The sequence below is a fragment of the Oryctolagus cuniculus genome, chromosome 5 (genome assembly GCF_051225735.1).
Source record: "Oryctolagus cuniculus isolate XC-2025 breed Fujian yellow rabbit chromosome 5, ASM5122573v1, whole genome shotgun sequence".
Taxonomy (NCBI): Eukaryota; Metazoa; Chordata; class Mammalia; order Lagomorpha; family Leporidae; genus Oryctolagus; species Oryctolagus cuniculus.
In genome coordinates, this window is record NC_142871.1 from 65645518 (window position 1) to 66222233 (window position 576716).

Here is a 576716-nt window from a genome sequence, read left to right on the forward strand (position 1 = left end):
CTTTTGTTAAAATGGTATATAAGCTCCAAGTCTAAATACTTCTTTGGGATTTTCACTTATTTCTTAGGCGATCCCTCATGCCACATACACATGTTGACAGCAAATAACACGTGCATGTTTTCTCCCATTAATAATTCTTTTATCAGTTTAAATAGACCCCATTATGGAATATAAAATGTTAAAGAAGTTTTATCCCCTATAGGCTCTTTTTCTTTTCTTTTCTTTTCTTTTCTTTTCTTTGCCTTTCTTTTCCTTCTTTCTTTTTTGAATTCGTTTTTGTAAAATTTATTTGAGAGGCAGAGACAGAGAAAGAACCCATCCTCAAGTTCACTCCCTAAATGCCCTCAGGAGCTAGAGCTGAGATGGAGCTGGAGCTGGAGCCAGGAGCCAGGGACTCAATTCAGTTACCTTGTGGATGGTAGGATCCTAATTACTTCAGCCATGACTACTGCTTCCCAGGGTCTACACTGACAAGATATTGCTGTCAGGAGCCACAGCCAAAATCTAACCCAGGTACTCTAAAACATAGACATCTTAACTGCTGAGCTAAATGCCTGCTTCATACAAGTTTAAATGTGGAGAGGAAGAGAAAGGTATTGACCCTTCACCTTTGTTATTATTTGGTGCAACACGGATGTTTTTAAGTTTTTTTCTTTTTTTAATATTTACTTATTTATTTGAAAGGCAGAGAGTGAGAGAGAGAGAGAGAGAGAGATAAATCATCCATCTGCTGGTTTATTTCCCAAATGGCCACAACAGTCAGGGCTGGTTCAGGCTGTAGACAGGAGCCAGGAGCTCATTTGGGTCTCCCACATGGTGGCAGGAACTCACGTACTTGAGCCATCATCTTCTGCTTCCCTGGAGTATTAGCAGAGAGCTTCAACAGAAGTAGAGTATGCAGACTTGAATCAGCAGTCCATTGTGGGACGTGGGCACCCTAAGTGATGATTTAACCCATTGAACCACAACATCATCCCCTATTATTAAATATCTGCAAGTTAAATGATTTTTTTTTAAGATTTATTTATTTATTTTAAAGGCAGAGTTACAGAGAGGCAGAGGCAGAGAGAGAGGGGGAGGCCTTCCATCCACTGGTTTCCTCCCCAGATGGCTACAACAGCCCAAGCTGTGCTGATCTAAAGCCAAGAGCTTCCTCCAAGTCTCCTATCCAGGTTCAGGGGCCCAAGGAATTGGGCTATCCTCTGCTGCTTTCCCAGGCCATAGCAGAGAGCTGGATCAGAAATGGAGCAGCCAGGACTTACACCACCTGCTATGCCACAGTGCCGGCCCAGTTAAATGAGCTTTTGCTCCAACTCCATTGCAACCAGAAGAGTAAGGAAGGCTCACAACGATGCTATATAACTCATGAAGTAGAGATATTGAAACTTACAACAATATATTTGTAGAAAATCCCATTGATATCTTAAAATGGTTAAAGGACCACACCTGAAAAAGGAGTTGGAACAGAGATGGCTATTTTCAAACAGCCAGTCGTGGCCATCTTGGGCTCTGAACAAAATCCAAGCTCATTAGGAAACAATTCTGGGTGGCAATAGCGTCCGTCAGATGCTTACAATAAAGACAGCACCCACGTACTGAGAACAGAATGGCTACAGGTGACCCATGCTGAGAACCTGAAAGAGAAGTTGATGTGGAACTGGGCAGCCATTTTCTAGCATGTACAACTGAAAAGTCAAAGTCGAAAAAGAGAAGCAAATTCTTGATGGAAAAATGAGGGAACTTACAATCCGAAAGAACATTCCCACTCACTTTTGGTAAGTCACTTTTGCATCCCCTCATAAAGAGATCTCTTATTTTCCAATACATGTCCTTTTCGGGCTTTAGTTAAGCATCTAGATTTCTACAACCCAGCAGTTTCTAAGGGATCTATGTCACAGTGGGGCATATTTCAAACCCATTTAATTCAATTCAATCCATGTTCATTGAATGCCTATTGTGCCTCTTTTCCCTAGAAATTTAGATTTACTTTTGAACCTGACCTATGATTGGAATCTTGGAAGATTCAAAGCAAGGATCAGGCATAGGTTACTACAAAACATAAATAACTGCAGCAAGACAGAACATAATGTAGATTCCTTAAGTCTTCCCACCCAGGTTGTATGTTGGAGTTTCCTTCAACATTTGTACCAAGGCTGTAGGTGGCAGGGCCGACTCTTAGCCCTCTAATTGTCTCATGTGCAACCTGATGGGCGAGGGGGAGTTTGACACAGGAAATGACAGCCAGTAGCCAGGTTCTCTGCCTATTAAGAACAGGATCCTAGCCAGCGCCGCGGCTCACTAGGCTAATCCTCCGCCTAGCGGCGCTGGCACACCGGGTTCTAGTCCCGGTCGGGGCGCCGGATTCTGTCCCGGTTGCCCCTCTTCCAGGCCAGCCCTCTGCTGTGGCCAGGGAGTGCAGTGGAGGATGGCCCAGGTGCTTGGGCCCTGCACCCCATGGGAGACCAGGAAAAGCACCTGGCTCCTGGCTCCTGCCATCGGATCAGCGCGGTGCGCCGGCCGCAGCGCGCCGGCCGCGGCGGCCATTGGAGGGTGAACCAACGGCAAAGGAAGACCTTTCTCTCTATCTCTCTCTCTCACTGTCCACTCTGCCTGACAAAAAAAAAAAAAAAAAAAAAAAAAAAAAAAAAAAAAAAAAAAAAAAGAACAGGATCCAGTGAAGCCTTTTAATTAAGCAAGATCTTTTTTTAAAAAATTGTTCAGAAACTACTGCCTTAATCTCTGGAGGTAATAAACCTCATTTAAAGTCCTGGATTAACTCACTGTCTGTAATGATTGCCATGTAATTAGAGCTTTTATCCCACAAAAATCATGATCAGGACACAACAGATTAAAAAATTAACCAAGGTCTCCATCCTGAGTTAGAATGCTTTCCTCTAGGAAGAGCCTGAGGTTAATAGTAAACACACAAGCAGTTTCAATTTATATTTTAATTGCAAGGTGCAATCCAATGAAAGCCCAAACCAGGTCAAAAATTGGGAATGCGAGTAACCCATGCCTTCATCACTGAGGAACCCAAGCCTCTGGTTATCAATCCTTGTTGCAGTAATAGCGCCATCATGATTGTCAGCACCAAGAAGTGTCCCTCATTTTGTAGCAACAACTCTACCTCCTAATAATGATCAACGTTAGTTGCCTCTTCCCATACAGTAACTTCTTTTTTTGCCTGCCAATCTACTAGAAAGAGAAGCTCAAAAGAACCAGGCAGATGCAGATGGAATGGGAACTTCTATGTGTCCGTCCCCTGTATGAAGCACCCTCACCTTGGAACCCAGACCCCTGTGTTCCACACATCACTGACAGCACCATACAACAGCTGAAGATTGAAAAGCACATAACACTTCTTAGCCCGACCCCTGTCTGATACCACCTGTCTGACACCCAGGAGACAGAAGTGTGTAAACATCAGAGTGATGTTAGCAGGATCCTTAGATACCAACAACAAAGACAACTCTAATTCAAACAACAATAATAACAACAAAAATCATTAAAGAATATTAGATGAAAATCTTTGGTAGGGCAAGAGTGTTAGGCTTGGGCCGGCGCCGTGGCTCACTAGGCTAATCCTCCGCCTGAGGTGCCGGCACCCCGGGTTCTAGTCCTGGTCGGGGCGCCAGATTCTGTCCTGGTTGCCCCTCTTCCAGGCCAGCTCTCTGCTGTGGCCCAGGAAGGCAGTGGAGGATGGCCCAGGTCCTTGGGCCCTGCACCCCATGGGAGAGCAGGAGGAAGCCCTGGCTCCTGGCTTCGGATCAGCGCAGCGCACCGGCCGCAACACGCTGGCCGTAACAGCCACTTGGGGGGGGTGAACCAAGGGAAAAAGGAAAACCTTTCTCTCTGTCTCTCTCTCTCTCTCACTGTCTAATTCTGCCTGTCAAAAAAATAAATAAAAATTTAAAAAAAGAGAGGCTTAAAAACAGCACAGCCAATCTACTCCATGGGATGCTCGACCAGGCACACAATCTAAGGCTCTGCTGCCACCCCCACCAGAAAATGGGTTCTGCAAAGCTGCTCGTGGAGCTTGCCTTTGAATTGAAGTCTTGTCCATCTAGTCAGCAGAACCTGGGTCACCCGCTTGGAACCTCTGCTGTAAAAGAGGCACAGGAAATAAGCTACTGCCTCAAATTTAGAAGAGTTCATCAGAAGATTCTAATCAGCCAAAAGCATGCCAATACCCACTGCATTCATGAATAACCTGGTTTGGCAAAAGACTGCAGACCATCTCAGATCGGGAATCAGTCTTCCTGTCTTCCTAGTAACGCAACTGCCTCCAAGTTGAACAGAGCAAGTGGTCCCCCAGGAGCCACAGAATACATTTCCCAATCTCCTTCGGGGGTATGATGAGTGACCAAATTCTCACCAGTGGGATATAAGAAAAAGTGGTATTTGTAGCTCCTGGACCTTTTCCATACAGATGAAGGTGCTTAGCCTATACTTCCTCTTCTCTTCTTCCCACTGGCTTAGAAAGGGTAACACCCGGGCCAGCTGCCTTGGGCCTGGTTACAGACACATGTGGATGATGGCAGAACCGACCCACAAGCCTTGTGTTTCTGGGGGACTGCACAGGGCAGTGTCTTTCTAGCCTACTGGAGCACCTTTGAACTGTTACAAAATAGAAATAACTTTTATTTAATTGGATCTATTGTTACAGTTGCTTGGCCTCCACATCATAGTTATGTATGGCTTAAAGACAAGGACAGGTCCTAAGAAATGCATCATTAGATTTCATCATCACGTAACCAGCTCGGAGTATACCAGTGCCAACCTACATGGAGTAGGTCAATCACTCAACGTGGTCTTGGTGCAATCAAGACACGCAGTACCTGCTCTGTGGAAGAGGCTTCTCCATGCCATGGCAGGTTAAACTGTATGACAGTAAACATTTTGTAATAAGGAGTACACTCTAATGATTAAAAGGAGGGTGTGATATATAAATAAACCAGTAATAGAGCTATTTACTACATTATCAAGTATTATGCCCTATGCATCACTGCATGAATTATACTTCTACAAGACTGGCGTTATGGCATGAACTCACAAGTCTGGTTCCACAGTTCGTTCCTATCAGCACGTCTCAAACCTGTGAGTAATGCATTGTGGCAGTACATGAAGATGCCTGTTATGTCACTAGACAATGGGACTTTTTCAGCTCTGCTATAATCTTATGGGACCACCATCATGTATGAAGCCCACTGTTGACCGAAACATCACTATGCAGCACATGACTACAATGTGCTTGGTCTTTCAAGGGATAACATGGCTGTTTTTGTAAGTCCTAAGGTGCCTTAAGTAACAGAAGTAGGCTCAAAGGTTCCTGGTGTTCTGGCTACCTTTCAAGTAATATATAACAACGGGGAACAGAACACTATGGAAGGCCTCTGTGAATTTACAAATATATAGGTCTATGCTTAGAATACAGTAAGTACTTAATTAATACTGGCTAATTCTCTGAACTTCCTGGCTCATGAATCAAGACAGCTGACTATTGTGCAAGTGATTATTATTAACCTTAAACAGTCTTCAAAAATTCTCATGGAGGAGGTCATCAAATTTTGGACAGAGCTAAGTGCCAGTTTAAATTAACTCAGAGAAGTACTTAGCAAAAAGGAGGTTGTGTTTGCTCCTATGTACTCCCAAGATACATAACCTGTTTAGGTGGAATGCTTCGGGTGCCTGATTGACATTTGAAACATTTAAGGAAAGAAAGTTTTCTACAATATGTAAATAGATGCTAACCAAGAAAATTGCTAAGTTCCTATTCATGGGGCATGGGGCATGGGGCATGGGGTAGGGGTGGAGGCAAGTACCACCTTGCTAGATAAGGCCAAGGGCAGAAGGATGTTCCATGACATCCCACAGAACACATGACACTGCATGGATGGTGAGTGGGAATAAAGGCACCATCAGAGGACAGAAAACAAGGTTTCCCTCAGTGACTGCTAATATCTCTGAATCTGTCCAATCCCTCTGTGACATCAACCATCCAATCCATCCATTCAATTCATTCATTAGTTCAGCTATGTTTACCGAGCACCAACCATGTGCCACATGCTATGCAAGGAACTGGGTATTTACCTGAACAAAACAATACCTAAAAGACATATGAAAAAAGTTAAAGATAGGAGATGGGAAGTGACAGGGAGACCCTCTGAGGAGGAGAAATCTGAATAAAGGCACAAAGTGAGGAAGGCGACTCAGCACGGGGTGCCGGGTGTGTCAACAATGAGAGCTCTGAGCAGAAGCTTACTCGGCAAACTTAAGGCATAGGAAGGTTGCAGGAGTTTGGCACAGTGGTTAAGACAGCAGCATTCCACATCAGAACGCCTGGAGTTCAAGCCCTGACTCCACTCTGTATTCCAACGTCTTGCTAATGTGCACCCTGGAAGGCAGCAGTAGCAGCTCAAGTAGTTGGGTCCCTGCCATCCATGTGGGAAACCAGGATTGAGTTCTTGGTTCCCATTGTGGGCATTTGGGAGCAGAGCAAAGGATGGGAGAATAGAACGTCTCTCTCTCCCTTTCTAAATAAATAAATAAAGGACTAGGAAGGAGGCTGCTGTGGCTGGAGCAGAGCTAGGCAGGAGGAAAGTGACTGAGATGCAGCTGGAAGGGGGCTGGGGCTGGATGGCCTAGGCCTTGTAGGTCATAGAAAAAGCCCCAGCTTTGCGGTTCTTGGGACATCCCCTGACCCCTGAGCACTGGGGTTGGGTCTCACTCACTCCAGCTCTCTGATAAGGTCCAGCACGTTGCTTTAGGCCTGTAGACACTCTGCCAAGAAACTGAAACAAACTTCAGGTAAACTCTGGAATAGACTATAAATGGCCCTGTTATATCCAACCCTGAAAATTACCCGTGGAATATTTATTTAGAGAATGTGGCATTCTCTGCACAAATAGCTTGTCTTTGTCGATCAACTTGCCAGATTCACTACCATACAGGACTGATCATTTTAACTTCCATGTAAATGCTGGATCTTAGAGCATGAAGCACAGCTGTTCAAAATGTGGCTGAAAAGTCATAGGTCCTGGAGCAGCAGGGGCATGGTCTGTTTTGGCAGATCTGATAGAAGCATTCAGCTGGCCCAGCTCTGACCATTGTGGGTATTGGGAGAGTGCAATGGAGGATCAGAGCATTCTCCTCTCTCTCTCTCTCTCTCTCTCTCTCTCTCCCCCAAATAAATGTTTCTAAAAACCATTTTCAAAAGAAGTCCTTGTTGAACAATCTACTTCTACATGTTTAGAAAATTGAGTTGTGAGTCAGTTACCCAGGGAATGTCAAGGAAAACTGCCTACAGGAAAGGTTGGGCACATTTGTGGAAACATTTTCACACCCAGATTCTCCAAGGAGAATAATTTCTTAGTCTAGACGTTTTCTTCGGTGTAAATTAATTTTTTATGTTCAAACTACGCCCTCCCCCTTTTTAAGGAAGACATTGAAGTGTGGGGATTTTCTTTTTATCTGACCTTTGACTCAAGGTCAGATGAAGATATGCTGTGAGGGACATTGAGGGCTTTGTGATGGCAACAGGAAAAGCATAAGAAAAGAGAGAACCTTGCTGAAGGATGCAGTGCAGGGAGGGAAGCATGGGCTCTGGAGGGAGGGGGGAAGCACAGAGTGAAGAAGATGAAGGGGACCTGGAAGTGACTATTATTTCAAGAGATGGCCCTGATAAGCTTATTGTAGGGCATGGAGCTTGGTCAGTGACCTTTCCTGGACTCGGGTTACAGTGGCTGTCACTATTCCGTCATCACCAAGATGGTCCTGTGGATTTAAAATCACGTAGAAACTACATCTCAACTGAAACTACGTGTGTAACAGCAGTAGCATGTTGCATGCAGTGTTCCTCTAGCTATTGAGGACAGCTTTGCCTTCTAGAGACCTACCAAGTGTGTTGCCACATGAGGTGCTGTGATCCCCAGTCTTAGTTTAATAGTCGTGCCTGCTCACATGTAGAGAGAGGGTGGTAGTTACAGGGGTGGAGGAGGCAGGATGGGCACGGAGAAAGGATAGGGACAGGGTGATTTATATTCCACTCCAGTCATTTCTTCAAGATTTTCTTACCTTTACATAAGTTTGTATAGTAGTTTACAAAGAGGTGTAGTTGAAGAGTTCTATTTTTAATAGTTTCTTCATTTTGCTTTCTCTTTTTCCTGAGAAGAGTTGCTGTATCTTATTTTTAAAGTGTCTCTTAAAAAATTTAATTTCATGGGGTCAACCAGACCAAAAATATGTCAATTTAGCAAGGGAAGATATTTAATTGCTTCAGAACATCCACAGTTTGAAAAATAAACATGTTTCTTTTTCTCCTTGGTCAATTTGGCAGCATGAAGGAACTTATTTGTGGTGTTATTTGTCTCCACAATTTCCCTTAATAGTAGGTTTCACAGTCTCCATATCCATGAAGCATTTCCTTATGTCTGGACCAAGTCCCTCTTTGCTCTAATTTGAAGCCAGCGACCCTGTGGAGTTGGTCACCATTGTCTGTTGAATAGACAAACACTTGGAGTTTGTTTTTGAAAACTCACTTCAATTTTTTCTCTCCCCATGTAAGCAATTCTGATCTTCCAGGGCCTTCTTCACGAATCGGATGCAGTGTAACACTCTCAGACTAGTTCAAGAAATGCAATCCATAATTCATTTCACTTCATGCTATTGTGCCTCGTATTTGAATGGCTCTTTAACTTACAAAGAACTTTAAAACAATAGTTTGTCATATCTCGATCAAATATCTGAGATGAATATTACTTATTTTTATTTTCTGTTTCTTTTCGGATGATTTTTTTTTTTTTTTGACAGGCAGAATGGACAGTGAGAGAGAGAGACAGAGAGAAAGGTCTTCCTTTGCCGTTGGTTCACCCTTCAATGGCCGCCACGGCCGGCGCATCACGCTGATCCGATGGCAGGAGCCAGGAGCCAGGTGCTTTTCCTGGTCTCTCATGGGGTGCAGGGCCCAAGCACCTGGGCCATCCTCCACTGCACTCCCTGGCCACAGCAGAGAGCTGGCCTGGAAGAGGGGCAACCGGGACAGAATCCGGTGCCCCGACCGGGACTAGAACCCGGTGTGCCGGCGCCGCTAGGCGGAGGATTAGCCTAGTGAGCCGCGGGGCCGGCCCTAGATGATGTTTTCTGAATCTTGAGCAGAATTCTCTGGAAGACAGAGATGCAAAGTGAGCTCTTCTGAGACAGAAGCTGGTAGAAGAATTTTCACTATACAGCAGGTACCACCACGTGCAAAGCCCTCAATGGGGTGTTGCCAAGGATATGACTGTATCCTATACATAAAGGGCATATGCATATGTAGTTTCCACAGACCTGTTTGCAGAGATAATGATTAAGGTGTCAGGAAGGAAATGCAATGAGTTGGGCTCTGAGGGTTTGAGTATGTGGAGAAGAAAGTTCTGAATATCCCTGGGCATGAAGGGGCATATTGTGCAAGATCAGCGCATGGGAAGCTTCTTCTAGAGCAAAGGGCATCCTTGGGAGGTGATAGAGCTTCAAAGTTAAGAACTAGTGCTGTTTGGGAGCAGTGGTGTGGCACAGCAGGTAAAGCTGCCACCTGCAACACCAGCATCCCATATGGACGCTAGTTCAAGTCCTAGTGGCTCCTCTTCCAATCTAGCTCCCTGCTAATGGCCTGGGAAAAGTAGTGGAGGGAAACCCAAGTGTTTGGGCCCCTACCACCCCTGTGGGAGACCTGGATGAAGCCTCTGGCTTGAACCTGGCCCAGCCTTGCTCTTTCAGCCACCTGAGGAGTAAACGAGCATACGGAAGAAACCCCTATCTCTCTGTCTCTCCCTCTCTCTCTGTAACTCTGACTTTTGAAATAAATAAATCTAAAAAAGAGCTATAGAGTTCTACAGAGTCCCAGAGACCTGGATTTAAGTCTGAGTATCAATAAGTTGTTACTGTGAGGTCTTAGGCAACTTCTTTCATCTCTTTCAGCTTCATTTCCTTATCTGTAATGTGGGAGAAATAAATGTAATAATTCACATAAGCACACAATAAACTTTAGCTATCATAATACTACAAATGCTAATGAGAATAATAGTATGAATCATTGAGTAAAGGCAAAAAGTGTTGGCGTGCCTACTCAGAGCCTCTTCTCTTCTATGAGTATGGCATGATTCAAGATCATTCTTATTCTTGCCACCCACTTCCTTGTGCTAAAGCATAAGATTGTTCTAATTTTCACTCTCATTTTACAGAAGTGTAAGCTGAAGAATGACTTGGGGGATGAATAACTTATCCTTTCCACAGAGGTTATGATAGCTCTCATTCTTGAATGTTAGGGAGTGTGTTGAACCTAAACAGCACACACAAGAAATCTAGTAGGATAGATAAATAAATCAAAATTTTAAAACTTTTTGTTTAATTTAAAATACACAGATTCAGATAGGTCTTCCAGCTGCTGTTTCACTCCCTAAAAAAGCCCACAACAGTCAGGAATGGACCAGACTGAAGCCAGGAGCCCAAAATGTCATCCAGGTCTCCCACGTGGGTAGTGGGGACACAAATACTTGAGTCCTCATCTGCTGCCTCCTAGGGTGCACATCAGCAGGAAGCTGGATTGGAAGTCGAGTAGCCAGGACTCACAGCAGGCATTCTATGGGATGTGGGCATCCAAGCATTGACTTAATGGCTGTCCCACACAACTGCCCCTGAAATCAACTTCTTAATTGGCCTAGACTACCATTTACTTTCTGTCTTAGGAAGCAAGTTTTGAGTATTTGTTTTGCATAATTTGCACTTTATATACATTAAGCTGTCTATTTTTATTTGAAAACAGAGTCTCTCTATTTGAAAATAACCTCTCATTTGGGTCCACAATCCTTAATTAAAAATAAAGGAAAAGAGTTAGTCATAGCTTATTCACAGGTATTAGAGTCTAACCCTAAAAATGTGTGAAAGCCTTCTAATATGGGTGCTTTGGGCAAAAGAAAAATTAAGTCACCAATTTAGGGCATGGTGAGGAGAGTGTACAGAAATGGGAGAGGCAAGTGCATAGTATTGCTATGAGAGGCATAGTGCATAGTATCGCTATGTGGTTGATCAGGGTCTCTATTTTGTGGTGGAAGAATGGAGTATCATAAATTGTCTTCATTGCCATGGGTGAATGGTATACGTGTACAAGCTACCAAATAATCATAGTTCTGGTCTCCTTCTTCCAATGACTACTTTGTGTAATAGGAGGAATGTCATTTGCAATTGTGGAGTAGATGTGTTCATTTTCCATGGCTGCAAGAAAAAATTACCGCAAAACTGGTGGTTCAAACAATGCACACCACTGTTTCACGGTTCTGTAGAATAAAGTCCCGAATGGATCTTACTCAGCTGAAGTCCCGGTGTCAGCAGGGCCGCATTCCTTTTGGAAGTCTCCAGAGGAGAATCCATTTCTTTGCCTTTTCCTGCTTCCAAAGACTGCCCTTATTCTTTGGCTCCAGGTCTTCTGCCTCTTTCTCCAAAGCCAACAGCTATTCTCATATCACAAGTCATTCTCAAATCATTCTCATATCACATCCCTCTCAGCTCCTGGATGGCTTTTCTGTTCCATTTTTTTTCTTATGTATTTGAAAATCAGAGCCATGCAGGGAGGAGGGGGTACAGAGAGAGAGAGAGAGAGAGAGAGAGAGAGAGATCTTCCATCTGCTGGTTCACTCCCCAAATGGCTGCAACAGCCAGGTATGGGTCAAACCAAAGCCAAGAGCCAGGAGCCTCCTCCAGGGGCCCAACTACTTGGACCATCTTCCACTGCTTTCCGAGATGAATTAGCAGGGAGCTGGGTCAGAAGTAAAGCAGCCAGGACCTGAATCAGTGCCCACATGGGATGTCGGTGCCACAGGCAGCAGCCTCACCCACTACACTACAGCACTGGCCCCTCCTACATGATTTTTAAGATTCCTTGTGCTCATTGGGCCTACTTAGATAATCAGGATAATCTTCTGTGGGGAGCAACTGGGAGCAACTTGGACTAGACTAAGTTACTGGAATTAAGACTTATTCTATGCATCTGCTCTCCCACAATATGGCGCTGGGAGAGGAGAAAACAGCTTCTACGCAGCTGCCTCTTGCCAACTTGAGTGATGACCTCCAGGAGCTGATCCTGCTCCTGATTGGAGGAGAGCAGCGTACTCGGCGTGTGGGCAGCCGAGTTGGGATTGGTGGAAGAGGACTATAAAGGAGGAGAGAGACAACATGCACCAGGAACATCTATCTGAAGGAACACCTGTGCAGCCCCCGAGAGAGCCGGCCGGCGGTGTGCCGCTCCCCTGCGGAAGTGGGGAATGTGGCAGGGGGAACCGCCCTTCCACGGAGGTGGAAGGGTCGGCAGCCAACCCGGGAAGAACCAGCAGCAAACCCGGGAAGGGCCGAGCAGACGAAAGAACAGCGCAGGGTCCTGTGTCGTTCCTCCGCGAAGAGGGGGAGCGACATAATGGTGCCGTGACTCGGATATGAAGCCTAGGCAGGGTTTAGTGTCGTTCCTCCATGAAGAGGGGGAGCGACAATCTTCTAATTATAAGGTGAGCAAATGATCAACCTTAATTCCATCTGCATCTTTTGCTATGTAAGATAATGTATGAACAAGATTCAGGGTTTAGAACATGGGCATTTTAGGGAAGGGGGCATAATTCTGCCTATCAGAATAGATGGTAGTACATCAAACATTCCCAAAACTGTTTGTTCAACAGATCCATTGATCAGTTAAATTATAAGCCTCATTTTGTTTAAAAATATTTATATGTACTAAAAATTGCTAAGCCTATCAGACAAGAGTATCTTAGTACTGGCAGTTACCTGGACTATCAGTTCTGCCTGCTAACTTGGAGATGTACAATGAATGAAGACAGAATCAAGGAAATATGTGTTACACTCACCTACTGCCACCGAAATTCATGTTTTTGTATTTGTTGTGCTTGCTAAGGCCTTCCTTGCTCAGAAACACCATCTGCTCCCTCCCCAAGGAAAACCCACAGCTTCTTTGCAACATTCCAAAGAGCTCTCCCATATCTACTTGCAGCGTCCTTACTGCAACTAAAGTGGACACAGGGGCATCTCTTGTTGGTTTTTCTCTCCTTTCTAAGTATGGGACTTTCAATTCCAGAACGTCCCAGAACAACAGAACTCAAACTTTATCTGATCTAAGGAAAAGAGATACATTCAGGTGCACTTTGAAAATTCCAGTCATGACTCTGTGTAGCCAATGGAATAGGGACAGAAGTAGGCTCCCACTCCCCTGCAAACAAAAACAAAAAGATATTAGAGATATTTCAGGAATGTTGATTTAATTTTAATTGTAATTTATAAGACTTAAAAAGTTTGGAGAAACCTTGAACAATTTTTTTTTCATTCATATCTCCTTTGTACCAGACTAAGGGTCAAATCACTTACATTAAGGACAATTATCATCAGAGGCAACCAATTCCACAAATTTTCCTGGCAATATATTCTAAAGTTTGATCATTCTTTAGCCTGGAATGTATTTCTAGCTTAAATCCACTTAGAGTTTTCTCTTCTAAGTAGACATGCAGAAAATCTGGTTTTAAACTTTTCTACAGGATATATCGATACATGAGGACCTTTGTCACCATCCATCCTGTTAGGTTTGCCAGATGCAAATATGGAGAACATGGGAACATGGGACTTGTTTTGACAATCTGTGCTAACAACACTGCCCTATCATGTCTAATCTGGCCTCAAAACACTGCTTGTGTGACGGCATGCGAAGGAGTGACTGAGTGAGCGAGTGTGTGTGTGTGTGTGTGTGTGTGTGTGTGTGTTTCTCCCTCTCCCTTTCCCTCTCTGTCTCCCTCTCCTCCTCCATCTTCCTCTTCTTCTTCCTCTTCTCCTCCTCCTTCTTCTCCCTTTCTTTTTCCTCTCCTCCTTCTCCTTTAAAAAGCAGAATTACTAGACAACCCCATCCATATGGGACATTTGCAAACCCTGCCAAATTCCCTTTTTTCCTAATAAAAAAAAAATCCAAGTCCCATTTAATTTGACTTTAAAAATCCAGACTCATAAACATCAAAATGAGTAATTAAAGGAAGCAAGAACCATGCTGGTTCATATATGCAGCCTTGTATTTGGGTTTATGTAGAAACAAGCTTTCCTAGAAACAAGAGGATATCTCAGTAAGTTGTGTTTGCTTGTTTCCCCTTGCACTGGAAGTCTGTGACACAGAGCGAAATATGATGCTGTCAGATGTTGGAGTACACAGTACATGTAGCATTGACACAGGCCCTGTCTACAGACAAGCAATGAGCTTTGGGACCTGCTTGACATACACACAGATAGAACCTATCTCAAGGGGTCTCTGTGGAGTCACTGGGGGATCGACCCAGGCTTTCCGTTCACCCAAGGTTTCAGATATAATTTGCCCCAAAGGAAGTCCAAAGATACACAGATATGATTGATAGAAGATGTTTATCACTCAAATTCTGTCCCATTATGGGGAAATCCTGCCTATAGTATACTTTAAATACTTTTCATGAATCCCATAATTATTTTATGAAAAGTTCAATGATATCACATTGCTTTGGTATTGAAAGCATTCATTGACTAACCACAAACATTTAAAAATATACCACAGCTTTCTGTAACCCTGTTATAAGATTGGGAAGTGGCCTGGGGTCTCCGTCAACCTCAGGGAGGCCCTTTATGTTTAAAATGCCATCTTGGCCTCTGAGCCTTTCAGTGAGAAGCCACAGGCTCCCATGTGTGGCGCTATGCCAGTGTCCTCGGAAGGCAGGATCTGCCTTGATTGGCTTGATGCTCTGATGGCCTTTGATCTGGCCATTGTACCAGGGCAGCCAAGATATAAAGCAAGATGTGGCCTTTCAGTAACCTTCCTTTCTTGTCTGAGAGTAAGACAAGGTAATTGGGCTTGACAGTGCTGATGACCCTTTCAAGTCAGGTAAAATGAGACTTTGGTGCTTATCACAGGTAGATAACCATTAATATTGCTTGTACCGCCTATGGGAAGAGAAAGGGACTTGTTTGTTTTCAGTGTTTTCCAAGGAAGGCAACAAAGATTCAGAGGCAGGGGAGTTGCCTGGCCAGCTCTGTCTAAGGAGACAATGGTGCTATTTGAAAGGTTAAAGACACATTGACAAGTAAAGAACACTCACTCCCATTGATAAATTATTATTATTGATAACCCTGCCTTTGTCCATTATTTCACATAATTGCCAAAGTTCAGGCTGCGGGACCTGGTGGACTCGCTTCCTGGCTCTCTTTAGGAAGCTACGTCTGGAAAGGAAGTCTTGCTGGAGTTCAGAGGGACGGAATGCCCCCGACACTCTGAGCTGATGTGGTTAATACCTTATTCAGCAGTTTGTTTTGCTTACAGTATATTGGAGGGCTGTTTTCCCTTTGTAGCAGTCTGACTGTCTTTATGCTCAACACCAGTGACCATGCATGAGCTCCCGGAGGGAGAGCACACTCCTGGGGAGGGACCCCGCAGGGGAGCAGTCACCCCTCTCTGTAGGCCAAGATTCCAGGGGTGGGCGAGATGGCACCATCCTTTCCTGTTCCCCATAGCAAACCAAAACATTACAGGCTACTACGTTCAGAGAGTCAGTGCCTGTTGAGATGGTTCAGTTGTGGGGCAGAGGGTTTACTTTCACCACAGGTGATCCTCTCCAGGCTCAGCACTTCAGAATCTAACTGAGAAAGAAAGGGTGGAAGGTAAGAAGAAAGGAGGAAGATAATGGGGCTAATCCCAGTGGAGAGTCTCGGGCAGCCCAGGGTGGGTTTCTGCTCCCATGAACATGGCCCTGGTGTTAGGGGCACAAGTCGGGATCGATGCCATGTGTCTTACATTAGTAACGAGAGATTTCCAAACAGCTCCAAGATTTACCAGTAAAATAAGAAGTACTAGTTTTGTTGCCTAGGACAAATGGAATTACATGATTTCATTACAGCATTGGCAGGGCTTCAGAAAAAGTGGCTTACCCATTTGTTGTCCTGGGCTTCATATATTGGCAGAATTTCTTTTAAAGAACAACTTGGAATTTGTGTCAAATGCCAATCTAATGATCCTATTTTTAGAAGCATATCTTGGCCGGCGCTGCGGCTCACTAGGCTAATCCTCCGCCTGCGGCACCAGCACACCAGGTTCTAGTCCCATTCGGGGTGCCGGATTCTGTCCCGGTTGCCCCTCTTGCAGTCCAGCTCTCTGCTGTGGCCCAGGAGTGCGGTGGAGGATGGCCCAAGTCCTTGGGCCCTGCACCCCATGGGAGACCAGGAGAAGCACCTGGCTCCTGGCTTCGGATCAGCGCGGTGCACCAGCCGCAGCTCGCCAGCTTCAGCGGTCATTGGAGGGTGAACCAACGGAAAAGGAAGACCTTTCTCTCTGTCTCTCTGTCTCTCACTGTCCACTCTGCCTGTCAAAAAAAAAAAAAAAAAAAAAAAAAAAAAAAAAAAACAACTATATCTTAAGGAAATAGTTCAGGAGGAGAAAATGTTCATGGAAAGCATCTCTAAATAAAGAGAACTGCTTAGAACAGCACTATACTATCCAAAAATATACAGACTCCGAACTTCCAACACTAAAAGCTAATTGAATAATGAAATACCAATACTGTGAAGTGTCAGGCAAACATGAAGGAGTAGACATGTGTTTGTGAAACATATAGTGAAAAACTAATGTAAAATTGTGAATAGACAAATAAAAAAGTACATAATCATGAAATAACTTTATGTATATTGATCTATGGATAAATGGAAATAAATTCAGTTTCGTCTTTTGAGAATTTCCTGGGGCCAGCACTGTGGCACAGTAGGCTAAGTCTCCACCTGCAGTGCCAGCATTCCATATGGGCGCCAGTTCGTGTCCCTGCTGCTCCCTTCCAATACAGCTCTCTGCTGTGGCCTGGGAAGCAGTGGAGGATGGCCCAAGTACTCGGGCCCCTGCACCCGTGTGGAAGACCTGAAAGATGCTCTCAGATCCTGGCTTCCGATCTGCCCAGCTCTGACTCTTGTGGCAATTTGGGAAGTGAACCAGCAGATGGAGGACCTTTCTCTCTGTCTCTCCCTCTGTCTGTAACTCTCTCTCTCAAATAAATTTAATAAAATCTTTTTAGAAAATGCCTTGATATGCCACTTCAAATGGATATATTTTCCTCTTCTTTTTATAAATTTATTTTATTTAAAACTCAGAGTTATGGGGGGTGGGAGGGAGAGAGATCTTCCAACCACTGATTCACTCCCTAGATGGCCACAATGACCAGAGCTGGGCCAGGCCAAAGCCAGGAGCCAGGAGCTTCATCTGAGTCTCCCACATGGGTGTCAGGGGCCCACTTGGGCCATCTTCCAAGGCTTTTATATCATTATAGTAAAGGGCATTTTGGGCAATTGGTTTAATACCAAATTTATTCTATAGAAACTTGGTATTTTGATACACTTGATAACATATGTTGTTAGAGGGACCAGTGTTGTGACACCATGAGTTAAGTCACTGCTTGTGACACCAGCATCCCATATGAGAGTGGCAGCTGAAGTCCCAGCTGCTCCACTTCTGACCTAGCTCCATGCTAATGTGCCTGGGAAAGCAGAAGATGGCCTGAGTACTTGTGCCCCTGCTACCCCATCAGGAGACCCGGATGATAACTGGCTCCTGGCTTTGGCCTGGCCTGGCCCGGGCTGTTGTGACCATTTGGGGAGTGAACCAGTAGACAGAAGATCTCCCCCACTCTCTTTCTGTCACTCTGCCTGTCAAAAAATACATAAATTTAAACAACAAAAATGTTGAGTGTTAGATACAGCATCTCCCCTTCTTGGTATGCTCAGTGGATACAAATCTATTTTCATCATCTTAAAAAAATAAAAAAAAAAAAAACTAGAATTACTCTGTGAAATTTCAGTAAAATAGTGAAAATGTAGCCAGCGCCGTGGCTCATTTGCGCCAGCACCCCGTATTCTAGTCCCGGTTGGGGCACCGGGTACTAGTCCTGGTTGTTCCTCTTCCAGTCCAGCTCTCTGCTGTGGCCCGGGAAGGCAGTGGAGGATGGCCCGGGTGCTTGGGTCCCTGTACCCGCATGGGAGACCAGGAGGAGGCGCTGGCTCCTGGCTTTGGATCAGTGCAGCGCCGGCCGTGGAGGCCATTGGGGGAGTGAACCAGAGGAGGGAAGACCTTTCTCTCTGTCTCTCTCTCACGGTCTAATTCTGCCTGTCCAAAAAAAAAAAAAAAAAAATAGTGAAAATGTGCTGTATAGTTAAACAGAATCAGTTCATAATCATTTTAAAAATTAACTCTAGAGCTTTGAACATTGTTCCAAATTGCATAAATTAATGATAATTACACTCTGAGCAGGGCATAATCTGATTAGCAAAACCAAAATTAGTTTTCTAAAGTTCTGTGTGTGACAAATGTGCTTGGATGAAGACATCTGTCTGCTTCTTTGTTATTTGTGGAAATCTGTCCCTCTGTAGCCCAAGCTCTTTTGAGAATAATTTGCTTTTGCTTCATTTATACTTCCACGTATCTCTGACATCTATTATGCAATTGGGATTCAGCAAATATTTGCTTAAGTTAGTAACAAATGAGCAAGGCCAAGCTGAATTTTAAGCTATCTTTTTCTACATACTATGTTATGTTCAAGTCCATTTAATAAAATAACACTGTCATCTTTGACAGAAAGCCAAAAAGAATTCAACATTTAATAATAGAATAAGTTCAACTTTGTACAAAGCTAGGGACTGCTACTACTTTTACACTTTACTTCTGGGTTATTTTTATTAGAAAAACATATTACTTTTGTAATTTTAAAAAAGAAAAAGGCTGAATGTTTTGGTGTGAACATTCACACTTTAGGATTTTTTTTAAAGATTTATTTTATTTATTTGAAAGGCAGAGTTACAAATAAAGGGAGACAGAAATACAGAAAGAGAGAGCTCAAGATTCTCCATTCACCACTTCGCTCCACAAATGACCAGAACAGCCAGGACTGGGCCAGGCCAAAGCCAGGAGCCAGGAACTCCATCCAAGTCTTCCATGTGGTGATAGAGTTCCAAGCACTTGGGCCACTTTCTACTGCTTTCCTGAGTGCATTAGCAGGGAGCTGGATCTGAAGAAGAGCAGCCAGGTCATAGGGGATGTTGGCCATGAATTTGTCGTTGTTAAAAGACTAAAGACAAAAGCAAGCTTCAAAGGTGCTGAAGCACAGAAACTATGGTTAAGATTCACATAACTGGGGGGTCTGCACTGTGGCGTAGCAGATAAAGCTGCCGCCTGCAGTGCCGGCATTCCATATGGGCGCTGGTTCAGAGGGCTGCTCCACTTCCCATTTAGCTCTCTGCTATGGCCTGGGAAAGCAGCAGAAGATGGCCCAAGTCCTTGGGCCCCTGCACCCACATGGGAGACCTGGAAGAAACCTCCTGTTTCCTGGCTTCAGTTCAGTCCTGCTCCAGCCATTGCGGCCATTTGGGGAGTAAACCAGTGGATGGAAGACCTCTCTCTCTCTGCCTCTGCCTCTGCCTCTCTGTAACTCTGCCTTTCAAATAAATTAATAAACCTTTAAAAACAAAGATTCACATAACTGAGATTCGTAGAACTTAGAAAAATGCTATTGATCCAGATCTCCCCAATCTTTTCTTAATCAATTTTGAAAGAAGCATGGTTTCTTCTTCCTTTGAAACAACAGATAACTTTTCGGAGACCACGGGGTGGGGAGTAGGGGAATCATGTTGTTTTGCCTAACTTAAATGTAAGTACACCTTCTAACTCCCCCCAAGAGAAAGGAGAAAAAGTGTTCAAGAACAGGGATGAGACCTAGTCTTTCTCTTTTCTCCCCAGCAGTTTTACCCTGGGTTATGAAGAAGTTACAAGACTGTTCATTGCCAAACTTTACCTAAGAAGTCTCCAAACTGTGGCTGAATGGTAAGGAGATTTGACTCTGCAATTCAATTTATGACTTGAAAATGAGGTCAGTCTTCTCATGCTTTGAATGTGGGCTATACAAAGTGTTTTCTTCCAAGGACTTCAGCAAGAAGAGGGGCATCAAAAGTAACCTGAGAGTAGAGACGCCTGACACACCGACCTTGACCTCAGCCGTGTGACCAGGGTTTGCAATAGCAGTGGGGCGTCCTGCCGACAGCGTGCTCTCTTGAGGTGACGCTTCCTCTCCGTGTTCTCTCTCCCCAAAGCCTGTAATGCCAGGATGACCATGAGAAAAATGTCATACATTTCCCATTTAAGGGACATCCTACAAAACACCTGTGTGCACTGCACACATCCGTCAAGGTTACCCACACTGAGGCCTGTCTGAGAAATTGTCACATCCAAGACAGCCCTCAGGACTCGTGACAACTGCAGACTCGTATGACTCAAAAAGTTCCTGGAAAATGGAATTTTAAAATAAGCTATTTTTAAAAAAATTTAACTTTTTATTTAAGGTTTACAAACTTCATGCTTTTCATAAATTCAAATTTAGGAATATAGTGATTCTTCCCACCCTCTCCACCCTCCCATCCCTCTCCCTCCTCCCTCTCCTATTCCCATTCTTATTTTTTTACTAAGATCTATTTTCAATTAACTTTATTCACATAAGATCAACCCTATACTAAGTAAAGGGTTCAACAAATAGTATGAAAAAAAAAAAGTTTCTCAACGGTTGAGACAAGGGCTGTTCAAAGTCATCACATCCCAAAGTGTCAATTTCACTTCTATAAATTACCTCCTAGGGTCTCTATTAGTTATCACAGATCAGAGAGTACATATGGCATTTGCCCCTTTGGGCCTGGCTTATTTCACTAAGAAGGATGTTTTCCAGTTGTATCCATTTTGTTGCTGCTGTGTAGTATTCCATGGTGTACATATCCTATAAATTCTTTATCCAGTCTTCAATTGATGGGCATTTGGGTTGATTCCGTATCTTAGCTATTATGAATTGAGCTACAATAAACATGGGGGTACAGATAACTCTTTCATATGCTGATTCCATTTGCCTTGAATAAATTCCCAGAGTTGGCATGACTGGGTCATATGGTAGGTCTATATTCAGATTTCTGAGGTATCTCCATACAGTCTTCCAAAGTGGCTGTACCAGTTTACACTACCACCAACGGTGGACTAGGGTACCTTTTTCCCCACATCCTTGACAGTATTTGTTGTTTGTTGATTTCTGTATGAGAGCTGTTCTAATGGGGGTGAGGTGAAATCTCATTGTGGTTTGGATTTGCATTTCCCTGATGGCTAGTGATCCTGAGCATTTTTTCGTGTGTATGTTGGCCATTTGGATTTTCTCTTTTGAAAAATGACTGTTTAAGTCCTATGCCCACTTCTTAATTGGGCTGTTTGTTTTGTTGTTGTTGAGTTTCTTGAGCTTTTCATATATTCTGGATATTAATCCAAGCTTATTTTTCATGCAAAAAGAATTTGGAAATCCATGCATCTAACGTTCTTCAAAAGGTTCATGGAAAATGCATGTTGTAAAAAAAATGCACCCACATAAGCTTATCTTTTAATTCTATTTTTTCCACAAACTTTTTCAAGTACCCCAATCAGGCATTTTTGGATGCAATCCTTCTCAGAACAGAAAAAGACATTAAGAAAAACTAAGCAGATCTGAATGAAGTGTGGACTTTTGCTAAAATCAGTGTACTAATAATATTCGCTCATGTGTCTGCCAATTGTGCCATGGTAATATAAGATGCTAACAATAGAAGAACTGGGCTGCAAGTATATAGGAGTGCTTTGTACTTTCCTGTAGATTGAAAACTGTTCTAAAATTAAAAATTTAATTTTACAAACTAAATAAAGTAGGGAAAGAGATCAGCAATTTAATATTCTAGTGTTAAGGATATCTGTAATTATGCAAGTTCTAATTGAGAAATATTCACAGATCTTTATGGATTAGTACTACTCTAAAAACATTTTTCTATGACAATAATCTTGCCATACACTTTCGTAAAACAAGCAAAAGCTGTATCTGAGGATTGAAGGAGACCTTAGAAATATACTCACACGAACCCTTCATTTTATGAATGAGCTACTAGAATAAGCTACTATTAGGCAGGTGTAGAAGGCAGACTTTGAAGACCTCTTCCCTCAAAATATCAACTGAATACAAGAATCTATTGCTGTGACATCTACAACTCTGTCCACAGCCTACCCTTGCTTTTATTGGGTTAGTGCCAAAGAAAAGCTCAGTCTCACAGCCAGAGATTTGATAAGACTGCCCAATATTTTCCAGTGACTTAAAATTTAAGGTGATCTGTGTCTTAACATAGCTGAATAGATATTTTAAAAAACATTTCTATTTCTTGATTCTTTGCTTTAAAAAAAGCTCTTTTATCCTGGAATGTCCCAGTATGTATATCCAGACTTCCACTGGCTCAAAGTCTGAGCAAGATGTTAACTCACATCTGGAAACACCCCAAGAGAGAAAGCAATTATTTTTTTTACAGGTAGAGATATAGATAGTGAGAGAGAGACAGAGAGAAAGGTCTTCCTTCCATTGGTTCACCCCCGAAATGGCCGCTATGGCCAGCGCCGTGCTGATCCCAAGCCAGGAGCCAGGTGCTTCCTCCTGGTCTCCCATGCGGGTGCAGGGCCCAAGCATTTGGGTCATCCTCCACTGCCCTCCTGGGCCACAGCAGAGAGCCAGACTGGAAGAAGAGCAACTGGGACTAGAACCTGTTGCCCATATGGGATGCCGGCACTACAGGCGGAGGATTACGGAAGTGAGCCACGGCGCCGGCCCCCAAGAAAGCAATTATTACACTGTGCAGCCTTGTATGCCCCAAAGGAATGTTAGATGTTGGTTTCAGGGAAAGCATGTCCTTACTTTTGTATCAATTCTTGGATTGACAAGCTTTCTGACAATGTAGTTAAAATCCTGTAATGGAGTCCATCCCATAGGCAAGGAAACTAAATTTATTTTCTTAGTATTTATTTATTTATTTATTTATCTGTCAGGCAGAATAATAGAGAGGGAGGACAAGAGAGAGAGAGAACTTCTATCTGGTGGTTCACCCTCCTCCCCCATGGCTGTAACAGCCAGGGTTGGGCCAGGTCAAAGCCAGGAGTCTGAAACTCCATCCTGATCTACTACATGGGTGGCAGGAGTCCAAGCACTCGGGCCATCATCTGCTGCCTTCCCAGAAACATTAGCAGGGAGCTGGGTCGGAAGCAGAGCAGCCAGGACTTGAACCAGCACTTCAATAGGGGATGCCAGCATCGCAAGCAGCAGCTTAACGTCTCCTGCCACAACACCAGCCCCAGTTACTAGATTTTATAACACTTCAACTCAAGCAGATTCTTTCTAGTGATAAGGCATGCTTCTTGACTCCCAACCCAGTACTCTGCACACCAATTTGGTCCCTTCGAATTGTTGGAATAGTTTTTATTATCTACTCTAAGATTTCAAACTAAAAATAAATCCAGCCATTGTTAGGTGTTATAGAAAAAGTGCACACTCTCACATACTGCATCCCAAGATTCCATCTGGATATGCTCAATATGACCTACTTCTGAAGTGTTAGAACCATCTGGCCACTCAGCAAGGATGAATCTCTCCTGAGCTCTTCTCTCTGCATTATACTAACCTATAGAAAAGGAACAGTAGCATTCTTACTGGCCTAGAATGTCATGCCAACACAAAATGATGTAGTAGGCACTATACTTCCACTGGGGGAAAAAACCAGTTCTGGCAATGCTTCGTTGGCCATGTTTTCCTCACTCCATGTCCTGCAGGAGAACAAGTAGCTCCTCTGAGTTGGTTGCCTCAGCCCTACTGTTCTAAAGGAGGAAATGGTGATGGTAACAAGATTCAGTCATTGATCAAGGACCAGAGATCACACATAGTCCACTCCGATACAGGCTCTGGGCTCCAGTTTCTCAAACATGGGCAATGGCGGGTGTCCAGGATGAATCAGGGCAAAGAGAAACCCATGGAGCCACTGCCTTGTTTTCTTTTGATGGTACAATCATCCAAGAACAGTTTCATATAACCAATTCATTAGGCCCCAGAGACTAGTAAGCTCCTTCTGGAAGGAAAACAGTCTCTTATTTTAAGTGATGAAAAGTTACCTTAGAAAAGGATTTCATCAAGACTTTTTTTTTTCAAATGTCATGATATTTTATTTCTTGTGATTCACCCATCATTCAACTAATGATTAACATCACCATTGATTTAGGAGAGCAATTTGAAGGTAAAGTAAATTTCCTTCCAGTGTGTATTTTATATTTTCCAATTGTAAATGTTGGTCATTACAAACAAAAAGATGAAGCCTGAATAGGTAAGGAGCCATGGTGCACTGCATTCTAGACCAGTGATACCTTAGAACTTTTTGTAATGATGGACACGTCTGCATTTGTGATGTCTAATCTAGTAGCCACTCCAGGGTATGGCAACTGAACGATGGAAATGTGGTTAGTGCACATGAGGAACTACACTTTAATTGTATTTAGTTTCCATTTAAATAGTCATGTGTGGCTACTGGCTGCTTCCATGGACAGTGCAGCTACAAATGGGGAGAATTAAGCGGAATCTGGCACATGGACCAGGGTAAGAGCTGGTATAGGTTCAAAATCACAAACATGAAGTTTGCAGAGTGTGGGGCTTTGTGCCAATCACTTCACCATCACATGCCTGCAGCCATAAACCAGGAAGAGGAAGAGGATGTACTTCCGTACAATTTAAGAGTATTTTCCAGCTTTCTGTATCAATCATATATTTCTGATCAGCCAACAAGTTTGTATTTTTATTTTTTTCAGTCTTCCTTTGTCCATTAATTGATTTTAAACTTGATGATGGTTGATTTAAACTAATGTGTTTTTTTTTTAATCTTCTTTTAAATGTATTTATTTGAGTGGTAGAGAAAGAAAGTGAGAAAAAGAGAGAGAGAGAGAGAGAGAGAACTCCCATCTGCTGCTTCACTCCCCAAAGGTCTGCAACAGCCAGGGATCCAGGGCCAAGTCAGGAGCCAGGAATGCAATCCAGGTGTCTCCAGTGGGTAGCAGGAACCCAGCTACTACCATCAGTGCCTCTCAGGGTCTGCATTAGTTGGAAGCTGGCGTTAGGAGCTGGTGCCAGATATCAGGCTCAAAGTCTCTAATCTGGGCCACGTATGTCTTTACCAGTATCTTAACCACTAAAGACCTGCCCCTGATTTTTTTAATGTAAAGGATTTTATAAAGAATCAAATGCTGCTAATAAATAATGTAATTAAACATTTAGATCAAAGAATCTAATAATCTTAGTCTCTTAAAATTGCATGTTCACATAAGGTTCTCTTTTGTCTGCATTGAAGCAACATAGACCTATCAATGAGGCAGTTGAGAATGCATGTCTGTAACTCAGGAGGAAGTCAAGACAACTTTTCATAAATGTTCTTTTATTTTCATATAGTAGCATCCCATCTAAATATTCACTTTATTAGAATTCCTATCTTCAAGAGTCTTTTCCATAGCATTTTATTTGGTTTCATATATCATTGTCTTGTTATCAAAACTAATTGACTAAATGAAATGGAATCAAGTAGCATAAATGCATTCACATCAACATTTTAATAAATTATCTAAGTATATGTTTCTTTTTTCTTTTTTTTTTTTTTTTTGACAGGCAGAGTGGACAGTGAGAGAGAGAGACAGAGAGAAAGGTCTCCCTTTTGCCGTTGGTTCACCCTCCAATGGCCGCCGCGGCCAGCGCGCAGCGGCCGGCGCACCGCGCTGATCTGATGGCAGGAGCCAGGAGCCAGGTGCTTTTCCTGGTCTCCCATGGGGTGCAGGGCCCAAGCACCTGGGCCATCCTCCACTGCACTCCCTGGCCACAGCAGAGGGCTGGCCTGGAAGAGGGGCAAGCGGGACAGAATCCGGCGCCCCGACCGGGACTAGAACCCGGTGTGCCGGCGCCGCTAGGCGGAGGATTAGCCTAGTGAGCCGCGGCGCCGGCTAAGTATATGTTTCAATTAATGTTCTAGCTCCTTGCAACAAAAGTGAAGGATGGTAAGTTTCAAAGTTCCAAAATGTCCCACTTATTTCAAGCTGTTAAAATCAGGAAAAAAACTAACACGTATGTAAGCTTTTTTAAAAAAATATTTCTTTTATTTATTTGAAAGACAGAGTTACAGAGAGAGATAGAGCCAGAGCTGGAGAGAGGTCTTCCATCCATTGGTTCACTCTCCAATTGGCCACAATGGCTAGAGCTGCGCTGATCTGAAGGCAGGAGCCAGGAGCTTCTTCCTGGTCTCCCACATGGATGCAGGAGCCCAAGCACTTGGGCCATCCTCTACTGCTTTCCCAGGCTATAGCAGAGAGTTGGATGGGAAATAGAGCATCCAGGACTCGAACCAGCACCCATATGGGATGCCAGCACTGCATGCGGCTGATTTACCCGCTACGCCACAGAGCTGGCCCCTACAATATAGTTTTTAAATGTAGATGCTTCATTTTCTTACCATATTTAAAATGAGCAAATTAAATAAATGTTCTTTGAAGGTTTGAGGACTAAACCAAAGGCATCCAGCTTTCTCTTTTCTGAACTCACTAAAAATTGGGTTTTTGCTGCCACCTGTTGACAAGAGTTGTACATAATGAATCCTATCCCCACAAAGCACCAACCTGCCTGGTTAAAAAAGTCCTTAGAAACCCTTCCCTACCATGTGTTTCCTGTTATGTATGAGAAAGGAGCCCCCCAAGTTCACTTACAAGGAGACAGAGCTGAGACTAGACTGGACCTTGGAGTGAAGTGTTGGTTTTGCCCTACCAGTTATTCTTAGGCTTGTATAGAAGGCAGAGCACCTGAAACGCACGTTATTCTTCATACAACACCATGAAATACTGATGTGCTTAAATCCATTGTATTTGCTAGTCATACTTTTTGCCATATTATAGAGGAATGAATCTATGTCGCTCTAAAAATATTGTAGTAAGTGTGCCCGTTTGTTATGACGTTCACACATGTACAGGCATGTCTGGAGAAGGCGGGGCCCTAGGTGTTTGCGTGAGTGGCCTGGGAGCTTCTGGGGAAGAAGCTTCTTTGAAAGGAGAGAGTTGAGGCTCCCAAGTCTGACACCACAGGTTACAGGAAACTCTGAGCACAGCTGAGGGAGGGTCAGGGTGGCCGAGGGCTCAAGTTTGTTTTTTTTTTTTTTTTAAGATTTTATTTATTTATTTGAGAGGTAGAGTTACAGACAGTGAGAGGGAAAGACAGAAAGATCTTCCTTCTACTTGTTCACTCCCAAATGGTGGCACTGGTCAGAGCTGTGCCCATCCAAAGCCAGGAGCCAGGAGCTTCTTCTGGGTCTCCCATGCGAGTGCGGGGGCCCAAGGACTTGGGCCATCTTCTACTGCTTTCCCAGGCCACAGCAGAGAGCTGGATGGGAAGAGGAGCAGCCGGGACTAGAACTGCCACCCATATGGGATGCCAGCACTGCAGGTGGAGGATTAACCCACTGCGCCATGGCTCCGGCTCCATGGGTGGCCGAGGGCTCATGTTTGAGCCCAACAAAGAAAGAGCAGAAACAAGAGTCAATAAAAACTAAAGAAGCTCTTGACACTTCTCTGGATGCTGGAAACACTGGCGTCCTAAGTGAAAGGAGTCAGCTCCTCTGAGACCTCAGCCTTTGTCCCCGACGCCATCACCCCTCTGGGGAGGCAGCAACTTCTTTCAACGACCGCATCAAGCGCAGAGCCAGGACTGCCGCCTTGGAGAGCCAGGGCAAGGAAGAGAGAGCCCCCGGCTCCTGGCTGCGCGCATTTGTTAGCGCACTGGCAGCATCCCGGACGACTCCTGGAATTCACTGAGAGTGGAGACTCAGGGAAGGGCTTGGTCTTCTGGCGGTTGCTGATGGCAGCAGAGCCAGAGAAATGCTGTGTGCTTCTAGGACTCTGAGTTCCCAGCTTGCGGTACAGAATGGGCACCTGTTAATTTGAACATAAAGGATCTGTTGAAAATTTGTAGATAACCCTAAAAAATGAAATTCGGCAGCCATGTTAGCCTAATCTGAAGGAAAGTTGTTAGGCTTAAAGAATATTTAATTTCTTTATATGTAAAATGATGGCAGCATTCACCTACCTTCCTATGTCTCTGAGTGGGAAAAGCACTTTAAATTTGTGAGACTTACTCGGAAGTGAGTTGGTGTTTGTTATTTTAAGTGATCTTCCACTTCTTATTGATTTGCTGTTTATTATGACCTTATGACACTTTGTTGGCCAATAAAATAGGGAGACACCATTTGCAGACAGAAGATTTAAAAGCCAGTGTGTGTTTTGCTACATTCTCTTCACCCTGACACAGTGATTACAGAACACATGGTGTGAGGGGGGGTTCTCCATAGACCTGCTCCCTACCGACCCACTTGGGGCGGGGAGGATGAGGCAGATACATGCTCTTACTGATTTTAGTCACTGAGATTTGGGGACTGCTAATTTAAGCCACTGAGACTTGGAGATTGTTACCTCAATATCACCTTGGGGGGCCAGCGTTGTGGCATAGCGAGTTAAGCGGCGATGTCGGCATCCCATATTGTAAGCAGCGATGTTGGCATCCCATATTGGTGTGAATTCAAGTACCCAACTGCTCCATTTCCAATCCAGTTCCCTGCTGGTGGCCTGGGAAAAGCAGCAGAAGATGGCCCAAGTCCTTGGGTCCCTGCCTTCCACAGGGGAGACCCAGATGAAGCTCCTGGCTCCTGGCTTTGGCCTGGCTCAGCCCTGGCCATTGTGGCCACTTGGGGAGTGAACCAGTGGATGGAAGACCTCTCTCTCCCTCTCTCTGTCTTCTCCTGTGTGTGTGTGTGTGTGTGCACGTAACTCTGACTTTAGACAAATAAATAAATGTTTTAAATAAAAAAAAAAATCAACTGGCCTATTCTTACTAATCCAAGGACCAGGCCACATCTGGGATACAAATGTAAAATACAAAGAAACAGTGAGTCAAGCAGAGGTGAATGAAGAAGGGTTTCTTGGAAGAGGTGTTTTGGGGAAAAAATCTAAAAAAAGAACTAGCGACATGAGAGATGGGCATTACCAATGAAAAAAGCTATTATGCTCATGTGGCTTAATTTGAACCATGCCTAACAACCAAATGGTCACTAATAACCATGTGGCATTTTCAGACAAAATCAAAAGACAAATCTTTCATACAGTTAATGCTTCAATTGGCTTTAGGGAAAATCAGTTCCATCCTTGCACTTCTGTGAGGGCTGTGTATTACATGAAGATAGAGCCACAAAGCCTTGACATGCAGACACCGTGTTCTACGCAACACCCACTTTGTTCATCGTAACAGTAGAGGTGGCCGTGAACCATGAGCACAGACATGGGGTTTGCAAACTCTGCATTTGAATGAGAAAGAGAGAGAGAGAGAGACCCAAGGGACATACACAGAAATAAAAAACAATTCTTCATCAATACATTCCCTGAGCCTCCTTTGCTTTGCTCAATGCTGGCTTTCCACTTCTGACGAGGCCAGGTGTGTCCAGATCTGGATGTCACCACTTTAACCCACACCTTCACCATGTGATGAGAAATGAGCAAAAGGATACCTGAGCAGAGTGGCACGAGTGGAAGAAAGCAGCTGCCAAACAGTGAGGCATTTGACGGACAGCCCAAGGATTTCCTCATAGCTAATAGGATTGATCAGTGATTATGAGAGTGGTAGCCTGGACTCCCATTTAAAAAAAAAAAAAAAGGATGGAAGAGAAACACAGAAAAGGAGGGAGGGAGGGAAGGAAGGAAGGAGGGAGGGAGGGAGGGAGGGAGGGAGGGAAGAGAGAAACTTGCAAGAAAAGCCCAGAGGAGAGCCATTCACCTTGATCTCCACCCCAGACAGGTCAAACTCCTGTGCCCTTCCTGAGTGCAACGTGAAGACAGCATCGACACAAAGGCGGTATTTTTGTTGGCGCTGAGTTCACAGCATGTTGACATCCCTGTTTTGAAGAGGCCACTGGTCAGCCTGGGTGTGGCCACTCTTTTGAAAGTTGAGCCTGGAGGAAGTAGGCCAGGGGAGCCAGTGTTGTGGTTCTGAGCGTGACTTCAGTCCTGTCATTCACTGTGTGCGTGTTGCTTTAGCACTGGTGTTTAGCTGACACAGAGTGCCACCTACTGATTCACAAACCAGCATTTCTGGTTACCCCAACTGACCAGCTGGGTTGGACTCTTTGCATCCAACAGGCTGGGCTGGGCTGGGCAAGCAAACAGCCTGTTGTGCCAAGACTCCAGGACTGATGAAAGCATCAAATTAGCGCAAGACAGGTGGCCAGGGCTGAGATAAATAACCCAAGAGGTCGTGCCTCCATCTGCATGAGAGAATGCAAGTTGCAGATAAGGACCATGAGATGGTCCCAGGAACCAGACAAGGGGCTGAGAGGGGAACGTATCAGCAGGGGTTCAGGTTCACGGTTCACCAACTCTTCCCTCTATGACTCTGGCATGTCCCCAAGTTCATTCCTGCTTCTTCCTGGGCACATAACTGGGTTCCATTTTCCAGGTTCACTTACGGTTTGGTGTGGTCATGTGACCAGGTTCTTACAAATGAAATGTGAGAGCCAACAACGTGTGCTACTTTCAGGCACGCCCCATAAAAACCACCTCCTCACAGTACCCTTTTCTCTTCCCAGCAACCTAGGGTGGTAATGTTGGAAGCCACATATTAAAGATGGTACCTCAGGGCCAGTGACTGCCATGCCAGCGTCCCATACGGGCACCTGTTCTGGTCCTCATTGCTCCACTTCCCATCCAGGTCCCTGCTGATGCTCCTGGGAAAGCAGTTGAGGATGGCCCAAGTCCATGGGCCCCTGCCACCCACATGGGAGACTCTGATAAAGCTCCCAGATTCAGTCGGGCCCAGTCCTGGTCATTCAGCTATTTGGGGAGTAAACTAGCAAATGGGAGATTTCCGTCTCCCCCTCCCAACTCTGCCTATTAAATAATAATGATAATAAAAACTAATATTAAAAAATGATGGTACCTCTGTAGCTGGCCAGGAACAGAGCCCACCTCCCCTTTCCTTCCTCCAGGTTCTGACTTGAAGTCCTTCAGTCTTGTAAAATGAGAGAGAAAGTAACTTCCATTCTCTAAGTGAGTGGGTTTTGGGATCTCTGCTACAGCCATGAGGCCTACTCTGACTGCAATTCTTGTCACGCCTTCGACATCACCTGCCTCGCCTGTAGAAGCGGTCTTCTATAAACCAGGGTACGACACTCCTGGCTCCTTATCCACAATGAGAAGGGGAGACGAGTGGGTTTGACCAGTTTTCCTTTTTCAGTCTCCTCTCCTCCCACACTGCTCTGCAGACCCCAACCACACCTCACTGTCACATCTCCAGCCTCTCGCTCAGCTCTCGGCACTTCTGTGGAATGCTCCCGGAGACATTCTTCACCTGTCCCCCTGCTGCACCCCACCTCCACACCTGTGTGCAGTTGATCCAGCCCCTTTCTGCAGATTTCAGCTGGGGCATTATCACCTGGGGGAATACCCCTCTCTATCCCTGTGAGGCTGAGATAGGTGATCTCTGTGCTCCTGCCGCAAGCGCCCGGACCTGTAGGGTCCCTGGTGCTGGATTACAGGTGCTTGTCACTTCCGCTCCTGAACTGAGACTTGGTAAGAACGTGATTCATAAACGAACCTCCGGCACCTATCATGGTGCCTGGAGTAACATAGGCTCTCAATAAATGTTTATTAAATGAAATACTTGCTCCCAATGTGGCCATCAGAATGCTAATATAATAGAGATAATATTTAAGAATGATGCCTTATTTTATACATTTTTATAATTCCATGTTTAATTCAGTTCACGGTATATAGATATTACATGTACTTATCTGTTGAGTGACTAAGAGCTGTGTTTTGCTATTTAAGGGAAAATTAGATTAAATTTTGATGCCTAGCCCAATACTTGCATTTTAACCTTAAAATGGTTTCCTTTTGTCCACTTTCTTAGGTGTACTTCCATATGCATAAGTACAATTTTTCTTTCCTTTTTCTTTTAAAGATTTATTTATTTATTTGAGAGAGAGAATTACAGAGAGAGAGAGAGAGAGAGACGGAGACAGAGAGGTTTTCCATCTGCTGGTTCACTCCCCAAATGGCTGCAGTGGCTGGGGCTGGGCTGATCCAAAACCAGAAGCCAGGAACTTCTTCAAGGTCTCTCATGGGGGTGCAGGATTCCAAGTACTTGGGCCATCTTCCACTTCCTTTCCCAAGCCATAAACAGAAAACTGGGTCAGAAGAGGAGCAGCCAAGACACAAACAGGTGCCCATGTGGGCTGCTGGTGCTCCAGGCAGAGGCTTAACCTACTATGCCACAACACCAGCCCCAGAAGTACAATTTTTCATGGCCAGTGTTGTGGTTTGGTGGGTAAAGCCACCACCTGAGATGCCAGCATCCCATAAAGGAGCAGGTTCATGTCCTGGCTGCTCCACTTCCAATCCAGCTCCCTGCTAATGGCCTGGGGAAGGCAGCAGAAGATGGCACAAGTCCTTGGGCCTCTGCCACCCAAGTGGGAGATCCAGATAAAGCTTCTAACTCCTGGCTTTCACCTGACCCAGCCTTGGTCCTTATGGCCTTCTGGGGAATATACTATACTAGAGGACGGAAGATTCTCTCTCTCTCTCTCCCCCTCTTTATTTGTAATTCTGACTTTCAAATAAACAAAAAAAGATTTTTTAAGTACAATTTTTCCCATGAGTGATAGTTGGAAAACTTCAGAAAGGAGACAAAACTGGCACAGACACAAAAGAATTAGTTTATGCAAACAGAGCAACTTCAGGTCAGGTTTTGAAATTAGGCCAAGGTGTTAACCCCAAGGACAAAAGATTTTAGTGGGATATCAAACCCTGGAGGCCATCAAATAACAATCTGATCAAGATTTCTAGATTTGTGAAAGCCTTTTAGAGAAAGCATATGTCAACGATGGAAAGACATATATGTATTCGTACAACTATACACACAATCAAATGTTCTAACAGAATGGATTCTGCAGAGCTAAGTCTAGGAAGGCAGAGAAGGGATGTAGAGCAAAGAAAATCTTCTTCGTGTGAATACTTTGAGATATTTTAGTAAATTTTGGGTAGCCAGGTAAATTCTCAATAACACACCTTGTGTTTATACTGCTTTGTGATGAGAGATTATCTTATTTTTAATATATTTGTACATTCTTTCTGGAACAGAATGGAGGGAGACAGTCCTGGATTATATACATAGATTGAGTACTCATAGCAGTTATAGGAGATTTTTTTTGTGGGTACAATCTTAATCAGAACAGGAAGCAATTGATATAACTGCAAACTTCTAGGGTGCCCCAGAGAAAGGATTTCTAACTCCTTTGTAAGATGATATATTGATCAACATACTTGTAGGCCAAGAGAGAGTAGCCAGGGCTTAGAAAATAGCATAAATCTCAAACCTTGTCCTGACAGAAAACGTCATTGGAGGGGTTAAGCCATGATCAGGGGAGCAACCCCAAAATGAGATGTCTCCCTTCCTGGGAGCCTCAGGGAATCTGTGTACAAACTTTCCAAGGGCATAAGCGTTTCCCAGTTCTGTATGACGTGGAAATGTCCCCAGATAAGGAAAAGGAACCAAGGAGGATAGGAGTTGGTGAAGCAGTTGATCTAGGGGGAAGCTTTTGTCGGGGGAGTCTCACGTTACAACAGGGACTACCTCAGCTTGCAGTAAAAACATTTACTAAATCTGAGTTTGGCCAGCAGAGGGCAGTGCAGTGAATCTCAAAGGGCTGGGACTTCAGAGAGTATGGCAGGTGCTGGTAAGAACCCTGGCTCAGATGCTAAGGGACCTGGGACTGCCTGTGAGAATGGTGCTGTTTTGAGAAGATAGGTAATTAAGAGTGAGCCCACACTTGTGATGCGTAGGTTTTAGGCATATGACAGGAATTAATCTCTACTTCAATTGAACGAAGACAGAGCAGTAGGCAATTGGCCCCTCTCTTTGACTCCAGAGACAGGGAAAAAGGACCCCTACACCTTGTGCCCCAGCATCTCTTCCAGCATCTGCAACTGGCACCCAGGTTCTTCTGCCCCATTGAGATCCTGACACGGAGCCCTCTCCTGACATGGTTGTGCAGGGGCCTGGCACAGTGCCCCATTGACTGTGAGAAGCCCTAATGGCCCACACCTACGGCCAGCTATGTGAATGCAAGGTGGAAAGAAAGGAGAGACTTTGCTTCCTTCGTCACCCTCTGCACCCCAAATCATGAGGCTTTCCCTCTCAAAAACAGCTGATGTGTTATGCGTATTTGCTTTGTCCCCAGGGGCAGTTTGGAAAGGGAGATCCCTGAGCTATTTTTATTATGAAGGTTCCTCTCTCAGTCCATTGTCCAATCCGAGCTGTGAGAAGAGGCTCTGCTGCCGTGTCTTGAGGTAGCAGGCAGCAGCTTTTGTGAGGAGACCATTATGGCTCTAAGATACCAGTGGAAGCCCAGACACCTCACTGCTGGGCACCAGCTCTGGGAAAGCCATGCATGCAAAAGCCATTCTGAGGCTCTGGGTGGCTTCAGTAGGGGTTCAAAGGAGTTTTCCTGTTGGTGGGCTATGAGTACCCTGTGCTTATAAAAGTGGAGATCTCCCTCATTATACTGCAGGCAGCCTGCTTCCTAGTGTTGCACGCCGAGATTTTATGTTTGGTGGAAACACTCACGCTCGACTGTCTGGCTGCAGGCCCTAAAGCAAACACAAGTAAGAGCTGATGGTGAGTGCTATCTGTGCTGTGAGCAGGCATCACCCGCTCCGGACCTTCTCGGTATCCTTGTCTGTGTTACAATCACTACTCACACCAGCTCTCATTTCATGGTTCCACACTCTGGATCTTGCACACTACCTTTGGTGTCTGCCTGGGAACATTTCAGAGTTGGCAAGCCTCAAACCCTAACCAGGTGCTTGAATCTTGCTTCTCCCCCAAGGCTGCCCATTGCTTCTGCCTTATGTGACTGGCCGCGGAGGCCAGCACCCAGTCCCCAACAATCCCAAAGGGGGCTCTGAACTGGCACCAGCTTGGTGGGCTCTTGTGTGAAAGGATCCCCTCCATGATCTGATGGGTAAGCTGGCACAGCGAGCCCATAGAGTAGTCTTGGACACGTGGGTCTCTGATACCAGTCATGCCAGGAGATTCAAGACCAATGTGGTGTGAATTTTTTTGAAGATTTATTTGATTATTTATATGAAAGTCAGAGTTACACAGAGAGAGAAGGAGAGACAGAGAAAGAGATCTTCCATCCGCTGGTTCACTCCCCAATTGGCCACAATGGCCAGAGCTGCGCTGATCCGAAGCCTGAAGCCAGGAGCTTCCTGTGGGTCTCCCATGCAGGTGCAGGGGTCAAAGACTTGGGCCAGCTTCTACTTCTTTCTCAGGTCATAGCAGAGAGCTTGATTGGAAGTGGAGCAGCTGGGACTCAAACCGGCACCCATATGGGATGCTAGGCGGTGGCTTTACCCGCTATGCCACAGCACCAGCCCCTCAATGTGAATTTAAAACCGTTTATCTTCATTATGACTTTCAACTGAGTGGATGGAAAATAAGAAATGAATAAATTCTGTCTGAGGTTTAAACTTGGCCTTAAGAGCACACTCACACACATGCGCCTGCATGGAAACATACTATAAAGACTATGGCATTTTGATTTTTAAGCAAGAGTTAATTATTTTTCAACTACTGCCTCTGGAAAACGCAGATCTGTAATTTTTTTTATAATATTATTACCCCCTCAACGTCTGACAGCAGCATCTCTTGTTTTAAAGAAAGGTCTGTCTGAAGCTTGGCAATCCCATCAGTCTTACTTCAGTTTCTTTTTTTCCCTGTTAAAGTCAAGCAAATATCAGTAGGGTTGTTTTTTTGAAGATTTATTTATTTAATTGAAAGACAGAGTGACAGAGAAAGGGGAGAGAGAAGAGAGAAAGGGAAAGAAACTGAGATTCCATCTACTGGTTTCACTCTCCAGATGGCTGCAGCAGCTGGGACTAGGCCAGGTGGAAATGGGGAACCCAGAACTTAACCCGGATCTGTCTCCCATGTGGGTGGCTAAGTAGAGGCGCATGAGCAGGAAAGTGGATCAGAAGTGCAGGGTAGCCAGGACTCAACCCAGGCACTCTGATGTGGAATATAGGCATTCCAGCATTGCTTACCCTGCTGCACCACACTCTCACCCCAATAGATTTTTCTTTAAAGTGGCAGGTATTGTATACTTCATTGGATGCACCTACCATATTTGTTCAATCTCTTGTTGATGGCATCTGTTTTGTTTCTAGCATGGTGCTGTTATGCACAAATGCTGCTGCAAGCATTCCTGTATGTGTGTCTTGGTATACACACACACACACACACACACACAAACACACACACGCTTCTCTTGAGAATAGGCACATCGGAGCAGAACTGCTGGTTGTAATGTGTGCAGGTTCAGCTTTAGGAAGTAAACAGAACCATTGGCCACAGTAAGTTTACCAATCTACACTACCTCATGTAGCACAAAAGATCTTCCCGGCTCTGTATCCCTCCCCTACATTTGATGCTTTCAGAATTAATTTTTCTTATCTGGTTGATTTGTAATTAATGCCTCATGGTGGCTTCAATTTTCATTTCCCTGATGACTGGTGAAGTTAACTAACTTCCCCTGTGCTGCCTGGCCATTTGGATTGCTCCTTTTGTGAAGAGCCTATTTAAACCTTTTGCCCATTTTCTATTGGCCTGATAAATGTTTTCTTATCAATTTTTCAGAATGTTAAAATATCTTCTGCATATTAGATTTTAATCATTGTGTGTGCTGTAGATATTCTAGCTTAATGTGAACTTTTCATTCTCTGTATTTCAGTGAGGCAAGGCTCCTAAATTTAATCAGATTTATAGTTGGGGCTTTTATTTCAGGAGTCTGGGGTAGGGATTTGGCACAGCAGTCAAGTCACCACCTGGGTCACCTACATCACACACAGGAGTGCCCGAGTGTGAGTCCTGGCCGCACTCCCTATTCCAGCTTCCTGCTGATGCCACCCTGCGAAGCAGCAAGTGATGACCTAAGAACCCGAGTCCCTGCCACCCACACTGGAGACTCAAATTGAGAACCAGGCTCCTGACTTTGGCCTGACCCAGCCATGGGTGTTGCTGGCATTTCAGGAGTGAACAATGATGAAAGATTGATCTCAATCTCTCTCTCTGTCTCTGTCTCTCTCTCCCTCTCCTTCTGTCTCTCCCTTTCTCTCTCCCCCCCACCTTTCAAATACAAATGAAAAATTAAAAACAATCTTTCTCCATCAGAAACTAAGTTTTTTTTCCTTCTTCACCTTCCAAAAAGTTTCTTGTGTCTTTTTATATCTCCCAGAATTTTTTACATGACATATTTGGCCCAAGTCTACTTCTAATTTTTTCATATCAATTTCTTTAGCATAATTTATGGTATAAGTAACATAATTGGTTTTTATATGCCATTTGTAAACATAAACTTCTTAAAATACTAATAATTAATATGTAGATTTAAAAAGCTATATGTCTACATCACTAAACCATCTTCTTCATAACTCATGAATGAATGTTATAGTTTATTAAATATATTTCTATAAAATTTAAAAGAATTATACAATTTCATCATTTATGTTAAGGTAGCAAATTATATTAATTGATTTTTTAATGTCAAACCAACCTTGAATTCCAACTAACCATGTGTGTTTTCATTGCTCTATATTTTGTTAATTCTCTATATAATGATAATCCTTTAGAATTTTCATATCTTTGTTCATGAATTTATTGGCCATTAAAACATACTTTCTTTATTCTTACTGTCTAAGTAAAATGTGTATGCTTTGACCAACATCTCCACAACCATTCTAATCTCATCCAGTCCCTGGTGAACCAGCATTTTATCCACCCTCTCCTGCCCTGAGTTAGTCCATTTTAGATTCCACATTCGAGTGAGATCATGTAGCATTTGTTTTTCTGGGCCTGGCTTCTTTCTTTTTCTTTCTTCCTTTCTTTGAACAGATATCATTACTATTTCTTTGAAAGATTTACTTATTTATTTGAAAGGCAGAGTGGCAGAGAGAGAGAGAATCATCCACTGGTTCATTCCCCAAATGGAGGCAACAGCCAAGACTGGGCGAGGCTGAATTCAGGAGCCAGGAACTCCATCCTCGTCTCCTACAAGGACTGCAGGAACTCAAGTACTTGGGCCATCATTCACTGCTTTCCCAGGTGGATAAGCAGGGAACTGGATCAGAAAAGGGGCAGATGAGACTTAAATTGGCCCTTCACAATGGAATGCCATTGCCACAAAGGCTGATGGTTAACCCTCTGCCCCTCAAAGCCAGCCCTGATGGCTTATTTCACTTAACATAATATCCTCCACATTTATCTGTGTTGTCACAAATTGCTGGATAGTGTCCCTCCCTCCTTCCCTCCCTTCCTTGGAAAGGCAGAATGACAGAAAAAGAAAGAGATCTTCCATCCACTGGTTTACTACACAAATGCCCACAACAGCTGGGGTTGGGCAAGGTCAAAGTGAAGATCCCAGAACTCAGTCCAGGTCTCCATCATGAGTAGCAAGGACCCAAAGCAATCACCCGCTGCCTCCCAAGGTGTGCATTTGCAGGAAGCTAAGTCAGAAGCAGAGTGGAAAAGGATCTTGAACACTGTCCCTCTGTTCTGGAATGCAGGTATCCTAACTGCTGAGCCAACTGCTCACTGCAAAGATTTCCTTTTTTGTTAATGCTGTATAGTATTCCATTGAGTGTATAACCAGGGTACTTCAGTGGCCAGCATTGTGGCGTAGTGGATTAAGCTACCACCTGCACCACTGGCATCCCTTATAGACACCTATTTGAATCCCAGCTGCTCCACTTCCAATCCTGCTCCCTACTAATGGCCTGGGAAAGCAGCAAAGCGCCCACAGTGGAGACCCAGAAGAAGTTCCTGGTTCCTGACTTCAGCCTGGCCCAGCCTCAGTTGTTGCAGCCATTTGGGGAGTGAACCAGCAGATGGAAGACCTCTCTCTTCTCTGTCTCTCCCTCTCTCTCTCTTCATGTGTGTAACTCTGACTTCCAAAGAAATAAGTCTTTAAAAAAAAAAGTGTACTTCAAAAAGTCCATAGGAATGATATTGAAAAATGCTTTACTTTGGTGCAAAAATGTTTAATACCATTCTTTCATTTTCACGATATGCAGTTCCATGAACTGTTGGAAGATCCCCTAGTATACACTGTTGATGGACACCTACCATGAATAATGTTGCGATGGGCATAAGAGTGAAGGTGTCTCTATAACATACTGATTTTCTTTAACTTGGCTGTATACTTAGTAGTGAAATTGCTGGATTATATGGTAATTTTGCTTTGAACTTTTTGAGGAATCTTGACTATTTTTTCCAAATATTTGTACTAAGTCATATAATGATCAACAGTGCACAAGGGTTCTCCTTTCTCCAAATCCTTCTCCTTATTGGTAACAGATATCATAGCAGATATGAGTGAGTGATTGTAATTTACATTCCCTTGATTGTTAGTGATGTTGAACCGTTTTCATTCCTATATCATCTTTTCAGAAATGTCTAATCAGATCATTTGTTTTCTTGCTATTGAATTGTTTGCCTTCCTTACGTATTTTGGACATTAATTCCTTATCAGGTGAACAGTTTGCAAATATTTTCTCCCATTCTATAAGCTGTCTTTTCACTCTGTTGGGTGTATCTTTCACTGTGCTGCAGATTGTAATTTGATGTAACCCCGTTTGTCTATTTTTGTTTTACTGGCCTGTGCTTTTGGGATCATATCCAAAAATAACTTGCCCAAAGCGAAGGCATGGTGCTTTTCTCCTATCTTTTGTTCCAATTTTACTGTTTCAGGTTTTATGTTTAAGTCTCAAATCCGTTTTTAGTTGACTATTGAATATCATGTGAGATAAGGATCTAATTTTCTCAAGCTATTTTAATTATATTTGCATATCAAAATTATGCCAACCAAATAAAATTAGTTGGCATGTAGTCCCTCTTTTTCTATACTCTGACTGCTGTTTCTGAGGTTCTCATTATTTGCTCCCTGAATATTTGGAAGACAAAGTTTCAAGGTTGGATTTTTCTTATGAGAAAATTTTTATGACTAATTTATTTAATGGCTATGGGTCAATTCTGTTTTCTTTTTATGTCAGTTTTCAAAAATGCAGTTTTCTATGAATTTGCTTATTTCATTTAAATTTTCAAATATATTAGCATAAAATTGCTCAACTATCCTCTCTTTTTTTGTTCACAGTTGCACACACTATGCTCTTTTTTTTAAAACTTTTATTTAGTAAATATAAATTTCCAAAGTACAGTTTATGGATTACAACGGCTTCCCCCCCAATACTTCCCTCCCAGTCGCACCCCTCCCATCTCCCTCTCCCTCTCCCATTCCATTCACATCAAGACTCATTTTCAATTATCTTTATATACAGAAGATCGATTTAGTATATATTAAGTAAAGATTTCGTCAGTTTGCACCCACACAGAACATAAAGTGTAAAATACTGTTTCAGTACTAGTTATAGCATTACTTCACATTGGACAACACATTAAGGACAGATCCCACATGAGAAGTAAGTACACAGTGACTCCTGTTGTTGACTTAACAATTTGACACTCTTGTTTATGGCCTCAGTAATCACCCTAGGCTCTTGTCATGAGTTGCCTTTTGAGTTTGCCAACTTCAATCTTATTCAGACAAGGTCGTAGTCAATGTGGACGTTCTCTCCTCCCTTCAGAGTAAGGTACTTCCTTCTTTGATGGCCCCGTTGTTTCTACTGGGATCTCACTCCCAGAGATCTTTCATTTAGGATTTTTTTTTTTTTTTTTTTTTTTTTTTGCCAGAGTGTCTTGGCTTTCCAGGCCTAAAATACTCTCATGGGCTCTTCAGCCAGATCCGAAAGCCTTTAGGGCTGATTCTGAGGCCAGAGTGCTGTTTAGGACATCTGCCATTCTATGAGTCTGCTGTGTATCCTGCTTCCCATGTTGGATTGTTCTCTCCCTTTTAAATTCTATCAGTTAGTATTAGCAGACACTAGTCTTGTTTGTGTGATCCCTTTGACTCTTAGACCTAACAGTGTGATCAATTGTGAACTGAAATTGATCACTTGGACTAGTGAGATGGCATTGGTACATGCAACCTTGATGGGATTGTATTGGAATCCTCTGGCACATTTCTAACTCCACCATTTGGGGCAAGTCCAACTGAGCATGTCCCAAATTGTACATCTCCTCCCTCTCTTATTCCCACTCTTATATTTAACGGGGATCACTTTTCAGTTAAATTTAAACACCTAAGAATAATTGTGTGTTAATTACAGAGTTCAACCAATAATATTAACTAGAACAAGAAAAAATACTAAAAGGGATAAAGTATTAAATTGTACATCTACAGGCTGGCGCTGTGGCTCACTAGGCTAATCCTCTGCCTTGCGGCGCCAGCACACTGGGTTCTAGTCCTGGTCAGGGCACTGGATTCTGTCCCGGTTGCCCCTCTTCCAGGCCAGCTCTCTGCTGTGGCCCGGGAGTGCAGTGGAGGATGGCCCAAGTCTTTGGGCCCTGCACCCGCATGGGAGACCTGGAGAAGCACCTGGCTCCTGGCTTCAGATCAGCGCGATGTGCCACTCGCAGTGCGCCGGCCGTGGCGGCCATTGGAGGGTGAACCAACGGCAAAGGAAGACCTTTCTCTCTGTCTCTCTCTCTCTCTCTCTCACTATCCACTCTGCCTGTCAAAAAATAAATAAAAAATAAATTGTACATCTACAGTCAAGACAAGGGCTGATCAAGTCACTCATAGTGTCCATTTCACTTCAACAGGTTTCCTTTTTGGTGCTTGGTTAGTTGTCACCAATCAGGGAGAACATATGATATTTGTCCCTTTGGGACTGGCTTAATTCATCCATAGTTTTGTACATTCTTCTACTTAACCTTGATTTTCCCATGCTCTGTTTTTCTTTTTATTAATTTTGCCAGAGTTTTATCAGTATTAACATTTTTTTAAAAAGGTATATTTTGGTTCTTTAGATATTCTCAATGTATTTTTATATTTAATTTTTTCTGCAATTTTTCTTAAGAATTTAGAAGTTTTATTCCATTGTTGTCATCTTTTTTTAAGATTTATTTTATTTATTTGAAAGAGGGAGTTACAGAAAGAGAGGGAGAGGTAGAGAGATCTTCCATCTGCTGGTTTACTCTCCAAATGGCTGCAACAGCCAGGACTGAGTCAGATGGAAGCCAGGAGCCAGGAGCCAAGGGCTTCTTCTAGGTCTCCCACATGGGTGCAGGAGCCCAAGCATCTTCTGCTGCTTTCTCAGGCCACCAGCAGGGAGTTGGATCAGAAGTGGAGCAGCCAGGGACTCAAACCTCCACCCATATGGGATGCCAGCACGTTAGGTGGGGGCTTTACCTGCTGTGCCGCAATGTTGACCCCATTGTTGTGTTCTAATTTCAAAAATAGATGCATTGCTCATTAATCTTCAGTTTTTCTTAATTTTCAATGTAAGCACTTAAAACTACGAAATTTTTTTGGTTCTGCTTTACCAACATACTTCAAGTTCTGATTTCATTATGAAAAAGTTCTAAATGTTTTCTGATTTTCGTTTTTTTCTTTGACCAATGAATGTTTAGAAGTTGATTCTTAATTTTTAAAAATGTTGAGCTCTTGTAATTAAAAGCTGACACTTAACTTTATTGCAGGCATAATCACATTCTATATTATTTCAATTCTTTAGAACATTTTAAGAATTGCTTTTGACTCAAAACAAAGCCACTGTTAAACACTGGCTTAGAGGTCCATGTTTATGGTCAAGGTGTTTTCAAAATGTTCTATGTATACATAATAACATTTGTGATTTGTAAGTATAACATTTGTGATTTGTAAGTGTTGGGTAGAAGCATTATGTCAAGTTTGTCAACCCTCTCAAAGTAGTTATTTACTGACTTTTCTGCTTCCCTTTAACTGAGGGAAGATTAAAAACTCCTGCTAGAATTGTGGATTTGTTCCTAATTATTGTTTGCTTTATGTTTTAAGACATTAGATATGAACTTAAACTCATCCACATTATATAAGAATTCATGGGGCTGGTGCTGTGGCGTAAGGTTTAAGCCACCATCTGCAGTCCTGGAATCCCATGTGGAGATGCTGGTTCAAGTCCTGGCTGCTCTACTTCTGATCCAGCTCCCAGCTAATTCACCTGGGAAAGCAGTGGAAGATGACCCAAGTGTTTGGACCCCTGTACCCACATGGGAGACCCATAAGAAGAAGCTCCTGGCTTCAGATAGGACCAGGCCTGGTTATTGCAGCCATCTGGGGAGTGAACCAGTGGATGGAAGATCTCTCTCTGTCTCTCCTCACCTCTCTGTAACTCTGACTTTCAAACAAATAAATTTAAAAATCTTAAAAAAGAAGAATTTCTATCCTTTTGCATATTTTATGCTTTTGTATTAACTATGTGTTGTTAATTGCATAGGTATAGAATGAGACTTCATTATGATCATTTCTATTTCCTATCTTATTAATATTATGTTCATCTCTGTATTGATCATAAGTGCTTCGGTTTCCATAAAATGTCTATTTATATTGTTTGTCCATTTGCCTATTGAGTCATGTACTCATATTTCATCCCAAGAAGAAATTTCATTTTTGTGTGTAGCAAATATTTTTTCTCAGTTCATGTTCTGCCTTTAACTTTCTGTAAGGTATTTTTTGCTTTTCAAAGTTCCTTATTTTAATGCAGTCAAATTAATCAATTTGTTCTTTATGGTGATCTTTCTATATGCCATTTTCAACAAATTTTTTTACTAGCCCCAGATAAGAAAGATATTCAACTATATTTTTTGTGTAACAGTCTTAAAAGTTTGTAAATTTTTAGTTAAGCTTTTAATCCTTCTGCAGTTTGTTTTTAGTATGGTAGGAGGTACGCATACACTTTTTTTTCACCCTCATAGATAAATACAAGCATTTACTCTGACCCTGATTATTAAATGGATCCTTCATTCCCCATTAATTTGCACTAACTCCACAATCACATGTCAAAGTTTCCTGTATTTGTGCAATTATTTGTGGCTCTTCCTTTGGTAAAATTTTCTATCCCTGTTCACATGTATGCAGTTGCTGTAGCTGCATATTCATTCTTAATAGGAAGCGATGTCTTACATCCTCAGAAGTGCCTTAGCAGTTCTTAGCCATTCATCCTTCTTTATTTATTTATTTTTTATTTTGTCTTTTGACAGGCAGAGTGGACAGTGAGAGAGAGAGAGAGAGAGAGACAGAGAGAAAGGTCTTCCTTTGCCGTTGGTTCACCCTCCAATGGCCGCCGCGGCCAGCGTGCTGTGGCCAGCGCATCATGCTGAACCGAAGCCAGGAGCCAGGTGCTTCTCCTGGTCTCCCATGCAAGTGCAGGGCCCAAGGACTTGGGCCATCCTCCACTGCACTCCCGGGCCACAGCAGAGAGCTGGCCTGGAAGAGGGGCAACTGGGCCATTCATCCTTCTATGGGAATTATAGAATCAACTTGTCAGATTCTGTGAAAAATAACTAAAACATTGGGATTTTAACTGTGGTTACATTGTATCTATAATTCAATGTGTGGACAATTGATCTCTTTTTAGTACTAAAAATAGCAACCCATGAGTGAACATGAATAATTCTCCATTTATTTAGATTTTCTTTAATGTCTTCCAGGAAAATATTCTCATTTTCTAAGGTCTGGTCTTTCACATCCATTTTTTTTTTTTTTTAAGATTTATTTATTGGGGCCAGCACGGTGGCGCACTAGGTTAATTCTCCACTTGTGGCACCAGCATCCCATATGGGCGCTGGTTCCAGTCCCAGTTGCTCCTCTTCCAGTCCAACTCTCTGCTATGGCCCAGGAAAGCAGTGGAGGATGGCCCAAGTACTTGGGCCCTTGCACCTGCATAGGAGACCAGGAGGAGGCTCATGGCTCCTGGCTTCGGATTGGCGTAGCTCTGGCCAGTGCGGCCATTTGGGGGGTGAACCATCGGATGGAAGACCTTTCTCTCTGTCTCTCTCTCTCTCACTGTCAGTAACTCTACCTGTCTAATAAACAAATAAAAAAAAATTTAAAAAGCTTCTTATCCTAAAAAAAAAAAAAAAGATTTATTTATTTCTTCCGGGGGGGAGAAGGGAAGGAAAGAGAGGGAGAGAGGGAAAGAGGGAGAGAGAGAGAGACCTGTCCTCTGGTTCACTCCCCAAATGGCCACAATGGCCAGAGCTGAGCTGATCTGAAGCCAGGAGCCAGGAGCTTCATCTAGTCTCCCATGTGGGTTTAGGGGCCCAAGTACTTGGGCCATCTTCCACTGCTTTCCCAGGACATAAGCAGAGAGAGTTGGATCAGAAGAGGAGCAGCTAGGTCTTGAACTGGTACCCATATGGGATGCCAGCACCGCAGGCAGAGGCTTAACCTACTATACCACAGCCCCAGCCCTCACATCCATTTTTAAGATTTGTTCCTAGATACTGTGTAACTTGTTGCTACTTGAGTGGCATCTTTCTAAATGTTAACTTTTGTAATTGTTGGTTGATGGAGTCTAGAAATGCACTTGACTTCTGTATGATAATCAAATATTTAGCCACAATACATAACTCCCTTATTATTTGGAATAATTTCTTGGCAGATTATTTTGTTCTCTAAGTAATCATATCATGTAAAAATAATGATGTTTCTTTCTAATCTTCTAGTACAATGTGAAATATAAGTGATGATAGTGGCATACTTCTTCTTTTGAGAGTATATTGGTATTACTTCTAATGTTTCCATATTTTTTTATTATTTATGCACTTATTTGAGAGGGAGGGAGAAGGAGAGAGGGATAAAGGGAGAGAAGGAGAGGGGGGAAAGGGAGAGAGGGAGAGCGAGAGAGAGATATAGAGGGAGAGAGGGAGAACAGACAGAAAACATTCCATCAGCTGGTTTACTTTGCAAATGCCTGCAATGAAAGTGGCTGAGCTGGAGCTGGGGCCTGGAGCTGGGGCCAGGAGCTGGGAGTGGAATTCAGGTATCCCACCCTTGAGCCACCCGGAGTCTACATTAGCAGGAAGCTGGGATCAAGAGCCAGCGCTGGGTATTAAACACGGGCATTCCAATATGGAAAGTGGTTATATTAACCGTCCTCTTAACTCCTAGGCCAAACACCTGTCTTCTTGTTTCTATATTAAAAATGATGTTTGTGGGGGTTGGCATTGTGGCTCAGCCTGTAGTGGTTAAAAGCTGCAGGCTGTGATGCTGGAGGGTCCCGGATGCTCCACTCTCAATGCAGTTAAGCAGCAGCAGATGGCCCAAGATGCTGGGCCCCTGCCCCTACGTGGGAGACCCAGATGAAGCTCCTGGCTCCTGACTTTGGCCTGGCCCAGCCCCACCCATTGTGGCCATTTGGGGAGTGAATCAGCAGATGGAAGATTCTCTCTCTCTCTCCATACCTCTTTCAAACAAAATAAACAAATCTATAAAAAACAAGATGTTTGTAGTTGGATTTCTTGTTTTCCTGTGTGTGTGTGGTTTCCTTAGGTTAAGGATATTGTATTCCTACTTTTCCTTAAGTCTTTCTTTTCATGAATGAGTATGGAATTTTGTTTTCTTGACTACAGAGATAATCAAAGATGTTTCTAATTTCATGTTTCTCCTTTTCTTTCAAATATGCCAAGTCCTTACCTCTCTGTGTTGCATTTAGTGTAATCTCCACTGAGTTACCTTTCAATTCACTAATTCTCTCTTTAGCATCCTAATTAGAAATTTAACCCATTCATGACTTTTTAAAAATTTTTACCTATTTTCTTTTCATTTCTAAGAGTCATATTTTATTTTTTCCAGATTCAGTGGGTCATTTGTATACTTTCTTGTAGTTAACTATTTGGGAGAGAGTCTCTATATGTTGTATATTATTTCTTCTTCCTCATATTCATGGTAAAAAAGTTTAGGTGGAAAAAAAGGAAATATATATGAGCTACTTCAGACAGAGAGACTTTATTATAAGAAATTTGTTCTATTAATGGGATGGCCTGGATGATTACAAAAAAAGAAAGGGCCTGTTATGTAGAGATTAGTAACCATCAGAGGCCACCCTTACTTCTAAGATCAGAGGTGTCAATGGTGTGGTGCTGACCCCGTGAGGACACTGACGCTTATACTGAACAGCACCACCGTTCTCATTACTGCCACCACTGCATAGGGTGCCCAAATCCTGAGCTCCCATTGCTGCTGCAAGGGCCTGGCTGTCCACAGTCCCTTTCAAACTGCTGGACTTGCTGCTGCTAAGGCTTCTGGGGCCTAGAGTTCTCCATCGCTGACCCATCCGAGCTGCTATGGCAGCAGACTCCAGTGATTTGCAGATTCCCGCCACTGCCAGAACCTAAGCCAACAGGAAAGAGGGCCTCTCCCCCTCCCCTTTCTAATGTCCATTTTCTTCCTGTGGTAGAACCTAGCCAGAAATAAGCTAATGAAAGACTCTTCAGGCTCGCAGTCCCTCGTGTACAGAGACCGGTCAAGGAGTGTGAAACGTTGCAGTGAACAGATAAGCAGCCAGTGCAGTTCTCTCACAAAGCCTTTGATTGAGATAAACCATAGCTGATTCAATCAGCAGAAATCCACTGGGTTAGACTTTCTAAAAGCACCACAATTTTGTCTGTCAAAGGCAGCCCTTTGCGATAGAGAACTCAGATAGGGCCTTTTTCCTTTTTTATTTATTATTTTTATTTAATGAATGCATTTTTACATAGATTCAACTTTAGGAATACAGTGGTTCTTTCCCCCATTCCCGCACCCCACTCCCATCCCACCTCCCATTCCCTCGCCCATCTCCTTCTTCATTATGGTTCATTTTTAGTATGACTTTATATACAGAGGACCAACTCTATGCTAATCATAGACTTCAACAATTTGCCCCCACACCCACACACAACATACAGAATATACAGTTTGGGGAGAGAATTTGCAGTCGATTCTCATATTGCGATTCAGTAGGGACAGAGGTCCTACCTGGGGAGCAAGTGCACAGTGACTACTGCTGTTCCTTTAACATTTAACACTCTTTTTTTATGATGTCAGTGATCATCCGAGGCTCTTGCCATGGGCTGCCTAGGCTATGGAAGCCTTTTGTGACCATAGACTCCATCAGTATTTGGACACAGCCATAAGCAAAGTGGATGTTCTCCTCTCTCTTGAGAAGAGTGTCTCCTTCTTTGATGCACCTTTCTTTCCTCTGAGGTCTCACAGAGATCCTCTGTGTAGGATTTTTTTTTTTTTTTTGGTCACAGAGTCTTGTCTTTCCATGCCTGAGATGCTCTTGCAGGCCTTTCAGCCCAACCAGGAAGCTTTATGGGTTGATTCTGAGGTCAGAGTGTTGTTTTCTGTGAAAGCCATTCTAGATATGGCCTTTTGTTTGCCGAGAGTTCTCCACTGAGTACAGGGAACCCACACGGCACAAGAGTGCCCAACGCTGATTTTCTGCACGCCTTTGTGTATTTGTTGTTTGACCCAACGCTGATTTTCTGCACGCCTTTGTGTATTTGTTGTTTGATCCCAAACTGTCTTTCCATGCGTATCTTGACCTTTCCTAGTATTAGCAAATCTATCGTACTGTTTCTCCATCTTGCTTGGTCCCTCTCATTTTCTCCTTTTCTTTGTAATCTCTATCTCTCTAACTTCATAGCAAGTACTTTGTAACATATGTATATACATATATATATGTTACAAAGTTATATATGTATGTATATACATGTATAACTGTATACTATATTAATTAAATTGTTTTAAGTTCTCAGTTCTTAATTTAAAATAGCAGATGAGGGGCCAGCATTGTGGTGTAGTGGGTAAGGCCACTGCCTGCAGCACTGGCATCCCATACGGGTGCCAGTGGGTGTCCTGGCTGATCTACTTCCAATCCAGCTCCTTGCTAATGGCCTGGGAAAAGCAGCAGAGGATGGCTGAAGTGTTTGGGCTCCTGTACCCACGTGGGAGACCCAGATGTGGGTCCAGGCTCCTGGCTTCAGCCTGGCCTAGCCCTGGTCATTGCGGCCATCTAGGGAGTGAAGCAGCAGATAAGAAGCTTTCTCTCTCTCCTTTTCTTTCTATATAACTCTGACTTTAAAATAAATAAATCTTTAAAAAATGGCAGATGAATACATAATTTCTTCTTTTCTCTTTAAATAAAACCATTTAATTTTACATGTGGGGGCCACACTTGATTTTTCTCCTAATAACAGCACATGAATAAAGATTTCTCATTCCTCATGTAAAACGTTCCTAACTTGGGAATTTCATCAGAAATGGTATAATTTCCACAAACTAAAGTAGAAAAGTACTCTAAAGTCATTCTTTTAAAAAAATCTTTTTTTTCTTTTAATTTGAAAGGCAGAATGATAGAAAGGGAGAGACAGAAATAAATCTTCTATCCACTGGTTCACTCTCAAATGGCCCCAATGGCTGGGGCTGGGCCAGGCAGAAGCCAGCAGCTGGGAACTCTATCCAGATCTCCTTTGTGGGTAGCAGGGGTCTGTGTACTCGAGCCATCTTCCACTACTTTCCCAAGTGCATGATCAGGGAGCTGGATCAGAAGCAAAGCAGCTGGGACTCAAACCAGTGTTCCAATATGTGATGCCAGCAACACAGGCCATGGCTTAACCTGCTGTGCCATGACGCTGGCATGGGCTGGATTAGAAGTGGAGGAGCCAGGACTCAAAGCAGGCACTCTGACAGGGGATGCAGGTGTCCCAAGCAGTGATTTGGCCTCTGAGCCACACATGCTCACCCCCAGCCCTATCCTCTATTCCAGTACTCAATTCAGCCAGGAAAAAAGTAGAGAAGGGGAGAGATGAGGTAGAAACCAAAATTTTCCAGTGTAGTTCCAGATACCTCACATAATTATTTTTAATCATATGCCTATATTTATGGAGGATATTGTAAGGGAACAGTTATAGTTCCTGAAAAAATATCAGATCTGAGAGTTTATCACAGACCGCTGGCCTAGCCATGACACTTAGAGCCATATATACCCTTGTGAGTGGTTTGAAAACAGAAAAAACTGTGAAGAAAGTCCTCCCAGTGTGTACTCACTGCCCACCCAATCTTACCTTCCTCTGTATGTGAGATACTGGCAGCACTCTCCTGGGACAATTTCAATTTTTAAAAAATATTCATTTTATTTCTTTGAAAGGCAGAGTGACTGCAGTGGGGGTGGAGAGACAGAAAGAGATCTTCTATCCACTGGTTCACTCCCCAAGGCTGGAATGGTCAGGGCTGGGTCAGGTTGAAGCCAGGAATCAGGAACTCCATCTGGTCCCCTATGTGGGTGGCAGGGGCCCAAGTAATTGGGTCATCCTCCACTCCCTTCCCATTATCAGGAAGCTGGTGGAAGCAGAGCAGCCAGGATTTAAACAGGCACTCCCACAGGGATGCTGGTGTCACAGGCTGCCACTTAACCCACTGTGCTATAATGTTGGCCCAGACCATTTTAATCCTAATTGAGTCAGTTTTGAGGTTCCTATATCTCTGACTTAAGATCAAAGAATGTTAGCATTCTTTGAAACCTTCTGGCCCAATTGTCTCAATTTATAGATTAAAAACACTGATAATGTAGTGTACTTGTTCAAAGCCATTGAACCAGTTAAGTGCTGGGCCTGAAAGAGAACCTTACTCATATCCTAGGTGCTAGTCCATGCTTTGCATTTGCAAAGATCAGATATACAAGACTATATAAGAATTTAAAAGTCATACTGGAAAAACACACATAAATCTTTAGGGAAATGTGGTCCAAAATGACTGTTTTCCATCAACTCAGCAGCAGGTTAGCGAGCTGCCTGGAAACCAGAGTCAGAAGGAGGATTACCAAGATATGGCCAAGACATCAGTCTGTAAGAGCTGCTAACAGGAAGGCACCCTTGGGGCAGGCGCTGTATTTTAGCAGGTAAAGCCACCACCTGCAGTGTTGGCATCCCATATGGATGCCAGTTTGAGTCCCGGCTGCTCTACTTCTGATCCAGCTGTTATGGCCTGGGAAAGCAGTAGAAGATGGCCCAAGTCCTTGGGCCCCTGTACCCACAAGGGAGACCCAGAAGAAGCTCCTGGTTCCTGTCTTTGGATCAGCACAGTTCTATCCATTGCAGCCATTTGGGGAGTGAACCAGTAGACAGAAGACCTTTCTTTTTCTCTCTCTGCCTCTCTGTAACTCTGCCTTTCAAATAAATAAATAAATCTTAAAAAAAGAAAGAAAAGGCAGCACCTCATGAATTAGAGAAATACGCGTTCCCTGACAGATGCAGCCCTTGAAAAGAAGAAGACACCTCTTGGTCCAGGTGAATTCAGCCAGAGCCTGTCTGCAGTGTGACAAGTGCGGAGTGAGATGAATCGCAACCCCTGCTGAAGCCCTTGGCTGAGCCTCCTGTGCATTTACCAGAAATCCCATCTGAAGACTATGTGGGTGGGGTTGAGGCAGCCACGAAGCGTGAATGATCACCACCAGCCTCCTTCGGGGGGTGGCTCTGCTGCATGGAGTGGGGTACGAGGGGTGTGGTACCGCAATGGAGAGGCTGAAGGCTGCTCTGGAGGACCTCATTCTACGCCTCTGTTTGCCCCCACACCCCCAAGGACCCAGGCTCTGAGAATGGTTTGTTCTAGGTTACAGCACAGGTTCCCAGTGTCCATGCTATTCCCCTGTCTGTAGTGACGCTGGTTAAAGAGTGCTCCACTATTTACTCTGGAGGTAGCATTTCCACTTCTGTGATGGTTTGATCACACACTTCCTCTTCGTTTTCTATGACAAAGGTGACTTTGCAGTCAACAGGTGAATCTGAATCTTGACTGTGTGATGACTTTGGGCAAACTCCTTTAAAGATGCTGAAATTCCTTTCCTGCATCTGAAAAATGGTCTCTGTGAGAAGGCTTAAGGAAGACAGCACACACCAAGTACCAGACAAACATGAAACATGGACAGAGTGGCCAACAGGAGGGGAATGGGTGCTCACCTGTTTTGCTTTCCACGCCATCTCCCCCGAGTTGCAGACTGTCTATTGCTGGTGGCCTGTTACATTCTGTGGGGCAGGTCCAAACCTGCAGTTTTCAGGGCCTAGGGAAGCTCGGTACAGAGACTGTGTGGAAGGGAAGAGACGATGATGCCTGAGGTTTGAGTTGTCCCAGGAGTACCCCAATTCCTGCTTCGTGGACATTCAAAGGAAGTTCCTTCTTTTTTTTTTTTTTTGGACAGGCAGAGTTAGACAGTGAGAGAGAGAGAGAAAGGTCTTCCTTCTGTTGGTTCACCCTCCAAAAGGCTACTACAGCCAGCGCGTTGTGCCGATGCGAAGCCAAGAGCCAGGTGCTTCCTCCTGGTCTCCCATGCAGGTGCAGGGCCCAAGGATCTGGGCCATCCTCCACTGCCCTCCCAGGCCACAGCAGAGAGCTGGCCTGGAAGGAGAGAAACTGGGACAGAATCCGGCGCCCCGACCAGGACTAGAACCAGGGGTGCCAGTGCCACAGGTGGAGGATTAGCCTAGTGAGCCGTGGCGCCGGCTGGAAGTTCCCTCTATTAATGGGTACCCTTGCAGTCTATCAGGTAACCCTACTTATCTATGAGAAAGATGACCATCAGGGGATTAAGAATGAATCTTAGCACCACAGGACCTCACTTTGAATACTGGCACCTTTTTGCACTCTATTGTTATTAATATATTATTATTTGTCAAGCTCTGGACATAAGCCAGTCCTAGTTTACCAAAATTATAAAAGTGGGATAATATTAGGGTTTTTTTTGTATTTATTTTTATTTATTTGAAAGGCAGAGAGAGATCTTCGATCTGCTGGTTCACTCCCCAAACAGTTGCAACAGCTGGGGCTGGGCCAGGCTGAAGCTAGGAGCCAGGAACTCTATGTTGGTCTCCCACACCGGAGTCAGAGGCCTACATACGTGGGCCATCCTCTGCCACTCTCCCAGGTGCATTAGCAGGGGGCTGAATTGGAAAAGCAGAGCACCTGGGGCTGGAACCTACACTCCAAATGCATTACACGTGGGTGGCTAAACGCACTGTGCCACAATGTCAGTCCAATAATACTCGTTCTTATCCAAGGAAGTTTAAAACATATAATTTCCTCGTGCCTAAAAGGCTCTCAATAAGTACTTACTACTATTGTTATTGTTATTATTATTGACCTGCTGAGTCAAGTGTCCCTAAGTTGCTATTAAAGAACTGCCCACAAAGAGCAGAGGAGGCGGCTACGCTTGGTGGCCTGCTGGGTCAGGGGACGGCCAGGAAGGCAGAAGATGGTGAGTGGGATGAGGAGTGCTCCCAGGCTGCAGAATAGGGTGCTAAAACTCCCGTGCATGTCTGCACCACGTTCCACATCAATAGCGTGAGTTTTCCCAGATCTGAGGGTTTCCAGATGGCCCAAATTGGGAAGCATGGGAACAGATGCAGAAGTTCCTATTAGACATCCCACCTAAAACAAAAACCGCTAGGCTCCCGGAGAGGCGTGGAAGTGGGGCAACGCCAGAAAATAAACAGAAGAGCCAAGTGCACAGTATTTACCACGAGGTGAAGGACTTTGTGGTCATGCCCACGCCCTCTGCCAGGACACTGAGGAAGCCAGGGATAAGAAACACACCCGGGAGTAATGCTGACTGGGACCAAAAAGCCTTTTGCAGATGACCCAGAAAGCAAGACCAGGACTTGGATCGCCGCTCAAGAGTGGAGGCAGGTAGCTGCTGCATTTTTATGGGGTTGAGGTCAAGCATCTTGTTACCTTTTTTTTCTGCACAGGACCAACAGTAGGTGTTCAGTAAACACCCAGGTACACAAGAGGTGAAAACAAGAACCAGCAGGAGGAATCCAAGATTCTAGACGATTACCAGTCCTCCCACCCTAGTCCCCTCTCTAACAGCAAATTTCAAATAAGGGCTCCGGTATTGTCCTTCGAATTCCTCAAGTGTCCTCCCCAACCACGACGCCGAACCACTCAGTGTCCACTAGGGGTGCTGCGGTGAAGGGAGACGTGTTTCCTTTTCGGTCATGGTGACCCCTATTACTTCTTCCCTCTTAAGTCTTCCCTCTTAAGAGTCCCAGGCAGTGCAAATTAAGCTACCCCAAGCCCTCCGCCCCCACGGCTGGGGAGCGGCAAGGTCTCCCCTGGCCGCCCCTGCACATCCCGGGAACCTGCAGGTTGTGGAACGCAGGGGAATCGTTTCATTAATCACCGCCGCCCGCGGTTCATTCGCCGGGCCCCGACACGGTGGCCAAGAGGGTCCTCGGCGACCGGCGTGGGGAGGCGCGGCTGGCGCGGTCGGCCGTGTGCGGGCGCCGCGCGCCGCCGGCGTGCTCCTCCGTGCGCCCGGTTGGCGTGGGCGCGGCCGGCGCTCCTGCAGAGGGAGCTGTGCGCCCAGCCTGGCGCACGCACAGCGCCGCCCGCTCCCTCTTGCCGCCGCTGGGCCCGCCCGCCGGGGAGGGGCTCCGGGCCTCGCCGACAGCTGCTTCCTGCTTTCTCGCACATCCTCGCTGCCGTGCCGCCTGTCGGGTCGTGCGAGCCCTGCCCGAGAGCCGCCTGCCGCCGCCGCCGCCGCCACCACCACCCCCAGCTCGGCCGCTCGCCCGCCGCCCGCGCCTCTGCTTCGGCCCGTTCGCGTCCACTCCCAGAGCCCGCGCGCCCCACGCTGCCCCCGGCCCGCCCGAGCCATGCTGTCCTTCCAGTACCCCGACGTGTACCGCGATGAGACGGCGGTGAGTACCCAGCCCGCGCCCGCGCGTGCCGCGCCTGCCGGTCAGCCCCGCCCGGGGCTCGCAGCCCCGCGCCCCTCCCGTCCCCTCCCCCTCGGCCTTTGTTTGCGAGAAGCGGGCCGGGGGCGCGCGGCTCCTCCCCTGCACTGGGACCCGGGCTGGTCGGCCCTGGCCCGTCTGCAGGCGAAGGAGCCTTGTGGGTATGCGGCTCTCGGCCGCTTCCTAAAATCATTGGGGTCAAGGGCAGACGCCGGCTAGGCACGGGTGTCTTCGGAGAGGGGGAGCACCGGAGGTGTCCCTGCGTCTTGGCGGTAGGAGAAAGTGTCCACGCCGGGCGTTGTGTGATGTAAAAATGGAACGCCAAAAGCAAACTTTTCAAACTCGACCATGTTGAAGTCCTTAGAGTGGCAGCTCATTCATTCTGGCTTAAAACGCGTGTGGAACGCCTCCTCGGCCCCAGGCCAGCGGCTGGGCGTTGGTTGCTGGGGTGCGGAGGAGGAGGGCAGAGGCCTGGGGGGAGGCGCAGCCGTGACCCTGCGGGGTTGACCCCGCGGGGTTGACCGCGCGGGTCCAAGTTTTCTCGCACGAGAGAAGGAGTTGGTAGAGGCTAAGAGGAAGGAAGAAGGCATGGCCTTTTCAGAATGAGCACGTTTTGCCCAGCGGCGGAGTTAACCATTAGCCTCAGCTGGGGCTGAACTCCAGCTAAGTGTTGAGGTCCAGTGGGTGGAATTCTGGGCAGAAATTAGATTGGCATTTGGAGACCTGGGCAGAATCCAAGTGTGTGGCCATGATCCTCTCTTCCTGATAGCCAGATTTCTCCGATGGCTTAAAATAGACTCGGAATAAAAATACTCTCTCCTGATACACTCCTGATGGCCCCTGTTTTCGTTGACTCGGTTTATGCCAGAAAGCCTGTACTTTAAGAAACATCTCACGCTGGAGTAGACAGTGCTCCCTGAGGATTGTGGGTAAAGGACTGTTGCAAGTGAGAACTTGCAGGTGGCACTGATGCATGCCTGGGCCTCCTTGGACAGTGGCCATTTGGTGACCATGTTGTCACCCTCTGTTCAGCTGCTTGCTTGTTAGATGTATCCTGCAAACCCAAGACCTTGCATTTCCGTGTTGCAAAGGGTTGTTTGCTTTGTGTGAGGATAAACCAAGGCTGCCAGGGTGGAAAGGACAGAGCTAAGAAAGGCCTGAGTGCTGGTTCTGGTGTGTCCCTCGCTGGGTGACTTTCGTCAGACCCCTGACCTTTGCTGGTGTGTGTGGACTATTGCCGGTGTACTGGCTTCTGCAGTGAGAGTTTGTCACCCATGCACTGATCCACCTGGTAGACTAGCTCAAAGTGTGCCATGCCAGGCGCCTGGCATTCTTGGTTCTGGTTCTTAAGGTCCTTAGTTTTCAGGATGGGATAAAACATGAAGAGCTACCTATCCGTGGCTTGGTGCATGCAAGTTTAGGTTTTTGTTTGTTGTTGCTTTTGCAGAGGATGGCTGAAGTTCCCGCCTTTGGGGACCACCATCCTACAGTTCATTTGTCTGTGTTTACAGTTGCTGAGAGGGTGGGAATTTTATGAAGAGATCTAAAAGCTTGCAGATAATTAACTCAGCAGGGCGTACTGTAGGTTTTAGTACTCTCTCGCTGCTTATCATCAGACAACTCATGACAACCCTCAGCCTCGTGGCCAAGGCAACAGAGCTCTGGTCCAGCCTGGGTCCTCCTCTGTGGCTGCAGCGGTGGACTTAGCCCAGCCCTGATGGCTTCTGTGAGGACATCTTTCTCCTGCTTCAGAATTTAGGTTTGACTTGGGCATTTGCTCAGATTGTAGCCTTTGATGTCTGGGCTGGGGCTGTTTCTCCGCCACCTGTGCTGGAGGGAGACTGCTGTAGCTCTCTGTCTTTCACATGCGTGTGTTTTTCTGCCACATGTGCAGCAGTTTGCTGCTGAGCTGGGTTGTTGGGACATGAACCGTTTTTGGTGGATTTCTGCCCTCTTGAGCAGAAATCTGGAGTCCATGACATTGCCTTTTGCAGGGCCGATGACCATCCTCAAGCGGTGGCGTTGTCAGGAAATCCAGGCCCGCTGCAGGGGCCTCTCAGCCTGGGAGAAGAGTGTTGGAGTGAGTGGAGGACTGGTTCCCCATCAGGAGCTGGGGATTTGAGTTGAACCTGGGAGGTGGCCAGGTAGATAAGGGAGAAAGCACATTCCTGGCCCTGGAGCTAAAATGAAGCCATAGTTGCCTGGAACCGCATTTGTTTGTAGGGTGGCAGGAGGGCCGCCATGACCAGAGCACACTTAACTGGACACGCTTGGAGCAGCTGGACAGTGAAGCGGAGCCAGGTTGCTGGGTCCTGCCTGCTGTGTGTTTGAATCTACACTGTATCCCGAGGGCAGTGGGCAGGCCAGGGGAACCGTACAATAGAATGTGGAGCAGAATTGAGTGGTCCAGTGCCTTATCGGGGCCTTCTTTTTAAAGCCTCTTGGGGAGATAAGGAATGGTTTGCAAATTTCAACCAGATGGAAGATATAAATACTATATGATTTGCTTTCAAAGACTGGTGATGAGATCATCCCATTTGTCCAGTATATTCTCAAAAATCAAAAAAATTATGTGTGTGTTGGGGGGCAGTGTTGTGGCTCCTAGGGTTGTCCTAGAGAATCAGTTTCTTGTCCTGGTTAAACACGTCTGGTCAGTTACTGTCCCCAACCTCCTGTCGATGACAGCACTAGATTTGGGAAGGTATGGGCAAGCCCCGCGCAGGAGGCAGCTTGGTGTACAGAGCACCGGGTCCTGAGAAAGCCCTGCTGTCCTGCCCTTCTGCACCTGCCAAGTCCACGGGCTTTGGGATTAGCTACAGGTGGGTGACAACAGCCCTCCTGCTTATTAACCCTCAGACCTCTGCCAGTTGCTGTAGCTCACTCCAGCTTCACTTTCCTCATCTGGAAAATGTGTCAGTGATAATAGTGAGGATCAGGCAGGTTAATGGGGGTGGAATCCATAGCACAATGTTTGACTCACGGTAACCTCCAAGTGCACAGTAAATCTGTTGGCCTTTACCCCTATTAACTTTCTTTTTTTAAGATTTATTTCAAAGGCAGAGTCACATACTCGGGGATGGGAGGGGGGAAGAGAGAGAGAGAGAGAGAAAGATTTTCTCTCTGCTGGTTCATTCCCCAAATAGCTGAAGCTGCCAGGGCTAGGCCAGGCCAAGCCAAAGCCAGGTGTCTGGAATTCCAAGCGAGTCTCCCACATGGGTGGCAGGGACCAGCTATTTGGGCTATCATCTGTTGCTTTCTCAGGCTCATTAGCAGGGAACTGGATCAGAAGTGGAGCAGTGAGCAGCTGGGACTCAAACTGGCCATCCAGAATAGGATGCTGGTGTACAAGCAGTGGCTTCACCCGCTGGGCCACAGAGCCAGCCCCTGCCTTTATTAACTTCTCTGAATTACGTTTTGTCATTTATACAAGGAGGGTATCAACTGTTCTCTTATGAAACTGTGGATATTCCAGGAATATTCATCACCTTGAGTTCATCCAGCACTGGGCGACGGCTTTGCTTAGTTATATAACTAACATGATTTCCAGTTTATGTTTTCTTCTTATGTGTCTGGAGATGCCTGGGTTTTAGTAACATCATGATCCAGGGACACTTTTCAAGGGTCTGGTCTGTCTTCACTGAAGGATATTTGGGGACAGTGGGTGGCTGACTCTTTTAATCCCAGATCTGGCTCTGAACTTGGTGTGGCCTGGGCCTGTTGCCACCATTTTGTGCCTGCCATTGCTCCTAAGAATATTGGATTGGAAGATCCTTTACAACTTGACACTGTTCTGATTTCTTATTGCCATGGGAAGAAAGTAGTTATTTTAAACATTTGATAACCACTTCATGGAGGGTAAAACATAAAAGACTTGCAGATGGGAAGGAAAGATCAAATGCTTCCATTCAGGGGTGCGATTCTGCTAAAATTTAGAGGTAAGGATTGACAATAGACAATTTTATGAAGACTCTTTGGGAGTGGATTTTGGTTGACACTCCATCACATGCTATCTTTTTTGCTTTTAAAGGTTTATTTATTTATTTGAAAGGCAGAGGGAGAGAGAGATCAGATTCATTGGTTTTCTCTCCAAATGCCTACAACAGCCAGGTCTGGGCAGAGCCAAATCCAAGAGCCAGGAACCCCATCCTGGTCTTCACATGGGCGGCAGGGACTCAGGTATTTGGACTAGCCTCTGCTACTTTCCCAGGTGCAATAGCAAGGAGCTAGATCAGAAGTGGAGCAGCTGGGACTCGAACCGGTGTCCATATGGGATGCTGGTGCACCAGGCAGCAGCTTTACCCACTTTGCCGTAACTCCAGTCCCCAGACTTTCCCTTTGCAGGAGGGTGTTTGTGCTACTTCAATAATGGCCCTCACCTTCTGGTATTACAGAGCAAAACCCAGGGCTAAAACTTCAGCTGGGAGAGAAGCGATCCTCCTGACAGCAAGGTGCCCTAGCCAGAAAGTCAGAAGTGCTCAGGGCCTGGTCTCAGTTAATTGGGTTAACCTGGATGGCCTGGAGTGGTATGGTCTGGGCAGGCTACTTAGGCACAGACAGGTGGGAGTGGTGAAAAGCAGCCCCATTTGCTCCTGGGAACTCCTGCGGCTGGGCCCAGGTACTTGTGCTTTGCAGAAGCATCCTGCACCTCCAGGTGCGAGGCTGCCCCTCAGCCTGGCTCTGCTCACACCAGGCAACTTCATGTCTTCGAATAGCAGGAGTCTAAGTGGGGGCTGCCTTTGTTCTTGCTTTTTGTAAACCGCGAAAGGAAGCATTTCACTCCGAGTAGGTAGAACACGAAGAGGGCTGTCATTTAAAGAGGTTTTTTCATTGCATTTCAGTCGGCTTCTCAGAATCATCACCCCACGCATTAGGAACTTGCTTTTTGGCAGTTTACACTTCAAAGCTGATGGCAAGCTGTGGGGCAGGGAGACGCTCCTGTGGTTCTGCGCAGTGGCAGGCTGGCCAGGACGGGCAGCATGGTGCCCCTCTCCCGTGCCCACTGCATGCTGTCACTCAGTACCTCGCAGTTTCTGTAGCGCAGTGGCCGGCCTTTGTTTTGGGGCCTGCACACAGAGCCCTTTCCTCTGGTGACCTTTCATCTCCCTCCCCTCCCCAGCTAAAACATTCTTTTCTCGGAGTGAACCTGCCAGCTTGGGTTCCCTGTGGTAATTTGGGCAGATGTGTTGCAAGCAAGCCAATTAGTACAATTTCGCCTGTCCCTTTTTTATTCCTCCATCGCCTTCAGAAGGTACTCATTTTAAAGGAGGGTAGAGTCAATATGATCTAATAGCTTATTCTGTGTTTTGCAGGTGCAAGATTACCATGGACATAAAATCTGTGACCCTTACGTTTGGCTTGAGGACCCAGATAGCGAGCAGACGAAGGTAATATTGATTTTTCAATATAAGATAAGTCACCTCAATAGCCGGTGCTGAACTCTGGATCCCAGTAATGCTAGCTTTTCCTCCCCATTCTTCCTGTGTGTTCTGCTGTGGGATGGTGGGACCTCTGTTGGTACAATCAGGTTTTGTCACGTGATTCCTAGGAAAAGACAAAAACATTTAGCTCCCAGGGAAAACTGTATCACTGTCTTGAATGATGTTTGTGGCTCAAAGTGATATAATGAACCAACTATGTGAAATGAAAATATCAGAAAGAACGAAAACTGATTTTTAACAGAGAAACATATGAGAAAATTGTCCCATTTCTTTTGGAAAGAAAGTTTTACATATCAAATATCAGACCTTGAAAATAGAATTCTAGTCTTGGATTACTTATGGCTTTATGACATCAACAATCAAACAAAACGGTTACAAATGTAAGAACTTGCTTGTATTTGTTAAAAGTAAGAGACCCATGGGGCTGGTGCCATGGCTCACTTGGTTAATCCTCTGCCTACGGCGCCAGCATCCCATATGGGCGCCAGGTTCTTATCCCAGTTGCTCCTCTTCCAGTCCAGCTCTCTGCTTTTGCCTGGGAAGGCAGTGGAGGATGGCCTAAGTGCTTGGGTGCCTGCACCCTCGTGGGAGACCAGGAGGAAGCACCTGGCTCTTGGCTTTGGATTGGTGCAGCACTGGCTGTAGCAGCCATTTGGGGGTGAACAAATGGAAGGAAGACCTTTCTCTCTCTTTCTCACTGTCTAACTCTGTCAAATAAAAAAAAAAAAAAGGATCCATACTTACCTGCCAGGGGAGATACCATGAACACAATAGTAAGGGGCTGGAAGGGAGAATTTTCTGCTCTGTGATTTTTTTTTTTTTTCTGTTTTAAAGATTTTATTGATTGGCTGGCGCTGCGGCTCACTAGGCTAACCCTCCCCCTGCAGCGCCAGCACCCGGGTTCTAGTCCCGGTTGCTCCTCTTCCAGGCCAGTTCTCTGCTATGGCCTGGGAGGGCAGTGAAGGATGGCCCAGGTCCTTGGGCCCTGCACCCGCGTGGGAGACCAGGAGGAAGCACCTGGCTCTTGGCTTCGGATCAGCGCAGCACTGGCCGTAGCGGCCATTTGGGGGTGAACCAACGGAAGGAAGACCTTTCTCTCTCCCTCTCTCTCTCTCTCTCTCTCTCACTCTCACTCTCACTCTCACTCTCACTGTCTAACTCTATCTGTCAAAAAAAGAAAAAAGATTTTTATCGATTTATTTGAGAGGCAGAGTTACAGATAGAGAGAGGGAGAGACAGAGAGAAAGGTCTTCCATCTGCTGGTTCACTCCCCAGATGGCCACAACGGCTGGAGCTGGGCTGATCTGAAGCCAGGAGCTTCTTCTAGGTCTCCCACATGGATGCAGGGGCCCAAGCACTTGGACCATCTTCTACTGCTTTCCCAGGCCACAAGCAGAAAGCTGGATTGCAAGAGGAGCAGCCAGGACATGAACCAGTGACCATATGGGATGCTGACGCCACAGCTCTGGGCTTTGCTCTTTCTAAGAGCATGAATTTCCTCTATTCCTAAGGAGAACCACATAGCATTTCCAGGGCCTGGGTGAAGTCTCATTATGTTAATGAAACTGTCCTTAAGTGCTGTGGCCCGTGGACACTTTTTCCTCCCCGGGGTTTATGGGACTTGTCATTTATGGATACTCTATGTAGTTAATTAGGTTTACTAGGAGACTAGTCTTTCTCAAATTCTCCCTCAATTGTTTGACACTTATAAACTGTACTACATGTTACTTAGTACACAAAACATGTATACAGTTTCTATTTTTTTTAAGACTCCTTTTAAAAAAGATTTATGTATTTGAAAGAGTTGCAAAGAGGGATGGAGAGACAGAGAGATCTTCCATCCACTGATTCACTCCCCCAAATAGCTGCAACAGCCAGAGGTGTACCAGGCTGAAACCAGGAGCCTAGAACTCAATCCGGGTCTCTGATGCAGGTGGCAGGGGAAAAGCACTTGGGCCATCTTCTGGTGCTTTTCCAGGGGCATTAGCAGGGGAGTGGATCAGAAGTGAAGCTGCCAGGTCTCAAACCATTGGCTTATACAGGACACGAGCATCACAGAGGGGCAGCTTAACCAGCTGTGCCACAATGCAGGCCCCACATACACAGTTCCTAATATGTCCCACCATTCCAGATAGTTTAACTGAGCTTCTTTTGAACCAGAGTACATTTCTCCCCCCGGCCAAAAAAAAAAAGTTCATGCCCCTTCCAGAGCCTGTGTCTTAGCTGTTCCTGTGTTGTGGGTCCCCTGCCATCATATAGATCTGGAGATCTGTTTCAGATTTCCAAGGCCATTCGGTTTTGCCCAGAAAGCATCCCTCTCTAACGTGGACCTGGCTAGTGGGATTGGCATTCTCCGCACCTCAACAGGGAGAGTCTGGGGTGGAGAGCCAAGCTGGGTGCTGTGGTGTAAGGAGGAGCAGAAGTGGGAGCAAGAAGAGATGGGCTCCCACTGCAGTGAATCCCATGGCTGTCTTTCCCATGGTCCCTTGCACTGGCTTGTCAGCTGAGACTCCGCCACTTTGAGGCTTTCTCATGGTTTTCACCTGTCTGCAATCCTGCATTCTCTCCTAGTGCAAGAAAGCAAAACGTCTCCTGGGTAACAATGGTACTCAGGTTTTCATTTTTCTTTTAAGCATTGGGTTATAGAGGTGGATGGGCATAGATTGCAATGTAAGAAACTGGTGAGCATCTTTTTAGGAGTGGTGGAAGTTGGTGTCCAGCTAAGACTGGGAGGAGCTAGGAGCTGGCATGGGGTTGCTGCCTCACCCTTCCCTGCCCCCTTGACCCTGATCAGCAGCACAGGTCTGAGCTGAGATAGGGGTGGAGCCTGGGAGTAGAGACTCAAAGGCAGCACCTAACCTGTGATGGAGGGAACATACCAGAGAAGAGAACGAATTTCCTGTGTATCTCTCGGAAAACCATCCCGAGAACAGTCTCTATGGTGATTTCTTTGCCTGAGGGATTGGGTAAAACCTGGATTTCTTCAGCCTTTGATGATGATTGAGTGATTCAGCAATGTCAAAGTGACCCACATTTTAGGTATTAACAACACTAGCATTGCTGTGCCTTAATTGGTAATGACTGGTTCTGTGGATGATGAGCCACTTATTAGTGGATGTGAAGCCTCCAATTAGGGGATGGAACTTTGCTAATTAGTGATCTGACAGTCACCACTTCATAGAAGCCAGTGGCATTACAGTATGCATTGTTGTTTTTGTAGTGTGCATTTATTAGATGCTTACTGTGTGCCAGGCACTGTTTTAGGAGCTTTGCATGCCCTATCTCATTTTATTCTTACACTCTAAAATAGATTAAGAAGTTGGGGTACCTGTCCATGGACTCTTAGTGAGTCACTGTGTAGCCAGGGATGGAATCACTCTAAAAACTGAATAAGGGTTTTAATAGCTTTGAAGGTGGAGGCTATAGGAATTTATTCATGTCTGTGTTTGCCAGGAGGTTGGGTAGGCCTTGCACCTGGACCCTGGGCCACACCTGCTCCTGCCTTAACCCAACAGCATGACTCAGGTGTTGGAGTGTGCCTTCTGTGCCTTCCCTCAGTGTCTTCCATACATCATATAGCCTTGTTATTGACATTGCTAGTTTATCTTCTGGGATCTAATGGGTTAAAATTTGGTCTCAGACCAAAAGTAATTACTGGCATGTTTTTCTAATGAGCAGAAAAGTAGCACAAACCTTTTCTACTTGTAATTGGAAGCAAGCATATCCATAAAGTGTATCAGCCATACCTTGATGTAAAAATGAGGATCTTGACAAAGTCTCCAAGACAAAGAGAATGCTGCCTGTTACATTCTCCACAAAAAAAGTGGGAAACATCTGTGGCTCTTTTACACCATGGTCTGAAATGCCGTCGGTCTTTTGTTTCATCTAGTCTTTAGTACAGGTTATCCAATTCTGCAGTACCTGGCCCTGGTATTCTTTATAAAAGAATATCAGAATAGACTTAACCCATAAAACTCTAAAAATCAGGGGTGGAGCAGATTGTGGGGGTAGATTTCAAGGCCCACATAACCCTGTTTGATAGCAGATGTTCTAGATTGTAGATCACACACAATTCAGTTGATCCTCTGAAGCAAATCCTCTGCCATGGAAAAATCCAACAGAAATGTTTTGTAAAGAGGAAACAGTAGGAGTCTGCATCGTGCTGCAGGAGGGTAAGCCACTGCCTGCAGGGCCAGCATCCTATATGGGTGCCAGTTTGTGTCCCGGCTACTCCAGTATCAATCCAGCTCTCAGCTAATGTGTCTGGGAAAGCAGCAGAGGATGGCCCAAGTGCATGGGCCCCTGCACCCAAATGAGAGACCCAGAAGAAGCTCCTGGCTCTTGGCTTCAACCTGGCCCAGTCCTGGCTGTTATGGCCACTGGGGAGTGAACCAGAAGATGGAATGGAAGACTTCTCTCTCTCTCTGTCTCTTATCTCTCTCTCTGTAACTGCTTTTCAAATTAAAAAAAAAAAAAAAAAGAAGAAGAAGAAACAGTAGATCATGCCCAGTAATTTACACTTTTCCAACTGCCACATTAAAAAAGTAAAAAGATACATAGGTTCCTCTAGGCTCCTAGCTTTGGCCCTGGCCCTGCCCTGGCTGTGGGCATTTGGAGATTGAACCAGTGGATGGGAGCTCACTTTGTCTCTGTCTCCCTGGCTCACAGATGAATAGAGGAGGAAAGGAAAGAAGGAAGCGAGAGGTGGCATTAACTTCACTAGTGTGTTATTCTATCCACTATACGTAACCAATGTAAATGTGTAGTCAATATATTAACATACTGCACATTCTTTTTTCACAAGCTAAGTTTTCGAAATTCTGAGTGTCTTTAACATGTACAGCACCTGTCATTTCAGACCAGGCACATTTCAGGTGCTCAGAGCTGCTTATGGCTCGTGAATACTACTCTAGACAATGAACATCTGGACCAACCTCTCTTGTGACTATAGATGTAAAGAATACAAGTTAAATTAAAGATAGATTTTTTTTAAAGAGCAGAATTTAATCACATAATGTTAACAGCTGTTTAATATTAATATACTAAATGGAGCCATGTAAGTATCCTAGTTGACATTAAAAATAAAATGCAAAATGAAAAGGACTAATGCTTGAACAAGATGACAAACATCATTCAAAGGAATAACGTAGACACTAGAATCTTTGTCACTGTTTTTATATGGTTTGCAAAGCTTTGACCAGTGTAATAAAATTTGACTCGGAATTTGGTAGAAAACAGAAGCATCATTAACTACAGATTATATGAGCATATGTCTAGGAAACCTGAAAGAAGCAACCATGAGAATGAAAGTGAGGTGGGTGGGTACAAAATGAGCGGCAAGTCAGCAGCACTTGCGTGTTCCATCAATAATGAAAATAGGACCCATTTGACAGCAGCAACAAAGAGCAGGCACTTGAACATGAAGAGGCCATATCAGGCCTCCCAGAACAATAGTAACGGCACTGTCAGAAATGCAGAGACCCAGACAAGGGCTACGTTGGGGATTGCAGTAATGAAACATGGAAAAGAATCATTATCAACAACAGAGGAATCATTAAGCACCACCACCTCTGCCTGATGACACAGTGTGAACCTGTGAGCAGGTTGGGCTGTAAAGATTGCTTGTGACCGGAAAACGGCTGGTGGTGGCATACTGAGAGAGTTCAAAATCACAGTGCTCCAAATGATCGCCATGTAAAAAGACCTGGGTGAGATCTGTTCTGGGGCATCAGCATGGAAATACCGACTCGCAGCCTGCTGGAAGGGAGAGGAAGAGCTGTGCCCGTGAAGCACGTGAGCTGCGGTGAAATCGCACTGGTGTCCGTGGCACATCAGGATGAGCAGGGGCACTTCTAACACGCAGTGCCAGAGAAGGAGACGTGCACTCGCCAAGTGTGATTTCAGGTCCACAGCCAGTGAGCCCAGGCTGCTCGCTTAGCGGGCATTTCCACTTGTAGAATGATGCTTCCTGATGTTGAGATGATTCAGTCCTCTGATCGGCTAACAAGGCTGCGCTCCCCCAGCTGCCCTCCACTGGCATTTACGTGCATGCCCCGGACTTCCTAATTGTCACCATTCTCAAGTTCCCTCCGCTCGGTGTGCTTATTTCCCATGGCAAACAAAGCAGTGAGCCCCAAATCCCACACCTCACTTTGGCTCTTCCCAGCTTCTCTCTCCCTCTTGGTCAGTCTCCTGACCTCTGCACTTGTGTCCTTAATTTAAAGATTCCTTTATTTACTTGAAAGGCAAACTTACACAGAGATATCTTCCATCCATTGGTTCATTCCCCAAATGGCCACAACAGCTGGAGCTAATGCAATCCAAAGCCAGGAACTTCAGCTGGGTCTCCCACACAGATGCAAGGGCCCAAGGACTTGGGTCATCTTCCTCTGCTTTCGCAGGAGCATTAGCAGGGAGCTGGATCAGAAGGGGACCAGCGCCCATATGGGATGCCAGCACTGCAGGAGGCGGCTTTACCCACTATGCCACAGCGCTGGCCCCTCCGATCTTATTGTTATCATGGGTTATCTGCCTGTCCACACCATTCTCCTTATGCCCCCCTCAGTGTAACTGCACATCTCCTTCTTTTGTCACCGCTTTCAGTAACATGATGTGTAGACCATTCTCTTCAAGATCAGCCGTGGCACTGTTGGCAAATCCAGAGACTCAGAAATCACAGCCAGGGAAATTAGACTTCTGCGTGCCCTGGCGAGGCCACTGCTCTTTCCCTCCGGCCCGCATTGACTCTCCGGGCATGAGTGCTTGAGGCAGTGTTTTTTGCATCCCCGAGGGTACCAAACTAGAATCTCTTCTCCGTGCCCTCTGCACCCATGCGCTGCCAGGCAGTCCACAGTGCACATTACGCTTCCCTATCTGATGGTGAGAAATTCTTCTCCTCTTTAGCTGGGGTTTGCAACCCCAAGGTGTGGATACAAGCAACTCCACTGTAACCACCATCTTCCTGTCACACCCTGTCTTACTGTAGCTTCACTCTCTCCATTCAGTATCGCAGAAGTTGTTACTGAGGGGAGATAGAGAAAGGAAGAATATACACCTTGCAAGCCATGGCTACCTTGATGGCAATTCATTGTCAAGTCTGACTTTTACAGCAACTTTGTCGTGGGGCTCAGAGTGCTTGTGTTAACCAAATATTGAACATGAGCTGTGTATATCTATTACTGTGTGTGTGTGTGTGTGTGTGTGAGAGAGAGAGAGAGAGAGAGAGAGAGAGTGTGTGTGAGTAACTGCCCTGGGCAAAATGAGAGTAAGGACAGCTCCATTTCCTGTTGGGACAACTTTTTTTAAGATTTATTTTTATTTATTTGAATGACAGAGTAATAGAGAGAGGTAGAGTCAGAGAGAGAGGTCTTCCATTCGCTGGTTCACTCCCCAATTGGCTGCAACAGCTAGAGCTGAGCCAATCCGGAGCCAGGAGCCAGGAGCTTCTTCCAGGTCTCCCACGCGGGTGCAGGGGTTCAAGGACTTGGGCCATTTTCTACTGCTTTCCCAGGCCATAGCAGAGAGCTGGATTGGAAGAGGAGCAGTCAGGACTAGAACCAGCACCCATATGGGATGCTGGCACTTCAGGCCAGAACTTTAACCTGCTGCACCACAGCGCCAGCCCCATGGACAACTCTCAACCGAGTGTGTGTTCATTCCTTCCTTGTATTTCTTTGCAAGAGGATCAAAGTAATCTACACCACAGGTCTTCTTTTCTAGGATGTGTTTTGCTGTCCCTTCCCTTTCTGCCTTTGAGCGGTCAGAGGTAGAAGCTCCCTTCCCCTTGATGATGAGGGGCTGGGAAAAGTAGAGTGAACAGAATTCCTGTAGCCTTGCAGGGTGAGAAACCCGGAAAGTCGGCTCCTTCCCCTGTCCCAGCATGGTTCTTTGCCTTGCAGGAAGGATCTCATTTTCTTTCAAAGGTTTGTTTATTGGAAAGGCAGAGTTACAGAGAGGGAGAGACAGAGACGGAAGGAGATCATCCATCTGCTGACTTATTCCCCAAATGGCCACAACATCCAGGGCTGGGCCAGGCCAAAGTCAGGAGCCAGGAACTCCCTCCAGGCCTCCCACGTGAGTGACAGGAACCCACACACGTGCATAGGCAGCTAGGCAGAAGGATTAGAAACATGAAGTAGCCAGGACTCAAGCCAGGCACCACAAAATGGGATACAGGCATCCCAAGCTGTGGCTTAACCTGCTGCACCACAGGGCCTGCCCTGAGATTTAAATCTTGAAGGACTTCTGATCATCTCTAGGATATGGCAGTGTCTTAGGGTTTCTGTGTAGATTTTGTAATGTCACAGAAGTGAGAGGGAAACACCGCCCTCCCTGGTGCCCTTCCTGGGCTATCTAGAAATCAGTTTTGGTTTATTTGCTTGATTTCACTTTTTTTAAAAGATTTATTTTATTTATTTTAGAGGTAGAATTACAGACAGTGAGAGGGAGAGACAGAAAGGTCTTCGTTCTGTTTTACCCCCCAAATGGCTGCAAGGGCTGGAGCTGTGCCAATCGAAGCCAAGAGCCGAGTGCTTCTTCCCAGTCTTCCATGCAGGTGCAGGGGCCCAAGGACTTCAGCCATCTTCCACTGCTTTCCTGGGCCACAGCAGAATTCTGGATTGGAAGAGGAGGAGCAACTGGGACTAGAACCAGTGTCCATATGGGATGCTGGCGCCGCAGCAGAGGATTAACCTATTGCATCACAGCGCTGGCTCCTACTTTTCTTTCTTTTCTTTTTTTTTTATTTTTTTATTTTTTTTATTTTGGACAGGCAGAGTGGACAGTGAGAGAGAGAGAGACAGAGAGAAAGGTCTTCAGGTCTTCCTTTTCCGTTGGTTCACCCTCCAGTGGCCGGTGCACTGCGGCCGGCGCCTCGCGCTGATCCGAAGCCAGGAGCCAGGTGCTTCTCCTGGTCTCCCATGGGGTGCAGGGCCCAAGCACTTGGGCCATCCTCCACTGCACTCCCTGGCCACAGCAGAGAGCTGGCCTGGAAGAGCGGCAACCGGGTCAGAATCCGGCGCCCCGACCGGGACTAGAATCCGGTGTGCCGGCACCACAAGGCAGAGGATTAGCCTGTTGAGCCATGGCACCGGCCCTCTTTTTTTTCTTTAAAAGCGTGTAACGTGAGTAGTTTCTGCTCTCTTCTGGTGTTAATCTGGCCCAAGTCTATCTGGGCCACGTGGATCCAGAGCCAAAGCCGGGAAGGATGGTGAGGAGCTGGCTGAGCTGGGGTTCCTTTGGCCGCATCTCCTCTGCGGCCACTGCGCTGCTGTCAGGCCAAAGATGGCAGTGGAGAGGAAGCTTACTTCCAGGGCTTCCAGTGCCAGGAAAGGTGCTTGAGTACCTGAGCTGAAAGAGCAGCTAAAGCTTGCTGTTGGGAACGAGCACCTAGGGCAGTTGCAGATAGGACGGCCGGCTGTGGTTTCCAGTATCCCTTGAAGACCACACGCACTGGGAGTTTCCGCCCCGTGGAGCGTTCCTTTGTGCTGTGAGTTTCTAGGCACTCCAGACTTTGCTTCTGTTGCGAGGCAGAGTGGAGGAGTGGGATGTTTGCCAGGTAGGACCAGAAGACAAGTTGTAACCCCTGGTCTCCTGGTTTCCTCATCTCTGACCATAGCAAACTACCTCATCTGGGATTCATTTTCTTCATCAGTAAAAAAGAATAAAATTCATGTTCATTCACTTAGCTCCAAGGTTTAAGGAAATGTGTGCTTGGGGCTGGTGCTGTGGTGTCGTGGGGGAATGCATGCTGCCTACGATGCTGGCATCTCATGTGGCACTGCTTCGAGTCCTTGCTGCTCTACTTCCAATTCAGCCCCCTGCTAATGCATCTGGGAAAGCAGTGGGGAGTGGCCCCAGTACTTGTGTCTTTGCACCCATGTGGGAGACCAGGGTGAAGCCCCAGGTTCCTGGCTTTGGACTGGCCCTGCTTCAGCCATTGTGGCCATTTGGGGAGTGACTCAGTGGGTGGAAGATCTCTCTTTTTGTCTCTTTCCTTCTCTCTCTCTAACTCTGCCTTCCAAATGAATAAAATAAAAATAAAATAAATGTTTAAAAAAATGAAACATACGTGAAAATTCATTTTACATACACGGCAGAGAAGCCAGGCTCCAGACCCATGAAGATGATGCTGTGTGGGCACCTGTGCTTCAGCAGCGTGGGGTCTGGACCTTCCTCCTCTGGTCCCCTCATTTCTCAGGTGCACTACTGGGCTCTAAAGACTCTTACCTCTTTTTATTTTCATCCACAAAACTAAAGCAGGTTTTCCTTTTGGGTTCCAAATGGTCACAAAGCAATACATCGTAAGTGTCGATGTTTTCTCAATGGACCCGTGAGTTGTCAGTATAGTGTCATTGTTCTAAGTTGTGGTGATTAAACCAGGCCAGAGCGACCTCAGAGCTGCTTGGTGGCATCCCTTGTAATTGGTATCCTGTGAAGCCCACTGGCAGAGCAGGCCTGTGAAACGCCCCTCCACCCATTTATTAGCGTTTCCTGTGAGAATCTGGGTTGGGATTACTGCTGGATGTCATCCCTTCTCTTGTGGATGGGGGTTGCTTTATGTACATAGAGTACCACATGTTATCGTGACCTCCAAGACTTCTTAGATCTTAAACAGCTCATTGCCTCCTGTGGCTGTTTAACCTTATTACAGTTTGTAAAATCTACTTCTCACAAATCCACACTTGAAATGCTTGTTTAGGGAAGGACTTCCTTTTGATCTTGGCTGAGCTCATTATCAAAAGGACGAGGAAGTCGCTGGTACCTAGCCATTCCCTTTGCTGTAAATACAAGTTTCACTTTTCTTTTCCCATCTTCTTCCTCATGTTTCATTACTGGTGTTCTTGATTTAAACAACGGAAATTCATTCTGGCCGCTTTAGGCAAATAGGGAGTCACTGGCAAGGATGTGAACACAGCTTCTGCCGTGGACCAAGGGCCAGGCTCGGAGCAGGCAGCACCGAGACACTTCCAGGGTTCGAGTCAGGAATTTCTACTTTTTCATCAACTGCTGCTGATTCCATCAGTGACCTCCAGTCATCCAGCCTGTCTGTTCCTTGCTCAACTGGCCACATCCCAGGAGAGAGATCTTGATTTGGCCGAGTACCAGACATGTACCGTGCTGTGGCAGTGGCAGAAGACATTTGGGAGGAGCCCCAGGGACCTTCTTTGGCATCTGTAGTGGCAGGACAGCTACGGGGCCTTTCTGTCCCACTCGGGTAGTGTTACAGGTGAAACGGCGGCAGAGAGGCGACCTCGGTTCTTGTTCTCACATGGGAGATTTCCACGTGGACAAGGCAGAGAGCAAAGCAAGATTTATTTATGTCAGAAACCTACTGCAGCAGCCAGGAGTGGGGCTCCAAGAGAGGCCGACCCAGAAACTGGCTTCAGTCCAACCTCTTAAACACACTTTTTGGGGAGAAAGAAAGCAACAGAATGGCAGCTAACAATCAGAGGGCTGAGACAGAACACATCAAAATGCTGGATTTGTAATCTTGTCTGTCCTAGCTTGCTCAGGAGGGAAAAAAAAACAACCAAGGGGTGGGTTCTTTATGTTTCCAGAGATGGGCAGGTCTGCTCTGGGTTGGGCTGTTGGGGGCCGGCGCTGAGAGGAAGCTGAACCACATCTTAGGAGGGGCTAGGAGTGCAGCCCCCTTTTAGAAGAGATGCTTCAGGTTGTCTGTGTGCATTTCACATTGCTGTAACTTTCTTCATAGATAGCTTTGGTGTCAACAGTCCACAGTTTTTCTATGAGAAATGCTGGCATCACATGGCCCATGTCTCTGGGAAGTTAGACAACTAACAACTAGAGAACTAAGACAATTCTGACTTCTTCCACCTCCCCCTTTATCTTTTTCCCTCCATACTTAGGGGCAAAAAAAAAAAAAAAAAAAAAATCCATCTTTGATCCCATTCTGCCAGAGCCAGGAGGGAAAGTGTTCACCTAACAAAGTCACCTGGGACATATGTTAAAAACATAAAAGGTGTGATCTCCACCCCTGGGGCATTGGATTTCAGTAGAAATCGCTGATCCTGCCCCACCCACGAGATAATTCTTGGGGTGTGGGAAGTATGGGGAAGCTCCCCTCAAAAATGTGTAGGCATTAGCCAATGGTAATAACTTGATCTCTAGGACCCATTGTTGGTAGCTGCCATGTAGGAGCCGAAAGTCAAGTTGAATGCTTCACTATTGTTTATGGCATGTCTGTGAGTTAAAGAGACAGAGGTTTTGGTTCTGTTTTTCCTCATTGAGGAAAGCCAGGGCACATGTCATAATAAATGCTTCTGGACAGTGGGCATTTGGTGCAGTGGTTAGGTGGCCTCTTGGAATGCCCGCATCCCATATTGGAGTGCCTGCTCAGTCTGAGTCCTGGCTACGCCACTTCCAACCCAGCTTCCTACTAATGTGCACCTTGGGAGGCAGCAGGTGAAGACGCAAGTGCTTGGATCCCTGCCACCCACATAGGAGACCTGGATTAAGTTCTGGGCTCCTGACTTTGGTCTGATACAGGCATTTGGACAGGGAACTAACTGATAGACGATCTTTCTCTGTCTCTATTGTTCAGATACGTTGGAAATAAACAAACATTTTTTAAAAGGACTCTGGACTTGCCTGGAGGCTTTGACCTTGTAAATCAGCTCCATGTTGTCATCCACATGCACAGGCAGATGTTCCAAGGAGTGTGCCGTTAGTTGATTTCCTTGGGAGAATATCACAGAGTGTTGGTCCTGCACAAGCTAAGACAACTGTGACATCACTAGGTGATAACAATCAATGGGACCATCATATGTACAGTCAGCCATTGACTGAAATGTCATTAGGTAGCACATGACTAATTCCCTGGAGCTCTGGTCCTGTCTCCAAATCTTGCCCTGGGTCAGACGTGCATTGCCCCTGAGCTAAGCATTCAATAGCATTGGAACTTGTCTTCCATCTTCCGGACTCTTCTTTCTACCCCCATTCCCTCCAGCAACTAAGAAGGCCCCTCAGAGATCTTCTTCTTCATGGGAAGCAGTCGTAAAGTCATAAAATGAGAAAGTTAGAGGTGGAAAGCTAAGTTTGACTCTTAGCTCCATGATTTGACTAGATGCTATCATCTAGGTTGTATTTTTAGTCTCTTTAAACATTGATTTTTCTGATTTATAATTTGGAGAAAAACCACTTCCTATATACAGTTGTGAACATTGAATGATAGTGTTTTTCAGTCATTCAGCGAAGTGGCGGACACACAGTAAGTACTTAATTGCCCGCCATTGTACTTGTTAGTGAACAGCTTCAATAGCACAGAAATTGTCCGTACCCCTGCCCTTGAGAAGGCCTCATCTTTAGACCTAGCTGGCACCAGTTCTCTTGTTGCAGGTAATTCTCAGTGCCTTCCACAACTTTGTTTCAAGGTTTTGGCTATGTTCAAATCTTCTTTTCTTTTTTTAGTCATTTACATTTCTTAGAAAATTGTGTATTCCTTTGAGATTTAATGGGTTCTGAATCAGAGTTAGGTCAAAGGAGTTAAGTTCCCAGTGTTACACAGCATAATGGGGTGACTATATTTCACAATAACTTAGTGTTCGTTTTTACGAGCAAAGAGAAGAAGGCATGAAATAATGTCGTGAAATAATGGCAGGTTGATTACCTGGATTTGTTCAGTACACATTGAAACATGGATTGAAATGTCACACAGTAGCCTGCAAATATGTACAATTATTGTTAATATGAAATTGAAACAAATCCTATCAGTACACATTGTATACAAAGTTGAAATGTCACAGTGTACCTCATAAATAAGTATAATTGTTAGTAAATTTTTTGTAATGTTAAAATTTACTAGCATGGTGTTATGTATAATATTCCCTTATAATGACTTTTCTCTCCTTGTCTGTAGTTATGTTTTTTTACAATTTTAAATTTTGAGTATGTGTAACTTCTCTGCCTTCAGCTTGATTAGTTTAGCCAGAGCTATGGTTTCTGTGTCTTCTAAGCTAAGACTAATTATCTAGGTCATTAGTCTTGTTTGATTAGTTTAAAACTTGGTAATTTACATGCCTAGTTTAATTTCACTTTTGGATTTTATGAAGAAGCGCTTGTAGTATAGACACCTTTTACCAGCTTTGCACCATCCTGGGGCTGCCTTTTGGGCAGCTCCACCTTATCCACCTGTTCCTGGTCCACCAGCCTCACCTTACTCAGAAACCAAAGGCCCAGGCCAGCGCTGCGGCTCACTAGGCTAATCCTCTGCCTGGGGCACCAGCACACCGGGTTCTAGTCCCGGTCGGGGTGCCAGATTCTGTCCCGGTTGCCCCTCTTCCCATCTAGCTCTCTGCTGTGGCCCAGGAGTACAGTGGAGGATGGCCCAAGTCCTTGGGTCCTGCACTTGCATGGGAGACCAGGAGAAGCACCTGGCTCTTGGCTTTGGATCAGCGCAGTGCATCGACCACAGCGGCCATTGGGGGGTGAACCAACAGTAAAGGAAGACCTTTCTCTCTGTCTCTCTCTCTCTCTCTCACTGTCCACTCTGCCTGTCAAGAAAAAAAAAAAAAAGGCCCCCCAGAAGAGCTAAGAGCTGTGTTGGGGCCTCTGATCTGCACTCCTGTGAAGAGGGCCTTCATGGCTCATATGCTGGAATCCATGGGAATCCATGGTGCGTGCGGTTTTAGGCACAGTGTGATGCCAGGTGTTGTTGGGAGCCTGTCTCTCACTGTGTCTGAGGTAACCAGCTTTGCTCTGTTCATTTTACTTTCCAGGAGCTTCTCCTGTGTCATGGAGAAGGATGAGTCTTGCTCCTCAGGTTTCACATTATCTTTACAGCTCCAAATCTCATAAACTGAGATAACTTTTTTGGGTAAAGATTTATTTGTTTATTTGAAAGAGTTACAGAGAGACAAGGAGAGATCTTCCGTCCCCTGGTTCACTCCCCAGATGGCCTCCACGGCCAAAGCTGGGCCAGGCTGAAGCCAGGAGCTGGGAGCCTCATCTGGGTCTCCCATGTAGGTGCAGGGGTCCAAGTACTTGCACCATTTGCTGCTGCTTTCCCAGGTGAATTAGCAGGGAGCCGGATCAAAAGTGGAGCAGCTGGGACTCAAACCAGCAATCATATGGGATGCCTGTGTTGCATGCGCCGGCTTAACCTGCGGCACCACAGCATTATGTCAGCCCCAAACTGAGATAAGATACCTTCCAGTGTTCGTCTCTGTCCCAGAAGAAGGATTCTGACCGCTTTGCCTACCGCTTTGCCTGAGTTCATTACTGCTTTATGTAGATAAGAACTGGTAGAACAGCTCTGCTTATGAAAGCCAGCAGGCTTTACTTCTGTGAAGGAATTAGGAGGGAGTTAGTATGGTTACAGTACAGACAGCATATCTGTAACATCTGAGATAGACTGGCTGCTGGGCTGGGTTCCCTGCTGAGAATACACAGTCATAGGTGATAAGACCTGGTGGAGACAGAGGATAAACCTCAGACTCCCTGAGGGCGGAACTGCCTTTTTCCAGACCCAGCCTTTATATGTGAACGCAGAGCACGGCCCCTGGGCCAGGAGTAAACAGGCTGGCTCCCCTAGTGTATGTGTGTGACCCCATCAGCTGCAGCCTCATCCTGCTTGGATGTCCTGCCCAGCGCTGGATCTGAGAGAAGGGTGCACTGATTGGCCAATGGGAGTCACACCCCTCCCCAGCTCTATCTGTGGGCTCTTCCAGTGGTATGATGCACAGATTCCTTCCTTCCTTCCTTCCTTCCTTCCTTCCTTCCTTCCTTCCTTCCTTCCTTCCTTCCTTCCTTCCTTTTTTGCCATATCCCTTGAATTTTAACGAATAATAATCTTTTTTAAAATTTTCTAAATACGCTTATGATCTGGATTTCCTTGTTGACAAGAATTATTCCAAGGAGGGTGTGTGTGTGTGTTTAATTTCTTTGTGATTGAATATAGAGTTAGGTTTGGGTTTGAGGTATGCAGATCACCTCTCCTCTTGCCAGGTGTCTGGTTAGTAGAGTATACACAAAAGAGGTGAGCCAAAAGAGGTTAAAATTCCAGCTGTCAATAGGCTCCTCCTCTTGAGAACACGGCTTTTGTCTAGGGTCAAAGCGAAGATTTCTGTTCCTTCCCCCACTTGTCCTAGTGAGGGGGCAAGTTGATCTTCCCATACAGGAACAGACCAGGAAGGGAGAAAGAGACCTGGCTTCCTTCCGATGACCACATGCTCCCAGAAGCTTGCTGTGAGCCCCCCGTCACGGCGTCTGGGGCCCTCCCCGATCCTGTTAGTTATTTCTCTGCCTCAGGACTGAGTAGTGGGTTTCCAGGGCCAGGAAGGTGAAGGTGCTTCATTCAGTTGCAGTCTGTGATCTGAGAAGCTTTTCTTCTTGGAGTTTAAGTTTCCTCAGTTGTCTGATGTATTGCTAACTTCTGTTCATCTTCGTACATCCTGGGAATTAAGAGGCAGTCTTGGCCAGTGCCGCGGCTCACTAGGCTGATCCTCCGCCTTGCGGCGCCGGCACACCGGGTTCTAGTCCCGGTCGGGGCGCCGGATTCTGTCTCGGTTGCCCCTCTTCCAGGCCAGCTCTTTGCTGTGGCCCGGGAGTGCAGTGGAGGATGGCCCAAGTGCTTGGGCCCTGCACCCCATGGGAGACCAGGAGAAGCACCTGGCTCCTGCCATTGGATCAACGCAGTGCGCCGGCCACAGCGGCCATTGGAGGGTGAACCAACGGCAAAGGAAGACATTTCTCTCTCTCTCTCTCTCTCACTGTCCACTCTGCCTGTCAAAAAAAAAAAAAAAAAAAAAAAAGGCAGTCTTGGAATGGAACTCCCCATTTACCCTTCTTGGCCTGCTCTCCCTTAATAAAGCCCTCATGTCCCTATGCATTCTTCTCACTAAATAAATCCTAAACCTTTAAAAAGAATTAAAAAAAAAAAATAGAATCCTAATATAAGCTTGGAAGGTTCATTCTTCCAGTCTTTTAGATTCAGTTTCTAAATGTGTTTCCTGAAAAGTGGCTGCATCTAATTCTCCCTTTGGCCTGACCTGCCTCCAGTTTTCTCTGCCCGTCCTGCTGTCCTAGCTCCAAATCCCACAGCCTCTGGGATGAATACTGCTGCCCCTTGGCTTCTGTTCCTTGAGGGTCTCCCTGCACACTCGGAGAGTCATTGTCAAGTTTAGCTAACTTAACAGCAGATCCAAATATGCCTCTCCATTGGCCTTCAGGGTGCTGTCAGCCCTTCACTCGGGCTGCAATTGGGGATTCTGCCAGGCCTTGTAGGGTACCCACTACTGTCTCCAGAAGCCCCTAATGGAGGCTTTAACCAGATCCTGTATATGTCACAGTGATCCCTTAGTAAATCTGGGGGTGGGGATTGGTTCCAGGAGTCTCATTACCACCACCAAAGTCCGCTCAGGTCCTGTGCTAGTCGCCGTTTGATAACTGTGTTACAAATACCTGAAAGGCGTTGCTCAGGAAGGACATTTATTGGGGTTCACAGTGTAAGATCGAGTGACCCTGTTAGTCTGGCATCTGATGTGGGTGGGGAAAGTGTACAGAGTGCAGAACCTATGGCAGAAGCCAGGAAGCATATATCAGGGGACACGCTCATCCGTCACGTCCACATATTTCTGTTTATGATCCTGGAGCTCCCCCCTAGCGGCTCCACCTTCAGACACCATAACTGGATCAAGCTTCCACCCTTAATCCACCAACCATTAACGTAAGACTTTGGGACAGAGGCCCCAATATGTGGGCCTTTGAGGGACATGCAAATTATTGTTCAAACCATAACAGTGCCATAGGATTTGTGTGTAGCCTATGCATATCCTCCCTATTCTTTAAATCATTTCTAGGTTACTGATAATACCTAATACAGTGTAGACACTGTGTAAATAGTTGTTAGACTGTATTGTTTAGAGAATATTGACAAGAAAAGGTCTGCATATCTTCAACACAGATGTATTTTTATTTCCAAATATTTTTTTTAAAGATTTATTAATTTATTGGAAGGGTAAAGTTAGCGAGATCTTCCATCTACTCGTTCACTCCCCAAATGGCCACAATGACCAGGGTTGGGCCAGATCAAAAGCAGGAGTCAGGAGCTTTTTCTGGGTCTCCCATGTGGGTAGAAGGGGCCTAAGCGCTTGGGCCATCCTTTGCTGTTTTTCCAGGCCATTAGCAAGCAGCTGGATGGGAAGTAGAGCAGCTGGGACTTGAACTGGTGCCCATATGGGATGCCAGCACCACAAGTGGCAGCTTTTACCCACTACAGCATGGCACCCCCAATATCTTTGATTGCAGTTGACTGAAACTGATGATGCAGAACGAGTGAGTGTGGAGGACAGATCTTATTTGTAATAGAAATTCCTGGAAATCTGTGGGACATAGACAGCACCATAGAGGGTTTTTCTGAAGAGGGGATGTTGATACTCATGCCCCAGGCCATCTCCTGCCTGGAAGTCCCTCCTGGTCATCTTGACTGTCTGCAGACCATGACTGCCCTAGCCACCTGCTCTAGCCACCTGCTCTGCCATGGTAGGAGAGTCCCCTTCATTTGTCTTCCTGTAACACTTCTCTTTGGCCCAAGCTCATCTTGTTCATCTACATGTTGCTCTTCCTGGTGTTTTCTATAACTGCTTGTGTGATGAGTAGCTGTAGGCATCCTGATTATTTATGTAACAATTGTCTTCATACAAGGACTTGAGTTTTAGTGAACGGTATTTTTTATTAACAATTCATCTAGAAAGGCAAGAATTAGAACATAGAGAAATGAGCCTACATCTGCATTCCAAAATACATATTTTTTTTTAAATTGGCAAGTAGAAATTGTATCTGTTTGTGGTGTGCAACATGATGTTTTAATCTGTGAATCCATTGTGGAATGGTTAAATCAAGCTGTTTAATATAGATTCTCTGTGCTTTTCTTGCAATGAGAATGAAAGTACTGGGTAGTTTTAAAGTATGCAGTGTATTATTATTGACTATAGTCACCATGATGTACATTAGAACTCCTGAACTTACTCCTCTCTAACTGAAACACTGTGTCCTTTGACAATATCTTCCCCAGGACCCTCCACTTCACCCCCATGACACCATTTGACTCTTAGATGTCCCATGTAAACCAAATCATGAGGTGCTTGTCTTTCTGTGCCTGATTGGTTTCATAGGACTTAAGGATTTTGTATATGAAAATACAGGGCAACTTGAAAGCGTTCTTTCAGAAAACAGTAAGAGTAAAGGCCTCTGCAGCTGGGAGAGTGAGCTGCCTTGGCCAGGTGGTTTAGCTATTTTGTTTTGCATTGTAGCAAGAGCATTTAAGGGGAGATCTACATTTGTAATAAATTTTGTGTGCACTGATACAGTATTGCTAACAGCAGACACAATGTGATACAGCAGCTCTCTAGAACTTAATCAGCAACTTAACTGAAACTTTGCTTTGAAACTCCCTGCCAGATGAGGTGTGAGTGGCATTTCTTAGTTTTGAGCAGTTACAGTCTTTGCCAGGCAGGTGTGTTCAGATTCAGCTGTGGGTATGGAACCTGTGCTCTTTAGAAGCTCAGCTGACAGTGTCATTCCTGGCCTTTTATGTTTCCGTCATTCGCATAAACCCTGGAGTAGGGCTGTGGGTGCTGAAACTCCTTGAGGAACAGAGAATTGGAGTTCTCACTCTGTGTCCTTATCATTCGGTCTTCCCATTTTTGTTTTTAGTCTTGCTCTTTCTCCTCTAAACTCGTTCCAAATTTTAGATCAAGAAGCCAGAACTGTTTTAATACATAAATGACCAAGAAGGTGGTTTTCCTGGTCAGTATCAGAAATATTATTGGCATTCTGTGGAACTTTAAATGTAACAGAGTGTCTTTACAGAAAATTTGCTGTGCTACCTTTGCGGAAATGAGTGTTCAGAAAGAACTTGAGACTTTGAGGAATTTGGACGTTGTTTGCCTTTGCATCAGGATATTTGGCTTGGAAGGGTGCCGTCTTTAAGTGTTGCTCTGTTGAGAGTCCTTGACTCACATGGGTGGGTAGGAGGTGATTTTGGATGTGCTAATCCTAGAATTATTTAGTAGCATTACAAAATTCTACATGAGAAAAGTCACTGTGTCTGCTTTCAGATGAAGTGGATTCTTTTGTAGAGGGTGTGATTGTACTGTTAGACATGTAAAATTAAGCAAAGCAGAATCGAGGAACAACGGTAGACCACAATTCTGCCTGTCCAAAGACTGTGCACTGGCTGGCGCCGCAGCTCACTAGGCTAATCCTCTGCCTGCGGCGCCAGCACACCGGGTTCTAGTCCCGGTCGGGGCGCTGGATTCTGTCCCAGTTGCCCCTCTTCCAGGCCAGCTCTCTGCTGTGGCCAGGGAGTGCAGTGGAGGATGGCCCAAGTGCTTGGGCCCTGCACCCCATGGGAGACTAGGATAAGTACCTGGCTCCTGCCTTCGGATCGGCGCAGTGCGCCAGCCACAGCTGCCATTGGAGGGTGAACCAATGGCAAAGGAAGACCTTTCTCTTTCTCTCTCTCACTGTCCACTCTGCCTGTCAAAAAAAAAAAAAAAAAAAGACTGTGCACTGAGCAGTCTGGTGAGCACCCTGTGGCCCCCGGACCCATGGTGGGCTTGAGTAGAACCTTCTGCAAATCCAATCAGAAGAGTTAGGGAAACACTGGATTCAGGATTCCCTTCCCAGGGGATCCCCCAGAGGAGAGGCAGGGACTAGCTGGGACCCTCAGCGCGCAGGGGGCTCAGGGGAGGAACCCTGCTTAGGAGTCTGACTACACAGAGCATTCTGGTAAGTCCCTTCCAGGAGACAGCTGTCAAAACTGGGATTTCCCACTCCATTCAGGGACCAACCGTTGCACCCAGCCTTGCCTTTCTCCAAGACCACCTGTGCCAGGCTCCTCACAGGTTACCCCATTGCTATTTTTGCTCCCCTGTAGTCTACTTGCGATCCAAAGTAGGACTGTGCTTTTGAAAAGGCAAGCCAGATCATCCGTGTCTTTACTCAACCGTGGTGTCTTTGCTCTGAGATGAAAGAGTGCCGCTTCCTGTCTGCCCACCAGGTGCCATGTGATTGAGCTCCTGGCTGGTCCCACACCTCAGCCGTGCCTCTGGTGCCCACTCCCAGCCTCACTGACCTCCTTGCTTTTCATTCCTGCCAGGGTTCTCCCACCTGCTGTCAGCCCTGCCTGGAGCTCTGTCACACCTTGCGTGGCTGCTTGCTCACGCCTCTCAGACCCCAGTTCAAAACCTCAGGAGAGTTTCACCAACTGCCTGCCCTGTTAAGTGGCCTCTCCCTCAACTGCCTCCAAGATGCACAGTAAAAGCCTATTTTGCTGTGAGAAACAGTGACTTGATCAGCCCTTGTCCTGTTGATGAACAACTTAATACTTTATCCCTTTTAGTATTTTTTTTTATTCTAATAAAATAAATACTATTGATTGAACTCTGTAATTAACACACAATTATATTTAGGTGTTGAAATTTAACTGAAAAGTGATCCCTGTTAAATATAAGAGTGGGAATAAGAAAGGGAGGAGATGTACAATTTGTGACATACTCAATCGGACTTGCCCCAAATGGTAGAGTTAGAAACATACCAGGGGAGGGCCGGCGCCGCGGCTCACTAGGCTAATCCTCCGCCTTGCGGCGCCGGCACACCGGGTTCTAGTCCTGGCTGGGGCACCGGATTCTGTCCCGGTTGCCCCTCTTCCAGGCCAGCCCTCTGCTGTGGCCAGGGAGTGCAGTGGAGGATGGCCCAGGTGCTTGGGCCCTGCACCCCATGGGAGACCAGGAAAAGCACCTGGCTCCTGGCTCCTGCCATCGGATCAGCGCGGTGTGCCGGCCGCAGCGCGCCGGCCGCGGCGGCCATTGGAGGGTGAACCAACGGCAAAGGAAGACCTTTCTCTCTGTCTCTCTCTCTCACTGTCCACTCTGCCTGTCAAAAAAAAAAAAAAAAAAAAAAAAAAGAAACATACCAGGGGATTCCAATTCAATCCCATCAAGGTGGCATGTACCAATGCCATCTCACTAGTCCAAGTGATCAATTTCTTTTTTTTAATAGAAAGCTTTTATTTAATAAATATAAATTTCATAAGTACAACTTTTGGATTATTGGGGTTCTTCCTCCCATACCTGCCCTCCCACCCACAAACCATCCTACCTCCTACTCCCTCTTCCATTCCATTCTTCATTAAGATTCATTTTTAATTATCTTTATATACAGAAGATCAACTCTAAACTTAGTAAAGATTTCAACAGTTTTTATCCACACAAATACACAAAGCATAAAGTACTGTTTGAAGATCAGTTTTACTGTAAATTCTCATAGTACAACACATTAAGGTCAGAGATCCTATGTAGAGAGCAAGTGCACAGTGACTCCTGTTGTTGATTTAACAATTGATACTCTTATTTATGATGTCAGTGATCATCTCAGGCTCTTGTCATGAGCTGCCAAGGCTATGGAAGCCTCTTGAGTTCACAAACTCCAACATTATTTAGACAAGGCCATAATCAAAGTGGAAGTTCTCTCCTCCTTTCAGAGAAAAGATCTCCTTCTTTGATGGCCCCTTCTTTCCACAGGGATCTCACAGAGATATTTCATTTAGGTCATTTTTTGCCACAGTGTCTTGGCTTTCCATGCCTGAAATGCTCTCGTGGCATGTCAAATTTTAAATTTTGTTTATTTATTTGAGAAGCAGGGAAGCAGAACTTTCATTTGCTAGTTCACTCTCCAAATGTCAGCAAGAGTTAGGACTGACCCAACGATTGAAGTTGAGGTCTGGGAACTCAATGCAGGTTTCCCATGTGGGTTGCAAGGACTCAATTACCTGACCTATCACCCAAGTGATCAATTTCTGTTCACAATTGATCATAATGATAGGACGAAGAGTCAAAGGGATCACATAAACAAGACTAGTGTCTGCAAATACTAACTGATAGAATAAAAAAGGGAGAGAACAATCCAACATGGGAAGCAGGATACACAGCAGACTCGTAGAATGGCAGATGTCTTAAACAGCACTCTGGCCTCAGAATCAGCCCTTAAGGCAGTTGGATCTGGCTGAAGAGCCCATGAGAGTATTTTAGGCATGGAAAGCCAAGACACTCTGGCAAAAAAAAAAAAAAAAAAAAAACCAAACCACTAAATGAAATATCTCTGTGAGTGAGATCCCAGTGGAAAGAATGGGTCATCAAAGAAGGAGGTACCTTTCTCTGAAAGGAGGAGAGAACTTCCACTTTGACTATGACCTTGTCTAAATAAGATTGAAGTTGGCAAACTCAGAATGCTTCCATAGCCTTGGCAACTCATGACAAGAGCCTAGGGTGATTACTGACGCCATAAACAAGAGTGTCAATTGGTTAAGTCAACAACAGGAGTCACTGTGCACTTACTCCTCATGTAGGAGCTCTGTCCTTAATGCGTTGTACATTGTGAATTAATGCTATAACTAGTACTCAAACAGTATTTTACACTTTGTGTTTCTGTGTGGGTGCAAACTGTTGAAATCTTTACTTAATATATGTTAAATTGATCTTCTGTATATAAAGAGAATTGAAAATGAATCTTGATGTGAATGGAAGTTGGGGAGGGAGCGGGAGAGGGGAGGGTTGCGGGTGGGAGGGAAGTTATGGGGGGGGGAAGCCATTGTAATCCATAAGCTGTACTCTGGAAATTTATATTTATTAAATAAAAGTTAAAAAAAGACTATTTTATAAAGTTCCAAACCATCTGGATTGACATTTTGTAAAATATGAGATGTTTTGTGAAATTCATGTAAAAATAGAATTGAAAGATTCTTACTTTGGTGCAAAAAGATTGAGACATATGCATTTTTTTCATATAAAACACATTTTCCATGAACTTTTAAAAGGTTCCTCATATAACAAAGATGCCACTGCCGTATCCAGTTGCTGTAAAGGTGTCCAGCAGTTGCTTTGAGTTTCGGCACTTTCTCATCATGGGCACGTAACAAACAATTCAGGCGTGGAAATGACCCTTCGAGCAGCAGCTTTGCTCCACTAATTGCTCTCTGTGTGTCCCCACTGCCAGCCGCCCTCTGTAATCCAGCTGGGAGCTCCCTGATGGCAGGGACTTTGCTCTGGACTCCTCCTCATGCCACCACAATGCCAGGATCACTGCTAACACACACTGGGCTCTTATTAATCCTTGTGCATGCCCCAGCCCCTCCTATGCCCATCCCATCCCATCCAATCTAGCCCAGCCCAAGCAGGAGAAGATCATAGGAGGCTCAGGCCACTGCTCCTTTCTCTCCTGGCTGGGAGTCGGCCACTGTTAGAGTGGCTGGAGTAAGATAATTCCAGTGTCAATAATATTATTTTTATTTTTTATTAATATTTGTATATTCCTCTCTTTTTTAAAAAATATTTTATTTATTTTACTTGGAGGTAGAGTTACAGATAGTGAGAGGGAGAGACAGAGAGAAAGGTCTTCCTCTTGTTGGTTCACTCCCCAAGTGGCTGCAAGGGCTGAAGCTGCGCCAATTGAACCAGGAGCCAGGAGCTTCTTCCCAGTCTCCCACGTAGGTGCAGGGGCCAAGGAGTTGGGCCATCTTCTAAGACTTTCGCAGGCCATAGCAGAGAGCTGGATTGGAAGTGGAGCAGTCGGGACTAGAACCGGCATTCATATGGGAAGGCAGTACTGTAGGTGGAGGATTAACCTACTGCACCATGGCGCCAGCCCCTCAGTAGTATTATTAGCACACTAACTGTGTGACCTTGATTGGATGACTTTCATAGCACACACTGCTGTCCCCGTAGCTGTGAAGTAGGTGTGGTATTTCCTTCCACCATAAAATGAGATCATACTCTTAGATGCACTTAGTGATCTCACAAATGCTGACCCTGGGTGTTTTCTCTCATATGCATTGATTTTTGTAACTGAAAACAAAAGCCAATTTCTTCCTCCATGCTCCTCTTAATGAGGTAGAATAGAATTGGCACACTCTTTGGGCCAAGGGCTGCACTGTAAATATTTTCTGTGTTATAATCCCCATAGGTCTAGGTTAGCTTCCTCCCTTCTCCATTGTTAAAAAAAAAAATGTTCTTTGTTCAAGGGCCTTAAGAAGACAAGCTAGGGTGAAGTTTGCAGATTCCTGGCTATCGCTGGAATTGTCTTTCTGTGGGACTCAATAAATTTTACGTTCTGTTTGAATGAACTAAGAAGTATGACTCATAACAGTTTATTTTCCTTTAGTTAGTCCTCTCAACATGCTGCCAAGGCCTGGATTCAGACTTCACACTCTCTCTTGTTTTCCAGGGTGTTATAAACATTAATGGAGTTTGGAACAGCTTCTTTCAGCACCAAATCAAGGCTTTGCAGAGCAGGGCTGGTGGTTTATGGAGGACACCCCTGCATGTTTGTCCACTTTCAGATTGTTTTGGCCTGGATGGGCCCTTAGCGCTTGGGGAAGCATCCACAGGTGGACCTGATAATAAAGCATTCTGTTCGCTATTCAAAAGATATTACCTTCTTAATTTCCTGACATTTTCTCCTGATGAGCTATTTATAGACATGATGGAACTTTCTATTGGATTTAAAACTAATACAGTTAATCTTGTTTTACTTTTTTTTTTTTTTAAGATTTATTTATTTATTTGAAAGGCAAAGATAGGAAGGGAGAAAATGAAGGGGAGAGAAAGAAAAGAGAGAGCTTCCATCCACTGTTTCAATCCCCAAATGGCTGCAAAGGCCGGGATTGGGTCAGGCCAAACCAGGTGCCAGAAGCTTCTTCCAGGTCTTCCATGTGGATGCAGGAGTCCAATGACTTGGGCCATCTCCCACTGGTTTCCCAGGCGCATTAGCAGGGAGTTGCATAGGAAGTAGAGCAGTCGAGACTTGAACCTGTGCCCATAGGGGATGCCAGTGCTGCAGGTGGAGGCTTAACCTTTTATACCACAGCACCAGTCCCACTTGTTTTGCTTTTTGATAACCAGATGTGATGTTTCAGGAGGCCAAGTTTTTGTGGTATTAGAAACTTCTAACATTTGATTATAAACAGGGTGTGCCTGGGTGCATTTGATGTTTTGTAAACAGAGTCCTTCTTTCCACTTTTGTTGCCAGGGTCTCCTGACTTCCTGCAGGTGATTTATCTTGCCCTTCTTGGAAACCACTGTTGATCTTGTTTGGTTCCGTTCCTTTCCAGTTTAAAAAAAAAAAAAAATCTTGGGCCCGCACTGTGGTGCAGTGGGATAAAGCCCTGGCCTGTAGTGCCCTCATCCCATATAGGCACCAGTTCAAGTCCTGGCTGCTCCACTTCTAATCCAGCTCCCTGCTAATGCACCTGGGAAAGCAGTAGAAGATGAAAGGTGGATCAGAAGTGGAGCAGCCAGGACTAAAAATTGGCTCCTGGGGCCGGTGCAGTGGCACAGTAGGTTAATCCTCCACCTGTGGTGCAGGCATCCCATATGGGTGCCGATTCAAGTCCCAGCTGCTCAACTTCCAATCCGGCTCTCTGCTGTGGCCTGGGAAAGCAGTGGAAGATGGCCCAGGTGATGGGGCCCCTGCACCCATGTGGGAGACCGGGAAAAAGCACTCAGCTCCTGGCTTCAGATTGGCGCAGCTCCGGCTGTTGTGGCCATTTGGGGAGTGAACCAACAGAAGGAAGACCTTTCTCTCTGTCTCTCCCTCTCACTGTCTGTAACTCTGCCTCTCAAATAAAATAAATAAAATCTTAAAAAAAAAAAAAAATTGGCCCCTATAGGAGGTGTCAGTGTTGCAGGTAGCAGCTTAACCCGCTATGCTATAACATTAACTCCCTAACTGGGCAACTTTTTGGTCATGCAGAGCCCCCCCTTGCTCCATCTGTAAAGTTGGCCTCTTAAAAGCACCTCCTCTATCGGAATTTGGTTTCAGATTAATTCATCCTGGCTACCTAAGCATCATTCATTATTGTTTATGGTGGGAAAATTTGCGCCTCTACTGATCTGTATTAATGGCTAATATTCTGCCTGGAAAATTTTGTGTTTGACTTGTTCTGTCTGCTTTAATTTTCTCTGCAGGCTTTTGTGGAGGCCCAGAACAAGATTACTGTGCCTTTTCTCGAGCAATGCCCAGTCCGAGGGTTGTACAGAGAGAGGATGACGGAACTCTATGACTATCCCAAGTACAGCTGCCACTTCAAGAAAGGAAAACGGTATGTGAGCTTGCTGTCACTTAATTTTCTTTTTACTTTCAAGTAGGATACTTTTATTCTTCTTTTATTATTATTATTATTATTATTATTATTTAAAGATCTATTTATTTTTAAAGAGTTACAGAGAGAGAGGAAGAGAGAGATTTTCTACCCACTGGTTCACTTCCCAGATGTCTGCAATGGCCAGGGCTTCATCTGGGTCTTCCATGTGGTGGCAGGGTCCCAAGTACTTGGGCCATCTTCCATTGCTTTTCCCAGGCCGTTAACAGGGTGCTGGACCAGAAGTGGAGCAGCTGGGACATGAACTGGCACCCATACGGGATGCCAGCTTCATAGGCAGTGGCTTTACTGGCTATGCCACAATGCTAGCCCCTCAAGTAGGATGCTTTTGGAGATGATAAAATATAAATAACTTCTCAGTTTACAGAATTAATTCATTATTTTAAAAAAGTTAATTTTCTGTAGTTGGATATGAAAATAACGTGTATTGGTCTACTAACTATTATCCAGATTGTTAAAATAATGATTAAGGACGTCAGTACAGATACATTGTATAAAGAAATCTAGTTGATAGGAAATCTTTGTTGTTGTATGACTAGTCATTGTTGAGACTGGATGATTTATGGCAACAGTGATTTGTTTGCCTCTACTACAAATTATCTTTGGCTTATACTACTTGAAAACATTTCATTAAATGCATTTCTTTTCTTCCACCTAAGATGGACTGGGCCAGGAGGTGGCATGTGTGAATTCACCCGCCTTGCTCCTCTCATTTGAATACCCACTTAAACGTATTCTCTCATGTTCAATCTCCTTGGAGCCACCATCACAGGTTGGCTTTAAAATGCCCGAGGCCCTCCCGCTCCGATACACAGATCAGTAGTCTGGGTGTCAAACCCTGCCTGCCACCTGTTTTTAGAAATACAGTCAGTTGGAGCACGGCCATGCCCATCTGTCTGTGTGTTGTGCATGGCTGCCATCGTGCTGTGGCTACGAGGTAAGTGACTGACTGTAGGACCCCCAAGCCTGGAATATTTGCAGTCTTGCAGTCTGCTACCCTGGCATCCTGGCTTGGGAAGTGAACCAGGTTTTCATTATGGGAAATCAACTTTCTTCTTCATGTAGAAGAAAAACTTACTGCTTTATTTGAATCTCGGTGTTAATTTTAGCAAATCAGGCCATGTAAATTACAGTAAATGCCTAACAGAATGATTCTGGTCCTGGACTCTGGTACAAGGAGATGGTGGGACCTTTCACCTAGTTCCTATGCCTGCCCTTGTTAAGACCTGGTTTTAGTGGTATTTTTGTATGTGTTTGGTTTTGGATTTGATTCGGGTTTTATTTATTTTGGTTTTTACTTTTATGTGTTTGATTTTGCTCTACAAATAGAAAACTCCTTGGCTAAATTAAGACCATTTCTGTCTCCCAGGTATTTTTATTTTTACAATACAGGTTTGCAGAACCAGCGAGTATTATACGTGCAGGATTCCTTAGAGAGTGAGGCCAGAGTGTTCCTCGACCCCAACCTCCTGTCGGATGATGGCACAGTGGCTCTGCGAGGTGAGTGCTGCACAGCCAGGCCCCGGGAGGCCCAATGCCCTCTCTTGCAGCTCTGAAGGGAATGCATTGCCTCACCTCTGAAATACCAGGCAGGGTGTGGGCCACACTGTCGAACAGATGCACACGCAGTGTTAGGAGAGCTAATTTTTGCACAATATATTTAGAACACGTGCACAGTCACATTCCTCCTTTCCCTCTCATGGCACACAGCAGCCTTGGAGAATAATTCCTGCTGGACCCAAATTAGCTTCAAAGACTTCTGGGAGCTGCTGGAATCTTGACTACTGTCATTTCCTATAACATCCCCACGACCTATCTGTGAGTCAAAAAAAAAAAAAAAAAAAAAAAAAGGTCCTTTCCTGTAAGAAAATGAAGCCATGTGAGTAAGGGCCCAGCTATAAATATAAAACAGGAAAGCATTTCAGAGTTTTAAAATCTAGCTAATTGTCAGTATGTTGGAATTGAAAGTAAAATAAAATGCTGTCTTATAAAAATTGGACAGCTCGGTACCCTGTGCCCTGATGTAGATTTAAAAGTTAAATAAATGTGTCTTGCCCGCAGTGGCTATGTGTGCCCTATATAACTCTGCCCCCAAGATAACCTCCTCCACAGGCCACAGGGAAGATGACCCTGGCTTTGTACTGTAAGCCAAGTTCTAGGGCAAGAAGTAGGTTATTCTTCAGTTCTGTTTAATGACTGCGCATTCTAAAAATTATCTCTTGGTACTATCCTAGGTGATCTTAGTGAAGCTGGTACAGTTGTTCCCCTGTAGTATTTTCTGTTGTGTACACAAACACAAGTGTGAGTTTGACCCTCCAGAATTGAGAAATTGAGACACTGAAGTCCTCTGTAATCAATCAGATGGGAGCAACAGGGCCCTCTGGCATCACACTGATACAAAGACCCTCTTTTGCAGGCATTTCCAGACATGAGTCAGTCCCTTGGTGGTCCCTTGCCCCCTCCCTGAATAGGCTGTGTATGTGAATGATGATCTTTAATCACATCAGTTGGAAGATGCCAGCCAGCTTGATAAGAGTGCTCTTCCGTGAACCTGAGCCTGTAGCTTTAAATGAATTTAATACATGGGTGTGTGGCAGGAATATAGCCTGCACAGGAATTCTTTTGGTTTCCCTACAAATCTACCTTGCAGCCCACCCTGAAGGACTTTATGAAAGCAGGGTACGGCCTCTGGCCCTGATGGGGCATTCCAGTGACTTTTAATGAAATGTTTTCTGTGTACGAGGTCCTGAAGGATGAGGAGGTAAATTGGGCACGGAACCTGGCTGTAAATAGTCACGGAGTTTTCTGAGAATGGTATTGTAGAGAATTACAATATGGAGGAGTACCCTTTCTAATTCTTTGGAGAGTGTGTGTTTTTTTAAAACATATTTCTTTGGTTTTTAAAATGTATTTTAAAGAGAGAGTGAGCTAACCACTACACCAAATGCCCACCCCTACACCTATTTCAAACCAATATGTTTTATTTAAATTATTTCTTAAAACTTCCTAATTATAAATAATCTGCACTGTGGTGCTGTATAGAATAAAAGGAGTGTATCTTTCTTTTCCCCTTCACCTTTCAGACTCCTTTCTGCATTTGTATACATATGAACCTAGATATTTCATAACAGTTAGAAGTGATTAGTAAGTACGTTTGTGAGATTCTGAATTAATTTCCTATGAATTGGAATTCCATGTAAAATAGTAAGAACTTGATAATAACTGAACTATCAATCCCCATGAAGTTTAGCAAACATTTACAGAGAAATCTGGCATCAGCGTCTCTACCAGGAGGTGTGGCACGAGATGCTATACATACTTTGTAATCGTAGAAGCTGATACAGACCATGCAAATATCTGTGAAGAAGCATTCCATAGTGATGAGAACGTTCTGTCGGGGCCCTAAAGAGCTGGACGTGGCACACCCATCTCAGCATGTTGCTTTCCTTGTTCTCAGTCATTTCTGAGATGTGCACACTATGAACCTTCATTGCAAACTCCCAGTCTTTATTTACCTGGGTCTCTGAGGGCCAGACCCTGTGCACAGCAATTGTGAGTGCCGGTAACACTCTGCATATGAGATTGTAAAGAGTGATTCCAAGTAGTTTGGATTCCATCCCCCAAATGACCTAACGGCTACAATTTAATTCTATTATATGGTATGTGTCATAATTTAGTCATTACCCTAAAAGCAGTTTCCTCTCTCCCCTTATTCCCTTTATAGTCTAAATAAAATATGCCAGAAGTCCCAGATGAGCTCTGCTTTTAGCTGAGCTGTGCCTGTTGAGCTACAAAAATTCAAACATGGAAGCATCTGAGTGGGCATGGAATCCAGTACTTCATCTCACAGAAGAAACTAGAACTAGAGAGCTTAGGAACCTTGTCCCAGGTTAGCAGGGTAATTCCTATAAGACATGGGCCGGGCCCCCGAGATCCCTCACTCCCAGGTGCCTGCTCCCTCTGTTGTCCCTTTCTGCCTCTGGGTTATCGCAGAGGGCTTTGGCAGCTAGTGTAGTGCACAGCAGGCAAGGCAGGAGTTGTGTCTCTGTGTTCTCAATAGACAGTTTTTCTCCTGTGTCTCTTAGGTTATGCATTCAGTGAAGATGGTGAATATTTTGCCTATGGTCTGAGTGCCAGTGGCTCAGACTGGGTGACAATCAAGTTCATGAAAGTTGACGGTGCCAAAGAACTTCCAGATGTGCTTGAAAGAGTTAAGTTCAGCTGTATGGCCTGGACCCACGATGGGAAGGGAATGTTCTACAATTCTTACCCCCAGCAGGATGGAAAAAGTGATGGTAAGTGAAGACTTCAGGGGAAGCACTTTTGTCCACACAGTGAGGTAGCTAAAAGCTACACAGGTGGTTTGTTCTAGAACCAGGCCTTTCAAAGGGCGCGTACCAGTTAGCTTTGCTGTGTAACAGACCGTACCAAAACTTAGTGACTTAGAATAACAACCATTATGAGCCTGTGGGATGGCTAGGAAGCTCTGGGCTTGGGTGAATGCTAACATGGGGTCAGCTGCAGGCTGGTTGGTTGATGTTGGCTTGGCTCCTTCACCTGTCTGGGGTCTTAGCTGGGACAACCACACTGATGTCTGTGGTCTCTGGTCCTCCGGGAGCTGGCCTGGGCTTGTTCCCATGGCAACTCCATGTGGACAAGGATTCCAGGAGGGTGAGCCTGAAGCAAGCCTTTTTGATGCTAAACTTGCCCTTGACATCACCTTGGCCGCAGTCTGTTGGCCAAAGCAAGTCACAGGGCCAGTCTCTTTCCAGCAGGTAGGGGAATAGATTCAGGGAACTGTGAAAAACTGGGGCCATTATTTTTTTTTGAAGGCTGATTTATTTGTTTGAAAGGCAGAGCCACAGAGCGGGGAAGAGACTGAGAGAGACAGAGCCATCTTTCATCTGCTGGTTTGCTCCCCAAATGACTGCAACAGCCAGGTCTGGACCAGGCCAAAGCCAGGGGCCAGGAACTCTCTCCTGCTGTCTAGAAGGGGTTGCAGGGGCCCAAGTACTTGGATCATCTTCCACTACCTTCCCAGACCTATTAGTGGGAAGATGGACCAGAAGTGGAGCAGTCCAAACTCAAACCAGAGCTCCAAAATGGGATGCCAGCCTCGCAAGCAGTGGCTTAACCTGCAGCGCCACAGTGCCAGCCCCATAAAAAAGTTGGGGCCATAGCACAATCAGTCCTTAACAGACGTGTTGGATCTCCCAGGAGGGATCATGGAGAAGATGGACTTTTTCTTTTTTTTAAACAAATCTGCAACCTATTTGATGTAATTATAAAAAACCTATTGAGTAATTATAAAATTTTCCTACTACAGTAATCGCATCTCTTCCTCTGATCAAAATTAGCAGGGTTACCTGTTGGTTGCATTTATCTCGACTCTGTTCTCCTTCTTACTTTCTGGACATACCTTTTTTGTTCTCCTCATTTGCACAAAGATTCTGTTGTAGTCAAATGGTCCCTCCCTCCTTTCTTTCTGCATTCCCTCCTAACGTTTCCAAACAGGAAGGGCCATGTACCTTGTATCTTGCTGGGATAAGCTGTCGACCTTGTCTTGCCTGTGCTACCCCATGTGCATGGGTGACAGCTTCTTGTTACCTTGGATGGTCTCGCAGGTGGGTTTTACAGTCCCTGTGGTAGAGTCCCTGTGCTTGAGTGCAGAGGCTCCGTGACTCTGGGCCTTGGGCCTGATAAGAAGCATGGCTACTGTTCATGCTGCCCTGAGACCTGCTCTGTGTTATCTGTAGCTATACTTGCTTTCTTTTGTGTTCCACTCCTCCCCTACCAATGGAATTGGGAATAAAGCTGCCATGCTTCTCCTTTCTTTGGCTGTGTTTAGCTTTTGCTGTCTTTTGCTTAGACTGCAACTAGACCTTTTTCTTAATTCAGCACAGGACTACAAGAGGTGGTAACAGCAGGGGGCGCCAGCGCTGCAGCAGGTTAGGCCGTTCCTTGCAGTGCTGGCATCCCATTTGGGCACCAGTTTGGGTCTCAGCTGCCCCATGTCTGATCCAGTTCCCTATTAATGTATCTGGGAAAGCAGCAGAAGATGGCCCATGTGTTTGGACCCCTGGGTCCTGGCTTTGGCCTGGCCAAGCCCTGACCACTGTGGCCATTTAGGGAGTGAACCAGTGAATGGGAAATCTGTCTCTCCGTGTCTCCTTTTCTCTGTGACTGTGCCTTTCAAATAAATAAATACAGTTTAAAAAAAAAATAAAGAAGAGACGATGTCTGTGCTGTGCACATTGAGTTAGCTGTGCTAGGAGTGTCCCAGAGTTTGAAAATGTGGGTTGTTTTGAAGTTCCTGGGAGGTCAAGTGAAGTGTAACTGGGCACTGCTTGTGAAAGAGCAGTGTTATTATGTTACCTTGTGAAAAGCAAGAGTTGTTACTTACTTTCATCTTTTAGTGACAAACATAGTCATTAATGGTTGTGATTAATTTAAGAAAGCCAGCGTCTTCTCCCAGCTGCAGTTTTGCCGGGTGAGAGGCTGTGGGGAGACGGGGTCCTTCCAAATGAAGCTGAACTATTCATAGCATAGACTAGTGTTCTTAGAAAACTCCATGAAAATCATTTAAGTACCAGCAAGCTTTTTTTTTTTTTTTTTCCGTTATGCCACTATCTTACTGTGTTTTTCCTTCCTTGCCCTGACACCTTGGTCCATCTCCATAAAGAAATAAAAATGCAGTTTCATTCTAGTCTCCAAAACCAGTGAGTACGTATGAATTACTTGCAGGATCATATCCAACTGGGTACTTCACTTTTGATTAAAAAGTAAACTTTATATTTTAGAGCAGTGTTGTGTTTACAGCACAACTGAGAGGAAGATCTAGAGGTTTCCATAATCCCTGCCCCTGTACATGCATAGCCCCTGCCATTGTCAACTCCAGCACCAGAACCGCACTTTGTTATAATTAAGGAGTCCACATGGACACATCACTATCACCCGACGTCCATAGTTTCCACTAGGGGTTTGTTCTTCCTGTTGCACATTCAGTGGACTGGGACATGCATCTAGCACTGTAGTATCTTACAGAGTAGCCTCAGTGCCCTAAAAATGCCCTGTGCTCCATCCATTCATCCCTCCTGCTCCTGACAACCACTGGTCATTTTTTCCTGTCTCCATCATTTTGCCTTTTCTAGAATGTCCTGCCTGGTTTGGAATTATGCAGTTGAACTTTAAGAGTTCATTGTGAGGCTGACATTATGGAGTAGCTGCTTAAGCTGCCACCAGTGATGCCCGCATCCCTGGTTAGTGCCTGTTCAGTCCTAGCTGCTCCACTTCTGGTGCAGTCCCTGCTAGCTACCTGGGAAGGCGTTGGATGATAACCCACTTGCCACCCGTGTTGTAGACCAGGATGGAGGTCCTGGCTGCTGGCTTCTCCCTGGACCAGCCCTAGTTGTTAAGGCCATTTGGGAAATGGGAGATGCTCTCTCCATCTTTCCTCTCTGTCACTCTGCCTTTCAACTAAATCAGTCTTTTTTTTTTTTTTTTAAGAGTTCTTTGTCTGTTTTTGGTGGCAGTCCTCCATCAGATACATCTCTGCAGATATCTTCTCCCAGTCTGGCTTGTCTTATGTGCTTCTGATAATGTCATTTTTTTGTGCAGGAGTTTAAAAGTCTGGCCTCGCTTATCCATTATTTCTTTTGTTATATCTAAAAACTCATCACTGTACCTGAGATCATCTAGATTTTCTTAGGTTATCGTCTAGGAGTTTTACAATAAATGTTTTACATTTTATGAGTCTGTGATCCATTTGAGTAGCTTTTGAGAAGGGTGTAAGGTCTTTTTTACATTGGGATGTCCAGCTTAGCACCATTTGTTGAAAAGACTGTCTTTCCATCATTGCATTGCCTTGGTGACCGTATCCTTGTGGATCTGCTCTGGGCTCTGTTTTCTGTTGCATTGATCTGTTCCTGTATTCTTTTGACAGTACCACACTGTCTTGGATATGTAGCCCCATAGTAACAGCGTCAGGTAGTGTCAGTCCTCTGACTTTGTTCTCCTCCTTCAGTATTGTGCAGGTTGTTGTGGGTATTTTTGCCTCTCCATATGCACCTTAGAAACAGTTTATTGATATACACAAGATAACTTGTAGGGATTTCGACTGGGACTGTACTGGATCTATAGATCAAGTTGGGAAGAACTGACGATAATAAGTCTTCCTATCCACAAACATGGACTTTCTCCATCTATTTCATGGTTTTTTTATTTCATCAGAATTTTGTAGTTTTGCTCATAAAGATCATGTAAGTGTTTTGTTAGATTTATACCTGAATGCTAATGTATTGTGTTTTTAATTTCAAATTCTACTTGTTCATTGCTGGTCTGTAACAAAGCAGTTGACTTCTGTATATTAATCTTGTATCCTGCCACCAGATACTGTATTTTGAAAATGTTCCTAGCGTTGTACAATTTGAGTGGAATAGATTTTCTTAAAATTGCCAACCGCATTTCAGGATACATTTTTAACTCCTTCAGGCACAGAGACATCCACCAATCTCCACCAAAAGCTCTACTACCATGTCTTGGGGACCGATCAGTCAGAAGATATTTTGTGTGCTGAGTTTCCTGATGAGCCTAAATGGATGGGTGGCGCTGAGGTACCGTACAACTGTGAAATCTTACCCTCAAAGACCTATCTCGTATGAATAGTCTTATCCTTGAGGATTTTGTAGATGGTGGAAGCCCTGTAAGTGAATGTTCTTTTGTTAAAATTACTGGTATTTAGGTAGTTTTCCTTCTTATAAATATTTAGACATTGCTTCAGGGGTCCTGACTGGAACCACCTCTGTTGAAACAATGTGTCTTTGAAGTTACTAGCTCAGGTTTTGTTCTGTTTCTTGAGATCTGTGATGAAACTTAGAGGTGTGTAGAGTAAGAATGCGCTGTGCTAGTTCATTCCTGTGTACTGAGGAGTATTTTTTGTTAAAGAGAACTGTCCTGACTGTTTTAACATGGGCTGGATATTACCTCATTTTTAGTGCAGATAAGAAATCAGCTGCAAACTTTTTAGCTCATTACCTCACCTCTTCTCTGAAACACAATTCAAACTTTGGTAAGAAAGGTATTTTGACTTTTAACTTCTGCTCAGGGTCGGTTTCATTGAGGAACACAATAGGAATGATGGTATTTTATCTGTACACATTGATATACTGTATTCCAAATTGTCTTTTTGTATTTTTATTTTGTTTTCCTAAATTAGGAATCCATGAACTATTGCCTGTCAACCTACTGTGACCTGCTGCCTATTTTTTTAAACATTTATTTATTTATTTATTTATTTATTTATATACTTGAAAGGCAGAGTAACAGAGAAGGAGAGACAGAGAGAGAGAGAGAGAGAGATCTTCTATCCACTGGTTCACTCTCCAAATGACCACCATGACTGGAGCTGGTCCAGGCCAAAGGCGGGTGAACTCCACCCATGGAGGTGATGGGGGCCCATGTATTTGCACCACCATCATCTGCTGCTTTCACAGGCACATAGAAGCCGTGCAGCCAGGACTCAAATCTGCACTCTGATAGGGGATGCTGGCATCTCGGGCAGCAGCTTAGCTCCCTATGCCACAATGCCAGTCTCCGTTTTTGTAAATAAAGTTTTATTGAAAGACAGCCACACCCAGTTTTCCTGTGATTGCTTGCAAGCTCTAGCAGCAGGGGTAAGGGGTTGCCATGGAAAGCTGAAAACACTTAGCATCTGGACCTTTACCGAAAAAGTTTACCAGATCTTCATGGAATGTGTTGAAAGTTAATTACTAGCACTTTTATTTTATTGCCTTAAAATGTACCCCCTTTTAGTGTTTTTTTTTTTTCTCATCTAACTCCCTACCCTGCCAGCTTTTTGTGCATAGTTGTTATTGTCATTTTTTGACAGATTTATTTTTAATGGTTTCTTGGATGATCTGGATCAAGTCTCTGGTTTCCAGCTTCAGCTCCTGGCCCAGAGCCATTGTGGGCATTTGGGGAATGAACAAGCAGATAGGAACTGACTTTCCGCCACCGCCCTACCCTTTGTCTCTCTCCCTTTCTGCCTCTCAAATAAATAAATAGAAAAGAATTGCCAGAAATTCGATATATTTTGGCGTATAGGTGTAAAGTACAACAATGACAGCTTAACACATGTCACTTTAGTTTCTCAGATCGTGGTTAGTGTTTGGGAAGACATCTAGCTTTTTCATTCTGTTTGTTACTTTTCTTTAAATTGTAAAACATGTACGTTATAAAGCCGATGATTTTAACGTTTTTAGGTGAACAATTCAGTGGCATTAAGTACACCACTGTGTCTTGTGGCCACCACCACCTTCTGTCTCCAGAACTCTTTACAGCTTGCAAAACTGAAATTCTGTACCCAGCGAAAACTCAATCCCCATTTCCCCTTCTACCCCAACCCCCAAACCCTGGCGAGCAGCGTCTTCTCTGTCTGTGTTTGGCTACGCTGAGTAGCTCACGTAATCATGTCGTCATTCAGTGTTTGTCTTTTGTGACTGGCTTAAGCCACTTAAGGCCCTCGGGGTTTTACCCGCATAGGCACATATGGTAGAACTTCCTTCATCTTTAAGTGGAATGCTATCCCATGTGCATAGATGCTGCCTTTCACTTATCCTTTTGTCCATGGACACTGGGTTGCCTTCCATGGCATGAGTTGAGTAATGCTGCTATACACAGATCAGGTTTGCAGATAGAACACCGACATGTGTATTTGTTTATCATTTATATAATTACTTTTACTAGCCAGATAAAAAGAAAAGCAGATTTACATGATTCAAGTGATTCTTACATCATTTCCTCAGTAGATGCGTGCTCTATGTAACTTGTCTAATATCATGTTTACCACACTTTGAGAAGAAGATGATCTTTGAATGCATAAACACAATAAAATACTTGCTAGGATGAATAAACTTTCAAGTCTGTGGTTAGAACCACCTGCCAGGTGCCTTATGCCCCACAGCCTGTCTCACCTTAGCCGCTGTTTGCTCTGCTTCCTTGGTCAAAATGATAGTGGTCACCGGTGCTGTGGCTCAACTGGCTGATCCTCTGCCTGTGGCACCGGCACCCCGTGTTCTAGTCCCAGTTGGGACTCTGGGTACTACTAGTCCCGGTTGCTCCTCTTCCAGTCCAGCTCTCTGCTGTGGCCCGGGAGGGCAGCAGAGGATGGCCCAAGTGCTTGGGTCCCTGCACCCGCATGGGAGACCCGGAGGAAGTACCCAGGTCCTGGCTTCGGATTGGTGCAGCATGCCGGCTGTGGCGGCCATTAGGGGAGTGAACCAACGGCAAAGGAAGACCTTTCTCTGTCTCTCACTGTCTATATAACTCTCTCTCTCTCACTGTAACTCTGCCTGGCAAAAAATAAAAAAAAATGATAGTGGTCACATACACACATTAGCAACTACTCTTTATTTTTTTAAAAGCTTTTATTTAATGAATGCAAATTTTATAGGTACATCGTTAGAAATACAGTGGTTTTTCCCAGCCTTCCACCCCTCTTCCCATCCTACCTCCTACTCCCTCTCCCATCCCATTCTTCATTATGATTCATTTTTAATTTAACTTTATATACAGAAGACCTACTCTATATTAAGTAAAGATTTCAACAGTTTGTACCCCCCCCACACACACATACACACAACATATAAAGTACTGTTTGAGAACAAGTTCTGCAGTTAAATCTCATAGTACAACTCATTAAGGTCCTACATGGGGAGTAGGTGCACAGTGACTTCTGTTGTTAATTTAACAATTAACACTCTTATTTATAATGTCAGTGATCATCTGAGGTTCTTGCCATGAGCTGCCAAGGCTATGGAAGCCTTTTGTGACCATAAACTCCATCAGTATTTGGACAAGGCCATAAGCAAAGTAGAAGTTCTCTCCTCCTACAGAGAAAAGTACATCTTTCTTTGGTAGCCCCTTCTTTCCACTGGGGTCTCACTCAAAAAATCCCTCATGTAGGATATTTTTTGCCACAGTGTCTGGCTTTCCATGCCTGAAATGCTCTCATGAGCTTTTCAGCCACATCTGAATGCCTTAAAGGCTGATTCTGAGGCCAGAGTGTAACAACTCTTTAAAAGATTGCAGGGGTGAGGGTGTGGCCTCACTATTAAGACTGTGGTTGGGATACCTGCATCCCTTATTGGAGTGCCTGGGTTGAAGTCTAGCTTAGCTTCCATTTTCAGCTTCCTGCTAACGTCCATCCTGGGAGGCAGCAGGTGGTTGGGACCAAGTAACTGGGGTCCTGCCACCCACATGGGAGATCTGGGTTGGGTTCAGCCTGGTCCAGCCCTGGCCAGTGTGAACATCTGGGGGAGGAAATGAGCTGATGGGAGCCCTCTCTGCATCTCTTTGTCTCTCAAATTAATAAAATACATATTTTTTAAAAATAGAAAAATATAAAAAAGGTTTAGGGGCTGCCAATGTGGCACGGTGAATTAAGCCACCACTTGCAGTGGCCTCACATATTATAGTACCTGTTCGAGTCCTGGCTGCTTTGCTTCCTCTCCGGGTCCCTGCTAATGTGCCTGGGGAGGCAGCAGAAGATGACCCAAGTATTTGCGTTCCTGCCACTCATGTAGAAAACCCAGATGGCGTTCTTGGTACCTGGCTTTGGCTTAGCTTAGATTTGGCCATTTTGGCTATTTTGAAGATTGATATCTCTCTCTCTATCTCCCCCCTCCCCATTTCTCTGTCTCTCTCACTCTGCGTTTCAAATACATTTTAAAAATGAATATGTTTTAAAATGTTTTTAAAGAAAAGCATGGTAGTAATTGAAGGGATGCATCTATATTACACAAAGTGACATATCAAATCTTTTTTTTATGAGAAGAAAAAACTAAAGGAACACATAAAATATAAAGTGAGTCCTAAGGAAGTTGGTGTAGCATCAGGGCCCTCATTAGTGAATGATGTGGAGGAAGTCTGTAGGAATTCCTACAAACTAGTGGCCTCACTAAACACAGACTGTGTAGACTTCCCCTAAGCTGCATTCCAGCTGCCTGGGAGGTCCTGTTATACCTCTGTCACCCTACTGATTGCAGGGTGGATGGGCAGGCCTGGCTTGCTGGATGAATTTCCCTTCCTTCCTTACCCCTCTCTTTGTGATCTTTCTGAGCAAAGAGGTTCAGTCTTGCTCCTGTGGGAGTGTTGTTTGTCACTTAAGCATAGGTTCTGTACTACTGCAGATATGAACTTGATGGTTCTGTTACAAGTCATCTATGCAGAAAAATCTCGATCATGAAGAAAACCCTTAAAGCAGGAGGTTCTTGTGCTCTTCAGAGAAGCAGGGTAAACCCAGGAGTCTACAGAGCTGGTGCACTGCAGGCCTGGCTGGGCTGGGAGCACCCCTGTGTGGTGTGTAAATGGGCATCCCAGGACCTTCACAGGGAATGAAGCAAACAGGTTCCTAACAGTTTAGAGACCTACATCTTAGAGAAAAGCAGCAGTCCTCTTTATTTTTATTTTTAAAATATTTATTTATTTATTTGAAAGGCAGAGTTACAGAGAGGCAGAGGCAGAGGCACAGAGAGGGGGGGGGGGGTCTTCTATCCACTGGTTCACTCCCCAGATGACTGCAGCAGCCAGAGCTGGGCCAATCCGAAGCCAGGAGCCAGGAGATTCTTCCAGGTCTCCCACTCTGGTGCAGGGGCCCAAGACCTGGGCCATCACCTAGTGCTTTCCCAGGCCATAGCAGAGAGCTGGATCGGAAGTGGAGCAGCTGGGACTCGAACCAGCATCCATATGGGATGCTTGCACTGCAGGCAGCGGCTTTACCTGCTACATCACAGCACTGGCCCCATGCAGTCCTCTTTATAACCGTGTCCAAAGACATGTGTTGCAACTGTTGCTTTTATTTTTAAAGTTCTTGTTCTGGGGATCATCCTGGGACCTGTTTTTTGGTTAGGGAATCTAACAGTGCCTGTGACGGAAGAGCTGGTGTTGGAGCGATGGGTGTGTGTTGGAATAGAACACAGGAGATTTTTATTCTAAGGCCATTTCTGCAGCCTTAGGCAAAGTCATCATCTGTCTGTCTTTTTGTCTTCATTTCCTCCAGGGCTTTGTGATCTTTGAGAGTCTGTGGGTGGAGGACTTATTACAGCATCTCCTAGACTCTTGAAAACAGGTTTCCTGGGTGAGAACAGAGCTGCTGGCAGTGGGAGCAGCCGGGTGAGGAGTGCAGGCTTTGAGGGTGAGGCCAGAGAGGGGGCTGAGGGTGTCTGACTTGCCGCGTCCTGCTCCCCTTGGGCTGCCTTGATCCGAGTTCTCTGCGGGCTGCCCCTTGCATCCCAGATGCTGTGTCCTCATTGTCCCCATGACTCACCCCTTCCCTTCGCAGACACCTCCTGGGCCCTCCTGCACAGACAGGTCTTGTTTGCCTGGAGCAGGCAGAGTTCAGTGAGTTCCAGTCAGGAAGCAGCTTTGGATTTCCCGGTGTTGCCTGCCTGTACCGGGGGATCGCTCCAGATGGCCAGAAGAGCCTTCTAGACACTTCTGAATGTTAGAACTACTGTTAACTCCATCTCAGTCCAGAGCCAAGCTGTGCTCCTGAGTTCACGCACTGCTTTCTCCTCCCCCAGCTCAGCTTAGCAAGCACACAGCCACCCCAGGAGCCGGTTTGTTGAGGGCTCCTCTTCCTTATTTTTTCCTGGTTTCTCCAGTGGCCATGCAGGGACAAAGAGTTAAAGAGGGGAACAGGATGCTTCTGGAGCCATCTGTCAGTCTCTCTTGGCTGCTGGCAGTCAGCACGTGTTCAGGTGGCAGCTTCCCTTGTCTTAGTCCATTATTCGTTACTCTAACAAAATACCCAAGACAGGTCACTCTATAAAAACAAAAGTTTACAGTTCTGGAAGTTCAAGGCCAGGGCCACGTCTAATGCTGGCCGTCGATCTTGCAGGCAGAGCCCCAGGGAGGCATAGGACATGACAGCCAGAGCCAGGGAGCACACGGGTGGCTTCTGGTCTCTTTCTCCTCCAAAGGCCACAAGGATGCAGTAATGGAGGAACCCCCCCACCCCGGTGACCATCATGGATCCTGATCCCCTTCCAATGCCCTGTTTGAAACACTGCAGTCAGGTTAAGTTTGCACACTCACAGTGGGGTCAACATCACAAGCCATGACTCCTTAGAGGAAAAACTCAAGCCACATCCACACCAGAGCCCTGCTGATGGCATCCTTTGGTGGTGAGACTCCCCCACCCCCCACCCATGGTTCTAGAAGCTTCTCAACTTTGCTGTTGTGGCTGGCCTTTTGCACACCCCACTGAAGCTCCCGCTCCCAGCAGTAGTTGCCCGAGATGTGTGCCTCTCTGCTGTTCTCCCCACCATTGTGGCTTTTCAAGCAGGGACCGTTCCAGCTGACTTGAGGCCATCTACCTTCCCGGCGCCCCTTGGCTCGGGGTAAGCCACGTCCCCGAGTTGCTCTATCCTGAAAGTACAAGCCGTGTTCGCCTGCCCTCCCCTCAGCTGCCAGCGACAGCTCTCAGGCCGGCTGCCCGCCCTCAGTGCCTCTTGCACGTGTCCCAGCTGCTGTGCTCGGCAGCCAGGACTCCCTGGCGCCCTGCAATGGAACGGGACACAGACAGCTGGCGCTTGGCTCGCGTGGACTGGGGTGTCAGTTATATTTCACATAGACTCTGTGGTTTTAGTTGAAGGGGAGCCTGCTGGGATAATAGAAATTATTCTGTTTTAGAAGGTTCTGTTGGGCCTTAAAAAATGCCTTACGACATGAATTGAGAACATTTGGGGGAAATGCAAAAAACGAAAAGCAAAGGACTGCAAAGAAGTCGAACAGTCTGAGACTTGGCTCCCAGCAGAGGGCGCTGTAGATTGAAGATTGTGAAAAGACATCAAGTGCCTTTAGGAAGGGGTGAGGAGGAAATGCCCAGCCTTTTGCTGTTATTCTCCAGCAGAGTGAGAGCCCAATTCAGTTATGCCCATTTCTTTTTCTTGTTTATATAAGAGATAAATGGGAAACGATCTCCCATCCTCTTGTCCACTCCCCCAGATACCCACAACAGTCAGGGCTAGGCCAAGCCTTATAAGCTGGGAGCCAGGGACTCAGTCTGAATCTTCCACTTGGGTGGCAGGGACCCAACCACTTGACCATCTCAGCAGAAATTTGAAATCAAGGTCAGGACTTGAACCCCAGACACTGCAGTATGGCAAGTGGGCTTCCCAAGCAGCACCTGCCACTGTGCCAAGTGCCTGCCCCCGTTAAGCCTAATTCTTGAAAAAAATATTTCTTTACACAGGTAGCCCTAAAGCTTTATATTTGCCCCACATCTCCACAAGCTATTTTCATCTGCTCTCTTGTGATCCCTAGTTGTTAAAAATGCATGTTTATATATTTATATCTCATGCATTGCACAGGAAGAGACATGCATTGCCTGATAGTTGACACCAGTAGATTCCACACTCTCCCACCCTCCCCACCACAGTCCTTGTACAGGAAGACCAGCAAGGTGGCCTCACCTTCCAGAGAATCCACATGGGCGCAGACTCCCATGGCCCCCCACCCCCCCACTTTTTTTTAAAATATTTATTTATTTATTTGAAAGTCAGAGTTACACAGAGAGAGGAGGGGGGCAGGGAGAGAGAGAGGTCTTCCATCTGCTGGTTCACTCCCCAGTTGGCCGCAATGGCCAGAGCTGCACCGATCTGAAGCCAGGTGCATCTTCAGGGTCTCACACATGGGTGCAGGGGCCCAAGCCCTTGGGCCATCTTCTGCTTTTCCAGGCCATAGCTGAGAGCCAGATCAGAAGTGAAGCAGCCGGGACTCAAACCAGCGCCCATTTGGGATGCTGGCACTGCAGGTTGCTTTACCCGCTAGGCCACAGCACCATCCCCTCCCCCCGCCCCTTCTTACTAAGTGTTGTCCCGGAGCATCGACCTTCCAGCAGCTCCCTCTCTGTCTGGCACAGGGCCTGTGTTAATCCCCTCGGTGCTCTGTCAGCCTAAGCTTGTGTCCCCTGCTGCCTTCCCTTTCATTAGCACGGCCTTACGTGGTCACGCCCATCATGCTGAGTGCCCAGGAAGGTCTCCGGACATGCTGGGGAGGGCTAACAGTCAGAAAGCCAGAGAGCCCGGGGATGTGAGAGAAGGCGGCTGTGCCGCTCGCCCTCTGTGGTGCAGCTCCTGGCGGGAGAGGGTCGGTGGTTCATTACAACTGTGGATTTCCTCAGCGGTCACTTTTCTCAGCTGGCTTTCATGACTGTCCAGGAAGGGAACGAAGCAGAGAAAGAGCAGATTCTGGAATAACCACGTTTATCTGCCAGAGGAAGGACCAGGGAGATTGGAAATTGCAATGTCAAGACCCACATTATTTATTTCCCTTTGAATAGATTTTCCTTTCTCAGGACATCTAGCATTCCGGGTGATACTCAGTGTAGTATTTGGATGGATTTCTTTTCCCGCTGTGGTGCTCTGGTGCCACTCTGAACAGTAGCCCCTCTCTTATCCCTGAGGGGATGTTCCAGGACCCCCAGAGGGTACCTGCAGCTACACACAGTGCCGCCCCAAGTATACTTCTCTTTCCGACATGTACAGAAGTTTAATGTATAACTTAGGCACAGTGAAAGAAAGCGCTGTGAGTAGTGAAGTAAGGGTTGCATGAACACAGGCACTGTGATATGAAGGCAGTGCATCTGCTAGCCAGGACAGCCGCCGAGCGACTGCCCGGAGAGTAGTGTATACAGCAGGGACACGCAACAGGAAGCAACAGTGCACATCCTCAGTGCATTCCTGCAGGATTTCATCATGCTCCTCACAACACTGTGTGCAGTGTAAAACTTAATGAACTGCTTATTTCTCGGAGTTTCCATTTAATATTTTTAGACCACTGTTTATCACAAGTAACTGAAACCATGGAAAGTGGGACCGTGCTGTACTGGAAAAGCTAGATACTTCAAGTTAGCAACTGCTAAACATTTTAGCAGTGTTTGTGGTAATGCATACCTACCTATGCTTCAAGCTGCCTCTATTTCTGTTACTCTCTTAATTATAAATCTATGAATGAGTCCCATCAATGAAAAGTCATCATTGTCTGTAGTTTGAGATTTAAGTTTTTCTAAATGTTAGAAACATATTTAATATTAAAGGAATGTTGTTATGGTTCACAGATCTTATGAAAAGAGTTCACAAGTGTCTATAAGGCACATTTGATAAAGTCTCCTGCTCTGAGAGTGATATGATTAACATTCAAAGCTATTAAAATCCATTTACCTTCTTTTGTTAATTTCCAAGACAATTTCAAGTCTCACTGCTTTTTAGTATATTACTTAAGATACACAACTAATTCTTGTACTATAACATACAAAAGGAAATACTTTAAGTAGTATATGCACAAATTATGGAAAAACTTTTTGTATCCTTTTGGTTGGATTCTAAGTGGAAAATTTATGTGTAGTGAAGAAATTTTATGTCCAGGAAATTAGCTTAGGAGTTTTTCTTTGAAAATGTATTTCATGGAAGTCCACATTTCTATGTATACATAGATACTGGCTTTGTGTCCTTTTGTTTTGGAGGACACATGGTCTAGTAGGTAGTTAAATGCTTGACAGTGCAGAACATTAAACCCTTCTCTGTTGATTTTCTGTTAACATGAGAGGCACACACACACACAAAAGAACTTGCTTACTTAGGTCATTTGGAAAACCAGCTGTCTTTATCATGATATGGGATTGAAACTGAGAACAGCCAAATTCACTGGCTTTAAAGTTGTTATGCTAGTAATAACAAATGATAATCCAGAATTGTTGTTCAAAACAGTAAAATAAGGTCCTGCTCTCTAGGGAAACTGCTCTGATTTGCATGTGAATGCATATTGCACTGTTGTTTCTGTAGCTTCACGGCTGTGTGTGATTCGTATTTATTTCAGAGTTACATGTATCTCGGTGACCTGGTGGTAGAGCTGACAGCATCCTGTGCTAGTAGCACAGCGTGGGGAACACCCTGGTCTTCATGAATCACACGAGGCGTTCATGGGAGACATTGATAGAACCCTGACTTCAGAGATTGGCCTGAGGTCACTCAGGTTGCTGCTGCTGTCTCTGAATTCTCTGATTCTTGCCTTTGTAGACATTGCATTCCTGAATACACTTGTGGCCTCAGTTAATGTATTTGTTGGAGTAGCACATGTGAGCCTAGAAGAATGAGTCATTTCCTTTGTCTGAATACTTTTATCAATAGAGATGTGAACACTTTTTTCTCCCTTGATTAACACTTTCTAACTATATTTAATCAATACTCTAAATGTAATTCAATACATGACTTCCCAGAATAAGATGGTCAGACTAACCTGTATATTAAAAGTTGTCAGTAGTAAGAATGGTGCAGTTTTTTTTAAAGAATGGTGCAGTTTTAACTTTCACTCATATAGTTTGAAAATGTAAGTAGTAGATTCAGTATCAGCAAATATAAATGTCTCATATATAATAATTCTTAGATTTTGGTGTTAAGTTTGTTATATAAATGGTAGATTTTCATGAAATAAAATCATTTTGACTTATGGAAAATTTGCTTAAAATAACAGGCATAACATAGAAGAAAGCAATGGAAAGCAAAGATTTAGGAATTACATCTTTCATAATTGGTTTGGACAATATTATTGCAACTCAGTTGGAAAGTCAATGTTTTTGAATCAGATTAATTGCTTCCAGGAGGCACAGTTATTCTACCTGATGTATTAGTTTGCAGTAAAATGGAGTTAAAAGCTGTTTCGATGCAGAAAATTTTTGAAATTCCTGCATACAAAGGGTTTTCCAGAAGTTCATGAAAACCTTACATATGGGAAAACTGAATTTCTGATGTGTTCACCATGTAAACTTACCTTTTATTTCCGCTTTTCCATGAAGTTTTTGAAGTACCTTGGAAATGATTTTGAGATTTGAAACTTCGAAGTTGTTTGTTTTCTGTTATTAAATTTTAATGGCTGTAGAACATTTCTGTATTGTGACAAGGTTCGGTATAGGGAAGAGGATTGGCTTAATTGACATCCCCACAGTAATATACTTTGGGATTTTCTGCCTTGGATTAAATCTAAACTGCTACAACTGTTTAGTCCAGCCAGAAATGCTGAGAAAAACTCATTAGATGTGCTTGAGGCAGCTGTCATCAAGGGTTTGGTGTGGTTCTTGCAGTGAGTTTTGCTGCCTTATCTTTCTATTGACTGAATCACTACAACTGAATTAGCCATCACTGATGATTGATGTAGCATGACTTTAAGCACTAAGCTATAAAGCTTCTGTCTTTATTTAAAGGACAAGAGAACAAAAGAATGAAGTATAATTATTGAGGCTGCTTTCAATTCTGTCTAATAAAATTGTAATTGTGTGGTTGCTGGTGATTTTTTTTTTTTTTTTTTTGGACTGGCAGATTTAGTCAGTGAGAGAGACAGAGAGAAAGGTCTTCCTTCCATTTGTTCACCCCCCAAATGGCCGCTACGGCTGGCGCGCTACACTGATCTGAAGCCAGGAGCCAAGTGCTTCCTCCTGGTCTCCCATGCGGGTGCAGGGCCCAAGCACTTGGGCCATCCTCCACTGCCCTCCTGGGCCACAGCAGAGAGCTGGACTGGAAGAGGAGCAACTGGGACAGAATGCGGCGCCCCAACTGGGACTAGAACTCAGGGTGCCAGCGCTGTAGGCGGACGATTAGCCAAGTGAGACGTGTCACCGGCCTGCTGGTGATATTCTTAATATAGGGTGATTTAAAAATAAAGTGGAACTAACATCCTGAACATTGGTTTATTTTATATATATACATACACACATATATATAAAATATATATACATATATATATAAAACTTAAAGAAAATAGAGTGTATAACTCCCAAGTCCATCAAAGAAGGGAAAGCATAAAGGAATTTATATTGATACACGCAAAGAACAAAGGTGAGGGGGAAAGTCAGGTGAGTAGTACATTCAGAATTAAAAATGTGAAAGCCAGTGCATCCGTAGCCACAATTAATGGTTGTAGAATAGAATCCTACATTGAATTTTAAAAACTAAATCGGATTGTTGTTAATTTGCAGGAGATCCAGATTTTGCTTCGGGCCACAATGTTGTAAACAGTACTGGGCCAGCCCTCCTGCCCTATAGAGCTAGAAAACTGCACAGAGTAAACAAAGCAAGTGTTTTCAGATACTGGTCCACAGGTAGCCCAAGACTGACCCGTGAGAGAGATGAGATCTGCCATTTTCCCTGCTTTCTGCCTGGAGGTACTTTTTGGACTCCAACACAAGGAGGAGGAGCTCAGTGTATTACAGTCTGACGGAACTAGAATCCAAAGGCTGGGGTTAAGAAAGGCTGGAGCCACTGGACTTGCAGGACAGAGCACCAAAAGGTGGGAATCCAGCCACTAGGACATCAGAAATGCTGGGGTCACCTCATGTTTTTGGCCGATGATAAGCGTTGTGTGCAGTAACTCAGACTGTGACGGAAGCTCAGAGCAACAAGGGGCCTGTGAAACTGCCAGCTACCAGAGGGTTTCTGAGACTGGGAGACTTTCACATTCTGATCAGAGTGAAAAGACCTTATGAATGAACACTCAGGCATTTGATAGAAACCCTGGAGAGGCCAGACTTGGCCCAAGGGCCAAGCAAAAGCCAGCCTTGGGTGGATCAAGCTGATCTACCACCACGTTACCTTCCCCCAAATGTTTTACTTCAATAGTTATTTATTTATTAGAAAGGCAAGAGTTAGAGACAGACATCTCCCACCAGCAATTCCATGCCTCCATTGGCCACAATAGCCAGGACTGGACCAGGCTGAAGCCAGGAGGCCAGAACTCCATCCTGGTCTCCTGTGTGGATGGCCGGGGCCCAAACACAGGCCATCCTCTGCCGTCCTCCCAGGCTCATTAGCGGGGAACTGAGTCAGAAGTGGAGCAGCCAGGGCTGGAACCAGCACTCAGATGAGATGGGATGCCAGCATCGCAGGCAGTGGCTTTACCTGCTGTACCACAGTGCTGCCCTGACCCAGGCAGACAAGATTAAAAAAAATCCAGACAATATTCAAAATGTCCAGGGTTCAGTAAAAAAGATTATTTTAGATATGTGAAGAGGCAGAAAAGTATGACTTGTAACCAGGAGAGAAATGAGCGGGCAGAAATAGGTCTAAAAATGATGGGTGGTAGAATTAATGTATGCTTCTAGGAAGCTATCATACGATTTTTAGAAGATTTTAGAAACTGCTAGTACAGCGAACAAAGGAACAGAAAATACAATGGCTCAACACATATCTACAGCATAAACCAATCAAGCCAAGCAACCAGCTCTCCAATTCTTTTTTTTTTTCTTTGTATTTAGATCAACTCTTCTCTTCCAGTTCTTAATTCATCATTGCAAGGTATAGTGCCCCACCTGTGCTGTGCAGTACAAGGACTTGTTAGTTCTGTGTATTGAAACCATTTAGCCAACCTCTGTCTGTCTTCCCTTCACCTTTCCTAGTGTCTGGTAATTACTGTTTTTTTGTTTGTTTGTTTGTTTGTTTAAGATTATTTATTTGAAAGTCACAGTGTGAAAACGAGAGCGGTTCCATCCATTGGTTTACTCCCCGGATGGCCACAAGGAGGCAGGAGCTTTATTTGGGTCTCCCATGTGGTTTTCAGGGGCCCAAACACTTGGGCCATCCCCCTCTGCGTTTCCCATGTCATTAGCAGGGAGCTGGATCAGAAGTAGAGTAGCTGGTCCATGAACTGTTGCCACAATGCCGGCCCCTCTGGTTATTGCTAGTCTAAGTTCAGATAGACTTTTTTTTTTAACCTCCATATGAGAAACAATATGCAATGTTTGTCTTTCTCTGTTTGGCTTATTTAACTTAATGTAATAATCTCCAGTCCCATCTATTTCATCCTTTTTATGGCTGTATAATATTCTATTTGTGTGTGTGTGTGTGTGTGTGTGTGTGTGTGTACCTTTTTAAAAAATCTTTCCATGCATCAATGGACATTCAGGTTGATTCATACCTGTGGTATTGAGTAGTACTGCAGCTCCCTCTTCATAGGCTGAGTTTGTTTCTTTCAGATACATATGCAGAAGTGGGATAACTGGATGCTGCCGTGGATCTGTTGCTTTTCCACAATGGCTGCACCGATCTGCACTCCCTTCAGCAGTGTGTAGGGTTCCTTCTTTTGCACATCCTCCCTGGCGTTTGTTATCTCTTGTTTTAGGTGATAGGCATTCTAACTGGAGAGAGATGATACCTCACTATGGTTTGGATGTGTATTTCACACATGGTGTACATGGTGATATTAAGCATTTTTTTCAAGTTTTTTTTTTTTTTTTTTTTTTTTTTTGCCATTTGTATTTCTTCATGTGAGAAATGTCTGTTCAGATTCTTTGCCCATTTCTCAACTAAATTTGTTGCTGTGATTTTTTTGAGCTCCTGATGTATTCTGTATCAATCTTTTGTCAGATGCATAGTTTGCAAGTATTTATCCCATTCTGTTGGTTGTCTGCACTCTGTTGATGTTTGCTTAGCTGGGCGGAAGCTTCTTAGTTTGATATAAAAATCACATTTGCCTACTCTTGATGCCTGTGCTTTTGGGGTCTTATCTAAAAAATTCTTGCATATGTTTTGTAATACTTCTGCTATGTTTTCTTCTTGTGGATTCATAGTTTTAGGTCTTACATTTACATCTCTGACCCATTTTGAGTTGACTTTTATACAGGGGGAGGGGAAGAGGTCAAGCTTCAGTCTTCTCCATATGGGTGTCTGCTTTTCCCAGAACTGTTTATTGAAGAGTCTGTTCCTTCTCCAATAAATGTTTTTGGCATCTTTGTGAAAGATCAGCTGATAGTACGTGGAGAAAACCATTTTTAGAATCTGGATTCTGTTCCATTGCTCTGTGTGTACTTTTATGTCAGTCCCATGCTGTTTTGTTTGTAGGAACTCTGTAGTATGTCTTGAAATCTAGTACTGTGATGCCTACAACTTTTTTATTTTTATGCAGGATGTTTTGGCTGTTCGGTCTTTTGTGCTTCCATGTGAATTTTAGTCTTTTTTTCTAGTACTGTGAAGAATGCCAGTGGTATTTTGATGGAGTTTATACTGAATGTGTAAATCACTTTGGGTAATATGTACATTTTTAACAAAACTAATTCCTCCTATTTTTGTGATTTTTTTAAAAAAGATTTATTTATTTATTTGAAAGGCAGAGTTTCAAAGAGAGAGAGGCGGAGACAAAGAGACCGTCAATCCGCTGGTTCACTCCCCCAGTGGCTACAATTGCCAAAGCTGGATCATTTTGAAGTCAGAAGCCAGAAGCTTCTGTGGTAGGTGCAGGGGCCCAAGCACTTGGGCCATCTGCTGCTGCTTTCCCGGCGCCCATATGAGATGCTGGTGCCGCAGGCTGCAGCTTCACTGTCTTCACCACAGCCTTGGTCCCTATCTTTGTGATTTCCTATGCTGATTTTCTGCCCGGCGACTTAACTGAGTTCATTCGTTAGTTCTAATGTTCCTTTGTGGAGTATTTTGGTTCTCCTATATATAGAATCATGTTCTCTGCAAACAGGGATAACTTCCTATTTGTGTGCCTTTTATTTCTTTCTCCTGTTTAATTGCTCTGGCTAAGACTTCCAGTGCTTTATTGAATTAGAGTGATGGAAGTGGATCTGTTTGGTTCCGGATCTTAGAGGATTTACTGCCGTATTTAAAGTGCAGTCCTTCCCACACATTCTGCCTCTCTTACCCAGCGCTGTTGATGTTCTCTTTGGCATTTATCATTTACGGGCATAATGCACTGCACGATTCCGTATTTATGTGTTTTCTTTTTTATTGGGTATAACATTTTTTCCTGCTTTGTTTACTCAGGTATCTTTAACATTTAGAAAAAGGTCCTTTAGATGATAGCTGCTCAGTAAATATGAATTGAAGGAGAAAACAATAGCAGTAATTGGCAAGTTTATTAGAGTTCTCAAGAGAGAACCAACAGGTTGTGTGTGTATGTATGTATGTATGTATGAGTTTACTTTAAAAAAAAATCATGGAAAATGGACATATCTTTTTCTTTTAAGGATTCATTTTATTTATTTTGAATGTAGAGTTAGAGAGGAGGAGAGACAGAGACAGAGAATCTTCTACCTGCTAATTCACTCACCAAATGCCTGCAATGGCCAGGACTGGGCCAGTCTGAAGCCAGGAGCCCAGAGCTGCTTCCTGGTCTCCCACATGGGTGCAGGGGTCAAACACTTGCGCCATCTTCCGCTGCTTCCCCAGGCACATTAGCAGGGAGCTGATAAGAATTGAAGCAGCTGGGACTCAAACTGAGGCCCATATGGGATGCCAGTGCTGCATGTGGTGTGTGGCTATACTGGCTATTCCACAGCACCAGCTCTGCATGAAGCTTTTTTTAAAAAAGTTATTTATTTATTTGAAAGGCAGAGTTTGAGAAAGGAAGAAGGAGGGAAAGGTCTTCCATCTGCTGGTTCACTCCCCAGTTCTCTTGTGTATATAGTTTGGTACCACATCTGTGGATTTCTGCCACTGAAAACAATAATAGATTGTTCGCTGCATTTTAGGTTTTCATCAGATTCTTTTTGCTACTAATGATTCTACCAAAAATCAAATATCCGGAAGCATAGGTTTTTTTTTTTTTTTTTTTTAATTGCTGGAATCTTCTGGTAAAGATGATAAAGACACATCGAGTTGTTTATTGGAAGCTTGTTAATATGGTTTCCTGCATCCACACCAGTTTCTATTTAGAATGACAACTTTTAAAATACAGAGCCCCTAAAAAAGCTTTACAGTCAAGGATGTTAAGTTAAGGAATAGACTCAAAATGTAAATCCCATGGAAGTCATTATAACTTTTAGTTGTGTCTACTGATATTTTATACACTGTGTTTTGTTAAACTGATTAAGTGTGAAATAAATTAAAATTGGAGTTCATCTTTTTTTCTACAACATTTTCGGATCATAAGTTTGAGGTAAAGACTCTGCATTTGAAGTTAATTTGTTTTGTTAGTTAATATGTAGGAACATTCTCACAACAAGTATATTCTAACCAGCCCCTTGAACTGTTTCTGCTTCCTCATAGCTATCGGATGATGGTCGCTATGTCCTGTTATCCATACGGGAGGGGTGTGACCCAGTGAACCGGCTCTGGTACTGCGATCTCCAGCAGGAACCCAATGGCATCACTGGTGAGTTTTTCAGACATAGACCATTATGCCAGGAAAACCATTTGGGTCTCCTAATTCATTTCCCCAGACACCTTCATCTATCCCATAATGGCTTTTCTTTCAATACCATCTCATTCAACTAGGAAAAATTGGGTGAAGTTAACTGCTGCTTCTCTATAGATTGGGGTGACCCCTATTATCTCTCTTTCTTCATGAAACTATGCTGAGTATCGCAGGTGAAGAGTGTTAAGGAGAAGCAGGTCCTGTCGTCTGTGAAGTGTCACTGGCTAAGATCCAGTGGTACAGACTGTCACAGGAGTGGTTGTCATCAACAGATAACCAAATACCGGCTTCTCCGGACTAAGCTGTGTGCACAGTGACAGCTTGCTTGTGTTTCCCAGGGTCTTGCATATTGTGTTGGTAAGCATAAAACCAGCGAGTCACAACTTCAGGAGTTGGATCCTTTGTAATGTTATTCTCTCCCAACTTCTCTTCCAAGCCAGCACTGACAGCAGCATTAAAACTTTTCAGCTGTACCGTTTACTCTGCTAAAATTTCCCAGTTCCCTAAGCTATCCCACTGGCACTCAGAACACAATTATATTGTGTACTGGTGAAATAAATGCATATTGGGGACAAGTGACACAGATTTCCAAAATGTACAGTACTGGTGGTGTTGCTATAATGACAACAATAATAACAGCTGTAATAACTTAATAATAAGCTGTAGCAACAGCAAAAAAGGTTTCTTTCTGCATTTTGTTACAACTTCCACTTGCAGTGTTCTTCCTCAACAGAGTACTGTTTCTATTCTCTTTATAACTTCATTATGGCTTTCCTTGATTGGGTTGTTTTGTGTTCTTTGAAAAGTTCACAAACTAAACAATACAGATTGCTTCGTTGATTCAATTCCAATTGCAAATGCGCATACTGCACTGCTCCTGCTGTACCCACTGTAATAAAAGAAAGCAATACTTGAGAGGAAACTCACTGGTGCTGGCAAAACCCAGGGTACCCCCTTTGATTTCTCCCTAATTATCTGGTCTTTATGCATCCCTGCCTCTCCTCACAGCCCCCATTTTAGCATTAGAGAAGAGAGCAGTGTGGTGCTAAGAGATTGGGATTACAGCAGGAAGACAGTACAAAGGCTCACTAGTTCCTCAAAAACAAAGTCCTAGACAGCACAGCCTTGAACATGACAGACAAAAACAGGAGGTATCTTCTAAGACATCCTACATGGCTACCTGAAGATACAGAAGAAAAAAACACAAACTCGGGTTTTCCTATTGTATACTCCCAACCCAGATAGCTTTTGAGATCCTGAAATGTGTGGGGGTCTCGCAGGGTGAAGGACTGGCCCTCACTTTGATGCCAGTAGCAGGTCTGGACCTCTGGAACTTCTGACCTACCAGTTGTGGTTCCCACAACCCTCTCCTGCAGCTCCACTAATTGGCCAGAGCAGCTCACAGCATTGGGGGGAATTCTTGGTTACATTTATGGTACATGTGTTTAGAAGAGGATGTTTTAAAGGATACAAATAAACGGCCAGGTAAAGAGGTGACCGAGGCGAGGTCTGGGCAGCATGGTCCTCCTGGAGTCGGGGTTCACTGTCCTCCCTGCCTGGGAGCCTGCACCTGTTCAGCTGTACAGGAGCTCTCCAGTGCTTTCCCGTTGGGTTTGTATGGAGACTTGGTTATAGAAGCTTGGACCACCATGGAGAAATGGGAATAAACAGAGAGGATGAGCTCCAAGGCTGAGAGACTGAGTGGGGAACCCAGCAAGGCCAGAATCTGTCTGGGTTTTTCTTACCCTCTCTCTGCAGCATTCCTTTCTCCCAGGCATGGGGCAAGCCGCCTTCTGAAGTGAGGCATCTTAGGATCTACTGTTGCAGTATTTCTTTATGGCTAGCCCCAAGAGGGGAAGACCCAGGAAGGGTAGGGCAATATTTTTAGTTACTGTTACCCACCTTGGAGTGAAAGAAACCCTAGTGTCTGTGGTTTGTCTTGGACAGAAAAAGGAACAGGTGAAATGAGGGAGGAGAGGCTCAGAGAGAGATTTTGGCTTCTGAAGCCTGAAGCCCTCCAGCATTCTAACAGAAGACTGTCTTTCACCTTCATTGCTCAGAAGTGACTGCAGAAGCCAAGGGAAAAGGCCAAGTACATTCAACTGACTAGTCTAGTAAATTAGGAAGTAGCAAGGCTGTGAGGATTATGAGCCAGGAACTAGTGCTGAAAACCAAGATACATACAGGGCAGGCTGTTGGTGCAGCAGTTAAGATGTTGACTGGGACACTTGAATCCCATATCGGCAGAGTGCCTGGGTTGGTTTCTGCTCTGCTCTCAGTGCCAGCTCTCTGTTTATTGTATACCCAAGGGAGGCAACAGGTGCCGGCTCAAGTAGTTGGGTCCCTGCCACCTTCATGGGAGACCTGGATTGAGTTCCCAGCCTAGCCAAGCCTTGGTCTTTGAGAGCATTTTTGGGGATTGAGCTAAGGAATGAGAGCAGTCTGTCTCTGTCTCTGAGTGCCTCTCTCTTTTCTCTCTCCCCATCCCTCTCACAAAATAAAATGAAAAAAGAAGCCAGGTAGGTAAATCATAAGTCACAGAGATGATGCATGTATACCCTAAGACCCCATTTGCAGAATAAGGCAGCTCCTGACCCTCCTCACAAGCAGATCTTGACTTGGTTACTAGACAGCAGTTTTCTCCGCTTCCTAGGGTGGTTGCTGTGTAGCTTAGAGAAGGAAGAACTCAGGAAATGTTGTCCATGTTTACTCTCCAGTTTGTTCTCTCTGTTTTTAAAAAAGTGTTCCAAAGGAATAAGGTTATCATGTCTTGACTGGAAATAAATCTAGCTACCAGAGCTGTGTGTAAACCTACACTTACTTGGGCCCATGTCTCTCAGAGTCAGATAGGGCCCGCGCATGTCTTAGGAAAGTTATTCCGAGGCATTTTGTGTGGGTGTGATATTGAGAGCTTATGAATGTGTTTTATTGAGAGTTTATGAATGGCCAAAGGAGCAGAGGCAGCAGGAGGGACATGGTCAGAGCTGATTGCCAGAAGTGGCGGTGGAGGTTGTTAGGTAAATGCACCTGCATGGGCAGGCTAAAGCTCACGTCCTCATGTGGAATTTCTATGGGGAAGCCCTGGCTCAGCCCCTAAGGCTTTGTTAGGGCTGATTGTGTCAGCTGCCCTGACTGCCAAGGAGAATCTCTCTGAAAGTCACTGATTGTGGACTTGTCATTACACCCGCAGCAGCACCTCAATGGTGGGTGTTTGATTGATTCACCTGGTCCGTCAGCCCAGCCAAAAAGGCATCACAGTGAGCTCCCCAAAGCTGCAGGGAGAGCAACAGCACAAACAGGAGGTGATGCTCTCCTAATTTCATTTTCTCAGAGCGTTACTAAAGGGCTCAGAGTTTAGACTGCGGTGAGGCATTTGGGAAGGCACGTCAAGTCCTGCAGACGTGAAGGCAGGGTTTGAAATGAGTAATAGGATAGGCAGACTTAAAGCTGCCGAGCTGTGTGCTGACAGATGGAACGGACTCGGAGCGTGTGGCCAGTGATGGCTGCCGGGTACCAGGTACAGCACTGGGCCTGATGTCTTTTGTAAATTATTGCTTTACTGGCATGAAATTGGTGGATAGCATAAACTTCAGAATAGCTATTCTTTTCAATAGTGGTATTGAGATTCTGAAAGCACTTGACAGTTGTAGAGATTGAGTAAATGGGTATCGCTTTCTGTACTTTAGTTCAGAGATCAGTTGCAATGCAGCAGGATTAGAGAGATCTTGTTTGTTTTTTAATCGATCTCTGTGGTTCATTGTGAGTCAGTGACGTGGTGATGACTGTTAAAAGAAATGAGTACTGTGTGTGAGTTTAACTATTGAAGAGATTAAATTTAATCTATAAATGGGAAGGCGGCAGATTGAGAATGGTCATACAAATTTATAAATTGTTCCAGTTCATTACAGTTGGATGTATTGGGACAATCATGAGGCTTTCAAATCAGATTTAAATTTTAATATCTCAGCCCCACCACTAAATAACTGGTGACATTGAGAAAGTTGGTTCTCTCTGTCTCTCAATATTTTCATGTCTACAATTGGGTAAATAATAGCTACTTCTGTGGAAATTGTGAGGAATAATAAAAATGCATAGAAAAAGGCTTAGCAGGGATCCTGGCAACCAGTGAATTCTCAAGTGTTCCTCCTTCTTTCTTTTGTGTGTAATCAGCACAGCTTGGTTTTAGGTGGCGTAGAAAAGTACAAGAAAGACATTCTTTAAAAAAAAAAAAAAAAGCCATGCTTATCATCAAGTTGCTCTAAACACAAATTTTGATGTTAACTTTTTTGTAAAACCAGATTCATAATTTAAAAAAAAAAAATGGCCCTTTAGTCATTAAAGAACACAAATAGATACGTCTTTAGTGGGAGACAATGAGGGAAAATGTCTGGTTCCATAGACTGACAACTGAAAATTAGGCTCCCTTTTAATGTACCTGGGAAAGCAGCAGCAAATGGCCCGAGTACTTGGGCCCCTGTGCCCACGTGGGAGACCCAGAGGAAGTTCCTAGTTCCTGGCTTAGGCCTGGCCCAGCTCTGGCTGTTGCAGCTGCCTGGGGAGTGAACCAGCTGCTAGCTAGAAGATTGATCTCTCTGACTCTCCTCTCACTCTCTCTCTCTCTGTAAATCTTTCAAATAAATAAATCTTTAAAAAATAAAGATGGGAGGTTTATAAGCCTGCTTGAAGACCATGATCACTTCCCAACACCATTTGCTTGTGATTTCTCTACCTACTCTCCTGTTTTGTTACCCTTTTTAAAGGAGGGGGAAGAAAAACATTTAATTTAAATACTGTTAACAGATTAGTTAACTTAAATCTTAGTTAAACTTGAATAACTGGTAACGAAGTTAAACTCTGTTAGGAAGCTTCTAATAGTATGTTACTGAAACCTATATACCCATTTTGATAATCTGTATCCCTTTCTGCTATGACTTTTAATCTTTCTTCTCTGAAAGGCAGAATTATCAGCAGTCTTTATTAAAACACCAGGAAATTGCCTAGGTGGTTCTTTCCCAACTTTTCTATCTCCCAAGAAGGCCTCTGCCTGCATGTGTTTTGCAGTGAGAAACCCAAAGGGCATAAGAAAGTGGCCAGGGGCAGTTGAACGTCGTGGAAAGGTACAGCCCACGGGAGAAAAAAAACTGCATAAGTACAGACCGGGGAAAGCCGAGGCCGCCGAGCCGCACTGGGGTCTCTCTGGACTGTGGCTGTGCTTGCTAACCATCTTCCTTGCTGCCTCGCGAAGGGTTGAAGGGGACCTCTCCCCCCCGGGAGCTTCCGTGCCAGCCCTCGCGGCTGCAGGCTCTCCACCGGAGAGTAGCGCGGCCGCATTCATCACAAACCATGACTTGAGTTCTTTCCCCACTACCCGCGGCAGAGGCTGGATGGAGCCGGTTCCGTCTCTCGTGTGACCCGCTGGTTCCCGGGACCCCCCTCCGGCCGTCAGGAGGTGGGTCTTCTGGGCCTTACACATTTATGTAGTTGTTCACCTCTGGAAACAGAGAAGGCAGAGTCTTCCCAGAGAGTACAGCACCCCCTTCCCGTACCGGCTGCCAGAGGAACGGGTCCGGGGTCGCCGTGCTCTGATTTCGGAAGAGGGGCTTCTGCCTCGGAGGCTACCAGGAGCATGCCTCCTGTCCATCCCCTTCCCTGTACGGTTGCCCCCTCTGCTCCCTCTCTCTCTGCACACAAACACTGCAGGCGGACCCGGGAGCGGCGTGAGGCCAGGCACCTTGTCAGCCTTGCTCTGGGTGGCGTCCCCTTAACTGCTCCGTGCTTAGGTGGCTCCGCTTGGTGAGCTGCCCTCCTCCCCCTGTGGTGTGAGTGTTTCCACCCTTTGCCCTGTAGCCTCCTAGCTTCTCCTTCGTTAGATCGTTGTCCTTTGTTAAACCCTGCAAATGGTGAGCTCCAGTCCTGTACATTGTTTGGACAGAAGATTCGTGCTTCTCTTCTTCAGTTGCTTGCTTCAGATAAGGAGTGAAGAAGTTGCAAGGACACCAGGCTAGTGTGACATTTTATTGGTTCCATGGTAGCAGAGACAGCTGCGTCTTGACTCCTGTGATTTTAATGTGATTCATGCCGGCAGATTAGCTGAAAGTAATCATCCTGAACCTTCTAAGAACACGATTTCTGTCTGGATTTTCTTAAATTCTCTATCATTTTCTAAATCAAGACTGTTTCCTTTAAATTATAAATATATATGTATATATAGTACATATATTATATATACTAGTATACTTGTCTCATAAGTTTGATATAAATAATCCTATTTTGGATATATAGTTTATATATTTATTCAAAATTTACGATAAACCTGCACACAGTGTCTACATTAGCTATCTCTATTCCCTCAAATATGTGGACCTATAAAATTTTTATGTAAAAGTTAACATATACCTTATAAATCTATGTATTATATATAAATATACCTTATAAATATATGAATATGCAACTATAGAGTGAGCTACCTGTCTGAAAATTTGTAATCCAAATGTCCCAAAGTCTGAAACTCTTTGAGGACCAACATGACTTCGCAAGTGGAGTATCCTGTACCTGACCTCTGGTTCCATGCATACAAAGTTTGTTTCATGCACATAGTTATTAAGAATAGTGTTTAAAATTACCTTCCAGCTATATGTTTGAGGTGTATATGGAGCATTAATGTGTTTTGTGTTTAGACTTGGGTCCCCTCCCCCAGGAGATCTCATCATGCATATACAAATGTTCTGAAATCCAAAACACTTCTGGCCCCAAGTGTTTTGGATAAAGAATATTCATACTATATACTTAAGCTAACTCTAAATGCAGGGTTATGTAAATAGTGTACCTAGGAGGCAGACATGTATGATGGGCCATTGAGGGATGCACAGCCTGAGTGCCTGGCCTTGGTGCACTCCTCACCCAGTGGACCATGGATGTGGAGACTGTCAGAGCTTGTTGCTGGGGGTGGCAGAGGAGCTGTGACCCAGTGCACCGACCCAGCTCAGGCTCGGGACATCCCCAGAGTTTGAAACTGTAAACCGCTCTCTCCCCTCTCTGTTTTGTTTCTTACTTGTTTCCTTTCCTTTTTTAGTTCGTTCATTCTCCTGTAGGTCAGTCATCTTAGCCCCCTACATCATAGGATAAGTTAGCAACAAAAAGAGGTCAACCATTTGTCCCTGTGTTAGAGGTTTTAAAATAGAACCCTTATGAAGCAGTTGTTAAGTGGAAAGAATTATCACTAATTCTGAAATCCCATTTTTAGTAACTTAATGCCCTTCTTCCAAGCGGGGAACTGGTCTTCTCACGGGACAGCATTGATGCTAGTTTGGGAGAAGAGTGAGTGGTGCTGACGTAGCGGATTCCTGTAAGGAAACACTAGCCCACCCTGCGCTTCACCCAGACTGGCAGCAGCCTGGCTCTGTCATTCTTCCTGTTTTGCTGTTTGATTACTTTAGACTGATAAAATTTTCACCACTTATCTATCATGTCCATATTGTAATACCTGTGCATCATTGAAGAAAACTGGCTTCCTCTTGCATAAGAAATTAAACTACATTCTAACACTGGCCTATAAAAGGAAATTTGGTATTTGTCAGACACGTAAAAATTGTTCCTTCAGCCACCACTGGCTAATGCAAGAGGAATGATCTTTTTGTTTTGGCCTGGTTTGGTTTGGTTTTTTGGTAGCAGAGACAATATCAACTCTTGTTCACACCTGGTGGGATTGGGCATCCTTTGTGGGTGGAGTGGAACAGGGGAGATAAACATTGGAGAAGCCTTAAGCAGAGGACTTCTCCAAAGGTCATCTGCGCATTAAAAGCTGGACCAGCAGGGTTGGAGGGCTTCTGGGAGAAGATAGAGAGCTGGTGTTTCAGAGTGAAAGGAGACACCCAAAGACAGTATGAAAATCAAAAGCAAAATAAGAAATTTGGTTATAAAAGACAAAGTAGCCATAATAAAATCAGCATGAGAATATTTCAGGAAGCTTATAGAAAATGTTATTAGAAGCATGAGTTTATTTGGGTGCAAAAAATCTCTTGGAACAAAACACTTTTTTTGTTCTGTAATATGCGGAAAATGTGTATTATGAAAAGTATATACATGGATTTCAGATTTTTTGGCACCAAAACAAACTCATACTTTCAATTTCATTTTTTTCTATGAACCTTAAGTATCTTCCTATTTATACTAATTCTAAAATTAGTGATTTTTAAGGCCATTTTCTAGGAAAGTGGCTGTGTGCTGTTTTAAAAGTCCATTCTTAGTGAATTGTACTGTTCAGAAGCACATTTGTTCAGTTTTATTTTTGTCACTTGAAGTACTCTAGGGTTATTTGGAGTAACAGCAAATGTCTTTTTGTAGCAGTTCCTGTGTGCCAGTTTCTGGGCTACAAATGTAGATATGTCATTGAATTTTTTTTTTTTTTTTTTTTTTTTTTTTTTTTTTTGACAGGCAGAGTGGACAGTGAGAGAGAGAGACAGAGAGAGAAAGGTCTTCCTTTTGCCGCTGGTTCACCCTCCAATGGCCGCCGCTGCAGCCGGCGCACTGCGCTGATCCTGGCAGGAGCCAGGAGCCAGGTGCTTTTCCTGGTCTCCCATGGGGTGCAGGGCCCAAGCACCTGGGCCATCCTCCACTGCACTCCCTGGCCATAGCAGAGAGCTGGCCTGGAAGAGGGGCAACCGGGACAGAATCCGGCGCCCCAACCGGGACTAGAACCCGGTGTGCCGGCGCCGCAAGGTGGAGGATTAGCCTATTGAGCCACGGCGCCGGCTCTGAATTATTTTTTAATTAAAGATCTATTATATTTATTTGAAAGAGTTACATAGAGAGGTAGAGACAGAGAGAGAGGTCTTCCATCTTCTGGTTCACTCCCAGGATGGCCATAACAGTGAAGCTGAGCTGATCAGGAGCCAGGAGCTTCTTTCAGGTCTCCCACGTGGGTGCAGGGACCCAAGGACTTGGGCCATCTTCTGCTTTCTCAGGCCATGACAGAGATCTGGATTGGAAGTGGAGTATCCGGGACACGAACCAGCGCCTGTATGTGGTGCAGATGCCGTGGGAGTAGGCTTAGCCTACTGTGCCACAGTGCCAGGCCCCATTCATTCAATCTTCACAGCCTAGAAGAGGCACAAATTCTTACCCCAGGAAACAGGCTGGTGAGCCCAGCTCGCTCTCCCAGTGCTGTTTACAGAGTGGGATCCAAGTCAGATCAGCTGCCAAGCTCATTGAAGCGGAAGAGCCTCTGCCCTCTCTCAGGGTCAGCACGTGGCCACACCCAGTGCACATTTGTTATCATTTGACTCATCAAGGCTTTGCAGTCACTTTAACTCCTTTGATTAGAGACTTCTACAACATTTTCTGTGAAATATAGTTAGTATCATTAATGATCTTCAAAGAAAAGAGCTAAAGGATGACTTGGCTCCTGGAAAGTCATAAGATGATTTATTTTAAGTTAATCTTCACTCAACAAACAAAACCAGTTCCCGCCAAGAAGCAAGTTTATAAAAAGAAAATGTAATTTGGAAGTGGAGCGATTTGAAGACTGAATTCTGTTGGCTTCAGAATGAATGGTCCCGTTGGGGCCGGTGCTGTGGCGTAGCTGGAAAAGCCACCACCTGCAGTGCCAGCATCCCATATGGGTGCTGGTTCAAGTCCTGGCTGCTCCTCTTCTGATCCAGCTCTCTGCTATGGCCTGGGAAAGCAGTAGAAGATGGCCCAAGTCCTTGGGCCCCTGTGCCCATGTGGGAGACCTGGAAGAAGCTCCTGGCTTCAGATTGGCACAGCTTTGGCCATTGCGGCCAGCTGGGGAGTGAACCAGCGAATGGAAGACCTCTCTCTGCCTCTCCTTCTCTCTCTGTGTATTCTGACTTTCAAATAAATAAATAAATATTTTTTTAAAAAATGAATGTTCATGCTTTCAGACAAAACAACTCCAGAGAAAGCAGGCAAAAAGTGATGTAGTTTAAGAGTTAAGCCATGTCTCTGTTCTTAGAAGTAACTTTCCTGATTTCCATTTAAACTAACAGTGTCCTAACTTGTGAGTAGCAAAAGTTAATGAACCTGCTTGTTCAAGTGAATATCTTCTTAAATTATTTCTCTACTAAAACCCTGAGGAGCGAGCTTTCAGGAGAGCAAAAGAATTTTACAGCGTCCCAGCCCGTGAGGGCCTGAACTTTGCACTAATTTCCACACTATTTTATACAATAGGATTTATGTGAATTCCGCTGTGTCCTTTACTCTGAATGAGTCTATGACTCGTGTTTTTGGTGAAGGTTAATACTTCAGAATTTGACGGCAAGTCACACCACAAACTTCTTTATTGTTCTAGCAGTCATTGTAGCTTCGTTACTTAGTGGACCACATCTTAAGACTGGCCTGACCTCACTAGTCTTATCCTCCGCCTGCGGCGCCGGCACACCGGGTTCTAGTCCGGTCGGGGAGTCGGATTCTGTCCTGGTTGCCCCTCTTCTAGGCCAGCTCTCTGCTGTGGCCTGGGAGGGCAGTGGAGGATGGCCCAAGTGCTTGGGCCCTGCACCCCATGGGAGACCAGGAGAAGTACCTGGCTCCTGCCTTCGGATCAGCGCGGTGCGCCGGCCACAGCGGCCATTAGTGGGTGAACCAACAGAAAAGGAAGACCTTTCTCTCTGTCTCTCTCTCACTGTCCACTCTGCCTGTCAAAAAAAAAAAAGAGAGAGAGAGAGAGAGACTGGCCTGACTCAGTAGCAGTGTGGAGGCAATTTGTTGTGTTCTGGCTTTGGCACACACTTCAGTGAGGAGAGGCAGAGGCAGGGAGCGTCCTTGAAATACCACTGGATGCAAGACCTTTCCAGGCGGAGCCCCTAACCGGGTTACTTTGTAACAGAAAGGTTTCACATCAGGAAATGCTTTGTTGTCAGGGGAATAATGTCAGTTAAGGAGTCTGACATTTCACTGAACCCAGATTCTGTGTCTACAAATGTCATAGTCCAGAAAGTTCTGTTTTGTCATTCTTATTATAAACAAATGGGACCTTTCTGATTGCCTTCAAATTTTGCATTTTTAGCTAATCTTTACTTCGTGTGTGTGTGTGTGTGTGTGTGTGTGTTTTAGGTATTGGGAGTTTTCTTTGTTTTATAGCATTGCTTCGTGTAAGCCACAATACCATTACCTTTGAATGGTTCACCTGCTGAGTAGTCTTTTGAGGTTAGCAGTTTGTCACTGAGAAATTAAATGAAATTGTAGCTCAGATGCAGAATTTAACCTTGTGTGGGAGTCTAGCAGATTATATTCTCCAAAAACCTCTCAGTTGAAACAATGGAAATACTATGAAATGATGTAAAACAGCTTTTTAGATACATTGCTAAGTTGATTCAAGAGAAGGAAAGCCATAGACCCAAGACAAAATGAAAGCAGGCATCCTCGAGTATAAGCTGGGCTGTCCTTGAAAGTTAGCCAAGGCAGGGGCGATGGGAGGTAAAGTCTGTGGCTCTCCATGGTTGAGAGTCAGTGTGGCAGTGACTTGTAGATGAACCTGCTGGGCCCAGCCAGGTGGGGCTGGGAGGTGCAGAGAGGAAACCTGTCTGTCTTTACTTTGGCACTACGGGCTGGGAGAAGACAGGATATGCACTCTCCTAACGCACAAGGAAGGCTGACCTTCACCTGGGTGCGTGGTGACTGGGTTGTGCCTTTGAGGTCCAGAATTCCTCCTGCCAAGAATTCAATGTGCTCCAGGCTAGGCGGTATCCCAAGAGGTAAGCAGAAGGAAGTACAAATCTCTGGAAGAGTGCCATTTCAACCCAGGCCTCCAAGAATTCCAGCAGATAGTGTTTCAAGGGAAATTAGCAGTAAACAGTTGACAGTCATTGAGATAAGGTGTGTATTTAGCTGAATGGTTAAAATATCTGCAGCTCACATCAGAGTACTTGGGTTTGGTGCCTGGCTCCAAATGCAGATGCAGAACCTAAGAGGCAGCAATAATGGCTCAAGTAGTTGAATCTCTGCCTCTCATGTGGGAGACTTGGATTGAGTCCCTGGCTCCCAGTTTCAGCTGAGCTTGAGAGCATTTGGGGAGTGAACCAGCAGACAGGAACTCTGCTACTATCTCTCTCTGCCTTTTGAATAAAAAATAATAACAAGGAACCGGCGCCGTGTCTCACTTTGTTAATCCTCCGCCTGTGGCGCCGGCATCCCATATGGTTAACTGCTTACTGCAGTTAACAGGACTATCGGGTTCTAGTCCTGGTTGCTCCTCTTCCAGTCTGGTTCTCTGCTGTGGCCCGGGAGGGCAGTGGAGGATGGCCCAAGTGCTTGGGCCCTGCACCCGCATGGGAGACCAGGAGGAAGCACCTGGCTGCTGGCTTTGGATGAGCACAGCGCCATCTGTAGTGGCCATTTGGGGAGTGAACCAACGGGGGGAAGACCTTTCTGTCTCTCTCTCACTGTCTATAACTCTACCTGTCAAATAAATTTAAAAAATAATAACAATAAAATTTTTAAAATCACAAATCAGTTGAAGAAATTTACCAGCATGAAAATAGAGCCAGGAAGATGCAGCTTTTAAAAAGTAACCAAGAAACCCAGAAGCATAAGCAAGAAATAAGAAACTGTAAAGAATGAGCACAGACTGATTTGGGAAAGAACTTAATTGAGCTCCTAGGAATAAAAAATATTAACATTAAAAATTCAATTATTAGTTTAAAGAACTTAGACACAGCTGAAGAGAGAATTAGTGAAATAGAATAAAAGTATAAAGCAGCACCTAAAATGCAGCCCACCAAGAGTGGAAAAACATGAGTTAATTAGCAGATATGAAGAAGAGCAGACTCTTCCCTAAAATGACAGACTACAAATTGGGATGAAGCATTCTGCAGAGAACAGCTAGAAAACTTGGGAGCTGGGTGGGGGAGCCATCTACTTGAAGGCATTGTGAATCTAATGAGAATGTGATTAGTGACTTGTGTAACATACTGCCATGAAAATGATATAGCCATCTTAGTACCAAAGAAAAATTTAAAGCAAGAAACATGACTAGAGCTAAAACCTCATAAATGGTTTGATTCAGTTTTATTTAGGTATGGTGATTCAGAATGTATATAGCTAATAACATAATTTCAAAATATACAGAACAAAAGAGAAATGAAAGTAACAATTGACAGATCCACAGTCATGGGGGAATGTGCTTTAACAAACTTGTTCTGTCACTGATAGCAAAAGAGAATCAACAAATAACAGAAATTTGAGCAATATGATTAACAAATGACATATAAGGAATATTTAGCAAATTACACTTGATGACTACAGAATACATATTCTTTTCAGTTGCACACAGGAACATTAAATTTTTTTTTAAATATTTAGGCCTGGGACTAGCGATATGGCCCAGTAGGTTAAGCCTCTGCCTGTGGTGCCAGAATCCTGTAATGGTGCTGGTTCTTGTCTCGGCTGCTCCACTTCCAATCCAGCTCTCTGCTATGACCTGGGAAAGCAGTAGAAGATGGCCCAAGTGCTTGGGCCCCTGCACCCATGTGGGAGACCTGGAAGAAGCTCCTGGCTCCTGGCTTCAGATCGGCCCAGCTTCAGCAGTTGCGGCCATTTGGGGAGTGAACCAGCAGATGGAAGACCTCTCTCTCTCTCCCTCTCTACCTCCCTCTCTCCCTCCCTCCCTCTCCCTCCCTCTCCCTCCCTCTCCCTCCCTCTTCCTCTCTCCCTCTTCCCCTCTGTCTGTAACTCTGTCTATAACTCTGCCTCTCCCTCTGTCTGTAACTCTGCCTTTCAAATGAATAAATAAATCTTTTTTAAAAATTATAAATATTTAGGCCATAGAGCTATTCTCAATGAATTCAAAAGGATTGAAATCAGGCATATGTTCTTTGAATACAATAGGACTCAGCCAAAAGTTAACAGTAACCAAAAGATGAGTAATTTCATATGTATAACCTCAAGTGAAAGAACTAAGACAAAAAGAATGCATGTGTATGATTTCATTATATGAAGTTCAATGCCTAGTTCTAGATAAAAGACTAATGTTATGGAGGGATGTGACGGCAAAAAAAAAAGTACAGAAAAAGGCAAGAATATGTTAACATAAAAGTGAGGATGGTGATTGCCTGCAGGAAGGGGAGGGGCTTATTTGGAGCATCTGTAGTGTAAGAAATTCCTCTTTGTTCAGACTTGCATTGACTGTCTTAATGTGTTTATTCTTCCAGATGAATTTTAGGATGATGTCAGATTTCCCAAAAATCTCATTTGGATTTTGATTGGAATTGTGTTAAATTTGTACATTTTCTCTGAGATTATTTGCATGATTGAAATAGTGAATCTTCCTCTGTAGGGATATGGCATGTGTTTCCAGTTATTCAAGGTTTCTTAATTTTAAGATACCTTCAAAAATTTAGAGATTTTGGGGGCCGGCGCTGTGGCGCAGCGGGTTAACACCCTGGCCTGAAGCACTGGCATCCCATATGGGTGTCGATTCGAGACCCAGCTACTCCACTTCCAGTCCAGCTCTCTGCTATGGCCTGGGAAAGCAGTGGAAAATGGCCCATGTCCTTGGGCCCCTGTACCCGAATGGGAGACCAGGAAGAGACTCCTGGCTGCTGGCTTCAGATCAGCACAGTTACGGCCATTGCGGCCAATTGGGGAGTGAACCATTAGATGGAAAAACTCTCCCTCTCTCTCTGAATCTCCTCTCTCTGTGTAACTCTGACTTTCAAATAAAAATAAATAAATCTTGGAAAAAAATTTAGAGGTTTTGGGGTCGGCGCTATGGCATAGCGGGTAAATCTACCGCCTGCAATGCTGGCATCCTATATGGGCGCCTGCCTTAGTCCTGGCTGCTTCTCTTCCAATCCAGCTCTCTGCTATGGCCTGGGAAAGCAGTAGAAGATGGACCAAGTCCTAGGGCCCCTGCACCCGTGTGGGAGACCTGGAAGAAGCTCCTGGCTTCAGATAGGTGCAGTTTCTACCATGGAACCATCTGGGGGAGTGAACCAGTGAATGGAAGATCTCTCTCTCTTTCCTCTCTCTGTCTCTCTTCCCCTCCCCATCTCTCTCTCTCCCTGCCTCCCTCCCTCTCTCCCTCTCTCTGCACCTCTACCTTTCAAGTAAATAAAATAAATCTTTTTTAAAAATGTAGAGGTTTCTTCACATAGAATTCACATTTCATAGTAAATGCATTCTGAAGTATTTTATTTTGTTGTTTTCAAGGGTGAGTTTCTGCCTGCCACACCCCCATATTTTTTCACAAGTTACTTGCTAACATGAAGGCTATCAAATTTTTAAATTACTTTTTTCTCTATTTCAGTCACTTTTTTTTTTGTTTGTTTTTGCTTTTTGTTTTGACAGGCAGAGTGGACATTGAGAGAGAGAGACAGAGAGAAAGGTCTTCCTTTGCCGTTGGTTCACCCTCCAATGGCCGCCGCGGCTGGTACGCTGTGGCCGGTGCACCGCGCTGATCTGATGGCAGGAGCCAGGTGCTTCTCCTGGTCTCCCATGGGGTGCAGGGCCCAAGCACTTGGGCCATCCTCCACTGCACTCCCGGGCCACAGCAGAGAGCTGGCCTGGAAGAGGGGCAACCGGTACAGAATCTGGCGCCCTGACCGGGACTAGAACCTGGTGTGCCGGCGCCGCAAGGTGGAGGATTAGCCTAGTGAGCCGCGGCGCCAGCCTCAGTGACTTATTTTTAAATAATATATGAGCTTTTTCTTGTAGACTATGTACCAATAGTCACGTTTACTTATTATCCCTAGTTTACAGTTGAGAAAATAAAGTTTAGCAGGTAATAAGTTGCTCAAGGTCACACTGGGATTTTAATCCAAGTAGAACTGAGCTCAGAACTCTTTCTGTGGTGGAATTTTATTTTCCCTGGTAAGTTTAATTCAACAACAAATTATATAAAGCTATGCTATAGACATGAGATAATGAATATAAAATTGCTTTGAAAGATTCAAGGAATATAAATGAACTATTCAAATTAATGTGGCAACTTCACTGTGAAATTGAAAGAGTTGGAGAATAGCTGAGACTTGGCATTGCCTTTCGGTAGTTAAGGAATTAGAACTTCCCTGCTTCTAAAGCTTCGAAGATCTTCTGGGAACGTCCGTGCCAGATACCTTGTGAAGCATATATTCTCTCAGTGGGTTTTTTGGTGCGTGTGTGTTTTGTTTTTAAATATTCAGAGTGTCATTTAGGGAGCCACTGAGCACACTTCAGATCATTTTCAGTGGTGACCATCTCCAGAGCTATTCTCAGAACCAAAAGACTGAAATGTGTCCCTTCTCTCTGTCAATGCCAATGTCATGTTGCGTATTTTTGCCACTCTTCAGTGCACAGTATGAAATAGTGAATAAAAAGATAAGTAATAAACAGCCACAGAAAAACACAGTGAGAGCCCAGGAGAAATGCTGTGGAGACGTGATGTGGGTGCTGCTGACAAGAGAGGTGGAGAGAAGTGGTCAGGTTCCACATTGGCTGGGGTGGCGGAGGATCTGCCTGGTGCCCTGCGGCTCTTTGCTCTCCCCTCATTTCCCTGTTAATCAGGGCCTGCTTGGCATTATTTTTTAAACATTAGCATTTACTCACAACAAGGCCTTGCTCTTTCTGCCTTGCGTTCTGTACATAGAAAAGGCCTACCTTCCCTTCCCTACCTGCAAACAACATCTTTTGTTTTAAACGCTGGTGAGAATGACAGGAATGCCGGGTCTCTTGCAGGAATCCTGAAGTGGGTAAAACTGATTGACAACTTTGAAGGAGAGTATGACTACGTCACCAACGAAGGGACAGTGTTCACGTTCAAGACCAATCGCCATTCTCCCAACTACCGCCTGATCAACATCGACTTCATGGATGCCGATGAGTCTAAGTGGAAAGTGCTTGTTCCTGAGCACGAGAAAGATGTCTTAGGTAAGAGGACAGACGGGTTGCTTGACACACGTGCTATTGTTTTGATGAGCATGTTGGTGAGTTGGCGCTTCTCTCATTCTCTGGTGCTTCAGCCTCTGATCACAGGGGATTTTTGCTGTGTGGCATCTTTGTAACTTAGTATGATATCAGGTGGAAGCAGAGACCCTTCATAAAAAATCATGAAGGCGTGAGTTAAGACTTTGAGAGGTACTGCTTTTATAAGATCCCAGTTGTGTTTGTGTACTTACTGTCTAGTGGTAATACCATTTTTTTACATCCATAACCCTTAGCCCTAAGCTTTTGAATGATCTTTGGCTTTTTGCATTACACCTGTTGTAGATCTTGGGGTGGGATTGCAGCCCTCTTACTGGAAAACAGAATAGACTATGTGGGCTTTAATTGCAAACCCTTGGCATTGCTGCCTTGTGCCCTGACCTGCATTAGCCTCTTGAGAACCCCACTTCCATGTCAGTCATGCTTCAGGGTGCCTTTAACTTCTCTTTCATTTTCTCTAATTTTTTTTTCTAAAAGTGTTACACTGCTTTTAAATTATTTATTGCATGAAAGATGAATTTGATTAGAAAATGACTCACTAATTTTACAGTGGTTTTTAATGCAAAAGGAGACTTCAGAACTTCTTCTGATGGGTTGAATAATAATAAAGCCTAGCACCATTCAAAAATGCAGCAGTACATGGTATATCAAGCAAAGAATCCCTTTAGAGATCTGCAGCAGGGCCCTATCTCAGATAAAGCAGTTGGGTTTTTCACGTGTGTTGGAGTCAGATGGATTCAGGTTCATGTCCAAAACCAGTGAGGAACTCTGCCTGCCTCAGGACAGCGTGCCTCCAGTGCCTGGCCTTGCTGGTGAGCACAGGTCCCCATGGGTCCTTGCTGCTGGGCCCTTGTGTCTGCAGGAAGCAGTACTCTGGGGTGGTGGCTTGAGATTCTTCTCAGCCCCCAGGCATCTGACTGCACTCCTGCACCCTCTTCCTGGGGTCTCGGCACCCCTCCAGGCCATTCTATCACCAGCTGCAGCCCCGAGGCAGCTGCCCTCCCCGAGCTGTCCCTCTGAAGTAGTGAGTTGGCCATTTACTGCCTCCTGCATTTCCTTTTATTTCTCATGTTTGGATCAGATGCCAGTACCGTGTGTCTCAGACTGGGGTGAGAAGAAGGGAGTAACCATTTACTGCCCCCGTCTCCCCAGTAGGAGGACGAGGCAGGAGCTCTTTCCAAGGACCTCTTGGCACGTCCTTAGAGCCTTCTGTTCACTCTCTGGGCCTTACTTATGTTTGGATGAGGGATCCATGAATCATGGAACAAGTCTCTGTTTCCTTTCACATTGTCGTGCGATGAATCCGCTGGTGGTTACTTGGTTGCCTCATGGCTTCTGCCAGAGCGAGGCAGAAGTGGCCCCCGGAAGGGCAGCTGCTGCTAGCACGTGGCGAGTGCGTCCCAGGTGCCAGATTCAGCCCCTGCTCCCCAGCGTTGCTGGTGTGTCCAAATGAGGCTTGGTGGCTGGATTCTCAGGTAGGGTGCCCCGGGTACTTTCACATCCAGGTCAGGTTGGTACAGTGAGTCTTGTATAGGGCGCCATCATCATGCTGTATTTCCCAAGGCTTTGGACTTTCCTGCCATTTAGTGCTAAACAAGAGGTTTTAACTACCCCTTGAAGTGACACCCTCTGCTGCTTGTAGATCTAATGAAATGTGAATAAATGCTCGGAGATTTGGGGAAGTGATATATTTTTACAACCTTTCTGCCGAAAGATTATAAGTGCTTCAGACTGGAAAGGGGATACCTTCAATATTCCCTGGAACTCATCAATTCAAAGAGAAGTGCAGTTGAATGTGCTCTGTGTCATTAGCACAGAATGCCCTGTTGAGAATAAAAACGAGAGATGACTCATAAGGTACAGCCATAAAGTCAGAGCTTTTATTCACGCCCATCTGCAATCACCTTGTTCTTTTCGTACTCACTTTGTTTTATAATTCTGATGTACTCATGCTTACCGTAGATTGATTATCCTTTGACAGCTGTAATTTACTTCCATTTTCCCCCTGTACTTTTCTCTCTTTAAAGCGTTAAACCATGTGAAATGGATTGCCTGATTGAGGTACTTTTAAAACAGTTGTGTTGGAGGATGAGGGAATTACTGCGGGATGTGAGTTCTTCCTCTTTCCCTGCCTGGAGGGAGAGCTGGCGGTGGTGATCTGAACCGGATTGGGCCGCCTCATCCTCAGAGAGCCTCTGTTGTGTTCACCTGTCCCTTTAGTGTCTTCATTTGTGTCACCCTTCTGTTCAAACACTGGTTCCTCGGTAGCACCCGCTAATGCGCCCTCTCCCAGGCTCACCAAACGCCCCCTCAGATCCCTGTCGGCATCTCCACTCCCCCATGGAGTAAGCAGCTCTTCTCCCCATCCTCAAGCATGGCTCTCTCTGGGGGTGCACACTGAGCTTAGCAGTTAAAATGCTGGGTAAGACGCTGCTGGTCCCGTATCAGAGTGCCTGTGTTCAACACGAGTCTCCACTCCTGACGCCAGTTTCCCATGCATGCACACCCTAGGAGGCAGGCTCAAGTGCATGGGTTCCCTCCACTCATGTGAGAGACCTGGATTGAGCTGGCTCCAGCTGGGGGCTGTGGCAGGCATTTAGATAGTGACCCAGAAGACGGGAGAGCTATCTATCATCGCTGTCTCTCAAATACATACATAGCTCAGTGCTTAAAAAAACGGATCTCACTGTTCACCAGCTTTCCTCCCCTCTGCCCTTTCTGCTGCTCATTCGTTCATTTGTGCATGCATTCCTTTTTCTCTGCCCCCAGTCCTAGCTTTGGCTCTCATTCCTGGACTCACCTGTCTTCCACCACCTAATTCCCTGGAAAGCTGTCCTGTCCTTATAATTCCCAGGCCCCCAGTCTCCACACCCCTGTACTCAAGATGCCTAGCCTAAGGGCGATCACCTGTTAGAGGTCCGCAACCAACCAGCCACTTTCCTTTGTCTGCATTTTACATCGTGGTGCCCCAAGGACAGAAATGATTTCATCTTCCCGCAGGATCTCCAGCCCCTTGCAGAACAGCTTGTATATACCAAACACTTTATAATTTGTCGCCAAATAATCACGCCTGTCAGACATGGTTCGTGATCTGGCTTTTATCCTTTTGTTCCTCTTGTCCCCTGTAGCATGATCCTGGACACAGAATAGGTGGGCAGAGTTCTTTGTAACCCACCCTTATTTAGATCAAAAGCTTCTGGCCCAAGGGAGGCAATTTTTTTTGTTTGTTTCCCCTGGACCTAACAGCAATAACCACTTATTAAAGGAACATGCTGAGAGCTGGATGAGTGACTAAGCCCAGTTATGAAACAACTTTGCAAGTCTCACTGCTGCGCGGTTCAATATGTAGACCGTTTTCCACCTATTTTCTGAACTGCAGCAGGTTTTCTCTCTCCCTGTTATCTGCAGAGTGGGTGGCTTGTGTCAGGTCCAACTTCCTGGTCTTGTGCTACCTCCACGACGTGAAGAACATCCTGCAGCTCCACGACCTGACCACCGGTGCTCTCCTCAAGCCCTTCCCTCTTGAGGTCGGCAGCGTCGTGGGCTACAGCGGCCAGAAGAAGGACACCGAGATCTTCTACCAGTTCACTTCCTTCTTATCTCCAGGTGGGAGTCTCTTCACCGCCGCTGCCCGCTTTAATGAGCCGGTTGGTGTTTGGGTTCCTTGGGGAAACGGAAATACACTGCTATGTACTGGAAATCACATATACCATCGTGAGGCCAAAATCATTTAATGAGAGCGAAACAGAAGCTGAGGACAAAGAAACGTAAACACCTACAATTGCACTCTCATTCGTCCTGTGTTGCGAGTCTCTGTTGTAGGGGCAGGAACAACTGTTGTTATGCATTGACTTAAAAATTAGCTCTGACAGGTGCAAGCATTTAGCCTTGTGGTTAAGAAACTGTAAAGACACCTGCATCCCATAGCCGAGTGCTGCTTTGTCCTGGCTGTGGCTGCTCACCCCAGCGTCCTGCTGCTGCAGACCCTGGGAGACAGTGGTGGTGGCTCAAGTAGTTGGGTCCCTGCCACCCATGTGGGAGACGTGGATGGAGTTCCTGGCTCCTGGCTTTGGCCCCTTCACAGTCCTGGCTGTTGCAGGCATTGGGGAAGTAAACCAGCAATGAGAGCTCTATCTTTTTCTTTCTTTTTCTCTCCATCTCTGCCTTTGAACTAAATACTACGAAATAAGAAAAATTAGTACCAACAAATACACTTTTTTCAAAAAGTTACTTATGTATCTGAAAGTTACTTCTTTATCTGAAAGGCAAAGTTAGAGAGAGAGAGATTGGTTTTCCATCTGCTGATTTATTCCCCCTTTGACCTCAATGGCCAGGGCAATATAGAAACCAGGAATAGGAACTCCATGCAAGTCTCCCTCTTGGGTGCAGGGGCCCAAGGACTTGGTGCTTCTTCTACTGCTTTCCCAGGAGCATTAGCAGGGAGCTGGATCAGAAGCGGAGCAGCCAGGTCTTGGACCAGTACTCAAGTGGGATGCTGGGCATTGCCGGCCGTGGCCCAACCTGCTGTGACACAACACTAGCCCCCAAATAGAACACTACAGAAAGCAGAATCAAAATGAAATCATTGCAGCCTGTGGTGTTAAAAAGTGATTTCTAGGGGCCGGCACCAAGGTGTGGCATGTAAAACCGCAGCCTGTGGCACCGGCATCCCATATGGGTGCCCGGTTGAGCCTCGGCTGCTCCACTTCCAATCCAGCTCCCTGCTAATGTGCCATCAGAGGATGGCAGAAGCTCCTGGCTCCTGGCTTCAGACTGACCTAGCCCTGGTCATTGTGGTCATCTGGGGAGTGAACCAGCAGATGGAAGATCTCTGTCTCTGTAACTCTGCCTTTCAAAATAAGGCTTTTAAAAAATGATTTGTAGAATAAACAATAAAATATGCTATTGTTAATCTAAATTAAAATATAATCCTAAAAGTGTAGTCTTATGTCCTGAAAAAAATGTGTATTGCTTGTTTCTAGTGGAAAAGAAAAAGTGCTTCTAAGTTATGATTTTTATATTTCACAGTAAACATCTCTCTGTTTTAACTTTCTTTTTTGAGCGGGTCACAGTTCGCTCTGCTGTACTTTGTGTTTCTCTCTGTGTCTCCATTTGGCTGCCCTCTGCGTCGCAGCCAGACACATTCCGTGATTTGTCCCTGGGGATGGCTCAGTTGAGCAGGCAAGCCCCATCCTCCAAGGAGAGTGGCTGGGAAGATTCCTGCACTTTGCGTGCTCATTTGTGGAGCTTCTGCAGAGCGCTTTTCATCCCTCTGGGTTTAGTTCCTGTCAGCCAGTCATCAGAAGACAGAGCAGTCTTAGGGGAGAGGGAGGCAGGTGCTGATGGTGTGGCCCCGTGCCCCTCCCGGGAGGTGGCCGGATGACAGTGATGTCTCATCCACTTCCAGTGCTAGCGCAGTCCCAGAGCAGGCAGTCTATAAGGATTTTACGTGGTGACAAGTTGCTGTCAGGGCTATTAAAGCCAAAAGAAGGATGTTCTTTAAGTAGGTCTGATGTCCTGGGAAAACCTAGCAGGCCTCACTCTCCCAAGCACCCTTTCGGGGACCGAAGAGGGCTGGGAAACGTGCCCCCAGGGATGCAGACACCCTGCTCAGGGCCGGGAGTCCTGAACCCACGGTTCAGGGTGCCCTGCACCTCCCTTTGGAGCCTCTCAGCAGCCAGCGGGCAGACCAAGGAAAATGCATTTGCTCCAGACAGCCTTTCTCAGCCCTGCACTGAGAGGCCTGCCATTGAGTTCCTCGAATTTGCTGCTTCCAGAAATTTTACTTGGGAAAATTTCCCATCTTGAACGGTTCAAATAGATGTAGGACCATGAGGAGAACAGGGCGAGGGTGACTCACCTGCTCTTAATAAAAGCCAGAGTCCCCAGAGGCCTGTGAACCGCCTTCAGTGACCTCATGTGGCCATTTATTTCAGGAGTAAGCTCATCATTACCTGGGGAAGAAAGGGCTCATGGTCCTCATGTGAAACCGGGGATTCCATGCCAAGCAATGAAATATTAGCCATGCCTGTGGCTGTGAAGTTTGAAAGTAGAGTGTGTTCCTGGTTCTGTATCACCAGGCAGCTTCTGAGCGAGCCATCATTTGTTACTGTAATGTTCTGTTTGTCTCCCTCGTCCCATCTTCCTTCCATCTTTCTCTTCTCCAAACTCAGACCTTCCGGGGCCAAATCCAAAGCCAGCCATCAGTTAACTAAGCTAGAGCCTAGGAAAGCAGAACGCGGCCGTAGGTGTATTGACATGCATACGTGCACACATCCACTCAAGGCTGTCTCCCACTGGTCCCTGATGTTGGCTCTCGGCTGCTGCAGTAAATAGCTAAGGCCCTAAGTTGTACTTAAATCACTGCAGCTCCAGCTTCTCGCTCTGAGCGGGTGGCGCATCCGGCAGGTGCATGCCAGCTGACCCTTTCCCACGGAGGTGCACAGTGTAGTTGCATCTTGAGCCCATGCTGTTTGTGTCCTTTGTACCTTGAGCCACATTGGGAGCCACACTGGGAGCAGACAGGCAGCTGGGGCGATTTGGAGTGTGATGCATTTAATCCCTGTGGCTCAAACCTCTTAGTGGTTGAGCTGATTAATTCTGTGCTTGCAGAGCCTTCGGGATTGCCTCAAGTTAGCTCCAGACCAACTTGCAAATTGTCGTAATGCAGTGTGGCAGTCCCATGTGCATGGCCCTGGGGAGCAGGGCTGAGAAATCAGGGAGGCTTTTGGCCTGTTTGGAAAGGACAAACATTTTAAGAGATTTGTTCTTTTATGACATTAAAACCCAGCTGATCACCAGATAAAACAATATCTGCATGTGTTGCAAAGTTCCTTTGCCTTCTCTCTCCATGTCCAGTTTTCCAGTTCCTCTGATTCTTTGGCTGTGTTTCTGAGTTGTTCCTCTCTCCTAACTCGTGTTCATTCTGCCTCTTCTGCCGTGATACCAGAATCCCTAGGAACAGCTCATCTCCCAGCCTCCCTCCTGATGCCGGGATGGCCCCAGGAAAGCAATGTTGTCATCAGGAGACCCCTCTGCTGGCCTCAGTGACTTCCATAACCGATCCTCTCTTCCACCCTTCAACTCTGAAATGCATTTCCTGGAGCTCACCCAACCAGTCCTCTGTGGTTCATGATCCTTCAAACCCCACCTTCCTTATTCTTATCCAATATGAGCCAATCGGATAGGATACAGTGCATCATTAGATGACAGACTCAGATTAGGGTGTGATGGTGTGTTATTGGGCTAGCCAGATGGATCTATGAATAGAAAGCATTCGTAAAATGAGTCTTCAAAAAGTTCATGGAAAATTAATATTATGAAAAAAATCTGTGCATGAGTGTCAGTTTTTTTAAATTTTTGCCCCTAATTGAGCATTTAATTTATTTCTCCCCAAAACTCTGAAATGTCCTCATACATGAAACACTGGTATTTGCAGATTTCACAGCCTCTCTCCCAGTACTGCTGCTGGGCCCCAGGACAGGGTAGAGATCCGGAAGCCGACGCCCTCCCTGTGCACAGTGACCTGCCCCTGTTTTATGTTTACTTCATTCTGCAGTTAGATTTGATGACTCAGCCTTTCTGGAACAACAGGGTTTGGAGTGTGTGTCCCACTCGGTGTCTTTCACTTAGGGAATTTCCATTCTAGTATTTGAGTGAATTGTCTAAGGTTGCTAAGGCAGTAAATGCCGACACTTCGAATCCTGGCTCCACGGCCTGGGTCATTTCCTGCATTGACACCAGAGGGAGTGACGTGCTCAGATGGCACATGCTTGGTCTGTATTCTGTCTTGGTTTTTGGCTTGATTGCAATTTTGCAGTGTTTTGTTTGTTTTACAAAGATTTAGAGACTTGGCCGGTACCGTGGCTCAATAGGCTAATCCTCTGCCTGCGGCACCGGCACACCAGGTTCTAGTCCCGGTCAGGGCGCTGGATTCTATCCTGGTTGCCCCTCTTCCAGGCCAGCTCTCTGCTGTGGCCCAGGAGTGCAGTGGAGGATGGCCCAGGTGCTTGGACCCTGCACCCCATGGGAGACCAGGAGAAGCACCTGGCTCCTGGCTTCAGATCAGCATGATGTGCCGGCCGCAGCGGCCATTGGAGGGTGGACCAACAGCAAAAGGAAGACCTTTCTCTCTGTCTCTCTCTCACTGTCCACTCTGCCTGTCAAAAATAAAAAAGGATTTAGAGACTTTTTGTGAGTGGCACCAGAAACTAATCCAGAAGTTTCTGACAAGTAAAGTGTATCTGAAAATAGTCTTTTTCCTCCCAGATTCCATGCATATAAGCAAATCCAGTATTCACTGCTGTCTGCTAACTTAGATTGCATGTTCACAGAATAGAGTTTGGAAGTACACAATTTATAAAGATATATTGTAACAAATATCCAAATATAGCTTAAACTAAGAAAGCAAATACTTCAGTCACGTGGTACAGCTTCTTACCATTGGTGCTAATCCTGCACCGTAGTATAGTAATCTTACAATAGTTTGTCCGTAAGTGTGAGAATTGGGATAACATTAATGATTAGCGATCATGGGAGGGGACGGGATGCAGCAGTTAAGTTGCTCCTTGGGACACTGCACCCCACATCAGAGTGCCAGGTCGACTCCCAGCAACTCCACTTCCCATCCAGCTTCCTGCTAATGCACACTCTGGGAGACAGCAGATTGGTGGCTCAAGTACTTGGGCCACTGCTATGCACGTGGGAGATGCTGATGGGGCTCTGAGCACCTGGCTTCAGCCTGGCCCAGCCAAGGCTGTCACTAGCATTTGGAATGAGCCAGTTGATGGAAAAATCTTTCTCTGTCTCTCTGCTTTGCAAATAAAATGAAAATAAACAAAGTTTTAAAAGATTGGCTGTCATCAACTGATGTATCTCTCATGTCCCTCCTTGCCTGTAGGGGGCAAAGTCTTGTTTCCCAACCATTTAGTGCACAGAGGAGATGAGAAGGGGGCAGGGCTCCCGTTTCAGTGCTCCACCAGTCAATCAAGAAGTGTCCGTGAGGGGACCGATTGGTTACTGGTTTTCCAGTGCTGGGATCGCTCATGGCTTTTCCCTATACTTGACAGCATATCTTTAAGCGCTGTGGGGAGGTGCCGTTTCACACCAGCCACTCTGTGGGTGACTGACTGTGTTTCATAAACCACAGCAGTGCCATGGTTTTCCAACGTTAAGGACTTGTCTTCCCTTGCTTTAGTTCTCAGTGTTAGGGAGTAGTCATATGAAGTTCAGGAAGTGGAATTTTGATCCTTAGTTAAATGCATGGGAGTTGTTGTGTCCATCAGTCCTTTTGTGTGGTGCATAATTACTAGGGTAAACCGAAGTTGGGAAAGCGGTTTAGAATGGACTGTCTTTGGTCCCTGCTTCTGTCCACTTGTGTGTCCACGGACAGGTAGATGTCCGGTGACAGGAGCCCCAGAGCGCTCATCCAGAGTCCTGTTGGGCTCCTCACCATGAGCCTGTCACCTGCCTCTCAGGTAAAATGGTCCAAAAAGTCACTGTTTCCTTGACCTGCTCTAAGTGGTCTGGTTTGGGGGAAACCTCTTAAGATTCCACAATTGGGTTTTTTTACTTTCTCCTTTAAAAAAAATATTTATTTATTTATTTATTTGAAAGGCAGGGTTACAGAGGAAGAGAAAGAGACAGAGAGAGGAAATCTTCCTTCCGCTGGTTTGCTCCCTAAGTGGCTGCAACAATCAGAGGTGGGCTGATCCAAAACCAGGAGCCAGGAGCTTCTTCCAGGTCTCCCACATGGGTACAGGGGGTCCAAGCCCTCAGGCCATCTTCTGCTACTTTCCCAGGTGCATTAGCAGGGAACTGGATCAGAAGTGGAACAGCCAGAACTCACTTGGGATGGCAGCATCACAGGTGGCGGCTTAACGTGCTGCGCCACGGCACCAGCCCCTAGGTTTTTTACCCCTTCTCGTACTCATGGAATGCACTGGAATCTTATCCAGTGTTGACGGGGTGAGAGAGGAAGGTGCCATGTGATGGTGCTGGTAAGGTGGACTCTCGGAGCTCTCCGCACGCCAGGCTCTGTGCTCAGCGCCTCTGCGTAGGGATCCTTGTCCTGGGGTGGCGATGAGCGGGGTCCCTGACAACTGCTGCTCTTGGCCACTCCTGGCACCTGGTCGTACCACATGGCCCTCGCCCCCTGACATCTCACAAGTCCCATGGACTAACCTGGCCTGTGCTCTCCTTTGTAGGTATCATTTATCACTGTGATCTTACCAAAGAGGAGCTGGAGCCCAGAGTCTTCCGAGAGGTGACGGTAAAAGGAATCGATGCTTCCGAATACCAGACCGTTCAGGTATGGGGAGCCCCATCTCGTGACCGTGTCGGGGAATGGGGCTCTCACGGAGGGAATCCGGGGTAACACCCAGAAGCTCCTGCTGCTGTGGCAGACTCAGCAGTGAGCCTGGTGCAGACCCTGCGCTCCTGGGGTTTGCACGTTCTGCTCCCGTGGCGGCTGTTCTCCCCAGCATGCCAGCGTTCTCTGTCTCAGGGCTCTTACAGCCATCAGAGCTGCTCTGTCTGCATCTGTCAGTCTGCTGCCTCGGAAATGGGTTGTGTTCTGGCTTGCCATCTGCATTTCAGATGTCCCTCTGCCCGGCACTGAGAGACGCTCGGTAAAATACTTGAATAGCTGGAGGGAGGTCAGTCACTGTCAGTCATCGCAAGCCCAGCCTCTGGTCCTGGCCTTCCTTAGATAAGAATCTCTGCTTTCCATTCTTCCGCTTCCCGAGGGGACTGAGTCTTCCCGAGACTGAATTCCTGGGTGGTTGTTGATGGCAATGACTGTCACTGTTCCTTTGCAACCAGAGGTGCCCCCTATGGCACCAGGCGTTTTGCAAGGCTCTCCCACCGGGAGGGCTGGACCAGGAAGGCCACAGATTAGGAATCTGAGTATCATTTGTGAAGAAAGATGAGAAGTGGGAGCACTGGCTGTTTCCAGGGATGCTTCTGTGAGCAGGCCGTTAGGATAACTCGGTCGCTTGTGCCTCAGCTGTCGAGGCACCACCCGGGTGACGGGCTAGACTCAGGTCACACGGAAAGCTGTGTTTACAGAGACAGGCGCTGGGCCACATCCCAACCCTTGTTCTGTATCAAGGGTCAGCAAATTGACCTCCTGCTTTCCTGGAGAACAGCCACACCTACTGCTTTACCTGTCACCGTGGCTGCTCTGACCACACAGAATGAGTCTGCCGAACCTTCCCATGAAAATGGTATTTATTTATTTATTTATTTATTATTTGACAAATAGAGTTAGACAGTGAGAGAGAGACAGAGAGAAAGGTCTTCTTTCCATTGGTTCACCCCCCCAAATGGCTGCTATGGCTGGCGTACTGCGCCGATCCGAAGGCAGGAGCCAGGTACTCATCCTGGTCTCCCATGTGAGTGCAGGGCCCAAGCACTTGGGCCATCCTCCACTGCACTCCCGAGCCACAGCACAGAGCTGGACTGGAAGAGGAGCAACCGAGACTAGAACCCGGGGTGCCGGCGCCGCAAGCGGAGGATTAACCAAGTGAGCCATGGCGCTGGCCCGAAAGTGGTATTTGAAATCCAAATGTCCTATGTAGTTGGCCAGAGCCTTTCTCAGGGCCGAGATCCTACCACATGCTCGCTGCCTGACACCAGGCACATCACGCAGCCTTCTCTGCCACAGGGTTTTTGGTGGGACAACAGAGACGTTACAGTGGTGAGGTGCTGTGTATGAAGTGTCTGGCTCATAGAATGTTATCTGAGAAAAAAGATAACAAGCTCTAGTTCTGCACCATCTCAAGGCGAGCCCCTGCCTTGGAGTACATCCTGTGGGGACCTGCAGCCCCTGCCTGGCGGTCCCCCGGGTCCCCCGGCTCGCGCGGCCTCATCTTGAAGATCACCCTCTCCTGCCAGTACCGCCAGGAACGCCCAGGCAGCACCCAGCAGGTGTCCCCTCTTCTACTCACAGCCGCCCTGGGGCTGGGCAGAGGTGCTCCTGAGAAGCGCCCGGCTTTTCCTCCTCTGCGGCCCCCCACTCTATGTAACACGTGTGCAGTAAGGACAGCAGCGAGGCAGCTCCTTAGGGGGAACTCGCTCTCCTCGGTCAGGCAGCGAGGGGTCCTTTCTCCTACAGATGGCTCGCTCTTCCTGGTTCTGATAGTTGCGATATTCTTTACAGATGGTCAGCCCATTAGCACTGCATGTGTACTGTTCTTATTTATAAATGAAGAGATGAAGCTTTGCACAGACGGGCAGGTGCTTCAGTGTGCAGCAGCATCTGTCAGCTGTGGGCACAGCGGCCTGCTGTTTCAGGACAGAGCCGAGGGGGAGTGGGCGTGTGTGCTGCCAGTCACGTCTGTGTCCCTGGAAAACTCACGCCTGGCTCCCACCTCCCCAGGAAAATCCCCTGACATGGAGCTCCCCCAAGACTCTCACCTTTTTTTTTTTTTTTAATTTGTACCATGGCAGAAGGGGGAAGAAAGAGCCGTGTAAATATTTGAAGAGAGAGTGGCTGAAGCCGACACACTGGCTTGCAGCTCTTAGTGCACTGTTGCTCGTGTCCGTGTCTCAGACAAATGGAGCCATGCCCGTGAGCGTGCGTGGCGGTGACTGAAGGCCTCATAGCTACCGAGTGTGCACGGGGTGCCTCTTGTGCCGCTGTCAAAGCACAGCTGTTCCTTGCCAACAGGTGCCTTTGAAGTGCACTGTGAAGTCAGGGACGCGGCCGCTCTGTGTAGTGGCGCAGATTCGAGTGTAGGTGGTAGCACTATGACAGGAAGTGAGAGCGTGACAGGTGCTCTCACATGTTCATTAGGCTCCCGGCAGTGCTCCCAACAGTGACCCTCCCTCATCATGAACGTGGGCTGCAGAGAGGGCTCCGAGCGTGAGTGGGAGGCCTCTTCACGGTGTCTAATAGGAACCGCAGCGGTTGCAGGGGGAAGATCATTGATTTTTGTTTTTGGTTCCTTTAGACCAGTGGTTTAATTTTTTTTAACGATTTTATTTATTTATTTGAGAGGTAGAGTTACAGACAGTGAGAGGGAAAGAGGGAGAGACAGAGAGAGAAAGGTCTTCCTTCCGTTAGTTCACTCCCCAAGTGGCTGCAACAGCTAGAGCTGTGCCAATCTGAAGCCAGGAGCTTCTTCCCAGTCTCCCACGCAGGTGCAGGGGGCCAAGGACTTGGGCCACCTTCTACTGCTTTCCCGGGCCATAGCAGAGAGATGGATGAGAAGAGGAGCAGCCAGGACTGGAAACAGTGTCCATATAGGATGCCGGTGCCGCAGGCAGAGGATTAACCTACTGCGCCACGGCGCCGGCCCCAGTAGTTTAGTTTTTATGTTCATTCTGTGTGTGGTTTAAAGACTGACACCTGGGCTGTTTGTCATTGCGTCTACCTCTCTGTGTGAAGCCAGTACGCCAGCCCACACCGCCCTCCATGGCTGCTCAGCCCTAATGAGTGAGTGGTGGTCGCGACCATGCACGTGTGTGAGTAGTACTGCCTGCCTAGGAAGGGAAAGCAGACCAGGCCGAGCGAGGGAACGGCAAGGGAAGAACACCGCTAAGGCTGTCTTTGCACCACCGTCCCCTTCCTTCAAGACCCCCGGAGCGTCCTGCCTGGGCAGGGAGAGCCAGTGCCCTGTTTGGCTGACAGAGCTGCTCTCTCTCTGGCCTTTATCCCTTCCTGATTATAGCTCTGGGCAGAAAAGTGATCTGTGTCGAAAATGCAGTTTTGAAAACCAGATCCTAGAAAAGCTGTCACTTTCCCTTCTATTCTAGAATACACAGAAGAATTTCATATTAACTAGGAAATATCTGCAATTGATAATGTCTACTCTTTCCTGCTTTTTATTGTGAATGACAGACAGGGCCACAAATAATTGATTAGAACCAAAAGCAGAGCAACAGAGAGATCTTCCATCCTCCTCCCCCACTCCCCAATGCCCACAACAGCCGGGGCCGAGCCAGGCTGGAGCCAGGAATTCCACTGAAGTCTCCCACGTGGATGGCAGGGAACCAAGTACTTGAGCCATCATCTGCAACCTCCCGGGTGCACATTAGCAGGAAGCTGGAACAGAAGTGGAGATGGGACTCCATCCCAGGCACCCTGATATGGGATGTGAGAATCCCAAGTGGCGGCTTAACCTGCTGTACCACAGCAGCCACGCCGTATGCCAGTGTCTTTTAAAAAGAAGTTGAAATAGCATTAGAAATTCTATTTGGTTACAAGTGAACTTAACTGGAAAAAACTGTCTGCACATATAATCAGTAATACCTACATGCTTCATTTTAAACAAAATTAAGGAACAGGGAAATGGTAATTCAGCTTTTTAAGTTATCAATAAATATTCATGACGTGACAGGCATTGCCAGGTATGATTTGAATAGGAAGAAACTGCAGACACAGGCACTGCCCATGGGGCGTTTACGGTCAGACTGGGCAGTAGAGACGTGGAGGGCTGCAAAGGTCTCCCCATCATCAGAGGTAGGGTTCAGCCTCAGTCAGCACTGTGGTGTTGAGAGACCAGCTGGGCCGGGTCCAGGAGGATGTCTTCCAGGAGGGGTGGAAGATGGGTGTGGCTCTGAGGGGTGATGCTTCGTAGACCCCAGTTCCCCACCGAGATTCTCAGTCTCACCCTTACCCTTCGTTCAGAGGCTGCCTTTCTGTTGCAGTGTAGTTTTGTAATCCATGTTAAATTAGAGAAGAGAAGAGCATCCCCTCAGTACCCCGGGCAGTGGGGTGGCCTTTGGCTGTCGTCACGTGCAGATGCACAAGTGCATGGGGCTTGATGTGGCGTATCAAAAGAAGGCAGGGTAGCAATGGTGCACTTGCTGGCTGTGTGTCATTCTTACTCAGCCGGCTGAGATCAGCTTTTCTCCTTCCAAAATAAAAGGCAAGACCTACAGACCTGAAAGAGCAAGAAATTGAGAATGCTATGAATAAATCCCATTAACAATAGTTTCCACGTGTTATAAAGACACTAGATTAGGAGAATCCAAGTACCCGTGTTTTATGGGAAGGAAGCTGAAATCAGTGTGGAAGAATAGTGAGAGTTTTTAAGTATTTAACTTCTATTTTATTGTCTTTATTCCTCTTCTCTTCCGGTATTAGGAGTTTGTCTTTTTTGAGGATTACATACTGTAGTGCATATGCTGCACCCGAGAGCATTCCTAATACAGTTTCCCCAGAAGCTGAACAGAAACGTTCAAGTTCACGATGGTTCTTTGGGTTTACCAGTATGCCTTGGGGCAAGGGGAGTGAGTTGCTTTTGTTTTTGTTTGTCTTTAATTTCAATTTTCCCACCCTCGGTGAGAACCAGTTTGGGGTAGCTGCCATACAGGTTTCGCTATCTGGAGAACATGTTAATTAGTGTTTTAGTGCTCATTAACTCCTGCACTGAGCCCGTGGCACATGCAGGTTTTGAGAAGTGACTCATCTGCACCCTTGGTGAGCTCACTGTTGAACTAGTGATGACGTTTTCTGTAGCGCTGTGTTCTTGCAGTTGTAGAAAGCTGCAGAATGTATGCACTGCAGTGAGTAGGGGAATGTTTTCAAACTGTGCTTACCTATGATAAGGGAATCTGGTTGAAATGGCATCATTTGTTCCTGACAGCTTCTTGCCTGTGGGTTCTTGTTATTTTATTTTATTTTTTATTTTTTGACAGGCAGAGTGGACAGTGAGAGAGAGAGAGAGAGAGACAGACAGACAGACAGAGAGAAAAGTCTTCCTTTTGCTGTTGGTTCACCCTCCAATGGCCGCCACAGCCGGCGCACTGCGCTGATCCAAAGCCAGGAACCAGGAGCCAGGTGCTTCCTCCTAGTCTCCCATGCGGGTGCAGGGCCCAAGGACCTGGGCCATCCTCCACTGCACTCTCGGGCCATAACAGAGAGCTGGCCTGGAAGAAGGGCAACCGGGACAGAATCCAGCGCCCCGACCGGGACTAGAATCCGGTGTGCTGGCGCCGCAGGCAGAGGACTAGCCTAGTGAGCCGCGGCGCCGGCCAGTTCTTGTTATTTTTGATACTACACTTCACAATGACATACTCTTGCATATACAGATGGCTGCTCCGCCTTGGAGTCTCCAAGTCATGCAGGCATCCTTTGTTGAAGTTATAATATTTATATTTGAGCGTGAACTTGCTTGTGTGTCTCTTTCCTCTCCTCTATTTATCAACTGTGTTCATGTAATTTGACTCTAAGAGATGACAAGAGTCTTTGTTTTCTTGCTGTCGTATAATAGAGAAGTAAGTTATGTGGGCTAAGTCTGCAGTCTGCAGACCACTGTACATAAATTGTCTTCCGTGTCTAAAAAGGGGCACTAGTTTGCAGCGACCTGAGAGTATATAACCCATAACGTGTCTAAGGCGCAGGGCAGCCTCAGGGCTGCAGCAGCGTCTGTTTGCATAGCTCTGTGACTTCCCGCGGTGGAAGGGCTAGGAGATTCCTGAGTCCTCTGCAAGCGTGGCTCCGGCAGGCGGGACGGACATCAAGGCTGGGTCACTCCTCAGTTCCAAGCCGAGCTTCTGTCTAATTTATGAATGTGCTGAGGATGAAGAAAGCTGCTGAATCTGTGCCAGGTGGGTTACAGCATGGGGAGGGTCAAGAAAGGAAGCCCCCATCAGCCGCCTCTCCTGGGGACGTGGGACCTGGGGTGATGGGCTGGTATGGCAGTTTTGCCCCAATCGCTTTCTTTGCTGAGACACTCAATCAAACAGATGCTGATTTAATATGAATGGCTCAGATTCCAGTCTAGAAGGCCCCCTAGGTTGATTGTATTTTAGGAAAACTTCTGTCTTAGAGGCCATAGCAGCCACAGGTCAGGCTGTGCATAAACTTAGAACTATGGATGACTGCCATACTCATTGCAGCTTTGTTCAACCTAAGTATATCCAAGATTTTTAATATTTCAGATGGCTACAGATGTTCCTGGATTTGCTGTTACATGTAAGAAAGGCCCTTAAATAAGTTTCACACTTTGCTCTGAGAGTTTTGGCTTTTGAGAGGCATCTAAGTTTGCTATTGCTGACCTTTGCTACTACTGAGGTGGGTCAATTTCAGGTTACCCAAAGCTAGCCGCAAGCTCTACAGCTTTCTAGGAAACTCTCTTGGGAAAAGCATGGTAATATTAGTGTTAATGGCATTAATAATGCTAGTATTTCATTATGCTATAAAAACAGAAAATCACTTCCTCCTTAGAACTGGACCAGTGGCATAATATGATTGCTGATGGTACTGTGTTTTACCATCTTAATTGTTCAGTTTTTAAAACCCATCTGGATCTTATGGTATGTTAGTCAGTGTAGGTTCAGCTGCGAGTGCCAGGAAGAGTAAAACCAGAATAGCAATGGCGTGAGGAAGATCAGAGTGTTTCTCCCTCACCTATGAAGGAAGTACTGGGAATCAGCCCGGGACCAGCCGGTGTCCCAGGAGTGAGGAATCCCAGGTCCTGCCCTTGCTGCCCAGCACCACACGTGGCTTCCATTCCCACCAACACTTTGTGCCCCTAGATGGCTGCTGGGGGTTCAGCCATTGCTCATTCACTTTCCAGCCAGCTGGAAGCTGCTAGTGGGGAAGGAATGGGCATGGACACTTCCCTCTTTGTTCTCAGGGTATTTGCTAGAAGGTAACAGGCATTATATCTGCCTACTTCTCACTGGTGAAAATGGCCTTAGACCCAGCTAGAAGAATAGTTGATATGTAGTTTTATTCCAGGAAAAATATGTCCAGCTAAAAATTAGGGCCTTATTGTCAAGTAAACAGGAGGAATGGGTACTGGGGAGACAACTTGCCATCTGCCACAAAAGACAATTCCAGGCCTCCCTTCAACCTAAGCTTTTTGGGGTAGACTCTGAGACCAAGGAACCCAAGTGCCACCTGGTGGCCAGGTACCTACATCACAGGCTCAGGGCTGGGGAAACGAAGATGCTTGAAAAATTGAGCGGTTAGGTATTATCATTGTTGGTGGCAGAAGTCACACAGGGTGAAGACAAAGGCGCTTTCCCCGTGGAGAAAGCAGTGGAGCGCTGCTTCTGGAACATGAGGTGTAGCGCAAGCACGCGTGGGAATCTCTGAGCACCAAGCTCAATTCTGCGAGGCAGCCTGGCCCAGTGAAGAACTCGGTAAGCTCGGGGTCAGCTCGCTTTCCAGGCGTTGATTCTGTGCTGCCGTCTGCCTCTCACCTGGGATAACGGAGCCGCTGCTGCCCTGGGCAGGGTGTGGGCAGTCTGTCCTCTCGGCCAGACGCAGGTGGCCAGGTCCCTAACCGCACGGCTGCCGCCTGGGCATTTATCCTCAGTGGTACACTTTCTCACCCTGCACACGAGGCCGTCTGCCTTCCAGTGCGTGGCCATCAGGGTCCACCCAGCTGAACCCTCTCATTTTACAGAGAAGGAAACACTGTCAAAGACGGACAGAGCCAAGACTAGACTAGAGACTCTCAGATTATGTTAAACATGTGCATTGTGTCATCAGGAGAAGTTCTTAGTGCTCTCTGTGGCTCGGAGGTTTTTTCTATTATTATTATTTTTCACCTTTAAAATAAGCAAATTAGACTAAATGGCCTGAAAATCCCCAGGCTGTTTTACTTTCAAAAGTGTGTTTTTGTACCATATAATCCTTTGGTGAGTACTCTGTAGACTCTTATGGAACCTGTTAAAAAATACAAATGCTCTCTGTGTAGAAGGGGAGAAAATAAAGGCCCACAAATCCATAATTTTATGATTTATAAATAATATTTAGTTGATGGCTTATTATATAAATAATTTTAAATGATAAATGTTTATGATTTTAATGTTCCAGCCTCCTTATTACATATTAATGGAGTATGGAGTATCCATTTATTTATTTATGTCCTCTATACACACCACACCCACTTTTTTTTTTTTTTTTCATCTGAAGGATGTTAAGTCTTAAATGTTTGCCACCATGTGGCAGGCTTGAAACCCCATCAGATATAGTCCGCAGTGAAATAAAGCCAGGGTTTTTCTGGTTTTGCTCTTGTCTAGTCTCCTCCAGCTGCCCCTCAGGGCGCTCTTCCAGGTTGGCCTGAATGTCCACCCCGGCGCTGGGCAGTCCCTCATAGGGATGCAGAAGTGAACATGCAGGCTGATGTGGGGAACCCGAGCCCAGGAGCCCCAGGGTTCAGGAAGGGGACTATGACAGAAAGGTGGGGAAGGACTGCCCCACCTCCCTCCTACAAAGCCTTCCCAGTGCAGAGAAAACCCACACGACAACCAGACACTGGTTTCTAAATGTCCACCTAACCCTGTCCACTCACTTTTATTTAAAAGGCAGAGTTACAGAGAGAGAGAGAGATGATTCATCTGTTGGTTCATTTCCCAGATGTCTATGATGGCCAGGGCTGGGCCAGGTCAAAGCCAGGAGCCAGGAGCTTCATCCTGGTCTTCCATGTGGGTAAAGGGGCCCAAGCACTTGGACTGCCTTCTGTTTTACCAGGCACATTGGAGGGAGCTGAAACAGAAGTGAAGCCACAGGGGCTTGAACCCATGCCCGTATGGGATGCTGACGTCACAGCCGCAGCTTAACCCCTGTGCCACAGCACCAGTCCTCCCCTCCCTCTGCCCGCTGTGCTGGGGTCCCACTGAGAGTTGACAGATGATGGGCTTGGTAGAAACACACCAGTGCAGGGGTTACACTGAGAGTAGAAGCAGATTGGTGCTGGGCATACTCCGTCATCTCCCCAGAGGAAAAGCCGTCACTGGCATAGCTCTCACTGGTCTGAGAAGGAAGGAGGAAGACTTCTCCACTTCGGCAGGAGGAATCCTTTGATTTGGATTAAGCGCGCTCTGACCTGGCTTCATGGTTCCCTGTCCGCACTCCTTGCCACTAAATGTGGGGTGTATATCAGAAATGCCGTGGGGGTTATACAAAGGGTAGGAAGGTATCATGGATTGCAAGGCACCACGAGGCTCTGGCACGGGCCACACAAGGGTTCCTGGCTGTCATCTGTCCCGCGTGGGCAGCGCTGCACAACTCTCAGTGCCCTCTGCCATCCAGTGCCCCGGTCCGCCTCCCTGCAAACACTCCCAGCCACATGCAGACTCACAGACAGCTCCGCACTCCCTCCTGGAAATGCCCTTTTTCTTTTACTCCTTTTTCTGAAATTCCACACTCTGAGTTTGTGGTCAGATCTCAGCATCTCTGTGGAAACCTCTCTTCTCGTGCCTGCCCCAGGAGCTCAGTGTACAGCCTTACGGGAAAGGGATAGGAGGTGGAAGAAGAACCCAGCATGGGTGTGTGTATGCCGTGAGCCGACCCTGTGCTGTCTCACTTCTTTCTTTTTTAAGAAAATATTGTGGCTGGCACTGTAACGGAACAAGTTAAGCCACCACCTGCAATGCCAGCACCCCATAAGGACTCCGGTTTGAGTCCCAGCTGTTGCACTTCCGATCCAGCTCCCTGCTAATGCACCTGGGAAAACAGCAGAAGATGGCCCAAGTGCTTGCACTCCTACACCCACATGGGAGACCTGGAAGAAGCTCCTGGCTCAAGGCTTTAGCCTGGCTCAGCACTGGCTGTTGTGGCCATTTGGGGAATGAACCAGTGGATGTAAAATCTCTCTCTCTCTCTCTGTAACCCTGCCTTTCAAATAAATAAATAAATCTTTAAAAAGTATATTTATTTATTATTTGAAAGGTAAAGTGACCCAGGGATGTGAGGGGAGATGTGATCTGTTTACTCCCCAAATGGTCACATCTGCCAGGGCTGAGCCAAGCCCAGAACTCCATCTGGCTCTGCCACACGGGTGACAGGGGCTCAGGCACGTGGGTCATCAGCTGCTGCTTTCTCAGACACATCAGCAGGGAGCTGGATAGAAATGGAGCGGCTGGGACTCGAACATGTGCTCCAGTGTGGGATGCCAATGTCACAAGCAGCAGCTTTAACTCTCTGAACCACAAGGCTAGCCCCAGAAGTGTCCCGGGAAGGCAGTGGAGGATGGCCCAAGTGCTCTGGCTCCTAGTCCCCACCACTCTCTCGTGGACCTATGTGGATCCAGGGTCCCAAAAAATGCTGGGGTCTGTGAGTGGGAGCAGGATCAGGGACTGGGGCAGGAGGTGTTGGAAGCAGCAGGCAGCACTGGGGGCTGCTGGTGACCCGCGGTTCCTGCTCCAGCCCCTCCTTGCCCACCTGCCTTTTTGTCTTCCCCTGGGGCCACCTCCCTCTGTGCCCCTCCCTGGCCACCCACTCCCAGGAGAGCACTTTGGGCAGGGCTGCCCTTGCAGCTGCTGGGTGTTTGCCCAGCTCCAGGGCTAACAGCAGGGCTGCTTTATGTGGTCGTGAAGAAAGGAGTTCTGGCTACACTGACTTCACTGCGATGTTCATCAGTGGGAACTTGTAGCCAGACTCTCCTCGGGAGACGCGCTGGTGCATTCCAGTCTCCTGTGAGCACATGACGCAAGCCCCCGCAGTGTGGAGACTTTGTGGTGGTGTTGCTTGGGGCTGAGTGATGGATGTCATTCTGGATACTTTAGCCTGCTGACTGCCTAGCTGGGGCCAGCGATGGCAGGCAGAGCAACCTTTGTCCTGAAAGAAGCAGTAAAAGACACGGACGTGACTACTTGCCGTTGTTTCAGAGGGTAATGTGACTTCTGAACAGATTGCGTGTCCCTGTTGGTGATGTTTGCCTGCAGGTTTGGCCAGCCTTGAATAGTGCCCTCGAGACTCCCACGGCCCAGCTTCTGCCCTGCTCCCATCTCTGTCCCCTTGCCCCTCGTCCACACTGCTGAAGCCACACGGCCTCTGTGCGCAAACACATGTGCTCTCCAGCCCAGCCCACCCCTCTGCCTGGAGTGTCCAGCCCCACCCCCACCCCAGCTTTCACTGCAGGAATCAGAGACTCAGGTCTTTGGCAGCTCCTCCCACCCTCTCTTCCCCATGGCCTGCTTTCCGGTCCCCCAGGTACACTTGGCATCAGCTGTTATGCTGTCATTCGTTCATTGCTTGCCTCTCCCCGGTAGCATGCAGTTTTGCCCATCACTGTGCCCTCGGTACAAGCCTCTAAATGCTTGACTAGCGAATGCGAGTGGCGAGGACTGGGGCTGGACTCATCTCATTCTTGCTAGAAACTTCTAAAACCAGAACAGTTCCTTTTTGTCATATTTCCGTGTTGAGCCTTTGCCCTGTCCTCTTCGAGGATTTTTGCTTCTGTCCCTCTGAAATAGACAGCTGCCATCAGAGAATGAGTATTCATTCCCATGGTTATTTCTGTGCAATGCTGGGTGTGATTTTGGCTGTCGCGTATGATTGAAATAGGAAATAGCACTGCCCCGCCCTTTTATAGCATCAGAAAATCCATTTGCCTCGATTCTTTCCTGGCACACACTTATTGCCATGTATCCCTCCAATTCTGGGTTATTGCATGCTTACAAATGTCTGGAAATCTCTCAGACAAGTTGAGGAGTCAAAAAGCAGTCCTGCTAAGACGTGAATTCAAATTGACTGATTCCTTTATTTGTTTCATGAGAATTTGTGGTCATGACTTTGGATGTGTGTTCAGATGCAGGAAGCTTAAAGCGCCACCCCTTGAAGTGGCTTTTGGCTTTTCTCACGTCATGTTTTTTAAGGCAGCCTCTTACTTGGTGTGTTCAGTTTCCTTTTCCTCCCTCGCTTGTCAGGGTTTTACTCATTCGTATGTATGAGTCAGGTTTGCTGCTTGGTTTGTGTTTGCCATAGTGTATTCCCACACTGTGTTAGTCCAAGTCAGGACCCAGGAGTCACCCCACAGAGAGAGAAACTCATCAGTGCTAAACACGGTGACAGTTATACTAATCCTAATGTTTTTAAGATTTATTTATTATTTATTTGAGAGGCAGAGTTAGAGGAGGAGAGAGGGGGGTCTTCCATCCGCTGGTTCACTCCCCAAATGGCCAGAGCTGAGCCAATTGGAAGCTAGGAGCCAGAGCTTCTTCTGGGTCTTCCACACAGGTACAGGGGCCCAAGCACTTGGACCATCCTTTGCTGCTTTCCCAGGCCATTAGTAGAGAACTGGATCAGAAGTGGAGCAGCCAGGACTTGAACCAGCGCCCATGTGTGGGATACTGGCACCACAAACAGAGGCCTAACCTATGCCACAGCACCAGTTCCACTAATCCTAATTTAAATAAAATGGGATTTTTCAAGTGAGAAATCACTTTGCTTTTAAAGTTCTTTTTATTAGCTGAAAGGCAGAGAGACAGAGCCAAAGGGATGTTTCCCATCTGCTAATTCACTCCCCAAAGCCTACAACAGCCAGGCTAGGCCAGGCTGATACCAGGAACCTGGAACTCCAGCTGGGTCTCCCGCATGGGTGGCAGGGACCTAAGTTCTTGAGCCGTCACCTGCTGTTTCCAGGACGTGCTTTAGCGGGAAGCTGGAATCAGACACAGTGCTCGCACTCTGATGCAGGGACTCCCAGAATGGGGTGCTGTGCTGAACACCTGCCCTGAGAAATCACTCTCATTTGACTGGTTAGGAATGACTGACGCTAAAGCAAATACAAATGATCATTTCACACACATGTCCTAAGTGCTCTCGCCATGCCTTGTGCCTGGCAGCATTGGGAACATGAAGGGTGTAGTGTAATCAGGGCTCCCCAGCACTCGATGGGGAGCTCAGGGAAGGAAGAGCACCCAAGACTGGCCAGGAAGGCGCCAGCGCACCCGCAGCGTGTGCAGCTGCACCGCAGATAAGCCGGGGGGGGGGGCAGCCTGGCTGGGACCTGCGCAGCAGGAGAGGAGCAGGGAAGAGGGGGCAGCAGGTCCAGATTCGATGGGCCTGGCCTGCCACCCAAAGGGGGCAAGAGCTGATGAATGGGCCTTGGTGGGATGCACAGAGGACCCTCTACGGCCAGGTGCTTGCTTGGAGGGTTAGCGCCAGGAGCCCAGGAGAATAATGATGAATAGTGGTGGTTAAGGAACCACGGGCACAGCTGAAAACTCCAGTGATGTGAATGGAGGGAGACAGGGACCAGACTGTCACAGGAACACTCGCATTTAGGGACGAGGAGGAAGGGGCAGGATTGCAGAGAGGAGCTAGTCAGTGATGGGGTTGGCCCTGAGCCGGTGCACAGCAGGTACTGCAGCAGCTGTGTGCGTGGGGCCAGTGAGCCCAGCTGTTTCTAATGGAGTGAAGGTCTCCTCGCTTTGTGGGTCAGTTGCTCGGGGAATAGGAATAATACCAGAAATGCACCCAGTGAGAGTCGTCGTACTCCAGGTGCTGGCTTTGTAGCCAGCCTGCTTTTCTGCACACGCACCTCGATGCTCCTGGATTGTCAGACGTTCCTCGTCCACCATCTATCATCAGCACGGCAGTCAGGGTTCTTTTCAGGACCTGCTGTGAATGTGGTTCAATTACTCATCTCCTGCTTCCATTGTTCTTGATGACTGCTGATGATAAAAGAGAGGAGAGGGGAGAGAGAGATTAAAATTGTACTGTTTCCAATATATACTTTAAAGGAATACAGAGGTCTTTCTGTGCTTGGTTGAAAGGAGGTGGTGGGAGGCATTAACAGCCCTCAGAAGAGAAAATTGTGCACGGATACCCTGAAGAGATTGCCAAGGCTGTCACTCTGCTGCACAGGAGTAAAATCACCACTTCACACAGCCAAGTGTAGAAAGATGTGTTCTTGGCCTTCACAGCGGGACTTCTGAACTTGGTGATTTGCCCCCAGTCTTTTTTCCTGTCCCCTGGTGAGCTGCTTCCCAGTAGCTGTTGTGATGCTGCCTCCGAGCCCCTGGCTCAGTCTCTGCTAATTGACCGTCTCTTTGCAGCTGGCATGCACCAGCTTGAACCCACTTCTGCCTTGTGGGGGGATGAGGTGCTCTGTGGTTGTTCCCGAAGTGATTTGGAACCATACGTGACAGGTTTCTTTTTTGTTTCTTACTCACTTGAGGGTGTACTTGGGTGATTTGCATTTGTGATGCCCCAGAGACTCCAAGGAAAAGTGGCTCAGAGTATAATAGCAGCTTTGGATGTGTTCAGCAGAAACTCGGGTAAAAATCTTGGTCCCTGAAAGTTTTACTTCAAAATTCACCTTTTCGGTAATCCGGTGGTTCATTTTTCTGTAATAAAAATTGCTACTTGTGTATTTGCTCATCACTCGATTTCCCCCTGGATGTACAAAAAGTGGTAATTGGCCAGTTGTTCCAGGTTCCTGTTCTAGGACTTTCGACAGAGCCGTCCTCAATTCCAAGCCACCCGGGGCCTCCACAGTGATGGTTAATCCCCCGCCCTGCCATGAACTGCCTCGCTGCACACACACTGAGCAGCCTTCCACACACTGGCATTTGTCTCCAACAGTTCACCCTTTGAAGGGGTGAGCAACCACTAGCCACACATTCGTAAAGCTCCTTAGTTCTCTTCTGTTCTATTAATGAACACTCTGGCTGGAGTTTGTCTTTTCGGCATTTTGGTTATTAATGTTCTTTTCCTAATGCAGTAAAGTAAATGGTCTGCTGTAGTTCTGAGCTAATGAGGATTTGAAATGGATTTCAAATATCCTTGTCAGTTTTTTATTATGCAGGTGCAATCTCATGCAGTAAATTACCATAACTAAACAGTTTAAAAGCCATAAAGCTCCTCTGCCCTAAACTAAGAGATTAACAGCTACACAGAAGGGAAATGTCAGATGGTAAGTATTTTTCATTAGTAATAAGTTGAAAATGTGTGACCTTAAAAAGCTTACACCCTCTTTTAAGTGCATCAGCCAGCACTAATTTTTATTTCCTTAGTTTTCAATTTACAAACTTTTTGATGTCAGACTCTCTGGGCTGCTGTATTTGTATGGAATTTTTTAAATTATTAAATACCATTTAAAATATGTTTTTCTTGTATTTTTAATTGTAATACAGGATCCAGGTTGAGAGTAATCATTTATGCATTTATCCAGCATATGATCTGTGAGCACTTGCTGTCTTGTGGGTCCTATGCCAGATACAGAGGCACAGCCTAGAGGGGAGAGACAACGTGGTACCACAGGGAGTGCAGGAGCCACTGGGGAATTCCTCACTCAGTGTTCACAGTGGCCAGGAGCAAGGAGTTTTGAGCCAGAAAACCTGGGTTCAAATGACTCCATCATTTACAGGACATATGACTTGGGCTAACCTTCTCTGGGTCAGAATGACCCCAGCTGAAAATGAGAGTATTCGTTATATAGATTCCTGTAGATTAAAAAGACTTCTAAAGCCCTTAAACTGGTCCTTGTCACATGGCAGTCACTAGTGCTTGGTATTTAATAATCAACAACTAGTGTTTGGTGCATGGGGATAACCAGACAAGTGTTTTCAGTAAATCAGGTAAAATCAATAACAACATATTTTGACCAAAGAACTAAGGAACACCCTATTGTGAAAAATACAGACGTTAACTGGCAAACATATAGTTGTCTTTAAACATGTGGAAACTGTAACTGATACTTAGCTGACCTGGGGATGTACTGTCATATGGTTCTGCTTCCAGGCTCATTTTATTTCCTGTGTTTTGAGTTATTTTAATATCTTAAGGTAACGGTTTCTTCTCATTGCTAGAAATATTCCAGCAAAGGATGCACCTGCCTGAGTCGTGGCTTGGGGGGGAGTGAGGGGTGGGGAGTAGAGGAGGGCACCCCAGTGAATTCCCAAAAGCTCTTCTTTCCGGTCATGACCTAGTCTCTGAAGGCAAGTGCTGTGGGGATTGGGACTTGGCAGGTGTGAATGGCAGTTTCACTAAAGGGGGCTGTTGAAGTTGAAAAGGATTCGCAAAGCTTAAAGGCAGAGGGTGGAGAGCATTAATTATTAGTCCTCAATGTGGACGTCATTGTTTTGAGAAGAGGGAGGTGTTCCTTGTTTTCAATAGGAGAGTGACTTGGGTTAAAAGGGAGATTTGGGGGGGATTGATCTATTAACAGGTGCCTGATGATTGGAAGCAGGAGTACTGGCAGAGGGCAAGACCTTCATGGAGATGGGCAAGGATCGGATGGTGGGATAGAGGCAGCCACGGTGGCTCTGAGCCTCAGGCATGAGGCAAGCTGGTGGAGGTGTTCAGGGATCGGGATGGTACTGTTTAATGTGGAATTACATTTATTCATTCAACAGATATTTATTGAATGCAAACACTGCGGAGCTCCTAACCCCTGATGGTGGATTGACCATGCTGTTCTTATGCAGGAACAAAACACACACATATGCATCCCACTGCGGGGACCCTTGTCACAGGGCAGTTTTGACCTGTGCCAAAACAGAAGCTGCTTTCTCTGGGCATGTAGTGGGGTCCCTACCCTTTATGAAAATGTCTGATGATGTGTTGTAACTGACCATAAGGAGATGAGGGCAGTGGAACTACAGGTGGCTTTTATGTCCTATCAGCAAGTCAGATTTGTTCATCAGAGCCCTGCCAATGGCTTTCCACCTCAAAGCACCCGAATTAAAAGTACCTCTGAATTTAAAAAAAAAAAAAAAAAAAAAAAAGATCTGGGTGTGTCCCTGCCACTGCCCTTCTTTCCGTGTGTTTTTGCACTTTCAGCCCCATCCTGGGAGAAGCCGGCTTATTCCAGCGAACAGATGGCCAAGCCGTGGAGAGCCAGTGGGTTTCCACACTCGTTGTTGGTGCTCAGGAAAGATACTGAAAATTGGTCTTTAAGTTGACTGACTTTGCTGTTACGGAGGCGCCCTGTGGGAGTCTTTAAATCCCCAGGGTTGCCAAAATGTCCAGCCACTCTTTGAAAAATGAACCAAAATGGTCTGGAATAGATTTTCCCGTTATAGTGTCTTCCCAAAGGTGACTCTTAAAACTCCTCCCCACTCCCCGAGTTAAATGCCTGGAAAACAGACAGGATTACAGCCTGCTTGTGCCAGCCTGGTATTTTTAACTTCAGCACGGTACAGAAATGTGCAGTGCCTCCCTCCAAGTCCTAGAGAGTTCCTGGTCCCCTGTTTTACAAGGCAGTTGAGACACAGGGTTGCCTTCTGCCCAGTGCTCTGAGAAACGTAATGTCTCGTTCCCTCCTCTCTGACTGAGGAATCTCCAAGCGGTTCTGCTCCTCGTCAGATTTATTTGCTGCACTTAGCACGGGCCACACAAGTGGCCTCTGTCCGCTCTGATATCAACGAGGGGGAGCTCAGCACCCTTTTATGAACATTCCCCTTTCAGCCCGTCAGCCTCTAAAATTAGACAGGAGTTGCTATCGGCAGACATTCTTCTCTGAAGGGCGCGCCCTCTGCACATTACCTTCCTTTCTCATAAAGGAGCCCGTCCCCGGCTGGCGATGTCGGGATCCTGGCGTCCGCCTCCAATCTGAACCAGATGTGTCACTGAAGATCGTGTTCAGGGGCTGAACCAGGCAGGGGGTGGGGGTGGGGGGGCACACGTGTGAGTGTCTCAGATCGATTTGATTCCAAAGTGGAGAGCAGTCATTTCTGGGCACGTGGTTGATCTTTCCGTAACTAATGGCATACGCTAGAAGGAACAGAAGTGTTCCCTTGGCTGGTTGTGTGGACTTGCCTCGCTTTGTCCTTTAAAGGAAGGTGTTTTGGTTTATTTGTTGGAAACCAGACTCCCATGTGAAGACAGCTAGACGTGTACTCGGGGACTGCCGTCTTGTGCTGGAACACGCTTCTGGAGCTCAGTCACTTTATATTTGGTGTTGCCTCTGGAACATCACACGTGACAGATTGGAGTCATTTCTGAAATTTTAGACGGTGTGCTTTATGCTTTGCCAATGTAAAAAACTAATCGGGGATTCTCCTAAGAATGCAGCTTATTTAGGGCCAGCAGAACGTTGCCATGGAAACGCACATGCCCTAGTAAACTGGGCACACCAAAGAAGGTGAGACAGGGTGTTTTTAAAGGTGACAATAAGGAGGATCACCTAGAGACACGGATAGCCAGGGTGATGTCGGAGCAGGGTCAAACAGTTAAGGGCGCGTGTCCTTGTCGAAGGACTTTTTTTGCATACGGTTGTGGCGGCCTCTGTGCGGGGTGTGATGGTTACTGTCAGGCAGTCGTGTGTCAGAACCTTTCATCATAAGCACCCAGCTTCATTTATTTTGGTTAGAGTTGACACAAGCAACTCTGTTTTGATTCTGACAACTTTCTCATAATCCTAGAAATGTTAAGTCTTTTCTTTCTTTCCCTGGTGGCTTTTTTGTTTTGTTTTATGTAAAGATTTCAACTCCAGGGTCTGTGAGGGCTTATCTGCTGAAATAGTCATTCATTAGGACATGGCTTTAAATGTGTAAAAGCCACACTTTCACACATCTTCAACAAATGAATTTGAAGATGAAGTTTCAATGTAAGTTTCCGAGAAGACACTCAGACCATGGGTTACTAGGAAAGTCAAGAATGCTGTCTGATTCTTCCCAGCACTTTTCTGTTGCATTTGTGAGTGCATTGTGCCTTGCAATTCTTTTGGAAGTACTGTTACAATTGGAATTTTGAGTAGCTTGGCATGACATGATATTGTGGGATTTTTAATTGTATTAACAGCCTCCAAGATGGTAACTGATGACTTTGTGGAAAAGGACCATCTTCTAAGCAGATTCATTTTGCTATAATAAAAATAGCCACCTCTGAACCTGGAATGTGGCTTTTGAAATGCTTAAGTAAGACTCCTTTTTGAGAGCATAATACAAACAGAAAAACAAATAAGGCATAGTATCTCTGACAGAACATTTTATTTCTTCCCTCTGTTCCCTAGAGAGTATTGCTGTGTGTGTGTGTGTGTGTGTGTGTGTGTGTGTGTGTGTGTTGGGGGGAGGACTGAATGTGTTAAATCTACAGAGGTTCTAGCATCTGCAACATTTTACATAATTGTATCCAAATGGATATTTACCAGGAAGCGATGGTTTGAAGTGGAAAGAACTTTGAGCCAAAGATTTAAAAGACTTAGTCCTGACTTGCCATAATCCAGCATTGTTAATATGTTATCTTCATGGATCCCATCTTGTCATTTGTGAAATAAGAACAACCAACTACATGAGGTCCCTGAATGATAGCCTCTCCCAGATCTGAAACATTTTGGGATTACTGTCTCATTTCCCCAGAACTGTGAGGAACTAAAAACATCATCTTTGCTTACCAGGTGGCACAGTCCTGTGCCTGCTCAGAAAATCCCCTCTTCTGCCCCCTGTCCAGGGGCAGCATGAACCTCGCTGAAGGTGACGTTCCTCACAGCCTTGTCATGCTGTGTTCTGAGTTGTGTATATCAAATAATAGTATCATTAGTCTGCTGTGAGTCTCCAAAATTAAGGATCTGTGGCATTTGGTTTAAAGATGTATTCATTTGGAAGCAAAGAGAGGCAGAGAGAGATCATCTACAGGTGGTTTACTACCTAGAGGGCCACAAGAGCCAAGCCTAGACCAGGTCAAACCCAAGAGCCAGGAACTCCATCCAGGTGTCCCACCTGGGTGACAGGCACCCAAGTACTTGGACCATCATCCACTGCTTCCCAGGTGCATTAGCAGGGAGCTGGATTGGAACTGGAGCAGCCAGGACTCAACCTGGCACTCTGATGCTGGCATTGCAAGTGGCAGTTTAACTCACTGGGCCATAATGCTCATCATCTTTTTGTTGTTCTTTTGTGTAAGGAGAATTTTGGTTAATCATAAGTACAGAAAATACAACCATTTTTTTTAACTTTTATTTAATGAATATAAATTTCCAAAGTACAGAATATGGATTACAATGGCTTCCCCCCCCCAATAACTTCCCTCCCACCCACAACCCTCTCCTTTCCTTCTCCCTCTCTCCTTCCATTCACATCAAGATTCATTTTCAATTCTCTTTAGATACAGAAGATCAGTTTAGCATATATTAAGTAAAGATTTCAACACTTTGCACCCACATAGAAACACAAAGTGAAAAATACTGTTTGAGTACTAGTAATAGCATTAAATCACAATGTACAGCACATTAAGGACAGAGATCCTACATGAGGAGTAAGTGCATAGTGACTCCTGTTGTTGACTTAACAAATTGACACTCTTGTTTATGGCATCAGTAATCACCCTAGGCTCTTGTCATGAGCTGCCAAGGCTATGGAAGCATTCTGAGTTTGCTGACTTCAATCTTATTTAGACAAGGTCATAGTCAAAGTGGAAGTTCTTTCCTCCTTTCAGAGAAAGGTACCTCCTTCTTTGATGACCCGTTCTTTCCACTGGGATCTCACTCGCAGAGATATTTCATTTAGTTTTAAGTTTAGTTTTTTTTGTTGTTTTTTTTTTTTTGTTTTTTTGCCAGAGTGTCTTGGCTTTCCATGCCTGAAATACTCTCATGGGCTTTTCAGCCAGATCCACGTGCCTTAAGGGCTGATTCTGAGGCCAGAGTGCTGTTTAAGACATCTGCCATTCTATGGGTCTGCTGTGTATCTCGCATCCCATGTTGGATCATTCTCTCCCTTTTTTATTCTATCAGCTGGTATTTGCAGACACTAGTCTTGTTTATGTGCTCCCTTTGACTCTTAGTCCTATCATTATGATCAATTGTGAACAGAAATTGATCACTGGGATTAGTGAGATGGCATTGGTACATGCCACCTTGATGGGATTGAATTGGAATCCCCTGGTATGTTTCTAACTCTACCGTTTGGGGTAAATCAGCTTGAGCATGTCCCAAATTGCACATCTCTTCCCTCTCTTATTCCCACTCTTATATTTAACAGCGATCACTTTTCAGGAAAATACAACCATTTAAGCCAGTTTAGTGGCAAGTTCCTGGGCCTTTGCCTTTTTCTTCTTGGCAACACAAGCCCCAGATTTTTGAACCAGGATGTTGGTGCATTTTATCCTCTGTCAGGGTGATTGCCCTGGCGGCATCCCCCAGCATAGCCAGAGGTCCTTCATCTTCCAACGAGCTGGCCTGTGTGAAGGCTGTGGTGGTGCAGGTCTCTGTGTGGAGCAGACACCCAGCCCTGCCTTCCCCATGGTGATGCGATAGGGAACACCGACCCTGAGCAGGGCAGGCCAGGTGACAAGCCACCCACTGAATCTATGGCATATGCAATCACCACCCACTGTGCTGCCTGTTCTCCCACACGGTGGTGACAGTGTTAATCCCTGCTCAGAGGACAGGCAGTCTCCTGGTGGGGGCATCCCTGTGCCAGCCCTCTCTTCTCAGCCCAGGCCAGCAGTCTCTGAGTCATCTTTGCTTTGTGTCGGGCATATACTTGTGGCCCAGCTAAAGCAGTTGAGTAGCTACTTGGGGGCCTGGGGTCTGGGTGAAGGGGTTAATTCTAGGAGGCACTTTGAGCTGCCTACAGAGGATAGCCATTGCTGGACGAAGCAGGGCAGGCGCCTTTGGGGCTGGATGACCTGTCCAGTGCCAGCATTCACTGGCCTTTTCTTAGGGCATTCACCACCACCTTGGCCTCCTGCATCTTCATGGCTACAGAGGCCGGGGTCGCCTTCCTCCCTCCAAACTCCTGCCCAAGATGCTGAAAGAATTCAAGTTTGGAAGAGGAAGGGAAATGAAATTAAGGAAAGGCATTTTTGAAAATTTATTTATTTGAAAGAGTTACAGAGGGAGAGGGAGAGACAAATCTTTCATCTGCTGGTTCACTCCCTAGATGGCTGCAATGGCCAGGACTGAGCCAGGCTGAAGCCAAGAGCCAAGAGTTTCATCCGGGCCTCCCATATGGATGCTACAAGGGGCTCAAACACATGGGTCATCTTCAGCTGCTTTTCCAGGCCAAGGAGCTGGATTAGAAGTGGAGCAGCCAGGACAAGAACTAGTGCCCACATGGGATTCTGGCATCATATTTGGCCATTACGACACAATGCCAGCCCAGACAGATGGTTTTAATTCGGTGTTTAACTCTGGTCAGTGTTTGGCTGGGTCGCTTTTCTGAACTATTGTTTTGAATCCCTGGGGTGTTTGGTTTTGATTTGTCCCTGACGAAGGCTTCGAATCGATACACGCTGAGATGGTATTCAGATTGTCGGTGGTGCTTCTCTCTCTTGGGTGACGATGGGTGCCTGGTCTCAGGCTCCTCATCCTGCTGGATCCATCACATAATCCACTTGCTCGCCCCTGGCAGGAAGGCAGGAGCTGAGGCCCGCCAGCCTCACGTGGTAACGTGATAAGCCATTAGCTCTGGATGACAACTGGCTTTTGCTGTTACTTAAGTGGGCGCCTGTCCGATCCCCTGTGAGCACTCTGTTTCTCTGTCCATTAAGGAGCCCATAAAAGCCCTGGCATTGTTGCAGAGCTGTGCCCCAGTGGACACGCACGGTGAATGGCTATGTATCATCAGTGCTCTCACTGGCGAGAGTTAGGAAGTCTTTTTAACTTGAACCTGAGTGTTATGGTAGCAATAAACTGTTGCCTATGGGAAAAGCAGTACCTGGGCTTTGGCAGCTGTCTACTCCCCCAGCACTGGTGCCTTTAATATTCTCTACATACATCAATGACACCATTTTCATTGTACTAATAATCATTCAAGGTCCTAATATTCCTGCCACAGCTCCCCGTTAGCCAATGAGAGGAGACAAGGAGACACATGGGTGATGAGGCCAGTGGAGTGGAGAGCCCTGAGCAGGTTTGCCAGTACACACGGGGAGGAGAGAGCTGGCTGTGAATGCCAAACTGGATGATTGGTGGCCTACTGTGTGGGTCCCTAACAGTTGACAGGTGGGCAGCTGAGAAGAGAGTGCTGCTGTTAGCCAAGATAGGAGAGGCCCAAGGCGGAGCATGGATGCAGGCAAGCTGCGCACATAGACAGCCCAAGCCGCCACAAAAGGGCTTGGCGCTGGGATGACCCGATGGCTGGCCTCCACGGACCCTCGTGGATGAGCTTTGGGAAACTCGAGTGTAGCTGTGGGCCTCCAGCAGGCATGCACACAGAGGTCTTTGGTGTAAAGTAATTCTGAAGACGGCCAGGAGGGAGTTTGCAGAGAAAAAAAGAGATGGCCAAGTAAGAAAATGGCAAAACAGGGGCAGAGGAGCCAATAGAGATGGGTTAGGAACATGGAAAAGGAAATTGAGAAACAAAAATCAGAGAAATTTCCACCCAGGAAGCCAAAAAAGTATTTGCCATATAGAACTAGAGACAGATGAGGCCGTGAAGAAACCAGTAAGGAAAAAGTGTTTCAGAACAGAGAGGGAAGGAACAAGAATTTGACTCTTAAATACATGATGTACTAAGTGGCCACTTGTGGAAGAGGAGTATCAGACCCTAGGCCATGTGTACAAATAAAATATAAAATATTCAAAATGAAAATATAGACAAATATCTTGTTAACTTGGGGTGGGGATCATTTCTACATAAGATAGGAAAGACAGGGGAGACACAGATAGATGGATACAGAAATATTAACTTCTTTGGCTTATGATGCCACAGGAAAAGTTTAAAAAAGAAAATATAGGTGATTGGCTGGGAGGAAATAGAAACAAAGCATGCCAGAAATCATGTCCTTAATGTAAGAGGAGCTCCTGTAAACAGAGGGGTGACACAGTAACAGTGTAGGTACTTTTTGTTCTCTGAGGACAGAATATAAAATGACAATAAGTAGATGAAAATGTTTGCTTAAAAAAAAAGCAATAATGAAGTGCCACTGTTTAACGAGTAGACTAAGAAAAATTCATTTTAATATCCACTTCCTATGAGAATTAGACACTTAGGTAAACATTGTCACCAAGAGCTTTAGTTGATAAGTGCTTTCTGGAGGATTTTTTGTGAGAATCCATTTTTAAATATGCGTCTATTTTGAATAGGAGTCCCATGTCTAAGAATATATCCTACAGAAATCATAGCATGAGTACACAAGATTTATCCCAAAGAGATTTATTCCATCATTGTAGATAACAGAAAAAAATAAAGAATAGTTTAAATATGTATCAGGGCTGGCACTGTGATGCAGTGAGCTCAGCTGCCATCTGCAATGTCGGCATACCATGTTAGAGTACTGGTTCAAGTCCCAGCTGCTCTGCTTCCAGTCCCACCCCCTGCTAATGTGCCTGGAAAATGTAGCAGTGGATGGCTGAAGTGCCTCGGCCCCTGCCACCCATGTTGGATACCTGGAGGGAGTTCCAGGTTGCTGGCTTCAGTCTGACCAACACCAGCTGTACCCATGTGGGGAGTGAACCAGAAGATGGAAGATCAGTCTCAGTGAGTGAGTGAGAGAGACTCTTCCCTTCAAATATGTATCAGTGAGCAGATAGTTAAATGTGTGTACATTCATGCAGTGAAATACAACGAGCCAGGGTTTGTTTATTTTTAATTAGTTAAGAGTAATACAAAGAAAGAGTAAGCTCCCCTCACTGGTTCACTCCCAAAATACTTGGAACAGCCAGGTCTAGACCAGCCAAAGCCAGGAACTGGGAACTCAGTGTGGGTCTCTTCAGCTGGATGGCAGGGACCCAGCTGCTTGAGCCATTAGCTGCTGCCTCTCGGAGCGTGCGTTAGCAGGAAGCTGGAATCAGGAGCCAGGATTCAAACCTAGGTACTCCAGTGCAGAACACAGGCCTCTTAACCACTAGGGCCACTGCCCGTTCTTAATGAGATAAACCTGGGTATTCTAACCTGGGAAGAATTCCATGATCTCTTGTTAAAGTGAAGGGTGGGGAGAGTAAGTTGTAGCCCAGTATATTAGCCTGCTTCTATTCATCGCTGTAGAATAAGCTTAGGTGTATGTGAACGTGTGTATAGAGATGTGCCTTTACATGTGTGTGAAAAGTTGGGGTGTACCCCCTGCGGCAAAGGTAGAAATGGAGGGCAAATTGACGACCTTTGAAAAAAGCAGTGGTGGCAACAGAATACACAGGAGGAGAGCAGTGAGCAATGGGCGTAAGTTATTGTGGGTCAGTTGGATCAGGGACGAAGAGGAAAACGGGAATTCAGCTTAAGGAGTAGATAGGGCGATGCAGGTTTCATTGTTCTATAGGACTGGAGAAATTTGAGTCTGTATGCAAGGGGGAGAGAGAAAAAGATGCAAAAACTGTTAATGGCTGTGATTGGGAGAATGTGATGGCTCAGGAAGTGGGGAAGGGAACTGGCTGGGTGACCCATCCCTCTTGGGGGCTGCAGATGAGTGGAGTGTTGGGTGTTTTGAGAACTCCACACAGGTGGACATGGTAGGGCATGGTGCAGTGAGTGGCGGAAAATGGAAACCCTTGCAGATGGCTGCTGTGGAATTGATTTGGGGGGAGGATGTAAGGAGACACATAGGAAGGGCAAGGCACAGGAATTCGTTTGTGGGGAGAGGGGCGACAGCACAGCCCAGCTGAATTCAGATGTATGTAACTTGGAATGGAGTGGCATTTTCTGAGTGACCAGACATGTGGGGAGAGAAGGAACCCTCTGGGTTAGGGTTAGAATTAGAGATTTGGGGCATTAGGGACATTTATGGGGCTGTCCAGATATCTCAAGCTGGGCAAGAGTACGAACAGATGCTCAGAGATCATATAAGGGACTGGACATCCTCATAGCAGTGAAGAAGGAATACGGACAGATACCCCAGGCATAAGGAAAGAGGCAGTGAAAGAACCAGTCGGGGTCACCAGGGAGGGGGCCTGTTAAACTTCTCTGAAGAGTTTCAGGCTCTAGGGGCAAAGTGATGGCTGCGTTTGGTATAGCAGGTGCGCAGGTCTTGCTCATCTTTTACTTTTCCAATGCTTAGCGCAGTGCCTGACCCATAACAGGTGCAGCAGACTGTGGAATGAGCCAGTGGTTAGGGAAGGGTTGAAATGAAGATCTGATACTGAGGCATTCAAGGTCAGGATGCTGACATGTCATTGGTCATTGCTTTTCTTTGTGACTTTAGTGATGAAATCAGAGAGTCCCATATTGAAACTGTCAGGGATTGAGGGGAACGATCTGGACCTCACTGACATTAATGGGCGAGTGCAAAGGGAGTGACAGAGGAAATGTGCCCAAATCCACCTGCCACGGTATCGAGGCAATGTGCCACATCTGCAGGCTTAATCACAACCTCAGGGGATAAAGCTTGTGAAACTCCTGACCAGATGTGTCGGTCGGCCCCGCTGGCAAGGTGTAAAGACCTCCAGCGTAGGCTGTGACATGGGGCTTTCTGGCCAGGTTTGGGAAGCAGATGGAAACAAGGAGTTTACTCACTTCTGCTCCTAACCTCGCAGGTCCTCAAATCCTCCTAAAAGCTTTGAAGCAAGTGGCTTCAAGAGGCAGCCAGTTTTGTTTAAGTAAACAATCTAGGAAGTGCATGATGAAAAACACTTTTTTTTTTTTTTTAAGATTTATTTACGTGAAAGGCAGTGTGTGATGTGGGGAGCAACTCGGACTAGACTAAGTTACTGAAATTAAGACTTAATTCTATGCATCTGCTCTCCCACAATATGGCACTGGGAGAGGAGTAAACAAACAACTTTTACACAGCTGCCTCCAGTTCGACCAATAACCTGCAGGAGCTGATCCTCTCCTGATTGGAGGAGAGCAGCGTACTTGGTGTGTGGGTAGCAGAGTTGGGATTGGTGGAAGAGGACTATAAAGGAGGAGAGAGACAACATGCACCAGGAACATCTAAGCAGCCCCCGAGAGAGCCGGCCGGCGGTGTGCCACTCCTCCGCTGAAGTGGGGAAAGTGGCAGGGGGAACCGCCCTTCCACGGAGGTAGAAGGACCGGCAGCCAACCCGGAAGGGCCGAGCAGACGAAAGAACAGCGCAGGGTCCTGTGTCGTTCCTCCATGAAGAGGGGGAGCGACAGTGTGAGAGAGAGGGAGGGAGAGGAGGAGAGAGAGATTCCATCCATTGGTTCACTCCCCAAATAGCCATAACAGCAAGGGCTGGGCCAGGCTGAAGCCAGAAGCCCAGAGTTCCACCTGGGTCTCCTATGTGGGTGGCCGGGACGTAGGTACTTGGGCTATCATCCGTGGCTTTCCCAGGCACTGTAGCAGGGAGCTGGATAGGAAGCAGAGGAGCCAGAACCTGAACTGGCAGTCTGATTTGGGATGTTGGTGTCGCAAATAGAGGCTTAACTCATCGCATCATGCTGGCCCCACACCTAGGCTGTTTTTAATCACCATTTCCAAAAGGCCCACATGGACTCCTTCCACAGTTATCAAAAGACTGAGCATTCAGTCTCCCTTTCGATGCAAAATCCAATGTAGCTCCAGTAACAACTGCCATTCCATAAATGGAAGTGACACAAAATACTGCTGTGAGTGTAGCTCTTGCAGAAAGGTAGGGGGTGTGTGTGCATACTTAAGAAGCTTGTAGAAAGCTGGAACTATTTTGGTGCCCCCCCCCCCCATGCAGCCCATGCATAGTTTTCATAGCACACCTTTTCCATGAGCTTTGGGAAGATCCTTTGGATGTGTGCATGTGTGCAGTGTGTATGTTAGCCTTCTTGTTAGTTTTCTTGACCACAATAAAATCATCTCCACAAATGCCCCTTTCACTTTGGGACAGTATTCAAAATGTTATTTTTTTTCTTTTTAAGTATTCCTTTTGGAGGAGTTTTTTTTTTTTTTTTTTACAGATTTATTTATTTACTTGAAACTCAGAGTTACACATAGACAGAAGAGAGGCAGAGAGAGAGAGGTCCTCCATCTGCTGGTTCACTCCCCAGATGGCTGCAACGGCTGGAGCTGTGCCAGTCCAAAGCCTCCTGGAGCCTCCGCTGGGTCTCCCACACAGGTGCAGGGGCCCAAGGACTTGGCCCATCTTCTGCTTTCCCAGGCCATAGCAGAGAGCTGGATTGGAAGTGGAGCAGCCAGGACTCGAACCAGCACCCATATGGGATGCCAGCACTACAGGTGGTAGCTTTACCCTCTACACCACAGCGCCGGCCCCTCAAAATGTTCTTTTAACACCATCAGAACCACACCAGCTTAGATCTTGAATGTGTTCCTGCAACTGCGGGCATAAAGGAGACTGTGCTTCTTTGGTGCTGCCTTCCAAGGAACTGTGCTGTCAGAGGAGGATGCCCTGTCAGACGAAGGGAATAGAGCTGGGAATGGATGGAGGAGCTGGAGGGCACACTGGTTTGCTTTTTTTTTTTTTTTTTTTTTTTTTTTTTTTTTTTAGCAGATGGTTCAGTTAAGGTGACATCATGTCAGACAGTTTGCTGCCCTGATACTGTCAACCTCTGTGGTTACAAAGCTCCAGATCCTGCCCAGCTCTGAGTTGAAGGCCCTGTATTTTAGCTTATTAGCCCCAGCCAATCACCTGAAGCTTATTCTCCTACTCTGTACTTGCTTGTACCCACCCACCCACCATTCTGTTAAGTAGCTACTAACTGGCACTGAGTAACTTTCATACCATGTTCCCTCAGACAGCTTTGGACTCCGTGGAGTGGTTTCCATGATCCCTACACTGCAGGTTTCATCTCTCTCTCAGCATCTCCCTCCAAAGTCAGAGACAAATGCTGTTTATACTGCAATTTCTCACGGGCGTTTGTGCTGGTCTCATATCGGGCATCTCTAAATGTGCATCGTCTGCCCACTCTCCCCTTCCCGCCCCAGGGTTTATTTCCAAGGACTTTGTGGCAGCTTCCCATAACAGAGCTGCTGCCGTGAACAGCCGTGGATGTCAAGTGTCACACTGTGTGCAAGTGAACGGCATATACCCTTGTCAGCAACGTCGGAGCAAGACGTTTCTGAGCTGGGCCCTTTCTGCATCAGTTAGGGTAACGACACTGTGTTTACCCAAAGAAAGGCTATTTACAGCTTTTCTGTCTGGAAGAAACCCTTATCAGCTTTCTGCGGCTTATCATTTATTCTATGGCTTTATCGCCTCAATAGCATTTACTGTTCCCTTCCTTATCCATTTTCTCTTAATCCTTTATCCAAAAGTAATGAATATGGAAATGGTGACTGAATTCGCCTGCATTGCCCAGATTCAGGAAGATTTGATGAGCCTTAATTATCAATACCGAAGAAAATATCTTTGTATTGCCAGGAAAAATGGGCTCTCTCTGCTGTTTCTCATCAACTCTCAAAGCAAATATGTTGTTGTTGTTCTAATAACATTTGTTTGTTAGCTGAACATAGAAAAATGATGATGTGCTAAGTGTCTTAACACTTAGAGGTGAAGTGGAATATGACATTAGTTTTTCTAGAAGAGAAGTTTACCTAGTTTGAGTTGCTTGGCAGGATGGCCAAATCTGGGAGAGCTGAGCAGTGGCTGCAAGAACGGAATGGCTGTTCCCTCTGTGTGTCTCGGGAAAGATGTGGGCATGATGGCTGCATTGTGCGGATGAGGAACCGAGGCTGAGGGAGCATGAACACTTGGCCCAAGGGCACCCACCTGGATAGCTGTGGAATAAGAATTCTTATCCAGATCCCCCTACTTGCAGACCCATGTTCTTTTCATTACCCCGTCTCCGTAAAAACTGAAAGATGCTTCACCATCCAGTAGCTGTTTAGTGACATTAGATGGTCGGTCATCATGTTACAGAACATCCTGAAGAATTTGCTACCCACATATTTTCCCATTTGAAAGCATGCATGTATTCACTAAGTACTGCTAACTCTGCATCTCTGCTTCCTTTTGTTCTAGGTTTTCTACCCTAGCAAGGATGGTACAAAGATTCCCATGTTCATTGTACATAAAAAGGGCATAAAATTGGATGGCTCTCATCCTGCCTTCTTATATGGCTATGGTGGCTTCAACATTTCTATCACACCCAATTACAGGTAAGCATGGAACACTCTTGGAATGTTGCCGTGTATTTGATTTAGCGACTGGTTGCTAAATCCCGGCTTCTGATGTTCCCATGTAAGGATAGGATGATGTGCTTACTCTCTGAATTTTTGGTCAGGAATTGCAAGATCATGACAAACTAATCTTATTAACAAAGAGAGTCCCCAGTAGAATATGTTCTTTAAGAACTAGCTGTTGAGGGTCCAGAAGATCAGTATGAGCTGAGATCATAAAGGAAGGAATCTTTTTTAAATGTTTGTCACTTTCCACCACCCCACTACCCATGGTATTCAGAGGGAATGATTCTTTTAATGATCATATTTTTTACAAAGTCTTATTGTCTTAACGTTAAATTGCAACTATATTTTCTGAATATTCTATTACTTCCTTAATTTTAAACTTTTCTACACCGTTACTGTGATTATTTCCCAGATAACTTCTTTTTCAGGAGAAAAATCTACATGTATACATTTGATGTTGTTTATATGAATATCTTCTATTAGGTATTTGCAAGCTTGATTTTAACATCCCATTCCTATTACAAAATGGGATTTCCTTTGGCATTGTCAATACTTAAAAACGAGGAATTCCCGGGGCTGGCACCGTGGCTCACTTGGTTAATCCTCCGCCTGCGGCGCCGGCATCCCATATGGGTGCCGGATTCTAGTCCCGGTTGCTCCTCTTCCAGTCCAGCTCTCTGCTATGGCCTGGGAGGGCAGTGGAGGATGGCCTAAGCACCCACATGGGAGACCAGGAGGAAGCACCTGGCTCCTGGCTTCGGACTGGCGCAGCGCCGGCCGTTTGGAGAGTAAACCAACAGAAGGAAAACCTTTCTCATTGTCTCTCTCACTCTCTATGACTCTGTCAAATAAAAAAAAAAAAAGGGAGGGGGATTTCCTAGTAGTAACACCAGCTCTAAGCCATCTTCTGAAGAGAGCCTCATAGGAGATCAGAGCCACCGCTCCACCCAGGAGCTTTCCTAATCAGAACCAGACGCATGCACTGGTGACTACAGGACATAAATGCAGAACAGATCCCACCAGCTGTTCCAGAGTTGAATACAAGGAAACTATTCTTTGGTTTTGAGCACTCGCTGTCCGTAAAATACTAGATTTAATATGAAAATTGGTCCCTGCCTTCAAATGGTTTAGAACCAAATTATGGGCTGCCTTAAGCCATCTGGCTAAAGAGTTTGGTTTCATCCTTTAGTTAGCAAGGCCTTGTGTGAAATCATGAAGTGTAGAGAGGTATTTTTGGAACATTGTGTGTTGTCATCATAGGAGTAAACTGCAGGGAAACTAGTTAGGAGAGTGTCATAGCGATGGCTATTCATTCTACACTGGCAGTGCCATATATCAGGCACCATTCCAGGCATGGCCTGAACCCTGGGTGGGAGAGAGCAGCCCACAGTCAGGCTTCCCATCTCTTTCCAGAGTTCCCCAAGCAATGAGATGTGTTGTCTCATTAATACATCCGTATCTGTGTGGTAGAAACCATATACCGTATGCATTCCTTGAGATTATTAGTCTAAGAATCCAAGCCAGTGGATGTTGCTTCATTAGATTCATCCTTACACGAAAAATATGCCACTGTTTTCTGACCTTTGTCATTCCAAGGGGTACAGTTAGAGGCTCAGTTTCAGTGCACAGGGATACTTGCGTGCAGGAACAATGAACACCTGCTTCCTCTAATAAACAAGGAGAGACTTGCACCTGAGCCCCATCCCTTTGGTCCCAGCAGGGGGCTGGGATCAAGACAGTAGTGATTCTTGAGTGGATCTACAGCAGCTAAAAACCTCTTGCCTTTGTTCATAGTGCAACAAGGATTTATTAAACCTGAACTATTGGGAATAAAGAGATGAGCTCCTGGACCATTTTCATCCCCAGACCCAGTGGGTAGTAATTTCAGGAGAGACCCTCGGAATGATGGGAACTGGGTGTAGTTGTATGGACTGATGCATCTCTCCCACTCTTCCTTTCTCTCCTCTTCACCCCTGAGCCTCAGGATATTAGCACCCAACCATTCAGGGCCTCAGGTTCGCAGAGGCCCTTGTTAAAATCAAGCTTGCAATGGGAGAAAAATAAAATTCCCAGAAATAGTTCTCAAAAGTAATGTTAACTAACAGCAAATAGAAAAATGTCCACACTTCTAGGGTCACAGTGGAATGGAGGAAGGGATAAACATTTTCTGAAGGACCTCATACCTTCCCAAGAGGCTGTGTGCTAGTTTCTTGTGTTTGTTTCTAGAAAGTATGTCCAGCCCTGAGAACTCTGTCCTTGATCTCATTGACCTTTCACACTCTGGGTTGTCTCATTTAACAGCTAAATTACTGAGAACTAGAAGCTATGTTTAAAAGCCGTGCTCTGTAAAGAGCTGGCTTGCTTTTTCCAGCTTGAATGTTCAGAGAGCATTGCCCAAAGAAAGGACGCCAGGGCCAGCACTGGTTGCTCCTGCTAGCCCAGTGCCATTCACGTCCGGGCTGACAGTGTTTTCTTTGCCAAGACACTTGTTTGAGAGATAGATTCACTGTGAAATGAGGGCCTCTGGTTTGTTCTCTATTTGCATTATGAATTGCATAGTGAAATATTTCCAGTATAGGAAAGTGAGACATATTGAATGCTCATGAAAATGTATGAGCTTTGCAGTCAGACATTAATCAAGTAATATTTGGCTCCTCTTTAGATGCTATTACTCACTGAGAATTTCCAGGGATTTTTTTTTTTTTCGGTAAAGACAAACAACATGGTCCTTATCAGGTGGGTGACAGAAGGGTAACTGTGTCCACTGTTTCTCAGTGTGTCCAGGCTTATTTTCGTGAGGCACATGGGTGGCGTCCTTGCAGTGGCCAACATCAGAGGCGGCGGCGAATACGGAGAGACGTGGCATAAAGGTAGGATGTTCACAGAAACCAGACGTTGTGCCAAGCCTTCCTTTTCAAATGAGCTGAAGGCGTGAAGAGCAGAGAAGCATTCTGAGGAGACAAATAAGGATATTTGCAGACACAGCGCAGGCACCACTCCCCCTTTAAAAACAACTCACTCTTCCCTTCACACACGGGGTGCGTTTTTCATAGCGATTGTTGAGAATTTTGTAGTGCTTACTCTGTCTCCTCGTAGCCGCATGGTGCTAACCTGTAACAAGGCTGTCTGGAAACAGAATGCAAAGCAGTCATTGTCTTTTAAGAGGAAACCATCTCTGAGCTCTCCTGCTCCCAGTGTGGGCAGCGTCTTGTTCCCACCCCTGCTGCTGTGACTCTAGTGTGTAGGTTCAGACACAAGGGCACACTCACTTTGGGGGGGGGGGGCAGTTTAGAGCCTTTCCACCTCTGGCCTCTGGCAGCATGGGTTCATACCCCAGATGGTCAGTGTCATGTGGGTTTTTTTTTTGTTTGGTTTTTTTTTTTTGGCTTTTTTATGTGTTTTATGTTCATCTTGATTTTAAAGCCCTGCCTCTTTGTTTCTTTACGTGCTGGGTGCCCAGGCTTTTAGTGTGACCGAAATTGAACTCATAGACTTGCGAGTGGTTTGAAGAAGACCTTCTTCCCTTGCCTGGGTGCTGTGTGCCTGAGGAGGAAGATGTGGCAAGCACCCCCCCTTGCAGTCCCCCACGCTCCCCTGTAACAGGGCTGCCAGGATGAAGGTGGCCACCAGTGCTTGGGGTTGGCCCATTCTGGCAGCCCCAGAGAGCACCCTCCGCTTGTTCTTTTACAAAACAACACGGGGATTTTCATAAACAACTGGGAGGTCTCAAGGTACAGGACAGGCCCAGGCCTGACCCCTGGACATCCAGTGGGCACTCCAAGGGCTGACATCAGACAGTAATCTACTCAAGCCCGAGCGAAGCTCTTATATTAACACATGATGACCTGCCATCACCAGGTCGCTGTCCCCAGACTTGATCAGTTAGTGTCACATTTGAAACTGCATACAGTTCATTGTATGATTTTGACTTCATAGGAGAGAGTTTTAATTATACCAAAACCAACTGTGAAGGTGGGATACTAAAAGATGACTGATAAAAGGAGATTAAATAATAACATTTTCCCGTGTTTGAATTACATCCCAAACAGCTGCCTTAAGTCTAGGCCCCTCAACTCACCTGATTTCCTGTTTAAATTGTATGCACTGTGCACACTCAAGCTGAGAGTGTGGATCCCCAGGCCCCTTCCTGAAAGAACCTTTGTAGTCAGCAGGTGCCCCCCAGCTGTGTTCTGCTGGGGAAGATGCCATGACCTGGATGGGCTCAGTTTTTCTAAAACCAACTCACTGTACAAAAGCCTGGAACAGCAAAGTGGAGCTTGATGAAGTCTAAAGGTTGACCATTTGAGTCAGAGACTTTCTTAAACTTCAGGATGGGAGAGGTGAACATTTGGCCTAGTGGTTAAGCTAGGCTGCCCGCGCAGCCCCTGGTTCCAACTTCCTGTTGAGGCAGCAGTGATGGCTCAAGTAGTTGGGTTCCTGCCTCCCACGTGGGAGATAGGGATTGTGTTCCAGGCTCCTGGCTTCAACCCAGCCGAGTGCAGCTGTTGCTGGCATTTATGGAGTGAACCAGTGGATGGAGCTCTGTTTGTCTTTCTCAAATTAAAAAAAAAATCAGACAGGGAAAGGACCCGAAATAGACCTTTCCCATTATAGCCTCATGTATGGAACACTGATGAATCTAAACTCTATTAATTGAGTTTAAAATTTAATGCTCTTTTAAAAATATAGTCACAGACCCAAATGATATTATTCCTGGAAACTAAGTAATCCTAGCTGTTCTAATTCACCAATAATTTCTTATTAAAACAAATGTTATTAATATTTTACTATGAAGCACTGCTTCATCTTTAATTGAATTTCAGCAGAAGCTGAAATATCTAATAGATCTGTGTCTGCTCTTTGTTCATTTCAGAGGCAGTCCTTTCAGACATCCATTCCTTTGAGGATATGCCTTTGGCTATCCCAAGCCCCTGTAACTGTTTTGGTTGGTTTAATGCATTGGAGTGACTTACCGAGGGGCAAGCCCAGGTTCCCCAGGGAGACGCTTGAGCTCTCTCTCTACCGCGGTGACCTGCAGTACCACCTCACCACCCTATTCCCGTTTGTGAAGTCAGTAGCCCAGGGCAAAGCTCGAGCATTTATTTCTTTTCTTCACTTACCCATTTCCAACCCCTGCAAAGAGGATTGGGTGAGCAGTGCAGCTGCGCAGAGCGCTTGCGTCTTGACGGGGAGGGCCCGCCCGTGCAGCCCCCGGCACCGGCTCTGGCTGCATTGAACGTGGAGCACTGGACACCACTGGAGGTCTTGTTTCTATTTTAAGTTCAGCTTCTCCAACATAGACTTTTTGATTATATGCTTTCACGCTTCTGTTCTTGTGCTTCTCTCACTGCACAGATCAGCTGTTCCTTTGGGGGCAAATGCCTTTCAAGTTCTAGGGGGTTTCTTCAAAAAAGCCCTGGATAGGGATTAGCAGTTGTAGTGCATAATAAAATGTGTATTTAAAGACATGCTTCAATGTAGTGTTAGCCCATTATTTTTAAGCAAATCAATAGTTGAAACTATGCCCTGTCATTATTTTGAACTCCTGTTAGTTAATTAACATAAAAATTGAGTTTAACCTGTCATTCACTTGGGCACATTGCAGGTGGTATCTTGGCCAACAAACAGAACTGCTTCGATGACTTCCAGTGTGCCGCGGAGTATCTGGTTAAGGAAGGTTACACGTCTCCCAAGAGGCTGACTATCAATGGAGGGTCAAATGGAGGCCTCCTAGTGGGTGAGAGCTGGCTTTTACTCGTTGTGCTCACTAGTTAACACCCCTGTGGTTTTCAGGTAGTCTGTCAGCAGCTGCAGTTTACCTGGGATTGGAACAGTGGTCCAGAGAAATACGTGGTTGGGCATCTGACAAACAACACGTAGACAGCTGAACCCATGTCATACTGACCACTTGTGACAGCACAAGATGCTGTCCCAGCACCTGCTCAGAGTTCTCCCCCTGCAATTGGATCCACAGGTTCTTGGGGTTCGGCAAGTGCAGGACTGAGCCGGACAACACCTCTGTGTTACTCAGAACTAGGGAGATGCAAGCATCACTCGACATTTGCATAGATGCCATGTGATACCAAATGCCATGGGTGCAGAGAAATGAGATAGTTGCCCACAGAGATGGACCCACAGTTTAACAGTGACAGCCTGTAAGGGTGGTTCCCACCCCCAAGCAAACAGCCTCTTAAGGCGGGTGCTGTTGTCATCCCCATTGCATAGAGGGTGACTTAGAGTACTTAGTAAAATTTTACTTTTTTTTTTCCTCAGTAGCACTTAACATTGAAATATCTATGGTGAGCCTGAATGTGGCTTGCTGAGTCCTATATCTTATGTTGTGAGGATGGGAGGGGCCACTGTAGAGGCACAGAACAGCATACACAGACTCAAAACACTCACTTGACAATTTTCAGGTTTTCCAGTCCACTGTTGGGAGGGAGGGATTGGAGGCCAGCCATTCACTTGTTCTTGTCTTTGAAACATGCTGAGTCATGGCAAAACCTCCACCTATTCTTACTCTTTGCCTTAAGAAAAATCCCTAGAGAAACAAAATGCAGATGTCCAAAATCATATAAATTTAGAAAGGGTACTGATATAATTATTAGTTATCAAGTAACAAATAGGTCCATTTATTCAACAAATATGTATTGAACACCAAGAAGTACCAGGCATTTTTCCAGATATTGGGCATACATATTGGTGAGTGAAATAGATGGAGTTTTTGAGTGAGAGGTCCCTGTCTATGGCCGGGTCCAGCGAGTGGCAGGGGTAGGTGTTGGGAGGCTTGCACAGATAGAGCCCCACAGCCAGCCTGGGACTCTGACTTCTCTCTTAACAGGATTGTGCTGGCTGCGATGTGAGACAGGAGGGAAGGAAGGGGAAGAGAAGCAGTACTCTCCAGTTACTGGGAGCCAGGGTGGGGCAGTGGAGGTAGTGAGAAGTGATCATCTTCTGGACATGTTTTGAATTGAAGCTCACAGATTACAATGTGAGGTGTAAGAAAAAGGCAAGAATCAATGATGAATCCAAGATTCAATGGCAAAGGATATGGAGAATCTCCCTTCTTTGAATAATGGGAAAACTGTGTTATGATATCCGTGTTCATCCAGGGACAGCTTTGTCTCTCTGGAAGCTTATATTCAGGAGTTTCCTTATGCCTGTTGAGATGGAATGGCCCTATCCATTTGCTGGAGTGCTTACTTTAGAAGTGCAGATTCCTACCCCTCCCACCCTCACAAACAGAACAAGATGTGCCAGTACTGGTCAGAGCTCTCAGCTGTGTTTCATTCCCTATTCTACCCTGGGCTGGTACTGAGATCCAGGACTGACCTGTGAAAGCAAGGGAGGGGACACAGATTCTTCAGAAATTCCGTGAGCATCCCAAGTAATGCTCCCCCAGGGAGACTCACCTTGGGGGATCAAAACCCCAGGGCTGGCCAGCGCCACGGCTCACTAGGCTAATCCTCCGCCTGCGGTACCGGCACACCAGGTTCTAGTCCCGGTCGGGGCACTGGATTCTGTCCCAGTTGCCCCTCTTCCAGGCCAGCTCTCTGCTGTGACCAGGGAGTGCAGTGGAGGATGGCCCCAGTGCTTGGGCCCTGCACCCCATGGGAGACCAGGAGAAGCACCTGGCTCCTGCCTTTGGATCAGCGCGATGTGCCGGCTGCAGCAGCCATTGGAGGGTGAACCAACGGCAAAAAGGCAGACCTTTCTCTCTGTCTCTCTCTCTCACTGTCCACTCTGCCTGTCAGAGAAAAAAAAAAAAAAAAAAACAGGGCTGATGCAGTCCCAGCCCAGCCCTTAGACATTTTGGATGTGGACATGGGGTGCAGTGGGCCAGCCTCTGGGCCACTGGGCAGGGGATATCTGATGGTTTCTTCCTGTGCCCTAAGGATAATGGCAAGCAGGGTCCTGAAGGCGTTTACGTGTAGTTTTGTTCTATTCTGATGCAGGATGATAGGATTCTCTTTCTGTCTTGGCATTTAGCTGCTTGTGCGAATCAGCGTCCTGACCTCTTTGGATGTGTTATTGCCCAAGTTGGAGTGATGGACATGCTGAAGTTCCATAAATACACCATCGGGCATGCCTGGACCACCGATTATGGGTGCTCAGAGAACAAGCAGCACTTCGAATGGCTTATCAAGTAAGGTTTGAATTCATCTGGATGTGCATACCTTGTTAATGGCTTGATATCAAATTGAACATAGTCAACAGGGTTAAAATTTGCCGCTTTGGCCTCTTCAGTGTCTTGTATTTGCATATAATTTACTCCAAAAGTTGGAGATGAGATAGGAAAACCTACCTGTCCTTCCTTGTTTTAATCCAGTCTTTAACAAAAACAGCAAACTACGTAGATTTCACAGGCAGCCTTCCAAGGATTGCTGTCCCCTTGCAGTCGGTCGGTCCTGCAGGTTCTGCCGGGACGGGCTCTGCAGATGAAATGCCTGCTTTCAGGCAGCTGCCCTTCAAACACTGAGGTTGTCCTGCATCATCCAACTGGTCCCAGGCCAATCCCAGAAACCCGTGATGCAGGGAACCTTTTCTGGGTGGAATTGGGGTGTAGCCACGAGGGCATTCGGGGAAGACAAGACCTCCAGAAGCCCCAATCAACATTTGGAGGGAGACGTGTTTTTCTCCCTGGTAAGCACCCAGACAGCCAACACCTTGATTTGGCCTTGAGAGGCCCAGAGCAGAGAACCATATTGCTGACTTTCAGAGTTGGGACATAAATTCTCAGCTGCTAAATTTGCCCTAATTTGTTAGTGCTGTAATCAAAAATGAATGCAAAAATGCATCATTTTGTGTGTTTTCCTTTTCTAAATTAAGAAATAAGGAACTTAGCTGTGCTTCCATATATTCCTCTTTTTAAATGTATTTTGTACTCTCAGTACAACTACATATTCATGAAAAAGTTCATGGGAAAACCAAAGATAAGTTTACTTTGGTGCAAAAAATACAAGGGGTCTTGAAAAGGTTTATGCATGGATTTCAAAACTTGTTCATCAAAATAAACTTATCATTTAGTTTTATTTTTCATAAACTTTTTGAAGTATGAGCTGCATTACTGAAATATCACAGGGCTCTTTTGTAACTCTCAGCTCCTTTGTGAATAATGAGGTAAACGATAGTCCTTTAACTTCTCTTTGTAGCTCTCTCGTTTCTGCCCATGTGTGGGAATAACCCTTGGACTAGCACAAGAGGCCCGTGTCCTCTTTCTTAGTGTTAGAATTCAAATTTTTATCAAAATTTCTAATTATTAATTTTTCTTTTTTTTTTCATTTCATGGCTAGCTTGCCACTTAGAAATTCAGTTAAAGTGGCAGCTATAAAAAAAAAAAAACTCAATACTTTCAAAACTACAGGGAATAAAAGTTCAGTCTGAAAGCTATCATTTTTTAATGCAAATAGCTTCATGGACACACTCTGGTAAAATGCATGAGGGGTACTTCAGAAAGTTTCTGAAAAATTCAAAGCTCAGTTTATTTTGGCAAAAATCCATGCATGGTTGTTTTTTTTTTTTCATAATATGCATTTTTCCATGAACTTTCTGCACCAAAATAAGACAGGGCATATGCATAGTTTGGATCATTTCAACAGGCCCGAATTTCTTTTCTTATGCACATAAACGACAAAGGTTCCCGGTAGTCCTCGCCATGAGCACTCAGGGACTAGTTAGCTGCCAGCTCCTTGCTAGTGGAGGTAAGATGGCCACCTGCCCGAGTGCCCGTGCCACACAGTCCTCCTGGCGTCTCCCCCGGAACAGCTCGGCTTTTGAGATCCAGCCTCACGACTGCACCTGTGCCTTTCAGGTATTCTCCGCTGCACAACGTGAGGTTACCTGAGGCAGAGGACGTTCAGTACCCATCCATGCTGCTCCTCACCGCCGACCACGATGACCGGGTGGTCCCCCTCCACTCCCTGAAGTTCATTGCCACCCTTCAGTACATCGTGGGCCGCAGCCAGAAGCAAAGCAACCCCCTGCTCATCCACGTGGACACCAAAGCGGGCCACGGGGCAGGGAAGCCCACGGCCAAAGTGATAGAAGAAGTCTCAGATATGTTCGCATTCATAGCACGGTGCCTGAACATTGACTGGATTCAGTAAATGGAATTTCCCGCTCCCTCCTGACGGCCACAGAAAACCTCAAGGGCTTTTACACCATTCAGACGGAGAAACCACTGGGCGTATGGCTTCCCCCTGTGAACACTGTTCCTGCACACAGACTACAGTGGGACAGAACTGCCATGGGAATTTTATCTTTTTCAGGCTTCTCCTTTTAAACAAGTCCTTGGTGTTTCTTTTTTCCACCCTATCTGGGCACATGTTTAAAAAAGCAAACAAAAGGCATGTTTGGATAAATAGCTAAATGGCAACAAACAACAGTGTGACTACAAGATTGCTGAATTAAGGGCCGTAGTCAGGCATCCTTCGTATTTAACAACTCAGTGAAATTTGCTTCTATAACCGTAACCTATATATCTTTAAATAAATGTGAGAACTCCTCTCATGAAGAGACTTCTTTGCAATACTGATACATGCTGTTTAAGAAGTGGGGGGGCAGGTATTTCTGGTTCCTTTGCATTGAGGGGGGCAACTCCAGAAATATAGTTTACTGTGGGGGTAAGATTTATGCAACACGTCAGTTTCCAAACAATTAAGTTAGAGAACATGAGCACTGACAAGAAGGTGTGTTCACCCTCCCAGCTCCCGTGTCTCTTGGTGGCGGGGCTGTCCGAGCACATGTCACTCAGGCAGCTGGGATCTGATCTGGCACTGTTTGGGTTTGGATGCCTCCTGTAAAAATTGCAAAGTTAAAGTTAACTCACCTCTCTGTCAGTATTAAATTGGTTACAAAGTATTCCTGGAAATCCGAGTACATTGGATTTGACACTAAGGGATCAGGTGAGTGAATCGTTCCAACAGATGCATTTGTCCAAGCTGATCTTCCGGCCAGGAATTCCTACATTTCCCAAACTGTTTCCCCACCATGGGCCACTTCCTGGAAATAGAAATAATCAATACATAAAAAAAGTTTGGCTTATTCTAGGCCATCACCCTCCCCAAGAAGCATTTAGAAGCTACACCATTCTTTAAAGCTCTGTCCATAAAAGCTTGCTTGCAATGTTCCTTTGGGGTATCGGCTTAGGAAATGCTAATCTAATTTATGAGACAAAAATGGTTTTCTTGGTCTTACTTTATCAGATATGATGAAAATAATTAACCATCTATTTTGTATAAAATATCCTTATATAAAGTAGCCTAAAAGATTACTTCATTATTCTAATCACTGGTACTTTTGCAAGTCCTCTTTTCCAAATTGTGCATGTCTGTGTTCCTCAGACACTCTCTCCACTCCTCAAGTTGTAGTTCAAAATCAGACACCATCTTCTGTGCATGACTACAAACCAAGCACAGTTGAAGTGTGGCCCCATGGTTTTGTTTTGCTCTTCTAGAATCCTGTTTTCTAATGCTGTTAAAGTACTGTACATAATGCAGCTGGCAATGCACACTGATTCACTGAGACCCCCTGGAGAACAAGTCTACACTGGTAGCCAGTGCATGCCAAGACACTGATGACCTCACCCTCAGACGAGTGCTGCCACCAGCTAACTGCCATGGTACTTCTTAGTAGTGTGGCCAAAAACTGTTTAGTTTAAAAATTAAACAAAACAGTAAAATTCAGCTGCACAGTTAAGCCAAAGGCAGCCTGTTCCTCAGACTAAGGGCCATTGTGGGTACAGAATACTGAGTTGTACCCACTTGGTCTGGAGCATTTTCAAGCTTGCACAGCCAGCCAGTCTTTCCCACTGAGGTCTCCTCCTCAACAGCAGAGAGTAGAAGTACAGCGTAGAACCCTTGATCTCCAGGAGAGTCAGCCAGGCCTGCATGCAAATCCCAACTCGGCAGTTCAGTAACCGGTGAGGATGAGGAATAAAGGAGTAGACTGCTACATGCCCAGCATATAGTTGGCCTCCGATTCTAAGCTCTCTTCCAACCATTTCTGACCTAGATTTTAGCAGGACAACTGATCCCACCAACACATCTCTTAAATGTTAAGCACTGGGAGCAAGAATTGAGCTCTCAGGAAATCTCTGTGTGACGCCACCTGTCCTGTGTGCTCTGCCCTTCAGTTCTGTCGTTCTTTGGTCTGTGGAGCTTTGCGGGGAATGAGCACATTACACAGGTGGTCCAACTGTCTCCTGCCAGGACCTTGCTGAACACACCACAGAACCCTTGTTAGCTTTGTAAAATAAAATCACAAGTAGGCCATTTAATGTGTACATACCTAGGATGTTGCAAAACCTTGCAGTTAATCATGTTTCTTGAACACTGCACCAAGGTTCCAGCCGCTATACACAAATGGTGCTACCAGTGTGAACAGGTTTACTTTCAGCTCAGGGAGCCTGTGGCCAGTCTCGTCATGTTTGGCAGGCACCTTGCCAACCTCAGCAGGTCCCCAGGGCAAACCACCATAGGTAATGCCCAGAAGGAGTCGCAAGACTCAAAAGATGGGTTAAGGATGGGCTGGAAAGAAGCAGAGATCAGATTGTCAGAAGTGTAAAGCCAATGGTGTTAGACATGAGGCGGATGAATGAGGAACACGGAGCCACACTCTGCACCCATTCCTAGTCCAGGGGCTAGAGATGCAGAAAGATCCCTGCGCTTATCCAGTTGACACTCTGAGAAGGCAACAGATGATGACACCTTGTCTTGCTCAGCATGCACCCTGTGCCACCTTGTTCTGCACTGTGTCACCTCTGAAGTTGCCAATATTTCATTTGGCAAAGGCTCAAGTTTCCCTAGCCACGAAGTGGGCAGCCAGGGTAGTAACGTAGCAGCCCCTGGTCACTGCACTCTGTCATGGTCAGGATGTCTGTTGTCTACCCAAAATTTATATGCGAGAGCCTCAAAAAGTTCATGGAAATTAAAGCCTAACCTCCTGGCTAAGTGATGGTGTTAGCAAGCGGGTCTTCAGGAGCTTAGGTCATGGCAGCAGAACCCTCATGAATGGCATGAATGCCCTCCTAAGACACGTCTAATATAGAGCCCTCTTCCCTTCCACCAGGTAAGGCCACAGCAAGATGATCTCATCTATGAGCCAGTGCCTTCATCTTGGACTTGCCAGCTTCCAGACTTGAAGAAATAAACTTCTGTTGTTTATAAGCCACCTGCTTTATGATATTTTGTTATAGGAGTTCCAACAGGCTAAGATGCTTAACCGCTAATCTGTTAGCAAGATAAACAAAACGTTAATTCAGGAATAAGCAACAGCTGGGAAGAGCCATTGAACAGTCTGTGAAAAGGAATGCTACCATAGCCACGTAGATCAAAGAGCACCACCTCCAGGAAGCTACACTTGAACCAAGAATGAGGGATAGACAGTGGGCAAAGAGGGTGGGAATCAGGCCATTGGAGGAAAAGCAAGAAGCCTGGTTGGGGGAGCCAGGAGAACAAGTAGGGGAGAGCAGTGGTCCAGCCCAAGTGAAACCACCATGGGGGGACCCTACTCACAGCCACATGGAGGACTGACTCTAGGATGCCTGGGATAGAGCAGGAAGGTATTTAAAAAGAAGGTGCTCATAGCGCCTTGAAGGGAGTTTGGGGCTTGGGGTAGTAGGAACCTGCACATGACACATCTGTGTCACTGATGAACCTCAAGGATGTGCCATGTGAAAGGAGCCAGACACAGATACACATATCAAAGATGATTCCATTTTTTTAGGATGTCCAGAAAAGGCAATTCATTAAAGACAACATAGATCAGTGGGTGCATGGCGCTGGAGGTGGAAATACAGACTAAATGGAAGAAAGGATCTTCCCAGGCTGATGGAAATAGTCTAGATGATGGTGATGGTTATCCAACCTGATCAGTTTACAAAAATGTCATCGAATTGTACACTTGAAATGGGCGAGTCTCATGGTATGTGAGTTATGCCTCAATAAAGTTGTCAAAATAAAACTGGAGTGAAATAAAGAGAAAAAGGAACCCAGAATCTCACTGAGTGCCATCCAGGAAGAGGGATACAAGTGGGCAAGGCAGGTGACAGAGGGCTGAGATGAAAGCTTGCGCATCAAGCTGGGGCAAGGGAGCGGAGGGCTGTTTTCCACTGCAGTCTCTGTCAGGTTACATCTCAGAGCAAGGCTGTCGCTCTACCAGCTCTGCTCTTTAGATCAGACATCAGGTCTGCTGATCATGACCTGAGACTCTCCCCTGTGTCTGCCTCTCTAGGCTCAGAGCCTCCTGCAGACAGACGCACTGAGAGACTGGCAGGGAGAGACCAGAGAAAGCAGGCTCTGGGGGATGCTGGGTAAATAACTATGAAAGGTCTTATTCTCTTCACTGTGCAAGAGAAAATGTCTTGGTAGCCATTTATGGAGATTATTAAATAACTGTCATAATTACTAAATACCTTCTTAAATGCCAAATAACCCTAGGAATTATAAATAAAATAATGGTAATTATGATTTAGAAGGTGATTTAGATTAGTCTACAATGAAAGTATTGTACAGTCTTCTAGTTACAAAGTACCTAAAGATTTTGGTAAAATACCAAGAGCTTCCTTTGAAGCCTGACTTTGAAGAGAGTCAAACAGAGGTTAATCTGAAAACAAGATCAAAACATGACAACTCTAAGTTCCAGAGGAAATGATGGGAGTAGACACAGGGAACGTGTAACTTCCCCCGGGAGTCAGATGTTGGCTTTGCCACTGGCACTTCCTCAGATGTCCAGGCCCAGGCAACCTCATCCCCAAAAGTTGCAAGAACCAGAACACCAGAGTCCCTTAGTTGTCCCGCCTCATAATGTAAAATTTGTTCTAATTCATCTAGGAAGTTGCTAGATGCTAATATCTTTTGAGAGGGAGAATGACTGAGACAGGCTTCGTTATTTGTTAACACCTGCACATTTGAGTTAATTTTGCTATTTTCTAGAGAATAGTAGAGCTAGGAGTAACACTTGGATGAAGTGCAGTTAAAGTTTTCACAACGAAGAAGAGACTGGTCAGAGTCCAGAGGTAGGTTGCAAGGGATTGAGCAGGACTGGAATCCTCAAACTCATGCAGCCATTTAAACCTCAAAGTCTAAGGCAGACACTGTGGCAGAGTGGATAAGCCCCTCTAGGGATGCCTACACCTCACAGAGTATGTGGGTTCAAGTCCCACTTCGGGCTCTGATCAAGCTTTCTGTTAAAGCACACCCTGGGAAGCAGATGATACACTTGGGGTTCTGCTACCCATGGGGGAGACCTGGTTTCAGACTGCTCCAGCCCCAGCTATTGTGGGCATTTGGAAAGTGAACCAGAGGATGGAAGCTCTCTGTATGTCTCACTCTGTGACTCTGCCTTATAAATAAATGAAAATTAAACTGCCTTTTAAAAAGATTTACTTATTTGAAAGGCAGAGTTACAGAAGCAGGGGCAGGGGCGGGGGATGAGGGAGAGATCTTCCATCTGCTGGTTCACTTCCCAGATGGCCACAATGGCCAGAGCTGAGTAGATCCGAAGCCAGGAGCCAGGCGCTTCTTCTGGTGTTTTATCTCCCATGTGATACAGGGGCCCAAGGACTCAGGCCATCTTCTACTGCTTTCCCAGGCCACAGCAGAGCTGGATTGGAAGTGGAACAGCTGGGACTTGAACCGGCGCCCATGTGGGATGCCAGCAGCGCAGGCAGCAGTTTTACCCACTACACCATAGTGCCGGCCTCTAAACTGCTTTTTAAAAATCTCAGTCACATTAATTGTTGATGGGCTAAAGGTACAGGCTTAGATCAGATTATGGTGGCTAGGAGGTGGGGCCAGTGGAAAGTCTTTAGATCTCTTTATAACTCTGCCTTTCAAATAAACGAACAAATCTTTTTAAAAAGAAGCTTCCCTCAGATATTTTAGTTAAAGTAACAGAAAGCTAACACCTAAGTGTTAGGAAGCTATGATTCCAGAAAGAAAGTAGAAAATAGATATGGCAATGAAGTTTGCCTGCCTCTCACTCTTAGCCCAGAACAGCTGTTGCAAGATTGAGTGGCCTTATCTGTCACTCAGGGGTCTAACCCCAGGAATCCCACAATGTCAAGAGCCCCAGCTGACGCACTGATCAAAGTGGTAAAGAAACAGAAAATATTCAGCCAGAACCAGTCCTGAGTGGTAGAAAAGGAAAATTATTAGGCACACAGGAACCAGAACTAATTCACAGGTATACTATTGGCCATATTTCATGTACATTGTTTCAAGACCTGCATTTTTCTAAGCTGCACACTTCAGAAAAAAAGATGTCAGGGGCCGGCACAGTGGCATAGTGGGTAAAGCCACCAACTGCAGCGCCAGCATTCCATATGGGCACCGGTTCGAGACCCGGCCACTCCACTTCCAAGCTAGCTCTCTGCTACGGCCTGGGAAAGTGGTGGAAGACGGCCCAAGTCCCTTGGCCCCTGCACCCACGTGGGAGACCTGGAAGAAGCTCCCGGTTCCTAGCTTCAGATTGGTGCAGCTCTGGCCATTGCAGCCATCTGGGGAGTAAACTAGCAAATGGAAGACTTCTCTCTCTGCCTCTGCCTCTCTGTAACTCTGCCTTTATTTAAAAAAAAAAAAAAAAAAAAAAAAAAAAGGTATTTTTTAGTGATATTTTCAAATCATGCAAAATGCTGCTGGGAATTTTTTAACTTTGTACTTTAGTGATCCTGAACATTTTTTCATGTGTCTGTTGGCCATTTGGATTTCCTCTTTTGAAAAATGTCTATTGAGGTCCTTGGCCCATCTCTTAAGTGGGTTGTTTGTTTTGTTGTTGTGGAGTTTCTTGATCTCTTTGTAGATTCTGGTTATTAATCCTTTCTCTGTTGCATAGTTTGCAAATGTTTTTTCCCATTCTGTCAGTTGCCTCTTCACTTTCCTGTTTCTTTTGCAGTACAGAAACTTCTCAATTTGATGCAATCCCAATAGTTAATTTTGGCTTTGACTGCCTGTGCCTTCTGGGGTCTTTTCTAAGAAGTCTTTGCCGGTGCCAATATCTTGCAGGGTTTAGACATACAGAAAAGCTGCTAGAAACTTAGAACTCTATATGACCTTCACTCAGATTTTCTTGATGTTGATACATTCTGTAATCACAGTAAAATTATGGAAACCTGGAAATGATCATGGTTACAGTACTTTTGTTAACCTGTGCACATTATTCGAAGTGTCTCCTATGAACTGTCCTTTTTCTGCCTTGAGAGTCCACATTGCATGTAGTCCTTACATCACGTTATCCTCCTCCAGTGTGTGACAGGGTCTTTCCTTGCCTTTCATCAGCCAAGACAGCTTTCAAGAACACTGGCCTGTTACCTTGTAGAATGTTCCTCATTTGGACTTTGATGTTTTCTCCTAACTAGGCTAAGTTTGTGCATCTGTTGCAAAAATGCCCCAGAGCTTAGGCTGCATACATTGTATCAAGAGGCACCTGGTGCTGATACATCTCATTCCTGGTGGCATCAACTTGGATCATTTAGTTAAGGTGGGGTCTGCCTAGTTCCTCTGCTGCGAAGTGGCTGCTTTTCTTTTAAAGATTGGTTTGTAATATAAGGGAAGCTGTAGTTTACCTATAATAATATGCATAGACACCACTTTTGGGGAAAACATTCAAGTTATAACATAATTTACAGCTTTATTTATATGTTTATACATATATGTGTTTAAAACATTTATGTATTTATTTGAAAGGCAGAGTCACAGAGAAACAGCGTCTATATGCTAGTTCACTCCCCAGATTGCCACATTAGCTGGGGCTGGGCCAGGCCAAAGCCAGGAACCAGGAACTCCATCTGGATCTCCCACACGGATGCAGGGGCCCAAGCACTTGGGCCATCTTCTGCTGCTTCCTTGGGCCATTAGCAGGGAGCTGGATAGGAAGTGAAACAGGGGCCGGCATTGTGGTGTGGCAGGTTAAGCTGCTGTCTGCAGCACTGGCATCCCATATGGGTGCCGGTTCGAGTCCTGGCTGCTCCACCTCCAATCCAAATCCCTGCTGATGTGCCCGGGAAGACAGCAGGGGATGGCCCAAGTCCTTAGGCCTCCACACCCATGTGGAAACCTGGAAGAAACTCCTGGTTCCTGGCTTCACCCTGGAAAAAAAGGAAGTGGAACAGCTGGGATTCTAACAAATGCTCATTTGGGATGCCAGCCTTGCAGGTGGCAGCTTAACCCATAATGCCACAATGCTTGTCCCAGTTTATGTGTGTGTTTGTTTTTTTATGAGTGTGTGTGTTTGTAAGTTTCTTGAGTTCCCCACCACAACACGTAGTCTTTACTATCTATCCTGTCACCTAGGCCTGGAAGATTTGAATTTTGCTTCTTAAATCCAGTCATTAACCAAGTTCTACCGATTCTACCTACTAAACATGCCTCAAATGTGTCCATTTCTCTCTCCTCATCACAACTGTAATTTGTCACTGACTCCAAGTGTTGCACCCCTTAAATTCCATCTGCTCACTGACTGCAAAGCATTAAAAATAATGGGGCTGGTGTTGTGGCACAGTGGATTAAGCTGCTGCTCGCGATATCCATGTCCCATGTTTGAGTCCTGGCTGCTCCATTTCCAATCCAGTTCCCTGTTAATGCATCTTGGGAGGCAACAGATGACCGTTCAAGTGCTGGGGCTTCTGCCATCCATGTGGAAGACCCAGATGGAGTTCCGGGCTCCTGGCTTCAGCCTGATCCAGCCCTGGATGTTGAGGGCATTTGAACAGTGAACCAGCAGGTGAAAGATCTTTCTGTTTGTCTCTCTCACTCTCACATTGCCTTTCAAGTAGATATGAATAAAATAATTCATCTTGAATAAATGATCAGGACACCTGTTGCTTTTGAGCCCTCAATATCTTCCCATCATCCTCAGAGATGATCTCTGCAGCAAAGCCTGAACCAGACCCTCCATGGTGAGAGCAGAGGAAACAGATCCCCTGAGCAGATGACAAGTCAATCTCCCAACAGCAAGTCAGATCACCTGGGGAGCTTGTATAAACTGTGAACCTAATGTCCTGCCCACAGAGATGCTGACTCAGTAGAAGGAACCTGAGAGCTGTACCATTAAAAGCTCCCCAAGTGGTTCTCATGATGGGGTCAGCTGAGAAATCAGCAATCTAGCACGCAGATGATCCTGGTTCTTCAGGGTGGCTATGTCTGCGATGCTATTACAATCCTGCTGTCACTTCGTACCTACATTCAATTGAAATTACATCATACTAAAGGTTTTCTTTAAAAAACCAGCAAAGCCATTTCAAGATGAGTACCCAAGGGAAAACACTGGAACTCAGCAAAGGAGATGTGGGGACCCCATGGGACATGGGATGCCGGGATGGCAAAAGAAAGAGAGGGTCAAAAACAGCTGGCAACTGTGACCCCAGTCCCACAGCTGGGGAAATCCCCACAGTAGGGCAAGGGGTAAGCAGGGAAGCCCTGTCAGGGCCAGCTCTGTGGGCAGCCTTCATAGGTATTCCTAGCTGCAAGCGATGTGCAGTCATCACAGTGCAGTTCAGTAAAGGGAGCTTCCTGGACTTCTGGCATCTCCTTCCCCCACCCCCCCACCCAGAGGACAGGTGGCAGCAGCAGGATGCCTCCTTGGGAAAGGAGTCACTGTCATGGAATCCACTCTGCCCTAAGGGAAAGAAGCCCTTTCAAGTCCTCATCCCTGGGGCCCCATAGGTGTTCCACCATACCAGAAGAAAGGACAACAGCCTCACAAACCAAACCAAACCAGACCAGACCCAGCAGCACACCCGTGACCCCAACACCCGTGACCCCAGCACCAGAGCCCATGCTGCTTTCTGCACCACAAGAGCTGGGGCGGGGGAGAGGAGGTGGGCTGAACAGAGAGGTGATCTTGCCCCAGGACCCAGGGAGAAGGGGCACCTGCCCTCACAGATGTGAGTCTCTTCCCCCAACTCTGTCCTCTCCTCTGCTTCCTGGGTGAGTGCTCATCACCCCTGGACCCTCATGTAACAGGATTGCTCACCAGGGCTCCCATGACCTCACTGTGGGCCCTTGTACCACTCCCTCACTTGTAGGACCCTGCCAGGACCACCAGTCTGAGACCCCAGACCCACAGGGTGTCACTGGGACTGCATACCCCACCCAGACTGCCTGTCAGCACATCTCTCAGGATCCTATCCCAGCCCCTGTGAGTGTGCAGGAACTACTAACTCATCCCTGCATCCTCAATCACAACTGGGAGCATGCACCCCCTTAGGACTGCAGGTTGAGACCCCAGCCCTACCTCTGCCTCAGCAGGCTGCTTCCACAATGGTATTCCCTGCCTAGACTTCCTGACACTTTCCTGTGACTCTGGTCCTGTCCCCACAGGTGCTGCAGGATACCGTAATTCTGTCCCCAACTTCACATACCTGCCAGGACCTAGTGTCACCTAAGTACTCCAGGTCAGTGCACCTGCACCCTGCCTCTGTGAGCTGCCACTAGACTGTGCAACCCCTCCAGGACTGAGGAGCGCTCCACACTCCCACTGCTGCTGCTACCAATTACAGCAGAAGAAAGTATAGCGAGACTACACTGGAGTGTGCAACTGAAACTAAAGCCAAACTAGCTGACCAAACTAACACTTAGAGACACATCATCAAGACAAAGGTTTTTACCACGAAATCCACCCTTTAAAAACAATTGACAACAAGCCACCACGTGTACAAATGTCACAAAAGGACAAAAGAAGTAGGAAAAGCAAGGCAGTGTGATGTCCTCAAATAAGCACAATAATGCATTAGTAACAGACTCCAAAGGAGATGGATGCAATGTTTGAGAAGGAATGGAAAACAGTGATTATAAAGATACTCAAAGAGAGATGAGAGAATACAGAACATTTAACAAAATTAGAAAAACGCATGATTTGAATGAGGACAAATTCAGAAAAGACAGATCTTGAAAAACTGAAACCTTGGAAATAAAGAACTCAATAAGTCAAATTAAAAATACAGCTGAAACCTTCCAGAACAGACTAGATCAAACAGAAGAAGGAATATCTGAATTTAGGGGCCAGCACTGTGGCACAGCAGGTTAAGCCACTGCCTACAACACTGGTATCTGCTTCTGATCAAACTCCCTGCTAATGTGCCTGGGCAAGCCACAGACGACGTACTTAGAACCTGACCCTGATGGAGTATCAAGTTCCTTTCTTTAGCCTTGTCCAGTCCTCTCTCTCTCCCCTTCTACCCCCCATCACTCTGCCTTTCAAATAAATAAATCATTTAAAATATAAATGAATTGAGCCAGTGCTGTGGTGTAGTAGGTTAAGCGTCCACCTGCAGCGCCGCCATCCCAGATTCGTGTCCTAGCTACTCTTCTTCTGATCCAGCTCTCTGCTAATGGTCTGGGAAAGCAGTGGAAGATGGCCCAAGTGTTTGGACCCCTGCACCCATGTAGGAGACCCTGAAGAAGCTACTGGCTCCTGGCTTCAGACCGGCCCAGCAGCCATTTGGGGAGTGAACCAGTGGATGAAAGACCTCTCTGTCTTTCCATCTATAACTCTGCTTCTCAAATAAATAAATAAATAATTTTTTAAAAAAACATAAATGGAACAAATTCTCTAAATAAAAGATATAAACTGGCTGAATAGATAAAAAAAAAAGAAACAAGACTAAATGATATGCTGCATAAAAGAAACTCACAAAGACACCAACAGACTAAAAATGAAAACAAAGTTATTGCACTCAACAGAAATCAAAAACGAGCAAGAGCAGCTATACTTGTATATCAGAAAAAATAGACTTTAAGACAAAAACAGTAAAAAGACACAGAAGGTCAGTAGAGAATGCTTAAGGGATCACGCAACAAAAAGACATAGCAATAGTAAATGCACTCACATCTACTGCTGCAGAAAACAACTTTATAACACTATTTTAGATCTAAAGGGAGAGAGATGAGCGCCAATAAGGGTGGAGGATTTTAATATCCCACTTTCATCAATGCACAGGATTATCTAGAAAAAAAAAATTTTCAAAGAAACACCAGTGTTAAACCCTACTATTAATCAAAAGGACCTAACAGAGTTTTATAGAACTTCATTCCAACAGCTGCAGAATATACTTTCTTCTCATGAGCACATAGAACATTCTCTAGGAGATTATATATCCTAGATATATCTATATGTCTCTCTAGATATATCTATATAACATATATATCTCTATATATCTCTCTAGATATATCTATATAACATATATAGATATAACATATATAGATATATCTAGAGAGATATATAGATATTCTCTAATATATATACTATATATTAGGCTACAAATTTCAACAAATTAAATATATAAGATCATATTGTGCATCTTTCCTCACCCCAATGGAATAAAACTAGCAATCAACAACAAAAGAAACTTTAGAAATTAGAAAAATACATGGAAAGTGAACAACATGCTTTTGAATGCCAAATGGTTCACTGAAGAAATCAAAAAGGAAATTTGAGGCGGGTGTTGCGGCATACTGGGTAAAGCCACCATTTACAATGCTGGCATGCCAAATGGGTGCCATTTGGAATCCTGGCTGCTCCACTTCTGATCCAGCTTCCTGCTAATGGCCTAGGAAAAGCAGAAGATAGCCAAAGTATTTGGGCCCCTGCCACCCACAGGGGAGACCCGGATGAAGCTCCTGACTCCTGACTTTGGCCTGGCCCAGCCTGGGCCATTGCAGCCATCTGAGGAATGGACCAGTGTATAGAAGAGCGCTCCCTCGCTCACTCTCTCCCTCCCTCTCCCTCCCATTCTCTCTCTTTTTTTTTTTTAAAGATTTATTTATTTATTTATTAGTCAGAGTTACGCAGAGACAGGAGAGGCAGAGAGAGAGAGAGAGAGGTCTTCCATCTGATAGTTCACTCCCCAACTGGCCGCAATGGCCAGAGCTGTACCGATCTGAAGCCAGGAGCCAGGAGCTTCCTCTGGGTCTCCCACATGGGTGCAGGGGCCCAAGGACCTGGGCCATCCTCCACTGCCTTCCCAGGCCATAGCAGAGAGCTAGATTGGAAGTGGAGCAGCTGGGTCTTGAACCAGCACCCACATGGATGCTGGCGCTTCAGGCCAGGGCATTAACCCACTGAGCCACAGCACCAGCCCCTCTAACTGACTTTCAAGTGAATAAATCAATCGTTAAAAAAAAAAAAAGATAAAAGGAAAATTTGAAATTTCCTTGAAACAATGAAAATACAACATACCAAAACAACAAAAATAATACTGAGAGAGAAGTTTGTAGCGATAAATGTCTACATAAAAAGTAGAAAGATTTTGGGGCCGGAACTGTGGTATAATATGTTAAGCCTCTGCCTGCAGCACCATCATCCCATATGGGTACCAGTTCATGTTCCGGCTGCACCTCTTCCAATCCACTCTCTGCTTATGGCCTGGGAAGGCAGTGGAAGATGGTGTGGGAGATGCAGATGAAGCTCCTGGCTCCTGTTTTTGGACCTACTCAGTTCCAGCCTTTGTGGTCATCTGGGAAGTGAACCATTGGATGGAAGAGTTTTCTGTCTTTCCCTCTCTCTGTATCTCTGCCTCTCAAATAAATAAAATCCATTTAAAAAAAGCACCCTCATTATTTAAAAAAACAGAAAGATTTCAAATAACCCTAATGTTGCATCTCATGGAGCTAGAAAAGCAAATCCCAACTTAGCAGAAGACAAGAATTAACAAAGAAATAGGAGAAATAAAAACAACAGAGACAAGGAAATAAAACAATGAAATCAAGAGTTTTTTGAAATATAAATAAAATTTATGAAACTTTATCTAGACTAGCCAAGAAGAAAAAGATTCAAATAAAATTAGAGATGAAAAGGGATATAACTAATAACCACAGAGATACAGAGGATCATTAAGGAGTACTATAAGCAATTTTACAATAATAAATTGGAAACTTTGAAGAAATATATAAATTCTGGATACATATAACTTATCAAAATTAAAACATGAAGACACTGAAAACCTGAACAGGGGGCCAGCATGGTGGTGTAGCAACATTGTGGTATAGGCCTCCACCTGTGACGCCGGAAACCCATAAGGGTGCCAGTTAGAGACCCGGCTGCTCTACTTCTGATCCAACTCCCTGCTAATGTGCCTGGGAAAGCAATAGAAGGTGGGCTAAATACTTGGGTCCCTGCACCCACATGGGAGACCCAGAAGAAGCTCCTGGCTCCTTACTCTGGTCTGGCCCAGCCCTGACCATTGTAACCATTTGGGAAGTGAAGCAGTAGATAGAATATTTCTGTCTCTCCTCCTCTCTAATTCTGCCTTTTAAATAAATAAATAAATAATAAATAACCTGAACAGACTATTAGTAAGAAATGAGATCAACTCAGTAATTAAAAATCTCCCAACAAAGGAAAGCCCAGGGCCAGACGACATCACTGAGTTCCATGCATCTTTTGAGGAAGAACTAACACCACTTTTTCTCAAACTACTACAAAAAAACGGAAAACAAGGGAACCTTTAGAAACCAATTTTTTGAGACTAGTGTTACCCTGATACTAAACCCAGACAATGACACAACATATAAAGGAAACCATAGGCCAGTCTCTCTGATGAACACAGATGTAAAAATTTTCCACAAAAATAATAGCAAATCGAAGCCAACAATACATAAAAATATTGTTCACCATGATCAACTGAGATTTATCCCTGAGATGCAGAGATGGCTCAATAATCAATAAACACAATTAATCATATTGACAGAATCAAGGATAAAAAACGTATGATCAGGGCTGGCACTGTGGCACAGTTGGTTAATCCTCTGCCTGTGGCGACAGCATCCCATATGGGCACCGGTTCGAGTTCCGGCGGCTCTTCTTCCCATCCATCTCTCTGATATGGCCTGGGAAAGCAGTAGAAGATGGCCCAAGCGCTTAGGCCCCTGCACCCGTGTTGGAGACCAGGAAAAAGCTCCTGGCTCCTGGCTTTGGGTCAGCGCAGCTCTGGTGTTACAGCCATCTAGGGAGTGAACCAACGGACAGAAGACCTCTCTGTCTCTCCTTCTCACTGTCTGCAACTCCACCTCTCAAATAAATAAATAAAATCTTAAAAAAAATTATCATTTCAACTAATGTTGAAAAAAATACTCAAGATTCCACATGCATTCACAATCAAAATTCTGAACAAATAATGTATAAAAGGAGCACACTTCAACAGAATAAAGGCTATTTTTAACAAACTCATAGCCAACATCAGACTGAATAGCTCCCTCTAAGATCTGGAGCCAGACAAGGATGTCCACTGTCACTGTTCTTTTTTATATTGTACTGGGAGTCTTATCCAGGGCAACTAGGCAAGAGAAATAAATAAAATTCATACAGATAGGAAAGAATGAAGTCAAATTATCCCTGTTTGCAGATGATGCAGTTTCTTATACAGAAAGACTTAAAGACTCCACCAGAAGACTGCTATAATTGATAGATGAACTCAGTAAAATTGAACAATGCAAAATTAAGATAAAACAATGGCACTTTACACACTAATAATGAACTTGATGGAAAAAATTATGAAAGCAGTTCTCATACTAGCAACAAAAATTAATATCTATAAATAAATTCAACTGAAAATATGATAGAACTTTACAATAAAAATGATGAAACATTATGAAAGAAATTGAAGACACACACAATACTTCCCATGTTTATGGATTGGAAGAATTAGTATCATTAAAATACCAATTAAGATTAAAATGCCCAAGTGATACACAGATTGAATGCAACCCCCATAAAATACCAATGACTTTCCACAGTTCTAGAACAAAACAATCCTAAATTCATATGGAAGAAGACCCCCAAATAGTCAAAGCAATCTGGAGCAAAAAGAACACAGTGGAAACATCTCACTACTTGATTTTAAGACACAGCTACAGCATACACACACAGACCAATGGTATAGAGATTCCAGAAATGCATCCACACATACATAGCCAACTGATTCTTGGCACAATTGCCAAAGCCATGGCCTGGAAAAGGAACAGTCATGTTAGTAACTGGCACAGGGGAAACTGAGTATCCATATGCAGAGGACTCAAACTAGACACTGTTCTCACTGATGTCTCACTCTACACAAAAATCAAGTAAAAATGGATCAAAGACCTAAAACCTAGGGAACTACTAGGAGAAAACATAAAGAAGCAATTCAAGACATTAGCTTGAGTAATGGTTTTACGGATAAAACCGCTAAAGCACAGGCAACAAAAGCAAATATAGATAAAGGGAGTTGTACCAAACTAAGAAGTTTCTGCACAGCAAAGGAGTCAACAGAGGGAAGAGACAAGTGACAGAACAGAAGAACATTTTGCAAACCATACATCTGACAAAGGATTAATATTCAGAACATACAATGGGGTGGGAGTTGCGGTGTAGTGAGTTAAGCCCACCCTTGTATGCCCGCAACCCATAACGGAGTGTGGAATTCCAGTCCTAGCTCTTCTGCTTCTCATCCAGTTTCCTGCTGGTGCATCCTGGAAAGCAACAGATGATGGCTCAGGTGTTGTGTCCCTGCCACCCATGTAGAAGACCTAGTTGGAGTTCCTGCCTCCTGGCTTCCGCCTGGCCCAGCCCTGGTTGTTGTGGGCATTTGAGGAATGAGCCAGTAGATAGAAAACCAATCAATCAATCTCAATCAGTCTCAGTCTCTTTCAAGTAAATGAAAATAAACATTTTTAAAAGAATATTTAATTATCCCAAACCACTCAATAGTAAAAAGTAAATAATCTAGTTTTAAAATGGGCAAATGATCCAAATAGATCAAAAGCAATAGGCCCTTGGCCTAGCAGGGAAGCTGCCCATTAGAACACTCAAGTCCCACATCAAAGTACCTTTGTTCAATACCTTGCCCTGGATCCTCATTCCAGTTTTCTGCCAATGCAGACCCTCGAACACAGCAGGATGGTTCCTGTCACGCATGTGGGAAACCTGGATTGAGTTTCCAGGAGGCTCCAGCCCAGCCCTTGCTATTGCAGGAATCTGGGAAGTCAACCAGCACACAGGAATTTGCATACTCCCCCAAATAAAAAAAAATTAAAGATATGTTTAGTGCAAAAATTGTTTAAGTCCATGCATGCAGGGTCTTCAAAAAGTTCATGGAAAAATGCACATTATAAAACAATTATGCATGGATTTCCAAATTTTTTGCACCCCCAAAACAAAATTTCATTTCATTTCCCATGAACTTTTTAAGGCATCCTTGTATATTCAGTGTAATTTTATTCAATCATAAGAGGAATATTATTTGCCGCAAAATGGATGGAACTGGAGGACATGATGTTAAGTAAAAGAAATCAGACATAAAACAAATAATATATATTCTCCTATGTGGAAGGCAAAAAAAAATGTAGATACGAATGTAGAATACTGATTATTAGGCACCAGGAAGGCTGAGGAGGGAGGCAGAAGGAAGTTGGATAATGGATACCAAAACAATCAGAAAAAGTTCCGACATTCTTTAAGACAGTAAGGTGATTTGAGTCCATAATAACCTATATTTGATAAACAAATAGAAGGGAGGAGCTTGAAGGCTCCAAAGTAATGACAAGGAATAAGTGTTATCACCCTGATTTAATCAGTTCATATTCTATACATTTATTGAAATATCATACTGTACCCCACAAATAAATGTCAAGTGTTAAGGAAATTTTTAATGGTCAAGGAGATGGAGATGCTAACCTGATGTGATTATCACCCTCTGAATACATAAATTGAATTATCCTACCATACCCCATAATGCACAATTAAAATAACTTTTAAAAGAACAACTGACACAAAAGACTAAAATCCTGAATTGCATGTGACAAACTGGTAGAATATCAGATTTTCTCAGCTCAGCGTAAAGTTCAAATAAGGACAGTATTATAAAAGATTCACTGAATAACAGCAAGCATTATATAAATCCAAAAATAAATAATCAGCTAAATGAGAAGTCTTGGCATATTCTAACTTCTGTAGAATTTGCATGTTACTAGGGTGTTATTTTTCTTGAGAAAGATAATATTTTGTTTCCTAGACTCATTGAATTTAGCTCCCTAATGGTAAGAACATAATCCTTTTGGGATCATGGATGAAGCCTTGCTGTCATGGTTTAAAGATCGTAACTACTATCAGTGTTCAGCAAAAGCATTTACTAAACCTTAACCCTCAAATTTCAAAACCCAGGCCAGGCAGTATCCATGCTTGTGCCATAACAAGAAACACTGCATACCATATTTGCTCCTACAATTTGAAAGACAAATGTAGAGAGTTTACCTCATGCTACATATGTCTTTAGTCATTTTTAATATTTTCAAATTTGTTAACACTCATGAATTTCTAAAATCTAAGCAAACAATTCTACTGAGTTCCTCATACTTTTACAAGGGTGCATTCCAAAACCCTACACATCAGACTTATGAAAGCCTCAGCATAATTCACAACACAGAAACCTTAACCTTATTTCTTAGTTGGCAAAATACATTTTCCAACAGAGAAATTCACAGTTCAGATTAGGGGTGGATGTTTGGTACAATAGTTACACCACTGCTTGGGATGCCTGCACCTCATATTGGGGTACCTGGATTCAAGTCCCGGCCAACTTTCTGCTAACGCACACCCTGGGAAACAGCAGGTGCTGGCTCAAGTACTTGGGTCACTGCCAAAGATCTGGGAAACAAGAAGTTCCAGGCTACTGGCATGGCCTAGTCCAGCCCTAGCTGTTGTGGGCATTTGAGGGAAAAACCACTGGATGAAAGATCTCTTTCTCTCTTTCATATAAAATGAAAATAACAAAAATTTAAAAAGAAAGTTCAAATTAAGTTTATCCAATTACTTCAAATGACATCTCAGATGCTTAGTTATGAATGAATGATACATCTCTGTGTAGGTTTTTTTTTTATGGAAATGGGTTATGAACTCCTTTGGGTAAATACCAAGAAGTACAACTGCTAGAATAAATGGTTAAGAGTATGCCTAGTTTTTTATTAGAAACTGGCAAGCTATCTTCCGAAGTGGCTGAACTGTTTTTCACATTCCCAGCAAGGAATGTGAATTCCTATTGCTTTATTTTAGCCAGCATTTGGTGTGGTTTCTGTTGCAGATTTGGCCATTTTAAGAGGTGTATAGGGATGTCTTATTGTCATCTTAATTTGCATTTCCAGAGACATATGATGTGGAACATCTTTCACAGGCTTATTTACCATCTTTATAACTTCTTTGGAGAGATGTCTCTTAAAACTGTGGTCCATTTTCTTATTAAAGATTTATTTACTTGAAAGCCAGAGTTACACGGGGTGGGGGGGGGGAGGGAGGGAGAGAGAGAGGGAGAGGGAGAGAGAGAGAGAGAGGGAGAGGGAGAGGGAGAGGGAGAGGGAGAGGGAGAGAGAGAGAGAGAGAGAGAGAGAGAGGTCTTCTATCCGCTGGTTCACTCCCCAGTTGGCCACAATGGCCAGGGTTGCACTGGAGCTTCTTCCAGGCCTCCCACACGGGTGCAGGGGCCCAAGGCTTGGGCCATCTTCCACTGCAGGGGCCCGAGGACTTGGGCCATCTTCCACTGCTATCCCAGGCCACAGCAAAAAGCTGGATTGGAAGTGGAGCAGCCAGGTCTCAAGCCGGCGCCCATATGGGATGCTGGCGCTTCAAGCCAGGGCTTTAACCTGCTGTGCCACAGCGCCGGCCCCAACTTAGGACCATTTTTAAGTCAGGTTGATTTTGTTCTTATTCTTACTTTAAAGAGCACTTTCTATATAAGGGTACCTCAAAAAATTCATGGAAAATGGAATTGAAAGTTCATGAGTTTATTTTGGTGCATTTTGTTTATAGCATGTGGGAAAAAAACTTACTCATGGATTTCAATAGTTTTCACACCAAAATAAACATTTAAACTATTTCTCAAATTTTTGAAGTATGCTTGCATTTTTTATAACGGTCCTTTATCAGATATATGTTAACAGACAGACCCAATATACCTTCAATAAAAATTTTCTCCCAGTCTGTGGCTTGTCTTCTCATTTTCTTACCATTGTCTTTCACATAGCAGTTTTTAGTTTTCTTGAAGTTTTGAGTTATCAATTATTCCCTTAATGAATTATGCCTTTGGTATTCAATGTAAAAATTTTTATGATATCCAAGATCATCCTGATTTCCCCCTTTGATCTCTTTTAGGACTTTTATAGCTTTGTGTTATACATTTAGGTCTATTTTCCACTTTGAGATAATTTTTGTGAAGGACAGAGTCTTGTCTAGATTCATTTTTTATAAAGGGATAGCCAATTGTTGTAGACCATTTGTTGAAAAGTCTAGTTTTTCTGAATTGTATTAGCTCTGCTCCTTTGTCAAGTTCAGTTGATTGTATATATGTGGATCTACTTTGGGATTCCCTGTTCAGTTCCATTATCTATGTGTCTGTTCTTTTGCCAATATCACGTTGCCTTGATTATCACAATTTATAGTAGGTTTAGAAGTCAAGTAGTGTCAGATCTTTCTCTTCCTTCAATATTGTGCTGGCTACTTTAGGTCTTTTGCTTTTTTAAACTTCAGAATCAGCTTGTCAATATCCACAAAATAAATTACTGGGATTTTGATTGGGATTGCAATGAACTTATAGATGAAGCTGAGAAGAACCAATAGTTTTGTAGTTTTTTTTTACATAAATATTTTGGGGGCTGGTGTTGTGGCATAGCAGGTTGGGTAACTACCTGTGATTCCAGCATTCCACACAGCCACTGGTTTAAGTCCCAGCTGCTCCATTTCTGATCCAACTCCCTGCTAACACACCTGGGAAAGCAGAGAAAGATGGCCCCAGAACTTGGGCCCCTCCCACCCATGTGGGAGACGAGACGAGACGAAGCTCCTGGCTCCTGGCTCCTACCTGGTTGTTGTGGCCAGTGGGAGACTGAACCAGCAGACAGATCTTTCTGACTTTCAAATAAACAAATCTTTAAAAATATTCTATTTTTATTATATTTACACCTAGATATTTCATTTTGGGGGATGCTAATTGTAAATGGTATTGAACTTTCAATTTCAAATTCCACTTGCTCACTGATGGATGATAGGAAAGACTGACATTTGTGTATCACCCTTGACACTTTGCTGTAATTGCTTACCAGCACCAGATCTTTTTTATTCATTATGTTGGATGTTCAATGACAATTATGAACACAGAGTTTTAGTTCTTACTTCCCAATACATATACCTTTTATTTTCTTGTCTTATTGCACTAGCTAGGACTTCAGTAAAATGTTGAAAAGAAGTGGCAGACATAAGATACTTTCCTTGTTCTCGATTTGAACAAAAAAGCTTTGAGTTTTTCTTTACTAAGTTAAGTATGTTCTCCTCTGAGAGTTTAATCATAAACTGTATTGGGTTTTATCAAATGTGTTTTCTTAATGTATTGATATCATGTATATTCCTTTTTCATCTGTTGATGTAATAGATTTTTTTGAGTGCTGAACCAGCTCTGAGTAACTTGGATAAATAATTGATCATGGTCAGAGTTTGTGGCAGCTCATGGCAAGAGCCTTGGGTGACCACTGACATAAATAAGAGTGTTAATTATTAAATCAATAATAGGTTGGGCCTAATGCTGTGGCGGAACGGGTAAAGCCGCCACCTACAGTATTGGAATCCCATATAGGCTCTGGTTCAAGTTCTGGCTGCTTCACATCCAATCCAGCTCTCTGCTGTGGCCTGGGAAAGCAGTACATGATAGCCCAAGTCCTTGGGCCCCTGCACCCACATGGGAGACCTGGAAGAAGCTCCTGGCTCCTGGCTTCAGATCAGCTCCACTCAGATTGCTGTAGTCAGCTGGGGAGTGAGCCAGCAGGGCAGTGAACTGTCAGATGGAAGACCTCTCTCTCTCTCTGCCTCTCCTTTCTCTGCGTAACTCTTTCAAATAAATAAATCTTTAAAAAAAGAAAAACAGGAGTCACTGTGCACTTATTCCTCATGTAGGGCCTCTGCCCTTAACGATACTATGAGAATTAACTGTAAAACTTCTCAAACAGTACTTTATACTTTGTGTGGTAGGGATGCAAATTGTTGAAATCTTTACTTAATATAGAGTAGGTCTTCTGTATATAAAGTTAATTAAAAACTGATCTTAATGAAGAATGGAATGGGAGAGGGAGCAGGAGGTAGGATGGGAGTGGGAGGAAGAACCACTACATACCTATGAAATTTGTATTCATTAAATAAAAGCTTTCTTATTCTAAAAAACATAAAATTGATGTTAATTCTACATATAATATTTAAAAGTGGTGTATCTGTTATTCATTAATCAGTATTGTTTTATAGCAACTAGTTGATATATTTGAAAATTGTCTTATATACACTATTGTGTTGCTATCCTGTTTTTCAATTACCCATAAAATTCATTAATTCATCAGTTATGTTGCCTTTAGACTTCAGATATCATTCATTACATTCATTTTATTTCATTTACTTTGTGAATAAATCTTTTAAAGAACTATGTATTATAAATAAGACTCTTTGCCTGTTCAATTTGAAGAAAATTTTGGAAAGAAAAATATTCTTTACGACATAGTACATTTTCAACGACACTATTGAACTGTCATAAATGTTTGCTGTTTTTGGTCTATATGCTCAAAATGTTATTTTGTTTCATCTTAAGACCTGTTTGTCATACTTGCCAATTTCATTAAAACATATTGAACACTTTTATATGTCTTGGAAAAAAAAATAAGGGTTGGAGCATGGGTGGGAGGGAGGATGGGGAGGAAGTATCACTATGTTCCTAAATCTGTATATATAAATACATGAAACTGGTATAACTTGTTTTAAAATTTCAAAAAAAAATAATTGGTCATGGTGCATAATTCTTTTTATATACTGTTGGGTTCGATTTGCTAATATTTTGTTGAGGATTTTGCCTCTGTGCTAGAGAGATATTTGTCTATAGTTCTTGTTTCTTGCACTGTCTGGTCTTGTTATTCATGTAATACTATACTCAGAATGAGTTAGAAATTATTTCCTCTGCTTCTATCGCCTGGAAGAGATTAGAGAATTGGTATCATCTCTTCCTTAAATGTTTTATAGAATTCTATGAACCCATCTGGGCATACTTTTTTAACTTTATTTTTATTTGAAAATGGGGGAAGACAGAGCCAGCAAGTGAGAATATGCTTCTATCCACTGGTTCACTCCCCAGATGCCCTCCTCTGCCATGGCTGAACCAGTCAATACTAGGAGCCAGGAACTCCTTTCAGGTCTCACCAATTTGAGCAGGAGCCCTTAAGCCCTCATCTGCTGCCTCCCAAGGTGTTCATCAGTAGGAAACTGGATTGGAAGCAGAGGCAGGATTTGATCCCAGTCACTTCAATATAGGATGTGTGTATCCCAAGCAGCAGGATAACCCACTGTACTACAAGGCCCACCAAGTTTGCTTTCTGGGTTTGAAAAGTTTAATAATTACTGATCCTGTGTGTTAAATAAAAGACCATTCAAATAGTTTATTCTTGCATGGGTTTCAGCAATTTCTAATTTTCAAGGAATTGGTCTATTTCCTCTAGGCTATCAAATTCGTGGCCATAGACTTGTTTATTCTTTTATTATCCTTTTAATGCCCATAAAGCTATAGTAATGTTCCCTCTTACATTTCTGATGTAACTTGTGTCACTTATTTTTTCTTTCTTGGCCTGGCTAGAGACTTAGTTACATTGATTTTCTCTATCAATTTCTAGTTTCCAATTTCATTGATTTCTCTAATTCTTAGCCTTTCCTTTTATCTGCTTACTTTAGCTTTAATTCACTCATATTTTTCTAGTTTCCTAAGGTAGAAACTCAATGATTGATTTCAGATCTTTTCTAATATATGCATTCAATTTCTACTATATGCATTCTAATATATGCATTCAATGCTGTAAGTTTCCCTCTATGCGCTGCTTTCACACATCGCACATAATTTGGTAAACTGTTTTTATTTCAAAAATTTTTAATTTTCTCTTGAGATCTCTTCTCTGAGTCGTGTGTTTAGACTTTTTCATCTCCATGTATTTGGAGGTTTGTCCAGTTACTGTTCTATTCTTGATTTCTAATATTCTTTGGTGGTCAGAAGTGAGACATTTTTATGTTAAGGTCTGTGTAATGTCCCAGCATGTGGTCTATCCTGGTGAATGTCCCATGTGAGCTTGAGAGGATGTGTATTCTGCTGGGTTTGGGTGAAGCAGTCTATGGATATTGATAATATCCAGATGATTGATGGTGTTTAGTCCAGCTATTTCCTTGTTGATTTTCTGCCTGCTGGATCTGTCCATTTGTGATATAGGAGCATTTAAGTTCCTAAACAATGAGAGTGAATTCATCTATTTCTCCTTGTATTTCCATTAGTTTTTCGCCTCGCATAGTTTGACACTATTGTTAAGGGCATACACATTAAAGATTATTCTGTCTTCCTGGAGAACTGACTCCTTTGTTATTAAGTGATTCTTTATCCCTGAACTTCCTTGCTTTGAAATTAGCTACTCCCAGCTTCTTTCCACAGTGTTATCATAGTATTTTTTTTAAATAAGTAGATAGGGAAAAATAAAGATTTGAAAGGCAGAATTACAGAGAAAGAGAGAGAGGGGTCTTCCATTGACTGGTTAACTGCCCACACAACTGCAATGGCCGGGGCTGGGTCAAGCCAAAGCCAGGAACTTCTTCTGGGTCTCCCACATGGTGCAGGAGTCTAAGCACTTGGGCTGTCCTCAGCTACTTTCCCAGGAGCATTAACAAGAAGCTGGATTGGAAGTGTACAGAGCTCAAACTCACGACCATATGAGATGCCAGCACTGCAAGTGATAGCTTAACCTGCTATGCCACTATGCCAGCCCCATCTCCATTTAATCTATATGTATATTTACATTTAAAGTGATTTTTCTACAGTTCAAGAATATATCTAGGGGCCGGTGCTGTGGCTCAGCAGGTTAAAGTCCTGGCCAGCAGTGCCAGCATCCCATACGGACACTGGTTCAAGTCCTGGCTGTTCCACTTCTGATCCAGCTCTCTGCTAATGTACCTGGGAAAGCAGTGGAAGATGGCCCAGGTGCTTGGGTCCCTGCACCCACATGGGAAACTCAGAAGCAGCTCCTGGTTCTGACTTGGAACAGCCCTCATTGCTGTGGCCATTTCGGGAGTGAACCAGCAGAAGGAAGACCTCTCTGCCTCTACCTCTCTAACTCTTTCAGATAAATAAAAATAAATCTTTAAAAACCATGTGTCTAGGTGTAGGTTTTGGACATTTATCCTGCTTGGCATTCTGAGCTTCCCACATTAGTGGTTTGTAGTCTCCCATTAACAAGGAAAAATTCTCAGTCATTACCATTTTAAGTCTTTCTACTGTTCTTTTCTCTTTATTCTCCTGCTATTCCCATCACTTTTTTTTAGATTTATTTGAAAGGCAGAGTCACAGAGAGAGGCAGAGAGAGACAGAGAGGTCCTCCATCTGCTGGTTTGCTCCCCAAATGGCTGCAACTGATCCGAAGCCAGGAGCCTAGAGCCTCCTCCAGGTCTCTCACACTGATGCAGAGACCCAAGGATATGGGCCATCTTCCACTGCTCTCCCAGGCCACAGCAGAGAGCATGATCAGAAGTAGAGCAGCCGGGAGGCGAACTGGCAGCCATATGGGATGCCAGCACTGCAGGCGGCGGCTTTACTGGCTATGCCACAGCCCTGGCCTCTGCCATTCCGTCTTTAGGTGTTCCACATACTGGGATACTCTGTGCTTTTCAGTCTTTGTTCTGTTTGCTTTTCCATTTTCCAAGTCTCTGTTGATACATCTTCAAGCTGAAACCATCTTTCCTCACATATGTCCAGTGTGTTCCTCAGCCCCTCAATGGCATTCTTCACCTCTGTTAGCCTCTCTAATAGTTTCCATCTCTCTATCACAGTTGTTTTAAAATCCTGGTCTGATAATTCCAGCGTCCCTGCCATATCTGCTTCTGAGGACTGCTCCGTTTCTTCTATTTATGTTTTTGCCTTTTAGTATGCCTTGTAACTTTCTGAGGGGTGGAGGAGAGAGAATGAGAGATCCATAGCCTTATTATATCTCAGTCTTTCAGTGAGCCTGTACCTCTGGACTGCACGCTTCACAAGAGCTTCTCAGTTTTTCTTCTCCCCTTCAGGTAGAACAGGATAACTAGACAGGGCTGGAGCTGGGTGTTTCCTGTCTCCCACATGAAAGGCTGGGGCTGACTGGAGTTTGGCACCTCCTTTCCCCCAGGTCAGTTAAACTCTAATAGCAGCCCAGCAGGTTACAGTGATTAACCAGTGTCTCCTGGGGGCAAGTCATGCAAAGAACAAGGTGCACTGGTTTATTTCCCAAAATGACTCCTTTCCCCCTCCCTCTGTGCAAAGCACAAGAGGATTTTTCTTCTGGCACTTCCTGTGGGTCTTGATCAAGCTGCTGGAGATAAATCTCCCAAAACGGAGGAGTTCTCTTTAGAGTGGTTCCACACGGAACTACCAGCAAATAGTCCATGACAGTTTAGGTTTTCCTACTCCAGCAGGGGTCCCCACAGCAGTTTCCACTCTGGCCTGGTAAGCCAAGACTCCCTGCAGTCTCCTGTCTGGCTCTCCAGTCTTGAGAGCAGCAATTTGCCTTGCGCCCTCCTCTCCCTTGCAGAGTCATGAAGAGTGCTTCATTTTTATAATACTTCAGCTATCTATTTGTTGCACGGACAGATGGCAACTTCCAAGCTCTTACGTATGGAACAGAAACCAAAAGTCAACAAGTGTTTATTTTTTTTAACTAGGAAAAACTAGGGGACATGACAAAAATCTTGAGAATTTCTTGGAGGTGAGTGCTCTGAATGGTTATTAAGATACCAGCATCCCTTATCTGCGCCTCTGGTTTTGGACAATATCCAAAGTAATTGGGTTCCTGTTACCCATGTGGGAGACCTGGATTATATTCCTGATTCCCAGCTTCGGCCCAGCCCAGCCCAGCTGTGGTGGCCTTTTGAGGACTAAGCCAGGAGACAGAGCACTCTTGCACATATTCTCTTTGAAATAAAGATTTTTTTAAAGTAATTAAATGCACTACAGACATTTTTTCCACTTTAATGAGTAAAATATAAGTTCTAGAATAAACTCTCAGGCTCTGATCACAAGTGAAAGAAAAATTGAAGATGAACAAAGTTCATTGAATTTGAAAACTCAATATTCTGTGCTTAACTACTAACTTCTGAATCTAAAATGTAAATCCAATAAGCGCCAAGTGAATGAGTCATAAAATCAACAGGGATAACTAATCAGGGGTTTCCCCAGTAGCCAATTTTATACTGTGTGGAATTTTTCATTGGGATTACTTCAGCAGTTTTATTAAAAGGTGATTGATTGAGTCGTTACCACAGGGCTAAACCACACTGCATTTCTGTTTGTTTGGCGTGTAAACGTGGAAGAAGAATTATGTGCTTCTTTTGAAAGTGAGACACTGAACGGTAGGAATGAGAACAAATCAACTTCACAGGAGCAGAGCCGGTGCGGTTAGGCACTGGGATGAACTGAAGCAGAGTGCCGACTGCGTCCCTGAGTCTATTAGCCCCTGGGTGAACCTGGGTCAATCGCCCTCAACTTCAGGAGCCTCAGTTCCTTCAACCACAAAATAAAAAAAAATAGATATTACTTATTTCAGAAGGCTATTATCCAGGGCAAAGGTTAAATGATGCATGACTTCCTTGACCAGAGAGCTCCCTCTGCCTTCATTCTAGGGGCCACCTCTTGCCTGCAGAGTTATGATCTGGTCCATGCCCTGCACTGGTGAAAGCTGAGGTTCACCAAGCCCTTCCATCTGCCCACTGGGGATAGCACTCTGTCACCAGCCACCAGCATGCTGGCCACTCTCTCTCACTCCATAGTTTCTGCATCCTCACATTTGGCTCCAGGACTCCAAATTTCTTCAGGGAGAAGAAACATCCACTCAAGGACTGCTAGACCTGTACCTACCTCCTGCAGGCTATGGAGAGCCAGGAGCAGTCTCAGGCCTGTCTGTTACCAACTTCTCTTTCAGGAATGTACCACGACAGTTGCACTAACTCTGGGAGAGGTGATCCAGAGAAGGCTGGCATAAACCCCTTTCCTTTTGTGTCCACCTGTTCCCCAGGGCTCCCCTCCAGCCACCAGCCCAGTGAGGAATGCCCAGGATGCCTTACTCATTGCCCATTTCCCCTCCATCCATCCATTTTCTCTTTAAGAACTGAACAGGACTCGTCTTCTCAAACTCATGCACACCTTTGAATCCCAAAATCTTAGGTTAGCAGTAAATGGATCAGTGCTAAAAGCTAACGGATTACGGTAGAGGCTCCATCCAATGATGGGATCTGAAGGTGGCATCTTTGGCAAGTGACTGGATTGAGTTACGTTGTTGGGGTGAAGCCCCGTGGCTGAATCACAGGACAGATAAGGGGACCCCCACAGAATGGACAGGTAGACTGTGTGCTCCCTGTGTCTCCCTGCTTCCTAGCTAACCACATGATCATTCTTCAGCTCACACTGTACCACTGGCAGCCCCCACCAGACGCCAGGCCAGCAGGGCCAGTGGATCTCAAACTGTGAATCTCTAGTATGAGCAAAAAGTGGACTACTTCCGTCCTCAGTGGCTCCTCTCAGGTATTTTAGAGTAACAAAAAACTGACGAAGGAACTGCTCACATCCAATCTTCTCCACATCCTATTGATTTTCTCAGTCCCCACTGTTTATTATGATCTAGTCCCAAGATGGCTCTCAATAAATGCTGAAGAAATTCTCTCCCCCACAAAGCTTGTCTTTCAACCAATGCATCTATCAGACCCAGAAGTCAAAATCTGATTGACTTTTTCTCATCATATTCCTGCAACAGCAGCTTTAATCCTCCCTTCAAGGCAAACCAGATATTTCTGCTCAGAAAGAGCCTGTCTGAACTTTAATATACTTTGGAGAGCATACACATTTTTTTTAATGCTACATGTTTCCCTGTAAGTTTCTCCATCTCAGAAACATTCCCCTAGGAGGAAAATTTAAATGAGGAATTTAAGGAAACTGAGATAGAAAAAGAAACAGCTGAAGATGAAGCAAGTCATTGTGGTGTTTTTCTTTTTTTTAACTTTCATCAACTACTGTCTATGGTCATGTATGCAAGGGTTCTTCAAAAAGTTTTCTAGAAAATGGAAATAGAATTTTATTTTGCTACAAAAGTTGGAAACCCATGCATAGATGTTTCCTAAAATGCATTTTCTATGAACTTTTTGAAGACCTTTTTTTATTTGAAAGTCAGAGTCTCTCTCTCACACACACACACACACAGAGAGAGAGAGAGAGAGAGACAGGGAGGGAGAGGGAGGGAGGGAGGGGAGAGAGAGAGAGGGACCTTTCCTTTTTTTAAATTTTTTTGATTTAATGAATGCATTTTTACATAGATACAACATTAGGAATATAGTGGTTCTTTCTCCCATGCCCTGCACCCTGCTCCCATCCCACCTCCCATTCCCTCTCCCATCTCCATTATGGGTCATTTTTAGTATGAATTTATATACAGAAGACCAACTCCATGCTAATCATAGATTTCAATAATTTGCCCCCATGCCCACACATTACAGTTTGGGGAGAAAATTTGCAGTCAATTCTCATATTACAATTCAATAGGGACAGAGGTCCTACCTGAGGAGCAAGTATACAGTGACTACTGCTGTTCCTTTAACAATTAACACTTTTTTTATGTCAGTGATCATCCAAGGCTCTTGTTGTGGGCTGCCAGGGCTATGGAGACTTTGTGTGACCATAGATTCTGTTGGTATTTGGACACGGCCATAAGCAAATTGGATGTTCTCTTCTCTTGAGAAGAGTGTCTCCTCCTTTGATGACCCTTCCTTTCCTCTGAGGTCTCAGAGATCCTCCATGTAGGAATTTTTTTCTTCTTCCACAGAGGAAAGACCTTTATCTTAAAAACTAGATCAAAATACTCATCTCCCTTCCTTTAGATTCTATTCCAAAAGACAAGGTGTCCCTTGTTATAAGAACTTCAAAAGATTTCAAATCTCTCATAGCTACAGACACTTCTTTTCCTACTCCAACGGTTCTTTACTACTCTTAAAGATTCTGCTTCTGAATCACAGTTCTGGAACATATTTTGTGAAATTCCTTCTGCAGTAATTTTTATTCAACCCCTTCTGGGACACTCTGCTATAGCAATGTAGAGGTGAACTGTCAGGGTCCCCACATCCCAGGAAAGTTCAGTCCAGTGAAGCAGCAGCAAGGAGAGGTGAGCAACTATATTATCAACTGTAAACAGAGAACACGACAGATACAAGAAACCATGGAAGCCTTCGCAGTGGGTTCTCAGGGGGCACCTCTCTCATGATCTCAGATCAGTAACAGCGAGTCACGCTCTGGCAAATGCCCTGACAGCGGTTCTACAGTTGGCACAGAAGCAGACTCCTTGGGACTGAGTTCTCCTACTGAGTACGAATAAAATGACTGTGAACCAAATCATCACAGTCTAAGTCCATTAGCTTCTGAGCAAGTGGAGGCAGTTGAAGTGCTAGCAAGACACTTAAATGGAATGGCACCTCTCTTTTGGAAGCTCTGTTGGAAGTTGGATGGAGACAGGGGCCAGAACAAAATGCAATGGCTAGCGCAGAGATCAGCTGTACTTCTGTGTGGCCTGCTATGACTGAGAGCAGATCCCTGCTCTGCAAATCACATATGCAGGAGATAAGGATGCTACTGTACTATGAAACTTGAGATCACATTCTTTATTCCCAGGGTTTGCATCTAAATGGAAGGAAAAGAGTGACCAAAAGAAGAGCAAAATGAAACCAGGAGAGCTGGCAGAGGCTTGCCATAAAAGCAAAAAGGAAAACTAAGTATTAGAGCTGCAAACAGGTGTACATTTTATCAACTTGGGATAGATCTTTGAAAGGGGGCGATGAGGAAGTCAAGACCTAGAAAAGGCTTCTTTTGAAATGAAGCTGACACATACAAGCAGATAAATCAAGCAGAATTTGGAATAAGCAACCCAAATATTCGCTGCAAAAATGTTGCTGGGAACTTGGAAATTAGAATAGTTCTGTTTAAATAAATACTTACGGGTCTCTTATTTCACATCATGTGTTGGCTCCAGGTCTGGGGTACAACGCGGTCCTTTATTTTGTTGTACTGTAGTCCTCTGGCAAAAAGCTACATCCTTAGGAAACTGTGGTTCTGCCTGAAGCCTTGAAAAGGAAAGTCAGGGGCCAGCTCTATGAGGTTTAGCCAGGCCCAGTAAGAAGGGGATCCAGATGCCGGGTGCTTTATGCCTCCATGCAAATAAGTAACTGGTATTAGGCTTGCCATTAGTATATGCTAACCTAGAGAAACTGAAGCAAGAGTTAAAGCAAAATGCAAAACCCCAGAAGTAGAGGAATGGAATTTTAGTGACGATGTACACATGACAGCTGGGCTAGTCTTAATTCTTGCCACATACTTTGAATAATCATGAAAAAAATCAGTTTTTTTAAAAAAAGGCCAAAACACAAAGGAACTTCAAAGAGTTCATGGAAAATGGAATTCTAAGTTTATTTTGGTGCAGAAATGTCTGAACTCCATGGATGGTTTTACATAATACACTTTTCCATGAACTTTTTCAAGACCCTGCCTATGAATGATAGATTCGGGTATCAACAGAAGGAATCTGGACAAAACAAATTAGGCAGTGTCTTGGGGCCTGCTTTGTGTTCATTCTACACACCTTGCAGGAACAAAATGAGGACATGGGATGGACGGAAGTCCTATAAATAGGAGGACAAAGACTGGAAAGATGTCTTGACTCTACATCAGAGGAAGTGGGTATTATTTTAACATAAGTACTTATCAGTTTAATAATTCTGCTTAGAGAAGACTATGATAAAATCTGGCTGTCAAGGGTCAGGCCAGCCCCTCCACAAAATGACAAGCTGGAGAGGTACCTGGACGGAGAAGAGGACATCTACAACTTAGAAAGACATGCCCTGAGAAAGGGCACAGTAAGGGGAGCAAAGTGGAACAGCACAAAGGCCAAGGGTCTGGGACATATGAGAACACCATATCCCTTGGGATAGAAAATTGATGTGGATCATTGAGCAGGGCTTCAAAAGACCCTTGGGCAGAGCCTGCCACCTGTCAAGCTCCTGGTTTCATATCTATGAAACAATGAAGTTAAACAAGACAATCTCTGAAGTCAGAGTAAGCCTAGAAATTTCGTTACCAAATGATATGTAAAAGCCAGCAGAAAGCAGAAGAACTAGGCCAAGGCAGAGTTATCCACTGATGTCTTCTATGACAAATTACATGAAGACCAATAAATAGCCCCTAACCTGGAGAAGAGTTTGAGAAAAAAAAATACAACTGGAGCAACATAGACCTGTCGGAATGAGTTCTATGGGATCCTGAGGAGGCAGCTACAATGCACAGGAAGACTGGTAGGTGAAAGAGGAAAAAATGAAGGGAAAACAAAATAAATTGAGATCTTATATTTAAAATATTCATACTTAATTCTCATTTTCATTGGTTTTAAGAAGAGAATTACCTCTTGCAAATTAATAAAAAAAAAAGTCTAAGCACACCTTTAAAGCATTTTACAAATACACAGTAGTTCATGTTTTCATGATTTTTTTGTTAGTTGAAAGGCAGAATAGAAGAGAAAGGAATACTCTATTAGCTGGTTTGGGGCTGCACCAGGCAAAAGCCAGGAGCCTAGAACCCCACTGGGATCTCCCCCATGGTTTTCAGGGACCTAAGTACTTGGGCCATCATCCATGGCCTTCCTATGTGCATTAACAGGAAGCTAGATCAGAAGCAGGAGAGCCAGGACTGGAACTAACACTCTTATATGGGATAAGGAGTTTCAAGCAGTGCCCCCCTTCATTATCATCTAACCAGCTCAAACAAACCTTTGAATTCTCAGTTCACACAGCTCTTTTGGGGGATATTTAAAAATATACTACAAAAGTTTAGGCTGACAATATAACAAAATAATCCTCAAATAATGGTTAAAAATTTAGGAGGGCTAAACAACTCTAAATGCAAAGGAATAAATTAAGATACCAGAAGAATTCAAAGAATAAGTTTTTAGTATCATTTAGGTCATCATTAATATGATTATTAGAAGTTTATGAATGGCTTTACCTAAGCTCTTAGAGATCTCATTTCCATTAAGACTGCAGAGAGTGCAAGAGATAATGCCTTTCAAACTTGAAATAAAAGTTCATAATGCTATTGTCAAGCATCCTACTTATCTGAAAGCTCTAACACGTTTTCTTAAGAACACTTGCCAATTTTCTGGGGATTAAAGCACTTTGTTATCTCCTCGATACTTCCACACCCCGTTTCTGTCACCTTTTCCAAAGACCATCAGTAAAAATACGACAGACGTTTTCCTGCACTAAGGAGGGAGTCTATGCTTCTGCCCTCTGTTTGTTGTCACAATGACAGGCATCTGCATCAAGCCAAGGAGTAGCCTAAATGTTTAATGAAGCAGGGAAGTCATTCTTCAGTGGCAATGCAGACCCACTAGACAATCTGAAAAGATCACCTCCGTTTGTTTTTAACTGGGAATAGGTTGCTGAATATTTCATGAGTACCACAGTACTCAGCTCTGTGAGGGCCAAGCAAGGGTCAGGTTATGGCTGCCTGCTGTTCTTGCAATTTCAGATTCCCTCCAGCTTATTAAAGATGGGAGACATCAAGGTTAAACCAAACACCCTTTGTAGCACTGTGTAAGTGGAAATTAAAATGGAATTCACATGCTGCCCACTGAAGCATCGCTAAGAATCAGCTTTCAGAAAATAATGAGGAACAGATCAAGGTTGTATTGCCATAATTCACAAAGGTGAGGAAGAACAACAGTTATTAGGAAAGAGAAACGATCAATAATTCTTACTATGTTTGGAAAGGGATCTTACATCCAGTTGATTCCATTATTTGCAGTATTAAATCTCATTAGTTGAATAAGCCCCATTCAAGAAAGGAATATATTTTTGTAAACAATGTCATAGAACCCAATTATTCCTTAGCTGATTGAGAATCTGTTCATCTGAGTGAGAGTTGCTAGTGGTTTGAGCAAGAATAGTAGCATAAGTAGAATCAAGAGGCACTTGCTGATTAAAAATGCATCGAGGATGACTTCAAAACTTTTGGCCAGAGCACTTGGAATAATGGAGGTGCCATTTACTGAAAATGAAAAGGCATGAGCAAATCAGTTTTAAGAGCAGAGTAATGACCACAAACAATGTTAAATTTGAAATGCCCATCAGACAACCAAACCTAGAACACCGAGCTACTGTTCAGGATGAAGATATTTGGGATTCATTATAGAAATTAAGTCAATTGGAGGAATGCAGAAAATAGGCAATTTCTGAAAACTGAGCCCTGAGTACTCCAATATTTAGTGGTCAGGAAGTTGAAAAGAACTCAAAAGGGAGATTGAAGAGGAGCCCCAACAAGTAGGGGGCCAAAGAAGAGACAGGACGGAATGGTGAGGATCAAGTGAGCAAATGTTTCAATGAGACATTAACAACCGTGTTAAATGCTGGCAACAGGTTCTGTGGACTGAGAATTTGTTACCGGATTGGTAACATGGAAATAACTGGTGACACGGATACATGTCTCTGAAGAGCAGCAACGACAAAAACTTGAATGCAATGAAGTTGAGAGAGAACAGAGGGGACTATTCAGGGAAGGTCAAATATGGAGAAATATTTCAAACAATTTTGGTGTTATGGCAAGGAAGGAAATGAGGGTGGTGACTGGACTGGGAGATGAAGCCAAGAGGACTTTTGTTGTGTGGTCCATTTTCAGTGAGAAATAATATCTGTGTTTGTATGCTGATGAGATTAAGTCAAAAGAGAGGGGAAGTCTGAGAATAAGGAGAGCGAGTACTGTCCTCACACAGCCAGAATACATAAGCTGCACACACGGAGGGTTAGTCCTTGTACAGGTGCATGAACAACTCATACACTGTGAAGGAGGGGAGCAGGGTGCAGGTTCACAGGAGCAGTTTGCTAGAGCTAATGAGGGTATGTTGAAGTAGTCATCTTTCAATTACTTCTATTTTATAAGGTTTTTTTTTTTTGGAAGTGAATTATATCAGAATTCGTTGGGAAAGAAAAAGGAAAATATTCAACTAAAAGTGCAAAAGTAATGGAGAACATTAGAAATAATTTCAAAGTAGAAAGTTCCAGGTTTGGTACAGTGGCTCAGGGATGACTCCGAAGATGCAAGTTCTTTCTGAATTTCCATTTCCAGTCTTCAGAGTACGGACATGCTTCTTTTACTTGTCCCTCCACAGTTGCAAGATGGCTACAGCAGACCTAATAGCAACTGATTAAAGAAAAGTGTTATCTATGAGCAGGTTAGCCAGGGTTCCTTGGAGAAACAGAACCAAGATGAGATGGGGGGTGGGGAGAGGGACCAAGCACTGGACTAAGAAAGTTGGTGGTGTAGTTCAATCCAACCACAAACACCTAAGAACTAGGAAGCCTGATGATGTCACCTCCAGTCTAGAATCTGAACTCCTGAGCACCAGGAGAGCTGAGGGCAAGGGAAGTTGGTCCAGCTCCAGAAATCAGGCAGAAAGGGGCCAATCCCTCATTCCTCTGCCTTTTCCTTCACCCAGGCCCCCAACAGATTGGATGATGCCCACTCACAATGAGGCGGGCCATCTGCTGTACTAAGTCCACCAATTTGAATGCTAATCTCATCCAGAAACATGCTCACAAGCACACCAGAAAAAAATGTTCAACCTTGGCACCATGTGAACAAAGGCAACATTCCTCCCCCATCTCTTATTTCTAGGTAGGAAGCCTCTCCCCTTCAGCTGACTTCCCCTTCATCCCATGGGTGGGGATTCTGTCACATGCTTACGTTCTTAATGGAAGCAGGCTTGGAAAGAGACGTTAGGTATCTTCAACACCTTGGTGCAAACCAGTGGCAAGGAAGGGAAGAAGAGTGGCCTCTGAATTAACTATCAATAGTACCAACTTTAGACAAAATTAACAAGTGTGAATCTTGAAGACAGTTACTAAGAAATAAAGTATATATCGTCCCCATTTTAGATTAAAGTAAAAAAAAGGAAACTGGGATTCAGAGAAAAGTGACTTCTCCAAGCTCAAACAGCTAAAGCTGAGAGAACTAGAACAAAAAGTTATATAGATGCCTAACCTAGTACTGTTTCCACTGAAAATAGCCAGTCCTTTATTTTCTTAAGTTATCTCCAGGGTTTCATTACTACGATAAATACATTTCCACATATGCTTGTGTGCATGTACATGTGTGCATACACACACACACACACACACACCAGCTTCCTGGCTCAGTCAATAAGGCATTCACTATTTTTAAAGACTATTAATGAAGCTGCATTGTTTTGTCAGTACTCCCTCTTCTCTTGAGCTAAAAACTTACATATGTTCAGATATGTATGATATATATCCATACAGTCTTCAATCAGGGTAATGGGGAGAGATAGATAAGGCCCAAAGAGTCTCAGAGCTTGATACTGGCTTTCAGAGTCAAATTTCTACCACTCATCTTGTGCTCCATGCCAGTCAGCTCAGTCACTATTCAACTAACATTCTCTTTAAAATCCATTACACCCCCCCCATTTTTACTGTGGTAAAACAGACATAGATTAGAATTTACCATTGTAAGTATGTAAGTCAGTGGTTTTAAGTATATTCACAATGTTGTTTAACTATAACCAGCATTTCTACAACTTTTAAATCATCCTGGAAGGAAATTCTGTACTCATGAAAAATAACTCCCATCTGCTCCCCCCAACCAGCTGCTAGTAACCACTGTTCTACCTTCTATCCCTATGTATCTGCCTTTCCTAAATACCTCATATATAAGTGGTTGCATATAATATCTGCCCTTTATCTGGCTTATTTCACTTGGCAGAACGTCCTTAGGTCTTATCCATTTGGTAGCATGTATCAATTTCTTTCTTATGACTAAATAATACTCCTCTGTAAGGATATACCATCTTTCAACTATCCATTCATCTACTGATGGGCCTTTGGGCTGTTTCTACCCTTTGGCCTTGCATTCTTCATACTGCCAAACCAGAGGATTTGTCTAAGATTTATTTGAGAGGTAGAGTTACAGTGAGAGGGAGAGACAGAGAGGTCTTCCATCTGCTGGTTCACTCCCCAAATTGCTGCAATAGCCAGAGCTGAGCCAATCCAAAGCCAAGAGCTTCTTCTGGGTCTCCCATGGAGGTACAGGGTTCCTAGTGCTTAGGCCATTTTCTGCTTCTTTCCCAGGCCATTAGCAGGGAGCTGGATCAGAAGAGCAGCAGCTAGGACATGAACTGGCATTCATATGGGATGCCGGCACTGCAGGCGGAGGCTTAACCCACTGCTCCACAGCGCTGGCCCCCTCCTCTTTATTCTTAATGGGTCAGCCTCTATTCATTCCTGGCTCGTTTCCCTAGGATCCTCATTATGGAGCTTTCTACCAGCAAACTGCCCCTTGACTTCTTTCAACTGTCCTCATTTGCTCACTTGCAGATACGAGACCCCTTTGTCATACGTGATTTTGAACACTTTTTCAGCTCAACAGATCATTCAGTTGCTTCTCAATAAACACATCTGAACACTGTCACTGACCAATTCCTCTCCTCCCTTCAATTGGATTTCAGTCTATACTATGGTTCATGAAAACCAAACAGTTAAGTAATATTCACATATGATCTATCCATTCTTACAAAATAGATCCTTCTGCCTAACATCCTTCTGTTAATAATCTTGAATGTTCCTAAAATGTTTCCTTGAAAGTTCATAAATCATTTCCTTAAGAGCCAACGATTACCAGCTGTCACTAACTGTACCAAGAATGTTCTTGGTCTTTATAAGTGGATCTGTCCACTGGTGAATATGTAATCAGTGGAGATAAAAGGGGATCTATAAATGGCCACATGGTGATCGTGCAGTAAGAATTGGATTAAGGAGCTGCGTGTGGTACAGCAGGTTAGGACAATCTTCAATGATGGCATCCCACATTGGAGAGCTGGTTTGAGTCCCAGCTACCCCACTTCCAATCCCTGGAAAGGCAGCAGAAGATGGCCCAACTCCTTGGATTTCTGTCATCCATGTGGGAGACCAGGATCAGGCTTCTGGCTCCAGCCTGGTCCAAACCTTGCTGTTGCAGCCATTTTTTGGGGGGGGGGGGAGTGAATCAGAACATGGAAGATCTTTCACTCTTACTCCTTTCTCCCTTTCTCTGTCTGGCTCTGCATTTCAAATAAAACAAATAAATCTGAGAAAAAAGAACTTGGATTAAAGGTATAGTAATCAAATTGTTTTGTTATATTTTGTTTTGTGATGTCTTGATATTTTGGGGCCTTGCTGGCTGGGAAGAGACAGCTCCCTCAAGAGCTAGTTAATTCTTAGAGATTATAACTCACATGCAACTATGCCTTTCATATACAAACCAAGAAATCCTAAATCCATAACCCCCACCACTTCGTTTAACTCACACACCAGTCATTTCCTCTGCCCTATATCAACGTAAGGCCAGGTGCCAGATAACCAGAGACCACCCATATGGCCCAGAGCTCACCAATGCTGTTCAAACTAAGCTGTTTCCCATGCCCTGCCTTGTCTTTCCCAGAGAAGACAGAATAAAGGCTATGGGTTATACCTTCCTTTTACTTCTACCTCCTGACCAAACCTGGTGCTTCCCCTGCAGTGAGCGTCTCGGGGAGTCTGGCCAGCAGACTCAACCCAGGGCCCACAACGACGGTTTCTCAGGCGAGAAAAGAACGAACGATGCTTATCGGTCTTCAGTAGACTTTTTATTAGAGAAAGTAGACGTGACAGAGGTAGAAAGGAAGGAGGAAAGGAGAGGAGAGAGAGCTTCCTCCTCACACCCGTGGCTTATATACAAAATGTGACCAATCAGAAGCAAGCTAGAGTCCATGCATCAGGCACACCAATCCAGTCTCTGTTCACGTGAAGGGCACGTGTCCTTCAGCCAATCAGGTGAGGTGTCACGCAACAGGCAGGCAGGCAGACTCACTGCGGGGGTCCTGGTGCCAACTTGTTGTTTACCGCAACCTCGATCCCTCCACCTCCGGAGAGCCCCGCCCGTTGGAAAGCCCCCGGTCAAAACTGAAACTAAAAACCTCCGCCTAGCGATGCTGCCGCGGACTATACCCCAACATCCCCCCATGGCTGTGTGTGGCCTCCTTTTCTGGGGAGAGGTCAATAATAAGTTCTTCATTCAGTGGCCTTGGACTCCATGATCTCACTCAGTCACCTCATCTCCATAAACTAAACACACTGCAGGTGGAGTCAAAACTGCCAGTGGTGTCCATGCCTCCTGAAGGTGGGTGAGAATAGTGCACAGGTCCTCTCAATTCATCCTCAAACAATCTAAAGCCATGCTGTGCAGAAAACAGTTAATATAGCAGGCCTGATGCTATCTTTCTCAAAGCTGAGCTTTAAGGCCAGCCCTTGGTGATAGTGTTTGGTGGGAGGGGGCTAGGAGGTTTCCATTTTTTTTTTAAAGATTTATTTATTTTACTTGAAAGTCAGAGTTTTACATACATACATACATACACACACACACACACAGGGTGGGGCAGGGGTCTTCTATCCGCTCGTTCACTCCAATTGGCCACAATGACCAGAGCTGCACTGATCCAAAGCCAAGAGCCAGGAACTTCCTCTGGGTCTCCCACATGGGTGCAGGGGCTCAAGGACTTGGGCCATCTCCTACTGCTTTCCCAGGCCATAGCAGACAGCTGGATAGGAAGTGGAACAGCTGGGTCTCAAATCTTGAACTGGCGCCTATATGGGATGCCAGCACTGCACATAGTGGCCTTACCCACTACACCACAGAGCCGGCCCCAGAGGTTCCCATTGTTAACCCAAGAGAGTGGCTCATTGTTTCTAAATTATTTGCACAAAAAATGCAGATTATTAGCAACACATTCTTTATGTGAGGATGGAATATGAATTTATGCCAGGCAGAGGCTGCCTATGTGAAAAGTCCACCAAAACACATCCTGGATGCCAAGTGTCTAATGTTTGCGACATGTCACACATCTTGTCACCACACTTTACTGGGGGAATACATCCTGTGTGACTCCACTGGGAGAGGACCCTTGGAAGCTTTGGCCTGGACTCTGTGCCACAAGCTTTTTCCCTTTGCTGACTGTGCTTGGTATCCTTTTACGAGGATAAATCATAGCCATGAGTAACAGCTGGATGCTGAGTGCCATGAGTCAAGAACGCCATTCATCCAGCTCATATGCTGTAATTTTTCTTTAGTTTTCTTTTTAAAGCAATTCTGGTCCACATCCATCATTCGCCATGGCTGACAGATACTGTCATCAATTTCTAAGGTCCCTTCCAAACCCTAGAATTGTGGAAGCATCCTGCAAGAAGCTTTCAGGCTATGGTTTCTATTATTTTGCTGTGGCCTTTTTCCCCCTATAGCCCAGGTGTCTGTCACAGTGGGCCTTCCAGCTCTTCATGTGCTGGATGTCCCACTCCACCCCATGGATCAATGCCCAGACAACTCCAGGAGCATGGGCTGTCCACAAATTCCATCTCAGCCCTTCCTTTCCTGTGGAGCACAGCCTCCATCCCCTTTCAGTTTACATCCTTGTTCCTCAGAACTTGGTCCCCAGCCATAGGTGTCGCTCCCCCTCTTCATGGAGGAACGACACTAAACCCTGCCTAGGCTTCATATCCGAGTCACGGCACCACTATGTCGCTCCCCCTCTTCGTGGAGGAACGACACAGGACCCTGCGCTGTTCTTTTGTCTGCCCGGCCCTCCCCGGGTTTGCTGCTGGTTCTTCCCGGGTTGGCTACTGTCCCTTCCACCTCCGTGGAAGGGCGGTTCCCCCTGGCCACTTTCCCCACTTCCGCGGGGGAGCGGCACACCGCCGGCCGGCTCTCTCGGGGGCTGCACAGGTGTTCCTTCAGATGTTCCCCTTAGATGTTCCTGGTGCATGTTGTCTCTCTCCTCCTTTATAGTCCTCTTCCGCCAATCCCAACTCTGCTACCCACACGCCGAGTATGCTGCCCTCCTCCAATCAGGAGCAGGTCCTACAGTTTATTGGTTGAACTGGAGGCAGCTGTGTAGAAGCTGTTTCTCCCTTCTCAGCGCCATATTGTGGGAGAGCAGATGCATAGAATAAGTCTTAATTCCAGTAACTTAGTCTAGTCCGAGTTGCTCCCCACAATAGGTAACTGTTAAGTCCTTTCAACAGCTAGGAACTGCAGAATTCAGAAGCAAAGAGCTAATATGCAGTATGCTGAGGTGAGTGTGAGTGTGCATGTGTGTAGGAAGCTAAGAGAAAGGGGAAGGATAAGTTACCTTTTACTTTTAGAATCTTCTATAACAGTATGCATAAAACATAATACCTTAACTGGTTATTCTGCTAAGAAAATAGTAATAACTTTTCCTTTAAAAAAAACTTATCAGTCATAAACTTTATAACACCAGTCAACAATGCTTTTTCAGAATCTTCTCTGTTCCTAACAATTCACTATTATTCAACCTTTTACCAATATGTAATCTTCAAGAAATATCCAGTCTATCTTTTATGTATAATATCCAGGCAACTCCTACTAAGGAAAGCCATTTCAAACCGAAACAGCTATTGGCCACAGAGGTAAAGATATACTCTAGAAGACTAACAATCACAGATAACAACCACAAGGGTCTATTTGAGTCAGATATATTGGACTTTGGCATCTCAATTCGTGTTGAGAGACTGGGCACAGGATTCATGTTCATCCATCAATTACAGAAAGCTAAGAAGTGGTACCCTGTTACCATACACATAGTATCAAGCCCTCTGGACCAAGGCCCTGGAGCCATTTATGGGGCCATTTGGTACTAGTGTTGTTTAATTCTCAGTTTGAGTCCAAGTTGGATCTGCTTGTGCCAAAATTCTCTATAGTGAACACTGCCAAAGCCCTCATAGTAGTATTAAATATAAGGACTGTAAGGAACGAGTGTCTTGAATCAACAGCTGATTGTAGGGCAACAAAAGTACAAGATAAGCTTGGTACATCTCAGAGCCAGAAAAGAAGAACTCCAAACACAAAAGTATAAGAGATGAGGCATGTCAATGTGACACAAGAACAATCTGCAATAGCTCCCAGTAGACAAAGCTGGAACAATCTGAGCACCGAAATGAATAATACCACACTGGATTATAACCCAAGGTATGACGAGTACCCATACATCCACGCCAGAATGAACAAAGGAAGAGATAAAGGTGAGGAAAGAAACCAGCCCTCTTTATAAAGAGGTCTGAGTAACCGATGTCGAGACCATGTCCTGGAGCAGGTGAAATACATCTTCTCCCCTTGATGTAGCAACCAGCTTCCACAGCACAGGCTGGCTATGGCATAGCAGGTGAGAGCTATTTACAGTGAAGAAACGAGCAAAAACTGCCATGGCCAGGTGATCCACGTTAACATCAGTGCTAAGTCCTGCTCATTGCACATGCCTCTTGATATGAGAACCATTTATCCCCCAAACACTTAACCCACAAGAAAATGTCACAAAAACCAAGAGTTGATAGGCAACCTACAAAAATATTTGACCAGTACTTGTCAAAATTAAAGGTCATGAAGAACAAGGAATGACTGAGAAATTGAGACCAGAGGAGACAAGACCACAGGTAGTGTGGCCCCGTTCTTATGGCCCTGGAACAAAAGTACAGTCAAGGGAAAGCTAGAGAATCTGAATGGAAGTCTGTACTTAATAGTATTCTATGCTAATTTCTTAGTTTTCACAAGTGTTATCAGTTCTGTAACATGTTAACATGAGGGGAAGCTGATAGGGAGTATCTAGGAACTCCCTGCTATATGAGGGGGTCTTCAAAATGGTCATGGAAAATGTATTACTTAAAAACTACGCAGGGCAGTGGAGCCAAGATGGCAGAATAGTGAGGGTGCACACCGATAGTCCGGGAAAAGATAGTTTAATAAAAGTGGAGTTACTATAGTCTCAGCAAAAGGCTCAGGAAAAAATTGCAGAGGAAACTCTTCCAGATCTAGTGGATGTGACACGGAGGACCTACAGGGAGAGCAAGGACACCCACGGTGTAGAAGCCGAGCCACGGAGTCTGCGCACCAGTGCTGGAAGGGGAGGTGAGACAAAAACCTCGGTAACCAGAGTCATTGGCGGGGAAAGGCAGAAAGAGCCTAGAGGGAACGAGGCTTGAAGCCCCACTGGGGAACGTTCACCAGGCTGACTGGAGGAGAGAAAAAAAAAAAAACGAATAAATAAGGGGAAGCAGCAGAGACACTAGTCTCTCTCTCCACTCACCTTACAAAGCCGAGCAACACAAAGAGCAGGCGCCATTTTGGACATACATAAAGCGGTGCCCGCCATCAGCCAAGCAGAAAAACCTGACTCTGGTAGGGAGAAATAACCGGACGTTAGGACCTAGTGAAAGTGTGGAGCTAATGAACTGAGACTGAAAATCTAAGGGTGGGTGAGAGAACTCAACCAAGTACACAAACTCGGTAACCTTGGCAACCCAGTGAGAGACTGCGGAGAAATTTGAGACCACACTACGGGCTGCATAGACCCTTTGTGTGGTCCTTGGGGTAGAGCAGATGAATACCCACAGGGGCCAGATTTCATACATCAACTACCCTCAATTCCACTCAGCTGTGTGGAAATAGTTCCCAACTGAGTCAAAAAAAAAAAAAGTGAACAAGCGAGAGAACAACCTGGGTGAGTCACCTTTGGCACACCCTTAACCCTGAAGAACCAAGAAAACCTCTCTGGCCAACCCATCACAGCCTCTAAGGCTCCATCAAAAACAGACAGTCCACTTAATCTAGAGTCATAGTATATCGAGAAAAAGCACCACAGCGAAGAAACCAAAGAATATCTCCACAATGCCAAACAACAAACGCAGAAACCGAGGTAACAAGGAAGACACTATGGCGCCCCCAAATGAAAAAGACACTCCAATTCAAGATTATGAAGATGATGAGATAGAAGAAATGCAAGAAGCAGATCTCAAAAATTGGTAAGAACATTAAGAAGTTCTCAAAAACAAATTCTTGAACTACAGAAATCTTTACTGGACAGGATAGAAAATCTCCTTCAAGAAAATGAAATATTAAGGAGGAATCAAAATGAAATGAAGCAACTAAAACATGAAACTGTGATAGTGAAGAGTGTGGGGAGCAACTGAGACTAGGCTAAATTACTGGAATTAAGACTTATTCTATGCATCTGCTCTCCCACAATATGGCACTGGGAAGGAGTAAACTTATACGCAGCTGCCTCTCACCAACTTGACTGATAAACTGCAGGAGCTGATCCTGCTCCTGATTGGAGGAGAGCAGCGTGCTCGGCGTGTGGGTAGCAGAGTTGGGATTGGTGGAAGAGGACTATAAAGGAGGAGAGAAACAACATGCACCAGGAACATCTGAAGGGAACATCCGGTTAACATCTGAGCAGCCCCCGAGAAGAGCCGAACGGTGGTGTGCCACTCCTCCGTGGAAGCGGGGAAAGCGGCGGGGGGTGCCGCCCCTCCACGGAGGTGGAGGGGTCGGCAGCTAACCCGGGACGGCGTCATTCCCCCACGAGTGAGGGAACGGCAGCTAACCCGGGAAGGGCCGAGCAGACAAAAGAACAACGCAGGGTCTAGTGTCGTTCCTCTGCGAATGAGGGAGTGACAGAAGAGAGGTCATAATGAAATGAAGAATTCAATAGATCAAATGACAAACACATTAGAGAGCCTTAAAAACAGAATGCGTGAAGCAGAAGAGAGAATATCGGACTTAGAAGACAGAGCACAGGAAAATATACCGTCAAACCAAAGAAAAGAGGAAATTAGAAATCTAAAAAATATTGTCAGGAATCTACAGGATATTATTTAAAAAAAAACAACATTCGGGTCCTAGGAGTTCCTGAAGGCATGGAGAGGGAGAAAGGATTAGAAGGCCTTTTTAGGGAGATACTAGCAGAAAATTTCCCAGGTTTGGAGAAGGACAGAGACATCCTAGTACAGGAAGCTCATAGAACCCCTAATAAAAATGACCAAAAGAGATTCTCACCACGACACGTTGTAATTAAACTCACCACAGTGAAACACAAAGAAAAGATTCTAAAATGTGCAAGAGAGAAACGTCAGATTACTCTCAGAGGATCTCCAATTAGACCCACAGCTGACTTCTCATCAGAAACCCAACAGGCTAGCAGGGAATGGTGAGACATAGCCCAGGTACTAAGAGAGAAAAACTGCCAGCCCAGAATATTATATCCTGCAAAGCTCTCATTTGTGCATTAAGGTGAAATAAAGACCTTTCATAGCAAACAGAAATTGAGTCACTACTTATCAATAGTCACATTGAACGTTAATGGCCTCAACTCTCCAGTTAAAAGACAGATTGGCTGAATGGATTAAGGAACAAAACCCATCTATCTGCTGCTTACAAGAAACACATATTTCCAACAAAGATGCATGCAGACTCAAAGTGAAAGGCTGGAAAAAGATATACCATGCCAACAGAAATGAAAAGAGTGGGCATAGCCATCTTAATATCAGACAACATAAACTTTAACACAAAAACTGTTAGGAGAGACAAAGAGGGGCACTATATAATGATTAAGGGTTCAATTCAACAGGAAGATGTAACTATTATAAATGTATATGCACCTAATTACAGGGCACCGGGTTATTTAAAAGGTATGTTAAGGGACTTAAAGGAGACTTAGATTCCAATACAATAGTACTGGGGGACTTCAATACTCCACTCTCAGAAATAGATCAACAGGACAGAAGATCAACAAGGAAACAACAGATTTAATTGACACTATTGCCCAAATGGATCTAACATATCTACAGAACTTTCAATCCTACATTTAAAGATTTTATATTCTTCTCAGCAGTGCATGGAATCTTCTCTAGGATTGACCACATACTAGGCCATAAAGCCAGTCTCAGCAAATTTAAAAGAATTAGAATCATACCATGCAGCTTCTCAGACCACAGTGGAATGAAGGTGGAAATTAGCAACTCAGGAATCCCTAGAGCATATGCAAACACATGGAGATTGAATAACATACTCCTGAATGAAGACTAGGTCATAGAAGAAATCAAGAGAAATCAAAAACCTTCTGGAAGTAAATGAGGATAACAACACAAGATAGCAAAACTTATGGGATACGGCAAAAGCAGTGTTAACAGCAAAGTTTATAGCAATAGGTGCCTACATCAAGAAATTGGAAAGGCACCAAATAAATGAGCTTTCAATTCATCTCAAGGATCTAGAAAATCTGCAGCAAACCAGACCCAAATCTAGTAGAAGAGAAATAATTAAAATCAGAAGAAATCAACAGGATTGAGTCCAAAAAAATATTATAAAAATCAGCCAAGCAAAGAGCTGGTTTTTTGAAAAAATGAATAAAATTAACACCCCATTGGCTCAACTAACTAAATAAAGAGAAAAGACCCAAATCAATAAAATCAGAGATGAAAAAAGAAATTTAACAACAGACACCACAGAAATAAAAATCATCAGAAATTACTACAAGGACTTATATGCCAGCACCCAGGGAAATCTATCAGAAATGGATAGCTTCCTGGACACATGCAATCTACCTTAATTGAACCAGGAAGACATAGAAAACCTAAACAGACCCATAGCTGAGACAGAAATTGAAACAGTAATAAAGGCTCTCCCAACAAAGAAAAGCCCAGGACCAGATGGATTCACTGCTGAATTCTACCAGACATTTAAAGAATTAACTCCATTTCTTCTCAAACTATTCAGAACAATCGAAGAGGGAATCCTCCCAAATTCTTTCTATGAAGCCAGCATCACCTTAATTCCTAAGCCAGAGAAAGATGCAGCATTGAAAGAAAATTACAGACCAATATCCCTGATGAACATAGACGCAAAAATCCTCAATAAAATTCTCACCAATAGAATACAACAACACATCAGAAAAATCATCCATGCAGACCAAGTGGGATTTATCCCTGGTATGCAGGGATGGTTCAATGTGCGCAAAACAATCAATGTGATACACCACATTAACAGACTGCAGAAGAAAAACCATATGATTATCTCAATAGACGCAGAGAAAGCATTTGATAAAATAATACAACACCCTTTCATGATGAAAACTCTAAGCAAACTGGGTAAAGAAGGAACATTCCTCAATATAATCAAAGCAATTTATGAAAAACCCACAGCCAGCATCCTATTGAAAGGGGAAAAGTTGGAAGCATTTCCACTGAGATCTGGTACCAGACAGGGATGCCCACTCTCACCACTGCTATTCAATATAGTTCTGCAAGTTTTAGCCAGAGCCATTAGGCAAGAAAAAGAAATTAAAGGGATACAAATTGGGAAGGAAGAACTCAAAATATCCCTCTTTGCAGATGATATGATTATTTAGGGGATCCAAAGAACTCAACTAAGAGACTATTGTAACTCATAGAAGAGTTTGGCAAAGTAGCAGGATATAAAATCAATGCACAAAAAATCAACAGCATTTGTATACACAGGCAATGCCACAGCTGAGAAAGAACTTCTAAGATCAATCCCATTCACAATAGCTACAAAAACAAATACCTTGGAATAAACTTAACCAAGGACGTTAAAGATCTCTACGATGAGAATTACAAAACCTTAGAAACAGAAGAGGATACCAAAAAATGGAAAAAATCTTCCATGCTCATGGATTGGAAGAATCATCAAAGTGTCCATTCTCCCAAAAGCAATTCATAGATTCAATGCAATACCAATCAAAACAACAAAGACATTCTCCTCAGATCTAGAAAAAAAATGATGCTGAAATTCATATGGAGACATAGGAGACCTCGAATAGCTAAAGCAATTTTGTACAGCAAAAACAAAGCTGGAGGCATCACAATACCAGATTTCAGGACATACTACAGGGCAGTTGTAATCAAAACAGCATGGTACTGGTACAGAAATAGATGGATAGACCAATGGAACAGAATAGAAACACCAGAAATCAACCCAAACATCTACAGCCAACTTATATTTGATCAAGGATCCAAAATCAATTCCTGGAGCAAGGACAGTCTATTCAACTATTCAATAAATGGTGCTGGGGAAACTGGATTTCCATGTGCAGAAGCATGAAGCAAGACCCCTACCTATCACCTTACACAAAAATCCACTCAACATGGATTAAAGACCTAAATCTACAACCTGACACCATCAAATTATTAGAGAAAATTGGAGAAATCCTGCAAGATATTGGCACCGCCAATGACTTCCTGGAAAAGACCCGGGAGGCAAAGGCAGTCAAAGCCAAAATTAACTATTGGGATTGCATCAAATTGAGAAGTTTCTAGACTGCAAAAGAAACAGTCAGGAAAGTGAAGAGGCAACCGATAGAATGGGAAAAATATTTGCAAACTATGCAACAGATAAGGGATTAATAACCAGAATCCACAAAGAGATCAAGAAACTCCACAACATCAAAACAACCCACTTAAGAGATGGGCCAAGGACCTCAATAGACATTTTTCAAAAGAGGAAATCCAAATGGCCAATAGGCACATGAAAAAATGCTCAAGATCACTAGCAATCAGGGAAATGCAAATCAAAACCACAATGAGGTTTCACCTCACCCTGGTTAGAATGGCTCACATACAGAAATCTACCAACAACAGATGCTGGCGAGGATGTGGGAAAAAGGGACACTAACCCACTGTTGGTGGGAATGCAAACTGGTAAAGCCACTATGGAAGACAGTCTGGAGATTCCTCAGAAACCTGAATATAACCCTACCATTCAACCCAGCCATCCCACTCCTTGGAATTTACCCAAAGGAAATGAAATTGGCAAACAAACAAGCTGTCTGCACCTTAATGTCTATTGCAGTTCAAGCACATTAGCTAAGACCTGGAATCAACCCAAATGCCCATCAACAGTAGACTGAATAAAGAAATATGGGATATGTACTCTACAGAATACTATACAGCAGTAAAAAACAATGAAATCCAGTCATTTGCAACAAAATGGAGGAATCTGTAAAACACTATGCTGAGTGAAATAAGCCAGTCCCAAAGGGACAAATATCATATGTTCTCCCTGATCGGTGACAACTAACCGAGCACCAAAAAGGAAACCTGTTGAAGTGAAATGGACACTATGAGAAACAGTGACTTGATCAGCCCTTGCCCTGGCTGTTGATGAACAACTTAATACTTTATCCCTCCTAGTATTTTGTTTGTTCTACCTAATAAATTGGTTGAATTCTGTAATTAATACAGTTTTTCTTAAGTATTGAAACTAAAAAGTGATCCCTGTTAAATATAAGAGTGGGAATAAGAGGGAGGAGATGTACACTTTGGGACATGCTCAATCAGACTTGCCCCAAACGGTAGAGCTAGAAACATACAAGGGGATTCCAATACAATCCCATCAAGGTGGCATGTACCAATGCCATCAAGTCCAAGTGATCAATTTCTGTTCACAATTGATCATAATGATAGGACTAAGAGTCAAAGGGATCACACAAACAAGACTAGTGTCTGCTAATACTAACTGATAGAATTTAAAAGGGAGAGAACGATCCAACATGGGAAGCGGGATACACAGCAGACTCATGGAATGGCGGATGTCCTAAACAGCACTCTGGCCTCAGAATCAGCCCTTAAGGCATTCAGATCTGGCTGAAAAGCCCATGAGAGGTTTTCAGGCATGGAAAGCCAAGACACTGTCAAAAAAACCAAAAAACAAACAAACAAAAAAACCACCTAAATGAAAGATCTCCGCGAGTGAGATCCCAGTAGAAAGAACGGGGCCAAAGAAGGAGGTACCTTTCTCTGAAGGGAGGAGGAACTTCCACTCTGACTACGACCTTGTCTAAATATGATCAGAGTCGGTGAACTCAAAAGGCTTGGTAACTCATGACAAGACCCTAGGGTGATTACTGATGCCATAAACAGGAGTGTCAATTTGTAAAGTCAACAACAGGAGTCACTGTGCACTTACTCCTCATGTAGGATCTTTGTCCTTAGTGTGCTGTACATTGTGATTTAATGCTATAACGAGTACTCAAACAGTATTTTTCACTTTGTGTTTCTGTGTGGGTGCAAACTGTTGAAATCTTTACTTAATATATACTAAACTGATTTTCTGTATCTAAAGAGAATTGAAAATGAATCTTGAATTGAATGGAAAAGGAGAGGGAGCGGGAGATGGGAGGGTTGCGGGTGGGAGGGAAGTTATGGGGGGCGGGGAGCCATTGTAATCCATAAGCTGGACTTTGGAAATTTATATTCATTAAATAAAAGTTAAAAACAAAAAGAAAACTATACAGAGATTTCAAAAAATGTTTGCACTAAATTTATCCTTTTAATGTTTATTTTTATTTGAAAGGTAGACAGATCTTTCATCCATGGGTTCACTCCCCAAATACCAGCAATAGCACACGTTAGGCAGGGAAAACCAGGATTGTGGAACAATCTGGGTTTCCCATGTAGGTAGCAAGGACCCTACACCTCGAGTCTGCACCAGCTGCCTCTTGGAGTGCCCATCAACAGGAAGCTGGAACCCAAAGCAGAGCCAGGACTCAGATCCAGTCATGCCAATATGGCATGCAGGCATCAAAAGTGGCATCTTAACTACTGCACCAAATGCCTGCTTCAAATTTCTTTTAATTCCATTATTCCATGAACTTCTTGAAGTACCCTCCTATTTCCTATCTTCTATAAATCAAATTATTAAAAAATAAAAACTTTAATTATATGCATATATTGCACATGTGCATGCACACACAGTGTTCACATTTGTGGAGGAACTCATATTCTGAGAAAATTGATGGATTAATTTTGTGAAGTACAAAGGTCCTTCATAAAAGATTCATAGAAAATGGAATTTAAGGATTCCAAGATGATGATCTATGCAAGGAAAAAATTTTTAAATGGAGAAAATACATCCTCAGGGGGAATGAAAAAGAAAACAACAGTGGAAATTCTATGGAAGGAAGAGGGACACTGTTGATCTGTGTGACGTTGTGAACACACAGCACAAGCATGGAGACAACACGTGACCCTAGCAGACGAGAGCTGCAGAAAGCACTAGCTTTGGAGAGTGAGGCAAGATCAGACCACAGCATCCCGTGCCATGGTGATATAGCTGGAGTGAGGGCTTGGTGTCAATTAGTCTGGAGTGCTAAGGGGGATAGGTACCTGCTAATACAGTGAAAAAAATGAGGGGGCACATTTTTCTCCCCATCCCCCCCACAATGGCACTCAGCATCTGGCTGAAAGAGGGTGGGTGCCATTTTGGACATAAGAGCTGTGGCAGCTCTTGTGTGCGCACCCAGCAACTGGCTGGGACAAGACTCCATCTTGTCAGTAGTGGCAGCAGCAGCTCACACCTGGCAACCGGTGGGGAGAAGGCACCATTGTGAAACGAGTAGGGGCTGTGGCCGGCAGCTCGTGTGCATGTGTGTGATCCAGGGATTTTACTACAGGGAAAAATCCATGTTCTCCACTGACTTTGAATCTGGCTGGGAAGATTGACAGGAGGCTGGGCACCCAGGTGGACTGTGATGTGACTCTGGCCTTTCAACATATCACAGGCTCCAGGGCTCAAACCACCTAAGCAGAGCACCCACAAGTAGCTGGTTCAGGGATTCTCTCTACCTCTCAGTGGACACGACAAGTTAGTGGAGTGGAGCAGATCCTCTGTGTGATCTTGTGTGCCAAGACTGGGAACTCTGACTACACGAGAGGATGCAGGGTGTAGCTGAGTCTCTGGGCAGTAAATCTGAGCCAGTCCACATGCTCAGAGCTCCGATTGCCTGGGGTGAGTCACTGAAACAGGATCCATGCTCCACAGAGGACTGCATATATCCTTTATGCAGTTCATAAAGCAGCATAGATGAGTACTGCACCCCCTGTGGGCTAACACCCAGGCACTGATCACCTTGGAAGAGAGAGGAGGTAAGGGTGTGCGTTCATCAACAGAAGTAATCATACCTCCTTTCTGCATTATAAAAAAAAGAAAATTCTATGATGCCCAACTTGGGTGTTAGCCTGGATATTCGCCCCACCCGAAGCACTGACCAGAACTCCCTGGTCACACCCACCACATGCCTCTGGGTATTTACTGAAAGAGCCAACACTCCACTAAGCCACAGAGGCATGGTTCAAAGATAATAGCCATCAGAAAAAAAAAATCCAAGTATTTCTTCACATGCCTAAAAATAAAAGCAGAAATTCAAGAAACAAGATTCAGGAAGACAGTATGACACCCCCCTAAAGGAACACAACACTTCAGTATTAGAATGTGAAGAAGAGACTGAAGAAATGTCTGAAATGGAATTCAAAAGACTAATCGTAGGATTACTCAGAAGCAATGAGAAGCAAATCCATGAAGTAAAGAAATCCATACATGACATGAAAAGTTTTCCCATGAAATTGAGATTTTAAAGACAAATCACAATGAAGTATTAGAGATGAAGAATTCAATAGATCAAAAAAAAATGCAGTAGAAAGCCCCAACAAGCTTGGTGAGGCAGAATATCTGAGCCAGAAGACAAATCTTTGGGATTTATGGGATACTATCTAATGAACCAACATACAGGTCTTAAGAGTTCTTGAAGGTATGGAAAGAGAATGGATTAGAAGGCCTATTCAGTGAAACAATTACAGACAATTTCCTTAATTTGGACAAAGGGATGTCCAAGTACACAAGGCATATAGAATTCCTTTCATATATGACCAGAAAAGATCTCCACCATGACACACTGCAGTCAAACTTTCAAAAGTAAAACATAAAAGAAAAGATTCTAAAATATGCATGAGAGAAATGCAGGTTACTTTGAGGATCTCCAATTAGACTCACATTTGACTTCTCATCAGAAATCCTACAGGCCAGGAGAGAAACGGTCCAAGTCTAAAGAGAAAAAAAAAACTGTCAACCCAGAATACTGTACCTGCAAAGCTCTCATTTTTTAATAAGGGTGAAATTAAGAACTTTCATAACAAATTGAAAGTATTTGTCACTTATCCAGCTTTACAAAAGGTACTTAAGGATGTTCTACACACAGAAACACAGAAAGATAGTCATTATGAAAGAATGTAAAGGTAGAAAACCTCCCAGTAAAAATAAAAAGGAAATCCAAAGCGAGCAACAGGAATATTCATAGAAAAATGGCAGGGCCACATCATTACTTATCAATAGTTACCTTGAATATAAATGGCCTAAACCCTCCAATTAAAAGATACAGATTGGCTGAATGGAATAAAACAAGATCCATCTATTTGCTGCCTACAAGAAATACATCTCACCAAAGACTGAAAGTGAAATGGAAAGATATTCCATACTAATGGAAAACAAAAAGAGCTGGTGTAGCCATCCTAATATCAGACAAAATAAACTTTAACACAAAAAGTGTTAAGAGGTGAAGGAGGGCACTATGTAATGATTAAGGGATCAATTCAACAAGAAGATGTGATTTTAATAAATGTATATGCACCATTGCCAGGGCACCTGGCTATTTAAAATAAATGATAATGGACCTAAAGAGAGACAGACTCCAATACAATAATAAGGACAACATCCCACTTTCATCAATGGACAAATCAAGCAGACAGAAAACCAAAAAGGGGGCCAGCTCTGTGGCGCAGCAGGTTAAAGCCTGGCCTAAAGTGCTGGCATCCCATATGGGTGCCGGTTTTAGTCCTGGATGCTTCTCTTCTGATCGAGCTCTCTTCTGTGGCCTGGGAAAGCAGTGGAGGATTCCCCAGGTCCTTGGGCCCCTGCACCCACGTGGGAGGCCTGGAGGAGGCTCCTGGCTTTGAATTGGTGCAGCTCCGGCCGTTGCAACCATCTGGTGTGTGGGCCAGTGGATGGAATACCTCTCTCTGTCTCTACCTCTAACTCTTTCCAATAAATAACATAAATCTTTTAAAAAATCAAAAAGGAGCAACATATAGCTAATCGACACTATGGACCAAATGGATCTGATATCTGTGGAACCTTTCATTCCACAGTTGCAGAATACACATTCTCTTCATCAGTGCACAGCACTTCTCTAGGATGGATCATATGCTAGGCCATACAGCAAGTCTCAAATTAAAAAATCAAAATCATACCGTATATCTTTTTTGACCACAATGGAGGAAATTAACAACTCAACAATCTCTAGACATTTGCAAACACTTGGAGACTGAACAATATGCTCCTGAATGAACAGTGGTTCAGATAAGAAGTCAAAAATTTTCTGGAAATGAATTAAAATAACATACAACATATCGAAACTAACACTGCTTTTGCTGTATGCCATAAAGTGGAAGTTTATAGCAATTGGTGCCTACATCAAGAAATTGGAAAGGCACCGAATAAATGAGCATAAATAGGATAAATTTAACCAAGGATGTTAAAGATCTCTACAATGAAAATTAAAAAACAAAAGAAGACATTAAGAAATGGAAATCATCTCCTATATTTGTGGGTTGGAAGAATTCATATCATCAAAATGTCCGTACTACTGAAAGCAATTTACAGATTCAACACGATCCCAATCAAAACATCAATGACATTCTTCTCAGATCTAGAGAAAATGATGCTAAAATTCATTAGGAAACACAAGAGATCCTGAATAGCTAAAGCAGTCTTTAAAAAAAATTAAAAGGCAAAGTTACATAGAGGCAGAGAGACAAGACAGTGACAGACAGAAAGAGAGAGAGATCTTCCACCTGCTGGTTCACACCCCAAATGGATACAACGGCTGGAGCTGGACCAATCTGAAGCCAGGAGCTTCTTCCGGGTCTTCCACACAGGTATAGGGGGGTCCAAGGACTTGGCCATCCTCTACTGCATTCACAGGCCACAGCAGAGAGCTGGATCAGAGCTGGATCAAAAGTGGAGCAGCCAGATTTTAACCACTGCCCATATGGGATGCTGGCACTGCAGGTGGTGACCTTACCTGATACGCCACAGTTCTAGCCCCTAAAGCAGTCTTAAACAAAAATTAAGCCAGGGACATCACAATACCAGATTTTAAGACATACTACAGGGAGGTTATAATCACAACAGCCTGATACTGGCAAAAAAAAAAAAAAAAGACTTATAGAAACTCCAGAAATCAATCCATGGAACTACAACCAACTTATCTTTGGCAAGGGAGCTAAAATCAATCGCTGGAGCAAGGACAGTCTCTTCAACAAATGGTGCTGGGAGAAGTGGATCTCCATGTGCAGAAGTATGAAACAAGATCCGTACCTATACCTAATTCAAAAATCCACTTGAAAAATGGATCAAGGATCACAATCTATGACCTGATACCATCAAATTACAAGAGAACATTGGGGAAACTCTGCAAGACATTGGCATAGGCAAAGACTTCTTGGGAAAGATCTCAGAAGCAACAAAGCCAAAATTGACAAGTGAAATTACATCAAGCTGAGAAGCTTCTGCGTTGCAAAAGAAACACTCAAAGTGAAGAGGCAACTGATAGAATGGAGAAAATATTTGCAAACTATACAACTGATAAAGTATTAATATCCAGAATCTATAGAGAGCTCAAGAAACAACAAAACAATCAATCCAATTAAGAAATGGATAAAGGACGTGAATGGCCATTTTCAAGAGAGGAAATTCAAATAGCTAACAGACATGAAAAAAATGCTCAGGGATCACTAGCCTCATTTGGTAATGAACAGTTATTCTTAAGTGTTGAAACTTAACTGAAAAGTGATCCTTATTAAATATAAGAGTGAGAATAAGAGGGAGGAGATGTACACTTTGGGACATGTTCAGACTTGCCCCAAATGGTAGAGCTAGAAACATACCAGGGGATTCCAATACAATCCCATCAAGGTGGCATGTACCAATGCCATCAAGTCCAAGTGATCAATTTCTGTTCACAATTGATCATAATGATAGGACTAAGAGTCAAAGGGATCACACAAACAAGACTAGTGTCTGCTAATACTAACTGATAGAATTTAAAAGGGAGAGAACGATCCAACATGGGAAGCGGGATACACAGCAGACTCATGGAATGGCGGATGTCCTAAACAGCACTCTGGCCTCAGAATCAGCCCTTAAGGCATTCAGATCTGGCTGAAAAGCCCATGAGAGGTTTTCAGGCATGGAAAGCCAAGACACTGTGGCCAAAAAAAAAACCACCTAAATGAAAGATCTCCGCGAGTGAGATCCCAGTGGAATGAACAGGTCAAAGAAGGAGGTACCTTTCCCTGAAGGGAGGAGAGAACTTCCACTTTGACTATGACCTTGTCTAAATATGATCAGAGTCGGTGAACTCAAAAGGCTTGGTAACTCATGACAAGAGCCTAAGGTGATTACTGATGCCATAAACAAGAGTGTCAATTGGTTAAGTCAACAACAGGAGTCACTGTGCACTTACTCCTCATGTAGGATCTCTGTCTTTAATGTGCTGTACATTGTGATTTAATGCTATAATTAGTACTCAAACAGTATTTTTCACTTTGTGTTTCTGTGTGGGTGCAAACTGTTGAAATCTTTACTTAATATATACTAAACTGATTTTCTGTATCTAAAGAGAATTGAAAATGAATCTTGATGTGAATGGAAGGGGAGAGGGAGCGGGAGATGGGAGGGTTGCGGGTGGGAGGGAAGTTATGGGGGGGAAGCCATTGTAATCCATAAGCTGTACTTTGGAAATTTATATTCATTAAATATAAGTAAAAAAAAACCACAATGAGGTTTCATGTCACCCCAGTTAAATTGCTGTCATATAGCAATCAATAAATGCTGGTGAGGATGTGGAAAAAAGGTACCCTAATCCACCATTGATGGGAATGTAAACTGGTGCAGCCATTGTGGAAGACAGTGTGGAGATCTCTCAGAAACCTAGAAATAGATATACCACATGACCCCCAAATTGCATTCCTAGGAATTTACCCAAATAAAATGAAATCAGCATATGAAAGCATTATTTGTACCCCCATGCACATTGCAGCTAAAATCACAAGAGCTAAGATATAGAATCAAACAAGATGTCCATCAACTGCTGACTGCTCAAAGAAATTACAGTATATATACATTATGGAGTACAACTCAGTGGTAAAATTTTTATCCTGTCTTTTGCAACAAGATGGATGTAACTGAAAACGATTATACTTAGTGAAATACGCCAGTTTCCAAAAGACAGATACCAAATGTAATATGTAGGTGTGAAACTGACATTTTGAAACACAATAATGGTTTATAGCCCTTTTCTTTGTTGAGGAACAATTTTTTCTTACTATTTGTCAAATTCTTTACTTAGTACAGGGTTAATCTTATGAGTATAAAGGAAACTGAAAATAGATCTTCAAAAAATTAAGAGTTGAGTTCACCGACTCTTATCTTATTTAGACAAGGTCATAGTCAAAGTGGAAGTTCTCTCCTCCCTTCAGAGAAAGGTACCTCCTTCTTTGATGGCCCGTTCTTTCCACTGGGATCTCACTCGCTGAGATCTTTCATTTAGGTGTTTTTTTTTTTCCCCCAGAGTGTCTTGGCTTTCCATGCCTGAAATACTCTCATGGGCTTTTCAGCCAGATCTGCGTGCCTTAAGGCTGATTCTGAGGCCAGAGTGCTGTTTAGGACATCTGCCATTCTATGGGTCTGCTGTGTATCTCATTTCCCATGCAGGAGAGGGATGAGGAGAAGGTGGGAACAAGGGCCGGAGGGAAGGCAGAGTGGGAAGAACTACTTTGTCCCTAAATCTTTATACGTGAAGTTTGTATACCTTAAGTACAATTTTTTTTTTTGGCTGGCGCCGCGGCTCACTAGGCTAATCCTCCGCCTGCGGTGCTGGCATACCAGGTTCTCGTCCTGGTCGAGGCACCAGATTCTGTCCCAGTTGCTCCTCTTCCAATCCAGCTCTCTGCTGTGGCCCAGGAAGGCAGTGGAGGATGGTCCAAGTACTTGAGCCCTGCACCCACATGGGAGACCAGGAGGAGGCACCTGGCTCCTGGCTTTGGATCAGCACAGCACGCCGGCCATGGCAGCCATTTGAGGGGTGAACAAACGGAAAAGGAAGACCTTTCTCTGTCTCTCTCTATCTAACTCTGCCTGTCAAAAAAGAGAGTACAGTTTTTGTTTTAAATGGCAAAAATGGGTCAGGGCTTTGGCACAGGCTAATCCTCTGCCTGCGGCACCAGCATCCCCTATGGGCACCAGTTCTAGTCCCAGCTGTTCCTCTTGCAATCCAACTCTCTGCTATGGCCTGGAAAAGTATGGAAAATGGGCCAAGCGCTTAGGCCCCTACAACCAACATGGGAGGCCTGGAAAAATCTCCTGGCTTCAGATCGGCTCAACTCCATTGCTGCCATTTGGGGAGTGAACCAGTGGATGGAAGACCTTTGTCTATCTTTAATTCTACTTGTCAAATAAAATAGTCTTAAAAAGCAAAAAAAAAAAAAAAAAAAAAAAAAGGCAAAAACAAAAGAAACTGAAATTTTTTTTTTTTTTTTTTTACTATTTGCTTTATTTGAGAAGCAACAAAAATCCTGGGCCTTTCTATCATGGAAGAAAAAATTAGAAATAGATACAAGACCAAGGCTGTGTAATTATAGAATCATGGTATGTGGGAAAGACATATGGCAAGGGTCCAGTCCCAGGAAGACCCTCGAAATGGGTTCTGACCATGCCTTTTCTTTTTTTTTTTTTTTTAATCTTTTATTTAATGAATATAAATTTCCAAAGTACGACTCATGTGTTACAATGGCTTCCCCCCCCATACCGTCCCTCCCACCCACAACCCTCCCCTTTCCCACTCCCTCTCCCCTTCCATTCACATCAAGATTCATTTTCGATTATCTTAATATACAGAAGATCAGCTTAGTATACCTTAAGTAAGTATTTCAACAGTTTGCTCCCACACAGAAACATAAAGTGAAAAATAATAGATGATTTTTTTTAAATGATGATGAAATCAGATCAGACCTATTGTCATGAAGAAACTGAAATTTAAAGCTAAGTTTATTTTGGTTCAAAAAACATTGGAATTCCTGCACAAAAATATTCTCAAGTAAGTGTTTCTCCATCTTGTTTATTTGTTGTGGATTTGCTTTGCCTGCAAGGTGAAAAGGAATTCCTAAAACTGACCAGGATAAGGGAGTGTGGAAGAGAGCCCTCTCCTCATGAAATCCGATGAGTATTCCAGCAGCAACCCCACCCCATGGCTGAGCTCACGAGTCTGGGACAGCATCTGCCATAATTAAGCAAGTGAGAATTTCAAGTCAGCTCTGGTCAGGCTTCATAGTCTCTGCCTCCTGTAATTAACAGTTCCCATCAGTGCCACGATGCAGCACAGAAGAAACCAGGAAGGATCCAGCAGCCTCTGTCACTAAGAACTGGTAGTGAATGTGTTCTCCGCAGCTATTAACACTTCTCAGTTGTGATCTTTGCTAACTCTATGCTCCAGCACCACCTGCATTTTCCACTCCTGTTCTTAAATTCTCTCAGAGCACAGATTATTTGGATTAACTTTACCTGCAAGGTCAATTTTTTAAAATATATTCTTTTGCTAATACGTATTGGAACAAAATTTCCCATTGTATGCAATATTTTAAAATGTTAAGATCTAGTTTTATGCTGTATATGTGCAACACTTCCATATGCCTAAATACATCCTCACAATGCTTTAAGGTAGGCAGGACAAGTTGGCACAAATTATTAGGGGTGGGGTTCTCAGCAGTCAACAAGTAGGAAACAGACAAGAGCTACAGTGTGAGGAACTGCAGAGAGGAGAATGGATGTTGTCTAGGGCAAACACCCTTGAGAAGCTAATGGTTCAGGCCGGCACCGCGGCTTAATAGGCTAATCTTCCACCTAGCGGTGCCGGCACACAGGGTTCTAGTCCCAGTCGGGGCGCCGGATTCTGTCCCGGTTGCCCCTCTTCCAGGCCAGCTCTCTGCTGTGGCCCGGGAGTGCAGTGGAGGATGGCCCAAGTGCTTGGGCCCTGCACCCCATGGGAGACCAGGAGAAGCACCTGGCTCCTGCCATTGGATCAGTGCGGTGCGCCGCGACGGCCATTGGAGGGTGAACCAACGGCAAAAGGAAGACCTTTCTCTCTGTCTCTCTCTCTCACTATCCACTCTGCCTATCAAAAAAAAAAAAAAAAAAAAAAAGCTAATGGTTCAAATCACAGAGAATGGACATGCTGGGACCTGGCCTGTGCCAGATAACTTCTCAGCTTGACAGGGAAAGTTGCAAAGAGTATCAGAAACCCAAGGAGCCCCAACCAATGACAGAGGTCCCCAGGGACTATTTTCTGGTCCCAGATGTGGCAAGGTTCTAATGCTGGGTAGAATATTAACCAAGCAAAGCAGAACAATTGCCTTGGGTGCTTCCTACTCAGTCCCAGAGAGCCTGTGCCACAACCTGGAGGTCAGTCTTCTAGAGCGCTCAGGATCTCCAGTTTAGAGGCTGGGAAGGACGGGATGAAGCCATAATTCCCATTTTTCAGATGAAGTGATTTAACAGAGGTGACCTATGCAGCCACGGTGCCTGGGTTCAGATCCAGACTCCACCACTACCCACAGTGATAGCAAGGGCAGGCTACACTGTGGTAACCAGTATAGTCCCTCCAAGGTGCAATGGTTCAGACAGAGTAGAAGTTTGTTTTTCACTCATGTGATACCCCAAGGAGTGTGTTCCTGGCTGGTAGGAGCATCTGGGGACCCTGCTTTGCCACCTGTCACCTGTCCAGACCTCCTCATAATCTGCATGCAGCTGGCAGGGAGGGGGCACACTCGCTCACCCTCCATCAGGAGGTACCGAGTCCAACGGCTGTAGCTTACTGCTAAAGAGGCTGGGAGACATCAGCTGTGATGTGCCCAGAAGGAAACCTCCTGCATGGCCCACATCTGCTACACACTCTTCATGCCCTCCTCTTCCCTCAACTGTAAAACCGAGACGGCAATATCACTTGCCTCCGAGGGTTTTATGGGGATTGAGTGACATGCAGAAAGCATTTGAACAGTGCCGTGTCCTCAGGGACTACCCAAGAAAACCTGGCCATTGGCACCCTCCCCTGCTTCCTCCTGGTCCTCACAACTTTCAACAACATGGTGGCTCGGCTGCTGAGGAGCAGGGATTTCAATCTGCAGCTTCTGACTCAAAATCCAGGGGGAGCTTTGCCTACTTCTCTGCATGGCTGCCACAGCCTGCAGCATCCAGATAAACTGATTCCATTCCCAGCTTCCCTCCTGAAACAAATATGGCTTCTCTAGAGAGCGTAGATGCAAAAAATCTGGTCCCGATAATTGCATACAACTGTTGAGACCAGTGGAAGGACACAGTAGGCTCCTTTGATTTTGGTGGTTTAAAGTTGATTTTTTTTTTAATTTTAGTGAAAGCATGACAATGCCAGGCTGAGGAGGAAAAAAAAAAGACCCACACAACCCTTAGGCCTCTATTCTGATAGTTGAATTCACATATTTAATTCTTCCCAAGCCCATTCTCTTGCCTCACATTCATGTACTTAGCACATATTAAAGCAGCCATGGAGTGCTTCCTTGATTATCCCATGCCCTTCTAGCCTTTCAGCTAAAGCAGATTATATCATTCCAGTTTTCGTTAATTCCATTTCATTGGCTTCACTATTGAGAAGAATATCAGGAAATGAAAATTTCCTTCAGTGAATAAGCCAGACACTTTCAATCAGGTAAATAAAAATAGAAGAGCAAATACCATCACTCATGAACAATGAGTTTTTCATTCAATATCCTTGAGCTGTTTGGCCATCTAATGTTGCCGCTTGTCTACAGAATAAACTGGGCCTTTATTGTAAATGTACTGCGATGATGGTTCAGTGCCCAGGCTGCCTGTGTGTCTTGCCAACTGCCTGCAGTCATTTATTATCCTATCTCACTCATCAGTTGGAAAACCTACAGCTCAGTTGATCCAGCCCAGCAAGACTGTCTTGGCTGGAATTATGTGAAATTGGATTTGAAGCACCAATTTGTTCTCCCCAAGACAGAAATCATTAAACCCACAGATATTGAAGGGACATAATCTGGTCATCTTGTTCACTGCCAAAGTCATGAAAGTGGGAAGAGCAATCGAGTCGTGTGTTCTCTCCAAAAAGAAGGCCACCTCTGTGCTCCGGAGATGTTGGCAGCAGCCATTGTCAAGTATGTGCTGAAGGGAAGAATGTTGTAAGGTCAGGTCTGGCACACATGTGACCAGGCCTCAGACTGAGTGGCCTTCAGAGGTCACAGGAAGGCATGTGAGGAGACTTGAGGTAGGGGGACGTGGCAGGGACTGCAATTCGTCTGACAACACAGAACTATAGCTGCATGCATGGCTGTCCAGGATGATTACATTTCCCAGACATCCTTGCAGCTGGATGTGGTTGTGTAACTAAGCATTCACCCAAGCGATGTGAGCAGAAGTGATATATGCCCCCTCCACGCTGTGGGGGCCTCCCCACTCTGCCTTCTGTTCCTGCAGGCTGGAATCTGCATGTAGAAGTCCCAGCTTCGACCATGAGGACAATGACAACATCCCAGGGTCGTCTTCTACAGGGTGGTCAGGGAGTGGCTACAGTGCATTATCTGGGAGTTGTTGGAAACCCAGAGTCTCAGGTCCCATTCAGGCCCTTCTAAAACACAACCTGCCTTTTTACAAGATTCTTAGAGGAGTCCTATACACATGAATGGCTGAGGCACATTGGCCAAGGGATGGCACTGCCAAGATCTGGGTGCTCACATGAACAGTGCTGTCCCAGTGACCTGCAGTGCTCATTCTAGACCTCATTATGAGAAGCAAATGAAATGTTATTGAGTCACAGTATTTTTGAATATTTTTGCTACTGAAGCTTTGATTTATCCTAATACAAGTATTAGGACAGAGTTCCCAGAGGCTCATTTATCAGACCTTATTTTAAACTTCCTCTGGAAATTCCTACCCCAAAGCAGGGGAACCTTAAAACCCTGCCACAAGCCTGCACCCTGATTAGCTTCAAGATCTACCAGGTGTGGCTTCAGGACTCCGAAGCTCTCCTTCGTAATTAGGGCTCCTCATCCTTGAAGATTCAGCCACTTAGAAATCATCAGTAAAGCAAGGAACTGGCAGAGAGGAAGATATTTCCTACTGATTGGTTTCCAATCAGAACCAAGATTAGAAACCAAGAGAGAAACTGCAGTAGATAAAGTCAGAGCTGCAGTTCTGGAAGCCCATGGACTCTTCATAGTCACCTGCATTCCCACGCCCTGCAGTCCAGCATCCTCTGGCCCACCCGGCACTGAAGTCTGCCCTGTCCCACGAAGCCCAAAAGTTGTCTAAGGTCGACATTTATGAGTGAAACGCCATAGCAGTGCTCCCAAATGATACTTTCCACAGGAGTTCAGAAATTCAATCATGCTCCATGATCAACAACTCAGACGAGCTAGGCCAGCCTACAACCTCACAGTTTGACTGCTAGGTACATCTCCAGACTGTTTCCTCCTCACCCCAGGCCTGCTCCATACACTATGTCTGTGCTCATCATGCAGTACTGTTTGCTATTCCGGTAGGACTTTCCCTTTGCTGTCTCCATGGGTTGACACATATTCCTCCTCCAGGCATTTGTCAGAATTTTAGTATTCCTGATGAGACCTTAACTTTCTTATCCTGAAACATTTTATTTAACAAGATGTTAAAGGTAGCTCATCACTGGGCAGATCCTAACAGTCCCTGGTGTCAGGCTGGTGCTTGTAGATGAAGCCTCTGGACCTGCCCTAGGCCCAAGTAGAAATTCATGGCCCCAGTAAATTGAACTTACTCCCTGACCAGCATCACCTATTGCTGGATGAAGTGGGTGGCCTTGGGCCACAAGTTCACTTCTGCAAGCAGGCAGCCCACAGCAATGTGAGCCTGGGCTTTGCCCCCATGACACACTGGACTTGGCAGGCTGTTGACTGCAGGTGTGAACTAGCACTGTGGTGTTGTGGCCGCAGAACTGCTCACTCCATTCCCTACTCCCAGTCCCCAGCATTATAACAGAGGTAAAGTAATTGTCAGCCTAGGAGAAAAGATGGGTGGTGCCAAGATACTACACAGAAACCTGGGAATCTGTGCAACCTATCTGGGAATCTGCCAGAGCCCCCACAATCCCAGGCACTGGTGCCCTGTGATCCTAGCCCATTCCTGCAGTCCACTGTGAGACCCAAAAACTCTTGCTGGGACTGAGAGGAGTGCCCCACACCCCCATCGTCAATTACACTGGAGGAAAAAGTGAGACTACTACAGCATCTAACTGGGTTAGTTAAATCCAAAATAGTCTACCAAAACGATGCCTGAAGACAGATCTTCAGGAAAAAGCCTTCTCACCCCAAAAACTACTCTTTACAAGTGGCTTGCTAGATGCACAAATATCAATAGGAACACAAGAATAAAAATCTTATTGCTGTAACATCCCCAAAGGATTACAGTAACACTTTAGCAATAAACAAAAAAAAAGTAGATTGACAAAATGCCTGATAAATACTTCAAAAGAATGACTTTAAGGATGCTCAAAGACACATTAGGGAATAGAGACAGGCATTTTAATGCAATTAGGAAAATGATATTAATGAGAAAATTAGGTAATATAGGGATCTTGAAGGAACTCAACAGGTCTTAGAAATGAACTGAATAAGTTATACAAAAATGTAATTGGAAAGCCTCAACAGACTAAAGCAAAAGAATCTGAATTTGAAGACTGATCTTTTGAAATATCTGTGACACAGGTGGTTAAGTAATGCTGGTTCACAACTGGACACCAGTTCGTGTCCTGGCTGCTCCACTTCTGATCCAGCACCTTGATAATGCGCCTGGAAATGCAACAAAAGATAGTCCTAAGTGTTGGGCCCCTGCCACCCACATGGAGATCCGGCCCAGTTGTGGCCATTGCAACCATAAGGGAGTAAACGAGCAGATGGAAGGTCTCCATCTCCCTCTCTCAAAATAATCAAGAGAGAAAATGAATATGGAAACTACTTCCAAGACCTGCAGAACGTTGTTAAGCAAACAATATACAAGTAAATTTTGGAAGCTCTAAAAGGAGAAGACTCAATAGAAAACTGATTCAATGAAATAGTACCTCAAAAAAATCTATATTTTGAGAAAGATATGGATAGCCAAGTACAAGAAGGCCATAGGACCCCAATAGACATGACCAGGAAAGATCTTCACCATGACATATTACCTTCAAACTCTGAAGTGTACAACAAAGGGGGGGGGGTTCTAAAATCTGTAAGAGAAAACCATTAAGTCACACTTAAGGGAATCCCCCCACTTTAGATTAACAGATTTTTCAGCAGAAATCTTCCATGCTAGGAAAGAGCAGAATGGTATAATCCAAGTTATGAAAGAAAAAACGGCCCGTCAATAATACTATATCCAGCAAAGCTGTCCTTCAGGAATAAAGGAGAAATAAGGACATTCCAAGATCAGCAAAAACAGAATTCATCACTACCAAACTGGTCTTATGAAAGATACTAAGGAACTCCTACATTAAGAAAAGGAAAGAGAACCAGAATCATGAAAACATGTGAAGATGTAAGATCTACTAAATGAACAGATACAGATGAAAAATACAAAGGAATCAAATATCCTCAATACAAATTAGCAAACCACAAACATGAACAAAAAAAATCAAGAATATTCAAAGTAAATTTTTAACTGAATGTACAACTAAATCCCTAATTAAAGGACATAAATTGGCAAATGGATACAAAATAAGGACCAACAGTTTGATGAATATTTGAAACTCACTTGACCAGTAAAAACACTCAGACTTAAAGTGAAAAGGATGGAAAAAATTATTCCATGTAAACAGAAACCAAAATTGATCAAGAGAATCTATGCTTATATCAGACAAAGTAGACTTTAAGACAAAAACTGTACTAAGACAAAGGTCACCATGTAACAATAAAGGGTCAACTCTATAAGAAAATATGTTTTAAGTGTATATGCCAGAGGACCCAATTCTATAAAATAACCATTAGATGTAAAGAGAGAGAAGTTCCAATACAGTAATAGTGGAGGACTTCAATACCCCACTTTTTTCAAAGAGCAAATCATCCAAGTTAAATAATAATTTAAAAAAAACACTAGAGTTAAACTGTACTATGGACCAAATGTTTACAGAATATTTTATCCAGCAGCTACAGAACATACATTCTTTTCATCAGCACAAGGAACATTCTCTAGAATGTATTAAGCCAAATATTAGGCCAAAACACTCAAAACTTTAAAAAAAAATCAAATTCAATTACATACTTTTTCTTATCACAGTGAAATAAAACTAGAAATCAAGAAACTTAAAAATCATAGAAATATGATTGAACAACATGCTTCTAAATGAACAATAAGTCATTGAAGAAAAGGAAAGGAAAAATTTTAAATTTCATGAAACCAACTTTCAAGGAGCTGAAGTAACTCAAATTGAAACAGAAACATGACAGGCCAAACCTATGGGATAACAAACAGAAGAATGACGTTAAAGCAATGAGGACCTACTTTAAAAAAAAAAACTAGTAATACATTGCCAGAATGTAGCAAAGAACAAACCAAAGTTAGTAGAAACAAAGAAAAATCAGAGCAGAAATTAATGAAAAAGCAAAAAATAACCAAATAATTAATGAACAATTGACTTTTAAGATTTGAAAGGTAGAGTTACAGAGAGAGAAGCTTTCTATCCCTGGTTCACTCCCCACATGGCCACAACAGCCAGAACTGCCCAGTCCAAAACCAGGAGCCTGGAGCTTTTTTTGGGTCACCCACATGGGTGCATTCCCAAGTGCGTTAGCAGAAAGCCGGATTGGCAGTGGAACAGCTGGGACTCAAACCAGCACCCACATGGGATGCCAGTGCTTCAGGCGGCAGTTTAACCTGCCATGCCACAACACCATCCCCCAGAATTGATTTAAGACAAAATTAATGAACATTTAGTTTGACTAACCAAAATAAGAAAACTCAAATCAGAGATGAAAAAGGAGATATTACAACTGATGAAACAGACATACACAGGATTACTCAGAACTGTTACAAACTATACAAATTAGAAAACCTAGAAGAAATGGATAAATTCCTGGATACAACTTACCAAAACTGAACCACCAAGACATGGAAAAAATCTACCAGGACCAATAAAAATCATCCTCCAAATTAGAAACCAATGGTGAAAGATTTAACAGATTACATCTTATTGCATGAAACAATTCTTATTCAAGAATTCAATCTTCCCTTAAAAGTGGAAAGGATCTCAGTGTGCATCAACACAGATCTTTCCAAGAGTTAGTGTTTTTATATTGATGCAGGCATCATGAGAATTCAAGGCATGCTTTATTTCTTTGGAATACGAAGGATGCAAGAATAGAGAGTTAGATGTGTCCTGTTAAACACATACTGTGCATATTTAACACTGAACTTTAAGGAAAAAATGTTGGTTTAGATAGCATGGTCTCTCATTGCAACTTCTCTTCCATCCAATATTCACACAATCACGTGCTTGTGCCAAAACATTTTGTTTCATGAAGATTTTTGGGCTTTTGCCATAATGAGAAGTCTGAATTTTACAAGGTCAGTAAGGGTTATGAATAAAGACCCAGAGTCTACAAATCAATTCCAGCCAACTGAGATGCAGAGTGACTGTCATAAGACAGTATCTGCAGAGTCACAGCTAACTAAGAAAAATAATGACTCTCAGTCTGAGTTCACAAAGCGATTGGCTTGTTAACAGACTACACAGAACCAGCTAGATTGGGCTGTGATTTCCAAGACTTCTCAAAAATGCTAATGCTATTTTATTCATATTGTTGTCTGTGAGCCTCACAAAATAATTTCATTTCAGATATTTTTATTTTCCATCATTAGCCCAATTTTAACGTAACTTCATTTCCCAACTGTAATAAAAAGAACTTAAGTTCAGTGAGTTATGAAACCCTTAACCAAAGAGACTAACACAGAAATCAACATTCACCAATCTGCCTTGCTCTTAGCACACACTTAAATTTATATTAAAACACAGAATCCATCATCTCTAATTTCTAGCAGTTAAAAATACACCATAGGCCGGCGCCGCGGCTCACTAGGCTAAGCCTCCGCCTAGCGGCGCCGGCACACCGGGTTCTAGTCCCGGTCGGGGCGCCAGATTCTGTCCCGGTTGCCCCTCTTCCAGGCCAGCTCTCTGCTGTGGCCAGGGAGTGCAGTGGAGGATGGCCCAGGTGCTTGGGCCCTGCACCCACATGGGAGACCAGGATAAGTACCTGGCTCCTGGCTCCTGCCATCGGATCAGCGCGGTGCGCCGGCCGCGGCAGCCATTGGAGGGTGAACCAATGGCAAAGGAAGACCTTTCTCCCTGTCTCTCTCTCTCACTGTCCACTCTGCCTGTAAAAAAAAAAAAAAACACCATAAAGGAAGCCTTATTTCAAGCCCTTCAGGGACATATGCCCAGATGCGGATGCTTATGTCAGGCAGGATGTTTGCTCAATAACATGAATAGTGGTTTAACCAAATATGGCCATTAACATTGTTATCAGGAGTTTTCTCACATAGTATATAAGAACAAATTTTTAACAGAAAATGCAATGGTCACCATTAAATTTCATAAAGTTTGGAATTTTTCTGATTAGAAAAGTAGTTATGATAAAGTTGGGAACAGAAAAAGTCTTATTTCAAACTGGACAAAGAATCTGAATAGACACATCTCGAATGAAGACATACACATGGCCAACAAGTAGATGAACAGATGTTCAGCAACACTAATAATCAGGGAAATACAAAGCAAATTCATGGTAACATCTCAACCCAGTCAGCATGGCTATACTAATTAAAAAAAAAAAAACCTGCAAGGAGTAGAAAGTGAGGAACTCTCATATACTATTGGTGAGAATGAAAATTAGTATAGCCATTATGGAAGACGGCATGGATGTTCCAAAGGAAAAAAAAAAACAAAAATACCATATGACCCAGCTATCCTACTATTAGGTATATATACAAAGAAAATGAAATCAGCATATCAAAGAAGTATCTATACTCCCATGTCTTTTGTAGCACTATTCACAATAGCCAATATATTGAATCAACTAAAATGTTCTTCAATGGATAGACGAATAAAGCAAATGTGGTAGAGGAGATGTATGTGCAATGGACTATTATTCAGCCACAAAACAATGAAATTCTATCATTTGTGGCAACATGGATAGACCTGGATAACATTATGCTAAGCAAAATAAGCCAGACACAGAAAGACAAATACTGCATTTTCATTCGTACAAAAGCTAAAAAATGGATTTCATAAAAGAACAGAATAGTGGTGACTAGAGGTTAAGAAGTATAGAGAGTGAGGATGAAGGGCCAGTGGATAACTGATACCAAACTGTAGTGTCATAGGAGGAATAAATTCTAATGTTCTACAGCTCAGTAGGGTGATTACAGTTCCCAGCAATTACACATTTTATAAAGAACTGAAGACAGGAGTCTGAAGATTCCTAACACAAAGAAAAGATAAATGTTTAAGACAGAAATGTAAACTACTGATGTGATCACAACACACTGTACACACTTTATCCCATAAATATGTACAATTTTTTTTATCTTTTTGAAAGGCAGAGCCACAGAGAAAATCTTTCATCTGCTGGTTCACTCTCCAAATGCCCACTGCAGTTGGGGCTGGGCCAGGTTGAATCCAGGAGCCAGGCATTCCATTCAGGTCTCCATACAGACAGCAAGGATCCAAGTACTGAGCCATCATCTATTGCCTCATAGGGTGTGCATTTAGAAGTTGGATGGGAAGTGCAGGCAGCACTCAATCCCTGGCATTCAGAGATGAGATGCAGGAGGTCCAGACGGCAGCTTTGCCCATTGTGCCACAATGCCCACCACCAATTATGCTATATTAATAAAAAATTTTGCAGAACATGGACTTACTATCTTTTCCAAATCAACTTTTTAATGTTATAACTTACATACAGCAAGATATACCCATTTTAAGTATAAAGTTTGACAAGTTTGACAAATTGATAAACATATCAATATAACCATCACCACAATCAAGATAAGACATAAGACATTTCCATCACCCCAAAAAGATTCCTCAAAAACTCACTCAATCCAACTTCCTTTGGCAACCATTAGTCTGATGTTTTCCTATAATTTCATATAATCTAAATTGGCAAAGCAAAAATAATTGGTGTCATACAAATATGCAGAATGTACCTTGTTTTGTTCAGTTAAGGTCCAAAATTCACTCATGCTTTAGCAATAAAATACTTTATGAAAAGCTTTATCTACTGGGAATATTTCACATCTATTTCAGCAGTTGTTTTGACTTGTATTACAATGTAGTGGACCTAGTATGAGAACAGGTTTATGGAAAATGCATTCTGAAAAAACTACAAATTTTTACACCAAAATAAACTTGTATTAACTTTTTTTAAAATTTATTTGACAGGTAGAGTTATTGACAGTGAGAGAGAGAGAGACAGAGAGAAAGGTCTTCCGTTGGTTCACTCCCCTAATGGCCACCACGGCCGGCACTGAGTCAATCCAAAGCCAGGAGCCAGGTGCTTCTTCCTGGTCTCCCATGTGAGTGAAGGGGCCCAAGCACTTGGGCCATCCTCTACTGCCTTCCCGGGCCACAGCAGAGAGCTGGACTGGAAGAGGAGCAGCAGGGACTAGAACCCGGTGCCCATATGGGATGCCGGCGCTGCAGGTGGATTAACCAAGTGAGCCATGGCGCCGGCAGCTTCTATTAACTTGTTATAGCATGCCTGGATAGGCTCAAGTTTGAGGCACTAAGAAGGATAAGACATCCATTTGAAAATAGCCCAAATTTTGCTAGAATTGAAGCAAGAACAAACATCAAATGGGTGTTGAAACTTGGGTGGATAAATGATGAAGTTATTCATGCTTTATGAAACGTTTATGGGGACAATTTCCCAAAGAAAGCAGCAGTTTACAAACAGATAACTCAAGAAGGAATGAGAAGCAGTGGAGTGTCCACATCAACTTCCAAGAAAAAGAATTAACCTTATTCATGCCCTAATTGAAGATAAGTTATTAACAGCAGAAACAATAGCAAAACACCATAGATATTTCAGTTTTTAGCTTATACAATTCTCACTAAAAATTAAGGTGGGGTAAACTTTGTTTGATGGGTACCAAAAGTGTTGCACACAGATCAACTGCTAGAAGGGGGCGGCGCTGTGGCATAGCTGGTAAAGCCGCTGCCTGCAGTGCCGTCATCCCATATGGGCACCGGTTAGAGTCCTGGCTGGTCTACTTCTGATCCAGCTCTCTGCTATGGCCTGGGAAAGCAGTGGAAGATGGCCCAAGTCCTTGGGCCCCTGCACCAGCACGGGAGACCTAGAAGAATCTCCTGGCTTCGGACTGGCGCAGCTCCAGCTGTTGTGGCCATTTGCAGGGTGAACTAGCAGATAGAAGACCGCTCCCTCTCTCTCCCTCCCTCCCCCCTCTCCCTCATCCCTCTCTAACTCTGCCTTTCAAATAAAATAAGTAAATCTTAAAAACAAACAAACAAAGACAAGAACTGCCACAGGAGATGAAACGGGACTTTACCAGTATGATCCTAAAGACAAAGCACAATCAAAACAATGGCTACCAAGAGGTGGAAAGTGGTCCAATTAAAGCAAAAGCAGCCCAGTTAAGAACAAAGACCATGGCAACATTTTCAGGGGATGCTCAAGGTACTTTGCTTGCTGACTTCCTGGAGAACCAAAGAACAATAACCTCTGCTTATTCAAAAAGTGTTTTGAGGAAGTTAGCCAAAGACATAGCAGAAAATGGCTAAGAGAGCTTCCACAGTTCTTCATCACAACAATGCTGCTGCTCATTCCTCTCAAACAAGAGCATCCCACATCAAAGTGCCAGTTCTCATTCCTCATTGAACATGATGGATGAGAATCCACCTCAATCCTGCCTTCTGGCTTTTTATTCCCTGCTGTTTCAAGATGGCATGGTTTATATAATTAAAGTTAAAACACTGATTTTTTGTCATTTAAAAAGTTTAAATATGTAAAACATAACATTCAAAAACATTTTTTAAAACACCCCAAATCCCTAGTCTGAGAAACTAATATATGTCATCCATATTTGTCAATCAGTTTACAGCCCTCCATAAATGACTGAAAAACTGAAGTTTATCCATTGAAGGTAAGATTTGGACCATGGTAAGCAAACCTAAGAGAGCTAGTAAGAACAGCACAATTGTGGACTTTTAATCTCAAATTTGTGTAATAAGCACAACTAAGATACAAAAAGAATTCAGTCAAAAAAAAAATCAGTACAAAAAACATGAGCTAAAAATCTTCCTGGAGTTCTTCTCATGGAAAGAAAAGGAGTTCTCATGGAAAAGTAGTTTGTGCTACCAAGTCACAGCCAAACAGTTTAACTGCCTATGCAGACTCTGTGCTAACCTGGTGAGTGTTTGTCTTCCACGGGGTTCATGTTACAGCGCAGGGGGCAGGAAGGACAGACAATTAGAATAAAAACACAGGTTTTATCATGTTACACATGAGGAAATAGAAAGCAGGAGCTATCTCAGGTTGGCTGGCCAGGAAAGTTCTCTCTGGGGTGTAACCTGGGGGAGTGAGGGCCGATCTGTGTGAAGACTGAGAAGAGAAAACACCAGGTAGAGGAAGAGCAAGGGCAACATCCACTTATTCCTCCAATGCAGCCTGTGTGGTTCTTAGCAGCTAGGGTCTGGTCAGGCCCATGGTACACATTCTCTAGATACATGAAAATAATATAATCAGACACACACACACACACACACACACACACCATCCATTAAGCTAAATGATTCTTTCAAACTGCGCTGGGCATGAGGGCCACCAGGAGAAATCACTCAAAACCAAAAGTGAAGATGGCAGCTCAACAGGCTGTCTGCCAGGCATTTAGTTAGCTCTCCCTTTTCACGGCAATGATCAGGATTCCATTTTCTCTGAGCTTAAGCTTCTACAGTAAAGGACCATTTGCAGGTACAGACCCAGGAAGCAGAGAGGTGTCACGAGAAGACCAAAGGGTCACTTTCACCTGGAAATGGCAGTGAGGTCATTTGGAGCAACTCTTCTACTGAAGACAACTACAAAATGTGCATGAGAAAATTTTACATCCCCAAAACACCATAGAGATAAGTGACAGTAAGAATTTGACAAAATTTGAGAAAGTGGAGTCTCTTCTATGCTGGGGATGCCTGTCAGTCTGGAGGCTACAGATTGAAGATGATCTTGCGAAAACTGGGAGGTGCTTCAATGGAGTATTAAAAATCAGCCTGTAGGGGCTGGTGCTGTGGCACAGCAGGATAACACCCTGGCCTGCAGTGCCGGCATCCCATATGGGCACCAGTTCGAGACCTGGTTGCTCCACTTCTGATCCAGCTCTCTGCTATGGCCTGGGGAAGCAGTACAAGATGGCCCAACTCCTCGGGCCACTGCACCCATGTGGGGGACCCGCAGGAGGCTCTTGGCTTCGGATTGGCTCAGCTCTGGCCGTTGCGGCAAATTGGAGAGTGAACCAGGGGATGGAAAACCTCTCTCTGCCTCTTTATTTCGAATAAATAAATCTTTTTTAAAAAAATCAGCCTGTAGAACCTACTAGGAACTAGAAGGTGCTAAACACTCAACCTCAAATCTTGGGCTTAGCCTACTGTCCCACCCACGTTCTGGAGAAGGGAATGATTGCTAGAGAAAGCAAGCCATTACCTTAGTTCCCAATCATTTCTTCAAGTCCCCCGCCCCCAAATACAACAGCCAGAAAAAAAATTAAAATCAGTTACATAAGACAACATGAGCCAGAATCAGTAGAAACAGAAAGCAGGAAGACTGATGACAACTCCAGATGTTGGACTGATGTTGGACTGATCAGACAAACTAACACAACTTTGCTCACCATATTCTAAAGGGCAATCTTGGAAACTTTCTCAAAAAACTGAAAACTTAAAAAGTAACATTTCAGATTAGGGGAGTAATCATAGAACATATAGAACAAAAAAACAATAATTGAAATTGAGAAAACATAGTTAGCTGAAGAGAGAACCAGTGAAATGAAAAACTGTAAAAACAGTCTATGGACTGGCACTTGGCACACTGTTAAGATGCTGCTTGGTATGCCTGAAACCCACACGAGTGCCTGGGTTTGAGTCCTGGCTCAATTTTGGATTCTAGCTTCCTGCTAATGAGCACCTTGGGAAACAGTAGGTAATAGTCCAACTAGTTGGCCACCCACATGATACATCTGGGTTGAGATCCAGGTCCTTGGCTTTGGTTTGGCCCAATCATGGTTGTTGCCAGCATGTGGGGAATGAACCAGTAGAAAGCAGATTTGTCTGTCTCTGCCTTTCAAATAAATAAAAGTAAATGAATAGTTTAAAGTGAAGGCAGAGAAACGGGAACAGGAAGTTTAAAAAGAGGATAGGCACAATAAAGGATACAGTGCAAACGCTTATATTTACTTAGAGTCACAGAAGGAAAGGAGAAAGGAGCAGAGAAATACAGTGAGAAAGGCTGAGTTTTGCACAATTTTTAAAACATTAACTCATAGATTGAAGAAGTCTGACAAGGAGACGACACTGTGGTGTGGTAGGTTAAGCATCTGCCTGCAATGCTGGCATCCCAAATGGCTGCCAGTTCCAGTCCTGGCTGCTCCAATTCCAATCCAGCTCCCTGCTGATGGCCTGGGAAAGCAGTGGAAGATGGACCAAGTGCTTGGGTCCCAGTACCAGCATGGGAAACCTGGAAGAAGCTCCAGGCTTCAGATCAGCCCAGCTCCAGCTATTATATCCATTTGGGGAGATGGAAGACTTCTGTCTGTCTGTAACTCTGCCTCTCAAGTAAATAAATAAATCTTTTCTAAAAAAAAGCCTGACAAAATCCATTTACAATTTTTTAATGTTCACGTGTGGATATGTTATAGTGACACTACAGAATACCAAAGCAAAAAAAATCTTGAAATGTCAGACAGAAACTAGGTTTACATCTGCTGGTTCACTCCCCAAATGGCTACAATGGCTAGAGCTGGGCCAGGCCAAAGACAGAAGCTTCCTCTGCATCTTGCACATGGGTGCAGGGCCCAGGGACTTGGGCCATACTCCACTGCCCTCCTAGGCACACCATCAGGGAGCTGGATGGAAAGTGGAACAGCCGGACTCCACCTGGCACCCATGTGAGATGCTGGCCCTGCAGGCCGCAGCTTAACATGCTACACCACAATGCTGGCCCCACAGATTTCCTTTTAAGAGACAGTTTTAAACTTTGAGTGTAGATTTTTCCTTAAATTATTTGAAGGTATAGCACTGAACCATGAGATCTAATCAAATGTTAATGACATCAATGCAAGGAGCTTTGTTTTAACCTTACAGTTAAGGGAGGTAAAGGAATATATAGTTATAAACTAACACCCCTACCCAGTTCCAAATCTTCTGCAAATAATTTCCCAACAACTCTGAGATACTAAAAGTTCTTACTCAAATCTCCTTATTTCCCTAAATTATAAAAACCTAAAGGATAAAGCCTACCCTCAACGAACAAAATATTTTCCTACAAATACTATATAATCACTTTTTATCCTCCATTTCGATAGCTATTAATTTCATAATTCTGTTTGTGATGATTTTACTTTCTAGTAAAAGCCTTTTTAAAATTTAAAGAAGGCCTGTGCCTTGAATTTGAATGTGCTGAAAACTTTTATTCTACATGTGATATGGGAAGTTCTGCAAAGCAATGATTATATACTCATACACAGGTCTGAGGAACTATCTTGGGTATTAAGATAAAGTACAACCAACAATAGTAAGAGGGTATTTCTTACTATACAGAGACAACGATGGATATCTTAACATTGACCCCATGTTCCTTTTCTCTTTAAACTTTTGTATTACTGGAATTCATCTTGCTTTTAGTTGATTACTTGGAGGCCCTGATATTTACTTCTTTCTTCTTTTGCATTAAAGGAAAATCCTGGGGTTGGTGTTTGGCACAGCAAGTTAAGCCGCCAGCTGCAAAACTGGCAACCCATATGAGTGCCAGTTCAAGTCCTGGCTGCTTCCCTTCCAATCCAGTTCCCTGCCAATGTGCCTGGGAAAGCAGAAGATGCCCCAAGTACCTGGGCCCCCAGCCACCCATGTTTGAGACCCGGGTAGTTCTTGGCTCCTGGCTTTGGCCTGGTCCAGCCCTAGTGGCCATTTATGGAGAAACCCAGCAGATCAAAGATCTCTAACTGCCTTTCAAATAAAATGATTTTTAAAGGAAAATCTTGCAGGTTTGCTTTGCACGTTTTGTGCTTCCAGATATTGGTTTCACTTTATAGCTGTGTGGATTTTTGAGATCTAATTCAATTTTACTTAAAAGTCACAAAGTTCTTGCTTCAACACTAAAGCACAACCAAGGCAAGTTAATACATTTGAGTCTCAGGTAGCCAGGGAGTCAGCCACCAATACCAACAGAACTTCATTCCATGTGTTCCAAAAATTGAAAAGCTTAGCCAATGATGAAATGTTCGGTATTATGTCCTACAGTGTAAGTGTTGTAACCCCATAGAGCATGAATGTATGCAAGCCCCATGGAGTCTGGTAGTCAGTATTCCTCCTTTTCAGTGGTCCTTGAAGTCTTCTAACTCAGTTCTAGAAGGTTCCCCCCTCTTTCTCTGCTGAGGATTAAGCTGGGAGGTCACTTCTTCCCTTCTTGAATATTAAGGATTCCTCTCTTGCTGACACATGTCAATTTCTGGAGATGTCAGGGTGTACTTACCAATTTCATGTTTTTTTGTTATGTGGTAATTAATACAGAATTCACAAAAAAGTATATGAAATTGACACGTTATTTGGAAAAGAAAAAAATCAAGAAAAATTACAGGGGAGGGATACTGTACAAGATACCTGACCTAAACTGTCAAGACTACTGATAGCAAGGGAAGTCTGAGAAATCACAACCAACAAAATCCTAAGACGTGACTAAAGATAATGTGGATCCTAGAGCAGAAGAAGAACCTGAAGTAAAAACTAAGGCAACCCGAATAAACTACAGGAACTTCAGTGAATGAGCCAGTACAAACATATTATTATGACAAGTGTGCCATACTAAAGTAAGATGTGGACAGCAGGGCAAACTGGTGTGGAGTATGTAAGAAATCTCTGCACAAGCATTGCAACTTTTCTGTATGCTTAACAACTACTCCAGGGCTGGCGTTGTGGTGCAGTGGGTAGAGCTTCTGCCTGCAATGCTAGCAACCTATATGGACATTAGTTTGAGGCCTGGCTGCTCCAGTTCTAGTCCAACTCCCTGCTGGTGTGCCTGGGAAAGCAGCAGAGAACGGTCCAGGTGTTTGGGGCCCTGCATCCATGTGGGAGACCAAGAAGCAGCTCCTGGCTTCGGTCTGGAGCAGCTCTGGCCTTTGCGGCCATCTGGGGAGTAAAGCAGAGGACGGAGGGTTCCAGCACTCCCAATTCTGCCTTTCAAATAAATCTTAGGAAAAAATCCAGTATCAGAAGTCTACTTAAGAAGGTCTGCCATTTTCATTATTTAATAAATGGGGCACCTCACAATCTTTGTTTTATAAATTTAAAATTAATTTAAAAAAGAAACTGGGTGCTATTATCTCCAACTTCTGATCAGTGAAGATTCCCTTTCTTCTTGCACGAGTCTTTCAGGGTGGGGAAGCTTCTGACGAGGGCCATTTGGAGATTTATGACATCATTCATGGGCCATACAAAATTATCAACCTCAAAATGAGCCTGCTATAGATTAATTGAATTTTTGAGTCCCACCTGTGGTTGCCTTGGCAGGGCCAGACTGAATGATTTCACTGACCTTATACAGCTCCCAGGCTGGGCATTCCCCACGCCTGTTTGAAAAGGGGACAAGTATTAACTTGATCATTTCTTTTTATGTATTTGGTTTTTAACTCTGAGTCTGTGGTCTCCTTTTCCTACAAATGAGCTTCTTCATCTATAAAATTAAAGTGCTAGTAGATGGCAGTAGAGAAGGAGATCTTAGGCAACAATGAGGAAGCCATCCTATGTTTGGGTACATTACCTTGTAAGACTGGGTTCTTCCAACATATGCCAAATACCTCCAACAGTGATAGGCAAATTGGCTCCCCTACTCTTCACATGAAAGTCGTAACTCACCTGCCTGTGGATACTTTTTAAGATGCCTCATTAACCCCATGTACTGTTTGCTTTAAATAATTGCCTTCCCATATTGGCAAGCTGAGACTTCCAAACAATGTTGGTATTTTAGGAGATGTGCTACCAGAAACTCCTGCCAAGTCCTGTCAGGGTATCATCAGCTCATCTATAATGCACATGCCTTTTCATCTTTGTTGTCAGAAAAGGTGAATGGAAAGATCCATCAAGTGACAGTAAGAAAAATAAAGGAGAAAAATGTCACGTTACAACTAAGAACCCTTCAAAAGGGTCTATTGTCTTTCTGCCTTGCCATAGCTTTACATGTGGACTTCTCTTCCATGAGAGAGACAAGCACGCAATTAATCAAAGTCACAAGTGAAAAGCCATGCTGTCTACCTTTATTTCATTAGCAAACTATCTGCTGTGCTGTTTACTTTAGCACAGCTAACTCAAGATGAAATGAACTGGAATCACAAAGGTAAGATCCTTAGGGGACATGCACCCATACTTATCCTGAAGTGAGTATGGTAACTAAGGTTCAAAGGTACGAATTTGAAAGGTTTATGCATAAAATAATTAACAGTTATGGTAGTGCCAGAAATCGATGAATCAACCTGAGATAACACAAAAATATACAGAGAGCTGCAAATAAGGAGGCCATATGGAACCTGGGGAAAGTCTCTTGAAGAACTTGGTGCCCCAACTGCTGTGGGGGCACCAGCACATAACCTGCAGCTGTCTGACCTTTCTTTCAAAAAGATTTACTTATTTATTTAAAGATAAAGCAACAGAGAGGGAGACACACAGAGAGACATACAGAGAGATCTTCCATCCACTGGTTTACTCCCCAAATGGCTACAACAGCCAGGGCTGGGCCAGCCTGAAACCAGGAGCCTGAAACTCTGTGCTGGTCTCCCATGTGAGTGGCAGGGGCCCAACTACTTGACCATCTTTTGTTGCTTTCCCAGGTGCATTATCAATAACAGGTGCTGGATCAAAAACAGAGCAGCCAGGACTCCAATCAGCACTCTGATATGGGATATTGCCATGGCAAGTAGCGGCTTTAACTCACTGCTCCACAACACTGGCCTAAACTTTTTGCAATTGCTTCAGCTGAGGAGAATTGAGCAGACACAAGGTCATACCTGCTTCAAGGAAAAGGCCATATCAAATGAGTGATGGCATGGGTAAACAAACGTTTGACCCCTCACTTCAAACTCAGGACAACTCTGAAGGCTGGCCCAGCTTCTGAGCTCTGTGGGTTCAGCTGAGGTTTTAACTAAGACACACTGCAGCTAGAGATGGCTCCCCACGGGAGAATGTGATTTAGAGCACTCCATCTCCATGCAAGCTAGCTCCAGCATTCCATGTGCTGCAGCCTAACCTCTCCCTCAACTCCTCTGTGCTTTCTTCCTCTGACAGGTGGTATTCCTCAAAGCATACCCTGATGAGACTCCTGTTCGCCACCTGTCTCAGAGTGCTTCCAAGGGAACCCAATCGTACACACGGGGACTCAAGAGCCCTAGATGGGAGGTAAGTCCCCAGTGTTGGGAGAAAAGCCTTCACTGTTGGAATCATGACCTGGCCATTACAAAAAGTAGTTGGGAATTCACCTTGTAGGCAACGCGGATACGGTGAAGAGTTTTTCATAGGGTACTACCAAGGTCAGACACACACTTTAGGAAAATGGTCCCGGAAGCAGAAACAGAATAAACTAGAGCAGCAAGAGACACTCGTGCCAGTCCAGCTGGGACAGTGAGAGGGGGCTGGAAGACCATGATAAACAAGAGGTTGGAGGAGGAGAGTCAGAGTAAGATCACTACTAGTTTGGGGCCAGCACTGTGGAACAATAGATTAGGCCTCTACCTGCGGGTGACAGCATCGCATATGGGCACCAGTTTGAGTCCCAGCTGCTCCACTTCCAATTCAGCTCCCTGCTAATAGCCTGGGAAGGCAGTGGAGGATGGTCCAAGTGCTTGGGCCCCTTCACCTGCATGGGAGAGCCAGAAGCAGCCCCAGGCTCCTAGCTTCGTATTGGCTCAGCTCGGCTGTTGCAGCCATTTGGGGAGTGACTCAGAGGATGGAAGCTCTCTCTTGATGTTTCTCCCTCTATCTGTCTCTATCTCTGCCTCTCAAATAAAGAAAAAAAAACACTACTAGTTTGTGGGGGAGAATTTAGGAGGCGAATATATTCCAAACATGTTGAATCTAACCCACATGGACCATCAGGGTGCAGATACACAGCAGGATGTTCCCGTGTATATAGAAAATATTTTAAGTCCTATCACATTACTTATTTCCATACTCTGTAAAGTCCCAAACCAAACTTATATAAATACATACAACAGAATTTAAAAAAAAAAGCATATCCAATATTGAGGTGAAAATAATTAAGATGGATCAGTTTACTACATAAAGTCAGGCATTTAAAACAGCAGCTACAGAGCAGGCGCTGTGGCTCACTCGGTTGGTCCTCTGCCTGTGGCACCAGCATCCCAAATGGGTGCTGGGTTCTAGTTCCTGCTGCTTCTCTTCCAGTCCAGCTCTCTGCTGTGGTCCAGGAAGGCAGTGGAGGATGGCCCAGGTGCTTGGACCCCTGCACCTGCATGGGAGACCAGTAGGAAGTGCCTGGCTCCTGGCTTTGAATCAGCGTAGCTCCGGCCGTGGCGGCCATTTAGGGGCTGAACCAACAGAAGGAGGACCTTTCTGTCTCTCTGTCAAATAAATATGAAAAAAAAAAAAAAAGGCAGCTACAAATGAGTCACAAAATCTGCCCTAAACCTAAATCAGAGGGCAACCAGATGGGGCTGACTAGGATTGTTATCCTTAGGGTCTCTTTCCACCTTTCTCTTAAGGTCACCAGTGGTCATGAGTCACGACAGGCACTCCCTAGGAGAGCCTTGATTGGAAGAAAGTTGGGGCTCCAGTGTGTGGCTCAGGTGACACAAAATCAGGAGGCAAAGCCAAGACACATGGAACAAAAGAAATGGATCACTTCAGAGCCAGAGAAGCCGGCGAGGACCACAAGTTGCTGAGAAGAATGGACGCAGCCGGATCTCAGCCAGCGGGCAGGAAGCGAGAGACAGGGCCTGTGCCACTGTGCCCTTATTAAGGCCCACGGGTAGGCTCCCTTAGGGGAGGTGTGGATTGGCTGGTTTAAAGAAAACACATGCAGAGGGGAGGTGCATTTGCTTGACTCTGCTGTTGATCATCAGGTTTTATCAGGGTCAGAGCAGCTGAGAGGCTTACTGGGTGTAAGGTGAGTTGGATGAGGAACAAGTGGGCTACACGGTAAACAACCACATTCTTAACTAAGCCAGAGGAGGTTGGGTACAACTGGGTTCTAAACACCAGGTCTAAACCTGGGTGCCGAGACAGCAACTATACTAAGTGTATGACAGAAACGCCACCAAACACATAGCTTGTTGAGACCCCAGGTTAAAATCAAGTCAGTGCTTGCCCCAAATGGTAGAGTTAGAAACATCCAGGGGATTCCAATTTAATCCCATCAAGGTGGCATGTACCAATGCCATCTCACTAGTCCCAGTGATCAATTTCAGTTCACAATTGATCATAATGAAAGGACTAAGAGTCAAAGGGATCACATAAACAAGTATAGTGCCTGCTAATACTAACCGATAGAATAAATAAAGGGGAGAGCGATCCAACATGGGAAGCGAGATACACAGCAGACTCATAGAATGGCAGATGTCCTAAACAGCACTCTGGCCTCAGAATCAGCCCTAAAGGCATTCTGATCTGGCTGAAAAGCCCATGAGAGTATTTCAGGCATGGAAAGCCAAGACACTCTGGCACACACACACACACACACACACACACACAAAAAGGACCTAAATGAAAGATCTCTGTGAGTGAGATCCCAGGGAAAAGAACAGGTCTTCAAAGAAGGAGGTACCTTTCTCTGAAGGGAGGAGAGAACTTCCACTTTGACTATGACCTTGTCTAAATAAGATAAGAGTTGGAGAACTCAAAAGGCTTCCATAACCTTGGAAACTCATGACTGGAGCATAGGGAGATTACTGATGCCATAAACAGGAGTGTCAATTTGTAAAGTCAACAACAGGAGTCACTGTGCACTTACTCCTCATGTAGGATCTCTGTCCTTCATGTGCTGTACATTGAAATTTAATGCTATAACGAGTACTCAAACAGTATTTTTCATTTTGTGTTTCTATGTGGGTGCAAACTGTTGAAATCTTTACTTAATGTATACTAAACTGATCTTCTGTATATATAGAAAATTGAAAATGAATCGTGATATGAATGGAAGGGGAGAGAGAGCAGGAGATGGGAGGGTTGCGGGTGGGAGGGAAGTCATCGGGGGGTGGGGGAAGCCAATGTAGTCCATAAGCTGTACTTTGGAAATCTATATTCATTAAATAAAAGTTAAAAAAAAATCAAGTCAGTGGCTTCAGAAAGCACCTGTTCTCACACGCAGGTCTCCAAGGAAAATCCGCAGTTGGGTATGGAGAAAAGGAGACTCAAAAAAGAGGCTACAGTGGAGATGGAGCCCTTGGGAGCCCCCCGAGTGTGGGCGGTGGTGCTGATGGGAGGGAGAGGAGAGTGTGTAACAGGAGAAGGACTATAGCTGGGGCCCGGGGAAGACAGGCATTTAAGAGGACAGCTGGAGATGGCAAGAGAGCAGGAAAATTAAGCTGCCCAAGGTGTCACAGCCAGAGGATTGTGGATGCACTGAGAGTGCTGGCAATGTTTTATAATTCCATTTCTATTCTGATGACAGCAGACACCACAGTCTTGAAATACACCAACAATAGCCTTCAAATGCTTATCTGGGGGAGGAAAACTCAGCAATCTCTTATCTTTTCAAACTGACAGATAGAGGCCACTGTCATTAACATAACCTAAAATGCAAAGGACTATTGGATTCTATCAATGGTACCACGATAAGACTAAAGTAATGTAACTGGCAATAGCAGAGCTACACCAGAGACAAGCATTTAGCTCAGCAGACAAAACACCACTTGGGGTGCCTGCACCCCATGTCAGAGTACCCAATTCCAGTCCCAGCTCTGCTTCTGATTTAGCTTCCTGATAACAGGCACCCCCAGGAGGCAGCAGATGATGGCTCAGGGACTTGGGTCCCTACCACCTACATGGGAGTCCCAGATTGGGTTCTGGGCTCCTGGCTTTGGACAGGCCCAGCCCCAGTTGTTGCAGGCATTTGGGGATGAATCAGCAGACAGAAGCTCCTTCTCTCTTCTCATTCTCCATCCCTCTGCCTTTCAAGTAAACTGAGAATAAATAAATACTTTTTAAAAGAATGTCTATACAAAGTGTTTATAATAGTTTCTATGTTAATTCTAATTTTAAAATAAAAATTATATTTTTGTTCACTTCAGGAATGGCTAAATCTTTAAGAAATCATACCATTTTTGAAGAACAAGTTTCTCCCACCATCCTGTCTTAAAAGTTTTCCTCAGTGTTTTCTATTTGTTTTGCAAATAAATTCCTCTATAACCTACCATAGCAAAAGAACACTAGGTTTATCTATGGATTAGCTGATGAATGAAATCAGGTAATCTCTGCCCTGAAGAAATTTGAAATCTGTTTCCCTCTAAGAGGCAAGGCTCAAAGAACCCATGCACAAGGTCATTGCAGGCTTTACCTTCCTTCAGGGGGAAGGGAGGAGATAAAATAGTTGAAACACAGAGAAATAATGGGAATAGAAGCCACAGAGTCTCTCATCCAGTTTCTGATAAGTCATCAACCAACAGAAAAGTCATGGGGAAAATACACTATTTTACATCCAATTTTAAAAGGAAATAGGAGTAGGCTGTGCACTTTGAGAAAGGAATGAACAGATGTAAAACGGGCAACCAAGTGAAGAGCCCATTGAAGAGAACTGGATGATTAATACCCTACAAACAGGCTGGGACAGCATGATTTATCTCCATCTCACAATGGAAACCTACGATGCAGAAAATGAGGTTAAAATGAAAAATGTAGGAATCCTGACAAACAACAGAATAATGGATAATCTATGTTTAAAGTAAGGGCATAAATTAAAATGAAGAGCCAAAATTTTTCTCGTAAAGCATTCAAGAATATACCAAAAAGTCTTGCTGACTAAGCAGAGTTGGAATAGTTCTCTGGAGAACTCGGACTTCTGCAGCACAAGGCGACCCACAGATCTAGAGATGGCCACTGTGTTTCTTAGTGAGATGTGGATGCTTGGAATGGGTTTTTCTTTTTGGTACATGCATAGGACTAATTTAGGGGTTCCCCAGGGAATAGCTGCATATAGATAATGAGTCATGGTAACAAGAAATAAAACTTGAGAACCAAACTCGCTAGTCACAATGTTTTAGAAACAATAATAAACAAGGCAGAAGATCATGCACCAGGTGGCATAAAGGTGGTGGTTGGGTCCAATAGTCCCTCTCTATGCATGAAGAAACAGGCTCAGAAGACTACTATCAGAGAATAGGACCAACAGGTGGGCCAGGCTTCCAACAGCCTAATGAGAAGAGCACAGAGCACTTCATCGTCCTACAGTGGAACCTAAGGGAAAGGAGTGTCTCCTGTTCCTGCTGCCATTTCCTAGGCCTCAGACTCTGGAAAAAGTCATTAAACTGCTACAATTTCACCTTTTGCTAACACAAACCTTGCTTCTTTTTTTTAAGATTTATTTATTTGAAAGGCAGATTATATAGATGCAGAGGCGGGGGGGGGGGGAGAGGTCTTTCATCTACTGGTTCACTCCCCAAATGGCCACAACGGCTGGAGCTGGGCCAACCTGAAGCCAGGAGCCAGGAGCCACGAGCTTCTTTGGGTCTCTCACGTGGGTGCAGGGGCCCAAGAACTTGGGCCATCTTCCACTGCCTTCCCAGGCCATAGCAGAGAGCTGGCTCAGATGTGGAGCAGCCGGGACTTGAACAGACACCCTTATGGGATGCCAGCACTGTAGGCAGCCAATTTACCTGCTGTGTCACAACACCAGCCCCTCTTATTTTCTTAAACCGAGAGCAGCATGATGCAGGCATTTTATTTCTTTATTTAAACAAATTTTGTGGCTTTTTATATTTAATTTGGATTTTAATGGAAAAATTTATTGAATTATAATACAGAAAGTACACACATTAAAAAGCATGCAATTCAGTGAATGGTCACAAAGTGAACACATCTACATAAAAGGTTCTACATAAAGAAATAGGTCTACAGAAGTTCCCTCCTGCCAGGTCCTCCTCACTAGTCTTCTCTCAAGAGTAACAGTCGTTTCGACTTTTACAATAATAAATTGTGTTTGTTTATTAATTTAATATAAATGCAATCACATATTTATATATTATTGTATTGTGCATCTCTCATTCAACATTATATGTGGGTACTTAAAAAATTCATGGAAAATGTGTATTATGTAAACAATTATGCAAGGATTTCAAAATAATTTGCACCAAAATAAATATCTATTTTCCCATGAACATTTTTTTAAAAAAGATGTATTTATTTGTTTGACAGGCAAAGTTACAGAAAGTGAGAGGAGAGAGAGAGAGAGAAAGAGAGGTCTTCTGTCGCTCCCCCTCTTCGTGGAGGAGCAACACTAAACCCTGCCTAGGCTTCATATCCGAGTCACGGCACCATTATGTCGCTCCCCCTCTTCGTGGAGGAACGACACAGGACCCTGCGCTGTTCTTTCGTCTGCTCGGCCCTCTCCGGGTTTGCTGCTGGTTCCTCCCGGGTTGGCTACCGTCCCTTCCACCTCCGTGGAAGGGCGGTTCCCCCTGGCCACTTTCCCCACTTCCGCAGGGGAGCGGCACACCGCCGGCCGGCTCTCTTGGGGGCTGCACAGGTGTTCCTTCAGATAGATGTTCCCCTTAGATGTTCCTGGTGCATATTGTCTCTCTCCTCCTTTATAGTCCTCTTCCACCAATCCCAACTCGGCTGCCCACACGCCGAGTACGCTGCTCTCCTCCAATCAGGAGCAGGATCAGCTCCTGGAGGTCATCACTCAAGTTGGCAAGAGGCAGCTGCGTAGAAGCTGTTTTCTCCTCTCCCAGCGCCATATTTTGGGAGAGCAGATGCATAGAATAAGTCTTAATTCCAGTAACTTAGTCTAGTCCAGGTTGCTCCCCACAGATCCCCCTTTCTTTTTATTTTTTGGCGTTGATACGCGCCTGTCTTCGGTGCCCCGCGGCACACACTCTGCTCTGCTTGCTAGAGTTGCCCACAGGTGCTTACAAGCCCTACCAATCAGGCAAACCGAATCCGGTTCCTCTCTTCGCCATGTTGTGAGGAGGTTTTTAGGCGCTGATGCATGCCTGTGTTCGTTGCCCTGCAGCGCATGCTCTGCTCTGCTAGAACTGCCTGCAGGTGCTTACAAGCCCTAACAATCAGGCAAACCGAATCCAAGCCCTCTCATTGCTGTCTTGTGGGGAGACTTATTGGTGTTGATTTGTGCCTATCTTTGGTGACCTGCAGCTCATACTCTGGTCGAGCTACCTGCTGGTGCTTATCGCCTAATCAGGCAGACCGAATCCAAGCCTTCTCATTGCGGTATTGTGGGGAGACTTATTGATGTTAATTCGTGCCTGTCTTCGGTGACCTGCGGCGCATAAACTGCTAGCCGCCCGCAGGTGCTCACCACCTCCCTAATCAGGCAGACCGAATCCAAGCTCTCTCATTGCCATGTTGAGGGGAGGCCTTATTTTTCTCTATTTCTCTACCTCTGGGCATTCCTATCTCTCCTATTTTACTTCTATCTGCCAGCATTCCTATTTCTCTCATTTTACTTCTAAACTTCTGTTTCTCTTATCCCTGCGGCTTCCCGGCGCCCACCCCGAGGCTGCTTCTCGGCGGCTTCCTGGCTCTGAGCCGCTTCAGCCTGCGCTTCTCTCATCTGCGCGGCTTCCCGGCTTTGCGCGCGCACCACGGCCTCGCACTAGCCCCACGTTCCCTATCTATTCACGCCCCGCGCGCTCTCTCTGCACGCGGTGGCTTCCGCGAGTCACACAGCGTAGCTTACGTTTCCGCCACCACCGGTATTCAATCTAAGTTCCCCGGGCTAACCTGGCGAATTCAACCTAGCTCACGCGTCTCCGCCTTATGGTTTGGCTTCCCGTCTTTTGCTCCCGGGGCTAATCTGATGGATTCCAACCTGGCTTACGCGTCTAGCTTCTCGCCTTTTGCTCCCCGGGCTGACTTGAAGAATCCCAAGCTAGCTTACGTCTCCGCTTCAGCCTGCACTCGCGGCTTCATCTTCCCTAACATTTTTCTCTACCCGGTATGTTTCCCTAAGTTTTCTTCCAACAATATTCCTCCCTCATTTCTCCTGGCTTCTCCCCACAGTCCGTATCCGAGTCTGTTTGTTCTAGCTTTCACTTTCGCTTTCGACCTTAGAGATTTCTCCCAGCTTCCCCCCGTAGTCCGTATCTGAGTCTATGCCTAGGCTTTTGATAGCTTCTTCCGGCACCTTTTTCGTCCGGCTTTTCCCTAGGCTGTTTGCTAGTCTCTCTCTCCGATATTTTCCCACTTCTTCCCGTTTCTTCCCTCCTAGGTTTCTTATCCGAGTCACGGCACCATTATGTCACTCCCCCTCTTCGTGGAGGAGCAACACTAAACCCTGCCTAGGCTTCATATCCGAGTCACGGCACCATTATGTTGCTTCCCCTCTTCGTGGAGGAACGACACAGGACCCTGTGCTGTTCTTTCGTCTGCTCGGCCCTCTCCGGGTTTGCTGCTGGTTCCTCCCGGGTTGGCTACCGACCCTTCCACCTCCGTGGAAGGGCGGTTCCCCCTGGCCACTTTCCCCACTTCCGCAGGGGAGCGGCACACCGCCGGCCGGCTCTCTTGGGGGCTGCACAGGTGTTCCTTCAGATAGATGTTCCCCTTAGATGTTCCTGGTGCATATTGTCTCTCTCCTCCTTTATAGTCCTCTTCCACCAATCCCAACTCGGCTGCCCACACGCCGAGTACGCTGCTCTCCTCCAATCAGGAGCAGGATCAGCTCCTGGAGGTCATCACTCAAGTTGGCAAGAGGCAGCTGCGTAGAAGCTGTTTTCTCCTCTCCCAGCGCCATATTTTGGGAGAGCAGATGCATAGAATAAGTCTTAATTCCAGTAACTTAGTCTAGTCCGGGTTGCTCCCCACAGTCTTCCATCTGCTGGTTTGCTCCCCAAATGGCTGCAACAGCTGAAGATGGGCCAATCCGAAACCAGGAGCCAGACCTTCTTCCAGGTTTCACATGTGGGTGCAGGAGCCCAAGCACTGGGGCCATCTTCCACTGTTTTCCCAAGCTATCAGCAGGGAGCTGGATTGGAAGTGGAACAGCTGGGTCTTGAACCAGAGCCCATATGGGATGCTGGCACCACAGGTGAAGGCTTAACCCACTATGCCATGGCACCAGCAGCATTCTGTGAACTATTAAAAAGTACCCTCATAGGTATGAGAGTCTTCATATAGTTGCATGTGGTTGTAGTTTGCTCATTCTCACTGTACAATATTTCACAATTTATCCATTCAACCATTAGTAGACATTTGTTGTCGCTTTCAGATTTTGACAGTTTGGGAAAGCACTGCTATGAAGACTTCCTTGTATCTTTTTGGTGAACATGCAGGATTATGCTGCAGTCATCCGGAGTCATTGGTTGTATTTTTGAGGACTTTGAGCAGAACCTAAATACATACCATTTTTGTCTTGTCTGTGCATATTATGTATTGCAGACAATGTAACTTGCTCATGTTCCAGGTTCAGATGTACAAGATTTTACCTAGGGTACAAATCTAGGAGTAGAATTATTAATACATACTCTGACAAACAGTGAGGAACATTTTAAATCATTAATCAAATATCTTTAGGAGTGCTGAAGTATTTCATTTCTTCCCAAATCAGTTTTATTAAAGACAAATTTCTAGAAATAATTATTAAAAAGCAGGGCATAATTGATAGAGTTAGGTGATAGGTATAGGGAATCATTATATCATGCTCTTTATTTTTTTATGTAAGTTTGAAAATTTCCATAACAAAGTTGTTTCAAGTTTCCAAGGATGAGAACCATGCCTTACATATATTTCATAAATATTCTTTTGATCTACTCAGTAGTTAATTTAAAAAGTTTAAAAGTGGCTTCAACATTGCCAGCATAACCTTGATGCCACTTCTAAGATAATCTGGATACTTTCCATATCTAATGTTTAAGGGAAATACTTCAAAAGGTTTGTGGAAAAGTGGAATTAAAAGATGTTTATTTTGGCCAGCGCCGTGGCTCAATAGGCTAATCCTCCGCCTTGCAGCGCTGGCACACCAGGTTCTAGTCCCGGTCGCGGCGCCGGATTCTGTCCCGGTTGCCCCTCTTCCAGGCCAGCTCTCTGCTGTGGCCCGGGAGTGCAGTGGAGGATGGCCCAAGTGCTTGGGCCCTGCACCCCATGGGAGACCAGGAGAAGCACCTGGCTCCTGCCTTCGGATCAGCACGGTGCGCCAGCCGCAGCGGCCATTGGAGGATGAACCAACGGCAAAAAGGAAGACCTTTCTCTCTCTCTGTGTCTCTCTCTCTCACTGTCCACTCTGCCTGTAAAAAAAAAAAAAAAAAAAAAAAAAAAGAGAAAAAAGAAAGAAAAAGATAAGTTTATTTTGGCTAAAACATTTTTGGAATTATGCATTTTCATAAGATACATTTTTGAAGACCCTATATACCTCAAGTAGTATTAAAATGAGGTAGATATGAAGAAAAAATTATTTGTTCTGATTTTTGAAACATCATGCATCAAAGAATTTTAATAGTATAAAAAATCAGAATATCCCACCTTCTTTCCAAGACTAAATTCTTAAGTCCATTTATCCAAACTCAGCCTGTTCCTAAAATAGATACCAGCACTAATAGCAATTTCATGTACAATTTCCTGTCTCAACTTCCCTGTTACATACCCACTAGAATGCATATCACTCCCTTCAGATCAAGGACTTCAATTGTATGAGGGTCCTTTCAAATGTTTGTGGAAAATGGAATTAAAAGATATATTTATTTTTAGTGCAAAAAATGGGAGGGGGATCCATGCACATTTTTCTTACAAGATACATTTTCCATGAGCTTTTTGAAATTCTCTCAAATGCATGGATTTCAATTTTTTTTTTTGCACCAGAACAAATTTATCTTTTAATTCCATTTTCCATGAACTTCCTGAAGCCCTCTCATATTTATGTTTGCATTCATGATCCTAACAGAGTGTCTGGCCCCTGGTTCACGCTCGATAGAGAGGTTACGTACTGCATTATTACACCAGCCCCTACAATTCCCTCACCGGCTTCTAGTGAGGCTTAAAGGAGATGAAAGGGAAAGCCTTGTAAGTTTGGTGTCTAATTGTGTCTGAACCTCTGTCCCAGACAGAAACGCTGCAGTTCTCATCTTTTGAACGAAGCTTCTCCGAGAAGAGGAGGATGCTCCTTGCCTCATCCAAGCCCACCACCACGAGCAAACAGACACCTGCCTCCATGGCTCTGCTTCACTCCAGGAACAGAAGGCCCAGACTGCAACAGTGAGGCTGAAGCCAACGGGCACACAGCAACATGGCTGCCTGCCACTCATACCAAAACTGTCTTCACGGGGACCTGTTTCTCAGAGAATATTCTGGCTTAAACTCAGTCACTTGTGTTAATTCACAAGGAACACGGCGGGAGCACATGGGAGGGCACTACCTTGTAACTAAATGGCCTAGAATGATGGAGCTATTCTCTGTAGCCTTACCAAAGTTATGCTATCTGCTTAAGTAGCTCAAATACTAAGTGGAAATACTAAAAATCTCAGCCTCTCCCACTGCTCTGCTCTTGGCAAAGTCAGAGAAGTTTGAGAGTTGGCTAGTGGCTCTACTTCCTTTGACCTTCCATAGTGAAGACAAAAGAAAATAATCCATTATTATATTTCACAGGGGCATGGAATTAAGTCTGAAGTTGCATTTAACATGTCAGCTTGTCATTTTAATTGATTCTCCTGTGCAGATTAAAAAAAAAAAAAGAAGAAGGTTTTAGAATGAATGCTAATGGAACTCAGTAGCTAGCCACATTGGGCGGATTTTTAAAAGCCACAATTAAGAAATGGGCTATATAAACTGCTTTTGTGAGCTGTTCAGATGAATTTTTATGATTTCTCCTTTGTCTGATTTTTTTACATGGAATAAGATAGATTAATTTAAGAGTTTCACACCCAGGACCAGCTGAAGGATTATTTTACATTTAAATACATGTAAGTCCCTAGTCCACTTCTTTTCTTCCTGCACTTGTGATATCTCCACTTCTACCTAAGCCTCTAGTCAAGTTCTCCCATCCCTCTCAGAAAACCAGCGTCCAACTTAGTTAACATCAGTCCATGGGAGACAACAGTGCACCCTTGTAGCTCTAAAATGCTACTAACAGTTTCCAGGAGGACCTCTCCACCCCCTATGGTCCTAAAGATCAATTCACTCTTTAAATCAGTAAGCCCAATTCACCAGGAGAATCATGCACCACACATACTTTGTACAATTTCCCTAGCTGTTGGGGATGTCTTAGAGGGAACATGTCATAGGGATACCACATGCACACTGACAAGCTTCGATTTCTCTACTCGGTAGGGAATTGGTATTTCCTGAAAAACTGGAGGGAGGGAAAACCTCTCTTACCACCCACTTTCCAGCTGTCTCTGCTCTCCAGTGCTCCTTTGTCAACCCAGTGCTGGCAGAGAGAATGGCTACTGTTGTCTACATACATGGCAACCAGATCTAACCCACTTGTGTGAGTGCCTCTGAGAGGGTGTGGAAGTAGGAGACACATGACCTACGATCATTTGCTTTGGTTTCCATTTCCACTGCGGATAGGCTCATTAGCGGTTTCTTCTCTCACTCACTCACTTCAGTTAGGGAATGTAAGGTCATACATTGAAGAAATTCATACAGCCTGAAGTCGTGTGTGAATGTATGTGTTTAGGTAATTTAGAGAAAGCATTCTTGAAAAATAAACCAGTGAGTACCTGCAACTGATGTCTTGTAATTTGGTTTCCTGTTGCATGAAACATCTATTACAATCAGTGGCCGACTACATTCAAAAGCAAAAGATGCAGAGCACGGGCTCATTCAGTCCTTTCCCAGATTCGGGAGAACAGCTTGTGGTAACTGTTTCATCAAAGGAAGCCTGGCTCTGTTGCAAGAATGGCTTGCTCATTCTGCTGATGAATTAGTTGTATTAACGTGCCAGAAACAAAACAACAATCTGGGGCTGATTTCTATAAAACGCGATGCTTCATCCAAACGCCATTAATACAGCCAAGAATCTGTGCCCTTGCTACAGTGAAACTGAGCCAGAGGTTGAGCTAATCAGGGTTAACCTTTGGTCTACATTTGTAGAATGCTGTCAGTTGATTTGCCTTCCTTTCTGGATCAAGTTTTTTGAGAGAGTCATACATAAGCCTCATGTTTTTCCAGCTTGAGGATTTTTTGGTGAGGAATAGAGTGCAGAATCTGCTTGATTAGAGGTTTGTTTAGGGATGCAGGGTACTCAGGGGGATCAACAGCTAAGCAAATGTTAACAAAATGTCTCTTAGATAACTGCCTCTTACAGTGGGGACCTGACCAAGTCAGTTTTAACACTGCCCCCATAACTTTAGATTACAGTAGGAACGGGCTGCTTCAACTTCCCATGAAATAACCTTTCTGAGAAAGAGCTCAACAAAGGGCAGCTCTCCTGACTAGCTGCTTCACTGTTCAATGGCTGTTACAATTATACTTGAGATGATAATAATGATGATACACAGAATTACAGGAAATGGTGAGAATTCATCTTGCTTAAATCAGTGTGAACTCAAAGTGTGACTATACTATAATCCCATCATTCACACGACCTCATGCATGTACACTGCATAGATTCTGTATTGTTAAAGAAACACCACTAAGTGCATCTGAGACAGCTAATACGCAGGAAGCTTTCTGAAAGCAAGAGGACTTGATGACAGCAAGCTGACTCAGAAGGTGGCAAAGCAGCTCAGTGTTTGGGTACAGAACATGCTTCCTATTTTAAATATCTGAATCCTTTAGACCTCAGTTCCTTTAACAGCCAGGATTTGAGATGGTGCCAGCAGGGAATGTCATCAAATTGCCCCTCCCCAACATTCCCCAGTAAAGTAGCAGAGGTAGAATTAAAAGGTGAAATACTTAGATACCAAAATACGTGCACTTAACTACTTCCCAAGTCAGGGGTAAAGACAGGGCTGTGCGAGGAGCCTTCCACCAGCAAGCACTTTCAGAAAAGTAAAGTGCTACAGCAGGGAAGGATGAGGCCACTTGGAGTGCCCGCCTGATTCAGAATCCAATTCTATCACTACAAATTCATCTCTCCCCACCTGCACTTTTTCGTCTGGATAATAAGAATAGAAACAATATCTTCCTATGAATACATAGAAGATTAAAGGCCTTAATACATGTAACCTACTTGGAATAGTGCCTGACCTATTATGAGTAGTTGTTACCTGTTACTTACCTTGATGGGCATATGGGAAACATCCTACAGTTTTCTGGAATATTTTCGCTTCTTTTGTTTGTTGTTAGATCTAAGGAAGTTTGACTCATTTACAAGACTTTTTTTATGTCATTCTAGAAACATGGGTAAGTCTCTTTTATCCATTGAATACTACAAACACTGCTCATATTTGCTTGCATCAAAGGTTTTTTTTTTCTTCCATTTCATGGGACTTCTGTTTCCAGGGACTGAAGAAGACATTTCTACATCGAGTTTTCTCTCCGTGAGGACCATAAATGTTATTTATCTTTGGGGCAATGATTCCCAAATCACTCAGCCTAAAAAAAGTGGGTTATAGAAGTGCTTTTGTAAACTCCAGAGAATCGTAAAATTCTAAGAGTTTCATCTCAGTTGGATTTTATCATGGAGGTAGGCTCTGAAGTTGGGATTTAAGGTAAAAATTAAAGATAGTTAGAACTCCCTTTGAGTTAAATCCCTTAGAATTCAGAAGAGTTATGATTCTTGGGAAGTCTCCTAGAGATGTTTTCTTTCTCCACCTTTGGAACAGATCACGTTTCTGCCACTGCGAAAACTGGCCTCTGTGTAAGGACTTTTTATATGAAAACCATGAACAACATAAGCCAAGCACTTTGAATATACCATCTCACTCTTCATGACCTTAAGGATTATTATTACTACTTTACCTGTGAAGGACTGAGACAAAGCTAAGTAAGCCAAACTGTAGAGCTGAATTCTCATCTCAGATCCCTAGGACATGGGGAGTCCCTATTTTCTCTCTACAATGTACTCCCTCTGCCCAGAACCACTGTTCTAAGACACCAAGGCATACAATTTGTCTTCTACTCTTCTCAAGACTGCTCAGTATCTATTAGAGGAAATGTTGAGCTTTGAGTTCCTCAACGTCAATTCAAAGTGTACAGAAACTGGAGGTAGTCCAGAGAAGACTAAGGAACCTGCTCAACAGAAGTCCCAAGGGGGATTTGCTTTGCGAGTTGAAAGGTTTAGGGAGGAACAGAGAGGGCATCTCTGGCTGCCAGGCTTTGGAGCCATCAAGAAGTCATGCAGGGCAGCAGAGAAGGAACCAGCCCTGGCTGTCTTCCTTGCTTGGCTGCAGCTCTCCTTAGAGATGGGGCTGGGCAGACAGCCTCCTGAGACACCGTTCCATCTTACTGTTCTGGGAACCCACCTTGGATGCCACGAATCAGCACGGCAAAGTGAGAGGGCTCAAACCCTCCCTCTCTACAACCAGCTGGTTCTTGGAATGCTTCTCCTAAGGGGCAACACACATCACTGTCTTCCTCTTGTGTAAGGATGAGGGAATGAGAACCAGAGACACAATTCCCAGGAAAAGGGACTGCTCCAGGGTACTTGTGCCAGGCAGGTGGTCCCAAAAGCACCTGCTTTACCTTTTGTCTCCCCATGGAGAACTCAAAGGACATCCCTGAGATGGATTACCATCTACGTGCCATGTGTCCAGGCCCTACCTCCTGGCCTGGAGACAGTGCACAGAGGACACTTACTGACCTCCGACTGTTCAGTTGGTAAGACCAGGGCAAAGGTTACTGGGCATTGCTCCCTGAGCCCACCCGAGCAGCTCATCCCTCTGTATAAATAGGCTTGTGAAGGACACCAATTATGCAAACTGCCTGGTCCACAATAAAGTCAGGATTCTTTATGTGGCCTCATTCCTTTTAAAGAGATTTCACCTTAGCCAGCACTATGGCTCACTAGGCTAATCCTCCGCCTATGGCGCCAGCACACCGGCTTCTAGTCCTGGTCAGGGCACCGGATTCCGTCCCAGTTGCCCCTCTTCCAGTCCAGCTCTCTGCTGTGGCCTGGGAGTGCAGTGGAGGATGGCCCAAGTTCTTAGGCCCTGCACCCGCATGGGAGACCAGGAGAAGCACCTGGCTCCTGGCTTCGGATCAGCACGGTATGCCCGCCGCATAGCGCCAGCCGCGGTGGTCATTGGAGGGTGAACCAACAGCAAAGGAAGACCTTTCTCTCTGTCTCTCTCTCTCACTGTCCACTCTGCCTGTCAAAAAAAAAAAAAAAAGAGGTCTCACTTTTGTTTTTTTCTAAGCATACATACACAATTCAATACCAAAAAAGAGAAGAAAAGCACCACTCCTACTAGAAGATCCGTATATGTAACATATGTACCAGACACTGTGCTGAGGGCTTCATTTGCATCATGCCACTTAATAGAAGCAAATCTACAGACGAGTGTTGAGTTTCCTCCAGGTCCAATTCAGCATCCCCACTTTAATGGGTCAGATAGTTTTCTCACCCCATCTTTAACAAACACACAAAGCTAAAAGTCGAGTGATGCTTAATATCTAGTTCATTTCAATTTTAACTCAGAAGTATGGGTAATACTAAAAAACCAAGAAGAATTAATGAAGATGAGCATGAATGATAAGCCTCTGAATCACTAAGGCCCTGGGCTCCACTAATCTGAAAATTCAACATGGCTCACCCCACTTAACCAGCAGGCCAAGGGTAGACTTAGCAGTCTGATCTCACAACCGTTAGGAGCTGGTGCTTCAGTAGTGCCTTATCTTGATGATCTTCCGTAGAGGTGTACTGTTCTTTACAGTTCTGTAATCTTTAGTCGCATAACTGCCAAAAATGATGCTGATACCAATAGTCCACTAACATTTATGAAAGGACTAATAAGACAACCAACATTTCTAAACAAAAAGTTTCAACTACAATTTCTTAATACAATTGTGTTTGGAATGTAGTATAATATTGAAAGAGAACCAGTAGAAATCATAAAGGCCTTATACAAGAACACACATCTCTTGTTTTCTTTTCATTTTAGTTGGTTTGTAGTCCTACTTTCTAGTGACTTTCCATTTCACTTCTAGCTATGAATACCAATTTTATCCTCCAGAACGCAGAGATGATTTGTGATTTAAAAATCCTTTAAGGCTACTGAATTTTAAAATGTGTTTTCCTAATTAAAATCTTAGCAGCAAGCCCTAATAGAGGGCTTAATATGGTGAGACACTTTTGCATAATATTTTTCTCTTTGCATTATATCTCAATTCCAAATGTTACCACATAGGGTAGATATTGTGATGTAGGTCTTGCTGTGTTATGATTCTTATAAATCTAAGTAAATTGGTATTTTAATTATGATTAATATAACCATGCACTGACAGCACTAGCTTCATTTTGAGCCTTTTTTGTAATACAAGCTGTAATGGAGCCAAGTGACTGGCTGTTAGCAAAGAGGCCGGTTATTTCACACTGGCCCACTGATAGCCACACTAATAACTATGCACCCTATACAGATGAGACAGCTGGGATCCAGGACTTCCTCCAGGGCAAATATCTGGAAGCTAAGATAATATATTTTCAGAAGAAACAATAAATGTTAGCATCTTCAAACTGCCATTTAAGACATGTCCTGCTGTGACTCCATCCCCTGTGAGAATTCGCTCTGCAAAGGCAGCAAGTGCTGGAGTGAACAGCCCTTGTCAGCAGCTAGACCACCCAGCATCACTCAGAAGGGCAGTGTTTCCTGGAACATTACAAAGTTTCTTCCATGGACATATGTTGTTTTGTTCATTACTAACACTATGCTCCAGTAATTTTCTTTTACCTATTTTCCCTAGTTTTTCAGAGATTCCTTTTGCTTATTTTTGCTTGTTCTGCTTCATGCAGCTTGCAATAAGCTGATTAATTTGGGAACTATCTTTGCCTCATTTTATTAAGGGTAAAAAAATCTGCCCCTCTTGGAGAAATTATAGTCCTTGAAGTTGAAATTGTCACCAAGTATTAGGGAAACTGGGGCACGCTGGCTGGCCCAATGTGATAAAAACCAGTCATGTCCCAGTCCCATCCACTATTCCCATATATTAAATCAACCAGGTCAAGACACTTAGGAATCATATTAAAAATATGAGATATGGGCAGAAATTATTTAAAGGCCAATATGCTTTCTTTCCTAAAGTCAATTTCCTTGGAATTTGGGTTTTACAGTGAACTACTGAGCTTAAATCTTTGCCATGATGTAGCAATGGACCACAGTGAGAGCTTTGGGCGATAGCCCATTTGTGTCCAGAACAGCACTTGGCATATGATGTTATTTTATAAATGCTCATTGAATGAATGAATTTGCACCAGATGCAGTGATCTGAGGAGCACAGACAGAAACAGGCACCTCTGTTCTCTGTCCCCTACCATCAGCCAAGCCAAGAAAACCCCATTTCTTCCTAGGTTTCATAATCAGTTGGATCATTCCAGCCATTTTGCTCTTTTTTAAAAAATCATTTTACTGTTTCAAATTTTTCATTAACATGCAATACTTGCACATGCTTACAGGGTACAGTGTGATATTCCAACACATACACACAGCAAAAATTGATCAAGCCAGGCAACTAGCCTTTCCATTTCCCTACCTTTCCTCTCTTCAGTTCTTTATATGGTGTACATAATATATTATTGTGAACTACAGTCCTTTCAATGTACTGTGAACACTAGAACATATTACTTCTATTTGACTGTGTTTTGGTACTCATTATCCAGCCCTCACTCTGCCCTCTATAATCATTTTTTAATTTCAGATCTACTTTCTTTTTTTTTTGATTCAACATATGAGAGACAACATGTGGTATCTGCCTTTTTGCATCTGCCCTATTTCACTTAACAATCTCCACTTTCAAACATTTTGCTACAAATGTCAAGATTTCATTCTTAAGAGTCATCTGTACCCCCACGTTTATAGCAGCACAATTCACAATAGCCAAGATATGGAATCAACCCAGATGCCCATTAACTGATGACTGGATTTAAAAAATTTGGTATATTTACACTATGGAATACTACTCAACCATTAAAAAAAAGAATGAAAGTCTGTCTTTCACAACAAAATAGATGCCACTAGAAACCATTACACTTAGTGAAATAAGCCAGTCCCAAAAAGACAAATATGTTTTCCCTGACCTGTGGTAACTAAAAGAGTACCTAAAATATAATCTATGTGAGTGAAACTGACATTCTGAGGACTGATTATTGTTTACAACCTTTGTCTCTACTGTTGACAAAGAGTGTTTTTCTTCTCTTTACTTAGTGGAGAGTTAATCTCATGGTTATAAAATAAACTGAAAATGTCATTATAAAAATTAAAAAAAGAATAAGAAAGGAAGGAGGAGGTAAGGTGGGATTATGGGTGGGAGGGAGGACGGGGTGGGAGGTATCACTCTGCTTCTAAATCTATATATGTGAAATACATGAAATTTGTTTACCTTATAAAAATAAAAAACTATAAAAAGTAATAAAAAATTTCATTATTTTTGTGACTGAATAATATTCCATTGGGTGTGTGTGTGTGTGTGTGACATTTTCTTTATCCATTCATCCATCAGTGGGCTCCTAGACTGATTCCATATCTCGACTTTTGTGAACAGTGCTGCAATGAACGTGGAAGTACAGATACCTCTTTCGTATGCTGATGTAGTTTCCTTCTGATATATATCCAGAAGTGGGATAGGTCACATGGTAGATACACTTTTAGGCTGTTGAGGAGCTTCTGTACTATTTATTCTTCATAATGGCTGCACTATTTTGCATTGCAATATACTGGAGGCGTATCAGAGTTCCCTTTTCTCCACATTCTTGCCAGAATTTGTCATATCTTATCTTTTTTATAACAGCCACCCTAACTGAAGTGAAATATATCTCGTTATGGTTTTGATTTTCATTTCCCTGGTGGCTAGTGACTTGTGCCATGTGTATTTTTTTCATGTATCTGTTTGGCCATGTGTATTTCTTCTTATAAGAAATGTCTATTTTCATTTCATCTGCCTATTTCTAAACTAGATATTTTGGGTTTTTGTTGTTGAGATTCTTGAGTTTCTTATATATTCTGGATATTAATCCTTTGCCAGATGAATAGTTCTCAAATATTTTCTCCCATTTTGTCAGTTGTCTTTTAACTATGTTGATTAGTTCCTTTTGTGTGCAGAAGTTTCTTAGTTTGACATAATCCCATTTGTTTATGTTTGCTTTTGTTGTCTGTGCTTTGGGGGTCTTATTCAAAAAATTGTTTCCTATTCCAATTCCTTTACCCTTATTTTTTCTCCTAGCAATTTCATATTTTCAGGTCTTACAGTTAGATCTTTGACCCATTTTGAGTTAACTTCTGTATAGAATGAGAGATAGGAGGAGGAGAGGAGTTTCAATCTTTTGCATAAACATATCCAGTTTTCTCAGCACCATTTACTGAAGAGATTGTCTTTTCTCTATTGCATGTTTTTCTCACCTTTGTCAAAGATCAGCTGACTGTAGATGTGTGGATTCATTTCTGAGAATTCTATTCTGTTTCACTTGCCTATGCATCTGTTTTTATGCCAACACCATGTTGTTTACTTAGATTATCTATAGAATGTCTTGAAATCTGGCATGTGGGCCAGAGCCGTGGCTCAATAGGCTAATCCTCCGCCTGCGGCGCTGGCACACTGGGTTCTAGTCCCAGTCAGGGTGCCGGATTCTGTCCCGGTTGCTCCTCTTCCAGTCCAGCTCTCTGCTGTGGCCAGGGAGTGCAGTGGAGGATGGCCCAGGTCCTTGGGCCCTGCACCCACATGGGAGACCAGGAGAAGCACCTGGCTCCTGGCTTTGGATCAGCATGGTGCGCCAGCTGCAGTGCACGAGCCACAGCGGCCACTGTGGGGTGAACCAACCAAAAAGGAAGACCTTTCTCTCTGTCTCTTTCTCTCTCTCACTGTCCACTCTGCCTGTCAAAAAAAAAAAAAAAAAAAAAAAAAAAAGAAGAAGAAGAAAGAAAAAGAAATCTGGCATTGTGATGCTTCTAGCTTTGTTCTCTTTGTTCATAATTGTTTCAGCTACCCAGGAGCTTCTGTGCCTCCATATGAATTTTAAGATTGCTTTTCCTGATTCTGTGAAGAATGCCGTTGGTATTTTGATGTGGATTATGTTGAGTCTATAAATTGGTTTGGGTAGAATAGATATTTTAATAATATTAACTCTTCCAACCCATGAATATTGGGTTCTTTTCCTGTGTGTGTGTGTGTGTGTGTAAAAAAGCTATTGATTTTGTGTGTTGACTTTGTATTCAATTTACTGAATTTGCTTATCAGTTCTAATAGTCTTTAAGTTTCTTAATACAGGAATTTGTCATGCAAAAAGGAATAATTTGACTCTCTTCTTTCATATTTCTATGTCTTTTATTTATTTTTCATACCTATAGGTTCTGGCTAAAACTTCTAGGACAATACTGAATAATAAGTGAGAGTGGATACCCATGCTTTGGTTCTAGTCACATGCCTTTGAGAACCTCAAAGACTGGCTGTGCTCGAGTTCCTGCCGTGGAATACAGTGAGAGTTCTTCCAAATGCTGACTTGTGGCCTTCAAATGTTTTCTGAGAACTTCTTTGACACAAATTAGAAAAACAGCTGTTGGACAATAGTTAGCTCTCCATCCAATTTTCTCAGACAATAATGTTTATATGGCCCAGACATGATTTGCATTCATTTTATAGCTATTTATATAGCAACACCATCTGGACAGCATGTAAAGGAGAATATTATTTTTGAGTGGTTATAATATAAAAAAGTTTAATTATGTATTTGCCTAATATTTACATATTTTAATTGAATCTCATTTGATGAGAATTTAAATTTCTTTATGATTGTTTGAATAAATTTATACTCTACAATATATTGACAACTGCAATTTTTCCATTTTTATTTACATCATAGTTTTGTATGTGATTAAATAAAATAGAAATTTCTCACAATCACTTATTATTCATTTTTATATATTAGTATTTATCTTTTTAATAACCTCAATAATGCTGTTGCCTAGATCCCACTATAAGTTTTACATATTTTTACAATTTTATTTACCATTTTGAGATATAACTATTAGTTAACTATGTTCTGAATTTCATGAATTAATGTTTTATTCTGAACAAAATTTATGTAAAAGTAATGATGATATAGTTTTGATCATGTAAGAATTTAGGCATTGTTGCTTCATATAAACCAGTATTCTATTCTAATCTAAATCTTTTGCTCATTGTCCTATGTAAGAATACAGCTCAGGAGGAGAAATGAGCCACTGAAAGTTGCCTGGACCTCACTGGGATACTCTGAAGTTTATGGTTCATCTTTTAGGAAACATCTCAAGAAGATGCATACTCACAAACAGAAATTCTCAACCAACTAGAAGCTCCTGAGATATCAGTGTTTACGAGGTTCATAAGAATCCTGAACACGTGGAGATCCCCCAATTTACTCCAAGCAATTAGTCTTACTGTTAAATTCAGAGACCAAGAGTCTCTGGGTAGATAGAGGTCCAGACATCTTCCATAAGATGGGAACTTCACCTAAAATCTCAAAGCTCTCAAACCTCTCAAGGGGCTAACTTTAAGAGCAGGTTCAAATGGAGAAGATGCAAAAACCTTTGTGAAGGTGAAGGAAAACAATCAAAAACAAATAAAGAACAATAAGAAATACTACCCAGCACTTGCTTCAGACAGCAACAGAAATGACTAAGGATTGTCCTGGGTGCCAATAGAGACCTACTGAAGCCACTATGCTCTGCTGGAGTGCACCTCATAAGGTTTCTTCTTCCTCTGACTGAACCCCCAAGCTGGGTCTTGTTGCCCTAAGACCTGCTGGGCTCCTATTCACATTAAAAAATGCGTGTGTGTGTGTGTGTGTGTGACATATATGTCATTCTCATTTCTGGGAGTTCCGCTGACAGCCTTGACTCTGAGATGTGCAAAAAAAAAAAAAGGAAGCTCAAAGATTTCCTACAAGCAAGAGTACAGAAAGACTAAGGAGGTAGAGTCTTAAACTCTAAAATTTTGTAATGGACTTAGCACTTAAATTTTCTAATTTGAATGGCAAAGGGTGTGGTGGGATGATATCCTCCATCTGGCAGTTTGTTCTCCCAAAAACCTGCAACATCAAGGGTTCCGCCAGGCTGAAGCCAAGAGCCTGGAACTTAGTCTGAGCCTCCTATGTGGGTTACAGGAACCCAAATACCTGAACTATCACTGGCTGCCTCTTGGGATATGCATCAGCAGGAAGGTGGATCAGAAACAGAGCTGGACTTGAACCAGGCACTCTACTATGGGATGTGGGTGTTTCAAGTGGTATCTCAGTCACTGCACCAAATACCTAGCCCTGGAGTCGGTATTTAAATAAGAAAACATTCAACTTCTGAGACCAAAAAATAAATTAAATAAGGAAGAGGAACAAACATACATGGAGAGTGAGAATAAATGCAAAATAGTAAAAGAATAAATTCAGCTAAGGAGGTATAAGTTTTGTCCACTAAAAACTATAAAACATTGAAGAAAATAAAGAATCCTGAGATAAGGTGAAAGTCATCCATGCTTATATATGGGAAGACTTACAATTGTTAAGATGGTAATACTACCCAGCGTGGCTTCTAGATTCATTGTAAACCCTATCACAATCTCCATGACTGTCATGGAAGAAATGGTAAAGATGATCATAAAATCTATATGGAACTGCTAGGGATCACAAATAGTAAAAATAATCCCGAAAGGGGAAAAGCAAAGTTGGAAACCTCAAAATTCCCGATTTCAAAATGTATTTAAAAAGAGAAAGGAAAGATGAAAAAAAGGAAAACACTTACTAGTAATCAAAACAGTATAGTACTGGAATAAGGATAGACAAAGAGATCAATATCTAAAATACAATTGAAAGTCCAGAAATAAACTCAAGCATCTATGGTCAATTGTCTTTGATAAGGGTGTCAGGACCACTCAATGGTAAAGATAGATGCTTGAGCAAATAGTGTTGGGACAACTGGATATCTATATGCAAAAGAATTAAGTTGAATTTCCTACCTAGCAATATATACAAAAAGTAACTCAAAATACATCAGTGACATAAATATAAGAGTTTAACCAGTAAACTTTAAAACATTTAGAAGAAAACGTAGAGGTACATCTTCATGACCTTGGATTTGGTAATGAATTTTCAGATATGACCCCCAAAAGCACAAACAGTGAAAGAAAAAGTAGATAAATCAGATATTAGAAAAAGCTACAGCCGGCGCCGTGGCTCACTAGGCTAATCCTCCGCCTTGCGGCGCCTCCCCAGGTTCTAGTCCCGGTCAGAGCACCGGATTCTGTCCCGGTTGCCCCTTTTCCAGGCCAGCTCTCTGCTGTGGCCAGGGAGTACAGTGGAGGATGGCCCAAGTGCTTGGGCCCTGCACCCCATGGGAGACCAGGATAAGTACCTGGCTCCTGCCATCGGATCAGCGCAGTGCGCCGGCCGCAGCACACCGGCTGCAGAGGCCATTGGAGGGTGAACCAATGGCAAAGGAAGACCTTTCTCTCTGTCTCTCTCTCTCTCACTGTCCACTCTGCCTGTCAAAAAAAAAAAAAAAAAAGCTACATCCAAGGACACTACCAAGAAAATGAAGACAACTTACATACTGAGAGAAAATATTTGAAACTTATATCTGATACGATATGATATCCAAAATATATAAAGAATTCACACACCTCAATAACAAGACAAACAACTTGATCAAAAAGTTAGCAAAATACTTGAGTAGACATTTATCCAAAGAAAATATTTACTGCTCATGAAAAGATGTTAACAAGCCCATGAAAAGATGTTAATATCATGAATCATTATTGAGAGGCAAATCCAAACAAAGAGACACTACTTCATACCCACTAGGCTAGCTACATATAATTTTTTAAGATTTTATTTATTTATTTGAGAGGCAGAGTTACAGATAGTGACAGGGAGAGACAGAGAGAAAGGTCTTCCATCCGCTGGTTCATTCCTCAAATGGCCACAATGGCTGGAGCTGAGCTGATCGAAGCCAGGAAAAAGAGCTTCTTCCCGGTCTCCCATGTGGGTGCAGGGACCCAAGGTCTTGGACCATCTTCTACTGCTTTCCCAGGCCACAGCAGAGAGCTGGATTGGAAGAGGAGCAGTGGGGACTAGAAGTGGCACCCATATGGGATGCTGGTGCCACAGGAGAAGGATTAACCTACAGTACCACAGCACCAGCCCTCATATAATTTTAATGGAAAATAAGAAATATTGTCAAGGACGTAGAGAAATGGAAACTCTTATTCACTGCTGGTAAGGATATAAAATTGTATAGCTGCAATTGAAAATAATTTGGCAGGTCCTCAAAAAGTTAAACAGAGAATTACCATAGGACCCCCAAAATCCTCTCATGTTGTATACACAAAGGCATTGAAAACTGTTATTCAAAGAAAAGCACATATACAGATATTCACAACACATTATTCACAATGATCAAAAGGCAGATCTACCCAACTGTTCATTAACAAGTGAATGAATGAACAAATTGTGGCATACTTGTGCAATGGAATATTACTCAGGCACAAAAATAATGAAGTTCCAACACGCTACTATATGGAATCATATCAAAAACATTATTCTACGTGAAAGAGACCGGATATACCATGTAACATATTGTATGGCTCCATTTATAGGAAACATCAAAAACAGGCAAATCATGGAAAGTGAAAGCAGATCAGTGGCTCCTGGGGCTGGGAGAAGGGGGACTTGGGGAGTGAAGGCCCTATGGCTACAGGGTTTGCTTGGGAGAGGATGACATATTTTGGAACTAGAGAGCAGTGTTGCTTGCACAACTTTGTATTACTAACTGCCACTGAATTATATACTTTAAAATAGTTCGTTTTATGTCACGAGGATTTTCTCCCAATAAAATAAGTACAGGGAGAGGATGACATAAAACACAGTGCAGCATTGGCAATTACTCTGTAAATGCACATTTGCAGACCCAGATATTTTCATGTAAGTCAGTTTATAAATTTAAAAATTATTAACTAAAAAAAAAACCAGAAGAGGAGGAAGAAAAGAGCAAAAGAACCTATGTGTATGTGTGAAAGAGAGAACAAGAGCTAAGGGGAGTCCAGCGCCATGGCATAGGGAGTAAAGCCGCCTGCTGCAGTGCCAGGATCCCATTTGGGCACCGGTTCAAGTCCCAGCTGCTCCGTTTCCAATCCAGCTCTCTGCTATGGCCTGGGAAAGCATTAGAAGATGGCCCAAGTCCTTGGACCCCTGCACCTGTGTGTGAGACACGGAAGAAGCTCCTGGCTCCTGGCTTCAGATCAGCACAGCTCCAGCCACTGCAGCCATCTGGGGAGAGAACCAGCAGATGGAAGACCACTCTCTATTTCCTCTCTCTCTCTTTGCCTTTGCTTCTCTGTAACTCTGACTTTCAAAAAAATAAATAATCTTACAAAAAAAAAAAAAAAGAGCCAGGGAAACCAAGACAGGAAGAAGAGAAGGATGAGAAAAAAGAGAAGAAAATGAATATGAGAGAGAAGCAGAATAGGAACTATGAGTTGGGTGCGACAGAGTGTCAGTGGGTGGTACAGCAAGGTGTGTCTCTTACAGTGGGCAGTAGTGTGAACTGCATGGCCACTCTGGAGAGCAATTAGTCAGTGGCCAATAAGATGAAAATGGACCTGATCAAAGCTTTACTCCTAGACATATACTTCAGGGAAGTCATCACATGTGTGCCCAAGAAGTTAGGCACGACAACTGGCTTATCATATCAGAATACTGGAAACAACCTAAATAGTTAAGGGGATGGAAATCTTGTTATGTACTAATTTTGTACATTCATTAAACATAATGTTTATACATATATGAAGAGATGAGCTTCAAGTTATTTGATTGTCTGACAAATGCAGTTGAATGCCACACAACATACATCAGTATATGACATCATACTTGTATGTTGCTTACAGAATAAAAAAGGCAAAATAACAAAAAGATGAGGGACATGGAGAAAGAACTGGAGAGGACTATTCAAGGGTTAATAATGAAAGAAACAACGAGGGAAGGAGGGAGGGATGGAAAGAAGGTGGAAAGGAGGGAGAGGAAGGAAGAGAGGAAGGGAGGGAGGCAAGCCAGGTGGATTTGCATCGGAGAGTAGAGGCACAATTGACAAGCAAGTACCTAAATCCCAAAAGTTGAGGCTTGGAGGGGGAACAAGTTGATGTCCACTGGAGGAAAACAGGAAGACCCTAGGAACCTCAATGAAGCTTTGTGACGGTAAGCAGATTGGACATGGTTTAGCACTTCACCTGCTCCTGTGCAGCTTGAGTGCTACAGGTAGACTCCACAGTGTCCCTGTTCAGCCACAGCAGATTCAGTCAAGTGAATATCCCCAAGGACTTGAATGGAGCAAGGCTGTGGACCTCACAACCCACAATCTCTGAAGCAGGAACACATCTGGAAGTCCCAGGGAGCCCGAGACCTTTGCTTCTCTGTGGGGCACCATTCTATCAGACTTCCATCTCATGGAGAATCTGCCGTGATCAAGGCAGGGAAATGCATAAGAAGGCATAAGAAAAAGAAAAGTCAGGGGGCCAACGCTGTGGCATAGCAGATAAAGCCACCGCCTGCAGTGCTGGCATCCCACATCGGCACTGGATCAAGTCCTGGCTGCTCCACTTCCAATCCAGCTCTCTACTATATGCAGTGGAGGATGGCCCAAGTCCTTAGGCCCCTGCACCTGCATGGGAGACCTGCAAGAAGATTCTGGCTCCTGGCTTAGTATCGGCACAGTTCCGGCCGTTGCGGCCAACTGGGGAGTGAACCAGCGGATGGAAGACTTCTCTCGCGCGCTCTTGCTCTCTCTCTGCTTCATCTCTCTCTGTGTAACTCTTTCAAATAAAGAAATGTTAAAAAAAAAAAAAAAAGAATGCAAGAGGGCAACAGGGAAATGCTTAAAAAGAGTAAGAAAAAGAAAAATCAGAACACAACAGGGCAGGAATATGTGACATAACATTTACCAAAGAAGGGGTTGCACACTATGGATGCTTTGACCATTTTGGGATGGGTCAGCGGAGGAATGTGTTAACTGAGTCCTCTGCTTCGGGTGTCACAAGGCTTCGATGAAGGTGTTGTGTTCTGTGTTCTCATCTGGACACCTGACCAGGGAAGAAACTGTCACCAGTCCTCTTGGGGCTGGGTCCCTGAGGTCCCTGCTCTCAACCTCTCCTTGGGTCCCTGGTCTGGGTGCTGCAGAAGTCAACGGGTGAGACAGGATTCAGCCAGCAGATGGAGAATTTTCCAAGGTTATGGAATGAAGAAGGGAGGACTGGCATTCTCCACACCTGTGGGCTTTGAGGAGGGGGTGAGGACCACATCACCCTTTATCTCTGGAAGGGGTGGTGTTTTCTAGGGAGCTCAAACTCCTTTTTTGTCTCCTTCTTTGGGCAGCAGGTTTGTCAGCTGCCCCCTCCTCTGCCACAGGGAGGAGGTCTTAACATGTAAATGAATTATACTAAGGGACTTATGAGGATTGGGAAAACAGGGTGAATCAGTCTAGTTGGGCTGGTCCTGCAGTTTGGCCCTCAGAAACAATTCCCTGCTTTGGTTTCCTTTGCAAGCATGAGCAGCTATCAGGGGAGAAAAACAAGCTACCAGGTGAAAACTTTTGTACTTTCGGATGGTTTGGAGTGGTCACAGTGACAAAACTCCCTCTGGGGTCACTTAGACTGTGGAGAGAACTTACACTGTCGGCTGTATAGGGTGGAGGGCCCTGACTTCTTGCTGCCTGGCTGTTGGCCAGAGGTTGCCTTTTATCTCCTAGTTTTGGGGACTTAACCAACACCGGTGCTTCCCTTCACTGAGCCAGACAGCACTACAGTCTGCTAACAAGCAGGAGCCTTATATAACATTACGGCAGGCGGATCATCCATCCCCTCAGGCATACTAACTGTGCAGAAGCTAGATGGGCCCCAACTCACTCAAGCAGGAGAACTTATCACAGCATGAATATTAGGAGTTCCTGGAAATCACCAGGGCTACCTTAAGATCTGTCACACGAGCCCATCTTTGCTGCTTTTGAGTTTCTTAATTTAAAATAACCCTGAATAGAATCAGGATTCCTGGTTTTTGTTTTTGTTTTTGTTTTAGTGGAGAACACTATTAAATAAGAAGTGGAAATAAGGGATGTGTGCGTAGTCCAGCAGTGAAGACACTGAGTGACATCAGAGTGCCTATGTTCAGTTCCCCGTTCCCACTCCTGACTACAGCTTCCTGCTAACCAGACCCGGAGAGGCAGCAGGGAAGGCTCCAGTCACCTGTGGGGGAGACCCCAACTGAGCTCCCAACTCCTGGCTTCTACTCTTGCCCATCCCTGACATGTTTGGGCTTTTGGGGGAGGGAACCAGGGGATGGAAGCGTGTCTGTCTTTCTCTCAAATAAATTAAAAAACAATTACATTCAAAAATGTTTAAAGACTAAAATCTAAACGTAAAATGGAGTACAACTGGCATCAAAGCTTGTGGGCTTCTCACTTCCCTACCCATATTTCAAATGTGTATGTATTTGCCACGGACTAGATCCAGTTCAGCTGGCTTCCTAACATCTGAGCAAATCCTTGGAATGAAGAGTTACAGCAAAGGCCAGGGAGTCCAGTGGTTTCAGCCATTTATGGGGTTAAGGGTGTGAGGATTTTTGACCCTTAGTTCCAGTCTCAATTAAAGGGGGTTAATTTTACCATCAGTATCCTTTGCTTTTTGGTTATTCGGGGCTTAAGAGCCATTCATTACTCAGTAAGTGTTTGCTATTGGAATCACTCTTACCAACATGGTCACATAAAACGAAAGGGAACGAGAAAGGAGATGAAATCCTTGAGTAAACCCTGTTCCTCACTGGTCCCTCACCCATCACCACTCTGTTTGATCACGAAATCAAAACTCTGCTAATTTCACAGGAAGAAAATACACGCTTGATTACTGCTATATATTGCATACATGTCCTTATTACTGACTGCAGCTTTCTAAACTTTTTTTCCTTTTTCATGATTGCCTATGCCCCTTACCCACTTGTTTCTTGAGACGTCAAATGATTCGAATAAAGACATTAACCTTTCTGGGTGCGACACACCCGAAAATTCCCACTGCCCTCCGGGCCTTCGTCTCTTGGCTTTGCGGTTAGCGCGTGGAGCAGGAGCTGGAAGGGCACGCAGGTATTGCGCACCGCACTACTCGGCCGCGTCGCTCTCTGCCTGGCACCACAGCCTACACTGGGCTTACCGTTTAGCAGAGCACACGACGGGAAGCGCGTCTTTGGAAACTTTGGTCCGCAGTGGCCTCCGGGACTCCCAGCAGGCCTGCGCCCCGGCGGCCACGCCGCCCGCTCTCTGGGGCTGGGGTTGCTCGGGCAGAGCGAGGCGCGGCCACCGCCCCCGCCCGCCTCCGCCGGGCCCTGGGGCGCGCGCCCGTGCCCGGCCCCCGCCCGCGCAGCCGCGCCGCTCCGAAGCCGGCTGCGGTCACGCCGCTTGCCCGGGCGCTGGGGCTTCCGCGCCGGCCAGCCGGGGCCGGCGCACGCGAGTGGGAAACTTCTGCGGGCGCATGGCCGGAGCTCGGCGCAGCGCCGGGGAGGAAAGGTAAGGAGAGGAGCGCGGGGTCGCCGCGGCCGCCGCCTTCCGCAGCTGTGCGCGCCCTCGCACCTGGCGGTGGCGCGGGGCAACTTGGCGGGCGCGGCTGGTGCCCGGGCCCCGCCCCGGGGTGGGGGCTTGCGAGGCCGCGACCCCCGGGCGCCAGTGCTTCGCAGCCGCCCGGCTTTCGCTCGCTGCCCGCGCCGCTCGGGGTGGGCGACGCGGCTCGCAGGTCAGCTAGGGAGCCCGAGAGACTTCCCGGAGAATCTGCCTCCCGGGTCGCCCACAGGTCCCTGTCTTGCTCCGGGCACCTCGCAGCCCCCAAACAGGAGAGCAGAAGTGCGAGGGAGAAACGCGGGTCTGAGGGGCGCAGGTCCCCACCCTAGCGCCCAACTGGGGTTTGTGAAAACCCTGATCCCAGTCAGGCCCTTTGCTGTCTGACCAGGGAGGAGGCGTTGGCGCACCGAAAAGCTCTTCATCAAAGGTCACGGAGACCCGTTTTCTCCGTTTGGGGATCCCCTGTCAAAAAATAAAAATAAATAAATAAATAAAATCTTTTTAAAGAGATTTGTAAATCGCTAAATTAGCCTATCGCCCAGGTCGGTTGAAGTGGTATTGTTTTTGATGATCTGTATTTTAGGAGAGGTTTAAAGGAAGACACCGAATCTAAATACAGCTAGGGCAAAAACTGTTTTAGCCAGCAGACATTTGGCAAAAACGAAGGACTCTGTTTGTAAATAAACGGAAAAGTAGAATTACAAGCCCACTTTTGAACATGTTTCGATTTACTTCCTTCTTTCCTGACTTTTCCTGGACTCCAATACTTCGGTATTTTGAATTTGCAAACTTGCAAATTACAATTGGATTTTAATATGGCCTTAAGAAACTATTGCTGCCACTTCAATTTATGTTTAGTGGCTGTTTGTTCTCCTGTTTTTAATTCTCGGGACTGTTGCATGAAAATATTCATCATGTGAGAGTATAGTAACTTGGTTACTTGTTCTTTCTGGCGTAGAAACCAATTAAGAACTACATGGAACAGAAAATTCAAACAAAAACCGGATCTCAGTTTCCACATTTGCAAAATGGAGAGATCTGGCTCATCTCAGATCCCAGGTGATCCTTGTGTTTTTTTTTTTTTTTCTTTCCTATCCTGAAAAGTCCGTGCTTGTATCTTCAGGAGTTGTGGAAACACATGAGTTGAAGTCCAAAGAAACATAGGATCTGCCCTTGACATTCTAGATGTTTCAAGGGGAGACATTTGATAGCTGAGTTTCTTTAATCCTATCAGTCTCAAAATAGCTGAATCATTGTGTAGTCTGTGCTTCTAAATGGTTACATTCTCTGCTATTAAATAAAAATGCCATGGGAAACCAGAATCCCATACTTCTTACAGCAAAATTGACTGCTAGGGTTGACACAGTAGAGCTCTCATGCCTGTTTATTTTGAAAGTCTCCTGGAAAGATCAAGAATGCTAGGAAGCGTTTGCTACAGAGTATGAGTATACCAAAACAACATGGCAGGCAAGAAATTTCAAAACTGCTTTGGAAAATACCCATGACAGATTTGCAAGCCTACAAATTGAATTGAGTTTTTTTTTGTTTTTTTTTTGTTTTTTTTTTTGTTTTTTTTTGCAATGGTGGTCATTGGAATACAAAGTTCTCACCAGTTAATAAAAGATGAGTATATTGAATCATTGGTTAGATTTTTTTTTTTAAGCGGAAATGTTTCTCCCTTTTTTCTAAATAGTTCTAGGAAAAGGTCTTAAAGTGAAACTTACAAAAGGACTTTCTAAAATAAATAAATGACCCAAAGGTGCTGATTTAAATTACCTATGACAATTCTGGGTACTCCTCCAACCCCAAGAGATACAGGTATTAATTCACACGGATCTCAAGTGAGATCATCTCAGCGTGTGTGTGTAGCAGAATTACAGCCTCCCGTGACTGTCTCACATTGTGAAATTGGCCAGGGTGGGTCATCAAGGAAGAGAATGTGGGGTAGTGGTAGGATGACGGGCAGTTGGCTTAGCTGTCAGAAGAATCCCCACCTCCCTGAGCCTCATTTTGCACTCTGAATGATACTGATTATATTTAGGTTGCTGAGTTTCTGTGACACCTAAATGGGTCAGTGTGATGCCTGAATACAGGGAGAGTACAGCTAATCCTGGTTCCCCCTGTCTTTGAAGGCGTTTGCTTATTGACTGAACAAATAGTAGGCTAAACATCACTTTATAGTTTTTGCATTTAATTTCAAAAAATATATGTGGCAAAATCTTGATAATTGTTGAATCTGGGTAATGAGTATTAGGGGATTTATTGTATACTATGTTCTCTGTTTTTGTTTATGTTTAAAATTATGCATCAGGAAAAAATTAAAAACATAGGCCTAATCCTGCATTTCATTTTAAACTGTAGTTTTTTGGATTAATGAATATTTAAATATGGTTAAAGATAAATTATTTATAGATAATGGGTAGACAGAGCAGGGCAGAGGAGAACAATCCATGGTGATCTTCCATTTTTTTGTGGAATTTCTCTTTATCATGAAAAGATCTAAAGAAAATATGACAATGTTGATATTTGTTCATTCTGGTTGATGGATTTGTGGATTTTTATTATATTATTTCACAGTTGTATATTGAAAGTTTTGAATGAATATAAAATAACATTGTTTTCTATAAAAGTCACTATAAAGAATATAAACAGTACAGATATATAAAAAAAGTAAAAATGGTGTTCTAGCATCCAGAAATATTCCTCTTTAACATTAAGTTAAAACCATTCAGCCGGCACCACGGCTCACTAGGCTAATCCTCTGCCTGTGGTGCCAGCACTCCAGGTTCTAGTCCCGGTCAGGGCGCCGGATTCTGTCCCGGTTGTTCCTCTTCCAGTCCAGCTCTCTGCTGTGGCCCTGGAAGGCAGTGGAGGATGGCCCAAGTGCTTGGGCCCTGCACCCATATGGGAGACCAGGAGGAAGCACCTGGCTCCTGGCTTCGGATCGGCGCAGCACTGGCCGTGGCAGCCATTTATGGGGTGAACCAATGGAAGGAAGACCTTTCTCTCTGTCTAACTCTGCTTGTCCAAAAAAAAAAAAAATCCATTTATCTTTCTAGGCATTTCTAAAAATAGGATCTTATTGATAGAAGATAGAAATCATTTATAAATAATAAGGTTGTACATTTAAACGCAGAGCAGGAGGACATCAGCCAGATGCTCTCTCCCTACTTTGAGTTCCCAGGTAACAAACTGCACCCTCTATTTGTAAACAAATCAAAATATAAGATTTATTTTAAAGATACATAGCCAGTTATCAGCCAATCACTATAAGCCAAGCTTCAGCCAATCACAGACAGCCAATTTATTACACCTTGCTCAAATAAGGCAGAGGCCTGGCTAAGTCAATCAAGTCATTCCTCTGCTTTGGTGTTCAGCTTGTAAGATCTCACTCCTCAGGCAGCCAGGCAGAGCTCTCTGAACTTCTGGCTTTGAGTGCTGCCTGATTCATGAACCATTCTTTGCTCAAATAAGCTCTGTTAAATTTGATTTGTCTAAAATTTTTCCATTAATTGGATAATACCAGAGATGTTTATTTAGTGAAAATTTTTATGATATTTTAACAGATGTACAAGAAACTATAATAAAAGTGAAGGAATTGCTGAACTTAACATTCGTAGTTCTTCATCTTGAGAGAGAGCAAGTCTTAAGTAGGTCTTCCAAATTAAAAGATTCTCAATATATCTTGAGGTCAGATCTTTAAAATATTTATTAGTTTAGATAGTTAGTGGCTTCCTGCTATAGAAGATGAAGCAATGGCATTTTGAGACCAAGGTTTCTGTAGTTTCACTTCTTTTCCCATTCCTTTCATATATCTGTTTTCATGTTGTGAGGGTTCAGAACATCTGCCCTGCACCTTGAAACCCTCTTTGTGGATATTATTTAGACTTAGTTTTATAACTAAGCAGAATTGTGGTCAATCGCTGGTCCTTTTACCTAGCATCTCCAGTGTAAACATAAACATATGGACCTTTCCTCTGGTTAGCTAGATTTTGACACCATGTGTTTGTTTCCAGGAAGGGCTCATTTCCTGTGTGTTTTATGTTTGAAATGTCCACCTTTCATTCCTGCACTTAAGTTGCTGTTTGGCAGGTTGTAACATCTGGATCCCTAATTTCCTCGCCTCACATTACATAGCCCGTGCTCCATTATCTTCTGGCGTCTAATGGGTCTGTGAAGGAGTCCAAGGTTGGCCTCAGAATTTTCCCCCACACAGTCAGCTTGCTTTTTCTGCTTGAAGTTTGGTAAACTTAACTAGGATACGTCATCATTAAACACTATGCGACTTCCTATGGAACCTGGTATATTATTTCTATTGGAATAACCTCTTAAGAACATTTCCCCTTATAAATGATTTTTATTTTCCATTTTATAATTGTCTACTTCAGATGCCAATTGTTCTTATATTGTCTTATCTTTGTTCTCCATATCAATTGCCTTCTATTTGGATTTCTTCTGTTTTCTTATGCATTCACTATGTATAAATTTTTTTTAAAAAATATACTTGATTCCTAAATGAAAGTATAACTTAGTATACACAGCAATAGGTCGGCAGTGAATACTTGGATTCTGACTGGGCTGAATCTTTCTTAAAGAGATTGCCTCCTGCCCCTATTCTTGTAGCTGTGAAATCACATAAAGAGAGTACTTCATGCAGGTAGGTAACAGATGTTGGTTGTCACTGTTTGTATTTTTTCCTGCATTTGAGATGGCTGGGTTGTGTTAAAATTCAAGTTCCAAACACATGTTACATTATAATTGTTCTGGAAGCCACAGTGCATGAATGATAGATAGTATCTTGTTTCCTCTGTTGTTAAAGGAAATTTAATCTCCACAGGAAAAAGTGAGAAAGACAAAAACATTTTTTTAAACATTTTCTTGGAATTGCTGTTATAAGAGCTCAGCTTTGTTTTCTGTTCTTTGTGTTCAAGTTTAAATGAAGTTCTGGCAACTTATGAAAACCATCAGTCAGTTTATTCTCCTTCACTAGTAACTTGGTCAGATGGGAAAGGGAATTTAAGATGAAGATTCTAAGTGCACCATTGGGGTAGGTAATTCCTGATGAAGTTTGCCTGGCAGCAGAGAAAGCTAACCATGAAAAGATGCAAATCTACTCTAGATTTATGAGCTCTGCTAGGAACCTTAGCAGCTCTGAGTTCTCAAGGCTGCAGACTAGCAGCTTTCAGCCAGATCTGGCTCTGGAAACTTTGCCTGCTCACCTTTGCTCTGTTTTTTTGTTTTTTTTTTTTTTTTTTTTAACAGGTAGAGTTATAGACAGTGAGAGAGAGAGACAGAGAGAAAGGTCTTCCTTCCGTTGGTTCACCATTGGTTCACCCCCCAAATGGCCGATCCAAATCGAGGAGTCAGGTGCTTCCTCCTGGTCTCCCATGCGGGTGCAGGGCCCAAGCACTTGGGCCATCCTCCACTGCCTTCCCGGGCCACAGCAGAGAGCTGGACTGGAAGAGGAGCAACTGGGACTAGAACCCAGCACCCATATGGGATGTCGGTGCTGCAAGCAGAGGATTAGCCAAGTTAGCCAGGGTGCCGGCCCCCACCTTTGGCTCTTCTTAACAATATTTGCAAAAATGTTAGTTACCAGCATTTTAAAATTAGAAGAGTCCCCATAAAGTCTAATTCTGGCTTTTCTTGAACAATGAAATGAACTGACAACCTAGGGCTCACAATACTCAGCAGGAACTAAGTTGCCTGTGTGAGTGGGGCACACACATCCTTGTGCCTGTGTGACACTCATGCTTCATGAGTTTAAATGTCAGACCAGGAAGAGATGCCATGTTCATTTGTGTCTAGTTCTGGTGTTTTGTTTTTTAAGATTTATTTATTTATTTCAAAGGCAGATATACAGAGTCAGATGCAAAGAAAGAGAGAGAGAGAGGTCTTCCATCAGTTGGTTCACTCCCCAGATGGCTGCAATGGCTGGAGCTGCGTCAGTCCGCAGCCAGGAGCCAGGAGCTTCCGCCCAGTCTCCCACACAAGTGCAGAAGCCCAAGAATTTGGGTCATCTTCTACTGCTTTCCCAGGCTAGAAGAAGAGAGTGGGATTGGAAGTGGAGCACCTGGGATACGAACCGGCACCTACATGGGGTGCCGGTCTCTAGTTCTGTTCTTCTACTACACTGTGCTGTGACCTGTTTGATTCCAACCTCGAGACACTTTTTTTTAAACAAGTTGCTATGATTTTTATGTACATTTTTATGGTCAGCTAACATCAAGGAGTCTGTACATCAAAGAAATCTAATGAGAAAAGAAATGCTTGAATATTAAGCCTTAATGTTCATCAAAATATTGGTGGAACTAATGTCTTAAAAGAATTTTTAAGCTACAGATAAATTCTAGTAGGTATTGTTGACAGATATATTAAACATTCACTATTAATATGTGCAATGATATTAACCTGGTGAGAACTTGGAAGTTCAATGTGCTAGTAAAAATCTTTACATGGGATAACTCAACAAAAGGAAGAATTTTAGTGATTGTTTAATTAATGTAACAAATTATTTAAAGAAACAGTGAATTTTTTCATTTTGGTGAAAAATGTCCTTATATTTAATTCATTAAGAACATGATAGCTTTTAATGAAAAGTACAAGAATTTTGATTTATTTTTTAGGCATGTTTAGTTTTGTTGCTAAGGATTTGAAAAGGAAAAAAAATACTTCCTATAGATTAGTTAATCCCCAGATAAACCTTTAAACCTGTTCTTTGTTACCCAGAAAGAGACATACTAATATGTCATGTGTTGGGCAGGCATCTGGCAGAGCTGTTAAGATGCTGCTTAGGACATCCACATCCCATCCTGAGTGCCTTGGTTCCAGTTCCGGCTCCACTTTGAGTCCTGCTTTCTGCCAATGTGCAGCAGAGGGTGGCCCCGTTACTTGGGAGACCCGGATTGAGTTCCCAGCTCCCAGCTTCAGCCTGGCCCAGCAGTGATACACAGGTCAACCAAATAAGAGGTTACACACAGGATGAAAATTTCAATTGTGGGGAATGGTGTTGTAGTGCAGTGGGTTGAGCTGCTGTTTATGAACCTAGCATCCTATGTTTGAGTGCTGAGTCAAGTCCTGGCTACTCTGCTTTTTTTTCTTTTCTTTATTTTCTTTTTTAAGATTTATTTATTTATTAGAGAGGCAGAGGCAGTGTGAGAGAAAGAGAAGTCTTCCATCCACTGGTTCACTTCCCAAATGGCTGCAACTGCGGGAGCTGGGCCGATCTGAAGCCAGGATCCAAGAGCTTCTTCTGGGTCTCCCATGCAGGTACAGGGGCCTAAGGACTTGGGCCATCTTCTACTGCTTTCCCAGGCCATAGCAGAGAGCTGGATCGGAAGTAGAGCAGCTCAAACAGGCACCCATATGGGATGCCGGCAGTACAGGAGGCTGCTTTACCCGCTACGCCACAGTGACTGTCCCTGCTCTGCTTCTGATTCAGCTTCCGGCTAATGCAGCTGCGGAAGCAGCAGAAGATGGCCCAAGTGCTTTGACCCATCACCCATCTGGGAGACATGGCTGGAGCTCTAGGCTCCTGGCTTCAGCTTGGTCAAGTCCCAACCATTGTGGCAATGGTGAATCAGCAGGTGGAAGATCTCTCTGTCTCTCCCCATCTCTCTGTCACTTTGCCTTTCAAATAAATAAATAAAATCATTTTTAAAAATAAGATTTCAATTTTGATGAAACAATTATATATTATAAATTCATACTTCCAAGGAGAAAAAGATGCCTGGGGATTGAAATCTGGGAAGGGTAATAGTTTTATTTTCTTTTTTTTAAAAGATTTATTTATTTATTTATTTATTTGAAAGTCAGAGTTACACAGAGAGAGAAGGAGAGCCAGAGAAAGAGAAAGAAGTCTTCCATCCGCTGGTTCACTCCCCAATTGGCTGCAACGGCCAGAGCTGTGCTAACCAGAAACCAGGAGCCAGGAACTTCTTTAAGGCCTGCCACGCCGGTGCAGGGGCCCAAGGACTTGGGCCATCTTCCACTGCTTTCCCAGGCCATAGCAGAGAACTGGATCAGAAGTGGAGCAGCAGGGACTCGAACCGGCACCCATATGGGCTGCCGGCACTGCAGGCAGAGGCTTTACCCGCTAGCTACAGCACCACCCCCAATAGTTTTCTTAATTTAAAAATAATTTGTTTATTTGAAAGAGAGAGAAACAGAGTGCCTATGGGTAGGACTGGGCTGGACTAGGGCCAGATGGGTAAGACTGTGGCTGGGCTAGGGCCAGAGTCAAGAATTAGGAACACAATCCAGGTTTCCCAAGGTAGGTGGCAGAAGCTCAATTACTTGAGCCATCAACTGCTTCCTCTCAGGGTGTGTGTTGCAGGAAAGCTGGAGTCAGGAGTGAAAGCTGGGAACTGAACCCTGGGCACTGTGATGTGGGAAGTGGACATCTGAATGCTCCCTGCCAAGGTGACAGTTTTTTGTCCCATTCTCCAGCACTTCCCAATGATTCACAAACTGTAACCCTTCCATGCCACTCCCCTAAGCAAGCTTTAGGTCTTTTCTAAAGCTAAGTGTTGTGTTTCTGTATTTTTAACACTTAATCTTGGTAAAACTGTGCTGATGTTTTAATTAAATTCCAATCTTGTTAAAAATGTGCCACTGATGAAAATTTTAAGTGTTATATCCTTAACTCCATTTTTTTTCCATAAGCCCTGTGGTTTTTATTGCACAGTGCAGTGATTTTTTAGGATCACATATGTTGTGTTATAGCAGAATTGACTCTAGTTTATTAAAAGTAGCATAGAAGTGCCACTAAATGTCATATCATTGAGACAAATAGGGGTGATACCCACACCTGGCATTCTCTGCACCAAGGCAGTTCAGTGAGACCAAGGGCCTAAAGTGGCTCCTCTGGGCCAGGTGTGTGGCCCACTTGGTTATTTAGCCAGAAGAAGGAAAAATAAATGGTAGTTGTTAATTACCTGTATCATACATGACCTTGTTGGAGCTGTTCGCCCGAAAGGAATCTGAAAATTTGATCAAATTCAAAAATGAGTTCATTTGTAATAAAGGGAAATACGTGTGTTTTCCATTGATATACATTGAGAAAGACTGCTCGCTGTGCTGAGCTTCTATGGCATCTTTCATCAGAAATCTCCCTTTTGTAAACATACTGCATGATGTCATAGCAGCTGCTCAAGATGGGATGGCATCCGCTTGTGCCTTTAACCAGTCTCAGGATGTGGAGGAGTCAGAAGACACTGAGCAGAGCCTGGGAATTATTTAAAGCAGTCAAATGGCAAGCTTGAGAGGGAGAAGTTTACTGCTGCTTCTTCAAATCAAACATATTTAGACCTCCCATCCTCTGGTTCACTCCCTAAATGCCTGTGACAGCCAGCCCAAAGCTAGGATCCCAGAACTCAGTCCAGGTCGTCTCCAGCTTGGGTAGCAGGGACCCAACTACTTGAACCCTCACTTGCTGCCTGCCAGGGTGGGCATTAGCAGGAAGCTGGAAATGAGAATGGAGCTGGTACTTGAACCAAAGCACTCCCATATCCTGGGAACCCCAGCAATATCTTACCCACCATGCCTAAAAGGTTCTCCATAGTGAACCTAAGTATAATTCCTAAGGCCTCTTGTTTCCCAGTTACTACTGAGGAACCATTCTCATCTATTTTTTCTGATTTAAATCTTGCAAGGATTGTCTTCTACCTCATAGGCCAATATTGTAAGTCCATCATAAAAAATAGATTATTAGATTAATGAAAAGCTTCATGTATCATGAATGCTTATAATTATATATGTGTAGTTAGTTTTATGTTGCTGTGTAAAAACTTAATGGCTTAAAACAACATTCACTTATTATCTCAGTTTTTGTGGGGCAGGAGGCCAGGCACTGTTGAGCTGGGTCTTCAGCCCAGGGCCTCACAGCCTGCAATCAAGGTGTCAGGCACCCTTCATGTTTCATTTGGAGTTTGGGGTCCTGTTCAAAGCTCCTTAGGTGGTTGACAGAATTTAGTTCCTTGCAGTTACAGAACTAAGATGCCAGTTATCTTGCAAGTTAAATTGCTGGTTCATGACTTCTTTTAGTTCAGAGAGGCCACATTCAGTTCCTTTCCTTGGGGACCCCACAGACAATTGACAACATGGATGTTTGCCTTTATATATCTCTGACTTCCAGTACTTCTGAGTCCTATATGAAGTCCTATATAACTTAACATAACCATGGAGGTTCCTAGTCCACCAGCATTTGCCATATAATGTTTCCTAATCAAGGGAGCATCTATCCCATCCCAGTCACAGGTTTTGCCTACATTCAAGCAGAGGAAACCATAGGCCGTGGATACCAGTGGAGCAGGAATCTTTGGGGCCATCTTAGAATTCTGCCTACCAGGTGTCTGATAAAAGTGAAAGATCAGCCATGGAAGTGATTATCAAACGTGACATTAGCTGACACAAGAATCAGGAAAGTCCAGCATAGCCTATGGAAATGTTCTCTAACTTCTGCAAGTCTCAAGGAGATTCCAGGATCTCATCGGTAAGGAAGATCAAAGGCATACTCCAGCCTAGGCCACTGGTGGTACATAAATCTCTGTGTATTATGTGAAAGCAAAGGCAAGTGTGTATTCTCTGGAATCCAGAAGGCCAGAATCCAGTTGCCAGGATAAAAAATATGTAATTGTTTGAGATTTCTAGTGTTTTATATGAGGTGTCATCAAAAGATGAAATGATAAAATTAAACCATGTGATATAATTGCTTGGGAAAGAGGAACTTGCCTAAGGTAAAAAGAGGTGCTTCCCTTAGTAGGATAAAGAGGAGAAGAGCTATAGGGGGTTGGCCACCTCTGTAGACAGAAACCCAGATGATAACATCTATGCCTTGAGTAACATCTGACTAATTGTACCAAATGAATACTGTAGCCAATATCATTTACATTTATATCAACTTTCTGTTTTTAATCTTGGATAATTTTTCTGTATTTATACATTTATGCATTATGCATATGTACTATGTGCGCAGCATCATGCCAAGTCATTTCATTTCCTTTCTGTTACTTGAGAAGTTCTAGATCAGCACTGTCCAATAGAAACATAATGCAAGCAACATATTTCATTCTAAATTTTCTAGTAGCAACATTTGAAAAAATAACCAGTGAAAATTACTTTAATAGGTTTCATTTAACCCACTATCTCCAAAACACTATTGACTCAACATATAGTCAACATAAGAATTACTAATGACACATCTTTTTCTTTCGTACTGTCTTTGAAATCCATGTGAACAAGACACCTCAAGTCAGAAAGACCAGCCACATTCCAAGTGGCCCCTTGCCACATGTGGCTAATGGCTTCCATATTGGAAAGCACTACTTCAAAGTCCCACCTGGAGCTTCTGACCATGGGTCCTTCACCTTGGTCCTCTTTTTTCCCTACACTCACTGTCTAGATAATTTTGCCAACCCCAGTCTTAATTCAGTGCTGTCCTTTGTGATAGTAATTGGGTTGGAGAGACCTCCATTCTGCCCCTTATCTTCTGCTGTGAATTCTGCTGCTACAAAAGCATCATGGTAGGGCCGGCGCCGCGGCTCACTAGGCTAATCCTCCGCCTAGCGGCGCCGGCACACCGGGTTCTAGTCCCGGTCGGGGCGCCGGATTCTGTCCCGGTTGCCCCTCTTCCAGGCCAGCCCTCTGCTGTGGCCCGGGAGTGCAGTGGAGGATGGCCCAGGTGCTTGGGCCCTGCACCCCATGGGAGACCAGGAAAAAGCACCTGGCTCCTGGCTCCTGCCATCAGATCGGTGTGGTGCGCTGGCCGCAGCGCGCCAGCCGCGGCGGCCATTGGAGGGTGAACCAACGGCAAAGGAAGACCTTTCTCTCTGTCTCTCTCTCTCACTGTCCACTCTGCCTGTCAAAAAAAAAAAAAAAAAATCATGGTAAACAACTAAAACTGCATTCCTTTTTTCTCTTATTCCTTTCCTAACTTCCAGATCTTGTATAACTTCAAAATGTCTTCAGCCCTTCTCTATTCCTCTTAGTAGATCCTTTCTCTTCAATTGTCTAATTTTTGATTTTTTTTGACAGAGTTAGACAGTGAGAGAGAGAGAGATAGAGACAGAGAGAAAGGTCTTCTTCCATTGGTCCATCCCTCAAATGGCTGCTACGGCCGGCACACTGCGCCAATCCGAAGCCAGGAGCCAGGTGCTTCCTCCTGGTCTCCCATATGGGTGCAGGGCCCAAGCACTTGGGCCATCTTCCACTGCCTTCCTGGGCCACAGCAGAGAGCTGGACTGGAAAAGGAGCAACCGGGACAGAATCCGGCGCCCCAACCGGGACTAGAACCCAGGGTGCCATCACCGAAGGCGGAGGATTAGCCAAGTGAGCCACAGCGCCGGCCAATTCTTTTTTTTTTTTTTTTTTTTTTTTTTTCTAACTCACAACCTAAATCATCAATTCAGGTATCAAGGCATCAAGTCATATCTCACTTGAGCATGCTGATTATTAACCTGCTTATTCTGTCTAATAATAATAAAATAAATAAATAAATAAAGCTGTGGTCTAAACCCAGCTTTTCTCCCTGGGCATTGTCATCTCTCAGTCAGGAAACACATACTGAAGACCCATTCTGTTCTAGACAGAGGAGAATTTTAAATCTATAGAGTAAAATATATATGTAAAATGACTAGTCTATAAAACTCTTACTTTAAACACACACACACATATACACACACATACACATACATACACACACAATCTATGTTCAATTCTTTATAAAAATGCTGAATACGTACCCCACGTGAGAAAACAAACAAATTGTGATGCTTTAAATAAAAAAATAAATGAACAGCAGCCAACATGGCACATTCCATATCAAGCACTGGTTCCTGTCCCTGCTGTTCCACTTCCTGTCTAGCTTCCTGCTAATGCACCTGAAAAGGCAGTGGAAGATGGCCCAAATGCTTGGCCCCCTGCTACCCATGTGGGAGACTAGGATAGAGTTCTTGGCTCTTGGCTTCGGCCTAACACAGTTCCAGCTGTTGCAGTCATTTGGGGAGGGAAGCAGCAAATGGAAGTGCTCACTCTCTTGCTCTCTCTCTCTCTCTCTTTCTCTGTCTCACTCTGCCTTTCACATAAATAAATATTTTTAAAAAGGAAAAAATATGTAATTGCCAGTATAGCACAATATATTATAGAAGCCAAGTAGACAGATAATGAAGGCCATTAAAAACTCATAGCCCGGGCCGGCGCCGCGGCTCACTAGGCTAATCCTCCACCTAGCGGCACCGGCACACCGGTTCTAGTCCCGGTCGGGGTGCCGGATTCTGTCCCAGTTGCCCCTCTTCCAGGCCAGCTCTCTGCTGTGGCCAGGGAGTGCAGTGGAGGATGGCCCAAGTGCTTGGGCCCTGCACCCCCATGGGAGACCAGGAGAAGCACCTGGCTCCTGCCTTCGGATCAGTGCGGTGCGCCGGCCGCAGCACGGTGGCCATTGGAGGGTGAACCAGCGGCAAAAGGAAGACCTTTCTCTCTGTCTCTCTCTCTCTCTCTCTCTCACTGTCCACTCTGCCTGTCAAAAAAAAAAAAAAAAAAAACCCTCATAGCCCGCAAGGTGCATTTTGGGCCTTCATGGTCAGGGCAAACTGCTGCAAAATATCCATAAGCCTTGAGCCCACTTGGGATGAGTATGAGGGGAAAAGAATGCCTCCTTTTCTGCATTAGGATGGAAACGAGAACACACAGGAGACTGTGCCTTTCCAGCCCTGTAAAAATGAGGATTGAAATCCAGAACCTCAGCAGAATGTTCTGTCTCTTGACCCTACCTCCCTTCCCTATTAGAGTTCTTTCTTAAAAAGTTTATTTCTTTGAAAGGCAGACACAAATACACACAGAGTATACACACACACACACACACACACACACACACACACAAAGTGTTTGCAATAGCCAGGGCTGGGCCAGGCCAAAGCCAGGAATCTGGAACTCAATCTAGGGTATGCCAAATGAGTGGCAGGAACCCAAGTACTTAAGTCATCACCTGCTGCCTTCCAGGGTGCACATTAGCAGGAAGTGGAACTGGAAGCAGAGCTGGGACTGACACCCAGGGACTCAGATATGGGATGTGAATGTCCCATATCTGCACCAAATACTCACACCTCTAGTTAGTAATTCTTAACCTTGGTACACATCAAAATCCCTTGGAAGTTTGTGAAACATTGGCTAGTACCTGAGTGACACAGCAGGTCAATTAACTAATGATCTCTGGATTTGGACCCCATTGTCATCCTCATGTATTAAGACCTGCAGTATTAATTCAGCTCTGCCACTCAGCTCTGTATTTTGGCACAGGTTAAGAATAATCTACAGAGCTGGAACTGTAGCATAGTTATTTAAGCTGCCACCTGCAGCACTGGCATCCCATATGGTTGCTGGTTCAAGTCCTAGCTGCTCCACTTCTGATCCAGTTTGCTGCTAATGTGCCTGGGAAAGCAGCAGAAGATGTCCCAAGTGCTTGGGGCACTGCACTCACATGGGAGACCTGGGTGAGGCTCCTGGCTCCTGGCTTCAGCCTTTCCCAGCCCCAGCTATTGCAGCTATTTGGGGAGTGAACCAGAGGATGGAAGATCAATCTCTCTCCCTCTCTGTCTCTCTCTCTGTAATTCTGCCTTTCAAATAAAATTAATCTTGTTTTTTTAAATAATCTATTCCATGTTGTAAAAGTCATATTATTTTGGAATTAAAAGAACCTTATATTGAATTCCCCTTTTCTTGCATTTTATCAACAAGTAAACAAGGCTAAGAAGGTTAAAATCAAACAGCTATTTAGGAGCCCAGTTAAGATTAGAACTCTTCTCTGCAGTAGGAGTGTGAGCTGGATAGACTGAAGAACAGAATGGGGAGTTAATGCCAGCATCTCCTCCCATGGACAGAAAACTAGGGACCAAGGAGTATCAGGTCAAGTATTCAGCATGCAAAGGGACAGCCAGGGGTCAGCCAGGAATGGACAAAGCTGAAGTCCTACAAGCAAGCAAAGATAATTCAGTGGTCATTCAGGAACAATGGAAAATAACGGCTCTCAAATTCCAATTTGCTTAAGAATCACCTGGGAACTTATTAATTAGAAAAGGATCTTACTGGGTCCTACCCCAGAGAGTCTGGCTCAGTTATTCTGGGTGGGACCAGAGAAGGGACTTTTTAAAAAGTATTTGAAAGAATAAGAGAAAGAGAGGGAGATCTTCCATCTCAGATGGTCTCAACAGACAGGGCTAGGTCAGGCCAAAGCCAAGAGCTTGGAACTCCATCTGGGTCTCCCATGTGCATGGCAAGGGCCCAAGCACTTGGGCCATCCTCTGCTGCTTTCCTGTGTGCATTAGCAGGAAGCTGGATTGGAAGCCAAGCAGCCATGACTCAAACCAGCATTTCAGTAGGAGTTGCTGGAGTCACAAGTGGAGGAGACATTTTTAAGAAGTCACCCAAATGATTCTGATGTAAGTGATTTGAGGACACCTGCTATGAAGTGCTGAATAGTAATCCAAGGTAGAAGATGATTGTTGGCTTCCAGAGACAAGCTTTTTGGCCTCTGACAAGCATGACTTAGGTGGGTTGCTTGTGGGTTCATACCTACCAGCACTCTGGAGGTCAAACACAAGGATGGGAGAATAACACAGAGCTCACCCCTGTGCGGGAATGAGCACTTAAAATTTATAAAGATTGCTAGCAGCCAAGAGTGAATGTGTTTCCGTCTCCGGTTGTACTCATCTAGGGAGAAAGAAAGATTTTTAACAACTAAACTCTCCTAGTGGACCAGATATGTTACATGCAAGCAACAAGGATAGCGGTGCTATTCTGTATTTTTCCAATTTTGCAAAGAATTTTGCAATATAGGTTTTTATCACTTGAATGATATTTCCTGTGCTCCATTGATGAATAAACATGCCCAAGTTCACCTAAGTAGCAGAGAAGATACAAAAGCCTACTTTTACTAAATTCTGGGATAGTGGAAGCAGAATAATGTAGTGAAAACTATGAGCTTTGGAATCAGGCAGACCTGGCTGGAATACTAGTTCTGCTACTAAGCAATCTGTCCTCAAGCAGCTTACTTACTTCTCTGAATTTCAATTCCCTCATCTGTAAAATGGAAATAATAGTACCTTCCTCATGGGGTTGTTAAATGAGATAACTTTTTTAATATGCCTGGCACATAGTTGCTGAGTAAATGTACCACCTCAAGGATAGCAGGAAAAAAAACAGCTTAAGAAAATGAGAATTTAGCATATGGAACACATACCAAAGCTGGGATCTGATTCTAATTAATGAGTAGAATATTGGTAGAATTTTGAACTTGTCTGTTGCCTAGCAACCAAAACTAACTCCATGCCACTGGCTATTTGAGTTGTTTTTAATCAAAGCAGTAATTAAACTGCTCTTAAGGAACTCAAGGTTGTAAGCAGACAAAAGGATTCCCCTGTGGATTTGGGGTTGTGCTGGGCATTTTTTAAAAAGTGATGCCCCAGCTCCTCAGTTCCTTGTGCTTACATATTTTGCTTGAATATTTGTGTGCTCTCCAATTCCATGCCCCTGGGTGACAGGCAATGTTAGAACATCTGGTCTGGGTCGAGTGGGGATGGAGAAGGCAAGGTGCTTGTATTTCTGTGCCAGTATTGTTAATCAATGTTCACCAAAAACCAAGGGTCAGAAATACAAAATCATCTGTGTTTGCCCTACTGCCCTTTAGAATTTCAGAATCTAGGAGAATAAACTTGTCAGCATTGAATAATAACACAGCAAGTTACTTCACAAGCGGCCGTCTCTGTGTCCAGAAATATTCTAAGCATTATGGATTGAGCACTACAAACAGATACAAGAGATCTTAAATATCCCATTAGGATTTTTATTTTCCTAGCAAATCACTCTCAGAATATTCTTCTTTGGTTTCCCAACACATTAGTATCTGCTTCATAGCCTGGAGAGGGCGTGAGGCTGGATGGAGAAAGTCTCAAGCTCCCATTCTGCTCACTGTGTGTCACTTACTGCATCTTTTATCTGAAGCCAATGATGTCAATCATTTTGGGCCCTGCTTTTCTGATTTGGAGGCTGGCCATGAAGATTTAGACTGTGCCTCCCTCTTGGCACCTAGTGTGATGGCAATGACACAATAAATGTAAACGTTCTAAACCCATCAATGCAGTTTCTGAGATTATCATCAATTTGCCATCAGGTTTATGTTGCATTTCATTGAACATTCTTGTATCTTCTTTTATATTTCCTCACTCCTTTTTAACTCAGAGTGTTAACATTTAAAGAGAAAAAAGGGTAAGATTGGAACTCTTATGTTAACTTGCATTTAATGTTGTGTTTATCCTTTGTAGCTCACTGTGCTAACTTTCATGGGGAAGATAAACTTAATTGCTTAGGGAAGAAGTCCACTGTGCCACTTTGGCATTTCAGCATTTATTTACACCAAAGCATGACTTAAGGCCTCCAGGCTGGTGAGCCGGACAGCTGGCTGGTGAATCATGTTCAACATTCACACAGTGCTGTGGACACATAGCAGAGGCACACGCCTGCTCCTCACCTGGCCCTGTCAGTTCTTCCTCTTCTAATAAAGTACATCTGTTTTGGTGACTGAACAAACACTACATGAAGAAAGGAGGGGTGTGCAGTAATTTAATCAGGGCAAGTCAGCACACTTGAGCAATACAGTGTCAAGGATAGAAAGATGGTTTGGTATCAGCCTCATGAAACAAGCAGGCTACGAAAGACCGGAAATGCCGTTCCTCTCCTAATCATGAGTCACACTCCTGGAATGTGGGAGCCCCTGTGTACCCCCCCAAATAAAAATTTTTAAGGAGACTCCTCTAAGTCCCCTTCTGAGTTGCCACAGCTTCTGTCTTGTGAGGATCATTTTCAGATTTTGTTGAGGATTATACATTTTTAAAGAAGTTCAAACCAAAGTTCAGAGCTCTACTTGTAATTCAGTTTAATATTGGGTTTCGAGGCTGTGTTTGGTGTCTGGAAGAACTGATTGCTTTAAAGTATTCTAGCCTTAACAGTGAAACAGCAGGAAGACTGACATCAGTAGGGGGTATTTTGCTGTTCTCACCACTCATTGCATTTTTAAAAACTTTTCCTTGTTGGTCAATCCAGTAGTATAGGTTGTATGTTTTAAAAGAGGAGAAATTGAACATGTTCAGTCTGCCAGTCTGCCTGGATTTCACAGACTGACTGGGGAGGGGGTTGGCAGGGGAGACCAACTAGGGAGATGCTGAACACTTGAAATGTATTTGAAAACAAGTTAAGCAAAAATAACAGTATGACTGTAGGTGTATGTCTAAGTAATTTTTTCCTTTTCTTTCTTTTGAATGATTTGCCTGGCACTGTTCTTAAAGACATTACTTTTTGAGAAATGAATCACTGTCCAAGATGAAAAGCCAGGAACTTCAACCACAGCAGCTCCTTTATTTCCATTTCCAGTTCTCTTGGTGATTACACTGCTCCTTTTTTTACTCCAGCTAAGTCATTTTCACCTCTGTGAGCATTTTTTTTTTCCTTCTGAGACAGGATCTGTGATATCTGATATTTTATGAACAGGTGTTCTGGAAATAATCTATTTCAAAAATAAAACACTAAATATAGATCAAGGCTTTTGAATGTTATTATGACAAAAATCAATGTATTGAATGCTTTACATTGAAGCCATTTCTGGTTAGGCAACCTAGTGGCAAATGATACATACTTGTAAGTCCTACAGCTCTGGTATCATGGCTGATCCTCTCCTACTCTGATCACATATTAGCATTTCTGCCATATGGCTGAGAGGGGAAATAATATATGTGCAGAGTTGGAACAGAGTTGGTAACATTTTTGACCATCTGGTAAATAAATGTGTAAGTAGCAGGAGTATTCATGTTTATTTAGTTGAATGGTTGCAAATTTTAGCCTGAAATAACTGTTAATATAGCAAAATAGTACTAAATTTATGTTTCTCAAATAATTTCAATCTAATTTATTAAACATTTCACAGTCTATTATGTGCTCTTAAACTATGGCTCCTAATTATGGTATGTTATGTTTATTGATTTAGTTGGTCTCCTCAGGGTGCTGAATCTAAAACATGTTTCATGAGAGGCTACATGATTGGATCTGACATGTGGGCACAGGTGGCAAAGCCTGGCTCTGCTGCTAACCACTGTGTGACCTGGGATAAATTATACAGCCTCTCTGAGCCTCAGATCTTTCCATATGGGGAGTGAATAACATGTTTTCAGACAGTATCCATCAAAGGCTGGACCTTGGAGGACCCCAGGTTAATACATCAGAATCATGTGGGGAGCTCATTCAGCATACAAACATCCAGGTCCCACCCTCAGAGAGTCTGATTCAGTGTGTCTGGGAACAGGTTGTGAATCTGCGTTTTTAGTCAGTGTCCCAAGTGACTGTGAAGTACACAGAACCACTGCTTTAGGGACTAGAGGATTAAAGAGCACTTTGCTACCTTGACAATATATAGCCAGCTAATGCTAATAAATAGACTTTTATATCTGTGCTTAAAAAATTCTAACTTCATAGAGCATAGAAGATCAACTTGTTTAGGTAATGCTGTTGATTCATTAAATGTGAAGGTACTTCAAAAAGTTTGTCACAAAATGGAATTAAAAAATAAGTTTTGGCTGGCACCGCGGCTCGCTAGGCTAATCCTCCGCCTTGCAGCGCTGGCACACCGGGTTCTAGTCCCAGTCGGGGTGCCGGATTCTGTCCCCGTTGCCCCTCTTCCAGGCCAGCTCTCTGCTGTGGCCAGGGAGTGCAGTGGAGGATGGCCCAAGTACTTGGGCCCTGCACCCCATGGGAGACCAGGAGAAGCACCTGGCTCCTGCCTTCGGATCAGCATGGTGCACCGGCCGCAGCACGGTGGCCATTGGAGGGTGAACCAACGGCAAAGGAAGACCTTTCTCTCTGTCTCTCTCTCTCACAGTCCACTGTGCCTGTCAAAAAATAGAATAATAAAAAATTTTTAAAAAAAGTTTTATTCCAAAAAAGGTTGAAGGAGTCCACATTTAGCCTACCAGTTAAGAACCCTTGTGCCCTATCAGAGTGCCTGAGTGCAACTCCTGAGTCTGGCCCTGGCTCCAGCTTCCTACCTGTGCAGACCCTGGGAGGCAGTTATGATTGCTCAGGTAATAGGCTTCCTGCCTCTTGCATGGGAGACCTGGATAGTGATCCCGGCTCCTGGCTCTATCCTAGCCAGTCCAGGACTGTTGTAGGTATCTGAAGAGTGAACCAGTGGATGGAAGCTCTTTCTCTGTATCTCTTCCTCTCAAACAAACAAAGTTTGTTAATTTCATAATAAGCATTTTCCATGAAGTTTTTGAGGAACTCCTCATATGCATGAACTTCCAAAAATTTTTGCACCAAAATAATCTTATCTTTTAATTCCATCTTCCACAAACTTTTTTTTTAACTTAGTGGTTCCTTTTTTTTTTAAGATTTATTTTATTATTCTTATTTGAAAGACAGAGTTGCAGAGAGGCTAAGAGAGAGAGAGAGCGGTCTTCCATCCACTCATTCACTCCCCAGGTGGCTGCAACAGCCAGAGCTGTGCCAATCCAAACCCAGGAGCCAGGAGCTTCTTTCCATGTCTCCCATGCAGGTGCAGAGTCCCAAGGACTTGGAACATCTTCCACTGCTTTCCCAGGCCATAGCAGAGAGCTGGATTGGAAGTGGAGCAGCAGGGACTCCAGCCCATATGGGATGCCAGCAGTGCAGGTGGCGCCTTTACCCGTTACACCACAACACTGGCCCCGCACAAACTTTCTGAAGTACCTTTATAAACCTTTCAATTTTTCTTTTTGTTCAATTAGATTGTTCATTTCTTTTTTTTTTTCTCTTGCACAGGAAACAGAAAAACTTTGTGGACTAGATCTTAATCAGGAACTCAGATGAACATTAAGAAACTAGCATGAGATTCCTAGTTTTTCAAGATCCATACACAGCAGTCCTTTAATCAACAACAACTTGTGTCCAGGCTTTTTGTGGTTTGTGAAGACTGAGCAAAACTCTGATTATGGAAATACAAAGGACTTAATTACTTGCCCCAATGTCATCTAAAGTCAACTGAAAAGTGAAGCAGACAGTAGCACAGCCATGGAAAGAAATTCAAGTTTATGGAAGAACCTGATAGATGAACACCCAGTCTGCACAGTCTGGAAGCAAGAGGCTGAAGGCGCCATTTATCATCTTGCCAGTATTTTATTTGTAGTAGGTTTCATGGGTGGCAGTGGATTCTTCGGGCTCCTTTATGTCTTCAGTTTGCTGGGGTTGGGTTTTCTCTGTTCTGCTGTCTGGGCTTGGGTAGATGTGTGTGCAGCTGACATATTTTCCTGGAATTTTGTACTGTTTGTCATCTGCTTCATGCAATTTGTTCATATTGCCTATCAAGTTCGCAGCATAACCTTTGCCCGAGAATTCCAGGTGTTGTACAGCTCCCTTTTCCAGCCTTTGGGGATCTCTTTGCCTGTCTTCAGAACGATTGCTTTGAGCTCTGAAGTGGTTACTTTGGAAAAGGAGCACTGTTATGCCATGCAGGGGAAAACCTCCATTGATAAACTCTCCCTGCTTGTTTCAGGAAGGTTTGTACCCTTGGTGCTTGCATGTCTTTTCTCTGTATTAATTATCTGTGTGTTGTTCCACTGAATTTTTCCCTCTTAGTGTAGTCCTGGGTGGTGTTTAGCCACCGAAGCTTGAAAATCTTCTGAAACATGAGTCATAGACAGAGACATTGAGAGTACATGGTATGCTTTACTTGCAGCGGGAAGTAGTTGACAGCCTTATTACTTCATCTCAGAAATCAAATAATGTGGGTCTTAAAATCACAGTACGAATTTGTTTATCTGGGTATGATATTATTCTCCTCATAATCACTGAAAGTCAAGGACAGGATGATGCCACTTTGAATTATTAGAATGTTTATGTTGGCATGTGAAGTATTTAAAATAGACTCTTTGATCAAACATTTTTGTAAGCAACTGATTTTTTTTTAATTTTTAAAAGTTATTTTAGTTGCTCCCACAATGTGAAAATTGGAATAGTACAAACATTGGAATTTAAATATTATTATCTGAAATGTAATGTATACTATAACTCTCTCAATAGAATGACAGGCCAAATAATAAACAGTATAATCAAGTTTACTCTATTAAACAATGAAGTAAATGATTTACATAAAGTAACTTGATTAAACAGTTACAATCGAATCAGAGCAAAACCCTTACAGCCCAAGCTCCTTCTTTGTAAAAGTAAAATACAATTTCTATTACCTCTGGATCATGTTCAGATTGCAGACTATGGTAACACAATTTAAGACAGAGATTATACCCCGCCTTTGGGTATACCTTCTCTGTAGTTCTTCTTGTAGTAGCCACTCTATCAATGTATTCTAAAAGGCATTTTGAATTAAATTTTAAAGTATTTCATTGTGAAAAGATTTAGTTATTCATAAAATGGAATGTGTCAATGACTAGCAATAGAGGTTTAATTTTTATAGTTATCAAAATTCTAATAGTTACCTACTTGCTGAAAGCAGGGGGAGGGGACACCTCAAGAATATATATAGAAATCTAAGCTTCAGAAACAAAGTTTGGTGGGAAACAGTAATGTGATTATTCATGTTTTCTGAAAGGTCAAATTTTGAGTTTACAAAGCTCTTTGTAGCAAAACTCCTTTATGTTCTTATCTGCCTCAGTACATTGGAACTTTATATTGAAGTATAATATGCACACATAATTGGACATATAAGTGTATAACTTGATAACTTTTCTAATGCATTTCACTCAATATTCCAGAATCCTGTGAGGAACATCAGTACATGAATCTTGTAGGATATTGTACCATTTAATGTATAAATTTAATATTTTGACTTGCAAAATTCTAGAGAGGTATTCAGAACCACTCCTTCCCTGCTCCTGCCCCCAAATATCTGCTCTCTTCCTCCTTCCCTCATAAATGATGCTCTTGTTTTTGGTAGGATCAGAGTGACAGTTGACGGCGAGTTTCTGCATTACATTTTCCCCTTTCAGTTCCTGGATTCTCCTGAGTGGGATTCACTGAGACCCACAGAGGAAGGCATTTTTCAGGTAAGAGATAACTAGACACACAATTAATCCTCTGTCATCCAAACAGAAGAACAGTGTTGGTTTAAAAACCAAACAGAACAGCAGCGCACATAAGAATAATTTGCATTTAACTTTGGAGTACATGTGGCTTCCCAATTCTGTTCAACTCATGCTGATTGCTGTCACTATAGGTACAGCAATGTTGAGAACAGATGTGATATATGACAGTAAGGAGTGTGTGATGAATGTTCTTAAGCTTTCCTTCATACAGTTGCATATATGGGGATTAACATGTAAACTAATTGAGATTCTTCAAAGTTTAAAATGCTGCTGGGTATCAGTTGTTTTCCAGCAACAGCATATTAACAATTTATTGTCACCACTCTCTCCTGCCGTTTCTAGTAGATTTGAAAGATAACCATTTCAGTAGGATCAATTCATTATGTTATACTGGTTTCCTGTGATTCATGAACATATAAATATTCATATATATGCAGATATAAATCAATATACATGCAAAATAAGTATATAAATTCTATTGTATTACAAAAGTTGAGTTAGGGTTAAGTGCCCATAGCTTCAGAATTGACTTGGAAAATACAATGAAACTTCAGAAATGTTGTGCAAAATGTATATAATGAAAAAAATTATATATGAATTTCAATATTTTTTGTGCCAACATAAACCTATTTTTACCATCTGATAATTTTTCATGTTAATGTGGTATTAATACAAAGAGAACAGATTCAGTGCAGTTCATGGATAACAATTCTAACAATATAATATTCCCTTCTTCCCTCCCTCCATCCATCTCCTTGCCACCTTTCCTCTCTCATCCACCCTCCCTCCATTTCTTCCATTCTTCTTTCCTTCCTTTTTTTCCTTCCCTCCTTCCCTCCCTTCTGCCTCCCTTTCTTCCTTCCCTTTCTTTTTTAGTTTTTGAGATAACATTTTTAATTTACATTACAGTCCAAGGCTTAATGCTCCACTAAATAAAGAGTTCAACAATTAAAATGTAAAAAGACCTTAATTTGGCGGGAATATAAACAACAGCTGTGAACAGTAATCAAATGGAAAGATGACCATTTCATCCATATACAGTAAATTTTAAAGTAATCACATATCATTAAAAACTATAGTGTATAGGGCCGGCGCCGTGGCTCACTAGGCTAATCCTCCGCCTTGCAGCGCCGGCACACCGGGTTCTAGTCCTGGTTGGGGTGCCCGATTCTGTCCTGGTTGCCCCTCTTCCAGGCCAGCTCTCTGCTGTGGCCAGGGAGTGCAGTGGAGGATGGCCCAAGTGCTTGGGCCCTGCACCCCCATGGGAGACCAGGATGAGTACCTGGCTCCTGCCATCGGATCAGCGCGGTGCGCCGGCCGCAGCGGCCATTGGAGGGTGAACCAACGGCAAAGGAAGACCTTTCTCTCTGTCTCTCTCTCTCACTGTCCACTCTGCCTGTCAAAAAAAAAAAAAAAAAAAAAAAAAAAAACACAAAACTATAGTGTATAACATTCTTAATCATTGGTTTGACAAAAATATAAAACAAAGTTTGACAAAACTATATTTGCAGTAATAGTAGTACACACAGGCATTTTTTGTTTGTGTTTTTTAGAAAGTTTTTTAAAATTAAAAAATAAGGGAGAATTAAAAAGAATTAAAAAGATAAGGGAGAACATGTGGTATTTGTATTTCATTCAATACGATACCCTCCAGTTGCATCAATTTTGATACAAATGGTAGAATTTCATTCTTTTTATAGCTTAACAATATTCCATTGGCCATTTATACCACATTTTCTTCATCTATTCAACTGACGATGGACACTCTGGTTGATTCTGTACTCTGTATTTTGGCTTTTATGAACAGTACTGCATGGTGGTGCACGTATCTCTTTGATGTATTGTGGTCAAATTTTTGAGTACTTACCCAGGAGTGGAATTGCTGGATCATATGGCAAGTCTATTTCTATTTTTTTAAGAAATTTCCAGGGTCAGTGCTGTGGTATAGTAGGCTAAGCATCCACCTGCAGTGTTGGCATCCCAGATGGGCACCGGTTTGAATCCCAGCTGCTGCACTTCTGATCCAGCTCTGGCTTGGGAAAATAGTGAAAGATGGCCCAAGTCCTTGGGCCCCTGCACCCTCAGAGGAGGCCCAAAAGAAGCTCTTGGCTTCGGATGAGCCCAGCTCCAGCCGTTGCAGCCATTTGGGGAGTGAACCAGTGGATGGAAGATCTCTCTCTGTGTCTCCCTCTGTCTGTAACTCTGCCTCTCAAGTAAATAAATAAATCTTAGAAGGAGAGAGAGAGAGAAAGAGAGAGAGAGAAAGATTTCCCATTGTTTTCCACAATGGCTGCACTAATTTACATCCCCACTAACAATGTATAAGTGTTCCCCTTTGTCCACATTGTCACCAGCACTTGTTATTCTGTCTTTTGGATAACAGCCATTCTGACAGGGGTGAGGTGATGTCTCATGGTCACATAAACCTATTTATTAATTCCATTTTTCATGAACTTCCTGCAATACCCTCCCTCAGACATCTTTAACATTAGCCAACCTTATTTTTTGAATATCAAGTAGCATTTTCTCCAATAAAATATAAAATATAGATACTTGAATTTAGGAGAAGAGATAAAAATTGGAGGTGGGCAAACATGGTGATTTTTCATAAAATAAATTATATACAGTAATAATTTGTAATTTATTTTTCTATTTTTACAGTATTTTTGTGAGTTAGTAAGCTTTTTTAATCTTAAAAGGAAACAAATGAAATTCATTTAAAATTGGTGACAGGAAAAGTATGGCACAATTTTCTTACTTCCTAATGTTTGCTTACATGTGGTTTCATGGTTTTCTTAGGTAACCCTAACAGCAGAAACTGACTGTCGATATGTGTCTTGGAGGAGAAAGAAATTATATTTGCTCTTTGCTCAGCATCGTTACATCTCCCGCCTGTTTTCAGTTTTAATTGGCAGTGACATCGCAGATAAACTCTATGCCTTGAATGACAGGGTATACATAGGAAAAAGATATCATTATGATATTCGGTTACCCAACTTCTATCAAATGTCAAGTCCAGAAAGACCCAAATCACCGCTGACAGAACATTTTCGGAATTCCAGACGATACTGTGATAAGTGACATCAAAGTCTGAAGTTTTATATCTATTTTAAAAAGACTCTCTTCATCATTCCCCAAATAAACTGAAAAATACAGAAGACTGAGCTCACTAATATTTTTATAAATCAAGTTCAGAGGCAAGATGCCACTGCCAGATATTTTATGCATCTTACATCCTGCATTGCAAATAAATTTTACAAATGTTTCTTGTATGTCTTATTGTTATAACTGGGGAGGGAGAAGGACGAGTATGGGCAGTCTGAAACTCCCGATCCGCAGCTATCTCCTCCCATTTGTTCAGTGTGTCGGCTCGCCCCGTTGGCTTAGGCACCAATTCTCCAGCAGCTGCCAGCAAGTGTTCTGAGATGACAGCAGGTTGCTGCTGTCCAAATAAGCATTTCCAGAACTCACTTGTTTTGCTACAACCTCTGATGAAAGCAAGATGTACTTCTGTGGGGGCAGCAATTATTTATTTTAAATGTGAAGTTATTCGATATAACCAAAAAATGGAATAAATGCAACAGATGATAATATACCAGCCTTGAATACTATTTTATTGCTACAAATGATTCCTAAACTTTATAATAGCATTTTAAAAGAAGCAGTTTATAGGAAACCAAGATACATCATAATTACTGAGTTAAAAAAAATAGCCATGAACAAATAAGAAAAATGTTGCACAGCATTCCAATTGCACACATTTAGCTCTAAGGGCAAGAGTCAGTGGTCTGACTGGACTCACAGCAAATCTTGCTTAGCTCACGACACAAACATAGGCATATGCCCTGCAGTCATTCTTACAGGCTTGTGAAGAAGAGTGTGAAAAAGAGAGCTTTGGTTGCAGATCTGATCCCTATCTTTGGGAAACTGGTTTTCTGAAGATCCTGTGCAAGCCATGTCCCTTGGCAGGAATATACATTATCACACATTTCACATCTGTGTATTGAACATCTTATATGGCTCTAGTTGCTAACCCAATCCCTGGGGATACATCAGGTATCAGATAGCAATCCCATCCCTCATATAGTTTATTATGGGTGTGAGGGACACAAATGAAAAAAAAAAAATCAGAAAAACCCATTGCTAGAAGGTGATAGCACACAGGAGAAAAATCAATCAGAGAAGGTGGATAGGAAGCAGCATTGCAGTTTTAATAAGCAGGAAGAGCTCAGCAAGAACATAGTTTAGGACAAAGACATGAAAGATGCAAAGGAACATCTTGGGGGATATCTGGGGGACAAGCACCTGGGCACAGGGTTAGCAAATGACGGGCCCTCAGGCATGAACATGACTGGCCTGTTCCAGCTGGAAGGTGGCGTGGCTACAGCAGAATGAGCACTAGAGAGGGACAGAGGCGTAACAGAATGAATAGTAAGGAGGGATAGATGGGCTGAGACCTCATAAGTCATAGCGAAGACTTCTGATTTGTATCCTGAGAGTGAGCAGAAACCTTGTGGGGTTTGAAGTAGAGGAGTGATGTCATCTGCACTGTATTTTAATAGGATTTCCTCCAGTCAGCCTGCTGTGCATAGGCTGGAGGGAGAGGGAACAATAGTAGAATTGGAAAGGAAGATCAGGATAAAGAATGAGATGCCTCTTAGACACTGAAATGGTTGGATATTTGAATCGAGTTCCAGAGAAAGGCCTGGGCTGGCATTAGTGCTTTGGGAATATTTAGATACTGATAGCATTGAAAGCCCTAAGTCCAGATGAGATCACCAAAGAATAGAATATAGATTCAGAAGAAAAATGGTCCAAGGATCTTTTCTTGGGTAGGCCTTCTATAGTTAAAGAGGATGTGGAGAAGGGGAAAGAATCAGCAAAGAACATGAAAAGGAATGGCCAGTGAGGTGGAAAAAATATCAGGAGAGTGTGGGATTCAGGAAGCCAAGCAAAGAAAATATGAAGAAGAGAGTGATGAGCTATAACTTCTCAGCCTTTTGGCTAAGATCAAGTGTGGAGAGTGATGAACTGTCTCAAATGTGGCTGAGAAGTCAGGTGTCAAGAGGTCTGAGAATAAACCGTTGGGCTGAGCAACGTGGAAGTCATTGGTGAACTTAACTAGAACAGTATTGGGAGCTATTAGGGACAAGAACTTGAATGAAGCAGGTTCAAGAATGGGAGACAAGACTTTGGGACAAGAATAGGGAAGTTTTCTTAAAAGGAGTTTTGATGTGAAAGGAAATAGAAATGGACAGTAGCCTGAGCTGGAAGTGAAATCAAGAGAGGTAGTTGTGCTTGTTTTTAAGACAAGGGAAGTAATAATGGAATGATCCAGAAGCAAAGGATGAACCACTGGAGTGCTGCAGGTGAGTGACAAAGGGATCTGACAGCCTTACACAGAAATGTGGACAATTCACCATGAGTGTGAAGAGGAGGCAGAATATATAGGTGAGCAGTTGTTGGTAACAAAATGTGGGGAGCTTGTGACAGTTCTCCAGTGATTACTTCTGTTTTCTCAGTGGCTTGGAGAGCAGCATCAGCGAGGAGGATGGGGTTGTATAAAAACATCTACTTTTTTCTGTAAGTTACCCTCTGCCATAAGTGGGATGGAGTGACAAGGTCTGAATCATTATTCTGGATGAGTTATTGAGCTATTCAAGTTCAGGACGAATGAAAGGAACATTGGGATGCTTTCTTCCGTCTCCTGACTGCACAAGGCCATCTTGGGCAGCACTTAGAAGCACACATAAAGGCAGCTATCTACCTGGTGCAATAAAAGGCCTTCAGGATGCACCTGCTGGCTTATCATGGCTTCACAGTGGCTCTCGGACAGATTTATTTCTTTGAGTCTTTAAGACTGTGTGTTATTGAATATTTAGATGCAGGGCATTCCAGGTAGAAGTCACATCTCAAGTTAGTACCAGGTAATACTTTAACAGATATTATTAATGATCAGATTGTCTTCTTTCTTTTAAATGGTGAAATAAACATATGCTTTGAATTAGCCAGCTGGACTCAGTTTAGGCGTTTCCAGTTTTGTTGGTGACACCCAAACCTTCATAATGAGGAGCGAGTCCAACATACACCTTCTTCTCTCTGTCAGAATTTGGCCACATCGATGTCATAGAGTTTCTTCACAGCCTGTTGGATCTGGTGCTTGTTGGCCTCAACATCCACGATGACCACCAGTGTGTTGTTATCTTCTGTCTTCTTCACCGCAGACCTGGAGGTGCTCTTCTGAGGATATCTGGGCTGCTGCCAGAGGAGTAGTGTCTGGGGCCACCAGACTGTAGGTGACGCGTAGATCTTTTCTTTTTGTGGCTGTGGACACCTTTGAGCACTGCTTTCTTGGCCTTGAAAGCCTTTGCTTTGACTTTGATTTGGGGAAGGGCAGGAGCTTCCTTCTCCTTGGGCGCCATCTTGGTGAAAAGGCTTAGATTGCTTTCTAATCAGGAAAGTCAACTAAGAACAAAGCCACATAAAAATGGAAGGTAGAATTTTTTTTTATCCAATCACATGACAGAGGGAGAATGAGAATCTTCCCCAAAACATAGCTATTTTAAATGTGGCAAGGAGGGGATACAAGCATAAAGGGACAAAGGAAGGGTAAGGGATGCTTTGAAACCTCACAGTCTTCACTTTTCAATGGGGCTAGCGCTGTAGCTATTAACAGGTATGCTACATTTCCCAACACCTTGGTTGGTACCCAGGTTTTCTCAAAAACCTTACAGTGACCTCTATGTGGCAACACTATATCTAGTTTACCATGTCTAGCAAACCACATTTTGTAAAATACTCTAATCAATCCAGACAGAAAGCAGAAATGATGGATATCCTAGCATTGTAATATAGTGTACTCAAAATTTAATTTTTATTAAAAACTGGGTCCGTTTCCATCTCAGCCTAATTGTTTTCAATCCTAAATTCCTTTGGTTCTCTTACTATTGGTAAGAATGCAATAAGAAAAACAATAGGTCATGTTCTTGTGTTAAAAATACCTAACAGGTCAGCGCTGCAGTTCAATAAGCTAATCCTCTGCCTGTGGTGCCGGCACCCCGGGTTCTAGTCCCGGTCAGGGCACCGGATTCTGTCCGGTTGCTCCTCTTCCAGTCCAGCTCTCTGCTGTGGCCTGGGAGTGCAGTGGAGGATGGCCCAAGTCCTCGGGCCCTGCACCCGTATGGGAGACCAAGAGAAGCACCCAGCTTCTGGCTTCGGATTAGTGCGGTGCGCCAGCTGCAGCATGCCAGCAGCAGCGGCCATTGTGGGGTGAACCAACAGAAAAAAAGGAAGACCTTTCTCTCTGTCTCTCTGTCTCTCTCACTGTCCACTCTGCCAAAAAAAAAAAAAAAAAAAACACCTAATAGCTTTGCATGCACTATCTGGATATTCATAAATAATGGAGTTCCTTGTTCAAAAAGTATTAAGAATTTCAAGACAGAGGCAGCAGAGTGGAGCCCTTGTACACCTGCGCCCTATATGACAACACAGGTAGCATGCCCAGGATGCTGGTCCTGGCCAAGAGTTGTCCCTATGCCTTCGAAGAAATCTAGGCGATTGCCTTATGATTTTCTGTGTTTAACTTTGTGGTCAGGAGGGACACAAGTACCATGACAGAGAAAGGAAGTGGCTTTGGCACCAAACCAGCCCATAAACAACACTATCCCAGTTGGTGAGGCTTGTTTCCGAAGGCTGCAGGCGTCTCCTGCTCAGCCTTCACTGCACTTGGTTGTTGATGGGCTTCCCTTCCCTTCTCCCCTTCCCCCAAATCCCTTCAGGGCTATTCCTGTGAACCTGATTTGACCCTGTGCAAAAGTGAGAAGGGAAAGTGGACTTTGCTCTGGACTGTGCACCCTCGTGCTCCTGGAATTAATCCACCATAAAGAAGTAGTAGGATGCTCTCTGAGCCCTTGCAATGGAAGAATTTTTCTCTCCTCTTCAACAGGAGCAAAAGCGATTCATTTACTCTCTGCTCATCTGGATAAGCTCTGAGTGTCACATTGTTACAACGCACAGGCCCAGAAGGACACAATTGATTTGACAGAGCAGTTACCAAGTGAAATCTGACTGAGCTGACAAAAGCCAAAAGAAAAACAAGCCAGCAGATAGTACATGTTATTGTAAAAGCAATTCATTACACAGTATTATGAATACAAGATGTCTAGTTTGATCAAGGGCACAAATATATATGTGGCGCTGAATGGCACTTTCTTTTTTAAAAAAAAAATTATTGTTATTTATTTGAAAAGCAGAGAGACAGATTTTCCACCCACTTTTTTACTCCCCAGATGCCCACAACAGCAAGGGCTGGGTCAGGTCAAAGCCAAGAGCCTGGAACTCAATTCCCATGCCTTCTTCCTGGGTAGCAGGAATCCAGGTATTTGGGTGATACTGCTTTCCAGATGTGCATTAGCAGAAAGCTGGAATTGGGAACAGAGCTAGGACTTGAACCTAGGTACTCTGATGTGCTGCCCAAGTGCTGGTTTCACCACTGTGCCAGACACCCACCCATGAATGGCACTTTCTAATTAGGTTCCATGCTTCTCTCTGTGTCACACGTTGTTAAAGACATTAACTTTTAGAAATGATGTTCCCTGTGGTGGGCATTTGGTACAGCAATTAAAATCCTGCTTGAGACACCTGCCATCCCAAGTCAGAGTGGGTCTGAGTTCTGGTTCTGCTCAGCATGGCAGCAAGTGATGGTTCAAGAACTTGGTTTCCTGCCACCCACATGGGAGACTTGGCACCCAGTTTTGGCCTGAGTCAGCTCCGGCTCTCGCAGGCATTTGGGGAGTGAACCAGTAGATAGAATATCTCTGTCTCTGCCTCATGAATAATTTTTTTAATGTAAAAAAAGAAATGATGTTCCCAACTTAATATTATTTTTAGTAACAGATAGTTTTCATACAAATTAAAGAGATCAATGGACTGAATTAATTTCTTCATTCTACTAAAATTTAACACAATATAGTACAAATAGGGGCTGGCACTATGGTGTAGTAGGCTAAGCTTCCACCTGCGCTGCACGCATCCCATATGGGCACCAGATCATGTCCCAGCTGCTCCTCTTCCGATGCAGTGCCCTGTTATGGTGCAGGAAAGCAGCAGAAAATGACCTAATGGGAGACCCAGAAGAAGCTCCTGGCTCCTGGCTTCAAATTGGCTCAGCTCTGGCTGTTGCAGCCATTTGGGGAGTGAATCAGTGGTTGGAAGACCTTTGTCTCATCCCCCTCTCTGTTTCTGTAATTCTACCTCTCAAATAAATAAATTTTTTAAATAAATAAATTTTTTTAAAAAGTTCAAATAAATATCATAATATAGGCCTATTATAATAAAAGACTGGTTTAATATGTATATTTTCAAGGTGAAAAATCTTACAGTCATGAAAGGATGCAGCAAGAATGAAACATCAGTTACTTTGGCTCTTATTCACTGCACCCTGAGTATTACCATCATGTTAATGCTGAATTGTACATTTGCATATAATATCAGCATGGTTTGAACATAATTTGAAGTTTAATTATTATGCTAAATTTGACTAGTTTTAAAACCTGTTAGCTATTAAAGATTGACAGGCAATTTTTAAAAGGAATTTTTTTCTCTTTAAGAACTGACAATCTGCCCCATGAGCTATAATTTTCTCCATTACTCTTTTCAGTTTAACTTTGGTGATCTTAATAGATGTGATTTTGTTTTATTGGGAGGATTCTGTAATATTTGTTTTCACATAATTTCATAGTAGGACTTTAGTTCCATTTGATAACAACACAGGATGTTTTGGGTCATCAAAACAAAAATTACCAGGGCTGGCATTGTGGCGTAGCCCATTAAGCTGCTCCCTGCGATGCAGGCATCCCACATGGCCACCTGTTAGTGTCCTAGCTAGGACTTGACTCTACTTCTGATTCTGCTCTACTTCTGATTCAGCTGTTGGCCTGGGAAAAACTGCAGAGGATGGCCCAAGTGTTTGGGTCCCTGCCACACACGTGGGAGACCCAACTGAAGCTCCTAGCTCCTGGCTTTGGCCTGGCCCATGCTGGCTGTTGCAGCCATCTGGGGAGTGAACCAGTGGATGGAAAATCTCTCTTTCTCTACAACTCTTACTTTCAAATAAATAAAATAAAATCTTAAAAAAATAAAAAACTAAGGTTACCACTCCTTAAATGTAAAATTATCTTCCACATTATATAATTCCAAAATAATGTCTTATAGCTACTTAGTACTTTATAGCTAACAAAGTGCATATTTACAGTTTACAAAGTATTTGTGATTTCATCTGCTTGTTCCTTGGAAGAATCTTTTTTTTTAAAGTCTTGCTTATGATTATTTATTTGAAAAGCACAGCAACAGAGACAGAGATAGACAGAGACAGAGAGAGCTCCCTTTGGCAGGTTCACTCCCCAACTGCCCACAACAGCCAGGGTTGGGCCAGGCCAAAGTTAGGAGCCTGGAACTCAATCAGGGCCTCCCATGTGAATGGCAGGGAACTAAGAACTTGAGCCATCACCTGCAGCCTCCCAGGGTGTGCATCAGCAGGAAGCTGGATCACAAAAGGATCAGGGACTTTAACCAAGGTACTCTGATATGGGATGTATGCATTCCAGATAGTATTTTAACAGTTGTGCCCAAAGCTCAAGAATCCCATTTTACAAATTAAGATTAGAAAGGTTTAGAGCTGGTGCTGTGGTATATTGAGTTTAGCTACCACCTGCAGCACCAGCATCCCATATGGGTGCCAGTTTAAGTCCTGGGTGCTTAGCTTTTGATCCAGCTCCAAGTTAATGTACCTGGGAAAGCAGTGGAAGATGGTCCAAGTACTTGGGCCCCTGCACCCATGTGGGAGACCCAGAAGAAATTCTTGGCTCCTGGCTTCAGGGATTGGCCGAGCTCCAGTCATTGCAGCCAATTGTGGGGTGAACCAGCAAATGGAAGATCTATCTCTCTCTCTCTCTTTGTCTCTCTCTCTCTCTCTCTCTCCCTGTAACTCCACCTTTCAATTAAACAAATAAATCTTTCAAAAAAAAAAAAAGATTAGAAAGGCTGAATCACTGTTAGTAAATGGTGACACTCAACTTATATCCAGTTCTTCCAAATCATCATCCTTGTCTTTTTCATGGTATCCTAACTGTGTTCCTGATTGTGCTCCTGGCTGGAGAGTATCAACATGTCCCCAATCCTAAGTGAAGCAAAATCCAATGCCAAAATGCTAATTACACATCTTTTGTTAGTAACAGCCGCAGTAGCATTATCCAAGCTCGAACCTTTCTTCTTTGAAATCACTAGTTACTAGCTTGAGCTCAAATGTGGTCTACAAGTAAACTGTCATTAAGTGGAACACTATTTACATGGCTATAAGTTTATGAAATGAAAGGGAAGGGCCCAGTTTCTTTAATGCGGTTTCAATCAATTCTGTACATGTAATTTCATTTGTGATATTTCCACAGCTCGTTTTCAATCTCCTGAGATATTTGTTGAGAAGCTTTCATCACGCCAGCCCACCATGCTTTATGTGCCATCTCCTGCCTCATTCTAATTTAGGAACATTAATTCAGTGCCACTTGTAGTGCTGCTTCTCTTTTTGATCTCAGGTAGAATAAAATGTTATGTGAAAAGAAACTTTGTGGGCTCTAAGACAAGGATGGTATTTTTGGTGTGATATAAGTGAAGCTTCTGTAGAACGGGGTGTCGTTGTGAGATATACACTGGTGCCTTTGAAATCCAAGTTGAGTCAATGCACAGCACAGGATTTGTTTTTCTGAGAAAGGGAATTTTCCTTTTTAATGTTCCACTAGTCTTTATTTTGTTCACCATTTGGGAATAGTGCCTGGCACATGGCAGCTGCTTTGTAAATATTTGTTACAGAGAAAGGAAGAAATTTCATCTGTTCTTGAATCCATTATCTGAATTTTAACATTGAATTCCCCTACAATTTGATTTAATTGTGCAGAGCCATTGGAAATTTTATCATGAAATAAAATGCATGGTGCACAATTATAATGTCTGTAAATGAATCTCAAAGCTGTGTTTTTCTTGATGATACTTCTCAAGTGAATTGAGTAACATTTGTTCAGAATGTACAAGCAGGGAGTGGGCATTTAGCCTACCGGTTAAAACACCAGCTAAGAGGCCCATGTCCCACATCATAGTGCCTGGATTTGATTCCTGGCTCCTGCTCCTGACTCCTCTCACACCAGTGCAGACCCTGGGAATCAGCAGTTTTAGCCCAAGTGATCGGATTGCTACCACCCATGTGGGAGACCTGGACTGAGTTCTTGGATGCTGGCTTTGGCCCAGGCCACTCCCAGCTATTACAGGTGTCGCTCCCCGTCTTCGTGGGGGAACGACACAGGACCCTGCGCTGTTCTTTCGTCTGCTCGGCCCTCCCCGGGTTTGCTGCTGGTTCTTCCCGGGTTGGCTACTATCCCTTCCACCTCCGTGGAAGGGCAGTTCCCCCTGGCCACATTCCCCACTTCCGCAGGGGAGCGGCACACCGCCGGCCGGCTTTCTCGGGGGCTGCACGGGTTCCCTTAGATGTTCCCCATAGATGTTCCTGGTGCATGCCGTCTCTCTCCTCCTTTATAGTCCTCCTCCGCCAATCCCAACTCGGCTGAGTACGCTGCTCTCCAATCAGGAGCAAGTCCTACAGTTAATTGGTTGAACTGGAGGCAGCTGTGCGGAAGCTGTTTACTTCTCTCCCAGCGCCATATTGTGGGAGAGCAGATGCATAGAATAAGTCCTAATTCGAGTAACAGTCTAGTCCGGATTGCTCCCCACAACAGGAATCTGGGGAGTGAACCAGCAGATGGAGCACTCTCCCTATCTCTGTCTCTTTCTATCTCCTTTTCTCTACTTCTCAAAATTGTTAAATTAAAACAACATTTTTTAAAAAGAATGCACACTTAATTGTTTTTTAGGTTCCAAGATTATTCTTTGTTTTGCTTAGAGACTCTTTATGTTGGAATTAAAAGATACACTTAGGCACATTAAAATTTTGAAGAGTTTTTTTGAGCAGACAGCAATTAATGAATCAGGCAGCACCAAACCACAAGGGGAGCACTGCTTCACTGAGAAGGGCTGGTGAGAGAGAAACTTTTATAATGTACAATGTTCTCAGAGAAGCAGCACAAAGAAGATATATTGTATTGGTGAAAGTGAAGAGTCCAGGGGGCTGGCGCTGTGGCATAGTGGGTAAAGCCACCATCTATAGTGCTGGCATCCCATATAGGTGCGCTGGTTTGAGTTCCAGATGCTCCACTTCTGATCCAGCTCCCTGCTATGTCCTGGGAAAACAGTAGACGATGGCCCAAGTCCTTGGGCTCCTGCACCTGTGTGGGAGACTGGGAAGAAGCTCTGGCTCCTAGCTTTGGATGGGCACAGCTTCAGCCACCCTGTGGTAATCTGGGGAATGAACCAAAGGATGGAAGACCTCTCTCTCTCTCTCTCTCTTTCTCTCCCCCAACACCTCTGTGTAACTCTGCCTTTCAAATAAATAAATAAATCTTAAAAAAAAAGTGAGGAGGCCCCAGTGGCTGGTGTTGTGCTGCAGGGTTAAGCTGCCACTTGGGACACTGGCATCACACATTGGAACACCAGTTCCAGTCCTGGATGTGCCACTTTCAATCTAGTTCCTTACTAAGGCACCTGGGATAGCAGCAGAAAATGATCCAAGTACATGGGCCTCTGCCACCCATGTGGAAAGCCCAAATGGAGTTCCAGGATCCTGTGGCCATTTGGGGAGTGAACCTGTGCATGGAAGATATCTCTCTCTCTCTCTCTCTCTCTCTCTCTCTCTATTTTTAGAGATTTACTTATTTGTTTGAAAATCAGAGTTACACACAGAGAGAGAAGAAGAATCAGAGAGAGAGAGAGAGATGTCTTCCATCCATTGGTTCACTGCACAATTGACCGCAACGGCCAGGGCTGCACTGATCCGAAGCTAGGAGCTTCTTCTGGGTCTCCCACATGGATGCAGGGGCCCAAGGAGTTGGGCCATCTTCCACTGTTTTCCCAGGCCATAGCAGAGAGCTGGATTGGAAGTGGAGCAGCCGGGACTCGAACCAGTGCCCCAATGGGATGCTGGTACTGCAGGCGGCGGCTTTACCTGCTATGCCTCAGTGCTAGCCCAAGATCTCTTTCTTTCTCTGTCTCTCCATCTCCATAACTTTGCCTTTCAAAGTGAAAAAAAAATCTTTAAGAAAAATAGTCCCTACTTAGATGGTAGGTGATAGTCTCTGAGTAGTAATGTCTCTGGTTGGATGTTGGCTGGTGGTTTCTGATTGATTAAGCTTAATTTTCATTTTACTCTACAAATGGCTTTAGTGTGCTTACTTAGGAACCCAAGGCACTGCAGTTCTCTCATTTAATAGCCTCCTAATTCATTATTATTAATTTTTATAGAAACATGTGACAGGTAATTGCATCTACTGTAATTCCATTTTTTAAAAGATGTATTTATTTATTTGAAAGTCAGATTTACACAGATAGAGAAGGAGAGGCAGAGAGAGGGAGGTCTTCCATCCATTGGTTCACTTCCTAGGTAGCCACAATGGTCAGAGCTGTGCCGATCTGAAGCCAGGAGCCAGGAGCTTCTTCTGTATCTCCCAAGTGGGTGCAGGGGCCCAAGAACTTGGGCCATCCTATACTACTTTCCCAGGTTATAGCAGAGAGCTGGGTCAGAAGTGGAGCAGCTGGGACTTGAATTGGCACCCATGTGGAATGCTGGCACTGCGGGTGGTGGCTTTACCAACTATGCCACCGAGCCAGCCCTGTAATTCCATTTTAAATGATAAATAATGACTGGGTTTTTAAAAAATTTTTTTTTAAGATTTATTTATTTTATTTGAAAGTCAGAGTTACACAGAGAGAGGAGAGGCAGAGACAGAGAGAGAGTTCTTCCATCCGATGGTTCATTCCCCAATTGGCCACAACAGCCGGAGCTGCACCAATCCAAAGCCAGGAGCCAGGAGCTTCCTCCAGGTCTCCCATGTGGGTGCAGAGGCCCAAGAACTTGGGCCATCTTCTACTGCTATCCCAGGCCATAGCAGAGAGCTGGATCAGAAGTGGAGCAGCCGGGTCTCAAACCCATACTGGATGCCGGTGCTTCAGGCCAGGGCGTTAACCCGCTGCGCCACAGCACTGACCCCATGACTGGTTTTTAAATTCATTTTCTTTTCAGACATAAACAGTTTGGAGCTCCTCTGAGCTTACATAAAGCCAGTCTCCATCCCTCCTTGACATATGTTTATGATTATATTTTTCTGTGCAAAAATCACTTTTGGTCTAGTGCTTATTATGTAACAAGTGCTCATTAAATTATTTTTGAAAAAATGTTAATATAATATACATCAGGTATAAATTGAGGAGACACTGATCAAACATATGCAAAACACTCCTCTCTTTTAAGTTGACCTTGATCTCTCACCCTGTGGCCACATCCTCTTGGCAGTGAGGGCAGAAAACACTTGATCCCACCATGTAAGTTTCTTTCTGTTTTAAAGAAGTACTTAAAATGAATTCCTCATCTTTCTGTGCTGTTTCTTTGGGGACAGATTGGCACAGCTGGAGAGGTATCTGGGCCTCTCCCTGTCCTCTCAGTCCTCCCTGGATCAACTGAACTTGGTCCCTGGGCATCTGGACTGATGTCACCAGAGTGTGGTCTCAGACGCTGAGGTTCCTTCGTCTTTCTCCTGCTGTTGCAGGCTGATGCCAGGCATTTCCCACCCATCAGACCACTCAGTCTTCTGAAGGAGCAAATGAATTCTCAGTGGAGCTCAAGGTCAAACCTTCTCTGTGCTCAGCTGTCACTGTGCCCTCATTATAAACCTATCTTTACTATCATTATAAACCTATCTTTACCTTCATTGATTAGATAGAAAGAGGGGAGAAGTATGAAGTTGGACTGGGGAGTAGAATGTCATCATCCTGGTAAGGGAGGTCACTGTTATTGTAACAAATGATCTAACCTGGTAGAAAATTAAGTTTCATTTTGTTGTATTTACTCTTTCCACTAGAAAATAATATTACCATAGTATAAGCAAGTTGGAATAACATAAAGAAAGAAAAGCAATTTCACTATCCTAACTCAGTTTCTTTTTAAAAAAAAGATTAATTTATTTAGAAAGTTGGAGTTAAAGAGAGAGAGACAGAGAGCGAGTGAGAGATATCTTCCTTCTGCTATTCACTCACAGATGGCTGCAACAGGCAGCACTGGGCTAGGCCAAAGCCAGGAGCCAGAGCTTCACACCACATGGGTGGAGGGGCACAAGCACTTGGGCCATCTTACACTGCTTTTCTTAGGCCATTAGCAGGGAGCTGGATTGGAAGTGGAGCAGCCAGGACATGAACTGGCACCCATATGAGATGCCAGTATTACAGGCAGTGGCTTTACCCACTATGCCACAACACTAGTCCCCCTAACCTAACTTCTATTAACATATTGGTATATTGCTTCTTTTATTTTGCTCATTCATAACAATTTAAGTTACAAAACACAATCTTCAAAAAACACATACTAGTTTTTCTATTGGTGAAATAATCATTATTTCTTCTATTAAAAATGCACACAATTATTCAATCAACTAAAATGTACTGGGTTCCAAATTTATGTAAATCATGTGATAGGCACCCTGGAGATATTAACGATGAATCAGACACACTTCCTACCCTCTGGAAACTTACAACCTAGAAAGAGAAATAAGACTTTTACATAAGTCTGTAGAAAGTAGCCAATGATAAAGGTCATAAGAGGAACAGAGAGAAAGTACTCTGGGCAACCACACAACTGCAACATCACTTTAAAAAAAAAAAAAGTAGGAAGCACATGCCAACATGTTAAATCATTAACAACATAAGTACAGAGTGCCAAGTCATTAGTAGTAAAACTCCCTACTCGATTTTTTTTCCCAATCAACATCAATTTCCTAGGTATGAAGAAGTTTTACTTATTCATTAAACTAAGTGATATGAAACCCTCAAATTATCTGCAAGATTTCCTGACTTGCAGATGCTTTGTTGCTTTTAGGTGCCATTTTCTGAGTTTATAATGTATTCGTACACTTCTCATCCGATAAAGTGGGAGGACTGATGCAAAAAATAGCAGGGCTCCCTCAGTGGTGGTGGGCAGTGAAACTGCCTAGGAGTATTTATTTTGCATTTGGCATATAAACCAAAATTATCTTCTGTCAGAAACTGGTTTGCCCAATGTGTTTCTACTCTTCCCTTACTCTAAAGAGAGACTCAATGACTCTAAAATGCCTGTATTGTCAAAGGAAAACCTTTTTCCTTTTATGATAATGTGTGAGGGTCTCTGTAGTTTTCAAACCAAGTATCATTTTAACCATTTTGTGTAGTTCTAAATGAGGCTCAATATGTTTGATCTGGAACAAAAGAAATGTTTCATGGTGTTTACCATATTTTATGCAAAACAATAAAACTGCTGATAGTGGCTCATAAACATTTCATTAGGTTTTATATATGCGTTAAGCTAGAAAGATGTCTTATTTTCATGAATTTATTACAACTATTTAAGTAGTTATAAAAATAAAAATTTGCATTTAAATATTCTCTTCTCCTGGGAACTCTGAGTGCTTTTGAACAGCAATTAGTGCTGGACAGCAGCATGGATTCCCAGCTTCAGTTGGTGATTCCTTCCTTACAATGTGTTGCTTTGGGCTTTTGTTTCTAGTCCAATGTCAGTTACTTGGTTGGCTAACAGGCCTCCCATTTGCCTCCACAGTCAGCCCTTTTTGAGGATTAATTGTATAACAGAATGATACTGCATAATAAAAAGTCTGCCTCCACCAGATATAGGTTTAAAAAATTCATTCCATGGCTTCACTTTCCATCTAAATCTTATCCATACCAGACTGGCACTATGATGCAATGGGTTTAAATGCTGCCTGCAAATCCCATATTGAAGCGTCAATTTGAATCCTGGCTGCTCTACTTCCAATTCAGTTCCATGCTAAAGCACTGGGAAAGCAGTCAAAGTGGCTCAAGTACTATGACCCCTGCCACCCATGTGAGAGACATGATAGAGTTCCTGGCTCCTTGCTTCAGCCTAGTCCAGCCCTGGCTTTTGGGGCCATTTGGGGAGTGAACCAGTAGATGGATGTCTCTCTCTTTTTTTCTCTGCCCTGACCCTTTCCCTCTCCTACTCCTTTTCTCTGTCACTCTGCCTTTCAAATAAATAAATCTTTTTTTTTTTTATTTGATAGGTACAGTTACAGACAGTGAGAGAGAGAGACAGAGAGAAAGGTCTTCCTTCCGTTGGTTCACTCCCCAAATGGCCGCCATGGCCAGCATTGCACTGATCTGAAGCCAGGAGCCAGGTGCTTCCCCCTGGTCTCCCATGCGGGTGCAGGAGCCCAAGTACTTGGGCCATCCTCCACTGCCCTCCCTGGCCACAGCAGAGAGCTGGACTAATAAATAAATCTTAAAATATCTTATGCATACCATCAAAGTATGTGCTAATAAGAACTGCCAAAAGGTGTTTTTCTACTATGGCAAGTTTTCCTTTCTAATCACTAAATAGCTTATATAAGTAAGTTGCTTCTATGCATCTAAATGCTTGCCACATTTCTCCTCTTGCAAAGGAGAAGTGCTTAACCTGGGATTCTTAGATGGGCTTCAGGATCCGCAAATTCCTAGAAATTCCCCAAAGGCAAAAAACAAAAGACAAGAGGGGTTGCCAAAATAGTTGTTACTGGAGCTAAGAATCTGCCCTTGGATCAGGGGCCTCAGACCCCGTATTGTTTTGTTGCTTTTAAATTTTTATTTATCTGATAGGGAGAGAAACAGAGACACACAGGAATGTTCATTCACTGATTCACTCCCCAGACGCCCACAGCACATTGGGCTTGGTCAGGCTGAAGCCTGCACAGGAACTCAATCTAGGTCTCCCATGTAGGTGGCCAGGACTCAACGATTTGAGCTATCACCTGCTGCTTCTCAGGGTCTATACTATCAGGAACCTGGAATGGGGATCAGAGCCAGGGCCTGAACCTAGGCACTCAGATATGGGATACAGGTATCTCAACTGACATCCTAACCACTAGGTCAAATGCCCACTCCTGGTTTTGGTTAGAGGATCCATCCTTCTCTCCTTGACTTTGAGGCTACTGAATGGAATATTCAGAGCCACTTTGATCCTCTTTTCAAATTTATCTTTAAAAAAACAAAAGCATGCTTCTGCCTGGTTGCTTACAATAAATTCCTTCCTGCTGAAATATTTTTGCAAAAAATTAATAAATGCTATTAAATGTTTCATCTTGATCTTTGCTATTATTAATATTTAGAACAAATAATGCATAAATGTAACTCTTTTAGAAGGAAAGAGATGGGAGAAAGGGGAGAATATCGGGCCTCTAGGCACTGTATGCACATCTCTGCCAATCCCAGGATGGCGAATTACTGTAACTTAGCTCTGCCAACTGTCCAGTTTCTAGAATCTATGCTGTTGCATATTTCATGAGTTTGCGTTTGAAACCAATCTCATTTTTGGCTACTCCTGGGAACTCCCAAACCACTGGAAATTTTAGCATGCACAGAAGTCTTATAATTTATAAACAAGTTTTATTTGAAATATCTTGGGTATGCTGTATTCCATATATTTAAAACAGGTAAAAACTTAGAAAATGAAACTACATCTTAGCTATTTCATATATTCACATGACAGTTCAATTATTTCTTCATACTAAAGAATTTTGATAATTGATATTCATCTCAATTAAAAAAGTAAACTGAAATTCAATTAACTTTTATTGATTATGTACCATAAGCAGGCTTATCATGAGGACACATGAGAAGACAATTAAACTACCAAGAGCTAGATATTGGGCATTTTTAAAAACGGTCTAGGGGGCTGGCAATGTAGCATAGCAGGTTAAGCCTTTGCCTGCAATGCTGGTATTCCTTATGGGCGCCAGTTTGAAACCCTGCTGCTCCACTTTAAATTCAGTTCCCTGCTGATGTGCCTGGGAAAGCAGCAGAAGATGGCACAAGTGCTTGGGCCCCTGCACCCATATGGGAGACCCAGAAGAAGCTCCTGGCTCCTCCCTTCAGCCCAGTCCAGCCCCAGCTGTTGCAGTTACTTAGGGAGTGAACCAGCAAATGAAAGATCTCTCTCGTCTCTCTTTCTCTGTCCCTGTCTCTTCTCCTCTCTCTGTAACTCTGCCTTTTCAAATATGTAAATAATAAATAAATCTTTTAAAAATTGTCTATAAAGGTCAAAATGATCCCATTAATCATTATTTTTCTGATTTTACAGAAAAGTAAACAGAATAGGAATGTTAAATAAATTATATGAATTCACCAGCTTATTCATTGTGAACCTACTGTTTACTCTGTTGGCTCCTCAAATAAAAAAATAATAATTTTTCAAAGACTTATTTATTTATTTGAAAAGCAGTGTTACACATAGAGAAAGGAAGATAGAGAGATTGTCCATCCACTAGTTCACTCCCCAAATGGCCACAATGGCCGGTCCTTTCATTGTGAAAGCCAGGAGTCAAGAGCTTCTTCTGGGTCTCCCATGTAGGTGCGGGGACCCAAGCACTTGGGCCATCTTCTGCATTCCCAGGGGCATTAGCAGGGAGCTGGACTGGAAGTGAAGCAGCCAGGGCACAAACCAGCACCCACATGAGATGCCAGTGCTGCAGATGGTGGCTTTACTTGCTACACCACAGTGCCAGCCCGGTAGTTTTTTAAAAAGGGGGCAAGCATTTAGACTAGCAGTTAAGACTCTCACATTACAAGGAGTTGATCTTCTGCTGCTTTCCCAGGCACATCAGCAGGGAACTGAATTTAAAGAGGAGCAGCAGGGTTTCAAACTGGCGCCCATAAGGGATACCAGCATTGCAGGCAAAGGCTTAACCTGCTATGTTCATATAGAGAAGTCCAGTGCTTACCTCCTTCTCCATGGAAAACACCCAGGGCACTTGTGCTTGGAGGTAAGTGCCAGAGGAAGAGCACCTGCAGCAGAACAGTGGGAACTGATAACAGTGTGACAATTAAGAGAGAGGAGAAAGGGCAACAAAGCCAAACTGTTGGTGGCTGAAGCCCTAGCCCCATGGATGGGGATTTTCAGCGGAAAGGGTGAGGAGGAAAGCATTAAACGGAGCCCATCTGTACAAACCCCTCACCCAGGTGATCATCTCCAGAGAGGAAACCAACCTCCTCAGAGCAGCAGCTCAGTAAGGAGCGATTCCTGGAGAACTCAGGTCTCCCTGACTTCAGAGAAGGAACCTGCACACTTTTCTCCCTTACCCCTAAGAGCAGGGAGGCACTATCTTGAGAGGGGAAGTCACTGTGTCCTTCCACACTGTGCTGGGAGGCAAAAGCCCATGCCTATCTTCTTCCCAGGGACTCCAAAGACATTCCTTCATTCTAGTGAGGCAGACTGAGCCGGATGGGTGCAACTGGGCGGGGCAAATAAATGGTCCACACAGAACTCTGCATTGTAGCAGGTGGTAGGGCAGGACAGCTGGGACAGACAGCCCCTAGGACACTGGATAAAGGGAATCTGCCCTATAAGCATTGGGGGTCATCTTCTTCCCTACTGCCTCCCATGCCCTAGCTACTGGAAAAAGTGCATGTTACAGCTGGGGTCCTGCATATCGACCCAGTCTGCCTATAGAGGTTCAGAGCTCCCTGCACACTAGGGACAGATCTTGCAGTGGGGTCAAAAGGTACATTACAGCCTGTCAGTGCTCTGCATGGAATGCACGTTTGGGTTGGTGAAGGGTGTTGCCACTGTGTCTCACTTTGAGAAGGGAATAAGCTTGGTGGACCCTCACATAAAAATGGGCTGGGAGACTGCGCGCACCAGCAGAATCTCATAACCCCATCCACACTGACAGTAGCCAGAGGTGCTGCAACATGCCCATCTCAGGTACCACTCTAAAATTCTTGCCCATCCCATGAACAGAGCCCAGAGCTCCCTGGCCTCACACAGCACATGCTCCTGGAGCTCTTGTGAAAGTCTTACACACTCCACCCAGTCCAGAAACACCCTGCTCACTGGAACTTATAACTGGGCTCTTTGTGCTGAGCCCAGCATAGTACAATACTATGGCTTACTGGGATTTTGGCTCTGCCCAGATCCAGTGTGGGGTTCAGGGCTCTGGGTTCCAGCCTCTCCCATGGAAGCTGCTTGATGTGGTGTACTTCTGGTCACTTGATGCTTGGGCCTGAGGTAACTGCACCAACCCAACCTAGGAAGCAACACAGAGAGTATGACCCAAGATACCTTATCTAACTGTTACAGACAAAACCAATGTCATGGATCAAGCCAGTCTCTCAGACAGCATCTGTGGGTCCTGCCTCATACACCTAGCATTAGCGCAGCTTTTAAGCTATGGGTCTGGGCAGTGGCTAGGAGTCTCTAAGTCCAACCAGCTCCTAGAGCCAGCACTGATCTCATAACTCTAATGCCTGACTTGGACACTAGCTGGGAATCTATGCACCAACTACAATCATAACACCAGCAAGGCCTGCTCCCAACACCTAAGAGGCTCATTACACTAGCCCCTTCCGTGAGAGACTGCTGGACATCTGCATAACAGAAATCTCAGTGACCACATTGGACCACAGCAACAGCCCAAATCCCTACTATGGCTACCATCAACTATTGCAAACAAAGGCATAGGGAGACTATCCTACAAAATCTAACCAGAACTAAAGCTAAAGCACTCTACCAAACCAATACCAAGATGACATCTCCAGTTGTAAAGCCTTCAAGCAAGAAAAATTTCTACAAGTAATAGAAACAAGAGATTCCCCAGATGTGCAAAAATCAATGTAGAAATACAAGAAATTGAATAACCAAGGCAGTACAACTCCCCAAAAGGAAGACAATAATGTATCAATTTTGGACTGTGAAGAAAGGTAGACCAATTAAATCCCTGAAAAATAATTGATAAGAATGACTGTAAGGTTACCAAAAAATACAGAGGAACAATTAAATGAAATTAGGAGATCATATACACAACATAGATGAGAGATTCAGCAAAGAGATAGAGATATTAAAGAAGAAACAAACAGAAATATTAGAATTGAAGTATTCAATAAGTCAAATAAAAACTACAGGGGCCAGCACCGTAGCGTAGTGAGTAAAGCCACCACCTGCAGTGTCAGCATTCCATATGGGTTCAAGCCCTAGCTGTTCTACTCTGATCCAGCTCTCTGCTATGCACCTGGGAAAGCAGCAAAAGATGGCCCAAATACTTGGGCCCCTACACCCACGTGGGAGACCCAGAAGAAGCTCTTGGCTCCTTGCTTTGGATTGGTCCAGCTCCGGCCATTGCAGCCATTTGGGGAGTGAACCAGTGGATGCAAGACTTCTCTCTCTCTGTCTCTCCCTATCTCTGCCTGTAGCTCTGCCTCTCAAACAAATAAATTAAAAAAAAAAAGATTCAGGGGCCAGTGCCATGCACAATAGGTTAATTCTCCGCCTGCAGCACCGGCATCCCATATAGGCGCTGGTTCTAGTCCCGGCTGCTCCTCTTCTAATCCAGCTCTCTGTAGTAGCCTGGGAAAGCAGTAGAAAATAGCCCTAGTCCTTGGGCTCCTGTATTCACATGGGGGACCAGGAAGAAGCACCTGGCTCCTGGTTTCAGGTCGGCACAGCTCCAGCCATTGTGGCCATTTGGGGAGTGAACCAACGGAAGGAAGACCTTTCTGTCTGTCTCTCACACTGTCTGTAACTCCACCTCTCAAATAAATAAATAAAATCTTTAAAAAACAAAAGATACAGACTGGCTGAATGGATTTTTTTAAAAAAAGACTCAACTATATGGTGCCTACAAGTAACACATTTCACACATAAAGATACCTATAGACTGAAAGTGAAAGGATGGAAAAAGATATTCCATACAAATGGAAATCAACAGTGAGCAGGAGTAGCCATACTCATATAAGACAAAATAGACTTTAAGACAAGAACTGTCAAAAGAGACAAGGTCAGTATATAATGACTAAGGTATCAATTTAACAAGAAGCTGTGACTATTATAAATGTATATGCACCAAAATGCAAGGGCAGCCAGTTTTATGAAACAAGTGTTAAAAGAGAGATACAAGCTCCAATACAATAATACTAGGGGACTTCAATACCACACTCTCATCAATGGGCAGAACATCAAGACAAAAAAATCAACAAAGAAACAACAGAGCTAATCTGCACTGGAGACCAAATGGACCTAAGAGGTAGCTACAGAACATTCTATCCCACAGCTGCAGAATACACATTCTTTTCACCAGTGCATGGAACATTCTCTAGGATAAATCATACACTAGACCATAAACCAAGACTCAAATTCAAAAAAATTGAAATCATATCATGCATCTTTTTTGACCATATTGGAATAGATAGAAATTAACATAAGAAACTCCAAAAAATATACAAACATGTGGAGACTGAACATGGTCCTGAGTGACTAGTGTGTCACAGAAGAACTCAAAGGGAACTCAAAAAAAATTCCTTAAAACTGATGAAAATGAAAAAAAAACACTATATCAAATAGAAAAAAGCAGTATTCAGAGAAAAGTTTATAGCAATAAGTGTCTATGTCAAAAAATATGGAAAGACATGAAATAAATAATCTAACAGTGTATCTCAAAGACCTGGAAAATAAGGACAAACCAAATACAAAATTAGTAGAAGGAAAGAACTGATAATCAAAAATCACCCAAAAAGGAGTGTTTATCCTAGTGGTTACAGAAGTCCCGTATCTCACATTGCAGTGCCCGGCTCTGGTTCCTGGCTCTGGTTCCTGACTCTAGTTTCTGATTGATGTAGACTCTGGGAGGCAGCAGTAATGGTTTAAGTAGCTGGATTCTTGTTACCCATGTAGGGGTCCTGGATCGTGTGCCAGTTCCCAGTGGTTCTGGGCAATTGAGGAGTGAAGCAGTGGATGGGAGTGATCTCCATCTCTGTCCCTGTCCTGTCTCTGTCTCTATTTCTCTTTCTCCTTCTCTCTTTCCCTTTCTCTTTCTCTATCCCTGTCTCTATCTCCCTCTCAAATGAATAAAAAGTAATACACTTTTTAAAAATATCTCAACAAAGAAAAGCCTAGGACCAGATGGCTTCATTTGTGAATTCCACCAAATATTTTAAGAATTAACACCAATTTTTCTCAAAAGTTCCAAAAAGGAAGGAGATAACACTTCCTAATTCATTTTATGCAATCAGCTTTATCCTGATACCAAAGCAAGACAAGCACACTACAAGAAAAGAAAATTAAAACTCAAAATCCATGACAAACATGGATGCAAAAGTCCTCAACAAAATACCACCAAGTCAAATCCAACAGATTTTTCACCTTGATCAAGTGGAATTTCCTCAGGAATACAAAAATCGTTTACTATTTTGCAAATCAATAAATAAGATACAACACATTAACAGAATGAAGCACTAAAAACTCTCAATAGTTATAGAAAAAGTATATGATACAATTCAACATACTTTCATCATAAAAACTCAACAGATTAGATACAGAAGGCCATACACAGTAAAAATCATACTCAATAGTGAAAAGCTGAACGTTTTCCCTCTAAGACTAGGGACAAGAGACGAATGCCTATGGTCAACACTTCTACTGGACTTCATGGTGGAAGTGCTAACTAGATCATTGGAGCAAGAAAGAGAAATAAAAGGTCTCCAAGTCAAAAGGAAGAAGGAAAATTTTTGTTTGCAGTTAACATGCAGAATCCCATGATAATTCTATTTTAATTTTTGAGAAACTTTCATGCTATTTTCCATAATGCCTGTATCAATTTACATTTCCATTAATATTGTCTAAAAATCCCCTTTTCTCCACATCCTGGCTGTTTGTTATCTCTTTATCTTTTTGATAACAGCCATACTAACAAGAGTGAGGTAACTGTTTCCCTGTAGCTTTAATTTGCATTTCCCTGATGATTTGTAATATGAAACACTTTGTCACATACCTGCCATTAGTGTATCTTTGGGGCAATGTCTATTCAGGTTCGTTGTCCATTTTAAAATTAGGTTTTAATTTTTGTATGAGTTCCTTATACTTTGGATATTAACCCTTTGTTAGATATATGACTTACAAATATTTTCTCTTAATTCATAGGTTGCCTTTTTGTTTTGTTGTGTCTTTACTGTGCAGAACTTTTAGTATTATGTACTTCTATTTCTTTATTTTTGCTTTTGTTGCTTGTACTTTTGGTGCCATATCTAAAATATCATTGCCAAGACAAGTATCAAGAAACTTTCCTATTTCCTCTTCTAAGAGTTTTACAGTTTTCAAGTTTTACATTTTAGGTTTTTAATCTGTTGGCTAATTTTTGTGAGTGGTGTAAGATGCAAGTCCAGTTTCATTCTTTTTATATGTGGATATCCAGTTTTCCCAATACCATTTACTGAAGAATGACAATTTTTCCACTGTATATTCTTGGTACCACTATCAAATATTAGTTGACCATATATGTTTAGGTTTATTTCTAGGCTGTCCATTCTGTTCCATGGGTCTATGGGTCCATTTTTATTCTCTTTTGATTACTATAGCTTTATAATACAGTTTGAAATCAGGAGGGGTGATGCCTTTCCATTTTTGCATGTGTATCTGAAGGAAACAAATCTATATCTTTTTTAAAAGATTTATTTTATTTATCTGAAAGGCAGAATTACAGAGAGGTAGAGCCAGAGAGAGGTCTTTCATTCTGCTGGTTCACTCCCCAAATGACTGCAATGGCCAGAGCTGAGATGATCTGAAGCTAGCAGGAGATTCCTCTGGGTCTCCCACATGGGTGCAGGGGCCCAAGGTGTTAGGCCATCCTCCACTGCTTTCCCAGGCCATAGCAGAGAGCTATATTGGAAGAGGAGCAGCCAGGACTCGAACCAGTGCCCATATGGGATGCCAGTGCTGCAGGCTGAGGCTTTAACCCACTGCACCACAGCACTGGCCCCAAATCTATATCCTGAAGAAACATCTGCACTCCTATGTTCTTTGTAGCAGTATTTGCAATAGCTAAGACATGGACACCACCTAAGTGTCTATCAGTGGATAAATGCATAAGGAAATATATGTATATTATCAGTTATATGTGGAATCAAAAAAATCAGACTCTGAAGCAAAACTAGAATGATGATTTTCAGGAGTTGGGGGTGGGAAAATGGGGAAAGTTGGTGAGGGGAACAATTTTCAAGTTACAAGAGGAATACATTCTGGGAATATGATACACAGCCTGATGACTATAGTCTATACTGTACTGAAATTTGCTCAGAGAGTTGTTCTCACGACACATACAGAAAAAGGTAATGTGAGGTGATGGATGAACTGATCTGATTGTGGTAACCATTTCATAATATATACTTTCATCAAAGGTTTTACAAAAGGAAAGAAAGAAATGACATGGAGGAACTTAAAGGCATAGTGTTTAGTGAAAGGAATCGCTACAAAATGACAATGTACTATATCACATCAACTGTACAACACTTTGGAAAAAGGAAATTGTGAAAAGATCACTGGTTTCCAGGGATTTAAGAGGGAGACATGTAAAACAGTGAAGAGGTGGAAAACAGGGGATTGAAATCATTCTTTATGATCCCATAATGGGGGACACAGGACATTACCGATCTGACAAAGCTCAAACTATAAAGCAAACAGTGAACGCCAGGGTGGGATATTTGGTACAGTGGTTAAGCTGCTGCTTGGGACCCCTACATCCTATAACAGTGCCAGTCTTCAAGTCCCAGCTCTGCTCTTTATTACAGCTTACTGCTAACGCAGGCCCTGGGAGGCAGCAGATAATGGCTCAAGCAGTTGGCTCCATGGCACTCACATTGGAGACCTGGATTGTGTTCCAGGCTCGTGACTTCAGATTAGGCCAGCCTTGACTATTACAGGCATTTGGGGAATGAACCAGTGAGTGGGAGATCCCTCTTGGTGTCTCTGCCTTTCAAATAAACTAACTAAATAAAATTGGGGGGAAAAGAATGAACCCTGGTATAAACTATGGACTTTTTTTAAAAATGATAGACCAATATTTGTCCTCCGATTTTGACAAATACACTTCACTAATGTAAGATGTTAATAACAGGGGGGAACTTAGCAGGGAAGATAAGGTATATGGAAACTTACGTACTATCTGTTCAATCTGTAAATGTAACCAGCTCTATAAAAACCCTATTAATTTTTTAACAAAAGTAAAAGAAATTTAAACCAGTCAATGAGATTAGTTGTCAAATTAGTCAATGAAAAAGTGAATGAAATATTTAATGAGAAGAACTGGGATTCACAAATAATCTAATTAAATCATTTAATAACTCATCTTTGATCATAACTGTGTGTTATGAGGCTGTATCAGAAGTAGTTCTGGTTCACCAGGCAGTTGAAAGTGACAGTCGAAATAAAGTTTGCATTGATGAAAACCATGGATAGTTACAGATAAGGAAGATAATGCTACTTAACATGCCAGAAATATTTTTAAACTAGTGACTCCTCCAATGTTGTTTTATTGTAACAACATTTATTCCCTCTGAATTTTGAAGTCTCATCAAGGTTTTGTCCAACTGGTAAAAGCAGGCAAGAATGTCCAAAGAGAACTAAAGGTAGAAATACTTGTTTAGGTCAGTCTGAGCTGTACTAGCCAGGTTGTCCTGTATTTTGCTATTCATGCCTCTCACCCTTTCATTCCCTCTGTCTGTGCACCCACCTCTGCTTTACATTGGTTTGCACACACTACTCAGAATCTTCCAATCTGACCTTTCCCAGGCCAGCAGGCAGAGACCTGCGAGCCTAAGGCATCCCCAAACCCAGGGAGTGTGTCTACCAACTACCAATTCTTTTATTCTTTTTTTTTTTTTAAAGATTTATCCATTCATTTGAAAGGCAGAGCTACAAAGAGGCAGAGGCGGGGTGGGGGTGGGGGGTCTTCTATCTGCTGCTTCACTCCTCAGATGGCTGCAACGGCTGGAGCTGTGCCAATCTGAAGCCAGAAGCCAGGAGCTTCTTCCAGGTCTCCCACGCAGGTGCAGGAGCCCAAGAACTTGGGCCATTTTTTTTTTTTTTTGACAGGCAGAGTGGACAGTGAGAGAGAGAGACAGAGAGAAAGGTCTTCCTTTGCCGTTGGTTCACCCTCCAATAGCCACTGAGGCCGGTGCGCCATGCTGATCCGATGGCAGGAGCCAGGTACTTATCCTGGTTTCCCATGGGGTGAAGGGCCCAAGCACTTGGGCCATCCTCCACTGCACTCCCGGGCCACAGCAGAGAGCTGGCCTGGAAGAGGGGCAACCGGAACAGAATCCGGCGCCCCGACCGGGACTAGAACCCGGTGTGCCGGCGCCGCAAGGCGGAAGATTAGCCTAGTGAGCCGCGGTGCCGGCTTCTTTCTTTCTTTCTTCCCTCCCTCCCCTTCCTTCCTTCCTTCCTTCGTTCCTTCCTTCCTTCCTTCCTTCGTTCCTTCCTTCCTTCCTTCCTTCCTTTTGACAGGCAGAGTTAGAGAGAAAGGTCTTCCTTTTCCGTTGGTTCACCCCCCAAATAGCTGCTACCGCCGGCACGCTGTGCCGATCCAAAGCCAGGAGCCAGGTGCTTCCTCCTGGTCTCCCATGCGGATGCAGAGCCCAAGCACTTGGGCCATCCTCCACTGCCTTCCTGGGCCACAGCAGAGAGCTGGACTGGAAGAGGGGCAACCGGGACAGAATCCAGTGACCCAACTGGGACTAGGACCTGGGGTGCTGGCGCTGCAGGTGGAGGATTAGCCAAGTGAGCCACGGCGCTGGCCTAACTTGGGCCATTTTCTACTGCTTTCCCAGGCCACAGCAGAGAGCTGGATCAGAAGTGGAGCAGCCAGGACTCGAACTGGCGTCCATATGGAATGCTAGCACTGCAGGCGGTGGCTCTTTACTCACTATGCCACAGCACTAGCCCCTGTCTACCAATTCTTATTTCAAATTTTATAGTTATTATTCATATATGTGCAGTAAAATACAGTAAGACAGGCTTTACAAATTATGGCTGTATTCTTTAGATGGGTTATAGGAAAGGGATGAGATTTTTTTTCTCCCAACTTTCCCTTTCAAAAGAAGAGCCTCAGAATACACAGACCATGTTAACGGCTAGAACACAAGTCTTACAATATCTAAGTCAGTGCTCTTTTCATAAAAGTATGCAATCTGTAGTATGATGCAAATGCCTACCAATATCCTATCTTGACAGGTAAGGACTGTATGCGTCCCGTCACAGGTGACTCCACGACCAAGCCCTTGCAGCCTGACTTTCTAGCTCACAGGAGGAGGAGGAGGAGGAGGAGGAGGAGGAGGAGGAGGGGGAGGAAGAAGAAAGATAGTAAATCCCCTCCACAAATAAATGAAAGAAGTGAGGGTGGGAGAAGGAAAACAAACATTACACTGCATCTTTCCAGCTTACCTTTGAAGACGATGTGTGATATTCTTGTAACACAATCCTGGACTTGTCTTTTTATGCTGTTTATTTAAAATCTTTCCATGGAGGCAGTGTAGCTACAAGTAGAAGATGGCAAAGACTTTGTTGTTAGAGCATGAGGGGGCAATGCCCAGAACCAGACCACCTGGTTCCCATTCCAGCTCAGCTTCTCCCTCGCTGTGTGACTCTGAGAAGGCTACCCAACCTCTCTGCTATTTCTGTTGCCCATCTGTAAAAAGGAGATAATAAATATTGAATACTTCGTCATAGATCCTTTGTGAGGATTAAGTAATTTCATCTATCCAAGTCACGTATCTGGCTCAAAGTATACTCAGAATTGGGGTCAGTAAACTCAGTGACTATCCAGGTCTCATGGTTACTGTTGCAACTACTCACTGCTGTGTGTATGACTAGGCTGGGTTCCAATAAAACTTTATAAAACACTGCATTCTAATTCCATATAATTTTCACATATTGTGAAATATTATTCTGACATTTTTCAATGATTAAACCATGTAAAAGCTCTCAGGCTGTATAAAAATAGGCCTTTGAGCCACAGTCGGCTGCCCTTTATCCTATATACTGAAATCAATAGATAGTATTACCATGTCTACAATCTCTCCATAAATCATCTTTAATGGCCCCTTAAAACAAGATGGAGTATACCATAATTTACTTAATCCTTCATGGTTAGAACTTGGATTACTTCCCGTGTTCATTAATTATGTCACTTTCCAGTGCAGTGAAATCTCTGTGCTCATACAGCAAGAAACTTCAAAAATTCCATGGAAATGAAATTAAAAGGTAGGTTTACTTTGGCACATACAGTTTTGAAATCTATGCATAATTCTTCATAGTATACATTTTCCATGGACTTTTCGAAGACCTTTTGTTTTACTAAACCTGCACCTTCAAGTGTATGTAACGACAGCCACCAAAACGGGCAGTGGAGTATCTAGAAAGAATTGGCCTTGAATGCTAATCTTGGGCAGTCCTTAGCAAGTGGCAGACCTGGTAGAGATCTGTAAATATAACACATATTCCCATGCACAGAAAGTTGTCCCAAACTCCACCCTTAGTCCTTCACATGTTATAGCATTTACTGCACAAAACAATCCTATGCGGTACGGGTGCAGTGGTTGTCATCATCATCGCCTTCCTCATGCCACAAAGCACAGAAAGGCTCAGCGACTTCCCCAACGTCATCCAGCGAGCTGGGATCTGTGTGCCACCGCAGCCCATGGTCTTGAACACCAGGCTGCCCCGCACCGTCACTAGAGAAACTTGACCCAGCAGGTACTCACTTTATGATGTACCTTTCCACCATCCGTGGAAGTCTTGTTTCTATTTCCGTCACCTTTGGCAAGCAGGAACAATCTCATTCCGTAATAATCAGGGCAAATTCGATCCCACAGTGGAACACCTGGGTGGAAACTGGGCACCTACGCTCTGGGCTGCAGGCTTTTAGGGTACCAGTGAGCCAGCGCGGGGGATGGGGTAGCACCTGAGGAGTGACCCAGCCAATGGGCTCTCTCTCAAATAAAACTAAAATAATAATAGACTCAACTCCTTTGTCCTACACCTTCCTTCCTCACGCCAACTCTTCATTATTTTCCCTTGCATTCCTCACACCCAAATAGCTGTCCAGTAAAACGGTGACCACTGGAGCATCCTCGCCTATCTTCTTTCCCATTTAGAGTCCCGGTCCACCAAATCTACGTGGCAAACTCAGGTGGCGCTTCGCCTGCTACAGAGGGGAGTGCAGGAGCAGCTGCACGTTATCAAGTCTCCGGTCCCGCGAGGCGGCGGCAGCAGGACCGGTCCCCGGCGGGTCCCCGACGGCAGCGTCCTGCGTCCTGGGGGGACAAGGCTCCGGCTCTGCCGCCAGGCTCCGGCTCGGAGCCGCGCGCTCTCCGTGCCCTTCCCCGCGGGGCAGAGTCGCGGACGAGCGCCCGAGAGGAGAGAAGCCAGCGAGCCGCCCAAGTGTGAGGGGCGACGGAGGGCTCCGGTTTTCACGGCCCCTGCCGGTGTCTCCCTGTGGGGATTCCGCTTCTCCAGTGACCGCCTTGGGGGCGCGCGACCGACGCCGCCGGCCCCTCGAGGCCGTCCGCCCTCCACTCATGCCCAAACAAGGGCAGACTCCCGAAGCGCTGAGGAACCCAGGCGAGAAACCAGCGGGCGTTTCGAACTGACCGCCTGGGCGTGCGGAGGAGCGGGGCGGGGCGCGGACTCCGCCCTCGGGTGTGTGTTGGGGGGGGGTCGCCTGGGCGGCGGGCGCGTGCGCGGTGCGGCCCCAGCCCGGCCGCCGCCGCCGCCGCCGCCGGCACGGCGATGCCTATTTTAGTCAAAGCCGCTGCGGACGCGGGGACCCAGCCTCGGCCGCAGAGCCTCCGGACCCGCCCGCCGCCCGAGGATCGCCCGTCGGGAGCCCGTCGAGCCGCCGCGCCCGTAGCCCGCCGCGGACACCCCCAAACTTTGACCGGCGCCGCTCGGGCTCCGTGCCGGGAACAAGCCAGGTAAGGAGCTCGGGGTGCAGCTGCTTCCCGCTCTGCTCGCAGCGCGCCGGGCTCCTCGCAGCCTAGTGCTCCCCGGGCTAAATCGGGAAGCGAAAGTTGGATCTGGCTCCGCTGGAGCAACTTTGGCGGCTCGGGCTGCAGCTGCCTGGTCGCCGCGCTCTGCCCCTCCTCGCCGGCCGCGCCCTCCGGTGGCGCCCTGTCCTTGGAAGCTCTAAGGGGACGCAGACCCTCCCTCAGGTGGGTCGGACAGTGCCAGTGCCCTCGGTGCTCGTTCTCACCGAGCGCCGGCTCCCGCGCTGTGCGCTGGGCGAGCTTCTTGGTGAGGTCCGCACTCCCGTCCGCTGGGCTCCCACTCTGCCCCGCGGAGTGCCCGCCAGTCCCGCACCGAGGTGCGCGCGCCCCGGCTCTGCGCCCGGGTTCAAGGCGGGCGCGGCGCTGGACAGGTCGGGTCTCAGCGCTCGCCGCTCCCGGTGCGTGGTCAAGGAGAACGGTTGCGGCTGACCCCCCTGCTTTCAGGAGCAGGGTGAGCGGAGTCCCCGGGGGAGCGCCGGCGGCGGGGGATCCCAGGTCCTCGCCACCCGCAGGAGCCCTTGCTCCCGAGCCTTAGGAAACGGGTTGTTGGCCAGACAAGCCCCAGAAATGGCCTGCTTTTGTAGCGTTGAGTGCGAAGACTCTTAGGATCTTAATGCCGTTTGCCGTTCGGAAGATGTGCAAGATTCAGTTAGAATTACGAATTGAATTAAATCTGCGAGCACGACTTGTACTCATGGTTGTGTTAGTTTGGTTTTTGTGGTTTGGTGACTGTTTGGTGTGAGTTTCACCATTTAGCTATTTAGCCCAGCAGCACCTGTTTGAAAAATAACAAACAGGACTTTATTAGACCAGGTAATTTAAGGAATTGGGCTTTGAGGAGCTGATGAAAACGTTTCTTTTGATTTTATAAAAATTAATGTGAAAGTTTACCAATTTACCAAAGTCTAACTTTCCTTAGACACATTCATTCTCTGTAGCAGGGTAGGTAAGCCGCATAAATCCCTTTGGTAATCAAAGTTAGTTAAACCGGTTAAATGATGAATATTTATTGACAATTAGACATATTCAGTAAGGTGTGGTGCCAAAATATGTTGTAAGATGATCCCACCTTTTAAAAATGGCTATTCCTGTTTTCTGGTTGTTGGGTTAGCAGATTGTGGTTTTCCTATCTTTTTTTCCTTGGATCAGCAGTCGCTAACTTTTAGTGCCACCGTAACCACTTCTGTAAACCTGAAATTGAACTACAGTGGATTAGCAGGCAGTAGGGTGTAATCAGTTGGATGGGAGGTGAGATATGTGTTGGTCCTTTACTATGTAAATGTGTCATAGAGAGACAGGCTATGGAAACTTGGGCAGATTTAAAGACAGTCTAGTACAGGGGCCTCCATTCCAAGGGAAAAACAGACCCGAGGAGCAGAAGTGACTTTCCCTGGCTTATGTGGCTCCCTGGTGGCTTGTGATTAGAACTTGACTCAGCTCAGGAAGGCGAGGCCCTCTCCTTGTTTGCTCTCCGCGATCCAGCAGGCTGAAAGGTGATTTCTGCACGTTTTGTCGGGTTTCTATCCCTGTGCTGTGACTTCCCTTCCTGCCTCAGGGGTGTTCTCTACTGAGGGTGAGCTTTGGGAGTACACAGTTGGGTAAACCTCGGACCTGCCTGTAGTTAGAAGAGCACACGGAAGACAATGGGAACGCAAGCAGGTTCCAAAGTGCCCCTGGAGTGGCGATTATTATGGTGGCATGCTAGAGTAGCTGACATTAGTTTAGGAGAGACAGAGGGTGTTTGTTACCATTCTGTCTCCTACAGAAACTAGGAGAGGAATAATTTTGATTTGACCTCAAAAGCACACTTTGTATAAATGGAATTTTTAAAATAATGACCCCCTCATCCCCATAAGCTTGTTGATTCAGACATTTGGAAAGCAGTTGGATTTTTATGCTGCTTTCCTTTTTGCAGCAAATCAATAACTAAATCAACCGTTACTGTTATATATTATGTAGAGATATTTAATTGATTTGATCATTTCACAGTGTGTGAATTTGTGAGGTTTTTTGTGATCTGAAGAGGAATTGAATCCTTTAATATTCGTCTGATAACATCCTTTCAAAATGTTCACTCTGTACCAATTATTCTACAACCTAAAACTGTTAGTATGTTGAAAATAATGAACAGAAAAGTAAGGTCAGTTGCCTAATATTATTTTCAAAGAAATGCATTACTTCTAAATTAAATTCAAAAGTGGGTCAACATTTGGAATATTTTCCTGAAACAGAAAAACACATATTCTGTAAACCTGCAGAGCTTTTGTCAAGTACCAAATTTGTATAAATAATACTAGAAAAAGTCTTTTTAAGGACCAGAAGCAGAGGACGGGTAATATAGGCAGAAAATAGTGCCACTGTGTGTTGTTTTACATAAGCATGCATGTGTCAATGTGTATTCTTGAAATGTGTTTGCTATGGATTTTAATATTAAATAGCCAAATGTGTATTCATGGCCCCACCTACATATAAGTAAACTAGAAGTACATCGATGAGTAAACATTGTCCCAGCCTCACAGAGGGTGGAGGGTAGTTAGATGCTACCAACTAAAATGATAATGGGACAAAAGTAGGGATTTAAACTAAATAATAAAAGAAAGCTTAAATGTTATACCTAGGTATGGTACTGTATATGATTATATATTGTATGTATATATATGATAATGCAATGATTTAGTGATGCTACAAAATGATACAATGATTTAATGATGCTACAAAAATAGATTCTTTTAAATATCCCTTGCTAGGGCAGGCAATGTGATACAGGGGTTAAGCCAGTGCTTTGGACCCCTGTATTCTATATGGGAGTGCCTGGATTGAATCTTGCACCTGCTTCCAGTCTAGCTTTCTGCTAATAACAGCTCAAGTACTTGAGTTCCTTCCACTCACATGAAAGACCTGGATTGAGTTCAAGGCTCGTGAGGTCAACCTGGCCCAGTCCCGGCTGTTGTGGGCATTTGGGCCATGAATCAGTGGATAGAAGTTCATTCTCTCTCTGTCTCTCTCTCTCTCTCTCTTTCTCTCTCTGTGTCATTCTGCCATTCAAGTAAATAGGTAAGTAAATCTTTCAATAAATATCCTAAGCTTTCAAATAGTAAATATAAGGGTATTATTGCCTTTGAAAATATTCAAAAAAGTCTTTTTTCTGGTTGTCTTTCCTGTGCTTCCATTCAGTATTGCCAGTGGAACTAAGGTGGAATATACTAACTATAATTTGCTGTGGTTTATGAACATTGGTTGATAACTAGTTGTTCTGATTGTCTTTTAGACTAGCTAAGTACCTCCTTCTGCCTCCTCCACACAAGTAGGTAGAACCTCAATAAGTTTGTGGGAAGTATAATTAAAAGATGTTGAGGCTGGTGCTGTGGCACAGTGGGTTAACACCCTGGCCTGAAGCACAGGCAACCCATGTGGGCACCGGTTCGAGACTTGGCTGCTTCACTTCTGATCCAGCTCTCTGCTATGGCCTGGGAAAGCAGTAGAAGATGGCCCAAGTCCTTGAGCCCCTGCACCCGCGTGGGAGACCCAGAAGAAGCTCCTGGCTCCTGGCTTCAGATCAGCACAGCTCCAGCCATTGCAGCCATTTGGGGAGTGAACCATCAGATGGAAGACCTCTCTCTCTCTCTCTCTCTCTCTGTAACTCTGACTTTCAAATAAATAAATAAATCTTTAAAAAATAATTAAAAGATGTTTATTTTGGTGTAAAAAAATGGAAATTTATTCATATATGTGGTCTTTAAAAATTCATGAAAATGCATATTATAAAAAATATTTATGATTTTCAATTTTTTGCACCCAAATGCATTTTTTTCTTTTCTTTCTTTCTTTTTTTTTTTTTTTTTTTTTGGATAGATAGACATTGAGAGAGAGGGACAGAAAGGTCTTCCTTCCGTTGGTTCACCCCCCCCAATGGCTGCTATGGCTGGAGCTACACCGATCCGAAGCCAGGAGCCAGGTGCTTCTTCCTGGTCTCCCACATGGGTGCAGGACCCAAGCAGTTGGGCCATCCTCCACTGCCCTTCCGGTCACAGCAGAGAACTGGACTGGAAGAGGAGCAACCGGGACTAGAACCCAACGCCCATATGGGATTCTGGTGCTGCAGGCAGAGGATTAGCCACGTGAGCCATGGTGCCGACCCCCAAATGCATTTTAATTTCATGTCCATAAACTTTTTGAAGTACCTTCATATTCATACACCTGCATACACACGTAAATACACACATGTGTATGTCAGGGAATAATTGTTATACTATGCTAAATGCTTTTAGTATTTAATTTCATTTCAGCATAAGGTAAATGAAAAGGTATTTAATAGATAAAGAAATAAATACATTTAATATGTGCAGAGCTGGGATGTGGAGCTGAGTATATGTAATTTGTAAGCACTTAGAGAAGTCTGTTTACCAAGACTTAATGTATATACATAATTTTGGTGTAAAACCTATAGCGGTGATAAGATATAGTTGCCATTTTTATGACTCTCTTTTTGTTGATTTGTTTTTAACAGGAATTTTCATGATGAATTATACAGAGTCCAGCCCATTGGCAGAATCGGCTGCAACAGGTTTTATACCCGAGTTGGAAAGTATCATACCTGTGCCTTCCAATACAACCACTTGCGAAAACTGGAGAGAGATACATCATCTAGTTTTTCATGTAGCAAATGTTTGCTTTGCAATTGGGTTGCTTATTCCAACCACTCTCCACCTGCATATGATACTTCTTAGGGGAATGATGACTATGGGTAAGAGACCTGATGAAGATTTTCATAACTCTTCTGGAACGGGCAGCAGATGGGCTTTGTACTGGGGCTTCAGAGTATGCCTGGTCAGGTCCATAGCTACCAAAACAAATGTCACTGTTGCTCAGTTAGTCTGCCCAGTGACTTAGAACACAGGCCTTCACGTGCCGTATTGCTTGCTTACTTACTTTGGATAAAACTATGGTTTTCATATATTGCTCAGATTTTCTGTATATCAGAAAATCCACTCAGATGCAAGAGTGAGAACTTTAGAGCCAGACTGTGATTCAAATCCTGATTCCACTCCTTACCTTATTGTGTAATTTGGGCAAGGGACTTAAGGTTCTATCTCCATGTGTCAGATAATATAATATAACCTCTTCGAGTTGTTGTGATAATTAAATGAGTTGTGTGTATGTTTGTGTCATGCACATGAGAGAGAGAGAGGGAGAGAAATAGAGGGAGAGAGGGAGAGAGGAAGAGAGGGAGAGAGAGAGAGAGAGAGAGAGAGAGAGAATTTGCCTTAGAATAGTGTCTGGAATGCAGTAAGTACTATGGTCTTAACTAATAATTTGAAAGGACACATACTTGCTGTGGCCAATAAGGCAAAATGGAAAATAAAAATAATTACCAGATACAATAGTTAAGGGATAATACTATTTTTGGCTCCAGTTAACCTTAATGAAGCAAGTTAAATTGATTTACATCAAAATATTGAAACAATTGAATCTCTGTTATGGCCAGTGATTCTTGCTGAATTATTCTCTATGTGATTATTTCCCTGTTTGTCCACTTACTCAGGTGCAGTTTTGCACACCTGTAATGTGTCAGACTCAGATTGAAGAAGGTGGTCTCCTTCTTGACTCCTGTGGGAGCTGGGAGAGCGCAAAGCAGAGTCAGGACCAATATGGGCTGTGGCCATCTCAAAGAGTGACTTAATCACTAACTACAATGTCTGCCCAGTCATGAATTTTAGAACAGAGTTTTAGAGGAGTACTGTATGAAAGCGATCACCTGGTCTAACACTCTGTGCCATAAATGCAGAAAGTAGAGGCCTAAACAAGTAGAATAAGCTACTCAAAATTAACATAAGGACAGAATGGCCCAACTAGGTCTATAATTCAGGTTCTCCCCTGTCTCTCAGTCCTTCTATTACCCTGACTCCTTTAGGTTATAATATTTTAAATCACTCCAACATTTGCTGTGAAATATTATTTAAAAACACTTTAATTTTTATCATTTTGGACTTTAATCAAATACTTTAAATCATTCTGATGAAACAAAAAATTGTAGATGAGTGGTGGTGCTCAAGTGATTGAGTTCCTACCACTCACATGGGAGAGGTGGGCTGAGTTTTCAGCTCTCGGTTTCAGCCTGGCCCAGAACTGGCCATTACGAGCGTTTGGTGTAGTGAACCAATGGATGGAAGCTCTCTGTCTTCTCTCTCTCTCTGCCTCTCAAATAAATAATAAAATTTAAAATTTGCAAATGAATAACTTTTTATATAGGAGGTTGATTTTTTTTTTTTTTTTTTTTTGACAGGCAGAGTGGACAGTGAGAGAGAGAGACAGAGAGAAAGGTCTTCCCTTGCCGTTGGTTCACCCTCCAATGGCCGCTGCGGCTGGCGCACCGCGCTGATCCGATGGCAGGAGCCAGGAGCCAGGTGCTTTTCCTGGTCTCCCATGGGGTGCAGGGCCCAAGCACCTGGGCCCTCCTCCACTGCACTCCCTGGCCACAGCAGAGGGCTGGCCTGGAGGAGGGGCAACCGGGACAGACTCCGGCGCCCCGATCAGGACTAGAACCCGGTGTGCCGGCGCCGCTAGGCGGAGGATTAGCCTAGTGAGCCGCGGCGCCGGCCCAGGAGGTTGATTTTTTGTGCATGTGTATGTTGATGTATTTGTACCTTAGTGATAATTTTATTTTTAATTAAAAATATGTTAACTCTCACACCATCAAATTGACACAAAAACAACTAGAGATATTTTTTATAAGCTAAGAGAATTGGTAAGGAGAAACAGGAAGATTCCCATAGGTAAATGAAAAATCATCAAGTGAAAATGTAGATAGCTAAAAAAATTTTGATGAAATATTTAGGCCCACCAACAATCATGGAAATGCAGAATAAAATACAGAATTCCTCACTATCAAATGAAATTTTTTCTGTTTTACGATGTTGACAACTTGATACTAGCATTCTCAGTTAATAGGACTGCAAATTTGCACAGATTTTTTGGAAAACAATTCTTTAGTGTCATTAAAAGCTGTAAAGTTCATTCTTTGATTCACTTGCAGTAATCCAGTGCAAATAAACAAAAACAGAAAGATTTTTTATATACAAGATTTTTTGGCTAATTAGCAAAAATTGTAACCAAAAAACTCATCTGTCCAGCACTAGGGAGATGGTTAAATAAACTACAGTTTGATCACTTACAGTAATTAAAAACTATCTTTACAGAGAGTTTTAATAAAATGGGAAAACCATTGCAATAAATAAAAAAGTTGGGCTTTTGATTATACATACAAAATCTTTTGCCATCAAGTAAACCTTGTATGAAAACAAGAGAGCATTAAATAACAATAGTGATTTTCTTTCAGTGGTAGAATTAATGGATTTTTCCCCCTTTGAAAATTATTTTCTATACTTTACAAATTTCCTGCTACCATGCATGTGTTTTTCTAATACTCAGACAAAAAAAAAACTCAATTTGATATGAGTTATTGCTAAAATGTGATTAGAATGCTACAGATAAAGAATGTACAAAGCTCCCTGCTGAAGCTCTTCCAGACATCTAACACATTAACTCTGTCATTCAACAGGTTGTGCCCTTTATATCGTGTGGGCCACACTCTACCGCTGTGCCTTGGATATAATGATCTGGAACTCGGTATTTTTGGGTGTGAACGTTTTACATCTTTCATATCTTTTGTACAAGAAGAGACCGGTAACTATTCCAATGAATAAATAAGTGATTTTAAAGTTGGAAGTTTTTTAAAATTACTTTGTCCAGACTCAAGAATGAATGTCTAACACCTTTAGTCCCTTTAACACTTACTCCTGCATGCCCTTGTTCCTATCAGCCATGACTGGCACACACTAGGTGCTCACAGAAACATTTGATGAATGAATGTTTTCCAAAGAGAAGAATCGAGAGGGCTTCGTGAGAAATTGGGCTTGAGCTGAGAGTTGCGGAGTGAGCAGATTATTTATATGTGCCAGTGGGTCGTCAGATCATTTGTTCATGACTGTGCCACGATGGCTGGTACACCGGCTAGAAGCAGGAAGTGTTTGTGAAGGAATGGCTCTACACACTTGTTACCAGAGCTCTGGAGTGGGGGACATAGGTGAGAGGAATGATGAGGATCACAGTTCCTGAATATCGGAACTTGCTGGAACCCTAAAATACAAGGTTCAGAAGTTACTGATGTGATCGTACTATGACAGTAGAGAACGCATTTAGGGTCTGTGCTTTTCCTGGGACCATCAACCTGCTTTGGGAAAGTATAAATGATATCTCCATCAGAATGAAACAACAGGACAAGCAGGAGCATCACAAACACTAGAGTGACGTCAGGTTGGAGCAGCTCTCATGATCCAGGACCACAAGCTTATGCAGGCATCTGCCGGGGATTTCACTGGGACAGAATTTGTTCACAGCGCAGTGTAGGTTTCCATCTACCCAGTTAGTGTAGCTTCCAGAAACGACTGCTGGGCCTGGAGCCTCCGGGGTGTGATCTGGGCCTTGGAGAATCTGACAACAGAGACGATGAAGCTATTTTGCTTTTTTTTTCTTCCACTAGCCAGTCTTATTTACCAGTGGCTTCTCCATGCCTCAGAGTTTATTTCAGCTTAGCACGAAACTGCTACACTGAGACGCTTTCACACCCTCTTCCTTTCTTCCACTTTGCTTGAGAACACATAAGTAAGAAGTAGTGATTACAGCTGTGGATGTGTGTTTTCTTATATTGGTGCATTAGAATTACGTGAAGATAAAATGCTTTATATACTGATTTTTTTTGTAGATTTTATTCCACATTGAGTCCTATGTTGTTTGTGTGAGTTTTTTCCATAATATTTAATGTAATTTCTTTCTGTGGAACAAAAGGTTTTATGTCACTTATAGAAGGTGCTAAGATTGGGAAGGTGAATGCTGTGACAACATTCAAAACCTCGACAGTTGCTTTATAGCCCATAGGAAGAGATGTGATCAGTAGTGCACATCTTCCCCTTCTGCTCTCAAGAATTCAGTTTAACTACAAAGGTGCCCTTTTAGCATCTAAAATATAAACTTAGATCACCACTTACTCTTGCTGGAAGATTCCATTAACCTAACCACAGGAGGGCGATGATACATATCACAGGTTTATGTTTGTTCTCAAAACTGTATTTAGCCACGGGAGGCAAGGTTTGGAGGCTGCTGCATGAAGTCATTGCTGCCTTTCAGGTAAAGATCGAAAAGGAGCTCAGTGGCATCTACCGGCGATTGTTCGAACCACTGCGGGTGCCTCCAGACTTGTTCAGAAGGTTGACCGGACAGTTTTGCATGATCCAGACCCTGAAAAAGGGCCAAACTTATGCTGCAGAGGATAAAACCTCAGTTGATGACCGTCTGAGTATTCTCCTGAAGGGAAAGTAAGTACTCTGTGGAAACAGAAAGGCCTAGTTTGCCTTGAATTGTGTTGTGGCCTCGGGGAAAGAACCAACGGAAGGAAATGTTGCCAACCCATGGAAGAAGCAGTCACAGATTGTGGTGGTGGTGAAGTTTCACTTTACAACTTTTCTGTAGAGTGCAATAGAACAACCTGCTACATAGAAGCATTCACTGCTCTGAATACTGTTGATACCATAATTTTCCATTGTAAATACTTTGACTAATTTTGATCTTTTATTTAAAGTTAATGAGAAAAATTTGAAGTAGGTTTAAATCAGACATACAAGCCCATGCTTATGCATGCTTCAGAGGCAATTTGTTTATTTTTTGAGTATCAAAAATATAATTTCTAGGAATATCAGACCTCTAGGGAGAGAGCCAGTGTATGTGGTGCTAGCAAAGCTATTAATAGCTCCCCCTTCCTTCTCAAAAGTCTCTCAGTTTGAATAGCAGATTGCGTGGTTGTTCCGTTTGTAAGAGAGATGACAGCATCAGAAGGCTCATGTCTGGTTCAGTACTGAATGCTGGGTTTTCTTGTTCTTACATTATTTTTTTAATTAAATGCTTGTGCCTCAGGAAGTACTTTTAATTATGCCCATCCTCTGTGGAATTTTTGAAACTTCAGTACTGTAGAAAGTATAGTCCTGTCAGATTACAATGATGTTGAGGAATTGTAACATGTGATGTGTTTACTAACATTGATTTTTGTTGTCAGAATGAAGGTCTCCTATCGAGGACATTTTCTGCATAACATTTACCCCTGTGCCTTTATAGATTCTCCAGAATTTAGATCAACTCAGATGCACAAAGGTGAAAAATTCCAGGTATGTTTTTAAGAAGATTGAAACTAGTTTATGTCTCATTCAAAATTCAAAAGATATTAATAGTAAAGTAACCATGATTTACTGGAAAAACAGGCTACCATATGGCATGTATGCATGACCTCATTTTTTTAAAAAACTTAAAATAGTGTGTAGTATACAAAAAGAGGTCTAGAAAGGTATATATATTTTAATTTGGCCATAATTATAATTCTCTTATTTCTGGTTGTGATTTCAATTGCTTTTTTATTTTCATTTTGCTTATTTGAATTTTTATAATTTTGCCATAGAAAACACAATTTTTTTTCTTATGGGAGACAAGGAAAATGTCAGTGTTCCTAAAAACATGTAATTGATTTTGCCCTAGAAAATTTATTTTGTTAATCCTTATGAAAAAAATCAAATCACCTTATTGCTTTATACTTAATGAATATGTTTAAAGGAAAAAATTAAATTCTTTTTTTAAAAGATTTTATTTATTTTAGTTGAGAGGCGGAGTTACAGACAGTGAAAGGGAAAGACAGAGAGAAAGGTCTTCCTTCCATTGGTTCACTTCCCAAATGGCTGTAATGGCTGGAGCTGTGCCAATCTGAAGCTAAGAGCCAGGAGCTTTCTCCGGGTCTCCCATGTGGGTACAGGGGCCCAAGGACTTGGGCCATCCTCTACTGCCCTCCCATGCCATAGCAGAGAGCTGGATTGGAAGATGGGCAGCCAGGACTAGAACCGGCACCCATATGAGCTACCAGCGCCAAAGGCAGAGGTTAACCTGCACCGTGGTGCCAGTCCCAGATTAAATTCTTCATTAGTTTAAGCATGGACTGCTCAGTGTGATTCTTTTTGTATTAAAAAAAAAAAGTTGTCTATTACTTGGTACTTTGTCCTGTTTCTTCCCAGCCCTATCCTCCTGTTTTATTCACCTGGTGTGTTAGTAGGAAGGTAACCAAGAAGATGAGTGAGGGCTTCCTGGAGTCCCAGCCTCTGGATAAACAACATTGCAGAAATATCCTGAGGACAGGATTGCTTATAAGCGAGCGGGCAAATCTGTTTAGGTAGGAAATGGGCTTGAAGGCATGTTCCCACCTGCGGGGTGAGCAATGTCAGTGTATCTTGATGGCAGAATCTTATTTTAGAGTGTTATTTTGAGATGCAATACAATTTGGGATGCCATTGAGTAGAGATAAAGTAGAAAATTATTTATAGGCATACAATTCAGTTTATCTTGTTTTCGATGGTTTCAGCCATACCCTGCTCCCACTCTGCCCGAGTAAAACTTGTTAAAGTTCTGTGCGTTGACTAGGAGGTCTCACTAAGTTCACTGACAATGGGCAGCACTCTTCCCAAGCTGGCCGGGTTGAAGAAACAGAAGGAGAAGGCTAATGTCCTGGCTCTTCCAGTTCACACTCTCCACTTTGCTATTGTGAGGGTCAGCTGCACCCTGGGATTTGTGCTCTGAATTGTATTTTATGTCACCACCATCTACAAACTAGTGCAAGGCCACTTCTTTCTTGTCTCCTTCTTTCCTTGGACCTCCTGACAGTTTCTTCTTCCAAATCCTAGCATTTATCTCTTGTATCTGTTTCTCTGTATTAGGTAGCAGGTGGTTTTTCATATGGTAACTCAGTCTCATCTTATCCTGAAAAGCCCAGGATTTGGGGATAGGGTGAAAACTCAACCTTGTTTGTTTCCTGAAGCAAGTTATCCTTGGGAAGCGGAGCTCCTAACGAGTACCACATTTTCCACTGGACTTCAAAGTAGATTTATAATTAAGTGAATAAAAAAGGAATTTCTACCACTAGCTACAGCACTGTTTTTTCTTGGGGACTGGAGGTTGGATTTCATAAATTGGATTTCAGTAGATAGGAATTATTGCTGATAAACTACGAATGAAGGTTCCAGAACCCATGACCCGTGTTGGGACCCCATAGCTGGATGGATCAGCCTTTCCCAAAGATTCTCAAGAACCTGGTGTGGCATTTCAGGACTGGTCAGTGGATAAAAACTACCCTCACATCATCAAGCCTGTGTCTTGTGCCATGGGAGCCAAGTCCATCTGAAAAAAACTCTTGGGAAAAATTTTGCTTTCATTGTTTATATAATGTTCCTCTTGGCAGGATATGCCAGAGTGAAAAATAGCTGTTGCACATCTGTGTAGGAGCAGTACACCCATTGCCTCTTAGAGAACCAAGTTCCAGATGAAAATGCCGCATGCTTCCAGGGCCAGCTTGTCACTACGTAAGCCAGACGGCAGGAGTCAGACTTCACCCCACACGTGCTTTTCACCTGCTAATCGCTTCTTCTCCAACTCTGACCTGCTGCAGGTGTTCTCATAAGGAGGCACTTCCTGTGAATTTGTATTTCTTTAAATTCATTCTGTGGTTGGGGTGCTAATAAATTGTACAGTAGGAGGGAAAGAAAGGCAAGAGGACTCAGTGCCCATCCCTTTAGATTGCACAATGACAGAGTATTGCGCAGGTCAATGTGTAGTAATTACAGTGAAAACAGGCAGAGTGCTACTGCTGAGAAAAGTCTGAATTTACAGTTCATTTTCCCTCGGTGCACACAGTCATTTGGGTACTTAGATAGCTCCTGCTTTTAACTATTGATAGAAGCTTGAAAATCATTTTTACAAAAAGTAAGAATAGTGTTTTGTGTCCCATTTCTTCTTCTTTGTGCAATTTTATATCAAGTGAGCTTTAGACATTTTTCTTTTGCATTCTGTCACATGCTCTTAGCCTTGTCCTGGTGCGACAGAGCCCAAAGATGAAAGCTTTATTGACTTCAGGGGAAGAGGAAGATCTTAGAGACATATGTCCATGTTCTTGTGAAATAACTGAACATTAAGTTTTAGCTGATATTTAAAGTTAGCATCCCCTCTCTCCCTCTCTAACTCTGCCTTTCAAGTAATAAAATACATCTTTAAAAAAATTAAAATAAAAAAGGGGCACTTGCAATGCCAGCATCCCATGTGAGCATTGGTTCAAGTGCCATATGTTCCACTTTTGATCCAGCTCCCTGCTAATGTGCCTGGGAAAGCAATGGAAGATGGTCCAAGTGTTTGGGCCCCAGCACCCATGTGGGAGTCCTGGATGAAGCTCCTGGCTTTGGGCTAGACCAGCCTGGCTGTTGTGGCCACTTGGAGAGTGCAGCAGTGAATGAAAAATTCCCTCTCTCTCCTTCCCTGTCCCTCTCTCCCTCTTTCTTCCTCTGTAACTCCACCCTTCAAGTAAATAAAAGCAAACCTTTAAAGTTGACGTTATCTTAATATGAAGTAATATTTTGGTGAAGCTCTGAAGTCAGTTAAGCAGCCCGTTTGACTGCCCTGTATTTTTGTGCTTGTGAGAACTCAATAAGCGTTAGTGGAACAGACCACTCCCAGGACATTTTCATGTTGCTGGTGTCCGGGATGCTGTAGGATGCGTGGCAGAAATAATGAGTTCTCCCTACAGGACAGTCTGCCAGTCCTCTTTGTCAGACTGCGGTTTCTGATTCTGGCACACCCAGCAGTTCCCTCGAGTCCCCTCGTCCCCCTGTGTTGGAGCCCATCATTTTCTCTCCTTGGCAGGGTGTAGAACACCTGGGTCCAAAGTGAGGGACTGCTCCACTGTCTTTAGGTGATCAGGACAAACCTGGCTGCCAATGCTTAGTGTAATTCTTTACCTGAAAGATGCCCTTTCTTTGTCTTCCTTTGCTATCTTTGCTTTTGTCGCTTCAGTAAAATTCCTCACAAGAGTTCAAGGATGGCACTGCTGAAGTTTCCAGATAACGTAAGAAATGAATTTAGTCTACCCAAGCTTTAAAAGTTCTTATATCGCATTATTAAAATACATTCCACTCGTCTAGAAGTCATTAACTTGAGCTGTACAGCAGAAACGAAGCATGAGCTATCAAGCAAAATGACCTTGGTCAAAGTGCTGACTACTGGCTTCCCACTCAAGGCCTGCTCTTAAGGACCTGTGAAGTACTGTGTGTACTGTAGGTGTAGCTTGTATTTGAAGGCTGTAATTACATTTATAGTTGGTAATCATATAAACAGGTTTAACGTCATTTTCAACTGTCAATTAAAAATGCCGTTGCTAAGCACATTATAGTCTCACAATAGAATTATCATTGCCTCAGTGGAAACTTGAGGTATTGCAAATAGTTGAAGGCTTGATGCTTTACATATCACCTAAGTAAAATGACTTTTTCTCCAAGACAATTTTCAACTCCTCTTCTAACACCTTTTCCCACTGTGTGTTAATTGTGTTTTCTAAAGTCAAGGATGACATCTTTGCACAGTGAAGAGACCTCAGTTTAGCACTTGAGAACACAGTTGGGCCACCGTAGGTACCCATTTCTCACCTTTCTGTTACCACTCTGTCATTTCCTGTTGACTTAGCTGCGCCCTCCTGTTTCTTGGAATTCCCCAGGGCTGATTTGACTTTATATTCCTCTTCCTACAAATCTCGCCTGCTTTTTTCTTTTTCTTCTTCCTCTTCCTCCTTCTCAAGTATTGTTAAGTGGGAAAGCGAGAGGGCACTGTAACTTGGAGGGTCCTCCTCCTCCTCTCCTTCCTCATCCATTTTAAAACAATTATTTTTCACTTTCTCTACTGCAGAACGTAGACTTCAAGACCTGGTATTCCGCTCTTCTCTGTAAGAGCACGTCCCGATGTGCTATGCAGCACACCTTGTTGCCACTTGGACAAAGAATTCTGGGTGGTTGTCTTGAGGAATTTTGGACACATTGGGTAGAATTTGGCCTGGTGGGAAAATCTGTCTGCGCTAGAAGTGGAAAGAGATCACTCTGCCATTCATTAACATGTGTTTGTCAATAAGTTTTATGGTGCTTCTCATTTTGTCTGAAAAATGGGGAAGTATCTAAAATGCACTTTTGGGGGCCGGTATTGTAGAGTGGGTAAAGCCAGCATTCCATATGGGCGCTGATACATGTTCCAGCTGCTCCACTTCAGATTCAGCTCACTGCTAATGGTCTTGGAAAAGCAGTGGAAAGTGGTCCCAGTGCTTGGTCCCTTGCTGCCCACATGGGAGACCTGGATGAAGCTCCTTAACTTCTGCTTGGCTTGGCTCAGCTCTGGCCATTGCAGCCTTCTAGGGAGTGAAGATCTTTGTGTTTCCTTCTCTCTGTGTAACTCTGACTTTCAAATAAATAAATAATTTTTTGAAAAAATTTATTTATTTATTTGAAAGTCAGTGTTACACAGAGAGAGGAGAAGCAGAGAGAGAGAGAGAGAGGGGTCTTCTAACCATTGGTTCACTCCCCAACTGGCTACACCGGCCGGAGCTGTGCCAATCCAAAGCCAGAAGCCAGGAGCTTCTTCCGGGTCTCCCACGTGGGTGCAGGGGCCCAAGGATTTGGGCCGTCTTCTACTGCTTTCCCAGGCCACAGCAGAAAGCTGGATCGGAAGTGGAGCAGACAGGTCTCAAACTGGCGCCCATATGGGATGCCAGCACTACAGGCCAGGGCGTTAACCTGCTGCGCCACAGCACCGGCCCCAATAAATAATCTTTAAAACACACTTTGGAAGTGTGTTTTACTTGATGGATGTAAAATCACCTCTTAATTGTTAATATAATACATACACAGTTAGAGGCATGATGTGCAATTGTCACATCCTAGTTATTTTCCCACTTCCTCTCTTGTGTTTTCCAAAATGCTGCCATCTGAGTTGTCATATTTCATTTCTGTCTTTATTCTCAGCCCCTCTGGTAGAATGCAAGCTTCACGGGGCAGATGTCTTACCCGTCTTGTTCACCATTGAAACCGCAATGCTTTGAGTAGTTTCTGGCATAAAGTGCGTGCATGACAATGTATTGAAAGAATGAAATTTCATGTTTTATGGAGTCTTTGAACTGCTGATGCATTTATTAGTTTTATGGATTCCTACTTGTAATGTCAAAAATAAATGCAAACTTTCTTTTTTCTGGGAACACTGATCTATTTTTAAAATAGCCAAAGCCTCTGATTTGCTTTGATTCAGCCTGTTGTTGCTGGATTTTTCATTTTCTCTCTAGATATACCCTTTCTCCTCTGATACGTGATTAATTTTGTGAGTAACAAAGGGAAACTAGCTCCTTTGGAAACATTTGCTCCTAGGCCCAGATAGGACTTTGTGTTGAGTTAGCAAACCTTTATTAATCTCTCATGATGATGGGCATCAGGTTTAATGTTGCATATATAAAAGTCGCTTTTGCCTTCAGCACTATTTGTGTTCGTTTGTTAGTTCCTTCATACAATAAACAAACATGGAGCACCACTGTGTGCCGGACTGTAGGCATTCAAGCAGGAGACATGCAGTCCCGGCCATCAGAGGGCTCAGGAGACATGGATTGTCAACAGATAAGCATGGATGTGGTGATATGAGTGCTACAATGAAGGGAGGAGGAGGAGGGGGAGAACTTGAAGAAGCCCTGCATGGGAAGGATGGCTCTAGACACTGAGCGGTGAGGGCATGGCCCTGCCCCTGGAGGAGGGGTTGATGTGAGAAATCCTTGAGCTGTGCACAGTTACAGTGCCCTCTTGCTCTCCCACTTAACAATACTTAAGGAAAAGAAATGCCTTCCCAGTCCTGAGCTAACCGGGGGGGAAGGGGGGGTGTCCTGTGTGTATCCCCAGTGGGTTACCATTGAAAGGTCACACCAGAGAAACACAGGACAGAAGCCCCTCACCAACTATGTGCGTCGGGTCTGGGCCCTGGAGCTGTCAGCCTCCAGTGCGTACTTGCAGTGCTGGCTGGGCAGAGGTGTTGCATCCACAGTCTGCCTGGCAATTCTGACCTCAGTTCGTTTGCTTGAAGCTGTGTTCTTAAGCTTCCTGTGATAATCAAGAAGGTAGCAGGGATGGAAACTTCTGCCTGTGAGCCACGTAAGGCCTACAAAATCATTTTGGCTCTGCCAAGGCAACTGCAGCTGGGACTTGAAATTCAATAAACCTGGGGGCCAATGGTTTGGCTTAGCGGGTAAAGCCGCCGCCTTTGATACTGGCATTCCATGTGAGTGGCTAGTGGTGCTGCTCCACTCTGATCCAGCTCCCTGCTAATGGCCTGGGACAGTAGCAGAAGACAACCCAAGTGCTTGGTTCTCTGCCGCCAATATGGGAGACCCAGATGAAGCTCCTGGCTCCTGGCTTCAGCCTGGCCCAGTGTTGGCCATTGTAGCCATCTGGAAAATGAAACAGCCGATAAAAGATATCTTTCTCTCTGTCTCCTTCTCTCTGTAACTCTGACTTTCAAAATAAATAAATAAATCTTTGTTTTAAAAAAAGCCATTCAATAAATCGAAAACCGGCGTTTTAAGTTAATAGTTTGGTATGGCCCCAAGAATGATGTTATAAATGTGCAAATGATCATTGGCAGGAAAAGGTTCCCAGCTCTGATAAGGGAATCTGTAGCGGTAAACACATCCAACTGCAGCCTCAGCCTAGCAAGCTCCCCAGTAGTGGTATTCACACAGTGGCCCTCACCAGACCTCACAAAACAAAACCCCACAAAACTCAGCAGAATTTGCTTTTGGATTTTATTTTAACTAATTGGACAAATCATGATGATGATAGTATCCACTAAATTATTCTACTCTATTCTTACTCCAAATTATATAACCTATATTCATAGGAGTCTGGCCTTGTGGTGTAGCAAGCCAAGTCACCACTTGGGATGCTGGCGTCCCATATTAGAGTGCTGGTTCAAGTCCTGGCTACTCATTTCCTACCTAGCTTCCTGCTAATACACTTGGGAAGTCAGTGGAGCATGTCCCAAGTACTTAGGTCTCTGCTACCCGTGTGGGAGACACAAATGGAGTTCCTGGGTCAGACCTGGCTGTTGTAGCCATTTAGGGAGTGTACCAAAAAATGAAAGATCTCTGTCTCTCTCTCCTCTCCCTCCCTCTCTGAAATAAATAAATAAATCTTTTTTAAAGAAACTACATTAAAAATGAAAGAGTTAATAGGAATAGTTTTTTTCTTTGTACATTTGTGTCTTTTGCAGGTCACCATTGTTGCAGATGATAACTGCAGATTTTTATGCTGGTCAAGAGAAAGATTAACCTACTTTCTGGAATCAGAACCCTTCCTGTATGAGATATTTAGGTATCTTATAGGAAAAGACATTACAAATAAGCTCTACTCGTTGAATGATCCCACCTTAAATGATAAAGTAAGTGTTTTTCTGAGGCCATCTATTTTGTCAAATAAATATGCATAGTGAGCTATACTGTATTTTACCTGAATGAATGTCTTCCTGGATATTCACTAACTGGTCGTCTGTTAAGTGGAGTGGGGACACTGACAGTGTGGGGATCCTTCCGAGAATCCTGTTCTTGCGAGTGAGGAAGGATTTTGTGGTTACCGTATTTGCCGTATTTAGTGAGGGGTCTGCAAGAGTCAGGACCCAGCACTGGTGGTGATGAGGTGCTGCCTCCTTCAAGAGAGCCGTTTAAGCAATCTCAGGAAGACAGGAAGGGCGTGGGTGGGAGTGGGGCTGGAGGAGGCCAGGACAGGGCAGATCAGTGGGCAGGGTGCGGACGGACAGAGGCTGACCGACCCCAAGAAGCAGAAAAGTCCTATTTTAATCCTGGTGTCCTCCAGCCTCACACATCTTCCTGCTCAGATCCCTTCCCAGGAAGCCCATAGATGACTAAAGGAGTATGGGATTGCAAGTCCGTCTTGGTCTTCAACAACTTGGGATTTCATCTTAATTTCCCCACATTTTTCTGAAGGAAATTAAAATGATTGCAGAAGACAGCTTGGGAGACATTGTTTCTAGGATACATTGTCCTATTCTCCAGGAACAATGAGCATGGGTGTCTGTCTGTCCTCTTGTCCAGGATGTGTATCAAATTAATTTGGTGCTTATTATTTCAGATTAATAAAGAGGTTATTGAGTATATTAATTTTATATAATAATAAAGTAATAATAAAGATCATAGATTAAATTTATATTGCACTTAATAGGTGCCAGGTACCCCTTTGAAAACCCTAACTTGTTTCAAGAAGAAGCATGTGCTACTCACAGGGACTGTGTGATCTCAGAAATCCTAACACTTTGCATTGTAGAAGGCCAAGAAGCTGGAGCACCAGCTCAGCCTGTGCACGCAGATCTCCATGCTGGAGATGAGGAACAGCATTGCCAGCTCCAGCGACAGTGAAGACGGCCTACACCAATTTCTTCGGGGCTCCTCCAGCGTGTCCTCGCTGCGTAAGTTACTTCTAAATGGGTAAATGCCGCAGGGCTCTGCTGGGCGGCACTGGGGTTAGACAGATGACAACTGTGATCGGAGAAGTTACGCAGCAAGTATTTGACAATCTAAAAGTGGCAATAAAAGCAAGCTTTTAATTCGGTTTTGTGCATCAATTTGTTCACTTGCTTTTGCCAAGTACTCTGCTTAAACCCCGGCTCACTGGATTAGGGTCTGCGTCGTTGGGAGGATCTTTGACGTTGTTGTTTTCATTATTTTAGTTAGAATGAAAGCCTAGACCCAGCAATGCTTAGACACAGGAAAAACCTGCTGGATATTGACTGCTGCCTGCACATCCCAGTGTGAGCCCCAGGAGTTAAAAAGCAATGGGGTGCTAGGACTTTCCCGAAAAGGAAGGAGGTTACTCACACTACTGCAAGGTACCTCATTCACATCCCTACCAACACACAGGTTTTCCAAGATTCTTCAGATGCCTTCTGTAAAAAATTGTACTTATTTTTACTCATTTGAAAGAGCAACAGAGAGAGAAAGGAAAAGAGAAAGAGAATCTTCCATCCATTGGGTCACTTCTCAAATGTTGCATAGCTGGCACTGAGCCAGGCCAAAGCTAGGGACTTAGCACTCCATCCTGGGCTCCCATGTAGATGGCAGGGACCCAAGTGCTTGAGTCATCGCTGCTGCTTTCCAGGGTGCACATTAGCAGACAGCTGGATCATAAACCAAGTGGGGATGCAAATGCAGGCTCTCTGATATGGGATGGGAGCATCCCAAGTGGCGCCTTGCCTACTGTGCCGAACAGCCGCCCCCAGATTGTTTCTATGCATACAAATAACACTAATGACACATATTGAAGATTAGTAAGTAAAATGAGGGAAACTAAATTGTTTTAAGAATTCTTCTAAGAAAGAGAGCATATGTACTTAGAACAGATTCATGGGAAATCGTAAAAAGGCAAATTCTTCCATTGCATAAACCAAGAACTATTCATATTTCCAGTAGTGTTTTAAACCAAATAACTTTTTTAAAATGTAAGCACACATTTAACAATCCTAAGTGTTTATGTAAATGGTCTTGGAACTTTGTATGCTTTAGATAAATCAGATTAAGGACTTTTAAGTATCACATAGTTGGGAGAGGCTGGGATTTCTGAGCCCATATGATTGGTGTGTGGAGGAGGCAAAACTTTACTGCTTCCCTTTCAGGGTTTTTTGTTTCTTGTTTTCACTGGGCCTGAGAACTTCTTTGACATAAGTCAGGTTAACAGGAGAAAAACATACCCATTGCATTCCAGTTTTATGTGACATCAGAGTCTTCATAGGGAAATGAAGACCCCAGGAACAGAGTAAAGCACTTGTTACTCAATTGGACAAAGAACAGTAAGTTGTGAAAAAGCAACTAAGTCTTTAAAAAAAAAAAAAAAAGATTCATTTATCTATTTGAAAGGCAGAGTTACAGAGAGGCAGAGGCAGAGAGAGAGGTCTTCCATCCGCTGGTTCACTCCCTAGATGACCACAACAGTTGGAGCGAAGCCAGGAGCCAGGAGCTTCTTCCAGGTCTCCTACACGGGTGCAGAGGCCCAAGCACTTGGGCCATCTTCTACTGCTTTCCCAGGCCACAGCAGAGAGCTAGATCGGAATTAGAGCAGCTGGGACTTGAACCAATACCCTTATGGGATGCCGGCACTGCAGGCGGCTGCTTTACCTGCTATGCCACAGTGCCGGCTCCACAACTACGTCTTGTGGAAAGACTTTAAGAGTTATTTTTATAAGCTTTGTACAAAATTCTTTCCATCTCAGATTCCTGTCCTTAGCGATAAGAATGCTGTTTTCCTTCTGGTATGGGGAGGGGGGCATCTTTTGCATGGGAATTTCATCTGTTTTTTATTAACAGAAGGAAGGTCAGAGTGATTTTTTTTTTTAAGTTTTTTTTATGTATTTGAAAAGTCAGAATTACAGAGACAGAGGAGAGACAGAGAGAGAGATCTTCCATCCACTGGTTCATTCCCCAAATAGCCACAATGGCCAGGGCTGGGCTGGGCCAAAGTTAGGAGCCCGGATTTTCTTCCTAGTTTCCCACGTGGATGGAGGGGCCCAAGACCTGGGCCATCCTCCACTGCTTTTCCAGGGGCATTAGCAGGGAGCTGGACCAGAAGTGAAGCAGCCAGGGCTCGAACTGGTGCCCATATGGGATGCTGGCACTGCAGATGGCATCTTAACCTACTGCACCACAGCATTGGCCTGAGAGTGATCTTACACTTGCTGTTTTTTTTTTTTTTTTAAGACTTATGCTATTTATTTGAAAGTCAGAGTTACATAGAAAGAGGGAGAGACAGAGAGAGTTCTGTCTGCTGGTTCACTTTGTACATGACCACAACAAGCCAGGGCTGGGCTTCCCTGAAGCCAGGAGCCAAGAACTTTATCCGGGTTTCCCACAAGTACTTGGGTCATCTTCCGCTGCTTTCCCAGGGGCATTAGCAAACAGCTGGATAGGGCTCCGAGAAGCCAGGACTCAAACCAGCACTCATATGAGATTCTGGCATCACAAGTGGTGGCTTAATTCGCTGTGCCACAATACACCACAACACCAGCCCCTTTATTTCCTGTTTTTTTTTTTTTTAATACCTTTAACTCAAAATAGTCAATATGCCATAGTGACAGGATTTTAGCTCTTTCCCATGGAAGATTTCAAAGCTTTCCAATCTAGACAGAGAAATCCATTATGGCCCTGAAAGGGATTTTATGAGCACCACAAATGATAAATTGAAACTGGTTGTATTTTATTCCATAGTAGCTTATTGAAGGTGCTGGCTACAACTCACATGGGTCAAATGTTGCCCTGGGCCTTGTTCTTCTTGCTCTGAGACTCAGCCAGAGGAGCAGCAGGGCTGTTGCCATGGTCATGACAGAGGGAAGGCCATGGTGGCCGATTCACATGCAGACTTTTAATGCTCCTCCTGTGAAGTGGCACGGGCCACTTCCAGTCATGCTCACTGGGCCAGAGAAGTCACCCGGCTTGAACTGACATCATTTGGGAGGTCACTCATTTAATCCTCCAGCTGTGCAGAAAGGGCCTGGTAAGAGAAAGCAAAGGAAGCAGGCAGAGAGGAGAACAGACAATTTTAAGAGCAGTAAGGTAGTGATCTTCAGACTTAGACTGAGTAAATTAATATGCCAATATTTTTAATTTAATATGAAGAATTCAGGGGAGCAGTGAATTTAGAACAAAACAATGTCCAAGTAACATGTTGAACTGAGTAACAATGGGCTGAGAGGTAAGAACCTACACTAATAATTGTTATTGGGAGTAACAGGAAGGATTAATAATTTTAAAAGGACAGACAGTGAGCCTGACATAGCCACATGAAGGGGGAAATGGGAATGGGAGATGTGCAGAAGTTGGTGCATGAGGCAGGATTGCAGAGCAGGAAGGACGGCATTGATGTTATCCACCACAGTGGGCTTCATTCCATTTGATAGATTGGGAAATTGAAAATATGATAGATGCTCATTCACTCGTTTCCGGGCCACAGGGGTTGGTGCTGGGATCCAAATGTAGGGATCCTGTCTAATTGCAAAGCTAACACTTTGATTGGCTCTGCATTATAAAAAGAAAGGAAAAAATGCAAGTGATATTTGGTTGGTGCTTTGTAATTTACAGGTCCTTTTTATACCCAGTATTACACTTGAACTTGACATCTCTGTACAGTGGTCACAACAGCTGTTAGCCTTTGTCCCATTGCAAATGAATCACTAAGAAGGCAGGAGGCACAGGAGGAGGGAGAGGGAGAGAAAAAGGGAGATGGAGAGGGAGAAATCTTCCATCAGTTGGTTGACTTCCCAAATGCCACAACAGCCAGGGCTGGGCCAGGCTGAAGCCAGGAGCCAGGAACTCACCCCAGGTCTCCCATGTGGGTAGCAAGAGCCCAAGTACTTCAGCTATCACCTGCTGCTTCCCAGGGTGCACATTGGTAGAAAGCTGGAATCGGAAGCTGATCCAGGACCCAAACCCAGGCACTCTGATGTAGGATGCAGTCATCACAAGTGGTATCTGAGCCTCTTCACCAAGTGCCTGCCCCTACATAGGAATCTTTAAAATTATCCAGTATCCCCCAAAGTCATTTAACTTTTGGTTAACTTTCACTCTGGTGTGCACTTAGTGAATTAAAAACAATCCAACTCTTTAAAAATTAACATCATATATTTTCCTAGTTAACCATTTTTCACATTATTTCACCTATTCATTAACTCACATACACAAGTCAGCTTAAGCATATATATACATGTCAATATTGCCCATTATTTTTCAATTCAGTTCTGAGTAGCACATGCACATTGTGTTGGGTTGACATGTTTCAAGTCTCTTTCACTTTTGAGCTTCCCTTCCATCTCTCCCTCTGTCTGTTTATATTTCTGTATTTTGTGTAGTTTTGTGCTTTTAGTTGTCCTCTGTCCTGTACAACATTGGTTCTTGAATGTGCATGTGAATCTCTTGGCGCTCTTTTTAAAGGTCCTGGTCTGGAGTGGGACCTGGGAGCCCAGGGGTTTAATAGGTTCCCAGATGATGCCAATGTGGCTGGTGGGTGAGCTACACTTTGAGTAGGGAGACTGTGGAATTCCCTGCGTTCTGTGCTTGTGTTGATGGTTCCTGTCCTGCTGATTATGGTGTGTGGGATAGAATGCTACAAACACAGGAGGGGAATTCAAAACGTTTGTGGAAAATGGAATTAAAAGATATATTTATTTTGGTGCAAAAAATTTTCATGCCATGTGTTTTCCAGAAACTTCTTTTGAACTCTTCTCATATTTCATAACTTTATACAGCAAGTGTTCAGTTAAAAATGCAGTTCACAAGAAGGTGAAGGGGAACTCTATGTGAACTGTTTCAGTGAACTCTCTGCCACTCCCCTTTCTCACATTGAGCTCTATTTTTACCCATGTCACACGATCCCCTCTCCACAACAAGATCTCTACTCTTCATCACACAGATGCCATATTCCTCTTCCAACTGTCATTTAAAGGGAAGAAAGCAAGGAGCTAGCCTGTGAGAAATCCAATCCTGTTTGTTTGTTCTGTAGTTCATAATCTAGTTAGCTCTTTTCACTCACCCATTGCTTCACTCACTGGGTTTTGTGTGTGCATGTGTGATGGCGAGACAGGGAGGGGGCGGGGCCAGCCAGGATGGCCAAGACAAGTGAGAAGTATTTAGTCTGTATGTTGTCTTCTCTCTGTTCTGGACCAGGGTGCTTGCTCATCAGGGCACCCTGTCATATTACCATCTTCTCTCCTTATAAGGTTTAGCTCCCTAAATGTGCTTAATAAAAACACACACGCACAAACACGCATCCACACTCTGTCACACACACAGATTGATTGTACTTGGCAGTTCCATCACTAATAAGTGATGCTGAGCCAGGCATTGCCATGGCAACAGGCATGGCATATTATGTTTCCTTGAAAGTTGCAGGATTTTATTTTAGTTAATTGGGGTCAAATAAACTCCTTTGGGTTGTTTATGTTTCTTAAGTCATAAGCCAATATAGTAGGCAATGCAGTCAGTTGGAACCCGTCTTTGAGTTTGTTAAACCATGAGGATGTTTTTGGTGTATGAAATAGTAATTAAAATTTATGGTATTATTAAAAATATCATGAAATATTTAGATATATTTCTTACTGAGAAAGAAACTTTTGTTATTAGAATCAAGATGGTGCTCTAGCCAATCTACTAATTTCTACAAATAGGCTTCAGCCTGGTTAGCTTGCATCTGGTTAATATGCTTGTCTGCAAAGACAAACAACATGTCTGACATAATGAGCTTCTCTCAGATCTCTTCTGGATTGATTTACATGGAGAGATACAAAAAGCCAATGCCGCATTCTTCATTTTGAGGCTGGTTTTATGAAATAATCTGTTTAGCTCAATTTGCCTTTCATTCCCCCTGTGAACAGTGGTAGACGTAACAAACAACAAGCTTTGCATGAATTATACAGAGAAGAAGAAAGGAGGTGTGATCAGGCAAGGGAAAAGCAGTGTCCCCATTTTGTAGCTGACTAAACTGTAGCCCAGGAAGATTCAATAACCTGGTCAAGGTCACTTGCCTAGCCTTGAAATAAAGACAGGTTCCGTTTGTTGAATGATCTCAATTGGCTATTGCTTGGGAGAGAATTCACCTGCTGGGGTCGCCTTCATGGCCTGACCCATTCTGTGATGTCCTCACAGCCACCCTGCCGGGCAGGTGTTGCATTTTCCCCTTTAGGGTTGAAGAATGTGACATTTATCTGCTGCATGTTCCTGGTCCTCCAGCTAGTAGGGTCCCCTGTCCTTGGCATTCCACTAGATAAGCTCTGCCCTCACCCAACACTTTCCCATGCATAAGATGACAGTGAAGGGATTTATACAGTAATACATTTTTAACAGAAGACTGAATTATCCAGTTAAATATGTAGATATCAAATACAGTAATGAAAAGAACGTCTTAAACTGACCCCTCCAGTGTAATTTTCATCCTACTCCCAAGGAACATCAATTAGAAGCCATTTCCTCTACAATGCTAAATAAATAAAGTGCTGACACTGATTTATCCCCTTTCCCTTGATCTACTAACTTACTTCACTTCTGACTTCTCTTCCCACTTCTGCTCAAGAAAGTGATGTTGCTATTTTGTTCTCATAGTATTTATTTTTGTAATATTAAATAATGCTCTTAAATGGAAATTATCAAGGTTGTTTTGCCTTCTTTTGTAACTAAAATTACAGCATCCTTGCTTAAAAGTGTTAACGCAAATGAAACAGTGTTGTACAGTATTATGCTTTATGCAGAATCAAATAGTGAGCTCCACCTACTTTATTTCTGTTCAGTTCCAGTGTCATGACTCCAGTTCAAGAGAAATTGTTCCTGGGGTGGGTGTTGTGGTGCAGCAGCTTAAACCACCACGTGGGATGCCCAGATCCCAAGCGGAGTGCTGGTTCAAGCCCTGGCTACTCCCTTTTCAATCCAACTTCCTGCCAATGTGCCAGGGAAGACCCAAATACTTTGGGTCCTTGCCACTCAGGTAGGAGAACCCAATTAGAGTTCCTGGCTCCTTGCTCCAGCTCTTATGGGCATTTGGGGAGCGAACAGGCAGCTAGATCTCTCTCTTTCTATTTCTTCACCTTTCAAATAAATAAATACATATTTAAAAAAAAAACTGTTCCTAATACCAAATTCAAATAGATTATTTTCCCTTCATTTACAATATAAAAAAGCAGGTTTTTTTTCTTTTTTAAAAATATCTGGATACTTTTAAATAAAAGTTGTATTTTGATTGACATGTAATAATGGTACATATTTATGGGGTACAATGTTTTGTTTTGATAATGGATATATTGTGCAGAGTCAACCCAGGGTAATTAGCACGTCTACCACCTTAGCCATTCATTGTTTCTCCCTGGTGAGAGCACTGGAACTGTTCTCTCTGTTTGGAAGTACATACGTTATTGGTAACTGCTCTCGCGCCTCTCTGCAGTAGAGCATCAGAGCTCAGTGTTCCCAACTGCATCTGTATGCCTGTCATGCGCCAGGTTAAGCCCTGTTGTCCCCTGTTAGGTTTTTATTGCCTTAGTTGGCTGCCAGGAAACATCTTATTCCCCCTATCCCCTGTTTCTTCCAGCTGCTTCTCCCGTCTTAGGGCTGAAACCCATTTTATTCCTTCTTCAGGTCTTGGGGTGGCTGTCCTCTGTTTGAACCCTGCCTTCACCCCGCCTTTTGTTTCTGTGGCGTGTGCAGGTGACCCTTGCCTTGTCTGTCCTGACGGCCCTGCCCTCAGCCCCCCTGCCAGAGACCTTCCTCCCCGAGCCGCCCCATCTTCGTGGACTGGCTGTTCTGGAGCCGGCCTTCACTCCTCCTGGGCCTGTCCGCTACCTCCTCCACCCACCAGCTTCCTCCCGCAGGGCAGGAGAGGGCTCAGGACCTTGGCTGGCCCTTGGCCGCTCATGCCTGGCACATTGCAGGTCAGGGCCCTGATGACCGATCTGTGTGGTCAGGAGGAAGCCCTCTCAGGAGGGCTAACCTGCTCCAGCCTCTCCATTTACCTAAGGTTGCACACTTCTTGCTTGAGTTTCTCCGTGCTGCTGCTGAGTCCATCTGAGGGCAATTTAAGTACAAAAGGCACAGCTACTTCTCAGCATCATTGTTCAGAAAGCTTTAATTCAAACTTGGTCTCCTCAATTAAAAAAAAAATTGTGTGCTATAAATAGGCAAAGGCAGGGGAAGGCTGGATAATTCTTTGTAGCAAAGAAGCCATTAAATCCTTCCCCATCACCATTCATCAAAAATTGTATAATCTAATTAAAATTCTAAGCCCCGGTAAGGTTTTTAATTACTTGCTAAAGCAGTTGGCCAGATGGCTAAACATAATAAAAATAATAACACTTTGTAAGGAATGAAGAAAATGCCATCAAAGTTAGCGGAAGAGGGAAAAACATCTTAGAGCACAAAAGATTGGAGACTTTACAAAAGGATGCAGCTTAAGGAAAGAGAAAAGTCCCCAGACAAGCTTCACATCATGGTGCTCTGCTTCCTCGAAGCTCAGATGCAAGGTCACTCATTCATCCTCTGGAACAGGCACGCCCTTTGCTCCCGATCAAGAACAGCAAGTCTGAGTGTGTCTGTCTGTCTGCTGCTTCCTGGGAGAGGCCCTCAGGCCTTCACATAATTGGAAGCACACTGAAATAGAAGTAAGCTGACCAGGGACAGTATTCTGATAAAGGGAATCCCTTTGACCTTTTTTTCCTGTGTTTCATACCAGAGTGTTTTACTTCCGCTTTACACATGCACACATGCACACACACACATACACACACGCATGCAATGCACACACACACATAGTGCTCCCATCTGCTGATTCACTTCATGAGTGCCTGCAATGGCCAGGGTGGGCCAGGGCCAAGGCCAGGAGCTAGGAGTACTATAGAGGTTTCCCACATGGGTGTCAGAAATGCGGTCATTCAGACCCTCACTCATGCCTTCCAGGATCTGGGATGGCAGGAGCTGGAGTCAGGTACTGGAGGGGTGAGCTGAACCTGGCCACTGCAGCGTGGGAGGCGGGCAGCTTGGCTGGCATCTTAAACACGGGGCTAAATGCCTACTCCCCTACCAGAGTTTTGCCTGATTGATCTCTCTGGTTCATGCATAAAAATATTCTCCTGTGCCTCTTTAACTCAAGACTTGAGGAAGACAGAAGAGGGTCTGTGAGGTGCCTGAGCCTGTCCTCCGAGGAGGCCGGGGTCTGCTTTAGACGTGCAGTCCAGGGCCCCGGTTGTTCTTCCCGGAAATCTCCTGTCCTCCTCAGCTAGGGTCCCGCGTGAGCCACTGTCTGAACAGATCTGCTTAGGAGACGCTTCGCTGGCCACATCCAGGTCCCCTTGGCGATATTCACGCTGTCCTCACTCCCTGCCAGCTGGACACTGTGCAGGTCAGGACTCTTACTGCTAGGTGTCCATCTTCTGCATTTGCTCAGAGTCCCAGGTTTTGTAGTAACGAGTTTTTCTGTTAGCTTCAGGATCGCTGCCTGGTGTTGCAGTTCTGTTTCTCGCTTGAGTGTGCCATGAATGTGGCTACAGCTCAGGGCCAACTTCTGCCCTCTGGCTGCACCTCCTTGGTGCATTTGGCATCCATGGAAAAGGATGTGGACGCCTTTAGGCAGAGGTTTTTTTTTTTTTTTTTTTTTTTGCCACGTGGTATAACAGGAAACACACCACCCCAAGCAACAGTAACTCTTGACATACCTGTTCGACAATTTCACACCTGTTAGGTCTGCATTGCAGTTCAATATGAGATAATTTGCTTAATATACCTTTGTGATAAGCTGTGTTAATTGGTAGCCAGAGAGCCCAGAAAATTAGAAGGTTATTATAGCAAGTGGCAAAAAAGTGTTTATAATTATGTCTTCTTGGTTGTAATAAATACCATGGGATTTAGTTAACCACTCTGTCTCCCAACTATAAAAAATGGTTTAATAGAAGAATGGAATCCAGTTTTTCTGAGAAGTGGACGGGGATGGGTTGATTTGCCCCTCTAGAGCCCAAGATAAATGAAAAGCCAAACATGACCCAGGTCGTAAAGAGGGCTCATCCTTGAAGGGCAGAAGTAGCTTGAAAAGCACTTGACTAAAGATCAGCTCCATTCCTCCCACTATCCTCTCCTGCTCTCGAATCTAAGGATGCTGGGTTGAGCCTCAGGGCAGATTTCTGATAATGCTTCAGTGCGTAAAACTAATGAAAACCCAGGGAAACTCGCAGAAAGAATGTATTAATGTTCAACTTGTAAAGTGCAGGACAGCTCCCCTGAAGTCTGCTATTTCCTCATCTTTTGTTTATACTCCAAATAAGGTTTGGATTTATTAGGGGACAGTCATTTCCAGCTGTGCAGCGAAGGCCCAGGGTGGTTCCGGGGCCGCAGGAGGTCTCCTGGCGAGGTTGGACAGCACTCTGTCTGGGCACCTCTCTCCCAAAACCACCCCTTCTCCTGGCCCTGTAATGCTAGGTCAGGCCAGGTGACCCTTTCGTTTCCCTGGCTGTGAGCATCGCCCCTGGCCCTCAGAGCTACAGGAGGCTCTGGCTAACTGAGGCAGGTACAAAGTAGGCACTTTGAGGACCAATTCCTAGGGAGGAGCCAAGTAGCTGGCACTGTAGCTCCTGGCAGGGTGTGCAGCAGGCTGTGGTCCTCTCATCTGCCCTGAGGAAAAGGAGCAATGAGGTAGAATTGCTGGAGTATCCTTGGAGTAAAAAGCATTTTTCAAAACAAGTAAATCTGAACAGAACGTTGGAGCCACCAGGTTTATGCTGCAAGGTTATGTTTCTGCCTCAGAAGTTCACTGCTAGGTGAGAAATGAACTTGACAGTAGCAGCAACAGTCACCCTCTGTTCTCTTTTTCTTAAGACTTATTTTATTTTAAAGTCTGAGTAACAGAGAGATCTATCTGCTGGTTTACTCCCCAGATGGCCACAATGGCCTGGGCAAGGAGCCAGGAGCTTCCTCCAGATCTACCACCTGGTTGGGACTTGGGCCATCTTCTTCTGCTTTCCCAGGCACATTAGCAGGGAGCTAGATCGGAAGTGCAGCAACCAGGACTCAAACCAGCACACATATGGGATGCGGATGTTGTAGGTGCTACAGTATGGCACCAGCCCTTACCCCTCTGTTTTCTTTCACTGGAGGTTCAGTTTGCCTTTACTTTAGCTTCTGAGTGAAAAGGAAAAAATAATAGCATGGATACAGTGAGGAAGGATTGCTCTAAAAAGTGCTTTGAGTTTCTGAGAAATCTAATTAACAGAGAGTAGGAGACTTGTGATTGATTTTTATTTCCCCAACATTTGACATTGCAACTGATACCTTGTAGTTACCTTCTGCATCTTTTTACTGATTGCATGAAACTGTAGCAGGTTAACAGTACTGCTACTAGGCCTTATTTTAGTTTTTATTTTGTATTTAATTGAGAAGCAGAGACTAGGTGTGGGGGGGAGGTAGAGAGGACAAGGGAGAGACAGAAATGGAGAGAAGAGGTCTTCTGCTGGTTTGTTCCCCAAATGCCTGTAACAACTGCAGCTGGGCCAAGCTGCAGCCAGGAGCTGGGAACTCAGTTTGGGTTTCCCTTGGCAAGGACCCAAGTCCTTGAGTCACTCCCCTCCTGCCTCCCAGGGTGTGCATCAGCAGGGAGCTGGAATTGAAGCAGGACTCCAGCCCAGACACTTTGATATGGGATGCAGGCATCCCAAGCAGGGTCTTAACCCACTTGGTGCCAAACACCTGCTACTATGAAGCCTTACTGACGTTGGCTTGAGAGGACAGTCTTGCCCTTTACGCTGTGAGCAGTGTCAAATCAGTTACATAAAAGTAACGATATGGAATAGAGTGTTGTTGGTCCCTTTCCCTAGTGAGGTTTCACCATCGCCTGAGACCTGTCTGCCCTTGAGGAAGGTGGGTGGTGCCCCTCGGAAGGGTGAGGGCCTGGCCTGTCAGAGAACAGACATCCTGGAAGCTCCCCAGGTGTGCTTCCGAGGAGGGCTTTTTCATCACTGTGTACGTGTGTAAGTGATTGTGACAGCCCCGGCTGTGTGAGGCACTTCTGCAAGGCTGTAGGAGAGAAGAGGCCAAAGCTCCCACCTGCAACCTGCTCGCCCTCCGCTAAGATGCTCTGACCCTGGCATGTACAGCCTGTGGTTACTGAGACGAAAAGAGGGCAGACCTTCCCAAAGGAGGCGCGGGGGAAGATTCCACATGGAAGAGCTCAGGATTTGAGCCCCACCCTGAGGAATAGGTGGGAATATGATGGGTAGGGATGGGAATGGAGAGACCACTCCAGGGGAAGAGAAGGGCAAGACAGGACTGGCATTGTGGCATAGCGGGTAAAGCCACCACCTGCGACACCAGCATCCCATATGGACACGGGTTCAAGTCCTGGCTGCTCCTCTTCCAATCCAACTCCCTGAAAATGGCCTGGAAAGAGCAGCAGCAGAGGCCCAAGTGTTTGGGCCCCTGCACCTCTGTGGGAGACCCAAATGAAGTGCCTGGTTCCTGGATTCAGCCTGGCTCAGCCCTGGCCACCGCAATCACTTGGGGAGTGAACCAGCAGATGGAAGATCTCTCCCTCCCTCTCTCTCTCTATAACTCTGACTTTCAAATAAATAAGTAGATCTTAGAAAAGAAAAGAAAAGGAAAGCAAAAGGAAAAGGTGGGTTGGATTTGGAGGTGGTGAGTTCCTGAGACACAGACTAGAAGGTAGGCGAGACCCCACGTGGGGACTCCTGAGTGCCATCCTAGGACTGTGGCTACTTAGAATTTATCCTTTTAATGTTACGTGGCAAACACTTCAACTGTTCTTTTGCCCAGGCAAATGCATTGGAAACAGAATGAAGGCTTTCACAAAAAGACTCCAAGTTCTTGGGAAGTGATCACTCAGCCGCCTCCAGTGATATTGGAACCTTTAACTGGCAATTACATTTTTCTTTCTGAAAAAAAAAAAAATGCAGTGAGGGGTGAGACAGTTGAGAGGGTTGGGTAGCATTTTGGCTCCTCTGTGGGCACCAGCATCAGTAAACCATGGAACGGCAGTCCTGGTTTCACAGATGGGCTCGAAAACTGGAAACCAAGTAATCCTGTCTCCTCGGTCAGAATGGACTGGGTGTGTTTCTGTTATGTGTATTATATACTTATGTCTGAATGCTATATATTATTGATTTGGCTTAATGCTTTCAGACATGCTGTCTTCTTGTTTATTTGAAGGATTTTATCTGATCACAGATACTCAGCCTAACTTAATATTTTATGACATTCAGTCACAACGAGACTAAAAATATGATAGAAGCCACTGCAATTGCTGTTGTTAAAAAGACAATTTTGCTATACTCAGAACAGCTTAGATTGAGAAACACAAATCTTTGTTTCAGCATAAGTCCTATTTAAAATTTTCTTTCTTTTTACTCATTAGAAACACACACACCCCTTCCATCCTCTAGTTCACTTCTCAAATGCATGCAACAGCCAGGACTGGGCCAGGTCAAAGCCAGGAACTCAATGTGGGTTTCACACATGGGTGGCAGGGTCCCAATACATGAACCCTCACTGCTTGTCTTGCAGAGTGTACGTTAACAGGAAGCTGGGATGGAGAGTGAAATGAGGTCTCAGCCTTTAGCATTCCGATATGGGTTGTGGGTGTCCCAAGCAATTGCTTAACCACTGCACTAAACACCTGCCTCTATTCCTTTCCTTGGCCATTACCATGGGCAATGATGAATTTTAATCAGTTTTCTCATCATTTAAGCCAGTGCCTTCCCAAGACCATGTTAACTAATGCTATTGTCTTAAAAGCATTTACAAAGTGATAATATCTCAGGCATTGATGTAAGAACTTTACAAGTTTTGAATCATTTAATCCTCATAATAACTGTATGGGGTAGGAATTGTTCATAATATGCACCCTGAGACCTACACAGACTCTGGGGTGGCTCAGAACTGTGAGTGTTTAGGAAGCTCATGCATCCTATGGCTTGAGTGTTGTTTCCCTGAGATGCTGTATAGAAGACGGCGTTGAAGGAAATGGCGTTCTTGGTCGTAGCCGTAGATGCCCGTAGCGTTTTTCCTTTCCCTGTTGGGGTTCCCAGATGACACCAGTGTCAGGGCAGGTTGCGCACTAAGCAGTTCTCGTTCCCCTGTCTTTCACAGATGTGTCCTCCCCACACCAGCGAGCCTCTGCCAAGATGAAGCCAATCGAAGAAGGCGTGGAAGACGATGATGAGGTCTTTGAACCCGTGTCTCCGAATACACGCAAAGCCCGTCAGCTGCCTTGATCCGGGACAGAGCTGAAGGGACTGAGACGGAAATGGCTTGCAGAGATCACAACGACTACCAGCACTTCCTCGTGGCTTTTAGGTTCTTCTGCTTTAGCACATCCAGACCGGCAGGGTCTGGGGGCGGGGTCGAGGCGGGACACACATCCTCCTGTCCTTTTTTTATTGGTCTGTTGATTTTAAGCAGTTGTTTTACTGAGCCTTTTGACTAGACCTCATTCTATTTTGAGATACATATTTCACAGTATTTTCTAGATATATTATTTAAGTTAAAAAAAAACACCTTGGCACTCTGTCAATGCAAATGCCTTTTTACTTATTTTTCCAAGTTGTGATTCTTTTTCCTCACGATGTTTTTCTCTCCCATGGCAACGGGGTTAGCTGTTTAATTTTAACAACGATTTCAGTTGGAGATGAAAGCTAAGATGATAGTAAAAAGCAAGGAATCTCAAGCTGCATTCACTTGAGGGGATGGGAGGTGGGGATTGGAGAGAAAGATGGGATTTGACTACTTTCGTTTTTCTTTCATGCCAGGATGGTTCTCCACTAGCTCACCTTACTTCTCTGGGCTTTGGGTAGATGGTTTGATAATGAGCCGGGCTCAACAGACTTGACTCATGTTACCCTCACATTATGCCGGTTGTAAACTGGTCTGCAACCTGACGCTAGAAAGATAAGGAACGGAAGCATCTCTGAGCTCGGTGTCAGCCTTCAGCGAACTGTAAGGGGCCCGTGGGTTGGTGCCATCTTGTCCCATTCCCCTGGTGTGGGAAACACTTTACTTAGGGTTTGGAAGGTCAGGAAGTCAAATGGCCGAGAGGTCAGCTGCATTCCCGGGGCTGTGTTTTGAAGTTCCAGACTGCTCCCCCAGGGGCAAAGGTGTGTCTTCAAAGGATGTGCCAGATATCACAGTGCCAGAGCGGAAGGCACAAGCCCAGCGGTGGGCCACACAGGTCGGCTCGGGCAGTGCTGTGAACACCCAACCCAGTGTCACTCTGAGGGCCTGGCCTTGTCTGTCTGCCCCGCTAGAATCCCGTTCTCAGAGACAGCAGTATTTGGTAGGAAATTGTCCAGCTCTGGGCAGGGCGGCTGCCTGGCACTTGAGCAGCCACACATGTGAGTAGAGCCCTTTGGTTGGCTGTGCTTCTTGTGCCTTGTTGTTGATTTTATTTAATTGCTAGAACCAACTTTGAGTGAGTCCCTGGTACTCCAAGAAAAGTTCCAGATGAAATGATGTCCAGGTAGACTGAGCCCAGAGAAGCTTTCTCTTGCTATGAGACCATTTCTGTTGAAGTATGGAAACATCCTAAGCTAGGGTCACCTCATTTTCCCAGATCCATTTCTTGAAGACAGTTATTTTAGGAATTTCACCTGAGTCAGACTTTCTAAGTCGGACTTCTCTGGGAAAATGTACACAGACTGGGCCTGTGGCTCTGCTGTCAGTCTCAAAGCTTGGCTCCCTAACATCCCCCGAAAGAAGGCCAGCTTCACTTTACTCCTTAACGCTCTTCAGTGTGCTAAGTTAGGAACTTATTGAGGAGAAATGAAGCAAATGGGAATGACTTAGTCCCAGGGTTAGGAATGACCGTAAGGCTGCATCAGGCCGAGCCCACTCTCTGTGCTGGACAGCCCCTGCATCGCTGATCGGGGAGCGCCAGCCTTGTCTCCTCTCAGCCATCAGGTGTGGCCAGGCAGCCCACAGAAGACCAATTTCCAGAGTCACTCCGTAGAGCAGTCAAGACGACCTTCCCTGAGTAGAAAGGCACTTTGGCTGCTGCGATGGCTACGTCTCTGATGTTTCTCAGGTTCTGTGGAGCCAGAGAAGAATGGAATTCTTGTACCATCCCATCTTTAGGGTCATTTCACTTTTTCCCTGTAGGAGGTCGTGTGCAGTGATAAGCCTGATTGTGTTTGGAGGTTATTTCTGTAGCCCTGGGAACAAACCTGTTTGAAAAGCACACTGCTAAATGCAGGCGATAGAAAAGCATTTACTGTTTTTAGGAGAGTTTGTGTATATCTGTCAATGCTTTTGAAGATTCTAATCTCAACGTTAGGAGTCTTAAAAGAGGCACTCAACCTGAATGAGAAACTTGAAACTGTTTTTAAATACACACCTCCAAGAAAGACAGTGAGACTCAGAAAAGGAGCTGAAAGCCATCGAGCAGCCCTCCCACGTAGACTGGATCACAAAGAAGCAGAGAAGAAAGCAGACAGGTTATAAGTGTGAGAGCGCCATCGGATGACTTTAACTCCATTTATACAACTGGACAAGTTTGTCTGTGTGTAATGCATTCGCCCATAGATAAAACACATTTGCTGCCAAGCTCCCAAGAAGATGTCTCTTAGGTCCTTGGGCGTTCACTTAGCTGTGTGACTAAGGTTCAGAAAGTGTTCTGCAAACATTGTTCTAGACGGGACCCCAAGTGAACTGGGCTTAGCACCTACTCAGTTGTATGAATCCAATTGTAATGTTCATACTAGAATGTATGTGTCCTTTAAAATATTTATATTTATAAAAATAATAGTACAGATACGGCATAAATCCTCAATGGTACTTATGTATCTTAAATTAGTAAGAATGGGTGCTATATAATTTTCAGTTCTCATCCTTAACTTTCTGGAATCTTCCATTCCTCCTTGTCAACTCAATTGCACTTTAATCATTGGAAACCTTTGTGCTTTGCTGCGAACTGTGTGCACCAGGGGACATCGTCTTTGTATCGGGTCCTCCTTCTGCATATGTGAAGCTTTTCTGATTTTATGACTTGGAGCTGCCAGTTCCTGCCTCCCAGCTCCCCTCATGGCCCCAACAGCTGAATCACTTGGATGCCAGGAAACCTGATGTCACCTACACACTGCCCTTTCCCCAGCGCACCATGTAGTAACTTGTCCGTCCAGCAAATATGCTAACGTGTGGTGGCTCCCAGCCGAGCCCACGTCTTGCTGGTCAGTCCCTACCTGTGGGGGTCAGTGCTCTCCTCCCAGCTGCCCCCTCCCTGGGGTATAGTTCCATGAATCTACCTTTTTTTTTTTTTTAATATATTTTCTTGGTCATTTCTAAAGCTGTGCTGTGGCTGGTTGGATCCTGCCATGCCTTTGTTTCCTTTCCCTTTCCTCTTGAACCCTGGCTTCCCAACTTCCTTTTTCAATATTTCCAACTGGAGTGATTGGGAATCCCCACCTATTCAACTCAGAATTCCAAGGATTTGGAATGTGGGATGCCATACATGGAACCTGAGGTTGAGGCACCATCACTGCTTTTGATTCTGCCCATCATGGAGCAACATTTTCTCACGGATAGTAGCCCTTTTTGATTGTCACAGAATCCCCCAAATACCTGTGCATAATAGCATAATGTAGATGTCATAAATCTAAGAAACTCACTTTTAAGTACAAATTAGGTTTTTATGTTGCACTTGTAACCTAGTTTTAAGGTCTATAAGGATTTATATGACACATGAGTTATAGGAAACTCATTCTGTTTTCAGGTGCCATTTACATTGATACCATTTCCTCTAGAATAAAGATACATTATGTCTGACTAGAGCCTTTTAGTTTAAAATATATATTGCCATTTGAAGAAATAAATTTCTTACTTAGGAATGCCTGCTTGCTGTTGTTGCTTTCCCCACTTCAGTATAGCTGCTTTGCCCTCACTCCATGCCCAGTTGGTTCAGTTACCTTCAGAGGTAATCAGAATCCTGGTTTATTAGGTGATCTGAACAGGTTGTGAGAGGTTGTGCTCTTGGGTGCCTTTCATTTAATTTCAGAAGCCCTGGGTTTGCCACTTTGGCTGCTGTTGGCCATGGAAAGAAGCGGCCACAGGGTGTGTACAGAGCAGTGCCTGGATGCGGCAACTGAGAAGCCTTCGGAGTTTCACTGTGGGAACGGAGGGGTTTCACCGCTTCTTTCACTCTTCTGAACATCCTCGCATTCCACATTCTAAGGCGATGCACGGAAGAGTCAGAAAACCTCCCCTAGATCTGTTCTGTGATGGGCAAGGGGAAGAGTTTCTGTTCTCAGAGAAACCCACGTTTTCTTCTATCATCTGTGCTAGGTATTGGGATGGGAACTTGACGGCCCCTCCCTGGGTTTTTCATAGCACCTGACCTGTTTTCCCCAGTCAGCCCCACATCTGGACCCAAATGAAAGAGGCATCCTATACTCCCATAAAAGGAAGCGATTTGATGGCTCAGTAAGGAATGTCACCCAGGCTGATGTCTGAGTGCTCACCCCTGAACTTCTTGCGGAGCCAACAACAGGGCAACCTCCCCATACATAAGCCTGTGATGTAAGATCTGAGAGTTTCCATCGTTGTCCACTAGGTTTTTTTGTTTGTTTGTTGACAGGCAGAGTGGACAGTGAGAGAGAGAGAGACAGAGAGAAAGGTCTTCCTTTGCCATTGGTTCACCCTCCAATGGCCGCCGCGGCCGGCGCACCACACTGATCCAATGGCAGGAGCCAAGTGCTTATCCTGGTCTTCCATGGGGTGCAGGGCCCAAGGACTTGGGCCATCCTCCACCGCACTCCCTGGCCACAGCAGAGAGCTGGCCTGGAAGAGGGGCAACCGGGACAGAATCCGGCGCCCCAACCGGGACTAAAACCCGGTGTGCTGGCGCCGCAAGGCAGAGGATTAGCCTATTGAGCCACGGCGCCGGCCCACTAGGGGGTTTTCTGTGGACAGACATGACCCCAGCCAGTCAAGTTGACAGGATTTAGATAGGGACTTAAGGGAGCAGAGGTAGTGGTGAGGAAGACGACTGTGACAAAAGTTTCTGGCTCAGATTATTGCTGTCATTCCTGGCTAGGGACAAGGTGGAGGACCGGAAGGGAGTGGAAAGCCTGGTGATGTTTTCTTTTTTAAAGATTACTCAGAGAGAGGAGAGGCAGAAAGAGAGGTCTTCTATCTGCTGGTTCATTCCCCAGTTGGCCACAACAGCCAGAGCTGCAGCCAATCTGAAGCCAGGAGCCAGGACCCTCTTCCAGGTCTCCTATGTGGGGCAGTGGTCCAAACATTTGGGTCATCTTCTACTGCTTTCCCAGGCCACAGCAGAGGGCTATATTGGAAGTGGAGCAGCTGGGACCCGAACCGGTGCCCATATGGGATGCAAGCACTGCAGGCAGCACCTTTACTCCCTACCCCACAGTGCCAGCCCTGGTGATGTTTTCTTTAAGCAATGTTCAAAGGGTCTTCCTAGTGGACAGATGCCAGGGAGGCAGTTGGATAAATAAGTCTGGGACTCACGGAGGGATCTGAGTTGAAGATGACCGTGAGTTTGACAGCTCTCTAATACATTTTGTTGGTAATTGTTTTGTTTCTCCAGTGAATTAGTGACTTTTGATATTTTATTTTGAAATATGTTAACGTTAACACTGGGAAATTTACCTAGCTCAATAAGCCAGTATATTTTTAAATAGCCAGTTCATGATGATGCTTCATGTATAAGATCCAATCCAAGTGCAAGCTAGACCAATGAACAAAAAGATCACTGGTGCTGTTGCAGATTCCACATTTGAACTAACCTTTAGGAAACAATTACTTGAGGCCAGCATGGTGGCATAGTGGATAAAGTTACTGCCTGCAGTGCTGGTATCTCCTATGGGTGCCAGTTCGAATCCTGCCTGTTCCACTTCTGATCCAGCGAATACTCCTGGGAAAGCAGTGGAGGGGCCCTTGCTACCCACATGGGAAACCCAGATGAAGCTCCTGACTCCTGACTTTGGCCTGGCCTAGCCCTACCTATTGTGGCCATTTGAGGAGTGAACTAGCAGCTAGAAGATCTCTCTCTCTCTCTCTCTCTCTCTCTCTAACTCTGCTTTTCAAATAAAGTAAGTCTTAAAAAAAAACTATTGTAGAGTTTTGTTGTAGTATCAAGAATATCCACAATTATCAGTGAAGGCTATTAAAATACTCCTCCATTTTTCAAAAATCTGTGTGGGGTCATATACTTCAACCAAAACTATATTGCAACATACGAATACAGAAGCAGACGTGAGAATCCAGCCCTATCTTCCATGAAGCCAGACTCTTTTTTTTTTTTAATGGTACAGCATGGTTTTTTTATTTTTATTTTTTTATTTATTTTGACAGAGTTATAGACAGTGAGAGAGAGAGAGACAGAGAGAAAGGTCTTCCTTCCGTTGGTTCACTCTCCAAATGGCCACTACAGCCGGCGCTGTGTCGGCCTGAAGCCAGGAGCCAGGTGCTTCCTCCTGGTCTCCCATGCGGATGCAGGGGCCCAAGCACTTGGGCCATCCTCCACTACTTTCCCAGGCCACAGCAGAGAGCTGGACTGGAAAAGGAGCAGCCAGGACTAGAACCCAGCGCCCACATGGGATGCCAGTGCCACAGGTGGAGGATTAGCCAAGTGAGCCATGGCGCCGGCCCCCGAAGCCAGACTTTAAAAATTTGCAAAAGTGGAAAACAGTGCCACTCTTTTTACCATTTTTGCTGTTTTCTAAAATAGCCTTTTTTTCCCAAGAAACTTTTTTTTTAAGATTTTATTTACTCATTTAAGAGGTAGAGTTACAGAGAGAGGGAAAGACAGAGAGAAAGATCTTTCATTTGCTGGTTCACTCCTCAGATGGCTGCAATAGCTGGAGCTGAGTCAGGAGCAAGGAGCTTCTTCTGGGTCTCCCATGTGGGTGCAGGGGCCCAAGCACTTAAGCCATCTTCTGCTTTCCCAGGCCATAGAAGAGAGCTGGGTCAAAAGAGGAGCAGCTGGGGCTCGAACACAGATGGGACTCCGGCTCCGCAGGCAGAGGCTCAGCCCGCTACGCCACAGCACCGGCCCAAGAAACATTACCATTATGTTAGATTGAAATGGTTTTTATAATTTTCAAGTGAATAATAAATATTCTCACTCTCTCTTCCTGGCCTCTGCAGCTCTCCCCTGGTCCCTGCAGTAAAGCCAACCCCAGCTTGCTTCTCTGCCTCCAGCCTCAGGTTTTCCAATCTGCTGTTAGAGTAACTGGAAAGTTTGCCAGTAGAGATGAAAATCTGAACGCCCTCCTCATCCCCAGGGAGAAGACTTCATTCTGGCGAGGCCCTGCCCATGTCCAGTCACTCCACGCCCTGCACCTCAGCCAGGGTAGTGACTCCACCATGCTACGTTCATCACACGGGCCCACCGTGCATCTGCCCCCCATGGTGCCCCCAAGATAAGCTCTGCACCTCCCCGTGGAAGTGCCAGACCCTCTATGGAGCCAGCTCTCCTCTGGCGCTGCCTGCCCTCTGCTACCACCGGTGCATGCTCTCGGTGTGACTGCTATACTAGCCAGGGCAGGGACATAGGTTTAGGCTCTCAGAGTCCCTTCAGATCATTTTTGGCTTGAACAAAGCTCTCTAACGCTTCATGGTGAATACAGTATTATGAAGGTGGCAGGACAGGCATTAATGCCCCCTTTATAGAAAGGGAGGGAGAGTGTAAAGAGGACATAGGACCAGTCCCAGGTCTCACTGCCAGTACGAGACAATGCCAAGACCCAAATAGATGGTCTGGGCACTTTCCTAGTTCCATCATACAACTCTGCAAAACCTACTTATTTCCAACCATGTTCTCGTTTTTGCTTTCATTCACCTCTTTTCTCTCTTTCTCTCCCTCCTCTTCCTCTCCCACCCCCACCCCCCCCCCCTTTTTGAGAGGCAGAGAAACAAAGATTTGCCTTCCCTGCTGCAATGGCTAGGGCATCTCACTCATGTGTGATCCTGATCTTTTCAATTCTCTCTGTCACTTTCTTTGGGTTTCTAGAGCTGCTTACAGAGTCAGCAAGATTACAGCCCGGCTGTGGTGACTGGGAGAATATGGAATCAGAATTTTGAGCTGTGTATTCTTGCTCCAAGTCTCTTTATGTGACCTGAGCAGTTAATGTAATCTCTCTGAGCCGAGTCATACATTCCTTTGTAATACAGAAATGCTTAGGAGGGTTTTGTGAGAACCAAATTTCGAAGCACCATGTAAATTATAAAGCACTATCAAAGCAGACACTATTATTATATTAATCAGTGACACATGAATTATCCCTTCACTAAATTATATGTGGAAATTCTTTTTGGAACTTGTATCTAATTTTCCATGCTTCTAAATGTTCACTTTTAAGACCAACACCAGGGGCCGGCGCTGTGGTGCAGTGGGTTAACACCCTGGCCTGAAGTGCTGGCATCCCATATGGGTGCCAGTTTGAGACCCAGCTGCTCCATTTCCGATCCAGCTCTCTGCTGTGGCCTGGGAAAGCAGTAGGAGATGGTCCAAGTCCTTGGGCCCTGCACCCATGTGGGGAGACCCTGGGGGAAGCTCCTGGCTCCTGACTTAGGATCGGTGCAGCTCTGGCAGTTGTAGCCAATTGGGGAGTGAACCAGTGGATGGAAGATTCTCTCTCTCTCTTTCTCTCTCCCTCTCCCTCTCCTCTCTCTATGTAACCCCGACTTAAATAAATAAATCGTAAAAAAAAAAAGACCAACACCCAGAACCCCAGGATGTGATAGCATTAGCATTTCAACAAGGTATCGTGTCTTCTCAATGCAAGCATAAGCAGACTTATGAAGACATCTAACTGAAAAGAACATCCAAATTCTAGGCAGTAAAATCACACCAAGCATTTAGAAGCCTGTGCTTCTTATAGGTTGAAAGAATACAAATGTATGGGGCAGCAATGCACCAGGAGGACATTACACAATGTGGATTTTACAGGGTTGAAGTTTCCTGCTGCAAAAAGACTTAGGAATACCCAGGGATACTTGTCGTTGGCAAGTTACCACTATCAGAATCCCTTGAGCAGACTGTGTTCTGTGTAAGATTCCACGAAGTCATGACTTATAATTACACACTTCTCCAGTAAAAACTTTCCTAGGTAAGTTTGTCAGTCATAGGAAATACTCATATTCAAGTAGTTATGTGTTGAAAAAGTTTCAGCGAGCGAGTAAAGAGTGCCCTCTGCTGGCACCAAGCAGCAACTGAAACACCTCATGCTCAGGATTTAATTGTTTAATTACAGAATTCAACTCTGAAGTCCTTGAAGTCCAACTTTCACCTAGAGCAGAAGGAAAAAGTTACACTTCCAAAGGCCCAAATATTGTATCACATTATTTGGTTCCTCTCTTACATAATCCAGGAGAAAATTTTAGTGGGGATAGTGTTCCATTAAGAAATATTTTTTACTATTAAGAAACACTGTAGGCCGGCACTGTGGCTCAATAGGCTAATCCTCTGCCTAGCGGCGCTGGCACACCGGGTTCTAGTCCCGGTTGGGGCGCCGGATTCTGTCCCGGTTGCCCCTCTTCCAGGCCAGCTCTCTGCTGTGGCCAGGGAGTGCAGTGGAAGATGGCCCAAGTGCTTGGGCCCTGCACCCCATGGGAGACCAGGATAAGTGCCTGGCTCCTGGCTTCGGATCAGCGCGATGCACCGGCTGCAGTGTGCCGGCCACGGCGGCCACTGGGGGGTGAACCAACGGCAAAGGAAGACCTTTCTCTCTGTCTCTCTCTCTCACTGTCCACTCTGCCTGTCAAACAAACAAACAAACAAACAAAAAGAAAGACTGTAGATTGTCCATATGGTGCTTCCAAATAGGATTTCCTAAATTATGTAAACTTAGGTCACAGTTTCCAAATGTCTGTTTGGTTTGGAGATGGGACATTGTTTGGGGATTGTATTGGGACATTTGGACACCGCAGAGGCGTTACACAGAATCTTGTTGAATATTCTCCAGCAGGTTTTAGAAATCACCATGGGGGATGGTTGGGTATGATGCCATTCCAGGTTCTCTTCCAGCCACTTTGCTCTATGTTAACTTATCCCCAGCAATCTGCTAAGTTTCCTCTTTAATGCTGTGCAATATGATCAGAAACGAGCCTCTTGCCCCCCCAAAGAAAATAGAGTGAGACATGGTACTTCTTCTCATTCAGCATTCAACATTCAACAGCAGCCTCTCACACCAGCGCACCTTCTCTGCCTATTTTCCAAGCCAGTGGAAAATTTATTATGAACATCATTAGAGTCTACTGATGTAGTTTTAAATAAATTCCTTTGGGTGAGTGGCAGAAGCCACTATCCAAACTAATATCTGGACTGGTTAATGAAAATTAATTGTAAAGAATTACTTTTGTGAAGAAATGAGAGAACTTGAAGAGCCAACATGGAGATAATGGTAAGAGCTTGACTATGTGACCTGATGGTCTCAACACAGGTGGTGACACATAACCCTGGCCATACGTGCCAGTGACACGTAACCCTGGTCATCCGTGACATGCCAATAGTGAGGGGCAGCCCATACTTCGGGAGAATTTGTGCAAAAGCGGTAAGAAAGGCCCACATGTCAATAACAGCTCTGTTGGAACCAAGCCATTGCTTCCTAAGTGCTAAAATGGCTTTCCTTTGCAGCCCTGCCCTGCCTGTAATAGGTAGGTGTGAGTCCAGCCTGCTCACTCATCTTGACGAAAGAGGACAAACCATGTAATTTGGGATGTAAGCAAAAGCCCACAGTTGGAGATGCTACGTTAAAGAACAGATAGAAGCAGGCAGACAGCTACAGAGGCTGAACAGCTCAGAAATTAAATGGAAGTTGAGGACTTTGACCTTCAGAAAACAGTTCACATCTTCAAGAAAGGTTTAGTAATTTTAGAAATCACACAGACATACACCGTAGATACAGCACACATTTTAAAAGTGAAAAATATGGTGTTAAGAATCATCCCTGATATGCAGCCTGAGAAACAGGTACCATTTCCTAGGGTACCCAAAACCAATTCAGTGTGTGTGTGTGTGTGTGTGTGTGTGTTATGTGAGATGGGAGAGGGGTTTGGAAACAGTAACATGTTGTGGTGTAGTAGGCTAAGCCTCCGCCTGTGGCTCTGGCATCGCATATGGGTGCTGGTTAGTGTCCTGGCTGCTCTATTTTCGATCTGGCTTCCTGCTAATTGCCTAAGAAAGCAGCGGAAGATAGCCCAAGTGCGCAGGCCCCTGTACCCATGTGGGAGACCTGGAAGAAGTTCCTGGTTCCTGGCTTCAGATCAGCCCAGTTCCGGCTGTTGGAACCATTTGGGGAGTGAAGCAGCAGATAGAAGACCTCCCTGTCTCTCCCTCTGTCTGTAACTCTGCCTCCCAAATAAATAAGCAAATCTTTAAAAGAAAAAAAAAAAGAGAGTAACATGCTGATTTATAAATTTTGGAAGACAAAAATTGTATTTTAGTAATAGTAAAAGCTTTTAAGTTTCAATTGTTTCTAGAAAGTAAAGCAAACAGAAGAACCTATAAAAACTTTTTGAGGGAGTATGTCACACAAATAGTAAGGGAGCAGAAGCAGAATCCATCACGAAATGGTGGATGTCTCCTGGCAGTGTTTCAGCTAAACAGCCCAACAAGCAAGAGCTTCATAGAAAAGATCTTATGAACACCTCTTTATACGGGAGGTGCAGACACAGTTGGTCATGCAAACGTGCTGCTCTGTGTTGGCAGAGGTGAAGCCTAGGACTCTGCACCTGCCTCCTCTTCTCCTCAGTGGGCCTTACATTTCTTCTTTATTAGAGAAAAAAGAAACATTAATTGGATTACCTCTATTTCAGGTATGAAAGTCTCCTATCATTTATGTACTACAACTTCATCTTTTTCCCCAGTACAGTTCCCTGGAAAGGACAAATAGGGTAAACTCTGCTTCTGAAAATCAGCATGTGGGTGCAACAGTATAATATCATTATGCATTTCTAAACATTTAGATTCTCCAAACTCCCAACTTTTCAATGCCGGTCTAGACAGCTTCATCAAAACACCAAAGTCATATCTTTCTCATAGTTCATACACACACAGTCTGCTATTTACCTTGTGTCCTCCCAAAATAGCCACTTAGAAAGCTACCATAAGAAGTGACAAGTCCTTAGCCCTTTGTTCTTAAATGAAACTAGTTCCATACTTAGCCACGCTTCTAGTAACTTCAGACTCTGCCCACTGGTTCCATTCCCTTCTGTCTTCAAACATGTGCTAGGGAGCCAGGGTTGTAAAGGACAAGCTCACAAGAGGACACTACTGAGGAGAGGACACAGGCTTATCTTTCTTTGGCTTTAGCATCTCCCTGCCCCGTTTGCTTTACTAACACATTCACTAGGATGTCAAACCCACAACGAGGTTTTGGGAATTATACCCACAATGCACACTCAAAAAGCAAACAGAAATCCAGGAGGGGCTTCCAGCTGCTATTTTAGTAAGGAAGTTGCAAAGCAAGACTGTGTTAAGTTTGTTAAGGAAACAACTGCATAAGAATTATAACTTGTTAACACTTGTAGCTTTTTACACTTATTATTTCTGCTTGCTGCTTGTTTATGTATTTTTCCAATGATGAAATAAAAAAACACTAAACAAAAAGCAATTTTTTTCATCTTGAAAAATTCTTACCTCTTCTAGTTGCTGCATTACATTTACTGTCTTAACTTTCATTTCAAACAAGTAGTGGAGGCTGTGTTGTTATATTTTTTTAAACTTTTGCAATTTGGTTTCACACCTATCAACACCATAAAATTTTTCCATCCCTCTACTTTCCATTGGCCTGTTTCTTGTTAATCATTTGTTCTGTTGTTGCCTCTAACCTGATGTTGACTCCATCTGTTGAATTTCTTCCAAGTATTATAATTTTTAGTTCTAGGATCTCTTTTTCTTTCTCTCTCTTTTTTTTTTTTTTTTTTTTTTTTTTGACAGGCAGAGTGGACAGTAAGAGAGAGAGAGACAGAGAGAAAGGTCTTCCTTTTTTGCCGTTGGTTCACCCTCCAATGGCCGCCGCGGTCGGCGTGCTGCAACTGGCACACCACGCTGATCCGATGGCAGGAGCCAGGTACTTCTCCTGGTCTCCCATGGGGTGCAGGGCTCAAGTACCTGGGCCATCCTCCACTGCACTCCCTGGCCACAGCAGAGAGCTGGCCTGGAAGAGGGGCAACCGGGACAGAATCCAGAGCCCCAACCGGGACTAGAACCCGGAGTGCCAGCGCCACAGGCGGAGGCTTAGCCTAGTGAGCCGCGGCACCGGCCTCTAGGATCTGTTTCACATCATCTTCTCCTGTACTTATTTGTCAGTTACTCTTAATGTCCTTTTGCCATCATGGCAACATCTGAATCACCCGGGCATGTCTTTCTGTTGCCTGTTGTTTCTGTTTTCAGCCATCTTCATACATTCTGATGGGATGCCAGACATTAGAGATGGAAATTTGTAGTCTCTGAATGATGTTGGGATCTTCCATGGAAACAAATTTTCTTTTGGCAGACAGATAACACACCCATTGATCATCTTAGACGCATTCAGGGTGTTTAGGCTTTGGTAGGGTTGGCCAGTGTTGGTTTTGCTCTTTAGCCTTTTTTTTGTGTGTGTGTGTGGTCTACTATGACTCCTATTTTCTTTTTCTTTAAACTGCTAAGAAAACATAACATTTAGTATCCTAACCATTTTTTATTTAAAGTGTGCAGTTCAGTAACATTAAGTCTGTTCACATTCTTGTGCAGCAATGAATGTATCACTTTTATTAGGTAGCGAAGAATTTTTAAATGATTTTTATTTATTTGAGAGATAGGCAGAGAGACTGAAAGAGTTGCCATGCATAATTCACTCCCCAAATGTCTACAATGACCAGAGTATAGAGTGGAAAATAAGTTTAACTGTGTGGTTGCCCAATATATAGAACTCAACAGTTTTATCAAATTGATTTTATAGTGTATTACTACCACATAGGTAATTTGATAAATATATATTCTCATTTTAAATATTTGGTACCCGTGTACCTCCTGGCTTTGATTTGTTCTTCTGAAATTCAATATAATTATTACGAAAAACTCATTGGAAAACTTTTTAAATGATTTATTAAAAAGGCTTAAGGCCAGCGCCGTGGCTCACTAGGCTAATCCTCCGCCTGCGGTGACGGCACCCTGAGTTCTAGTCCCGGTTGGGGTGCCTGTTCTGTCCTGGTTGCTCCTCTTCCAGTCCAGCTCTCTGCTGTGGCCCGGGAGTGCAGTGGGGGATGGCCCAGGTCCTTGGGCCCTGCACCTGCATGGGAGACCAGGGGAAGCACCTGGCTCCTGGCTTCAGATCAGCGCTGGCTGTAGTGGCCACTTAGGGGGTGAACCAATGGAAAAAGGAAGTCCTTTCTCTCTGTCTCTCTCTCTCTCTCTCTCTGTCTAACTCTGCCTGTCAAAAAAATTTTTAAAAGGCTTAAAACATCTTGTTTCATGTCACTTTTGCTGGGCATCCAAAATGTGTGTTTTTATTCACAAATTTCCCAAGTAACAAAGAATAATCCCTAATAATGACAGGACCACTTTTCCTGCTTTATCCACTCAGCCAGCATTATTCATCATTTGCGTTGTCATAAACAAACTGTGCAGGTATACATTAGAATCAGTTAGGCTTTTCTCAGATTGCTATAAATACTGCTTTAATGGCCTTTTATCTATTCATTTAATTCAACAATCACACAGATCAGGAATCATCTCCAAAACTCATCATTAATGCCAACGTTATATGTTTTATTTTCAATCAAGTAATTTTTATAAGCCTCAAAATATCCATAATTGACAGAATAAGACAAGCATGAAATGCGAAGATAAAATCCATGGTCTGCAGAAAAGGCAAACAGTGCTCTAGTCCATCGAGATGACCGACTGTACGTGAATGAAATGCCATTCCAAACATCTACTCCTTCCTTGTTCTTCAAAAACATACAGCTCAAGCGTTTTTTTAATTTTCACTTGTAAACAACACAAGTCAAAATGGACAATGAGGTAATCTAAATACTACACAGGATAATTTAAAAAACACTAGATAAAACACTGTATTAAAGACATACAGAATCAGGGTTCACTTTGGTCTCTAGTATGGTTAGAGTTGTTAATACCAAAAAGCACACATACTAATGACAGCCAGCTTGGTGGTAGGTGCCAGTGGTTGATAGATAGAAGTGATTCAAGAGGTAGTCAACACCATCATTTTCAAGCTGGCTACTCTCATAAGTGTTAAGCCACAGATGTAGTAAGTATCATATTTTCTCACAGTACAGTACTTCACCTTAACTTTGCAGTTTCATTCCAAATACAGAAATTTAAAAAAAAATGAGTCAGTAGGTCAACCTCTTACTCTAACTGAACAACTAGGACACAGATCACACAACCAGCACATCTGGAAGAGGCTGTTGACCATTACGTAAGACAAAATTTGATGCTTTCGACAAGCTGTTCTTCTCTAAAACAAATAAATCTCATTAAGACATCTAGAAAATTAAAGTCAGTGCAGCCGCACTTGTATATACTTTCCCAAATTTTATAACCAAAGGGAAAATACACATATATATTTTTATGATAAACATTTCTTAGAGAAAACAGATAAATTAATTTAAATTAACTTCAAGACTTAATGAGATTTCCCATGTCCTGTATAATTCATCTTACAGTGAATGTTACAGTCTATTAACACTTATGGGCTTCTATTCACAAACTAAATACAACCAGCAGTAACTTGGGGCCACACTGGTGCAAAATGAAAGTGAGCCAGAACATACACACAAAAATATTGGCAATAAAAATCCTATATTTGGAGTTGGTCTGATGCTAACAGCATGGTATTTCTTGATCTTCCTTACATTGCACGCTAAACTTCCAAGTTATAAGCAGGTAAAAATCTTTCCATGGTAATTTAGTCTACTAAAAACTAAAAATGCAAGCATAAAATATTTCCATTATAATCAGCCACATAGCTAATGAATAGCTCATAGGGCTAGGAGCCTGGTAGCACATCTTTTTATAGGAATTGCATTGGTGTCAACATGATGGTGGGGTCATGAGAGACAGCGTAATTCACAGACATGCTGCCCCACCATTAGTAACCCTGCAAACAGATGCTTACACAGACCCCTTCCCCACCAGTAGCTCGGAATGGCATCCTGTTTCATGTTCGCTCTTGGCAGGTTGATGCTGCTTGCTTATGTGCCCAAGGTTATTATGTAGCAATACACTGGTTGAAGGGTAGCATAGACATGTAAATGAAGGAGATGGCCATCTTTTATAGTTCTTTGCCCAGCATGAATACACTTATACCAACCCCTCCTCCTTCCTGCTACCCCTTCCTGTCCCTCCACTCCTGGGCAAAAGTAGCTATGTTCTGCGTTCTGTTTTGCTTAAATTGGAAGGGTGCCCATAAGTCTTTAAACTAAATACATGATAGGTTTTAAGGAAATGCTTGGAGACCGCTAACTAAAACAAGATGCTTCATTATTCAGAAGTGTTTGCAAGAAACATGCAGTTGTGAATTGCTATCTATAATACAGATAGGAAGGTTCTGTACCAGAGAATTATCAGCCACCTGTAAGGCTGGAGCAGCATAGAGGTGTGCTATGTGTCAACTATGAGGTAGCCTTTTGCTGTAAACAGAATATTTCACCCATGTAAATGAACAATGTGCTTACATCAGTGATATTCACATATGCAAGGAGCTGAGGACTTCTGCTTTAGAGGACTTGTTTCTTCACATGAATAAAAACAAGAGAACTGGTATCTGATATTCAGAAATTCTGATGTGTGTCAAACTCAGAGGTAGTTACTAACATCAGTACAGGTACTTACATAAAGGTCAAAGTTATTTGGTTTGTTTTGAGTAAGCAGGACTGTAGTCTAGTCTGTAAAGAAACACAACAACAACATTATATGGTATGTTCCCTGAGCAAAGTTCTTTGTCCTGAGTATGTTATGTAATAGTGATAATCTTCTCATATAAAAAATAAACCCCAACTTCTAACCACAAGATATGTTTGGTATGTGCTTAGTTCAGTCTGGTGAGATGCTGGAAAAGATTTTAAATTGCACCCATAGGGTCCACAGTTCTCAAGTGTTTCTGTGTCTTTGTTTTTCATCATGATCTCAGCTCTGAACCTGTAAATGTAAACAGGGAATGTCCAATTTTCAAGTCCATAATTTCCTATTTCTATAAGGTCAAGAAACTTTGGTTTGAATTTTCAAAGTGACTTACTGTTTTGCATTTTTTACTGTTAATAACCTGTTTATTATACCTGCTAAAAAATTAAGCAATGCCACTTTGATTTGTCTACATAATTTAAATAAGCTTGAAATCCTCACGTAAGGCAAGGAAGTAACTTCTCTACAGCTACATCACATTCAATATCGTCAAAGATGAGCTTTGCATCGCGGCACACTGATACTCCAGCAGACGCCACGGAAACTCTCACAAGCACTGTTGCAAAATTCAAGCTGAGTTGTGAGGACTGGCAGCCCAGCCGCAGGCATTTTCTTCTCTGGCAGCCTGCTGAAACGGCAGCAGCTATACCAGTCTCCCGTGACAGGACAAGGGGAGAGGGAGCAGAAACTGTTTTGCAGAATATGTCTCTCTTGAGTCATGCTACTCTCTCTTTTTGATTATCTGAGCTTATACCAACAGGCCCATAAAAAACTATAGTTATTGCCAATATTAAGTAGAATTAATTGGTATCTTCTTGGAGATGTTTCAGAATAATTTGCCTGTAACATCTGGAACCAAGATGACTCCAAAATCATTTTTTTCCCATGACTGTAACCTAAAGGGACCAGTACTGCAGCTGATCCCCAGTCAGTTCATTCCTAAAGCTGAGCACCGACTGATTCCCAGCACAGAATGCTGGTTCATCCTGAACCTGGCCTACGGGCTACTTCAGGGTAAGCGCCGAAGGCAACCTCTATAAGATCAGTGTTCTACATAAAATACTTCAAGCTGTCTGGAGGGAGAGGTTTCAGTACCCCTGCCCCAGGCTTGTCACTCTTAAAGCCTGCCACTGAACACTGTGCATTGACACCTCACGGACAGGTCACACAGACTGGGCAGTCGTGAGCATCTACTTAATTTCTGTTCTCAACTCCAGTATGTTATTCCTTTCTGTGATGCTTTTGTTTGCTTGAGAAAACAAGTTAGGTAACTCTCCAGGGGGAACAAAAACAGCCACTGAAAATATACACAGAGGACCCAAGTTTTCCTCTAAGGTCTTCAGTAGTAAGTAAGGAGGGCTCCCTGCTCTGCGCGAGGGTTGCAAGAGTGACTTGGTCAAGGGAAGCTGCTGTTGCCACGACCCCTTGAAAACCTCCTAATGTTAAAGGTCACAATGAACTGGTATCAAGATACCACCGAAAATAATCAAGTCGCTACATTTATAGATGACCCTCGCCTTCATTTCTCTAAATAGGCATCTAATTTACAATCAAAACATGGAATTAAAAACATGGAAATATCGGCACAGAAATTACACATTCATTGTCTTTTCTGGAGTTCAATGTCCCAGAATAAAAAAAAAATCTATGGCAGTCAGAGGCATATGGAGTTAAGGTACTGCCTTCAAACACTCTGTAGGTATTGAGAAAAAGAGGCAAACCCAAACTCCAGGGGAACAGGGTGTCTTAAAAACCTTTAGTACCATACAATTGGCAGCTCTGAGATCTGAAGTATCCTTTGGTTCACACAAATTGTTAACAGGCATGATTTTGTTTTTAATGCAATATAAAAAAGGTGGCATTTCAAGAAAAACTCTGGGGGTTATTTCCAAAACCACTGCAAATTTTTCTCGTGGGTTATCAACACTTGGACATGTCCAATTATGGGAGGGAGGGTGTGTGCTTGTTTCTATATGCGCACACATGTAAAGACAAAGCCTCTTTACATAGATGTCTACATTCCTCTATGAAACATGCACACACACGGTCAGGCTCTCTCCCTCTCACACCTGCACATGCTGATACACACAGCATCTCATTCTCTGAATAATGTAAAACGGGACACCCTGCTCAAGTGTAATTTGCTTAGAGTGATTTGTCTGTTTTAAAAATTCACAGTTCTTCAACAGTAGTTAACATCCCAGGCCAGCTGCTGTTGGTGAAATACGGTTCCCCTGTGCGTGCGTGAGGTAGACTTCCCAACCGGGTAAAGAACATGAGACACTAGCAAGGGTTATGTCTTTTTCCTTTTTTGAACTGAAGGCCCCTTTTTGTTTGGTTCTTCTGGTGCTGCCGATGACTTCGTGGAGGCAGCTTCTGGAGGGGACCTGCCTGGCCGCTCTAGGACCTCTGGCCTTGCCTCCTGAGCAAACGGCGGTGACGTGCAGCCCTGCCCTCCTCCTGCTTCTCTAGGGAACATCGAAGTGCACGGCTGGGACTCTGCTTCCTGTCTTCCCTGAGAACTGGCAGGTGGCTGTGCTGCAGTTTTATGTGGGCAGTTTGCCACCATGTGCAGGATGCTCTGACAGCAATGGCACTTCTTTGGCTGAGGAGGTAGACTGCATTCCTTAGCATGATGATCAAGGCCACCACAGTTGTAGCATCTGCAAGTGAGAGTCACAGAGACATCTTAGAAATGGATGGCATGCATCAGAAAACACGTAATAAATGAGAAAGAAAAAACAAACTAAGATGCATAAAACTGTCAATGAGATCAGCATACTTTCTCACATGACATTTAAAAACAAAAGATCTGAAAGGCAGAGTGACAGAGAGAGAGGGGGAGAGAGAGAGAGAGACATATCTTCCATCTACTGGTTCACTCCCGAATTAGCCACAACAGCCAGATCTCAGGCCAAAACCAGGAGTCAGGAACTCCATCCTGGTCTCTCATAGAGTGGCAGAGACGGTAGCACTTGGGCCATCATCTGCTACTTTTCCAGGCACATTATCAGGAAGCTGTTTTGGAAGCATAACATCTGGGACTTGAACCAGCACTTTGGTATGGGATGCCAATGCTGGCCCCTCACATAACTTCTTAAAAGTGTATAATGTTATTTATTTATTCTGTTTATACTAGTTGTTTCAAGGACTATCATTAGCAATGCTCCAGAAAAGCTGTAAAATTAGTTGTCTTACACCTGATAGCCAGTGGAAAACAGGAGTACAAAACCAGTGAAGGAATACTTAATAACTTCCATATAGAAATGATTTCTCATTTAAATTTGACAGGCTATTGGAAAAGAACAGTTCAGTCCACTAGAGGGCAGTCAACAGTCAACAAAAACCCACCAGCTAGCTTTAAAAATACAGCTGTTGACATATGATAGGAAGTGGCAATTCACTTAGCAATTGGGAAAATTATAGACCAAATTAAATTTTATGAGTTTAACACGTCCTTGAGTGTTAATTATGACTGTGGGAACCAGTTGAACTGAAAAGGATTTTTTTCCTCCCTTATGCAAAATTAAGTAGTGCAAGTGTAATTTGATATATATCTAGTCAGAAAATCAGAATGATATCTGGCAAATTATCAAGTAATTTCAGAGCAATATATTAAATGAATCAGAACACTGCTATGGAAGGTCTCTAAATACTTAAATTAGTAAAGCTGGAAGCATGCTCATGACAAGACACACTTTCTTTTATGTAAGAAATTAGTTTTCCTTTGGTGTGAATTTTCTAAATTGAATAAACATAAATCCATTCCTAATAACTGCACGCTGAAGGACAGGACTTTGTACTAAATGTGTGAAACTCTGACTTCTTAAGAGCGGAGCAAGGAAATCATCTGTACTTTGTTTGCTTAATTTCAATCAGATTTTCTTTAAAATTTTCTATTAGGTGTGGGTATTTGGGTGTTGTAATGCTCACATAATACATCTTCAGGGCATCTGGGTTTGAGTCCTGGCTCTGCTCCTGATTCCAGCTTCCAGCTTATGTATACTTTGAGAGGCAGCAGGTGACGGCTAAAATAATTAAGTCCCTGCCACCCATGTGGGAAACCTGGACTGAGTTACAACACAGCATTTGGGGCGCACACCAGTAGATGGGAGCTCAGTCTGTAGATCTTTCTGTCTGCCTTTCAAATGAAAAAATACATATACATAAAGAAAATATCAAAAGACCATACAGTGAAGAAATTAAGAAAATACATATATTTATATTTACCAGATTGGTGTTCAATGTATTTTCCAAATACATATTTAGGACCCCTTAATTCTAATTACAAAACACAAATAATAATAGGCTACAGTGCTTAAAAAAATAGCAAAATATGTGCTAAGTGTAGGAATTATTTTAAGACTAAAATGACAACAAAAATAATTATAATTAAGAACATTTGTATTTGTGTGAGAGAACAAGCTTAATAAACTTATACTACCTTATATTTCAAAGAGAAACTACTAATTTACTATTAATAGTAAGCTAAGCAGTATAGGTAGCACACTTTGTATTTCATCTTCTGAGTTGTTATAAAGGGTCAATTTTCTTAATTGGCAAAAACTAGCCCAAGTATTGCCTCTTCCAATAATTATCAATATTACTGCACAGATTTCAGAATATGGATTCATGAGATAGGCTTTTACTCATTGTAATAATTACCAAGTATTTAACTTAGGGCAGACTGGATCATATTTTCAAGAATTAAAGGGAACAACCAAGAACTAATGATTTCAAATGCAAGTACAATTACATTCTTTAATATAATAAATTGATAAACAATACAGTACAGACTCAATAGTTTCAGCTGTGTGTTCTATGAGGCAGGGCAAAATTACAGAACAATTGCCAATGCTTTTGAAACACAAGTACCCAAAGCAGTACACTAAAAAAATGGCATCTTTGAAAAATGTAACTGCATTATTTATAATAATGTTTTCCCACATAGCTCTCTTCTATAATGGGTAGGTAAATTCTTAAATTAAATTTGCTCATCTATAAAATATCTTCCTGTGAATTAAATTCACTTCCTTGAGGATCACATCCACTCAGGAGCTCATTTTTGAAGAGAGAGAAAATAGGTTAAAGGCTTCAGTAATAGAGCCACTCTCCTGCGGACACATCAATCTCATCAGCCACTGTGCTGTGCACTGCGTTATCCAATTCAGGGAGCCACTCTGCCTACGCACTGACCAAGGGCCTGATGTCAGGAATCTACTTTCACAAACAAGGTCTTCCATCCATTTCTGTATATGCACTTAACAATGCATTTGGGTTATAAAACTTATTTTTAAGGATACTGTATGACTTGGGTTGGCTTGCATTTTTGTCTTACAGGTAATCCACCCCAGCGCCAGCTTTTTCAGAAACGTGCTATCATTAGGCCAGACAGCCTGCCGCACTGAAAAGATCTGCGTTCAGTGTACATGTGCTTAGCCTTAAGAGGCAGAGAATACTAGTTATTCTCTTATTTAATCATTCACTGTCAATCACTCTTACTAAGAGTGCATGTTTCACCCCTTTATGAAAACCCCTTCCTCCCAAGGGACTCACACCAAGATGGAAATGTTCAGCTACCTTTTGACTCACAAATGATACCACAACCTCATACTCCACCTGAGCCATACAGGGTCCTATCTCATGCCCTTTGTTTATTCCCCACACTTCTCCAAGTGAGTTGGTTTTTGTCAGCTTGAATGCATCAAACAGGGATGTGAGCCTAGAAATGGCATGCGTTTCCATGCACAGCTACATGCTTAAGAAATGTAACAGTCTCCCAGCAGAAAGACTACACAAGGAACCATGATCATGTGTTAATGTATTCCAACTGCACCACATAAAGAATAAAATGACTTATGTTAAATGTTTTGTAAAATGCTGATCCAGTGTGCTTTCTCATATTAAGCACAAAGGTAAAATAAAATGTCCAGTTTAATCTTAGAATGTTATCAAGTTCTTCATAAAATTACTTTATACTTTAATTCTAATAAGCACGTCCTAAAAAGTATTACCTCTCATTTTAGAAATGGTTAAGGATGAAAGATAAACAACAAACTGCAGGCAATTTGACTATCAAAATAGAATTCAAATTTTTAAATGAAAGGTGGATGCCCATAATAGAATAGAAATAGCAACTAAATATATAAATATAAATGAATGGCTAAATAAGTAAAACTAACTCTTTTAGAATCTAAGAACTATATAAGTTCTGAAATAAGTGATGTAAGTTTTTATAAATCAAGTCCAACATATTACCATTAGTTAATAAGCTCCTCAAAACATACCCAAATTTCTGAGGATCTCACTGGAAAAACAGAAACCCTGATTTAGAAATAAGAATTTAGACTTGCTGTGATCTTTAGAGACTTTCTCATTTTTTGATTTACATAACTGGTTGAGTATTTTCAGATGAATGCAGCAATAACAGAACTGAGATTAACTGAGGATCACTGAGTAAAATATCCATAGAGGCTGAATTTTAAGAGATACTCCAACAGTTTAAGTGAAAGAATCACTTATTCATTGTATATTCCCCTTGATCAAGTGATTAAAAAAACTGGGAGAGGAGTGATACCACAGATAGTGAGCTGGATTGGCCTGTTTTTAAAATGCCATGAAAAAAAAATGTACCTTAAGTTGCGTCTCTGAATTAGGAAGAGTTAGTTCATAAGAATTTACATGTAAACTCAAATCCAGATGCAGAGGGCCTGGACGGGGGCATTAAGAATAATAACAGAGTGATCTGTGAGCTTCTCAAGAGGAAGGAAATGCTGAAAGACTAGAAACGATAGTAGTATCAAAGACGAACCAGAGAGAGAGAATGAACACAGTGGGAAAAGAGACTTGCCAACTTTGGGCAGGAAGAAGATCAAGAACAGAAGGAGAGAGTATATACAAATTCCTGGGGGAAAACAAAAGATGAGAAAAAGCATCAGTGAAGTTTCCAAATGGGAGGGGTAAAAAAAAATTTCAGGAACTAAATTGAAGAAAAGGTAACTGATTCCTTGAAGAGATTTAACTTTGATGCAGTCCAAGTGAAACCCAGAAATGATACTAATAAAATTACTCAACCTATAGGTTTTTATTCTTTCATGTATTAACATGTGCTATTTAATTCAGTTGTGTGTCAGTCAACCCAAGACATAGGAGTGGATCCCAGGCTGGTGTTAGCAAGAGGTGGAGTGGACAGAAATATTTTAAGAGGGTGTCAGTGTAGTGGCACGGTGGACTCAATATGAGTGCAGGTTCAACTCCTGGCTGCTTCCCATCCAGCTCCTTCCTAATGTATTTGGAAAAGCAATAGAAGATGGCCCAGTGCTTGGGCCCCTGCACCCCTGTGGGAGACCCAGATGGAGTTCCAGGCTCCTGGCTTCAGCCTGGCCCAGCTCCAGTCTTGCAGCCAATGGGGGCTGAAAGATCTCTCTCTCTCCTTCTGTCTACAACTCTGCCTTTCCAATAATATATAAATTGTTTTAAAAAGAAAAGAAATGTTATCAGAAAACCCAAGAGAGTGGAAAAGGGAAGGATCCAAGGTGCGGCTTTGACGGCGAAAGTCGTCTCCCCTCACTATGCACAACCTGTGAGCAACACACACAGATTCTGAGACCATCCTTCCAGAAGAAAGCCCCACTCTGTTCTGGCAGCCCCTAAATATAAACGTGAAGATAGCTTTTTCTCTCTACAACATCTGTCCCAAAATACTAAGAGGAGAGTTAGGAGACTGATGAGTCACAGAACTCAGGAATGAGAAACTCAATACAGGTATCTCAGGTGAGTGGCTAGAATCCTATTAGCCGAGCCATCACCTGCTGCCTCCTAGGGTCCCGCATGAGCAAGAAGCTGGAGTTGAGAGCACAGCCGGATATTGACCCTAGCAACTCTGACACGGAATGTGAGATGCAGGTTTCATTAGGTCGGTCGGTCCTTCCTTCCTTCCTTCCTTCCTTCCTTCCTTCCTTCCTTCCCTCCCTCCCTCTCTCCCTCTCCCTCCCTCCCTCCCTCCCTTTCTTTCTGAGGTAGAGTTACAGACAGTGAGAGGGAGAGGAAGAGAGAGAGGTCTTCCTTCCGTTGGTTCACTCCCCAGATGGCCGAAACGGCTGGAGCTGTGCCGATCGAAGCCAGGAGCCAGGTGCTTCTTCCTGCCAGGGACCCAAGTACTTGGGCCATCCTCTACTGCTTTCCCAGGCCACAGCAGAGAGCTGGATTGGAAGAGGAGCAGGCAGGACTAGAACCGGCACCCATATGGGATGCTGGCGCCACAGGCAGAGGATTAACCTACTGCACCAGGGCACTGGCCCCAGAGATGCAGGTTTCTAAATTTGTGTCTTAACTTCAGGCTAAATGTCTATTTATAAGCTTTTTTTTTTGTATGTGTTATATAAATCAGTCTTCTCCCAAGCCCTAGAAAGTGGGTACTACAATATCTACATCATATTGATGATTAAATTAAGATTCAGAAAGTTTACCTAGAAGGAAATTTTAATGATAAGTATCACTATCATTTTATCATATAAAATCATTGTAATCAATAATATTGATGTAATATCATTGAATATAACCTAAAACTCTACAGGATTTTGAACTTAGAACATCAAGATACATGAGCATACCCACACAGACATATGAAATTTGAAGTAGATTTTTCCTGAGATTTGGGTTGCTGTTCAGTCACTGTGCTAGGGGGAGGTTAGCTTCTCTCTCTGAGTTATCCCAACTAACAAACAAAAAGTTGGGTCTTCTCCAGTCCAGGTTTGTTTTACTACTAAGGCTGGGTTGTATTTTTATCCCTCCTGTACTTTATATATTGATAACTTTTGTCCAAGAAAATTCAAAAATAATCTTCCCCTTCTTTTTCTAATCCTGTGTTGAAGACTGAGTCAGAACTTAAGGTTGACATGCTATAATCAGGGCTATCAAACTGACTCAATACAATGCTAATCAAGAGAGAGAAGCCTGACATTTAGTTAGCTCATGAAATCATACTGTGATGTGAGTGAGTCAGACTTTGATTACTGCAATCAGATCCTACTGGTTAGAGTGAACACAACCAATGAACTGCCCCCTGTCTCTTAGGGGACAACCTGACAGCATATTTCAAAATATCAACACACATATCCTTTGACCCAGCAATTCCAACTATAGGAACTTGCCCTATAAGAATAGTCACAATGATCTGGGTACTAAGATAATAACTGAAGTATTGTTCATACAGGTAAAAAGAAAAAATTAAATGCTAATAAATACTTAAATTAAACCTAGGTAGTCTGGTTCTAGAGTCCACACTCCTTACCACTAAGCTATAAATATGCTAAAGTGGGAAATAAATCTGCACATAAAACACTGTGCAGATATTAAAAGGAACAAAGTAAAAGAACTTTTAAAAAACTTGAGGTAAGGGCTGGCACTGTGGCGGAGTCCAGGACCTCCACTTCAGATCCAGTTTTCTGTAAATGTGCCTGGGAAAGCAGCAGATGATGGCCCGTGTGCTTCGGGCCCTACACCCACGTGGGAGACTGGGATGAAACTCCTGGCTCCTGGCTTTGGTCTAGCTCAGCCCTGGCTGTTGCAGTCATTTAGGGGAATGAACCAGCTACTGGAAGATCTCTCTCTTTTTTTAATCTTTTTTTTTTTTTTTTTTTTTTTTTTTTTTTTACAGGCAGAGTGGACAGTGAGAGAGAGAGACAGAGAGAAAGGTCTTCCTTTTGCCGTTGGTTCACCCTCCAATGGCCGCCGCAGCCGGCGCACCGCGCTGATGCAATGGCAGGAGCCAGGAGTCAGGTGCTTTTCCTGGTCTCCCATGGGGTGCAGGGCCCAAGCACCTGGGCCATCCTCCACTGCATTCCCCGGCCACAGCAGAGAGCTGGCCTGGAAGAGGGGCAACCGGGACAGAATCCGGCGCCCCGACCGGGACTAGAACCCGGTGTGCCGGCGCCGCTAGGCGGAGGATTAGCCTAGTGAGCCGCGGCGCCGGCTTGGAAGATCTCTCTCTGTCTCTCCCTCTTTCTCTGTTTTTCTGCCTTGCAAACGAATAAATAAATAAATCTTTAAAAGCAAACCATGGGATAATTCAAGAGTTTCTCAAATAGTTTGTGGAAAATGGAACTAAATGATTAATTTGATGCAAAAAATTTTTTTAAATTGATGCATAGTTTTTTCAATTTTGTATTTTCCATGAACTTTTTGAAGCATCCTCATCCATAAATATAGTGTAATTGTATATTTGTTTCAAAAATACTATATATGATTATAGGGAATTGTTAATGCACAGAAAAAAACCACAGTAAATTCACAAATTAACAGTGGTTACATGTGGGGACAAGAACAGTTAGTACAGTGAAGGGACATGTCATTTTTACTCCAGAAATTTTTATATAGTTTCTTTTTTAAATAATAAGAATATACATGTATAATTTAAAGGAGTAATCATACTTACGAAACTCCATATCTATTTTGACTTTCACTATTATTGTTAGTCATCTGACAATGAACTTGTATACCCATGGCTCTAGAATCTTACTAAAGTATTTTTTAAAAAAAAGCCTTGCCTGGGTCCTACTCCAAACCAATTAAATCAGAGTCTTTGAGGGCAAAGTCCCAGTACTTTTTAAAAGCTTCCCAGGAGATAACAGTGTGTAGCTACTTGAGAACCATGGGTCAAAACAGAATAAATCTCTCCAAACACTGTTTTCAACATGTCACTGATGCCTCAGAAAGGAAAAGGGAGGGGGAGGGGGAGGGAAGGAAGGGAACAAGGGAGGGAGGATAAGTGTGTGTGTTTATCTTACTTCCTTACTGGGAGCTAAAAATGATTCCCTGAAATTTCGGGTTGTGATGGCAGAAAAGCCCGCAACCTTCTACCATCACCGATCCCTGATGACTTTGGAAGGAAAAGACTGCAAACTCCAACTGGGTCTCACTCCAGAAATGGTTTCTTTGTTCTGAGGCCATTATTTTAGTTTATTGATCAAGAATAGGTTCAATATATAGGCACCTATGTTACCAAAATAGATGGCAATTTATAGCTCTTTAATCAGTTATTACTTTCCATAAATTTCACCATCATTAATAATTAATATTTGCTGACTTCCCATAACTTTAATATTCTATCTTCTAGTGCCTACATCTAAATTAATTTTGACAAGTATGTAAGTTTGTTTAGTGAGAATATGTTCTTGCGAACATCTCTCCTAAAGGTCAGAGTCTGCTGTCTTAAATAGAAGATTATTATTTCATGCATATAAATATAATGACAGTATCTCTGTTTTATATAAGTGGTTAGTCATGTAATTTTCAAAACCTCTAACACTTAAATTACAATTTACCTAAAATAGTATCATTAATAAGGTAACTACTCTGTTTTCCATTTTTAAGAGAAAAAGAAGTTCAACATAGTGGTGGTTCTTAATATTATTAAATAAAAGGGGAAATTTAGTTAATATCATTGCCATTCAGTTTTTGGATGGCTTGGTATTACCTAGTCCTAGGCAAAGTAGTAAGTCAGAGGCTGTCCATGCTGGCATAGAACCAAAGTGAATTCAAAACCCCCAAATTGCTGGCCATGGAAATGAATATTCTACAATGAACGCCCCAAACCCCAGTATTCAGACCAATTAAATTGAGTTGGGGTTTTATCGAGTTGAAAAAGCAGTTTTTTACTTACCAACTACTCTTTTTTTTTTTTTTTTTTAATTTTTGACAGGCAGAGTGGACAGTGAGAGAGAGAGAGAGAGAGAGAGACAGAGACAGAGAGACAGAGAGAAAAGTCTTCCTTTTGCCGTTGGTTCACCCTCCATTGGCCGCCACGGATCATGCTGATCTGAAGGCAGGAGCCAGGTGCTTCTCCTGGTCTCCCATGCGGGTGCAGGGCCCAAGCACTTGGGCCATCCTCCACTGCACTCCCTGACCATAGCAGAGAGCTGGCCTGGAAGAGGGGCAGCCGGGACAGAATCCGGTGCGCTGACGGGGACTAGAACCCGGTGTGCCGGCGCCGCAAGGCAGAGGATTAGCCTATTGAGCCACGGCACTGGCCCCAACTACTCTTCTAATCTCTTTTATCACCTGGTTATACAGTGGGGAATTAGATACTTTGCCCTTTAGGGGACTCAACTACCCATAACATCTAATCATTTGCATAAAATCAAATGAAAAACAAACATTTAATAACATCTACTGTGTGCACAACTTTCTAACAGATGCCAGTGAAAGGTAGGTGAACAGTTGTCTGGATAATAAAACAAACATATATATATATATATATATATATCTGCTTTATCTTTGATGTCTAGTACTGACAGGTTTTTGGACTGTTTTATGTTTTTCAGTGTTTGAATGCTCTCTGTGACTAATGCCATGGTCAACCTTGTAACAGCAAATAAAAATACACCAAAGTATCTCGAGGAACAGCTAAAATACAGTAATGGCTCTATCCATCACCTTTCATCATCTTATAAAAACAGGAAGATGGAAAATGTAGGGGGGACAGGTATATAATAAATGGCAGCACAGATCATTAAGCAGCGATGGAACGTGGGACAGTTTTAAAAGACAAGAGGCCACAGAAGGGGAGGGAAATCACCAGAGGCCTGGGGACAAGAGGAACCTTTCTTATGTAAGCACACTTCAATCAGGGGTAGTTATAAACCAGACGTTTTTGTATTTCATTCCATTGGGTTTAAAAATACTTGGTAGAATCTGAAGCAATCCATTGGCACAGCTATCGTTTGTTGAAAGTGTCCTGCTTTGTACCATAATTTGAGAAGGCACATAATAATGAATTCTAGGTCATAAGTTAAATCTTTATTTGAAACAGAAATGTTATCTCTCTTCTAGGTGACAGACAACATCCCAGACAGGTAATCTGTCCTGGCTAATGGAAAAGTTGAAAAAACAAGGAGAAATATGTACTCAAACACTGATAGCTTAATGCTTTCCAATTTCTTGAGAGTAAAAGCAGTTTGTTATGAAATAGGAGCCAATCCTACACGCAGTGGGCACTCTGCCAGCACTGCTTTCACGATCCAAGACAATGAAGGAGGAGTATTCAGGTCAGGAGCAACATACATATGTGTGCTCACACATGCACACATACAAAATTAATAAAATCCAAATGCACACTTGTGGTGGCAGCACTGGAACCATCCAAACTGTAACTTTCATCCTTGTTGGAAGTTTACAGTTTATCTCCCATATTTGGTCATGCTGACCCTTAGGTACAGAATATTTTAGAAGGTTGGTGCTACTACTAAATCTGAGAGAGATGACATTTAATATTTAACATCTTGAAATGGTGAAAATTAGGTGTTTGCTTAGATAGAAGAATCAGATTATAATATAAGGTCTGAAATGTGTGTTCATTTATGTAGTACAGCAGCCTTGCTGAAAACTGAAAACCCCCAAGGGCTGCTTGCTTCTCACCAGATCATTTCAAATTCACCAATGTCAGAGGTGGACATCTGCTATAAACACATCGGCTCAGCCTGAAGAGATACCATTCCACTGGTGCTCTGTGTCAACTTTTATAATGCTTTTTTTCCTTGCTCATCATAAGATTTCTTTTAGGCTTTGGCTCTGTAAAGCAGTATTACCTTTTTATCTACAACATTATTTCACAAGTTACTCCGAAGTCAAATGTGTTTGCTGGGAATCTTCATTATGTACATTGAAAGTTATTTTACTATTAAAATGTTCGACAAGACAACAAAACATTTCAAAAGACAAATTTCAGCATGATTACCTGTAAGTAAAACAATAATCTGTTATCTAGTGAAGTGAATGTAAACAACCAAACAAGATGTGATGGATTTAAACACCTTTCAAAGCACCTTAGGTATACAAAATAAGGACTACAAAATAAACAGAGTGACTAGCTCGTATTCTATTGCATACTTCTCCATTAAAAACAGAGGAAGACACGGCATGACGAATTCCAAATACAAGAAAGATGCGGAGAGGTCAAGAATCCATTGTGGTGGCATGACTGACCAATAGTAACGCAGGCCAGATAACAGTTCCAGATTTATACTGGTTGTGTACAAGCCAGAGGGACAAAGAGGGCTAGATTAAAAGACGTTATCCCAGTTTTAGCAGAATGAATATTTATTAGGTTAATGACCGAGTTACCTTTGACACAATTAATAATGTTGGTAGCATTTGGGTTTTAATGAAGATAGAGCATTAAAATACCTTCCTACTGCTGCTGTATTACTGAATACTGAATTACTAACACTGAATTATTCCTATATTGCTGAAATAGTAAGAAATATTAATACACTTTCCATTCTGACAATATTTATAGTACATCATTTAAAAATATTTTGTGGACCAGCTGTTTCAGGGCACAGTGCCTGATATCAATTACCGAAAAAATGCCTGCAGGACTAACTCACATGTGCAAGAGGCAAAAGAAGATTGTACCAAGCCATCTCCTATGTGAATAGCTAAACAGTAATCAGGAGGAATTAGACTATTTTGCTGAAATGACCAAGGAAAGGTTTCTAATGATCAATAATTTTCATCTCATTCTGGCACCAGTTACTGCTGATGAAAATGATGTGGTACAGATGAGAGGTAAATGACCTGTGTCCATTTCTTCCTTTAGTCCAAGTGGTCTTCTTGTGACTGACCATATATTGCCCTTCACCAAGAATCAGCAGTTCTTAAATTGCTCACTATGTAGGCAGGCAGGTGAAAATTGCTACCATGTTCAGATAACCCTGAAAAATGTAATAGTATTATTTCCTCTTGTACAAGTTGGATCTTGAAGATGAGAACTGAAATTAAAGTCAGGCAAGGTATGCTTGGTCTCCTGGCTGCTGCTTTTTCTCCTCACTGGTTGAAGCTTTTTGTATGGTGAAAGCCTGATGGTCCAACTGCTAAAATATCCCTACAGATCTTTTCTCTGCCACTGATCCCTAAGGAATCTGGTCTCCCCATTTGAACACTTCAAAGCTGTGACCCTGCAAACACATGGCCACTAAGAGACAGCTGTCAAGTCAAGGATGAAGGTAAAAACTGAAGGTAAGCACCTGCAGAACAGATAAATCCTTGCATGGAGCCAAACTGTTTACACATACTCTGAATAACTGCTTCCTGTTAGGGCTAGAAGCTATGTGTTAAGAGATTTGTTTGTTTATTTATTCTGTTAAGTCCCTCCCCTCAATAGCTTTCTGCTGAGGACAATTCCTTTAAGTATACCACTCTTTGGATTTGACTGGTAGAAGTTTACATGAAGAACTTGACTACTTCTCCTAGTAGAACAAAAGAAAGCAAGATGCTATTTTTTTTTTCTTTCTGTTTTTCTAAGAAAGGAGAATCTTGTAAAATATTTTAGCGGGTATGGAAAAGGGGATAAACTTGTTTGGACAATATCTTTATGCTCTAAAAATGTATGTTTCAAAACTCACAAACATTTAAAAATATGAGAGCTGCAAATTGCAAAATGCTATTTATTTATCACATTGAACATGAAGCTTTCTTTATATGTCTGATTTCTGTAATTTGACTGAATGCAACATGTGCAAGGGGAAAGTTGTGCTTCACTGGAAAACTGCCTTGGCCAGGTTCACAGCACCCCTCTGGACGATGTGGCTGTATGGTTCTATCAGGGCTACAGTATGGCTTCTGACATGCTGATCACTCAAAACAACTCAAAGTTCTTCTTCTCCTAGAAGAGGTAAGTTCTTTCCTATAGACACAGGTGCAATTGACTCTTTCCTCAATGTGGAAGAAGCTAGTTTTGTCTCTATTTACATATTCAATATTCCTGATTACAAATATGTCTGTCTTGGGATTCTCCTTTGAACTATAAATAAAACCTTTAACACTTGGTTCATTTTACATCTAAGAGTCACAATATTACCTTCTTTGAAAATTATCCTTTGACATACATTAAATATGCACCATCGAAATCACTGTACAAGATGAAAAATCATAGTGGACACAGGTCTTGCTTTTAAGCACAGAGACTCCTAAAGGAGATGAGACAAATGGACAACCAACTAAATAGGATTATTGAACCCAAATTTAGTTTTCATGCTTCTTTCCAGTGATCTTAGTTTTCCTATATCTTGAAATATTTCTTCTTTTTGTAATCCTGGGAATTACTTTTAACTAAGCTAAAAGGAAATTAAAAGAGAATAATTATAATTCTTATATAATTAGTATTTTTAATGTTAAAATTGTTCTAAAATAATTGATTAAATTAATAAAATGCTAAGAGAGGGCTACTGAAGCACTAAGAAGAAGAATGAGGTAATCACCTAAGAGGAATAATAAATTAATGAAATAATTCATCACTATCTCTTTGTTTTCTTATTGCATTTCTGAAAGTATTTTCTGATTTCCAAGAACATAAATGACATCATAAGATAGCATTTTGTCTTTTTAAAAAAATCTTTCGTTGAACACAGTTAAAAATTCACTTTTTTAAAAAAAATTCATATTATTTTCTTTTCTGGCCTTAATGGCAGAGAAAAGAGGACTGACAAAAGGTGTCTTATGGACCACAAATACAAAAAGGCAGATAATAGCACTCCAGATTCTAATAATTATGTAAAATTAATTATATCAGTTAAACCACAGATGATGAGTCTTTGCATAAAGTAATATCCTTCACAAATTTTCCCAAACTCAAGAATCAATGAACAAACAGTATACTTCTAAGGACAAAAAGGTACTTTTTTCTTTTTTTAAAATTTTATTTTATTTATTTGAAAGGCAGAGTCACAGAAAGAGAAGGAGAGAGAGGGAAAAACTTCTTTTACCTACTGGTTCACTTTCTAAATGGTTGCAAAAATCCAGGGCTGGGCTAGGACAAATCCAGGAGCCAGGAATTCCATCTGGTCTCCCACAAGGGTGCAGGAACCCAAGAATTTGAGCCAAGCACCCACTAATTTCCTAGGCACATTAGCAGGGAGCTGGATGGGAAGCAAAGCAGCTGCGTCTCAAACCAGTGTTCATATGGGACACCATTGTCCCAGGCAGCAGCTTAACCTGCCGCAAAACAACACTGACCCCAAAGGAATTTCTTATCTAGTCAGTCATTCTATACAGATGATGTCATCATGGAATATTTTGGACAAAAAAGTATTTGCTGAAAGGATATGTGACAATATTCTTTTACCTTTTATGAGGTCTACATTAAGAAATTTACTTAATATGGTTTGTAAGTGCTAAAGAAAGCAGCCAAAAGAAAACAGCATAGAAATAAAAAAACTATATAATTGATTATTCTAATCTAAAAATGAAAATGTTTTATAATTATAGGCTGAAGAAAATTACAACTCTCTCTTCAACAAAATTATGAGCTATGAAAAATATTTAAAGTTTTACATTTTGTGGATATTAACAACAGAACAACCAAAAGTAATAATACACTGGAATCTGTTAGAAATGTATCTGAAATCACATCAGTATTTTTAAGATAGGTATGTTCTAGGATAGCCCATGTGTAGTTCCAGGCATTCAAAAGCTACTGTCCAACCTGGTCATGTATAAAGGGACTTCAAAAAATTCATGGAAAATGGAATTAAAAGATGAGTTTTATTTTGCTGCAAAAGAAAATTTGAAATCCATGCATAAGGGATCTTCAGAAAGTTCACAAAAACATGTAAAATGGAAAATCTGCACCAAAACAAAATCTTTCAATTTTAACTTTATACAAAGTTTTTGAGGTACCCATGTGTTATCTTCACAATGAAAGATGGGTAAAAATCTGAGATACCTAAAAATTCACATGAATCCCCACTATAGTGATGGGATTTCTCTTGATCATCTCTTTATTCATACATCTGTAAACCATTTGTAATATATTTTTTTTTGACAGCAGTTAGACAGTGAGAGAGAGAGAGACAGAGAGAAAGGTCTTCCTTCCGTTGGTTCACCCCCCAAATGGCCCCCCATGGCCGGTGCGCTGTGCTGATCTGAAGCCAGGAGCCAGGTGCTTCCTCCTGGTCTCCCATGCGGGTGCAGGGTTCAAGCAGTTGGGCCATCCTCCACTGCCCTCCCGGGCCACAGCAGAGAGCTGAACTGGAAGAGGAGCAACCGGGACAGAATCTGGTGCCCCAACTGGGACTAGAACCTGGGGTGCTGGCGCCACAGGCAGAGGATTAGCCTAGTGAGCCGTAATATTAATTTTAAAAACATTTTCAAAGGCCCCTTTGGATTCTAATGGAAAATGGTCGCCTATTCCTCCTGGTGATGGCTTTGTCAAAAGAAGACAGGGGACGGATGGGTTTTTGGCACAGCAGATAAGATACTACTTGGGATATCTGCATTCTATATCCCAGTCCTCGGGTTCCAGTCCCAACTACACTCTCAATTCCAGGTTGCTGCTGATATTCACCTTTGGAGGCAGCAGGTAAAAGCTCAAGTACTTAGGCTCCTGCTACCCATATGGGAGACCAGATTGAGTTTCAAGCTCCTAGCTTTGGCCTACTTCAGCCCCAGCTGTTGTAGGCATTTAAGGAATGAATCAGCAGATGGGAGAGCTCTTTGTCTCTTTCTGTCTGTCTCTGGCTTTCAAACACAATCAATAAAAATTTAATTATTTGGAAGAATTATATAGAGAGGGAAAGCCACCGAGAGAGAGGTTTTCCACCTGCTGGTTCACTCCCCAAGTGGCTGCAATGGCGAGGGCTGAGTCAGGCCTAAACCAGGAACCAGGAAGCTCATTTGGGTCTCCCAAGTTGGTGGCAGGGGCCCAAGCACTTGGGCCATCTCTATTGCTCTTCCCAGGCCATTAGCAGGGAGCTAAATCAGAAGTGGAAAGCCAGGACTTGAACAGGTACCCATATGGGATGCTGGCATTACAGGCAGCATTTTACCCATTATGCCACAAGGCTGGTCCCAATAAAAATTTAAAGAACAAAAAGAAGATTTAACAACAATTAATGGGAGCAGTTGGGATAGCTTTGTAAAGGAATCAGCTTGGCTGTAATAATGGTATTAGAAGTTATTAAAAATTAGGGGCTGGCATGTTGCCTTGAGGGTTGAGTTGCAGTGGCTAGCATTCCATGTAAGCCCTGGTTGGAGTACCAGAAGCTCCACATCCTATCTAGCTCCTTGCTAATGAGCCTGGTAAAACAGCCAAAAATGGCCCAAGAAGTTGGGCCACTGCCACCCACGTGGGAGACCCATAGGGTCTTCTAGGCTCCTGGCTTCAGCCTGGGCCGGTGCCAGTCACTGTGGCCATTTGGGGAGTGAACTAGCAGATGGAAGATCTCTCTCTCTCACTTTCTCCTTCAGTAACTTTCTCTGTCTCATCCTTTCTCTCTGTAACTCTGCCTTTCAAATAAATAAAAAAACATTTTTTAAAAGACTAATTAAAGGAGGTGGCAGTTTAGCTTGGCAGTTAAGCTGCCAGTTGGGATGAGGGTCAAGTTCAAGTCTGTGGGGAGCAACTCGGACTAGACTAAGTTACTGGAATTAAGACTTGTTCTATGCATCTGCTCTCCCACAATATGGCGCTGGGAGAGGAGGAAACAGCTTCTACACAGCTGCCTCTCGCCAATTTGATTGACTGACCTGCAGGAGCTGATCCTGCTCCTGATTGGAGGAGAGCAGCATACTCGGCATGTGGGTAGCAGAGTTGGGATTGGTGGAAGAGGACTATAAAGGAGGAGAGAGACAACATGCACCAGGAACATCTAAGGGGAACATCTACCTGAGGGAACACCTGAGCAGCCCCCAGAGAGCCGGCCGGCGGTGTTGCCGCTCCCCAGCGGAAGTGGGGAAAGTAGCAGGGGGAACCGCCCTTCCACGGAGGTGGAAGGACGGCAGCCAACTCGGGAAGAACCAGCAGCAAACCTGGGAAGGGCCGAGCAGACAAAAGAACAGCGCAGGGTCCTGTGTCGTTCCTCCGCGAAGAGGGGGAGCGACAAAGTCCACTCTGGATTAGCTTCCCAATAATGCATACCCCAGGAGGTCACAGATGAAGGTTCAAGTAGTTGGGTCCCTGCTACCCAGGCAGGAAACTTGGATTGAGTTCCTGGCTCCTGGTTTCTGTCTCACTCAGCCCTGGCTGTTGCAGGCATTTGGGGAATGAACCAGGCGATGAGAGCTCTGTGTCTGTGTCTGTGTTTCTGTCACTCAAATAAATTTTTTAAAATGAAAAAAAAAAAAAGGGCCTCAGGCTTATATAGATGCATAGATTAGAAAAAAATAAAACATGGTGAACAAATGGCATGTAAAAGAAGACAAGTGGAAAACTGGATGACAAGTTTAAGAAGGTAAGTTGACTGGCTTCAGAAAGAAAACAGAATCCAAGATCACTAAAGGAAGTATTGCACTAAAGGAAGTATTTCAGCCTAATATTTAAACTTTATCTTATAGTACTAAATAATTGGGTTTCGTAGTTCATGTGTACATTATTTGTGACTGCAAATCTACTAATGCAGAATTTAGGATTTCAGTCTATACACCTCAGGTGATCTGTGATAAAACCACCTAATCTCTCAAGAGTTTCCTCATCCATAAATAAATTTAATCCTCCAGAATCTGTTTTTAAAGACAAACCAAATTCCCTCTTATTTCACCTGGTTGCTGTTGCTCTAAAGTGAGATATTTTAAAACGCTTTGTAAATCATATAAAGATAGGTGAGATTTCTTTTCCTAATCTTGGATATTCTTGAAGCAACTTCACCACGTTAGTGGTAAGATAATTCATGGAAGATCCAACAGCCTCATGAATTAGAAAGTGCAAGAACAAAAATAAATAACGTGAAAAGCTTAAAGTATTTTTCTCCTTAGAAGAACAGCAAAGAGAACAAAATAGCATATGACTATGTGTATCTTGCAGATGCTCTGTAATTATAATTTCCATTCCATGTTCACTGTTTTTTTCCCCCCCAGGAGCCTTTTACTTAAAGTATACAAACTTCATGTATTTCATAAATACAACTTTAAGAACATAGTGATTCTTCCCACCATACTCGCCCTCCCACCCACACTCCCAACCTTCATCCTACTCCCTCTCCTATTCCCATTCTTATTTTTTACTAAGATCTTTTTTCAATTAACTTTATACATATAAGATTATACTAAGTAAATGTTCAACAAATAGTATGAAAAGAAAAGCTGCTCCTCAACAGTTCAGACAAGGGCTGTTCAAAGTCCTTGCATCTCAAAATGTCAATTTCACTTCTATTAGTTATCACAGATCAGGGAGAAAGAACATATGATATTTGTCCTTTGGGGACTGGCTTATTTCACTAAATATGATGTTTTCCAGTTTAATTCACTTTGGATTTCATTTGGTTTTTTAACTTTTTTTTCTTTTTGACAGGCAGAGTTAGACAGTGAGAGAGAGAGAGAGAGACAGACAGAAAAGTCTTCCTTCCATTGGTTCACCCCCCAAAATGGCTGCTACGGCCAGCGCACTGCGCCGATCCAAAGCCAGGAGCCAGGTGCTTCCTCCTGGTCTCCCATATGGGTGTAGGGCTAAAGCAATTGGACCATCCTCCACTGCCTTCCCAGGCCACAGCAGAGAGCTAGACTGGAAGAGAAGCAACCGGGACAGAATCCGGCGCCCCAACCAGGACTAGAATCCAGGGTGCCGACGCTGCAGGTGGAGGATTAGCCTAGTGAGCCGCGGCGCTGTCTCATTTGTTTTTGTGTAATATTCCATGGTGTACATATCCCCTAATTTTGTTATCTAGTCTTCAGTTGACAGACATTTGGGTTAATTCCATATCTTAGCTATTGTGAATCGAGTTGCAATGAACATGGGGGTACAGGTAACTCTTTCATGTGCTGATTTCATTTCCCTTGGGTAAATTCCCAGGAGTGGGATGGCTGAGTCATATGGTAGGTCTATATTCAGATTTCTGAGGTATCTCCATACTGTCTTCCACATTGGATGCATCAGTTCACATTCCCACCAACAGTGGATTAGGGTACCTTTTTCCCCACATCCTAGCCAGCATTTGTTGTTTGTTGATTTCTGTATGAAAGCGATTCTAACAGGCATGAGGTGAAACCTCATTGTGGTTTTGATTTGCATTTCCCTGACAGCTGGTGATTCTTAGAATTTTTTCATGTGTCTGTTGGCCATTTGTATTTACTCTTTTGAAAAATTTCTTTTTAAGTCCTTTGCCCATTTCTTAACTGGGATGTTTGTTTTGTTGTTGTTGAGTTTCTTGAGCTCTTTATATATATTCTGATTATTCGTTTATTAGTTCATAGTGTGCAAATAATTTCTTCCGTTCTGTCAGTTGCCTCTTCAATTTGCTGAGTATTTCTTTTGCAGTGCAGAAGCTTCTCAATTTGATATAATCCTATCTGTCAATTTTGGCTTTGATTGTCTGTACATCTGGGGTCTTTGCCAAGAACTCTTTGCCTAAGCCTATGACTTGCAGGGTTTCCCCAATGTTCCCTAATAATTTGATGATATCAGGTCATAGATTTAGGTCTTTGATCCATTTTGAGTGGATTTTTGTGTAAAGTGCAAAGTAGGGGTCCTGCTTCATACTTCTGTACTTGGAGAACCATTTTTGCCAGTACCATTTATTGAAGAGACTGTCCTTGCTCTATTTTAGCTCCTCTGTCAAAGATAAGTTGGTTGTAGATGTGTGGGTTGCTTTCTGGCCTTTCTTTTTTTTTTTTTTTCCTGACAGGCAGAATTAGACAGTGAGAGAGAGAGACAGAGAGAAAGATCTTCCTTTTCTGTTGGTTCACACCCCACCCCCACCCCCACCCCGCCAAATGGCCACTACAGCTGGCTGCGCTGGCCGGCACGCTGAGCCGATCCGAAGCCGGGAGCCAGGTGCTTCCCCCTGGTCTCCCATGCGGGTGCAGGGCCCAAGCACTTGGGCCATCCTCCACTGCACTCCAGGGCCACAGCAGAGCAGAGAGCTGGACCGGAAGAGGAGCAACCGGGACAGAATCCGGTGCCCCAACTGGGACTAGAACCTGGTATGCCAGCACCGCAAGCGAAGGATTAGCCAAGTGAGCCACGGCACCAGCCTCTGGCCTTTCTATTCTGTTGCATTGCTCTATCCATCTGTTTTTGTGCCACGACCAGGCTGTTTTCATTTCAATAACCGCCCCATAGTATGTCTTGAAATCTGGTACTGTGATGTCTGTGGCTTTGTTTTTGTTGTATAAGATTGCTGTGGTTACTGGGGTCTCCTGTGTTTCCATGTGATTTCAGCATCATTTTTTCTATATCTGAGAAGAATGTCCTTCAATTCTGATTGGTATCACATTGAATCTGTAAATTGCTTTTGGTATTATGATGAACATTTTGATTATATCGATTCTTCCAATCCATGAACATGGAAGATTTTTCCATTTTTTTTTTTGTATCTTCTATATCTTTACTTAATGCTTTGTAATTCTTATCATAGAGCTCTTAGATGTCTTTGGTTAAATTTATTTCAAGGTATTTGATTTTTTTTTGAAGCCATTGTGAATCTTAGAAGTTCTTTCTCTCTCTCTCTCTCTCTGGCTCTGCCTTTCTGTAACTCTGCCTTTCAAATAAATAAATAAATCTTTAAAAAAACCTAATCTATTTCCTTAGCATAAACTATTTTCTTTACATAGCACACTCATAGATTATTCCTACTTTAATGTCTTAATCTCAAACTCAACTACAAGATCATCTTTATTCCTAGTTTCCAAATCTCTTCACACATGGACTGATTTTCCTAAAAGTTCCATCATTCATCATTGCATTCATAGTATTTATTGGTATAGTACTTGGCTGGTTCATTTCTACGGAAAAAGTACTTTCAAAACCTTCCTTATATTTTGGTGTTTAAAACTATCATGCAAATAATCATGCTCCTAAACTTATGAACAGTTTTCTTGGCTTCTTATCCATTTGTGGATAGATTCCTAGTATCCTGCCTTTATGCCATGTCAGAGATCCGTCATCCTAACGGATACTCAAGGCCCATCTACCATCCTCATTGGTTTATTCAGTCACTAACCAGCAGTGATCACATTAGCATTTCTTTGCATAACATAAATGAAAAAAAATAAATAATAAATTATTAAATCAGTCAGCTTTGTGGCCAGTGCTGTGGCATAGTGGGTAAAGCCACTGCCTGAGAGGCCAACATTTGGCCAAGGCAGCCATTAGGGGAGTAAACCAATGGAAGGAAGACCTTTCTCTATGTCTCTCTCTCACTGTCTATAACTCTACCTGTCAAATTGAAAAAAAGTGAAAAAAAAAAATACTGAGAGAAAACACCTGTTAACTGGAAGGTAAGCTCTGTGAAACTAGTTTTTAAATGAATTTAAAAACCATATATTCAGACTTAAAAAGTAGAATACTGTCGCTCCCCCTCTTCATGGAGGAACGACACAGGACCCTGCACTGTTCTTTTGTCTGCTCGGCCCTCCCCGGGTTTGCTGCTGGTTCTTCCCGGGTTGGCTACTGTCCCTTCCACCTCCGTGGAAGGGCGGTGCCCCCTAGCCACTTTCCCCACTTCCGCGGGGGAGCGGCACACCGCCGGCCGGCTCTCTCGGGGGCTGCTCAGGTGTTCCCTCAGGTAGATGTTCCCCTTAGATGTTCCTGGTGCATGTTGTCTCTCTCCTCCTTTATAGTCCTTTTCCACCAATCCCAACTCTGCTACCCACACGCCGAGTACGCTGCTCTCCTCCAATCAGGAGCAGGTCCTACAGTTTATTGGTTGAACTGGAGGCAGCTGTGTAGAAGCTGTTTTCCTCCTCTCCCAGTGCCATATTGTGGGAGAGCAGATGCATAGAACAAGTCTTAATTCCAGTAACTTAGTCTAGTCCGAGTTGCTCCCAGTTGCTCCCCACAAATACGATACAAATGCAGCAATAGAAAAATATAAAATATTTTTATCAGGAGAAATCTAGATTTTACATAGGAAAAAGTAAAATGATCCCAGAAGAAACATCAGAGATGGAAAAAGGATTGTGAGTACACCATTGTTTAAGCACATAAAGAGAAATGACTCATTATAACAAAAACCATCATCTGTAAGGCTGAAAAACTAAAAGTAAAACATAGGCTCTAAGTTCAGAGAAGGTTCATAGCCTTTAAAGTACCGGAAGTATTATTGTTTGATGAGGAGCAGTCAAGAACAGAACTGTTATCCTTGGACACCAATCAAAATGGTCAGTAAAATAAACAGCATAGGGGCCAGCACTGTGGCACAGCGGGTAAAGCTGCTGCCTGCAGTGCCGGCATCCCATATGGGCACCGGTTTGAGTCCTGGCTGCTCCACTTCCAATCCAGTTCTCTGCTATGGTCTGGGAAAGCACCAGAAGATGACCCAAGCCCTTGGGCCCCTACACTCATGAGGGAGACCCCGAAGAAGCTCCTGGCTCCTGGCTTCAGATGGGCCCAGCTCCGGCCATTACAGCCATCTGGATAGTGAACCAGCAGAAGGAAGACTCTCTCTCTCTCTGCCTCTGCCTCTCTGTAACTCTGCCTTTCAAATGCATAAATAAATCTTTAAAAAAAAACCAGCATAACTAAACCAGGGTGTAATCACCAAATATCAGCCCTAATGAAATTGCTATCTAGGGAATTGTGGTGCAGTAGGTTAAGCTGCTGCTTAAGATAGCAGCATCCTGTTGGTGCTGGTCTGATTCCTGGCTCCTCTGCTTCTGATCTAGCTCCCTGCTAATGTGCCTGGGAAAGCAGAGGACAGATGACTCAAGTACTTGGTTTGCTGCCACTCAAATGGATCCACATGGATGGAGTTCCTGGCTCCTGGGTTTGGCCTGGCCCAGCCTTTCAAATAAATAAATAAACCTTTATATATATTTGTGTATATTTAAGAGTATATATCTATATTTTATATATTTGTATATTAAATATAAAATATATTTATATATATACACATGACCTGAAAGACAGTTGTTTTAAAAAAAAGTGTTATATGTTCAATAAATTACTTGAAAAATGTTAAATATTAACACTAAATATCTGAGACATAGAAAGAATCAATGTCTCCTTTTTTTCCCAAGGTCAAAACAAAAAGAACTACATAGCCTGTATGTAAAAATCAATATTGAAATGATTTTTCTTTTGAGATGAGGAAGCAGTCATCTAACCCTCTTACTACATGTAGCAGAACTCCCCCGCCCCTTGTTAAACTCACCAGTCATTCCCCATCCTATGAAACCAGGTGACTGAATTTCATTTTGCCTTCTCAGCACTTTATCACTCTTCCCTTGAGACTTTTTTTTTTAATTTGGCATACAAGGAATCATTCTCTCCTTGTTTTCCTCGCCCATTGCCTACTCTTTCTTAACGACATCTTCTAATTGCAACTTTTAAATTTTTCTCAATCATTCCGCCTCAAAGTGAGTTCATCCATTCCCGTGGCTTTAAAGATGTTCATTTTATGGATGGTTCCCAAATGTGTATCGCCCAACCCTACTTCTCCCTTTAAATTCAGATGAGACATCCAAATGCTTATTTGACACTCTGCTCTAGAGGCAGCTCAAATTTACACATCCAAAACAGGACTCTGGATTCTCCAACCATTCTTGTTCTCATCCTTATCTCAGTCAACTGCACCAGCCTTCAGCCAAGCGGTGTCGGTGTCATCATACATTGCATAAACCTTCTGGCTCACACCAGAAATTAGGAGTCATCTTTTTTATTTATTTACTTATTTGAAAGGCAAAGTTACAGAGAAGCAGAGGCAGAGGGAGAAAGATCTTCACTCCCCAAATGGCTGCAACGGACGGAGCTGTACCGTTCCGAAGCCAGAAGCCAGGTTCTGCTAGGTCTCCCACGTGGGTGCAGGGGCCCAAGCTCTTGGGCCATCTTCTACTGCTTTCCCAGGCCTTAGCAGAGAGCTGGATAGGAAGTGGAGCAGTTGGGGCTTGAACTGGCAGCCATATGGGATGCCAGCACTGCAGGCAGCAGCTTTACCTGCTACGCCACAGTGCCGGCCCCAGGAATCATCTGAATCCCTCCCTCTCCTTCCCTTGCCAAATCACAATCCATCAGCAACTCTTACTGACTCATTCAAAACATATCTAGAGGTCCAGCTCTGTGGCTTAGCAGGTAAAGCCTCCTGCAGTCCCATATGGGAACTGGTTTGAGTCCCAGCTGCTCCACTTCTGATCCAGCTCTCTGTTAATGGCCTGGGGAAGCAGTGGAAGATGGCTCAAGTGCTTGGGTCCTTGCACCCATGTGGCAAACCCAGAAGAAGCTCCTGGCTTTGTTCCAGCTCTGGCCTTGGTGCCCATTTGGGGAGTGAACCAGTAAGTATAAGATCTCTCTGTAACTCTGCCTTTCAAATAAATAAATAAATCGTTTATTAAAAAAAAAAACAAAACAGAATTTGACAAATACTTCCCTCATTTACAGCCAAATCCATGCTCCATACCATCATCATCTCTCACCTACCTGCACTAATGTAACATCTTCCAAATTTGTCTCTCTGCTTTTATTTTTTTTGTTATTTTTTTTTTTTTTGACAGGCAGAGTGGACAGTGAGAGAGAGAGACAGAGAGAAAGGTCTTCCTTTGCCGTTGGTTCACCCTCCAATGGCCGCCGCGGCCGGCGCGCTGCGGCCGGCACACCGCGCTGATCCGATGGCAGGAGCCAGGAGCCAGGTGCTTTTCCTGGTCTCCCATGGGGTGCAGGGCCCAAGCACCTGGGCCATCCTCCACTGCACTCCTTGGCCACAGCAGAGAGCTGGCCTGGAAGAGGGGCAACTGGGACGGAATCCGGCGCCCCGACCGGGACTAGAACCCGGTGTGCCGGCGCCGCTAGGCGGAGGATTAGCCTAGTGAGCCGCAGCGCCGGCCATCTCTCTGCTTTTATTCTTACCTCACCATACTCTGTTTTCCACTAGCAGCCAGGGTGATCTTTGCAAAACAAAATGTAGGCCACGTCATTCACTTCCTCAAAACCCTTCAACGATTACCTAGCTCAACAAGAATAAAATCAAATTCCATAAACAACCATGGCCAATACATGGCCTGTTTCTCTGATCCTGAACCTCTCTCATCAGCTAATCCAACCTGGTCACACCTGCTGGCTGACAGCTCCTCATTCCTGCTCAATCCATGACTGCCTTAGAATATTTGCATGGATTTGTTCTAGAAATCACTTCCCTCAGATCTTGACAAGGTTTGGACTCTCATACAGTCAGGTCTCTGCTCAAACATTAGACCCCTGAGACATTTCCTCATCTAACCTCAGTCAAACTGTACCCTCTGTCCCTTTACCCTGCCGTATTTTTCTTCATGAGAGTTTCTACTACCTGACATCATAGTATACATTTATTTGTACATCTGTTTTTTTTTTTAAGATTTATTTATTTATTTGAAAGTCAGAGTTACACAGAGAGAGGAGAGGCACAGAGAGAGAGAGAGAGAGAGGACCTCCATCCGATGGTTCACTCCCCAATTGGCCGCAATGGATGGAGCTGTGCCGATCTGAAGCCAGGAGCCAGGAGCCTCTTCCAGGTCTCCCATGTGGGTGCAAGGGCCCAAGGCCTTGGGCCATCTTCCATTGCTTTCCCAGGCCATAGCAGAGAGCTGGATTGGAAGTGGCACAGCTGGGTCTCAAACCGGCACCCATATGGGATGCCGGTGCTTCAGGCCAGGGTGTTAACCTGCTTTACCACAGCGCCGGCCCCTGTACATCTGTTTTTGTTTATTTGGCTCATACTCCCAAATGGTTGCTATACAGTAGCAGGATCCTAAGATATCCCTTTCCCTGCTCTGTGCTAGTTTCCTGGCATATGGTAGGCATTCAACACAAGCTTCTGAAATAAAAGCAAGAATTCACATACGAGAAACCTGAGGTGCTGGGGAAGTTACCTGCCAAGGTCACAGCTATTTCACTTACTAAATATTTACTCAGAACTTATTATGCACTTCTTATGCACCTCTTAGCAGGCCTGGGAATCTTTTATTCTGCCCAGGGTCATCTGGATATTTCTAACATCATTCACAAAATTATCAACTGAATAGTTAGCCTGCTATCGATTATTAAGTCCGGCCTGAAGTTGCCTCGGCAGGGCTAGGCCAAATGATCTCACAGGACTTAACATGGCCTGTGGACCAGATGTTCCTCACCCCTGCCATCCAGCAATGACAGGTAAGGCGGAGGAGGTCCTGTCCTTAAGGAAATTAACACTGGGAAAAAAAAATCTCAGATTGCAGGTCTTTCTATTACACACACCTCTTTTTTTTTTTTTTTTAAGATTTTTATTTATTTCTTTGAGAGGTAGCATTGCAGACACTGAGAGGGAGAGACAGAGAAAGGTCTTCCATCCACTGGTTCACTCCCCAAATGGCTGCAACGGCTGAGCCCATCCAAAGCCAGAAGCCAGGAGCTTCCTCTAGGTCTCCCACACGGGTGCAGCAGCCCAAGCACTTGTACCATCTTCTGCAGCTTTCCCAGGCCATAGCAGAGAGCTGGACTGGAAGAGGAGCAGCAGGGACTTGAACCAACCATACAGGATGCCAGCACCACAGGCAGAGGCTAGCCCACTACACCCCAGCGTTGCACCCCTCCTCACTTTTTTGAAACTTTTAAAAATCCCTTGAGAGCACTGAACAAAGCTTGTATACAGCATTCTTCAGCAATGTAATTACAACTACTTGTCTCTTCATGCCTTCTTCTCTCATTCATTAATAACAGCATTATTTTTCTTTCAACTTTTATTTACTTAAGTTTAGTAAACCCTACATACCATTTAAGCATCACTTGTAAAACAGAGTGATACATTTATACCATGTCTGGAATTTCCTAATAAAACAAAGTACCAAAATTAACAGTTCTCAGATATTTTGGTGATCTCTGACTTAAGAGAAAAATTTAAGAACACTTATGAGGCCACTTACTGTTCTGATAACACAAAAACATAGGGTGATTTTAAAACCTTTTAAAATTATCATTAAATTACAATTGACAACTATAAACATATGGATACCATTTCACAAAATAGAACAAAAATAGCATGTAGATGAAAGAATATCGAAGTTTTAGATTTTTTTAAAAAAGTGATATTAGGAAGAAAACCATGTATCAATCATTTAGAGAGAAATATGGTCAAGTTTACAGGTCTGAGTTCAGGCAAGGTTTTCTCAGCTTTTTACTCATCAGATTTTGAAGAGCAGGCAGAACATACACTGTAAGACTTCCTTCCTAGGCAAAAAATTAGCAAATTTTTTTACTATTATATAAGTATGTACTGACATTATTGCTTTTAATTTTTTTTTAACTTTGAGTGGATATAAAGGCACTCAGAATTTAATTCAAAAGATTTACCTCTGTAAAGTACATTAAAAGTGGGGCTGACGCTGTGGCGAAGTGGGCTAAGCCTCCACCTGTGGCACCTGCTTTCCATATGAGTGCCAGTTCTGGTCCCGGCTACTCCTTTTCCTATCTAGCTCTCTGCTATGGTCTGGGAAAGCAGTGTGGTAGACCCAGAAGAAGCTCCTGGCTCCTGGCTTCAGATTGGCGCAGCTCAAGCCATTGCAGCCAATTGGAGAGTGAACCAGTGGATGGAAGACCTTTCTGTCTGTAACTCTACCTCTCAAATAAATAAATAAAATCCTTAAAAAAATTAATAGTAAAAAACACTCTCAGGCATTCCTAGAATATTCCTCAGTCTGCTATATAATCATTTATTTTATTTTTCTTTTTTTTAAGATTTTATTTATTTATTTGAAACAGAGTTACACAGAGAAGGAGCGGCAGAGAGAGAGAGAAAGATGTTTTCCATGTGCTGGTTCACTCCCCAATTGGCTGCAATGGCTGGAGCTGCGCTAATATGAAGCCAGGCGCCAAGAGCTTCCTCTGGGTCCCCCATGCAGGTGCAGGGGCCCAAGAACTTGGGCCATCTTCTACTGCTTTCCTAGGCCATAGCAGAGAGCTGGATCGGAAGTGGAGCAGACGGGACTTGAACCGGCGTCCATATGTGATGCCAGCAATGCAGGCGGTGGCTTTACCTGCTAAGCCACAGCGCAAGTCACTATTTCTTTTTTCTATTACTGCTTCTAACAGTTTAACTGTTAAGCCTGTGACACAGTTTTTCCTTCTATCTTTGATAATATCATTGCTAATTTATTATAAATCCAAATTTTGCTTACTTTACAGCTGTAGAGATTAAATGTCAGAGGCAAAATTTTAAATAAATATAAATAAGACATTAACATGTTGCCACTAAAATAATTTGCAATTACTACATTAATTCAATTTTTAGAGAATGAAAAAAATTAGCCCAAGCTATAGGAAATTTTAGTTTATCAGTTATGACTACATGTATTACTTCATAATAAAAATTTAAATTTCTATTTATAGTATCATAACTCAATTTTATGACCTGAAAACTAATATTTCTGTGCCATAGGTATTAAGTAAATAAAACAATTTGAATTCCTATCAAAAGTACCAAAGGGAGGGGAAGGCATCTAAAATAGTGGCTAAACTGCTAGTTGGGATGCCTACCCTGTATCAGAGTACCTGGGTTCTAGTCCTGGCTTCCAATTCTAACTTTCTGCTAACACGAACCTGGGAGGCAGCAGGTGATGGTTCAACTGACTTGGGTCTCTGCTGCCCACACTGGAAACGCAGGTGAGTGCCAGGCTTCAGGTTTTGGCTGGGCCCAACCCTGGCTGTTGCAGGATAACTGAGAAGTGAATCAGTTGATGGAAACATCTCTGTCTGTCTCTCTCTCTCTTCCCTTCAAATAAAGGAATAGATTAAAATAACATTTGTTTAGAAAATTCCAGTGCTATTGTTCTGGTACTGATGGGAAGATTTTTTCACTTAATTTTTAAGTTTATATAAAAGAATAAATGAGGGGCTGGCACCGTGGATCACTTAGTTAATCCTCCACCTGTGGTGCCGGCATCCCACATGGGCACTGGATTCTAGTCCTGGTTGCTCCTCTTCCAGTCTAGCTCTCTGTTGTGGCCCGGGAGGGCAGTGGAGGATGGCCCAGATGTTTAGGCTCCTGCACCCGCATGGGAGACCAGGAAAAAGCACCTGGCTCCTGGCTTCGTATTGGCGCAGCGCCAGCCGTGGCAGCCATATGGGGAGTGAACCAATGGAAGGAAGACCTTTCTCTCTGTCTCTCTCTCTCTCTCACTGTCTATAACTCTACCTGTCAAATAAAAAAAGAAAAAGAATAAATGAAAACAGCTACATAGTATTTTAAAACAGCAATAAAGGGAGATTTGCTTCCCGAGCACTAAAAGGTATTACATATATATATAGACCGTGAAACAACTGGTAGAAGAAAAACAAACAAAGCAAAAACAGAGATCCTGGAAACACACCTGGTAGAAGTAATATAGAGATAAAATCATTGAATAACAAAAGAAGCTTCAAAAAATCAATGGAAAGAGTTCAACAAGATTTTGAGTAAGGGGAAATTCAGAATAGAGCTGAATCTTACATAAATTAGTAAGTTTTGATGGATTTAAGAGTTAATACAAAGAAATCAGGAGAAACATGGATCAATATTTATTTACCACTGGATAAATAAGAAACAAACAAAATCGAGCTGGCGCCGTGGCTCAATAGGCTAATCCTCCACCTTGCGGCGCCGGCACACCGGGTTCTAGTCCCGGTTGGGGCGCCGGATTCTGTCCCGGTTGCCCCTCTTCCAGGCCAGCTCTCTGCTATGGCCAGGGAGTGCAGTGGAGGATGGCCCAGGTGCTTGGGCCCTGCACCCCATGGGAGACCAGGAAAAGCACCTGGCTCCTGGCTCCTGCCAGGATCAGCGCGGTGCGCCGGCTGCAGCGGCGGCCATTGGAGGGTGAACCAACGGCAAAGGAAGACCTTTCTCTCTCTGTCTCTCTCTCTCACTGTCCACTCTGCCTGTCAAAAAAAAAAAAAAAAAAAGAAACAAACAAAATGGAAGAAAGGGCAATAAAATTTGAAATACCAAAATAACCATAGGAAGTAAATTATTTTTAGTTGAATATAGTTTATGTCTGAAAATCATAAATGCATTAAATTATTAAAATCAATAAAAGTTAGTAAAGTGGTCACAAAATTATTATACAAGGCTAGACATCTGGCATAGTGGTTAAGAACCTCAACCCATATTGGAGTACCTGGGTTTCAGCTTCTTGCTAATGAGGACACTGGGAGGCAGCTGGGGCCTCTGACACCCATCTGGGAGAAATGGATTAAGTTCCTGGATCCCAACTTTAGCCTGGCCGAGCCCCAGCCATTGCAGGCATTTAAGGAGTGAACCAGCAGATGGGAGGTGTCTGTCTCTTTCTCTGCCTCTCAGATTTTAAAAAATTATATAAAATTAATCCTATTTAGAAAAAGTTGATAAACTATAAAGGGAAAAGATCCTGTTTTCAATAGCATACACAACACACACACACCTCAGTACAGGCTTTATATGTGTGTTTAGATTTACTCAAGTTTTCGTCTATGTTAACTCAGTATATGAGAGTACTTCAAAAAGTTCATGGAGAATTCATATTTTGAAACAGTGTGCTTACTTAGTGTAGGGTTAATCTTATGGGTATAAAGTTAATTGAAAATAGATCTTAGTAAAAAATAAGAATGGGAATAAGAGAAGGAGGTGAAAGAAGGGTGGAAGTGCAGGTGGGAGGGAGGGTAGGGTAGGAAGAATCACTATGTTCCTAAATTTGTATATAGGAAATGAATGAAGTTTGTGTACTTTAAATCAAATTAAATTTATTTGAAAGGCAGAGTTACAGAGAGACAGAAGCAGAGAGAGAGAGAGAGAGAGAGAGAGAGGGAGGTCTTCCATCTGCTGGTTCATTCTCCAGATGGCCACGACAGCCGGAGCTGTGTTGATCTGAAACCAGGAGCCAGGAGCTTCCTCTGGTTACCCATGCAGGTGCAGAGGCCCAAGAACTTAAGCCATCCTCCAATGCCTACCCAGGCCATAGCAGAAAGCCAGATTGGAAGTGGAGCAGGCGGGACCCAAACCCGCATCCATCTGGGACCTGTTACGCCACAGCACTGGCCCCTATACTAATACAGTTTTAATGATCTGTAATTACTTTAAATTTTACTGTATATGGGGGAAATGGTCATTTTTCCATGCAATTATTGTTTATAGCTGTAAATGAGGGTCTTTTTGCTTAAAAAAACCACTGTACATGGATTTCAATATTTTGCATTAAAAATAAACTCACCTTTTAAAAAAATTCCATTTTTAAATGAACTTTTTGAACTGCTGTCAGCTTTTAGTTTTCTTCCTTTAGACCCTGAATGTCTCTTTTTAAGCTTCAACCCTAAGTATTTTCAGTTCTTTTGTGCCTTGGAGAAGTGGAACATATTCTTCCAGTGACTAGAGTAAGGTGCAGAGAGAGGTTCTTTCCTTGGCTGGTCACCTTTTTACCTCCCTACCATCTTCCTTACAGCAGGGTTATAAAATGATAGTTTATATGGTGCCAGCCCACAGGAGCTGAAACTACACCTTCCACAGCTACATTCTGCCTCTACCCAAGAGACAAGAAGAGGGCTGGCATTGTGGCATAACGGGTTAAGTCGCTACCTGCAACACCAGCATCCCAGTCTGTGTCCCGCCTGCTCCACTTACGATCTGGCTCTCTAATAATATTCCTGGGAAAGCAGTGGAGGATGGTCCAAGACCCTGGGCCCCTGCTACCCACATGGGAGATCTGGAAGAAGCTCCTGGCTCCTAGCTTTGGTCTGGCCCAGCCCTGGCTTTGGTGGCCATTTGGGGAATGAACCAGCACGCAGAAGGCCTCTCCCTCTCTCTCTTGCTTTCTCCCCCTAGAAAAGAGAGAGAAATTTTCTATAACTCTGCCCTTCAAATAAATATAGAGGCTGGTGCTGGGGCACAGCAGGTTAAAGCCCTGGCCTGAAGTGCCAGCATCCCACATGGGTGCCAGTTCTAGTCCCAGCTGCTCCTCTTCTGATCCAGCTCACTACTATGGCCTGGGATAGCAGAAGATAGCCCAAGTGCTTGGGCCCCTGCACCCACGTGGGAGACCAGGAAGAAGCTCCTGGCTTCTGGCTTCCAATCGGCACAACTCCAGCTGTTGCGGCCATCTGGGGAGTGAACCAGTGGATGGAAGAGCTCTCTCTCTGTCTCTACGTCTCTCTGTAACTCTGTCTTTCAAATAAATAAAATAGATCTTAAAATACATACATACATACATAAATTAATTAAAAAATAGACGTGAAAAGTCAACTCTGCACTCATGTTAAGGAAAGAAAAAAACAATGATCGGATGGAAAAATACAGCAACTCATTAGGACTGAGCAACGTGAGGGACAGAACTACACTCTTAGAAAATATGGCTTCCATTGACATCTGATGAGAATTTTTATGTGAACCAATCAGTTCAAAACCAACCAAACAAAAAGGCTTCCTATAACTAAAGACCTGGTTCAATTCTTAAAATTAAATAGAAAATTACAGTGAAAGAAAATGGTCACACTTGAGATCTCAATCAATGTTCTGGAATAACTCATTGTACAAAAATAATGAGCCAACAACTACAGCAAGACAGGAGATGTGAATGCTGAGAGAAAAGATGGGAAACTTGGAAGACAAATTCATGAATGCTAACAGCTGAGCAATAGGATTTCTAAAAAGAGAAAAAGAAACGATGAAAAAGCATGTAAGCAAATAATCGAAGAAAATATCTGAACACAAGAAGAAATGGGATTTAATGCAAGCAACACTGTTTTTGTAGGGAGACCTTTTGATGAAGAACAGGCATGTTTATATTATTTGTGCTGCATTGTCTTATGTCAATCTGGTTATGGCTGGTGCCTGCATTTCCAATAGTCCCCTTCTCTGGGTGGTTCCAGGTTAGAAAAAGCCAAGAGAGAAACTAGTACAAGATTTGGAAGGCAAGAGAGAAGCACAAGCCATTATTCTTGCAAGGTCATCATGGTCAGACACGGTAACAGGCAGACCTGTCCAGTGGGTCTTGGCTGTTTCCTCTCTCTCTGGGGCTCTGCATCCAGCCTGTCTTCCCAACTGTTGGCACTGCTGCCAGCTCTGGTCTGCAAACCCTGAGGCTGAGCCACATGGAGGCAGTCATTTGAAAATGTCTCTCCAGGAATTCCCTGTTGTAGTTCCCCTTCAATAGTTGATGTGCTGGGCTTTTTCAATTCCCTGCAAACTCCTATTTGTTCACCCCGTCCAGTGCATCTGAGACTGATGAGTGGCTATTTCTCTAATGCTCTGACGCTTCCACTATCCCCAAATCCCCAAATTTGTACAATATTAAATTCCTAAATCCTATAATACTTTGAGGGGTTCTATCTTCCTGAATGAAGCCTTTACCAGGTAGGAGTTTAAATTCTAAAGCTGTCAATTTATAAATCCTATCCCTTGTGATTCATGCTTTTTGTCTGTTGTTTTAAAAGTCTTTTCTATAAAGTAGCAATGACTGGGAGGGAGCAGGTGGGAGACTGTGGAGATGCCCGTGGTATCTCCATCTTGACCTTCGTGATGTTTACATGGATGTATGTATTTTGCAACAATGCATTGATCTGTGTGTTTCTGATTAGTGCGTACTTTGTATGTGTATTATATATCCATTTTAAAGTTAACAATAAAGATTATGAAATTTATTTAATTAAAAAAGTCTTTCTTAAACCTAAAGTGATAAATTTACTCTCCCATATATTTTTCTAATATAGTTGTAAAGTTAAATATGGTATGAGTTCAAGTTTATTTTTTCCTCTATAAATAGATAAATTTCCCAGGCCCATCTTCTACTTCTGACATATATCAGGATACATATACGAATGATAGTATTCCAAAATGTTCATAGATGGGGGCGGCACCGTGGCGCAGTGGGTTAATCCCCCACCTGTGAGGCCGGCATCCCATTTGGCTCAGTTCTAGTCGTGGCTGCTACTCTTCCAATCCGTCTATGCTGTGGCCTGGGAAAGCAGTAGAAGATGGCCCAAGTGCTTGGGCCCCTGCACCCACATAAGAGACCAAAAAGAAGCACCTGGCTCCTGGCCTCTGGCTTCAGATTGGAGCAGTTCCAGCCACTGCGGCCATTTGGGGAGTGAACCAATGGAAGGAAGACCTTTCTCTCTATCTCTCCCTCTCACTGTGTAACTCTACCTCTCAGATAAATAAATAAAATCTTTAAAAAAAAGTTCATAGAAAATGGAATTAAAATATAAGCTTATTTTGTGGAAAAAATTGAAATTCACACAGAGGAGTTCTTCAAAAAGTTTATGAAAAATATGTATTATGAAAAGACTATGCATGAATTTAAAAATATTTTTGCATCAAAATCTTTTATTTCCATTTTTCACAAAACTTGAAGCTCTTTTGTGTGTGTATATATATATATATATTTTTTTTTTTGACAGGCAGAGTGCACAGTGAGAGAGAAAGACAGAGAGAAAGGTCTTCCTTTGCCGTTGGTTCACCCTCCATTGGCCGCTGCGGCCGGTGCACCGTGCCTATCCGAAGGCAGGAGCCAGGTGCTTCTCCTGGTCTCCCATGGGGTACAGGGCCCAAGCACTTGGGCCATCCTCCACTGCACTCCCTGGCCACAGAAGAGAGGCAACCGGGACAGAATCCGGTGCCCCGACCGGGAGTAGAACCCGGTGTGCCAGCGCTGCAGGTGGAGGATTAGCCTATTGAGCCCTGGCGCCGGCCTGTTGTATATATTTATATAGAGAAACATACATTCTCTTTCCTAATGGTCTATCTTACTTTCAATGGACCAACATTTCATTTTTCACTTCCTTATATATATAGGTTGAGGATCTCTAATCCAAAAACCAGAAATTTGAAATGCTTCAAAATCAAAAATTTAAAAACAATTTCAAACATATTTATTTCATTTTATTTGAAAAGCAAATAGACAGATGGAGAGATTTTCCATTTGCTGGTTCACTCCCCAAAAGCCATGGCTGAGCCAGACTGAACTCGATCCAAGCATCCTATTGTGCATGGCAGGGACCCAAGTACTTGAGCTATCTATTGCCTGCTGCCCCCCAGGTGCACATTAGTAGGGACTCAAACCAGGCATTCAGATATAGTATGTTGGTACCCTATGTGGTGATTCAATTGCTGTGCCAAACATTCACACCCCAAAAGCTTTTTGCAATAGGCAGAGAGAGAGAGAGAGAGAGAGAAAGACAGAAAGACAGGAGAGAGTTCCCATCTGCCACTCTACCCCACAAATGCCTTCCAATCACCAGGATTGTTCCAGGGCCACAGTCAGGAGTGAGAAACTCAATCAAAGTCTCCCACATGGGTGGCAGGGACCCAATCACTTGCCTCCTAGGGTCTGCACCGGCAGAGCTGGAATCTGGAGCTAGAATCAGGAATTGAACTCAGGTACTATGATATGGACATGGATATTCCTAGGCAAAAGCCTGCCCCAGTCCAAAACCTTTTGAGCACCAAAATGCCCATAAGTGGGAAATTCAATATTTAGCCTCATGTGATGGCTTGCAGTCAAAATGTTAGTGAATTAAAAACACTATATAAAATTGTCTTCAGGTTTTGTGTATAAAGCATATATGAAACAAATATATTTCATATTAAGACTTAGGTTCCATTCTTAAGACATCTCATTGTTATATACAAATATTATAAAATCTAAGAAAAAACCCACAATCCAAACCATTTTCAATCCCAAGCATTGCAGATGACTGACTTATATAGCTTATATTAAACCTGCTTTACTAAATTACTATTTCTTATTGGTAAGTGCAATGGATTATAACTTACATATTATTATATTTTATATTATCAATCACAATATAAATAAGGTAACCCTATTATACCAACAAAAATAAAAACCTCTACAGGAGAACAGCTCAAGTCATAGCTCTTAATCTGTTTATTTTAACCAAGTTTCAAAAATTAAAATTGTAGTGTAAATTTGGAAGAAAGTTTGCACAGGCTCTTCAAATTTATCAGAATAGAATTGATTCATAGTCCTTGTTAATGGAGAATAAGGGCTACTGACAACTTTGTGATTCACTTGGATGACTACTTGGGGTTGGCAGATAGACCTAACTCTTCAGTGGAGGGATTTAATTGTTCGTATATAGATATTTTCTGTTAATTAGCTTTCATCTTAATCAGTTCTTATTCTATTCAAATGGGAACAGATTTGTCATCATGAATGGGAGATAGAAAACATGTGAATTTATATTTAAGATAATTAACACAAATTTTAAGACTTAAAAACATCACTAAAACTTAAGTGAAACTCTGAACAATGTCAAATATTCATTTAAAAATAAACATATTTTATATTAGAGGTTAAATGGCTAAATTAATGTCTTCTTTTCAAAGGATCTCAAAATCTTACAAAATTACCCAATTCTCATAATACCCTTATGCTGAAACCATACATTAAACATCTGACCTCATTTTAGCAAGGCTAAAGAAAGTCTAAAGGAAGAAAGTGAAGTAAAGTTGCTCCTGGAACTTTTTTCTCCCCCCTATGCATTATTTTACTATCTATTATTCCTAGATAAAATAACAATCTGAAAATCAGCCTAAAATCCTAATGAACTCCCACTTGGCTTCTGACCATTCCATCAGCATCTTGGGAGACCTATGCAGCGCCCAGTGAAGCTCGGCCTTACACAATGTCTGGCAGAGGGTGATGAGAATGGCACATTGTCTGCCCAGCCTGAACAGAGGTCACAGCAGGGGGAGCATCTGCTAAGATAATGTGAAAGAAGGAAACAACTATAATTGCCTCATTAAGAGATCGCTGGTCAAATAATCACAAAAAGAAAGGACATGGAAAACTACCCTAAAATTAGGTCTATAAAATGGAAAATTTACGATAGAATAAAAAATGCAGAAGATTGAGGAGACTCTGGTATTGTATTGGTTTTACTAATTTCCTTAGTCACTATATGGATGAATGAAAATTTGGATGCAACAGCTCAGTTTAGCCCTTGCCAGTCATTAGTAGGAAGCAGAAGATGCAAATTCACAGCTGTCCAGGATACAAACAAATGTAAAATAAAGGGTTGTGGACAATTTCTTACAAGGAAACAAAACACAGGAACTAAGGAGGAAAATCTATGGTCTGCATTTTAGAATTACAATGAAAAGCACACAATTAAAAGGCATAGGATTATTTTCAGAGGTAAAGATGAAAAATTTAAAAGGGCAAAGACTCAAAAAGGCAGGGAAGGAAGAAAGACAAATTGCCTCTTACCTTCTCCTATTTTCTATCTCCATCTTTTAAAAATATGCATTTCTTAAAGTCAACAGTATAGAACTAAAACTTAATTCCCTGCCATTTAAAATTATCAGCCAGTATAGGTGTATATATTTCATTCTATTAAACATTCTTGATAAATTAAAATATTTGATAGTAAAAGCTAAGGGAAATGTTTTCTAAAACTGTACAGATGGACTGATAACTATGGCAAACTACTTTTGCATTTCCTGATATTCTGAGGTTAAGTTGTATCAGTTTAAATTGTGTGATACAGTTTAAATAATATTGTAAAGTAAGTTATGATTATTAAATTTATTATGCCAATAAACACATTAAAATTAGCTTGCTAGTCCCATAAGTCAGGTTTAAAATAAGCAAACTATTTGATGACTTTGATGTTTTGCACCCAAAATGTGCTGGCTAATTTTTCCATTCCATTTACCATTCTGGTCTTTAAACTGCCTTAATCTCCTGCCCTCAGATGTTGACCTTGTAAGAATAGGGGTCATAGGTCAGAATAGACAGACCTCAAAGGATCTGGACTATCAATTCATGCCTGAAAGATTTCTCTGCCACAATAGGAATCTACTAAACAGCAAATTCCTAAATCTAATCACACAAGTATCAGGGTGAAACAGTTATTTATTGGAATTTGTTGATTTACATTTTTCAAATATCTCTAGGACCTAAAGAAAATTTTCATTTTTCTTTGGGGAACAGGTTCTGGGACATCATAAACATGAACAATCACATCACTGAAAGAACTTTTAAAGTAAAACCTATATTCCCTAATAAAATAGCATCCTAAACTGAAGTATAGGTTTCTTATATTCAGGAATGCTATGAAGATTTCTTTAAAAGTATACTACTAGATTTCCCAAGGATAAGTACCTGAAAATTTTCACATTACACCTGATATCATGAGTGGAAGAGGTTACACCACTGTTGTAGGTAGGTTGGTGTTGGGTGTCACACTACTTTTGAGCTCAGTTGCTTTAAAGGTGAATGCAGGCAATAAATAAATGTTTTAAATAAATAAAATAAATGAAAATACATAGCACTTCAATGAAGAAAACCTAAAAGTTTATTTTTAAAACCCTCAAACCAAAAATCTTAAGGCCTCCAAAACCTTAAAAATTAGAAAAAAATTTAAACCTGAGAAATTATGACCCTATAAAAATAACTTTACTATCATACATATCCACTTTCTTAAATTAAAAAAAAGAAGGCAAGTTAACTCTTCTGAGCTGAGAGTAAATCAGACATTGAACAGTTTGTTTATGCACACCCTGGCCTTTCTGATCATGAATGATAACCATATCATAACATCCCATTTAATACTACACTACAAAGAATGCCAAATCTTATAATCAATTCTTAATTCTAAACAAAGGGTGTCTTAAAATCAGGAACCAACAAGTCTCTCTAATGTGATAAAATGAAAACAATTTCTTACACTTTCATGCCAAAAGTAGTAATATCAAACATTTTTAAAATTAACCATCTTTCCAAACAAAATATATCACTGTTTCAACTCATGTAGAAAAATCTAAAATCTTACTCATGTGCTAATGCTATTGTGCAAATTAAATACTGCACCAAATGAAAAAAATCAGGATATTAATATAATTTTCTAAGTTATTTTAAAGATCTCCTATCAATATTGCTGAAAAGAGAATTTGCATTATTATAAATATAAATAAAACTTCAAATTCTGTGGTTGGGTCACAAGATGTGGAAGGTTAATGAGAACAAAGACAATACCCACTACCCCGGGGAAAAAATAAAATTAAGAAACAGTAAGAAGAGAAAGCATAAACAATAAAAAAGTACAAAGATACATGTACACACTCAATATATACATCTACCACATATGCAGCACTTCCAATATTCTTAAAGGTTACATATATTGTAATCACTAATAAGCATTAAAATCATTTAACTTATATAGAAAGATGTCCAGACCAGTAGTTTCAGTCCAAAGCCTTTTTATTCCTTTAAAATATCTGGTAGCACAAACTAAAATTTTATTACATAAAATATTCAATTCTATGTTATTGGCTGGCATATGTCATATAAACACCAAAATCAATAACAGAAACAAAAGCATCATTCCATTACCCTACTCTCACAATTTCACACTGTGGAAGTTTTTTCCTTTTCCTGATAGTACACTGTGTTTTCTAAGAGAATAAAAAGGTGCCAAACATAGGCTAGTTTATTAAAAGAAACACTTAGTCTTTTATTAACATAATTTTCATCTTATTATAAAAAGTTCTATAGCATCATTTAAATCTATTTAATCTTTTGAAAATGAACATAAGAAAAACTAAATTTAAAAAATAAATCTGAAGTTATTTAATGTGAAATTTTAATAGAATTTTTCAAGTGTAGTGGGTTTAAAACAAAATTACACAACATTTACTGTTATTCAGTGCCTGGACACAAGTAACTGGCCACTAAATTCATCAGAATTTTAAGACAGAATGAAAAAAAAAATCTCATTGTCTTTTGTAAATAGTAAACTCACTGATCTTCTGTATATAATTAAAAATGAATCTTAATGAAGAATGGGAATGGGAGAGGGAGAAGGAAATGGGACAGTTTGAGGGTGGTTAAGGGGGGAAGAACCGCTATAATCCAAAAGTTGTACTTTTGAAATTTATATTTATTAAATAAAAGTTTTCTGTTAAAAAATAGTAAACTCATGTATGGTAGAATTTCCAAAATTAGTTTACGTTTTTTGTCACAAAGACAAAATTCTTCACAAATGATTCTATTCTACATATAAATAACAGGATTAATAAGCTTTCTTGAGTGATAAAATCAAATTTTCAATTTGTTAATCATATTAACTCCATGTAATAGAACAGAAATTAGTTACATTAGTTAAATTTTGTAATCTAAAAAGCATTTAAGGAGAAAGGATAATCATTTCAACAAATGCTGCTTGAACAGTATCTATTTTCACAGGCAAACATGAACTTTGATGTAACGCTCATACTTTATACAAGAAGTAACTCTAAGTGGATCACTGACATACTTGTAAAACATAAAACCATAAAACTTAAAAAGCAAACAAGAGAGGAAATCTTTGTGGACGAGAGTTAAGCACAGAATTCTTTTAAACATAGTATGAAATAGACGATCGATAAACTGCCTTTAACAAAATCAGAAACTTCTGCTCTGTTAAAGTTACTGAGAAATTGGAAAGGCAAGCCACCAACTGACAGATAATAGTGGCAAGTCATACAGCTAACAAAGGTCTGGTATCCAGAATATAAGCTCTCCAAGTGCAACAATAAGAAAACAAATGTCCCAGTAAACAACAGGCAAAAGACACAGACACTTCACCAAAAAGGAAATGACACAAAGAAACATAAGATGTTCAATATCAGTAGCCATTAGGGAAATGAAAATTAAAACCATGGTGAGCTATCATTATATTCCCATTAGAAAGGTTAAAAAAACTGACAAACTCAAATGCTGGCAAACATCCATAGCAGCTGACACTCCTGTATATTACTGGTAGGAATGCAAAATAATACAATCACTCTAGAAAACAATGTGGTAGTTTTTAACAAAGTTAAATCTACACCTATAACCATATCATCCAGCAATGTCACTCCAAAAATGAAAACTTATGTTCACACAAAAATCTGTACACAAATGTTTATAGCTTCTCTATTCCTAACTGCCACAACTAGAAATTACCTAAATGCTTTTCAGCAGATAAATGGGTGAATAACTACATCCACATAATGGAATACTACTCAACAATAAAAAGGAATCAATTCAAAAAATAAAAAAAAAAGGAATCAACTATTGGTATATCCAACAGCTTAGACGAATTTCACAGACATTATGCTAAGTGAAAAAAATCTGACTTCAAAGGGTTGTATCATATTTTGTTCCAATTATATGCTGTTCACCAAAAGACTACAATAAGCCTCTGGTTGCTGGAGATCATAGGTGGGGAGGGGTAACTATAATAGATAATAAGAGGGACATTTCTGGTGAGGTAACTCTTTTGAATCCAGACTGTGGTGGTGACCACAGGCATATACACTTGTTAAGATTCAATGAGCTGTACACCAAAAACAAAAAGAAGTCAATTTTACCATATGACAATTTGAATATGAATTTTAAACAATGCGCCAAACAAAATATACAGAAATACAATTTTTAAAAAATATATTTTCTTTTCATCTACTTGATAGAGAAAGAAACAGAGTGATTGATTTATTGATTGACTGATTTGCCATCTGCTGATTCATTCCCCAAATGCCTGTGTAAGACAAGCCTGGGCCAGGCCAAAGCCAGGAGCCAGGAACTGGAAAATCAAAGTTAATTTGATAGGAATGATAAAGGGATAAAGTGCCATGCCATCTGTAACATACTTTAAAACAATTCCACAAAATATTTATAATAATTAAAATATTACAAGTGAGGATATATGGGTGTTGGCTGTGTTTATTCCTTCTATCTTTTATTATGAAAATTTCCAGAACATAAAAAGTAAAAATAAAGTAAAATGGAAGGAAGTAGGAATAATTTAAACCAGCATAAATACCGAATCAAGGGAAAACAGGCACTTTTAAATACAGACTGCAGAATATTTTATAAGACTTTTAAAGCTACTTTCTATAACTACATTAATAAAACATGAAATCTGGATCAAAGAACAACTTTATTCTCATTATTAAAACTGTCTTAAGAAGCAGACCGGGTTAATAACCAAGAAAGAGGCCGGTGCTGCAGCTCACTAGGCTAATCCTCTGCCTGCGGCACTGGCACCCCGGGTTCTAGTTCCGGTTGCTCCTCTTCCAGTCAGCTCTCTGCTGTGGCCTGGGAAGGCAAAGGAGGATGGCCCAAGTGCTTGGGCCCTGCATCCGCATGGGAGACCAGGAGTAAGCACCTGGCTCCTGGCTTCGGATCGGCGCAGCATGCCAGCCGTAGCGCGCCAGCCATAGTGGCCATTTGGGGGAGTGAACCAACGGAAGGAAGACCTTTCTCTCTGTCTCTCTCACTAACTCTGCCTGTTAAAAAAAACAAACAAACAAACAAAAAAAAAAAAAAACAAGAAAGAAATCAAGAAAGTCATCAAAAATCTGTAAGTCTTTTAAACACTAAGAGAGTAAATCACTGCCTTGGTAACTGTGCTTACCATCAGTTGACAAAGATCTGTTTCTGGCAACCATATTGCCAAACTTCATTTCCCCTGTTTCCAGTTTCAGTATAGGAGTCTTTATATTTGAATACTTTAATGACTGTTTTATAAAAACAAGTAGCACATGAGAAACTGAAATTGCTAATCCTTATGACAAAAAGAACAGGCATCCCAAACTCAATAGGAAGCTGAAAATCCTTAGATACCAAATGTGTCAAAGTCGTAATCATGGTAAGACAAGCAATAAATGTAAGTGACTGGAACAGTTACTTCTTCTGTCCATCCCCTCTGCCTTGCCAGATCATTCCTTCTAGTACTCCAACAGTAACAATTTTCTGCTCCCACTGCAACCTACACAGGAGCCTACCACCTCTTGTCCTCATTCCTTATTCAATGTATATTCTGCCATCTATCATTACAATTGTTCTATTGCATATATCTTCAGTGTCCTTGCCTCTCTTCCTGTGTCATTCTCAACTTGGAAACATATAATTCTAAATAAATCCATTTTAATGCCCACCTCACTACTGTAACCATGAAGTCAACAATGGCAGGAGAAAATACACAATCATATTGACTTAACAACTTTAAACTCACGTCCACTAACTTTTTTAAAATAGATTTTTGATAGTACAGCCTGGAATTTTACTCTTTTCCACAACAAATTTATTATTTCATTTTCCTATTTCATATTTTCTCCTTTCTGGTTAAATCCTCAAATTTCTTTTACCATCACCCTCAGTGTAATAAACTTGCTTCAAATTTCACTAAGAAAATAGTATAAGAAGGTAGATTTCTGCATGTGAGCCATTCTAACCGGGGTGAGGTGAAACCTCATTGTGGTTTTGATTTGCATTTCCCTGATTGCTAATGACCTTGAACATTTTTTCATGTGCCTGTTGGGCATTTGGATTTCCTCTTTTGAAAAATGTCTATTGAGGTCCTTGGCCCATCTCTTAAGTGGGTTGTTGGTTTTGTTTTTGTGGAGTTTCTTGATCTCTTTGTAGATTCTGGTTATTAACCCTTTATCTGTTGCATAGTTTGCAAATATTTTTTCCCATTCTGTCGGTTGTCTCTTCACTCTCCTGACTGTTTCTTTTGCAGCACAGAAACTTCTCAATTTGATGCAATCCCAATAGTTGATTTTGGCTTTGACTGCCTGTGCCTCCCGGGTCTTTTCCAGAAATTCTTTGCCTGTGCCAATATCTTGAAGGGTTTCTCCAATGTTCTCTAGTAACTTGATGGTGTCAGGTCGTAGATTTAGGTCTTTAATCCATGTTGAGTGGATTTTTGTGTAAGGTGTAAGGTAGGGGTCTTGCTTCATGCTTCTGCACGTGGAAATCCAATTTTCCCAGCACCATTTATTGAATAGACTGTCCTTGCTCCAGGAATTAGTTTTAGATCCTTGATCAAATATAAGTTGGCTGTATATGTTTGGGTTGGTTTCTGGTGTTTCAATTCTGTTCCATTGGTCTATCCATCTGTTTCTGTACCAGTACCATGCTGTTTTAATTACAACTGCCCTGTAGTATGTCCTGAAATCTGGTATTGTGATGCCTCCGGCTTTGTTTTTGTTGTACAAGATTGCTTTAGCTATTCGAGGTCTCTTGTGCCTCCATATAAATTTCAGCACCATTTTTTCCAAATCTGAGAAGAAGGTCTTCGGTATCTTGATTGGTATTGCATTGAATCTGTAAATTGCTTTTGGGAGAATGGACATTTTGATGATATTGATTCTTCCAATCCATGAGCATGGAAGATTTTTCCATTTCTTGGTATCCTCTTCTATTTCTTTCTTTAAGGTTTTGTAATTTTCATCGTAGAGATCTTTAACGTCTTTGGTTAAGTTTATTCCAAGGTATTTGATTGTTTTTGTAGCTATTGTGAATGGGATTGATCTTAGAAGTTCTTCCTCAGCCATGGCATTGTCTGTGTATACAGATGCTGGCGAGGATGTGGGGAAAAAGGGTCACTAACCCACTGTTGGTGGGAATGCAAGCTGGTCAAGCCACTATGGAAGTCAGTCTGGAGATTCCTCAGAAACCTGAAGATAACCCTACCGTTCGACCCAGCCATCCCACTCCTTGGAATTTACCCAAAGGAATTTAAATTGGCAAACAAAAAAGCGGTCTGCACCCTAATGTTTATTGCAGCTCAATTCACAATAGCTAAGACATGGAACCAACCTAAATGCCCATCAACGATAGACTGGATAAAGAAATTATGGGATATGTACTCTTTAGAATACTATACCGCAGTAAGAAACAACGAAATCCAGTCATTTGCAACAAAATGGAGGAATCTGGAACACATCATGCTGAGTGAAATAAGCCAGTCCCAAAGGGACAAATACCATATGTTCTCCCTGATCGGTGATGACTGACTGAACACCAAGAGGGAAACCTGTTGGAGTGAGGTGGACACTATGGGAAATGGTGGCTTGATCAGCATAGCCCTGACTGTTAATGAACAACTTAATACATTATCCCTCTTAGTAGTTTTTTTTATCTGTTCTACTTAATATGACTGGTTTAGATCTGTAATTGATGCACAGTTATTCTTAAGTGTTGAAAATTAACTGAAATGTGATCCCTGTTGAACATGGTGGTGGGAATGGGAGAGGGAAGAGATGTATAATTTGGGACATGCTCAGGCTGACTTGCCCCAAGTGGTGGAGTTGGAAGCATACCAGGGGATTCCAATTCAATCCCATCGAGGTGGCATGTACCAATGCCATCTCACTGTTCCAGGTGATCAGTTTCAGTTCACAGTTGGTCATGGTGAAGGGACTGGGAGTCAAAGGGAACACATAGACAAGTCTAGTACCTGCTAACGCTAACCGATGGAGTAAATAAAGGGGAGAGTGATCCAACATGGGAAGTGAGATACTCAGCAGACTCATAGAATGGCAGATGTCCTAAATAGCACTCTGGCCTCAGAATCAGCCCTAAAGGCATTCGGAGCTGGCTGAAAAGCTCATGAGAGTATTTCAGGCATGGAAAGCCAAGACACTCTGGCAAAAGATCTCTGCGAGTGAGATGCCAGTGGAAAGAACAGGTCATCAAAGAAGGAGGTACCTTTCTCTGAAGGGAGGAGAGAACCTCCACTTTGACTATGACCTTGTCTAAACAAGATAAGAGTCGGAGAACTCAGAGGGCTTCCATAGCCTTGGAAACTCATGACTGGAGCATAGGGAGATTACTGATGCCATAGACAGGAGTGTCAATTGGTAAAGTCAACAACAGGAGTCACTGTGCACTTACTCCTCATGTAGGATCTCTATCCTTAATGTGCTGTACATTGAGATTTAATGCTATAACGAGTACTCAAACAATATATTTCACTTTGTGTTTCTATGGGGGTGCAAACTGTTGAAATCCTTACTTAATGCATACTAAACTGATCCTCTGTAAAAAAAAAAAAAGAAAAAAAAAAAAAGAAATTATCAATTCCCAACTTGACTCTCACTGGGATTAAACATGACAATAGGTCTGCTCTGATTTCATCATCATTTAAAAAAATCATCTATTATTTTTCACTTTATGTTTCTGTGTGGGAGCAAACTGTTGAAATCCATACTTAATGTATACTAAGCTGATCTTCTGTATATTAAGATAATCGAAAATGAATCTTGATGTGAATGGAAGGGGAGAGGGAGTGGGAAAGGGGAGGGTTGTGGGTGGGAGGGACGGTATGGGGGGGAAGCCATTGTAATACATAAGTCGTACTTTGGAAAATTATATGCATTAAATAAAAGTTTAAAAAAAAAAACAAACAAAAAAAAAAAAAAAGAAAATAGTATAAGAAGGTGAGAAATCTCACTTTATCCCGCCTTCATATATATCTACCCATTCACATCTGTGCCTGTATGCTATGCCCTGTATCCAGTTTTTGAGAATGAGCCATCTGTACTCACATGACCAGCTCTCCCCTGCCTGTCCAGTCTTCTCTCTCTACCAGGCCATTCCCATCAATGCATAAACATGCTGTAATTTCTTCCCCTTAGCTCCTGCTTCACTGTCTGCTCTCATTAGAGGAAACCTTCTCAAAACATCGTCTACACTTGCTGTCTCTGATTTCTCTCCTTTATTCTCTGTTGAACACAACCCACCAAACTTAACTCTTATAAACTTCACTAATGACTTCCATGTTGCTAAATGGTAAAGTTTCAGTGGTCATCTTACCAGATTATTTCACCAGCAGCACCAGTTAATACCTCTGTTAACATCTTCTCATTGAAAATCTTTCCTTGACTTAGAAGATGAAATTCCTCTCTTGATTTTCCTACTACCCTCCTTCTAACTTAGTGCCCTCCTACTACTATTCCTGACTCAGTGCTGGAATGCCCTAGAGCTCAGTTCTTTTCTCTTTTCTATGTATACTGATTTCATTCTGGCTTATCATTGTACATACCATCTTTTGTTGCATGAGTCTATTGTCTAATTTTTATCTCTAGCCTTAGAATCTGAAATCATGCACCCATTTGCCTGATTTATATCTCCACTTCACTGCCAATCATGTATTGCTAACTAAATATGTCTGAAACATACTTTTCATTTTTCTGCTCCTTCTATACTCATCCCCATTGGTAAATGGTCCTTCAATCTTTCCTGTTACTCAGGCCAAACAAGCCTTGGCATCTTCCTGGATTCTTCTCTTTCACAGTTCACATCAGAACCATCAGTAAGACCTGCTTTCAAAATGCATCAGGATTTTTGTTCACCACTTCTGCTACTACCCCAGACCAAACTATCACCATCTCTTTCCTGGTCTTTGTCCATTCTTGCCTCTCTACATTCTGTTGTCAACAGAGCTGCCACAAAGATACTTTAAAGAGTTCAAATTACATCATGTTACTTTTCAACTTAAAATTTCACAATAGCTTCCCATTTTTTTCCCAGAAGGAAAGTCTTTACCTTGGTCAACAAGGTCCCATATGAAGGAATTTCTTGCTTTCTTACTCTTCAACCTCTACCATTCTCCTTTTCTTATTGATTCCAATCAAAAACATGCATAAAACATTCTATAACTACATTGTTAAAGATTTTATTTAAAATACATGGAAAAATAAAGAACCATTTTATCTTACTTCCCTTTACTTGTCTGTAGGTATATATTATTAACAACTTTAATAAGTATGTGCATCAACACTTTCTCATATATATATATATATATATATATATATATATATATATAAAATATTCATGGTCTTTCTTTTGTACAAAATGAGCTCCTAAAAGTGTAGATGAAATGGAACTTATTCCATTCCTCAGTGGGTTTTCAAACCAATGTGAAAATAGGAACTAGGAAACAGGTGCTACAGAGACAACTGGTTGGCAGTTTGGAAAGAAAAGAAAAACTAGGTCCTTATGGCCCTCTTTCTGAAAACAAGTTACACTACAAACAGAATAGTTAACAGCAAAAGCTAAATGAATACAACTTATACAAGAGAGTATAGATATATTATAGTGTTTTATTATTTTGTAGTTTGGAAAGCCTGATAGCAATCAAGGGTACACAGAATTATGGAGACAGCTACAGAATTGTCTCTATAAAAACCCAAACTTCAACACTATTTTAAAAACCACTATCACTAGAGCTAAATTACACTTTACAAGCTGAAAATAATATTTTAAATCTTCTTTGTGAGACAAAAAAGTTCACATTCTAAATCTACAAAAAGAATTTACAAATAATGCATTTCAACAGAAAAATGGTCAAAGTATAAGAAACACGCAATTTGTAGAAGGAAAAAATGAGAACATAATATATATTCAACCTTTACTGTAATAAAGGATGCAAAGAGAAGCAATGAGCTGCATCTCTGAATCCATGTAACTAGAAGACTTTTAGAAATGGTAACATTCAGTGAGCTTCTAGCTCACTTCTGGAGAAGCTCTATACTGGTCCAGATAGTTGCTGGAAAGCAGTTTACAAGTAGATATCAAATTTTTTAAAAATTTCATTTTTATTTATTTGAAAGCCAGAGTCACAGAGAGAGAGAGGGAGAGACAGAGAGAGACACCTTTAATCCAGTGGTTTAGTCCCAAAAGGCTGCAGCGGCTGGGGCTGGGCCAAGCAGAACTCAGGAGTCAGGAGCTTCCCCAGGGTCTCCCACATGGGTAGAGGGCACCAAACAGTTGTGCCATCCTCCTCTGCCTACTCAGGCACAACAGCAGGGAGTTGGATGGGAAGCAGAGCAGCTGAGCCTCAAACCAGCATCCACAGGGAATGAAGGCATCACAGGCAACAGCTCAACCTGCTATACCTCAACGCCAGCCCCAAATATCAAAATTAGTTAAGTACATTTTTTTCTATTTAGAATTTTATTCTATTTAGAATTTTCGCTGCCAACTATTTATATTAAGGATATAATCAGACAACTTTTCAAAAATGTATGTGTAAGGATTATCATAGTGATGTTACCAATAAATTCAAAATATGGGAACACAGCATTGTTTAAATTAAATTTTGAGGGGCAGGTGTTGTGGCATGGCAGGTAAAGCTGCTGCCTGCAATACTGGCATCCCATATGGGCACTGGTTCATGTCCTGGCTGTTCCACTTCCAAGCCATCTCTCTGCTAGTACACCAGGGAAAGCAGTGGAAGATGGCCCACGTGCTTGAGCCCTTGCACTCAAGTGGGAGACCTGGAAGAAATTCCTGGCTCCTGGCTTCAGCCTGGCCCAGACTCAGTTATTGTGGCCATCTGGGGAGTAAAACAGCAGATGGAAGATCTCTCTCTGTCTTTCCCTTTCTCTCTGTAACTCTTTCAAATAAATAAATAAATCTTTAAAAAATTAAATTTTGATTCATTCGTACAGTGGGAATATATGCAAGTGTCACTGATTGAAATAAAATATTCTGTGATATACTTTCCAGTGAAAAACAAAACTACAAGTTTCAAAATAGCATACACATTTATTTGATTTCCACCTCAAATTTCAAGTGATTTTCTTTTTTTTTTTTTTAGTGTTTTTTGCATTGTATTTTTAAAATCAGTTAGAACAATACATATATTTTAATTTGAAAGAATGGGTGATATGTTGGCAAATTCTGCACATACAGAGGCACCTCTTTTGGGAACTTCCGCCCCTCATCTGGGGGTCTCGGATATTTGGTAGAAATGGCAATCAAGGCACTATTTAGCACTTGATGCTGAGTGCTCAGTTCAGTACACTTTATAGATAATGCCAGTGGCAAGACAGCTTCATCCAGCTCTACCATAGTGGTGGCATTTTCTTTTGGCGAGGTTATATAAAGTCTATTAACATAATAAAACAAATAAATTTTCAAAAATCTTCCCCAAGTAGAATAAGCTCATAAATTTGGCAAAGGAAAATGCTTACCTATCTCCCTTTGGTTTTCTTTTTTGTAGTGTCTTCCCTTTGGGTCTTCTTTCACTTCCTAAACAGGGGCTCCCACCAGGTCCTGTTACCCGTATTGATTCAAGGCCTTTGGAAGATTTTTTAAATGTGAACTCCACTGGTTCTCCTTCTTTTAGGCTTCTAAATCCTTCCATGAATAGTTTGCTCTGTAAAGGGAGGAGCAGAGAAAGTGAGAACATGATTATTGTCACTGTTTTATAAACTATATAATTTTAAGATTAGCAAAGCAAGATATTCTGTTACCCATTACAAAAGCATAAAGTCATGGTTTTTTTTTCTTTTAAGTTTAGTGAAATTTATACCATTTTAAGGTTTCCTATCTACTGGCAGTGAGAGAATAAGCTAATACCATTTTTAAGGCAATTTGGTAATCCTTATACAATGTATCTGTTCTCTTAACAAGCAATTCTACTTCAAAGACTCTACTGAAGACATATTCACACAAAGTTTCAATACAAAACACACCACAGTACTGTCTAGTTAAAAAAAAATTACAATTATCTAATGTCTATTGACTGGAAATTGTTTAAATTATAATAGAGCCAAGTACTACTCTATTATTAAGCTTCTAAGAGAATATTTATATTTAGATCTGTATGCATTTAATTGAAAAAAATGAAGCTCAAAGAACAATGTGACTAACATATAGCCATCAACATTAAGATTTCTGAAAGGTATCTATGTCTTTATGTAGAGTTAGAGTGTGCATTTATAGACAGTGAACGACAGTCATTTTTTCCAGTCCTGTTCTGGGAAAGTGGGGAAGCTTTCTGGTATATACTTCACTGCACTGTCTGAGCTTTTTATAACTTGAGAGGAAATTGATTTTTACAATTTGAAAGACAGTTGATTTTTCTGCACCCCTCCCCCAGTTTCCTAATTACAAAATTGTAACCATGGCTTTAATTATTCATTGACTCTTTCAGTAGTACTCTTTTCATCAGACAGCCAATTCAAAATATACTAAAAATAATTAGTTTTACTTATTTCTTCAAAACCTCTGTGAATATTTTACAGATAATTTAAAATATAATATTATTTTTAATACTTTTCTGAAGTTGCGGGGCAGAAGAAAAGAAACACAGTATGGTGGAGGACCTTAGTTCAAGTCTACATCCTTATATAAATAACTACATAGTTTTCAATGAGTCATTTAATCTGTTTTCTGTTTATCTGTAAATGCAAGTGATCTGATTTCTGAATAATAGTGCTTCTGAAAAAGACTCCATGGGGGAAAAAGCCTAGAGAGGAGTTCCTAGCCAAATTAAGTTTGTGAAATGCTATGTGTGTTGTTTCTCCGTGGGCTCACAAATCAGCACATTAAAAGGTTCCTACGTAATCAATAAAATAAAAAAAATCTTGTTCAACTACATGTAACCCCCTTTCAAGTCCATGCTTCTAAAGGCAGCTAAATACAGCAATTCCAGGCAAATGGTTGGCACAGCAGTTAAGATGCCACTTGAGACACACATATCCCATATCACAGTGCCAGGGTTCACATCTGGGTTCTGTTTCCAATTCCAGGTTCCTGTTAATGCACACTCTGGGAAGGTAGCAGGTGATGGCTCAAGTACTTGAGTCCCTGCCATTCATGTGAAGGACCTGTACTGAGATCCCCACTCCTGGCTTCAGCCACTGCAGGTATGTGGGGAGTGAACCAGTGATTGGGAACTGTCTGCCTCTGTCAGATTTCAAAATTAGTAAATACAACAGTCTCCCTTTGTCCATAGTTCCTCTTTCCAAGGTTTGGGTTACCTGAGAACAACCAAAATCTAAAAATACTAAGTGGAATGTGTCAGAAATAAGCAGTTTATAAGTTTTTAACTTCACACAGTTCTGAGGAGTATGATGGAATTTCTCACTATCCCAGCTGTAGAGAATCAACATTTTATCCAGTGTATCTTCACTGTATACACTACTCACTAGTCACTCAGGAGCCATCTTGGTATTACATCAAGTGCTGTGGTGCCACAGTACTTGTGTTCAAGTATTCCTATTTTATTTATTAATGGCCCCAAAGCACAAAAGCAGCAACACTGGCAATTCAGATATAACAAAGAAAAGCTATAAAATGCTTCCTGTTGAGTGGAAAGAATTCTAAGTTAAGAATGCTGATATTTATAGCTACAATGAATCTTCTATCTGTGAAACTGTGAAAGAAAAAAAAAAATCTGTGCTGGTTTTGCTGTTGCATCTCAACTATCAAAGCTACAGAGGCCATAAGGCATAAATGTTTACTTAAGATGGAAAACGCATTAAATGTAGGGTTCAGCACTATTTTCAGTTTCAGACATCCACTGGGGGTCTTAGAACATAAAACCTGCAGATAAAAGGGACTAGTATTGTTATAAATAACCAAAGCATTTCATGGAACAAATAAAAACACTTCGAAAGTCAAGCAAAAGGAAGCTATTCATTGTAAAAGTGATATGACACATGAAAACAGACTTATTAACCTGTTTCTAGTGCAGGTCACCTGACATAATGAAACCCTTCATGCTGAAGTCTGCAATTTGATGAAGCCTTTGCAGCTGTCTGATGGTATGTAGAAAAAAAATTCTGTTTACACACTCTGAAATAACAAATTATTCAAATTATTTTTGAAGTTATTTTCACATTTCTAAAGCATCTTCTCATTTTTTTCTCCCAAGTCTTCTCACTAACTATAAGTAGTTTTATTTATTTATTTATTTATTTATTTATAAAGGATTTATTTACTGTATTTGAAAGGCAGAATTACAGAGAGGCAGAGGCAGAGAGAGAGAGAGAGAGAGAGAAAGAGAGAGAAGGAGAGGCAGAGGCAGAGAGAAAAGGTCTTCCTCAAATGGCTGCAATGGCCGGAGCTGGGTCCATCTGAAGCCAAGAGCCAGGAACTTCCCCTGGGTCTCCCACGAGGGTGCAGGGGCCCAAGCATTTGGGCCATCTTCTACTGCTTTCCCAGGCCATAGTAGAGAGCTGGATTGGAAGTGGAGCAGCCAGGATTCGAACTGGTGCCCATATGGGATGCCGGTGTCCCAGGCGGTGGCTTTACCCGCTAAGCCACAGTGCCGGCCCCTATAAATAGTTCTTTTGCTTTCAATTCCCTTTCTTCTTCCTTCCTACTAAGAAAATGTAGGTTATTTCTTTTAAAATAGATGAAGGAGAACATAGTTCAGCTGTTGAAATGAGGAGAATAAAGGGACAGTTTTTTGTTTGTTTTTGTTTTTGTTTTTGACAGGCAGAGTGGACAGTGAGAGAGAGAGAGAGAGAGAGAGAAAGGTCTTCCTTTGCCGTTGGTTCACCCTCCAATGGCCGCTGCGGCTGGTGCGCTGCGGCCGGCGCACCACGGCTATCCAAAGGCAGGAGTCAGGTGCTTATCCTGGTCTCCCTTGAGGGGCAACCAGGACAGAATCTGGCGCCCCGACCAGGACTAGAACCCGGTGTGCCGGCGCCACAAGGCGGAGGATTAGCCTACTGAGCCGTGGCGCTGGCCAAAGGGACAGTTTTAATCAGAGTTATTTTTCTGTAACAAAAATTCTATCATTTATTAATTTCTCATAGTTCCTAGTGTATGGGTTCACTTTTACTAACTTCAGTTCATCTTCCACTGTTTTAACTTTTGGTAAGTATCACTTGTAAATAAAACTGCTTTGCCAAATCTTAAGGAAAATTCCACTCTTATGGACAACAAAATTCTGGCTATTTATCATGATATTCTGAAAGAGCACTTTTTAAAGTTTTGTTATATAGGCCTCCCTTCTCAAATTTTATATATATATATATATGACAAGATAGTATGTATAACACTAGAGCTATACTACTTGGCAAAAAAATAATAAATATCCCTAAGAAATTATAAAGGCTCTGCAACAAAAAGATGAGGGTTCACAGAGACTGTTCACTCTATGTTATCAGATAAAAAAAGCTATAATATAGATAGCAAAAAACTCGTTGGAAAATAGATACTTAGCTCATCATATTAGTTCACAAAATTCAAATTTCTCCTTTCTACTTGTCAATTTTTATGCAAGTTTCCTCCATTTTCCCAGTCACATCGGTTACAATCCTTAATTTTATCCAAACCATGTGCTGAATCTTGTGCATCTGTAACTTCAAAATCTCTTTCATCCGTTTTGTTGGTCTGCATAATCCTACCACAGGTCCTCACTATCTTCTGCCAGGACAAGTCTGATAGTCTCGTCACAGATATTTTTGGCAACAAGTTCCCCTCTATATTCCATGGCTTCTCCTACACCTGTTCATTTTCTCTGAATAAATCTCAGCCTGTCTTGGAAATCGACAACACTGCTCTTAGTTTGTAGGTGAGATCCTTTATAATCCTACTCTACTTACATTCCACTTCCTGTCCCGCAATCTAACCCACACTTCTCCATTAGTGAACCTGGCTATCTTACATTTCCTTGTAGATTTTATTAACTCTGTATTACAGTTTATTCTGGTTGAGAATGCACTTTTCTACTCACAGCAGTCTACCAAAATCCTAGGCAAATCTCATGGAATAGCTCAAATGATCCTTTATATAATGATCCTCGATTGTGCCAAATTGGGAATTCTCATTCACTTAACTGATTATTCTGTGTGGTTTTTATAGTACTCTGCTGTATAAGGCAACTGTTTGTATACTATCCTCCCATTTTCTTTACTCTTTTGGATTTATCTTTTACTGAAGGCCAGGGATTGCAATGTATATCTTAGTATTTCCCAAAAGGCTTAGCATAATGCCTGCAAATAGCCATCACTCAATAAGTACTTAAAAGAATTTTAGATTTGGCATCAGGAAAATCCTTAAGGATTATTAGTGGAACTCTCATGTTGGAGGAGGAGGGGAAAACATTGACTGAATTCCTTTAAATGAGTTATTCATGCAAAATCAAGTTTTCTGGCTCATACTACTACTACATAGATTTTCTTATTTTTAATGTCAAAGTGACACAGTATATAGCACATCTGGAATGCACTGATAGGATTATAATGGTTGAGGGTAATAACACTGTCAGACAACTCTACTTAGAAGTTGATATGAACCTATTTTCCTTGTTCTTCCTTAGTCTCTCTTTATGTGAGACATGGAAAAAGAGAGAGAACTTTCATCCACTTATTCACTCCCCAAATGCCTGCAATAGGTAGGGGTGAGCCAGGCTGAAGTCAGGAACCCCAAAATGAATCTGGGTCTCCCATGTGGGTATCAGAGATCCAAGTACTTGAGCCACCACTGCTGCCTCCCAGGGTACACATTAGCAGGAAGCAGGATCACAAGTCGGGTATCTGGAACTTGAGCAGTCTGGTGTGGCATGAAGGCAATCCAAGCAGCGTTTTCACCACTGAGCCAACTGCCTTCCCTCACTCAAATTTTCTAAGGAAATATCCAAATTTGATGCAATCTATGAAGAGCTACCTACCATGAACAACCACTTACCTGAACAACTTCATGTACATTTTTGTTTAATCTATACTAAGAGTTACATAAGGTAGAACTTACGGCTTACATTTTCATCTGTGCCCCCCCCCACCTTTTTAACAAGTTAGAAGTTTATTCTCTATAGAAGAGAATCACAATTACTGAATATTCATTCAATAATTCAGTGAACAAAGGAATGACAAAATGAATGAAGTATTTAGAAGAAACTGCTGTCATGCCTACCACAATACCATATACTTACTATTGAAAAGGCCAATTCTAAATGTGACTATATTAAGTAGCACATCAAACACTTCTCATTTGTGCTCTTCTTTCAACCAAACATGGTTTCCTTTTCTCATTTCCCTTAATTCCAATTTTTAAAATGCATTCTGGCTCACAATTAAAAATCTTTGCTTTTATTTGCTTTTAATTTCCTTGTTATACTCCTTTTCCTATTTCCATCTGTTTAAAAACAAATTGCAAAGAAGAGTAACATGTAGATGGAGGCAAGTGAAAGCAGTCCAAATATTATACTTTATTTGCCAAGTATTTCTACTAAGATATCTATACAGATAGTAATGATCTCTCTTGGCACATGTTATGTCTTTCCAAGTGGACTGTGAAAATTCAGAAATGTTTCTAATCTGTAATCCCTGGTTCTCCTTAGAGAGAGGAGATTTTCTTCTCTAGGAAGCATAAACTCCCTTCCAGGTCGAAATGACAGACTGACAGAGGTCTCATGTTACTCTTTAAAAGTCATCAGAATGACAGTAAAAATATTTTTTAACAGAATAAGTAAGAGAATGAGAATGGTGCCATCAACAGAAAATATAATTCAACAGACTTCTGTAAGTTGGAGTGCTGACTGAAAACTGCAACAGAAGTAGGGACTGGCATTCCTAAAGAATGCCGAGACTATGCTCAGATTGAACATGGACAAAGGGCAGGAGCAAGCTGTGGGCTTGGTGGGGGCTCCATGAAAGACTTCTTTAAGAACAAGATTTTAGCCAGCGCTGCGGCTCACTAGGCTAATCATCCGCCTAGTGGCACAGGCACACCCGGTTCTAGTCCCCGGTCGGGGCGCCGGATTCTGTCCTGGTTGCCCCTCTTCCAGGTCAGCTCTCTGCTGTGGCCCGGGAGGGCAGTGGAGGATGGCCCAGGTCCTTGGGCCCTGCACCTGCATGGGAGACCAGGAGGAAGCACCTGGCTCCTGGCTTCAGATCGGCGTAGTGCGCCATAGCGGCCACATGGGGGGTGAATCAACAGAAAAAGGAAGACCTTTCTCTCTGTCTCTCTCTCACTGTCTAACTCTGCCTGTCAAAAAAAAAAAAAAAAAAAAAAAAAGAACAAGATGTCCATTTCATCCTCCCATCCCTATACCTACCTGCAACACGTGAAAACAGCCAAACAGTGCCTCAAGGGAAATAATATGGGCCTTTCTCTAAAGAAACTGGGAACAAAAAGAAAATACTAAAAGGGAGCCGGCGCCGCGGCTCACTAGGCTAATCCTCCGCCTTGCGGCGCCGGCACACCGGGTTCTAGTCCCGGTCGGGGCGCTGGATTCTGTCCCGGTTGCCCCTCTTCCAGGCCAGCTCTCTGCTGTGGCCCGGGAGTGCAGTGGAGGATGGCCCAAGGGCTTGGGCCCTGCACCCCATGGGAGACCAGGAGAAGCACCTGGCTCCTGCCAGCGGATCAGTGTGGTGTGCCGGCCACGGCGGCCATTGGAGGGTGAACCAGCGGCAAAGGAGGACCTTTCTCTCTGTCTCTCTCTCTCACTGTCCACTCTGCCTGTCAAAAAAAAAAAAAAAAAAAAAAAAGAAAATACTAAAAGGGATAAAGTATTACATTGTATATAAGGATAATTAGAAATGAATCTTGATGTGAATGGAATGGGAGAGGGAGCGGGAGATGGGAGAGTTGAGGGTGGGAGGGAAGTTGGGGGGGGGAGCCATTAATTCATAAACTGTACTTTGGAAATTTATATTTACTAAATAAAAGTTAAAAAAAAAAGAAACTGGGAAGAAATATCTAGGGAACCAATGAAATATTGGATACTACAAATAGCTAAAATTCATTTTGTCAGCAAAGAAGCCACTGAATCCCTACACACTTAATCTTACATCATACTCATCCCTCATTCTTATCACTCCTTCACATTATCTGAGGAGCCACCCAAGAATCTCAAAGTGTGCAGCATGACTGGGAATGGTATTGTAGTGTGACAGGTTAAGCTGCTACTTGGGAGTTGGCATGCTATATCTAAACACCAGTCCAAGTTCCAGCTGCTCCACTTCTGATTCAGCTTACTGCTAATGTGCCTGGGAATGAAGAAGATGATGACTTACGAACTTGAATCCCTGCTGCTCACAAGGAAGACCTGAATGGAGTTCCTGGCTCCTGGCTTTGGCCTGGCCCAGCCCTGGCTATGGTGGGCATTTGCAGAGTGAGCCAGCAGGAGGAAGATATCTCTCTTTCTCTCTCTTGCTCCCCCTCTTTCTTTCCCTTTCCCCCTCTGTTACTCTGCATTTCAAATAAACAAATATTTATTTTAAAAAATTGCAGCATAACAAAGGCAAAAACAAATGAGAGAACAAAAGAAATGTTAAATCCAATATCCAGAGATATGAGAGAGATAACACTAATAAAACAAGATTAAAAAGTCAGGAAATTGAAAAAGCATTCTAAGAAAATTAAAAATGGTTGCTAAGATTAGGTGCATTGGAAGTAAAAGATTAGAAAATTTCTCAGGATATAAACTAACTATACATAGGCAAATGGAAGGAAGGAAGGAATGCATGAGAGAAAAAACAATAAATGCAGAGGAACCCAAAAAGATAAAGATTCAACTTTAACTTGAGTTCTGAGGAGAGAGAATATAAAAAATAGGGGGAAAATTATGAAATGAGTAATATAAGAAAGTTTCCCTAAACTAACAGAAATAATACCAAGCAGGGGTTTATACCAGGTAGAGGCACTATGGAACTTTTTAGAAATGATGAACATTTTTGAGTGCATAGAGAGCAATGGGCTGGCACTGTACGTGGTGGGTAAAGCTGCTGTATGCAGCGCCGGCATCTCTTATAGGTGCCAGTTCAAATCAGAGCTACTCCTCTTCTGATTCAACTCTCTGTTAATGCACCTGAAAAAGCAACGAGTAGATGGTCCAAGTCCATCCTGAGTGCCTGCACCCACATGGGAGACTGGGAAGAAGTTCCTGACTCCTGGCTTTGTATTGGCCCAGCTTCAGATCAGCCCAGCTCTGCCTTTTGCGGCCATTTGGGGAGTGACCCAGTGGATAGAAGATCCCTTTTCTTCTATCTGCCTTCCTCTCTGTAACTCTGCCTTTTAAATAAATAAATGTATCTTTTAAAAAAGAGAGCGGATTTAATGGATTTTAATGGAGATGAAAGACAGTAATCCAAATTAAATTAAAGGTTTACCCATATGCTTGTTCAGGATAGTTAATATAAGTTTGAGGATGACAACTAGAATAGTTTAAGGGTATTCCTTTGAAGAGGGTCACCAAAACTGAGGTTGGAAAATAGTAAGCTAGAGCCAGATAATGAAAACTTATGATTGGTATCTTAAGTATTTGATGAGGTCTACTACAATATCTACTCACTTTTTTTTTTCTTTTAGAGGTTGCAAGATCAAATCAGTATTTTAAAACATATAACTGCTTTGGCAATAATGTAGATGTTAGGAAACAGGAAGAATATATGTGGGAAGCCTGTTAAAAGGTAACCATAATAATCTTAGCAAAAGATTATTACAAATAGTTTTTAAAAAAAGACAGGAGAAATTGATTTTGTAAAACATTTCAGAGTTTTACATATTTCCTACTATAAATTATTATGTATCCCATATAACAACGTATTGTTAGTACGGATAGAGACAATGATGTAATAGTATACACAAATCTTTGGAAGACAACGCCAAGTCAGAAATGATCATCTAATGCAGTTGGCCAAATTCTGGGCTTCTTTATCACCACTCCTTGAAAAAGTAATAGCCTGATACTCCAGGAATCCTTAAGCCTGAGGCACCTAGAAGAGCACGACAGAAGAGCTCAGGACTGAGTCAGGATCTCTGGGATCCAGCTCTGGCGCCACAAGCACTGTGTATCCCACAACTGTGGATAAGCTGCTTGCCACTGGGCAGGTTTCCCTCATTTCTGTTAAAGAAAAAAAAAAATGTAGGATCACTATCACGAATGGCAGGAATTTTTTTAATCATATGACTTCATTTTGTCTATATGGACAAAGATGGAAATGAATGGGTATTATGCATTCTTTGTATTGCCCAGTTCACCCAAGAAAAGGAATATTTTAGTTCTTTCTTTATTCACACACCTTAAGAAAACAAAAGTTAAAAGAAGTATGATGGCAGTGTAAAAGTCCATGTTTACTGAGAGTTTTAATCTATCTATCTATCTAATTCAATTTAACCATGGTCAACTCATTATATTTCACCTAATAGGATGGAAAATGACTTTCATTTATTTATTTATTTGTCAGAGAGAGAGAGAGAGAGAAAGAGAGAGAGAGAGAGAGAACACACAAGTGCACAAGCACTCCTTCTGCTGATTCACTCACCAAGCTCTCAGTGGCTGGGTCTGGGCTGAGCTAAAGCCAAGAACTCAATCCAGGTCTCCAATGTGGGTTGGCAAGAACCCGATTATTTGAGCCATCACGACTACCTCCATGGATCCTCATTAGCGGGAAGCTGGAGTCAGGAGTTGGAGCCAGGAAACAAAACCAGGTACTCTGGGGCTGGTGTTGTCAGGCAGCGACCTAAGCTGCTGCTTGCAACACCAGCATCCCATATTGGGCTGATAGTTGGAGTTTTAGCTGCTCTGCCTCCGGTCCAGCTCCCTGCTAATACACCTAGGAAAGCAGAAGATGATGGCCCAAGTACAGCAATCCTGACACCCATGTCGGAGAACTAGATGTAGTTGCAGGCTCCTGGCTTCAGCATGGCTGAGCCCTGGTTGTTGCAGCCATTTGATGAGTGACCCAGAGGATGGAAGATCTTTTGCTCTCCCCCAACCCTTTCTCTGTCCCTCTACCTTTCAAATAAATAAATATTTTAAGAAAGAAAAAAAAAAGGTGCTCTGATACAGGATATCCGTAAGTGTCTTAGCTGCTGAGCCAAACACCTAGCCACCTTACTTGTCTTGAATATGAAAGGAAAATGATACAGGAACTATTAGTTAAGTACTGCCCTCCGGCCTGTACTTCAAAACTGAGGATACACGAAAGTAAGTAAAAAAACAGTCTGTACCACTTTTAAAAAAAAATGTATTTACTTATTTGTAAGTCAGAGTTACAGAGAGAGAGGGAGAGACAAAGAGAGATTCTCCACTTTCTGGTTCGCTCCCCAATTGGTCACAATGACCAGGCTGAGCCAAGCTGAAGCCAAAGCCAGGAGATTCATCCAAGTCTCCAAGTCTCTCCAAGCACTCGGGCCTTCTTCCACTGGTTTTCCCAGGCCACTAGCAGGGAGCTGGATTCGAAGTAGGGCAGCTGGGACACAATCTGGCATCCATATGGGATACAGGGGGCACAGTGGCAGCTTCACTCACTATGCCACAACACAGGCCCCTATCCTATTTTTCTCCACTACCCACAGGAGAAAACAAAGATGTGATGATAATCTGTTCAAAGGCAGACATTGTGTTGAATGTTTTCACCTGCTATTTCATTGGATCCAACCTACCTTTGTCCTTTACTTTCACTGGATTAGTATTTTTACATCCCTGAACTTCCTTTTATTTTTCCCTCAAAAATTTAGTTATTTATTTGTTTCAAGGCAGAATGGCAGGGAGTGGGAGCAGGGACAGTGATCTTCCACCCACTATTTCGTTCTTCAAATGACTCCAATAGCCAGGTTTGGGCACTGGTAATCTGACTTCTGGCAAAGATGTGAAAGCACTCCATTAAGGAGAAGAGGTCTTTTCCATAAGTAGTGCTGACCACAGACCTAGTCAAAAAAACCAAAACCATGAAGCTTTTAGAGGAAAAAGCTTCTGAGGACTGGGATAGGCAAACATTTCTTGGGACATATAAAGCAATAGCTACAATGAGATATCATCACTTGTACACATCAAAAGACACTGTTGAAAATATATAGGAAAGACAGAATTGGGAGAAAATATTCACAAAACACATCTGATAGTGGACTGGTTTTCTGGATATATAAAGAACTCTTACAACTCAATAATAGAAAAAGAGTCCAACAACAATGGGCAGCACACATACACATTCAAATGAATAGATATGTAACTGCTGACATCTCAATAAATTCTGCAGATTTACTATGGCCTGAATGTTTGTGCCCCCTCCAGAATTCATGTGTTAAAGCCCTAGTTCCTAATATGATAGCGTTACGGGGCAGGAAGTAATTCAGCCATGCGGATGGAGCATTCATTCCTTTAAAAAAGGAAACACCAGAGACATGTTCTCAATCTCTCTCTCTCTTTCAGTCTAGTCTACAGAAAAAAGGGGGGCTGTCTACAAATCAGGAAGACAGCCCTGGACAGACACAGAATCTCTTGGCTCCTTCATCTTGACTGTCCCAGCCTCCAGAACTGCGGGGGTAGGGGTGGGGGTGCGGATGTATGTTTTTAAAGTCCCCTGGGCTATGATATGTGTTATATATAGCAATGCTAAGTGACTAAGAGGGGATTTCACCAATCCCAATTTCATGGTTTTATCATTCGGGAGGAAGAGTAAAAGTTACACAGAAACATATATACGTTTACAACTTCCTGTGAAGGAAAAAAAAAAAGACAGTGGGCTGGATTTGGCCATGGTGTTCTGACTCCTACTCTATAGATGTGACAATCAAAGCTCTGATAAATGTGCGTATCAACTATTCAGGGAAAGAGAATTTTAAAAGAGAAAAGAAATTACTTTGACAAAACTACTCGCTGAAGATCACACTGAATTTAACCATCTTCCCCTGTTTGAGATGATCTTCTTAGGTAGGAAATTCCTGAATATCCATAATCTCTCAGTCCCTGCTCCACACCAAAAACAAATTAATTTGACATGGGGGAGGCCGGCACTGTGGCATAGCAGGTAAAGCTGCCGCCTGCAGTGCCAGCATCCCATATGGGTGCCAGTTCGAGCCCTGGCCACTCCACTTCCGATCCAGCTCTCTGCTATGGCCTGGGAAGGCAGAAGATGGCTCAAGTCCTTGGGCCCCTGCACCTGTGTGGGAGACCCAGAAGACCCTGGCTTGTGGCTTTGGATTGGCTCAGATCCAGCCATTGTGGCCAACTGGGGAGTGAACCAGCAGATGGAAGACCTCTCTCTCTCTCTCTCTGCCTCTCCTTCTCTCTCTGTGTAACCCTGACTTTCAAATAAATAAATAAACTTTTAAAAAATATTTGGCATGGGAGCTCTTGTATCTCTTCATAAATGCTATATATATTCACTTTCCTGACACATCATTCTATATATTAACTTGTATTTGTCTTCCAAAGACTTGACCTGTGACTCTGCTTTATTCATCCCAGCACACATACACACACACACATACACACACACCCGGGGTTATGCTCAGGGTACTGTCAGCCTTATGGAAAAAACACTATTTACTCCAGACTTTGGATCACTTTCCAGAAGCAAAGGGTCTCTTAAAAACTAGGTTAGCTGGGCTGCGCTGTGGCATAGAAGGTTAAGCCTCCGCCTGAAGTGCCAACATCCCATATGGGCACTGGTTCAAGTCCTGCCTGCTTCACTTCGAATCTTGTTCCCTCCTAATGCACCTGGGAAAGCGGACGGAGATGGTCCGAGTGCTTGGGCCCCTGCACCCATGTGGAAGACCCGGAAGAAGCTCCTGGCTCCTAGCTTTGGCCTGGCCCAGCCCTGGCTGTTGTGGCCATCTGGGGAGTGAACCACTGGATGGAAGATTTCACTCTGTCTCTCCCTCTCTCTCTGTAACTCTGCCTTTCAAATAAATAAAACAAATCTTTAAAAGAAAAAACTAGGTTGCTCAAGCTGTAAGAAGTCTTTCATAAGAAGGCTAGCAAAATGTAACTACATTTTTAAAAGCAGGCAAAAGTCTTGAATAGATATGCCTATGGGAAAAAGATATATGTATAAAAATAAGTACATAAAAGTTGTTCAACATTGGTAGTCTTCCAAAAAAAAAAAAAATAAATAAAAACCACAATACAGTCCACATCTACTAAAATGGTTTACAAGTTGCCGAGGATGTGGAGCAACTAGAACTCATATACACTGTTGCCAGAGATATGAAATGACTGATCTACTGTTGAAAAGTTCTTCAATCTCTAACAGAATTAAACATGTACTTGCCCTATGACCCTGGGTTCCACTCCTAAGTATTTATCCAAGAGAAATGAAAATACATGTCTAAAGACTTCTGTGCAAACGTTTATAATACATTTATCCTTAACAGGCAAAAACTGTAAGCAATAGAGCTACCTTAAACAAAAGTAGAGATAAGCAAATTTTGTTATGTACATATAATAGAACATTACTCAGTAATAAATACTTATTACTGGTATACAGAACATAAATAAAGGTAAAAAAAGACAACGGGTCTTGGAGTTTTGCCTCTAGTGCAAGCTCACAACCTAGGCTGCCACAATTTCACATGCTAGTACTGTGAAGGCATGATACTACAGCATCAGAAAGAAAGTATAGCTTAGTATTCAGAGCAACAGTAGTTGAAGCCCAAGCATTTTTGTGTTGGTTTTAGAGGCTCCAATTCCCACATGATGACAGGAAGAAGGTCAGATGAAACCTATATATCCAGTGGGTTGCATTACAAGACAGGAACCCTGACCTTAGGAACCTGAATTTTTTATAATGGGCAGTAAGCAAGCTTGCCCTTTACTCTGGAAGGAAATGCAATCTCTATGTTCCAAAGCAGTAACTACATAAACATCTTTGAAAAGAAAGCCTGGACAAAGAGCAGTAAGAGCTTCACTCACAGGACATGCAGCAATCTTGAGTGACAGATCCAAAGAAAATTATCTCCCAACAATATAAAGTGAAGGAAATTTTAGAAAAAGATCAGTAGAGAGCCCATGATTCCATTTCTGTGAAGTTCTAGGAAAGACAAAACTAAGCTATGCTAGAAAAAAAATTACAATAGCTGTTTCCTGTTAGTGGATGTATAGATTGACTGAAGAAGGACACACAAGGATCTTTCTGGAGTGATAGTAATATACAATGTTAAGAGCAGTTAGGGTTAAAAAAGAGTAGGCAATTGCCAAAGTTATTCAATGATGCACTTAAAATTCACACATTTCAATGTCCATCAATCTTATCTCTAAAAGGATATTGAATTCTAGCGAATGATATGACTGCCTAGCGACTGAGAGGGGAGAGTGTATTGATGTCTGCAACTTCTTTTAAAATGCATCAAAAGGAAGACAGATGAATCTATAAAGGAATAATAGCTGTAGAGTCATATAAGGAAAAAAGTTTAGAAAAATGTTAATTACATAATCTAGATATTGTATGTAATGGCACTCACTGTTAAAATTCTACTTTTTTGTATGTTTCAACTATTTCATTTAAAAGTATTTTTAAAAATACATCTTTAACACAAGAAACTTTATGAGATGTTATGTTTACTTTAAATTATAATTTAAAGATATAATCATTCTTTTTTTTTTTTTTTTTTTTTTTTTTTTTTTTTGACAGGCAGAGTCAGACAATGAGAGAGAGAGAGACAGAGAGAAAGGCCTTCCTTCCACTGGTTCACCCCACAAATGGCCACTAAGGCGAGCGCACTGCACTGATCCAAAGCCAGGAGCCAGGTGCTTCCTCCTGGTCTCCCATATGGGTGCAGGGCCCAAGCACTTGGGCCATCCTCCACTGCACTCCCGGGCCACATCAGAGAGCTGGACTGGAAGAGGAACAACCAGGACAGAAGCTGGTGCCCCAACTGGGACTAGAACCCGGGGTACCGGCGCCACAGGTGGAGGATTAGCCAAGTAAGCCGTGGCGCTGGCCTAAAGATATCATCATTCTTATCTTTATAAAGTATTAAGACTGGCATGTATATGATAATATATTGAACACTATCAATAAACAACAAGTGTAACCACTTTACCTTCAGATTAAGGAAATATCAGGAACTTCTCAAGCTGCACAAGTAATAAAAAAACATCTAGGGGGCCAGCGCTGTGGCACAGCAGTTTAAAGCCCTGGCCTGAAGTGCTGGCATCCCATTTGGGTGCCGGTTCTAGTCCCGACTGCTCTTCTTCTGATCCAGCTCTCTGCTATGGCCTGGGAAAGCAGTAGAAGATGGCCCAAGTCCTTGGGCCCCTGTAACCATTTGGGAGACCTGGAGGAAGCTCCTGGCTCCTGGCTTTGGATCAGTGCAGCTCTGGCCATTGTGGGCATCTGGGTAGTGAACCAGTGGATGGACGACCTTTTTCTGTCTCTACCTCTCTCTATAACTCTTTTTTAAATTTTTCTTTTTTTAAATTTTTATTTAATAAATATAAATTTCCAAAGTACAACTTTTGGATTACAATGGTTTTTCCTCCCAATAACTTCCCTCCCACCTGCAACCCTCCCATCTCATGCTCCTTCTCCCATCCCATTCACATCAAGATTCATTTTCAATTATCCTTATATACAGAAGATCAGTTTAGCATATATTAAGTAAAGATTTCAACAGTTTGCACCCACATAGAAACACAAAGTGTAAAGTACTGTTTGAGTACTAGTTATACCATTGATTCATATAGTACAACACAGTAAGGACAGAGATCCTACATGAGGAGTAAGTGCACAGTAACTCCTGTTGTTGATTTAACAATTGACACTCCTATTTATGGTGTCAGTAATCACCCTAGGCTCTTGTCATGAGTTGCCAACTTATGGAAGCCTTTTGAGTTCGCCAACTCCAATCTTCTTTAGACAAGGTCATAGTCAAAGTGGAAGTTCTCTCCTCCCTTCAGAGAAAGGTACCTCCTTCTTTGATGGCCCATTCTTTCTGCTGGGATCTCGCTCGCAGAGATCTTTTCTTTTCTTTTTTTCTTTTTTTTTGCCAGAGTGTCTTGGCTTTCCATCCTAAAATACTCTCATGGGCTCTTCAGCCAGATCTGAATGCCTTAAGGGCTGATTCTGAGGCCAGAGTGCTGTTTAGGACATCTGCCATTCTATGAGTCTGCTGTGTATCCTGCTTCCATGTTGGATTGTTCTCTCATTTTTAATTCTATCAGTTAGTATTAGCAGACACTAGTTTTGTTTATGTGATCCCTTTGACTCTTAATCCTATCATTATGATCAATTCTGAACTGAAATTGATCACTTTGACTAGTGAGATGGCATTGGTACATGCCACCTTGTTGGGATTGAATTGGAATCCCCAGGCACATTTCTAACTATAAACTGTTCGGGGCAATTCCGATTGAGCATGTGCCAAACTGAACATCTCCTCTCTTTCTTACTCCCACTCTTATATTTAACAGGGATCACTTTTCAATTAAATTTAAAAACCTAAGAATAATTGTGTGTTAATTACAAAGTTCAACCAATAGTATTAAGTAGAACAACAACAACAACAAAATACTAAAAGGGATCAAGTATTAAGTTGTTCATCAACAGTCAGGACAAGGGCTTATCAAGTCATTGTTTCTCATAGTGTCCATTTCACTTCAACAAGTTTCCTTTTTAACTCTGTCTTTCAAATAAATAAAATAAATCTTTAAAAAAAATCTAAACTTTTTGACTTTAAGCAATGTAAAAACAAGAGGGGGCATTTGCTGCATCAGTTAAGAATCTGCTTGGTGGGGGTAAGGCAGGAGGCCCAGTGTTATTGTGCTGCAAATTAAGCTGCCACCTGCAGCACCATCATCCAATACAGTTCAAATCCCAGTTGCTCTACTCCTATCCAGCTCCCTGCTCATGCACCTGGGAAAGCAGTGGAAGATGGTCTGAGTCTTTGAGCCCCTGCATCCACCTGCGAGACCCTAAGGACGCTCCTGGCTCCTGGCTTTTTGTTGGCCCAGCAGTGGCCATTGTGGCCTTTTGGGAAGTAAAGTTGGCTTTGCTTCCAATACCAACTTCTTGTTAATGTCCACCCTAGGAGGCAGCAGGTGATGGCTCAAATACTTAAGGCCCTGCCACACATGTGGGAAACCTTGATTGAGATCTGGACTCCTGGCTTCAGCCTGGCCCAACCTGGGCTGTTGTCACGCGGTGAGTGAATCAATGGATGGAAGATTTCTCTCTTTCTCACTCCCTCTCTCTGCCTTTAAAATAAAATGAAAATTAAGTAGTTTACTATTTAGACCAAGCAAGACTGCGGCAAGCTACATCAAGGACTTTCCAACAGCAAAAAAAAAAAAAAAAAAAAAAAGAAAAAGAAAAAGAAAAAGAAAAAGAAATGGCAGATGTCACTGAAAACAGATTTCCCATTCTGTTGAAGATTCTGGAAACACACTGATGATGCATACAGAGAATTCAAAGAAAGAAGCAACTTTATCTGCAATGGCTGTTCTTATTAATAAATGAAAAGCAATCACAGAATACTGTAATTCTACTGTGAACAATATTTATGTAGCAATAAATATTATTTATCCAAATGTGCTAAACATTTTTTAGAGGAATAGCAGAAAAGGTGATGTAAATAAATAAGCTAAACTCTTATCTTCTATAGTAAAGGGTACAGATAGTATCTGGTGAGAAAAAGAAAACTAGCAGTATGAAACATGACAGTAATTCCTAAAGAAAGAGAGACACAATTTAAATTTGGTGGCTTGTATCAAAAAGTAGGGAGTAAAGGAAGAGGAAGAGGGCGCAGGAATATTTTGTTTTATTTTTTCCTTTTATTTGATTTTTTAACTATTTTTTCAATTATACTTTGTAAAATTAAATAAAAAATGAAATCTCAGTGGAGGAGACCGATTCACCTGTTTATTCCTCAGTCCTTGGTAATGTGACATGGGTCCCCAAATCTCTATAAAACCAAAATGTTCTATGGTCATCCTGTGAACTCTGTGATACAAGTTCAGTGAATTTTCACTCTTTATCACACTTACCAGCTTTACAGCATTTCACATCATCACTTACTCCCTCACTCCCCCTGCTATCTGGGACCCAAAGGCCTAACTCTCTTCCTCATGTCTCTGTCCACTCCCCCTTGTTTTCCTCAACTCTTAAATTATGGTTCACTAGTGTTCCCTCTTGGCCGCCTTCCCACTGTACCCACTTCCTCTACGGTATTTTCAATATTTCCTTGGTTTCATCTGTGTCGCTCCCCCTCTTCGCGGAGGAACGACACTAAACCCTGCCTAGGTTTCCTATCCGAGTCACAGCACCATTATGTCGCTCCCCCTCTTTGTGGAGGAACGACACTAAACCCTGCTTAGGCTTCATATCCGAGTCACGGCACCATTATGTCGCCCCCCCTCTTCGTGGAGGAACGACACAGGACCCTGTGCTGTTCTTTTTGTCTGCTCGGCCCTTCCCGGGTTTGCTGCTGGTTCTTCCCGGGTTGGCTACCGACCCTTCCACCTCCGTGGAAGGGCGGTTCCCCCTGCCACTTTCCCCACTTCCGCGGGGGAGCGGCACACCGCCGGCCGGCTCTCTCGGGGGCTGCTCAGGTGTTCCTTCAGATAGATGTTCCTGGTGCATGTTGTCTCTCTCCTCCTTTATAGTCCTCTTCCACCAATCCCAACTCTGCTACCCACACGCCGAGTACGCTGCTCTCCTCCAATCAGGAGCAGGATCAGCTCCTGCAGGTCATCACTCAAGTTGGCGAGAGACAGCTGCGTAGAAGCTGTTTACTCCTCTCCCAGCGCCATATTGTGGGAGAGCAGATGCATAGAATAAGTCTTAATTCCAGTAACTTAGTCTAGTCCGAGTTGCTCCCCACACATCTGCTATTTATTAACTCCCATAACTTATAACTTCATAGCTCCAGCCCAGCATTCTCTACCGGGCAGCTCTGAGGCCTTGTGTATTTCATTGCTTACATGTATTTCCCCATGACTCTCTCTCATTACATCTAAAATATAACTAATTCATGTCCTCCACTAAGAGTAACAGCAAGCACACTCAGTGTCTGTTGTACACCAGTAACTGTTTTATTAATTTCCAGCCTGTTAGCCCATGTACAATTGAAGCTGATGTAGGATTCTGAGGCACAAAGAAGCAATATGCCCAGGGCCACAGAGCTAACACACAGCAGTCAGGATTTTGAACTAGGAAGTCAGGCTCCGACTTGATCTCACACACTACTTACCTCTCAAGTCAATTTTTCTTAATGTATTCCTTTCCCAGTGAAAAGCCACAATTCCAATGCTTGAGACAGAACCCTCCATCTCCTTTATTCCCATAACAACTGTCCACCAAGTTCAATTAATACTGATTTTACTTCCTTAACTGCAGAATCTATTTCCTTCCTTCAGGTTCCCCATTACAATTCTTCACCATTCCTCAGTGTACGATTAGCTTCCCACTGGTGTCTCAGCCTTTAATCCATTCTCCACACTGCTGCTAGAGTGATCACTCTTCAGCACAATCTGCTCATCTGCTCCCCATTTATTCATGTAGCCCCCACTCACACATACTGGCTCAAAATCTTTGAATGTATTTCCACAGTGTTCAAGGTGAAGTTTAAATTCTTGTTAGTCATGGGAAGTGGATACACAGTAGACTCATAGAATGGCAGATGTCCTAAACAGCACTCTGGCCTCAGAATCAGCCCTTAAGGCATTCAGATCTGGCTGAAGAGCCCATGAGAGTATTTTAGGCATGGAAAGCCAAGACACTCTGGCAATAAATAAATAAATAAATAAATAAATAAAACCTAAATGAAAGATCTCCACAAGTGAGATCCCAGTGGAAAGAACAGGTCATCAAAAGAAGGAGGTACCTTTCTCTGAAGGGAGGAGAGAACTTCCACTTTGACTATGACCTTGTCTAAATAAGACTGGAGTTGGCGAACTCAAGAGGCTTCCATAGCCTTGGAAACTCATGACAAGAGCCTTGGGTGACTACTGACACCATAAACAGGAGTGTCAATTTGTTAAGTCAACAACAGGAGTCACTGTGCACCTACTCCTCATGTAGGATCTCTGTCCTTAATGTGCTGTACATCGTGATTTAATGCTATAACTAGTACTCAAATGGTATTTTACACTTTGTGTTTCTGTGTGGGTGCAGACTGTTGAAATCTTTACTTAATATATGCTAAATTGATCTTCTGTATATAAGGATAATTGAAAATGAATCTTGATGTGAATGGAATGGGAGAAGGAGCGGGAGGGGGAGGGTTGCGGGTGGGAGGGACGTTATTGAGGGGGGAAAGCCATTGTAATCCATAAACTGTACTTCAGAAATTTATATTCATTAAATAAAAGTTAAAAAAATTATTGTTGGTCATTATTTTCTACATCCTGCAAATATTCCAAAGCTTAATTTTTTTAAAGATAGATTTATTTATTTATTTATTTGAAAGGCAGAGATACAGAGAAAGAGAAGGAGACAGAGATCTTCCATCCTCTGGTTCACTCTCCAAATGGCCCCAACAGCTGGGGCTAGACCAGGCTGAAGCCAAGAGCCAGCAGCTTCTTCTGGGTCTCCTACATGGCTGCAGAGGCCCAAGCACTTGCACCACCTTCCACTGCTTTCCCAGGCACAGGGAGCTGGATTAGAAGTGGAGCAGCAGGGACTTGAACTGGCACCCATATCAGATGCCAGTGCTGCAGGCCATGGCTGCCCTGGTCCCCCTTTCTGTTTTCATAATATCTGGTACACAAGAGACAGAACTTCTCCCCTACTATTGTAATCCTGTCTTTTTCTCTGACATGACTACAGGCTACATCATATCATTCATCTAATAGGAAAACTGAAGCAGTAGGTTATGTAACTCGCCCAAGGTCACAGGGCTAGGGAATATAAGTAATACTAAAATAAGATTCCAAAGTAAGTAAAGGATTTTATGCAGAAGTGAATACGATGAAAACAGTATTTATGAAAAGCTGCTACAATTTTTTATAGTCTTTTTAAATTTTTTTTGGAAAGGCAGAGTTACAGAAAGGCAGAATGAGAGAGATCTTCTATCCAGTGGTTCACTCCCCAGATGGCTGCAATGGATGGAGCTGTGCCAATCTGAAGCCAGGAGCCAGGAGCTTCCTCCACATCTCCCGCATGGGTTCAGGAGTCCAAGGACTTACCATCTTCCACTGCTTTCCCAGGCCAGAGCAGAGCTGGATTGGAAGTGGAGCAGAGGGGACTTTAACTGGTGTCGGGACAAGAGCCTAGAGTGACGTCGGCACTGCAGGTGGCAGCTTACTGCTTTGCCACAGCTCTGGCCCCACGCTGCTACAATTTAAGAACAACAGAGTCCTTCTTGTATTCTTGGGCAGTGGTTTATGGTTTCCACAGTTAACCGATCTATCAAACTGATTTTAATAAGTGTAGGATTCTCTTAGTAATTTGATCAAAATTTTTTCCTTCTCTTTGTATTATCTTTTTTTTTTTTTTTTACAGGCAAAGTGGACAGTGAGAGAGAGAAAGAGAGAGAGAGAGAGAAAGGTCTTCCTTTGACGTTGGTTCACCCTCCAATGGCCACCGCGACTGGCGCACTGCGCTGATCCGATGGCAGGAGCCAGGAGCTTCTCCTGGTCTCCCATGCGGGTGCAGGGCCCAAGGACTTGGGCCATCCTCCACTGCACTCCCTGGCCACAGCAGAGAGCTGGCCTGGAAGAGGGGCAACCGGGACAGAATCCGGCGCCCCACCGGGACTAGAACCCGATGTGCTGGCGCCACAAAGTGGAGGATTAGCCTAGTGAGCCATGGCGCCGGCCCATAGATCTTTTTTTTTTTTTTTTTTTGTATTTATTTATTTATTTGAAAGTCAGAGTTATACAGATAGAGAAGAAAAGGTGGGGGGGAAGGGAGATGGGGGAAGGGAGAGAGGGAGAGAGGGAGAGAGAGAGAGGTCTTCCATCTGCTGATTCACTCCCTAATTGTCTGCAATGGCTGGAGCTGTGTTGATCTGAAACCAGGAGCCAGGAGCTTCTTCCGGGTCTTCCACGTGGGTACAGGGGCCCAAGGAGTTGGACCTCTTCTACTGCTTTCCCAGGCCATAGCAGAGAGCCAGATTGGAAGTGGAACGCCCATATGGGATGCCAGCACTAAAGGCAGTGGCTTTACCCACTACGCCACAGCACTGGCCCCAATCATAGGTCTGTTTTTTTTGTTTTTGTTTTTTTGGGTTTTTTTGACAAGCAGAGTGGACAGTGAGAGAGAGAGAGAGAGAGAGACAGAGAGACAGAGAGAGAGAAAGGTCTTCCTTTGACGTTGGTTCACCCCTCAATGGCCACGGCGGCCAGCACACTGTGCTAATCTGAAGTCAGGAGCCAGGTGCTTCTCCTGGTCTCCCATGCGGGTGCAGGGCCCAAGCACTTGGGCCATCCTCCACTGCACTCCCGGGCCACAGCAGAGAGATGGACAGGAAGAGGAGCGACCGGGACAGAATCCGGCGCCCCGACCAGGACTAGAACCTGGGGTGCCGGCGCCGCAGGCGGAGTATTAACCTATTGAGCCATGGTGCTGGCCAATCATAGGTCTTTTATAACAGTTGTACTTGGTGGGATAAAATGCCCAAAATTAACTATTATAACAAGAGGAGATTTTATTTTATACTATTATTTACTTATTTTCATTTTATTTGAAACATGGAGAGACAGAGCAATATCTTCCAACTGTTGGCTCATTCCCTCAAAATGCCCACAATAGCTGGGACTGTGCCAGACCCAAATCAGGAGCTCAGAACTCCATCTGGGTCTCCCACGTGAGTGGCAAGGACCCAAGTCCTTGAATTATCCGCTGTCTTCCAGGGTGTATTTTAGCAGGAAGCTGGATTGGGAACAGAGGAGCCAGGGCTGAAACCAGACAATCTGATCTGGAATAGGGGATGAGGGTATCCCAAGTGGTGTCTGTGCCAAATGCCTACCCTAACAAAAGGGATTTTTAAAAAGGATTGCATTTAAATCTACAATCTAGAGAACAAGAAATTAAATCACAGATTAACATGACCAAAGTCTTATAACTGGTTAGTGCCAAGCTAAGACAAGATTACATGCTTCCTGTCTTCAAAGTTAGAATCCTTTTTACTACCATGCTATTACCCACAAGCCCAGCTTCATAGGCTGAGTAGCTTCTATTACTGATTAACCTGAATGAAACTTTCCACTATAGTAGTATAGTTAGCTAACTCACAAATCTGTGTCATTGCAATATACTGTCAAAGTTATAAGAACAATATCTGTTCAATTTAAAAAAAAATCCACATCAGTGTTTCTTCAATAAACCTACACTTTAAAAGCCATCAATGAGTCAGTATTGATGACTTCCTGAGAAGATACGCTGCAGAGGAGTGTTGATCAATAGAACTTTATGCAATGATAGACAGAAATGTCCTATACTTGCTCTGTCCAAGATGGTAACTACTAACCAGCCATGTGGTTACTGAACATTAGAAACACTGTCATTGCGGGAGCCAGCACTGTGGTGTAGCAGGTAAAGCCGCTGCCTGCAGTGCCAGCATCCCATATGATCACCAGTTCAAAACGTGGCTGCTCCATTTCTGATCCAGCTCTCTGCTCTGGCCTGGGAAAGCAGTGGAAGATGGCTCAAGTCCTTGGGCCCCTGCACCCACGCGGGAGACCCATTAGAATCTCCTGGCTCCTGGCTTCCTATCAGCACAGCTCTAGGAGTCATGGCCATCTGGGGAGTGAACCAGTGGATGGAAGACCTCTCTCTCTCTCTCTCTCTCTCTCTGCCTCTCTGTAACTCCGCCTTCCAAATAAAATAAATAAATCTTAAAAAAAATACTGTCAGTGCAAATGAGAAGTTAAATACTTTATTTGTTCATTAATTTGAATTTAAATAGCCATATGTGATAAATGACTACCATCTTGCACAGTACAGTTCTAGAATTATGTCATAATCTGAGATACTCTGCAAAGGAGGTTTGAAAATATATTCCATCTCTCCACTGTTCAATCCTAATAATGTAAGACTTAACACAGGTAGTGACTATGTCATATTGTATCGAAATGCTTTTATTCACCTGAACACATTTCTCTTAAAATTTGAGTAGGATGTTATATGCCATGGGAGAAAACCCTTGTGATTAGTGCAAGGTTGGGTAAAGAATGAACAAACTTTCCTCCTCTAAAACAAAATCAGATCTCTTCAAGTTCCCAGATTGCTCCAATGATCACAGAGGGGTCACAAAGCCCCCAGGGAATCTTTCCAGGCATGAAACAAGTTCTACAACTCTGCTCTAATTCTTTGACAGAGTAAGTCATTGGATACATGTAAGGCAATGGCCCAGGTTTATCATATTACTACAAACAGTTCCAAATAACCAGACAGAAAAGAAGAGTTTTAATTTTCAACAAGGCCTTCATTAATTAATTTATTTTTTCCCAAAGAAACTTTTTATTTAAGGGATACAATTTTCATAAGTACAACTTAGGAATATAGTGATTCTTACCACCATACCTGCCCTGTGTGGGACCCACACTCCCACACCTCCTCCTCCTCCCTCTCCCATTCCCAGTCTCATTATCCATTAAGATTCATTTTCAATTAACTCTATTCACTGAAGATCAACTCTATACTAAGTAAAGATTTTGAAAATTTGCACACATGTGCATATACACGCACACACAAAAAAACTGAGAACAAGTTTTACAGTTAACTCTCATAATACAACTCATTAAGGACAGAGGTCCTGCACGGGAAGTTAATGCAGTGAATCCTGTTGTTAATTTAACGATGAACACTCTTTTGTAAGATGTCAGTGACCACCTGAGGCTCTTGACATGAGTGACCTAGGCTATGGAAGCCTTTTGAATCCACAAACTCCATTAGTATTTAGATAAGGCCATTAAGCAAAGTGCAAGTTCTCTCTACCCTTCAGGGAAAAGCACATCCTTCTTTGATGGCCACTTCTTTCTGCTGGGGTCTCACTCACAGAGATCCTTCACGTAGAACACTTTTTGCCACATTGTCTTGGCTTTCCATGCCTGAAATGTTCTCATAGGCTTTTCAGCCAGACCAGGATGCCTTAAGGGATGATTCTGAGGTCAGAGTGCTACTTAAAGCAATTGTCATTCTATGAGTCTGCTGTGTGGATTGCTTCCTGTGTTGGAACATTGTTTCCTTTTTAATTCTATCTATTTTTTATTACCAGACATTTGATCCTATTTATATGATTACTTTAACACTTAATCCTATCTATATATTCACTTTAACATTTAGTATGATCACTTTAACACTTAAGATGACATTTTTACCACCCAGATTCATGAGATTTGGGGTCCCAAGCAAGATTTTAAACTGTATCCTTAGAAGTAAGTCTGTAGGAATGTATGCAGAACTATACAGCTTTACAGTTACAAACTTCCTCCTCCCTCTCTTATTCCCACTCTTATTTTTTACTGAGATATTTTTTCAATTGACTGTATACATATATGATTAACTCTATGTTAAGAGTTCAATAAATAGTATGAAGAAAACAAACAAAAAAATTGTTCCTCGACAATCAAGGGTTATTCAAGTCATTGCTTCTCAACCTGCATTAATTTATGATTTTACTGTACTTTCTTTCTTCCTCCTCTAATACATGACCTACAGAAAAATATTTTTTTCTGATATCAAGAAAATCCTAGAGAAGGGCTCATTTATTCCTAGAGATATCAGAATATCTCCTTAATTAACTCATAATCCTTCCATACTGTTTTCATTTCTATATTTTCTGTATGTTCTCTATCCATTCATATTTCATTAACCTTACTAATCATTTTCACTGTTTTTACATGTCTCTTTTCCTGTATAATTTTAAGGTTTTTTTTCGGACATGCATCAAACCTGAACAGTACTTCAGAAATGCAGCAGCTAGTGTTGGAAAGGAGCATACAAAGATACATGGGGAATACTAGCCTCTAAATGAACTCTTCCCTACTAGCTTTCTCTACCAGCTCTGCGAAAGCCCACAGGTCATGGGTAAGAGAATACATGACTGGTTCAGCACTGTCAGTTACCACCATAAGTAAGTCAGGCATAGACATTGCTGACCATGGGAAGTCTGGATTAGGATATAAATGCCCAAAGAAATGCCATCCTCAAATATAAAAAAAGTATGCTCTGTTACAGTCCAAAGACAAATAATTTATATGTATTCCATAGGCACAGCATGTAGATACTGTGCATCGCTACACTCAGCTTGCTTTAAAAATAAATACATAGTATCTACCACGACAGGCTTCTAAAACATCTGAACAAGAACGGGTATCTCACAGCAGACTCATAGAATGGCAGATGTCCTAAACAGCACTCTGGCCTCAGAATCAGCCCTTAAGGCATTCAGATCTGGCTAAAAAGCCCATGAGAGTATTTTAGGCATGGAAAGCCAAGACACTCTGGCAAAAAAAAAAAAAAAAAAAAAAAAAAAAAAAAAAAAAAAAAAAACCAAAAAAACAAACACAACTAAATGAAAGATCTCTGTGAGTGAAATACCAGTGGAAAGAACACGTCATCAAGGAAGGAGGTACCTTTCTCTGAAGGGAGGAGAGAACTTCCATTTTGATTATGGCCTTGTCTAAATAAGATCGGAGTTGAACTCAAGAGGCTTCCATAGCCTTGGCAGCTCATGACAAGAGCCTCAGGTGATTACTGATGCCATAAACAAAAGTGTCAATTGGTTAAGTCAACAACAGGAGTCACTGTGCACCTACTCCTCATGTAGGATCTCTGTCCTTAATGTGCTGTACATTGTGATTTAATGCTATAACTAGTACTCAAACAGTATTTTTCACTTTGTGTTTCTATGTGGGTGCAAACGGTTGAAATCTTTACTTAATATATGCTAAACTGATCTTCTGTATATAAGGATAATTGATAATGAATCTTGATGTGAATGGAAGGGGAGAAGGAGCGGGAAAGGGGAGGGTTGCGGGTGGGAGGGAAGTTATGGGGGGGAAGCCATTGTAATCCATAAGCTGTACTTTGGAAATTTATATTCATTAAATAAAAGTTAAAAAAAAAAGAATAGCATAACCCCCAGTACACACTCAATAAATGTTATCATCATCAAAATAAATAAATAAATAAATAAATAAAATAATTGTTTATAAAAAAAGAATGGGTATCTCTGATTAACCAAAATTATCCTCTTGTTTACTATTTGCATACTACAATGGCAATGACTGAAATAATAGCAGCAGCAAGTCAAAGGCTTCAAACAGGAGAGATCTAAAAACAAACAACCCCAGAAAATACCAGTAAAATAGAAACATACATATCAATATATTTATGTTTCCTCACCTACCATCCGTGAACTACTTCTGACATTGAATGAAATTAGGATTATAAATTGTAGTTCAAAGAGATAGAACGCTTTAAACACAACAGGCAAAGTTTTGGGGAGTTTAAATATTTCTGACACGCATCAAACCTGAACAGTACTTCAGAAATGCAGCAGCTAGTGTTGGAAAGGAGCATACAAAGATACATAGGGAATACTAGCCTCTAATGGAACTCTAAATGACCTTGATGGTATTATTTAAGCTCTCTGTAAGTAACAATAATATCTAACACAGTGTTGTTCTAAGAATTAGATGAGTTGGGGCCAGAATTGTGGTGTAGGGGGTTAAGCTTCCGCCTGCAATGCAACAACCCTTAGAAGCGCTGATTCAAGTCCCAGCTGTTCTTAGTATGAAGCTCCTTGATAATGCTCCTCGGAAAGCTCAGGATGGCCCACGTGCTTAGGCCACTGCCACTTATTGTGAGACTCAGAAGAAGCTCCTGGCTCCTGATTTTGGTTTAGCCCAGCCTTGGCTGTTGTGGCCATTTGAAGAGTGGACCAGTGGATGAAGATCTGTCTCTGCCTTTTCCTCTGTAATTATGCCTTCAAAATAAAAAAACTAACTTTAAAACAAAGAAAAGAATTAGATAAATTAATATAACTGTGTCTGGAATGTAGTAAATCTTATACTAGGTTAAGGAAGCATTTTCTATCTTTTTAAGTTTAATAAATATTTTTAATCCAAGTTCTACTTCTTCTACTTCTTCTCTTTTCATGGTCTTTTTTTTTTTTTTGGACAGGCAGAGTTAGAGAGACAGAGAGAGAGAGGTCTTCCTCTTTCCGTTGGTTCAACCCCCAAATAGCCGCTACGGCCGGTGCGATGTGCCGATCCAAAGCCAGGAGCCAGGTGCTTCCTCCTGGTCTCCCATATGGGTGCAGGGCCCAAGCACTTGGGCCATCCTCCACTGCACTCCCTGGCCACAGCAGAGAGCTGGCCTGGAAGAGGAACAACCGGGACAGAATCCGGCACCCCAACCGGGACTAGAACCCAGGGTGCTGGCACTGCAGGCGGAGGATTAGCCTATTGAGCCATGGCGTCAGCCCTTTTCAAGGTCTTTTAATAAATAATTTTACCTCTTAAATTAAAACTATTAGTGCAAGAAGAAACAAGCTACAACACAGTTATTTATTAGATGAAGGTCTCCTGAACAGTTGCCCTGTAAGGGTGAAATGTGCTCTGACCAAACCAGCATCACAAGGGGACTCTGCACGTAACAGGATTTTTAAGTGACTGTGTCTGCTTTTTACCCTCATAATAAGTAGCAACTGCCTACTTTAGAAAATTACAAATAATAAAAACAGGGTAAAAATCATCTAAAATCTCACCACACCAGTAAGACCTTTTACAATGTTTTAAATGTTTATTATTTTATTTGAAAGGCAGTGTTACAGCAAGAGAAGAAGAGATAGAGTAAGAGTGAGAGCGAGGAGAAGAGAGAGAGAAAGAGATCATCCAACCATTGGTTCATTCACCAAACGGCCACAACAGCCAGGACTGGGCCAGACCAAAGCCAGGAGTCTCTCACGTGGATGCAGAGCCGCAGCGTCTTGGACCATCTTCCACCGCTCTTTCAAGCACATTAGCAGGGAGCTGGATTAGAGGTGGAACGTCCGGGATGCCAGCAATGGAGATGGTAATTTACCCCCATGTGCCACAATGCCAGCTCCATTATCTTTTTTAAAAGAAAATTTGCTACTACTATTACCTTTTATCATATATATATAGACAAATAAAGATGTAATTTTTTCTTTTTTCTTCTAATAGCTGGTAGCATTTACAGATATAATGACTGCTTTGTGTGTGTGTGTGTGTGTGTGTGTGTGTGTGTTTTATTTGACGGATAGAGTTAGACAGTGAGAGAGACAGAGAGAAAAGTCTTCCTTCTGTGGCCGCTATGGCCAGAGCCATGCCAATCTGAAGTCAGGAGCCAGGCGCTTCCTCCTGGTCTCTGATGCGGGTGCAGGTGCCCAAGCACCTGGGCCATTCTCCACTGCCTTCCCGGGCCACAACAGAGAGCTGGACTACTGGAAGAGGACTAACCGGGACTAGAACCCAGCGCCCATATGGGATGCCGGTGCCGCAGGTGGAGGATTAACCAAGTGAGCCATGGGGCCAGTCCCGAGATGTAACTTTTTCTAAAACACTGGGCTCCTGCTATATCCAATGTTTTGCACTCTACTTTTTCGCTTTTTGTCAGGTAACATGAAAATCTTCCCACTGCATTGAACATTTTAAGGTCATGGTTTTAGAAGCCAAATATTTCCCCACCCTGCCCTTTTTCCAGGTAAACTTGTATTTAAAACTCCTATGTAAAAGACAAATAGAAGGGGACAGCTCTGTGGCAGAGTGGGTTAAGCTGCCATCTGCAGTGCCCACATGGAATGTGGGCACTGATTTGAGTCTTGGCAGCTCTATTTCAGATCAAGCTCCCTGCTAATGTGCTTGGAAAAGCAGTGGGAGATGGCCCAAGTCCTTGGGCCCCTGTATCCACATGGGGGACCTGGAAGAAGCTCCCGGCTCCTAGCTTTGGCCTGGCCCAGCCCAGCCATTGCAGTCATTTGTCGAGTGAATCTGCAGGTAGAAGATCTATCTTCTCTCTCTGTGACTGTGCCTTTCAAATAAATAAATAAAATCTTAAAAAAAAAAAAAGACAAAGCCTCTGTGGTTGAAACAGAATCGAAATATGCTGTCTTTTCCACTCTCAGTAGTTCTCAAAATATCACCAAGGAAATCAAGTGAATTTCCGAACATAAGTCAACAATCTAAGGTCAAAATTTCATTTGTTTAAATTGACTACACAGTATTCCAAGACATTGATGCTCATAATTTAACTAATCACCTAATGATGAACAACATTTGGTTTTTTATAAAATTTCTGAATATATGTCTTTGTATATAGAGGGTTATTTACATTTTTTTAAATAAAGATTTATTTATTTTACTTGAAAATCACAGTTACATAGAGAGAGAAGGAGAGGCAGAGAGAGAGAGAGAGAGACAAAGTCTTCCATCTGCTGGTTCACTCCCCAGATAGCTGCAATGGCTGCATTGATGGAAGCCAGGAGCCAGGAGCTTCCTCCAGGTTTCCCACGTGGGTACAGGGGCTCAAGGACTTTGGGCCTTCTTCTACTGCTTTCCCAGGCCATAGCAGAGAGCTGGATCAGAAGTGGGGCAGCCAGGTCTCCAACTTGTGCCCATATGGGGGGCGCTGGCACTGCAGGCAGCGGCTTTACCCACTACACCACAGTGCCGGCCCCTTATTTACATGTTTCTGACACAGATAGCCAAATTCTACTCAAGACACTTTTATCCGTATACCTCTGCCAGAGGTATGTGTGATTGTCTGTATCTCCACAATGCTGCCAACATTGTACATCATTAGTAACATAATAACTGTGTCAAATTTTCACCTAATAAATGATATCTTGACTTATATTTCTTTAATTTCTATATTTATATTTTCTTGAATTTCTAAGTTTTTGTTATTTGTACATGTCCTACAAGGATGTTTGATCTTATTAATTCACAAGGGTTCTTCATACTGCAACCCTTTGCCAATGTCTTCTAATTTTTTCAAGTTGCAATGTGACTTTCAATTTCTGAACAAGCTACTTAAGTCTAATTAATAATAAAATACAGTTAAAATGACAAAGATACAGGTTATCCACAGTATTCAAAAAAGTATCTGGCATATCCTAGTTTTCAGATATACATATTTTTAATTTATATATGATCTATTCACTTTATTCAAATGTATAAGACTGCCAATGAGTTAGGTAAACTAAATTTATGGAATTAAAATATATTTGAACAAAAGAATTCACACACTAAATAGAGAGCAATCATTATTTTTAAATAGGTTATAAAAATTGACATTAAGTCCTATCAGTGAGTGATTAATGATATTGGATTATAAGAGGAAATGTATGGACAAGAAGAAATTAATTTTTTATACAAGCAATTATAACATGATGCAGATGGTAAGTTTGGAGAGGGAAAGGCAGTTAGATGTAAGTGGTGAAGTTCAAGAAATTTTTAAAATCACAAATAATTTAATTATTGTATGTATTTTTGTTTCTTTAAATTTTTTTTTAATCAGTTTTTAACAGATTCAATGTCATTCATATATACAATTCTAAGAACATAATGATATTCTCTTTCTCCCTCCATCTCTCTTAATTTAAAACAATGAGCTAAACTGTTTAAATTAAACTTAATTTAAAACAATGAGCTAAACATATAGCTAAACTTAGCTACACTAAGAGTTTAACACTGAAAAATCTAAATGAAATAATAAAACGTGAACAAATTTTATATCCCTCTTTTAGTTTGAACTTCATGCTTTATGAGTCAAATATAGTCTTAATATAGTAAGTTAAATTCTACTGCAAGCAGCTTCAATTATTCCTAAAAGGATTTTTCCATATGGGGTTATGTAACATGAGGCACTTCTTAAAAACATGGGTCATGAATTAAGTGTGTATATTTTAACAGTATGTAACAGTATGATTTGATTGGTGTTATACATTCTCTCTAAAACTATTATATTTATGATTACAACAAATTGATAACACAAGGTTTTAAATTTTATAACATAAACTTTAAACAGTATCCCAACAATCACACTTCTCCAATAACGGAAACTCTTTCTCCTCAGTTTATTATCATGTATAAATTAAGACAGTGTTTTCAAAAGCATCTAAAAGAAGACAGCCTCATCAAAAAGGCACAAGGGAATAAATTAAGGATGAAAGGCTTCTCTGCTCCTTCCGATCAGTACCAGCAACACTAATGGGGATGCTGGAAATCACACCCAGAAGTGCCAGCCTTCAACTAATGTGCTCAGGCTAATTTTTAAGGGATATGAAACCAGCCACGTGCGGATTATGAATTTTTATTTCAGCATGAGTATACGCTGAACATTAGAAATTCTATCCTTATCATCATTCTCTACCAAATGCCAGACATTTCAACCTGAAAAACATTTTCTCATTTTAGCAGTTAGGTCATTATAGTAACTTTGAGGATATCTCACAGAGATTAAGTTGATGGGTATTATATACTTTTGAAACTGATAATTCATCATCTAAGAAACTGTATTTAGATATAGTTCAATGTCACTATCAAGGGCTCAGAATTTTTTATTCTGTTTTACTCCATCCTCTCAATATATTTAAGTCACAGTATTCTGATATACACATATTTCAGAGCATAAAACTACAAAAATTATGTAAAAATGTATGTAAATAATTACTTTTAAGAAAAACAAAGTCATTTGAAGTAGAGATTTACATAAGAAAATGTTCAATAAAATAATTTTTAGACACTGAAAATTTTTAGAAGACAGCTAGGTTCATTAACCTCATCATATCACAACCTGGTTCAAGAACCTGAGGTCCAGCATTGTGGCACAGTGGATTAAGTCCACCACCTGCAATGCTGGCATCCCATATGGGCACTGGTTCCAGTCCCAACTGCTCTACTTCTCATCCAGCTCCCTGCTAATGTGCCAGGGAAAACAGCAGAAGATGGCTCAAGTGCTTGGGTCCCTGCCACCCACGTGGGAGGCCTATATGGAGTTCCAGGCTCCTGTCCTACCTGTCCTAGCCCTGACCATTACAGTGTCTTGGGGAGTGGAGCAGTGGATGGAAGACCTCTTTTTCCTCTCTCTCTAAAACTCTGCTTTTCAAATAAATATTTTAAAAAAGAAACTACCTGAACAATATTCTGAGTTTATCAATTAAAACCATGCACCAATTGTTTGTTTCTTATCTTACTACTCCTCCAAACTTCCCTTAGTGACTCTCCATGCTGTATCTCAACTAGAGAACCACCAGAGCACTTCCTAACAACACCCAACACTTGTCTCTGCCACCAAGTGTTTGCTCAATTCTCCTCTTCCCTTATCACCCTCACATCCTGAGAAACACAAAAGCAGCCCCTGACAGCAAGGAGCTGGCCTGGCACTATCAGTTAGGTCAGGGTGTTCGCCTGATGAACATAAATAATTTCAGAGAATACCAACATTAAAGAAAGCTACTCTGTGACCTTGTCTGAACAGACAAAAAACAAGAACATTGTCTAAACCAAAAAAACCAAGCACTCCCCTTTCCTAATACGGCTGCTTTTTTTTTTTTTAACAATTCCTGTTTCAGCCCTGGTGCATTCCACTTGCTTTCTGAGTAAGAATTATTACAATATCCAATCATAGGACTATTCCTGCTTTCTTTTTTTTTTCCTTTAAATTTTTACTTATTTATATTTATATGAGAGGCAGGCAGAGAGAAAAAGAGAACTCTCATCCACTGGTTCACTCCCAAAATACATGTAACAGCCAAAACTGGGCAAAGCCTAGGTCACAGAGCCAGGAATTCCAATCTAGGTCTCCCACGAAGGTGAAAGGGAGCCAAAACCTGGAGCCATCACCTGCTGCCTCCCAGGAAGCACATGAGCAGACAGATGGAATCAGAAGCAGAGCCAGAACTCAAACTCGGGCACATCAGTATGGGGTATGAGCCTCTTAACCACTACACCAAACACCCACCCATTCCCCTGCTTTTTGACAGCACAATCCAGCACAAGCCTGTTTCCTTGACACTCCCCCAAATCACCTCTGCCAGATCATCCAATATAAACTCACATCTTAATTAGTCAAATCCTTCCTAACATCCTCTTGGTGGTTTTTTTTTTTTTTTTTTTTTTTTTAAGATTTCTTTATTTATTTGAAAGTCAGAGTTACGCAGAGAAGGAGAGGCAGAGAGAGAGAGGTCTTCCATCTACTGGTTCACTCCCCAGTTGGCTGCAACAGCCGGAACTGCGCCGATCTGAAGCCAGAAGCCAGGGGCTTCTTCTGGGTCTCCCACACAGGTGCAGGAGCCCAAGGAGGCCCTAGCAGAGAGCTGGATCGGAAGTGGAGCAGCCTGGACTTGAACCGGTACCCATATGGGATGCCGGCACTGGAGGCCGAGGCTTTACCCACTGCACCACAGCGCCAGGCCCCCTAACACCCTCTTGTAAGATGCTCCAAGATTCTGAATGTGCTCTGTCCCTCATTGCAACAAATGTAAAAACTCAATTTTGTTGGATTCAGTTATCTTTCTTCTGTGTGTGTAATTATTTTTAATACTGACTCAAAACAATATTATCTAAGAAATCTTTCACTATCTAAGCTGAAGTTATTTTTAGTTTGGCTTCAGCTAAACTATTTTTAGCAGAATTTTTAAAAATTTTTTTGAAAATTTATTTATTTGAAAGGCAGAGTTACAGACAAACAGGGAGGGACAGAGAAAGAGGGATCCTCCATCCACTGAGACTGGGCCAGGCCAAAGCCAGGAGGCTGGAACTCCATCTGGGTCTCCCACGTGGTTCCAGGGGCCCAAGCACATGTGCCATCCTCCACTGCTATCCCATATGGGATGCTTGATCTTTTCCACCACAATGCTGACCCTAATTTTTAATTTTTAGTTTATATTTAGTTTATCATATGCTTTTATAATCCTTGTTGTCTTTCATATGTTTCCTTATACAAGGGACAATTTGTAAAAAGCTGGGAATTTTTAAAAATTAATTTGACAGATGGGGTCAGTGCTGTGGTGTAACAGGTAAGGTCACCACCTGCAGTGCTGGCATCCCGTATGGGCACCAGTTCAAGTCCTGCTGTTCCACTTCTGATCCAGCACTCTGCTAAGGCTTGGGAAAGCAGCACCATGTGGGAGACCTGGAAGAAGCTCCTGGCTCCTGGCTTCGGATCAGCCCAGCTCTGGCCATTGCAGCCATTTGGGGAGGAGTAAACAAGCGGATGGAAGATTTTCTCTCTCTCTCTCTCTCTCTCTCTCTCTCTCTCTCTGCCTCACCTCTCTGTAACTCTGCTTTTCAAATAAATAAATAAATCTTTTAAGAAATATTATTTGACATATGGAGAGACAGAGAGATTTCCCATCAGCAAATATCTCGGTCAGGCCAAAGCCAGGAGCTAAGAACTCCATCCAAATCTCCCATATGGATGGCTGGGACTTAACACTTGGGCCATCATCTGCTGTTTCCCAGGTTGTGGATTAGCAGCCAACTGGAATCCACAGCACAGAAAGGACTGAGACGCTCATTTATAGGATATGAGCATTCCAAGCAATGTCCTAACCACTGCAGAAAAGACGCAGCCCCCAAGTGGATATCAAAATATAAGTTTATTTTGATGCAAAAATACTTTAAACCCAATTTCTTTAACACACCTTTCCCACAAACTTTATGAAGACTCCTAATATTCATGGATCTCAAAACATTTTTATACCCAAATAATTTTAATTGTATTTTCCATGAACATTTCAATATATTCTTATCTGTCATGAAGTAAAATTTTTTCCGTATTACAAACACATGCATATTTGTCCCCTATTTCTATTAAAAAAAAAGGTAATTTTTTTGTGGATCCAAACCTCAATAAAAGACCATAGATATGTCATCAATGCTGGTGTTTTCTGGATCTTTTTCTTCTAACGCTACATCTTCTGCTTGTGCAATGCTATCCACTTCAGTTTCACTACTACCAAAATCTGATTACTCCCAAATCTATGACTGGAACCCAGACTTCTCTTCAAAGACGCACACAGACATATCCAAGTGAACAGTCACGGAACTCAAGGAGAGTTGTTTAGCCTAGCAAGTAAGACAGATGCTCACTTTCCGTATCACAGTGCTTGGGTTTGATACCCAAATCACACTCAAGACTCTAGCATCCTAATACAGACAGGCAGTGACGATGGCTCAAGTACCAAGGTTCCTGCCACCAATGTGGGAGATCTGAATTAAATTCCCATCTCCTGGCTTTGGCCAGGCCCAGCCTTGCAGGCATTTGGAGAGTCAACCAGCAGATGGATGGTCTTTGTTTCTCTCTCTTTACCTTTAAAATAAAAAAAAATAATAATAATCTAAAATAAAATCCTTTCAGTATTAACTAAAAAGGAAGATATAACAATCTTAATGTGTACAGACATAGTAACACAGCTTAAAACCAGAACCAGAAGTGACAACTAAAAAAAAAATGAAGACGTCCTTAATTGTTGGAAATTTTAACATGTTTCTTAATAAAAAACACATCAGGAAGGATATAGATTTGAACAGCATGATTATACAGCTTGTCTTAGAGGATATATAAAATACTATCTGTCTAAACTGCAGAATACAAATTCTTTTCAAGTATTTATATAATAGACCACTTAGTAAGTCACATATCAGGTCACAGTGAATCTGAAAGGACTAAAATTACATAGAACAGGGGCCAGTGCTGTGGCATAGCAGGTAAAGCAGCCACCTGCAATGCCGGCATCCCATAGGAGCACTGGTTCAAGTCCTGGCTGTTCCACTTCCAAACCAGCTCTCTGTTATGGCCTGGGAAAGCAATGGAACAAGGTCCAAGTCCTTGGTTCCCTGCACCCACAGGGGAGACCCGGAAGAAGCTCTTGGCTTTGGATAGGCACAGCTCTGGCCATTGTGGTCATTTGGGGAGTGAAGCAGCAGATGGAAGACCTCTCTCTCTCTCTCTGCCTTGCTGTAACTCTGCCTTTCAAATAAATAAATCTTTAAAAAAAAATAAAATTACATAGAACATATTCACTGATCACTGTGGAATTAAAGGTAAGTCTATTAGAGAAAACTACAAATAATTAGAAATTCAACAACATACCAGAGCACTTTAAAAAGTCTTTGAAAAAATTAAAATTTAAGTTTATTTTGGCACAATAAACTTTTGAAATCATGCTTAGTTTTTTCATAATATGAATTTTCAATACCATTTCTGAAGATACCTCATAGTTCCAAATATCCCATGTGTCAAAGAAAAAATCACCATGAAAATCAGAAAATATTTTGAACTGAATGGTAATAAAAACAGGACACAGCCAAGACGAAATGCAGTAACTCCAGAGGGCAATGTATAACTTTAAATACATTTATAGGAAAGAAAAATTAAAAGCCCATAATCTTAAATTTCATCTCAAGAAGCTAAGAAAGAATAAATTAATCAGAAATTGGAAAAAAGGAAATAAACAAGAACAGAAATCGATGGAATGGAAAGCAGACATACATTAGGAAAAAAAATAATAAAATCAAACACAAACTCTACAGGGCTAGCACTGTGGCACAACAGGTAAAGCTGCCACCAGCAGTGCTGGCATCCCTTATGAGTGCTGACTTGAGACCTGGCTGCTCCATTTCTGATCCAGCTCTCTGCTGTGGCCTAGGAAAGCAGTAGAGAATGGCCCAAATCCTTGGACCCCTGCACCCACATGGGAGACCCAGAAGAAGCTCCTAGAGCCTGGCTTTGGATTGGTGTGGCTCTGGCCATTGCACTACTTGGGGAGTGAACCAGCAGATGGAAGATCTTTCTCTGTGTCTCTCCCTCTCTTTGTAACTCTGCCTCTCAAATAAATAAATCAATCTTTAAAAAAAATCTCCTCACAAGATTACCCCAAACAGAGAAAACAGAAATTTCCAATATAAGTAATCAAAGTGAGGAACATCACTGCATATCATACAGAAATTATGAGGAAAATGAGAGGTGACTATTAGGGGCTATTTTCCACAATAAATTTTAAAATGTATATGAAATACAGAAATTCATTGAAAATGCCACTTGGAAACACTGACATGAAAATTCTAAAAAATCTAAACAATCATCTATTTAAAATACTGAATCAATAATTTAAAATCTTTCTGCAAAGAAAACTCCAGACCATATGGCTATACTAGTGAATTCTTCCAAACATTTAATGACAAAATAATACAAATCTCACAAAAATGCTTTCAAGGAAAGAGGAAAGATTAATGAATCTTATTATTAGACCTTACTTTTATAACTAAATATGATAGAAAACAGCAAAGAAAATTAACACTACATGTCATAAACATGAACATAAATATTCTAAAGAAAATATTGGCAAATTAGATCCGATGACATATAAGTATGAAAATAGTATGAAAGATCTTCAAAAAGTTCATGGAAAATGTGTAGTATGAAAAAACTATGCAGAAAATTCAAATTTTTTGGTATAAAAATTAACTTATCTTTCAATTGCATTTTTCTTTTAACTTTTTAAAGTACAGTGGTGCATCATAACCAAGTGTGATTTGCTCCTGGAAGATTATGTCAGCTTTTACATTTGAAAACCAATCAAAACAAGTTATCATAGTAACAAAAGAGAATATTAGGAGCTGAGTGTTTGGCTTAGTGATTAGTATCCACACTGGAGTACCTGGGTTCAATTCTTGACTTGGGCTCCTGATTCTAGGTAATGTGGACCCTGGGAGACAGCAATGATGACTCAAGAAATTGGGTCCCTATCACGCATGTGAGAGAACTGGCTCCCAGTTTCAGCCCCCTGGCCACTGTGGGCATTTGGGGAACAATCCAGTGGATGGCAGTGTGCTCTCTCTCTCTCTTTTACTCTGTCTCTAATAAATTTAAAAAAAATTATATATGCAGAAAAAGCACTGTTAAGGTATCTGTTTGATAATAAAAAAATATCAGAAATTCAGCGGTAAAAGGGAACCAATATAATTTAATATATTTACAGAAGTCCTACAGCTAACATTATGCTTAATGATCAGTTATTACACATTTTTCCCATTGCAAGTATAATATTATTGCTGATAGCCAATGTACTAATAAGTGAAGAAAAACAATGAAAATAGGAATTAAGATGAAATAAACAAAATTATTACTATTTGAAAATTACAAGGTCTTATACACAAAAAAACCTTTGAAATCTATAAACTATTAGAATAAGAAAATTCAGCCAGATTGCAAGATCCAAAGGCAATATTTAAAAAATCAACTGTTCACAAGTAGGCATTTAGTCTAGCAGTTAAAACGCCAGCATCCCACATCAGAGTACCTCGCTCTTTTTATGAGCTGCTAAGGCTACGGAAGTCTCTTGAGTTCACAAACTCCGACATTATTTAGACAGAACTTAAAGTGGAAGTTCTCTCTTCCCTTCAGAGAAAGGTACCTCCTTCTTTGATGGCCACTTCTTTCCACCGGGATCTCACTCACAGAGATCTTTCAAGTAGGTCATTTGCTGCCACAGTGTCTTGGCTTTCCATGCCTGAAATGCTCTAATCTGATCCGAATGCCTTAAAGGCTGGTTCTGAGGCCAGGGTGCTGTTTAGGGTATTTGTCCTTCTATGAGTCTGCTGTGTGTCCTGCTTCCCATGTTGGATCTTTCTCTCCTTTTTAATTTTTTTTTTTTTGACAGGCAGAGTGGACAGTGAGAGAGAGAGAAAGGTCTTCCTTTGCCGTTGGTTCACCCTCCAATGGCCGCCGTGGCCGGTGCGCTGCGGCAGGTGCACCACGCTGATCCGAAGCCAGGAGCCAGGTACTTATCCTGGTCTCCCATCTTCCATTGCTTTCCCAGGTATGTTAGCAGGGACCTGGTTCGGAAGTGAAACAGCCAGGCCTCAAATGGGCACCCAGATGGGATGCTGGCATCACAGGCAGAGGCTTAACCCATTATGCTACGATGCTGGCCCCCATTGTTTTTCTTTTGTGTATCAAAATATTGTGAGTTTGGCTAGAAATACAATAATTCAGAAAAAATCAACAAAAGCATTCAGTAAAAGTTAACTGGCTATCTGGAATTTATAAGGGATACTGTATATCTCTTATTAGTTGTAAATTGTGTGCTATATCCTTTATTATCAGTAAGTTTTCATAACATACACACAATTTTTTTTCAAGATCAATTATTAAAAATTTATGGCCAAGTCATCTATTGGGAAAAAATTAAGTTTAATGGGTCCAAAATTATAATTACTGGGGGCAGGTTAAGATGATCAATCATTGGTACAATGGTTAACATGCTGCTTGTGATGTCTGCATGCCATATTGCAGCGCCAGCTTTGGGGTCTTTCTTCTCTGTTTCTGATTTGGCTTCCTGCTTGCTGGGTACCCTGGCAGGCAGCAGTAAGGGCTCAAATACTCAGTCTCTACTACCTACATGAGAGATGCAGACTTAGTTCTAGGTAACTTAGCTTCAGCCTGGCCCAGCCCTGGCAGCTGTGGGCATTTGGAGAGTGAACCAGTGAATGGAAGATACCTCTCTCTAACTATGCTTTTCAAATAAAATGAAAATAAATTAAGACTAGATGTATTTATTTATTTGAAAGGCGGCATTACAGAAAGAGAGAGAAAAAAAAAAAGCTTGAGAGGCACTGCTGTAGTGCACCAAGCCCCGAGAGTAACCTGACACTATCCTGTTAAATAACTGGAAGAGATGTCTTCACGCAAATTTGGCTGCTACTCAAGAAAAGCCAGCCACTGGCCATTCTCAAAAGTTGCCAGTGAAACAGGAATGTGTATCACTTACTGTTTTTGTTTTAATCTCACAGATTGAAGATTAAGGCCAAATTTCAGCTTCCCTCTAACACCACCGCCATTTGGCAGTCTTAAACTATCTTCATTCCTATTTTAAGATGTCCACTCTCCTAACAGGCTGCCGCTTGGGATGCCTGCATCCCATACTGGAGTGAAGGTTTGAGTTCCGGTTAATCCCTTCTGCTCCTGCTTCCTGCTAGCGTGATGGCCCAAGTACTTGTTTCCCTGCCACCAATGAGGTACACCTAGTTGGAGTTCCTGGTTTCTGACTTTGGCCTAGTCCAGAACTGATTGTTATAGGAATTTGAGGGAGTGAACCAGGAGATGGAACATCTCTGTCTTTGTCTTTTTCTTTCCCTCTGCCTTTCAAATAAATAAATAAATGTTAAAAAAAAAAAAAAAGGTAGATGCAATGTTGATGTTTTCTAATTACTCACCGGATTTTAGCTCATCTGTTACACTACTTATATATGGTGAACTACACTCTTCCTGGATTTTCTAGGTGCTCTGAATCTTATTTATGTCTCTGGTTTTGTAAAACAAAAACATATTGTTAATTATGCTTTGAGGATGCTTCTAGAACCTCTAAAATTTTAACTTAATTATGAGCTAAACAGTAATGATATAAATTTGATAAATAGGGGCTGGCGCTGTGGCACAGAGGGTTAAAGCCCCAGCCTGCAGCGCCGGGAACCCATATGGGCACCTGAGATCATACCAGAAAGGAACAGAGCCAGGATTCACACCTAGTATAATCCCAAAGGCCAAATTCTCAACCACCACACTATCCTATTTTAGTAAACATCTTAATTTGATCAGAAAACAAGTTTGCTTTAAAAAATTTTTATAGGGGCTGGTGTTGTGATCACTTGCAACGCTGGCATCCCCTATGGGTGCTGGTTCAATTCCTGGCTGCACCACTTCCAATCCAGCTCTCTGCTAGTGTCCTGGAAAAGGCAGTAGAAGATGGCCCAAGTACTTGGGCCCCTGCTCTCCACATTGGAGACCCCTGGGGAAGCTCCTGACTCAGCCCCAGCCACTGCAACCATTTGGGGAGTGTACCAGCAGATGAAAGATCTTTCTTCTTGTCTCTCCTTCTACCTCCTTCAAATAAATAAATAAATGTTTTTTTAAAAGTAGGTAAAAAGGGGAGGGGAGTGTTAATGTTTAACAAGTATGGAAAATACTACATATTATTTTCCTTCCTTGGAGACTGACAGTATACCATAGTATAAAAAGACATGGAGAAATCATATATTACAATGAAGAAAAAACAGGTTGATTTTGTTTAAAAGAATTTCTGAATTCTAAAATGAATTTTCATACACTACAGAACTACTTGAACTTGTTTGCAAAACTTGCTGTGGAGCATTAGCCAGCATTCAATCTCACCAGTAAACGTCATTCATATTAATTCTTTCTATGATAATCCGTCTATATGTATTACAAGTACATACAAATACCCACATGTAATGCCTAAATGATATTCCAAATACATCCTGGTCATTTTGCAAAAATTCTGTCAGCTCTTACTATCTTATTTTCAGGCTAATTTGGCTGCTTTAACTTGTCCATGACCTAATGACAAATTCCTTTAACTCTGTATCTAAGTATAACAGTGCTGGACCTGCTTAAAGAAACATGCCTATAAAAACAGCAACAAATAACTCTTATTTGTTTTTCCACATCTCTTTGCTTTAGTTTCTATAACAGCATAATTCCATTTTAAAAGCATGTTGGAATTGCTTTTCCTTTGTTTTTGCTGGGAAGTCAACAAAGAGCTGGAAAAGTAACGAATATACTCATATTACTCATAATTTGTAATTATTGCCTTTTGAGTAGCCAACAGCTTTACAAATTGAATTGTGCAATCAACTGAATTCATTAGACTCACTGAGGATATATGAATTACATGAAAATAGCTCTTCAGTCTCTACAAAAATGAGACAACAGAAAGTGTAGAATTAAAAGTTCATATAATAAAAGGGTACAAACTGAGCGGCAATGGATACGTGACTGCAATTTTAAGTTAGTTTTCTTCTGTTAAGCACAGCTTCTCCAGTAAAGCAAAATTGATCAGAGAAACTGACAAGGATCACAGGAACCTGGTCAATTTCTCTTAACAGCTAGCTCCATGTGTTAAAGACTTTGAAGCAGAAAGACAAAGATTATCAATTTCCTACAGAAGCTTTTTATACCAGGAAGAGGGAGTTGGGGTGGGAGCTGAGACAAAGTGGTGAAAGGAGCAAAACTGAGTGGGAAGACTTTTTGCATGGTAGTTTTAGTAAAGGCAGGAAATAACACAAAGGAAACCAACGCTAAGGTGAATTTACAACATGGAAGGCTGTGTTCTGCATCCTTTGTGGTGCTGTATTTTTATTAGCTAAAACAAAATATTCTACAACTTGTTGTGGTATCCAGCCTCAATTCTGCCTGGCACTACTTTAAGAATGGACAGGCATTGTGGCACAGAAGGTTAAGCTGCCTGTTGGTATGCCCAAATCCCCATACTGGAGTGCCTGGTTCGAGTTCAGCCTACTCCACTTCCAACATGGTTTTCTGGGAGGCAGCAGGTAGGTGATGGTTGAGTCCCTGCAAACCACATGAGAGACTTGGATGGATGGAGATCCGAGCTCCTGACTTCCCCCTGGGCCCAACCCTGGAGAGTAAACCAGCAGGCGGATAGAAGATATTAATTCATTCATACTTTCTCTCCCTCCTTTCTCTCTTTTTCCTCTCTACCTTCAAGTAGATGAAAAATACCATAAGATGACAGTATTTGGCATACATTTTAAAATATAAGGGAAATAAATTATTAATAAATAAGGTGTATTCACGGTGGCTGTTTTGAGAAGATGAATAAGGTATTTAACAATTTAAGCAGAAAAGATATGAAAAGATTAATTCAGCTATTGTGCAGGGAGGAAATCTCAGTGTATAGAAAAGACACATGAGTGACAACTAAAAATTATGTGGATGAGCACAGAACGAATTGATCTTTACAGAGAAAAACATGTTTAAAGAGGGTATAATGACCATTTTTTCTCCTATTAACTTCCCTTAACATAATGTAAGGCAGAACCTAAGTACATTTGCTTCTTTAATTTCAGTTAGTACTTGATATCCTGGTTATAAAATGAATATGTACATTTTTGCATCTCTGAAATCAGTTTAGGACGATAAAGTTGAGTGAGACTCCTGGGAACTCCTCCATCACACAAAACTTTGAAAGTCAAAGGGCTGTTTCTGTCTCTTAACACTGACCTCCTTTTCCCTCCCTGGAAGGGTTTCCTCCTCCTGTTCTACAGCCTGACAAAACCTCTTGCTTTCTCAGAGAAAGAAAACTGCACTTCTCTCAACTGTAAATGGTACTTGATATGCTTTATATTTAATTCAATATGCAAAAGGTACTTAATATGCTTTTGATTACATTATACATATATATTCTACGTATATAGATTTATCCAAACTTGTAAAAAAAACCTACAAATTTTGACATTATTGCATGCCATTTTGTTAAATTTAAGACACATATATTATAGAATATTAAACAAAACGTAATTTCCAAATAGAAGAATTAAATTCCATATTACTTAGAACAAAACATTAACTTACATATAAAACTTAAAAATTAGCTAAAGATTTAATGATGACCTAAATTTTTTATAAAATAGGCCAATCCTTTTTATATTTTACATATGAAGATAAAGGCAAAATAACATAGTTCTGTAGCTTTTCTTTCTAGCTAGGTGACAAAACTTCCCAAAGGACTTACTCATTTTTTTTAATGGCTTACATATGCAGGTTACAGTAAAGCAGATTAAATGAAGAAAATAATATAATTAGATTTACTCTTATTTTCAAAAAGTACACTCTTCAAATACACTTCATCAGATTCAGACAGCATCTGTATTTAAGTGCATAGTACATATGTTCTTTTCTCATTTTCCAAACATACCTCTTTTCTTATTATATTTGATTAATACCATAATTTATAATTTGACATCATCTAACAAACAAAACTGAAAGGTATTTTCTTCATTTATGCAAAAAGTTGTAAGCAACTAGAATAAATAAAGTAATTCAGAAACAGCATTTGTTTTTAAATTATAAAGAGAAAAAGAATAAAAAAATACTCAGTAACCACTAGTTATCACTGGATGATGGAATAATGGTTGATTTTTACTACTGTTTTTATATTCTTTCTTTGCCTCCAAATTTCCTACAATCAATATGTGTTACATTTATAAAAAGAACAATACAGTACATTTTAAAAATAAAAATGTTGGGCAGGTGCTGTGGCACAAAGGTTAAGCTGTTGATTAGGATGCTCACATTCCACATCTGAGTGCCTGGGTTTGAGACCCTGCTCCACCCCCAATTCCAGCTTCTTGATAATGTGCACGATGGGAGAAAGCAGGTGATGGCTCAAATCCTTAGGTCTCTGCCACTCAAACAAGACCTGATGGAGTTCTGTACTCTTTGCTTCAGTCCCAGTAGGGTCCTGGTTACTGTAGGCATTTGGGGAGTAAACTAGTGGATGAATGATCTCTCTCTCTCTCAATGTGATCATATATATATTATTTTTATATATATGACATAATATATGTGTATTATTTTTATATGATATATTATTTTTATTTTATTTTCCCCAAATAAAACATGTTTCTATTTTATGCCCCTTGTATTCGAATTCTTCTGATACTGTCTTCTAGGCTTCAAATGCTAATATGAGATTTTTTTAAAGATGCTGAATTCTGTACTAAAATATTGTTAGTTTCTTCTATTTTTCACATTAGAGATAGGAAAAAAAAAGATGGGTGGGTGTTTGGCACGGAAGTAAATCACTGCTTGGGATGTCTGCATCACCTATCTGAGCATCTGGCTATTCCACTTTTGATACAGCTTCCTGCTGAGGTACCCCACAGGAGACAGCAGATGATGGGTCTATTTATTGGGTCCCTACCACCCATGTGGGAGACCTGGAATGAGTTCCAGCCTCCTGGCTTCATCCTGGTCCAGTCCTAACTACTGTGGGCATTTGGGGAGTAAACCAGCATACAGAAGATGTCTCTCTCTCTCTGCCTTTCAAAAAAAAAAGATAAATAAATAAATAAAAAATTTAAAGAAAAGGACAAAAAAGAGATGAGGGGGTGGGAATTGGTATATGAGGGCAGGTAATTTCACTAACTCTTTTTTGTTCATTGTTCCTTGAATCTCACACATAAGGTGTCCAGTTAATTATATGCTGAATGAATTGATGGAGCTTAAACCCTGACTGGCTGTCACCAGGTTCCCTCTGGAAAGCGATCTATCTGCTCATTACTGGAAGACACTGGTATCAAGTCATATCATGTGCCTGCCTTTAATCTCAAAACTCCTTTATCTCATTTGTCTACATAGAGACCCTAGAGCAGCCAGTCAAGATTCTACTCTGATCATTAAGATCTCAAGTACAGGTGATATGAAGCTGTGTGGCATTTTGATATTTTAAAATAGGAGAACTTAGTTACTGACTGGACATGAGCAATAAAGAGTCAAAAGTCAGAAATAGGGGCCATCACTGTGGTGCAGCAAGTTAAATTGCTGCTTGCCGCACAGGTATCTCATACAAACTGGAGTGCTGGTTCCAGTCCTGGCCACTCCATTTCCAATCTAGCTTCCTACTAATGCACCTGAGAGGGCAGCAGATGATGATCTGTTTATTTCATTCCCATGTGTGAGATCCTGGGAGAGTTCCCAGCCCCTGACTTTGGCCCGACCCTTGCAGCCATGTGGGGAATTTCATTCCTGCTCCTGGATTTACAATAGTTGGCAGGAGACTGATGAGGAGCCACCCCAGTGTTACAGATGAAGTGAGGCACCTTTCCCAAGGGATTTGTGGGTAGATATGGATACATGAGCAAAACAATTGGGATTCTGATCTTTAGAAGGGAAGAGCTGGGTGTGCAATCAACAGTAGCCGCTACAGAGGATAGTCAGGAAACCTTTTATTCCCTGTAGTCACTGGACTTAGACACTTAAAACACATTAACTCTCAAGGGTAAGGGTATGGCCTCATGGTTAAGATACTAGTTCACAGGCCCACATCTCCTACAATGGAGTGCCTGGGTCTATTATCCACCTCTGACTCCTGACTGCAGTGCCTGCTGGCACAGACCCTAGGAGGCTGAGGTATCTGAGTTCCTACCATACATATGGGAGACCTGGATTGAGTTCCAGGACCCTGGCTTCAGTCTTGGCCCAGCCCCCTCGCCATTGAGGGAGTGAGTTAACTGACGGGAACATGTGCTCTCCCCCTCTTCTCTCTTTCTCTATCAAATAAATAATTAAAACTTTAAAAAGAATTAGAGCCATCTACCAATACATGTTTTCTGCACCTAAAAAGAGAACTAGACAGGTAACTACCTCCCCACCAATAAACTGCAGATACTTTAGACTTAACAGTAAAGTAGTGATAAACGTAACAGACACCACTATCTTTTCTGTTAAAAACAAGAAGTCTAAAAGCTTCCTGGGCCTTCAGATAGAGTTTACCATACACCACTTAATGCATAATGAACATGCAAGAGTTATACTAAAAGAGAAGTGAAAAAGATTTTCGTGAGAGTTCACATCTGCTTTCTTAGACAATATGAATCCAGCTAGTTTCTTATAATCCTTACCATTTTATCCAGTGGAAGACAGGAAAAAAAGAGTGCTAATGTACTCATTGTTCAAGAAATCCTTTTAAAGTAGGAATCATAAGAAAAACACATCTTATGGTAATACAAAATTTGGTAAAACAATTTTCACTGAAGAGTTTATAATTTAGTAGCGTAAACAAGGAAATAAAATAAAACATCAGATAGTCTGTGACAAGTGACCCGTTATTTATAGAGTTGTGGAATTTACAAGACAGAAGAGAGACACTCTAGCTACAAGATGAGGAAAGGCCTGGGGTCTGAAGCACTGTGTAACTTCCAAATGTAATGGAGGAAGGATCTGGGGGAAAAGCAGTACTGCCTGTGCAAAGGGAAGGGGCAAAAAAAGTATAGGGCATGTTTACAAAACTGCAGTTACTTCCTGTTAAAGCAAACAATTTAAGTAAGAACTACTGGTAGAAAGAATGGATTGGGAAAGTTGATCTGATTAGATCATGAAGAGCTTGGCTGTCTGGCTAAAAATCAGCTAATGAAGCTTTTGGGTGAGAATTCATAAACATTAATGTCCAGGTTGTCGACCAATACAAAGGTTGAAGCTGCCAGTTCACAAATTGGCCCATCTTGACAACAGCTTCACCTTCGACTGCTCCTCCTCCATTAATCCTTGCCCTGCTCCCTCCAACTATGAAGCTCCCTCACCCTGGCGTTTCCAAGAGGCTCTTTCACCTCCCCACATTCTTGCACATTCATCCTACAGAAAGGCTTTTCGGGCCAACATATTCCTAGGTATTTCCAAGGTCTGTCTCAAATGGTCTCTTCCTTTGTACTGTCATCTCTGCTACCAAAAGCATGAGTAACTCCTACTACAATGCGGTTATTCTAGCACCTATTCTGTGGAAGCCATTAGCTACATATGTCTGTGCATGCACATACACACATAACTTAAACTCTCAAAGGCTGGGATCAGATATTATTAGTCTTGGGGCCAGCAATGTGGCGCAGCAGGTTAAAGCCCTGGCCTGCCGTGCCGGTATTGCTTATGGGCACTGGTTTGAGTCCCAGCTGCTCCACTTCCGTTCTAGCTCTGTGCTAATGCCCCTGGAAAAGCAGCAGAGGATGGCCCAAGTACTTGGGCCCCTGCATCCAAGTGGGAGACTGGGAAGAAACTCCTGGCTCCCAGCTTCAGATTGGCTCAGCTCTTGCCATTGCAGCCATCTGGGAGTGAATCAGCGGATGGAAGCCCTCTCTCTCTCTCTACCTCTCTTTCAAATAAATAAAAATAAATTTTTAAAAAACAAAGATATTACTTGTCTTTGTAAAGTTCCATTTTCTCTCCTGCCTCAAAGCCTGTGCACACAAATCCTTCATTGTTAGAATGCTCTTTTCCTGGTTTTCCCTTGCTCTCTGCCTACTCAACGATTATCCCTCATCATAGAACTACTGCCCTGAAGATTTCCCAGCCCAAGAACAGGTCAGATCTCTCATCATTACACATAGTCCTGTGTATCTTTTCTTCATTGTACTCACAGCAGTCTTCTTTTTTTTTTATAAAGATTTCTGTTTTGTTTGAAAGGCAGAGTTATGGGGGAGGGGAGAAATGGAGAGAGGAGGAATGGGGAGAGGAGAGATCCATCTTCCATTCTTGGTTCACTCCCTAAATGGCTGCAATGGCCAGGACTGGGCCAGGCCAAAGTCAGAAGCCCAGAGCTTCCTCTGGGTCTCCCAAATGGGTGCAAGGGCCCAAGCACCTGGGTCATCTCCTGCTGTTTTCCCAGGTACATCAGCAGGGAGCTGGATCAGAAGAGGAGCAGCCAGGTATTGAACCAGTGCCCATATGGTATGCCAGCACTGCAGGCTTAACCTGCTATGCCACAATGCAGGCAGTCACTTCTTTCTTATGTGTGATCAGATGTCTGTCGCCTGGTTCTTTAAGCTCATTAGGTCAGAATCCCACCTTGCTTTTTGTTAAAAACCAGTTCTACAGCACTGAGCACAAAGCATGTTCATATAATCTCAAAACACCTAAGTGTGGCTGTAACTCAAATTTAAGAACTCTGGTCTGGAATCACACGGTTGGCTCAGTTGCCTCAAAGTGACACTCATTCTATGATCTTTTTTTCATCTGTAAAAGTAGGACAATAATCGGTACCGGCACTGTGGCGCAGCGGGTTAAAGCCCTGGCCTGAAACACCGGCATCCCATATGGGCGACGGTTCTAGTCCCAGCTGCTCCTTTCCCATCCAGCTCTCTGCTAAGGCCTGGGAAAGCAGTAGAAGATGGCCCAGGTCCTTGGGCCCCTGCACTCACGTGGGAGACCCAGAAGAAGCTCCTGGCTCCTGGCTTCGGATTGGCGCAGCTCCGGCTGTTGCTGCTATCTGGGGAGTGAACCAGCGGATGGAAGACCTCTCTCTCTCTGTCTCTACCTTTCTCTGTAACTCTGTCTTTCAAATAAATAAAATAAATCTTTAAAAAGCAGGACAATAATCATACAATTAGAGTTGTAATTTAATGGATATAAGATGCACAGCACTTGACATAACTCTCTATGTATTCTATGTAAGTTATGTGACTCTACTTGCATGTATGGATTTCAAATTTTTTTTGCACTGAAATAAAATTATCTTTTGATCTCATTTTCCATGAGCTTGAACACATTTACGATTATTACTCTAATATTGACTGGCTGTAGCATAAGAGTTTTCCTGAGTTAGAGGCCTTGGTAGAGAAGAGTTACACCAGAGGTGCCTTGGATGATCAGTTGGAACAAATGCTGGAAAACTGAGACCTATGCCAATGAACTGGCAGCTATGAGAACTTAACATTACCGGGCAGCTAAAACAAAGTAAATATCAATGTTAATCTGGACAGGGTATCAATGTTAATCTGGACAGGGTTTGAGACCAATAGGGAGGAATATAGGATTATAAACTAGCTGTATTTTAAAAATTACTCAGAAGATTACTTACAAACTTTTTCAATTTTTATATTACCTGAAATCTACTTAGTACTATTTTTACTTGCCCATTCAACAAAAAATTTTCAAAAATTTCAAAATATTTTTAGTTCACACCACGAAGCATAAATATCATATAATATTCATTGTTACTGTCTTTCAGATCTAAACCATGACTTCTGAAGTCCTGTTTGTAAGGGTCTTATGACCACAATTGCTTAAGTTTTTAAAACCAGGCTCAAGTATTACAGGCTCAACCAAATGCATGTGGAGCTAAATATAGAGATCACCCTTTAAGATGCAGAAATAGTAAATATAGCTACCACACAGTTGAAGAAACATGGGCCTTTCAGCAATATTACACTATGTTTTTAATGTTTATGCCACTGAATCTGCTTTATCTTGCTCTTGGGGGAGAGGTGAACAATAGCAAGGAAACAAAACATTTCTAGGAGTGGGTATGGGGTTAAGACATGTCTGGGGGCTGGTGCTGTGGTGTAGTAGGTAAAGCCACCGCCTGCAGTGTCGGCATCCCATATGGGAGGTTCGAGTTCCAGCTGCTCTGCTTCTGACCCAGCTCTCTGCTGTGGCCTGGGAAAGCAGTAGAAGATGGCCCAAGTCCTTGGGCCCCTGCACCCACATGGGAGACCCAGAATAAGCTCCTGGCTCCTGGCTTCGGATCAGCTCAGCTCTGGCCATTGCTGTCATCTGGGGAATGAACCAGTGATGGAAGACCTACTTCTTTCTCAATCTCTCTCTCTCTTTGGCTCTATCTCTCTCTGTAACTCTGACTTTAAAATAAATAAAATAAATCTTAAAAATAAATAAATAAAATCTTCAAATAAAATAAATAAATCTTTAAAAAAAAAGACATTTCTGTATCTGTATCAGAAAAGTGCACTGGGTCTGAGTCCAGGCTGCAGGTCTGCTTCAGATTCCAGCTTCCTGCTAATGCACAACCTGGGAAGCAGCAGGTGATGGATGGCTCATGTACTTAGGTCCTTGTTACCCAAATGGGAGACCCAGATGGGCTTGCAGCCTGGTCCAGCCCTGCAGGCATTTCGGTAGTAAGCCAGAGAATGGACGATCTCTCTGTCTCTGTCTCTTTGACTTTATCTCTGCCTTTCAAACAAAATGAAAATAAATAAAATTAAAAAAAAAAATTAAACTAGGGGCCAGTGTTGTGGCACAGCAGGTTAAGTTGACACTTGCAGTGCTAGCATCCTGTATTGGAGTGCTGGTGTTTGTGTCCTGCCTGCTTTGTGGAAGGTGACCCAAGTACTTGGAGTCCTGCCACCCACTTGGGAGACTAAGATGTAGTTCCTTGATCCTGGTTTAGCCTGGCCCAGACCTGGCTGCTGTATCCATTTGGAAAGTGAACCAGCAGACAAAAGATAGTCTTTGTATTTGTTTCTCTGTCACTCTGCCTTTCAAATAAATAAATAAATCTTTTCAAAAATAAAAATAAAAATCGGATCACAGAAGTATATCTTAAGAAAAAACATTTCTAGGGCCGGCACTGTGGTAAAGCAGGTTAAGTCCCAGCTTGGGATGCCCACATCCCATATCAATTTCTTTCTCTCTCTAGCTCTGCCTTTCAAATACATAAACAAACATTTTTAAGAAAGCATTCATAGGTCTATCAGTATTAACTGTTTTACCTTGTTAACCTATTTTATGGGTCAGCCTTCTAGGTAAAAATAAGCTAAACAGATTCTCATATATATTTTCTTCAGAAATTGATGTAGAATCAGCAAATATGTAGAAACTTAAAAATTACTTAACCATCTGATGCTCTTGATAAGAACATTACCTTGTCATTATTAGGAAATCAACAACAATAGTCTGTGAAAAAGTATAAAAGATTTAAATTCATATAACTAAAAAGACAAAAATGGAAAGTGACTTGATTTCACTTTGCTAATGTCTGCACATAGAGTAGACTTCCTTTTTCATAAGGATGGCAATACCCAACTGTATCAAAAATAAATTCTAAAATAATTCAAAATAAACTCTAAAACACTTATCTGTCATTAACTTCTTCCCCATGAAACTGTTCTCTAAGGAATGACACTTGTGCCGCAGGCACACTTTCTGCTGAGTGGTTTTTCCTGGTATCTCTAGAGCTGGAGCCTCAGGCTTCCTTCCCTCAGTGGGGGTAGGAGGATGGGGGAAGAGAAAAAAAGGGGACTAAAGATCACTTAGGGATGTGATCATTCCTGGTGGCATATCAAACGATAGTGATAGGGCAAGGAATAACTTAGAAACACCATAATGAAGTAGCGCTTTGGGTAATTTCTTTTTTGCAATTTACAGCTGAAAATTTAAAAATATAAATCAAAATAATGAATTCTATTTTATTAAAATCTCACTCTGAACATCTTATCGCATGTCTTATTAGATTTCTAAACATCTACTGAACACTGAATTCTGAATTATCTTTAAGACTACCAGTGGTTTAATAGTGACCAAATATTTTGAAAACTAAAGGCAAAGAGGGTAGAAAAGCAGCCATCACCGAACAAAATAATTTCCCAAGTAGCACATTAAGATTTTTTAATATCATAATATCTTATATCCAACCCTAATGAATAGAAGCAGAAACATTTAATTACTTCTTCATATATTCTAACAACATAAAAATTATTTTCTATTATTTACTATTAGGTTTAAGAAAGAAAATTCAGAAACTAAATCATTCATCAACCTTATATTTGTATATAATAACTCACATGAAAACAAGGGACAATAAACACATCATGGTGTTACGTGCCTCCCCCTAGCCACAATGAGCCTTTTACATGTGACAAAAAATGAAGATACTTTAAGGCAACACGTTCATTTTGAAAATGACTTTTACCAACAGGAGTTAAAGAAAACACAGTTATAAAGGAACATTCTTTTATAAGTTAGGACCCGTACTAAGTTTTTTAAAGTAGGCTTTTGCTTGTTAATCTTTATTTTAAACTCAACAGTGACACTAGGATACTAAAAGAATTATTTCACAATAAATGTTAGTACTTTATTAATACCTTGCTAACCACATGGTAAAACAATGGGAATCATATATTCAAATATTTAGTCTTCTAAACCTTTCTCAAAAGCAACATTTTCATGACAAACACTAATAAAAATATCAAAAAATAAAACTGTATTAAGTAAACAGAAGATGAAACATTCAATTGTAAAGAACACAAAGAATCAGATCACCTACTATAAATGTTAATTGTTAATGAAAACATGGACCAGCACATTAATTACACACTTCATATCAGATCCTAGTTTTGAGAATTTCCCACGGCATCAGCAGAAATTTAAGAAGTCTTTCTATGTAGCTCAACAAATCTTTCATTCAACTTTTACAGGTAAAACAACTTATAAAAAACATATTCCTAAAAGTTAAGTGCTTTATTTCTCTCATGTTCACCCTAAAGGACTATAAGATATTTACAAATCTAGTTAACCAATTTATATCAATTTATAGCAAAATCCTATAATCACACAGTGTTGCTTTTTACAGTCTTTAAGAGTGAAAAAAAAAGATCTTTAAGAGTGAAAATGCAAGGAACATATTTTTAAGTATAACAATATTCTGGAACATTTTATTAAAATAAGATGCATTAAATAAAATAACATTATTCTTAGATGTCCTTCAAAAGAGTTCCTTGCATGGAAATACTGTAAGCCCAAAATCAGTATGTGTTAAAAATCAATGATAGAGAGGATACTTCCTTTGAAACTTCTATTGTTTTAAACATGTAATTTATTTGCAGATACCAATACTGTTACTGAATAGAGCTTAAATGTCTGAAAAGTAGCTTAAGGACAAATTAGAATAACTTAAAGATTAAATATTTAATAGTTCATAGTAAATTATATAATTTTAGAACAAAGGATCCAACATTTATACTCATTTAACTTTGTAAGTATTAAGTCGGTTGATAAAAATATTGTAAAAGTTGGATACTGCTTTTTCCCAAACAGCTCGTTACACTATGTTCATCGTTATTAAGAGGTGGGAAGAGGAGCAAGAACAAATATATCTAATTGATCCCTTCTCATATTTACATGCAGTCCTGTAACAAGTTTCTTTTTTCTCTACCAGCAATTTTTTCTTGCTAAAGTCGTTCCTACCATCACCCTGACTTCCTTCACAATATCAGTTCTGAGAAATAAGCTACAGTTTAGAAACTTCAAATGATGCTAAAAGATAACTGATGAAAAATACACACACCAAGAAGTTACCATGGTGTAGATGTAAAGATAAGGATTCTTTTCAAAACTCTACTTAGTAATAAACTTTTTTGCCTTCTAAACACACCATGGATGTAAAAGAAGGGATAGCCATTCCAAACCAAATTCTTAACGAATTAAACACATGAATTAAGAGGCACATTTCAATAAATATTTCCTAAACATGTAAAACTGTGACATCTCATTCATTCTGAGATTTACTTCAGCCCTATCTGTGAAGTAAAAGGGAAGTCACATGACTTCAGTAATGAAAGAGAAAAGTTTTCTTTCCTTTCCTTTCTACAGAAAGAAACAAAAGCTTGGTATTAGCTATCCAAAGCCAATGGGTGGGGCCTGCAGGCCAAAAAGCTGTAATGGATGGAGGTTAATGGTAAATAGGGGCCCACTTAACTTTCTGAAAGTATCAGAAATGTGAAGACTGCAACCAGTACAAAGATAAAACAACAAGTGTTGAATGTAAGTTAGGTTTTACAACTAGAAAATTCTGCCCAGGATGTATTTCAGTTTATAAACAATACTGCTGCTTTTGCTGGGGGTAAAATCACCTAACTGTGATTCCCTACACAGATACACACACCATCCCCCACTGGCACACAGGCACTTCACAAGCCTCTTGAATAAATAGGAGTATCCAGTGTCCAGGGTGCTGGGTGGTCTCGAGGTCCTGAACCAGAGCTGTATACTTTTAAGGGATGCTGAGATAAGAACAAAGTGTTTTGTGTTTGTTTAAACCTGGGTCTAGATGTAAAGTCCTTACGCTGTTATTGGTACAGCTCATAAACTTGTGTTATTATTGATTCAGGCCAAGTTTTAAGTTTCAGCATAAATGTTAGAAAATAACACCAAAATAAAACACTTTGGGCGTTTTTATAGATCTGATTCAAATTAACTAATTCAATTTACTTAAAAGTAATCACCACATTCTGAAAGTGTAAAATCTCAAACCAAGAGAGATTATCATGACACCATACCAACAAAATACTTTTATAAAATTACACAGAACAATATGTATTTAAGTAAAATTATACACATCGGATAAGTTGCAATGTAATTCAAAATTTCTTAAGATAATTTAATCAACCCCTGTGGAATCCCAGCAAAGCATCAATTATCATGTTCATTTCTATACCCCAGGTTTGATAAAGTTCAAAATAAATTCTTTTTTTTAGTTTTTCTGTTGCCTTTTGCCAACCCCCACCCCCACCCCCCAGAAGAGAAAGCAGGACTTGCAAGTAGCCCACAGAAAAGATAAGCAATGAATAGTTTGGCCTGGCTTCTCTGGCTTGATCAAGTGGGCCTGCAACCTGAGCCAAAGGGCGCAAATTCCTCACCATTCAAAATTCTTCAATGGCAGGAGGGAGAAACAGTGAAAGGGGCAAACATGCAAATCCAACTGTCCCTAGATTTATTATTCAACCAAAAATTTTGATTAGTTCAAAAATAAATTTTTGATTAGCTCAAAATTTGCTGTGATTGAATTTCTTTTTTTTGGGGGGGAGGGATTAAATTTCTGGTGCATAGTTTTAACCAATCCTGAAAGAGTAAAGCTTTTTTTCCTTGGTAAAATTTAGAAAAAAATTTCCTTAACCTCAAAAAAAACCTGAAAAACACTCATTCATCTTTTTTAAATGTATGGCTTACACTAAAGTGCATGGGGGTATGTATCTTTAATACCATTTTATCCATTTAAAGAAACTGCTGAAAATATAAATAATTTCCAAGCTCCAGTGTTTCTAATTGTAAGCAAAATCATGTGTTTTAAAACCATACTTTGGAAAAAGAAGTTGATATAATTCATCCTAAACTTTACAACGTATCAATGATTTATAAAGTACATAAAGATATAACCTATATCACCAAACTTTTGTTACAAACTTAAAAATAACTCATTTGAATAAAAAAAAGTTCAGGTAAAATAATTTAGATACAGCCTGAGAACATCCTGGTCACTATGTCTAATGGCTTTGAGAATTGCTCCCACATCGTAGAAAAAGCAAAGATCAAGAACAAATCCTGGCCAAAGTAAAGGTAATTTGAACTTAACATGGCATCGCTTTTTCATATAGCCCAATAAACTAAACAAAAAACAGTAATTAGCAAATTGAATGTACAACATCTTAAAGCACAGTCTACCTTTAGGATTAACAAAAGTAACAAATTTAAGCAACTTTTGCTTTTAAAAAATGGACCTAAACAAAAGATTTAAAGCAGCTGGTAAAAATTAAGTACATTATTAATAGCATAATAAATTAGTAGGATTCTGAGCACTGGAAGAGGCAGTTTTCTGCATGAAATCTGAGAAACACAGATGTTAAGACTGTTGAGAAGTCACTAAAATTAGCTCAAATTTAGCTGGAAAATATTTCTATCATAGGTATCCCCAAATTAAGTGGATAGAGGCTACATAATTAACTCTATAAAAAGAAAATGGTAGTACCTAGGAACAATTATCTTTTGATTTTATGTTTTGTATTTAAAGAATGAGAATTACCTGAAGAAATCTTATTAAAAACTATGTTAAGGGGCCAGGGCTGTGGCGTAGCAGGTAAAGCCACCACCTGCAGTGCTAGCATCCCATATGGGCACTGGTTCGAGTCCCAGCTGCTCCACTTCCTATCCAGCTCTCTGCTATGGCCTGGGAAAGCAGCAGAAGATGGCCCAAGTCCTTGGGCCCCTGCACCTGAGTGGGAGACCTAGAAGAAGCTCCTCACTCCAGATCAGCCCAGCTCTGGCCATTGCAGCCATCTGGAGAGTTAACCAGCAAATGGAAGACTTCTATCTCTGCCTCTCCTTCTCTCTCTGTGTAACTCTGACTTTCAAATAAAAAATTAATCTTCCAAAAAAAAAAAAGTTGTTGAAATGAAAAACTAAAAAATATATAGGGAGCTGCAGAGCAGAATGCTTAATCCTATACAATGCTTCACACAGAGTATGTGACAAATAAGAATTAGTTGGGTAAATTATTTAACCACACTTTTTCTAGAGTAGCCAGTTTCTTAAAAATTAACACTTGTCTACAATGAGCCATCTTGTTGATTCCCACCTCTAAGAATGTTTATATAAAAATATGGTTCAGACAAAAATTCAAAAAATTATCTCCTATAATTATGTCCTTTAGCTAAGCAGTGAGTTTGTATTTTATGAAAAAGTACCATAAGGATAAATGAAATTAAAATTAAAGATTGATGGGATACAAATCTCCAAGCCCAGAACTGCTGGAAACAAATGTGGATTTTATTTTATTTTTTTTAATTTTTTTGATAGGCAGAGTTTGACAGTGAGAGAGAGAGACAGAAAGAAAGGTCTTCCTTTTTCCGTTAGTTCACCCCCTAAGTGGCAGCTACCGCCAGCGTGCTGGGCTGATTCAAAGCCAGGAGCCAGGTGCTTCCTCCTGGTCTCCCATGCGGGTGCAGGGCCCAAGGACTTGGGCCATCCTCCACTGCCTTCCCAGGCCATAGCAGAGAGCTGGACTGGAAGAGGGGCAACCGGGACAGAATCCGGCGCCCCAACCGGGACTAGAACCCAGGGTGCCGACGCCTCAGGCGGAGGATTAGCCTTGTGAGCCACGGCGCCGGCCCACAAATGTGGATCTTATCTGATAAATACTGGACTATAGCCCATGTCTAATGACACACAGTTAGAAGGAAACAATAAATAGACAAACCAATTAACTGCACAGTTACCACAACTCAACAACGAACAGACAGAACCAGAACTTTTTGAGTTGGGGATGATGTTTTCTATCATGATGGCACTGGTGGTTATATAATTAGTCAAAATTCACCTAACTATATATATTTATGTGCTGAGTTTTATTGTAAACATAATACCTCACTAACACTGATAAGGCAAAAAGTCAATAAAACAAATCATATTAGCTAATTATCTTTTTAAAATTCTGGCAACCATTTATGTGGTGAATGTATTAATATAAACAAACTGCTTGAGGCTGGCACTGTGGCATAGTAGGTTGGGCATCTGCCTGTTTGCACTGGCATCCCATATGGGCCCCTGTTCAAGTCCTGGCTGCTCCACTTCCAATCCAGCTCCCTGTTGATGGCCTGGGAAAGCAGTGGAAGATGCCCCAAGTGCTTGGGACCCTGCACCCACATAGGAGACTAGGAGGAAGCTCCTAGCTCCTGGCTTTGGCCTGGTCCAGCCCCAGCTGTTGTGGCCCTTTCGGGAGTGAACCAGCAGATGGAAGACTTCTCCGTCTCTCCCTCTCTCTGTGGCTATGCCCCTCAAGTAAATAAATAAATATTTAAATAAAAAATAAACTGTTCAAAATAAAGATTGAGACTCAAACCCAAGACTGTTATAGTGTTTAATTTACTTTCACAAGTATTAGTTCAACAAACCCTTATCTCAGCCCTCCAAGACAAGAGGAAAGATGTTACACTGACCACATTATAGTTACTAGAATACTGAATCTATGACAAAGTTATGAGCCAAAGTCAGAAAGCCCCCAAGAGTAAAAGCCAAATCCAAAGCCCCATCTCCAACATTACTTCTCTCACCAAACCACACAACTTCTTTTTTGCAGGAGTAACTATGTACAACAAACTCTTAAGTTCTTGCTGTCTGTCAAAGTGAATCCTTACTATCTGCCAAGCTCTTTGTTAAGTGCTTTACACATGTCATTTAAAAAAAAAAAATTCTGGATTTTTATTTATTGAAAAGGCAGAGTTACAGAGAGGTAGAGGCAGAGGCAGAGAGAGAAGAGAGAGTCTTCCATTCGTTGGTTCACTCCCCAAATTGCTGCAATGGCCAGAGCTGGGCCAACCTAAAGGTAGGAGCCTGGAGCTTCTTCCAGGTCTCTCACATAAATGCCAGGATCCAAGCACTTAGGCCATCTTTTACTGTTTTCCCAGGTCATAGCAGAGAGCAAGATGAGAAGTGGAGCAGCCAGGTATTGAACAGGTGCCTATATAGAATGAAGGCACTGCAGGTGGCAGCTTTACCTGCTACTCCACAGTGCCAACCCCTAAATGTGTAATATTTAATTCTCATAATAATCCTATACAAAGTGAATGCTATTTTTTTCAGTCTTTTTATAGGACATTTAAGATACTGACAAAGTAATCTGCTTTCCCCACATGCTTCTAGTAAATTGGTATTTGAATACGGATTTATTTGACCTGAGTCTATACACCATGCCGTATCATATTCACACATTCCAATCCTGCAAAGATTAAATAATTATGAATAGAGCAATAGGTAATGTTATCACAGCAGGTCCACTTAAAACTATGTTTTTGGGTGGTAGTGCTTGGCATAGCAGTTAACTCGATGCTTGCCATGCCCACATCCCATATCAGAGGGCCTAGTTTGGGACACCATTTTGTTTTTGATCCAGCTTCCAGCTAATGTGCACCCTGGGGGGGGGGGGGTGGCAGGCAACAGTGATGGTACAAGTACTTGGTCCCTGTGGAAGACTTTTATAGAAGAACTGGATTGATTTACTGGCCCCTGGCTTTGGCCTGGGTCAGCCCTGGCTTTTGTCGACCTTGGACAGTGAACCAGCAAATGGAGGATCTCCCTCCGTCTGTGTGTGTCACTCCAATTGCCTTTCAAATAAAGTAAAAATAAATAACATTTTTGTTTAAAGAAACAGAATTTTTTCCTTAGCCTATGATGAAAAATATACAAACTTGATATTTATACCTGAATACATAAACAAACCTTTCATGGTACAACAAACTATTAAATAAAACAAAAATATCTGTATAGCAAAATCAGTCCAGCTCTCTGCTGTGGCCTGGGAGTGCAGCGGAGGATGGCCCAAGTCCTTGGGCCCTGCACCCGCATGGGAGACCAGGAGAAGCACCTGGCTCCTGGCTTCGGATCAGCGCAGCACGCCAGCCACAGTGGCCATTGGAGGGTGAACCAATGGTAAAGGAAGACCTTTCTCTCTGTCTCTCTCACTGTCCACTTTGCCTGTCAAAAAATAAAAAAATTAAAAAAATAAAAATAAAAAAACCTTCAGAGTAAATAGCAATGAAAACTAAGCTACTGATGTACAACACATTCTGTCCAATTACAAGGAAAGTTCATAAAAGAACAAACCAATATATTTTTCCATTCTGAGTATATACCATGGGAAATGTCCATGATTTTATTCTGACAAAGGAAGGTCAGTTTACATTTTAGTTTATTCAACATATACTTATTAGGCAGTTCATATGGCATTTATCTTTATTCATCAAAACAACCTAAAATTTAGTTATTAATATTCCAATTTACAGCTGACTACATAAGACTAAATCTACCAATTATCTGTAAATCTTATTTAGAAGGCACTGTCAAATTGCCAAATATTAACATATTAGGGGGAAGCAATTATCATAGTCCTCGGATTTGTTGCTAAATAAGATGAATCCTGATGTATCAAAACTCAAAAAAACCACTTTTGTCACTCCTTCAATAACTACTCATTTCAATATCATTTCCAATACACCCCATTAATATGCAAAGTTCTAGCTTAGACATAATACGTTTATCAACTTTTATGATGTTGGAAGATGTTATAACCAAATTATTTTTAGAAAGGAATATGAGTCATTTAAGTTTCCTTAACTTATACAAGTTACTCACTGTATAGGGTGTGGTGCATAGGTAAATTTCCTGTCACTTAAAATTGAGGAGAAAATATCTCAAGATGTGAAGAAGTAGTAACAACTTTGATAATGACAAAAATACTTATTTCCTGTTGAGCTGCAAATCAAGTCTATAGAATATCACATTTAGGATAACTTTCTGATTTGTTAGAAATGTCTTCACTTTATTTAGGTTACATTTGATTTAGAAATAAAATAACATCCTATTTTTAACTAGCAACTTTTAAGTTAATCACCATATCAAAAGCACAGCTCAGTTAAGATTTACAAAATTATCTGCCATATTTCTGTAATTTCTGAATAGGAAGACTTAAACCAAATCCAAATATAAAGTTTCACTGCTGCCCAAAAGCAACAAAAACTACAATGAAGTTCTCACTTTTGACCTACCATGATAAGTTTAGCTTAACAGATTTTTAACTTCTCACAAAGCCCAAGAACTCTGAAATAAGTTAAAGAGAGGTTGAAGATATAAAACTGAGTAAGTGCTACGTAGTTTGCCACTTACATATTTAGAAAATAATTCTTTGATTTCTTGCCTTCATTTCATATAAATGTCTTTAAAAAATAATCAAAAATTAAAAAAAATCAAAAATAAGTAAGAGGGGCAGCCATTTGGCTTAGCAGTTAAGATGCGTTAAGGCACTCCTAGACCCACATTACAGTACCTGGGTTTGAGGATTGGCTCCAGGATCTGACTCCAGTTTCCTCCTGATGTAGATCCTCAGCGGCAAAAATCGATGGTTCTCACCCAAGTCAGAGAACTGGACTGAGTTCCCCATTCCTGGCTTTGGCCTAGCCCAATCTTGACTGTGGTAGGCAACCAGCAAATAGGAGCTTTCTCTCTCTTCTCTCTCTTCTCTCTCTCCCTCTCTTTCTTTACCTCTCCTTCTCTTGCTGCCTCTCAAATATACATACATACATAAGGTACGCAACACTAAGAGCTAACCCTAATGTAAACTATGGACTTCAGGTGATTACAGACACTATAGGTTCAACAATAAATGTACTACCCTGGTAGTGGATGGTGACAGTGGAGGAGGCTATGCATCTGTACATTAAGGGGCGCTGTAAGGGAAATCTCTGTACTTTTCTTCTTAATTCTGTGAACCTAAATTGCTTGGAAAAAATTGAAGTCTTAAAAAGAAGAGAAACAAAAATATTGAAGAAGTATAGCAATAACTATGTCTAAGATACATACCAATTTTCACTTCAAGTTTAAATTTATGGGGAGAATATCTTCTTATAAGTAAAAAAAAAGAGTTTGGAAGATATGTTATCATTTGAAAATCGAAAGGGAAGTAAGCAATATCTTTAGGGCTACAATAAAGTCATAAAATTTTGATTGAAATATTTTACAAATGTGGTTTTATGATTAAACAGCTTTAGAGCATTTGGTTTGGGAGTCTTTTGAATGTCACCTGGGCAAAAAAATCTTAAAAATATCGTATATAAGAAACTATTTAAAAAATATTAAAATATATAACTCATTGTACAAATGAGCTGTAATAGTTCATGATCATATTCTTAATTCTCTAAGATTTCTCTTTCTGAATATTTTTAGTTGGGATTTTAACTGGCCCTGACAATAATAATCACTTATATTCTATTTTGAAAAATGTTATCATGCTAAACTAAGATAGAAGTAAATACAGCTAATTAATAAGCAATGAAATATTATGGTAAGTCCTTACATATGAACATACAGGGTGTAAGGTGTACGGCGCGTAACATATCTTCCCAGGCAGACGAATCGATTAATTCACAGGCTTTTATTGGGGTTCCGCTCCTGGGTGAGGTTCACCGGTCAACAGAGCAACAGAGCAGGGGCCAGAGAAGTCGCACGTCAGAGATTGGGAGAGCTCCTTTTATAGATACAGGGCGTGGGGGTTAAAGGTTGAGGCGGGTCTGATCCTCATTGGTTGACCTTTAGGCACCCGCAGGGACCTTGACAAGGACTTTCTTCCCCGGAAGTAGGCCTCTCCATTCCCGGAAGTGTAGGCCTTCCTTCCATGTGGATCCCAAAGCTATCACAGGGATAAACTTGTTGTCATAAATTATATACTTATTATTGAAAACACAGATATGATCTCTATGCTCAATCAAGTGATTGAACTGTGTATACTCCTCAACACTTTCATACATTTAAATAGTCATACCCAAATGTTTTCATATTACAGTTAAGAACACTTTAAATTTATCTCAATTGCAATAATTATTTATTCTATTTCCATTACTCCTTGAGATATTTCCTAAATAAAATAAAAAGAACATAAAATATATAAACTCTTCAGTATTGCACATTTTGATTATTCATAAAACTCAAAATAAATGAGAAATAAAGAGCCTAAAAAGAAAATGCCAACATTCAAAGATAAATAAAATTTCAAAACCAAATTATTAATAAATATTCAAACCTACTGAGTAATAATAGTTTCATTGTGGCTCTTTTGAAATTACTCTGTCTTTGGAAAATAAATCATGCATAAATTATTAAATAAATGAAATGCATCACTTTTTATGGCAAATAATTCTATACATATATAAACTCAGTATGTGAAGTATTATGCTAATGAACTGAAGATAGGGCAATAAGGAAAAGGGATTCTGTAACACCACAAACAAAATAAAATTCAAACAATCACTTTATCTTCTTAGGTGAAGCTATGATAATGAATTTAAGCATAGAAATCTATTGAAAGAAAAATTTAGATGATAACAAACATCAACAGGTTGTTACTGTCCTTGTCTAAAAACGATCTAATATCCAGTTACTATGCATTTCCTCTAAAGTGCCATCAAGGTAAGTCCTATTAAAAATTCATAATATTTTAAAAATTGCCAGTGACTTTTTCCTAGGCAGTTTAAATAAGCTTTCCTACAATCTAACCATGGCTACAGATTTTTTTTATCGTTACTAATTTTAAAAAATAAAAACAAGTATTAATCATTGACACAAAGCAGATATATCCTAATTAATGAAATCACCTTAGTTAAGAGCCAAGATTTACAAACATATATTAAACACACACACACACACACACACACACACAGTTACTTCAACGGAGACAAATTTCCATGTTTTGCATTGGAGTCTTAAGACATCCCTGAAGATTTAACCTATTTTACAAACCAAGTCACCATCAAAATCCACTTAAATATTTTAAGGAACACCTCAAAAACAGTGAAATGTAACAAAATTCACTAGTGTAATACATATTTTTTGCTAACTTGTAAAACTATTCATTATTGAATTCAATATTTCACCACTAACAAGGGTCAAAACACATATTTATTTCTAAGCCATACAAATATTATCAGGTAAAATACAAATTAACTTTAGAAAATTATATGAAGACTATCACTTTAAACCAGCAATGGCCACACACCACCCACAAATGGTAGACTCTTACTGTTATCTATCAACACCTCTAAAGATAGGGAAAGTACAGCACCTGGGCATGTGTTTAAACTTGAGGATTTGTAACATCAAAGAAAGGACAAGAAAGTCTGGTCATGTTAATGCTGACTAATTTTAAATAGTTATGCAATTACAAATGTGCAGTTCTATTTGAACACACACTAGTCTTCTACTTTGTAACAACTGAATTGTTAATTTTTAGCAGTCAATATTTTTAAAAGAGAAAAAAAATCTGGATGCCTTGTATAACTTTTTAATTATTTTTTCAAAAAGTTAAAATCAATATTTTTTCCTATTTCCTCAATCATAAAGTGTTAAAAATGTGTTTCAGAATACTTAAAAAAATCGAATGACATGTAATTCTAACACTCAAAAAAAAGATGACATATATTTAAAGTATTTAGAGTTATGTATTTAGAGTTCATACTGATTTAGAGTTTATACTCATTTAAAATTCCTAATATCTATAAGGCATTTCCTTTGATAACAAAGTAGTACATAGACATAATTAAAAAAAAGTAATATATACACAAAACCTGGTATGTTTTCAAAAAATGTACAAATAGTAAAAATGGCAACTAAAATAGTAATGTCTTTAGAAGTTTATAAAATGGACCTGAATTTCAACCTGACTGCAAGGGGATGCTCACATGATACCTCTACATACATCCTAATTATTACTTGTAGTTGCCTGGCTAAATCAGTAGGGTTCCTTTCCTCTTCAAACAATTATTCATACAGTTTATATGGAATTTACACAAATGTCAAAGTATGACAGAAAACCATAACTAGGCATCATTTAAGATTCTCATTTTCTTACATAAGTGATGTGTAAAAGATCAAGGCAAGCCAAATATCAAAAACCGATATTTATAATCTAGAAACTGTTAGCTATATATTAAAAAAAAGTCACCAACAATGTATTTTTAATTCAGCGGATATATTTATCGACATATAAGTGTTAAACAGGCTAAACCTGATGTCTTGTGGTTCTAAATATTAGCATTAATAAAGTATCTAATATTTGAATATTTTAAAGGTAAACATAAAAAAACAAATTATAACAAGGTGTGATCAGACAAAGAAAAAAAGTGCTATTTTTTTCATTCATCTATAAAACAAATTTATGAGATCGTAAAGAACAATTTAACAACCTAAAGAAGGTTCAAAGGGGAAAGCAAGAGCCTGAGAGAAAATGGATTTGTCAATGATTTTTAGTCATTCAGTCTGAGGAGAAAGAAGAAAATTCAGAAAATGTAGCTTCATTTTACAACACAAAATAGGAAGCATAAAACCCAGTAGCCTGTAAGTGGACTCATATTTATGTGTTTAAACCCTGTATCAATTCACAGATTATGCTGATCCTGCCACATGTAAACAGCCAATAATGACGGCCAGGCTTTTGGAAAAGGAACACACACCACACAGCAAGGTCAGGCAGCTAACCAAGCACCACAGGACAACAGATCAAAACAGAACGGTTTCATATGTTTCTGTTGTTTATACACTTAATATGAAGATGATATTCCTTAGCAGGGCTGGGTTGGGGAGGGAGGGCGCAAATATTACCAGGAATACGTAACACAAAATCAAATAAAATACACAATGCTCATGCACAGATACTAAGCATTTCAGGCATTCATCTCTGTCAGTCAACCTGTATTATTAAAGCCATTCATTCACTTCTTTTTAACTTAGATGTCAAGCCAAAATAAACCTCTTTACTCCTAAGCCTCTTTATTTCTAACTCTGAATTCACTACAGAGAATATACATTTCCTTAGCTTCTGTGGATGAAACAATCAGGCTTGCAAACTATAAATATCTTTTTTAACTGTAAAGAGATTAAGCAATAGGAAGGAATGGAAGGGGAAGAGATTATTAATTCATTACGTTTGGGGCAGAATTCGAATATGGGAGGAGGCAATGACAGTGTTTGGTATTTAAGTAACTTAAGAAACTACAACTCAATACAAGCAATGGTGGAAATTTACCCAGGATAGCAGTCAAATTTTAAACACACAAGCCAGAGCCGCCCTTGGCCACATGTTTTTTTTTTCATTCAGTCTCTTAAAGAGACAGAATCCTTGGACCAAAGCTCTATGGAGCCTATTTCTAAAATGTGTGGTTATCAAGCATCCTCGCCGACATTTCTTCAAATCCATCCTGGGCCAACAAGTGCTTTATTTTATTATACTATGAAATCAAATTATTTTGATCGGAATCTACAAATGACTACAGAACAAGCAGTGATGATAACAGAAGGAGCTGCTGTGCCTGGAGGTAACTAAAATAAGGGGACCTATACCATTTCTTACAACAATTTGCTTTGCCTTTTTTTTTTTTTTAACTTTAAAGCGATCACTGTTTCTTCATTCATTTTCCCACCCATCCACGCGCCATGGGCGACGGAATATTGTAACCGATAACACCGGAAGCTGCAGGAAGGCAATTTTGCTGAGGAATGGAGGGAGGGGGAAATACTAGCAAAATCAACCCCATTCCAAAGAGTGGAATTTCAAAGGCTTCATTTTCTGTTTAGGGAAAAATACCTAGGAAGGGGCTCACACAAGTCTGCCCAAAACTGGATCACCTCGTGATTTCAGAGGAAGGTTTTTGTCTCTCAGTATACACAAGGGCACATTATTGCCTATCTATTGACTTAACTGCAGATCAACTCAACACGGAAAAAGGTAAGAGGGGGGGAAAAAGTTTGCCTTACTTGGTGTACAAACACATCGACTGGAATATCCAAGGGGCTTCCCTCTCGGTTTATCATGGAGATGAATCCAAATCCCATGCGCACATTGAACCACTTACAGTGGCCAGTTCCGTGCAAAACCTGGGATTCCTCCTCTGCCGGCTCCGGCAGCTTCCCGAGTTCTTCTCCGCCACCTCTGCTTGCCCCGCCTGAGACGGAACAGGACAAAAAAAAAAAAAAAAAAAAGTCAGTTAGTGTATTTTCTCATACTGTGCCCATTCAACGAGGGGATTAAAAAGAAAACTGCTGGGGGGGGGGGCGCAGGAAGAGGGAGAAAAAACAGAAAACACACTAATAAATGGTCTGCCTCCTTTTCTTCTACAGAAAATGTCTAACACGAAAAGGGTTAAAAGGGAAGCGGGGGAGGGGGAAGCCACACTGTTCTATCGATCACGCCAACTTCCACGTTTCTGCACATACGCGCGTACTTTTTCATTTAACTCCGTTTTTCAGCCAGATACTACAGTACGGCATTCCATACTTGGCTTGCATGCTGCTGATTTCACACTGATCCCATTTACAAAGACAGATTTGTAGCCCAATCAGCCCCTCCGTCGGGCACGAGGAGGAAAGAGAAATCGGGAAGATGGTTAGCACTACCAGTTAATGCACATGCGGCGGCCGTGAATCCAGGCTGATTTGCAATGTGCGTTCCCCTCCCCTCCCCCCCTCACCATAACTTTCAATTAAAGTTGGGGTGGAAGGGGGGAGGGGGCAGGTGTATGAAAGTTTTCTAGGGCTCACTAACTGAAACTGCGCTTAATCACACTCACACAATTCAAACAATAGCCCCCTGAAAGCTTTTCAAGTTGTGAATCAGGGTGGGCGGTACAAAACATTTTTGGAGATCTATAACAATAGGTTTGCAGAAAGCCCCTCGGCGCAATGGGGGGCAGGGAGGTAATGCTCAGTATTGGGGTAAAAGAGGAAGGGGGAGACGAGCAAGGAAGGGTGGGCGAGGGGGTCGAGGGGAGAGGAAAGAAGAAAGAAAATCACAGTAAAACAATAGAAAAGAAAATTAACCTTCGGCCATGTTGCCCCACGGGCCCTCAGCTCCAAACTCGTGAGATGAAAACTTTCCCTTTGGAACGGAGTGATCTTCTGCATCAATCTAACATCTTGATTTTGTGCGATCACAAATTTAGCTCGCATGGTCTAATGTGCTTTCCTTCTTTTGATTTTTTTTTCCTCTTCTCTCTCCAGTTTCTGGCCCCCTGAGCACACGTGACTTTGTCAATTACATGCTTTCTTGCTACTAATTTCACCTCGGATCCTTAAGGGGCTGGCAAGAGGAAGAGATAACCAATCGCCATTTCATCTGTGCTGACATCAAAATAATTTATGAATGAACGCGAAAAAAAAAAAAACTCAGACACGTTATCTTGAAAGACAATTTGGGACGCTTCCTCACGATAAATCAGAATGCCGATTTCGTGCTTCCACATAAACACAATGGAGGGTCCCGGTGAATCGCCGGTTTAGGAGACCGGCACGGCCCCGAGTGTGCACGCGCGTGCCCGACACCCCAGCCCGGCGGAGCGGCTCGTGGGGGAGGGGGTCGCCCGCACCCGGCAGCGCGTGGGGCGGTTCTCCCCCAAGCTCGCAGTCCCTCCGCGGCGGCAAGCCTGCCCGGCACGCTCCCCGCGTCTTTGCTTCTTAGGGGAAAACGTACGATTTGTAAAAAATCGAATGAAACCTAATTACATTCCCCTGAAACTTTTAATAAAGGTGATACACACCTACCTTCCCCCCCCCCCCAATAAAAAGGGAGAGCAAAAACACACAATTACCTGAATTGTGCAGCCTGAAATTTTATTCCAATTTTTAAAAAAAATGCTACCGGGCGGTGGGGGGGGGGCGCCATCCCCTTGCGTTTGGGTTTATCATTTCTGGACGTTTTGAGGCGGGGGTCGGGGGTGGGGGGAGGTGGGAGGGAGAGGAGGGTTGGGAAGGAATTGGACTTCACAGGTTTCCCCGCCATCTCTTTCCGGGGGAGGAGATGTGATTAACGACTTCCTAAATAGCAGCCCCGTTCTCCAGCCTTCCATGGAGTGAACCTCAATCAGGCGCGATTGTTCCCCACGAGCGGGACGGCGTGGGGCAGGCGGGGGAGGGGCGCACGGAAGGTGAATGCGGGTGCTGGTGCCCGAACCCCCTCACGTTTTGAGGGTCCAGTACCCGCCGGCGGCAGAAGCGGATAATCGAATGCGCAGTAACGGATTAGGCTAGTCCCTTCCCCTCCTGCCCGCCCTCCACCCCTCTTTTCTAATGTTCACCCAGTTCAGAAAATTGTTGGTTACTAACTAGATACTGACAAGATTACCGGTCTCACCGAATACTACAGTAAACACACTCCAGCTCCAGACACTTTTTTTTTTTACGTTGAAAACATGAAACATCTTTGTTTTGAGTCCTAAAAAGTGTCAGCAGTCCTTGTCCCCCACCCCCCCTCCCTGTTTTCTTAAACAAGCAGTTTACGGAAAAACTAACTGTACAAATACCACTTCCCCTCGGCGAAGCTGCCGGGCTGACCCTCCCCCACCGTGCCCGCCACCCCTCCCCGCCCGGCGACCGAGTCTGCAGGCACTCCAGCACTGCATCTCTGGGACTCCAACGGGGCGATCAGAACGGAAAAGGCACAGAAATCACCACACAGACACACACACACACACACACACAACCCTAGTTGCACCTCAAACGGGGGAGATCCGAACCGAGAAGGCACAGAAATTGCCACACACACACACACTCATTCTCTCTCTCTCTCTCTCTCTCTCACACACACCCCTGGTTGTACCTCCTCCCCAGAAAGCACCACACACACATACACACACACACACACACTCATTCTCTCTCTCACACACACACACACCCCTGGTTGTACCTCCTCCCCAGAAAGCACCACGCACACACACACACACACACACACACACACATTCTCTCTCTCTCACACACACACCCCCCTGATTGTACCTCCCCAGAAAGCACCACACATACACACACACACACACTCATTCTCTCTCTCTCACACACACACACACCCCTGGTTGTACCTCCTCCCCAGAAAGCACCACACACATACACATACACACACACACACACTCATTCTCTCTCTTTCTCTCACACACACACCCCCCTGGTTGCACCTCCTCCCCAGAAATCACCACACACACACACACACTCATTCTCTCTCTCTCACATACACACACACCCCTGGTTGCACCTCCTCCCCAGACTCAACAACTAAACCGAAATTCAAACTAATTGGCTTGGGTCTGAAAGAAATGGATGTATTCAAGAGGAGAAGTTATTTTCAGCTGTTTGTGATAAAGGCATCAATCAAAACTGATCAATTCGGAAAGATTTTTTTCATCTGTTTCTTTCTGTTGATTCTCAGGGAAAAGGGCAAGCTTTTTCATTTCATTTATTTTGGAAGGAATAACCTTGGTAACAGAGGGTGAGGAGGAAAGAAAAACTAAAATACAAATGATTTAGGAAATAGAACAAAAGCTCTGAGCTCTGAAGAAATTATTTGCTAACAAAACCTACAAGGCATTATTTTAACAGACACTGATTATTACTATTACAGATTACATAAACTTCTAAGGAAGTACCTTTAACAAAAGCATTACAGGTTAAACATTTCATGTCATGTGAAAACCTAGTTTTAATAAAAATTATATTTAAAAATGAACATCGCATATCAGAAACATAATTTGAAAGATTTTCATGTAAACTGAGGTGAAGGGTTGTTATTTATGTAATTATAATAATCTCATAAGCCAGCATAGCTTGGTTTTGTTAAATATTTATGGTAAGCACCATTTTATCTTTAATAAGTTTGTTTTTAATCAGAGAAGCTTACTCACTATAAAATCAGAGCCAGTATGTGGGTGGTTTCAGAATCACTATTAAGTCTGATGAAATTCGAACCTATCACCACGCAAATGAAGAGTGTGAGGGTTCTTAACTGAGCTATGCTGGATGGCACAGTTAGGAGACTCAAAGTCTTGCCTGATTGGGGGCCTCCAGTATTAGTGGAATTAAGGTAGGGTTCACTGGACTGGTCACTGGTGTCAGAGGTTATCGACTCATTCATTTCCTGAGAGGGACATCAGCCTTTCAAGTTGTGTGGAAGGCTTTTTCCAACTGGGAACCCTGAGAAATCCTCCAAAATTCATTCACAAAGAATTTCAGGCAAATGCATTTACATACCTTGGGGGTGGGAAGGGTAGGAGTTGGGGGAAAAGAGGCGAGGGGAGAGTAGAGGGAGGAGGAAGGAGGAAGACACAGAAACCATCAGTCCCAATTCACGAATATGGCGCTTCTTTTAAATAGATTCATCTTTTTCTGCCCTGTTCCCAAATCTTTTGAGCCTAAGATCCTTTTATAAACCGCTCATAAGCTCTTAAAGCTCGCAGAGTGCTTCTTTCACATAAAATGGTCCTGAGTCTCCCAGAATGCTTTCCAATTTGTCACCTTCCTGAAGTCTTCTGGTTTTAATTTTTTTCTCATTTCCTACTTGTTTTTAGTGCCACAAAGATCTGTGTTTGACTCAAAACGCATGTTTTGTACCTGCGAAAACTCAATGTTTTATAGCTTGACTTATCATAGTTCTTTCAGAATGTCTTTAAAATGAGCTCAAGTAGCTACAAAGACCCGGGGGCAGGGGGTGGTGCAGATCCAGGAGGCCCTTGGTTCGCACAATCGGGTTTCCCCCGTTTGTAAAACAGGTACACATTTTCTCAGCCTGCCCCCAGCCCCCAACAGTACAATGCGGGGAGCCTACCACCGCTGCTTTCAACTACAAGCAACGAGTGACTTCTATTAAAGCAGAAACAATGCTTCGGTTCTTCTTAAACCTGGGAGGAGGAGCAGCGGCACCGCGCCGAGCCGCCCCACCCGCCCTCTGCTCCCCGCAGCTGGGGTCGAAGCTGCACGCCAGCGCCGCCGGGGCAGCCCCGCGAACTCGCGCTGAGCGTGCACCTCCGTCCTCACAACTTCCTCTCACCTCTCTTCACTCACCTCTCCCTTTAGTCATCGCATCACCACCCCCTCAGTGGAGGTCCAGACCCTTCCAAGGAAGGCCGGTGATTTCAAACTCATTAGCAGGGATTTTATATCTGTCATCTTGTCCCCAAGAACAAACAAAAGGAACCCTTGCCTTCAGCTACGATGGCAAAAACACTAGGCGCAAACCCTCCGCGTGTATTGTATTGCCAGACTTGTGTCGTTTAGAATTTGACCCCTTGATCTAGGAGATGCGAGAAGCTCCTCAGAGTAAGGTAAGTGTGGTCAAAGGGAGAGAATCAGGAGGACCCCAGGAAATGACCACTCCCGCCCCCACCAGGCCCTGCCCAAAATGGAGCCGTCTGCAAACGGACCCCGGCGCCGTCCTATCGGGAAGGCACGGAAACGTCGCCAGGAGCCTGAGGGTCAGGAGGGCCGTCGGCGGGCGGGGGTGGCCGCGCGGGCGCGACGATTTTCGGGAACCCCCTCGGCCCCCGGCGCAATCTTTCCCGCGCAAAAGCCTTGGGCGCGCACGTCGGGCGAGCTGCGGGCCATCGGCCGGCCGCCTTCTCCACTTCTCAGTACGTGGAGGCCCCACGAAAGGGGTCCCCGCCCGGGCGCAGGTCTTAGGATACCGGCCCGTCGGAATGTGGGGGCGCTTTGTTTTAGCTCCCGAAACGCAAAATTCCGTTCTCATCTCATTTAATTTCTAAATCCTTGGACACACATGCTCTGGCTTAACACCGTTGTTCCACTTTTAAAATTGTATGCAGTTGTAAAATTTCTTGAGCTTTTCCTTAAATACTTTCTTGACACATTTCCCCCAGAAATAACAGCAAAACTGGAAACTTAGGAACGAATTAACATAAATTTTAAGTTTCCCAGGAAGATTACCTTTATATTTCAAAAGAGTAAAATAACACAACCATTTGTAAATGCTTCCTTCTTTTTTGGTCAGATATGTTTCAACAAAGTATTGAGAGCAACAAAAGTAATTCAGAAAAGGGAGGTTATTTTAAGCCCACCATTTGTATAAAGTATTTTTTAAAAGAAACTGGAATAGCAAAAATAACCCTATTTTATCAATATACTTCTCTCCCAAGTAAAAGGAAAAATTAAAATTGTATGATACTCTCAAATATTTTACAAACTCTACTCAACAAATTCCTCAAATGATTTTATTAGATAATTTCGCTAGAAAAAATCATTTAGTAATAAGTTTTACTTTGCCCACAATAACACAAAAGAAAACCTCTTGTTTTATTTGACAAATGAAAGTCGGTATTTTTCAGCTGAACTACTTGGAACATGTATGTTCCATAATTTAAAGATCTTTTTGCAGTAAATATTCTGAGTCTGTGGAAAAGACACTATGTAAACACAGAATTCCTTTTTCATCCTCCAAAGCAATGAATAAAAGTGTGTTCTTTAAACCATAATAATATCAAAAGAAATAATCAACTGAAATAAAAGTGGGGACGGTCAGGCATTTTGTTTCAATATTTACACTTTGGGTTTCTTTGCTGGGAGAACACAGGTATATCAGAATTAGGAAGGAAAAGAAGAGAGGGAGACTAAAGGATGAGACAAATGAGGGGGAAATCTTCAGTTTTAAAGATGCCTATCTGGGAAGCCAATCTTTGGAGAAAAAGCATTCAGCTAGAAATTACTGGAGGCCAGGGTTCTGGTCCCATTTAGGAAGCTTGTGGCCCTGGGATAATCACTAAGCTTCGAAGAGCCCAAGTTTCCTCACCTACAAAATGAGGAGACTGGACCTGTTCACGTGGAAACTTTCAATTTAAAATGTAATCTCCTGAAAGAACCTTTCTTTTGGTGAAAGTGGTGCCTTTCCCCTCCAACCCCCTTTTTTTAATCACAAGGAAACACAGACATGAAACTTTATTGCAGTCACTTAACACATTGGTGTTAACATTATTTCCCAACAGAAAAGAAAAAGGTCTCTACACTGTTACCAGTTTGCCCCCAGAGAAAAACCAGTATCAATAATCAAGGGAATCTGCCAGGCGTATTATAATATTGTAATGACTTTTGAGAATCTTCATTGTTAGGATACTCTTTAGAGCATCATCTCCACCTTAAAGGATTCACTCAAAAAAAAAAAAAAATAGTAAAGTGTCAAATGCTAATCTTTCATGGTTTTCTCATTAAACATTTTAATCCTTATTCCTAACCTCCTGCTATCCACAATCCTGTATCTACTAACTTTAATAACAGAATAACATCATTTTACTTGTGCATAAACATTGGCACATCATAGCGCTTAGGTGTGTTTTGTTGCTAGTCAAGAGCTGAGCCAAGACATTATTAAATGCTATCAGGGTAGTACATTATTAAATAAAACGATTACTCATAAAAGTTACCTAAGTTCATTCCAGTGACAGAGGAAAATATATGTGAAAATTCTAAGATTAAAATGTGAAGAAGTTCAAATGATTCAGTTTTTGTAGTATGATAATGAAGAACAAACTTTGATACATGTTCATGAAAAGCAACATAAATGGAGATTCCTGGATTAGAGAAATTCCACCAAAATTTCTAAAACATTGTGGTATTTATGTTATGGTGAATTATTTAAAAACAGCACCAAGCCTCTTTTTAATTTAATTCAAGATATATTAGTTAATGCCTATTTTACTTTGGGAATTACAAAAATGAACAAGCTATGAATACTTTTGATTCATCTATTTTCTATGTTCCTGGGGTTATAGATGGGAATTACAAAGTCCAATACTGCTAAAATCAAGAGGGGAAAAGAATTAATTAGAAGATGTTATCCACACAATTCTGGTGGGAATTTAGCTTTGCAGATGCAGTAATCTGGATGGCGTACAGTAGGACCATCTTGCCAAAATGGAAAGTCAGGATGGAAAATTCTTGAGGGCTATCAAGTTCTCCCAGATGCTTACAGTGATTTTTAAAACATAAGATAAATGAAATATTTATCAAAAAACAAAAAAAGACTAACCTGGGGCTGATGAAACCTGGTTGAATGACCTCATCGTCTTCTGAAGAACCTAAAATCAGAGAGCTCAAGTCAGTACTACATTATTTGCCTATTTAATTGCCTCTTCTTCAGCTTAATTGCTCATTAGAAAGCAATAAAATGCCCAGGTTTTGACTCTGTGAAGTGACTTGTAAACTTATTTTTACAATTTAAGACTCACCTAGCAAAATCAGATAAGCAATTGGCATAAACTTGCCTTTGATTTCTATTAAAGGACTTTGGTTTAAAAAAACATTTAAAACAAGTCTGTTAAGATGCAGTCAAAAGATGCCAATTTCATCAGCAAGGCAACTTTTAAGTTTTTAATTTTACACTGTAATTCAAGAATCCCAGTATTTTTCCACCCATAATACTAATCTACCTAGCCTTCATTATTGTTTCTTGGTGAACTTACTTGATTGTCTCTCTTCAGATATACTTTAAGAAATACTTCATGGGCATCTAATTATGGTACTGTTACCACTGATATTGGGTCTTTCTGTTGTATTTAAATGTTTTTTTAAGAAAAAGGTATAGCAATCACTAAGTATTTTTAAAGATAATCTAGTACACATTAATTCATATTTTATAAAGCAAAAACAATTTTCATTTTAAAATGTAAGTACTGATGTTTCTAATATTGTTTCTGATATTGCTGCTGACAGATGTTACAACACAATAAAAATTGCAATGAAGAGGCCACCTAGTAACAACAGCTGGATGAGACTATCTTGAAGGCACTGAATTATCATTTTTACCTTTGGATTACAGTTACTAAGGTTTGGAAAATAAATTGGTTTGAATATACATCCAACTCACCTGCTACCTCCCAGGTTTATCTTCCTTTCTTTAACTTTTACATGATATATACACATACACATACATATGTATTATATATATATACACACATACACATATACAGCTTATATAAAAATAAACCACTCTGTGTAAGTTCTTTAAATTGTGATCTAATTTTCTTCTCAAACAGAAGATTCTCCAAGTGCAGAGTTCTACTGAATGTTGACCCAAGATTCTTCTTACAAAGGAAGACAATCCCACTGAATAAGATTTGAAAAGACTAGAAGAAAATGAACAAAAGGCATGTGAACCTCTATACATTAAACCCTTCAGTTATCCTGTGTTTACAACCAAAAGACACAATGACAGATCCTAACAAAATTCATAATTAAAACTTGTTGAAATAGAGCTTTCCTTTATACTGAGCCTGTATCAAGTTTTGATTCACACATTTGCTTTATGTGTTTAATTATGCATACATATTTTTGCAAAACCATTGGCTTATGCCTTTCTTATGCTTAATCCAATGTTTATATTTTCAGAAAAGTTCAAATCAACACATTTTTAAAATGTCGAAGCACAGAATTTTATCAAAAACTTTTCAAAATGGATAGGTTATTATAAATGGTAGATTAAATAATGTCAGAATCAAATAACATAAAATTAGCTACATAAAGCTTTTTAATTCAAGAGCTCTTTAAGTTTTGGGGGTTTTAATTTGCTATTCAATTTGAATGATAAAGATGTTCAGATTTTTTCACTATCCAGCTATTATTAATTTTAATATTAGCATCCCTTTGAAAGGAAAATGGTATTATTTCATAGACAATTCATACATTTCACTGAAAATGAGTACTGCTTTAAATTTTTTCAAAAACAAGAGTTGGTAAAGAAAACAGAATTAAGCTTAAAATGGATATTACAATCTGTCCACCTAATATTTACTAAATAACTATCATAGCAACGAGGTAAGAGTTCTATAAATTATTTACAATTTTTGTTATTCCAGGTGATTATTTTTAAGCAAAATAACAAGGAATTAAAATAATTTTAAGTGCATGAATACTTCCAAAACAAATATTTATATTTTATACCTGAGTATTTTTAATATTCAAATTTTTGGTAAAGTATTTTTTAAAACTCATTAGCTTTTATTAGAAAACAAAAATCTAATAAAAACTGTAAAATCCTGGCATATACTTCTGTGTTCCTTCACTGGAATAGTCTCTGTTCATCATTTCAGTCTCCACTAGACCTCTTTCCTGATTGTTCCATACTGAGTACAATGTTAACAGGGTGTTGTAATTTACTGTAATAGTCCATGAAGATGTTCTCTCCCAACTTGACTTCATGCTGGACAGTGGCAGAGATTCTGCATATTTCACTCTTTATTTGAATACTGGCATTCTTTAGTGTTCAATATATGGTTTTGAATGAATCAATGACAATGAATTTCTGTAGCTTGGTTGACTCTAGGTGACTTTTTGAGAAGAAATCAACTTGCACACAAAATTTAAAAACACTTTATGAAAAAAATGTGATAGGCAATTAACATTTGACTATTACAAATATATGTATAATTTAAACTTTACTTTAAAGATATCGATTTAATACCATAGAAATAAACATCCATTATGGACATTCTTAGATTTCATATTTCCTCCTTTTAAATATATAACAATATTCTTCTCAAGTACTTTACTCGTGATTTTAACTAATGTAAAAGAAATAACTGGTTCTAAAAGTTATATATTATAATTCATTAAAAAAAAGATAAGCCGTTAAGCCCAGAGAATTAAGTAATGAATAAAAGTACAATACTAATATATAACACATCACACAGAACTTTATTTCAATTCAACTTACATCATGTTAACTTTTACTTCTAATACTAATATAATGCAAAGATTACTTCATGTCAGTAAAAAATGATTTAGCAATCAAGAATATTCAGCATAATAAATGAAAAATTTCATTAATTTCATCACAATTTTTCAACATTCAAAAACTATTATCAGTATTTTCTAAAATAACGTAAGTGTAAAGTACATAATGTTTACTAACTATTCACTTGATGATTTACAACAAGAATGAATTTACAGTACATTTTATCTCTCATTGAAGTAAATGCATTCTTTGGAAAGCCAACTATAGGGAACAGTGATTTTTCTTCTTAAAAGAACAGTTGGGGGGAGTTTTAAAATGCACTATGTAAAATCACAGCAAACACACTACACAGACCCTGGGTGAAATCTAAAGCACAGTATTTCTTTGAATTGACTGTAACTTAAAATACAATATATACACATATCAAATTACTGGATGTGGAAGTTCAAAACTGAAGTGAATGTGGATGCTTCATGAAAATATTTTCTTACGTTTTCCTCTAAAAGTGTTTAATAGGAGTTAAAACTTTTTACTGTAATTATTTCTTTAGAATCACTCAATATACTATATTCAAATGCTACTTAAGCAAAAATCAGAAGTTGTTTTGCAATTCCACTAAACAAAAAAATATAATTTTGGATATATACTGATGCTGTATTCCCAATCATATACAAGCATAGAAAATTTAAAGAAAATAGCTTCCTTAAAATGAAAGAAATATTTATAGTTTAATAATCTTAAGATTGTTGGAATTCTCAAACAGGAAGCTTCTCATTTTGTGCAATATTTTGAAAATTATGAGAATGGAAAACTTTACAGCTCTTTAAGAAAAAAACATTCCAAAGTTGCATTTTTTAAATAAATACAAAGTAAATGATTTAATTTACAATGCATTATGAGAAACACTTAATCATAGAGGGTAATATCTGTAATACTGCTGAACCACAGAGATGAATTTAACTTTCTCAACCATTTTACAAACTGAAATTTAATTGGTTTCACAAAAAAGATATGGGCAGCTCAATCATTTTCTTCAAATAGTGTAATAGGAAAGATTTTTTTCTAGAAGATAAAAATCTTCAAAGAATAATCATTTAATTCAAATGGCATACTGTCAAAATTATTTAAAGGCAATGATCATGGCACAAATATTGATAAACAATTCTTCAGCTTAAATGTAACTAACAGAGCTGAGCCACAGCACCGTTGGTTTTGCTAAAGCAAATGTTTGTGTTCTCTGACTGTTGTTCTGAAACAACAGTTTTATATAATAAAGCTCACAGCTGAGTCACTGTGTAGGGCATACAAAATAGAAGAAAAATAAAAGGAAGCAATAGTGATTTCAGATTAAAGAAAGAGTAAAAAATCCTGTAAACTTCCTGTCTTTAAAAAAGTTAATCACATACATTTTGAAGGCCCATCAAAACTTTAATAATAATGACTCCCTGTAAAACTAATACTTGCTTAATCAATATGAAATTTTTATGTCATACATATTAAGCTTTAATATACATTATTAATGTTAAAAATTAAAAATACCACCAGAGATTAAGGAAAACTTTCAGTGCATTTGAAATGTTTTCGATATCCGTTTCAAAGGATAAATGTTTATTATCCTGTCTTGATCAGTACACATTATATACATGTATTGAAATGTCACACTGTAACATATATACAGTGTCAATTTAAATTTTTTTAAAATTTCCATAAATATTTTAACATAATAAAGAGAAGTTTTAGAGATTGCTCATCTTTAAATCACTGACAGTGACCTAATGGTGTAATAAGTACCATTAATACGAAATAAAAATAACACAATTATAACTAGCAGAAATTAGGTTAATGTAAAAAGACAAAACACAATTTACACTGTAAAAAAATTTTAAAGTTACAAAAAATTTAGTCTGCTTTTAAACTGTCCAGTCTATGTTTAAACTGTTCAGTCTAGAACATTTTGGTTACAATGTTTCTGTAGTCTGAACTAATATTTCAGAAGAGAATTGATTGAAAACATAAAAGTAGTATTTCAGTGCTTGCTTCCCAAGTAAATTTATCTCTAAAAGAAATACTGATTTGAAAATATCTAGAAAATCTAAAACATGTTTTTCCACCATTAGAACTGGTCATTCAACACTAAGTCCTTTTTTCTGTATAATTAAGCTTTTGTTCAGCCATGAAAAAACTAGAAACTGATTGCTTGAAAATGAGCTGCATGCCCTTTGTCCTGGTTTGTCACCTTTGACCCTTAATTTGATGATCCTGCATATAAACTCATGCTATTTTTAGTAAAATAATGTCAAAGTTCTATGCTAAAAATAGTAATTTTTAGTGAAATACTACATGAATTGTAGCAGTCCTTTTCAGGTAACTGTTCACACAATGTGGGGCATGGCAACACTGTAGGCAATGAAAGCCTGTTGTTTGCCCTGGTTCAAACAATAGAGAATCTCCCAAAAGTGCTAGATCAAGACAGCTGTAACTGTAAAATTCATGATCTTCTCTTTGTTAAAAAATTACTCACATTGTTCTTAAGTGGAATTTATTCAATGAAAAGTTTCTAGTTTAAGTGTGACAATTACATATTTTGATGTTGGTTTTGCTAATGTCAGAATATAAATCTGATTCAAAAACTACGAACATCAAGCTCATACTCAACCCTACAGCAGCATCAACTGAAACTGTGGTTTTGAGTGAATTCATTAGTTGCTTAAACTGGTTTTGAGATCCTGTCACCATCTGCAAGTGGGCAGCTTTCTAAAAAGAAACCTCTACCACTGACCCTATGGACTTTACTGACATTATTCCAAATCAGTGTTACACAGTAAATTAATGCAATTCAGAAATAAAATTTCTTCACAATTCCTAGACAATTCCATTTCTACTAGATAAAAAGTTTTTAAAAATGCATGAAATGAATTTTCCTACAGTCTTGAAGCTACCTGAACCTCTACACAGTATCTGTATAATTTTCAGTCAGATTTAGCAGTGACCAATATGGCTGCTTGATTCAGCACTATGGTCAGCGACTTCATACAGCCCCATTGTGTCAGAGAAATCTGACAATACTATTACCCATGTTGGTACTGGCTAAGTTTCTGAAACCAGTGTATCTCTACATCCTGCATATTCCTACATATGTTTTGCATAAATCAACCTTAAGTATCTGATATAAAGAATTGTTATTGTTCTGTTTGGCTAGAAATGCATTATTCTGCAGTTCACAAAAAACAGTACTCATTTGTAAAGAAAACGTAGTCCCTTTTTTAAAAGGTAAGAAAATCAGGTTTAGGGTCTAAAGAGTTTAAACATAAAAATTTGAGAATTTTAAAAGAAAAATTAAATTCTAAAAAATATTAAATAAAAAACCCTTTAGCTGACAAAAAATGCATAATGTCCCTTTCATAATCAATAGGCTTAATTACTTGTAAATGGTTCATCTCCACAACCCCATTTCTTTTTATCAGTTCAGCTATCCATTAAGATAAATGTTTCTGGATCTTTTCCTGGCCTCAGCTTGCTTATACAGTTTGCAAATTTGGTAGCTGTGCGTAGCACTTTGATTAATTTAAAGAGACAACGTCCTATACATGAAGACTTATTTTTATTTAGTAACTTATTTTTCATCTTTCATCATGAATTGTAAATTATGATAGCTGCATGCTACAAATTAAAAAAAAGTTACATGATTAGCTAACAAGCATTATTAAACTTTCAGGTGGGTACTCTTTGTTCAGAGTAAACAGGAGGAAGAAAAACACTTAAATCCACTATATTCACCAAAATTCTAGTGACTTTTTGGAACTTATACATGTAACACCCTTTTTAAAATACATCATTCTGAAGACATAACTTTGAGCACTACTGTTTTAAATCTTCATCTGCTTCATTTACATTGACCTGATTTCCCTCCCCGCCTCCCACAACTCAGTAGGTGTTGTATTTAAATCCTGATTAATTTAACAAATTCTTTTCTGAAAGAAGTTTGGCACTATATATGTAAGACAATCTGAAAACAATTAATGAGAAAATAGACATTAAATCATCTGGTTCTAGATCTATTGAAAAGTACCTACAAACAGTTCCAATAACCACTATGTTCCAGTTCTTAAATTCTTCTGACCCTATAAAGCCAAACTACATGATCTTACTTGTGAAATGGAAAAATCTAATAACTCATTATAATTGTCCCCTGCCCACTAAGTACAAGAAGGAGACTGTGACAGTTTAATTCCTAAAGCTCTTTAGGAAATTAGGCACACTGGGTTGCTGTATTTCACATATGCAAAAATAAAGAGAAGCAAGAATCACCCCCAAAATGGGCAAGGCTTTAATTGTTCATCTAAATGGCTGATTATTACATGCTATTTTGTTAATTTATAGCCTTCCTCCTCTATTAAATCTGTGCAAATCCATAACAAAAAAAATTTCATAACAAACTATTATTTTTAAATCACTAGCATATATTTCCAATAATTCAATTTTAATTTTTAAAGTTTCCTTAAAAGCTTTCATAAAATTAAATAAAACTGATGTTTTACAACTTACTGTTAGACTTAAAAATTTACTTTTGTACAAAAACGATTTTGTCTTGTATCCAACTAAATTTGATAATTTGCACAAAAAATGAAACGAAGATTTTCCTGATCAGAGTTTAAAAATCACTCTAAGTCATGCTTTTCCAGCAACGTTGTAAATTTTAAAAATTCATTCTAATAGCAGTTGTCTCATAATCTTCACTTCCCCCACATCTGTGATCAAGAAATAAAAGCTACAATAAAACACGAGCATAATTTCTTTTTCCCTTGCGCTAACAATTATAGGTATAAAGCTCCTCCCTGGAGAATTCAGGTCTATGAACAGTCATATTATTTACTAGCCTTAAAAAACTATGAATGAGAAGAAATCCACAGAAAGAACCAAAGAGAACTCCCGGGGAACACAGGCACCTAAGATTTCATTCTGTGTTACAGGAAACAATTCAAAATGGCCGACTTACTATTACTTACATTTAAGAAATTTCCGCAATGAGGGCACTACATACATACTGTAAGGTGTTACTCGAAAACACTCAATATTTATTAACATGCAATTTTTTTAAAAGTTTTTTTAGAGTGCAAATCCTTGTAAAGCACCCGCAGCCAGGGTTCCGGTAGGTGGTCAGTGAAACCTTCTCTGCAAACGTGTTTCTTCCTTAGCCTTTCCTCTGCAAAAACCACCTAAAACCAAGTGCGTCTTTCTCTCCGTTCTCTCCAAATCCTTAATTTTCACTCAAGAATTTACATCACCGACACCGAGGCGAAGAGGACCCTCGACGCCTGCCCGGTACAAAGCAGCTCCGTTTGCGGAGCGTGAAGGGCAGGTGCGGACGCCCCCTGGCGGATCCTCCCCGCGCGCCACAAGCGCCCGCAGCAGCCGCGCCGACCCTCCGCGGCGACCCCGGCCCCGCACCGCACCGCTGCTCCCCGAGGCGCCCGCGCCCCGCCCTCGGCAGCCCTGGGCAGCCCCCGGGCGGCCTCGGCCCTCCACACCCAGCCACCGCGCTGGCCCTGCCGCGCCCACACGCAGCGCCGACCCAGCGGCGCGGAGCGGGGAGAGAAAGGTGTGAACCCGGAAGTACATCGACCGCCCGCGTCCCGGGGGTTAATAAATCAGGGCCGACGAAGGAAGGACGCGGCGCTCCGGCTCCTCGGAACGGCAACTTGCTGCGAGACCTGTCACTTCCCCACCGGGCCCGCTCCTCGCCCCTCCCTGCCGCTCGCGCCTCCTCCTTTCTTCCTGCTCGCCGAGCGCCCCTCGACGTTGCTCACGTGCCAGCCCCGGGACCGCGGGCAGGGTTCGCACCCGCGCGCACACCCGGCCACGCTCGCGCGCGCGAGCCGCTTACCTCCGGGGCCTCATGGTCGCGTCTCTAGCCCGGGTGTGAGCGGGGGATGGGGCGGGGGAAGGCGGGGAAGGGTGTGAGTAACGCGTGTGGCCTTCAGTCCGGGAGGACGGAGCGGAGGAAGGGGCCCGGAGCCTGGCACTTCCTGAGGGAGCGAGCGCGGCAGCAGCCCGGAGACCCGGGATGCGCGCGGCGGGGCGGGGAGGGTCAGCACATTGTGAGCCGGCGAGGGGACGCGGCGCGCAGCTGCCGGACGCCGAATCCGCTGTCGCCACCGCTCCGCCGCCGCAGCCCGGCGGGTGGCGGGCGCGGTGAGGGGGGCGCGGCGGCCGCGGCTCCGGGCGGTTCGACTGGGGCCCTGCGTCAGGCGGCGGCACGCGCACACCTGCCCGCCGCCGTTCCCGGCCGCGTCATTGGCTGCCGGCGCCGAGCGCGCGAGATTGAACCTTCCATTCATTCCTGGGTCGGGTGGGCGCGCGCGGCCGCGCTTGGGCTTTCCCCCGGGGGCTCCCGGGGCCGCGCGCCGCCTCCCGCGGCCGACCCCGAAGGCGCGGCCCCGTTGCTGGTTGCTCCGGCGGAGGCTGTGAAGGGCAGGACCTGTCGGTCACGCGGGCGGCGTCGGGCCCCCAGCCCCCGAGGCGTCCCAGGTGGCTGCTTTTGGGGCGCTCCTGCAGGGAGGCGGAACAGCGCCACTAGGTGCTCCCCAACCTGGCCCGTTGGTGCAGTGAAACTACGAAGCGTAGCAAAATCCTTCCTGAAACGCGTAACTTCTTTTCCTTCACTACAAACGCTCTGGAGATATCGCGAGGTAATTAGTTAAATAATTAATTCCGACGCGATTCAAAGTAGTCAATGGTGAAGTAGCTTGGAGTCCAGTGGGCGTCGTTGACAATCAGAAATGAAGGAAATTAGTACCAGCTGTTTGTTTCCTGAGCAATAAGTACTCCATCTCAGACTGAATAGAGACTTAGACTTTACTACAGAGCGCCAAAGGGTCTGTGGACAGAACCACTCCAACTGTGCTAGGTTTATGTTCACCTTTGGTGTTTGGTATCTTCCCAGACTATGAGTGTTCTCTCTTTTCTACCTGGTGGTTTCACAGTTCTCAAAGTTTCTTCTTACGCTATCAGTCCTCGATAGTTTTGCACACCCCTTAACCGACCAGCTACAACAATGAAAGATAGTCTTGTGATCTGGACTGTTTTAACTGATTAAAGATATTAAATATTCCAGCAAACTAGAAAGCTGAAGTGTACGAAAATGAAAAGTATAAAATGTAAAAGAAACAGCTTTATGACTGACTCTTACAGGCCAGTTAGCTGGATGATATTCTGTGACTAAAAGATTCTGCAAACTGGTGCTGTGTGATGCCCATGTTCTCATGCACAGTATCTGGAGTGAGGTGTGAAATCAGTTCATCTATTGGGGATAACCATAACTCTGAAAGAAAGTGTCTCTGGCTCTGGGTGAGGTAAATACAGACTGATCAGAAAACAGGATCTCATTGTGATGCTGCCTAAGGGTTTTCTAGATGGGCCACCTTCAGCAAATTCCCTAGATGGCTTTGCACTGGACCAGTGGAAAACATTACTTATTTGAAAGTTGTTTTTGCATTGGCAAGTACATAAAGTACATTATTCTAAGTAGCAGAGAGGGTTCTTTAGATAGAATTCTTAGTCACAATCATTGCATCAATCAATTATAATTGATTTATTACAATATTATATACTTTGCATTGTGATTCCAAATATAGAGCAAAGGGATGCAACATTGATTGCTAGAAATAAAAACGGAGCTATTAATTATATATCACATCTGAAATGTGATATGCTTTTACTTAAAAGCATTACAGTAATTATTTATGAGTTGAACTTACAAATGATGCACTCAGAATGAACTTTTTTTTAAGGTGCTTTATAAGACTTTGGTATGAGAGTTAACGTTGTGATGCAGCAGGTTAAGCTGCCACTTTTTTTTTTCTTTAAGATTTATTTTATTTATTTGAAAGAGTTACAGAGAGAGGTAGAGATAGAGAAGTCTTCCATCCACTGGTCCACTCCCCAGATGGCCGCAATGGCCGGAGCTGCGCTGATCCAAAGCCAGGAGCCAGGAGCTTCCTCCGGGTCTCCTACATGGGTGCAGGGGCCCAAGGACTTGAGCCATCCTCCACCGCTATCCCAGGCCATAACAGAGAGCTTGACTGGAAGCAGAGCAGCCAGGTCTTGAACCGGCGCCCATATGGGATGCCTGTGCTTCAGGCCAGGACGTTAACCTGCTGCGCCACAGCGCCGACCCCAAGCTGCCACTTTTGACACCAGGCTCCAGGTTCAAATCCAGGCTGCTCCAGCTTTCTGCCAACCTGACTGCAAAGGCAGAGGATGATGGCCCAAGTCCTTGGGCCCCTGCCACCCATGTGGGAGACACAGAATACCTGACTCCTGGCTTCAGCCTGCCTCAGACTTGGCTATTACAGCCATTTGGGTAGTGAACTAGAAGATGGAAGACCTTTCGTCTCTGTCACTCTGCCTTTCGGTCTGAAACCAGGAGCCAGGAATTTCCTCCGGGTTTCCCAAGTGACTACAGGGGCTCAAGCACTTTCCCAGGTGCATTTGAAGGGAGCTGGAGTAAAGCATCAGGGACTTGAACTGGCATATGCCAGAGCTTTACCCAAATGGCTTTACCCATTATGCCACAGTGTCGACCCCTCAAATCTTTAAAAAAGGAAAAAGAGTTTCAGTATAACTAGGTGTGATATATATTTATAAAATACTTATTTAAAGTCTGAAGAATTGTAAGCAAACAAACAAAAAAAACTAACTCCCAGAATTGGTGTCCCATGCAATCAAGAAGTCACCTTTCTTTTCAATTTCAATTAATTATGATGTTGCTCTGCTTCCACCAAAACAGAAAAGCAGACATACTTAATATATTATTTCATGTACATATTATTTCATATATAATATTTTTAAAGATTATTTGAAAGGCAGTTACAGAAAACAAGAGATCGTCTACCCACTGGTTCACTACCCAAATGGCCACAACAGCCAGGGCTGGACCAGGAGCCTGGAGTTCCATCCGGGTCCCCCATGTAGATGGCAGAGGACCAAACACTTGGACCATCTTTCAGTGATTTCCAATGCACATTAGCAGGACTCTTGATTGGAAGCAGAACAGCAGGGACTTGAATGGATGCTCCAATATGGGATGGCAGCATCACAGGTGACAGCTTAACCCACTGCACCACAGCCCCTGTCCCTCCATATAATATTTAATATTTCATGTGCATGGAACAGCTCTGTTACTAAGAAATATCAGTATGATTAGAAGTGGATGAAAAGCCAGCAAGACAAATGAGTTGTGTGTATGCTTCTTGGCAATTTCTGCCTAAAAGTTGATCTTTCCTGTCTGTGACTGTGGTGATGATTTGTGTTAGTCTTAAAATGATGCCTAATAATTATTCCCAAAGAAAGCAGGCTCTATCTTAGTCCTAACATCTCCACTACTTACAATAGTGCTTAGCACAGAGTAGTGTGGAAGAAATGCTTTTTAATTAGTGTGTGAGATTACACCCTGATTACATTTCAAGCAAATAATTCACAAGGCATTTAGAAAATATAAAATGCAGTATATCTCTCTTGCCCTTTATTATATATATATACACACACATACACATTTATTTCTCAAAGAAATCCATACATCATGTCATTGTACTTGTGAATTACAAATACTGTTACAGTATGGAAGAACTAGGCTCTCTGTTTCTTTATTTTGCCTACTCTAAAAAAAGGTGAAAGAGACTTTAAGATGGTGCCATGAACCAGGAGACTGAAACAATAGAAATTTGTTGTCTCACAGTTCTGGAGGCTCTGAGTGTGAAGTAAAGGTGTAGTGGGGTTGATGCCCTCATAGAGATCTGAGGCAGATGCTGATCTGTGCCCCTTTTAGCTCCTGGCAGCCTCAGGTGTTCCTGGAGTTGTAGATGACATCTTCCTCTGTCATCACACCGTCCTGCCTTCGTAGATGCTGTTCCTGTGTGCAGGCTTCCTCTTTTCACAGGGACACCAGCATGTTAGATTAGGAGCCCACCCTAATGATCTGATCACAAAGATGCTATTTCAAATAAAGTTGCATTTAAAGGTTCTGGGGGTTAGGACTTCAACATCATTTCAGGGAACACAATTCAATCCATAAAAGATAACATTGTTAAACTGATGACTTTGCTTCTTCCTTGAAAAATGAGTATCTTTCTGCAGAGAACTGAATAGATCTACATAGGCATTCTCCATTTATCATAGTGAAAGAAATGACTCTAGTCAAAAATACCTTGTTTTAGACTGCTGTATATCTATCATGAATATAAACTATCTTATTTCCAAAGTGAAAATTTAGGGTGACAAGAAGTATCACCCAAATTAAAAGGTATCTATTGAATGTCCCTTCCTACATAGAAGAGAAAAATAATAAATAGGAAGCTTAACATTTATAAAAGTTAGGACAAATCTGTGTTTGTCTACCAAGCTGGCAAAAATCCTGAAGTTGGACTATGAAGTGTTGGCGCTGCTGACAGTAAACATACTTCCATGCATTGCCAGTGAGAATGCAAGAGTGCTACCACATTTAGAGTGGGAAATTTGATGAAAGTTATCAAAATTATAAGTGTATTGTAAGATCTAGCAGTCTGTCTTTTGGAAAATTATTCTATAGGTACAACTCACATAGCAAATGATGTGAGTACCTGGTATAATAGCAGAAGAAAATAACCTAGTATCCATGTACAGGGTCTAAAAAAAATAAACAATGGTACATTGATACAATAAATGTAACATCTCTCTGCTTGTATGGAAAGAGCTCCAACACAAGTTGTTAAGTACAAGCTGTTTGCCAAACACCATACATGCTGCCTTTATGTGGGAAAGGGAGGAGATCCTGGCAATGTATATGTTTATCTTTGCACATACAAACACTCCCTAAACTGTTGCCTATTTGGGAAAGAGGGAGAACAGAGTAGATGGACATGAAGGTTGGAGCAAAGATTAATGTATGCTTGTTACATAGTTTTGAACCAGGTGAATCTATTAACAAGTAATAAAATATGACAAATTTAGTGCTACTATTATGGAAACCATTTTTAGCACTCATATTTTTTATATTTCAAAAAAATATAGAAGAAAAGATTTTTGAATATTTTCACCACCAAAGAACGATGCGTGTTTGACGAGATAGCCATGCTCACCCTGATTTGAACATTACATAGATCAAAACGTGGTACTCTGTAAATAGGTATAGTTTTTGAGTCAAAACAATTTGAACCCCTTATTTTGAAAACTAAATTTTTAGAAGAGTTGACCACAAAAAAAAAAAAAAAAATGGAAATGGACAAGTGAAGCATATGTGGTAAAATCTTGCTTTTAAATCTGGGTAATGTGGAGATGGCACTTTATTGTACTTCAGGTCTCTCTAGTTTTATCTTTGATCATTTTCACATTTTTAAAAGGATTCATTTTATTTATTTGAAAGATAGAGTTATAGAGAGAGGTCTTCAATCCACTGGTTCACTCCCCAAATGGCCACAATGGCCAGAGATGAGTCAATCCAAAACCACGAGCCAGGAACTTCTTCTGGGTCTCCCATGTGGGTGCAGAGACCCAAGGACTTGGGCCATCCTCCGATGCTTTCCCAGGTGTATTAGCAGGGAGCTGGATGCAAGACTTGAACTGGTGCCCATATGAGATGTTGGCGCCCATATGGGATGCTGGCACTATAGGCCAGGGCTTTAATCTGCTGTGCCACAGTGCTGGCCCCCATTTTCACATGTTTTATGTTAATCACTAAAATTATAAAATCTAAGAGTTGCTTAAAAATTTTTAAAACGAACATAGCTAGAAATGCTAGACTTTGGGAGGAATCTACCTGATTAAGAGGTTTAAAGTAGCTGGCTAAAAATAACCTGTAAATCCTCCTGGGAATAGGTGGTCTGGTCAAGTGAAATGAACAGAAAAAAGAAAGAAAAAGAATGCTGGATAGAAAGGCCATTTATTATCACACCTTGCAGTCTTCCATGGATCTACTGACCCCAGCTTTTTACTTCCTCATCCAGCTCCAACTTATTAAAGAACCATTGCTCCTTCTTTTTAGGCATTTTTGGTTGTATTTTAGATTAATAGAATCACCATGTAAAATTTTTCGTTACACTAATGGGAGAAAAAAATGTTTTGAGAACACACCTCTGAGGGGAAGGGAAAAATCTTTTCTTTCCATTCATTTTAGATTCATTGGCTGGGACCTTGTAATTAACAAGAGAAAGGCATTTAAAGTTTAAATGACATGGGAGCCTGCATAAGGTAATAAAGACCTGAAGAAATGGTTAAGCCTAAGCATCTTTTAAAAATTTACTTTATTTGAATGGCAGAAAGAAGTCTCCCATCTGCTTGTTTAATCCACACAGGAATGGTCAGGGCTGGACTGTGGCTGAAACCCTGAACCAGCTGGGAACCAGGAGCTCAGTCCAGGTCTCCTACTTGGGTGGCAGGGACTAAACTACTTGATCTATCACCTGCTGCTTCCCAGGGTGTGCATTAGCAAGAATGCTGGGAACAGGAGCAGAGCCAGGACTTGAACAAAGACACCCTGATGGGGGATGCAGGTGTCCCAAGCAGCAACTGTGTCAAACACCTCCATCCTCGGCATTTTATACTAGGTTTGTTGAAGTGTGGAGAGTCATGGGAAAATATGCTAGGACAGAGGGTATGAGTGAAAGGTGGTAAACTGAAGGAAATTTAGTAAGGCTTATTTGTTCAGATTTCTTTTGGTGTCCTTCTGATTTCAGAAATGAGGGGTTTTCTTTCTCTGCCTACAGGAAAGGTACCTCTCATAAGACCTCCTTCAGGGGACAAGGGAAAGATCAGAGAGTCCTTCCAGCATCTGCATTTCCCAAACTCCTGATGCTTAAATTATTCAGTTGCCAGGATACCATATTTTAGGGTAGTGGGTTCTGAACTCCATCACCTCCAGTGTATGCATATGTATACAAAGGTTGTATGTATTGTGAAACATGGGCAAAGGAGAACTTAAAATAATGTGATAAAATCAAATTGTAATTATATATTTCCCCTACCTTATTGGATTTTTTTTTGCTTATCCTACTTGGACACCACTGGCTTTCAGCATCTTGTCACTGTGGCCACTGCGGGGACAGCAAGCAGTGCCAATCCTGCCCTGCTATTACTTGAGGGCATCGTAAAAATTAAAGAGCAGGCCGGCGCCGCGGCTCACTAGGCTAATCCTCCGCCCAGCGGCGCCGGCTCACCGGGTTCTAGTCCCGGTTGGGGCGCCGGATTCTGTCCCGGTTGCCCCTCTTCCAGGCCAGCTCTCTGCTGTGGCCCGGGAGTGCAGTGGAGGATGGCCCAAGTGCTTGGGCCCTGCACCCCATGGGAGACCAGGAAAAGCACCTGGCTCCTGGCTCCTGCCATCGGATCAGCGCGGTGCGCCGGCCACAGCGCACCGGCCGCGGCGGCCATTGGAGGGTGAACCAACGGCAAAGGAAGACCTTTCTCTCTGTCTCTCTCTCACTGTCCACTCTGCCTGTCAAAAAAAAAAAAAAAAAAAAAAAAAAAAAGAGCGCAGATGAATAGGAAAATTATCCCATTTCTAGAAAAACTAAAATCCAAGAAAATGTAGGCACATCAGTAGTGCCTTTTTTTTAATGTTACAAAGTAATAATTATTTTGCCCTGTGAGGACAGGTGCCTGTCCTTTTTTTCTTTGGAATAGACAGACAGTGTGTTAATAGTTATAAAGTATATTGGATAAATAAATATTTGTACCATTTTCATCTGATTTTCCCAAGTCTTTGAAAAATGAAAGAATTCATTAGCCACATTTTAATTATCTGAAAACTGACATCTTACGTGAGATGAATAAACTTCTAAGTAAAAGAAGTATTGTTCTTTGTGGCACAGCAGATTAAGCCACCTCCTTCGAAGCCAGCATCCCTATAGGAATCCCAGCTGCTCTGCTTCTGATCCAACTTCCTGCTGATGTGGCCTGGAAGCAGCAGGGAATAGCTCAAATAGTTGAGCCCCTGCTGCCATTGTGGGAGAACAGGATGGAGTTCCTGGCTCCTGGCTTCAGTCAGGTCCAGACCTGGCCCTAGCAGCCATTTGGAAGTGACCCAGCAAATGGAGAGTCTGTCTCTCTCTCTCTCTCTCTCACTGTCTTTCAAATACATAAAAATGTAAACATCTTTAAAAGAAATGAAATAGAACTAGTGTTCAAATTTGGATTGCCTGATGCTCAGTGCATTCTCTATATATTCTCTATACATTCTCTATATATTCCAGGGCTTCTTTAGTTTGACATGTTTTGTTTCAGAATTTGACTCACAAGCAAGGATATGTTTCAGCAATTATTTTTGATTTATGAAAAATTTTCACTTGTGAAAAAAATTTTTACATTTTTCCCATTCCAAGGATCTCTTAAATGCTCACATTTTAATCTTACCCTTGTTTGTAATATCTCTCCCTAAAATTTTGTGTATAAACATTTTTACCTTGTTATTCAACCTTTTCCTTCAATTTCATAATTACAAAGTTGTAGCACTTTTTAAATGATTTAAATTCATCCTTTCATGGTTCTTTTCTGTTTTTTTTTAAACATTTATTCATTTATTTGAAAGTCAAAGTTACACACAGAGAGAAGGAGAGGCAGAGAGAAAAAGAGAGGTCTTCCATCCGCTGGTTCACTCCCCAGTTGGCTGCAACAGCCAGAGCTGTGCTGACCCAAAGCCAGGAGCCAGGAGCCAGGAGCTTCTTCTGGGTCTCCCACATGGGTTCAAGAGCCCAAGGACTTGGACCATCCTGTACTGCTTTACCAGGCCATAGAGGAGAACTGGATCAAAAGTGGAGCTGCCAGGACTCAAATCGGCATCTATATGGGACGCTGGTACTGCAGGTGGTGGTCTTACCCACTACACCACAGCACCAGCCCCTCTTTTCTGATTTTTATGGTGTTCTTACTCCCATCATCCACTAAAAACATTATATCCCATCACCTCTTACTGTTACTCAGTAGAGAAGGGATTTATTTATAGTGTATTGTTGCAAACACCCTGCTGCCATATGGAAAAATGCAACAGAAATAATATTTAAAATAATATCATTAGGGGCCAGCACTATGGCGTAACAGCTTAAGCTACCACCTATGATGCTGGCATCCCATATGGGCACTGGTTCTAGTCCCAGCTGTTCCACTTCTGATCCAACTTCCTGCTCATGCGCCAGTGAAAGCAGCAGTGGGTGTCCTAAGTGCTTGGTCCCCTGCCACCCACATGGGAGACCCAAAAGAAGCTCCTGACTCCTGGCTCCTGGCTTTGGCCTAGCCCAACCCCAGCTGTTGCTGCCATTTCAGGAGTGAACCAGCAGATGGAAGACCTTTCTCTCTGTCTCTCCCACTCTCTGTCTCTATAACTCTGCCTTTCAAATAGATAAAATAAGTCTTTAAAAAATAATATCATGGGCTGGTGCCATGGCTCACTTCGCTAATCCTCCGCCTGCAGCACCAGCATCCCATATAGTCACCAGATTCTGTCCCAGTTGCTCCTCTTCCAGTCCAGCTCTCTGCTGTGGCCTGGGAGGGCAGTGGAGGATGGCCCAGGTGCTTGGGCCCCTGCACCACATGGGAGACCAGGAAGAAGCACCTGGCTCCTGGCTTTGGATCAGTGCAACAGCCATTTGGGAGTGAACCAACAGAAGGAAGACCTTTCTCTTTGTCTCTCTCTCTCTCTCACTGTCTATAACTCTACCTGTCAAATACAAAATAAATAAATAATATCACACAGGGGCCAGCACTGTGGCTCACTTGGTTAATCCTCCACCTGCTGCACCAGCATCCCATATGGGCGGCGGGTTCTAGTCCTGGTTGCTCCTCTTCCAGTCCAGCTCTCTGCTGTGGCCCAGGAGGGCAGTGGAGGATGGTCCAGGTGCTTGGGCCCCTGCACCCGCATGGGAGACCAGGAGGAAGTGCCTGGCTCCTGGCTTTGGATTGGCGCAGTGCTGGCCATGGCAGCCATTTGGGGAGTGAACCAATGGAGGGAAGACCTTTCTCTTTGTCTCCCTCTCTCACTGTCTGTAACTCTTCCTGTCAAATAAAAATATCACTAATAATAATAATATATATTAAATGCTTATTGTTTGCAGCCAGATGCAAGGTCTTTTTAAAAACATTCTGTAGGGACTTTTCACAATATACTAATGATTGCTCTAGAAAGTGATCCAAGGGCTCTGCCCAGTCTACATTTTAATGTAAATATTCCTGGCCTGGCCTACACATAATTAGGTGGCTGGTATCTCTGTATTTGAAAATCAGAAAACTTCTCCACTTTCTCAAGTTGTCATCTGATCAGCATAATGGTTTTTTTTTTTTCACTCTTTTTAACAGTGCATTAACCAATCCTTGATTGCACTGCATTGAGTATGTTGACTCTACCACAACTGCCTTGTTATGTCAGAAAGCCTTTTAGAGATTTTTGAATGGCTGCAAAGATCCCTTGTTCCAGAAACAGAAGACAGTTTTGAGTCTTGCCTTGCTTATTTAATGAGTTCAGGGACTTTTTAGCAAACCGTTTCACCTCCTGGAATGTCAGCTTTCTTTTTTTTTTTTTTTAAAGGTTTATTCATTTATTTATTTGAAAGTCAAAATTACAGAGAGAGAGAGAAAAAAAAATCTTCCATTCGTTGGTTCACTTCCCAGATGGCCTCGATGGCCAGGGCTGAGCCAGGTTGAAGCCAGAAGCCAGGAGCTTCTTCCAGTTCTCCCACATAGGTAACAGGACCCAAGTGCTTGGTCCATCCTCCGCTGCTTTCCCCAGGTCATTAGCGAGGAGCTGGATTGGACAAACTGGCACTCATATGGGATGCTAGTGGCACAGGCAACAACTTTACCAGCTATGCCACGTTGGCCTCCTCTACTTTCATATGTATAAAATGGGCAGATGCGTGGTATATTGTAAGCTGTCAGTAAATACTGGTTGATGTTTTCACTTCAAAGTGAACCAACAAAGCACAGGCTGTGCACATTCACCTCATCATTGTAGCTTGCAGGCAGTACCATGCTAGTGTTCCTTCATTGTTTAAGCATTGTAATGTAAGTGGTGGTGTAAGGTAATGAGATTACTTCTTTCAAAAGCAAATTTGAATTTGCCCATCAGATTGAATGTGGTCTAATTTTCAGAACATTTATTCCAGCACTCCTGCTTTGAGCCTCTTTGGCACTCCTCTTCTGAAGGCTTTCAGAAGTGCCCTTTCCTTCCCAAGAAACCCATCATATTGCTTTGTAGTCACAGGACATTCTCTCTTATCTGACATTTCCTTTCCTTGTGTCTCTATGCCTTTCCTCATCTATTACCTTCAGTACCCTAAAGTAATTGCTAAAAATTCTTAGAGTAGGGCTGGGATAACTGGGTGTGTGTGTGTGTGTGTGTGTGTGTGTGTTGGGGAGAGGTGGTTTGACAGAACTGAGACAGGTAGGAGATACGGAAGATTTAATGAAGCAGACCACCATTAGAGAAAGATGAGAGAGCTAATTCAAATCAAAATAAACCATGGAGGGGTGGGTGTTTGGCATAGAGGTTAAGATACTAGTTAAGCCCCCATCCTATATCAGAGTACCTGAACGCTCCGCTCCTGATTCCAGCTTCCTGCTAGTGTGCACCCTGGTGAGTAGCAGATGGTAGTTCAAGTAGTAAGTAGGGGTCCTGTTGTGCATGGGAAATCTGGATTGAGTTGGCTTCAGTCTGGGCCAGTCCAAATCACTGTGGATACTTGAAGAGTGAACCAGTGAATGGGAGCTATTCCTGTCTCTCCCTCTTTCTGCCTTTCAAATAAATGAATACATTTTTAAATGTTGAAGGCATAAAGTACAAAAATGGCAAACATTACTACTGGCAACACCAGATGAAAGTGCAAGGAAAGTAAATATATTTCCCAACTCTGTGTTCAATTCTATGCAAAATTGGCTGCAGTAATTCCCCTCGTTTCCCATGTGGACAATCCGGAGGCAGTTTCTGGCTTCTGGTTTCAGTTCGTTTGAGCCCAGACTATAGGCAGCTATTTGAGGAGTAAATTAGTGGATGGATACTCTTTCCTTGTCTGTCTGTCTGTCTCTCTCTCTCCCTCTCTGACTTTCAAATAAATCAAAATAAATAAATATTTTTAAAAAATAAAAATAAGATCTCTCTGCTAACTTTTGGAGCCCATTTTCAAGTTTTGAGTGCTTGACTCTCCCCTAATAAAAATTCACAGAGGATTCAAGGGTTGTCCCAGAGAATATATCTGTTAAGAAGGGCATCAGATGTATTTCATTGCACCTTATTTTGAAACACCAAAAAATGAAAAGGGGAGGTGGCTTAAACTTCACCAAATTCACACCCAGCTTTTCTTTTTTTAAAAAACTTTTTGACATAAATTATACTAAACTCTTGATTTTTAAAAAGTTGGTATAAATTAATCAGTGAAAAATTCCCAAATGATGATTGCCATGTGGTTATTTCCTTAATTAATCCTCCATAAGAAACTGAAATTGCTGTTATTTTAGACCTACAGACTGAGCCATGGAAGGACAGTGTTAAAGTACAAGTGGTATTTGGTATTTGAGATGCATAGTATTTAAAGTATGAACAAGTTAACTGAAAATATGAGACACAGTTTAAATACAGTGATAGTCATCTTGATTTCCATGTATTAGGGCACAGTATAGTAAGTGTTAACTCAGGGCAGGTGCCAGACCAGACCAGTTTTAAGCAGTCAGCAAAGCTATTCAGAAATAAATCTAGCTGAACACCAGAGTGTATTTATTGTGATCTGATTGAGTAGGTGGAAATTATATTGTAATTCAGCACTTTTCATTTTTGAATAGTGAAAAACAATTCCTAAAATAGGAAGGGGTAGAGGTGAAGAATTAACACGTGGGGCTGGTGCTGTGGTGTAGCGGGTAAAGCTGCTGCCTGCAGTGTAAGCATCCCATATGGGCTCTGGTTTGAGACCTGGCTGCTCCACTTCCAATCCAGTTCTCTGCTATGACCTGGGAAGGCAACAGAAGATGGTCCAAGTCCTTGGGCCCCTGCACCCATGTGGAGACTTGGAGGAAGCTCCTGGCTCCTGGCTTCAGATTGGTGCAAACTCTGGCCATTGCAACCATTTGGGGAGTGAACCAGTACATGGAAGACTCTCTCTCTCTCTCTCTCTCTCTCTCCCTCCCTCTCTCTCTCTCTCTCTCTGTGTGTGTGTGTGTAATTCTTCCTTTCAAATAAATAAATAAATCTTAAAAAAAAAGAATTAACACGTGTAATCTGTACAGGGTGCCAGACTCTACTCTTAGCATTTGTATACATTATCTCATTAATATAAGAAATCTAAGAAGTGAGCAAAAGCATTTCCATTTGCAAAGAGGATTCTAAGGCAACTAACTTTCTGGTTCTTAAAGTGTGTCCCACAAATCACACAAAAGTGAAGTAGAGAGCTTAATAGAAGTTTAAATCCCTCAACTCAGATTCCCCTGCGTCATAATTACTGGTGCACTTTCAAAAGAACTGATGTATTCAATTATATGAAAATTATTAAGCCACATGAGAGTTTTCTGTTTTGGTAGGTGAGGTTAAAGTCATTGGTCAGGGGTCAGGCTGGTGGCATAGAGATTAAGCTCCACTTGCAGTGCCAGCATCCCATATAGGTGTTGGTTCAAGTCCTGGCTGCCCCACTTCTGATCCAACTCCTGCTAATGCTACTGGGAAACAGTGGAAGATGGCCCAAGTGCTTGGGTCCCTGCACCCACCTGGGAGACCTGAAAGAAACTTATGGCTCTTGGCTTCATTTCAGCCCAGTTTGGCTGTTGTGGCCATTTGGGGAGTATACCAGCAGGTGGAAGACCTCTGTTTGTAACTCTGCCTCTCAAACAAATAAATCAATCTTTTTAAAAAAATAAAGTCATTGGTCAATCCAATTCTCTTCACGACAGATTTCCTTAATGATCAATGGCAACATCTACAATTACAGTTCTGTGTCATAAAAAATACTGATTTTTTTAATCTGCAAATAAATACAGCATAATAAAGAGGGAAGAGATCAATATTCTAGGCTTTAGCATCTGCCCAATCTTTTCCTCAATAGACTGTCAGGGATAACATCAAAAGTAATTGCTAGTGTGTAGTTATTTTGCTTTCCTATTTCAGTATCTTTTTTCTACCTACTTTTTTATTCTACATCAATTTTTCTTCTTCCTTCACTAACAGTGCCTTGGATTTGTCACTAGTTTCTGGCCATATTGGGCGATGTGTTAAGTAACACGCCCTTTTCCTTTTCCCAGGTCTGAACCAATTAAATTATTTATATAGAGGTCAGAAACAGAAGGAAATTGAAACTAAAAAGGCTATATTTGAGAACTAGGGCTTAGATCAACAATCAGTCAAGCTTCCTAATACTTCTCAACAAGTCTAGACCTTGGGATAACCCACTTACCTGGCATCGCTGCTTCAAACTCGTCAAGCCCAGAGAGTTGTAATAGAGACAAGCAACCTCCAGCCATGTTTCTAGAAGACATGTTTAGGTTGGGTATGGGTATTAAGACAAGTGAATTAGGACATATTTAGATTATTTCATTTCTAGATACAAAACTGTTTCTAGTTCCTAGTGGGAACCTAAGTAAAATTTAGTTAACATCAGAGCCAGGGGCAGGGTGATAAGGCCTGGCAGAAATGTAGGAAGTTTGTACCTCTACTGCTTAAATTCATGCTCTCTCTCCCAATTAATATTTAAGAATACAGTTAAGATGATGCCATAACAAGGGAAAGCATTTGGCCTAGTGGATAAGATACCAGCTGGGACAACCACTTCTCATATCATAGTACTACAGTAGTAGCTCTGGCTCCTGATTCTAGCTGCCTGCTGAAGCAAACACTGGGAAGCAGTAGTTGATAGGTCAAGTGATTGAGCTCCGGCAACCATGAGGGAGACCTGGATTGAGTTCCTACTTCTTGGCTTTGGACTGGGCCAGCCCTAGCTGTTGCAGGCATTTGAGGAATAAACCAAAAGAAGGGAGCTAGCTATGTCTGTCTGCCTCCCTTTGTCTCTTTCCCACTTTTTCTTTCTCAGCATCTAGAATAATAAAAATAAATAAATAAAAATATAATGAGGGGTGAGTGTTGTGGCACAGGAGGTTAAGCCATCACTGAGATGCTTGCATCTCATACGAGAGTACCTGCTAATGTGCACCTTAAACATTTGATGGGCCGAGCACTTGGACTGCTGCCACCATGTAGGAGACCATAGCAGTTCCTGGCCCCTGGCTTTAGCTTGGCCCAGCCCTGGCTGTTGTAGGAATTTGGAGAATAAATGAGTGGATGGAAGATCTCTCTCTCTCTCTGCCTTTCAAATAAATACTCTAAAAGAGAGAAAGAATGTGTCATTACAGACCCCTGATTAACCAACCTTGCTTGAAATTTCAGCTTGCCTGAAAAGATTCAACATATAATGTAAAGCCATAATTAATTATATGAATTAATTATATAATCCACTGGGAATTACTGTACAGCTCAAGGAGTTGCATAGTGGTCTTTGGAAATGCAAATGCCCGGGCTTCAATGCCTGTGACTCTTAATTGAATTCTGTAAGAAAACAGAGCCAGGGACCCCTCCGCTGCTTCCTGTTACACTTGATGATATCATAATAAAGCAAGTATGGGATTTCCCTAAAGTTAGAAGGCCCCTATGACTGGTTTTTTTTTTTTTTTTTTTTTTTAATATTGTTGACCATATGATAGGGAGTCTTGGCTGAAAGAGTATAACACAAGGTTCACAAAAGTAGTGACAAGGGTCAGTCAGTTTCAGATAGAGCTTCCAAAAATGATATGCAGAGATGAGTTTAACTGTCCTGTTGTCATATAATTTATCCTTTGGTAGATAAAGGAGATAGGAACAACTTATTTCAATAACAGAATTAAGAAGGGTGATAATAGCTAACAGTTATTGAGTGCTTATTATTTCCCAAGAACTCTATTATACAGTTGATCTTTACCATACAATCATGACATAGGTATTAGTATATTTCTTATTTTATAATAAACTGAGACTTGAATTAGGGGTGGAGTGAGTAAGTAATGTTCATGGACACTCAGCAAGTAGGTCTTAAGCTACAATTTAAACTCAGGGAAATTCTCCAAATATTAAGAGTACAAAATCCAATATGTCAGGTGGGAAGAGACTTAATTGGGGAAGATATTTAAATATGAACTGTTCTCAAAAGACTAGTACCTTACCTAGGACACTGTAAGCCCTTCTTGAACGTGCATATGTGTGAGTGTGTGTGTGTGTATGTGTGTGTGTGAGAGAGAAAGAAAAAACCAATGAGTTTAGGAGAAGGTAATGGCCAGGATCACATTTTATGTGGAGTCTGTGTTTTCCTTTGCTGTTCTTCTGGTTTGAAGAGAAACAGAAGGGAGGCATGCTAGCAGCCAATTTTCAGAATAGAGGGAAGCCAAATCAGCAAGTGAGAGAAGTGCCAAGAACTCAAGTCCTAGAGATTATGGTGGATTCAGGCATAGATAGCCAGGGTAATTAGGATATGCAAGTAATTAGCCAGAGCTAATTAGTTGACAACAGACTTCTAGCCTAAGCTCTGAAAACCTAAAGTTACAAAGCAGATGAAACAGCTAAAGTAAGGCTTTAGATATTAAAGCTGCCCCCAAAGTAGAACACACAAATTGAGTGAAGCAGCAAGCATGATTGTGAACAAGTCCAACATACTGGAAACGGAAGATTTCTATTTGTCTTAAAGGTAGCAAGGAAAACCAAAGATTAATCATTGATAAATGTTAATATTTACTTTGACAGGGTTGTGACTTGTACCTAAAAAAGGTAACATTTCCTTTATATCACTGTTATCTTTTTCACATCGTATAATGAATAATTTACAGTACTATTTTAATACATAGGTTTTTTAAGGTTGTTATTTATTTATTTGAGAGGCATTTTCCATGGCCAGGGCTGGGTGAGACCAGAGCCATCCAGGAACTCAATCCAGATACCGGACATGGGTAGCAGGAACCCAACTACTTGAGCTATCACCACTGCTTCACAAGGTCTGCATTGGTTGGAAACTGGAATCAGAAATCAGAGGTGAAATTCAAACAAAACACTCTGGCATGGGACTCAGTGCTTTAACTACCAGGCTAACCACCTGCTGTTGTACATATTTTGATTTAAACACTCCTCAAATTTAATAGAGCTAACTTTTGGACCTCAAAGTCTATCATAAACAAATTCTCGCTAGGATGTTGTAGCTTTTAAGTAATGGGACAACCAGGTGGATGGGAAATGGAGAGGTTATTGTTTGTTATTAATATACCTAATGCAAAGCTGAAAGCAGGTTACAAAGCTTCCTTTTTGCTTGGAGTCCCAGAATTCTTTGGGGGAAAGCCTTGGAGCTAACAGCTAGGTCCCTGTAATTTGAAATTTGTAATTTGAAATCCACCCAGCTGCTATGAAGAATGGGAATGGGAATGGGACTTAATGCATCAGAAAGTGAAATAATTTACCTTATAGTTAAAGAGAGGTTCTTGCCGGCACCGCCGTAGCTCAATAGGCTAATCCTCTGCCTGCGGCACCAGCACACTGGGTTCTAGTCCCGGTTGGGGCACCGGATTCTGTCCCGGTTGCTCCTCTTCCTGTCCAGCTCTCTGCTGTGGCCCAGGAGTGCAGTGGAGGATGTCCCAAGTGCCAAGTGCTTGGGCCCTGCACCCCCATGGGAGACCAGGAGAAGCACCTGGCTTCTGCCTTCGGATCAGCACGGTGCACCGGACGCGGCGGCCATTGGAGGGTGAACCAACAGCAAAGGAAGACCTTTCTCTCTCTCTCTCTCTCACTGTCCACTCTGCCTGTAAAAAAAAAAAAAAAAAAAAAAAAGAGAGAGAGGTGCTTCCTAGTCAACAGGGAAAGGATTTGCTTTTCAATTTTTTCTCATTTGTTCAAGTAGGGCAGATTTATCTGTCTTCAAGTTCATGTTTCAACCCTGTCATCACCACTCTGATTGAACCCATTAAATGAGTTTTTTTTTTTTAATTTCAGTTACTGTACAAAAGCGCTTCAAAGTGTTCAGAAAACTGGATTAAAATATGTTTATTTTGGTGGAAAAATTTTGAGATCCATGCATGGTATTTTTAGAGGACATGCTTTCCAAGAACATTTTTTTGAAGTTTTTTTTTTAAGATTTATTAATTTTACTTGAAAGAGTTACAGAGAGGCAGAGAGAGAGAGAGACAGACAGACAGACAGAGACACAGAGAGAGAGAGAGAGAGAGAGAGAGAGATCTTCCATCTGCTGATTCACTCCCCAAATGGCTGGAGCTGGGCCAGTCCAAAGCCAGGAGCCAGGAGCTTCTTCCAGGTCTTCCATGTGGGTACAAGAGCCCAAGGACTTGGGCCATCTTCTACTGCTTTCCCAGGCCATAGCAGAGAACTGGATCAGAAGTGGAGCAGCTGAGACTCAAACCAACACCCATATGGGATGGCGGCACTGCAGGTGGTGGCTTAACCTGCTATGCCACAGCTCCAGACCCCCCCATGAACACTTTGAAAACCCTAGATTTTTTTTCAGTTTTCTACTTTTCTTTTGATTCCTTTCCAAACTTTTGTTTCTTTTCTGAGACCTACCTACCTTTCTTTCTTTCTTTCTTTCTTTCTTTCTTTCTTTCTTTCTTTCTTTCTTTCTTTCTTTCTTTCAGATAATTCCAACATCAAATTCATCTCAGTGTTGGTATCAGTTAATTATCTTTTCTCATCTAAGTTGTGACGTCTTTGGCTTTTAGTATGATAGGTGATTTTCTGTTGTATTGTGGACATTTCGGTTATGATGTTAGGAATTTCTGAGTCCATTTTTTTGAAAGTACTATGAAACATTTGTTTCCTTTTTTAAAAAATAACTTAATTTTATTTATTTGAAGGCATACCAGCAGAAAGAGACAGAGACTCATTCATCCTCTGATTCATTGCCAAATACCCAAAACATCCAGGGCTGGGCCAGGACAAAACCAGAGAGCCTGGAACTCTGTCTTAGTACCCCACACTGGTGGCAGGGGCTCATCTGCTTGAGCCATCACCTGCTGCCTCCCAGGATGTGTATTATCAGGGAGCTATAACCGAATCAGAGTAAGGACTCTAACAAACACTCTGATTTGGGATGCGGGCATTCCAAGTGGCATCTTATCCACTGTGCCACAATGCCCAACCCCTCTGAATACTATTTAAATCTGTTAGCTAGCAGTTATTCTGTTTTAGTTCAGCATTCAGATCATTTTCTATGTGAAGACCATATTTTCAATGGCAATTTAATTTTCAAAACTTTTGTTGTGCTAGTTTGGTTTGCTTGGTTCCTCTGATGCCACTAGAGTTTCTATTGATCACTGAAGTTGCCATATATGGGCACAAAATTTACTTCCTCAGTCCAGGCCACTGGTGTCTCCAGGTGGGAGAAGGAAATCTCAAGTCTCCAGGGGTGAAAAGTGGTTCCCCGGGGCCACTTGTTGTCAAAGAATCTTCTAATATGCCCTTCTTGCCAGTATCATCTGGCCAGCCTGGTGGTGTTGGCAAAACTTCTTTTCAATATAGGGGAGAAATAAGCCTACCTAGGCCATCCTCTGATTCTAGGCTAGGGTTTAGAAGACATTAGGACTGTTAATATTTTTGTTGAGGATTTTTGCATCTATGTTCTTGAGAGATACTGCTCTATAGTTCTCTTTCCTTGATGTCTTTGTCTGGCTTTGGTATTATGATAATTCTGGCCTCACTGAATGAGTTGGAAAGTATTTCCTCTGCTTCCATCACCTGGAAAAGTTTGTAGAGAGGCAGGTATTGTGGTGCAGGGGAGTAAAGCCATGACTTAGAATACCACATCCCTTTCAGAGTGCACGGGATCAAGTCCATCTCTGTTGCTCAACCAGCTTCTTGCTAATGTGCCTGGGAGGCAGCAGATGATGGTCCAAAGGTTTTCTGCCACCCACATGGAAGACACAAATGAAGCTTCCAGATCCTGGCTTCAGCCTGTTCAAGACCTGGCTGGTGCAGGCATTTGGGGACCGAACCAGTAGGTGGAAAATTTTTCTCTCTCTCTCTCTTTTTCTTTCTCTCTCTGCCTTTAAATAAATAAATAAGTAAGTAAAACTCTAAACAGAATTGGCATAATTTCTCCAAAAGTGGCAGAATTCATCAGTGAATCCATCTGGGCCTGATAATTTCTGTTGTGCAAATTATTGATTTAATTTACTTAATATATATGGCCTATTCAGATAGCCTGTTTCTCCTTTTATGAGTTTTAGCAAATTGTATCTTTCAAGATATTTGTCCATTTCATCTAAATTTGTAAGCATGGAGTTGTTTGTAGTCAGCAAATGCAATACAATGATGCACAAAGACAATTAATTCTAGACAGTGGCCTGGTCTGCAAGGTTGGCTCAACATTTGAATATCAGCTAATAAAATCCATCAAAGCAACAATCTAAAGAAGATTCACATGATTCTATCAATTGATAAAGCATTTGACAATCCAATAGCCATTCTAGATAAAAACTCTTAGAAAACTAGAAATAGATGGAAAGTTTCTTGATAAAGAATATCTACAAAAATCCTATAACTAACATCATATTTAATAATGAGAAACTCAAAGCTTTCCTACAAACAAACAAGACAAGGATGTCCCCTCTCTCTGTTTCTTTTCCATATCATATTGGAAGGACTACCTAATGCAGTAAGACAAGAAGATGAAGTAAGAGGTATACAGGTTTAGGAAAAATAAAAACTTTTTTTTAGATGATATGATTATCTATAGAAAATTGGAAACAATGGACACTAATGAGCGATTATGGCAAGTTTGCATTATTCAAGGTTAATATACAAAGGTAAGTCATTTTTCTATAGCTTATTATAGCTTATTATAGCATATTAGAAGTGAGCAAGTGGAAATTTAAATTAAAAGCACAATGCCTGGGCTGGTGCTGTGGTGGAGCGGGTAAAGCCACCACCTGCAATACCAGCATCCCATATGGGTGCTGGTTCGAGTCCCAGCTGCTCCACTTCCAATCCAGCTGTCTGCTATGGCCTGGGAAGGCAATGGAAGATGACTCAAGTCCTTGGGCCCCTGCACCCATGTGGAAGACCTGGAAGAAGCTCCTGGCTCCTGGCTTCAGATAGGCGTACCTCTGGCCATTTTGGGCATTTAGAGAGTGAGCCAGCGGATGGAAGACCTCTCTCTTTGTGTCTCAACCTTTCTCTATAACTCTTTCAAATAAATAAATCTTTTTTAAAAAAAATCACAATACCATTTACATTAGCACCTAAAAATAAAATATATAGGTATAAGTCTAACAAAATTCACACAGTCTCTATAAGGAAAACTGTAAAGTTTTGATGAATGAAATAAAAGAAAGACTAAATAAATGGAGACATATCCCATGTTCATGAATATAAGGCCTCAATATGGTCAAAATGTCAGTTCTTTGGGGTCAGTATTATGGTGCAGAGGGTTAAGTCTGTGTTCCAGTTCAAGTCCTGGCTACACTGCTTCCAGTGCAGCTCCCTGCTAATGTGCTTAAGAAAGCAGCTGATGATGGCCCACATACTTGGGTCCCTACTACCCAAGTGGAATACCCTGATGGAGTTCCTGGCTGCTGGCTTTGGTCTGGCCAAGCCCTGGCTGTTATGGAAGTGATTTAGGAAGTGATTCAGCAGATGGAGTATCTCTCCCTCTCACTCTCTCTTACCCTCTTCATATGTCTCTATCATTTTGACTTTCAAATAAAATAAATAAATATATTTTTTAAAATGTTGGTACTTCTCAACTGCTCTATAGATTCAAAGCTATACTAGTCAAAACCCTGGCAAGTTATTTTGTGGATATTAACAATATGATTATAAAATTTACAGAGGGAGGCAGAAGACCCAGAATAGCCAGCACAGAACTAAAAGAGAATGAAGTAGGAAATCAGACACCACCTAACTTCAAGACTTACTGTGAAGCCATAATAATCAATCAAAATATTTTCTTATTATTTACAAATAGCCTGTCTATACTCAAATTTCAAATATATCAAATTTTTATTTGCTGCTGATTCGTTTTTAAAACTTTAAGATTATTGAAATGAAATAAGCTTATTTTTAAGATTAGAACATGCTAGACTATTTAAGTGATAAGTTAAATTTTCAGAGTTAAGGGTTTGGTATATTCTTTTCCAAATTGCTAAGAAAGCATTCTCTTATTTGAGGTAAGTTTTAAACACTTGGTATTTTTTTTTTAATTTGAGAAGCAGAGAGACGTAGAGATGGAGGACAGACAGAGACAGAGAGATTGCTCATCTGGTTATCTCCCCCAAATGCCCAAAATGATGGGACTGAGCCAGGCAGAAGCTAAGAGTGGGTAACTCAGTCCAGGCCTCCCACATGAGTGGTGAGGACTCCATTACTTGAGCCATCATTTGCTGCCTCCCAGGGTGCTCATCAGCAGGAAGCTGGAATTGAGAGTCAGACCCTGGGCTCAAAACCCTGGTGCTCTGATGTGGGATTCAGGTGTCCTAGTGGGCATCCTAACTAGGTTTGAACTGCTAAGCCAAATGCTGACCCCTGAGATAATTTTGTAGAGTTGTAGGAGATAAGTCAGGGTGATAAAGTTCCCACTATAACCTTTCATTTGAAAATGGAAGCCTAATCTCAGGCAAGGAAAGATAAGACTCTGTGGGGGAAAAAAATCCTACATGGAGGATCTCTGTGAGATCTTAGAGGAAAAGAAGAGTCATCAAAGAAGGAGACTCTCATCTCTGAAGGGAGAGGAGAACATTCTCTTTGTTTATGGCCATATCCAAATACCGATGGAGTCTAGGGTCACAAAAGGCCTCCATAGCCCTGGCAGCTCACGACAAGAGCCTCGGATGATCACTGACATCATAAAAAAAGAGTGTTAATTGTTAAAGGAAGAGTAGTCACTGTGCACCTGCTCCCCAGATAGGACCTCTGTCCCTATTGAATTGCAATATGAGAATGGACTGCACATTCTCTCCCCAAGTACTCTATATGTTGTGTGTGGGCATGGAGGCAAATTGTTGAAATCTATGATTAGCATAGAGTTGGTCCTCTGTATATAAAGTCATACTAAAAATGAACCATAATGAAGAAGGAGATGGGCGAGGGAATGGGAGGTGGGATGGGAGCGGGGTAGGGGGCATGGGGGAAAGAACCACTGTATTCCTAAAGTTGTATCTATGTAAAAATGCATTCATTAAATTAAAAAAAAGAACTGTCACAGATTAAAAAAAAGAAAAGAAAATGGAAGACTGAAAGCATGGAGAGGCAAAGATCAAGCCTCCTTGAGCCCATTCCCCCAGCACAGATGATCTGTTGTAGTGGACCCTGTGGCCACTAGCTACCTTATTGAAAAGTCTCTAATCTGGCTCCCTGACCATAGTGAGAGAGCTCTGGAGAGTAGGAGAGAGGGGATTATATATTAGGAACCAAATTTCTGACAGAAGAGTAAAATGATTAAATGCAGAAAAAGGTAACTTGGCTCACTCACAAATGAAACAAACAAAAAAGATAAGAAGAAAACAGTTAACAAATCATGGAGTTTCACATTAAGTAATTTTTCCCCAAACTATGTGACTCACCTTGAAGATAAAGACTACACCAACACCCCAGGACATCCCAGTAAATAAAAAAGATAGGAAATTTTTTATCATTTGACAAAACTCTACAGTGGTAGATGATTTTTAACGTTTAATGTCCTGTTACTGTGACTACCTGCATCTCAGATTTTCATCCACTCCCCTTAAGCAAATAGAAAGGAATAAAAATGAAATCTTCAGCTCACATTTTAAGTTAAGGATTTTAATGTCCCCAAATAAATAAGGAAAAAAACCAGCAGGATGATTCCATCAACACTATATTTTAGGCCGGCGCCACGGCTAACTAGGCTAATCCTCCACCTTGCGGCGCTGGCACATCTGGTTCTAGTCCCGGTTGGGGCGCCGGATTCTGTCCCGGTTGCCCCTCTTCCAGGCCAGCTCTCTGCTGTGGCCAGGGAGTGCAGTGGAGGATGGCCCAAGTGCTTGGGCCCTGCACCCCATGGGAGACCAGGATAAGTACCTGGCTCCTGGCTTTGGATCAGCGCGGTGCACTGGCCGCAGCGTGCCGGCCGCGGCGGCCATTGGAGGGTGAACCAACGGCAAAGGAAGACCTTTCTCTCTCACTGTCCACTCTGCCTGTCAAAAAGTAAAAAAAAAAAAAATAAAAAAATACTGTTTAAAAAAAACACTATATTTTGACAAATGAAACATCCACATGGGGCCTGTAAATGCTGGAACAAAAATAGAGTGAAATAAAGATTGTAAATTATAATGAAGAGCACACTTTGGAAGAAAAGAATTTTATATAATTGCTTTGATTTTCAAGGAGATGAAAGAAAGTCTGCTTTACAAAACAAGAAAAGACACTGTCAAACAACCCTGACTCTATCTCAAATTATCCACATAGTCTTTACTAAAACAAATAAGCCCAAAAAAGTTCTTCAAAAACTTTTTTCCTTAAAAGATAAATGAAAATAAATGTTCAAGTTTTGTAGGAAAGGACTAGTGATGCACATTTAATCTTTTAAAACACATAATTGAACTTAAATAAATGGTAACTGGTTGGAGAACAGGATATAAAACTTATTGAAGGAAAATCAGTGTATCATCATAACCCTTTAACTGTTAACAGTCTAGGACAAAATTCTCAGAGCATGCAAACAAAAAGTGGAGTTAGTGCCTGTGTCAAAGGAACACACACTAGATATGTTAATTCTATGATGTGACTATTGTTTTTATTTTTTAAATAAGAATAAAAACCATCTTTATTCTCTAAACTTAAGTTCAGGTGATGTAAGAAACAGGGGCTACCTAGCTACAGAGTGCTATAGAACCTCAGATAAAAGAGAGATCCACCTATGGAAGCATCTAATGACTTAACAAATTCTATTGTTTCATTTTGGACTCTGATCAAAACCATGCCAGTCAGCTGAGCCAAGTGTGTGCATTCCTCACTGGACCCCAGACAGCTTCCTAATGGTTCATTAGGCAGCTAATTGGACTTGTATAACTGTCAGCCACAGACTCACAGGTCCCACCCTATGGACTCACCTTTGGTGTGATCCCTGATGTTGGTACATTTCACTTTGTGTTTGTACTCAGGCTCTGCTCAACAGGAATTTTTGTGTTCTAGGAAAAAAAATGTATTTTAAGCAGCCTGTTACTGCATTGGTTTTGATTTGCTTTGTTGAACATGCTTCAAAGAGGAGTAACAAGGAATTCCATTGCTTAAATCCAAAGGAGAAACTGATGTGGATATTGAGGCACAGCAGGTTAAGCCACCTCTTGGGATGCCCACATCTCATATTGGAGTGCCTGAGATCAGCTCCTTGTCTGCTTCTGATCTAGCCTCCTGCTACTGCACCTAGGAAGCAGCAGGTGTTGGTCCAAGTACTTGGGTCCCTGTCACTCATGTCAGAGACCCAGATGGAGTTCCAGGCTCTTGGCTATGGCCTGACCCAACCTTTGCTGTTGTGGGCATTTGGGGAGTGAATCAGCAGATGAAAGATTCTCTCCGCACCCCCTACACCCCACCTTTCAAATAAATCTCTCTCCCTCTCTTTTTTTTTAAAGATTTATTTATTTATTTATTTATTTGAAAGGCAGAGTTACGGAGAGGCAGAGGCAGGGGAGAGGAGAGAGAGAGACAGAGAGAGAGGTCTTCCACCCACTAGTTCACTGCTTAAATGACTGCAATGGCCAGAGCTGGGCTGATCCAAAGCCAGGAGCCAGGAGCTTCCTCCAGTCTCCTACATGGGGACAGGGGCCCAAAGACTTGAACCATCTTTTACTGCTTTCCCAGGCCATAGCAGAGGGCTGGATTGGAAGTTGAATAGCCAGGACTTGATCTAGTGTCCATATGGTATGCCGGCATCACAGGTGGCAGCTTTACCAGCTGTGTCACAGAACCGGCCCTCAGATAAATCTTAAAAGGAGAAACTCATGATAGCTACTAATGGCTACTGAGAGCAAACATGTAGGACTATAACATGTTCTTTTATGAAGAGGAATATTTTGCATTCCTTACCTGAAGGAAATCCTGATGCACACATATTTGGCTCTTATCAGATGATTGGGTTAGCCTGTGGAGAATCCTTGAACACAGACTTTTGCTCTGTTTCAATGGAAATAGCAGCTTGTGGCCCTCCAAAGACTTGCAGAGTGCATACTTATTAGAATTGCCATCATATGGGGTGGATGTTTGGCACAGTGTTAAGTTGTTGCTTGGGATGCCTGAATTACAGCTACTCTGCTTTCAATCCAGCTTCCTGCTACTGCATCCTGGGAGGCAGTAGATGATGGATCAAGTACTTGAGTCACTGCCACTGCCACCCATATGGGAGACCTGCATAGGATCCAGGCTTGGCCATGCCTGGGCTGTTGCAGGCATTTGGGGAGCGAACAAATAGCAGATCTTTCACTATCTGCCTTCCAAATAAAAATAAAAAAAATAAATATTTTTGAAAATTAAAGAGTTGTGGGGGTTGTGGCACAGCCCATTAAACTGCTGCTTGGGACACCTGCATCACATATTGGAGTGCCTGGGTTCAAGTCCTAGCTACTCTGTTTCCAACCGAGGTTCCTGCTGGTGCATCCTGGGAAGCAGCAAAGGATAGCTTAAGTATTTGGGTCGTGCCACCCATCTGAGAGCCCTGGGTTGAGTTCTTGTTTCCCGTCCTTGGCCTGGCACAGCCCTGATTGCGATATCTGTTTCTCTTTCCCTCTGTGACACTTCACCTTTCAAGTAGGTGAAAATAAATAAACATTTTTTAAACAAAAGAATTTTCATCATAATTGATTTATTCCATTATGTTCTAAATATCTCATTTTGTATATTTCAAGCAAATATTCTGTGTTTGTGTTTCAATGATCTTTTCTGATAAATCATAATCTTAAAAATCAAAAATTAAGCCGACATCAATGTTGGCTGGATTACAGTTCAGAAGTGCTGACATCTAGTGGTTGTTGCTATTCTTTGGTAAAGCTCTATCCAAGCAGTTTTTTTCCTTTTGCTGGAGACATCAAAAAATGATTTAAAAAGTATTTACTGGGGTGGGCTTTTGTTCTAGCCATTAAAATGCTGGTTAAAAAACCCTGCATCTTATCTTGGAATGCCTGCGTTCATGTCCCAGCTCTGGTTCCCAATCCCACTTCCTGGCTAATGCAGATTCTAGGAGGCAGCAGGTGAAGGCTCAAGTAACTGAGTCCCTGCTTCCAATGTGGGAGACCTGGGCTGAGTTTCTGGTTACAAGCTGGCTCCTGCTTCAGCCTCGCCCAGTCCCAGCCCTTACAGACTTTTAGAAAATCAGCCTGCAGGAGGGAGCTTCCTCATTCTGTCTTCTCTCTGTCTAGACAGTCTGTCTTACTTCCAAATTTAGGTTGTATTATTTCTCCTTATAAAGCTTCATGCATTTGAAATACTTTGGTTTAAAAAAAATCATTCCAAGGGGACAGTGTCGAGGTTTAGCAGATTAAGCCACTGCCTTCAGCACGAGCATCCCAAATGGATGCTGGTTCGAGTCCTGACTGCTCTACTTCCAATTCAACTCCCTATTAATGACCTGGGAAAAAAGTGGAAGACAGCCCAAGAGTTTGTGTCCTCGCTCTCACGTGGGAGACCCAGAAGAAGCTCCTAGCTCTTGGCATCAGCCTGGTCTAGCCTTGGTTGTTGGGGCCATTAGGGGAGTGAACCAGCAGATGGAAGATCTCTTCCTCTGTCTCTCCCCAATTCTCTGTAACTCAGCCTTTCAAATAAATAAATAAATAAATAAATAACTCTCTCAAAACATCATTTGGAAACTTTTGGTATGAAATGCAAGGTTTTCAAACTTGTTTTCCTCTGTAAGGAAAGCAGTCCTCTGCTTTCATGACATCCTGCTACATGCAACAAAATTATCAACAGGAGCGTGGAAGAGAGGTGGGAAGTCCCAGAGGACAGATATGAAGTTTCCAAAACTCCATGAAACACACTATTTTCATTTTCATTTTATGTCTTTGTGAGGGCAGACAGTGTTGTTGGATAGTCATGACTGCTAAATTCCTTGGGACTTCATAGAAGCTTAATTCTAGTACTAGTTTGGTAATCACAAAAAATACTTAGATTGGAACCGCACATTTATTAGGCATGTGCTATTTCCAGCTTAGCCCTAGGGGCACTGTGGGGAGCAACCCGGACTAGACTAAGTTACTGGAATTAGGACTTATTCTATGCATCTGCTCTCCCACAATATGGCGCTGAGAAGGGAGAAACAGCTTCTACGCAGCTGCCTCCAGTTCAACCAATAAACTGTAGGACCTGCTCCTGATTGGAGGAGAGCAGCGTACTCGGCGTGTGGGTAGCAGAGTTGGGATTGGTGGAAGGACTATAAAGGAGGAGAGAGACAACATGCACGAGGAACATCTAAGGGGAACACCTGAGGAACACCCGTGCAGCCCCCGAGAGAGCCGGCCAGCGGTGTGCCGCTCCCCCACGGAAGTGGGGAATGTGGCAGGGGGAACCGCCCTTCCACGGAGGTGGAGGGACGGTAGCCAACCCGAGAAGAACCAGCAGCAAACCCGGGGAGGGCCGAGCAGACGAAAGAACAGCGCAGGGTCCTGTGTCGTTCCTCCACGAAGACGGGGAGCGACAGGCACAAAATGTTTTCTTGTGAACCTTATCATTGAAAAATGTCATGCTAAGGGAAACAAGTATGTCATAAGATAATTGCAATTTAGCAATTTAGCAATCAAAGGCAGAATACTTGAGCTATGGTAAAGGGTTGAAAACCACCAAGAAGGGACTTATTGGAGATAAAGAAAAATTCCACATAGGAATGATGTCTAAACCACGTTTTAATGATTATTTATGAATTATTCAGTTGTCAAAAGAGAGGCAGGCTAAACAGCTGTTTATTCTCTAACCACTCAATAAATATTTATAAAATACTTATATATGCCTAGTGAAATGGAGAATATGCAAAGACTAGAATTATAAATGATATTTCAAGCAGAAATGAAAGAAATTTGAGAAATAGTAAGAAATGAGGTATGCTGTGAGGAAAGAGGTAGGACAAATCCTATAATCCACCACACTTGCTATGTGACCTTGAGCAGGTATAATACCCTTAATAAATATCATTTGCCCCATCTGTACAATGCATGGAAGAGTGTTTTATAGATTATTGTGAAAGATAAATGAGCTAACATGAAAGTTCCCTGGGTAAGAACTGAGTTATCAGTTATTGTATCCTTTAGGTTTTTTGTACAATAAACAATCACAAAAATCTCTACAGCATTTATTTTCATATTTCTTAGTCCACAAATCAGCTAGTCTAGGGTCTCTGCTTCAGGCTGTAGGAACAGAGGCTGCCAGAGTATGTTCTTCTTGGTGGACACACAAGTCTAAGCCTCTGCCAGTACCACATCTGTTACATTCCAGTGGTCAAACCAACCACCTGACTGAGTTCAAAGTTAAGGAGAAGGAAAGCACGTGATAACTCCATAGAGCCAAGACTTAGGAGTATATGCATAATACTACCAAGGAAATTAAGATTGGGGAGTAATTTTTCTTGTTATATTTCCTTTTTAAAAAGATTTATATATTTATTTGAAAGGCAGAGTGAAAGAGAGGGAGAGACAGACAGAGTGGTGGTTACAACAGCTGGGGCTATGCCAGCTTGAAGCCAATAGTCAGAAATTCTGTGTAGGTCTTCTACGTGGGTAGCAGGAATGAAAGCGGGGTTAAGTTTGCCACAACACCAGTCCTTATCTTTTTATGTTCCTTTTATTGATTAAATCTGTAATTTTAGAGAGCTGGTTATCCTGACGCCATGGAGCATAGATTGAAGGGGAAAGAGATGAAAAGCAAAAGCACCAGTTGCAGTAACTTCTTCTTCTAGACATGACAAAAGATCTGAAGTGGAAATGTTTCTTACTCTGCATAGAGATAGGAGACTGCATAATAAAAAAGAGAGAAGTACAGTAAGGTTACATCCTGGGTCTGAATCCTGAAAGATTTGTTAATTTTACTTGCCCTGGTCAGAGAAGTTCTTACTAATGCCATGAAATTCAGACTTGACAAACTAGAAGTGACATTTTTCTTTTAAACTTAAAAAAAATACTTATTAATTGAAAGAGTAACAGAGAGAGAGGGAAATACACAGTGAGATCTTCCATCTGCTGGTTCATTCCTCAAATGGCCACAATAGCCAAAGCTGAGCCAGGCCAAAGCAATCCTGGTCTCCCATGTGGGTGCAGGGGCCCAAGCATCTGGGCCATCTTCTGCTGCTTTCCCAAGCAAATTAGCAGGGAGCTGGATCATAAGTGAAGCAGCCTGGATTTGAACAGTCGCTCTATGGGATACTGGTATTGCAGGTGTTGGCTTGACCCTCTATGCCACACCATTCCCTAGAAGTGATCTTAAAGTGCATAAATCAGTCTCTGTCCAAAAGTATACAAAGTGAAGCTCAAGTAGAGAAGTGCCAAAGACAGCTTAGCCGCTGGTATAGGCTTGAGAAGGTCCATGGTTAAACTTTCAACAATTTTGTGACCAATTGAATTATGCAGTCATCACTAAATAGTCAATTCTATAAGCTTGCAAGGAAATAAAGTATTCTAAAGTAACAGTCATTATTTCTGCTTCCAACCAACATGATGTAACGGGAATTAGATTTATTTGCCCACCCCAAAAAATCAGAAAACTCAGACAAAATCTATGAAACAACAATTTTCTAAGATACTGGTTGTCTTATAACAAAAGATAGTGAATTGTGGAAGAGGAGAAACAGATGAAGTCAGTTCTTCAATTGCTTGAGCTTACTGCCTGGAGAAAGGTCCCAGGCCATGTGGCAGAGCCCTGGACTCCCTGAGCTTAGAACAGAATTGAGAGTCTGGGAAGAAGGCAGCAGGAGTTCTCAGGAGAGAGCCCTGCACAGAGAGGGGCTCAGAGCTCTGCCAGGGGTTTCTCTGAATTAGTATTTGAGGCCAATAAAAAGCTACCATGGAGGATTCGAGGGAACAGTGTGCTCTGCTCACATCTGGACTGAAGTAGTGCCTCTTCCCATCAGCCAGACTGGAAACAAAGTCACGATTGTGTGGAATTCTCACAAAGGTCTTGCTGTGGTGATGGAGAATAATTAAAACTAATCACTGCTCTGGCCACCCACGCTAACAGATCTTACAGTTGAGAACTGCCCCCCCACCCCCGCTACCACAAAGGAATAAAAACTGTTTTCAATTAATTAAATTTCAGAAATAGCTCAAGAAAACTTAGAGGAATACAAAAATATGCAACAATAAACAAAGTAAGATTTATAATATCCAGTCCAAGATCACTAGCCATACAAAGGAACAGGCAAATAGGAGTTATAAAGAAGAAAAGTGAATCAATTGAAACTTACTCAGAACAGATGTAGAAATTATAACAGAAAAAGACAGTCAATCCATTGTTTTCACTATATTCCATGTCTTTCACATTAAGTAGAAACATGGAAGACATAAAAAGACCCAATAAGGCCGGTGCTGGAGCTCAATAGGCTAACCCTCCGCCAGTGGCACCGGCACACCAGGTTCTAGTCCCGGTTGGGGAGCCGGATTCTGTCCGGTTGCCCCTCTTTCAGTCCAGCTCTCTGCTGTGGCCCGGGAGTGCAGTGGAGGATGGCCCAAGTGCTTGGGCCCTGCACCTGCATGGGAGACCAGGAGAAGTACCTGGCTCCTGCCATCGGATCAGCGCGGTGCGCCTGCAGCAGCCCACCCGCCGCAGTGGCCATTGGAGGGTGAACCAATGGCAAAGAAAGACCTTTCTCTCTGTCTCTCTCTCTCTCACTGTCCACTCTGCCTGTCAAAAAAAAAAAAAAAAAAAAAAAAAAAGGACCCAATAAAATTGAGAATAATATCTGAAATGAGAAAGTGCACTAGACTGGACTAACAGCTGATTAGACATTGTATATTGCAAGGACGGTGACTCTGAATACATAGAAGTGGAAACTGCCCACAGGCGCTGTGGCTCACTAGGTGAATCCTCCGCCTGCAGCACCAGCATCCCATATGGGCGCCGGGTCCCAGTCCCGGTTGCTCCTCTTCCAGTCCAGCTCTCTGCTGTGACCCGGGAGGGCAGTGAAGGATGGTCCAGGTGCTTGGGCTCCTGCACCCCATGGGAGACCAGGAAGAAGCTCCTGGCTCCTGGCTTCGGATCGGCGCAGCACTGGCTGTAGCGGCCATTTAGGGGGTGACCCAACGGGAAGACCTTTCTCTCTGTTTCTCTCTCTCACCATCTATATCTCTACCTGTCAAATTTTAAAAAAAACTGTCCACAATATCCATGAGTGTAGATAAATGCAAATACATACAATGGACTACTAGTAAAGTTTTTTTTAAAAAAATAAATTATTGATATGCACAACCACATAGATGAATTTCAAAGAAATTAAGCTATGAAAGATGATAAAAAGTATATACTGGCCGGCGCCGTGGCTCACTAGGCTAATCCTCCGCCTTGCGGAGCCGGCCCACCGGGTTCTAGTCCCGGTCGGGGTGCCAGATTCTGTCCCGGTTGCCCCTCTTCCAGGCCAGCTCTCTGCTGTGGCCAGGGAGTGCAGTGGAGGATGGCCCAAGTGCTTGGGCCCTGCACCCCATGGGAGACCAGGAGAAGCACCTGGCTCCTGCCATCGGATCAGCACTGTGCGCCTGCTGTAGCACGCCGGCTGCGGCGGCCATTGGAGGGTGAACCAACGGCAAAGGAAGACCTTTCTCTCTGTCTTTCTCTCTTTCTCTCTCACTGTCCACTCTGCCTGTCAAAAAAAAAAAAAGTATATACTGTGTGATTCTACTTATATAACATTCCAGGTAAGTCACATTAATTTTTAGTGTCAGAAAGTTAATTTATGTTTGCCTAGGAATACAGTGGGCATGGGAGGAGCAAAATGGAGGAATTACAAAGGGGCACAAGGAAGTTTTAGGGGTGATGGATGTATGTTCACTGTCTTGATTTTGCTGACGTTTCCTGCCTTGATTTTGTTGATGTTTTCATGAGTGTATGGATATGTCAAAATTTATAATATTGTACACTTTAAATATATTTTTTATTATATGTCACTCTTACCTCAATTAAAAAAACAAAGTCTGGAGCAGACTTTGTGGTACAACAGGTTAAGTTGCTGGTTGGGACACCTGTATCTTGGTATCAGACTGCCTGGGTTCAAGTCCTGGCTACTTTGCTTCCAATCCAGCTTTCTACTAATGTATCCTGAGAGGCAGCAGATGATGACTGAAGTACTTGGGCCCCTGCTACCCCTAGGGAGACCTGGATGGAATTCCAGGCTCCTGGCTTCAGCCTGGCCCAGACCTGGCTATGCTGGCATTTGGGGAATTGACCAACAAATGAAATACCTCTCCTCTCCTCTCCTCTCCTCCACTCCCCTCCCCTCCCCTCTTCCCCTCCTCTCCCCTACTCCTACTTCTCTTCCTCCTTCTTCTCTCCTCCGTCTCCTTCTCCTCCTCCTTCTTTCTCTCTCTCTCTCTCACTCATTCTGCCTTTCAAACAAATGGACATTATATAAATAAACTCTAAAAGAAGAAAAGCAAGTCAAAATTCAAGTCCAGACATGTATTAATGCTGGTTTTGACTCAACAGGGGCCCCACTATATGCAAGCATTTGGGTAGTCTTCCATTTTTCCTATGGTGGTACAACTGGTCTTACTTAAACTGTCTCTTATCAAATTCTTACCACACAGCTGAGATGTCTGCTAAGCATATATAAAGATGGTTTTTGGTTGCCTAAGAAAATTTAAGTGTTAAATTGGTCATTTCTGGGTGGCACAGAACAGACTGACGATCTGCAGAACAACACGCCCAAGCTTTATTGTGATGACTGTGACACATATCTCACCTATAACTCTCTGTGAGAAAGACATACTGCAATGATAAGACTCACAAAGAGAATGAGAAAAACTATCAGATGTGGATGGAAGGGCAGACTCAGAGCCTGAATGAGCAAGCAAGGCTTCATTTCAACAAAGAATGATAGATACCTCCTATTCTGTCCTCTCCTCTTGCAGAGGCTATGATCCCACCTCCCTATAGTCTCCTGGGTCCTTCTTGTCCTGCTATGCCAGTGCTTCATAGGTGGGACCGTATTCCTCCTGGGATAATGCCAACTAGACCCACTCCCGCCTTCTTCTATCAGTTGTATATTACTTGTTCTACTTCAAAAATTGATCCTGGAGCTATGACAACGGGATTTTCCTAACAGCATGACAAGGAAGACTTGCTTCCACTTCCTATCAAACAGAGAGTAGGGGACAGTATTATCTGCAGTAGTTAAGACACTGACTGGGATGCCTGTACCCCATATCAGAGTATCTGGGATCAAGTCTTGGCTCTATGCCTGATTCCAACTTCCCGCTAATGCACAGTCTGGGGGCAGCAGGTGATGGCCCAGGTAATTGGGTCCCTGACACCCATATGTGAGACCTGGATTGAATTCTAGCTCCTTCCTTTAGCCTGGCCCATATTGGCTGTTGTGGTATTTGGGGAGTAAAGCAGTGGGTAAAATCTCTCTGTCCCCCTCTCTTACACACACACACACATACACACACACACACTCTTCCTCCCCCTCACTTTCTCTTTCTCATTCCCCACCCCAACCCTGTCTCTCTGCCTTTAAAATAAGCAAAAAGAGGCCAGCGTCATGGCTCACTTGGCTAATCCTCCGCCTTGCGGCGCTGGCACCCCGGGTTCTAGTCCCGGTCAGGGCGCCAGATTCTGTCCCGGTTGCTCCTCTTCCAGTCCAGCTCTCTGCGGTGGCCTGGGAGTGCAGTGGAGGATGGCTCAAGTGCTTGGGCCCTGCACCCGCATGGGAGACCAGGAGGAGGCACCTGGCTCCTGGCTTCGGGTCGGTGCAGCGCTCTGGCCTTAGCGGCCATTTGGGGGGTGAACCAATGGAAAAGGAAGGCCTTTCTCCCTGTCTCTCTCTCTCTCACTATCTAACTCTGCCTGTCTGCTGTTAGAAAGAAAGAAAGAAAGAAAGGAAGGAAGGAAGGAAGGAAGGAAGGAAGGAAGGAAGGAAGGAAGGAAGGAAGAAAGAAAGAAAGATTTTGGAGGGGAGTAATGAGACAAAAAGAGTGTGCAGGTTTTATTTGTATTATGGAATGTGAAAATAGAATGGTGAACTCTTTTAGCTAAAAAAAGTGTTGAATTATGTTCCCCAATATCTCCGTCTTTCCTTCCTTCCTTCTTTTCTGTCTTTTTTTGTTTGTTTGTTTTTGCTTAGCTGTGGGGAGCAGCCCGGACTGGACTGAGTTACTGGAATTAAGACTTATTCTATGCATCTGCTCTCCCACAATATGGCGCTGGGAGAGAAGTAAACAGCTTCCGCACAGCTGCCTCCAGTTCAACCAATAAACTGTAGGACTTGCTACTGATTGGAGGAGAGCAGCGTACTCGGCGTGTGGGCAGCCGAGTTGGGATTGGCAGAGGAGGACTATAAAGGAGGAGAGAGACGGCATTCACCAGGAACATCTAAGGGGAACATCTAGCTGAAGGAACACCTGTGCAGCCTCCCAGAGAGCCGGCCGGCGGTGTGCCGCTCCCCTGCGGAAGTGGGGAATGTGGCCAGAGGGAACTGCCCTTCCACGGAGGTGGAAGGGACAGTAGCCAACCCGGGAAGAACCAGCAGCAAACCCGGGGAGGGCCGAGCAGACAGAAAGAACAGCGCAGGGTCCTGTGTCGTACCTCCACGAAGAGGGGGAACGACATAATGGTGCCGTGACTCGGATATGAAGCCTAGGCAGGGTTTAGTGTCGTTCCTCCACGAAGAGGGGGAGCGACACTTAGCTAATGGTAAAATATAAATTTAATTATATTGGGAGTTTACATTCCATTAAAACATTTACTTAAGTGGTATACCAATGTATTTGGGTCATGTTCTTTCCTATTTCACCAGATCTGCTAGTTTCATTTTGTGGATCTCAGATGAAGATTAAGATGGTATATTTGAAAGGTATGGAAAATGCAACACAATTAGACTTTTCCTTTTCCTTATTTTAAATAACTTTAGTGTTAGCTGAAGTATAGATACTAGCATGTGGAATCAATTTTATAAAAGGAGAAAAATGAGGTACAAATGGCTTAACTTTCTTTAAAGCAGAAATGAACTAAGTCTATTTCCCTTGACTTCTGCTCTGCAAACCCTCTGTCTTGGCCATTAACTCACAACCTTATGTTATCTGCTCAAATCACAAAGTCCCATCCCTGCATAAATGTTATGGAAGACACCCCTCACTAGGCTAATCCTCCACCTTGCGGCACCGGCACACCGGGTTCTAGTCCCGGTCGGGCGCCAGATTCTGTCCCGGTTGCCCCTCTTCCAGGTCAGCTCTCTGCTGTGGCCCGGGAGTGCAGTGGAGGATGGCCCAAGTGCTTGGGCCCTGCACCCCATGGGAGACCAGGAGAAGCACCTGGCTCCTGCCATCGGATCAGTGCAGTGCGCCGGCCGCAGCGCACTGGCCGTGGCGGCCATTGGAGGGTGAACCAACGGCAAAGGAAGACCTTTCTCTCTGTCTCTCTCTCTCACTGTCCACTCTGCCTGTCAAAAAAAAAAAAATGTTATGGAAGAACAGCTTTATATTGCATCCCGGCATTTGTTCATTACCTCAGTCCATGTAGTTGCTGGGAAATTTTATGTTTGGAAACTCTTAATGGGTATTAAGGAAGTCATGAAAGCCTTACAGGATGGTAGAGACTTTTTTGACTGATCATAAGCCTCCAAGAATGCAGTTTCGTGAGAGTGTGTCTTTATGTCTCTTAGAATCCCCCAGAGACAGAAGACTGGCAAATATAGGAAACATTTAAACTCTGAACGTATGAAACATACCTGAAATTCTTTAAAGTAGCAGAAGCAACTGAATGACTTGGTTGGGTCAGGGTTTTATAGGGCTTGATTCTAATATTAGACAAATCAGTTCACTCATCTCTAGTTGACCTATTTCTTTATCCATTCCAGTCACTACTCTAATCTCTGTATAGCTTCTGTGTTCTGTAAGGTAATTAGCATATATGGAATCCATTTGTACTATGCTATCTTCTTGATAATAAGTTTAATGTAAATACTACATTTATGAAACACTTCCCCCCTCAGAGGAGCAATGGCTGATTGATTAAATGGAAGCAGGCAAAGTGTATCTTGGTGATAGGAGTCAGACAAATATAGAACCCTTTTTCTCCAAATATGAGATTTCTGCTCCATAAAGCAGCGCTGGAGACCTTTTAGCTACATGTGGGTATGTCAAGTATCTTATGGTGTTGTGCCCACCCACAATACTATATTAGCACACACATATAAATATCAAACAGATATTTTATAATATAAATATGTATGTATATAGGAACTATATATGAAAACTGTGTTCTACAAAAATAGAAAATGTGAATTGGTAGCAACAGGTAAATATATATTAATTTATTATATACACATATAAAATAAGTGTGCATATTCTCTTGGATTATTGTTTAAATAGCTTTGATGTAAATAAGAAAGTCAAGGAGGGTGGTAAATACTCCACTTGAATTTTTCAGTCTTCCTTACCTATATACTCCTACAAACACCACTGCTTGTATGGAATGGAAGCATCATTTTTCCCAAGAAGTAAAATAATTTTGTCAAATAAATGAAAATACAGATGGTATTGTCGTGAGGAGAAGCAGATCCTTTTTTAGGAAGTTATTTATGGTTTCTTGGCTTTGGTGATATGCCCACATCTCAATACTCTCTTTGGGCCAAATAACTCTAACCTTTCTCTACCTTTTTCCTTGGAGGAATTGGAAAAAATTGTCCTGTGGGCCAAATCTGGCTCATGGTCAGTTTTCAAACAGACTATAAACTAAGACTGACTATTTTTCATTTTAAAATTATTAAGAAAAAAGAATATCGGAAGGCCGGTGCTGTGGTGCAGTAGGTTAATCCTCCACCTGTGGTGCCAGCATCCTGTATGGGTGCCAGTTCTGGTCCTGGCTGCTCCTCTTCCAATCCAGCTCTCACTGTGGCCCAGGAAGGCAGTGGAATATGGCCCAACTGTTTGGGCCCCTGTACTCACAGGGGAGACTGGGAGAAAGCACGTGGCTCCTGGCTTCAGATCTGTGCAGCTCCAGCCATTGCGGTGATTTGGGAAAACCTTTCTCTCTCTCCCTCTGTCTGTTACTCTACCTCTCAAATAAATAAATAAGATTTTTTTTAAAAAAGAATATTGGCTAATATCAGCATGAAAGTTATTCTCAACTAATGAAGCATTTTCAAAAACTACACATGGATTTCTCTTTTTGCGCAAACATAAACTTATAATTCCACTTTTTCAAGTACTCTCCTATATATGCACACCCACCCACCCCCTGCACACACATAGGCTTTTGGTTTGCTCCCTAAACTTGGTCCATACAAAGTCATGTTTTTCTTGCCTTGAGATATTTAAAAAAGCTAAAGTGAAATACTCAAGGTGAAAGGAAGAATAACCATATGAGTACTTATCAATTTTCCCTTTCCCAGTTACCTCTTCTTTTCACTCTATTTTTCTTTGTCTTATTTGGGTTAGTGTAAAAGAATTAGTAAAGGATTAAGATATCTTCTTCCAAGGGACTAGCGTTGTAGTGCAGCAGGTTAAGCTATTCTTTGTGATGCTCATAGCATACCTTATCAGAGTGCAGATTAGAGGCCTGGCTGTTGTGCTTCTGTTCTAGCTTCCTGGTAATGTGCTGAAGAAGGCACTGGATGATGGTCAAAGTGCCTGTTCCCCTGCTACCCATGTGGTAAATTCAGATGGAGTTCCTGGCTGCTGGCTTCAGCTTGGTCCAGACCTGGCTGTTATGGCCATTTGGAGAGTGAACCAAGAGATAGAAGATTCTCTCTCTCTCTTTCTTTCTCTTTTTTTCTCTCTGTCTCTGTTTTTGTCTCCCCTACCCCCATTCTTTTTCTCTGTTGTTTTCAAATAAATCAGTAAATCTTATATACATATGTATATATACATAATATATATATATATAATATATATACACACACACACATATATATTCTTCCAAATGTGAAGATCATGAAGGTTCCAGAAGACCTAGGCCACAGGTGTAATCAATAGCATCTGTTCAATCCTGTTCATGTCTGTGAGCTTTGCAAATCTCTTAGCTCTTATCTGTTTACATCAGGATTACAGTTTAAAACCATGATCTTACTATTATTAGCATGCATTGAGTACTTGTGGATTTGAATCAATTTAAATTGAATTCAATTCAGAACAAAGGGCAGGAAGATCTTATTCTAGTTGCACTGTTGGGGGCGCCTGCTTACTTGCATCTACACTTGCAAGTACTATTTCTAGTCCAGATACCTTCCTTTTTCTATGTTGTAGAGCCTTTGTTTATACTCCAGCTCTTCCTCTTGTGTTCAGATTAGACTTTTTCTTTCCATGAGTGTGACCCTTGAATGCTTGTCCTTGTATTTTATGGCCTTTATCTTGCCTCAGCCTGTGCTCTGTGGCTGTCATATTGGCCTCCGCAGTTGGTTCTGAATTTTGCCTGTGCCCTTGCTCCAGCCACTCCTGATTCAAAGAAATAGAAGCCTTTTCATATGAGCAAAGCATCCACAATGAGGATGATATGGGAAGTGATGGTTCATGTAACTCTGTCCATGGTTCTGAATCACCTTTTTGCCGAAACATCCTGTGCTGTTGTCTTCTCTAATCTACCCACCCTCCTTCCATTCTGCTCTTCAGTCTAGTTTTTGGTTCTGAACTCTGAGTTCTCCTCCGCCACACACTGGACAAGAACACAATTTTAGATGACAAAACTTCCCTAGGAGGATGCTATGTGGAGGCATTGAAATAGTAAACTGGCCCTGTGTTTGCCGCCTGAATTTAACTTTCTGTAACAAAAGACTCTTAAAACCAGGCCATGGCTTGAAATAAATTGTTAAGTGTGGATATATCTTATAATCCTTTTTTCCAAATTTTATTTTCTTCTATTTTACTTTATATTTACCTTCTATTTTACTCAACTGTAATTGTCAATGCACACTGAAAGCTTTGTATAAATACATTATAGATCTTTGCAAAAGGTTTTTATATTTTTGAATTGCTTTGGGGACAGAAAAATCTTAGGGGGTTTGGATTTTAAATAAATTTATCATAGATAGTAAATAAATAATAGATAAATAACCTTGTGATTAATGGAGGGGGATTTAGAAATTGTAAAAATGTGTTATTTGTTTGAAAGATAGGGAGAGCCAGTGCCGTGGCTCACTAGGCTAATCCTCCGCCTTGCGGTACCGGCACACCGGGTTCTAGTCCCGGTCGGGGCGTCGGATTCTGTCCCGGTTGCCCCTCTTCCAGGCCAGCTCTCTGCTGTGGCCCAGGAGTGCAGTGGAGGATGGCCCAAGTGCTTGGGCCCTGCACCCCATGGGAGACCAGGAGAAGCACCTGGCTCCTGCCTTCGCATCAGCGTGGTGCGCTGGCTGAAGCACGCTGGCCGCGGTGGCCATTGGAGGGTGAACCAACGGCAAAGGAAGACCTTTCTTTCTGTCTCTCTCACTGTCCACTCTGCCTGTCAAAAAAAAAAAAATAAGAAAGAAAGATAGGGAGAGAAAGAGAGAGAGAGAGAGATGGAGAGGAAAAAGGAGAAAGTGGGAGAGGGTGAGGAGGAGGAAAGCAGAGTAAGAGGGGGAAGAGGAGGGGGAGGGGGAGGGAGAGGCAGATGTTTACTTCTCAAATGCCCACTACAGCCTTGGCTGGTTCAGACCAAAGCCAGGAACTGGAAATTCAATCTGGATTTTCCACAAGGGTGGTGGGGACCCAAGCACTTGAGCCATAATATGCTGCCTTCTAGGGTGTACATTAAGGGGGAGCTTAAATCAAGAGTAGAGCTGGAACTTGAACCCAGGCACTCCAATGTGGGATGCAGGCACCTCAAGCAGCCACTTACCTGCTATGCCAAATGCATATCCCTGGAAGGGATTTTAAAGGGAAGAGCTATTAAGAATGATCAGAATCCAGATATTCATAAAATCTCTTTTTTACCTTCAGGAAAAGTTGTTTACAAACAAAGAATAGAGGAAGCCAGGTTTTCATTTTGGGTAAAAATGTTTGGTCATAAATTGATAATCACTGAACTGGATTATGGATACTTGAAAGTGTGGGGAGCAATCCGGACTGGACTAAATTACTGGAATTAAGACTTATTCTATGCATCTGCTCCCCCACAATATGGCGCTGGGAGAGAAGAAAACAGCTTCTACACAGCTGCCTCCAGTTCAGCTAATAAACTGTAGGACTTGCTCCTGATTGGAGGAGAGCAGCGTACTCGGCGTGTGGGCAGCCGAGTTAGGATTGGCAGAGGAGGACTATAAAGGAGGAGAGAGAGAACATGCACCAGGAACATCTAAGGGGAACATCTAAGGGGAACACCTGTGCAGCCCCCGAGAGAGCCGGCCGGCGGTGTGCCGCTCCCCTGCGGAAGTGGGGAATGTGGCCAGGGGGAACTGCCCTTCCACGGAGGTGGAAGGGACAGCAGCCAACCCGGGAAGAACCAGCAGCAAACCCGGGGAGGGCCGAGCAGACAGAAGAACAGCGCAGGGTCCTGTGTTGCTCCTCCACGAAGACGGGGAGCGACATAATGGTGCCGTGATTCGGATAGGAAACCTAGGACGGATAGGAAACCTAGGAGGGAAGAAGTGGAAAATACCAGAGAGAGAGACTAGCAAACAGCCTAGGGAAAAGCCGGACGAAAAAGGTGCCGGAAGAAGCTATTGAAAGCCTAGGCATAGACTCAGATACAGACTACGGACTACGGGGGGAAGCTGGGAGAAATCTCTAAGGTCGAAAGCGAAAGTGAAAGCTAGAACAAACAGACTCGGATACGGACTGTGGGGAGAGGCCAGGAGAAATGAGGGAGGAATATTGTTGGAGGAAAGCTTGGGGAAACATACCGGGTAGAGAAAAATGTTAGGGAAATTGAAGCCGCGGGGGGCAGGCCGAGGCGGAAACGAAAGCCACTTTGGGATTCTCAAGTTAGCCCGGGAATAGGGGGCGAAAAGTTAAAACCAGAAGCGGAAACGTAAGCCTGGTTGG

At 42.8% G+C, this 576716-nt stretch overlaps 4 protein-coding genes and 1 long non-coding RNA gene across 18 annotated transcripts; 3 read left to right on the forward strand and 2 right to left on the reverse strand.

Annotated features, from left to right (window-relative positions):
• Nucleotides 1-53504: 53504 nt before the first annotated feature.
• PREP (prolyl endopeptidase) lies at nt 53505-181497 on the forward strand. Of its 4 annotated transcripts, none has more exons than XM_089332808.1 (15): nt 53505-53640; nt 60002-60076; nt 87112-87245; nt 88675-88805; nt 91391-91600; nt 95796-95917; nt 113339-113444; nt 130155-130346; nt 133809-134006; nt 140606-140709; nt 170819-170955; nt 173758-173852; nt 176588-176719; nt 178972-179128; nt 180794-181497. In XM_089332808.1, the coding sequence occupies exons 1-15, from the start codon at nt 53557-53559 to the stop codon at nt 181086-181088; spliced, it is 2172 nt and encodes a 723-aa protein (XP_089188934.1). In that variant the 5' UTR covers nt 53505-53556; the 3' UTR covers nt 181089-181497. The 4 variants fall into 4 exon arrangements, with proteins under 4 accessions (XP_089188934.1, XP_017200792.4, XP_089188936.1 ...); XM_017345303.4 differs by lacking the exon at nt 53505-53640 and adding an exon at nt 54403-54656; XM_089332810.1 differs by lacking the exon at nt 53505-53640 and adding an exon at nt 56339-56451.
• LOC103349858 (uncharacterized) lies at nt 172766-291688 on the reverse strand. Its single transcript, XR_016233504.1, has 8 exons — nt 291671-291688; nt 290568-291117; nt 183271-183509; nt 181811-181983; nt 179288-179414; nt 177385-177523; nt 176103-176398; nt 172766-173933 (listed from the first exon to the last, which is right to left on the reverse strand). It is a non-coding gene; the product is annotated as an uncharacterized LOC103349858 (long non-coding RNA).
• On the forward strand, nt 290686-344754 carry POPDC3 (popeye domain cAMP effector 3). 6 transcript variants are annotated; one of them, XM_089332812.1, is made up of 6 exons: nt 290781-290920; nt 291927-292027; nt 311804-312537; nt 313932-314040; nt 315780-315973; nt 316879-317344. In XM_089332812.1, exons 3-5 carry the CDS (start codon nt 312053-312055, stop codon nt 315936-315938), a joined length of 753 nt encoding a protein of 250 aa, XP_089188938.1. In that variant the 5' UTR covers nt 290781-290920; nt 291927-292027; nt 311804-312052; the 3' UTR covers nt 315939-315973; nt 316879-317344. The 6 variants fall into 6 exon arrangements, with proteins under 6 accessions (XP_002714890.1, XP_069929849.1, XP_089188938.1 ...); XM_070073748.1 differs by lacking the exon at nt 315780-315973 and having other exon boundaries at nt 290774-290920; XM_089332814.1 differs by lacking the exons at nt 315780-315973; nt 316879-317344 and adding an exon at nt 344261-344754.
• A 1994-nt stretch (nt 344755-346748) lies between these two features.
• On the forward strand, nt 346749-384399 carry POPDC1 (popeye domain cAMP effector 1). Of its 2 annotated transcripts, none has more exons than XM_002714830.6 (8): nt 346749-347001; nt 351581-351817; nt 354632-354756; nt 356257-356444; nt 357179-357287; nt 365266-365433; nt 366333-366474; nt 380672-384399. In XM_002714830.6, exons 2-8 carry the CDS (start codon nt 351589-351591, stop codon nt 380794-380796), a joined length of 1086 nt encoding a protein of 361 aa, XP_002714876.1. In that variant the 5' UTR covers nt 346749-347001; nt 351581-351588; the 3' UTR covers nt 380797-384399. The 2 variants fall into 2 exon arrangements, with proteins under 2 accessions (XP_002714876.1, XP_008261548.1); XM_008263326.5 differs by lacking the exon at nt 346749-347001 and adding an exon at nt 347050-347238.
• A 15218-nt stretch (nt 384400-399617) lies between these two features.
• Nucleotides 399618-534600, reverse strand: LIN28B (lin-28 RNA binding posttranscriptional regulator B). 5 transcript variants are annotated; one of them, XM_051855427.3, is made up of 5 exons: nt 534496-534600; nt 525909-525957; nt 517874-518061; nt 450071-450255; nt 399618-400108 (listed from the first exon to the last, which is right to left on the reverse strand). In XM_051855427.3, exons 2-5 carry the CDS (start codon nt 525940-525942, stop codon nt 399739-399741), a joined length of 777 nt encoding a protein of 258 aa, XP_051711387.2. In that variant the 5' UTR covers nt 525943-525957; nt 534496-534600; the 3' UTR covers nt 399618-399738. The 5 variants fall into 5 exon arrangements, with proteins under 5 accessions (XP_051711387.2, XP_089188941.1, XP_051711389.2 ...); XM_089332815.1 differs by lacking the exon at nt 534496-534600 and adding an exon at nt 533618-533719; XM_051855429.3 differs by lacking the exons at nt 525909-525957; nt 534496-534600 and adding an exon at nt 518936-519181 and having other exon boundaries at nt 517972-518061.
• Nucleotides 534601-576716: the final 42116 nt, after the last annotated feature.

What these genes read in the sequence shown, in the direction of transcription:
- POPDC3 (XM_002714844.6), top strand. Translation starts at nt 312,053, where the DNA reads ATGGAAAGAAATTCAAGTTTATGGAAGAACCTGATAGATGAACACCCA. An exon ending in TCCCTGCTTGTTTCAGGAAG is followed by an intron (nt 312,538 to 313,931) that starts GTTTGTACCCTT and finishes TGTTTTTGGTAG; the next exon opens with GATCAGAGTGACAGTTGACG. An exon ending in CAGAGGAAGGCATTTTTCAG is followed by an intron (nt 314,041 to 316,878) that starts GTAAGAGATAAC and finishes TGGTTTTCTTAG; the next exon opens with GTAACCCTAACAGCAGAAAC.
- PREP (XM_089332808.1), top strand. Translation starts at nt 53,557, where the DNA reads ATGCTGACTGGGACCAAAAAGCCTTTTGCAGATGACCCAGAAAGCAAG. An exon ending in CACTTCCTTCTTATCTCCAG is followed by an intron (nt 134,007 to 140,605) that starts GTGGGAGTCTCT and finishes TCTCCTTTGTAG; the next exon opens with GTATCATTTATCACTGTGAT. An exon ending in CACTTCGAATGGCTTATCAA is followed by an intron (nt 179,129 to 180,793) that starts GTAAGGTTTGAA and finishes TGTGCCTTTCAG; the next exon opens with GTATTCTCCGCTGCACAACG.
- POPDC1 (XM_002714830.6), top strand. Translation starts at nt 351,589, where the DNA reads ATGATGAATTATACAGAGTCCAGCCCATTGGCAGAATCGGCTGCAACA. An exon ending in TTTTGTACAAGAAGAGACCG is followed by an intron (nt 354,757 to 356,256) that starts GTAACTATTCCA and finishes GCTGCCTTTCAG; the next exon opens with GTAAAGATCGAAAAGGAGCT. An exon ending in ACAAAGGTGAAAAATTCCAG is followed by an intron (nt 357,288 to 365,265) that starts GTATGTTTTTAA and finishes TGTCTTTTGCAG; the next exon opens with GTCACCATTGTTGCAGATGA.
- LIN28B (XM_051855427.3), bottom strand. Translation starts at nt 525,942, where the DNA reads ATGAGGTCATTCAACCAGGTTTCATCAGCCCCAG. An exon ending in CCAGGTTTCATCAGCCCCAG is followed by an intron (nt 518,062 to 525,908) that starts GTTAGTCTTTTT and finishes GTTCCGTCTCAG; the next exon opens with GCGGGGCAAGCAGAGGTGGC. An exon ending in TCGATGTGTTTGTACACCAA is followed by an intron (nt 450,256 to 517,873) that starts GTAAGGCAAACT and finishes CTCCCTTTACAG; the next exon opens with AGCAAACTATTCATGGAAGG.